The 487,587-nt window shown below is 39.4% G+C and overlaps 1 protein-coding gene, 1 long non-coding RNA gene and 1 pseudogene across 2 annotated transcripts in view; all 3 read right to left on the bottom strand.

The window, feature by feature from the left end:
- Positions 1-1,508: 1,508 nt before the first annotated feature.
- On the bottom strand, positions 1,509-251,920 carry KIF13B (kinesin family member 13B). The gene is given in 41 exon segments (XM_020988799.2): positions 1,509-9,037; positions 11,227-12,223; positions 15,159-15,221; positions 34,288-34,421; positions 36,071-36,080; positions 36,082-36,183; positions 54,382-54,435; positions 55,334-55,411; positions 56,162-56,314; positions 60,820-60,912; positions 63,063-63,239; positions 65,462-65,586; positions 67,423-67,478; positions 68,214-68,340; positions 68,848-68,947; positions 73,258-73,287; positions 74,640-74,786; positions 77,488-77,620; positions 79,776-79,933; positions 81,201-81,368; positions 87,586-87,714; positions 88,859-89,008; positions 90,330-90,476; positions 92,593-92,755; positions 95,682-95,895; positions 98,456-98,649; positions 101,633-101,719; positions 108,021-108,151; positions 121,568-121,702; positions 127,060-127,170; positions 132,744-132,956; positions 137,567-137,678; positions 139,760-139,872; positions 142,229-142,363; positions 150,012-150,099; positions 160,583-160,763; positions 168,064-168,156; positions 175,816-175,876; positions 180,055-180,067; positions 231,647-231,740; positions 251,787-251,920. Coding segments are annotated over 41 exon segments (5,814 nt in total). The 5' UTR covers positions 251,842-251,920; the 3' UTR covers positions 1,509-8,747.
- On the bottom strand, positions 217,601-218,413 carry LOC110210082 (TIP41-like protein pseudogene; annotated as a pseudogene).
- Positions 251,921-424,738: 172,818 nt separating the features above from the next.
- Positions 424,739-487,587, bottom strand: part of LOC110210100 (uncharacterized) — a 100,652-nt gene continuing 37,803 nt past the window's right edge. Inside the window, exons 3-5 of the long non-coding RNA XR_013484607.1 lie at positions 440,362-440,437; positions 436,586-436,635; positions 424,739-425,493 (exon numbers count right to left, since the gene is read on the bottom strand). This is a non-coding gene — a long non-coding RNA (uncharacterized LOC110210100). The remainder of the gene's footprint in view (positions 425,494-436,585; positions 436,636-440,361; positions 440,438-487,587) is intronic.

Below are 487,587 nucleotides of genomic sequence, written 5' to 3'. Positions count from 1 at the left end.
TGCCAGAGCTCATGCTCTATCCACTGTGCCACCTGGCTGCCCCTTGACCTACTCTTGATGAAGCTATGACCACCAGTTTTTTCTAGATGTTCACTGAACACAGTCCCCAATAAATAAATGATCAAAGGATACGAAAAAGCAGTTTCAAAGGAAGGAATCCAAGCTATTATCAATCGCATGGGAAAAAAAAATGCTTTAAATGGCTCATAACTAGAGAAATGCAAATTAGATCATCTTTTCGTTTCTACCTCATATCTACCAGACTGGCAGTTAACAGAAGAGGAAAATGACAAATGTTGGAAGAGCTATGGGAAAAGAGGTGAACTACTGCACTGCTGGGGGAGCGGTGAGTTGTTTCAGCCATTCTAGATGGCAATTTGGGAATGCACCCAGGAAGATATCAAATTGTGAATACCCCATTGGGTCCAGCCATAGCCCTGCCAGGCGCATACCCCCAACAGATCAAAGAAGAAAAGGATCTACAGCAACTCTTCAGAGCTGCCCCAAACTGATAACTGAATGAATATATCCTTTTCAGAGAATGGATAAACAAATTGTGGAATATGAATGGAATGGAGTATCATTGTGCCATAAAAAATGGGACAGTTTCAAAGGAACTGCAAAGACCTGTATAAACCACTGCAGAGTGAAGTGAGTAGATTAGAACCATTTATACAATAACATTGCAGACAAAAACAACTTTCAAAGACTTTAAAATGGCAACCAGTGTAATGCTAAACCAAGAATCCAAACAAATGAAGGTGAAATGGGCCACTCTCCCATGAAACATGATGCGGAAAAGAGACATGCATTTCTGAACAAGCATGGTTAATAAGGGAATTTGTTTTGCTGAACTATGTAGAAGGATCCTTGAAAGACTTATCAGGGGTTTTTTGTTTGGTTTTGATTTTTTGCTCAATGAGGTTGTGGGAGGCACAGATTAACTAAAAATACTTATTTGAAAAATAAAAACAGTAAACTCATCAAAAAGATATTCTTTAAATATGCACTTAAAAACACATATAGAATTGTGCCCAGAATCAAGGTCAAACTCACAGAACTTTATTTTGCAAACTCTATTCTTTGCTTCCTTGAAAATGGGAAGATCTGCCCTTTTCCAAGCCTGCAACCTTTCTCTCATTCTCCACAATATTCCAAAGACCCCAAGCAGTGCCTCAGCAATCAGTTCCATCATGTCTTCAGTGTTCAGGGTGGCAAACTCAGATACCGTATTTTCCCATTCACTTTGTGTGGATTTTGACTCCCTATGTTAGGTATGTTTGTTGTGTCCTCTTCAGAACAAAGATCATTTTTCTTGGCAGAGAAAACTGATGTTCTCTTGAATTAAACTTCATTTAAAAACTGCTTCTCTTGAGCCATAAAGGTCAAATAGCCCCACTATGGTACTCCGTATATGAACATACCACCTACCCTCAACTGACAGGGAGTACAGTATTTGAAAATAAAACTGGGAAAAGAGGTAGGGACACAATAATTGAAAGTCAGACTTCTTAGACACGGCCAAAGAATCATTTTGATTTTATTTAGATGCTGTTGGTCACATGATGTATATGATACAATATTACAATAGTTTAGTTTATTATACAGTATAAATCATTAAAATTTTTACAATTCATTACATTGTCTTTGGATTATTAACTCTCAGTTGATACATACAAAATCCACACAAGCCCGAATCTGAAGAGCCCTTCTCTATATACAACAAACCTACCACATTTACAAAAACCCACCACGAGAAAGATGATGCACAAGCTTCTCCCAACACAGTCAATTACAATTAGTGTCAGTAACAAAAGAAGAAGGCATCATGGACCACTGTGTAAAAACTGATAATCTCAATTCCAATCAAATCAGTGTCTTCAGGATAAAAAACAGGGAGCGCAGGGTACAGCTCCTCAGATCCAACCCCACCCGTGCCTAAAGTGAACTGGTAATATTGGGACTTTCAGAAACTAGCCCATGTCTGAGCACACATTTCCTGTTTGGGTACATTTTTATTTGTGCAGAGTAAACCCAACGAAGAACTTGATCTTAAACTTGCCCTGGCTTGACAGTACTCCAAGAGAGAAGGTGCTCCAAGTGGCTGCCAGGCCTGGCTACTGCATGGATGCAGGGGACGGTGCCAAATGTCAAGTGGGGGGCCAATACTGACAGCTCAAAGCCTGTCTACACACCTCAGGGGCCTATTTGGAGGCAGGATCTACACACCTCAGGGGCCCATCTGGAGGCAGGATATTAGGGACCAAGAGAGTAGAAGCAACTAGGATTGTTTAGTCATGGCAACGGACATGGTCTCGGACTGGGAAGCCAAAAGAATGTATGAGAATGTAAGTGGAGAAGAACATGTGGCCCATTCACACAGGAGGAAGAAAACATGGAGAGTTAGTATGGCATTACTTGTATGAAAAGGACATGCAGGTCACCATATCCAAGTTCTGCAAAGGCACCAGAGTCTCAGTAACCCCTACACCCCTCTGGTAGGGCTCTTCTATTCTCCCTGCTCACCTTCTGCCTAACTGCCGGTCTTCATGCCGGCTTTAAAACTCCCCTCATGAAACCTGAGTATGTAGTGAATGTATTAGAGTGAATGTAGACACTCACTTCCCATTTCCTTCTCTGAGAAGTACCAAGTTGTCTATATTGCCCCATCCTTGCCTGCTAAAAGTAAATTCAATCTAAGACAACTGCAAAAAACCTGAGGAAAGGCTTTGAACATTTCCAACCTTACACTTCCTTATAATGTGTACATTAAAAAAAAAATGGGCACACACCATGGACTAAAAACATGAGTGGACATGGATACACACACACACACACACACACACACACACACACGCACACAGTACATAGTACATTACTATCAAGTCCGCTCTACAAACCTTCTTCCCAAAGGACAGGAGCCCCAGGACATCCCCAGGCACTCTTTTTGCCCCATTCTCCCAATAAAACTTCCCAACACTTCCAGGCACAATTAGAGATCTGATAGTGAGTTTGTGGTATTTCTGAACCCAGAAAACAAAAAGTCAATCATACCATTTTTTCAGAACCCAGTGAAATGGGCTGACGTTGGGTCTTAGTGCTTGAGCTGTCCGCCTCACGGAGAAATCACTTGGAAGACACACATATTTGGGGCTCATTTTGAATTTCCCTCCCTTGATTCAGTGGAGACTGTCCCAGGGACAAGGCACTTTGAAAGGCATGGATGTTAGTGCAAGAGCTCTGGGGTCAAAGCAGTGAAGGAAGTCAAGGGTCTGCCCCAAGGATTCAATACACTAGCGACACTCCAAAACCATGTCACACTTTCTGGAGATGCATCTATGGAAACCACATCGTACAAAGGGCTAAAATAACACACCACTTTTGTAAGCAGGGCTCCACTGAGTCAGCTTGGCCTTGGCTGCACTAATTTTTGAGAAGCCAAAGGCTGTACAAGATACCTACCAGTGTGTATTTGGACCAATCTCTCATAGAAAGAGCTCAGACTCACACATTCCACCTCACTTATAGAATATGAAATGTCACTTTAACTTTCATTGTGTAACAGGCCAATCAGAAGTACACAGAATTACTTCCACGAACGCATTCTGAGACTGTCTGTATAAAGCAGCCCCATCACACAAATACGCTTGATCTCAAGCAATGTGCAATTGTCCTTGGAGATTCTGGCCAAGGACAGAAAACTCTAGCTTAGACTGACATTGAGGATATCAGTTGTAGAAATTTCTATGAAGGAGATGTCTTTTCCCGTGTAAAGTACGTGAAAATCCCACCCAAGAAGCTAGAGTTTAAGTGAATATTAGCTGGTCTAAGCCTATGGTTCAGCTGAGCAGCCTGCTTGCAGGTTCTAAGGTCAAGAATCCCACTTGATGGAATGTTGAGGCAGCCGAGTCCGAGCACTGTGGAACGTCCAGATGTGGGTGCTTTAAGGCCAAAGGGCAAGAAAGGATTTTCCAAGTAAGAGTGAGGACCATGGAAACAAGATTTTAAAGAGGGAAAAAAGCAAGGGGGGGGGGCAGGGCAGAAGCCTGGAGCTGTCACAAAGGTAAAGAAACTCCGGCTTTGCTCCCTGAGGGTAAGGGACAATGATGCCATCCCTGAAGCCAAAGGGCATGCGGGGGGGGGGGGGGGGCGCGGCACCGGGATTCTGGACCAATTTGCTACTGTCCAGCATGCCTCCGTACAAAGCCACTCGGGTCACTAATTTCATTAGAATCAGGCTAGTTTTAATTGGATGAGGTGACAGCAGACGACCTGACTCTTTGAAGCCCCTTTCCTCGAGCCAGTCCTATGGTTGTTGCTTCTGCTGCTTCGTTTGACTGACAGGCATGAAAGAAGGACAACATGGAAAAACAAAAAACAAGCAAGAGGCACAAATACTGCCACAACCTTTGGTTTCCATGGGGCTGTTTCTCTGAAGAGTTCGGTATGTGACTTGGTAGCCCAAAGAACCTTTACTTCCAGAGTCATAAGGCTGAGGTGGGGGATTGGGGTTGGTCCCTACAGGGCTTGGGCTTCCCCCACTCCCCTGGCCTGGACTTAAACTGTCATCGGTTTTATTGATGGAAATAAAGAAGAATCTCGACCCAAAAAGAGATTTCAAAAATGACTTCAGTGGTGAGAAGGTTAAGTGGAAAATCGGGACACAGAAGTGACAACAGCGTATTCACCGCCACAGGCCCAGCAGGCGTCCCCAAACTGAGAGCTGATGACAGGAAGGAATAAAAATGAGTGCCTTGCTATAAGCTGTAACACTGCAAACAAACAGGGCCCTCTCGGGCCACTCGATCCCAGAAGATGCTGAGAATCGGCCCCCCCAGCTCACACACCAAGCAGCGGCACAGGGGTCAGCAGGGCCAACACAGAAGGGGAAAAGACCTCGGCCCCTCCCTGTGGGGGCTGTACAGGATCTCCTTTTTCAGAGAAGCTGCAGGCTCAAAGACAGGGTCTAACATGCTTAGGAAAAGGAAAACTGAACTCCATGGGCTGGGCAAGCAGGAAACGAGCAGAGACCCGCCACCACGGCCAGGGTCCTGTTCCTGTGACATCTCCACAGAATGCTGCCCCTCTGAATAAGAGGTAGAAAAGAGACCTTGGGCCTTGTATAAACTTGTGATGGAAATTTGGGGTGGGTTTCCTACGGAGTCTACAAGTGGCCACAGCACTAGTGATAAGGCAGAGTGTGCTCGTCAGAAGCTGCTGCTGAAGGCCTGGCTTCCAGTCTTGGTTCTGACACCAGGCTCTGATATCTCACCTGCCCTTTCTGGGTCTCAGTTTCCTTATCTGTAAAATGAGAGGTCTGGATCAGAAGGTCTCTACGTTCCCCTTCAGGTTTAATACCCTAGGACACCTTTTGTTCCCCTCCCTGGATGCTGCCAAGATGAAGCTCAGAGCCATCTGGCAGCCAGTCGGTGTTCTTCCTGGATCAAAGCTGGAACAACCTGTGTTATCCAAGTTTGCTGTGGTGTGAACAAGAGCCCTGAGTGGATGAGGGATGCTCAGAGAAAAAGAAGGGACGTGCACCACCTTGTCTACCACAGGGAACACCAGGATCTCCAGTAGGAGAAAGCCAGGGAAGCCAGACATCTGATCTCGTGATCTGGACAATCTCAGCCTGAAGTTTTGTGTTTAAGACTCTTTTGTACAAATGTTTACACCCTCCTCAGCCCAACAGTACCTAACTTAGGGGGATTAGGAGTAGAAAAAGGCAAACCACTTGGAAAACAGTTGATTGTTAAAGAAGTCTAATTTAAGGCAGCGTTGCAAGCAATTACTAGGATTTTAATTAATGGAAGTTAATTAATCTTAAGCTTCTTCACAGGGCATCACCCAGCTATTTAACCAGTGTCTGGACTGTGAGTGCCAGTGATAATTTCTCCCCTCTCCCCTGAAAACTAAATCCCAGGAGGGGGCGGCTCCCCCAGGTTCCCTTGCTGAACATCCTTTCCCTTTGTTTCTATGAGGCATTCATCGCACAGATGATCAGAGGGTTTGTAACCAGAGAGAACCTTCAGGGGCCTGTCGTCCAACCTCATTATTTTACAGACAATGAAACTGAGACAAAAAAAAGCGAAAGGGACTCAGGGTCACAGCTTTAGAGCAGAAAGAAGCAGCAGAGATCATCTAGTACAACCCTCTCAGTTCACACGAAAAAGGAAACTAAGGAAGACAGAATGATTTGTCCAAGGTCACCCAGGCAATAAACACCACAACTGGGATTCAAACGCAGGTCCTGACTCGAAGGATGGTACTGTTTCCCTCTGTTCCACACTGATGACAGAACTCAGATTACAGCCAAGTTTTCTTTTAATTCCAATCCACTGACCCCACTATAGATGCCTCTGCAGAATCCACTAGGAAGAACCCAACAGCCGTGCAGGGACACTGATAACTTTTACCATCCCTACTCAGGGGCAACTTTAAATTCCCTGGGAGTCCCTGACGTTTCCCAGTGAGATGCTTACCAGGGCCTTACAAACACAAGAACCAATTGCATGATTATAAGGGGAATGTACAAATGAGATTGAATAGACAAATGTTTCTTGCACACTCATTATGTTAAAGGCTCTTGAGGGGGGAGGACAGATAATGTAAGTACTGCTATTTTAGAATCAACTATTCATTAATTCAACTTACCAAACACTGATTAATATGAACTTAACATCCAGCTCTGGGGAAGATACAAAGGTTAGAGAATTGCTTAGCTGCCGCACTCCTGGGGCATCTAAAACATGCTGCTTTTCCTCTTGCTGCTTAACGTGTGCCCTGTTGATCCCATTTATAGGCAGGCATTCAAACATCCGAGCCCCCGATTCCTTCGTCTGTGGAATGGCCTTCCCTCCTTCCTTTCATTGCTAGCTTCCTCTGGGAACAGCTCTGCCCCAGCCCTTAGCTAAGGGCGGGAACAGAAAAGATGATACTGGTCAGAGATGAAGTCTTTAAGGAAAAGAGATTCTGAGCAGTCCAGGACAGTTTAAGGGCAGGCTGTGCCCAGGTCAGGTAAGTGCTCAGAATCCCTTCCAGGCCTCCAGCCTCTGGGACGTAGACCAAGAAGTCTCACGGCAGATGACTACAGAACAGGCAGTCTTAACCTCTGTGGCATCATCCTGCCCAGCACTTGGGTGGCAACCCCAGGCCTATGCTCAGGATGTTCTGCTGCCTACATTCATGACTGAAAGGAATGCTAATTTTCAGTTAGCTTAGTGAAAATCAAGCCTTTTTCCCCATACAAGACTAGAGACTCCCTAAAATTTAGCACCAGTTTAAGGATCCCCCTAGAGATATCCATACAGGAACACACACGCGCACACGCACGCACACGCACAATAGCAAGGTCAGCCCTGGGAGTCATTAGGACTGGGTAATGGCAGGACCCAGGGTGCCTGGAGTCAATCACCTGGCTTCTGGACTGTCCCAGGAACAAAGAACCACCAACACAGTAGTAGAAAGCTTGTCCTCTTACCTCACCCCCACCCCTCCCCCGGTGACTAAAACAAAAAACATCAAAGTTATTCAGTGTATAGAATTTTGTGAAATTATTTTTGTTTCCATTTCATTTGAATAAGGCCACTTGTGTGTCTGAAAATGAAAGAACAGTCAGAAGAACCCTACCGTCCACCTCCCCACCCCCCCCCAGACTGTCATGAGTAGGCAGACCCTTCTGGACAAGGCTGTGTACCCCCTAGGAGGCCCCAACCAGGCTCTGTGCACAAACGAAGTGAAGGCACTCAGGTCTACGGAAGTCTGTGAAAGATTGTAGCTTGCACATTATTTAGGATTAAAAAAAAAAAACAATAAATACAAATAAATACTATCTGAACACTCTGTTAAGGGCATCAATGGGAAATAAAACAGTCTTCCAGGTTTAAGGCAAAGACGTTCTTTTCAAACTATATACCCTGTAAAAGAAAGTAAAGGAGAAAGGGGTGAGGGGTTAGGCCCTGTGGGGTGTGAAGCTACTCACAGAAAACAAAGAACTCCCACCCAGGGATGCACTGTTTTGGAAAGCCTTTTTTCGGGGTGGGGGAAAAGGAAGGAACGATCTCAGAAAGGACTCAACGACCCAGGCCTGCGGACAGGATAGGAGCCTCGAGATCTCAGGCCAGCATGAAAAAGGTCATACTTTGGGGCAGGCAAAGGAGCCCTCAGTTTTCATTATACTTAAAAAGAAGAGGTTAATGGAATCGTCAGAAAATTAGAAGGAAAGTATAACCAACAGCCCCAGTAAGAGCAGGGCTCGAGAAGAGCCTGGGGCTGTTGTCTGAGCAAACAGCCGGGCAGAAGAGGGGCTACTGCACATTTCAGGCACCTCCCAGAGCCTTTCCACCCTGTTCTTCGGAAAGAAAGGCTTCCCTCTTCTCCTGGCTTTTAGCTGGATTCAGGAAAAATAGCTCCTGAAGCCTACCACAAACCTGGGGATAAGTCAAGTACACTTCCATTCCAGGAAGGACAGATGAGTCAAACCATTCATGCTTCTTGCAATGCTCCTGTCTGAGCTCCCACCAGGAAGCTCCAATCCCTCAAGCCTGGGTGATGCTACAGATTTACAGGCAGATTAACCATATGGCAGCTCTGTCACCAGGAAGGGCCATGAGGTTACATGGCAGTAATCAAAGAGGGTCAGAAGATGTAGAGAGAAAAGCCTTCCCATAATCTTCATTAGTGTTTGCCTAGAAAGGAAGCAGCAGATGCTCTGATGGACCTCCCGGGTCACAGCTAGCCGGACCCGTTTAACTGGCCCAAGATTTCCGGTTCTCTGTGGTCCGCTGGCTCCTCTCCGATCGCAGCGTGGATCCCCCTTCAGCTTTGGCCAGGGCCGTCAACGAAGCCAAGTTAGAGGCTGAACCTGACAAGCTCCCAGTCTTCCGATGCTCCGCTGTCACCCCTTGAAGCCTGAGGCCAGCGCTGCGCCTCCGGGCCGGCCCAGTGGCTTTCTTGATGCGGCCTGGCTTCACGAGGAGACCGTAGCCAGGATTGCATTTGAAATACTGCTTTCCCCCAATGGAGCCATCATTCTTACCTGGAATAAGAGCAAAGGAAAAAAATGGATTTAGCAGTCGCAGTATCTGGTCTCTCTTTCTACCTCCAAGCAGAGACAAAGTCACTGGCATTCCCTCCGTCCATCCCCAACCCTGCCATGTACGAACAATCCTTGCACTGTGCTACACTACACTCTTCCCCTCCTTTGAGACACCTACTTCTAGGCCAACCCTACACAGTGCGAATCACTGCGATTCCTCCAGCAACCACCTTAGTACTTATAACTGGCAAAGGTATGCACACAGGAGGTGCTTACCAATGGACAGGTAAAACCCAGTCACCTGTTTTTAAGGGACACAGCCACCAGGCAAGCTAAGCCAGTGATCAGGTGGAAAGCAGAACAGGTGAAGCACAGGCAAGCAGGCACTGAAAATAATGTGTGGATGGATGCATGCCCCCTGACTGTATGGCCTCCCAGTGTGAGGAGTGCCACCCTCTCTCAGAGGTAGACAGATACCAAGACTATTATTTACAGAGCACCAGTGGTATGCTGAACTAACTGTTGGGACTAGATAATTCTGTCAAATTATTTCTATTACAATAAAGGATTGCTAAAGCTGGAAGGAAGGCTATAGGGTCATATAACCTACTTTCTCATTTTACAGAGGAGGAAAACAACTTGACTAAAAGAACACATCTTGCACTTTCATCTTGCACTTAGGTATTTCTCCTGATACTTAGCGAATTTTTAAAAAATTATTTCAAATTGATTAATTGATTTTAAGGTGATTATTATGATCTTCCATATTCAGAACACATTAGGCACAGTCACTGGGGGGGCAAAGAGACAGATTCAGGGCCCTCAAGCTTCCTTCCAGCCTAGGAGCCTGACTAATAACAAATCTTAAGCCAGGCCTTTTATGTGACATTATGAAGTAATAATAATTGTTATTATAAATGATATCCAAATCTCTTAAGGAAGAAGCAAATATCACTATCCACAATTCAGTTTCCCTACAAAGTAACAACCTGTTTTTCCAATACCTAACCTCTAGAACGAAAAAAAAAATCACAAGAAGTGAAACAAAATCACTGATCTGAAAGGCCCAAAGAGTAGAAGATTTGGAGGGAACCTTGGAGACCATCTAGATGTCCTTCCATCTCTTGGCTTCAACTCTGTCTACAACTCCGAAGTTTCCACAGCCAATCTCATCCGATGGCTCTAGGCCTGCATTTCCAAAAACATATAGGACATCTCCACTGGGATGTCCTACCACACAGTTTGATCAAATCCAACAGGTCCAAAATGGAAAGAATCCTCCCCTCCAAATCTGCCTCCTACATGAATTTTTACACTTACTACATCTGCCACTATCCTTCCAATTAACGCAGACGTGAAACTCCGAAGTCGACTTTGACTCCTCACTCTCTCTCTCTCTCTCAAGGCCCCAATGTTCTTATTTATCTTCTTTATCTGACCCTGGGAACCTCTTTGTCCCCTCCTGTCCTTCCCTGTTGTTGTGACCCACTGATCACCACCACCTTGGTTCAGCCTCCCGACAGTTCTTCTTGCCGCGAGCTTATCCTCTTTCCAACTCATCCTTCATCCTGTTGCCAAAATAATCTTCCTAATGCGCCAATGGATCTGATCATGTCATTTCTCAAACTGAATAAAGTATAAATTCCCGATCCTGGTATTCAAGGTCCTCCATGATCTGACTCAACACCACCACTCTGCCTTGCCCCACCTCTATAACCACAATATTCCCATCCCCCTACATTTGTCTTTTTAAAGTCCTTCCCTCCCCTCCCCTTCAAGAAGAGGTCCAGCTTCCTAAGAAATCTCCCATACTCCCCCGGCCTGAAGGTGATCTCTCCTTCATCAGAACGTTCAAAGCACTATGCCTGGGACTTTTATCTCCTTTGCACTCATCACACTGTCCCCCCTATATAGTATTTAGGAATATGTTTCTCCACCATAAAGTTGCAAACTTCTTGAGAAGAGGTTATGTTTCAAGAGCCTAACACAGTGCAATGCAATAGTAAATATTTGGCAAATAAGGTCCAACCCTTCATTTCTCAGATGCAGAAAGAAAGCTGGAGCAGTAAAGTGATCCGACCAAGGGAAAAGGCAGAGGCAGCTTCAGTCCTGGGACTCCTAAATCTAGGGGTGAGACTCCAGGCAGAGGCTGTTACACTGCGCTAAGCTGGTTTGTTGGACTCACTTACCTGAAGGGAGATCCAATTCTACTCCAATCCAGGTGCCCTCCTGGAAATCTGTTGGTCCAATGTATCTGACAATGCCTGTTTTGTTAGTGCCCACCGTGACATACTCTCCCTCTTTTAACCAGTCTGGGACTTCATCAGCGTCTTCGGAGTCAGATGCCGCCTCCAGCTTTTCCTTGGCTATTCCTCCTGGATTGTGGTGGCCTCCCAAGGTCAGCTGGTCTTCGTTTGTACTGGGGGGACAATTAGAGTCTCCCAGCATTTGTGTGAATGATTTTAGCTCTGAAGTTCTCACCTTCTGGATTTTAAATGGAGAGGCCATAGCAGGAGACTGAGATAGTAAGTCAGGGGGCAGCTGTGGTTTGGGGACTGGCTCTGTGTGTTCCTTGGCTCTGGAGGGTTGTTTGGTGACAGATGCAGTCTCTGCTGCTGTGAGCTGACTGGATGATCCCTTTTGTTGGGTGGGAAAAGTGGGAAGAAAACCCTTTGTGTCAATGGCAAGAGAGGGATCTTGCAGGCCCTTATTCTTACTGAGAGGGGAGGTTGATCCCTTGGGCTTTAAGACACGACTGCTACCTCCTTGGTTTTTCTCCACTTGCTGGACCTGTGCCTCTGTTGGATTGGTCAAATTCTCTTTCTGAGTCAAACGAGAACTCTCTGAGGATGAAGTAACTGGTGGTAAGGGAACATCGCCTTCGGGTGTCACCTGGCACAGGGGATTGGAGGGAGTGCTTGGGGTCTGACTGCCAGCATGGACACTGGAGTCCGTGCCTGTTACAAGGGCATCAGATAGAGTTGCTGTTGAGACACTATGGGAGAAGTAACCACTGGAGGCCTCACTCAGAGGGCTGGGGGGACCCTCTGGGGTTTCCTGTGTCTGGACATTTGAAGAAAAGAGTTGCTGGGAAGGCATTTTGTTGACTTTATCAGAATTCTTCCCAATGGCAGGAGATGGTGGTGTAGTTTCAGACAGATGTTTCCGCTCATCTTCCTGAGTAACCTGAAGCAGAAAGCACAATAATTTAATATTTATGCACGCTTGGGTCCAGCCAAAACAACCTTCATGTTGTTCCCTGCACACAATCTATGATTTCTGTGCCTTTGCAAGGTCCATTCTCTGTGCCTGAAATGTATTCCCCCACTCATCTCTGTTTTCCAGAATCCCTATGTTCAGCTCAAACATGTATGACCTTATGTAAATATAGACAAAAGAAATATGAAAGGAGGCAATAACAACTGGGGAGATCCGGCAAGGTCTCATGGAATGGGTGAGGTTGACTCTCCTAATAAAATGTAAGGTCCTTGAGAGCACAGAATGTTTCATTTTTGCCTCTGTATTCTCATCACTGTGACTGGCATGCTGGAGTAGATTAATGAATGTCTGGCTGAATATTTGGAATTTGCCAGTGATTTAAAAATTTCTCTTGCTAAGAAAATCAGAAATAAAAATGGCATTATTTCTTTCAGCTCTTATGGAGGGATTGTGGTGTCCACTGGCAGAGCTCAGGTGGAGGGTCAATGTCCCACACTAAATGGCCACTCAATAGTGAAAGTGCTCTCTGACTGGGTCTGATGACTTTCCTCCCTTGAAAACACAGGCTCACTTCACAGGGAGACTATGAGGATTATTAAAAAGGCTGAGAAGCACTTCTCTCCCGCATAATTAAAATGATGATCTCATCAGAGGACTGGAAGATGTTTCAGAACAGCTTTTACCAGCACAAAAATAATGACCCCTGTGCCCACTGGCTCTGACTTAACACTCCTAACTGGAAGGAGCTGGGGCACCACAGGGCTAGCTCCATTTCTTGACCACGAAGTGCATGGCCCTCTCTCTCCTGTAACGCATTCTGGAGCTCCTGAGACTACTGTGGAAACACTGGCTCCCTTGCCCTGCTCAGGAGCTCCTGGTCTGCAATGAAACAAAGGTACAAAAAGCTCCAAGGGGCTCCCAGGGAGCCCACACTGAATGAGGAACAGAACCAGACTCGATGTTTTGGCCTTTCACTCTTCGATCGCTGTCTGTGAGTCATCCTGGCAGTGGACAAACACAGAGCACATATTTCGTTTGGAACTTTGACAGCCACGGCTTGTCCAAATTCCAACGTATCAGTGGTGCTGGTAAGGTGTTCTTTGGTTAATAACGCTTCTTAGGAAGCTGGCAGATTATCAGTCTGTTCACTCATTAACAATGATGAGGGGAAGAGAGGAGACAGAGAGGCCTGGGGGAAGGAGGGCTGCTTCAGCAAAAGAAATATGTTTTCCAATATTTACTGAAAGATTATTTATATTACAGGAATGGTCATTTTCCATTTGAAATACAGGATTTATTTGAACTGGGAAAGAGTCTGTGATCTATAAGTCTCTTACAGTTACTTGGCTTAACTTGGCAGTCTGATAAATCATGCATTTCTACATGAGCTGTCATTTATATCCCTGTTTCCAAAGGCACTCCTTTTCCCTCATCATACACTTCCAGGATGCAAAATTAACTGCACCTCTTGAGATTAACAGCCCCTTTTAGTGATGGATTTCTGAGCTGCAAAGTTTACAAAATCCAACAGATCAATAACCTTCACCAACACATCTACTCTAAAAGATTAAGGTCTTGCAATCTTTTTTTTTTTTCAACATGTCCATATTTTATTATTTTCTATTCTGTTTCCTAAGATCACTGACCCTCTGCCAGGAGGACTGAAGGCACCAATTCAAGGCATAAGAAAGACTAAAGCATTAGTAAGAAATCTGGTCCTGAAGCAGTTAGCCACAATACCACTTTAACTGCTTCTCAGCAGAATTCTGGAATATGTGTGCTAGGAAGTCACTAAAACATCACTTAATTCTCATTTTCCAGATGAAGAAACTGATCCCCAGCTGGTCAAAGTGACGTGAACAAAGTCACCTAGCTGGTAAATGACAGACTGCCAGCAGGCCAGGTCTGAGTCCCAGGCCAATCCTCTTCCTCTGATACTCTGCGGCCCACAACTGCACAGGCCCAAAAGAAGCTACCCACTCCGAGGCCCAAACTTCCTAAGGCTTCAATTTACATGATGCTTTACAGTGTTTGAAGTACTCTGGCATAAATTAGCCCATTAAATCCTCACAATAAGCCCATCAGATATGTTAAGGCAGACATTACAGTCCTATTTTACACAAGGGGAACCAGAACCACAGAGATTTAGTCAGTGCTGCATTTAAATTTACGCATCAGCTCGGCTGAGAGACACCAGGTCTTCAGACCTATGGTCCACCCCTCTTTCCACATCAATAGCCATTCATCCCAGAGTGTCCTTCAGAGCTGAGAGTTGTTGGCAGAGGCTTGAATTGTCTTTCCAGTCGCTGGACTTTTTTTGTTTTGTTTTGTTTTAATAAATAAAATTTCCTATGTAGATAACTTTAGCTAAGAGAATGAAAGCACAGTGGGAGAAAATAGATTTGCTATTCATAAGACTAGAAGAGCTGTTGATCTGTGGGAGATCATAAGAGACTATTTTCTCCCAGCTTAGCATTAGTCTTTTCACACTGATATCATGAATCAGAATGAAATGTAAAACTGAGAATTAAGCTAAACACTTGGAATAAGGAGATTGTTCTGTTTATAGAAAGCTCCAATGCCTAGCAGTAGGCTATTAAAGCAGCAGACTGCATTAGCAGTCAAGCACCTAAAAGTTAAACAATCATATGATTAGCAAGTTGAAAATAGAAAGTATAACAGGGAACATGGGGGCATGGGGGAGGCAGATTCGGGAGGGGGGGAAAAGTGACCTATATTACAATTAATTATAGAAAAGTAAAGTTTAAAAAAATCCGTGCAAGTGCAGCACAAAAAAATCACTCCATCTGTGCATTCTGCTTGCGGGGGCCGCCATGATGAATAGCAGGGAGGGCGCCGCTGGCTCCTCTAATAGCGCTGCTGTCAATGGCGGCACAAATACCTGTTTTGTCTTGGTCCTGCTGACATCCATGCTCACAGGCTGTACCATAATTCTGGGAATGGGCTGAAATGACAAGGAAAGAGGAAAGAAAATGTAGGTCCACTGACAATAACAGATTAAACATAGCAGGATAGGGATAATCAGAGAAGAATGCTTTAATTAAACAAACCTGAGAGCAAGTCAAGACCCCCCCCCCAGGTGAATTTTAATGGTTTAATGACTTCTGCTAATAAGCCATCCTCAATAAATATTCCTGGAATGCCAATTGCTCACCAAATCTATTCAAAGTGTGGTAGGGAACACCAAATGGTATAAAAACCCTGCACTCGAGGCCTTTACATCTAATTGGGAAGACAGAACAAAAATGCAACTGAGAATATGAAGCAGCATATACCAAGATTCAAAAGAGTGGCGCAAACAGAGAGCTACAGGAGTTTGGAAGAAGGAGAGATCCCTTGGCCCCACAGTGCTCAGGAAAAGTATCATGGGAGATTTGATCTGGGCACAGAATGATAAAGAGGAAAGAATCAGGGAGGACAGAATAGGCAAAGGATGTCTTGCCATCAAAGATACAGAGGCAATGAATGTGTTGGGGTATTCCGGTAAAAAAGATTAATTTAACTGGAGTCAGGAACTAATGTTGGGGAATAATGTAAAACAGGATTGCCTTAAATGCCAGGGGAATGGGTGTTGTCTTGATCCTGAGGGGACTGCAAGGCAAGAGAAGTTTCTGAGCAGAGTAATGGTACGGAGAATGTTTTAGGAAAATTAGCCTGCTGATGAAATTTATAATAAGGGGCAGGAGACAGAATGAAGGCAGGAAGATTCATTCAACTGTGACTTTATTAGGTAGAAGACATAAATTAGGGGTGGGGCCAGGGTTTCCAGAAAGGGAGGGATGGAAGAAATTGGGGAGTGACTGGATAATGTGGCACAAGTGAAAGGGCCAAGTTAAAGATAACTCTGAGATTAGAATTTAGGTATGGAGAGATAGCACAGCATAGTCACTTTAGAGCTGAGTGGAAACAGTGCTGAATCTGGATACATATACTGGCTCTGCTACGTAAAACCTGCATGACCTTAATGAGGTCACTTAGACTCTCTTGGCCTCTGCTATAGGGTCTATAAAACGAGGGGGTTGGACTGAATGACCCCTTGGCTCCCTTAGGCTTTAGATCTATTACACTAAGAACTGGATGGGTACCAGAATCTCTCACTCGTCTTGACATCTCTTCTTCTCTTAGGAGGCTCCAGCATCTTCAGCTGCCTACAAAATATCTCAATCTAGAGTCTGCAAGAATCTAAAGGTCAACAAGTCGAAAATCCCTTAAGGACCCTCCACAATTCGATGCCACCACCTTCTCTTTGCAGCCTCATCTTCTCCTACCCACATATTAGCTAAAGTGGACTACTCCCTGTGAGGCTTCACAGCCCACACTCCTGCTGCCTCCATGCATCCCTCACATTGTTTGAGATACCTTGAATGCCTATTTCTTTGATAGCAGAAGCAAAAATTAAATGGCCCAATCACCTATCAAAATGCTTTCCCAGCCAAGAGAAACACTGCACCTATTTTGTGCAATTGGCAATCAGTATTTCTGTAGCAACAATCCTTAAGAAGAAAATAAATAAAACCTAAAACATTAAAATAAAATAAAATCTTAGGTCTGCTACCCATCTCTCATAAACAAGAACTCTTCTTGTTAAACACTTAATCCTGTTTTCATCATGACTCTGACAGTCATGCACTGTTTTTCTCTTGCACTGTATAAACCATTTCCCACTGTGGCCCTCTCCTCTGACCAGAGATATTTGCTCAGGGTCCCATGGACCAGAAATACTCTAACCTGTTTAGGGTTATGGAGTCAGAGCTGGAAGACTAACCCCAAATTTTACAGAAGAGGAAAGGAGGCCCAGGCAGTTAAGCAATGTACCCAAGGTCACAAAAGTAGTATGAAATGAAAGTGCTATTTGAATCCAAGACCCCTGATGCCAAATACAAATGCTATTTCTTTTTCATAGTGGGTTTTTTGTTTGTTTTTGTAACTAGTTCTCTCTTATTCCACGAACTCAATACATTTCAGGTTCTAAGTTCACCAATCTTTACAACACATCTGGCAACTTTTCATAAAAATGATTATTGCAAAGCACTCCACAACCATAAATCCATGTAAGGCAAGCCAATGCAGGTAATTAAGGTTTGCAGAGTGCTTTACAAATAGCATCTCATGTTATTCTCGAAATAATACTGGGAGGTAAGAGCTATTATTATCCCAACATTTACAAATGAGGAAATTGAGGAAAACAGGGGTTAAGTGACTTGCCTAGGGTTAAATAGTTAGGAAATGTCTGAGGCGAATTTGAACTCAGGTCTTCCTAACTTCAGGTCACCTGAGCTGGAGAACAGAGGCTCAGAGAGCACATATAAAATATCAGTGGCACAGATAGGAAGCAATTCTAAATTTCTAGTGTGTTGGCTGGACATGCTATCCACTAGGTCGGACCAGGCTACACTGAACACAACCCAGGAAAGGCAATGACAGGACCACAGGCTGACGAACTAGATGGGAAATACCAGCTGGGCAGGTAAGCCGGGGGGAAGTACCTAGTACCCCCCAAGGGCTTAGTAAAAGATCTAGTGAGATGTGTTGGTGGTGAATGGCAGCAAAAGGTCATGTGATCAGAAGGAGCTTTCAATTCAGATGAGAAAAGGTCACCAAGTCGGAATGTGCCCAAAGACAGCAGATACAGGTTTTCTACCTACATCACAACTCTTAAAAATGATGGAGCCCTCCACCCTCCATCCCCCCACTGAAGCTCAAGACCTTCTGACCTCAAGGGGAGATGGGGGAGCAAAGCAGGGTAGAGAATCCATCTATGATGACAATATGAGAAGATAATTACATAAAACCTTGAACAATGTAATGACTAATAATATGAATTGGATATGCTATTTAAACCAGCATAGGTTGATAAAGATGAGGACAGAAAAGAGCCCAATATAACTGCTAATGATGACTCTGGAGGAAGAATTTTCCAATTAAACTATAGTGAGTACCTGACAATGCCAACCTCCTTTTTTAACCCACGTCATTTTGGCTAGGACTGAGCCACAGAGAGGACAGAAGGGGATTCTTTAGAGATAAAAGATAATGACTGAAGGAAATGAGGAATCCCTTCCCCTCCTGGACTTGGGTAGGTCCACTGCTTTTAGAGGGCACATGTTTTCAGTTTATTCAAATAAAAAGACCATTTTGCAAACTTCTTTTAAATTATGGCACAAAAGAAAACAAGGCTTTAAATTTAGAATTCATTACAGATAAAACATACCAAAAAAATCTGTCAAATTTTAAGAGGGAGAAGCAATGATTTGAAATGACTTTATTTTTAAATAACCAAGAAACAATTTTTTGATTATATTATTATAGTCCCTCTACTCAATTAAAAACCAGTTAAGCACCTATTATGCACATGGCACCTAGGATCTCCAGAAAAAGAAACTGTTCTGAACTTCATAGCTAATTAGGGTCCTGGCTGGTGGCCTGGTGTTACCCTTGACAATCAAGGCAACTGACCTTAATAATCTTTAAGTGGAACTGAGATGTAGATGGTGTGAAGGCCTAGAAAGGTTTATGTGTGGAAGAGTTTGAATGGAAGGAAAAAACTCACTTTTCACAGCTTTTGTCTCTACTAATGATTTCAAGACTTCCTTGGCAGTTTAAAATAAATCTTTTCTAATCATCATCTCTCCCTCTTAAAAATGAATAGACATTTCTTTTCCCCCTTATATTTCCAATGCAATCTAGGTTAAATTTTTTCCCTGTTGTCTTCATAATTTAAAACCAGGCTTGCAAATCAGTCTTCTTAGCTGAATAAAAGAGGAGATCATTTATTGTTTGCTTCAAATAAAACAGTAGTTAATACTACTAACTCTGAAATTGTTGTTAGACTAGAAGATAAAAGACACAAACACAGAGCATCTAATGTTTATATGGGTCAAGTGTTTTTGGCCAATATGAAAAGGTCCTTTGAGATCTTTTTGAAACTGGACCAAATCTTACAAGATGAGTAAGTTATCTTCTTTTTTTTTTTTTAGTAAGTTATCTTCTTGAGTGCTAAATCTCACAGGTCAGCTATCTCTCATATCACATACAATGCAGCATTTATTAAAAGATGTACTGCAATTAACTGGTATGAAAAGCACAATTCTGGATGAGCTTATTAACTTATGCACAAGACCTAACCACCTGCCAGGCAGAGTCCTGCAAAGATCCCTAGCTTATAAGTGGACCTTAGCCTATATGGGACTGGAGTCAGGAAAACCTGAGCTCAAAATCAGCCTCCAACTCTTAGTAAGTGTGTGCATCTGGGCAAATCACTTAACCTCTGTTTCTCTCAGTCTCCTTGACTACAAAATGAGGATAAAAGGAGTACCTACCTTGCTGGGTGGTTGTGAGGATCAAATGTGACAATATTTGTAAAAGTACTTAGCCCAGGTGCCTGGCATACAGTAGGTACTACATAAATGCTTATTCTTGTTCCTGTTGTTTATACCACCACATCTCTTCCCAAAATTTGCCTTATTCCTTGATCTCCCTCCTTAATTTTGACAACGTGGTTCCCATGTGTCTTCTATTTTTATGCAGCTTATAGGGATAGGAAATGAACTACTTACTGGTAGTAGTACAGAATACTTACTCTACCTAGACTCCCTACAAAAGTACCTATCTTTATTCAAGGAATTCCTCACTTCTGGTGTTGGAGTCACCGAGGATTACTGGAGAGAATGGTGAACTCAAGAGTCCTAAAACTTGAATTTCAATCCCAGCTCCATAACATACTATTTGTGGGATCCTGAGCAAGGCCTGTAACTTCTCTGGTCCTCAGTTTAGTCATCTGTAAAACAAAGTGACTGGACCAGGTGGGAGTCTGCTGTCCCCTCCCAATCTATAGCTTTGATCTGATGAAATGAGTTTCTGGCATCTAGAGCTGGAATTTGAATATATTTGTCCTCTCTTTCCCTTGAACAAATTAATTAAAAAGTAATTTTAGCATTATATGTCAGGTACATTATGAGCTCTCAATGGTCAACGTAGCAGGAGGACTCTGCAAGCAAGGCCAGGAAATGAAGTGTGACTTGGGTGTGTGTGTGTGTGTGTGTGTGTGTGTACATGCACGCACGTGCGCACATGTATCTGTGAGGCATGTAGAGGGAGGTCTCTGGCCTTTAGACAGTAACACCCACCACCTCCCCACTACCACCACCACCTCCCATCTTAGGAAGAAAAAGAGTATACTCTGTCCTTAAGGAAGAGCATGGTGCCTCTCCACCCCTAACTCCCCATGACTCCGGGCCATGATAAATGCCATCATAGTAGAAAGTTCTGCTAGCCCTACCCTAGTTAAAGCTCTGCTTCTAGGTAAGAGCTTCTTTCTAAAACCACAGAGCTCTCATTAGAGTCAAGGCCCAGCTCAGGTACTACCTCCCACAGCAATCAGGTTTGTATTTCTATCCCCACAACTTAGCACAGTATCTTGCACGTAGTAGGCACTTAATAAAATAGTGAAATGAATTGAACTGAGAGCTGTAACCAAAAAAAAAAAAAAAAGCCTGGGTCTGCTAATTCACCAGTGACTCTTGCGGATGGATGAAAGCTGTAACCTCCTGCAAAAATTAACTTATTTTTTCTTTCATTCATTCCACAAATATTTGTTAAGTCTTGTACACAGTAAGCACTCAACACTTCAGAAATGGACTGGCAGAGAGGGAGAGACACAGAGCGCGAGAGCGCACACACAGCTCAATACAGTTCAACAATGTCTTTCTCTTCAAGCAATTAACCCTTAAAAGGTTAATACTGCCTACTTGAAGACATAATAAAGCCTTTTCAGTTTGCATCTAGTTTTGAAGAGCTAGTAACTATTAGTAGAATTTTTCTGGGTTGACTTGGCAAATTCTACTTTTGATCTAAATTCAACCAAACACCACCAGCTGTATTTAAAGTCTATTAATCCTGAACTCACCTAAAACCTAACTTCATTTATATTTTTCTCCAGACAAAAAAGCATAAGCATTAGTATCCCATAAAAAATCCATGCAACCAGGGATGAATATCTTCTTACAACTGAAACCTGTTATTTCTTCTGTCAACAAGTGAGCAATTTTAGCAGTTAGTGGCCAACTTTGATTACCAGGGGCAGCTAGGTGGCACAGTGGACAGAGCACAGTGGACCACGAATACTCACCTTCCTAAATTCAAATCTGGCCTCAGACACTTACTAGCTGTGTAACCCTGGACAAGTCACCTCACCCTGTTTGCTTCAGTTCCTCATCTGTAAAATGGGCTGGAGAAGAAAATGGCAAACCACTCCAGTATCTTTGCCAAGAAAACCCCAAATGGGGTCACCAAGATTCTGACAGGACTGAAAGGACTGAACAACAACCTGAATATCAGATGGGCTTTGGATTTCAAGCAATGTACGGGTAGCACATACTGTGTGGGCCAGTGTAACTTATTCTAGTATTTGACATGGAGAATTATCTTTTTCTTTAAAAAGGTGATTTCTGATAGTTGTGAAGGAAGGGAGGAGCTTCTGATTATTTTCTGAACCTTAAACCTCTTTTTACACAATTATTTTTGTTAAAAATGGATCTAAAGGATGATTTGAAAAAGCTGATCTGGCAAGATAATGGAAGACAATATTACATTCACTGTGCACAAAAGGATCAGATGTACACTCCTTGTAGTTTCCATGAAGGATGAGTTAAATTGGGTTTACTTAAAGCACATAACGCTTTGTAATATGAAATATGAAAAATAAGCCTTCAAAATACAAAAGCATATGATGTCAATTATGGAAATGTGACAAATCTCTTTGTTATATTCTACATGGCTTACACATTTTCCTAATTGTCTAGGAGGGTTTTGTTAATTACAGTACATTATTTTATAGATTAGTTATTAAACTTAAATCAAAAGGTCAAAGACAACTTGTCAGTTGCCTTCTCTGCCTCTGTAATCTCGCTACAATTCTGGACCAAAACCAGACAGCAATAAATTATGATATTGGAATGCTAAAACAAAGACAAGAGATTCCTCTACAGGTAGTAAGCAGGGCCAAAAATATATACATCTCAAAGCAACATGGTAACAGAAATCACTTATCCCAAAGAAGACTCCCCTTCTTCCCCACAGAAGAAGAAATGTAGGCCAGTGCACCATGATAAAACACACTTTTTAGAAGAAACTGGAGGCAGGAAGTAGACTCTTCACCCATTTGGGTTGAGAAAATAAAAGCTCCTTGAGTGACTGAGAGAGAGGCTGTTATACCTTAAGCTGTGCAGGAGGTGAAAGATGAAATGACTGAGGAAACAAAAGTTTGAGTTTCCAAGTACATTGATTTATTAGGCAATGCATGCCAATGGCATAACAAATTGGAACCAGGCCTCCTCAGCTAGGTGCTAGACCCCGAATACAGGGGGAGAGGTTTTTAAGCATTATAAACAACTAATCAAATAAGATCAATTAATTAAAAGAAAACAATTAACCAGGATACAAAATTAGGTAATCTGATTTCTAACTGGAAGGAAGATTAGGGACTTTCCAAATTTGGAGGACAGTGAACTGGTTACAATTCCCTGAAATCAGAAAAAGAGATATCCCATTCTACCCCTAACCCCCTAAATGTCTGTATTCAATTAAAGGAACATGGGAACAATAAATGACTGAATAGTACAGGGCCAGGTTTCAGATAAGACATATGGGTTGCTTGAGATGTTTATAATTGTGAGAAAACTCCTTGCATCAATCTTCAGATCTGACCGGGTTTCTGGTTTAGGTTCTTAGTTAAAGGGCTGTAAGCAGCAGGTGGAGGTGGTCCAGCCTTCCAATCATGTAGGGCTCAGTTCAAACAATGCAATAAGGTTTCTCAGAATTCCCACAACTGAATAAAGCTTTCTCACAAGAGAGAAACTGAACTAGACCCATAATTGAATAGAAAGAGCACTGAGCTAGATCTAGAATTGAGTCACAAAAGGGAGTCAGTGTAGTTCATTCAATTTCCACACCTGTTGTGTTTATGCAGAACCTGAAACCTCAGATCCAGGAGGGACTGCTTGCAACTCTCAACCCTTAATTCAAAGAGCAGGTTTGCAAGGGAGACAGAGGGAGCACCTCCATTTTACATAGAGAACCACTACTGTGATGAGATGGAAGAGGAAATAATTATACAAACTTATACTTAATTGATAGAGAAGGGACAGCCATCACACTCAGCTGCCATCACCTCAAGCTAAACTTAGAAAGGGTGGGTGGGTGGAGGAACAATCAATGTTTCTAGTATAGCAATTTTATTTTTCACAAAAAGGGAAGTTCAAGAGACGAGGCCAAAATCAGATTGGAAGAAAATGTGACAATACTCCTTTTTATGGCATAAATCAAAGATGGCCATTAACTATTTAAGGCACCAGATTCATCTGCTAGGCCACTTGAAGCCCCTAACTTTGGAGTACATAAATAGCTTCGTCTGAAAACTAACTTCTAGATACATGAAAAAAGCTATTATGCCAAATTAATTCAATCTAACTAATTAGAGAGCAGGAAGTTCCTTCAATTATTTTATGTGCTGTCTGAGAAACATACTTGAATACGAGTGCAGATTTCATTAATTGCAGTTCATTATTTTCCAGATTAGTTACTAAACTTGTATCAGAAGGTCAAAGACGGCAATTTTGTCAGCTGCCACCTCCTTCAGTAGAGTGTCTCTGCATTTCTGGAACTCAGACAGGAATTGATTACAAACAGAAACAACAACAATCAGACAGATACACCAGAGGAAGGGTGATTTTCTTAAGACAACAAAACTGCATGTGAGCCTTTATCTCTGCATTTCCAAAAAATTAGGTCTTTTTCTCCCTTTTTAAATCCTCAGAAAAAGCTCTCAAAATGCTGTTGTACAAAAACATTTCCATTAATCTTTACAAATCCATTCGATCTACAGAACTGTAGTATCACATCTAGAAAATAAGTTTGTGAATCTGAGAACCTGCTGATTCCAAAGTGGCAAGTTAACAAACATCAATCTTTTCATTGCAGCTCGAGTATGTCTAAGTGTATGGCAGAGGAAATTACATGTACTTTGTCTGCAAATGTCGGGCTTGCTCATCACACAATTTCAGGCTTCCTTCTGACTGAGCTATGAAACAGCAGACACCACTGATGGGGAGAGAAGAACCCGTTCTCTTACTTAAAAAGCTCCTGAGAATGTAAAGATAATCCTACACTGTTAAGGTCTCAGAGCCATGAGAGAAGTGAGAAGAATGCCACTATTTTTTTTTCTCCAGGAGGAAAATTGTGTTTTATAAATTATTTTCCTTATTTCCAGTTTAAATTGTTCTTTGTTGATTTTCATCCCATCTCCCTTAGCTGGGGCACTTTTAAACAATCCATCAGTCCCTTTGGTGTTTACACCTCTTGTAGAGTCAGTTTCCTTAGTCATTGTTTGGCCAAGCTATAAGTAGCTCCTTTAATCCTTCCTCATAAATCATGTTTTGATGTTTTCTCCTCTGAAATCATTCCAATTTGTCAACATATTTCTAGTACTGATATGCCAAATAGGAAATGCAGGATCTTAAGTGCAGATATGATTCTGTCTCAGTCTGTTGGATGCTCTGACTTAAACATCAGGAGGATATTTTTGTTTAGATTACCAAAAATGAATTGTTACAGAAATAGAATGAGGAAATGATTTTAAATTGTTTCATCACACGTGGGCAGAAAAGAATAAAAAAGATGGAAAATTAAAGAGGCCAAAGATGGCAAAGAGATAGTTGTTAACATTATCTTAGTTGCAATGCCTCAAAGCAGCCCACCTCACCAAAATTATTTTATCCTCCTCCCCTTAAACAGTGTTCCAAAACTTCTCTTTGCTACTCAAGTTCTCAATGCTCCCTCAACCTACTTTGCTTTTCTGCAGATGCCCTTGTCTACTATTTAAATGAGGAAAGGAAGGTCATTCATGAAATTTTTCTGTTTGTCCCCCACTCCTTACCTCAAAACGCCTCTATATCTTTACTCTGTCTTTATTTCTGTCTGTAAGAAGGAGGAGTGCACTTCCTGTCAAGGCATCCTATCATACTGCTGGACAGTACTCATGATTAGAAAGCTTTCTGACATTTAGCCAAAGTTTACCTCTTTGGAACTTTCACATATAGCTCCAAATCTTCCCTCTAGGGGACCAAAAGACCATGAACCTAATCCCTCCTCATGACAACTATTCAAATATTTGGAGACATTACTTTGACTCCCCTCAAGCCTTCTACTGTCTAGGTTTGAACTAGGACTGTGGCAATAGGAAAAGAAAGAAGTGTGACATAATCAATAGGGCCTGCTCCTCCTCCAAATCATCCTATTTTCTGTTGATGGCATCACCATCCGTCCTACCAGTCACCCAAATTTGTAACATCACTGTTGTACTTCTTTCACTTCCTCAATCCAACCACGTTCAACCAGTTGCTGAGCTCAATCCTTCCTGCCCCCCTTTTATGGCCAGCATCCTACTAAAGATTTCCTAATTAGTCTTCCTGTCTTCAGTCTCTCCCACCTCTAATTCCTTCTCCTGCCAAAACAACCTTCCTAAGTCACAGATCTGATTGTCATTCCCTGATCAAAAACACTGGCTCCCTATCACCTATACACGACACATATTAAGGACTCCCAAAATCTGGCTCCCACTTACCTTTACGTGGGAAGCTGGCTGAATAGAGTCATGAGAGGCCAAAACCATGTTGGGGGCGGGGGGGGGGGTCGCGGACATAAATCTGAGAGCTCTGGAGAAGGGATTAGAGAGGGAGAGACCAATGGAGCTGGAGAAAAGAAGGCTGATATAAGAGAAGGCGAGGAGGCATGAGTAACAAGACAACAACTGATTAGATAGCAGGGGTGAAAAGAAGAGGAGTGGAGAGGATAATGAACGATTTGTTGTAGTTTCTTTGACAGGCTCTTGTTTAATAACATTTCTGAGTCAATGTTCATTAATGATACTGGCCTACACTTTCCTTTCTGTGTTTTGTCTTTCCCTAGTTTAGGTATTAGGACTATATTTGTCTCATAAAAGGATTCTAGAGGCAGCTAGGTTGCCCAGTGGATAGAGCACCAGCCCTGGAGTCAGGAGGACCTGAGTTCAAATCCAACCTCAGATACATACCTCACTAGCTCTGTGACTCTGGGCAAGTCACTTAACCCTAATCGCCTCACCCCAAAAAAATAAACAAACAAACAAATAAATAAATGAGTGAATGAATGAATAAATAAATAAAGATAAAAAAGGATGCTGGTAATATGCTTTCTTTCTTAATTTTTAAGAATAATTTGTGAAATAGGGGTACAAATTGTTCTTTAAAGATTTGATAGAATTCTCTTGGATTCATTAGGACCACAAGTTGGATTTTTTTTTCTTTTAGTATCCAGATCTATTCCCTTTTCTGAGATTGGATTATTTAAGATCTCTATTTGGTCTTCTGATATTTTGGGTATTTTATGTTTTTGAAGATATTCCTCTATGCAAAAATAATTGCATAATATGTTCTAATTATTCTGATTTTGCTATAATTTCATGTTGTTCACTTCCTATTTTATTCATTTGATTTTGTGCTTTTTAAAATCAAATTAGCTAAGGGTTTATCAATTTTGTTAGTCTTTTCAAAGACTAGTTTTATTTATCATTTCTACAGGGCTTTTTCGTCGTTGTTGTTGTTGTTGTTTCTACTTTATCTGTTTCCCCTCTAATTTTTAAACATCTCTTCTTTTGTGCTAATTTCAGGTTTGCTTATTTGTTGGCATCCTAATTTTTAAAATGCACATTCAGTTCATTAATCTTCTTTATTTTTTCTACTTTCTTAATGTATGTTTGTAAGGATATGATTTTTCCCTCGAGGACTCCTTTAGCTGCATCCCAGAAATTTTGATATGTTATTTCATCATTATCATTTTCTTTTACATAGTTATTAATTGTTTCTATGTTTTGTTCTTTGACTCATTCATTATATAAGATTTCACTATTTGCTTGTGGTCCTTGAACCAACTGCTACTTTTATTGCATTATGGTCTGTAAAGGATGTATTAACTATTTCTGTTTTTCTACATTTGTTTGCAATACCTCTGTGCCCTAGTATGTGGTACCGAGAAATATAAATTCTTCTGCTGTCCCGTTTAGAAGATGCCTTAAGTCATTTAACTCTAGTTTATCTAGCAATTTGTGAAGTACCATATTTTCCCTTTTGTTTATCTTTATGTTATATTTTATCCAAAACTGAAGTCTCCCGTCACTGTGTTACTGTCTATGTCTTCCTGTAACCTTTGGAATGTTTCTTTTTTGAATTTAGACACCAAGGCATTTGTTTATTACTGACACTGGTTTACTGTTTAAGGTTCCTTTCATCTTGATACAGTTTTCTTGTTTATCCCTTTTATTTTTTAAACGTTTGCTTCTGTTTTGTCAGACAGCATGACTGCAACTACTGCTTTCTTGGATTCACTTGCTGCACAGAATGGTTCAACATTAGGGAAACAATCAACATAATTAATCACATTAAAAACTAAAACATCTAGAACCACAAGATCATCTCAAAAGAGGCAGGAAAAGCCTCAGATTAAATGCAATACTCTTTTATGCTAAAAACCCTATAACAGACAGGAATAGAGGGACATTTTAAAAATATCATAAAAAAGCATCTATCTAAAACCAAAAGCAGGCATTATATGCACTATGATGATGAATATACTTGAACCTTTTCCACTAAATATAGGAGTAAAGCAAAGATGCCTGCTTACTTTACTAACACTGCCATTATTACTTGATATAGTTCTAAAAATGCTAACTCTAAGGAAGAAACAGAGAAAAAGAAAGCCCGCATGCGCTCTAAATATTTAGAGCTGCACTTTCTGTGATAGTTAAGAATTGTAAACAAAGTAGAAGTCCATCAACTGGGCAATGGCTAAACAAATTGCGGTACATAAATGTAATGGAAGACTACTGTGCTCTAAGAAATGACGTATGTGGTGAATACAGAATAGCACGGAATGATCTACACGAATTGGTACAGAGTGAAGGACGCAGAGCCAAGAGAACAATATACATGGTTTCTACAACAGTAAAAAGAACACCACAAAAGTAAATCAAAAGTAAATGTAACAAAATTGTAAAGACCAAGCAGGACTTGAATGGATATGAGAGGACATCCCTGATGCACTCACCCCCTCGTGGAGGTGGAAGGTCCACAGGCGTTACACAAAGCACTAGTTTTGGGACTTTTTCTATGTATTGCTCAATTTTGCTAATTTTCTTCCTCTTTAAAAAAAAATACTATTTGTTATATGGGATGGCTCTCTGGGAGGGGGAGGGATACCTGGGATAATTAGGATGTGAGAAACCAAAGATATGGGATAAAAACTTAGTGGGTAAAGAGGTGATGATGACTCTTAGATTGTGGCAAGGTGTCAGGTCCCTGGCCTCCCCCACTTCTGGGTAAGAGCCAGGATAGAAGGTTCTGTGCTCCCTCTGAATCCTCATCTTAATTCAAGGCTCAATGTCTGTGCTGTTTGCCCCACAAAGCCAGGCTCTGGGTACTCTCTCCCTCTTCACTTTTCCTTTATTATACATAATCTTTAAAATATGACTTATATCCCTTCCTCCTGACCCAGGAAAATCTAAGTTCACTAAAGGCAAAGATTATTTCTTTTTTATCTTTTTATCCTCACCTCTTAGCAGATAATCCGGCATACAGTAGGTGCTTAATGTTTTTTTGTTATTTTTCAAGTCCACTTCTATTTTCTGGCCTGAGCTTAAATATTGTCTAATATTTCCTCCAATTAGTCATGCAAACTGATAAAGGCACTGTGATCATAGACTTAAAGAAACCACAGTAGAATTAAAAGGAAAATAGGGAAATCAAAACTGAGACAATAATTCATAGGACATATGCATGCTTTGAAAGTATGAGTAAAATTAGTAAGTAATATGAACTAATAGCTCTTTTGTAAAAATTATATTTATTTCATTAACTATTACCCAATTACATGTAAAATAAAATTTAACAATCATTCCTTAAAATTTTAAGCTCCAAATTCTCCCCACCTCCTCGAAAAGGCACGCAAGTTGATATCGATTATAGATGTGAAGTCATGCAAAGTATATTTCCATTTTAGCCATGTTGTAAAAGAAAACACAAACAAAATAATAAAAATAAAGAGATTAAAGAAAAGTATGCTTTAATCAGACCAGTAACTCTCAAAGACAATTTAATTTTTTGAATGGGATACTGACAGATGAATATGGAAGATGTAGCATATTTGAATTTCAGACAGGCATCTTGACATCTCCCATGGATGAGAAGGAAAAACATAGACTGGTATGTACTGTATTATGAAAGAGACTAATTCAATTCCACAAACATTTAGGCACTGCCCATAATGTACAAGGAAGCACAGGAATACTAAGGCAAAAAAATGAAATCACCTCTTTTCTCAAGGGACTTACATTTTAGAAGGATAGATAAAATATACACAAAAATAAGTAAATGCAAAGAGCATGTACAAAGTTATATAAACTAATTTCAAGAGGGAGAGAGTAGAAATGAACGGAGGCTGGAAGAGGGTGCCAAGAAAAGGAGGCAAACTCGACGTGGCGCCTGGACATGTGCCTTGGGGGCAGCTAGGGATTCTACGGGTGCGGGTGAGAGAAGAGTATTTTCTTGTGGTGATGCCACTGGATGATTTTGTGGAATCGCTCTAAGTCAGGCCTGGTGGGTCACAGGATCCTCTGTTTTGGCCCAATATTGCTTAACATTTTAACAACAACTTGTGGGAGGAAGGGAACAAGCATTTCGTAAACACCTACTCCGTTTCAGGCACTGTGTGCTAAGTGCTTTACAAATATTATCGCATTTGATCATAAAAGGCGTATTAATCAAGTGAAGTGGCACATAATTAATGTGCTAGATAAGGTCTTCGTTCAAAAATGTCAACATTCTAGAACAATGAGTTACCCTTAAGATTATAACTTAACAGGGATAAATGTAAATCCTTCACTTGAGTTAAAAGAATAAAATTCAGAGGCATAACATGGGGGAAATTTGGCTTGAGAGCAGTCCATGTGTTTTAAAACATGTGGATTTTCAGGCAGCTAGGTGGCACAGTAGATAAGACACCAGCCCTGGAGTCAGGAGGACATGAGTTCCAATGTGGTCTCAGACACATAATACTCCCCAGCTGTGTGACCCTGGGCAAGTCACTCAACCCCAATTGTCTTGCCAAAAACAAAACAAAACAAAACATGGATTTTGATCACTATAGTTTGATAGTTACCTAAAAATATTAATTCATCTTGGTTTATATTAATGTAAATATAGTTTCCAAATTACAGAATCATATTTAGAGCTAGAAACACCCTCAGAGATTATCATATCAAAGCCAATTATTTTCCAAATTAAGAGACAGGCCCACAGAAGCTAAGTGACTTGCTCAAGGTCACATGGTAGTAAATGACAGAGACAAAAGATTTTTTTTTTTACTTATTAAGCACCAGCACCTACTATGTGCCAGGCACTGCGCTAAGCACCGGGCATACAAAAGACGGGCCTCAAGAACCTCACAGTCTAATGGGGGAGACAAAATTCAAATAAACAGGAAATAATGAACAGAGGGAGGGTACTGGAATGAAGAGGGGTTGGGAAAGGCTTCCTGTAGAAGACGAGATCTTAATTGAGACTGAAAGGAAGCCAGGATAATGAGGAGGAGGAGCAGAGGACAGCCAGGATCTGGACTCAGGCACTCTGCCTCCCAAGTGCTCTCCCACCTCTGACAGTCCTGGATGACCAGCCCGCATCTGGATTGCTGCTTCCCTGGAGTGCCTACGTATTCTAAGAGGGCTGCTGATAAAGGAGAGAGCATTCAGGACAGTGAGAAATCTTGTTCTGTGTATCACAGAGAGCTGAAAGAAGAGAGGCTGAACCTGGAGATGAGAAGACTTAGAGGAAACAAGAAAGCTACTTTCCAGTATCAGAATAGCTATCAACATTTGACTAAGTCTCCCGTAAATCCTCATTGATATTTAGCACAGCGCCTGGGACATAGAAAGTACTTAATATGTGTCGCTTTGATTTGTGCAAGAGGAAAATGTGTGCTGGTATATACCATGGTATGAACAGACTTAATTCAATTCAGTGACCATGTGACAGATGTCCATACTATATGAGCTCAAGGATTATAGTTATGCTACATAGCTCTTGAGGACAGAACTAGGACCAATGGGTAAAAGTTACAAGAAGGCAGATCTTAAGAATTTCTAGCAATCAGTGCTAGCTATTAATGGAATGGGTTGCTTTGGAAAGTAATGCATCTTTCTTCATTGGAGGATACATGACCATATGCTAAAAATGTTGCAGAAAGCAATAATTCCTCAGCCAAGTCAGGCTGAACTGCTTGTACTTGTGTGGGACTACACCAAATCGGAGAAAAGCAGAGAAATGAGGATGAGGGCTGGGATCTAAAGACATGGATCTTAATGGGTGGGGGTGGGGCAGCAAAAAGTTATCTCAAGACAGGAACAGGATGGTGTAATCCTGCTAGCTAAACTTAAGTCTGGTAGTTTAAGGGTTGCCGTAATGACTTGCCTGAGATACACTCCTGCTTCATCACAAGGCTATGAAAAAAGAAAGAGAAAAAGAGATAGATACAGACAGAGAGAGACAGAGACACACACAGGGGGGAAAAAACACCAAGATTTTAGACAACAAATTTAATTTCCATGTGAATCTAATTCTACTCTAGTGAAGTTTGCTGTAGTCCAGTTCCACAGAACACCAGAAGCAGGCTGCATTTTGTTTTATTCCTATTACTGGAAATTGCATTAAAGTTAAATAAAGAACTAAATTTTCACTGGTGAAGTAGAAATGCAAAAGGAAAACCAAGGACAAATATAATGCAAGCTTGGTTTTTATAATTCTTTTGATATTAACAAAAGAGTAATAAATTAAAAAAAAAAAAGCAAACCCAAATCCCAAAAGGTATTTAAATAATATGGGTAAAGGAGAACCTTCTCCATGGAATCCACATTTATACTGATTGTACATTTAACCATCTCCCTCTTCTATATTATAACTAAAGATGCTTTAATAAAATGAGTTTTTTTTACATAATTCCCTGATCACCCTTGAAGTCAAATAAAAAGCTATTTTCTTTTTTCATTTTCTTAGTTGTGTTTAAACCTAAAAAGCAAGGCTTATAAGGGCAGCTAGGTGGCCCAGCATATAGAGTTCCAGGCCTGGAGTAATGAAGATTTATCTTCCTGAGTTCAAATCTGGCCTCAGACACTTACTAGCTGTGTGACCCTGGACAAGTCACTTGAGCTCATTTGCCCCAGTTTCTTCATCTGTAAAATGAGTTGGAGAAGGAAATGGCAAACCACCCCAGTATCCTTGCCAAGAAAACCCCAAATGGGGTTATGAAGAGTTGGTCACAAGTACAAAACAACTGAACAACTACAAAGGCTCATAAATGTTTACCTATGTGAATGAAGTTTCTTTAAAACACACTCTAGCACAGTCTCTCCTTAAACTGTGCCTTGGGCAGGCAGGATGGGCAAATCACAAAGTTCTGTCTTAATTCCTATATTTTTCATACAGTCTAGGGAATATCTGGTCATAGACTGCCAAAGCAGCGAAAACATAGATAATTCCTCCTAGGCAGCAAATGATTTGACTTGTTCCATCCTCAGAGTTCAAGTAGATTAAGTTTACTATTTAAACTCTATTATCCAGATTCCATGATTTTAAAAAAAAAAAAGAGTCTATGACTTTCAACTGAGATTATTCTACTTTGAAAAAAATAACAGCTAAGCTGTACAGAAAAGGTCAAGATAGGAAGTACAGAGCCAATAGAGAAAACAGAAAATTTGAATTTTCACTTTTCCCTAGTGTATAAATCCCCTCCCATATATTCACTGAATTACCAAAGACAAGTCAGTAAGCAATTTAAGTACTATGTGCTTAGTATTGTTTAGGGTGTGTTTTCAACTACTCTAAAACATGGGGAGTGTCTACTTTTTCTATCCAATATGCTAGAAGATCCCTTGGTAGGAAATGCTGAAGAGGGGAAAAGAAAATCACAAATGAAACATCCTGATGGCTTAAAACAACACATCTACACCTATAGGCTGGCCCCATGCCTTGGAGAATGAATTATAATTATCAACGAGTTTTCTTTAAACTGGCAATTCTGCAACTCTAATATTCAGAGAATGTGAAGAAGCTGGTGTCAAAGGAACGATTTCAACAACCGAACTTGCACTGTAAGTGTTTTCTGAATGACTATAAATAAATCCTCATTTATCATTTCCTGCTGAGTTCACACCTATATGAGGTTAGAAACTGCATTTCTAACAGGGCCCTGTTGTCCTCTTTCGGACACAAGAAGCTTCCTGACTGATTAGAAAAGACTTTTCACCTAGAAGCCCAAATCTTCCTTCTCTCTGACACATCCGAAGGATGTGTATGGTGACATCCCTTGGTTGGCTGGACTGAAGTCAGAATAACTAGGATAGACAGGTTTTTAGAAGAAATAAATGAAACAGGTGCCTAACAGGCAGCAGCTTAAATCAAAGGACAGGTAATTGGGGTGGGGTGGAGGGGGGCCAGGACGACGTAAGGATTGAGGGGAAGAGTGGTGCTGGAATCAGGTTGTTTGATATGAGGAATGAAATCAAGAATTAAAAATAGAATTACATTTTCCACTTGGCAATACGCAAACAACACTAAGTGCACTTCATAAATTCTACTATTGTTGCTCTAAGTGATATTACCATAAATCACATTAGTAGCACGCTTGGCATTTTTTAAAAGCAAAAAGGATTGAGAGTATCAATAAGTTTAAACAGCTCTCTTATCTCTGAAGAGAGTGGATGGAAAATTATCATAGGCTTTCACTGTGACTAAAAGCCCAGTTCTAACTCTCCCAACCTTACCCGTCCCCATCCCTCTAACTGCAGCACCAGAAACAGAATTCAGCCAACAAGACATTAGAGAAATGCTCATTGTTACATTCTGGGTTTGTTTTATTTACTTTTTTTTTTTTACCTGTTGTGCAAGAGGAGATGGCTGTCTGCCCTTTTTCTCATCTCGGACAGGAAAGAGGGACTTAAGCAGCTTTGGCATCTGTGGCACAAAGGATTTTACTGGATTCAAGTAGGAGGCTGCTAAGCCACCAGGTCCTATCAACAATATTAAAAAGGAAAAAAAAAGATAAAACCAATTACACAAGCATTTTGTCTCCACGAGATTTTGCCAAGTACCATTTGTGATTGTTCTAATAATATAACCTCAGAAAGGTTATCACTAAAAGATGACTTTGAAAAAAAACAAACAGTACAATACGTATGACACAACCTTATTTTCAAATGCCACAGTGTTCCCTTTTCCTTGGCAGATACTGTCTAGATAGTCTCAACAGGCCCTAATTCCTGTTGTTTCTAAGATACCCCAAGGGGTCCCCTTCTGATATGTCTCTCTCTAAAACCAAGAAAATGTTATTCCTGTCCAAAAAGAAGAGTTTTCTTCCCTCTCAAATAATAGGATTTCTATGGTGCTTGTAAGGTATATTCCTTCTGATATATGTTCTAGTGGCAGGTTCATTTACGCTTTAAACAAAGAAATGTGCTTTACTCATTTGTGAGTAATGACATGCACCTTCAATGGTTTTTCAATAGTGAAAAGCGTTGTTCTGAGTCATCCACCTACTAGCACATGATATTTCTGATGCCTAGGAAGTTGGGAACATTCTATGGCTACCAAAAAGTGGTGGGTATACACATGTATATACTCAAACATATAAGATATGACATCTTTTTTCCCCACTGCTAACTGAAACAGAAAAGTCAGTTTATCAATTCATGGAAAAACAGGGACTGAAAGTTCCAAAGTACCCTCAAGCCCGTGTAGACCACTTTGTCCCCTATTTCTCTTTAATTTATTAAGTGTCTCTTGGCCAACAAGCACACAAGTTAGGTCAGATAACTGGGGACTAGATGTTAAATGACACAATTATTTGGTCTCTGATCTCAATGCAGCCAACTTTTAAAAAGTTCCTCAATTACTCTATTGCATAAAACATATATGCTCTGGTGGTCTCTTTCTGTGCTTTTATGATTCTTATTTTTCCTGAAACTTTAGAGGAGGGCCATAAAACACATCCCTCACTGTAAATCAATATCATAAAAGTGTTTCTTTTACATAAAAATATACGTGTGCATATCCCTACATCACTAGGAGAATTAATTTAAACAGAAGACTACTAACATTTCTGAATTAATGTTAAAATATGACGATAACCTACAAAATAAATAATATACAACTAGGCCCGGTTTTCATAAAAGGATAAAATGTACCATTTGTTTTGCATCTCTATATATGATAGACAAAAGTAAATAAACATAAATTGAGTAAGAGCTAGTTCAAGCAATAGAAATAATTAGACTATAGAAATAACTGAACACTGAAGAAGACTATTCTGGTTTCTTGGGAAATCCTTGTCCTTGGGGATTTAAAAAAACAACAGGGGCAAACATTCGGCTTCGATACACTTTTTAGCCGTAGGAATGGAGCAAATGCACATCTTGTTGTGGGTCTTCACACAGCACTTTATTTTGCACTGAATAAAGTTATCATGTTATGCTAATACTTTCATTTAGTGCTCTGCACAGAGTAAGCATTTTAAAAAAATAAAGCTTTCTGGAAGGAAGGGAAGGAGGGAGAGAGTGAGAAAGGGACAAACTAACCAGTACCATCTAACTACCTGGAAGGACAGTCTACAATCCAAGCCATCCTTGAGCACAGTAATCGAGAAAGTACAAACAGCACTCACCTGGTTCAGGGGGAATGGTTATCCTGGGGACCACTAGACAGAGATGGACAAGCCGGAGTCAGCCCTCTGGAATGTTCTGATTGGGAAACATCTTGTTGACTTTCCCACCGACCCTAAGAAGGATAAAATCATCTTTTTTCCCCCCAAGGTTCTGCACGCATAGATAGAACTGAGTACATAAAACACTATTAAAGAACTAAATTAAAAATCCCTGGCCCCACACCACCCAAAAACTTGATAATTATTTTTTTTAAAATCCAACTCTCTTTTTATCATTATAGAGAATAATATCATGGCATACATAGTGATGTTTGTTTTAGAGCTATAGTTTGCAATAAACTTCATCTTTTCTGTGGTCTGATATACAACTTTCTATCAAACTGTGCAGAGAAATATCCTTCTTTTAAGAGTGAAAGGGGGCAATGTACCATGGCAGAGAGAGAAGAGCTGGCCCTGAAATCAGGAAAACATGAATTCAAGTCCTCTGCCTCATACTGGCTGGAGGACTGTGGGCAGATCACTTAACCTCTCAATGCCACCAACAACTCTCTAAGACTCAAGTTGTAGAGCAGGCTCTCATCTGCAGTGGCAGCATCACACACTGAGGAAATCAGAGGTATCATCTAACAAAGAAAAACTGAACACAATCTCCCCACACAACTGCTACTACCCAGGAAAACTCTTCCCTATTCCTTTGGCTGTATGGACCTTGCTGAGGCCACTTCTGTTTGTTTACTCAGACACCACTGGTCTTCCTCTTCTCTCTTCCTTATTCTACCTCCACAATTGGATCCCAGGACTAGTGGAGCATTCGTTGTTGCTAGATTTTTTAAAAAATTCTTTTTACTGATGTTGCCAATAAAATTATATTTTCAAAGACCTACTCTTCTTCCTGTTCATCTACACAGCCTTCTCTTGCACTACTTTTAAGAGTGTGGCAGCTACTGTCACAAATATAAATACCTGGAAATGTACTACAGAATGAAAAGGATTTGGAGGCAATAGATTAATCAACCTTTCTTTTTCTTCCACAATAATTGTGAATTAACAGATTTATGAATTAGTAACATGAAATGTACTTTTAACAGCATTTTAGAAAATTTTCTAAAAGGTTCTTATGAGCTGAAGGGATCTGCGACGTCATCTACTAGAATATCTTTATTTTAGATATGGTTTAGTAGAAACAGCATTAGACTCAGAGCAGTTAACTTGGACTCTACTTCAAGTGTCTCCTTCAGGGGTAAGAATTAATGAGAAATCATTGTAAGATAGAGTATGATTCCAGGCAAGCTGAATAGATTACGGTACTGCCTTAAACAATGCTGCTGATGAAAAAGCACTGCTAATTCTCACAATACCCTCAGGTAAGAACACATTCATTTAATAAGTAAACAGAGAATGATCTATCTGTACAAAAAACTCAAAACAAGCCAATACCAATGTCGTAGGGAAAAGACTCTCAGAGTCACTCCTAGAATACATAGCTCTTCCAAATTCATTTTTCACTACTGTTTCATGGCATTACGTTTTTGCTTCAACTGGCATTTCATGGGTGCATAACCACATCAATAAATGTGGTATTTTTGAACTACTAATGGACTCAGAAGCAACTGCACAGTGCCCCCAAAGGGTAAGAAGTGAAAACTTCTTGAAACTCTGACACCTGGACTGAAAACCTATCTGCTCTTAGTTATGACTCAAGTGCTGATCTTCAAATCATTAAGCTCTAAGTGATTTGGTTCTGTTTACTTCAGAGAATGCCGCATTTCCCTACGCACTTTCTAAGCAATGCATACAGGGCTTAATAAAGGCATGCAAGTAACAAAGAAGAACTGTAATACTCAAGTGGACCAAGGAAAAATACACATACAAAAATAACGTAGATATAGCTATGAAATACAGATTAAATATTTATGTTCTATATAAACAACAAACCTGACTCACAAAAGTCCCTAGAAAGGAACTAGATTTCCAAAGGATTTGCGGAGAACACATTACTGATCCTCTCTGACAACAATCTGCCCATCCAAGACAATGCTTGATGAACTCAAAAGTGAGTTACCACAGAATACTTCAGCTTACTTGATCACTACTCTCTCCCTCAACTCCTATTTCTCACCCTACGCTTCAGTTCCTTCGTCCTCAAGAATTTACCAACTATAACAAGTAACTCCTGTTTTTCACAAAACATCTGCACTCTTTTATGACATGGGAGTGGTCATTATGGTCTAGATCATACATTCTTTTTTTAAAAAATATTTAACTTTTTCCAACTATGTGTAAAGACAAATTTTTACATTTGCTTTTTATTTTTTTAAATTTTGAGTTCCAAATCCTCTCCCTTGCTCCCTCTTCTCCCCTGACCCTGAGGCGGTAAGCAATTTGATACACGTTATACGTGTGCACTCATGCAAAACATTATTTCCATATTAGTCATACTGTGAAAGAAAACAGACAAAAAAGCAAATAAACCAAAAGAAAAGAAAAAACCCCTAAACCTCACCCCAAAAATAAATAAATAAATAAATAAATAAAGTTTTAAAAGAGTGTGCTTTGATCTGCATCCAGACTCCATTAATTCTTTCTCTGGAGGTAGATGGCATTTATCATCATGAGTCTTCAGAATCATCTTGGATCTTTTGTATTGCTCACAAGAGCCAAATCATTCACAGTTGATCATCAAACAGTACTGCTGATACTTTGTATTATCTTCTAGATCAGGGTTTTTTTTTTCTTTTAACACAGAGCCCCCACCTCCCCACCCCTTGGTCCATGGATAGATTTATTTTCCCTAATCTTTGGTTTCCTTTGAAATCTTGTGTGTTTTATTTTATACATTTAACAACATGATTCTGAGGAATCTGCAGGCTTCAGCAGACTTACTGCCAAAAGGGTCCATGATACCAAAAAAAAGTCTAAAGGAAAGAGGAGACTGAGAATCTGGAAATGAAAGCTCTAGTCTTCTGAACCGAACTACCGGCATGGCCTTGAGGAAAATAAAGCTATATCTAGATCCAGAGGTACCTAGGTGGTGGTACAGTGGATAGAGCCTTGGGCCTGGAGTCAGGAAAGACCTGGATTCAAATCCAGCCTCAGACACCTACTAGCTTTGTGACCACTGCCAAGTCATTTAACCTGTCTCAGTTTCCCTGACCATAAAATGGGGAGAATAATCTACCTCACAGTACCGTTGTGAGGATCAAATGGAATAGTATTCATAAAGTGCTTAGCACAGTGCCTAGCACACAGCGGGTGCTATATAAATGCGTATTCCTTTTTCTTCCTTCCCCTTCAATTTCCTAAACTGAAACATGGTAACAACATGTTAGAATTGAAGAGTATTTTACAGTTTACAAAATCTTTTGCATTCATAATTTAACTTGATCCTCACAATGGCCTGATAATAGTGGCCAAGCATCACATCCCTATAATACAGATTAATAAACTAAGAGCCAGAAGGGATAAATGACTTACCCAAGGTCATACAATTGGTAAGTGGCTGAGCTTGGATAAGAACACAAGTGTCTTGAATCCCATATTATCGTTCTTTAGGATCTTTTTTATTTGTGGATTTATAATAATGTGTGGGTTAATCTGAATATTTAAAGTATGCATTTATTAGAATGCTAATTAGTCACAGGGAACAGAAAGCTGTGCAAAAAGGAGCCCAAAGATATTTGGTTTCTTCATGTTTCCATAGGCAACTGTGTGTGTGTGTGTGTGTGTGTGTGTGTGTGTACACACCAAGATTGTTTATATATCACGGATACCAAACCCTCATCAGAGAAATTTCATACAAAGTTGGTCTTCCCCCCCATTCAACTACTTCCCTTCTTATTCTACATACATTAATTTTGTCTGTGCAGAAGCTTTTCAGTTTTCAGATAAGCAGTTACCTATTTTACTTTTTTAATTGCTTCCATCTCCTGTTTGGTTAAGAATAGATCTCCTCCACCCCCTACCCCTTGGTAATTGATGTTTTCCACTTTATCAAACCCTGAGTAGTTGGGTTCATTGTTTCTCCTTATCCCCTGTCTAATCTGCTGCACTGACCTCTCTATTTTTAACTAATACCAGAAGGTTTTGGATAAACCAGGTCAACTTTAGATAAACTAGCTGCAGTTTGGACTATAGTGGCACTTTATAAGCAGCCACATAATCATCTCCAGAATGATTAGGATCTTAGATCTAGCACTAGAAGGGTTTTCTTCAAAAAGATTCTCCAAGAGAGTCTCCCACTGAATACCTCTGAAACTGAGTTCCTCAGCATCTTCCCCTCAATCTGTCTGTCTTTCCAGCAACTCTCTACATAACATCTCATGTGATTCCTCGCTTCTCCAGGGCCACCACACTAGTTCAAGTCCTTATCATCTCTAACTTAGAATACTGTAATAGCTTCTTGACTATCTCCAAACTTGCAGTTTCTCCAGACTTCAGTCTTTCACACCTCTGCATGGGGAAATGAACTTCCCAATGCATAGACCAAGCCACTAAGTCAGTTCTTGCTGGACTTGTTCGAAGGAATTCAGTGGACTCCTATTTCCCATAAGATTGAATAAGAACCCTTATATCCAATTTAAACGCCCTCTTCAGTCTGGCTTCTATGTACCTTTTGGGCCTTATTCTACATTATTCTCTTTCATGAACTGCCTAGCCACTCCCTGACCAGCCTGCTTTCTCCCATCTACGTGCAGCAGGCACACCGTTCTTCCTGTCTGGAAAGCACCCTTCCTCTCCACCCCTCCTTATTTCTGTCGAAAGCCTTCTCTTTCTGGAAGATTCAGTTCAGCGTCATTTCCTCAATGGGGGCTTCTCTAATCCTCTTGTTGATCATTCTCTCCTCATTTCTGCCTGAAGTACTTCTTCTCTCTCACCACCGCAATCTACCCAGCATGAAGGCACATGTCATATCCCCTTAGAAGACTACAATAAGCATCCTGAAGACAGGGATGGTGTCATTTTTCATCTCATCCCTCAGACTATAGGTGCTTCACAAATGCTGGCTGAATTTACTATGTAATTGTGATTTTTCTAGGCCTTCAGCAAATTATCAAAAATCCAGTTTCCCCAAGTAGAAAAGGAGCTGTCTCTGTAAGTTCTGCTCATGCAATCCAAACCAACACTTCTTAAACTATATTTATTATATGAAACCCTAGTCTTCCTAATCTTGGTGCTATCTTCCCATTAAATAGGAATATATTTACACATAAATATATCTTTACTTATACACACACATTAGACACATAGTTTTACAGATAGCAATATCATATATACATATATACATATATACATACACACACACACACACACACTCACACATATTTTTATAGGTTAACACATTTTTTCTTAGGAAAGTAATGCTAATTTCTTCTATTTTGCTCCAAATTTTCCCAATTGTCCTTTATTCCTGGGATATGTTTAACCCCTAAAAGTCTTGGATCAGTATTTGTAGTTGTCATCAGTATATCTGAAAACACAAATTGCCCAAATGAGTTGGGAAACCCTGTTCTAAAATCTCCTTGCTCCTTATTGCTTCTCCTTATGGGCACCTTGGTATATGTGTCTTATCTATGAATTAAATTCCAAATGGATTACCACTGGTCCCTCTAGCCTTGGACTACCCAGCTCTCAAGTTGAAGGAAATTTGGGGGGAGGGGAAAGATAGGTAAAGGGGGAGGGGGAAGGGGAGGGTGGCTTCTACCCCAACAAAGAAAGTCTCTGCACCAACTGCACCAATAGCAATACTATAATCTCCAGTCTTAAGGTGTTGTCTAGGGTAGGGAAAGGCTAAACAACAAAGCCAGCACACATGAACAATGACACTGACTCTGAGACCAGTTCTTTATGCCCTATAAATCATAGCATATGTTTATACAGTGTTCTGTGGATTGAAAGGCATTACAATCAAGTACTGGAATTGGAGTCACAGGATAAAAGATTTAGGGTATTAAGTCATCAAATTCAAACCACCATTTTATAGATGAGGGAACTAAGGCCCAGAGACACTTAGCTAGAAGGTATCTGAGGAAGGATTGAAATTTGGATCTTCTTGACTCCAAGGCCTGAGTTCGAGTCACTACAACACACAGCTTGGCTCCAACAATTACTAGAAATATGACCATGAGCAAGTTTCTTAGCCTTCATGAGCCTCAGTTTCTGCCTGTCTATAAAATGGATGTGATACTTATCCTATCTATTGCACAAGGTTGATGTGGGGAAAGTATTCAATAAATTTTAGAGTGACAAATGTGATTTATTATATCAGCTCTGTTTGACCCCCAAAGAGGTTTTGTTAAACTTCACTAGGCAATTAACATACACACAGTAAAATATAGACACAAAATGTAAGTAAAATGGGCATCTCCCTTCAGTGAAGAAGTCCTAAGCTTGTCCATAAGTACACAGGGCAGACGCTGCTGCTACCTCTCTCACTGCTTAAAGCACTTTTGTCTAACAAGAACAACACAGCTTTACCAGGATTCCTGCTGCCAGGCCTAAAAATTCCAGGAACTCACTAGAATTCTGCTTTTAACCTGAGCATCCTCAATACTCTATAGTTCTGAAAGTGCTTTGAGGGTAATAGAATCACCCACATCTGTTAATCTAGCATGGAGATCATCACTGAAAAACTCCATCCCCTCATCTTCTCCCTACCCCCCCCTACCCTGGGCCAGGAACCATGTCTAGTTTCTTTGTTAAACACACACACACACACACACACACACACACACACACACACACACACACACTCACTCTTTCCTTCCACTCCCCATCCTCCCCTGCACAGTATCTTGCACACTTGACCAATTGCTCAAGAAATATTTGTTGAATTACTGAATCACAAGTTCCTAGAAAATTATCACCAAGGCTAGGGAAATGGAATTTAGGTCAACAAGTTATACAAGACATACACAGTAGTAAGTGCCTAAATTTGAGTACTTAGGGAACCCATTAACTCTACAATGTTCCGTGGTAGGATATGTCATGCTGCTATGAATCACACTTTGATTTACACACTTTCATGTTATATTAATGTGGCTTTTTTACATTTATATCTAATTATTTGTCTGGGAAACTACAGTTTTGTGTATTCTGAGTTACTACAGACAAATGATTGAATGCTAAGGTCAATGGTCGTCTAAGCCTCCCAAGGGAAAAAAAGATTCATGCTCAGTATATATGCAGTGTCAAGCTGATACAAGGTTGTTTCTAAGACATCTCACTTAATTTTGGAATAGATTTATTTTTATATCCTAGATTTTTCCTTCTTGGCTGGCAGCTGACACTGTGTCCCTTAGGAAGGAAACTAAGTAGCTGATTTAGAGTCCACACCATGGCTGCTTGGTGTATAATCATCCAGTGACGAAGAGTGCAGGTATCACCTTTTCTCCACTGCACGTTCAAGGCTCCACTAACTGCACGGCTCATTCTTCCCAGCTGGCAGCACCCTACCCACCCCCACCCATGCTGCAATAGTGATACTAGCAGACTGGACTAAGAACCACAGCTCTTATGGGGTCTCATCTCTCCAAACCTTTCAAAAGGGAACACTGGCAAAGAAATATATAGAGTTTTGATAATCTTAACATATCTGCAACCCTGCCCATAATGACAAATGAGAGAATGTTTTCTTTTCTATCAGTCTACCTGAACAGTCCTCTTAACCTTGAGGAAGATGACATGCCAACTGTGTGCAGCAGTTATCATCCAAGAATGGGGATGTCTTAATCTCTCAAATGTCTTTGGAATACAATGGAACTCTGTCAGAAAGAAGGATAACCAAAAATGGAATGATGAACAATACTCACTAACTCAACATCAAAGAAATAGTTCTTTATCTCTAAACAACAGTTTCAGGTCTCTAGAAACATTATGCTAAAAAAGCTAATATTTTTCCCCTCATCACCCTTCCTCATTCATAGCCCCAAGGGTTTAAAGTGAAGCCTTTGTATTCAGAGCCTGATTATACACCTTCCTTCCTTCCTTCCTTCCTTCCTTTCTTTCTGGCAATTGGGGATAAGTGACTTGCCCAGGGTCACACAGCTAGTGTCAAGTGTTTGGTCTGAGGGCAGATTTGAACTCAGGTCCTCCTGACTTCAGGGCCGGTGCTCTATCCACTGCGCCACCTAGCTACCTCTTGATTATACACATTTCACACCAGCCCCAGAAAACACCCATTCTTTTTTTAACCAACTTCAATACAGTATGCTGGCAAGTGAAGGCCACAGACAGCAAGTGCCTAGTATGTGCAAGGCATTGTACTAAGTGCTAACAGAGACACAAAGCCTTACAATCCTAGATCCCTGCTCTCAAGGAGCTTACGATCCAATAGTTAAGACATATAATAAAATTAAAGAACTGCTTAAGCTCAGGATCTCAGACTTGGAAAGTATATTAGAGGCAGCTGTATGCTGGTAAAGATTTAGCAATCAGCTCTCTGAAGAAGAGAAAAAACGTGCACATGACATACTTGTTTTAATATGCATTAACATTTTCTCTTACTTTCTTAAGCCTAGACGATCAACAGTATCAGACAATAAAGCAAGCCTTGATGCATATAGCCTTTCCTGATTTCTCAGGTGTACGTGCTATCACCAGGTAGTCTGAATAGGTTTCAGCACATCTCTCCTCAAAGGTCATCTAGTCCAACCCACAGAATCTGATTTATACGATATCTAAAAAAGCTGAAACTCTCCAGTGACATAGAACTCACACCCTTTGTCACCCTAATCCTTGTTAAGAAGTGTGTCTTTACATCGAGCCTAAATTTGTTTTTTGTTTTTGTAAGCCCCTCCCCCCCTTCCCAGTTTTGCCACATATTAACTCTAAAGCTTAGAAAACCCCTGTCACGTGGGAATTGGTATTGGAAGTCTCATCTGAGCATTTGTTGTCCTCCAGGAATGTCTTGTGGACCCAGCACACTGGTTACTGTGGAGGTTTAGAAAAAGCAGTCTTTAAAATCCTTTTAACTCTGAAGTTGTACTCTTTTCACTAGGATTAATAAAGTAGATTTTGTAGCATTTTATGATTTGTGAGTGCTTTGTTGGATTTTAACCCTCAGCTTTAATGGCTGGATTAGCCTGGGTCAGGCCTAACCTAGAATAATGAGAAAAAAATGCTAACAGAAGCATTCCTGGGTGACACTTTCCAGCAGTTTCAGGATCATGGGAGTTATGGAAGCTAGACTGAGAGGAGCCAAAGAGAGAAAGGGTGGGGGAGGAAGAACTACTCATTCTAGTTGTGGAGCAAAGTAGAGGACCCCGTGTCTTGAAACACTCATGGGGCAGAGGAAAGGAAAGCTCCTAGTTTTAAAGGACAGGTGACACCTCAGAACAAGATAAGGAAGAGCGGAAAAAGAGGTAGCGGAGAGGGGATACTGAAGACTACAAGACAGAAGGAATGACTGAAGTAAAGATAGAAGAGGTAGGAGGCAAATCACCTCTAAGAAGAAAAAAAAAAGCAACAAAGGGAGTAAAATTATTTTTCTATTTGTGGGTGCCAGTGCAGCAAAGACACTGTTTACCTGTTACCCTCATAATTGATCCATTTCTTCTTCCAGTCACACTTATCTGGGGCTGTCTTTTATGCCATTTATCATATGCAATAATCATTGCTGCTAACAACATGCTACAAAAAAATACAACCTACTTACCCATGACGAGTCCTTCCATTGCCCTTTGGCTCAATTTCATTTTTAGTTTTTAGACAATAAGAATCCTAGTTCCAGGATCCATAATCAAAGAGGAGAATACTGATGCCAGCTGAAGCCAATGAGAAATTACAGATGTTAAAAAGACTGAGCAACATGTACCTTGGAGCCATTGAAACCACAGCGTGGTAATTTACTAAATGTGATTTAATCTGATCTCTTCTTCCTAGACAATTCTGATCTCAGATCAGTCCATATGCAGGACCTATATAAGATATGGACTAATTGGGCATCCTGTCTGAAAACATAGAGGAGCTGCTGTTTTGCTTTTTTGGGGGGAAGGGAACAGAACTGGAGGAGATCAAATCAAATGACCTTGACCTCAGTAGAGCAAGAGTTAAAGTAATCTGCTAGATTGTTTAGAAGGGTGGATAGTGGGCAAAGGTTTTGAATAGCCTCTTGTGAAGCTTGCCCTTAGTGGCCTTCCTTTTCTATTGCTAAGGTTAAAAAAAAAAGGGAGGAAAAATCTCGGTTAAAAATTCCTTTATTTGACAAACTTGGAAAATGAAGCTTCCCACGGGATCTGCTTTTTTTGCCTCTCTGTGCTTGCCTAATCTCATTCAATTTTCAAAGTGAAAGACTACCATTTTATGCCTACTACCCTAATCTGAAATCTGGGCTCTGATCTCATATTCCTCTACTATATTAAACTTGAGTAATAAACATCCTGGGGATGACAGGGGAAGAGAAACTAGGCTGCTTGTTTTGCCATGGCTGAACTGGTTTCAGCAAGCTATTTATGAGTGGCCTACTCCAATTTAATTTAATTCGGCAAATATCAGAATGTCTTTCATGTCACTATGAGATATAAAAATAATATAATGCCGGCAGTTGGGAAAGGAGGAAAAAGTGGATTCTAGACATTCTAACACCAAGAAAAAAACCCCAAATTCTACAGTATCCAACCATAAAAAAATGGAGAAGGCTAAGAGAGGATAAGAGCTGAGGGAATGAAACCAGGAGTCTCATAAGAAGAAAGGTGATATAGTGAAAACAATATTGGATTTGGCATGGAGACTTGGGCCTGAACTACAGTTTTGCAGCTGACTACCTATATGACCTTGGGCAGGTCACTCTCCTTTGTAAAGCTTGAAATTACATCATCAAGAAAATAAGGAGGGGTGGACTGGGTTATCTCTAAGGCCCCTGTGAGCTCTAAATCTTATGACCTGCCATCAGAAGACATACTGAACTCATTCTATTTTCATACTCCATTTAGTAGGAGACAAATGGAGATTGGAAACTAAATTAAGCTGGACTAAGGAGACTGGGGCTTGCAAACTAGTTTTAATATCCTAACTCAGGCACTGGAGACCTATGGTGCCACATCAAGCCAAAGACAGATTTTTTGCTGTCATATATACCTCGACCTTTCAATCAATCATAACTCCCATATCAAAGGGCTGTTTATCTCAACTGAATGTTGGTCTGATTAAAAGAGTAAAGGAACATCAAGGGAACTGACTGATTTGGGGGGAGAGGATGTTGCACTTTTAAAAGACAAATCTGTTAATACAAATCAATCTGGAATTGGTAAATAAAGGGAAGATATTCTTGAGTGTGTGTGGGGACAGGGGGGAGAATGGGGAGATGCTGTCTGTTCCAACCTACTTCAAAGCTTAGATAACAAACCCTTTTCCCCTGATCCATCAGAGACTAGGCAGCTAACTCAGATAACAAACTCTCTCTTTCTCTTCTCATTAGTACATCAGAGGCAAGGCATTTTGGTAGCAAAGAACTTGGGAGTCAAGAAGACCTGAGTTCACATCCAAGCTCAGATATTGTGGGTCACTAAGCTTCTCTTAATCTCAATTTACTCACCGATAATGTTGACAGTAACACCTACCTCAAAGCGTTGTGAATATCAAATAGGATAACATGTCAAGTGTTTTGTAAACCTTAAGCACTATATAAATGTTAGTCAACATTGTTATTATTAAAAACAAAAAAGCCAACTTGTTTAGGAGAATGAAGACTACCAACTTCCTTTCAGCCTTAAGACAAAGACAGGACCTCTAGAAAGTGGCCCCAGTGGCCTTCTCCCAATCCTACTCACTGCTGGGCCACTCTGCCCTGCTGGGCTTCCTTCCTTTTTTAGAAGTGGCTAAATTAAAAATTTTGCCACAAGCCCACCCAAAACCATGACTAGGAAGAAACTTCCCACAGCCAAAATTTTCAGCATTTCATCAGTTTATGCCAAGCAGCCATGTCTGCAAATCCCATCCACCTGACTAGTATAAAGATGGGTTCCCTTGAACTGGACTTGCTTTCTTACCTGAACAAATCCTAAGCCAAAGATACTCACTCCACTATTCCTCTGTACACTATGGGAGCTAAATGAAAACAAGGATTACTGGGAGATGAGGGGAGCAATGCAGTGGGTGGTCTGTTCATGTATAGAATCAGATTTTCAGAACCCCAAACTTGGAACTTTTGTCTTGACAAAGCCAACAATTTTACACGGCCTACGATCAACATATATACCTGTGATAAGCAGACCTTTCTCTCCTTTTGAATGCTGAAACAAGACTAACACATTGAATAATTATGAACCAAACATAATCTCTTTTATTTGACTATGTAAGCAGGCTCCCAAACAAGCCTGGGGTGTTTTGCGTATGAAGGAGATGTGGATCCTAATACAGAAAAGTCTAAAGCAACGCAATCTTTGCATAAGGGCTTAGGGAGGCAGATATGAGTGAGTCAAAGACACATGGAGAAAGAAGCTACAAGAAACACAGGGGGAAGCCAGCTCCTCAATATACCCCTCATTTCTGGCTTGCCTCCCTGGAGACTAGCAGAATGGACCTCCTGGGATGAGATTTAGTGGCTCCAAAGATTATGGCCTGTTTGGGTGACTGATCTGTAAAATGTATCATTTCATGTTTTTGTGCTAGCAAACAGGATTGCAGAGTAAGAGTGGAAAGGAAACTGAGAGGTTTCATAGCCCAACCCCTTCATTTTATAGATGGAAAAATGGTGTCTCATGGTTAAATGACATGCCTAACATCACACAGGCTGCAAGTGGCAAGATTCAAACCCAGACTTAGCACTCTTTTTCAGCAGCCCTATCCTACCAAGAACATCTACCCATAAACTGCAGTGGCCAGAAACATAAGGAACAGTGAAGAAGAAACTACCGAAAAACAATGCCCGGGAATCTGACATTGAACTGTCAGATGTTCAGCAACTTACGGGGTCAGGCTGTCCATCAGGCCAACTGCTCTTGGTGATTTTAGTTAGAGTGAAAAAGGAGGAAGTATCAAATACAGCTTTGATTATGAGTAGCTCCTTCTCCCAGGTCCTTTTTGGCTTACTCACTTATTTGTGGAAGAACAACACACAAGGTTGACATGTAAGTAAAGTAGTGAGGAAGTGGAAGTGAGGCTGAAGTCATAAGAAACAGAAAGAACTGTTTCTTTGGATCCAGTTAAATTAAGGTGCTGAGGTAAACTGGCTATTCAGGACATCAAATGTACCCTTATGTCACTCCAAAACCTTGGAGAGTTTCGACAGTTTAGTGAGAGGCGCCACTGAGGCAGAAATCTTAGGAATAAAGCAGTGACAATATCCCAACCAGCCAAGGAGATCTTTTACTCTTTGTCCACAGTAGAATGGTCCTCACTTCCTGACAGCCTTTCATGCTTGGCCAATAGCCAGCTAGGCCAATCTGGCACTATGGGATCTAGGATCAAGGAAGGTCATTAAGGATATCTTTGAAATAAATTACCATCTCTGATCCAACAGGTCTTACAACACTGAATTCAAGAACCGTTTAAAGACCAAGGTAGTAGTACCCATAGCATTATTCTAATAGGCGGTTCTAGATCTATTAAGATCACCTTCTGTTAACTGTCACATTTCATCTGAGTCAGCTTCCATGCCTCCTGAAAGTCAAATTTGGTGAATATCACCACTCCTGCTAAATGGCTCATCAAGTCCTATTTCAAGGCAGGTGGTAGCAGTCTGGGTTGGTAATGCATTACAGGCTCGATGATGATGGCATGATCATAATAATTACCCATTTTCCTGTCTAATGAAAAACATCAGAGTCAAAGCAAGGAAATTAGAAGACTAGATGAACCCTTTCTTCTATTTTTTTCTCAAATATTTCCTGAAGTAGTGGCTAGATACAACACAGAGCTATTTTAGAAAATGTGTCTCAAAGTAATGGGCACAGAAGGTGACCTTCCCAGGGTCCCACATAATGGCTGGATTACAGAGCACCAGTCAACCCATCTCTAGCCCTCCTAGAAAGAGAAGGGAATTGGTAACCTTTAGACTGTGAGCCTTACAATGCTTCTCCAACCAGCTCCAAAAGGGCTTGGTCTCTGGACTCCCTAGTCCAGACAGAAGTAAGCATCTATCATCTATTTCAATTGCTTTTTGGGCAGTATGAAATCCCTGAAATATTCATTTTCTCTAGGCCAGTGGTGTTAAACTCAAGTAGAAACAGGAGGCCACTAAATCATACATAAGCATACCTGCAGGCTGCCTACTGACTTAAAAAACCATGAATTAACATTATCTATGTTCTACTGTATTCGTCCTCATTGTGTTAAATATTTCCCAATTACACTTCAATCTGGATCAGGCAACATTTGGGAGTTGGTCCCTTGGGCGTATGTTTGATACTAGCTCTGGGCCAACAATGAATCCATAAAGGTCAAAAAGGTTGGGGGCTGGGGCAGCTAGGTGGAGCAGTGGATGGAGCACCAGCCCTGAAGTCAGGAGGATCTGAGCTCAAATCTGGCCTCAGACCAAACACTTGACACTTACTAGCTGTGTGACCCTGGGCAAGTCACTTAATCCCAACTGCCCCCCCCCCCCAAAAAAATTTGAAACTGAGAGAAAGAACCAGATAACTGAGACGTGAGAAGTGTTTGGTATGGAGATAAGTGTAGAGGAAAGGTATCTCTTCACATTCTGCCCTGCACTACCAAGTGGCCTGGGAATGTGCTGGATTTTCCAACAAAAGTTTGGTCATGGCTGAACTCCAAACCTGATTGGTTGTAATGGGGCAGAAGGCATGAATGTGAGTTCAGAAAAGCACTCTTTTACCCTGCCTAATAGGAGCACATTTTCAATAAAGGAGAGGGTGGCCCAACAGACGGCCTACCCCATAAGCTGGAATACCATGAAGATGACTTTGTAAGGACTCATCAGCTTCTGGAGTTCCATGACTGAGGAAAATGATGATCAGGAATAGAGGAGGAAAGTCTCCTCAAAGATCCAATTATTGAAAGGAAAAGAAAGAGTGAAATAAGGGAGTCTCTTATTTCTCACAGAGAGAAGGTAGGGAGACATGGCAGTTAGAAGCAGCCTCCTACATCCAGTAATAACTCCCTCTACAAAACATCCTTTTTAGAGAGAAACAAACAGAAAGCAGGAAGAGATGACTAGGATAGCATGTTATTTTAGATCAGGGGTTATGTTTTCCATGTTCTTATTTTTCATGGGCTAGTTGTGCCCAAAAGAAGTGGGGAGAATGAATAAATGAAATAAGCAAAGAGCCAACAGTTACAGAAGGCAGTGATATATGGAAATCACACTAGGTTGATATCAAGATTAGTTGTTATTTAAAGAGTGCTGGGCTCTTTGTGACCCCATTTGGGGTTTTCTTTGCAAAGACACTAGATTGGTTTGCCATTTCCTTCTCCAGCTCATGTTCCAGATGAGGAAACTGAGGCAAATGGGGTTAAGTGACCTGCCTAAGGTAACACAGCTAGTAAGTATCTGAGGCCAGAGCTGAACTCAGGTCCTCCTGACTCCAGGCCTGGTGCTCTATATGCTGTGCCACCTAGCTGTCCCTGATATTAAGATACTTAGACCCTAGTCTAGCTCTGCCACTAACTTCGTATGTGAACTTGAAAAGGTGACTTTGCCTCTCTAGGCCTCAGGTTCTTTATTTATTAATAAGGTATATGGGTTGGATCTGAGTGCTACCTTCCTAATGCTGGGGCTGAAATTTCTCATCTTTATGTCCCCAACAACGAGAATAATGGAATCGGGTGTGCTGTTTGTTAAACTGAATGTCTAGGGTCTTTTATAGCCTGAAGAATCTAATTTTATGACTCTCTTCCATCCTGGTTTCTCTTTATGGAAGGCTAATACTAATTAGAAAAAGAGAATGTTTTCCTCAGACCTATATTTGGGTGGTGGGGGCTGGAATGGGAATGAACATTCTTTACATATGTAACAATAACTTTATGCTGCCCAAATCTGACCACTCTATTAATGAGATCTTTGACTAAAGTTCTACTATACTGCCCTTTTGTGGAATGGAGATGATTCTTAGTTTCTGAAGACAATTCCAGCGCAATAAAATTTTTAGCAAGTCCCACACCAAGCTATAAGGACTCTGAATTAAGGGCTAGTAATGGACTATATCTGATCATTAAGCTTAGGCACATTTTTTCAAAGTTTTGGCCTTAATACCTGCGGCAGCTAGGTGGTATAGTGGATCAGGTGCTAGGACTGTAGTCAGGACAACCTGAATTCAAATCTGACTTCAGATACTTACTAGCTGTGTGACCCTGGGCAAGTCACTTACCTTCTGTTTGCTCAGTTTCCTCAGCTGTAAAATGGGGATAATAACTACTACCTCCCAGGGTGGTTGTGAGGAACTAATGAGATATTTGTAAAGGTCTCAGCATAGTGCCTGGAACATAGAAAGCACTTTAAAATGTTTATTACTTTCCCCCAGTATCTCAGAAAAGACCGCCTACTAAGATATAGAGGATGTTGTTCAGGATGTCAGTTAATAACTGACAAAATTACAGGCATTTGAAGCACTAAATTTTAGTTTAATGAACTAAAAAAACACTATTATTCCCTGAAGTTTTCACATTTGATAGCCCAAAGGAAAAAAGTGCAGAGTTTGGTGGGGAAAAGAGAGAATGGCTGCCTATTCAGGTTGGGTCTACTCTCCTGACAGCCCTCAGATGGGATCAATTCACATTAAAGGTCTGATCTGAGATGCGCATGCTCAGGAACTAGATTTCATCAATACCTTCCATGATCAGGCTAGGTAACTGATTCACATTAACTAAATTCATAACAGATTGATACACACACCCCCTGCACTGATTTATTTAGATGACAATAACTTCCCAATGGATCCAACGCTCGTATTGTTTGGTCAGCATGTTATCTTGTCCACAGAGAAAGCTTCTCAGAAAAGACAAGGGAACAGCTGAGGCTTGCCTAGTGAGTTGATCACTAGGACAAAGGCAGTGAGACGAACTTGGGAGGGATTCAGTCCATGAGCTGTGATGGTTTAATGTACCTTTCTTCGCTATGAGGGCACACACTGCCAAGCAACAGACGCTCACGTCAGCCAATCATCTGACCACTCAGCAGACTCAGTGGTTGTACACAGAATAGAACAACATTTGTTGAGTTTGGCAGAATAGTCATCATGGGTAATAGTGAGCTGACAGTGTGTATCTATATAATACACAGCATAGAGAAAACCAAGGACTTCGACTGGAAGAAACACAAAATGGCGGACATTAGATGGTAACATGTGTCAAACACACTGTACAGCTTCCAGGAATGTCTTCCTTTAAAGCAAGGGTTCTTAACATTTTTTTGCTGTCAGTCTCCCATGGATTCTCTTTCAGATAAATGTCTTTAAAAGTAATTACATAGGATTACAAAAGGAAAACAATTATATTGAGTTGGTTTTCAAAATACTAAATAAAATTTTTGAAGTTCACAGACCCCATCCTAACACATTAACTCTTTATAAGAAAAGCTGTCCTACTATGCTTATGCCAACAAACAGATCCCAAGCTAACAGCATCACATCACTTACCCTTACTTGTATGATTTCTGTCCAAAGAACCACAGTTACACACACACACACACACACACACACACACACACACACACACACACACACACACACACACTGACTAGTGTAGTTTTTTCAGGCATAATCTCACTCTTGCTCACAAGTTTTCCATCATGACACAATTGCTTTATTGTGAACACCAGGGTTGACCATTTTGCTTATACACAATTATGTGTCATATTTTGAACCGATCACTTAGAAAAAAAGGAATTATTACTCAATCTCAATCACAAAAGGATCTGAAAGGATCTACTTGTGATAGCATGGTGAAAAGTTAGAAAGAAGTATTTTCCTAGGAAAGACATAAGAGCTCACATAAAAAATGAAGGAATGAATAAATAAATGTGCATGTGAACACGCACACACACACACACACTCTACAACTTACAAAATACAACAACAATCCAAGGTACAAAAAGTACTCCACCATTTTACAGATGAGTAAAGTAAATTTCAGGGAAGTTAAGTGACCCAATGTCACAATACTCATACATTTCAGAGTTGAAATTCAATCAACCCAAGGTCTTATACTTGCAGATCTCACCCCCCTTCTACCACATACACGTTGCATCTCTGCATGTACAGAACAAGAGAATTATAAGGGGTTGGGGGGAAGGTAAGAAATTAACGTGTAAAAATTAAGTGTGTGATGTTTGAGATGAAGGTTTAAAAAGAAATGGGTTTATTTTTCTAAAATCTCCATAATAATCCTCTTACTAGAAAAAAGGATTATTAAATGCTTACCTTGTTACTACCTAGACTGTATGTTGGAATAAGATCTTGTCGGCTTCCAGAGAGCTGAAAAGATAAAAATAACACCGTAAGTGGTTGCTTTTCTATGAATGTGAATTTAATATTCATTAAAAATGCAGGACTAATCGAATATTAGAGTTGGAGCAGATAAGAGTGATAATCTAGTTTAAACCATCATTTTATATCTGAGGAAAGGCAAGAAAGTTAAAACATCAAACTTTAAATGAACAAATAAGCAGTAATTAAGCACTTACTGTACACTGAGCTAAATGCTGAGGAAACAAATAGAAAAGAAAAGCACTCCAGCACTCAAGAATGTCACATCTAATGTGGGCAGACAAGACATATTCGACATTTTAGCTGCAAACCAGATGAAAAGGCCTCACGGTCCTTAGGGTTGCAGTGGCAAGACACCTTTCAATAACAACAATCTCACTGGTTCCAGATACTGAACCATGTGAACCACGTGAAAGGCTGGATCCCCAGCAAGTAGACGAGCCAAGATTAGAAGCAGAGTTCAGAGGTCTCTACACGCCACATGAAACTGCTCCCTCTTATGTACTGGTTGACGGCTGATAGAGCATCCCCCTCCGACCCTCTGAGCTCAGAAATACAAGTCGTATTATGCCCATTTTACAGATGAGACAGGTTAAATGCCACAGGTCTTCTAAGTAGCAAAGTTGAGACCTAGACCCAGACCTTCTGACACCAAATTAAGCGCTCTTTTTGCTACAGCAAAAGATATTGTTCCCAAGGGCACATGCCTAACTAGCAATAGAGCTAAGATTAATTAGAACCAAGGGTGGCAATGCCTCATCCAGCAACATTTACATAACCAGAAGGAACAAAGAGCTCTCTTCCCTTGCTAAGGCATCTCACATTCCATCCCCTCCACATTGCACCTGTTCCCTAAATTAGAGGAAAAGGACATTTATGAGCTTACTCGGTTCACGTTTGGAGAGCTAATACTCCTCCTATTCAGCTTCCCTTTTCCCGTTAGCTGCTCCTTCACAGCAACTTCCTGTGAATTATAAATCCATAATGAGAAAAATTCATGTCAGAAGTACTGCTCAGATCAAGTTTTCCCTTTGGTCCACCACAGATACAAATGCATATAAAATCACCCAAGTAATGCCTCTTACTTTACGTGCCCGAAGTACCTAATTACAGTCAACTTTAGACTATTTAGTAATCATATTAAATAGTCTGAGGATTATATAAGCCATATGCTTCTCTCTTCCCCTGTCAGGGTTTTGGCCATTTCACTGACCAGAAAGTGGTCAGGAGAAAAAAAGAATCTGAAAGTTACATTTTGCATTTTATTAGTAGTTCCGTTAAAAGGCTTGAAACTACTAGCTAAAATGAGGTTTAAAGATTACCTAGAGATTTTATTTGATTCCTCTCTTATTAAACATTTCTAAAAATCTACTTATTTGAGGGACCCTAACTCTGCAAAGGACATTTCTGCTTAGTCAAGATAAGGGCCCTGTTAAAAATTTTGGACATGGTCAGCAAGAGTACTGCCTTTCAAACAGATTTGAAAACACTTTTCTAACAAGAATAAATGAAATCCTCCTTTCCCACCCAATCCTCTCAGAAGTAATTTTCCCAATGTAACCTATGTTCCAGGAGATTTAGTGGATGACCAGTTGAATCGCATGTATTTAATTCAGCTAAACAACTGCAATTACAATCACGACCCATAAGCAGTTTAAAAAAACAAAACAAAGCCCAACAACAAGCACCGAGTTAGGCTATTCTATCATCAGACCTGACGAAGACGATCCAAAGTGAGGAGGTTTTCAACTGCCAAGACACTTCGCAAGTATTTTTCAATATAGGCCTCTGAGTCTGCTGAGGCCGGATTTTCAACATTAGCTGCCATTCTTGCTAATGCTTCTCGTTCCTCTGCTCCCTGAGCATCCTGGAAAATGGAAAAATTTTCTCCATTAAAATCAATAACTCCAGTGGGAATCTCACTTATAAGTCAGTTACCTGTAACTTGAAATACATAGGGAAAAAATGTTACAAAATTGGTGTTTAGGTTCCCAGGATAGTCTAGAAAATTTATTTATAATCTGTCATTAGAATGCTATATATTTTGTACTGTCTATATATAGATTAAGTCTATATATAGATTTTATATATATATATGAAAACTTCATTGAAGTGCTATATATTTTCAACAGTATTATTCTGTTAATTCCTCCCTGTCATTATACAGTATCACATACTACAAAGCTATGTATAGATTCATAGGAGCTAGCTCTGTGACAACACTCTCCTCTAAGGCAGTTGTGAACCACAGTACATACACAACCAGGAACAACCTTGTGGAACCTGTCTCTCCATCACAGAGGATTAAGTCAGCAAAGGAGGATGCTGAAGAATTGAGGGGACTGAGGAAGCAGAGGAGACAAGAGAAGTGCAGTTAAAGAGGCTAGACAAAAAACAGTTAGAAAAGCAGAGACCGGAGGGAGGTAGGCTCATGTTCAATATCCACCCATGTCCCAGGCCCCAGGCAAGGTGTGCTCTGGGAATGCATCTTCTCCTATTACAGTTGTAGGGAGTGCTGGCTCCCATTTCATGGAAACATCGGGCCTCAACTGCTTAAGGAAAACATCTCTCACTAAGTTTTCACATGAAGACGGTCCTTTCCTTTCGGTGTCAGCTGGCCACACGTACATGAGAGACATTTCTCAGTCTGGTGTTCATAAGTTGGGGGAGTACCTATATTTAAGTACCAGCTTGTTTTGAGCAAACCTGGTAAATAACTGTAATGTGGCATTAGTTTTTGAGAAATGTTGAACAACTTTCCCAGAACAATGAGAACGTTTCCTGAGGACAGGGAATGTTTCATATGTGGCTTTGCATCCTTAGCATGATGACTTATATGTTACAAGATAGTTAATATTTATATCAAAAGAAGCTGCACTTCTCAAATTTTAAAACTCTCCTTCCATGCTGAATTTTCCCCCAAATATATTTATCTTTAGTTTTCAACATTCATTTCCACAAGATTTCGAGTTCCAAATTTTCTCCCCATCTCTCTCCTCCCCCACCTCAAGACAGCATTCATTCTGAATACCCCTTCCCCAAATCTGCCCTCCCTCCTATCACTCCACCCCCTTCTCTTATCCCCTTCCCCTTCTAATTTCCTGTAGGGAAAGATAGATTTCCCCCTTCTAATTTCCTGTAGGGAAAGATAGATTTCTATACCCCACTGCCTGTGTATCTTATTTCCTAGTTACATGTAAAAACAGTTTTTAACATTTGTTTTCAAAACTTCGAGTTCCAAAATCTCTCCTTTTCTCCTTTCCCACCCACTCTCATTGAGAAGGCAAGCAATTCAATACAGGTTATACATGTGTAGTCATGCAAAATACTTCCATAATAGTTGTGTTGTGAAAGTCTAACTATATTTCCCTCCATCCTATCCCACTTGCCTTGTTTATTCTATTCTCTCCTTTCAAAAGCGTTTGCTTCTGATTACCCCCTCCCCCAATCTGCCCTCCCTCTCTTATCTTCTTCCCCCACAAGACAGAATTCCATACCCAATTAAGTGTGTATGTTATTCCTCCCCTAAGCCATATCCAATGAGAGTAAAGTCCACTCATTCCCTCTTACTTCCCCAATTCCCCTCCACTGTAAAAGCTCTTTCTTGCCTCTTTTATGTGAGAGAATTTACCCCCATTCTACCTCTCTCTTTCTCCTTCTCCCACTATACCCCTCTCTCACACTTTAATTTTATTTTTTAGATATCATACCTTCATATTCAACTCACCCTGTGCCCTCTGTCTACATATATATGAATTTTTTTATGACAGTTTCTGCAATGTAGGCCTCAATCTTGATTTCCATAGCTCTTTCATGGTGTAATGATATTTATTTTCTCAGTTAGGTTTTCATCTTAATTTAACAAATAATCATATCTAAATTGTAATTAGAATGTAAGTTCTTCTTTGGACTTTTCTCTTTTTTCATCTGCAATATTTTATAATGGGGAAATATTAGTGTTTGCCAACTTAGGATTTGGCTACTCATATTTTGTAACAATCCAAATATTCATAGCTTGCCAGTTAAGACTATGCCATTTATCCTTAATCAATTTCCCACACAATTCCTTCCTTTGAAAACCAAGTCATGTGAAGAGGAATAAAGACAATATTAAATAAAAGTGAAAAGACAGGGAAGCTTCAAGTGCGGGGAAAAAAACAAAACACAGCCAAATATCAGTAAATATCAAGTTTTCTCAGCCATACCTGGACTCTATATTCTTTACAATGAGTCTTGGGAAGACTCAAAAAGATTGTGGCTCAAGAAATCAGTACATGGGCACAAAGATAATCTCAGTTGTTTAAAAATCTATAAATAATCAAGTGAACTGACTGACAACAGCCCAAGAATATCTTTTGAAAAATGAAGACTTCAATGGAAAGGGCCAATGTGCAAAGCAAATGGGAAGGCCTGGGTTTGAGAGGGCTCACTACATACATCAGCTAGCAGGGCTAAATAGTTATTTTTAACTAGACAGAAATAGGGGTTCTAAGAAAGCTAAATATCACAGTTCTAATATATTACTTAGAAAGCTATTATGAATTATGTAATATCATCTAATTACACAATCTACGTACCACAAAAGATTTAATGTTACATTTCCAAAAGGTGATCATTAAGAAAACAAATAAAAATTGCTCAAATGTTAAAATGCCTTTAATCAACAAACATTTAACACATTTCCTGCAAATTGCATTAAGACTCTTAAAATAAAAAAGACTTAAAAATCTGAAGTTATATAGCTCTTGACAACAAAAAATGATAATAATTCTTTGCTGACAGGTACTGTTAATTAAATTTGTACTTTTTTCCATGAAATGGTGAGAATTTATTTTTTCAAAAGAAATATTTAATTTGATCAAATACCAACAAAGCAGTACTCTTAGAAACAGAACTTCTCATTTTTTCTCCAGGTCTTTTTTTTGTCTGAGCTCTTTTCTCGGTACCTTGCTCTTTTTTTCTCTAAATCAATGGTTCTCAAAGTGTGGTCTGGGAACCCATGTCCCTGAGATGCATTTAGGGGGTCTGTGAGGTCAAACAATTTTCATAATATTTGAATGTATTAACTTCTAACATGGTAAATATCGATAGAGATAATCCACATAAACAAAAGCTCTTTGAGGAGGTCCTCAATAATTTGAGAATATACAAAGAAGCCCTGAGACCAAAAAGTTTGAGAACTGCAGCTCTATCTACACTATCTCACCAGGTCATCTCATCAGCTCTCATGAGATCAATTAAAATTCTCTATGCTGATGATTTCTCAAATCTATACATCTAGCCCAAGTCTTTGTCTTGACATCTAAGACCCCATCAACAACTGCTTATTGAACATCTCAAACTAGATATCCCAAAGACCTTACAAACTAAAAATGTCTAAAATAATTCATTATCTTTCCCTCTAAACCCCTCCTCTCCCAAACTTACCTATTACTGTTCAAGGGCACCACCATCTTGCTAGCCACTCTGGTTTAGAACCCTGGTGCCATATTCTACATTCTCACTAACACCACAGAGTTAATCAATCACCAAATCTTGTTCCTGTCTTCATTATACCTCTCAAAGCTGTCTTTTTTTTGTTTGTTTTTTGGGGTTTTTTTTGGCTAGGCAATGGGGTTAAGTGACTTGCCCAGGGTCACAAAGCTAGTAAGTGTCAAGTGTCTGAGGCAAGATTTGAACTTGGGAAGATGAGTCTTTCTGGCTCCAGTGCATCACCTAGCTGCCTCAATAAACTCCAAGGGATCCCAATTACTTCTAGAATCAAATAAAAGCACCTTTGTATGGCATTTAAAAATTTCCTCATATTAGGATCCTTTTCAGTCTTCTTACTCTCAGTTCTCCTCCACAGACTCCATGATCCAGCAGTCCTGCCCCACTGGTTCTTCCTCACACATCATGCTCCATTCCCAAACTAGCTGTCCTCTCTTTTTAAAATGTCCCCCCCACCCCACATTGGAATCTCTGGCTTCCTTCCAGACTCAGGTCAAATGTCATTTTCTCCAAGATCCTGTTCCTGGTCCCTCTCCCATCCGAACCCCCAACTATCAATGTTTTCCTCTCTAATGTTACCTTCCAACCATATTGTATGTGTCTTGTGGGTCCCTAATTATATTATACTGACTTCCCTATTGGTACAGAAGCTCCTTGAGGGTAGATTTTTTTTCACTTTTTTTTCCTTTAGTACTTAGGACAGTAAATATTTGCTTGACACACAGTAAGTAGTTAATAGATACTAACTGATTTCTCTTAGATTATCCTAAAATGTTCTTTTTCCCCACACTTTCTTGAAATTATGATATTGTGATTTTATTACTATTTACTATGATTTCTTTTAAGTATCAGATAAATTTAATACTTTATATGATTACTTACCTCTGGAATATTGGAGACAATTTCAAAGGTGACTCCACAACCAGGAATGGAACTTCGATGAGACATCTTTTTTAGGAGGCTTTGAGCAAAACCCTATTGGGAAATAAAACAGGAGGTACACGTTTTCCCTACCTGACCAAACTGTAGTTATATTCCTTAATCATACAATGTAAACAATGGAATGACTATGCATGAAATATAAATCATCATATTACTTTATTTCGCCAGCAGGATCTAGTGTACCATTTCTTTTATTTTATTTTGGGGCTATCACATTTAATAGTGACTGTATGAAATAAAAGTGGAGGCTCTATCCTATGCACTAACACATGAGGTAACTAATTGGCTTACAAGATGAAGAGTACTGCTATGGCAAAATAACCTCCTAAGCAAAATTCAAGCAAGGGCTTGTAATCTTACACTTTACTTTTCAGTTTTCCTCCCCAGCACGATGGACATCTTAAGCCATGAATATTGACAAGAGCAGTCATTAAATTCTTGACCAAAGTAGAATCAGTATGAAAAATGATTTATGAGTGCATGGTCATTGTTTATGCTGACTGTGCTCTTTGCACAGTTAAGAACTGAACTGTTGAATTAATGCATAGATGACTCATTTGAAAATACTGCTAGTAGCACATATCCTAAAGAGGTTAAAGAGATTAGGCACGAGGGTAGAATATAGTTGAAATAAATAACTCTAAACACGAGACAAAAATAGAGATAGAGATAAAAATGAAAGCATATTTAACTAACACTGATGACTTGGGGGGGATGAGGGGAGAGAAGAAAGGGAAAAAACAGACATGAAATGACCCCACTGGAGCAACATTTCTAAGAGAAGTATGAAACTGTCAGGCTTAATAACACACCAGGACATAAACCTACTGACCAAAACCTTTCTCCTTCCTCAATTAATTACATTTTTTTTAAACGTATCAGTTTTTCTAAGTACAAAGGCAGCATTTCAGGGCTTCATTTCCTTGAACAGGATTAGTGGTAGTTAGGCCACTACCACTAAACACACAAACAGCTCTAGAGTTTTCCATTCTATTAAAAAGCTACTGCCATCTTCATTTCTTCCAATCTCTACTTAAATGGAATCCAACAGGCCTATCTGTACCAGCACCACAAAGAAGGGCTCATCTTGCTCCAAATTACCATTCATTTTATTTCCAGAACTGAGAAACAGCATGCCCAAGGCACCTCTGGGTGAAAAGAACTAGAGGGAAAATGCAGGAATCCCTATCAGCCCTCCTACCCAAAAGGAGTGACAGCCTGGGATCCCCACAACAATCTATTCTGCAACCAGTTTCTGGTAATGGTACCAAAGTGGGGGGGCAGCTGGGCTAGACATATCAGTTGCTGGTACCTCGGGCTTCTAGGACTGAAACAGAAACTGGATCTTTTTAAAGCAGTCCCTCCCAGTCTCATAAGGAAGAAGAGACAGAGCGGGCAAATGAGTAGTACAACATCTATAGCTATAACTAACCCTATGACCTGGATTTTATTGATGCTGGATTGCCAAGCTAAAGAGCAGCGATTTTAATAGCATTACAGCCAGTCTTCATTTCAAAGACTGATATCAGTGTGACATTTAGAACTAAAGATTAATTTTTAGGGGTGGAGATTACATCTGGTGGTCTGTCAGCTATGACTGTGCTCTTTTAAAAGAATTATTATTATTTTTTTAATCTGTCTGGGATTTAGTTTCCTTTTGTTCCTTAAAAATCGTTTTATAAAAAAAAAGTGCAGCAGGAGTATAAAAGCCCTAAGACCAATCTTGGAGATGCAGCCCTCTGGCAGGCCAGGTACATGAAGAGTTTTAAATGCCTAAATAAATCTTCTCTTCTTTTCCCCAGCAGAGATAACAATGGGAAAGGAAGAAGCATAATAACCACGTAGAAACGAATTACCCTTTAGTGGGCCTTTTACCTCGTGGTACCCCGGGCAAAATAAGGGCCTCTAGCTTTCCTCTCACAGAAACTCTGTGGCACAAAAAGGCAGAGGTTCACCTCTCCTGTGAGTCAGCCAGAAGACCAGAGCCAGTAAAATAAATCTATGAGTACTTAGCAAAAAGGGAGGATAACATGGTGGTGGAACAGAGACAAGAATAGCCACTGGCAACTTGCTGCGTCACCAGTCCTCTCTAGAGAGGAATCCGGTGGATTTATTCCATGTGTCCTGTCCCGTAGCTATTCTTTTGATTCAAGTCACATCTCCACCTGTAGTTAAAGACTCACCTGGCGGCCATGAACACTGACACAGATGCGTTTACGGAGCACCAGCTGCATTTCAGCAGGATGGCTGAGCTGGACTGTCACTCTTACGATCAGAAACACTCTTTCATCAGCTGTGGCTCCTTTACTAAGCTGAGGACAGTTATGTACTGCAGAGTCCCAGGAGGCTTCTGCTCTTGCCTAGAGAGAACAAAGAGAAAAAAATATCTTTCCTCTTCTGAATGAAAAAAATACACATGAAATCTCTAAGGGAACTCCATTCATCTTGTGAAACAACAATACGTAAGTACATGTACCTGCCTAACTTTATCCTTTTTCTTAAATTTCACACACTCTCTCTCTCCTCCAATAAGCAGTATAGGCTGGTGGAAGTGGGGAGGTATATAGTTTAAGTTGGGAAAGGGGCTTAAGCCTATTCCGTTAAGTTCAGATTAAAAATCAACAGAATTCAAGATAGGTTATTTACATTGTGGGCACTACAAAAGATTCTAACGTAGGAGATGCTAATAGAGCCTATGGGTAGAAGCCTATGAATCTCTAGCTCCAATAATTACCCTAGATTAACTATTAAACCTGTGGGAAACTTAAACTGGCCATTGAAAATGTCTACTTTGTGGTAGATTGGAGTTTTAAACAGAATCAAACAAACCAGCACAAAATTTCACCATTTTCCCCAATTTACCCTCTACCAAAGTGAATATTCATGTAATGACAGGAAACATCAGTGATGTGAAGCAGTGAAGGACTAGGGCTTTTTTCATTTTTACTAAATTCTTAGGCACAGCCTTATTTCTTTCATTTATTTTAGGCCCAGGACATGCACTTTTCAGTCTGAGTAGCAAAGACTAATAAAAATCAGAAAAAGAGAAGGGGGAGAGAGAGAGGGAAGTCTATAACCAAAAAGAAAAAAAGAAGTTGGCCTGATCTATTGACAAAAATTACAACTGAAAACAGTGCCCAATTTCCAGGGGGAAATTAGCCTAAGTAGCCCACTATTCTAGTGAGAATTCTCGTGTGAAGGAGCAGTTTACTCTCAGGGACTGGATTACTCAGCCACAATAAAAGGATGAAAAAAATGTCAGGGAAGGGGAAGCCAGCAAAGCAAACTGCTCTGATATAAACACTGGCATGCTGGGCCTGAATTTGTGTCCCCTGGATCACACCCACTCTGTACACATTACTCAGTCCTTTAACTTCTAGAGACTGACTAAACAGCTTGGGAATGGGGAATCCATCTGATTGCTGGTACACACACTGAAACTTCCTGCCACCCCAAAAAACTTAGTGAAGGGAAATTTAAAGCTCTACTAACAGTCACTACTGATAATCATCAATATATACTAGCAATCTATGGAATACCATATAGAAAAATAGCAACCTGGTTTACTGGAACTACTATGATTTAAAAACCTAATTAATCCAGATACAGTCACTTCCACATTATTTGCCTCTAAATTATCTGCATACATAACTGTTCATGTGCCCTAAAAGCTCTTCCTCAGTGCACCATGGCAAAGCACAGAGTGCTGGACTTGGTGTCAGGAAGACTTTGATGTGAATCCCAACTGTGACACTGATTAGCTCCACCTGTGGACAAATCTCAACCTTCCTGAGCCTCAGCCTCATTATCTGTAAAATGGGGACAGTAATGTCTATACTACCTTGCTTAATGACTTATTACAAGCACCAGATTTTTAGACTGTATCTAAAGAACTTTGTATAAAGTATTTTAAGTTTTTCAATGACAAATATTATCAGGTCACCCACCTGGGCCACCTACCTAGGCCCAAGACAGCAGCTGGGTATCCTGCAAAGGTCCTCCTCGAAGGGTGTACTAATACCATCCCTTGCCATGGCACCACAGTGACTGGGCTGAAGCTCTAACTGAGCTATGCAGCACAGGAGCGAGGCAATGAGAAATTCTGCCCTAACAGAGTGCTTCCTGGAGCAGGATTTCCTTCCACTCAGTTTAATAAGTTATACGCTGAATCCCTACCCCTACTATCCGATGTGAGAACACAGCCTGGGAAGCAAACAGCTTTATGTTTCCTATGTCAGGGACCCTGTCTCCCACTTAGATGAGGTTTTGTATGGGTGAACAGTTTACTCTCCTAATTCCCATGGGAGCAGGGCTATGCCCCTGACCAAGCTCAATAGACCATTTGCTGATTTCAATTACTGACACTCACTCCCCCTTCACTGGTGCAGAAAATCAAGAGTTGACTAAATTTAATTTGATGGTCAAGCTCTATTCTTCCTACAATTTCTGAAGAGGAGCTTTCAACTACACATTCTGAGAGCACTGGCATATATTCATCTCGCTGGTTCCCTTAGGAGCCTTCTGGAAAGGTTAATGAAATGAAACTGCTCCTTATTTGACCTTCCTGTGTCTTTTTTTTTACCTCTCCTTCATGATGTTTTACAATCTGTAGTTCAAAAAACTCCTCCTCTTCTTCACCAGTGAGAGTGGCATCCCATCCTGCAGGTTCTGGGTCATCAAGATTATCCTGGGAGCTGAAATCATCAGCTAAAACAAAGAACCACCATTATGTACAGAAATCAGTCAAAAGGATAATGCTTGTTTCAGCTAAAAATCAATGCAATTAATCTATATTCATCTGCTTGAATTTTCCTTTGATCTCTGCTCTAAAATCCTGCATCTCAGATATAGTGAGGACCTCACGAAATCATCTGGTCCAGCCTCCTGCCTTCAGGCACCTGAAATATTATCCCCTTTCAAAGACTAAGCAGGCAACTGAGACCCACAGAGCCGGCCAGGCACCTCAGGTTAGTACCCTTAACTGTTGCACTTGAGTTGTGAATTTGAGGAAATGTATAGAAGGAATTGGGATGGGAGGCAATGGCACCTCATCTGATAGTTTAGTCCTGCACAACAGCCAACTGGCCAAATGGGCTTGGGATCACAGTTCCCCCAATGCTAATAACGTACATAGCCTAAATCTCTAGAACCAAGGGAAAGCCTCTGATTATTACAAACAGGGCAGGAGAGAATCCTTGGAAGGATTTTTGATAGCCTGTGCTCACCTTGAACTGTCTTTCTGTGCCTATGGAAATACAACAATCTAGGGTTCCCAGGGCAAGATGAAATAGCTTTGATCATATCAGAGGTTTTCTGTGCTAAAATGGGTTTTATTGGTCCATGGTCACCCCTCTTTATTTTCTTCCTTTGGAGAAGCTCACCACTTCCCACCCTTGTGGGGAATCACCTAATCTAAGAATCAAGATAAATTCATCCTTAGAAGCCCACGAGGCTACTAAATTCCCACAACGCAAGCTGCAAAGGCAAATCTTCCTCAAATTAAGCCAAACTGAAGGGAGACTTTGCTAAATGCTTTTCTCCCCTTGTATTTTAGGGGTGGTATGTGGTGCTAAAGTTGCTTTGTCATGGGGATTTTGAGCTCTGATCTACATAGCTAAGAGCACAGTAAAACTTCTTTCCAAAATGTACTTTTGTGAGGGGCTGCTACTTTAGTTTAACAGCTGATCTTAAAAATATTTTCAACTTCTCAAAAGTTCCATTCCTATTTTTTATTTTACTGAAATATAAAAAAAAATCTTTACTTTGGGCAAGAACAGCATATTTCAAACCAGAAATTATAGTTCTTGGTAAACAGTGTAACAACTCACAGGAATAATGTGAAGACTAATTAATTAGTTAATGCTCATAGAGCAGTGTGAAAAGGAAAAGTGCTATGTAAATGCAGATGGTCAGTAGCCCTTTTGAAGTGAGAACACAAATACAGAAACTCCTTCTCAAATCTCTGTTCTAAAGTGCTAAACAGGAAAAGATTCTAAGAGCATAACCCACATCACACCATCAGCTGACAAGGGAGCATGCTACACATCACTGAGAGTTGTAGCAGATGGAAATATGAGAAGAGGGCACAGGGGAACCAACAGAAGGATTCTTCTATGCCAACAACCACACTATTGTTTTAAAAAAAATCTTCCTTTCCTGAACATAAGGATGCTTGCTGTGCCTTTGACTGCTTCTATCCTAACGAATACTGTATTATATAATTTTGTGTTTTGTGAGTTAACTGTTAAATGCAACAATATGAAGTGGAAACAGTCAAGAGAGTTCTCGGTTTGAATACTGCCACGGGCAACTGCTAGGTCTGTGACCATTTATATAACCTCTCTGAGTCTCAGTTTCATCATCTGCAAAATGATAATAATAGTACTCCACAGCAATGATAATGTCCACTTAGAGTTGTGAGGATCAAATGAGACAAGAAACGTAAAGTGGTTCTGTAAATCTTAAAGCTACTGTTAGCAGGCATACTACGTGAACACCTCATTACCCCCATGAAAAACAGATCCTTGAAAATACCAAACTTACCACTCAAGTCAAGAAATATAACAGGAATATGAGTTTCCATACCAAGCACTGGAGTCCTAGGACATAAGAGAAGGTGGCATTTAAAATGAAGCCTATTTAATGAGCATCATGTCCGTCAGGGCACAGATCTAGAAAACATCCAACGCTATTGCGGGTCAGGTCAGAGGTCACCTTGAGTATCGGTTTTTACTATAATTTACGGTTACCGATGCTGCAAGGACCTCAGGGGAACTGCTTCTTCCTTTTAACCAGCTCACGCCTATGTAAGAGGACCTGCTCTTATAAGAAACATGTGTCTTCTTATAATAAGTCCCCTTTCCTTTGCTCATTCTTTTGCACAAATTCAGAGAGACTTCCATATGGCTTAATTTAACTGTTTTTACCATTTCTTAAAGGACACAGAATATCTGCTGACTCAACAGCTTAAGCGTTCCCCAAACCAAAAGCTCCTAAAGACATAATTTTATTATGACCAAGCAGGCTTTTAAGTGAATGAACCCAGTAATTAACATATTAACTAATTTTTTAAAGCTAAGTGAAGTGGTACTAAATATTGATTCACATTCTCAGAAGGTCTTAATTACCCTGGTCAATAATAGCATTATTTAATAAAAACATTTTTAGGTTATAGTTATTCAACCTATGACAATCAGTCACAGTCTCAGAATTTAAACAACATATACTTGTCCTGTGACTCTGCCACTAGAGAAGGCAGCAGCAGAAATCCCACATGATTAAGGACAGAATAGTTAACATTCCAGATTTTGAGGGGCATACTGCTCTGTTCTTACCATTCTGCTGGAGCGCCAGGGATACCACTGCCAGCAGATGGGACCATGACGGCATTCCTTTCCTCAGTTAAAGTCAACCTCATTTCTAGAAGCTGAGCTTCCCTGTCAGCATCGTCTTCTGTTTTGTCTGCGGTATCAGGAGAGAACACCAAAAAAGACAATCTCACAGGCCAATGTCATTTGAGGCACTACTGTTCTGCTGCAGTCTAGGCCCAGGAACAAACCATACCCTCCTTCACAAGCGAGCTAGCCCCATGCTGGCAGTCAGGATAAACATGAGAAGCTCAAATATGCCCTCTCAGAGAAGACTTCTCCAGTTCATGGAAGGTTTGCAAGGTGGAGAAGCTATACAAGACAGCTGTCTCTCTTACACAGGGGACTATAATTATGGCACTTTTCTATGGCTTCAGGGGAAAATCTGCTTTTGAACCTAACCAGAAAGGTGATTTTTTTTTTTAGGCCTTATATTGAAAAAGAAGCAACTGAGAATAGGTGGAGTGTCCCTCTGTGAGAAGATATGGTACAAATAAAACAAGGGTAGCCCTGGCTTGTTCCAAGTCATTTCATTGATCTGGGTCTTGATTTAAACAGCTACATTCCCTGAGAAAAGTATGGCTGCTGGTGCTTTTCTTACCAGGCTTACTGACAAGTTTTTGTAGCTGTTGGTCCAAGTATTCTTGACGCTTGGTTAACGTGTTCAGCCATTTTCGACGTAGTCTCTCCAAATCCCTATCCTGAAAACATAAGGTAAATCAGAGTGAACATGATTCCAGGTAAGATTTTCTGGCCAAAGCTAGTTTATTTCCCCCGTGGCAGAGTGTACTGAAAACGTGATCCCTTGTATAGTGTTCTGGTGTCTTAATGTTAGAGCCAGAAAGTGTCATCTCGTCCCAAGGCTTCATTTACAGATGAGGGAGCTGCTGAGGCACAGGAAACACATGGAGTTTGGGTCAGAGAGACCATAACCCTCATTTTCTGATGCTGAGCCCTGAGTTCTTTGGACTCTACCATACTCCCTGCCCTGCTGCCAGCAGAAATCTTTTTTTTAGCATTAGTCATACCAAGCATCTTAGAAGTTATAGTATTAAAAGAGATGCTAAGATTTGTTTCCGTGGCATATCCTTTGGGACCACGGTCACTTGTCTTTCTAACAACTCAAGAGATGGGGCTTGAAGCTTTTCAGAATGTTCAAAATCTACAAATATCTTTTGTCCTTAATGACATTCCAGAGTGTCTTTTACCAAATCAATTCATTATTTTGGATAATTTTCTTTAAAACTACCACAAACCACACATGTGGTGCCTTGCTAGGCTGTGAATCCTGAGAAGTACTGATGCAGAAATCAGATACTCACTTTTCAGGCACGTTGTAGAAACGAGGACTGAACTGGATAGGAGGCTGAATTTGGCCACACTGAATAACTCTTACATTTCTAGGTATTTCCATTCTAGGGATGTCTCACTGGTTTTAGCCATTTTATTCTACAATCCATAACATAGTAAATCACTATTTGAGTTGGATGAGACTAGCCTACCCAAAACAAACAACTTGCTACTTAAAATCAGCTACGTCTTGACCAATCTTGAGGGTAAAAGATGTCAATCCGAAAAGCAGTTAGGCAATTTTTTTGAAGTACTAAATAATTGTTCCATTTCAAATGAGATTACATTTTTCAGCATTATGATCTCTGTGGAGGGATAAAGAATTATATTCATCTAAGGATCTAATTATTTTTCCTGCCTTATAGGGATATATAACTGGGTAGAAAGAGTTTGCTAATCTTAGAAATAATCAAATTAATAAAACAGTGATTGGTAAGAACCAATGACAGACAATTTTCATGTTAGAGGAACTCATAATAACTATCACACTAAAATGTACTTTTTCTGAAAGATAATATAAATTTTCAGTAAGCTTACTCAAAGCAATAGTCTTAGAAATGTGAGGATGGAAGAAAGGATAAGATAATATAATACATGCTGGCTAATATGACATTCTCTTGACCATGGAGATCTCAAATAATAAAGTACATTTACACTTTGCCAACACAACTACAGTAAATTCAAAATGATCATATTAAAAGTTAACAAGAGAGAAATCATAAGAGACTTATTAAGGTTGAACTGTTTACATTCCTGCATGGAAAGATGATGTTTACAACTCATGAGACCTATGTCAGTATTAGGGTAGTGGGAGGGGAAAAAGATTATATGGATAGATACTAGAGCACAGGGTGAGATGAAGATGAATGGGGTCATACCTGGAGAATAAAATTAAGGGGTGAGAGAGGATTATACTGGGAGAAGGAGAAAGGAAGAGTAGAATGGGGTAAATTATCTCACATAAAACATAAGAAAAGGCTTTTACAGTGGAGGGGAAATGGGGGAAGATGAGAGGGAATGAGTGAATCTTATTCTCATCGGATTTGGCTTAAGGAAGGAATAACATACACATTCTAGTGGGTATGGAAATCTATCATACCCTACAGAAAAACATGGGGGAAGGAGATGAGAGCAGGGGGATGATGGGGGAGGGGAGGACAGATTGTGGCAGGGGGTAATCAGAAGCAAACACTTCTGAGGAGGGACATGGTCAAAAGAGAGGATAGAATAAACAGGAGGGGACATAGGATTAAGTGAAATATACTTAGTTTTTCACAACATGACTAATATGGAAGTGTTCTGCATGACTACACATGTATAACCTGTATTGAGTTGCCTGCCTTTTCAATGAGGGTGGGTGGTGAGGGAGGAAGGGAGAAAATTTGGAACCCAATGTTTTAAAAACTGATGTTTAAAAAAAATGTTTTCACATGTGACTGGGAAATAAGAAATACAGGAAATGGGGTACAGAAGTCTATCCTGCCCTACAGGAAAATAGAAGGGGAAGGGGATAAAAGAAGGGGGGAGAGATAGAAGGAAGGGCAGATTAGGGGAAGGAGTATTCAGAATGCATGCCATCTTGGAGTGGGGGGAGGGACAAGATAGGGAGATAATTTGGAACTTAAAATCTTGTGGAAGTGAACTTTGAAAACTAAAAATAAATTAATTTAAAAAATATAAATTGAAAGAAAAAGTTAGCAAGGTCCCGAAAATACCTTTTTAGTTATCAAATATTAAAATATATTTAATCTGAATATAAAGTATATTTTATCATATTATAATTCTAGTAATCCATGGAACTATTGTGAAACAAACACTTGATTAAGTAGAACACTTCGTTGCTCAGTCATACCATAAAAGTTTATAGTATACTAAATATAATACATGATTCTCCACGTACCCTCCCTATAAGATTGTTTAGTCTGCATATAGCTGTTTGGATGTTGTCTCCACCCAGTAGACTGTTAGCTGCTTGAGGGCCGGCAATGCTTTTGCTTTTTGTTTCATCCCCGTACTTAGCACAGTGCCTGGTACATATAAGGCACTTCATAAAATTTTAATAGTGTTTAGGGAAGCAAAACAATCCCTTCTTTCATCTATGTCATTTTATTAATGCTTTCATTTCAGCAAGTTAGAGATCTCCAAATGTCACTGATTTACAAATCTGATTATAAGATTAGCCAAAATTTAAATTAATTATTCATTTATTCCACAAATAGGGGATATCTATTATGTGCAAGACACTAATTCTCAGGCTGTACCTACCACTCCTAGAGCTAACATTTGTTGAGTAACCACAATAATTTATAGAACACTTTAAAATGTATATAGGCCTTTGCTCATACGCAAGCACTCTGTGAGGAAGGCAGCAGAAGTATATTCCAGTTTTAAAGATGAAGAAACAGAGACTCAGAGATATTATGTGGCATGGTTAGGATTCCCAAGGGAAGTGGGCCAGGATGCAGGCCTAGGTCTCCTGATGCCAGCACCCTCTCGGCTTAACCAGGCTGATTCCATCATTTAGATGTATCTCTGCTATCAAAGATGCTACAGGGCAACTACACCCTTCTTGATGAGAATTTTCATGACCAATGTTAGAAACAACATAAGAGGACAGGGATACGTTCTAGGGTGTCAGTGATTTTTAGGAGGAAATTACTCTAAGAAAATAGTGTTAAACATTAAAGAGATAACGCAGATTTTATATTTCCTGGTGTACTTGGTAACCTGGAGTCTAGGGACAGAGGGAGACGATGATTAGCTGACTGGGGTTCTAGTCCTAGTTGAAACTAATTAACTAACTAATTAATTAACAATAGAAGACAGCCCAATCAATGCTCAAGCAGGGAAGAGAGAGGGAAGTAAAACCTTTTCCTGACAAGAGGGGATTTGCCAGGAGACTTATGATTTTGGGTAAGTGGGAGGAACTAAGGCATGAAGCAATGGAAGAACAATATCAAAAAGACAAAAAAGTTCCCATCCAGCAGTTCAAGGGTTTGGGCCTTTAGCAGTGTAAGTCCTGGCTAGTCTTTTCCTTGCTAAAACAGCAAGGAGCTTTAAGAAATATAGTTGTTGATCTCCTTTCTCTTTATGTTAAAAGGATTAAACTGGGTTTACTTTTGGAGCCATTTTTTTTAGTATGAATAAGATGGTTTTAAGTGCCACCTGCTCTCAATGATCAGTTATGATTCCAGAGGACCAGTGAAGCATGCTACCCACATCCTGGTAAAGAGGTGGCAGAATAAATACGCTTAATAGGACACACATTTTTGGCTATGGCCAATATTTTGCTTGACTATGCATTATCTGTTACAAGGCTTTTCTTTTTTTTGGGGGGGAAGGGGGAAGGAGAAGGAAAGAGAGAAAATAAATGCTTTTTAATTGAAAAAAATTAATTTGAAACAATTAAAAAACCCAAATATATCCTCCCTCCCCACCCCCATCCCATCTGCTGGGGCCTAAGACATCTTTAATAGGATAAAAAGCTGCTGAGTCCAAAAAAGAGATAAAGTATCAAAAATACAAATGCATCTTGAATTAACTCATTATTTGATCCAATGAGTCCATGTGTGCATAGTTATCTTTATACAGCTTCTAATGCTGTACAATTGAGTACTTAATAATACATTTCGATAATAAAAACGGTGAGTAAATAGTTTACCTGGTAGCTGTCCATGTCATCTTCTTCCTCCTAAAAAAAATGAAATTTAAAAAAAACTCCATCAATACCTGAAATCTGCTTTATCTATAAAAGAATGGCCTCATTATTTATGGCCTAACGGGACCATGTGGATTAAAAAGCTGAGTTATTCAATAAAGGTACAGAAAAGATGAGTACACTAGTTTTTACTCCTCTTAAAGCATGTGCTGTCAAATTGGTCTTGCAAGCCTATCTTTTAGCTGAAATGCACTGGCCAAATTCAGTCAAATTGAGCACAGTTATAAGTGAAAAGAGACAAAAAAATCAAAATGTGTTTTAGGACCATGTGTTGTGAATTTATGCACAAACCATAAAGGTAAAAGTTTTCAAACTTTTAAAAAGCCTGCACATCCTAAAATTCATTCCATCTTTAAAAGCACTTCTTATTTCAGACACTTCCCACCCACTCACCTGAACAGTAACTTCCCTGGGCTCAAATGGAACAAGGAAGGCTGGAGAGCCGGGGAACAGTAAGAAGGTTCTAGTGCTGATTCTGCAGAGAGCACACTGTGGTTCTAAAGTGTCCGTGTCATTGCTTTCCCACCATATTCCTACAGTCATCAAGGAAACTGTAGCAGCCCCTTTTCAACCACTATAGGGCCTCAGTCTACTCTGACACAAGCTCCCTCATTTGTTCTGACATCTTAGGCAGGCAAGTGACTGATTAAGGATAAGCTATTATCCAATTTTCACTTTGTCATCAAAAATGAAACTCAGGCACACTTCATGTAGCGTTGCTCTAACATCAGGTCATAACTTTCTCTTTCCCTAATTTGAGTCTGATTCTTTTTCACATATTTTATCTCCTTTTAAAGTTAAGTTAATGAATTTTCTAATTTGATTAATCTACTTCCCTCTTTGGCCCTTAAGGATTTTTTGTTTCCTAAACCTCTGAATTAAATGTCTGAGCTTCTAACGAGAAGGTAAGGAACACTTATCAGGCCTTCTCCAGGAGCATGTATGGTATTTTCCCTGCTGGGTTTATATTCTCACTCACTAGCGGAAATTAAGTGCCTACTGGCAATTAGTTTGAATAATCCAGTAGGAGGGAGATGCACTGGGTTGGGGAAATCTGACAAGACTAATCACTATTAGAAACTAGGGTTTCTGGCTGCTGAAATGTTTTTAACTCTCATCTTGCCATCATTCCTGATGGGTCCCTATAGTCTAGCAAACTGATTTCATCAAAATGCTGCGAACTAAAAAGACATTTAAGAAAAATAAGACAATACACTAACAGAACCATCCTCAGAATGAAAGTTTTCTAGGATGTTCTCGTGATGACTTTGACTGTATTTTTTGACTATTTTTCCAAAGAGAACATTAAAACACATGGCACTTACATGGAAAATCTCATGAGTCTTTGGGGATCGAAGAGGTCTTATTTTTACACATCCTACACCAACAGACATTATAGATTCCTCCATTAGTGGCAAAGTTCCAGACTCCTGCACAGACTTCACTTCAACCTGAATTCGTCGTGACTGCCCCTATGTCAGAGACAATTTAAAAATCAAGGATCCTAAATCATCAAAAGACTTAGTATGGAGAGACCTCTACAGGTAGAAGTTCAGAAGACTCTACTGGCTTGGGATCACTGAACATTTCAAAAAGTAAAAACTATATGCTTAAAAAATGAGGATGTAGCAAGGACAATCAATGAGGAAATGCAACACACTTCAGGAGTAAGTTCTTAGTACACAAGGCTAATACTGTGAGATCTGTGCATATTTTCCAAGAAACAGAATCTTAAAAGAAAACATTCCAAATTATACTCTTCAAAATTAGTTTATAATTTTAGAAACCTCAAAATAGAAATGAGAAGAAAACATATGAATCTACAGTTACACGTAAGCTGGCCTCCTCCCTCTCCAACAGTCTTTAGTTGCCGAGGGCTTTGTTTTATCATGAAAATCAAGTTGGGCACTGATTGATCCTACCAAGCTTGATTTGGACAGATGGGATACAGATGACTCTTGATTTAATATTTATCCAAGCATATTATAACAAATGTTCTGCTAAAAAACTAAGAAAATAAAATTTGATAATGTCCTCACATAGTTTGGTTTAGTTCATATTCAAAGAGCTACAATAGTGGTTTACTGGGGGTGGGGGTGGGGGTGGGGGGGTCGTGGGGAAGTTTGGCCAAACAAAAAATTCTGACCTACCACAAGAGATTAAACTACATGTTAACTAAAAAAATGGGAGGCTGTGTTAGTCTTCTTCCCTACATTGCACATAAAATGATAGAGTTCAAATCCTAATATATAATCTATATAACAAACTTAAAAATTCAATTCCCAAACTGGGCAAAACTGCCATTTACCAAAACTAAAAATTCTCAATTTGAAAACCCTCTAAACAACACTTAAGCAAAGCCCAAACCAGCTGCTAAGTGCTATGAATGAGATGTGAATTCTACTAAACTGTCCAGTTCTAGTCCCTAAACTTCTAGATTTAAATCACTCTGTTTAGTATTTTAAAGCCCTTCCCGATTTCACTCTACCTTCTCTTTGGTCTCTTTGGTACTTCTCTCCCTGCACCCTGAAATGGCTTCCTTATACTCAAAAACAATATTCCACCTGATATCTCAGCATCTCTGACCTGGCTGTGCCCTGCCTTCCCCACCTGCAAAGCGTGCCCCCCTCACCTGGGTCTCACTTACAGCAGACCTCTCGGTTCCTTCTACTTTCCTGCTCTTCCTGTTTCTCCCGCAAATGTTAGTGCTCTCCCTGACAAAGAATCTTGTAGTTAAATGCTTTATCATATTTGTTTTTACCCTCTTTGTATTGATTCTGTATACATGTACCTATGTATTTATCTCTCTCATAAGGATGTAAGCTCCTTGCAAGTAGGGACCGTTTCATTCATTCAATTTGTCCAGGCACAAGAGGACACAGCTGTCAGTCAGGAAGTTAATTTAAAGGTTAGGTATTTCTCATAACTAATATTCTAATGACCAAACCAAAGCCACTGTCTCCAATCTTCTTCTGATGCAACCAATTCTATACGGTTACCAGAACAATTCTTTTAAACAAAGTTTTCATTATCCCACTCTCCGGTAAAAAAAGCTGAAATAGTATTCAATGCCCTCAACAGTGGCCCACACATACATCTCTGACTCAACCCCTTCAGTTAATGTCCAATTCTTTCTATTTGCTTCATTAAGTCAACAAGAAGTGACTCTTAGAGCTAGAGAGGATCCATTCTATTGCTCCCTTTTAGGGATCTACATTTAATGCTCCCAGGACAGACAACTGAGGCCTCTCTTCCTGAAGACCTTTAATTCTTTAGCATTTCCAGGCCTAAATTCCTTCATCAAAATAAGGGAGTTTAACTAGGTTTAACTAGATTTCTTACAGTTCTAAAGCTCTAGGATTCTAGGGTCTCTCATTGTATTCAAATTCTATCTTAAGTCCGATGCAAACACCTTTTGCTTCAATCAAAACCCATTATCTCCTGTTTAGGTTTCCAAGGGCACACAAAAAGTCACTCCCTCAACATCTTTCCTCACACAAGCCATTTGTATTCATCGAGATGCTCATTTCTTCCCTTTAATCTTTTTTTCTTAAGATGTATTTTCTATTTATTGAAACATTTTCATCTCTACTTCTGCAGATCCGCTCTAATTTCTCAATGTGGTTACCAGAAGACAATAAAATATTCTAATAAAAATCTCACTAATGCACATGTGACAGAAAGCTTATTTCCTAACCTTATATGCATATTGCTTTAACAGCATCCTGTGGCTCCCCTCCCCACATGGCAATAATATACTACAGACTAATTTTTCCCAGTTATTTTTCCACTGTAGCATTTTGCCCCTGTTGATACTCTATCTGTTAGTTATTTACTCTAGGTAATTGTGCGATAATCTCCTTAAAGGCAAGGAAGATATTTTATTTCTTATTATACCTTTTCAGTAAATAGCATATAACTTTTCAACAAATGGTGGTAAACAGAAGCTCCTATGACTACTACGAAAGCATAATGAAAGAGGACTGGGTAGACATTAACTAAAGAGAAAGGCCTTAGCCAAACTGAAACATTAAAATGTAAGTTCCTTAAGGGCAAGAAATGTCTTTTGCTTTTGGGGGGGGGGCATCCCTAGTGCTTAGCACAGTGTTTGGCATATAGTAGGTGCTTAATACATATGTAACATTTCTATTGTTCTGGTTCCAATCCCCTTACCTGCCGTAGCTGGAAAATACCTCCTGTCTGTATGTCCTTTGCAGGAATCACTTCCACTGGGCAGTATTCTCCATTTTCATTCTGTTCCAGAATTTGAACCCAGAATTCTACTTTTCTGGTGACTTCACTCCATCTAGTAAACATTTAAGAGCTTTAAAATCAGATTTTCCATTTTGCAAAATGTTTAAGCAGATGAATAAAATCATATTACTCTCTAAAAGAAAAATCTACACTCACCCATATAATATTCATATTAGCAAAAAATAATGATTCTTTAAAACAAAGTTATGTAGACCTTACACTTAAGCTCGCAAAATAGCAAAAATACTAATATTCCATAGGGCATATAGTTGTTACAATGTCTGGCTGTTTGAAGAATGCTGCATAGAAGCTAGTATCATGTAATGGAAAAAGTACTGAATTTGGCATCACAGAATTTGAGTTTTAATCTTACCTCTGCTATTTACTACCATAAGTGTTCTTGGGGCAGTCAATGTTACAAGGAATCAATATAACAGTCTCTGAAAAGAAGAAGTCAGAGCTCTAAGGTCTTATCTGAAACTAAATACTAGTGTTCCAAGACTAAGAGTTTACAACTGAAACTGGACACTTTTAAAGTTCCCATGAAATGTAGACGAGTAACTTTACGGTTTAAGAGTTTAACTATTCTTTCAGTGAAGAAGTTATTGATGATATTTACTAATTAGTAGTAGGGTCCACACACTCAAGTAAAGGAAGATATTTTCACAGTTGAACTCATTTTAAGTCTACTTGGAAATGGCTCCATCAGAATTAATACCTTATGGTTATAGATGATTTGACCAAAGCCATTAATTCAACAATCCTGGACTCATCCTTGGCTTCTCCCTCCACATCAATCCCTACATGCAATAGAGTGTCAACATATTTCCCCTTCACCCTCTTTTCTCAAGGTATACTGTCTATTCAATTCAGGTCATCACTGCTCTCTTGGACTATTTGCAATAGACTCCTAAAGAACCTTCCTGCCTCTAATCTTTACCCTTTCCAACTATCCTTTACACAGCTACCAAAATGATATCCTTAAAACAAATCAGACTAGGTCTCCCACAGAACAAAAAATTTTAGTGGCTCCCTTTTGCCTCTAGGATAAGATACAAATTTTTCAGTCTGGCATTTAAAGTTCTCTATAATCTTCCTCCCACCTACCTTTCCAGTTTTATTTCATCTTATTCACTGCACAAGATCTCTGTCCTGATCAACTGTTCTGTTAGCTTGTCCCTGTATACAAAACTCCATTTACCACGTCTATATCTCTTGTATACAAGTGGTGTTCCACATCTAAAATGCATTCCCACCTTACAGAATCCCAAGCTTCCTTAAAAGCACAGCTCAGGTGCCAGCCACTTTTCTGCATGAAGACTTTCTTGATAATGCTAGTTATTAGTACTCTGTCCCTCTTCAAATTATTTTTTGTTTGTTTTCTTGTGGCCATATCATATTCCCAGTAGAATATAAATCCTTTGAGATAAAGAAATTTTGGGGTTTTGTCTTTGTATCTTCAGTGCCTACCTAACACATTGTCTTACATATAATTGGTACTTCGTAATAATTGTTAGCTGAATTGAAAGTTGAATTAAGAGAGTGAGAAACAAATCTATAAGGTAACTTCTAGTTTATACTCACAAAAACCTATCTCCTAAAATTCCCAAATAAAATTTGTTGCTCAAAACTGAATTTACTTAACCGTAATGAAATATATAGAAGCATACATTTCTTTGGAAGCCTTCTTCTAATTATGACAGCATTCTGATCAACAATCAAATTCAACTCCCTTCACACCAGTTACTTGAATACATGAGAATAAGAGGTTTCCAAATAAAGCTCAATTAGTTAACATGAAACCAACTGCAGAAGTTTCAGTGCTCTCTTAAGAGGCTGTTAATTACAAAACAATTCCCAATAAGTTCCCTAGCCAACCGTAAACCATTAACCACTCCATCTGAAACACCTGCTCACTGAACTTTTTTGGTAATTGTTCTTTAAAGCATATTTCTTTAGGAAGATTAATCTTCCGGAGAGGATCTTAATCATGACTTAAAATGGATCCCGTTTTTCTGAATATCCCATCTTTCTACAACATCTTAATTACATGGCTTTAGCACTAGTTCTATTTCAAATGATGGGGTACACTGATGATTCCTTGACGAATGACAGTCATCAGAAATAGCAGCACTGGCCCTTCAAGGTGAACTTAAATAATGTCTTGTGGTTTTTTTAAATAATGGAATCAGACATCTGAAAATCACCTATCCCGGAGACTCCGTGTTTTGGCTTGGATAATTCCCAAATCCCAAAGAGCTGGGTTTTTTCGAGGATCACTCATCTTGTGGCCATACACTTCAATTGCCAAAGCCCCTTCAGAAAGATATTCAATAAAATCTTCAGAGATGTTGACAGAAAACTCCTACACAGAACAGAAAAGGTTGGTTAATGAAAAAGCAGCTTTGTTCTCTCCCCAAAAACTCTATTATTGCTCATGCCTGATCTATAATGCATTCTTTAGCATGGAGTACAGTAACAGAAAAATGTCAGGTGTTTTATCGTTACAATAGCAAGAGCAGACACTCAAGAGCTATTCCCAGATGGCCTCAAATTCTTGACATTAAAAAATATGTGTATATACATTACACACACACACACACACACACTATACATTTTCAAAACAAAACCTGGGTGCTTTTGAACCACATCTAATATTTATTCTGCATGTAGCTGCTCTTTTAAAATGGCATACAAAAACAAGTATAATTATAAAGACAAAATATGGCAAGAATAAGCCAAGAGACTCTGAATAAGAGTTGACAATGTGTTGGTTCCATTATAAGGAATAATCCACCCTAATGATGGAAGCAAACACACAGAATTGCCAAAATCACAGAAAAGTGCTGAACCCCTAACTTCCGGCTCTAACCACAAAACTGAGAAATGAGTTTTACTTAAGATATCCCATCAATATATGAATGAGCAAGTGATCTCATCAGTGAGGATCAATCACCAATGTTGACTGGAACTCACCTGTCATATGGTAAGTAAGTATTAAAGAGCTGCCCTGGGATCAGAGAAGTTAAGGAATGTGCTAGAACTAATAAACGTCAAAGGTAGGACTTGAACGCTAGGACCTACATTGTATCCACTGTGCTGTGGTGTCTAAAATAAGGCATAAAAGAGCAGTTCTCAAACTTGTTAGTCTCAGGACCCTTTACCATTCATAAAAATTAGTGAGGTAGGAATCTCCCCAAAAGTTCTGTATACGTGGGTTATATTTGTTGATACATACTGTACTATAAATTAAGATATCTTTTTAGTATTATTATGAAAATAGTTTTGACTTCATGGAACCACTCAAAAGGTCTTGGGGATTCTCAGAGGTCCCCAGACTACACTTTGAGAACCGCTAGCACGAAGTATTTAAAGAAGTGAAAATTTCTTAATAAAAAAGTGCTAAATGCAAAATGGGTAAATAAAGAAAGTGGTGCAATTTCTCTTTTGGGAGGCCTTTAACATATGCTGGTGCCAAATTATTTCTAAGAAGTCAAATTTGTAAACACACACACACACGCGCAGATACATACACTTACATACATACACATACACACATACATACATACATACATACACTACATTTCTGTCAGTAGTCTTAACATCAAGCAATTCTGAAAAATAAAAATTACATTGCAGTGATCGAAGACCACCATGCACTGAGGCTCTTTGCCGACAGCAGAAGATGAGGTATCTACTTCAGGTGCGACAATGACTGGTTCCTGATCCCAGAAGTTGTATTTGCAGAACACAAAATTTGAGAGATGCTGTGGCAAACCTGTAGCTTGAAGTATTTTAACCTGCAGGAAAAATAATTTTTCAAAATCAGTAAAGTCAAGGCAAAAAGCATGGCAAGAAAATATAGAACTTAAGAATTATAAGAGTTTTCCTCTAGTCAAGTTGTAGCACTGTGGTATAATGGTAAAAGGAGTGAAGAAACCTGGGTTTTAGTTGATGACATATTACTGATTAGCTGTTACCCTGCCTAGAGTGAGTCATTTAACCTGTGAACCTCAAGGTCAAAAAAAATGAAATCATCTCTTGATCTATACCTATGCCTTAGGATTTTTGTGAAGATGAAACTGAAAAAGTAAAAGTGCTACATAATTATATTAATATTTTAAAATATAAAGTTTTAAATTTGTTTTTCAGTGGAACAGAGGTGACAAATGTTAGCATACATGTATATGTATAAGTATGTGTGTGTGTATACACGTGCATGCGAGCGGGTATAAACAAACCTACAAAGGTATACACACAGAGACAAACTACACTATAGTTTAGTCAGAGGCCAGACTGCAAGTATTGGGTCTGATCACATTAACTATGTTTTAAGAAGGAAACTGAGAAAAATTGAATGTGTACAATATGATTGAAGGAACGATAGTAAGAGGCCTGAAAACCATGCAGTAAGATGATCAGTGGAAGGAACCAGAGATGTCTAACCTGGAGAAGACAAGAAATTAGCAAGAGCAGAACTGCCTTCTATTATTAGGAGGATTTGCACAGGAAAGAAAGATTGTTCTACCTTCACACAGAAGACAGACCTATTAGAAGTAGGGAAAAGTTGCAGAGAGGCCACTGCCAATGTAAGTCAATACTAAGAAATTTCTAACAATTGGAGCTATCAAAAAGTTAGAATGGGCTGTCTTAGGAAAAACTGTGCCTCCTCACTGCTCCCATCCCATCCCTGTAACCATGAGACATGTTCAAGAAAAATAAAGGTTTTAAATGAGGGGTCCATGGATTTGGATGGGAAAAACAGTTACATTTCTATTTGCACTAACTTCTAACTGATGCTTAACATTTCCTTCAACTATTTAAAAACATTTTTTCTAAGAAGGGTTCCACAGAGGCTTCATCAGACTGCCAAGAGGATCCATATCACAAAATTGGTTAAGAATTCCTGAGGGAGAAGATGGATGACCTCTTACAGGAAATGCTATAAGAAGCTTTTCTATTAAAATCTAGCTGAGTCTGGAGAACCCCTCCAAACTCTGAGAGTTATAAATATTAAAAGTTTTATGAGAAAGAAATAATGATGTAGGGCATCATATAAACAGCATTATTTAAAAGTTTTCACTTTGGATGAATTTTTTTCAGTGCTTCTCTGATGGTAACATAGCCTAAAGAAACAAGGTTTAAATATATAGGCTGAATCCAAGGATTTCCCACAGAAAGTTATATCAGCACCTAATGTGGGAGTCATCACAGTTTTTAGTAATTAGTCATTCTTTTTGAAAAATTAACATTTTATTTTTTCTGAATTATATGTAAAAACAATTTAACATTCATTTTTGATAATTTTGAACTCCAAATTCTTTCCTAACCTCCCTCCCCTACTCCATCATTGAGAAGGAAAGCAATTTCATAAAAGTTATACATATGCAGTCATGCAAACATTTCCATATTAGTCATGAAAGAAAAAACAGGAAAAAAAAAATAAAGAAAGTTTGAAAAAAGAAAAAAACCCAGCATGCTTCAAACTGCATTCAGGTTCCACCAATTCTTTCTCTGGATTGGGATAGCATTTTTCACCATAGGTCCTTCAGAGTTGTCTTGGATCTTTGTGTTGCTGGGAATAGCTAAATCATTCATAGTGGATCATTATTCAATATTGCTGTTAGTTACTGCGTACAATGTTCTGCTCACTTCACTTTGCATCAGTTCATATATGTCTTCCCAAGTTTTTCTGAAAGTATCCTGCTTGTCATTTCTCACAGCACAATAGCAGTCCATCACAATGATATACCATAATTTGTTAAGGCATTCCCCAATTGATGGGCATCCCTTCAATTTCCAATTCTTGGCTACCACAAAAAGAGCTGCTGTAAATATTTTTGTACATTATAGGTCCTTTTCATTTCTTTAAAAATCTCTATGGGATACAAACCTAGTAGTGGTATTGCTAGGTCAAAGGGTATGCCTGTTTTATAGCCTGTTGAGCACAGTTCCAAATTGCTCTCCAGAATGGTAGGATCAGTTCACAACTCCACCAACAGTTCATTAGTATCTCAATTTTCCCACATCCCCTCCAACACTTGTCATTTTCCTTTTCTATATTAGCCAATCTGATAGGTGTGAGGTAGTACCTCAGAGTTGTTTTAAACTGAATTTCTCTAATCAACAGTGATTTAGAGCATTTTTTCATATGACTCCAAATAGTTTGATTTCTTCATCTAAAAGCTGCCTGTTCATATCCTTTGACTATCAACTGGGAAATGACTTGTATTTTATAAATTTGATTCAGTTCTCTATATATTTGAGAGATTAGGCCATTATCAGAGAAACTTGCTGTAAAAAAAATTATCTCTGATCTCCTGCTTTCCTTCTAAAATTGGCTTAATTGGTTTTGTTTTTACAAAACCTTTTTAATTTAATGTAATAAAAATGATCCATTTTATATCCTGTTTTGCTCTCTATCTCTTGTTTTGTGATAAACTCTTCCATTAACCACAGATCTGACAGGTAAACTATTCCACACTCTCCTAATTTGCTTATGGTATCACCCTTTATGTCTAACTCATGTACCCATTTTAACCTTATCTTGGTATATGCTATGAGGTGTTAGTCTATACCTAGTTTCTGCCAATCTGCTTTGTAATTTTCCCAGCAGTTTTTGTCAAATGGTGAGTTCTTGTCCCAAAAGTCTGGAACTCTGCATTTACCAAACACAAGATTACTCCAGTCATTTCTTACTGTGTACTGTGTACCTAATCTATTCCAATTTATTCATTCTTTGTACAACTGCTAACTTTGGGAGGAAAATTATCGTTTTTCCCATTAACTGTTTACAAAGATTTGCTATGTTTAGTACAGTGAATTGTTCTGCAATATTGTGTGGACAAAACCTTCCTATGAAAACACATTTCCAATTTTAAAATTATGTCTGTGAGAAAAACTTCCTTTATATTTAACTTTATAAGACAACATCCAACTTCAAAATCAGGAATACTTTGAGAATATTTTATCCTTAAATCTTTAGGTGCAGTTACAAAAGTCACCAAAAGGTGTCATGATAGCACAGAATTTTCTGTAGGCCCTGCTTACAAGGGAGAAATCACTAAGATCTACTTTGCAAGTCTTTTTAAATTGCATGTTAAGAAATAAGATCAGTGTCCTATGACGGACCTGCAATCCCCATCCACTATATCCCTCTTTTCCCCTAAAAAGGCTGTGAAATCTACTTATACAGGAGATAATTCTACTGTTCAATGCTATAATACTGCCCCTGTGTTTATTTCCACTCTGGGAGTCAAAGCTGATTTTTCTACAATATTCTATCCACAAACTGCTAGTTCCAAGGATATTTCTAGATTGACTGAACAACCTTAAGACACACCCTCTAAAGATCAGTGACAGAAAGAGCTATTTCATTTGTGACTAGGTACTCCCTTAGCACAGTGCTCTGCATGTAGTAGGGTCCACCTGAAGCAGCCAAAAGAAGGAATGTCAAGGATTGAAGGACTGAAGGAGGTACCACTGCCATGATTCACACTGCTGAAACCCTTCAGCCAGGCCAAGCACTCAGACTCTTTCCCTCAGAATGTCTGAATCTGTTTGCACAGGCTTGGTTGTACCTGTTTCTCCATCTCCAGAAAAACACTATCTGTTACTTGTGCAACTCTTCCTGTCTTTCCCCAGGCCCAATCCTTACCCATACCATGGATATTTCAGCATTTATCACCAGGATGCAAGGATGAGCCTTTTAATGGAAGAGAAAAAACGTTCCCTTAAATTGACTAACTCCTCTCCATTCATCCAACAATTATTTAGTGACTGCCTATGACATAACACACACAGAATGAGAGCCATATTTGCACTTGGGGCAAGTCCCAAGAACCACACCAAGGGCAAGCAACACAGTGATCCACAGGATGCCACAAAGCTACTGCCACAGAGGCTGCCCTTCCACATACACATAATTTTATAACTAACAGAACCAGGATTTAAAACCAGATCCTCTGAATCTTTCCTCTTATTTAGCCACCTCATTACACTAACCAAACCCCTGGGGAAAGATCAGTTATGTATTGATGCGCCTAAAAAGCTTTTTTTTTTTTGGCCAGGGGAAGTGGGGGTGGGGAAGGGGTAAGGTATTCCTATATGAATTTAATAACCACCTTTGAGTGACAGTCCTTTATTTTACTGGATGCTTCTGTTCCACTGTTGATTTTCATTTTGGGTCCTCCTGCCTAACTGCTAGATTTCTAGCATCAGGCAGGTTTGAAGACAAAATTCCAGGGAGCAGAGAAGACTTCTGATGAAAGGGATGCAGGGGTCCATCACAAAGTGCACCCCATTTCCCCCTGCTTCTCTTCCCAGTCACCCCAAGAGGATGTGAGGGCTAATCATGAAACAGGAAAGGAGGAGCTTCCCAATCCACCTCTGGTCCCCAGGATGCCCTGCTCCCCAGGAAGGCTCCTTGCTCATCACTGCCTACAAAGAGGGTCCTGGCTTGCTGCACTTCCATGTTCACACCCAGGAGATAATTAAGCTGCTCCTAGAGCAGGCCCCTGCTTCACCTCTTTCACCTTTCTGTTCTGCATGACCAGAACTGAACCATGCCCAAACTCTAAGCTCTGGCCCTGCCATATTCCTTAAACTCAAACAGCCTTCTGAGGGCAGTCATTTAATTTTCCCAACGTAGGGGGAAAAAATGTATTGTTGCTGTTGTTTTTTTGCCCAATCTTAGGTTGCCCCAGAGCATAGCTAGGTGACATAATGGATAGAGTGCCAGGCCTGGAGTCAGAAATACTCATCTTTCTGAGTTCAAATCCAGCTTCAGACACTTACTATGTGACCCTGGGCAAGTCACTTAACCCTATTTGCTTCAGTTCTTCATCAGTAAAATCAGCTGGAAAAGGAAATGGTAAACCATTCCAGTATCTTTGACAAGAAAAACCTCAAATGGGATCACAGAGAGTCGGACACAACTAAAAAGACTAAATAATAAGTTGCCCCACAAGGGACTGGTCCTTACCTCCCAGCAGCTTTAGCTTCCTCAACCTTGATGGAGACCAGAAGTCCAAGTAATTAAGTTCAACAAACTATTACTGAATAATAAGGGTAAAGTGGTCTGGTATATGGAGCTTAGAATCAGAAGAACTAGGTTCAAATCCTAGACCTGTTCCTAAATGACCTTGAGCAAAAGTCACTTAAACTCTCTTGTCCTCAGTTTATAACAAAATGGGAAGGTTGGACTAAATGATGTCTAAATTCCCTTTCAGTTCTGAATTCTACAATGCCTGTGTAAATCTCCCACTTCTCACTGCCAGCATAACCATCATCTACAATCTATTATCCCCACTCCCAACTATCTGTCAAAGTTGGCTTTATCTGACAGTTCAAGGTATCACACCCTTTCAATGGCATATGTATTTTAATAGAGGGTACAAAAAAACCAAAAAGCTTTCTAGTCCCAAAGGAATGAAATCTTTGTGCTGGAATTTAGGGCACCAGTGATATATGTTAAGGATGTGGGGATCTTGCCTGGTGTGCCTTAAATCCAATAACATAGGGAGCCATTTATTCTGCTTTCATTCTCATCTAAGAGAGAATAGTATGAATGTCAAGATGCAAAAAGGGAAAAGCATTGCATATACAGAAAATAGTGAGCATATACGCTGAGCCAAGTACACAAGGGACAGGCCTGGGCTGATACTCATCTATTTTCCTTTATTCAGAGAAGCCGTAAGACAAATCCCAATCTATATGATACGTATGTCAAAACCTAAATTTTATTTTTTTATATTAAAAAACTAGTTCAATTTATACCCTAGATTGATATAATGTGATAAAAGAATGTCTCTAAAATTACTATATGGTTTTTTGAGACAGGTCTCTGTACCAAATAATTTACCATCGATCACCATACCATAAGGAAAAAAAAAACAACAACACAAAATTTTCATCTTCTCCCATCTCAAAAGCCCTACAATGAACCACAGTGGTTTTAAAAAAGTTCCCCTCATACCTACCCACTGCTTTGGGTAAATAAAATAAAACTCGACTTACCATGCACACTAATTTGTGGTCCTGTGTGTCCTTATCAAATGAAAAATCCACACTGTCGTCCCCACCTGCAATTCGCTCTCCAATAGCACCGCTGATCTGCACCACTTCTACATGAAGCCGACCTGCCACCTGAGAAGGTGAGAAGGAAAAGGAAAGCGATATTTCCTCTTTTTTCCTCTGAAAAATGAATGTCAGCTTTAGATTCCACTGCTTGGGGCAGTAAAAATAAGGTGGCTGTAGCTATGGCTTCGGACCTCTACTATGCCACTAAACAAGTCTCTAATTTTCTTTACAAAGCAGTTGTGATTATCCAAGGCTTGCAATGTTTGCCAAGTACCAGTATGGCTGCCCATGATCAATCCTTCAAGGTTCAATAATCTGTAAAGTGTGGGGACTTTCTCCACCAATACGGATCACAATGCCTTCCTTTACAACTCAGTAGATGCTCTTTAGGAGTTGCCTGTGTAATTCTTTTACATACGTTGTGGCCAGCACGGTGATGAGGCTCCCTGATTTAGCTAATTCAGTCCACTGATGCCTGGCATACACCAAGTATGTTGCCAGGCCTGCACTCCAAGTACTTCCAACTTGATAGGACCTTATAGAAAATATACTCTACTAGTAGAAAAATTAAGGACACAGGGTCACCTTCCCCCTTGATGAGGCACTAGAGTAGTACCTTAGCAAAGGCTATCACAATCATTTTTATTAATAAAACTACCCGTTATTTCTTCAATTTTACTTGCCAGACACAAGAACTTGAGAGTGATCACATTAACAATGTTGGTAGTACCGTCATTTTTTATTATACTGACGTGGTGGAGCTATGAGCACCGAATATTACTCCAGTTATGAGTGTGCTTTTTTTAAAAAAAAACTTTTTTTTGTTGCTTTTTATTTGATCACTTTATAACCGAGCAAAGAAAACACTATACACAATGATAACAACAACATAAATGAAAACAAGCACCACAAACCAATTGAAAGTGAATATTGCAAAATGACAAAAACAATTTTGGCCTCAAAGAAGACACCTGAAAAGAAATCCTTCCCAGTCCAACCCTTTACAATGGTGGGAGGAGAACAGGTATGGGCCCCTGCATATGAGTTTTGCTGATTGTTTATCTTCCTCCTCTTTTTCTTAAAACAATTATAAATATATGTATATATGTGTGTGTACATACACGCAGAGAAAGAAAGAAACAGGAGAGAAAATCACTTTCTTGGAGGTGAGATGAGAAATACAGGGGACACAATAAAAAATACAACCAACCTCTCCTTTCTGGTTGATGATTGGCACAGCATATTGTAACTTCACATCATAAAAAAGAGAGCTGAGGAAAACATTGGCCACACCAATAAGACTATGGTTCTCTTGCTCATCATAGAATGGATCAGCTCGCTTGAAGTAAGACCTTGTTACCTTTAATGAAATTCAGAACACACAGCTTCAGAAAGTTACTTAGAAGACATGAATCCAAATTAGCGCTTTTCTCTTGACCTATCCCAATATGAGCCAATAAATGAATATGTAAAAGGGACTGAACCCTTCATTTTTACTGTAACCTCACAGAATATTAGTGTTGGAAGGGACCTCAAAGGTCCCACAAGGGGGTGTGCTGCTACACCTGGTTTAGAAATCACTCTAAGCTCTTTCATTTACTTGAGGCAAATAGGGTCATTATAACTCTTTTAGAATAGCTTTTGCATAGCCTTTAGAAGAACACTTATTCTACTGCTAACCATAACAGAAAGTCATCCAAGAGGAAAAAGGAAAATTACAGAAAAGAGGAAAAATTATGTATTTCCTTTTTAAAACCAGTGAAAATAATACCCATGGTGGTTATAGTGGGAGAAATACATCAGAAATATCTTTTCTTCCAATGGTCCCAATGTGGCACCACGTAGATTTGGAGTCAGAATATGAGCTTGGATTCCTATCTCTGACATTTACTAGCGTGTGACTATCACGAAGAAGGCATTTAAACCCCTCTGAACATGCTTAAGATGGAGATAACAGTATTTACGTTACCAACCTCACAGTGTCACTAAGAAAGCATTCTGTAAAACATAATGTGCTATCTAAATGAGAGCTATTATAATTCTGTGAATAGAGCCCTCACTAAGTACAAACACATTTCTATTCACATTCATATTAAAAACTGAAATCTCTTAAAAAGCACAGAAGTTATGTCCATTTAATAACTTATCACTTAATATTTGTTCTGAAATGGCAGAAAGAATTGCAAATGAACCCTGGATTGTACCCCAATACTATCCCTTTATGAGTGTAGCAACATGGAGCAAAATGACTGGACTTCTTAGAAAATGACCACAGAACACATAAAGACGCAGATGTGAAATGCAAAGTAAATACATCTTCACTGCATTTGGAATCATTTTTTTTTAATTTTAATTAATTTTTTTCAATTTTTAGTTTCCAACAATCACTTAGAATTGTTTTCAGTGATCAGTCTAAGAGGTTTAAGTGATCAAATGCGAGACAAAATACTTTTGGAAATTAATTAAACATGCTCTGAATCAGGAGAATCAAGGAATGGTAGAACATTGATTTTTTTAAAAAGAATTTCTGGTTACCTAAACACTGCAGAAATCTACAAGTAATTCTGATGCTATGAACTGGAGTGGGCTTAAAGATTTTTACTGCAAAATCAGTTTCCTAATTCCTGTGTGGTCCTTACATGCAATACCAATTTAGCTATTATACACTGATTACTACTTACTGGGCTGTCTTCATCACATTCCTTCCACTCCTGATAAAGGTCCCTCATGTCCAACAATCTGTTGTCCAGTTTCTCCAAGGACCATATCTGTTTGCCTTTGCCTTTTCTCCTCACCTGGATTGCAGGTTCACTGAGAAGTGAGCCTCGCTGCAAAAACATGGGGAGTTACTGGAAGAGGTGTTAAAGAGATTCACAATGTAAAGTAAAGCAAAAGTAACTCTGAACGTACACTTGTCGAACAAAATATAACAAGCTGCTAATATAGCTGTACTCTACTAACAACTCATGTTTATATAGTACTTCAGGTTTGGGGAAAAAAAAACCTTTTAATATAAATTCACCAACTTAGATACGTCACAAAACATCTAGCATTTTCAATGAACTGAATTTTTACAGCAGCTCTACAACTAGATCAACAAAATCCATTAAGGAGAGCTAGGAAAAATTATTTGGTGGTAGCTTGAAAAATACTAGGGCAGACTGCAAAAATTTCCCATAGAGTGTAACCAGGTATACAGAAGTGAGTAGCGCTACAAGGCAAGGAAGAGACAGTATCTTCAGCTCTAACTTTGGACTGAGTGGAGTTTTTTGACTGGTCTGACACACCTCTTGGGAATTTCAGAGTACTGTGAAATGAACACATGCTTACACTGCTATCTTATGTGCAGTCATTACTGTACTTGAAAGCTAACTGCCAGGCTGGGGTATTTTTGAAGAAATTATCTCCTCGACATGAAAGCAACAATGATCTGGGGCTTCTCAGAAGTAGCAATCGAGAGTCCATCCTGTGCTCTAGGTAATTTCTACTGAACCTAGTTACATGCTCTTTTAGGGCTGCCCCATTTAGCCGAATGATGGTTAAACAGAACGTCCTGCCACTGGACAGGTTTTTGGCCAGGACCGAGTAACAGAGATTGTTCCCAAATGTGGCCGAGCAGGAACAAAAATGGCAGGAGCTGCTGGCAGCTTGCTCCTGCCTCTGATAAGGCATGGAGAGAATGGAAGGGAAGAAGCCAAACCCTCTTCCCAGGAAGGAAAGCATGAATATTAAGGAGCTGGGACCAAACCCAGTGGGCTAGGAAGGCAGACGGCTGGGATGTAGAAGCAGGATGGTGAGAGATAAGAGATGAAGACCACTGACAGACCGGAAACAGATGTGTAGGCTAGGCAGCCAGAGCAGAGTTCAGTGGGACAAGGGAGCTGGGTCAGAAATAATGACAGCCACACTGTCATTATAAGAGGTAAAGCCCAGGGTCAGGCACTAACACAAGGTCAGTTCTTAGGAGAAGGTTAGATTGCCAAAATGAACCCAGCTGGCAACAGGGTTAGCTTATGGAGGACTGAGTTCCAGCTTTTCTACCCCTACACAGCAGGCAAGGTGACTATGGCTGCAGTCTGTGACCTTGTTCTTCCTGGTCCTTGCATCAGACTTCTTCCCACATCTCTAGCCCCTAAATGTATTTCAGGCATGGTTTTTCATGACCATGGATCTCAATGACACTAAGTATACTTTTAGTAAATGGCAAACAAAAGAATCAAATTTCAGGCAGATGAATTCTCCCCCTCTACACACATAATTAATATAAAGAAACAATATATTTCCTATAAGAGATTTTCATATACGGAAAAGAAACAATTAAAACAACCATGTATACAGAGGGTTTGAATAAGACTTAATCAGAAAACACCTCACCCCATCCCGCCCAAAAACAAACTAAAAGAAAAAACACAAAATGAAACAGAAGACACAGCCTTATGATGGTAGAAACATATTCAACTTAGAGAAATAATAATAATTTATTTGACTACTTCATGGCTAGAACAAGTACTGTAGGACAAACGGAAACACACTGCCCCTCACCTCAAGTTGCCTACAATCTAGAATATACATATGAAGAAAATGGAGAACAGTTTTATAGAACACAGTATCAACAAATGAAAAATGATATAACATCAGCCCAATGTGCAAGTGCCAAAGAGATGCTAAGTAAACAGACTGAGGTGAAGTTAATCATGGAAGACCTGTGGGAGTCTAATGGTGGGTTGGTAGAAGGGAGAGAAGAGAGCATTGCAAGCAGAAGGAGGGGCACCTGCAAGAGGCAGGGAGACCAGGAGAGGAAAGCTGCACGTGAGGGGAGCATCAAGAAGTTAGCTTGGCTAGAACAGAGGTTTGGGCAAACCTCAGGAATCACACCTATGAAAGAACACGGGGGAAAGTGCTTTTATGCAATGGAATACTTGATCCCATTATCCAAGACCTCACCTTCCTGTTAGCATCGAGGCTGGAGGCTGGAATCTGTAAGGTGACTTTATATTCTGTTCTCTTCTCCAGCTCCTCTGCAATGAAACTAGCTTCTCTCACTAACAGATTGGCTTTAACAATCTGCTCTCTCAGTTTCATCAGGCTGTTGTTCAGCGTTGCTTCTCTTTTTCAACAGGGAGAACAGACAAGATGGAAAAACAGAATATTATGTAATGTATCGACGAGACTAAATTCAAAATTGTAACCACACTTGAGAACGGATTGGCCTGCGTAGATGAAGAACATGCTTGTGATACTATACTCTCACTCAAACCCTTTCATGAGAGACAGCATGGTATTTGTGTATTTGTGACGGCATTTGGGTCAGAGATACAGTCCATGGCTATAGAATATGGTAGCTCTCCGAGACTGAAGGGAGATCAAGCCTACACACACTGTCAGCCTCATTAACACTCTGGATATGTGTACCAATCAACCAAAATCACTTCTTCTTGTTGCTTGTGACGGTATTCATTTTTTGCTCATTTGCCTTAACGGCACTGACCTAAGCTTCAGCACCTAAAATTTTTGAACAGAAAAGAGTAATTACAGTTAAACTTCTACATATGCTATATAGCACTAAGTTACTGTCAAATCTGAATGGTCACTAAATGGGGAAAAAAGAGAAGATGCTATAACAACTTACATAGCTAACATGATCTACAATGCAATAAATTAGTATGAAAAGAACAACACTTATCATTTCCAAAAAGAGAAACTGATCTCTCAGAGTCCAAAGAGAAGCATATTTTTTTCTCCTTCTTCCTTTTTTGTGGGATTGGCCAGGAATTTGTTCTGCATGACTATACATAGTTGTTGTAATGGGCTTTGTTTTTCTTGCCTTCTCAATGGGAGTAGCTGGGCCAAGGGAGGAGAGAATTTGGAAGTGAAATAAAATAATACTGAATTTTTAAAAAATGATAAGCTGAGAATGCCAAATGGTGCTTAGTTATAACACTTCATTTTTATACAATTTCTGGGAGAGTAAAGAGATCATGTCTGAAGTTCAAATCTTGGAATATATCACAGATGTTAATGGTGGGGGGTGGGGGTTTTCTCTGAAGAAACCTCCGTAAGAGTAGCTAGTCTAGGTGAGTTCCAGAGCTAGGGTTAGATTACAATTACCCTGGGCCAAAACCTGACTCTCAGAGGGAAAAGTTGGGAGTTTGTACAGAGAAGGAGTATCGGGCTAAATAGTTGACAGGTAGTATGGTTCTGTTGGAGACAACCTCCAAGTTTGGCTACTACAGAGAGGAAGGATTGGATATATTCCACCATCCTAATTGATTACATATGGATCAAGCCTTGCCCCTCCCCACTTTACCCCACCAAGGACCCTAGTACTCACTATAGATGATATACATGACCTTTTTCCTGTTGCTATATCAGAATAATACTGTTATAAATATATTTGGGGCAGCTAGGTGGCACAGTGGATGGAGCACAGGTCTTGGAGTAAGGAAGACCTGAGTTCAAATCCAGCCTCAGACACTTACTAGCTGTGTGAGCCGGGGCAACTCACTACCCTATCTGCCTCAGTTTCCTCATTGGTAAAATGAGCTGGAGAAGGAAATGGCAAACCACGCCAGTATCTTTGCAAAGAAAACCCCAAATGGAGACACAAAGAGCCAGACATGCCTGAAACGATTCAACAACAACAAATATATTTGAAGAGATAGCTATTTTTTCTTTTTAATAATAATCTCAGGGTATATTCCCAACAACAAGGGGACAATGTGGTGTAGCATTGAGAAGCCCACACACTAGCTGTAAAACCATGGGCAAATTAATCGACTCCTCAGGGCCCCAGGCAACTGTAAAAACTTTTAAGTTACAAATGAGTTGCTATCCACATTGCTAGGCAAACTTTCCCATCACTCTATACCAAGAGGTCACCCACTCTAATGAAATCACAGGTCAGGAACAACACAAACAATACCCCAACAATGCAATTATTGTGCCAAAGGGCAACGAATATTTTTGTAACTTTTACCAACCAGATTTCTTTCTCAAAAGACTGTACTAGTCTGCAATTTCATCAACATCAAATAGTTTTGTGTGTTTCTCTACAATCCTACCAGGACTGAGTTTCTGGCTTTTAACTATTTTTGCCAATCTGATTAGTATAACTCAAAGTTATCTTAATATGCATCTATACTTATTAGGGAGGTCAAACATCTTTATAAGGGAATACAAAAAATTTATGCTTCCTCTTTGTAACTTGTTCATAAGTTGCAATTTTTATTGACTGGCTATTACTTTTATTTACACACACACACACACACACACACACACACACTCTTAACAGTTCTTTATTTCTTTGTATATTTTGGATTAATTTTTATTTGTCCAATTTTCAATATATTTCCCCATTCCATTATTTTTATTTTTTACCCTATTTCTTCTATCATGTCAATATTTTATGTAATTAAGCATATCTGTCTGATTCCTATATTTGTATAATTTTTAAAAAGTAAATCTCCCTTCCATGACAGAAAAAAGTACATTATTTTCCTATCTTACGTATTTTTTTTGGTTCTTTGTGATATATGATTAAGATATGGGTCTAAATCCATTTCTCAAGATATGGTTCAAGAAACTAGTTTCCCCAAATATCTTTGTTAAATAATTAATTTTTTACTCAGTTCTTGTTTTCTACAGGTTTAATAAATATTAATCTTTTGTACAAATTTGCTTGGTCACATGGTAACTCTGTTCTATTCAGTTCATATGCCTACTACCAGCACTTCTTTGACTGGTACAAAATAATTCTGTATCTTTCACCTAGGGCATCTAGGGAGCAGTGGACAGAGCTTGGGACCTAGAGCCAGGAAGACCTGAGTTTAAATCTGGCCTCAGACACTTACTAGCTGCATTACCCTAGGCAAGTCACTTAACCCTGTTTGCCTTAGTTTCCTCATCTGTAAAATAAGCTAGAGAAGAAAACAGCAAACCACTCCAGTATCTCTGCCAAGAAATCTTCCCAAATGGGGTCACCCCCAAATTGGACACGCCTGAAAACGACCAAACAACAACAATCTTTCACCTACCTCTCTTCTGCCCACTGTCTTAAGCGTTGCTGGGCACTGGGAGAATGGAAGGGGAATTTGTCCATACTACTACGGTAGGACTGTTTCTCAGGAGAAAGCCTTCTTCTTAGCTGCTCCAGCTCGTGTTCATACATCAGTCTCTGACGCTCCAATGCTGACCGCTTCTCCTCTTCATGCTGTTGCTCCAAGCTGTACAAGATGGACTGCATTGGATCTAATCAAGATCAAGAAACCACAGGTAAGTACTTGAAATAGAATAAATATTTGGCTTAAAAAATTCAATGACCTAAAACACATACTTCAAATATTGTTCTATAATCCTGTTACACTAGTTAGTAGAACCTCTGACTAAACTATTTCCCACTCTTACTATCATGTGCATCTTTAGACAGCATACAGTGTGTTACAAAACTACTGCAAATGATGTCATGGGCTCAATTTCACAAAAGAATTTGGTTTCACATTTCATGAAGAAAATGTAAAAATGGTCTATTTAGAATATGAATGTTGGCAGTATTAAAAAAAATTGAGGTTTAAAAAAAATGACAACCACCAATGTCTCAAATAGCCATAAATTGAGGCCAAAGTATCTGTGGATACATTGCTGAAATTCTATACCATCTGATTATATCTTATTTCAAAATACTTCTTCATTTTCAATATTTTAAAATAATTCCTAACAATAAAAAATATTACAAAGCTCAACAATCATAATTCCCTAAGAAAAAGTAATGATTAGGAGGGTGTATAGAGAAGAGTAAAAAAAAAAATCAACAAAATCTTCACTGGAATGGCACAAATATTTTACCTACAATTTTTTACCACTACATATGGATTTCACATAGCACTATAGGTACCTGAAGACAAGTGGAATAAAGTTAATACCCACACTCTCAGTCTCCATCACATCTTCACTTATAAAATTTTCCTCCCACTCCTTAGCAAAAAATAGTATTAGGTTTCTGTTAGAAGGAACAAGATCCAACTATTTTCTGAGACATATATAGAAATGTTATACGATGGAATTAAAGATGATAATAATCGTCAAGCAATTTAAACATACTTGGAATCAGAAGATCTGAATATGAACCCAAATTCTGCAACCATGTAAAAAGTAACTGATAATGCCTAACATTCCAGTGTGGGAAGGCATCTCTGTGTCCATGCAAATTTAAACCTTATGTGAAAAAGATTCCTCACTACAACATATTTAACTAGTGGCAATCCAATATCTGCTGGAAGACCTCTAAGGAGGCTGAGCCCACTACATTAGAGGCAATCCATTTCACTTTGCGACAGTTCTCATGTGAACAAGTGTTTCCTGATATCAAGCCTAAATTTGATTTCTTGAAAAACTCAAAGTTCTTGTTCTTCCCAGTAAAGTCAACCAGAACAAGTCTAACAGCTCTTCTACAAGGCAGACACCAGCTATTGTGTCTCCCTCCCAAATCTTCTTTCTCTTCTCCGAACTATTCTCGGTTCCATCAATTGACGTTCTTATGACACGGACATAAGGCACTGTCCGCTACCCTGGTTACCTTCCTCTGGACACTCGCCAGTCCTTCCTAAAATGTAGTACCCAGAAGTGAACACAATATGGCAGATGTGATTTGACTAGGGCAGAGTAAAATAGGATTCTCACCTCCTTGTTCCTAGAAGTTATTCCTCTCTTACTGCAACCCAAAATTATATGAGCTTTTTTTGGCTGCCATGTCACGTTGCTGATTTATATTGAGCTATTTAGTCCATTTAAAAATCACCACATGGTTTTCAAACTACAGTCTAATCATCCCTCCTCCAACATCTTGTACTTGTGGGGTTAATTTCTTGAACACAAGTATAAGACATTTATTCATATTAAATTTCATCTTACTGAACTGAAACCAAGGTCACAATTACTTTGATCATAACTCTGTCATCCAGTGTGTTATCCATCCCTCTAAGCTTCGTGTCATCTGTAAATCAGACAACGATGGCTTTACCCAAACTTCTGATATAAATGCAAGAGAGTAGAGGGTCAAAGACAAAATCCAGGAGCATTCCACAGGAGACCGCCTGATAAGATGAACACTTAAAGGATTACTCCTAATCCAGCCAATCTTGGGGAGTTCCAAATCCATCTAATGGTGCTGTTGGTCCTTTTCACAAGACCTCCAGACAGTTTATCAAACACCATCAAGTTGAGAAATCTGGTCAAAAAAGAATGTAGTGGTGGTCTGGGATGATCTGTTTTTACTGAAGCCACATCAGCTCTCAGAAAGATGGCTCTTTTTCCTAGATACTCGCTCACTACCTCTTTAACATCAAATTGTAGAATTTTCTGAAAATCAAGAAGATATTTGCCTTTCTCCAGTTCTGCAGTACTTCCCAAATTTGTATAGTACACTGAAGTTGCAGAGTGCTTTCTAAAGACCCTTTCATTGGCTCCTCACAATAATTTGAGGTGGGAGGGTCTTACACCCTCAGTGATCTTGGGAATGTCCTGCTGTGTGGGAGTCTGTTTCCTGGCCTGTAAAATCAGCACATCACATACGATTGCTAAGGTCCTCAATGGCTTTGTACTCTATTCTATTATCAGTAACCCAAACCTGGGGGCAGTGGAGAAATGCTGTGAACTAGAAGTTTTGGGGAAATCTGACTTTGGGTGCAAGTTAAATCAAAGCTATAGAGAAAAGCAACACCAGCACTTCCATTCTGATGACCGTTTGGAAGGCCTCTTCCCTAAGGGTGACTTTTAAGAATTCCAAAGAACACAACAATGGAGTACTGTTTACCATTGTTCCCCAGAGCCTTCATAGTCACTTCCATTTGTGCATACTCATAATTGAAGTTAATTTCACTGGACACCTCGCTCGAAGTGTCTCCATCTACATCCAGCTGCTCCGCACTGCTGCTATTCTTCACAGAATTTTCTTGGTCCTCATCTTCTTCTTTATCTAGTTTCTTTTTCTTTTTAGGCAAATTGAGTCTTGAAAAAGTGAAAAAGAGTAATTTTCTTAATAAAATCTTATTCGTTCATTTAACAAATACTGAATAAAGTGTCTACTGAGGGCCAGGTGACAACTACAATTTACATTTATTTGGCACTTAAAATTTACAAAGTACTTTTGCCTCAAAAACTACAGATGTGTATAAAACAGTCCTTGCTCTAAGGATCTGACAATCCAATAAGATAAATAAGAGACGTACAACACAAAGAATTATGTGTTACTTATGTGAAATATGTCCTTACAATTATTACAAATTTTAAATACCAGATGAATTCATTTCTAGCTAAGATATTCAGGGAAGGCTTCATGTAATGGGCATAATTTAAGCTAGGCACTGAAGAATGGCTAGGAGTTTCATAAGCAGATAGAGTAGGAAGAAAGTACAGGCAAAGAGAACATGGTTAGTCAAAGACATAGAAAAGTAAAGTGTATTTTTGAGGAATGGCAAGCAAACATAACAGACTAGCACATAAGGTTATTGCAGAGGAAATGATGAAAGCTAAAACTAGGGTCAAGATTTTGGAGGGCTTTTAATTCATTAAAAGTCAACCTAAGAGATTAGAGTTTGATTAGAATGGACAGAAACACGGGCTTGTAGTCAGAAAGAAATGGGTTAGAATCCCACCCTAGACACTTTCTAGCAGTGTGACCCTTACCAGTCACTGGAGCGTGGCTATGGAAAACAGTGTTGGATTTGGAGTCAGGGGAGGGAAATTTAAATCTATTCTCTGTACTTCCTACTTGTGTGACTTTAGGCAAGACTCTTAAGCTCTCTGCACCTCAGTTCTTCATCTGTAAGATGAGGGGGTTGGACTAGATGACCTTTAAGGTGCCTTTTAGCAACAAATCTATGTTCTTATGTCTGCAAACCTGTTTTCTCTTCTGTACATGGAAGTAATGACAACATTTATGCCATAAGGTTGCTATAAGGACAAAACGAAATGTTATATATAAAAAACATTACCTAACAAAGCACCATATAAACTTTAGCTCACACTATTATTAGACAACAGAAAGTCGCCTGATGAACAGGGAAATTATATCATCAAACTGTTACTTTATAAAGATTAGTTTGACAGGATGCACTGAAGGGGTAAAATCTCCACCCAAAGATCCTGAACTATTGCAACAGTTTAGGCATGAGGTGAGATAAGGCCCCTCAACTAGGGGACAAATGTAAGAGATGTTCCTATGGAAGAATCAACAGGTCTTGATCACTGAATGGAGTGGAGAAAGAGGAGACAAAGATGATTCTGAAGTTTTAACTTTTGACTAGAAGGGCATTATCACTGAAAGAAATGTTTTTCAAAAGGACAACTTGGATTTGAGAGGAAAATGACAGTTTTGGCTTTTAAACATGTTGAGTTTGAGAATGAAGAAAGACAGGTAGAGCAGAGAGTTAGAAATGTAGGACTGGAGCTTGAAAGAGAATTTAAGGCTGGAGATAGATATTAACATACTGAGTAAGAGTCAAGATCTCAAAAGATCTCTAAAGCTTGTACAATGCATTAAAACCTTAACAAGATAAAATTTTAGAGGGACAATGAAGGATCTTAACTCAATCAGCTAACAGGCATTTATTAAGTGCTTATTATGTGTTAAGCACTGTTCTAAGTATTGGAGATAGAAAGACAAAAACACGGTCCCTGCCCTCAAGAATCTCACATTCTGCTGTGGAGTTAACATGTGAATACATACATACAAAATACATACAGGATAGGTAAAAGTTAATTTCAGAGAGATGGCACTAAAAACCAGGGAGGGGACCAGAAAAGGCCTCCTGCAGCAATATAGATGAGTCTTGATGGAAGCCAGATAAAATAGGACAGCATTCCAGGGACAGGTCTCCCACAAGGAACATGGGAGTCATCAAGTTAGGGGTCATAGTTCAAACTCTAAGTGAATATAATATGGTCACAAGGGAGAGAAACAACAGGAGCTAAAGTCAGAGTCGTAACAGTTTGAAAAGAAAACACAAAAAAAATGTCTTCATATAATTTCCACTCCAGATCCAGGCTCTTCTTGCTCCTTTTAGGAGAAAGAGTCAGTCTACAAGCAGAGGCTCCCCAGGAGTTTCAATAACACAATTTGATGCCTGAAGAAAGGCAATATGGTTAAGAGTACCATCTAGGATGAAGGAAAGAAGGCTCCTAGGAGAAAGTTCAGTTCTAATTTTCTGAAACAACAGAATTTGACAAGTGAAAATAGCTTTAACTCCCTCACATCTTATCAATGATGAAACTATGGCCCAGAGAAGCTGTCTGTCCATGTCACAGAGCTTCCTTTTTCACTGAATGTCATACAACCTCAGACGATTCATGGTTCTTTAGTAAAATATAGTTACAATTTCATTTTGAACATGTCCTGCCTAGCAGATACCATGATAATCATATAGTCAGAAAATACATTTATCATTCTCCTCTACCTTCTTTTCAATCATCCAAACAAATCATTTGGGGAAAAAAGAAAGGTAGATGAGTAAATTTACTATCTTTCCTGACTGTCCTACCAGTGTTTTGAATGTACTGTCCATTTTATATATGCCTAGAAATACATTTCAAATGATTTCACATGTATAATTGATATCATATTGCTTGCCTTCTCAATGCGTGGTGGAGGGACTGGAAAGAGAGAGAATTTAACTCAAAATTTAAAAAAAAATTAATGCTAAAAAATTAAATAATGGACATGAAAAAGATAAATCAGTGATTATAAAATTCAAAGAAAAATATTTGCCTCGCCATAGAATCTGTGATTTTTAATTTCAATGAATTCAAATTCCATATCTCCACATAGATCAGACATAATGTTCTGTACACATTAGGCCCTTAATAAAAGCTTAGTATTACTCTATTACGCTGAGTCAAATTCTAAATCTATATTTTTTAGCTTCAGATTAAGACACTCAATAGTTAGGAGCCCTTCCCAGAGGACTAATGTACAACGTCAAAACTCCTGTACCTGAAAAAGTGGTTGTTTCCCCATAAGATTCGGTCTCCATGGTGTAACTGTATAGGACTTCCAACAGAAGAACCATTTACAAATGTCCTGTGTGGAGAAGAGATTAAATTTACAAATAAATGATGATAACTGCCATTTATATTTTAATGATTAAAACATTATTAAAGACATAGTCTATAGCAATTTTTAAAAATTCACACACACACATACACACCCAATTTATAGGAACCATAAAATCTACCAATCTCTATAACAATTTGAAAGTTTATAACATTAAGTTCACTACTAGTAGATTTAAAAGTCCCACATACACAAATATTTTGTATTAAATATTTAAAAAATTAAATAAGGCAATAAAAGTCATTACTAAAATAATTCATCAATCAATAAACATTTATTAAGCGCCTACAATGTGCTGGGCACTGTGCTAAGCACAGTAATAATATTTAATATAAGTACCAGATCAATCAACGATGCCCTAGAGTAATGGTTTCTAAAGTGGAGTATCCAAGATAAATCATGGAGGTATTAGGAGAAAATATTAGAACTAAAGAGCATACAGCACTGCTGATCAATCACTTCATCAAACATTTATTAAGTTCCTACTAAGTGCCGGGAACTGTGCACACTTGCAGCCACAACCTGCCACTGCTGATGTCCTTCCTTTGACCTGCACCTAGTGTGGACTGCATAGACCACCACCTTTCCATGCAACCTAGGCAGGCAACCAATCATTACCAGCATGGTCCCTAGAGGCTTCTGTCCTCTCTCCCCCTTCCTTCTAACCTCCACTTCAAGTCTAGCTGGAGCTTAAAGAGTACCTAAAAGGGAATAACGTGGAACAAGGCTGGAAAAGGCTAATACAGCCAGGTCGTGGAGGGTGTAAGCTAAGGTCAGGAGCTTATATTTTATCCTACAAGAAAAAGGGAGACCTGTAAGTCTACTGATCAGGGAAATAACATGGTGAGACCTAGGGTTTAAGAAGAGATTTTTGGCACCTGTGTATATAGATGATGGTTTGGAGAGGAAAAAGAAGAGACTGGAAGTAGGGCAACAAACTGGGAGGCCATTAGAATAGTACAGGTAAGAAGTAGTAGCCGTATGAATGGACAGAAGGAAACAGATGTGAACGACACAGAAGACTGAGCAATCCCAACAAAGGGAGGGTACCTGGAAAAGAAAAAGATGAATCAAGGAGCAGAGCCCTCAACAGAGAGAGGGGAGTCTAGAGGTGAAGGGGGGGGGGTTGAATTTAAGAACAAAGGTGGCAAGTTCCCTTTTTGGAAATGTCAAGGTTATCACCCATGCCAATGGGACATACAGGTGAAGATGTCTAGCAGGTGGCTGGTGTTATGAAACTGGAGTACAGACGAGAGATTAGGGCTTACTTAATGTGCAGATTGGGGAGTCATCTGAACAGAGATGGTAACTGAGTATACAGAGGACAATGTAAAATGAAAAGATGGCCCAGGAGATAATTTTGAGTGATATCAAAACTTAAAGACAGGTGATGGATGATGGACTAGGAAAAGACACTGAGAAGAAATTGTCACAAGGGTAGAAGGAGAACAAGGTGGGAGATGTGCCAAGGAAGGAGAGAATACAGAAGGGAATAGGGTAATCAACGGTATCAAAAGCTAAAGAGAGGTTAAGTAAAATGAGGACTGAGAAAAGGCCACTAATTTTAGGAGTCAAGTGATGGCTGGTATAGAGACAGAAGTTTCAGCAAAGCACTAAGGTTGGGAATTAACTAAAAACATCTTAGAGTGGTTAGACAGTGAGAAGAAGTAGCAGCAAGTACAGACAACTCTTTCCAGAGATTAGCAGTCAAAGGAAAGATAGAGGATAGCTTAACTGAAAAGTCTTTTAAGTACAGAGAAAAACCAAAACTGTAAGCCACAGGAAAAAGGCCAGTAGAAAGGGAGACAGAAGATGAGAGAGAGGAAAAGAATAGTAAATGGGACAAACTTCGGGAAAGGAGAAATCAAAGGCACAAGAAGAAGGAGGGTCTGGGCAAGGCAAATCTCTTCCTCAGAGACTACACAAAAGAGGACAGAGATGTAGAGAGGTTTTAGAGTATGGATTTATCTCAGATGGACTCATATTTCTCAATAAACTAGGAGGCTAGATCATCTGCTGGTGGGAACAGAGGTATTAGAGACTCAAGGAAATAAAATTATGAACAATCACTTCCAGGATAGTGACAGAGTCTATTATCAGGCAAAAATAAAATGACAATAAGGGTCTAGTTAACAGATAACATTAATTTGTAGTTAGGGTTCAAGTCAACTGAACAAATATTTTTTAAGTGCCTAATGTATTCAAGGTACAGTGCTAGGGAAGGGAGATAAAAATACAAAAATATAATAGTCTCTGTCCTCAAAGTGTTACATGATCCTGGGAGATTACAGATGTACAGAGCTAAATAAACACAAAATATATACAAGGCAAATGTAATTTTAGGGGGCAGGTACAGTGGGAACAAGTGGGGAGATCAGCAAAGGCCTCGTATCGGAGCTGACATTTGAGCTGAGCCTTTAATAAATCTAGAGATTCTAAGAGTCAGAGGGAGGAGAAAGAAGGAGAGAGACACAAAGCTGTATCATATGAACAAAGTAGGAAATAGGCCAGTTTGGACAGAAGGCAGAGAGAATGAAGGATACCAATATGGAATAAATCTAGAAAGACAGGTTGGAGTCAGATTGTCAAGGCTTTTTTGTTTTGTTTTCTTTTGGTTAGGCAACTGGGGTTAAGTGACTTGCCCAGGGTCACACAGCTGGTAAGTGTCGAGTGTTTGGTCTGAGGCCGGATTTGAACTCAGGTCCTCCTGACTTCAGGGCCAGTGCTCTATCCACTGCGCCAATCAGCTGCCCCTTTTAAGGCCTTAAGTACCAAACAGAAGAGTCTGTGTTTTCATCCTACAGGAAACAGAGAGTAAGTGAAGCTTCTTGAGTGGAGAAGGGATGTGGTCAGACACTGCTGCATGACTCCCTCCAGATACATTCAGCAGTATGGGCAAAGAAGTGGAGAAAGGAATGCTGGTGAGTGATCTAAGGCATGAAAGGCAAAAGGACAAAGGGGGAGGGGTTCAAGAGTAGAGAACACTGTCATGTCCAACTGGTAACCATAGGGTCAAGACCATGAAGATAATTTACCTAGTGAGGCTAAAGCATGATTAATGGTCAAGGAAAACGTATGGCCAGGATTAAGAGGAGTGAGGAAGTAGGAGAGACGGAAACCTAGAAACTTACAAAAAGAAGGGAAGTTTCAGAGTTAAAGATAATGGAGGTGGCAGTTATGGATGATTATAAGACCTAAGGTATGACCACTTCTATGACTGACTAGGTTTGAGTGAAGATGTGAACAACAGGAACTGAGGACACTGAGAGGCTAAGAGGCCATGGTATTCTAAGTGATATCTAAATTTATTGTAATGCCATGAAGTGTCTTCAAGAAGAGTGACCTTTGCCAGCCCACAGAAAACCAGTGCAATAACAATCTGGTTTGGTCAGATGGATGAAGTGAACTTTAAAAGAGGAAAGCAACTGAATGATCACAGAGAGAGGATAAGGAAGGTGCAGAGGGGAGCAAGGAGAAGACTTACTTTTCCTGCATTTGGGGGATATGAAAACAACAACTTATAGTGAAGAGGGTGGCCAAGTATCATTTGGAGACAGCCAGGTTCCCATGAGTGTCACTAGATGGAAAGAGGGTAATTTGAAATGATCTATTTGGGACAAGTTAGAATTTATTATTACAGCAAGGGTTCCAGAGAGCATAATAAAATAAGAGAACAAAGGAGGATTTGGACTGAGGAGGAGCAAAGTTGGGGTAGCCAGGGATAAATGTCAGAATAAATACTCAGAGGAAAGGATTTACCTCAGCAGACAATCACTCTGAATTACGGGGATGAACAGAACAAGGTAGGGGAAGTTTGTCTTCCACTGGATAGGCAAGAAACTACACTGCCTTATGATAAATAAGCATGTATGTCTCAAGCTGTGGCAGCTGCTTCCTGTGCTTATCACTCTGGAGAAGTGCCAGTGTGGGGGACTGCAAGTACAGCAGGGAGGGGTGTCTATGAATCTGAGTCAGTCAGTAAATATGTGGTGAGAGGTATTGGGTGAGGAGACTCCATCTGTCAATGTCAATCAGCAACTCTTCTGGATTGTAGTCTCCAGAGAGTGGCTGGGGGCTCACCAGGGTCGCAGGGTCTGTATGTGTCCTAGGCAGGCTTTGAATGAATTAAGATTGTCCTGTCTGAAGTCTCTTCTCTATGCACAGCTCCATGCTGTATTTCTCATGGGTTAAAAATCTCATCTTTAATTGTCATGGGTCATTTAAACTTGCTAAGTCTCAGGTAAATCACCCAGGAGAGACCCAAGACTATACTGGCAGAAGATAATTCACATCATATTCTTTTATTTCTTGCTTCAGACCTTTTCTCATATTTCAAATGAAGAAATATGTACCGAATGCCTACTTTGTACAAAGAACTTATGTTAAGTTGTAGTTATGTACATTTCACAAATTAATGGTGGTTTTTTTAAAAACTGGCTTAATTTAGTTTCTTAAATCATTGTGCCTTATAAAGGGACTTAAATAAAAAGGTCTTAGCCTTCAAATAAAGCAGTGCCATCTAATGGTGAAATTCTGGAATTTTTTTTTTAAGTCAGAGGTCTGAAAAAACTCTCTAGAGAGTATAACACCCAGCTCGTCCAACCCTGTATACTTCAGAAGTCATAAACACACACTAATTGGAATTTCTACTGCATTCAAGCAGAATATACACATAGTACATTTTTCAACATAAAAACTTCAAGGGGAAGGTACTAGTCAAAGCAAAATGAGAACTGAAAAACTACTCAAGACACTAGAGTTATGTCAGCACATACAGACTCTGGTGAACATAGTAATTTGCCAGTTTATAATATACCAAATAACCGTGTAACATATTAACTTAAGCAGTTTAATAATTATTTTGTTAGAGATAACACTGCTACATGACACTTTAGGATCAAATGAAGTGTAGTCTCCTCCCAAGAAGATGTGGCTAATCAGAGGACATTACAAATATTTTAATGAGATAAAGATGAATCACAGGTTTAGCCTCAACATTACTCAGAATTTATGGCAATTAAGAAGTCTTTTAGACTCAAGAGTGCTAGTAGCAGGGTTCCTCTTGTCTAGAAAGTCTGACATATTATAAAGAAGCATGTAGAAGATTCACATGGATGATGAAAAAGCAAAAAAAAGCAATACAAATTACTACATCAATATAAATAGGAAAAAAGGAAGGATGCAAGGGGAGAGAGAGAGAGAGAGAGAGAGAGAGAGAGAGAGAGAGAGAGAGAGAGAGAGAGAGAGAAAGAAACTGACCGAAGTATATGTATAATAAGCAAACCCAGGAAAAAGAGATATGAGGATGCATCTCCTTCCCTCCTTCTTTCGCAAAGGTGGTATTGTGTGTGTGTGTGTGTGTGTGTGTGTGTGTGTGTGTGTGTGTGTAAAACACTGCATATTAGTTTTGCCAAACTGGATTTTTTCTCTTTATTTTCTCGTCTTTGTTATAAGGGATAGCATTCTGTGTGGTAGGAAATGAAAGTGATTTAAAGCAAAACACAGATCACAGATTTAAAGTTAGAGGGGTTCTTGAGATCATCTAATCCAATCCTCTCATTTTAAAGATTAGGAAACTGAGGCCCAGAGAAGTTGCTAACTTCTTGCCCCAAGTCATACAGGGCAGTTGTTGGCACAGATGGGATTATAATTCCAGTCCTCTGATGCCACTGGTTCAATAAAAATTAAAATAAAAAAGCAAAAAGAGAATAAAGCAAATCCGTCTCAGATCGCTGATGGATTTCAGTTCAGATACTTGAAAAAATCTCTTTGATTAAATCTACAATTAACTTCAATAAAAGGATTATAGAACTATTGTAGCAGTTCACATAAGGAGGTACTTCCATAGTAACTGTGAATAACTAAAAAACAATCTAAAACACTAAAATTAGAACAGAAATAAATACTTATATAACATTTATGCCCCACTTGCTTCAGAAAGAACATAAAAATAACTTACATATTTTCCAATGGTACAAAGATTCAACTTAAAACAGGAAAAAAAAAAACAGGGCCCATCCAAAGCAGTGAGTGCCTTTAGCCACAAATGGGTTGTACAAGGTTAACTAATAATTTTATCATTCAGAAAAATAGACATAAAATAGCAGTACCATCTTGAACTTCCATCCTGCGAGTACCTGTCTTTCAAATAAGCCAGTGACTTAAAAAAATAAAAAGCAAAAACATATCAAATCTCCTTGCTACTGACTGTCTCCCAATAAATAAGAAATGTAATACTAATAATGGCCATTATTGTAGCACATGATACCTGGTATTCTTCTGAGGAGTTAGAATAACTTGGCCTTCTGGTGTGATGTCTATAATACAATGTTCAGGCAGAATTCCCATTCCACAGAGCTGGATATCTTGGGAATTAGCTGATCCTATTAAAGTATGTTCCTGAGGAAGAATGAGATTTATTGATTAGTACAGAACAGAAATTTTAATGTATATAAAATCAAATCTCCTTTCCCTCTGCATCCATTATTTTGGTTGCATTTTTTTTTCCCCTTTGGACCAGACCTAAGATCTCATTGATTGAAGGAATGTGTAAAGTCCTTTTTTTACCAGTAGAGATGGGCAACTGCTATGAGGCACTGAAAGCTTAAGTAAAGAGCTCATAGTCACACCACAAGCACGTGTGAGAGAGAAGACTTGAACAAGAACTCTGGCTCTGGAGTCAGAGACTTGGGTTCATATGTTGCCTCTGGTACTTATCACCTCTGTGACCTCCAACAGGTCACTTAACTGCTCTGACTCTGTTTCCACATCTGTAAAATAAGGGGTTTGAACTAGGCAGGTGGGTGGTCTCTGGGGGGCTCTTCCAGTTCTCTATGATTCCAAGGCTGACTCTCTACCTAATTCTATTATACCAAGGCTGCCATTTGTTGGCTGAAATCTTTAAAGCAAAAAGACATATTTGGGTGGGGGTGGGGGGTGGGGGTGGAGGTGGGAGATTCTTTCTATAAGATATATTCTATAGTTTAGATTTCCTTTAAAAAATTATCATCATCATGAAAATTTAGTTGAAGGATAGATATCTTTTAAACTAAAACCTGTATTTCAAAGTTATATATTATGTAATGGCCACCAAACCATGAAAAATCAACTACAAAAAACCAAAACAAAACTGTATCATTACATGAAATGACTAATATTGGCTCCAGAAGACCCATGATGAAATATCTAATAAAAACGGGGAGTAACAAATGCTACAAACGTTGGAAGGCATGATTGCTGTGTTAGGGTTTCTAAACGCCTTTTTTCCATTGTTGTTACAAAGCTCAAGGAGAAAGTAATGGGGGGAGGGGAAGGAGGGTATTAGAAAGAACTAGTATAAAAACCAAATGCTATCAATTAAACTTTTTCTTTAAAAACCATCCTTGTATCACCAAATCACCAACTTCAAAAAATCTGACTTCATCTCTCACTTTCAAATATACCCACAATTTCCTTTCCTCAAAGCCCCAATGCCTCCATATAAACATCCCTGTCATTCTCTCTCTCAGCAGATAACCTCACCTCAGGATCTGTGATCTCCCTTCTACCAGCCTAGATGGAAAGCCATCCAAGCCTTCTTATTCTGTATGATCCTATGATTCTTCCTCCCATAAATCCTTTATAGAGGAACTAGCCAACAAATCCAGATGAAATCTGTTCAGCTCTTTCAACATATAACAGATACCAATAAAATACTGCGATGGGATCACTATGGACCAGAGCCAGGGGGCAAATGCTCAAGTCTCCTGGTGGCCTCTGCCTGTACTAACATTATTTCTGAACCACCTAAGGATATAAAAGAGACACCCATTAGGAGAAGTCCTTTAGACCAAGGGTTACCTAGAGGCCCAGGAAGTCACTACAACTTCCCCTGCTAAGGAGGTCTTTTCTACTCATCTAAATACTACCTCCTGTTTGAAAATCCTATGTAAAAGTAAGATGTAAATAAGTAAATCTCTTTTTGAATATCCAAGAAGGATCAAACCACAATAACTCAAGGGCCAGACAGAATCAGGTTCAGCCTATTCTACGTACTCAATCTGCACAGTTCTAGCTCTTGCTACATGATTGGCCTCTTTCCTTTTGTAGTCATACATTTCCTTTACGATGACTTTCTGGATTCACAAAATCTATCTCCTACTTGGCCAAAAAGACAGACTCATGTGAGTTCCCTCAAACAAACTTATTTCAAATGAACAAAAAATGCATTTCTTAGGAGATTATGAACAGCAATAACAAAACAGTTGAAATTAGAACCTGAAAAATAATGACTGAATTTGGCCCCAAAAAAGAAATATCAAAAAATACCTCAATTCCTCCATTTTTTGCAGAGGTTGAGGTCTGTGGGTATAAAAAACTACACAAAACATCAAACTTTTTTGAAATGTTTTAAGTTATTTATGGAACGTTTTTCTTTCTTCTGGAGGGATCGTATGACCCCTTCAACTCTCTTCTTCCTTTTGTGGCCAAACGTTTTGATTATGAGATCCTGAACGCTGATTTTACTTCCCAGCCATCTATTACCCCTGCAGTACGGCCACTCTCTTTTTTTGAGTTCTGTGAGCCCACTTTTCTGGTAGTTTGGCCTCTGTTTCTTCGGTGTGCTTCTCTTTTTCCTCTCACCCTCTAACTGGGAGCATCATGCAGGGCTATGACTAGAGTCCTCTACCCTTCTCTCCATAAATTCATTACAAAAAGAACTACATATGCACTCCCATTACTTCATATAATAGCTCCGTGCAGAACTCTAAAATTCTCTATACCCAACTGTCTTACTTGAGGCATAGTGCTATATTTCTAACTTCTTACAGGGTATTTCTACTTTAACCTTCCACTGTCATGTCAAATGAAATATGCTCAAATATAAAATCATTTCCATTCCTACCCCCACCAAGAAAAGTTAATCTCCCCTGCTAACCCCTTTATATTTCTATCAATGTTGCTACCATTCTTCTAGTCCCCCAAGCTAAAAATCCTGGAATAATCTTCCTTCTCCCCTGACCTCAAAATTCCATTAGTCACTAAGTAGTTTGTTCTTTTTCCTAAAGGCACTAAATGAATAGATGAAAAAGCATAGAAGTACTCACCCAGGGCCAAGCACCAGGATAAGGACTGGGGATACAAATACAATTGACAGACAACTGCAGCCTAAAAGAGCTTAGAAAATCTTCTAATAGGAACAGACAACACAATAAGAAAGTGGTCACCAGAGAAGGGTTAATGAATCATTGGGGCAGTCCAGAGACACACGCCATCCTGAGGCAATGGCAGTGGTGGGAGACAGAGTGTCCAAAAATGGCCAGCCTAAAGATGAGAACATATGTTTGCTGGGAGTAAAGACTGAACTTCTTTAGCAGATGGCACATTTGGCTTGAAGTCTAGAAGACCCCAGATACAGTGCGTCCCTGGGCAAGTCATTTAATCTTCATCAGCTTATATTTACCCATCTGTAAAATGAGGCAATTAGACTGAATTGACCTGTTAAGTCCCACTCTAGCTCTAAGTCTATGATCCTACCATCCATTTTGAAGGTGAGGCAGCAGCAGTCCTGTATCTAAACGCCTTTAGAATTCCTCCATAATCTGACCTTGCCTTATGCAATTAATTTTATTTCCCATACTTCCCCATTTCAATTCTCTCTCCTCCCTGTTCCCAGAACATAGTACTATTTGTAAAGTGCTTAACACAGTGTCTGTCACAAAACAGGCATTTAATAAATGTTTGGTCCCTTTCTCCCTCCCTTAAACCTTAATTCTTTGCTCTTACTCGTGCTGCTTCCCCTGCCTGAAATAACCTCTCTTTCCCTCAATCTAAACTTTATTTATCCTTAAAGACTCACTTTAAATCCTACTTTCTTTGACACTTTCTCCAGTCATTAAAGAGTCATTCAATCAAGTAGCATTTGCTGCTCTCTCTCCCTGTTCTAAACACATCTAAATCAAGAAGCATTTATGTGCCAAGCACAATGCTAAGTGCTGGGGATACAAAGAAAGGTAGTTCTTGCCCTCAAGGAGTCACAAAGTAATGGGGAGAGACAACTCACAAACAACTACACATCTCCAAGAGAGGTAATTTCATAGGGAAGGCATAAGCATTGTGGTTTTGCCCTTCCTTCTCAAAGAGGACCAACACGTCAGGAAAATGATGCCATGACTTGCAAATGAACTGGATTTAGTGGAAAAGTCACCGGTTTCATTCTCTCCTCCATAGGGATGGGAAAAGTTTCTTACAGAAGGTAAGATTTTATTTGAGACTTGAAAGAAGCCAGGAAGAGGGACCAGGAGGGAGAAATTTCCAGGTATGGAGGACAGCCAGCAAAAAGGCAGAGAATAAGAAGATGGGAGTATCCTGTTCGGGGAACAGCAAGAAGACCAGTGTCATTGGAATGCTTGCAGAGTCTATGTTGGGGCTGTGGGTAAAGGGAGAAAATCAAATGTAAGAAGACTAGAAAGGTAGGAAAAGGCTAGGGTGTGAAGGCTTTTAACAGTCAAATGGGATTTTATATTTGTTCTTGGAGGTAACAGGGTATGTCTGGAGCTTACTGAGTAGGGGAGTGACCAGGTCAGACATGCCACTTCAGGAAGATCATTTTGATAGCTGAATGGAGGATGGACTGGAGTTGGGAGAGATCTGAGGCAGGGAGACCAATCAACAGACTACTGTAATTGCCCAGGCATAAGGTGATGGTGGCCTACACCAGGCTAGCAGCAGTGTCACAGAAGAGAAGGGGGCATACGAAAGTAAGTAAAAAAGACTTAGCAACAGATTGAATTATGGGAAACGAGGACTTGAGGTTCACATCTAGGTTACAAGCCTGGGTCACTGAGGGGATGGTAGCAATACTTTACAACAGTGGTGTCAAACTCCAATAAAAACAGGCTGCACCTTGACTTAGAAACCACAAATTTACATTATGTTTTCCTGCATTTTTATTTATTTTGTTAAACATTCCCCAATTACATTTTAATCTGGTTCACACCACACTGGGGAATCAAGACTGACAACTCTGCTCTACAATCCCTAGACTGTAATGGGAGAGTTAGGAAGAGGGGAGAGAGTTTTTTTGTTGGTTTTTTTTTGGGGGGGAGGGAGATAATGATTTCTGTTTTTGACTTGGTAAGTTTAAGATGCTTCAAGACACCTACTTTGATATATCAAATAGGCAGGTGGAAATATAACACTAACGGCCAGAGATTAGAGCTAGATAAGAAGATCTAAGAATCATCTGCATAGAGATGATAATTGAGATCTGATGAGGTCACCAAGCCAAAAAGTATAGGAGGAACAAAAGGGCCTGGAGACACACTTGAGAACACCCCTGGTCAGAGGGCATGACTTGGATGAAGAGCCAGCAAAACAGATGAGAAAAGGTCAGAGAAGTAGGAGGATAACCAGGAGAGAACAGTGTCAAAGAAACCTAGAGAAAAGAGTATATTAAGAATCAGAGAAGAGGGTGATTAACAGTGCAAAAGGCTAGCGAGGGGCAAAAGAATGAGGGTTGAGATATATCTGGCTAACTAAAAGATCAGTGGTAACTGAAGAGAGAGGTTTCAGTTGGAAGCCAGACTTCAGGAATGAAAAGAAAGGAAGTGGAGGCACCAAGTACAGACTAATTTCTCGGGGAGTTTAGTCACCAAAGGGAGGAGAAATACAAAAGGCCTGCTGTTGAGGATGGACGGATCAAATGAGGGATTTTGTGAGGATGGGGGAGATGTGTACATGTTTGTAGCCCACAAGGAAACAGCCAGTAGACAGAGAGATTGGAAATTAGTGAGAGAGCAGGGATGATTGTGGGGACAATCTTCTGAGAACATGGGATGGAATGAGATCACTTGTGTACCAATTATATTTAAAACAAGTTCTACCACTGTTTAGCATTTAATTCTGTCCTCCTCTCCTCTGATAAAGCCACCACTCCAGTAAAGGCTCACATCACATCGCATCTTGACTACTGAAATAACCTGCTGGTGGGTCTGCCTGCCTGCCTCAAGTCTCTCCCCGCTTCAATCCACCCACCACTCAGCCACTAAAGTGATTTCCCCAAAACACAGGTCGGATCATGTCATGACACCTCTCCTCTCCCCCGACAATCAACTCCAGGGGCCTCCTACTGCCTCCAGAAGCAATGCAAAGTTTTCTGTTTGGCATTCAAAGCCCTTCATAATCTAGCTCCCTCCTACTTTTCCAGTCTTCTTACACCTTACTCCCCATCACATTCTCTTCAATTCAGTGACACAAGACTCTCTATCTCTCAGTTCTGGGTATCCTTTCTGGATATTCCCCCTGCTTGCAACAATCACCGTTCTCCACTCTAACTACTGACTTCCCTGGCTTCCTGTAAGTCCCAACTAAAATTCCGCCTTCTACAGGAAGCCTTTCCCAACCCCTGTTACTTTCAGTGCCTTCCCTCTGTTAATTATTTCCTATTTATCCTGGTATAAAGCTTGTTTTGTATAAAGTTGCTTGCAAGATATCTCCCCTACTAAATTGTAAGTTCCTTGAGGGCAGGAGCTGTCCTTTGTTTCTTTTTGTATCCCTAGGCCCTAGCACAGTGCCTGACTTAATAAATTTTAATTTATTAACTGATACCCTAATCTGCATGTTACCTTTAACTCTCCACCTAGACAGTCTATTCATTGGGGGAAGGGATCCTGGCTCACGTGCTATATAACATCTTGAAAGGAATCACACAATGCTGGTAATCTTCCTACTTAAAGAAGACTGTTTAAACAAAAGAAGATACAGAGATAGATAGCTAGATATCAGCTATCGGTTACAGAGATACACAGCCTATATGGACATATGTGTACATATATATATATATATATATATATATATATATATATATATATATATATATATATATATATATATATATATATATATACACACACATATATATATACACACACACAAACATACATACATATATATATATAGAGAGAGAGAAAGAGAGAGAGAGCGCGCGCGCTATAAGCCAAGTGTTACTAGGTTCAAGTGAATTCAACAAATGCCATAAACATTTCTTAAATGCCTACCATGTGAATGAATGTACTCAGTCAGAGGCTAAATATGGGCAGAAGAAACAAAACATAGTCCCTGACCTCAAGGAATTACAATCTACTGGTCAAAAGAAAAATATATTAATTACAATGAATGGTATGAATAATGCAAGGAGAAAAATTTTACTTATAGATGAAGAGTATCACAAAAAAGCTTTACTGATGAATTAAAGCCTAAGGTAAGAACAGAAGAAGGAAGAATGTTTCAAAGACTGAGATGTGGGGAGAAACCCCTCTAGGAATGGGAAATTCTATGTATAAAAGCAAAAAAAGTTGGAAAGGTCAGAGTTAGATGGGGAAGAGCAAGTAATCTGGTTTGTCTGGAATCTGAAGAATCAAACCAAACAAGTTAGCACTCAGAGAATGCCGAAGGCAGAAGAGAATCTTGTTTATTCATTCAAAGCTATTTAACCAGCAATCCTAACCCCTGCCCCCAGTGCTCCCCACAGAGCATATGTCAATACATAGCCCATTACTGAAGTTCTGGGCTCATACTTGTGTTCACCTCAAGGGTCTCTCTTTAACACTCCCTGGCCTACATCCTTAACCCAAAAGTCTCCTCTCCACAAACGTCTGAGTTCTACTTCACCCCTCCCCAGGATCTCTCCTAGATGCAGCAGACTTTATCTCAGTGAGCTCATCTGCTAGGAAAAGAGGTGACCAATAAGCATTTCAAACATGCTTCTTTTTGGACTAGGATCTATGATTTTATCGGTATTGAAAATGTCAGGTGAGGGACCTTTTTTTTTTTTTTAAAATCCAATGTCTATCACAACTTGCTCTGCACTTTATAGTCTTAGAGAGTTGGCTTGACAACTCAGAGAGTAAATGATCCAACCAGTATGTCATAGACAAGATTTGACCCAAGGTTTTCCAGATTCTAAGACCAGTTCTCTGTTATGTGACCCTGCCTCTCATTTTGAACATAAACATATTACAAAAACAGACAAGGCTATCATATGTGGTCCTCAAACCTAAACTCAGTAGGAAGGAATGAACTCACAACGCCAACAGGAAAGTCCTCAAACCAAGAGCACACTGCAATTGTTAGTGCCAACACAAGTACATATTCTGTCTCCTCAGCTGCTGGCTGCCATCCATCTCCCTTAACTGCCACTATTTATCACCTCTGTTGCCGATGCCCAAGCTTGAACCCTTCATGCTCCTTGGAAACCTGGGCAGCTCTTGTCTTATCTGTTATTGTTATTCTTCTGTGTTCCTCACCCTCTTTTTTTTTTCAAACCTCTATTTTCTCCTAATCATTACCAGTGATCTATGAACTCTTCCGTGTACCTTCAGACAAACAGTTCTTACAATCAATCTTTACTTTCTTACAAAACCCAAGAGGCAAGGGGAAAGAAGAAGAGAAAAGGTTCCTATATATCTCTGCAACATTTCCCCCCCTAAAGTTGTTGATGACTTCTTGTTTTGCTTTTTTTTAAGACTAGGTTTCTCTATCTCTGCCCAGCTAAAAGTACAGTAGCCACTCACAGGCCTAATGCCAATACAGATCAAGACAACAGTTTTTACTAGCTCTGATTTGCCCCTTCTTAGGCAGCCTGGTGGCTCTTCTCTCTTCAGGGATCATCCTATTGGCACCTGACTCAGCATGGGCACCTATCAGTTTCATTCCCGCTGTAGGTTAAAGCTTAAGAAATCAACAAGCCTCAGCTTCCACCACAGCATAGATTAACAGGCTTGTGCCAACACACCTAGCTCCTCTTGAATTTTATTGATCCTTTTGTTTTTACATCAGAGTAATTTCCTGAAATGCCCCCCTATTTGCCAACAAACACCACCACCCTATTTACCTTTCCTTGTAAGAAAGAAAAAAAGTTAATTATTAAAAGCAGCAGGCACAGAGATGGTGCTAGATAACACATGCAACATTTCATACCTGTGATCAATCACCTCTATTGAAAGGAAGTCAATGTGTTTTATCACCTGTTCTCAAGGACTAACATTGGTTAATACTACTAATCATTTCAGATGCCTGCTACTATTGTTTTCATTTATTCATAAAAATATATTGTATACATTTTCCTGATTCCTATTTGGTATCAGTTCAATTTTTTTTTTCATTTTTCCAACATTTCTCTAAATTCCTTATATATCTTATTTCTCAAGGTATTCTATTAGTAATAGAATACTAGTAGTATTTTATTGTATTTACATACTACAATTGGTTCTAACACTCAACAATCGATAGTAACTTTGTTTCAAGTTTTTTCCTAGCACAAATAAAAAAATGTTATTAGGAGAATTTTGGTATATAATGGGTATTTCCTACTGTCTCTGACTTACATATCTCTGAATATATATCCAGTAAAGGGATCACAGGGTCAAAAGATGTGTGCTACATCCCCTCTCCCACAATTAAATAATTTGTATTGCCTGCAAATTATACTGGGTGCTTACAGAGCCTACAGTAAGGAACTGTAACTTTTTCTGAGTTACAGATGCCTTTGACAATCTTGTGAAGCCTATGGACCCCTTCTCAGAATAATGTTTTTCTATGCTTAAAATGAAGATTACAAAGGAGACCAATTATACTGAAATATAATTATCAAAATATATTTTTTTAAGGTTCACAGGGCCTTGGTTAAGAATTCTTAGTCTAAAGAAACATGTTTGTCATCTATAAATTACTCAAGGCATAATTACATACGAATTATCCAAAATGTATCAGTCATATCAGTTCTGACCCTGGCATATCCCTCTGCCATGGTGGCCCCTTCTCTCATTGGTGAGTTCTTTCTGGGAATTCTATTTTGAGGGGACAAGGCCAGCCACGCTGCATTCCCTCCTTCTAGGCTGTGCTTCTGACTCTCCAAACTTTGCCACTATGACTCAGTTGCCTTCTTGCCCTAGAACTTCCTTTAGCCCCTCGGGCCTTCTCATCCTGGAACTTACCACCAACCACACCAGCCCCTTTCTTACACTTTCACGTTCCTTTCAAGGCCTCCATTTTGTGGGATCATCCCAGCCCAGCCTTACTTCATTCTCCTCCCTGTGCTGACTCTTTGCACTTTACAACTACCCCGCCCCCGACTTCCCACCCATGCAAGTGGTTGTGAGCAAGTCAGGGATGTTAATTATCAAAGCATGCAAAAGACAGTTCCCTTTCCCCTACAAATCACGGTTTGCCTTCAGAGGGAGGTCTGCTGCAGAGGGAATGAGCTGTTCGAAGCAGATGCTGACTCGTGCAAACAGAGCCATCAAGCCACAAACACATCATTCCCTGTGTTCCTCCTCGAGCCACCCTTGTTCTCCCAGCTGTTGCTCATGATCAAGTTCCAAGGAAAGAAAGATAACCCAATAGTACAAAAGCAATGGTAGTTTTTAAACCAGTCACATCTCCAACCTTGAATTCTCAGTAACTAAATGTCTTACTTGGTTACGAAGAATGAACAGAGATTTCTTGACTCTTGCTGGACAAGTTCAAGAATATCCAGTAAGTGACTGAAAACAGCTGCTGGAGTCATTACTGCGCCTTCCTGTCTTGCTGATAGGTAGCACACAGCTTCAGAACTACCCTCAGAGCACAGGCTAAGATGGGATACAACATGACTTTGCCTTCAACGCTGCGGCATGTCTGTCCGAGGGAACCCCTTCTAGAAAGAACCATCAGTAAATGAAAGGGAGTTTGGTCTGGCTGCATAACAGTTATGGAACAGGGAGATGTTAGGGCAATCCTGTGATCCAACCCTTTTGTTTTACACGTGAGGAAAATCAGACCTAGAGATTATAGGTCACTTGCCCAAAGTGAGTCAACTATTTCGGTGGCTGAAAGATGGAATCTAAATGAAGGAGGGGTGAAATGAAAACATCTTGCAACACAACACTTCATAGTCTCTTCACTGAACTAAAAATTCCCTGGACTGAGGTCATCTTTGTCATCTTGCTATGTCATGAAAGTATCTTTTCATGAGTTTAACTTAAAATCCAAGAAAACAACACTACCTCAAATGCTGCCAACACTGGGCTGGACACACAGACTGAAACAAAATCCAAACACCTACACACAAGATGACAGGAAATATTTGGATTCTTCGCCAAAAGTCTATAAACAGTGTCTTTGTTTAGTTCTTTGAAATGTACTTAGAGCAGAAATGAGTCAGGGTTTTTTCTTATTCTGTGCTCTTATTTGCATTATGTGACATCAGGAAGAAAAATAAGATGCTTCTAAGAAACAAAAAAAGGTTAAGTGATTTATGCCCCAATACAAAAAGTCTCTAAAAGCAAATGAATACAATTGTAAACTGAAATTTCAGTAGTATTATCTTTGAAAGGGGTAGAACAATGTTATAACACAAAAGTAGAGACACAATAATAACACTTCTTAGTGACAGAGGTGCACTATACAACATTAATTAGATGGAAGACAAGACATAACCAACATGATAATAATAGATCATTGATTTAAAGATGGAAGGGACTTTTAGAAGTCAACTAGTTCACCCATCTCATTTTTAAAATGAGGAAAACAGCAGTTCAAAGAGGTTAAAGGACTTATCCAAAGAGATACAGGAAGTCAATCAGTGAACAAACATTTATTAAGCACGGATTATGTGCCAGGCACTATGCTATATGCTAAGGATAAACAAACAAAAAGAGCCAAAACAACAGTTCCTGCTCCCAAGCTTACGAGGTAGGCAAACTAAAAACAACTATGTACAAACTAGATGTATGTAAGATAAATTGGAGCTAATTTCAGAGAGAAGCCGAAGCCACATGCAGAAATGACAGGACTTGAACACTCACTGGATTTATAGGGATAAGAGAAACTAAGGAGTTAAAGATGACACCTAGGTTATGAGTCAAGTGACTGGGAGGATGGAAGTACCTTCAATAATAACAGGGAAGTAGGGAAGAGGGGAGGACTTGGAGGAAAAGATAATGACTTCAGTTTGGGAAATGTTGAGTTTAAGATGTCAATGGGGAATCCAGTTCAAGATGTCTAAAGAGCAATTGGAAACATATAAGAATAGAGGACAGGAGAGAGGTTAGAACTAGACAAGTAGATCTGAGAGTCATCTGCATAGAGATGATAACTGAATCCAAGGGACCTGATGAGATCCAGTAAGTGGAAGAGGCAGGATTCAAAGCCAGGTCTTCTGATACCAAATCAAGCACTGTTTCTACTGATTTTTAACTATTCTATAGTAGAGTTTTTGTGTATTAAATTACAATGTATTTAACTTCTAAAAATAAAACATCTTCTATCAAATTAACTGCAGTAAACTTTGACTAAGATGTTTTAAGTTTGTCATTCATTGTAGACACTTTTCTGAAAAATAATTTGCCATTGTTTTCTAACGTAAGGCTCCTACCATGTAAGTTTATCATTCCTCCTATAAATAATCTTAGTTAAGACTCATAACATGCCACTTCTACTGAACAAGATAATCATCATCTCTAGTACCCATAATCTTCTAAAACTCATAAGCCAGAAAATATTAGGGTCTTTCAACCCTAAAATGGTGACCACAAGTATAATGCTTGGTCCTCAGCTCTGCAGATTGAGGAACTTGATTTTGCCAATTCATGCAGAGGATTCTACTATGGACAGCATGCTATTTAATAGCTTATGGCTTCCTGCTTCCATCATTAACTAAACACTAGATTTTACGTTGCCTTCCTATCTGTAGGTTCACCACTCAAATCCCTTCCTTCCCTCCCTACCCTTTCCTACAGGTAAAAGAAAATTTGCATAATTTTCATATCAAATTTCCTTATAACTCTTTCCTTATAACTTCTCTTCACTTTGTACCTTCTCTGTATTCTTCCTAACAGACTCATCACCATGGCAAAAAAACATGTACTTCATACAAATAAAAAGTCTTAAAAGTAGTCTACTTTTAAAATTAGTCTACTGACTATTTTAATCCATAAACAGCAAACTGATGGCTTAAATTTTAATCAAGATTGAACACTTGATTTCTTTCTAAAGCATACTAAGTGAGAAAATCATTTAAATGATTTTCATAGCATTCTCTGAGCACTCAAGCTTGGAAAAAGTTAGTATCAACATTTTTTGAAATAACAATATGTGACTATCACCACTGATCTCAAAAACCATTGCTGCCAGGACATAAAAACAAAGAAGAAAACTAAATGCAAAATTATGGTATGTTCTATATACTACCTAATTTAGGATCTAGGATCATAAGATCTAGAGTGGGAAGGGACACTAAAGATCATACAGTTTAGGAGTTCTTAATCTTTGTGTCATGGACTCCACCTTTGGCAGTCTGGTAAGCCTATGGACCCATTCTCAGAATAATGTTTTTTAATGCATAAAATAAAATATGTGGGATTACAAAGGAAACTAATTATATTGAAACATGGTCACCAAAATATTTAAAATACAAGGATACAAATCCCAAAAACAGAACTCGGCATCTTGACCAATGCCTTCATTTTCAAGATGAAAATACTGAAACACAACCAGTTTAAGTGATCTAGATAATAATTTCTCAAGGAAGCTATTTGTTCTTCAGTAATTTCAGTCAGGTCCGACTCTTCGTGACCTCATTTGGGGTTTTCTTGACAAAGATACTCGAGTGGTTTGCCATTTCCTTCTCCAGCTCATTTTACAAATGAGGAAACTGAGGCAAACAGGGTTAGGTGATTTGCCCAGGGTCACACAGCTAATAAGTTGGAGGCCAGATTTGAACTCAGGGAAATGAGACAGCCTGTGTTATGACTGGATCCTACTACAATAAATAAACTGAAAAGTAAATGATTTTACCTTTAAATAGTAAACCAGGAGCTCATTGAGGGCAGGATCAGCATTCAAATTCACAAGAAAACATTTATTATCCCCAACTTTGATTCCTGAAGACTGAAGAGATATTCCAAGACTCTCTAGCTGTTTCTGTCGTTCCTGTAAGGATATTCAAAAAATATTAATGCTATAAGTTTCAAGGTATTGAGAATATACAAAATTTAGAAGACATCACTGAATAGAACATATGAAAAATTTACATATAAATTTATATTTTTTAAGCACATTATAAACACGAACCCAAATACTACATTGGGCTCTCCTGCTGTTGCCATACAATAACCAGTACTTGTTTCCATTACTCTGACTTAACTGTGTTAATGAATGAGCATCCTCATATGTGCATTTTGTAATATATAAAATTATATGTGAGTATGTGAGGGAATTTGTATACCACAGTATATATGTGTTATGTGCATACATTTTTCCAGATGAGATTATTTCTAAGTATATATAAGAGTGAGAGAAGGAATATAAATGCATAGTCTGTGTCACAAGTCCATTTCTGGGAATACCAGTGCCTTCAGTACTTGTCTCATGGGGTTACTGAGAAGCACAAATAAGGTAATATACATAAAGTCAGTTGTCATTATCATTAACAAAAGTAGTTACGTGGAACAAGGATAGGGCTAGATCTTAGGGAGTGGCAAAGAGCAAACAGTGGGCTTCTACCATCAGGGATGCTCCCCACGACACATCAATAGGCCTCCAATTGCCAACCTGCACCTTTGGTTTTCTTTGAGCATAAGCTGCCATTAAAATAATTAATACCAAAAGCTCCAACGGTGCAGTGTTGTTGTTCAATTATTTTTTCAGTCATGTCTGACTATCTGTGACCCCATTTGGGGGGCTCTTGGCAAAGATACTGGAGTGGTTTGCCATTTCTTTCTCCAGCTCATTTTACAGATGAGGGAACACAGGCAAACAGGGGTAAGTGACTTGCTCAAGGTCACACAGCTAGTAAACATCTGAGGCTAGATTTGAACTCAGGAAGAAGAGGCTTCCTGATTCCAGGCCTGATAACCTAACCACTGCGTCACCGAGCTGCCCCAATGGGGCAGTAGCCAGCTGCCAAAAGTCCAAATAAGTGAATAAGAAAAGAAATTATCTCAAAAATTATTTGTGGTAAACTCATATTAGAGAATAAAGCTCAGGATGCTTACTTATAAGGTCCTCTTGAAAGTCATTCTAAATTCAATCGCGGAAAAAGCTGTTAGTATGCTTGGTTTATAATTTCCATGAGCTGATACATGAATTTGGCCAATCCTAAAGGATCTGGAGTTATTGTTTTGGTTTTTGCATACCTAGTATAGTGCCTTGGCTAAGAGAAGACCCTTAATAAACCCTAACCCTTCCCCCACCCTCTGAGAATCTTGCTTTATCACTGAAAAAACTAAGACCTGTCACTGAGAGTGGCCTCTTTCCACTTCTTCATCTCACCTCACTCATTTCATCACCACCTCATCCTTCACTCCTGTCTCACATAAGGGGGTGGCCCTTCTCCTTGCCAAGGAAAACTCCTCTTACATACAGTCTTCACTAGCCCATTGTCTCTCTAGTATCTTCACTCTTTCTCATGGTTAAACTCCTTGAGAAAAACTTTTTCAGTGAATTTCTCCACTTCTCTCATTCTCTTCTGCAGTCTGGCTTCCAACTTCATCGTTCAACTACAACTGCTCACTCCAAAGTTAACAATGATGTCTTAATTGTGAAATCGAATCGGCTTTTCTCTATCCTCATCCTTCTTGACCTCTCTGCTGGCTTTATCACTCCTGAGGGCACCACCTCACTGTCTCTGCTTTGTCTTTCTTCAAGACTCAGCTCAAATCTTACTTTCTGCAAGGGGCCTTTTCAGAACCTCCTCACTGCCAGGGCTTGCCCTCGGAGACTGCCTCTAATTTATTCCGTCTATACCTTGTATGTACATAGTTATTTGCATACTTTTCGTTTCTCTCATTAGAATGTGAGCTCTGTGAAGGTGGTGACTCTTTTGCCTTTCTTTGCACCTCCAGTACTTAGTACCGGGCATGCAGTCAGGACGGACAAATGCTTGGTGACTATTTACTAATTGATCTATATGCCAGTGTAAGTCACTTAAAACTTAAGTGTGCCTTCAGCAACTCTCTACGGCTTTCCTACTATGTCACAGGTTATAGAAAGTTGCTAAACTCTGGCATCTAAACAGATATAGACAATTAGATGGCCACTGAAATGTAGGAAGAGTTAACAGTACAGTGGAATCAACGAATTAAAGTATCCTAATCGGTAAGTTTTCATTAATGTGAAAGAGAAAGCCTAATCAGTTATTCACTCTCTGGTATGAAACAGTGTACTCTTCATCCTTCTCTAGACAAGGACAAGAGTGAAGGACCCTAATTGATTCACCTTAGCCAGATTAGGTTAATGATCCAAATAAGAGAAGAAAGAAGGCTCTTTTTCTTTATCTTTAAGCTGCAGATGGGGCAGCTAGGCAGAGCAGTGGATAGGGCACTGGCCTGGAGTCAGGAGGCCACGAGTCCAAATGTGAACTCAACTGCTTACTAGCTGTGTGATCCTGGCAAAGACACTTCCCCACAATTGCCTCCCCAAAAAATGCTTGCAGGATTGACTGGCATACTAGTCATATCAATAATATTCTTTGATTCTAAAAATGAATTACTGTAGCAAGTGTGTTGTATGAATTTTCTCTTGATATTTCTCATTTGAAAAGAAAAAAAAAAGATACATAAGACACTTACATGCTCTGTCTCTCTCCCTAACACACATACACTTACCAAATACATCCAGATTGCCTTTCCAAGAAATTCTAACACTAGTCAGAACAACCCAAAAGAAATATCTAGTTATTGCTGAGAAAAACACAACAATACACAAAAAAAGGAAAAAATATAACTGCTTAGGGAAATTTTCCTTAGTTTTCACAGAATGCTAAATAGGCCTTAATAGCAACTGCTGACATCAATTTAGTGCCTTACAATTTTAAAATTATAAACATTAAGCATCAGAAAGTCCTATTTTAAAATTCAAAAGTAAATCTCACATGATAAAATAAAAGTACCTCTTAAAGTATTTCCAAGAAGTTAAAAAAAAAACATGAGAAGTATCCTTTCCTTATAGTCCTTTATCATGATTCCCCTTATCATGACCATTAACGTAAAACAAAGATTTAAAAGGAACCTGGTTAATATTCTCAATAGCATGTACAAAATCAAGGACATCCTACAAAAATTATGTCATTTACTAAAAGTGTAAGAAAAAGTATATGAACAAAACTGCTATGCACTTCCTTCGGGATCCAGTCCAAACTGGTATGTAAGGTTTGCCATCATTTAATTCTAATCTAACATTCCACTATTATGTTTCTCTGAATCCTCTGCTCCTGCAAGGCTAGTTTAATCACTGTTTTCTGCACATGATTTTATTCATTCCCTCCCCACTTCCCTCTACCAAGCCAAATCCTATTTATCCTTCAAGATTCAGGTCTATAAACCTTCTCTATAAACTCTGCCTTCACAGCCATTCATCACTCACTCTATCCTTTAAAATCCTACAACACTTACTATCTATCCCACACACAACTGACAATAACTTTTCATATTTTCTTAGTTCAGTGAGACTGTAAAGTCATCAAAGACAGACATGGCTTATTACATTTTGTATGTCAGAGGTATTACATTTTGTATGTCAGAGGTATCACACTTGTGGCCCAAACCATATTAAAATGTAATTGGAAATGTTTAACAAAAATAAATAAAAATACAAGGCAAGTTAGATAATGTTAATTTGTGGTTTTCTAAGTCAACATGCCACCACATCATTTGAGTTAGACACTTGGCTTAAGATAGCACCCAGCATATAATGAGGATTCAATTAGTATATTCCAAAAAATAACCAAAGTTGATTAAATTTCAAGATCAGTGTACTATTCACCAAACAACCTCCTGTTTCAATCATCCCTGGTTCCCTTTAAGAAATATGCACCTATGCAAAACTCAAAGCCATAGGACAGATTAATGTGCTTTACACAAAGAAAATATTTTATATTGTCAGTAAATATGTGATGAAATCTTATTAACAGTGCAATACTTTTTACTGAAAGGCAATTTATCCCTCTAGGAAATGCAATCAGTTGCTGGTTTCTATTTAATATTAATTTAAAATCATTTGGTAGGAGACGGAACAACAACATAACTCATCCACCATTACTTCCTACTTGTTTTAATGGAAACCAGATTTACATTGTTCTTAGACACTTTACTATGCTCATATAACAGCATACTGCATGAAGAGACAGTGTGGCAGAGGGTGGAAAAAAAAGAAGGAACTCAGAGGACTATCCTCTGGAATACTGCAGTGCTTTGACACAGATTTGCTCAATAAATTTAGTCAGATCAATATTCAACAACATTCACCCATTCATTCCACAGATATTTATGGGGGGATCATTATGTGTAATATATCCCACTGTGGGTGATACGAAAATAAGAGTAAGAGAAAAACTAAAATTCAGTTCTTACTCATGAAGCTTATAGTCCAATGAGATATGTATAGGAATGATTATAAAGTAGAATGTGATAAGTTCTATAAAATGAGACAAACTAATTGTTTCCTTGGGCACAGTGGAAAACAGATGTATAGCCTGAGTAGTTAAGACAGATATTTCAATAAAGGGAGGGAAGCAGAGAGAATGTTAAGAAGCAGCCCTGTGTGGCTCAGGAGCAGATAGGATGCAGCAAAGGTTCCCGATCAGGTGTGACATGTCCCTATGATCAGGCACACTGGAACCTACCTAGAGCAGAAGGAGAAACTGAAGACAAATGTCACCCACTTAACAATTTTTCTTGAGCCTATGCTGTTCATTTTGGCACATTCATAATGATGCCACCAAAATTAGCTAATGTTATGAATGCATTTTTGAAAGGCTTACGCAGATCTGCAGAAATGATAACCTTATTATAGGAGCTGGCAGGCAATAAAGATGACAGCCTAAACTGTACCATTAAACATTTTGTAGCTTGGGCAACTCTTATTTCAGCTCCTTACAAACCCGCCTAGGAAAATGATGAAAATGCTCACCAGTAGGCAGCATATTTCACTGAAATTTAAGGGATGAAAACCAGAAGCCATAAATTAATCAGTCTGAAAACTTGTAAGTTCCCCTTCAGTGCAATTACTCTGATGAGACACTGGAAAAATACTTCTCTTGCACGGTGAACAGTACTGCCAGTTTGCCTCAGGCTTCTTCTGGGAGAAAAAAACCAAACACTACCAACAACAAGAGCCCTTGACTTAGCATCTGAATGCTCATCATTGGCACAGAGCTGGCCACACATAAAATCAAAAGAAAAAGGAAAGACCACAGTAAAATAAGAAACTACATTTCAACATAATCAAAAATAATCATGAAGAGTTGTGGAGTATTTTGAATGAGTTTTGAAGAATATTTTAACACTAACCTGTGCGATCTCCTCTGTTTTTCTTAATTTCTCTTCCCAGGTTACAGTCATTTCTTGAATCAATTTCTCCGATTCTTCTAGCCGATCCTTTAGTTCTGGTGATTTCATGGCCTATAAAGAGAAAATATTTTAACCTTAAAGTGTAAGATGCCTTGAAAAAAGGAGATGCTAAACCTAATGGGACAAAAGTAACAATCTGCCTCATCTCAGCTCAACAGCACAGTGAGGTCTTTGACCTAGGCAAAAACACACAATGGACTGTCACTGATACACAGAATCTCTATTGTACTATCTGTGATTAGCTAAGGCATAAAAAGTCGTGCCATAGGGAAAAGTGTAGTGGATTTTGAAACAGTTAACCAAGGTTCAGTTCCAGGCTCCGCTTCTTTTTAACTGTGTGGCCTTGGGAAAAAAAATCACATAAACTCTCTGAACCTCAATTTGCTCATTTTTAAGAGTGAGTTTGTAAAACAATGGGGCTAAAGCACTGTAAAGACAAAACAACCTTGAAAGACTCATCAATGCAATGACCAACCACAATTCCAGAGAACTAGCAGTAAACCATTTTACCCACCTCCTGACAGAGAGGTGATGGATTCAAGACGTAGATAAAGACATATTTTGGGGGAGATGAAAAATGTGGGACTTTGTTTCACTTAACTATGTATACTTGTTATATATGTCTAACTATCTATATGTAAAATGTTATGTATGTATAATATGTATAAATATCTATATGTAAAGTTATATATATATATATAAATACGTGTAACTACATATACAAGGATTTTGGATTTCTTTTTTTAATCAGAAAGGGGAAGAAAACTAATGCATGTTACTTTAAAAATTAAATAAAATTTTTTTTAAAAGATGGTGGGGTTAAACTACAGCTCTAAGGTCTTTTCCAAATCCATATTCTATGATCTGTATGAGCAATAATTAATTAGATCTGGCAGGTTATTTTTTCTGACCACTTTGCAAACAGATAACCACTTTTAAAGAGCCACTTGGTAAAATATGGAATAATGGGCTACATTAATCCAAATGAGCAAAAATTTTAGTGTATTAATGGTTTTATTCCAGAAGGCTGTTCATTTAGAATCACAGAGATAACTTACTATAGTATCATTAATAACAACAATATTGCTTTATGGTTTACAACAAACTTTACATCATTTTCTCATCTGATCCTCAAAACAACCCTGGGAGATAAGTATTATTCTCTCTCTATCTTATGGGTTAGAAATTCAGGGATGGCTCAAAGCTTACTTACACAATTAGTTGTGTGTGTGTGTGTGTGTGTGTGTGTGTGTGTGTGTGTGTGTGTGTGTGTGTGTGTGTCCGTGTGTGTGTCCGTGTGTCCACTACCAGCTCTACCCTCATCTACCACAACCACCAATAACCCCATGCCTTCTAAGCTACAGGCCTCCTGAAGAGGCAGGGGATTCTCTCCAGGGGAGATAAGGGACCCCCACCTGCGGACACTCCCCAGGACTAAATTTTTCTTTTTTGCTGGGCCTTGCCCAGGAGACAGAGAGAGGTCCCAGCCCCCACCCCTACCACTCCACACACCAAAGCTGCCTCTGGGGGTCCAGGCTCACTGGATGGCCTCTAAAGCCATCGGTGCTCTTACCCTGGGCTTGTACAGGTCCCCATCATTCTGGGTTGGTGGTGGCCAGGTCAAATCCCATGTCATGGGACCAAGGTCTGCGTGTATGGTGGGGATAAAAGAGGACAGCAGATTGGGTCCTCAGCCCGTTCAGGATGGGCTTCTACAATGCGGCCTGGACCTTCAACCCCAAACCCACTTCCTGCTATTATCTCAGGTTTTCCAACCACACCAAGAAGCCACCAAGAGGCCAGTGTAAACTGGAAACTGGTGTCAATGCCAAAATAAAAAAGTTTTTAATTAACAAAAAAAGAGAGAGAGAGCAAGATGGGATACGACTTCAAGACCAGACTACTCTCTATACCCTCTCTATTCCAAATGGTACCCTAAATGAAAGAATCAATAATTTGCTTACTAAATTTAGAGACAAATTATATGATGTTGCTAAGACTGGCAGGCATTAGTCCAGTATAAAGAAATATTTAAGGGTAAGGAGGTAACAGAGGTAGCAGATAAGAGGTAGCAGAGTGAACAGACCTCCAAATTTGGAGTTATTAAGACTGTTTCCAATAGTAACTAGCTCTCTGATCCTGGACAAGTCATTTCTCTGAGCTTTACTTCCCTCATCTGTAAAATGTGGGAAACAATAATACTCACTTTGTTATTTCAAGGCTCAAATGAGATCATATGTATAAAGCGCTTTATAAAATTTAGATGGCTCCATGTTAGCTATGATTGTTATTGTTACTACTATTACAGATTATAAATGGATTGTATTTCCTATATAGCGCCATAGTGAAAAAAGTCAAATGATAACAGAACATATTAAGATCACATCATTTAAGGAATAGATTGCCATCTTTGTTTTATTCTCTACACTGGTCAGACAAGAAATGTCAAACATGCATCACCAGCGGCCCAAACCAGGTTAAAAGGTAACTGGGAAATACTTAACAAAAAAAAAATACAATAAAAAACAGATGATGTCACTATGATCTTCTAAGTCAATGTGTGACCCACAGAGAGACTTCTGTACGGCTCAGGCGTATTCAGGTTTGACAGTACTGGGTTAAACTCTTGGTAGAACACAACAGAAAACTGGAAATCTGCAATACCCCAAACACAAACATTGTCTATGCTTTCCCAGGACAATCTCATGGTCTACTGCAGTACTTCTTATGCTAAATGAGAAGTGAGAATAGCTGGCTGAGACACACTTTACTGACATTAAGTCCAGCAACCAGTCCCTCAGGACACACGAAGTACTGGTCAGGATTTATGTGCCTGTTCCGTATTATACAAAGCACTATGGAGGATACAGAAGAATTATGAGACATACTGTCTTTCCATAAGGACCTATAGTCCATTTAGAGGGTGAAGGGGGAGGGGGGAAAATTAATACACAATAAAAGGGGATATACATAATTAAATGCTAATTGATTAGATAGTAAACTGGAAAGGGGAAATCTGTGAGGAGTGCCGTTTTTCCACCCATTAGACAATTAGCTCTTAGAGGGCAGGGTTCATCTTACTTTTATCTTTGTATCCCTACTGCCATTATGGAGCTTAGCAAATAGTAAGTGCTTAATAAATGTTTTCCATTAATTAGTTCATTAATCTATTAAAGCTTTTCAATTAACCCTGCCATCACCTCAAGGTGAGTTCTAAGGTATTGCAGTAGACAAAACACTGGACTTGGAGTCAGGAAAATCTGGTTTTAAGTCCTGCCTCAGACACTTCACTTCATGTTTGTCTGTCTCTGTTCCCTCATCTATAAAATGGGGATGTAGATGCTCTTATAGCACCTACATTTCAGAGCTGTTTTGGGGATTAAATGAGAGAATGTTTGTGAAGTGCTAGGCAAACCTTAAAATGCCATATGCTGTTATTATTATTATTATTATTATTATTATTATTATTATTATTATAACCATTCGCAGCCGGGTCCTAAAAATGGTTATCTACATTCATTGCTTCCATTTCCTTATATCTCGTTCATTTCAAACCACTTACAATTTCACTTCCAACCCTAAAGACTGGCCTGAAATTGCTCTCCCCAAGATTACCAACCATACCCGCTAAATCCAACAGCATTTTCCTCAGTCCTCACCACTCCTGACTTCTCTAAAGTTTTCACTCTGTAGACCGGATGCTCTCTCTTCCTTTGTTTTTAGGGGCATTCCTCTCTTAGTTCTCTTCCTCCTAGTGACTTATTCTCAGCATTCTGTATTGAATCCTCCTCGTCAATTCTTCTCCCACACACTAGATGTGCCTATCAGCACATTTTGGGTTTGTCTTAGGTCCTCTCCTCTCTCTCTAGTCTATCCCTTGTAGATTCATTTATCATCTGTATACTGGTAATACTCAAATCTATGCCACTAGCTCTAATCTCTCTTCTGAAGTATGGTCCTATGTTGTTAACCGCATGACAGACAGCTCCACTGAGGTGTCCCAAAGGCATTTCAAACTCAATATGTCTAAGATAGAACTCTTATTTCCTCCAAAATGCACTGTAACCTAAAATTCCTTGTTTAAATTGAGGGCACTCATCTTCCTCCCAGTCACCTAGGTGCAAAACCTTAGGGTCATCCTCATTCTCGATAGCCAAGCAAATGCCAAGGCTTGCCAATTCTCCCTCCAAAACTTTTCACATGGTTGTCAGTCAGCAAGCATTTGTTAAAGGTTTATCAAGTACCAGGCATAGTGTAAATTTCTGGTGATAAAAAGAAAAGTAAAAATATCATTCCTGCTCCCAAGGAGCCTACAGAGAGAAAATACGCAAAAAAATTGCATATGTAGGCTATGTATAGTATATAAATGGAAGGTTAATTCTGAGGAAAGAGACTACTAATGGGGTGAGCTCTAAAAAGCCTCTTGCAGAAGACATTTGAGGTATTTGAAGGTGTTTGAGCTGAGTTTTGAAAGAAGTCAAGAGCTAAGGTGAGGAGGGAAAGCATTTTAGGCATGCGGACATCCTACCCATTCTCTCCGTTCACAGAGCTGCTAGACTAGTTCAGATCCTCACCAACTCTCACCTCATTCGTTGTTGTCCTTCATACTCAAAGGAGACCAAAATGACATCACTACGCTGGAGTCAAGGTTCAGTGCGTCCGATCATGGCTGATCAGACCAGTATAAGCTCAGAAGGCTTTACCACAGGTCGGGCACAAATAGTCTGTTTGAACATCTGGAGTGGAGATGTCTCTAAATTTAGGCACCTCAGGCCTCTAATCTTTTTCTTCTCTAATCCATCCTCCACACAGCTACCAAGGTGATATTAGTAAAACATATCCACCCATACCAAATCCCTTCCTCCACTTTAAAAATAAATCCATTTTTACCTACCTTTGTACAAGCTTTTTCTGGAACATATCACCTCCTCAATTCTTCCTCATGGAATCCTAGCCTCCATCAAAGCACAGTCCAAACACCACTACTAAACAAAGGCTTTCCTGACCCAGCCCTACCACACATTAGCGATTGGAACTTTCTTCGTCCTCAAATGATTTTGTATCCACTCTGTATTTGCTGCTTATTTATGTCTATGGTGTATCCTTCAAGACTAGACTAATCTCTGGGTGAGCAAGGGGACAGTTTTGTTTTGGTCTTGTACCCACAATGCCTAGCCCATAGTAGATATTTAATAAATGTTGGTTAAACTGAATTGCCTGTTGCTTTCATTCTAGTCCCCCAAAATAATTTATTTCCCTTTGTTCTATTTTCCCGTGCCATCCCCTACACCTGTGAATGTAAGCCTCTAAAAAGCAAGGTCTGCTTCATTTCTGTCTTTTTCTCTCCAGAGCACAGGGATTGACACATGGTAGGGAATCAATAAATGCCAGTGGACTAATTAACAACCTGCTACGTTACCGGTATTACAATTAATTTTCCTTCTTTTAGTCAAAATTCACCTCAATTCCCACTTTGTACACAAAGTCTAACTTAAATATAGAATTCCTGAATGGAAAAGACCATTATTTGAGGGACAAAGAGAACGCAACCCAAACCTTGGCTTTAGTGGATTCTCATAGAAACAACAGGAATCCCTAAACCAGTTATTAAAATGTGCCTGTACCTCTGCTTTGCTGAGCTGTTCTCGGAGCTTTTCTACTTCTTCTCGGAGATCCCGAATGATTCGAGCATTGGGGTCTTCATTCACTATGGCATGGTTCACAATGTGTTTGGCTCTGTCAGCGTACCTCAAAGTTGAAAGGGTCTCATCGTAGTTATCAGCTGCAGGGCTGACAGTGGCCACCATGGCCGTCTTGCTGTTACCCCCAAGACTATCCTGAAGGAGAAAAAAAATAATAAAATCATAGAATGTTCCAATTGGGAGGGACCTCAAAGAAAAACTATTCAAACTCCATCCTACAGAGAAGAAAAATGAAAGCTAGAGAAGTGAAATGATTTATCCAAGGCTACAAAGTCACTTAACAGCAGAGCCAGGCTAAAATTCAGGCTTCTTGACCCACAATCCCATAAGCATTCTGCCACATCAGATGAAATTCTTCATTTAATTATACATAAAGAAAAAATATATATAACTGGTTTGCCTGGCATAATTGGTCATTAGAAATGTCAATTTATCCATCACTAATAAACAAAACTATTATACATCAGCATATATTCACTGGTAGATGAATGTTATCTAGTTCTCCTGTAAAATAAAGATTTGTGTTAGAGGTCTCCCAAAAAGGTACTAAATAACCAAAGCACCATTTCATTTATGATTGGGCTGCATAAAATGATAGAGGTAAAGACCATTCTCCTGCCACAATCGTTAAAGGGATACTTTCTAATTTTGTGGGTTCTATGGTACTAGATTAATATGACCAGAACGTACCGCTAGCTTTTGGTCACCAGCAATCTTTACTTGAACCTCTGAAATTATGTGACAAAACATACCAGAATATTAGTAAGACTCCAAAAGATGAAATCAAGACATTTCAGTTCACTTTAAGATCTTAAAATTTCAAGTACTTCATGCTCTACAGCACCTTTTCCCCACAAAAGCCAAATCCAGGAAAAGGCTTGCTGTACGTGCAATAAAGAAAACCAGACTTGCAGTCAGGAAAGTTGGGCCCTCAAGGCTTGCAAGCTGTGTGACCACAGGCAAGTCACCTTGCCTATTTCCTCCTTGGTGAAATGAGAAAAATAATACCTATAGCACCTACTCCACAGGTACAGCTCAAAAAAGGAAACATGTATAAAGTGTTCTGTATGCTTTAAAGGACTATTTCTTAACAGAAATTGTGGCTATTATATTCTAGTTCTCCCTGGTTTAAGATTCTATGCCTCTGAAGTCTATCACCCCACGCATATAGAAAAATAATGACTCTGAGGTACAAGCCTGACCACATGAATCTCTTTTCAGAAATTTAACTTAGCCCCCTATTGTCACTAGGATAAAAAATAAACTCTTCAGTCTGACATGTAAGGCCCTCCACAATCTGGATTCAACCCACCTTTACAGTTATTTCATTCTCATGCCTCTTCACATACTTTCTGTTCCAAAGTAACTGGCCTAACTGTTCCCTAAATTCAACATCTCATCTTTACATCTTGCCAAAGACTCTGTCCTTCACAACCCTCATGCCTGGAATGCATTCTCTCCTCAGCTTCCTTTAAATCTCTACCCCAGGAGCCATATCCTACATAAACCTTTCCTAACCACCACTCTCAACCCCCATGAGAGGGTCAATAACTAGGGGCTATTTTTTTGTCCTTATATCCCTTCTTCACACATAGTAAACACTTAATAAATGTTAGGTTAAATAAACTGACTCCACCTGGATGTCAATACAGGACAGAATACATGGAATCAGATGACACATGGGTTTGACACTTGCAGGACTTTGTAACAGACCCTAGTGACCTCTCAAGCCACTGCTCCCCCATGAACCAAATGAAGAGTTGGTCCAGACTAGCTCGAAGGCTCCCACCAGCTCTAAATCCCACCACCTTCTATTTTTCCACACCCAAACTGGTCACTACAGTGAGAGAGACTCATTTAAGTGAGATGGTAAATAATCTGGCACCAAGGTCTGCTTGTGTCACTCACCTGTATGTCAGAGAAGAAAGAACGGTGGACCTAGAGAGGCTATACACAGGCTCGAGTCCTGCCTGTCTCCCGAGCTGTACAAGAACAGGTGAGTCACTGAACCTGGTCAAGCCTCAGACTGGACGTCTATAAAATGGGGTAAAACCTATGGGGCTGGCCTCATCAGTGACCTGACCTATTTAAAGTGCTTTGCAAAATTAAAGATCAGTTGTTATGATTATGATTATTATTACTACTGCTTCTACTGCTATTGCTGCTACAGCCACCACCACCACCGCCACCACCACCACCACCACCACCACCACCACCACCACCACCACCACCACCTATAAAAAAACACCACCAACAACCTCCTTAGCCTGATAATTAAGGATCTGCATAATCTAGCACTGAGTTTTCTTTCCAAGTTTATCTCACATTACACTCCATGCTGCATGCTAAACTCTGGCCAAACAGGACTACTGGCTGTGCCCAGAACTCAAACTGTTATTTCTCACACTTCTCTGTATTCATACATGCTTTTGTCTCATTCTTAGAATATACTCCTTTTAGTAGCAGCTGATCTGTAGGTCCAAGGACCTGCGTTCTACTCCTGGTGCTGCCAAAAAACTAAATCTTTGGCTTTAGGTGAATCATGTAATTTCTTCAGGCATCAGTATCTTCATCTGTAAAACAAGGGGTTTAGACCAGATGATTCCTACCCCTTCCTGCTCCCACAGAGATTTAACAGCTAACACTCCAAAATCTATTTACACATCTGCTACTAACAATTCAGTTTGCTATAGAAACACAAATAAAGGCATTCCTTCCTGAAAGAAAATTCACGAGAAGGAATGAAACAGTGTTAAAGTCGGTTATTTTGGGCTAGGAGGAATCATGGCTTTCTGAAAGCTCTCTGTCCCCAAGCTTGATGACTGCTTCATTTATAGATGCCAATCTAACATTTCTGACACACTTGCATTTGGCAACCTCCTAATAATGCTAAGGAGAGTCCCACACACATTAATGAGATTCAAGAGTTGCTTCTAAAGATCCCAACTCAGTTTGCCAATCTGTGCACCAACAACACTGAGGTAGGTGGGCCTTTCAACAACCACATACTGTTAGCCCCTAACAGCTACCAAAGGGACTGGCTAAAAGAAGATTTGCAACAATAGCTGCCACAGTGAAAAGCCGCACATAGTGTGCTTCAGTTTATGCTGAGGGAAGGAAACCTGGCCAACAACAAATACTTGATATTTTAAAAGCACTTTGTGACTTTTAAAGCAACAATATATTCTGCCTACACTGAAAATAGCTGAAGCCGCCCAGAAAAAGGAAGTAACAACAAAAGAACTGGCACTTTTTCAAAGAAAAAGGAAAGTCCTTCATTTACTGTTTGTGGAATTAGACAAATTCTGCTTCAGATGTAGCGGATTCAAAGGAAGTTAAACATGAAAAGAATGGAACTTTCAGAATCTTAAGATTTTTAGAGCTTAAGGTGCAACAGATGAGAAGGAATAGCAACAGTCAAAGGGGCTCAGTGACTCCCCAAAGGTCACAGAGCTACTGAGAAGTGATAGGAGCCCGGGGGGTGGAGGGTGGGGGAGCTCAGGTCTCCTGTTTAACTAAATCTGGCAAGTTTTCAACTATTCTATGCTGTCTCCTAGCATGGGGGGGGGGAGTGTGAAGAGGATGAAAAATGGCCTAAAAAAGCCATAATACATTACATGCACATAAGAATGCCTGTACTCCTTAAAAGACAATAAACAAACCTGTCAGTGATTAAATATTCATAACTAATGCACATTAGAATAAAATTCTTATTTATTTATTTATTTGTTTGCTTGTTTTTAGGGCGGGCAATTGGGTTAAGTGACTTGCCCAAGGTCACACAGCTAGTATGTGTTACCTATCTGAGGCTGGATTTGAACTCAGGTACTCCTGAATCTAGGGCTGGTGCTCTATCCACTGTGCCACCTAGCTGCCCCTAGAATAAAATTCTTACACAGAAAAACATTCTAGCATGAAGAAAATTAATTTAGTTTCTCTCTCCCTTCAGAAAATAACTGTTAGCTACTACTTGCTGCACACCTAGAGGTAGCATGTTGTGGGAGAAAACATGGTGAATTTGAAAACAAAAAACAAAGTAAAATCCAACTCAACAAATTCAATAAACATTAAGTACCTCCTGTATACCTAAAGACTGTAAATGAGGAAACTACAAAGTTATGTTTTATTTGGTTTTTTTTAATCTAAAACACATGGCTGATGCTGTCACTGGACTCAGGAGACCTAGAAACAGATAACTATAAAACACAGTATTATACAATAGGCATGTCAGAACGGTATAGAATAAAGCACTATCTGAGCTTTGAGAGAAAGAAAAGATGGCTGCAACTGATACCAGCTTCCACTGAAAAAGGGGAAGAGAAAGGAATAAGCATTTATTAAATGCCACTGTGCACCAAGCACTGTACTAAGTACTTTTCAAATATCATCTCATTTGATCCTTTTAACAATCCTTCGAGGTACGTGTTATTATGATCCTCATTTTACAGTTAAGAAAACTGCAGCAGACAGAAGATAAAGGAATTGCTCAGGATCATATAGCTAGTAAGTGTCTGAGGATGGATTTGAACTCAGATCTTCTCTACTTCAGGCCCAGCATTCTATCCATGTGCCACCTCGCTGCCTTCCAAACAGGAGAAAATCAAGGAGGGTTGCACACATTTCTTCCAGAGGTTTTATCTCACACAGAGGAAGTATTCTGACTGTAAATTCAGACACCAAAACATTCTATCTTTATTCTTTGCTCCTTCTCTTCTATTAAAAATTTGAAGAAAAAAAGTACTTACTTTTAAGAGCCAGGTAAGGACAGAGTCACGGTATGGAACAAATTTGTTCTTGTTTCTTCCAGCACCCTGATCTGCGAGGGCTGAGATAACCAGACCAAGGGTGGTGAGGGACCTGCAGGGTGTCATGAACAGTAGTAAGCAAAAAAAAAAATCTAGAGATAAAATGTCTTAACACATCCATCAAGATTGATTGGGCCCACATCTGAGTGACACTATGACCCTGTGGTCAGCATAATGGCATTCAATTGCAAGCCTATGGAAACTACAAATTAATACTTCTACCTACTACTGCTGAGCAAATCAAACTCCTTCTTCAAGAGTCTCCATTCAAGCCTGCGGTGAAAATCATTAGCCTGCTGCACACTTATGATGCATGTAGATACCACATGAAAGAAATCACCAAAAACAAGGCCAATACAAAGAGAGTCTTGTGTCAGAGAACTCCCCTATGAAAAATAATCCTTCACAAGTTTTCTGTTAAAGTAAACCCAACACTAAAAGATTTCAGCCATCTGATCACTGCAATGCCTGATGGTGATTTTAGAAGACATCTACGGCATGCTTTCTATCTGTCAATAGGGAGATGGTGGACTATAGTTTTAGAATGGGGCATAAGGCTAACATCTGTTTTGCCTGAATGCATTTTTTTGTTTGTTTCAAGAAAGGGTTGGATTAGATTGGGGAAATCACTGGGAAGGGAAATAATTTTTTTTAAAGCATCAATAAAACAATTTTAATAGAAAAGTAACTATAATATAAAAGGAAAGAACAACACAGACAGAGCCACTGAAACTCAATGTGGCAAAAGTTTAAGGAACAAGCTTGGCCCCAAAGAAGACGATATGAGAAGATACCATCCCATGCTCTTTTTCAGAGGTGGAACAATGCCTAAAACATCAAATCTTCCATACGTTGAGCGCTTTGGCTGAAATAGGAGGACCTAAAGAAATGGGTGGAAGATACCTGTCATCTAGGTCCAAGGGCTCCAATAATAAAAAGAAAGGTTTCCTCCAGATTTACTGAGAGATACACAGATACCAGGGAAGAATTCTCTGCTGAGTAGGAAGCAAGTAGGTTATGGTGGATTAACACAATGACATAATCAGTCCTATCCATCTCTGTTTTGGACACTGAGATTTCCTAGTTGAGGGATGAAGGGGCTGGCTCAAGGGACTGGAGATGGAGTGTGGCCATTATAAAAAAAGTTGTTTGTATTCTTCACTAGTTGGAATTAGGCATATGAATAGCGTGGAAAAAGCCCCAATTGGGGCTGTCCTATCCCTACCTCATGATCAGTCTACTATTAATGCATGTTGTAGGATTCAGGACAAACAAGCACAGAAAGAAGCCAGAGAAGAAAGTGCTAACATGTGATTACCAGTCACACTAAGGACATGGGGAGGGGAGCTTGGAAAGACGTGACGGATGTGGAAGTTACCTTCACATCTGTAGTGACCCAGGAGATGGAGAACTACTACAGAACAAGGAATGGAAGCAAAGTGTTTATGGGAAAATGACAGGTATGCTTGGAGGTGAAAACCTGCCCTATCAGTTACGCCAACCAGGGTCAGTCCTCACTGGGGACATACTTGATCATGAGCTCCAAACCTGGCCCGTTAGATTCCCCAGACAGGAGAGTATGGCAGAATTAGGACAACCCCTATTCACAGCAAGGAATCAGTGAATAGAGCATATTACGTGAATATTATGAAATACTCATTGCTCATTGTGTAGACCAAAAGTACAAAGGCAAAATGAGTTGGGTTATGGTTAGAATATGTTCAATTAGCTAATGCAGAAAGCTGTGAAGTGCATTAAGTCTAATGAAGAGATCTTTATACAGACCAATTAGTTTACTGCACTCCAAGACTACTAGACTGTAATTCTAACCCACCTGCCACCAAAAAAAAAAGAAACATGTCACCAGTTATGAAGGAGATTAGGAGATAGTAAGGACGGATCAGTATAAATATACTACCACCACTAGAAAATACTCAAAGCTCAGCTACCACTGGAAATGGGATCCATAGAACGATTTTTATATGAAAAAAATAACAGACTCCTAGCTCCTAGCTCCATCTGTTAGACCCTATAGCCTCAATAGAAACATGTTAAATTTTAAAATAAACAATATATCCAATGTTCAAAGCTGCTCACCAACAAGACAGGAAAATGAGCTCCTAAAGCCCTTACTTGTTAATGTTGCTTCCTTCCTTCAGCCGGTCCCCGGCAGCTCCTGTTTTTGTGGCTCTTTCACTGCCTGCTAAATCAACCAGGCTTAGTTTGCCCACCTTCTCTCCTGATGTCTGCAGAATAAGACAAACAGTAATAAGAAGCAGTCGGTCCTGTTTTGATGAACAGAATTCAAAGTCATTTATACAGAGAGAAGCAGATTATTTCCCACCTGAAAGATTTACTAACCAAACCCCTCTGTGGATATCTTGTCTCTTAATCAAAAAGAGGTAAAAACTAATACTTATCTATCACAGACTTAGTTTCATGAATGTACTATGCTACCATTAGGTAGGGATTTATTATACAAAATGCTAAATTATGATGAGTACACAGAAACACTTTAGAAAAGATGTGCAAGATATGAGATCTTTGCTAAAGAAGCCCATTAATTTACCGAATGAATTTGTCTACAAAAGGAGACAGAGTACCTTTAATATTTAAGCATTAAAACTGTTTTTTGTATTTTAAAATCGCACATACATATTCACAAATATCTTCAACAGCTTTGTGAATTTCTTTCAACAATCTTCAGCTCTTCCACCAAGCCCTACTCTGATGCCTCACTGAGGGATGGAAGTAAAGTTTGTTTAGACAGAGGCAGCAGAACATCAACTGTAGCAGGTTCCATCATGCTGAAAAGGCTTCCGATGTAATCCTGGCAAAAGACTGTGACTGCTTTTGAAGGACCAGGAGACTGGCCTCTTGGTGACAAATTCTTTGGCCGTGGCAACCCATGAAACAAAGAAAAATACAAAATGGCCCACAATATTGAGCAGAACACCCTTCCACTTCTGCAGCACCAAAGGGTGTAGAGGTAGAAACAAATGAACAAGAAATGTGGGGGAAGGGGAAGAGTACCAGTTTAGTTGAAATGCTGACTTTCTGACTACTATTTTCTTAACTCAACTCTTCAAAAGAGCTATGATTTCACTGGAATGGATACTCTGCCTACTATCCAGAGAAACAGGTCACAGTCCCTCCAAGTATTATTAGCGGATAGGTTTGTGAATTCCTACAGTCAAAAATAATTCATTACATGGTGGTCAATCTTCCAGCAATGACGCTCTCCCAATTCAGCCAGACTGGTGTTCACACAATAGCTTGTCACTAGACCTGCACTTTAAGCCTTTCTTGTTTGGTTAGTACCAATCAGAGCTTTCTGGCAATAGTTTTCAAGACATAAGGGTTGCTACCACAACACAATGAGCCATCAGAGAAAGACTGGCAAAGCTACAGCTTCTAAAACAAAATTGAATCATGAAAACAAATCTAAAATTTTAGGACAGAATCATTCACAAAAAAAAAGGTTAAGATGAACTACACACACATATACATTTAAAAGCAACAGAGAAAATAAGACAACCTGTTGCCAAATATTAAATCCTTCTCAGAAATAATAAATAAAGCATCTGACCTAATAGAAAGGCATGCATCAACTGAATTCACCTACATCAAACTGATTAAGTATAATTTTGCTTTATGTTTAAATTAAATAGAAACCAAGGCACTTATCCTAAAATACAGTACTTTTTGCCAAAGTGCCTTAAGCATATTAGGTACTTAATGAGTTTCTGCTGAGTTTGCTCAACTGAATGGCCAAGTCATTTATTGTAGCTTTACAACATTTGAAATTCACTCAGTGGAGAAAAGGAAAATTAACTCTGCAAAGGAGGGAAAAACAAGAATTGGAACCAAATATATTTCTCAATAAGGTTTTAAAAAAAAGACATTAAGGCAATATTCACAAATATTACCTCCTCTCCCCCTATAACTTGCTAGGTACCTTTCAAACAGATCTAAAATGATGTTATAACATATTGTCATCTTTTTAAATAACACCACTAAAAGTGGACCACTAAAACTTGGAAAGCAGCTGGGAAACTTTGCACTCTGCCTTGGCTAAATATACTTAGAGGCAACCTAGAATTGATTTTCCTTAGTTCACTTCCTGTCTTCTCAAACCTTATGCAAGCTCAATTTTACTATTTTTGGAAGGGTAATTGTTCTTAATTATCACCATTAAATCTGATACCATAATTCTGTTCACACTTTCATATCAATGTTTTTCAAATTAGCCACCACAGCACCTTAAATTCAGATACATGACTGGCTCAGATTTTCTCTTTTAAAACATCTTCTGCTGATTATGGGCTATGCGAAAAGCAATGGTTTTAGAGTTTGAGGACCTGAGTTCAAATGTCTGCTCTGTCACTTACTGTCTGTGCAAGCAAGAGACTGAAGGTTTTTACATTTCAGCCTCTTCATCCAAAAAATGAGGGTGTTTTATTAGATGGCCTCTAAAGTCCTTTACAACTCTAAATCTATAATCCTTTAGTACATGAGTGAGGCAAGCAGTAGGTGATTTCACACCAGTAACCTTGCCGAGAATAAAGCCTTGTACGTGAATAATAACTCCGTTGCACTTACCCCAGATTGCACGTCATACAAAGTATGGGTCAGGATGATTTTGAAGACTGCATGGGATCGACTACTTTCCTCATTCATGTTGGTTGCAGCAACTGTTCGGGACTTATTGCCTTCTGACATCAAGGACTCAATATCCTACATAAAAATTTTAAAACACTAGATGATTCATTTTACTGTTTGTCCAAAGAACATTAAGCATTTTACAGAACTGTATTTCTTAAAAAAAAAAAAACCCAGCAAAATCAATGGCTGTGTCAATTCCATTTACTCATAAAAATTTTTGTCTTTTCAAAATGCACCAGACAAGAGAGTATCCATTGATGATTTCACTGAAAATTATGAATGAACTAGTTTGAGTGCTCTAAATTTAACCTAAAACTGGCAAGAATTTGAGCATTGGCTCCTTAAATTATGTTGCTGTACTGACCCATGGAATAGTTAAAGATTGTGCTATTGTTCATTTGTTCATGCCCACTCTAAGCCATGGATAAATAACTAAGTATCTATCTTCTCTGAAGTTAGCTCAATTTTTGACATTTCTTACTTTTGCTTTTCAAATTTTTCTAAAGTACAAATTAAGATGGTTGACCATATGAGACTGACAGAACGAGATAACCATCTAAAATCATACTGCTAAGATAATGTTAGATATGTTGTTCGAGGCCAGGAGCTTTCTTCAAAGAGTCTTAATATTGGGTATGACTTCTAGAGAAATGGAATGCTACTTTGTGGAAAACAGAGAGATTATAGTTAATTGAATTAGGAGCCTGAAATTTCAGCAATAATAACTTTTTGAGTTTCTGAAGGTGGCTGAAGAGAGTAATAACTATGAAAATCAAACTTCCTCTTCTTTAATGATAATTTTTCAGTGACAAAAAAACCCAACATGCTAAGATGCATGAAAATTTTCATAAGCAAGAAACAAAATAGGACCTTCAGCTTTATAAATATGAACTGAAATTGAAATGTAAGCAGTTCTCTTTTACATTAAAGTTTCTGACACCTACTCTGCCTATTACAGGTGAGTGGTGATGCTTTGATTATGGCTTCATGTCACTAACAAGCTACGCCTGAAAAACAGAAAAAGATTAAAATGCTCTTATACTAAATTATTTTTTGAAGGAAAAAATACCTCATCATTAACATAGCTTAGCATAAACATTAAAACACATTATTAATGAAACATCCAATTACTATACAATTATCAATCACCGTTCAATCTAACACTGCCCTTTACTCTCAGGTTTAAGAACTAACTCATCTTGAATCTCTTAGAGGAGTCAAAGCTTATCTTGGATCCTTTTCATAGTAACACTTTACTCACTCAGTCTGTGATACTCTCTGTCAAGAAGTTTCTTTTCTTTCTTTCTTTTTAAAGAAGGTTCTTGAATAGACTATTAAACATGATTTGTAAACACTCAGAAAAGCAATGTGACGGGCAGCTAGGTGACACAGTGGATAGAGCTCTGGCCTTGGAGTCAGGAGGACCTGAGTTCAAATGTGACCTCAGACACTTGATACTTACTAGCTGTATGACCCTGAGCAAGTCACTTAACCCCAGCTGCCTCACCCAAAAGCAAAAAAAAAAAAAAAAAAACAAAAAAAAACAGATCACCAGGAGCCAGTATAGGTTTCATGACAAGGAATCATACCAAACTACCCTAATAGCTCTTTTTATCAGTTACTAAACTGGTAACGCTGGCAAACAATGAAGACATGATATATCTAGAATCACAGATATAGAGGCCAGTTAATTTGACTCCTTCATTTCAGAGATTAGAAAACTGTAGGCCAGAGGAGTTTAGCAACTTATACAAGGTCACAAAGATAGTAAGGGGTGGAACTAGGCTTGGAATTCAAGTCACATGACACCAAATCCAGGAAACTCTTTTGGCAAAACATGTGACAAAGTCTACCAAAACACACTAGGGGACAAAATGACAACTGTCATTGTGGGCTGGAAGATGTTAGTTAGGTGGATGAATGGCTGGCTAAACAAATGCACCTGAAGCCTGAGGACTAACAGACCAATGCAAATCTGGAAACAGTTCATTAGTAGGACGCCACAGGGCTCAAGCTGATGTGGTGGCATCATCTTCCTATTTCTATCTCTCCCTGGGTTTTTTATGACTGTTCCCCTAAAAGGATGAAGGATGGAGTAGCAGTGAAGTTTCCTCTTCTCTTTCTGCTGCTAGGTCAGTGGGCTGCTATGAAAGTTTGACATTGTTCCTATCTACCCTCTAAAGGGGGCAGCTGGGTACTACAGTGGAGAGAGCACCAGGTCTGGAGTCTGAAAGATCTGAGTTCAAATTCAGCCCCAGATACTTACTATGTGACCCTGGCCAAGTCACAATAGTCTCAGTTTCCTCATCTATAAAATGAGCTAGTGAAAGAAATGACAAACCAGTCCAGCATCTTTGCCAACAAAACTCCAAATGGCATTGTGAAGAGTCAGACATCACTGAAAAACAAGCCTCTAAAGATTGACTAAAACACCAAAGCCCTCCACTAAGCCTTTCTCTACTGCCTCTGAACACTGAGAGAACTTTGCCAATACTTTTTATACTCCAGCTGTTCCAGGCCAGGCCTGCCTTAGGCCAGTCCAATGATTCCAGTTTGGAACTGGAATACAATGAAATGCTCACAGATCATGAAATTCAATAAAATAATTATATTTGCAATAAGATTAAAGACACTACTCCCCTCTACCTCCATTTGGTCCAGAACAGCAATGTTCCAGAGCAGTGGGAATTCCCCCAAACCTTAAGATTTGTATAAACTGACATAGAGCAAAGTGAACAGAACCAGGAGGTCAATCTATCTGATAACAACAATATTATAAAAATGAATAATTTTAAAGATTTAAGAACTCTAACCAACAAAATGATCAGCCATGACTCCAGACAGCTGATGATGAAGAAATGTTATCTGGTTACCTCCTGACAGAAGAGTTTTTGAAAAATACATTTTTGGACATGGCCAATATGGAAATTTGTTTTGTTTGACTATGTATATTTATTTTAAAGGGTTTTGATTTTTCTTTTCAATCCAGTTGGGCAAAGTGTGTGAGGGAGAAAAAAAAATTGTCTGATTACTAAAAAAATTTAATTCAAATTAAATATGCACTTCTAATATAAGTTCACAGTTTCACATATGATTTTGTTTCTGTTTTCTTTCACATAGTGAAATGTTTGTCTGTTGATGCTTGTTAAGCCCAGAAGAGAAAAAAATTGAAGTACTGTAGGTCTTAACTTCATATCAGAGTTCTGAAATAAATTAAATTACCGAGGTATGGGAAGAGGATTTTTCAAAGCACTTTCAATAATCTTGTCTCATTTGAGCCTAAAATCAGTTCCATAGACAAACAGGACAGGTACTATTATTCCAATTCCAACGAAAAATATTAATTCTGGTCATTAAATTAATTACACTAAGTCTTAAAGCTAGCAAGTGACAGTTCAAGGCTTCACACCCTAGTCACAAGGTTTCAAAGTTAGACTATACACCTCAGGGATCATTAAGTCCAACCCATAACTGAAGAGAAATTTCCTCTAATAATAAAAATAAAAAGCACTTGACATTTATATTTTGCTTTACTGTTTTTAACATACTTTGTATACAATCCTATCTTACGAAAGTCTCACAACAACCTTATTATACCTATTTTACAGATGAAGAAAATTGAAGTCAGAAAGGCTAAGTGAAATGCCAATGGCCACATAACTAAAAAAAATCTGAGTGAGGAACTGAAACTTTATTGGTTTCCTGGTTCAAAATCCAGCACTCTACTGAACACAGAACATGGTCCCTCTACAGTACCCCTGATAAGTGTACAAGTGTTCGCTTGAAGACACGCAGGGATAAGGAACCCATCCAAAAGACAAAGGAGAGGTGCACAGGGTGGATAAGCAGGCTGCAACATATAATCAATAAGGAACTTTGAAGAGCTAGAGTAAAAGATGTCATCAAGGGAACGAACAAAAGGAAGAAAAGATGGGCTGGTCACTTGGCAAGGACCCAGGGTTATAGATGAAGAGCCTGACTGTTCCACTGCCATCCTTGGCATATCAGGAGAAAGCAAGGAAGGCTTTCACCAAGTTGGGTGGAGACCCCCTCATGAACTTCTGTCAGGACATGGATGGATGAGAGTCACAAAGGATGGGTAACCTTGGATGGACTGCAGTGTGCAGGTTAGAGGAAACATTTAGAACAGAACCATTTGAGTAGGTGAATATTCCCTGGGCCCGGCAAGCAGCAGATGCTTACTAACTGCCTACTGATTGAGGAGCCAGCAAAGGCAAGTACAGAGGAATAGTTACAAGGACTGAAGAAGAGCCAACAGAGTATGCAGAAGAAGGAAATGGGCAACACTATCAACAGCTGTAGCAAGGATAACGAGGACTAAAAAACGGCTGACAAAACCAGAAGCCTGATGATTATTGGTAACGTCGGAGTGAGTGGTTTCAAAATAATGAGGTTTACAGCATGATTAACAAGCGATGAGAAATGAGTAGGAAATGGAAGCTATAGATGACTTTAGGAATTTGAGGGTAAAGAGATACATGTGGTCAACATCAAATGAACGTGTCTTAAATGGACGTGTTTATGGGTGTCCATGGATTCACTGGACAAGAAAAGGTTAAAGACAAGACAGAGAAGGAAATGTCAAAAGTACAGATGCCTGGAGAAAAGAAGAGGAAAGGAGATCAAAGGTCCAAAAATAATGAAGAAGACCTGGCAAGAAGAGCAACCTCAAGAGAGAAAAGGGGATAATTTAGAGGGCTTTTGAATTCTGGAGAAGAGGAAGCTAAGACCCACTGAATGAAATAAATATTTTGCAATTTGGAGAAATAATGGACATTAATAAAGAAAATTCACGTTAATAACAAAAAGTAGTCCAGTGAGGGAAACACAAGTTGTAGAGTACACTATTTTTTTCAAATTTTTATTGAATAAAATTTATAGCCACTACATTAATTATTTCATTCACCAGTGATACAGAAATGAACAAAATCAAAGACTGCTCAACATGCTGAATAGGGTAAACATTCTGTAAACAGTCTTACCTACAACAAAAGTTTTTAAACAGGCCACCACACATGCGCGTGCGCGCGCACACACACATGTCGCTAAATAATAAACTAAAAGATAAGCCTAACAAGGCAAGAGGCCTTAAGAAGAAAAGTTAAATTACATGAAATCACTGAAAGTTAAAATAATAAAATCCCACTCCAAAGTACTCCTAGAAATCGTCCAAATTCTATCTGAATGATTTTTTTTTTTAAACTGAATATCTTTTGATTCCTAATCCACAGTTTGGATTCAGTAGTTTCTTATTGTACAGAGATATTCAGTGTAATCACATTTCTTGTAACAGAACAGGGTTTGCAAATAAAGACAATGATGAATGAGGAAAAAGATCTTTGAGGAAAACTACTCAACATGACACAGAAAGATACTCTTGGAACCATAAACATTAACTATAAAAGGTCATATAAATAAGATCTGAGAATGAGAAAATGAGGGGGAAAAGATCAGCAAAATAAAAACCAAAAAGGTCAGCAGCTGGAAATTGTCAAACTTGATTTAAGGTGGATTAAATCTGATGATGCTAAATCTAATGTACCATCTTATTCAGCCCACATTTACCTACCACTATCTGATCTAGTATCTGGTTTCTAAAAAATCAAAATATTTTTAAACTTTATAATTTCTTTAAGGTCTCTATCAAAAGTTTCCCTCTTATTTTTGTCTTCATAATAATAACTAACAGTTACATAACACTAAAAGGTTTGCAAAGCATTGTATATGCATGATTCCATTTGATCTTCACAATAATTCTGTGAAGTAGGAGCTACTATGTTTTATAGATGAGAAAACTGAGGCTGAGAAAGCTTAAGTCACTTACCCAGGGTATAGGTAAGTATCAGAGGCAAGACTCAAACTCTTTAGCCATTCTCAAATGACTTGTGCTATAAAAATAATACCAGTTTAAAAAAAATAACTGCCTGGCAACCTCTGCGATTAGTTATTCCTATACCCTCAATTTTAAAATAAGGACATGAATCTCAGAGAGATGAAATAACTTGCCCAAGGTCACTGGAAAATAATGAATGAATGAATAAATAAATGCCTGTTGACCTGGCTTGTTGACTTGACAACGTGCTGCCTTGACTTCCGCTTCCAGGGGCCAAGATGGCGGAGTAAAAAGTAAATCACTCTCACCCTCCCTTATTAGCCTCTGGAAGCCCAGAAAATATTGCCCCAGGAAAAACTCTGGAGCAGCTGAGCCAGCAGAAAGATGGAGTGCAGCAGTCTTGTAGCCCAGGAAGGTTGGGGGATTAACAGGAAAGGCCCCTCTTGCTCTAGGGGAGAGGGAGTAGTACAAGATGGGAGGCATCGCAGCAAGCGAGAGACAAGCCTCACCTCAGCAAACCAGGAAGAGATCCTGAGCCCCAGGGTGGTGAAGCAGGCAAGCACAAACACCAGGACCCCCCCCCCAACTACCTCAGTGCAGGCAGAGGAACCAGTATACAACATCTTGGAATACCACCATGTGTGGTAGTGTTCTCCAGCAGCCAAATCTCCCAATGCCTCACCACAGCTCTGGGAAGCACAACTCCAGGAGGCAAAGCTCTAGGATGACAAACATCCTCCAGCAGCCAAACATCCAACTGCAAGGCCCAGGTGAGCAGAAGCCAAACATTCAAGTGCCAGGCCTGGGTGAGCAGGCGTCCCCCCAGGGGCCAGACTCCCCACCCCCACCCCAAAGGCTCCTGTGTTGCTCACCCCAGCCTAACATCAGGTGAGCTGCCAGAACCCTACAGCCTCCCACTGGTAGCACCTGAGGCTCCAGCACACAAGGCCAGTCACTAGGTCCTGGGATCCCAGCACAAGAAGCTTGTGTCAGTACCCCCAGCACTCCAGCAAGAGAGCTCAACTTTTTTTAAAAGTCAGGAAATAGGAAAACACCAAGAGCAAAAAGAAGAAATAGACAATGACCATAGATTCTTACTATGGGGACAGGGAAGTTCAAGGCATAAATTCAGAAAAGGATAGCATTGTCAATATACCCACATCCAAAACCTCAAAGGGGAATACAAACTTGTCTCAAGGCCAAAAAACCTTCTTGGAAGAGGTCAAGAAGATTTTAAAAGTCAAATGAAAGAAGTGAAAGAAAAAATTGGTAAAAGAAAGGAGAAGTATACAAGAGACAGTCAATAGCTTGGAAAAGGAAAGACAAAAATTAACTGTAGAAAACAAGTCCTTAAAAATACAATTGTCCAAATGGAAAAAAGAACACTGAAGAAAAAAATATGCTGCCTCAATCATTTTCTAAAATACTTTCATAATACATTGTATTTCATGTGATCCTCAAAAAACAAAAACAAAAATTTAAAAAAAACCATTAGATAGCAAGAACACTCCTAGATCTGAAAATAGCCTTTGAATTCTAAATAATAAGCTAACAGTTAATATAAATTAGCTCAGCTAAAGACACCTTTATCAAAATCATTTCCCTCCATCATATATCCTACCAGCAAAGTCTACCTTTAGAAAATAAAGGAAGGGGTGGGAGTGAGGGGTACAGCGGAAGGGCACAGAGAGAGACAATTCTGTTGGAGGGGGAAAGCTTTTTGTGAGTTACATGATAACAGTACACAGGTTTTGCTTCTTAATGAGCCCTCATCCCTTACAAAAGTTACAATCAGTTACAGGAAAAGCTGAAACAACAAAACACGACAAATGATAAATTAGAATATTTCACATAAATGGTCTTTACCTTGTAACTTGTGACAGCCAGTTTAGAAAGCCCATCAACATAAGGACCCAGTACGTTGTGTTCTCTGACTTTCAATGTTTGACGGCTTCTGTTCACAAAGAAACAATAATTCACTTAAAAACAAACGACTAATTCTAGTAGTGTAATCTCAAAAAGAAAAGTGCAAAAAGGTTCATAAGAAAGGATTCTCAATTCAATAAAGATTCAAATCAATAAAAACCAGCTGGCCTGACCCCAGAAGCATTTATGCTTGCTAGAAACCTAAAGTGGAAAACTGACTGACAAAGATAGTTTGTGATGAAGTAGTATATCACTCTAAAGGAAAGCTGCAGGATGACTTTACCACCACAAAGGAATGCTAAGAATGCAAAATCAGTAAGCCCAAATAGTCTATGAAGCACATCATACACTGCCAGACAAAGGTCAGAGGTTCAATAAATGTTCATTGTAAATCTAAAATCTAAAAGGTTTCATTATTGTCCGGGGGGGGGCGGAGGTCAGGTATTTTGAGAATTATCTAATCTTACTGGCTTAACTTTTTTCTTGGACTGTTCTTTTAATTCAAACTATTTCTAAATTTAGAAAGCTCTTTGCAAAAAAGGATTTCTGCATGAGAAAAATCTATAACACATATAATACATATAATATATATATTTGATGTATAACCCATATACATCAAGCAAGAGGAGAAAAAAATGAGCACGGGGTAAACAGTATTTATATTTCACTTTATTTCTGTTTAGGTCACCTTTAATCTGTTAGGTCAAGCAGCAAAATGGAAACAGCACCAATTTATAGACAGAGGGTAGATTCATGCAGACATGAGTTTGAATTCTGGTTCTAACTCTTACAAACTCTGTGACCATAAATAAGTGACTTAATTTCTATTCTTGGAAGCTTTCTGTTTTCAAAAAAAAAAAGGAAGGAAGGAAGGAAGGAAGGAAGGAAGGAAGGAAGGAAGGAAGGAAGGAAGGAAGGAAGGAAGGAAGGAAGGAAGGAAGGAAGGAAGGAAGGAAAAGGAAGAAAGAAAGAAAGAAAGAAAGAAAGAAAGAAAGAAAGAAAGAAAGAAAGAAAGAAAAGAAAGAAAGAAAGAAAGAAAGAAAGAAAGAGAAAAAAGTTTTCTCACAGAGGATAAGTTTCCTTATCTAAAAAATGGAGATGATAATGTTTTAGCTTACCAAACTCACAATGCTATTTAGGAAAGTATTCAATGAACCTTAAAGTACTATATAAATATGAATTACTGTACCATTAACATTTAATATGGATCGATAATAAAATCAGAAAATATTTACTGAGCACTTTGAAGATTAAAAAAATATCACAACATAGCATATGTTCCCTGACTTCAAGGAACTTTAAAATATGCATGTGTATCCATGTGACACACACATGAGAAATAAATTTGCATACGTGGCAGTACACAGATGTCAGGAGTTGTACAGATGAGACCTCTAGAACTCCTTGTGTTCTCCTCCCCTTAGCGTTTACATTCCACTCTCTCCAAAAGAGATCACCAGGCACAGTGATAATGGGATGCTTTTAAATAGTTCATAAGAGCACAGGAGGAGACTATAGGCAAGGTGAATGAGTGATACAAGCAGACAGAGACATGAACATCAAGAGGACAGTGTTTAGACCAACCCACTAGCATTGAAGGGTTCGTGTTGGAAGTAAGAGAGATAAGGCTGGACATATGTCCAGAATGGAATAAGATTCTATCAGGCAGTAGAGAAATAAAAGTTTAGATAAGAGATGGACTCTGTCCTAATACAGTTTATAGACTATTATAAAGATAAGATACATAGGTAATACAGAGGATTAGCAATTATACAAATAGAGAATAGCTGAACAAATGATGGTGGTACATGAATATCATGCAATATTACTGGGCTCTAAGAAATACCAAAAGCCACAATAACTTATACAAGAACAACAATGCTATAAAGAAAAACAACTCTGAAAGACCTAGGAATTCTACAACTGTGAATGACTTAAGAGTTTTATAAATACACAAATCAACTACAAAGGACCTATGAAGGAAGATGCTATCTACCTCCACAGAAAAAAATGATAAACAGAAGTATGCATAGTATGCTTTTGTGTGTGTGTATGTGTGTTTGTGTGTGTGTATGTGTGTGTGCGTGCATATATATCTATGTCAAATGGTGGCCTTCTCTAGTGCGGGGTGGAAAGGGAGGGAGGAGAGAGGGAGACAACTGGAACTTAAAATGTAACAAAAATAAACAAATAAAATAAATTTTTAAAAGAGAGACTTGGGGGGCAGCTAGGTGGCACAGTGAATAATAGAGCACCGGACCTGGATTCAGGAGGACCTGAGTTCAAATCCGGCCTCAGACACATAACACTTACTAGCTGTGTGACCCTGGGCAAGTCACTTAACCCCATTGCCTAGACAAAAACCAAAAAAAAAGAGAGAGAGAGAGAGAGAGAGAGACTTGGGAATGCTGATCAATGCAATTACCAGTTATGTCTAATGACAACCTACAATGAAACATTGGAGAGGGAGGTGGCTAGCAATAGTAATGATGAAAAAAGAGAGCTAAAAACACATAGTTTAAAAATTCACAGAACAAGGAAGTACTGAAGACAGCACAGACAAACAGTAGTTTTGAAAGTAATTGAACACAGTATGTGCTTAAAACATACAAGTGGTATTAAATGGAGATTTAAAGTTTCATAAAGAATATTCTTTTGTGTCCTGGTATGTTGTGGAAATATACTTTACACTTTCGGGGCAGGGCTAAGTTCAGAATTTTAAAAAAGAAAACAAGAATGAGGATACAAGCATCACAGCTGCTGTAAAGTCTATTAAGCTGGCTGGCCTGTTTGTCTTGTTTGAGGAATTAACCCAAGCTGGGTTGCTCTGAGCCCTATTCAGACTGGACAACAGAGCACCTAGGTAAGCATCTACCTGGCTGAGCGGGGCCATAGAGGCCAGTGACACAGAATTTGATGAGCTTGGGAATTCTCTGGCTTAAAGAGGACTGGTTTTCAGAGCAAAAAGTAACACTTTTTAAATACCCTTTCAAGGATGATGGCAAGTTCAAAGAGCTCGTTATTGCTACGATTTCAGCAGAGGAGAGAAAAGGAGTAGGATCTGCCCAGGTGACAAGTGGTAAAGACCAAAACACAAACAAGCGGAGAAGCAGTTTCATGTGGTACAGATGTTCCATGAATGACATCAAAATATTCAGTCCAGAATTCTGAAGTATCCCAAGAATGTGCATTTTTTCCCTCATGTGCTTTTCTGTCAGATTCCCATATGTGCCCTTCTACCAGAGATATTGACAGTGCCCTGGTAAGAAAGTATGACCGAATTTTATATGTGGATAGTGATGTATTTTATTATTTAGGAACTTTTCTTATATATTTAGTATCTGTAATATTGTTACTTTGTCCTACTGTTAATTAAATGGTGTTTTATTTTGTTTAAGAAAAAAGTAGAAATTTCTCATTCAACTGTGATATCTAGGAAAAAAGTGCTAAAAGGTTAAAATTCAGGCATTAATTCCAGCATAAAGGTTCAGAAAATGCTGAGATAGAAAATAGGCAAGGAAAGAGTAGAGAGTATATGAAGTCAACAGCAGAGAGGGAATAAAAAACGTAAGAAGTGGCTGGAAGCTATATTTCTACATAAGATCTTCAGCCAAGTACAGTCTGTGGTTTCTATTTTGACCTATCTTCAACTCCTTGCCTATTGGCAGTTTCCCTACTCCATACAAACATGTCTCTCCTGCCCTCACTAAATCCATCCATCCCCACTAGTTATCATCCCCTATCTCTTCTCCCCTTTGTGGCTAACCTGTCCTTCAGAAGGCCATCTGTAATTGATGCCTCTACTTCCTTTCCTCTTCCTCTCATAATGGAGATTACTGAAGTGACCTGCTGGATGGCCTCCCTGGCAAAAGTCTCTCCCTACTCCAGTCTATCCTCCACTCATCTGTCAAAGTGATATAACCTCCAGAGTTCAGACATCTATGAATAAATACTGCAAAACAAAGGGAAATGATTTAACTCTTGATGAGACAGAGGACCCTGTGGGATTTGAGAACAAAGAACCACAACACACTGTTCCTGAGTGGTTTAAAAGAGAAATGAGAATTACGAGAGCACAATATATGTCCTACACAGAAAAAATAATGAGCAGTTCAAAAAAAACTTGAATCTGCAATGACAATCCACACCAAAAAAAATAAAAGTGAGAACAACAGACTGGGAATGTAATACATAGAAGTGAAGGAGAATTTAGAAGACAAGCAAAAAATAAGAACATTAAAAGAAAATTTGTTCCCTATGCAAGCAAAACATACAGATCTTAAAGACAGAATGTGTGAAGACAACCTAAGAATCTTAAGTCTCCCAGAAGAATGACAGGACAAAAAATCTTAACACCATAGTGAAGGAAATAACAGAAGAGAACTGCCCAGGAATTTCTGAACACAAAAAATAAAATTCCAGGGGCAGCTAGGTGGTACAGTGGAGACAGCACCGACCCTGGAGTCAGGAGGACCTGAGTTCAAATCTGGCCTCAGACACATAACACTCATTAGCTGTGTGTCTCTGGGCAAGTCACTTAACCCCAATTGCCTCACCAAAAAAAATAAAATAAAATTCCCATGCACAGAATTAATAGATCCCCCCACAAAAAAACCCCAGGATACAAACCCATGGTGGTTAAATTTAACAATTAAATTCAGAAACAAGTTCTTAAAGCCAACAGGAGAAAGACCTTCAAAATACAAAGGAAAGGACATTTGAATAATGCAAAACTATACATCTACTAAAAAAAGGAGGAAGGAATGGAATAATGTGTTCAGAAGAACAATGGAGCTCAGGATGCAGCCCAGGGTGAACAAACCTACAATCTGAGCTTAATCATATGCCACAAAAGATGGACATTCAGTAAAGAAGAGTTCAAAATATTTTTTAAAAGAAAACCAGAACTGAAGAGATTGTTTGCTTCTCAAACACTCCAAACAACAGAAGTGCAAGAGGAAAGAATAAATGCAGCATAAGGACAGTAACTAAAACAGTGACAACAGAGACACCAGGAAGAGATTTCTTTTCTCTCTAAGAGATAACAATGAAGAGTCGGACTGGGGGCATTAAGGACAGACAACAGAATGGTGATAATCCTGCCAACAGGTGAATCAATGTTTTGTTTTGTTTTTTGTAGGACTAGATTACAACATAGGAGGGTACCTAGAAGGGGGTAGGAAAGAAGCAGGAGAACAGAGAGGAGTGAGCCATGGAGATAGTTAGAAGGGGACTGGGGTAGGGGTAGGGTTCAAATTAAGGGCTAGCAAGGAGTGGAAGGTGACCACTGTGGTCTCAGAAACAGAAAAGCCTACTCAGGGGAGAGGGTGCAGAGGAAGGGGAAAAGGAAAGAGGCCTTACTTTGGAGGTGGAAATGATGCGGATGGGATCTGAACCCCTAAAAGGAAAGGACCATGTCTTTGGGATCTAGACCCCAAAAAGGAAAAACCACGGACTTTCCCAGATGGTCAAGTCTCTGGCGTTAGCCTGAGGCCTTTCATTGTGGCCATGCCCCATCTCTCAATTCTGTTCTGTTAACCTCCCCAGGCCACTTCCCACCCTTTATCCTATTTAGACTCCATTCTTCCTTGGCCAAGTGGTCCAAATTCATTCAGGCAGGACCTGCATGTTGCTGTTTTGGGGTTCCAGAACCCCTAAATCTCAATAGGAGGGGGTTCCACTGATAAATGGCCTTTTGTGTGAGGAGAGATAGTCCATGAAAGCAAATGAGAACTTTACACTAGATCAGGCTGAGGGAATTCAGAGCCTGAAAAGTCTACTTGTCCTAGGAGGGGGGAATTAGAACCCCCAGGGAAACTGGCCCCTGGAGGAATAGAAGAATATTGACACAAGGAGGAGAGTTCTAGGCAAATATGGAAAAAAAGGTCAACAAGAGAGAATATGCATCAATGGTGGGCTATATAAGCAAAGACATGGTAGGAGAGGGGCCCAATGGGGCAGTGTCTTCTGACACTGTAATGACTGGCATTGTTCTGGAAGTCAGACATAGGAAAAGGAGAATCTATGGGGTAAGCCTTATTATTCAGTGGCAGAAAGCACCTAGAGGGGTGAGCCTAGAATGGATACCTTAGAAGCTTTGACTGCATGAGGAATACAGAGAAAAAAGAGGTACCAGATAACTAAAGCAGTCATAAATCAGAGAATGAGAGCCTAGAGTAAAAAGAAAGAGAAGTTGGATAATGAAAAAGAGGTACAAAAAAATTAAATGAAAAAAGCAAACAAACAGCTGAAGGATAGGAAGGGGAAATCTACTTGACTGAGAGGAAAAAAGAGGGGAAAGAAACATATGATCAGATAAAAACAGGCAAAAAAGAGGAATTAATAAATAAAACCCTAAAGGGAAAGGGGTAACAAATGAGAAAAGAGGATCACGGGTGAGAAGCGAGGTAGAACAAAGCGACCTTAAAGATTAAAGCACTTAGCACAGTGCCTGGCACATAGGCATTTAATGTTTACTGAACTGAAGTAAAGTAACAGAAGAAAAATAATACTGTGTTTAAAGCAGAAGAGGGAAAAAATCATTACCTGAAAAAAATTTTAAAGACAGATTGAGGAAAATATAAACCTAACTCATAACTTTAAATGTGAATGGATTAAACAATCCAATAAAATGAAAAGGAGTGATAGATTGGATAAGAAAACAAAACCATGCAATCTATTCCTTAATCTGAAAATCTTCTACACAAACATTAATGCATCTAGGATAAGAAGAGAAGTGGTTGAATGGGAAAAAAAATTTTTTGTATCAAATTTCTCTGACAAGGGTTTGGTATCCAAGATAAATAAACAATTATACAAACATACACACACCCCTATATAAATACAAACATATGCATATGTGTAAGAGTATGACGGCTTATAACCATTCCCTAGTAGCTAAATGGTCAAAGGATAACAATAATTGACAAAAGAAAAATTGTAAAGTATTCACAAACACATTAAAAAAATGCCCCAAATCACTAATAATGAAATTCAAATCAAAACAATTCTGAGGTTTCAACTCACACTCTGTAAACTGACAAAAATGCAAATAAAGTAACTAAAATGGCCACAGCCTTTAAACCAGAGTCTCTGTTATGGACTTCTATTCTGAGGAAGTTATCAATAAGAAAAAAATCCCCCATCTACTTCAAAATATTTAAAGCAGCACTGTGATACCTAAGAATTGGAAACAAAGTAGATGTTCATCAAGTGAACAATGGCTAAACAAAATGTGGTACAGCAATGTAATGGAATATTACTGTGCCGTACAAAATGGTGTGATGACTACATAGAAGCATAGAAAGATCTATATGAACTGATACAGAGTAAAAAGAGCCAAGAAAAAAAATACACACAGTAACTACAACAATGTAGAGGTAAGGAACAACAGACCAAAAAAAGCAAAAATAAATTCATCAAAATTATAAAGATCAAGCAGGGCTCAAATAAAGAGATATATGAGAAAATACCCCCAACATACTCCTTTGCGGAGGTGGGAGGTTCACAGGTATTGCCATTGTCCATGTTTTTGGACTTTTTCAATGCATCAATCAGCTACACTTTTTTTTTCTCATTAAAAAATGTCTTCTAGCTTCAATAATCAAGCATTTAAATAATTTTTACATAAGTAACATTTCAATCTCCTGACAACAACCAATTTTTCAATCTCATTTTCTTTTGCTGTTCCTTTGTTAGCTGGACGTGAAAGAGTATTTTTCATACTTTCATGAGGCATGTAGGAGACACAGTAGATAAAAACACTAGACCTGAAATCAGAAAGACCTGAGTTCAAATCCAGCGTCAGATACTTACTATCTATGGGACCCTAGACAAGTCACTTAACCCATTTGCCTTAGTTTCCTCATCTGTAAAATGGAGATAATAATAGCACCTACCCCCCAGAGTTCTTACGAGATCAAATTAGATAAGCATTACAAAATGCTTAGCGTAGTGCCTGGCACATAGTTGGCACTACATAAATGTTAGCCATTATTACTATTACACTAATATTTTATTTTTAGGCTTTGCTCAATTTGCTACAATTTTACGTTCAAATTATAATTAATTAGGGATTGATATTTCTGCAAACATCATACCATTCCACAATTTTCTCCAAATTCTTTTTGATGTTTTTGCTTTTAACAACATCTAAGGACAAGAAACAATAAAGATTGCATTGTCTATATCTGTAATGGTGAAGGTTTATTCCACTGGTAGTGAGTGAATTAAAAAGAAAAATATCAATTGTGAGTCACATAAGTAAATACTATCTAGTTAATCTGGGCAAAATAAATCAACATTTCATTCATCTGCTTTTTTTTCCCCTCAAAACAGGAAACATGAGGCTGCAGTCAAGAAAAATAACAAAACACATATGATACTTCAATAATGCATTATGGCAAGAAATAAATAAATTAAGAAAACAAGAAGAGAAAGAAACAGAAACAGAAAAACAGAGGGACAGAAAAGACTTTAAGAAAGATACAGACATACACACGTATAAACATCAACACTAAGATTCAAACACTTAGGGAGCATCATTTATTTTTTTAGAGCACTGACACTAAAGACTTTCACGGGCTTGTTGCAATTTAGTAAGTAAAGGTACAAATGGGTACAGCATCTCTTTGGACTCGCCCTCAGAGAACGGATGAAACTAGATTCAAGAGGCAGTGGCTCATAGGTTCTCCACCATTATTTTGTTTTAACAACTAACATTCTGTATGATATCTGCATGACAGAATAATGTGGCAAATAATCCATTCTATAACATTTCCATGATTGTCATGAATGAGACATTGATCTTATTTCAGTTTGTTTGTTTTTTCAAGTTTACATCTCCTTAGTACCTACTGAATAAACAGCACTGTTTTCCTATTCTGAAGTAGGTCTCATCTTTCGGGGTTGGTTAGCTTCTGATGGAGGCACAGAACAGTAGGGCTTGCACTCCATTTCAGCCCAATAGAGAGAAGTGTGCTATCAGTTTTTCTCTTCTCTCAGGTTTCACTCTGATCCCTTCAGTTGTTCAATCAAGAGACCGAAATATCAATCCCTGCCATCACTGCTCCCCTAAACTATCACAAACATTTCTCTTTCCCCTCTACAACCTTCCTTCTTCATTTATTTGCAACTAAATAATTCAATTCTCTATTCTCTAGTCACATTACATCTTATTCTTATAATCGCTTCAATCCCTTGGCCAACTAATCAGAACCCTGCCTGCACCAATGGAACTTCTAAAACTGTGAATCAACTAAAACACAAGAAAACATCAAGGAGGGAGTCAGGAAGACCAGGGGTTCAAATCCTGCCTCTGATAGACAGAAGACAACCAACCACATACTAGCCACCTAACTTAGCTCAAACTTAGCATCCTCATTCATAAAATGGGATTGTCATGAGGTCCAAATGTGATAAAATATGCAAACAGAGCACTTTAAGAACTTTAAAGTAATACATAAACATTGGTCACTATCATTATCTTTCAGACTTCTGCTAATTTTGTCTTTGACTCTCATTGGCAATCCTGGGCCTTCTCTAACTTCTACTTGTAGCTACTAGATTCATAAAGATGTAGTTATTTTAAAGCTCAAGTACTAATTTAACTAAATCATTATCATATTTTATATTAGACTAAAATGAAAGCTGGGAGTAACAGTGAGAGATAAAAATATGAACAGACACTCAAACACATACTTTTATTATCCCCCAATAGTCAGGGCTCCCAAACCGCCCTTCCAGTTCATGCAGCTTCACTTTATCTAGGGGCTCTACCTGACAAGACAGAAGTGTGGATAGAGATGCCAATTCACTACAAACTGCAGTTTTGATCATGGCAACCCCTACTCGAGCATTTATGAGCTTCCCACTGCTTACAAGATAAAATTTATTTTTTATGAGGCATTCAGAGACCTCCACAACCTGGCCGCAAATCGGCCATTCCAATACGCACCGTTACGCCATCCAAACGATACAATTAACCACATAGAACACTCACTAGCCCCTCTTTGTACCTCTGTTTGTACTGCTGATTTTCACAACATGCTTCTAGTTTTGCCCAATTCCTGCTCCTCCTTTAAGGTCTAATTTAAATGGCTTCTCCTCCATGAAGTTTTCTGAAACCTTCAGAGTCATCGCTCCCTCTTCCAAGCCTACAAAGCATTTAATGCCTTTTTCCCCTTAAATTGTCATGCATAATCTTATTTTTAGTTATTTCTGTACATGCTCATATCTCTTACTACATTGTAGTATTTAAGAGTAGGGATTGTGTCTTATTCTTCTTTATCTGTTCCAAGGTACTTAGCTCCAGGTCTAACATACACTGAATAAAAATTTACTATAGTGCAAACATATTTTAAAAATGTAAAATCCATTCAAAATTAATAAATTCCTAATGGATATCCATATGAAAATGTCATTTTTGCCAAGCCAATTAAACAAATAGGATAGTCTGAAAAAAAAAAGAAGACTGGAAAAAAAATAACATTATTTGATCAAAATTTTTGTACCCTTTGGGATCCAAGAGGTCTCTAACTTTCTCATTATAGATTTCCATGTAGGATACTTCAACTTTAAAACTCTGTTCTTCATTCTCCTCTTTCTGAGTTCTTTCAAAGAGGCCACTGCAAAGCCTTGGGATTAATCCAGGTTGATCGGCTGTGCCCATCATTGTATAAGATTTTCCAGACCCTAAAAAAAGAGAAGACATGGTTATAATAATTTCTTTAGAGGGGAACAGTTTCATAGACTCACTGTTATAAAATATTTCCAGTCTATCCAAAAATGCAATGCAGGCACTCAATAAGGCTTGCTGACAAGTGATAATGATTACAAATCACAAGCTTCACTACCAAGCATATGGAAGACAAGAATTCTTAATAAAGAATAAAGATTTTCTCTAATAAAATTCACATATAAAAATAACCAAATATCACTTCAAATAAATGAAGAGTAAGGAGCCAAATTGGAGTTCCCTTTAAAAAGCCAAGAATATTTCTCAAATTGAAAACACTAAGTAGATTTTCTAAGTGTTGTTGCTTCTACCCAAAGTACAACAGCAAAAGGGAGGAGCCAAGATGGTAGAGAGAAGCCAGGAAGTTGCCTGAGCTCTCCTCAATTTCGCTCAGAAACAACATTAAATCAAGCCTCTAAAAGAATTCTAGAGCGAAAGAACCCACAAAAAGATGCAGGTAAACTTTCCAGCCCAAAATAACTTACAAGGAAAGGTGTGTCTCACTTGGATAAAAGAGAAATGCAATCCAGCACAGGCAATGTCCTGGCAAGCCAGTGGCAGGCTTTTAGCTACAGCACAGATCAACAACTGAGATGCCAAGGTCCAGGCTCAGCAGGCCAGCAGTAAGGCCTCCAGTCCCAGAGCAACAGGCAAACTGCAAGCCCCCAGAACCCAAGGCACTATGCTGGGCCAACCTAGCTCAGTGGGCAAGCCATCAGCCCCAGAGACCAGATGCAGAAAGACAGCAATCAGACCCCTGGCCCCCAGTACCCCAGGAGCAGAGCTCAACTTTTTTAAAAGGAGCAAAAAAGAAAAAAGAGCCCTGACCACAGAAAACTACTTTGGTGACAGAGAAAATCAAAATACAAATACAATGTCAAAATGCATACATGCAAAGCCTCAAAAGGAAATTTAATTGGTCTCAAGCCCAAAAAGTTCTCTTGGAAGTGCTCAAAAAGGATTTTAAAAATCAAGTAAGAACAGGTAGAAGAAAAATTTGGAAAAGAAATGAAAGTTATTCAAGAAAATTATGAAAAAAAAGAGTCAACGGCTTAGAAAAGGAAGCACAAAAATTGACTGAAGAAAATAATCCTTAAAAGACAGAACTGGCCAAATTGGGGTGGGGTGGGAGGGTGGGGGGAGAAACATTGAAGAAAATAAAAGCAGAATTGGCCAAATGGAAAAGGAGATAAAAAACTTAACTGGAGAAAATAATTCTGGGGCAGCTAGGTGACACAGTGGATAGAACTCCAGCCCTGGTGTCAGGAGGACCACCTGAGTTCAAATCCGGCCTCAGATACTTGGACACTTACTAGCTGTGTAACCCTGGGCAAGTCACTTAACCCCAACTGCCTCACCAAAAAGCAACAACAAAAAAATTCCTTGAGAATTAGAATTGGGCAAGGAGAAGCTAAAGACTCTATGAGACAGCAAGAATCAGTCAAACAAAATCAAAAGAATGAAAAAAGAGAAGAAAATGTAAAATACCTTATTGGAAAAATAACTGATCTGAAAAATAGATCCAGAAGAGACAATTTAAAAATTATTAGACTACCTGAAAGCCATGATCAAAAAAATTATATATATATACTAGACAGCATCTTTCAAGAAATTATCAAGGAAAACTGCCCTGATGTCCTAGAACCACAGGGTAAAATTGTCATTGAAAGAATCTACCAATCACTTCCTGAAAGAGATCCCAAAATGAAAACTCCAAGGAGAAAGTACTAGAAGCAGCCAGAAAGAAAACAATTCAACTATCAAGGAGCCACAGTCAGGATTACACAGGACTTAGTAGTTTCTACATTAAACGACTGGAGGGCTTAGAATATGATATTCCAGAAAGCAAAGGAGCTTGGATTACAACCAAGAGTCAACTATCCAGCAAAATTGAGCATAATCTTTCTGGGGAAAAGATGAACATTCAGTGAAATAGGAGACTTTCAAACTTTCCTGATGAAAAGACCAGAGCAAAACAGAAAATTCAATCTTCAAATACAAGACTCAAGACAAGCATAAAAAGGTAAACGGCAAAGAAAAACAAAACAAAACATGTTATTCAATAAGGTTTAACTGTTTACATCCCTACATGGGAAGATGATATTTGTAACTCTTAAGAACTGTATCTCTATTAGGGCAGTTAGAAGGAGTATACTTAGAGGGTGTGGATATAAGTTGATTTTGACGTGGTGATAAAAAAAATTAAGGGGAAAAAAAAAGGACTGTACTGGAAGAACAGGAAGGGAAGGTAGAATGGGGTAAATTATATCACATGAAGAGGCATGAAAGACCTACTAAAGTAGAGGGAAAGAATGGAGAAGGTGAGCATTGTGTGAACCTTACTCTCACTGGACTGGGCTCAAATAGGGAATAATATACACACTCAGTTGGGTAAAGAAATCTATCTTACCCTATAGGGAAGGAGGAGGGGAAGGGAATAAGAGATAGAAAAGTATAAATGGGGAAAACAGGATGGAGGGAAATACAGAATTAGAATCCATAACTATGAATGTGAATGGGATAAATTCTCCCATAAAATGGATAGCAGAGTGGATTAAAAAACAGAACCCTACAATATGTTGTTTACAAGAAACACATCTGAAGCAGAGAGACACACACAGATTAAAGGTAAAAGGCTAGAGCAGAATATATTATGCTTCAACTAGAGTAAAAAAAGCAGGGATAGCAATCCTGATCTCAGACAAAGCAAATGCAAAAGTAGATCTAATTAAAAGAGACAAGGAAGGAAACTACACCTTGCTAAAAGGTACCATAAAAAAAAAAGGTACCATAGCCAATTAAGTAATATCAACATTAAACATACACGTACCAAGTGGGATAGCATCCAAATTTTTAGAGAAGTTAAGTGAGTTACAGGAAGAAATAGACAGCAAAACTATATTAGTAGAGTACCTTAACCTACCCCTCTCAGAACTAGATAACTGTAAACACAAAATAAACAAGAAAAAAGTTAAAGAGGTGAATAGAATTTTAGAAAAGTTAGATATGACAGACCTCTGGAGAAAACTGAATGGGGATAGAAAAGAATATATCATTTTCTCAGCAGTGCATGGCATCTACAAAAAACTGACCGTGTATTAAGGCAAAAAACCTCATAATCAAATGCAGAAAGGCAGAAATTTTAAATGCATCCTTTTCAAATCATGATGCAATGAAAATTAAATGTAATAAACAGCCATGGAAATATAGATCAAAAATTAATCTAATCCTAAAGAATGAGTGGGTCAGTGAATAAAGCTCTGGCCTTGGAGTCAGGAGGACTTGAGTTCAAATTCAGCCTCAGACATTTCATACTTACTAGCTGTGTGACCCTGGACAAATGACTTAACCCCCCGACTGCCTCACCAAACAGAAAAAAAAATGAGTGGGTCAAACAACAAATAATAGAAATAATCAATAATTTCATGAGAATAATGATACAATATACTAAAATTTATGGGATGCAGATAAAGAAGTACTTAGAGGAAATTTTATATTTCCAAATACTTACATGAATAAAACAAAGAAAGAGTAGATTAATGAATTGGGCATGCAATTTAAAAAGCTGGAAAAAGAACAAATTAAAAATCACCAATTAAACACCAAATTAAAAATTCTGAAAATAAAAGGACAGATTAATAACATTGAAAGTAAGAAAACTAACTAATATATAAAACTAAGCTCGCTTTGTGAAAAAAACAATGAAATAGATAAATCTTTGGTTAATTTGATTTAAAAAAAGAAAGAAGAAAAACAAATTACCAGTATCAAAAATGAAAAGAGTGAATTCACCACCAATGAAGAGGAAATTAAAGCAATTAGGAGCTATTTTGCCCAACTGCATGCCAATAAATCTGACAATCTAAGTGAAATGGATGAATATTTATAAAAATATAAATTTCCCAGATTAACAGAAAGGAAATAAAATACTTAACCCTATTTTAGAAAAAAAAATTGAACAAGCCATCAATGAACTTTATAAGAAAAAATCTCCAAGGACAGATGGATTTACAAAAGAATTCCACCACATATTTAAAGAACAATTATTTCGAATACTAAATAAACTATTTGGAAAAACAGGTGAAGAAGGAATCCTACCAAATTCTTTTTTATGACACAAATATGGTGCTGATACCTAAACAAGGAAGAGGCAAAACAGACAAAGAAAATTATAGACCAATTTCCCTAATGAATACTGATGCAAAAACTTTAAATAAAATATTAGCAAAGAGATTACAGCAATTTATGACCAGGTAGGATTTATACCAGGAATGCAGGGCTGGTTAAATATTAGGAAAACCATTAGCATAACTGACTATATCAATAACAAAGCCAACAGAAATTAGATGATTATCTCAATAGATGCAGAAAAAGCTTTTGACAAAATACAGTACCAGAAATAAATGAAGCTTTTTTTAAAATGGTAAGTAGTATCTATCTAAAATCATCAGCAAGCATTATCTGTAATGGGGATAAGCTAGAAGGCTTCCCAATAAGGTCATAGGTGAAAAAGAATGCCTATTATCACCACTATTATTCAATATTGTACTAGAAATGTTATGTTAGCTTTAGGGAAAAGAGAAGAAAAAGAAACTGAAGGAATTAGAATAGGCAATGAGGAAACAAAACTATCACTCTTTGCAGATGATATGATGGTATACTTAAAGAATCAACTACTTGAAATAATGAACAACTTCAGCAAAGTTGCAGGATATTAAAATAAACCCACACAAATCATCAGCATTTCTATATATTACCAACAAAGCTCAGCAGCAAGAGATAAGAGAAATTCCATTTAAAATAACTGAAGACAGTATAAAATATTTGGGAGTCTACTTGCCAAGACAAACTCAGGAACTATACAAACACAATTATAAAACACTTTTCATACAAATAAAGTCATATCTAAATAACTGGGAAAATATCAATTGCTCATGGTTAGACCATGAGCTAACACAATCAAAATGACAATTCTACCTAAATTAATTTATTTATTCAGTGCCATACCAACCAAATTACCAAAAAAATTATTTTATAGGCTAGAAAGAATAATAACAAAACTCATCTGGAAAAACAAAAGGTCAAGAGTATCAAGAGAATTAATGGAAAAAAAAATACAAAGGAAGGTAGCCTAGCCATACCAGATCCAAAATTGTATTATAAAGCATCAATCATCAAAACTATTTGGTATTGGCTAAGAAACAGAGTGGTGGATCAGTGGTAGATTAGGTACCCAAGACAGTGGTCAATGACTATAGTAATCTACCATCTGATAAACCCAAAGACTCCAGCTTCTAGGATAAGAACTTATTATTTGACAACAACTGCTGGGAATACTGGAAAATCGTATGGTAGCAACTAGGCATAGACCAGCATCTTACACTGTATACCAAGATAAGGTCAAAATGAGTGTGTGATTTAAACATAAAGGGTAATACCATAAGCAAATCAGGAGAGCAAGGAATAGTTTACCTCTCAGATCTACAGTGAAGGGAAGAATTTATGACTAAACAAGAGTTAGAGGACGTTATGAAATGCCAAATGGAAAATTTTGATTATATTAAATTAAAAAGGTTTTACACAAACAAAAACAATGCAGCCAAGATTAGAAGGAAAACAGAAAGCTGGGAAAACAATCTTTACAGCAAGGGTTTCTGATAAAGGCCTCATTTCTCAAATACATAGAGAACTGAGTCAAATTTATAAGAATATAACTCATTTCCCAATTGAGAAATGGTCAAAAGGATATAACAGGCAGCTTTCAGATGAAGAAATTAAAGCTATCTACAATCACATGAAAAAATGCTCTAAATCACTAATAATTAGAGAAATACAAATTAAAACTACTGTGAGGTACCACATCACACCTATCAAATTGGGTAACATGACAGAAAAGAAAAATTATAAATGTTGGAGAACATACAGAAAGATTGGAATACTAATGCATTGTTGGTAGGAGTTGTGAACTGATCCAACCCTTCTGGACAGCCATTTGGAACTCTGTCCAAAGGGCAATCAAACTGTACATATCCTTTGATCCAGCAATATCACTACTAGGTCTGTATCCCAAAGATATCATAAAAAAGAGAAAAGGACCCACATGTACAAAAATATTTATAGCAGCTCTTTTTGTGGTGGCAAAGAATTGGAAATTGAAGGGATGCCCATCAATTGGGGAATGGCTGAACAAGTTGTAGTATATGAATGTAATGGATAACTATTGTGCTATAAAAAATGAGGGGCAGGCAGATTTCAGAAAAATCTGGAAAGACTTGTATGGACTGATGCTAAGTGAAGGGCAGCAAAACCAGGAGACCATTGTACACAATAAAAGCAACACTGTGTGATGATCAACTATGACTGACTTAGCCCTTCTCTGCAACACAATGATCCTAGACAATTCCAAAGGACTCATGATGGAAAATACTATCCACATCCACAGTCTAAATACAGATAGAAGCATACTATTTTCACTTTTTTTGTTTTTTGTTTTTCATGGCTTTGTTCTTTTTATTCTGTTTCTTCTTTCACAACATGATTAACGTGGAAATAATTTTATATGATTGCACATGTATACCCTATATCAGATTTCTTGCCATCTTGGGGAACGGGGATGAGAGGGAGGGAGGGAGAAAAAATTTTGAACTCAAAATCTTATAAAAGTGAATGCTGAAAACTATTTTTACATGTAATCAGAAAAAATAAAATACTATTTACAAAGTACAATAGCAGAAGTTGTCTTCCCATAGGTCACCGGACAAACCACACCCTTCCCCCCCACACACAACTACCCCTAACAACAGTAAATGATTACAGAATCATGAAGAATAAAGAATGAATTATAAGATACAATGTTACAGCAATCATTAATTTGCTTGAAACCAAAGATAATTTCCTGTTTACCACAAAAATTTATTAAGCTACCTAGTATTTTTGATTAAATCAGTAATGATCACAGTTACTGGCTATGCAACATTAGATGTATCCTGTTATAGATAGATAAAGGTGTGCTGAACCATAGGTTAGGCTGGGGTGGCAAGAGAAATTATAGTTTCTATGCTTTCATGTGGAAAATAAATTTTGCCATCTTATCTTTATAATGAAATGCTATATGGGCTAAAAAAGGAAAATAACTTTTCCTTTCTTATATATCTCTCTAAAGAATAACACTGCCTAATTTTGTCTATATAATTAAACAAACATGTTTTTACTTCCTCTTATCCTGTTTGCTCATGAAATGTCACGTAATAGCCTTACCAGTTTGTCCATAGGCAAAGATACATGCATTGTAGCCATCAAAGGCATTCTGAAGGATATTTTCTCCAAGGCACTGAAAAACAGCATCTTGACCTAATAAAAGCAAAAAACCAAACAATTCTAAGTGAAATCTACATCTGAACAAGCTAAAAAAGTCACAGAAGGCAAACACAGTTAATTTCTATGCCCAAACAGGATTCAAAACATACTTTTAATGGGTTCACAGCCTCCAGTTTTTTCTAATATTAATCCATGAAAGAAAATGAATGAGAAATAACCCTAGGACCAGAAGCCTGGAAATCTTTCTAACAATTACAACTGTCCAAAAATGGCACGTGTTGAGAGGTGGTAGACTTCCCCTCTCGAAAATCTCAAGTAGACATTGGACAACCTCCTGTTGGGTATGTCATAGAAGTGATTCAATTATCTGAGTTGGACTTGATGATTACTGATGGCTCTTTCAACTCTAAGATTCTGTGGTTAAGTTTCTATGACCTAAAAATATAAATAGCTTTTATTCAGAGCATTCTGGGTAGGGCCAAACTGCTTAAGAATTTTGCAGTCTTGGTCTCTCATAAGAGAATAAAATGAAATCTTAAAGCCAATTAGAAAAGGATTACATAAAAGCAGATTATGCTAAAGAGATGCTATACTAAAGAAAATTCTTTAAAGCCTTTGCCACCTTGGCAAAACTGAATGGTAATGCCACATTTCCAGAGTTAAGAAGTCAGAAGCAGTTGAAGTTAATAGCTAGAAGTGACGCTGGTTGTGCTTTCTTACCAATATACGTTCTTGAAGTGTTTTGTTATGCCTTTGTATTTTTAATGTATATTATGTGCTCACATTAAAAAAAGACAGAGGTTATGCTAACAAATTAGGGTTAAAAATTAAAGTTGTAGCCCTAAATTTATGGTTAGAAGGACCTGAGATAATCCATGTTTGTTGGAAGACTAGATTTTAGCACAAGAGATTTCTGTAAGACCACCTCCCTAAGAAGCTATCTTGTGGCTGTGTGCTACTATTCACAAGGAGAACCAGTAAAACTGAATTGACAAGTGCCAAACCATTACCACTGCCAAGAAAACAATGTGCAGGTCTTGCTTTATATCACAGCAACAAAAAAGTTTCACAGAATCACAGAAGCTCGGCTGGAAGACCTCAGAAGCCGTACCCGGACAAGAAGTAATAATTTAGCCTTTGCATAATTAGTGAGCGCAACAGATGAAGATCAAAGGAGCAATGAGAAGGTACAGTCAGACAGGGGGTAGATAATGCATGTATACCCCTGAAGTCTGCTCTCTCCAGAAAAGAACCTAATAACTCCTGAGGGAGCCCATTCCATTTCGGAAAGCCCTAATATTTGGCTACTTTATAACTTCTTCCATTGCCTTCAAGGAAAATAAGCCTAATAATCTTTGCACATAACAGGCATTCAAATGCCTGAACACAACTATCCTAGATCAATCAATGAATCCACAAGCATTTATTAAATGCCAAGCACTGTATCAGTCCCTGGAGAAACAAAGGTTCAAAAAAAAAAACCAACAGATCACGTTCTCAAGGAGCTTACATTTAATCAAAGAAACAGTGGAAAAGGTGCATGATTTGAATTCTGCTACTACCACTTGCTCCTCTGTGATCCTCATGAGGTTACAATCTCTCTAGGTCTCAATTTCCTCATCTGTAAATTGAGGGGGGGTTGACTGGATGATCTTCTAGAACTATGATCCTAAGTATATGTGATCCTAAGTATATGTGTGCATATGTATAAAGAATAAGTACAGAACAAATAAAAGTTGGTAAAAGAAAGGAAGACAGGTACTATCAGGAATGAAGCCCCACAAAGTTTTTGTGTGGATGGTGGTGCCTGAAGAAAAGTGAAGGAATTCTATGAAAAGGAAGGAGTCTATTCCAGACGGAGAGACTAGAAATGGAGTGCTATGTGTGATGCACGGAGAAAAGGCTCATCTGGCTGCATCCTAAAGTACAGGAAGGGGACTAATATATAATCAGGCTGCACAATCGGTTGAGGTCAGGATGGGAAGGGCTTTAAATGACAAACAGGAGTTTATGTTTTATTCTCCATGCAATATGTAGCAGAGGTCATTTAATATAGGAGTGATGTGAGCAGATATAAGCTTAGGGAAAAATCAATTAAGCAGCCGTGTGAAGGTTTGAATAGGGAAAAACTTGAGACAGGGAGACTAATTAGGAGGCTTATGCAATAGTCCAGGAAAGAAGTGATGACAATGGTGGCTGTGCGAGTGGAGAGATGAATACAAGAAATGTTGTCAAGGTAAAAATCACAAGATCTGGCAATGTAATGAGCATGTGAAAAGAGTGAAATGTGAAGGATGACACCTAGGTTATAAATCTGGATGAGTGAGAAGGATAATGCTGCCCTTGACCGTTGTAGCAAAGTTCAAAAAAGGAGTGAGTTGTGTGTGGGGAACATAATGAGTTCTGTTTTGGACATGCTGATTCTGAAATACCTACAGGGCATTCAGTTCAAAATATCCAGTAGGCAGTTGGTGATACAAGACTAACTACAGGAAAGAAATAAGGGCTGAATGTATAGTTCTGGGAAACATCTGCTTAAGAGATAATAATTGAACTCCTGAAAGCTAAGAAGAAAACTTCAGCTCATCAAAACTTTCTCCATCACCAAGCGAGAAAATACAACAGAGAGGGGAAGAGGTCCAGTATAGGGCCTGGGGGACACCCACAGTTAGAAGGTGTGACACGAATGACAATCTGTCAAAGCAGAGTGTGAAAGTGTAGTCAGACAGTTCGGACAAGAAACTGAGGTGTAGCCCCTAAGCCTCCTGTCTCCAGGCTACATGTTCTCACTTTCACATGGCATGAACTAGAGGTCTTTCATCCTCCTAGATGTCTTTTCTGAATGCCCTCTAGTTTATTAATGCCCTTTCTAAAAAGTAGTCCTCAGAACTGAATTAAAATACTCAGATGTGATCTGACCAGAGTCAAGAACAAGAAAACTACAACTTTCTTCTTTTGGAAATTATGGTTCTCAATGCAGATTAAAATCAATTTAGCTTCTCTGCCCCCCACACTGCACTCATGAAGTTGATTGCTCTAAAATACAATTGTGAGCCTTTACCTCTCCAAAATCTTTCAAAGATCACTGTGGAGGCAATAGTCACGTCAAATAATTCTTTCAGTACCTTGGGATATAGCTCAGCTGAGCCTGGTGATTTGAACTCATCAAGGGCAATAAGGTACTGCTACCTCCCTAGATCAACACAGCAACTCTTTTTTTTTTCTGAAATTTTTTATTTTTTTATTTTTAGGCAATTGGGGTTAAGTGACTTGCCCAGAGTCACACAGCTAGTAAGTGTCAAGTGTTTGGTCTGAGGCCACATTTGAACTCGGGTCCTCCTGACTTCAGGGCTGCTGCTCTATCCACTGTGCCACCTAGATGCCCCACACGGCAACTTCTTAATAGCCATCTCTGTCTTTTCCTTTACAATCCAAAGATTCTGTTTCCTTTAGAAACAAAGCAAGATTTGAATAGCTATGTTTCCTCTCTGCTTCTGTCCCTCTATCTGTCTCTCTTCCATTACAATTAACCCATTTACCCTGAGCAGGGATTCTACCCTCTCTTTGCTCTTTCTTTTTCTTCAAAAAGGATTAAAAATAAACCTGCCCCTTCTTATTGCTCTTGACTTCAGCATGCCCAACACTACAATTACACATCTTTGCTATTCCTGATTTCCCATTTCTTGCTTCCATCTTCTGAAGATATCTTTTAAAAGTTTAAGTTGTTTGATGACTTCCTTAAACATCCACTGGTTTCATTACACAATTCCCATACCTTCCCTTACTCCCCCCCTTCCTTTTCATGAAAATTATTTCTCACATTTTTGGAATTTCATTCTCCATAGTATTCCAGACCCCCAAAGCTAACTTCCCTTCATAGAATTTCAGGCCATGGAATCTGAATTATACCTAGTTATAAAACTGATTTTTTAAAATTCAAGTGTGAGATTTAACTCTCCATCATATGTGTGTGTATTTTAGATAGGTAGATACATAGATACATGGATGGACAGACAGACAGACAGACAGACAGACAGAAACAGATATAGATATGGAAAGGTATTTAGTGAAATAGCGTGGAAATGAAATTACCAATAAAACACTGTTCCCAACCTGCCTCTCCATAAACCAAGAGTACTTTCTTTTAAACATACACTATGAATAGAAAGAGTGGACACGTAGGAAACATACATGAGTTAGTCAATAAGTATTTATTAAATGTTTACTATGCCAAGCACTATGCTAAGTGCTAAGGATACAAAGAAAGGAAAAAAGTATAATCTCTCCCCTCAAGGATCTCATGTTCTAACAGTGGAAGAAAACATGCAAATAACTATGTCTCTACAAGATATATACGTGCAAATAAAAGGTAATCTCAGAGGGAAAACACTAGCAGTGGAAGGGACTGTGAAAGGCCTGCAGGAGTGATAGGTGGAGTTTGATCTGAGGTTACCAGAGAAGCCAGGAAGAGGTGAAGAGGAAAAGCATTCCAGGCCTGGAATGCCCATGCGAGCACATGGCCAAAGTACAGATGGAGAGGGGCATGTAAATAGGAAGCACATGTAATCAGGATGAGTATACAGAGGGGAAATCTATGTCTCTTGTGCTGTCAGACTATGAATGTCTCCTGGTGATGTCATCACGCTGCCCTGCCTAAGCCTGACTCGAACCACTGGTGATGCTCGTGACCACTCAGCTGGGTGCAGCTCTGCTGGTCTTGTGGTGGATTCTCAGCATTTCATTTCAGCTGGGTGTGTAGCTTCCTGCCACTACACTCTGATATTCATCCCTTCTAGGATTCTACTTCTGGTTTCCGTGGAAGAAAGTTGTGCAAAGAGAAGGAAAGGAGGCCTTGAGCTTTTTATACTTTTCTTCACTCGTGTATTTGAACTTCAAAGTTTTTCCGCAGCTGGGGTCTTTTCACCAGGAATGCTTACAAGTCCTTGATTTCATGAAAGGTCTATTCTTCCCCCCTGTCAGATCAGTTTTGATGGGTAAGTTATTCTTGGTTGTAGGCCCGTATCTTTTGCCTTCTGGAATTCCAAGTTCTCCACTCATTTATAGGGATGGTTTCTAAATCATCTGTGATCCTGACTGTGACTCCTCAGTCCTTGAATTGTTTCTGGCTGGCTGCTTGCAGTAATTTTTCTTTGATCTGGAAATCTGAGATCTTGGCCATGATGTCTTCATTTTGGGGTTTCTTTAGGGAGGTGACTGGTAGACTCTTTCTAATTCCTCTTTGCCCTCTGATTCTAAGAGATCTGGGCAGTTTTCTTTTAAGGTTTCTTAAAATGGGATGTCTAAGCTCTTTTTTTGGTCATGACGTTCACATAATCCAATGATACTTACATATTTTCTCCCTTATCTGTTTTCTGAGTGAATTGTACTCTTGCTTCATCTATCTCAGGAATTCTAGATCAATCTGTGCACATGTTATGTTTCTCTGAGGCACTGCTTGTAGGTATTTTACAGTCATACTCTTCTTCTGCACACGTCTTGAATGTCCTTACCATCATAACATTTCATTATGGTGTGGGGTCTTTTTTTTGTTTGCTCATTCTCCCAGCACATTTCCTGACTCTGAACTTGATGTCAGGGCTGGGCTCTGCCACACTTTTGGAGGGAAGGTCTGGGCTGGTCATGTTTCTTGATATATTGAGTGTTATGTTATTCCAAGGACAGGCTGGGGCCTTAGAAGCTTTCAGTACTGCTAAAGTAGTGTGATGCAGGGCAAAGTCTGATTGCTGCCCCTGAGGTCTGAGCTCTGCTACTTCCTCCCCTGGGTTTGGGTCTGTGCCAGAGTAGACAGCTGCTGGATTCATCCTGCTGGAAAGCTCTGTTGGTTCAGGCTGGAAGAACTGGAGGCTCCCCTTTCATCTGGATTTCTTGCCTTGGTTATTCCTCTGCAGGCTGGGTTAGAAGACAGATGTGAGATCTTGCTTTGAGCTTGGGTTCTGATTCCCATGATCTTTCAAAAATTACAGTCAGGATAGCAGCACTTATGTCAGACAATCAGTACATCTATTAAAATCCATTTCCTATGTTCAAGTGAGCATGTCAGACTTATGTCCAAATTTCTTCTCTATCACAAATTTTAAGATGGAGTGATGACTCTTCCCTACTGCCCCAAGGTTCCCATCATTTCCTCTTCAACAACCAGTGCTAACTGATGAGAATGAGATCCAAGGTAGCATTTTCCCTCATCGGTTCTTCTCCTTTTTGAAGGCTGAAGTTATCTTTAAGGCAAGTCAGGAAACCGACAGTTGCTCTGATTTCAACAGAAAGAGAGTGAGTTCCAAAAGCTGTCTAGGTAACTGAAACTTCCCGTTTGGTAGGACATCAGACCACTGTGCCAAGCTGTGATTTATTTCCTAAATTCCTCACCTGTTTTCTATTTCTGTAAAGGCAGTCTGTAGTATACTGATGACATTCAATTCTGCTTTTGCTCTGTTGATGTTCATCCAAATGTTCTTCACCAGGGAGACCCTTGCGCTCCTGCGTTTCCTCACAAGTATGTGTGTAGGTGTGTATACATACATATCTATATCTATGTCTGTCTGTCTATCTGTCTATCTATCTATATGAAAAACACCATACTAGTCCTCTTTCTCCCCCCCCCCTTTACCCATCCTATTCTTTACTCTTCCAGAGCCATATTCCAACTAAGGGTCATAAGTCACCAAGACACAGTGATTTATATAAAAACAAACACATATAGGAGAACAAAATCAGAAGCAGGTAGGTAGTACAGTAGAATAGAGTACTGGGCCTGGAGTCAGGAAGACTCAAGTTCAAATCCAGCCTCGGACACTAGCTGTGTTCCTGAGCAGATCACTTAACCTATGCATGCCTCAATTTCCTAAACCGTAAAATTGGTACAACACCTACCTCCTAAGGTTGTTGTGTGGATAAAATAAGATAATATTTGTAAAGGGCTTTGCAAGCCTCAAAGTGCAATATAAATTCTAGTTATCAGCATTATTATTCAATGTACCACCTTGAATTAGAATAGCTTATTCACCTTACTTGCTACTCACCTTTGTGCATCTGTGTACAGAGAGCCAAACTACGTAAAAACTACAAACACACTGAGGTTAGTAGCTCCATCTTCCTATGTCAAAACTTTTAAAATTACAGGGCAGCTAGGTGGCACAGTGGATAGAGCTCTGGCCTTGGAGTCAGGAGGACCAGAGCTCAAATCCAGCCTCAGATACTTGACACTTGTTAGCTGTGTGACCATGGGCAAGTCACTTAACCCCAATTGCCAAAAAAAAAAAAACCTTTTAAAACTACAAAGGATAGATTAGAAGAATGAATTTTGATAGTTTTCAAGGAAGTACCTGGAAAGTATGACTTTTTCATTCGATCTTTCATAATGGGCATGGCAAAGTCTGACTCTCATTGGCTCCTCCCAGCATGGGTTCTCAAAGGCTATGCCCGCAAGGGGGAATCTCTGACAGATTCTGTCAAACTAGAAGGGCTCTGAGTATATCCCCAGTAACACTCAGGACTTGTCTTTCTAATATCAGAAAGGCCAAAGAGTAATGAATCAGGAAGAGAAGGAGAAAATAGCAACACTGCAAGACAATCTACTAAGGCTGAGAGAAGAGCTGTGTTCTAGTTTAAGTCGGTCCAAATCCAATAAATCACAGATCATTAAGTATAGGAGACACAGTTTAAGGACTCTATTACCTGCATATTTTTCTTTGACAGATTCATCCATAGACCAGAAGCAATGATCATAAGCAAATACCTGTTAAATAATTAAAAGTATGCATTAATAATGAAATCTTAAGGAAATGATCCCATATCATCAAAACGGGATTTGACTGCATAAAGTTAAAAGGGTCTCCATGTTTGAACACTTAATATACATAAGAATTCTACCTTTAGCAAAAAGAAAAATGTGAACTCTGTTGAGAGGAAGCTAGGTGACTGAGTGGATAAAGTGTAGGACTTGGGATCAGGAAAAGCTGAGTTCAAATTAATTCTCAAACACTTAATAGCTGTGTTACCATAGGATAATACAAGCTTCCTAGGGTTGTTGTATCAAATGTGATAGCATGTAAAGCAATTTGTAAACACTAAAGCACTATAGACATGCTAGCTATTATTATTTTTATTGGCATTGGTGGTGTTATGCCAATCAATTCAGATCTGACAAACCTTCAATATAGTTGCTACAGACCCAAACCCTGGAAATGCATGTGTGGAATGTTCTTTTGCATTAACAGCTATTAAACATCTCAAACCGGATAAACTAGACGAATATTAAACTCTCCTACTACCCAAGAGTACCACCCTCCTTCCCATTTCCCCAGGCTCCCAACCTAGGCGTTATCCTTCACTTCTCACTCTCCATCCTTTCCCCATCCAAGCAGTTGCCAAATCCCGTCATTTCTATCTTCTCAACTTCTTTTCTATATGATCCCTTATCTCCTCTTACATGGCAACCACACTATCACCTCCAACATCCGACATAAAAAGCCCTTTATCTTGATCCCTTCCTGGTTTTCCAGTCTTCTTATGCCTTACCCTCCTCTTTATACCATGGAATCCAGTAGCACCGACTTCCTCAGACCAGACACTCCTTTTCTCAAGTCTGAGTATTTTCTCTGGCTCTCCCTCGTACCTTTCCCTCCTCTTCTCTACCTCCTGCCTTCCACAAGTAGCCCTTCCAATCCTTCTGAATGCTAGTGCCATCGGATCTCATTTGTACGCAGTTGTTTATCCACTGTCTTCCCCATTAGACTGTGAGCTCCTTGAGGAGTAGGGACCATCTTTTACCTTTTTTTGTATCCCCAGTTCTTAATGCCATGCCTGGCACATAGCAGGTGCTTAATAAATACTAATTGACTGTTTCAGTCAAATTGGGGGCAGGGGTCCTCACAACACCTAATATAATGAGAAGTTTTCACCATCTGTCCATTCTACCTTTACGACATCTCTTACATCAATCCCATTCTGCCCACTAACAACAAAGTACCATGCTTCTTTAGGTCTTCATCGTCCATCATCTGGCCTATTATAATGGCCTGTCTCCCTGCCTCCAGCTTTTCCTTCTCCAGTCCTTCCTTCACATTTCTACCAAACTAAATCTTCCTGAGCACATCAATTCCCAGCTCAAACTCTTCAGCCTCTACTCTCCCTAAATCTGGAATTCTTAATCTGGGAGCCATAAAATTGTTTGTGGTTTTTTTTAATACAGACTTTAATAACTGTAGCATAATATGATTGGTTTCCTTTGAATCCTGTGTGTTTTATTTTATGCATTTTAAGACATTGTTCTGAGAAGGGGTTCAGTCTTACTAAACTGCCAGAGTGATTAAGGACATAAAAATGGTTAAGAAATCCTGCACTACAGTAAGATACAAATTCCACAGTCTGATACTGAAAACCTAGCACAATTTGATTCCAATCTAAATTTAGAGGCTTATTACTTATTAGTCCACTTTAAACAGTTCACATTCTAGCCCAACTGGTCTACTCCCTGTTTCCTGAACTTGATATGAAGGCTTCTGCTTCCTTTCAGCCATAGGCTATCCCCCATGCCCAGCATGTACTCCCTCTTCTTCTCTAACTTTCAGAATCCTTATCTTTCTTTAAGGATCAGTTCAGAGGCTATTTTTTCCATGTAGTCTTTCCTGATGATCATCATACCCTCCCACTCAATCACAACAAAAAATAAATGTTCTCTTCTTCAAATATTCCTAGAGAATCTCTTTTGACCTCATCACTACCTACTTGTTATTATACTCATCTGTGTACATTTTATCTCTTCCTCTCCCCCTTCATATATATAAGCTCTCTGAGAGCAAGAAAGGAATGTGTTATTTTCTAACTTTCTATCACCATTGTTGAACATCACTGAATGACGTTCTATGGTGCCTCAGTTTCCTCATATGTAAAATGAGAGCTGGACCATGTGATTATTGAGGTCCCTGCTAGCTAGCTCCACAATCCTGTGGATCCATGATTCCTGAAACTACTGCCCTCAGGCATCTTAAATAACAATGGTATCTTGAGTTAAACTGTCTAAGTGCCCCAAGTGGGAAACAGAAACTGTAATTGGGAAATAAATGAAAATACAACACAACATAGCTAATGTTATATGCGTTTGGTTTTTTTTTTAAGTCAATATGGCCTGCAGGAATGTTTCTATTTGAGTTTGTCACCAATGGAATAGAATATAGCACACATCCCATGTTTTTCCTAAGTATTTATTACCATACACAATTAACTTCTCCCTGACTACTAGTTGTAAACAAAAAGCCAAACTATGAAACAAGATTTTAAAAAAAAAAGATAACTTTTCCCTCTGAACTACAACTATTATGCATCACTGTTTAATTTAATTCCTGTTCTCCAGAACAAGTCTAATCTGAATACACACTGAGCTATGCTTAGGACCCAAATCCTATTAAATTCAGAACCCAGCATTAAAGGCCCTTCGCTACCTACTTCGAGTAATCAGAGAGATGATAGTCAATTACATTCCACACCTCCATCCCCCTTGATAGTGTTCTTTCCCCCATCATGAGCTTCTGATGCTAACTTCTAATTCACTTCTCCCAGGTACTCACATGGTACAAACATGAACAAAGAATGGACTTTCCCTGACTACAGCTCCTATTGCAAACTGCTACAGGTGTTTTTTTTTTTGTCAGAGACTTCTCAAAAGAATACATTTTTTCCCTTCAAGAACATTTAACAAAACAGAATATACAAAGTTTATAAACAGTTACAGTGATTTTTTCATATATTCACTCCCTAAATATTACTCCAAAAGACTATCTGGCATCTCAGGTGAAAAATAACGGGAAAAGCAGATTTATGAAGGGAATCAAATCAATATCGTAGTCAATTTTTATATCTGTATATGTTACACAGTCACCTAGCTACACTTTAAAGAAAAAGTGACACAAAATAGAGGCTCATAATTATCTACTTTAAAGAAAACAGAGGAATATTGGGGGGGGGGGAACGACTTCCTGAATACTCAGGGAATTTGAAAGCCAGTCCAAGAGGAATATCTGGTTCAGATCATACTTCAGTGCAGGAAATCTCTAGGTTTCCTTCTATCTTTTGGGTATAAGACCAAGATCAAAACGTATCTCCTGGCAACTGTTGTGGGATGGAAAAGGAAGAAAGGAAACAAACATTTATTAAGCACCTACTATGTACAAGGAACTGTGCTAAGCACTTTGAAAATATTATCTCGTTTATCCTCTCAACAACCCCAGGAGATTGGTGCTCTTATTACCCACATTTTGCAGTTCAGGAAATTGAGGTTGATAGGAAGTGACTTGACCAAGGCCTTGACCAAGGTCACACAGCTGGGAGTGTCTGAGAGCAGATCTGAAGTTAAGTCTTCTTGTCTTCAGACCCTATTTTCAAAGTGCTTAGCACAGTTCCTTGTACATAGTAGGTGCTTAATAAATGTTTGTTTCCTTTCTTCCTTTTCCATCCCACAACAGTTGCCAGGAGATATATTTTGATCTTGGTCTTTATCCACTGTTCCACCTAGCTGCCTGTACAGCCACTGTTGGTCTCTATCTGTATCCTCAAAGGTTCCTAAAACCTTTCTGAAGCTTAGGGTGCCAATTACAGAGTATCTAGGAGCCACTTTTAAAGGGCTGTGTAAGAAACTACAATTCCTGAGCCCATCAGCACGAACAGAATTCATGCCAGCAGGTACTGGCAACAAACCAGCAGTGATCAAAATACAAACACCAGACTTTCCCAAATTGTCTAGTCCCTCATATGACAATTGAGTCAGTATCACACATGCAGGCTGACAACACACATCACTCTTATGTCACTGGGCTTCAGCAGGCAAACTATTAAAGAAAGTAAGAGCTATTGGGTATTTTAAAAATACAAAGAAAACAGCTTGGCAACTATCAAATGTAATCATTCCAAACATCTTACCTTTGGCTGGCCCCTGAAATTCCCAACAAAAGGGTGATCATTGGCACAAAAGAGAAAAAAGAGAAAAAAAAAATTAGTCCAGACAGTTTCTAAAGGTTAGAGAGGTTATAAACATTTACAAAAATTAATTCATTAATGAGCATTACAATGCGGAAAATATGACAGAAGTGTCAACATTAAGAAAAAATGTCAACTTCTTCAAAGAAAGTGACTGACTTAAAATAAAGAATTTATTAGTCTCTAATAACCAGTGTGAATAATCACTGATGACTGGCAAAGCCAAAAATCTGAGGTACAAATCAAAAAAGGTTTAATTGTGTAACTTTTTTCATTCTTGAATACCCATCTCTATACATTTTAAGAAAACCAAGAAGAATGCTTACTTTCCATCTTTAACTACCTCCCCACCTTTTCCCCCCAACTTTGCAATATCATAAGAATAATCAAAGCAAAATAAGGGACATTAAGTAGTTCATGGGAGTAGATCCAGAATCATCACTAACTGGTCTATCTCCAATCAGATTCTCTTTCTCTTTCCTACCTCCCCCTTAGCAGACAAAGTAAAGGATCTGCTGCCATCTGACCCAGGACAGGATGGATCCTCCCTCCCATCTATTAAAAGAGTTTAAGGAAAGGAAAAATTAAATAAATATTAATCCCTTTTCTATTACTTATAAATCATCTGCCCAATAAAATAATAAAAGCTGGAGGTTAGATTCAATTAAATCTGCCACTTATTATTCTAATTTTGGATTTGTCTACTTTAGCAAACGGTGATGAAAATATTAAATGCAAAGTTGTCAAGGTAACAGTAAAGCAGGACTCACCCAAAAGAATAATCTCAGTCTCACTCTTTTCTCCTGGCCTCGCTTCTGAGTTTTAGAATAGATATGAGCAGGGGAAAAGAGTGGATTGTGAAATATATTATACTGGGTCACTAAAAGAAAACAGAGATGGAAGAATAGGAGGCTCACAAGGTAAAGAGAGAAAGAACAAGCTGGTTATATTGGTCTCCTTGTTTTTATTTGGTTTTGGTAGTATAAGGTGGTCTACGACTGGCCAGTGAAGAGTCCAGTCCTTATTGACATGCATGGTGTGCTCTGCCTGATGTAAACCCCACACAGACTTTGAAGCATACACAAGTATTGTTTCCTGACTGCTTACCATGTGAAGAGGAACCTTTTTGGTCAGCTGCTGAGCCAGAACCAAAATGCAGACAAAAGTCTCCTAACTAGGGCAACTTTCACCTTAGTTCCCACCTGACTGATTCCTGTGAGGAAAACATACTGTGCTGTAAACCTCTGGGAAGGGAGATTATCTCCCCACCCAGGCCAAGTGTGGCCCATTATTTTTTACCTCTTTGGTGAAGGACTATGAGACTAGGTGGTGAGCCTGTGACCTTCAAATAGTCACAGAGAGGGGCAGCTAGGTAGCATAGTGGATAGAAGACCAGCCTGGGAGTCAGGCGAACCTGAGTTCAAATTTGGCCTCAGACACTTGACACTTAATAGCTGTGTCACTTAACCCCGATTGCCTTGCTCACCCCCACCCCTCCTAAAACAAGTTAACAGAGATCAGTCCACCAGAGGTCTGGTAGCCGAACTCCATGCTAGATTTTGGAGAAAACCAGGCCCTTTGATGAGGGAAGTCCAAAATGAGCTGCTTGACACAGCAAAGCAGTTGGTCAAAGGCAGCCAAAAGGGAGTGACAGTGACTATTTATTTGCTACAAAGCATTCAGAAGTTGTCTAAGTGGGGCAAATGCTTTACAGCAACTGATTTAAGTTTGAATCCATTCTCCCTAAGGATGGACCAAGGTGATATAGGAAAGAGTGTGCCCCTAGGTGTTGGGGGAAAGTGCTTTGTGACTTGCTGACAGACTTCTCAGTAAGTATTCCTTTGTAAAAGTTAACTGACATTGGTTAAGTGATGCTGGCACATTAAATCACTGGAGAGTAGAAGATATAAGGGACATACTAATGAATGATACTGGGAAGAAGACACCAGAATAGGAATTCAAACTGACAGCATCAGAGGGAAAAAAAAGCCCCTCAAGGTTTTCGGTAGAACAATGAAGGGAGAGATGCAGCTGGCAACCTTGCTTTGGGGACCCTGACTCATCAGTGCAAATGAGAATTGGAACAAGGACCTTCAAAAGATATGAAGGGGCTATAGATGTAATTCGAAGACAAGAAGTAGAAAAATTCTATTTTCCCCTATTTCTTTGGGAAAGGAAGCCAAAAAGGAAAGCACAGAAGGGCAGAAATAGGTTAAAAAACAAAACAAAACAAGACAAAAACCTGTATATCAAATGACCTTAGCTTACATGTAAAAATAAATCTCCAGAGAAATGGTCTAACACAGAAAACTTAGTTGATCCCTTTTTTTGGGGGGGGGGGTTGGCGAGGGGAGGAAAAGGTCCCACATAGGTGCCAAATAATTAAGACTTTTCTAATGATGATTTATAATAAGACTGGATTTGCCCTCAGATATGATAATTTTGATACATCTCCCTCATTACGCCCATATCCAACTAGCTGTCAGTTTACCTGACTACTACCTTAATTCAGTCACTTATCAGATAGGTAAGCTACAACAGATATAGCAGCAAACTGAGTAAGACATAGGAGGTGGCATGTGTCACTTGGGTCAAACTACTGCCCCCAACTAGATTACCACCTTGACTTAGACCAGGGGTGAGGTCACAGGTTCCCTCCCCGGCCTTAGACTGTGATGGAGACAGCACCAGGACTCTGACTCCAGTAACCCTAGGAATAACTTCCAATTAATAAAAGGATGTAATCCTGTGGAGAAGGGACTTGTCATTCTCACTACTACAACTACCAATTGACATAGCACCCTAAAAAATTCTCATATATGTCTTCCCTGGACTATTAAAATGTAAGCCTCAAGAGCAGGAAATGTCTTATTTTTCTAATCCCCCATCCTTCCCCCCCCCAGTACAATATTTCACACATAGTAAGCACTTGATAAATGATTTTTTTTTCATTCATTCACTAATTCTTTCATTCTATACTACACAATTGTAATTGACTACTAATTGGTATCCTAGTCTCTGGTCTCTACTTTTCTAATCATTCTTCACCTAGCCTCTCAGTAACGAGGAGTTTCTGTGGCCAAGGCAAGTATATAAACCAGGCTGAAGCCACCCTGTCTCCCACACACACACACTCCTCACTTCCACCTTGGCAACTTGTACTAGTTCATCTCCGTTTAGAATCCTTAAACTTTTTTTTTTAAGGCAATGTGGTTAAGTGACTTGCCCAGGGTCACACAGCTAGTAAGTGTTATATGTCTGAGGCCACATTTGAACTCAGGTCCTCCTGAATCCCAGGGCTGGTGCTCTATCCACTGCACCACCTAGCTGCCCCTAGAATCCTTAAATTTTAAAATAAAAACCATAAATTTCTTGAAAGGTCAGCTTAGGAGTTTACCTCCTTCCTGAAATTTTCAGGTCACCTCTTCTCCAATACCCCCCAACCACCAGTGTTCTCTCCTTCCTCAAATTATCTTGTACTATAATTATCTGCATATATTTTGTGTACACACATACACACACTGTAAAATGTAATCTCTTTGAATGCATGAATAGTTTCATTTTTAGCTTTGTATTCCAGTGCCTTACAAAAAGAAGGCACTTAATAAGTGACTGCTGAGTTGAATGTTTTTGAATTTCCTTACAGGCAAAGTTGTGAAATGGAATGAATTACTAACAGAGTTATATAATCCCCCTTTCCACTGGTCTTTAAAATTTAAATTATATTGTCAGTTTCAAATGATGATGTCTGTGGACCTACCTAATGGTGAGGATAGGACAAAGTGACCTATTATGGTTTCTTCCACACTCATGATTCAATGATTCACACTGTTAGCAAGTGCGTCTGCTACCATTAACATTTTCCAAAACATTTCAAATTCACTAATTTCCTCCATTCTGATTTCCAGTGAAGGAAAAGAATCATGTGTTTCTCAGCCTCCAGATATAAATTTACTATTCACAGTATTTATAAAATTGCAAATTCTGCCTCATTCATTTTCCTGGGAGGAAAAAGTTTTGCTACTTAGAATATTTTGAGGACAGCTGAAATAAAACCGTCCTCCACAGAGTGAAGATTATTCATTCTTCTCACAGGGATGTTATATAGTAAGCTCAGAAACCATAATCAAATGTCAAACTTAGATGAACACACTGCCCTGAATTCATAGCATAGTAATGAGAACTAAAACAGACCAGTAAATTAATTACAGAGCTAACTTTCCAGCTTGGGATTCTTTGACTATACAAGTGAAGCTCAAGTAACTTCTATAGCCACAAGAAACCGAAAGGTGTAATTACAGCTCTTTCAAACCCTGCCCTCAATCCAAGAGTACAGCTATAGTCCAATATAATAACACTTCCCTTATTTGGGGGTCATGCATCTAATAATCACACTTACCTGGAAATGACTCAAGCAGCAGAGTAGTATAGTGTATGGAAAAGAGCACTAGATTTGGTTTGCATCTTGAATCTGCTATTTACTACATACCTGGCCTTGAGCAAATTATTTACCTTCTTTAGCCCTCAGTTTCCTCACCTGTTAAATGAAGGTGATCCCTAAGATCTCTTCCAGCTCTAAATCTTTAGCTCCTAAGCAAAAAAGGCCTCTAAACAGCCCAAACATGGAGAAAATCTTTGCATTTTCACCTACCTACCCAGAACCTGCCCAGAATTCATGGCCCTTAACGATCTAGTTCCAACCTACTTCTGTCTAGCTTTATCTCCTACTACTCCCTTCCCATACTTTAAATTCCTAACAATCTATATTACTTGCTATCCATCATTCATGCCCAGCTCTCTCCTCTTCTATGACTTTGCTCATTCTGTCCTCCATGCCTGGGATAGACTTTTCCATCACCCATTTCCATCTGGTGAAATTGGCCCTTCCTTCAAGTCCCAACACATCACCAAGGTTGGTCCAGGCCACAGTAATCTTAGTTGTGCTTTCACAGGCCGGTTCACCTTTGCGCCGGTCATGTTTGATTTAAATACGTACAAAACTATCTCACTGGACTTAAGAGATGGCAAGGACCCTAAAGATCATCTAGCACAAACTCTGAACTTTACAAAGGGAGAAACTGAGACTCAGAGAAATGAAAGAAAAAAAAAGAGAAAAAGAAATGAAAGGATTTTCCCAAAGGTCTCATATCTAGTAAGTATCAGAAATAAGACTTGAATCTATCTCCTCTGATTCCAAATTGTACTTACACTGCAACAGATCTATAAACTCCTTAAGCACATGGGGCACACGTTACATTCTTAATGTGTGCCTCCCAATACTCAGCCAGTGCACTGAACGTAATAGTTACTTACTTAATATTTTCTGAATTGAAATGTCTCATTTTACATGTAATTCTAACAGGCATGGAAATTTGTCTTACCAGCCCAGCATAGACTAAAAGCAAAAAAAAAGAAGGGGAAGATGGTACTCACTAAAATCAGAAAAGTTTTAAAGAGTGGAACGTCCCAGGAGCAGTTGTGTCAAAACAAAGAAAAAAGCCTAGTAACTCAAGTTCATGAGGATCTTTAGTTATCAAAAAGAAAAGATGAGAAAAGAAGAGAAGTTAGTATATCATATACTCTAAGAAGGCAGAAAAGAACTTAATACATACATTTATGTTAGTTTTTAATACATATAATTCCCATCAAATATGGTTAATAAAAAATGTTCTACTTAAAGATATAAGATTACTTCAAAAATGTATTTATATATGAAAGCTACATACCAAAAGGTTATAGTCCAGTCAAATTATTTATAAAGCTATATTAATCAGAATTTCTAATTAACTTTTAATGATTAAAAATAGTTAAGCATAATACAACTAATTAAACTTATTTTGCAACTATTATAACTTAAATAAACTAATATAAATGCATAACATGACCTAGCACTTTTCAGCCACTTCCTTTTGTGCCTCTATCAGGATTTATTGTTTATCCATTCTCTTTCATTTTTCTTCTTATATGGCTATCACTGGTGTGTGCTGGTTCTACTCCTTTTACTTTACAATATTTCAGAAAGGTCTTTCCCGGCTTTTGCTCTTTCACTTGTCTGTTTTAATTGCATTACAGTATTCCATTACATGAAGGTAACACAATTTATTTTACCATTCTACTGCTGGGCATTTCCACTGATTTCAGTTTTGTTTTGTTTTGTAATTATAAATAAGATTGCTACAAAAATCTCTGAATAGACAGCTCTTTGTTTTTGATAACACAAGTTATATTCATGACAAGAGAATTACTCATTCAAAGGGTATGACAATTTTTAAAAACTTTTACAACACATTACCGAGAGGCAGCTAGGTGGCGCAGTGGATAGAGCTCCAGCCTTGCAGTTAGGAGGACCTGAGTTCAAATATGGCCTCAGACACATAACACTTACTAGCCGTGTGACTCTGGGCAAGTCATTTAACCCCAACTGCCTCTCTCTCTCTCTCTCTCCCTCTCTCTCTCTCTCTCTCTCTCTCTCTCTCTCTCTCTCTCTCTCTCTCTCTCTCTCTCTCTCTCTCTCTCTCTCTCTCTCACACACACACACACACACACACACAAAATCACATTACCAGAATCCATCCATCAACAAGCAACATTACATTAAACCAGACACTGTGCTGGGTGCCAGGTGCTGGAAAAACAAAACCAAAAGTCAAACAGTTCCTGACCTTAAGGAGCTTACAAATGAAAACTATCCAAGGGACAAGAAACATATACTGGCTTGCTAGATACAAAATAGATGCAATATATTTTTTTGGTGAAGAAACAAGCAGCTAGGAGGATCTGGCAGGACTTCATGTAGAAAGCTGTGTTTAACCTTCAACCTTGGAGGAAACCAAGGGATTGATTCTAAGAGGTTCTACAAACTGGCAATTAATTCCACAAGCAATGAATGAGTGCACCTGTTTCTCCAAAACACCAGTAGTGAATTTCCAAGCTTTTGATTATTTTTAACTATCTTAACCATTAAATGGGTATGAGGTGGAGATTTATTTTACTATGCTTTCCTTTATTATTGAGTCTGAGAACTGTTTCAAGTAATTATCAACCAATTGTATTGCTTCATACAAAAATGATCTGTTTGACATCCTTTAGCCATTTACCCATTATTCATATATGCTTGAAACATCAAGTTCTTTTCCAATTCATTCTCATTTCGAAATTATTAACAGATTCTAGAAGAATGCCAGAAATGGCTCAATGAATAAAAAAAAAATCTCTATTACTTACCAAGTCACATACTGAGTGCTAAGCACCGAGGACACAACAGAAAAGGGAAACAATCCTTGCCCTCCAGGAGCCTTCATTTTTTTGGGGGGGGGTGAGGCAATTGGGGTTAAGTGATTTGCGCAGGGTCACACAGCTAAAGGAGCCTTCATTTTAAAAAGAGAGACAACATACATGAGGAAGGAGTGACTAAGGAAGGGAGTTCTGGTCTGGAGCGTCACAATGACGGTGAGTGGAATAATAATAATGGGGCAATCCACTGACATACTTTTTTCCAAAGGCAATGGTAGGGTAGATTTAATTACAGTTCTCTGAGCAAGAGGTAAAGAAAGGTGACAGAGGAAAAAGGGGGAAGAGATTCTGGCAGAAAATGGCCAGTATGGAAATGAGCACACATGGTCCCAAGGAGAACAGTGCTCAGTGACTTAGCTCCCCATAGGCATAGTCTCTGGTGATCTGGTTTGGAGGCTTGACGGAGCGACAGTGACTAGAAATAACCAATGGCATCACTCCCATTTTAAAAAAAAAAACATATTTAACTGATGCCTTTTGTCTTAACAAACCTCTCCCACTCCAAACTGAGTCCTCCTTTGCGACAAAGGGGAATATTTAAGCCTACCTTACCACCTGGCAACTGGTAAAAATGACAAAAAAAATAAGAATCATCAGTACTGGAGGTGCCGCACAAAGACAGACAGGTATGCTATGCCGTGGTGTCATACAAAGACAGACAGGTATGCTATGAATCAGTCTACACATCCGGGAAATGGGCTTGTAATTATGAGAAGGAAGTCACTAAAATGCCTAAACCCTTTGACACAGATTCTCCTGCTAGTCATATACCCCAAAGCTATCGATGACCAAAAGATCTACAAAAAGTTAGAGCAGCATGTTTTGTAACAATAAAGAACCAGAAATACCAGCTGGCAAGCCAAATCTAAAATTCTACGTTCTATAGGAATTCTTTCCTGATCCCCCTTAATTCGAGTGTCTTCCCTCTGTTGATTATCTCTCATTTATCCTGCACATACTTTGTACATAGCTGTTTGCATGCTGTCTCTCTCACATTAGACAGTGAGCTCCTCGAGATCAGGGACTGTTTTTTCCCTCTCTCTCTGGGCTTGGCATGTTTAGCACAATTGCTTGGCACATAGTAGGCTCTTAATAAATATTTATTGACTGGCCAACCGGAAGATGTTAGAGTAGCAAGAGGCTTACAAAGTGGCCAGGAATTTCAAGGAACGTTTGAGAGTATGCCTTAGGGAGTCATAACAGGGTTACCAGAGTAAAGATCATAAGGGGCAGTTAGGTGGCGCAGTGGATAGAGCACCGGCCCTGATGTCAGGAGGACCTGAGTTCAAATCTGGCCTCAGACCAACACTTGACACTTACTAGCTATGTGACCGTGGGCAAGTCACTTAACCCCAATTGCCTAAAAGAAAAAAAAAAGACAAAGGGTATGCACATTTTGGGGGCAGCTAGGTTGCTCAGTGGATAGAGCACTGGCCCTGAATTCAGAAGGACATGAGTTCAAATTTGGCCTCAGACACATAAGACTTACTAGCTCTGTGACCCTGGGCAAGTCACTTAATCCCATTGCCTAACCAAAAAAAAAGAAAAGAAAATCATCAAAAAAATTTATGATCACAAAAGATGTGCTGGTCATGTGGTGAGAGCAATGGATAACCATGGCTGGCCTATGAATGTGTAAGAGAGTATGGACTACAGCTAGACAGTACTGGCATATATTGGGGCGGAGGGACCTTTATCGCTGCAGGGAGCATCCAGGGGGACCAGGAAGTTTCTTGTCAAAGGCAAGATTTTAGCTGGAACTTGAAGGATGCCAAGGAAGTCAGGAGATAGAAATGAGAAGGCAGAGGATTCCAGACATGGGGGAAAGCCAGTGAAAATTCCGAGATGGGAGATCTTGTGTAAGAAATAGCAAGGAGGCCAGTGTCAGCTGGATCGCAGAGTATATTAGAAGTAAGGTGGAAGAAGACTGGAAAGGGACGAAAAAGTACTCTAGAATATGATCAGGGTATTAGTTACCAGTGGAATGGCCTGGTACTAGTGAACCTTTAAGTAAAGGGGCTATAACACTATTCACAAATCAAATCAAAATGACAAAATTCACTTTGAATCAAAATCCTGAAACAACTTTCAAGAGTTATGCAGAATTTTTGGCAAAGGAAATCTCACAGTAGAAACATGCTTTCCATTATGTTCTTATGTATGCCATCTCTCAAATCAGTGTAAAATATTATCACTTATTTTTATTTTTGTAAATATTTAAAATGTTTACATTTTAATGCTACTGGAATTTTAACAATCAGAGTTGTCTGTTTCCAAAAGATGGCCTACTCTCACCCACACTCCAATGAATGTTTACATCACAAAGAACTTATTCTGATACACCCATAATACGTAATTGTATTGCTATTGCTTTTCCTGACTCAGCAGGCAGTACCAGTAACTGAGCCATGATCTGCATAATTACTAATATTTTAGCTCCCTACCTGACCCCACACAAACTCTTTACCCATGAAATATAGCTAGCCAAACTGAAAGCCAGGCTTACACTGGAGATCAAATTTATTAATCGATTATCTCCTAGCCAACTATTTTCACAAAGTCATCACTAAAATTTCCTAATGTCATTATTCACTACACATCTAGGATTCTGTGGTTTGACTACAAGTGTTACAGTTTAACAGAAACCTTGGTACTAAAACGCCTGGCCACAGAAAATGGTGCCCATGACAAAGGTTTGGAAACCATACAACTGATAGAACTGGGAATATTTTTGCTTGAGAAGAGAAGACTTTGAGAAGACATGACAGGTGTCTTCAAATATTTAAAAGGCTGTTACACAGAATATAAAATATTATAGATGAAAAAAGAAATAGCCATCAGCCATCATGAGCTCCCTTTTCTAACCTCTTATTATCCTCAATTTTCTCATTTTTTACTCTAGTTTCTAAAGAAGTGGGCCTTCTCCACTCCAAAGCCAACTCCTCTACCTGTCCCCTTGATACAATCCCCTCCTGTCTCCTCAGAATACCCCAGCATACATTCCCCAATCCCTCCCTATCTACTAGATACTTCCCTACTGAACACAAACGTGCTCAGGGGTTTTCTCTATCCTTGAAAAACACCCAACTATGCTATCCCCCTCAAGCTACTATCAAGCTACTATCCTGCATTTCTCCTCCCTTACACAGCCAAGCTCCTAGAAAAAGCTGTCCATAGGATTATTGCCTTCACCTCTCAAACCATGGCAATCTGGTTTCCAACCTTATCATCAACTGAAACTGATGTCTACAAAGTTACCAATCATGACCCACTAGCCAAATTCTATAGACCTTTTTCAGTTTTCATCCTTTTAGAAGCAGCATTACTTCTGGCTACTCTCTCTTCTCTGAGTTTATGACACCATTCTCTCTTCTTCAGTTTCTACCTGTCAGCTCACTGCTTCTCAGTCTCTTCTGCTGCATCAACACCCATGTTATAGAATCACAGACACAGAGCTGGAAGAGACTTTCAGGAGCCACCATTTTAATAAGTGAGGACAGCGAAACCAAAGATGTGACCCTAGTCACATTCGTAGTAAACATCAGAGGTAGCAAGCATGTGAACCCAGATCCTCTGACTAAAGTAGGTGCTCCTTCAGCCCCCTAAAGGGGAATTTATTCCAAGAGCCTGTCCCAGGCTCTCTTCTAATCTCTCTATACCCTTTCTTGTTTGGTCATCTCACCTGTGTCTAATTATATCTCTGAGCAGGCAACTCAAATTTATATTCTATTTTCCTACTGTCCATATTTTATAACACCCAAGTAAACAGAAGCATCACATACATCTTTTGGGCTTGTAGCAGGAGTCAATTGTCTCTAAGAATCCTTTTCTATAAAACCATTTAAAATTACTTGTGGGATAAGTAAAAATGAGCATATTTATAAACAGTGGAAACCCTGAAAAACAGTATAATACAACTCTACAGGATAATAAAACCAAGAGCAATCATTTATAAAATAAAGCAGAAAATGTCATCACTTCTAGGAAATATTCCAAACAGCTGGTAGTTACTAAACTTTCTACAAATAGAAAACTATTATTCCTAACAATTCACTTTAAAAATAAGCAAATAAACTTTTTTTGGCTTTTGTAACATGTGCTGAGGTCAATTCTATTGATTTATCATTCAAAATTAGGTTTAAACTAATGCAATTATCTCTTTTTAAAAAAAAGTAATCCCCAAATTACAAATAAACTGTGTTGCAAGCTGTGTCTTTTGTAAACCTGTTCAGAAGTTAGAACACATTTTCCTACACAAAAATGTTCTAAGTAGTAGTGAGGCTTCCATAACAGGCCTCAAAAGTCCATTTAACTGTCTTCTCCACTAAAATATAAGCAGCTCCTTGTTGTGAAATGATCCAACCATTTTGGAGAACAATTTGGAACTATGCCCAAAGGGCTATAAAAATGTGCATACCCTTTGATCCAGCAATAGCACTTTAGGGCTATATCCCAAAGAGATCATACAAATGGGAAAAGGACCCACATGTACAAAAATATTCACAGCAGCTCTTTTTGTGGTGGCAAAGAACTGGAAATTGAGAGGATGCTCATCAATTGGGGAATGGCTGAGCAAGTTGTGGTATATGAATGTAATGGAATACTATTGTGCTATAAGAACTGATGAACAGGCTGACTTCAGAAAAACCTGGAAAGACTTGTATGGTCTGATGCTGAGTGAAGTGAGCAGAACCAAGAGAATGTTGTACACAATAACAGCCACGTTGTGCGATGACTAACATTGATAAACTTAACCCTTCTCAAAGATACAAGGATCTAAGACATCCCCAGAGGCCTTGTGATGGAAAATGCTATCCACATCCAAAGAAAGAACTATGGAAGAGGAATCACTATAATTTTTTTTCTCTTCTGTTGAGTTTTGTTTCCTCTTTCTAATGGTTCCTCCTATTGGTTTTAATTTTTACTTACAACTTCACTAATGTGAAAATATGTTTAATAGGAATGTAAATGTATAGCCCATATGAGATTATGCGCCATCTTGGGGAGGGAGGAAGGGGGAGAAAAATTTTAAATTCAAAAGCATATGGAAGTGATTGTTGATAAATCAAAATAAATTAATAAAATTTTTTTAAAAAATTTTAAATAAAATAAAATATAAGCTCCTTGAAGGCATGGCTATTTTTGCCTTTTTTTGTATGCTTATCCTAATACCTTGCACATAGTAAGCTTACTTAGCAAGCTTATAAAATTTAATAAAATTAATTAATTAAAGGAGTCAATTAGATCAAAATAAGCGAATACATTAGTTTCATTAAGTAGCTCATAGCTCTTAAAATGTGACTTTATGCATAAACCATATGTATCACATATAATGCATATATATATACATTAAAAGAAGAGGAATAAGGAAAACTGGAATCAAAGGTATCCAAAAGCATCTTCATTCATTGTTGGTTGTTTGCTCACTGGGTCTGCCTTGTAGGGTTAATGCTTGCCCAAGTTTCATATTTATTTGTTTAGGTTTTTATAATAAGTTTATAACTTTTATAAAATATTGTCATTCTCTCGTTAACCTATGGCATTTTTTTAATTCTCTGAAAAGGTGGAGAAAGGGGAAAGGAGAAAAGAAGGAACATCTTTGGGGTAGAAGGAAAAGAGGGTGTTGTATGTCTATGCTTCCTAAAATAATTCCACCTTTTTTTTTTAAACTAATTCAGATAGTTTGACTAAATTCTCAAGTTCCTTGAGTGGAATTGGGCTCCTATTTTCCCTCATCCTATATTAATAAGATCCCAGATAAAACACAGAGATGCCAGCAAAGGCAATGACTCCCCACTGCTCAGAGACGATTACAAGAGAAGAAGGATGAGGTTAATCGGCAGTATATAATTAGGGTGACTAATTTCTCCAGCAATTTTGGAACATGAACTTGTACACTGCCAAACAAAGACTGCAGTAAATTTTCAAGCTCTCTGCCCACTTTGGTTTTCTTCTTTCCCAACAGAATTCTGACCCTCTTTCTAGACGGCTATACTTTGGCCTTGTGCCTCAAATGACCGAAGCCACAAACCCCCAGGAGAACTAAGTGGCAAAGACTCTAAGTACTGTCCCATCTCTCAGCTAGAGAAAGACAGAGATAGAGAAAGAGATAGAAGACTATGCTAATCACTCTTAAGATGACAGAATCATGCCCAACAGCTTTCTAAACAATAAGCACTTAACAAATGTTTACTGAATTGAAATGACTAACAGTAAGGGACAGCAGGGATCACCTAGTCCAATCCTCTCTCTCCTTTTACAGATGAGGAAACTGAGACCCACAGAGGTTAGACAGCTAAGTCACAGAACTAAGGGTAAACGTGAGTCCTCTAACATCAAAGTCACTTTGGCATGTTCCTCCCAGTAATTATCTTTCAAAGAATTCTCTTCCCTATGAAGGGACAGAAGGAGAATACTGGATATGAAACAAAGCCACAAGGATACAGCAAGTCATTTCTCTCTTGCCCCCATAGGATAACTAGCTCTATGTTGGTCTCTCCCAAACAAAACAAGACTCTGTTTTGTGCCAGGCACTGTGGACACAAAGAAAATCGTCCCTGCTCTCAAGAAGTTCATAGTCTAAAAAGGGAAGACAACATGCAAACCACGTACAGACAACATACACAGAGGGCAAACTGGAGATAATCTCAGAGAGAAGGCACAAAGATCAAGTAGGTCTGGGAAAAGTCTTGAAGAAGAAGCTTTAGCTGATACTTGAAGGGAAGCCAGAGAAGCCAGGAAGTGGACATTAAGAGGCAGCCAATAAAAAAATGCCCACAGCTGAGGAAGAGTGTCATGTTTGAGCAAACCAGTGTCCCTAGTTCTCAGAATATGTGGAGGAGATTAAGGTATAAGAAGACTGGAAAGACAGGAAGGGGCCAGGTTATGAAGGGCTTTAAGAGACAGGACTTCAGGGGCAGCTAGGTGGCACAGTGGATAAAGCACCCACCCTGAACTCAGGAGGACCTGAGTTCACATCCAGCCTCAGACCAAACACCTGACACTTACTAGCCATGTGACCCTGTGCAAGTCACTTAACCCCAATTGCCTTAAAAAAAGAGAGACAGACAGACAGGACTTTATATCTGATCTACAGGTAATGACTAGAAGATGACATGGTCAGACCTGTGCTTTAAGAAGATCAATCTGACAACTGGAGAACAGACTGGAGTTGGAAGAGACTTGAGACAGGGAAATCAACCAGCAGGAAATGGAAGAAAATATATTTTAAAAAAAGAATTATCAATTTAATTTTTACGATCTAGAAAAGCAAAACAGACCTTATAAGTTAAGAGTTGTAAGATAATACTTCAAGCACAAATTTGCAGGCAAGTACCCTTATGGAAACTCCACATACCACTGCAGATTAGTCTTAGATAAATCCTCAGCGGTTCCTTAGGCACACGAAGATTAAATAACTTGCCCAAGGTCACACAGTGTCAGAAGATAAAGTATGAACCCAGGGCTTCCTAACTCCAAGCCTAGCAGCACTCCATCTATTACATCTTGCTGCCTCATGAGTTCAAAAACTTTCCTAAATTTTCATGTCATGAACGGAATGACAACATGATTACACCTTCTAGAATGCCAAATCTTCATTATTTTATTCTTGTTCTCTGACTTATCCTACTAAATTTCTTGCTTCCTCATTGGCCTCATTGGCAGTCTGGTGGCTCAGTGGATACACTGTTGGGCCTGGGCTCAGGAAGATCTGAGTTCAAATCCAGCCTCAGACACTTACTAGCTATGTGATCCTGGCTAAGTCATTTAAGCTCTGTCTGCCTCAATCTTCTCAACTGTAAAATGGGAATAACAGCACCAACCCCCACAGGGCTGTGGAGAAGATGAAATGAGAGATTTGGAAGGCACTTAGAACAATGCCTGACATACAACAGGTACTCAATAAATGCCTGTTCCCCCCTTCCACCCTCTCTAAATCGTCTGCAGAATACTGTATGATACCCAGACCACTTAAAATTAAGCCATCATTAGCTAAGACTTCCACTTGTTTCTGTGTTGCTCAAGGGCACAGAATTCCTCAGTTGCTTCTAGAATAGGTGGACTAGAGCTACAAAATGAGGTACATTTTCTGACATAGCAAATATACTGCCTTGTTTTTCCAGATTGTATTTAACCATTTAGAAGAGAGAGATTTGATTTCAGTGTGGCAGGATGGCATGGGACGAAAAGCTAGGGCTAGTAACAGTGAAGCAAGTAAATAGTTGAAGGAACATTTGAAAATACTCAGAACAGGAGGAAGTTCAGAAGGGGACACAATCCAGAAGGGTACTTTTGTTACTATCTCATTAAATTTAATATACACCTTAAAAAAAAAAACTATGTTAACAGAGGTTCACAGCTTCACACACAGATGCTGAAACATCATTGTTTATTAAATATATAACAAAAATGAAAATTTAAATTAAAAAATATAAAAGCAAGGTAGGCTCCATGTCATGTATAAGAATCACTAAGTTTGGACTGTGCTTTTAGACCTGAAGATTGTTAGCAATGGATTAGAGTGAGTATGGGGTTCTAATACCAACTCTGCCTGTCACTAATTAGTTGTGGGACTGAACAAGCAGCAGCCATCCTGGGCCCCATCCAGTTTTAAGTTTCCATATATCATTAATAATAATAATAATAATAATAATAATAATAATAATAATAATAACTCATCACCCAATCTTTTTCAGTTTTGGGGGGAAAGGTATAACACAACAGCTGGCTATTATATCCAATGTATTGATCAACAAATTTGTTTTTCTCTTCCTTTATCTCCCCCCACCAAAAATCCTTTGTTATAGGGAATGGTTCTCAGAGAGAAGAGGAGAAATACAGAGAGAAATCTATGTGATATAAAAAAGATATCAATAAAAAATATTTTTAAATAAATAATAGTTTGCATTTATGTAGTACATTTATAGTTAACAAAGCACTTTCCTCACAAAGACTTTAAGAACTAGCTAGGGCAAATATTGTTGCCATTTCAGATGAAGAAACTGAGACAAAGAAAGAAAAAGTGACTTGTCCAGGGTCACATGATGAATTATGATCAGAGCAAAGCCTGGAGGCCAGGTCTTCCAGGTTCAGTTCCATTACATTAACTTGCCTCTCCATCGTTCCTGTGCTCACTGATGCTTTAAATAACAGACAATGCTTTTCATTATTCAGGTCCCTTCTAGATCTAAGATACTGATTCTAAGGCATTCAAAGTAATCAAATCTAATGCCTCATTACACTGAAAATACCCACGGAAAATCCTTAGGCAAAACAGGAAATTACCCCATAGGTAGGGACAAGAAAATAGCACTGGGAATAGAAGAAAGCTGCTGAACAGCTGCAATGATTGCACACTCCTCAGGTTCTGCCCCCAGTAATGAGAAATTGACATATACAAAATCCAGGTATCCCAGTACCCCCACAAGAGGCCACTGGACTGCAAAGGGGGAGGGAGATTTATTCTTCAATTAGCACAAACATGTCCAAGTTTAAGTTAGCATCATATATTCACAGGCTGAACAGGGCATGATAGTACACACTACTTTAATTCTGTTTTTGGAGGGGGCAGGGGAATATTCAAAAGACCTTCATGGAGCTGACCTCTACAAGGAACCCTATCAGCACAGGGCTATAATGTGGCCTAGTTCGTATTACTTATCTTGAAGCAGAAAGGTTCTAACTATATCTAGCCCTAATTCCTGACAAGTGATCAGCCTAATGGCTCCTTTTTACTGAGAAACTTAGAGATAATAGAGTACAATTTTTAAATAAGCATTTATTAAGCACTTCCTATGTGAAGGCACTGTGCTAAAAAATAGTCCTTGCCCTCAAGGAGCTTACATTCCACTGGCATAAGTTAATAACTATGGGTGATTTCAAGTTCAACAAAAGTTCCTCAGTAATACTTAACATCATCCCCATTTTGCATGAGGAAACTGAAATCCAGGGAAGTTAAATTAATTGCTCAGTATCACACAACTAACTAATGAGTATCTGCGGCAGGCTCAAACCTAGTTTGTCCTGACTGACTTCCAGCCTTTATGTAAACACTAATGTTCATAACAATGAGACTGAGTCATCAAGAAAAACTTAAATTATACAAACAAATATGTAATAGATTTTCGAAAGATTTTTGTCAAAACCACTAATTTCAAAAGCTTTTCTTTTGAGTGCTTAAAGATAAGTCTCAGCTACGTGGAAAATTCATGTGCTCAGAATTCCTCAAACACAACAGACTAAAATGAGATAATACTGTATGCACATTACTCATCACATCTCTCCAAGGTTTGAGTAGGGGACAAGGGGGTCCCGAACAATACTAAGTGTTGCAACTCCAAAAAGACTAAAACTGCAGAGTGCTGCCTTGGGATGCTAACCTTGGATGAAAGGATCAATTTGTGGTTACTGCGGGATGATTCTGAATGGGGCTTGGGCGTCTCCTGGTTTTGGCTAGTTTTTGGAACTGGATGAATTTAACAAACCTTTTATTGCTATAGACCCTAAAATAATCAAGAGGAAAAGGCTATAATCAGAGGCATAAAGGAAAGTCAAGTGACCAGACCTCCTAATTGGGGGGAGGGGGGAACCCCTCAGGAGAGGAGACAAAACATGCTATTCTTTAGACAACATATGCTGGGTGAATAAGTATCCCAAGAAACATCCCAGTAAGGGGCAGGTCCCCTAGAGACAAACTATGAGGAACTCTAGATTATTCTGTAAATTACAACAAATAAACTGGTAAACACTTAGTGAGCTTTGCACTGGGGAAACGTGGTCTTAGAGCTAAAAGGAAACCCAGAACTAGTACTTTGAACTTCCTCTTCTCCACTCCCAGCTGAAGTGTTATGAAAGATAGAAATGAACCAATTCCTCTCCCCTTTGCTTTGCCTGCCCAACATCTTGAATTGGGCACTTAGGCATAGGAGCCTGGATTATTAAGGGTAGCAAGGAGAGCAAAGGCAGAGAAACAACAGTGTATCCCAACCCCCAACAGCTGAAATGAGCATATACACTATCCCCCCTCCTCTCGCCATGGTGTCTCAATTTTACTAGGCTTGGGGGGAAATCTGTCATTTTCCCAAGTTCATTAAAAAAAAATACTAATATTTTTTTCTTTTCAATCGAACAAAAATGAGATGGTTATTGTCTATTCATTAAAATGGGATACTAGTTGTAGTTTGTGGTAACATCAATAAGAGGATGAATTACCATTCTTAGTCTTTTCCCTCCCTACTGGTCAAGTTCCTGATTTCAATGAGTCTCTTTCTAGTGCAAAAAACTCTTTAGGAAGACTGAAGTTTTCATTTATTTCTGAGCAAAAGGAAAGATAAAATTTATATCTAAGCCTTACTACTTGCCTCTAATTTTCCTTGCAGGAGTTTAAAAGTCAAATGTTCCCAGAGGAAGAGACTCACTGTGAATATCTAAAAAACACAGGCTTCCATTTATTGTTTGTCACAGGATTAGGAAAAAATATTTTTCCTGCAAATTCAACATGGCATTTAAATGTGTATGCTTATTCCCTCCAATCAAGTGTCCACAGAAATAAAGAGGGACTAACTAAGGGGCAAGGAAACTAAATGCAAATGCAAACATAAAACAGCTAGACATCAAATCTGGACGTGGAGTCAGGAATACCTGAGGTTCAAATCCAGCTTCAGATACTTACTAGCTGTGTGACCCCTAGGCAAGGCACTTAACCTCTATCTCCCTCAGTTACCACATCTGTAACAGAGTAGTAATAATACTATCAACCTAGCAAGGTTGTTGTGAGCACAAAATGAGACAATATCTGTGAAGTACTTTACAAACTTTAATGTGTACCTTATTATTAATTATCCCACTATAACAACATAAAGGGGAGCAGGCTAAATTACTCAGGGCAACAATCCTTAAATGGGGGTCAATGAACTTTTTAAACAAATACTGTGATAATTGTATTTCAAAATAATTAGTTTCTTTGTAATCCTATGCATTTTACTTTGTATATTTAAAAACATGATTCTAAGAAGGGGTCCATAGGCTTCACCATACTGCTAAAGAGACCCAGAACACAAAAAAGGTTAAGGATCACTGACTCAGAAGAATTTCACTAGAATGCTTAAAACCACTAGTTGGGTCCAGGCTGTTTAATTAACCCTTCCTCTGTATACCATATGGCAAAATCTTAACTGGCTTTCCTTTTAAAGAGCATGTCAAGACTTCACAAAGTATAAGTTGGATAGTTTCAGAAAAACCCGGAAAGACTTACATGAACTTATACAAATGGAAGTGAGCAGAATCAGGACAATATTGTACACAATAACAGCAATATTGTAATGATGATCAACTGAAAGATGGAGGAAGATGGAACGCAAAATTCGAAAAAATGAATGCTAAAAGTAAATAAATAAATGAACAAATAAATAAATGAGAGCTCAACATTAAAAAAAAAAAAAGAACTACAGCCTGGTTGCAGCAAACCTTTCAAGGATTATGATACGTGCTCCTCTTTCTGTACTGCAGTTTACTGGCCTTCTTGCAGTTGCTCTATCTTCTATCTCAGTCCCTTTGAACAGGCCTGGACTGTACTCTCTCTTCATCTCCTAACCAAAAAGCTAATGCATTCTTAGGCTGCATTAAGAAGGTGTCTCTTTAAAGATAGGAGAGACTACAGTCAGTCCCACTGCACTCTGTCCTCATCCAGAATACTGTGTTCAGATCTGGGTACTACAGTTCAAGAAAGTCATTGATAAGATGGACAATGCACAAAGGACAGGAACCGGGAAGTCAGGTGGCACAGTGGTTAGAGCTCCAGTCCTGGAGTCAGGAGGACCTGAATTCAAATCTGACCTCAGACACTTGACACTTACAAGCTGTGTGACCCTGAGAAAGTCACTTAACCCCGACTGCCTCATCAAAAAAAAAAAAAGATAGGATCCAGGATAGTGAAAGGCCGCTTGAGTCAATATCAAATGAGGATTGTCTGAAGAAACTAAATGTGTTTATCTTATAAAAGAAGATGACTCAGGAGGGACAAGGAAGCTTCAGTTATTTGAAGGGTTTTCATGTGGAAAAGGAATTATAATTGTCCTATTTAGTCCAAGACGGCAGAACTAGGAGCCATGGGTAGAAGCTGCAAAAGGAGCAAATTCAGCAACCATCAGGAAAAATTTTCAATTAGAGCTGTCCAAAAGTGGAATGGGCTGCCTCAAGGCTCTCCTCTCTTAAGAGGTCTCTGAGCACAGACTAGAGAGCTAGTGCTTGGGTATGGGACAGTGGGAATTCCTTTCAAGTACAGGCTGGACTAATGAATGCTAAAGTCCCTTCCAACGCTCAAAATCTGTAGTTCTAGGGAAGACAATGGGCATGGGGATGGGGAGGAGGGTAGTGATCATGACACCAAAAAAGCAAAGGGAAAGGGTATATATCAAACATTTTTAAAACACACAGAAAAGAAAAGGAAGTTCAAAAGGAGATCTGGGCAAGCAAGGCAGTAAGCTATATGTAAGAGAATAACAACTAACACCACCACATACAACATTCTTTCTGTTCTTTGTACATGAAAATGTTCATATTTGGCAATATTTATCAAGTTCAGCATGAAAAAAGGAAAAATTTTAAATAAATAAAAACTCTCAAAATTGTATTTTTCAGCTCCATAACTGATTAATTACCACCTTGGGGTCTTGGAGGATTAGTTAATAATTTATAAAGATGTTTTTACTTTATAAACTTAGCTGGATATCAAAATGGCACACAGCAAGGGCCAACAGTGGCCAAATATAATTAACTCTATACTTTCACTCAAAGGGTAAGAAGACTGGCATGGGCAAGAAAAGTCCAACAATAGAGTATAACAAACAACAAAAAAAGCCAGTACATAGCACTAAAGTCCACTCCTAAATGAAAGTCAACATGTTTAATATTTACATTATGGTGAATGATCCATTTGCAAATACAAGATGTCCCAAAAGTGTTAGAGCATTTAAAGCCAACTTTAGTGCATTTTAAGCATTTTATACTTAATAGTATGTTAATGTATTAATATGCTTAATAAGTATTTTGAACATATTAAGCTTCCACCCTGTTTAGGACAACCTTATCGGCAATCTCTGATATGTAGAAATTCATGTTAGCAGGTTGTCTGTGGCTCATCCTTCACAGGAGATACTTTAGTATGGTACTTAAATTGAGAACTGTCATTTTGTTAACGTCATTTACCTTCTAGTTAATCAATTAATCAAGTATTTACTAAGTGCCTACACCATATGTGCAAGGTAACTTGGGACATAAGACTTACCTAAGCATTAAAGAATACAAGGTAACACTTTATTTTGGCTCTGCTACTAAATAGCTGTGTAATCTTAGATAAATCGCTTGATTCTGAGCTTCTGGTTGGGTGGATTGAGCCCTGGGCCTTGAGTCAGAAAGACCTGAATTCAAAGATGATCTCAAGACACCTACTAACTGTGTGACCCCAGGCAAGCCACTAAACTTCTGTCTGTCTCACTTTCCTCGACTGTAAAAAAGGGATAATAATAGCACTTACCTAACTAGAGGTGTTGCAAGGATCAAAAGGAGAGATATTTGTAAAACACTCTATAAACCTTAAAGTTATATAAATGCTAGCCCTTAGGGCTATTATTATTATTATTAAAATGAAGAAGTTTGACTATAATTTCTAAGATCCTTCTAGTTCAAACATGTGACTGTGCTATATTGTGGGAGACAGGCTATGGGACCTACAGATATTCACAAAAGGAAGTAATTCGTGTATACTTCAGTAGTCAGAGAAGGCTTCCTGGAGGAGATGAGGTTTTCTAGGGCACTTGATGAAGAGGAAGGTATGGGGAGGGCAGACATTACAGTTGAAAGTATGAAGAAAAGAACTCCATCATTCTATTGCTAGAGATAATTTCTTTCCAATAGTAATGACGCTAGAATAAACTTTTTTCAGTTTATTGTAACTCCATGAAATTGCTTTTTCAGTGTCTTTGCTTTCCTAAAGAAGTAGAATATTAATAATAATGATAATAATAATAGAGAACGGCTTGCGGTCAGATGATCTCAGTTTGAGTCTTGGCTCTGTCACTGAATGGGCTATATGATCTTGGGCAAGTAATTTAACCACTTTTAGCCTCAGTTTTATGATCTGTAAAATGGAGTTTATTTTATCTGCCCTGACTACCTCACGGAGTTGTTATGACATCAAATGAGCTATATAAATAATGTCAGATAAGCCTCATCCAACCCCTTTCATTCCAGTGCCTTCCCTCGGTTAACTATTTCCTATTTATTTTGTACACAGCTTGCTTTATATATATTTGTTTGCTTGTTGTCTCTCCTGCTAGATTCTAAACTCCTTGAGGGCAGGAACTGTCTAGTGCCTCTTTTAGTATCTCAGATGCCTAGCACAGTGCCTGGCACTTGGCAGGAAAAATGTTTACTGAATGGTATTGGATGATATTACTGTAATTGCTGTTTTTCCTTTCTTCTATCTCGCCTTTTTTCTATCTTCTCCTTTTTCTTCAAATATCATGCTGAGGAAGTAAGCAATTGCCTCTAAAAACTGAGAAAAAAAGAGTCATTTGTCTACAAAAAGGCACACAAGGCTGTCAATTTTTGTACAAACAACTACTATTAGAAAAAAGTCTTTTCTGTTGTACAAGGACTCCACCTTATGAATTTTCTCCCTCTTATGGTGGGGGGAGGGAACGGGGAATATATAATAAGCCCTTTGGAGAGAGCTTTCCTCTGTCAAGCACAAACTTTTTTTAAAAAATTATAATATACATCATTTGTTTTTACATCATCTTTATTTTTGAATGCATCCTTCCCTTGTCAGGAGAGCCATCCCTTGAAACAAAGATTAAAAAGAGAAAAAAGCAATTTGGTAAAACCAATCAACACATAAATTCTGGCTAACAGTATATGAATTATTCAACCGCCATAGTCTACTACTTCTATGAAGGGAAGCAAGCCAAGTCCTAACACTTAAAAAGAACACAGATTTAGAGAAAGCTGTTAAGAGACTCAAAAAATTGTGAAGTCAACCCTCTTATTTTACAAATGAGAAAACTATTACACACCTATAACAATTTCAAAGAACCAGTAAATGAGAGATATTCAAAGCAACTATCTTTAAATACTTCAGTAAGCAGAGGTTTTGGTTTTGGTTTTAAATGCCCAAGAGCCTGTCCAGGGAACTGAAGCTTCTTCTCCTTTCCCACATTTCACTGGCAACAACACAGCTTCTGTTACTGTACTGTACTGAATTTCACTGCAGTATTTGATGACTATTGATGTTTTATCAGGAAGCTACTGACTTTTTAAAAAAAAAAACAACCTGATTTTAAAATATATACAGCATTTTAAGAATGATTTTATTAAAATGGTATTTTTGGGCTTGACCAGAAGGCTAGGCCAGCAGATGGTGAAATGTTTGATTTTTCTTTGTTTGTTTTTTTAAAAGACATCCTACCACCATCCCCATCTCCAATGATCTGCCAAAAATCTGCTCAGCATGGATGGAGGAAGCACTCACAGTTGTGAAATCATATGGTGGAAATAGCCAGAACACATGGGTTCAAGTTTCAGCTCTGACATTTACCAGTTTTGTTACTCTAAGCAAACTGCTTCACTTGTACGAACCTCTGCTTCCTTTTCTACAAACTGAGGATAGCAATAGTGACATTACATCCCTCAGGATTGTTGTGAGGAAAGTTCCTTGTAAATGTTAAAATGCCATATAAAGGTTAAAAAAAAAGATAATTACTTTTAAAATGATGTACACACAATGTAGAAATCCCTCAAATGAATGAAGCAAGATGCTTACCGGCTGGTCAACTTTGCTTTTAACTCTCCGTGCTAAAAAAAAAAAAACAAACAATTGCTTCCCCCAAAGTAATGAGATACAGTGTACTGTCTATTCATGGCTTTACTGTGTCAGTATAAAAGAGAAAGATTCAAAAGAAAATAACTGCTTGTATTTGTAAACTGTTTTAAATATATTTTCCAATCTCTACAAAAAGTTCAAGATTTTATGTTTATTATTTACAACAAAGTTGATGAGAAAGGTAGTAAGGGTCAGAAGGGTCAGAAGCAATTGTTTTAGTAAACTGCTGACGTAAACTGATGATGATTATTCTTCTCTTAATAGAAAGAATATATAGGATGAATTTAGGAAATATATTTGTACAAGAGCTTAAACTTCTTCAGAATCTATTGCTTTTGAGACCTATGATTTTGAATCTAAATCTTGGTTTGGGGGTGTTTTTGTTCCAACTGGCAATAACCGTCAGTGACAAAAATCCAGCAGATAAATTAACCTCATGCCCCTCAAACAAAGACCTACAAACAATATAAAAAACAGTATTTACTGAGTTCCCATTGACTACACCAGATTATCCTTGGTGCTAAGAAGAAAATTAACTGAGATAAAAGTAAGATAGAAAGAGGGAACAAGGCATAGTGAAAAGAGGACAGACTTCAGTCCAGAAGACCTGGTTTCAGGCCTCACCTGTGAAACATCCTGGCTTTATGACTTTGGAGAGTCACCTCTCCTCTCACCTAAACACACTGCAATGTTCATCAATCAATAAGCATTTCTTAAACCTTACTATGTATGTCCCAGACACTGTACTAAACTCTGGCTATACAAAGACAAAAGTTAAATAATCCCTGCCCAAACGAATAATTCCAGTAACTTGCAAGGCTATCGATGACGAGAAAGCAAAGGATTGGTGCCCCCCACTCCCTTCTGTTGAAAAGCCTAAGGCACTCTGTCTCCAGGGTATAAAGCAAAACTCAAGAATGACAGATGGATAACTTAGTGCAGCGCTGGGATCCATGAAATATTCAAAAAGCCAAAGAAAAGGGCCCAGAAATTTGAGTGGAGTCTTTATAGAAGATTTATGAAAAGACAAGCAGACAAACCACACAGGATGAGTCAGCTTCTACACTGTGCAATCTACACTAAAGAATCACTGATCAATAAAAGAGATAGTAACTGATTAGATGAATCTCGACCATGGTTTAGGAGCTGCACCTACTCATAATCTTCTTAAAAGCTGACTTTTAATTCACCTCAAAATTGAAGTGCCTACCAAGTTTCCTCAAACTGACATTCTTTTTCTCCCCTTCCTTTCAAACCCAAACCCCTAAAAAAAGCTGTCTATACTACTTTCCCCCACTTCCTCTCCTCTCACTTGCTCCTCAATCTCCTGACATCTGGCTTCTGACTCAACTGAAACTGCTTATTCCAAACCCACCAATGATTTCTCAATTGCAAACTCTGATAGTATCTTCTCAAACCTTTATCCTTCCTGTCTGTTCTGTAGCATTGGATATTCCTCTTTGGATTTGGATCTCCTGCTTTCCCTTGGATCTCCTAACTGTCTGACCAATATTTCTCAGTCTCCTTTTGCTAGATCTATACTTGACCCCCAACTGTGGATGTCCTCCAAGGCCCAGTCCTGGGCTTTCTTCTCTCTCTACACTCTCATCATTTCTCACGCAGTCAGTCTCCTTCCTATACAGAAGACTCCCAGATTTATGCAACCAGGCCTAGTCTCTCTCTTGAGCTCCAATTCTGTATTACCAACTGTCTATCAGACATTTAGAAGTTACATTTCAAACTCAACATGTCCTAGAAGAACTCATTGTCATCTCCCCCAAATCAACCTCTTACAAACTTCCCTATGATGCCATGGTCAAGTGCACCTCATGCTTCCAGTCAGTCATCCAAATTCCCGACCTGCGTGTCATCATCACCTCCTTACTCTTACTGACACCATACAGCTAATTAGCTGCTAAATCTTGTCAATTCTATCTCTATAATACATTTCATCACTTCCATCACTTCTTGTCTGACCTATAGCAACAGCTTCCTAATTGATCTGCCTGCCTCAGGTCTCCCCTTCCTTCCCCAACTCATCCTCCACACAGCTGCCAAAGCATACCTTTGTCACTCCTAGTTCAACAAAATCCAGTGGCTGCCTATTGCCTATAGGAACAAACATGAAGCATAAAATCCTTTCATAGCTGGGTCCCACCCTACCTTTCCAGTCTTATTATATATATCTATTACTTCTCTTCATGAACTTTGTGGTCTTAGCCACACCCTCCATACCTCTGCCTCCCCCATATGCCTTTTCTGATTCCATAAAGGCTACCTTGTATTTACTATATGTATGCATATGTGTGTATGAAGTTTATATTATATATTTTTGTATGTACTACTATGTGCATGTGCTGTTTCCTCCAACAGAACGTAAGATCCATAAGGGCAAAGACTATGAATTCCCAGTGCCAAACACATAGCAGGAATTTAATCAATGCCTGCTGATTGAAGGTCACTGTGGTGAGTGCTGGAAATTCAAGTTTGGTTAAAATGCAGTCCATGCCCTCTTGAAGTTTATAACTTGATAACAGAAGATTAATGGGAGGTATCATTAATGGCTGGGAGAAAACAAGGAAGTCTTCACAGAAGTGTCCTTTGAGTTGGGCTTTAAAGAATGGCTAGGAATTCACAGAGCAGGAAAGACATTTTAGAAGAAGGGACCAGCATGAGCAAAGTACCAACGTGGGATGATAAAGAGTGTGTTGCGATAACAGAGCGCAACCGAGTTTACCTAGGTCAGAGAAATATACTCGGTGTGTTGTCATTAGCAAAGTTTTAGAGGGTAAATAGAAAGTAAGACTCTACATAGCTATGGGCTACTAAACAATTTTGATTTGCGGTAAACCCCTGGTTGGACTAGTTTAACATTGGGAGGGTGACAACTTCCTAGAGGACTAACCAACAGCTAAAAAATATCTCTCAGTCCACCAGCTCAGTCTAACAAAATCCCCTTTAAGGATAAGAATACTTAAGAAAATTTAAATATTGGGCAGAACCTTAGATACCATCTGATGAATCTAACTTTACAAATAAACTAAATTTTAGAGAACGTAAGTGACTTCCTCAGATCATAAAGTTAATAAATGACAAAGTCAGGATTAATACAGGTTTTCTGACTACTAATACAGGGCTCTTTCCAAACCACCAAGCAACATCTTAAAATCTAGGGAGACTTAAACTTATTTATTGATCATCTTGTTCAGACATTACTGCTAATTGCTTTAAGCAGAAAAATGGGCAGCTGAGATTAAATCTGTAAAGGGGAGTTTTGAATGTGAAAGACAGAAGGAGGAAGACAAAGGCATAGCATAAGATAGATGCACAAGACATCTGTCTTGGAGATCACACTACTCTAAAGGGAATTCACCTAGGAATGTCAAGCACCTTTTGCATGTTTAGCCTGAGAAAGTAATGCTACGTTTACAGGTAATTCATAAGTATAAAGAAACAAAAATTCTAGGTGGCTGAAGAATTAAATAAGGAAAGATAGGAAAAGGCACCAGAAGTAAGCAGGATAGATGCTCTATGGAGGACTTAAGAGAAAAGCATGAACAGGAATGAGAACAGGTGAAAAGAGTGATATGTACCAGTGGAGAAACTGCAGACTGATGAAATAACAGATTTCACAGCTTCCTTCAAAATCTCCTCAATTCTTCCAGGGAATACTGCAATAGTCTCCTGCTAGTCTACCTGCTCCAAACTGTCCTCCACACAGTTGACAAAACAATCTTCCTAAATCACACATTATGTACTCCACTGCCCAGGGATCGTCAGTGGTTCCATAATTGCTTCTAGGAGAAAATGCAACCTCCTCACTCCATTATTTAAAGCCTTTACAACAGCTTAAAATTACCTCATATTTGATTCCGCATATACTGAAATGGATATATTAGCTCTCACAATAAACTATAAGCTCTCAAATTTTGCTTCCTAGTGATTTCTGCCTAACAAAAATGTTTTTCATTATAGGTAGAATTACATAAATGGAGATATCAATAAAAACTTATTTTTTAAAAAAGGAACTATGTAATTGTTAGTTACTACTTACTCTAGCCACCACCTTCAAGTCATGACTACATCTGAACCAATGGAGTGTTTTCCAAATGTTACATCATGTTGTGACTCAGCTTTAAATTATATTTACTCTGATCAACAGAGAAAGAATTCTGTCTCAGTTTTTATCTCCAGTGTAAGGCAGGAGAAAAGGTGGGAATATTTTTCAAACTCACACAGTTATTTGTTTTATTTTGGATCTGCACAGTAATTTTTTACTTTTCAAAGTGTTATTTCATATATATTATCTCATGTCATTCATACATTAAAGAGGCAGCCTTTGAGCTACAAAACCTAGGCCTACTGATACATACCGACTACTGGACCTTGAACAAACTACTATAAATCAGTCAGTCAATAAGCTTATATTAAGTGCCTACTACGCACCAGGCACTGTGCTAAGCTCTAGGGATACAAAAAAGAGGCAGAAGATAGTCCCGGCCCTCAAGGAGCTCACAATCTAATGAGGGAAACAACATGCAAACAAATCTATACAAAGTAAACTACAAACAGGAAAAATAGGAACTATTTAAGAGAGGTAAGGCACCACAATTAAGAGGGGACAGGGAAAGCTTAGGTTGGCAGTAGATAAAGTACCTGGCCTGAAGTTAGGAAGACTCATATTCCTGAGTTCAAATCTAGCCTCAGACACTTACTAGCTGTGTGACCCTGGGCAAGTCACTTAATCCTGTTTGCCTCAGTTTCTTCATCTGAAAATGAGCTGGAGAAGGAAATGGCAAACCACTCCAAAACCCCAAATGGGGTCATGAAGAGTCAGACATAACTGAACAACTGAATGACTGAATAATAAAAGAAAACCTTCCTGTACAAGACGAGATTTTAGTTGGGACTTGAAGGAAGCCAGAGAAGTAAGAAGGTAAAAATGAGGAAGGAAAGTATTCCAATAATAAGAATCAGCAAGAGAAATGTCCAAAGCCAAGAAAAGGAATGCCTTGCTCATGGAACAGCAAGGATGCCATATCATTTGATCAAAGAGTATACAGCAGTGAGCACGGTTTAAGAAGAATGGAGAGGTAGGAAGGAGCTAGGTTATGAAGGGCTTTGAATGCCAAGTTGAGGATTTTACATTTGATGCTGAAGGCGATGGTGAGAGAAATGATTATTTCTCTCCCATATTAATAGCCTATTATTGAATTAGGACCAAGGTTTTTCCCCTTTTCTACCCCCTCATTCAGAAATGAGTAGGTTATTCAGGCAGCCTTTGAAGTACAGGGCTGATAATGAGAGGGAAAACTCAGATGCATTCAAAAGGTAAAGAAATTTTAGTTTAGCTGAATTGACGGATTCCAGGCCACTGTATTTTACTCAGACAGGTCTGAGAAAATGTGGATCCTCCCTTTTGTCTAGATTACCCTAGACGGCTGATGTGAATATAGGTTAGTCTCTTTAACCAAAATGTGAGACCAGAATCACATCCCTGGTCACATTCTCATTAGAATAAACCCATCTCTCATTATAATATTTATTCTCTCGTTACCGGTTAACCAATCAGAGTTGACTGCCACCCTCAGGAACATCCACTCTTCTAAGGGCACAGAAGCATTGAGTGGGTTCCATGAGGGGTCTCTGGCATTCAAGAATGTCACTGACCCCTTTTATTAATTATATGCTGGCATGAGTAATAAATGATTAATTACCCAGAAACCATGTCTCTCAGATTTTTTATATGTCACAACAGGGAGCCAATGGAGTTTACTGATGAAGGTGGGGAGGGGCTGACATGCGCACATTTGTACTTTAGGAAAATCACTTCAACAGCCAAAGGGTGGATGGAATGGAATGAGGAAAGACAGGGAAACCCATCAGCAGGTTATTGCAATAGTCTTAAGATAACAAGGGCCTATTCTGGTGAATAGTATCAGTGTCTGAGGAGATATGGGGGTATATTTGAGAGATGTTTAAAAGGCGAAAATGACAAGCCTTGGCAACATACCGGAAATGGGGGATGAGAGATAATAAGGAGCTGAGGATGACTCTTAGGTTGAGAGCCTGGGACACTGGTGTAAGATACGATGGCGGTGCCCTCAGCCAGCAATCGGAAGTTTGGGGGGAAAGGGGGAACATTCTGTTTTGCATGTGTTGAGTTTAAGACATCTACTAGACGGCAGGAAATGTAAGAAGAGAGATCAGCAGAGAGCTTAGGGCAAAACAGGTAGATTTCAGAATCATGAGCAATTCAATTTATGGGGGGTGATGAGATACCTACCGAGTGAAGAAGTATAGAAGGAGAAGAGAAGATGGCCCAGGACAGAGCCCTGTGAGACACCTACAAGTTAGAGGATGGGATCTGGATGAGGATACAGCAAAGCAGAGCAAGATGCGGTTAGACAGATAGGAGAACTAGGAGAGAATATCAAGGAGGAGAGGTTGATCAACAGTGCCAAAGGCTGCAGAGAGGTCCAGGTCTACTGCGCTACTTACTGCACCACCTGGCTGCAAGTAGGAGAGAAACGTACTCAGGGGTGGGCAACCTGTGGCCTTGAGGCCCTCTAGGTCCTCAAGTGTGGCCCTTTGACTGCATGCAAACTTCACAGAACAAATCCCCTCAATAAAAGGATTTGTTCTGTAAAATTTGGACTCAGTCAAAAGGTTGTACCAAAGGACCTAGAAGGCCACAGGTTCCCCACCCCTGGACTAGATGATCTCTTTGGCTTCATCCAACAAACCTATGGTCCCATGATATTGGTGGATTTTATTCTAATATTTGTTATAATTCAAAGAGGTATCAATACCAATATTTGATCTCTGGCCATAACAGAACAAACATACTTTAGAATAGACCCAAATATGACAGAGTTAAGTAAGCAAGAGAAGCAACAAGATAAGGATGCTGAGCAAATGAGACAATTTTCATTTGTGGTATTTGCAAAATCTAATCTATGTTATATAAATAGCCCTCCTGGGAAATCACATATAGTTCAAAAACAGAAGGCAGTGGTGGGGGAGGTGGGGAGGGTGAAGGTTAGCATGAGCAAAGACAAACTGGAGAGAGCAAACAAGGACAAGAGCTGAAAAGTATGACTTTGGCAGGATAATGTGAATAAATACATGCTTAAGATCATAGGATCTTAGAGCTGGAAAGGACCTTAGAGATTATCTAGTCCAGTGGTGTCAAACTCAAATAGAAACAGACCTCTGTGGACCACAATTAATGTAGAAAAACAAATGAAGATTATCTACGTTGTACTGCATTTTTATTTATTTTGTTAAACAATTCCCAGCTATACTTTATTTCGGCTCAGGCCCACTCAGGAGTTTTGCAGGCCTATGCACAACCTGCAAGTTTGATACCTCTGTGTGACCCACTTCATTTTGCATACAGGGAAGAATCTGAGGCTGCCAAAGAGGAGATGATTTGCCCAAGGTCACACACAGGCAGGACTAGAATCTGAGTCTTAATATTTTGTTCAGAACTCTCTTCAGTAACTTCCCACTGAAAGAAAGCATAATAAGCTGCTTTGCTTTTTGAAAGATAAAACAAGTACCTAGAGGGACTGAAGAAAGCATTACTAGTCAGTCTTTTTTTTTTAAAGCTCCTATAAAACCCAATAGAGAATACTTTCCATTTTCTCTCCTTTATTTCAAATATCATTTTGATGCTAGCCTAGTTACCTTGCATTCTTTCTAATACTTACAAAACAAAACACAAGTTTCTGTAAACAGAGAGATCCAAAGTCAAAATCACCTTTAGGGGAGATGACTTTCATTTATAGCATTTCAAAGTATCCCATACTCTACTTGCATCATTTATTCCTTTTAAAGTAAGAAGACAACCTTGAACACTGAGTGCCAATAAAAACAACAGCTCGTAACTCACCCCCACTTCCCTCAATACTAAAAAGAACTGTAGGAACATTATGCAAGTTGCCACACTGCAGAGGAAAGTCACAACCCTGAGGCAGACACATAGGTGGTTTCTATCTAGGGGGTGGCAGCCATCACACCAGGTTGAGTCACTGTGGTTATTACCAATTAAAAGTTATACAAATACCCAAGTGTTCTCAATAAATGAAAAGTGAATGCAGGTCCAACTTCACTGTAACAGACTCCAGGGGTCTTTTGTTGAACAGATTATGAGAAATTATTAGCAATCGACTGGGTTATAGAAGTACTTTAGTTATCCACACAATGCCACACACAAGTTGTCATAGGATTTGGACTGAATTTATACAGGAATGCAAAGAATCTACTTGAAAGTCAAAACCTTGGAGTCTTCCCAGAACTGTCTTGTACCACCTGAAATGACAGCTTGGTCATCCTGCTCCTTTTAGCACCAGGCAGAGAATCCCCAATTCCATGGCCTTTCTACAAATTATAGGAAATTTTGACCCCAGTAAGTGAAGCACAGATTTAAATTCTCATTAATTCTTAAGCGCAAATCTTCATTGCACATACTCAGTCACAAGGAACAAGACAGGAGAGCAAGGTTTTAGGAAAGCAACCACATCCCAACAAGGCACAATGCATGGAGAGTCTTGTACACAAAGAACTCACCATCAGGCACAGTGAGTAAAGAGAGTGCAAAGTCAGCCTGTTGTCTGCAGCCAAACACAAAACAGGAAAGGTTCAGAGGCGAAACAGGTCAACTCTAGTCAATGTCCAGGAATCCAGATCAAACAGGGAGGTACAGGCAGAAGCTTTGTCCAAGTATGGATAATGTCTAAGACGGATATTAGCATCCAGTGATCCACAACAGGCAGGAAAACACAGGCACAAATGGAATGTGTTCATACAAAGGATCACAGGATCTGGAACTGGCATCTGAGACAGCATTTATGACAAGTGGCACGTTGCAGTGGTCAAAGGGTCAACCTGCAAGTCAGGAAAACTTACTTGCATGCAAGTCCTGATTCAGAATGTTAAATCAATTATCAGATATCCAGCAAAAGGACTTACTCTCACTTATACCCCTAACATGTGCCACCCAACTGACATTTAAAAATGATAGGAGTTGGGGTTTTTTTTGCAGAATAAAAAAATAAAATTTAAATTCAATTATTTTAAATTGTACAACACTGTTCATCAGTATTTTTTAAAGATTCTAGTTTTGTTGAAAGATAAACTTACATCTATCATGTTGTGTCCTCCATTTCTAATTTCACTGTCCTTCTAAGCATATCTGGTAGGGACATGGGGCCTTCCTACTAAGAGAACTCATCTGCCTGAAGCCCTCCTCTCTCTCTCCCCATGGGAACCCCTTCTTGTCAACCACGGCAGGAATCAAAGGAGAAACCAATCTCTTCCTCAGGGTTTAGTCATTACTTGTCCGTTCCCCGCCCCTCCCCCCATAGGCATCTGTTCTGATCAGCATGTTGGCAGAGCTGAATTATAACTTAGCTTTCTTCTACCCTTTTTGTCTTCTCTATAGATACACTCAACCTTTACAAACATTTTCTATGTATCTCATTAGCCATTCCATGAGAGGTAAGAAAACTGGTAGCACAAGCCAACCCACTTTATTTCACAAATTCTGCTATGGTGGTCCCTCTCACAATTCTATCCTCCTCAGTAACAAATAACAATCATTCAGAAAGTCTTTTTCAAGCACTTCTGTCATGCTTAGGATAGTGCTGGGTACTATAATGGCACAGAGATTAGAAATATCTATGCATAAATGAACCATCTGAAGAAAGCAGTATAGTGAAGTACTCATTGTGATGCATATAACGAGTACAATAGAAGGAATTAGAGAAACTACACAATCAGTATGGACTGGAATTTCTAGGGAAGGCTTTGTGGAGAAAGTGGGACTTGATCTGGGCTTTCCAAAATAGCTGGCATATACAGATGAGTAGAGAGGCAGGAAGGTCTTTGCAATGGATGAGGGGATCATTGTGAGAAAAGCCATCTGCTTTGGGAGGACTGGAAATCAGCAGGGCAGAAAACCCAAGTTCTCTGTACTCCACTTAGAAGAAAAAATACTTTGCCTGAGAATTTCATTATAGCTACTTTTTAAACACTCTCACCTAAGAATAAGAAGGAAGGCTATAGTTATGAAGTTTATTTTACTTGGCTTTTTAAGAACATTCACATGCACTATCATTCTCTTTGATTCACCAAAAATATTACTATTGGCCTTACTTTGTCAAACCCCCACTTACTTTGTTTTGCAAATATGGATTTGAAAATAAAATCTCCCATAGTCATCAAACTTCAGTGTCTGAAAAGGTCTTTAGTTAGCATCTAATTTAACTCCTGCATTTTATAAGGGAGGAAACAGTCCCAGAGAGATCATAATCACAGCAACTCTCATTTATTGAACACTTTAAGGTTTGTAGTATACTCATAAAATCTCTGGGAAATAAAACAATTTGCCCAAGGTCACAAGACCAGTTAGTAACTGAGGCAAGCCCAGAATCCAGGCCTCCTAAAATGCTGCCCAAGGTTCCTTCTGCTGTACCACACTGTCTCAGGCCCTTGTACCAAGCACACGCTAACCTACACAGTGATCTGCCAGGGGTCAGACTGCATGATCTATTGTATCATCAGACAAAAACCAGAGTGGCTAAGTGTTTTGTTCATCAAAAGTAAAGTACCATTAAGTGTCTATTGGGTTAAAATGCTTTTAAAAAGATTCATGATTTTCTTTGCTGCACTGTGTGATGTCACAATACAATAATGCAAAGGTATTACCAGTATGCCCGATCCAACCACACTGGACAGGCTGAATAATCAGTTTGCATTCTTCATTCCCTATCTTTTAACAGCTTCCAATTCCTGTTATCATTGTTTAAAATCTTTTAACCCACATGGCTAAAATCTAATGAAAAAATTATATTAATAAATAAAATGCTGTGTAATGTGACAAAAACTATAGATCAAAAGAAACCAGAAGCACAATGAATCAGACAATTAAAAAAAGCTTGCCGAAAGCAAATGTGTAACTAACAGACTCAGCGAGAAGAAAAGTTACAGAAAATACAATAAATTTCCATTTCACACATGTAGAGACTATACTCAACTATACATAAAGGCAATAATAGTCCCATGTGAACAAATAGCAAGATCCTCACAATGTGACTTCAACCTAACCTTCCATCCAGATATTTTACATTCCTTCCCTTCATCCACGCACTATCTTCAGGCCAAATTGGCCCTTTCTGCTATTCCTAACTCCTCATTCTGTCTCTGTACCTTCTTGACTTGGTCTCTTAGAATCCTTAAAACCTCCTAAGAAAGCCTTTCCACATTCTCCCAGTTAACACTTTCTTCTCTCAGGTTATAGATTTATTTACCTATTCACTAATTGGAAGCCCCTAGTAAAATGAAGGCAGGGGCTACTTTTCATTTTTTTTTGTCCTTGCTTCCCTAGCACTATGCCCTGCACATACTTAGGGCTTTATAAATATTTGATAAATTTGTCAGGATGCATAATGCATTCTTTCTTCCTAGTTGAAGTGCCACATACTAGCCCTCCCTTCAGCCTGAGATCCATTCCCATATGCCAGGTATCAACCCCTGGTACCTCCTCCTTTTCTCTCCCTCACTGCTCAACCAGGACCTACTCATTCAGCTGAGCAGTTAGTCAGGCAATGTCACCACTAAAACTAACTTCCCCGGTCAGTTCTCTAAGCTGAGATCCAAGCAATTTCTTTCACTTCTTTTTGTGATTCATAGTTCTTAACACAATGAAGATGGTAATAAAGGTGGCAAGATATTACAAACAGTTTAGCACTATGGTACTCACCACATGAAATTGTGCAAGGCCCTGTCGGTCCCTGCATATACATTCCACAAATCCAATAGTTTTTTTTTCCTTTTTTAGAGGCCAGGAACTGCTCACTTATTCTTCAATTACAAAAATGAAGATCGTGTTTGGAACAAATAATATATAATTATGCGTCTTATCACAACAGATAACTACAAGCCCAGCATCTCCCAAATCCCCCCTCATACTTTTAAGTTTCCTTTAGTGTATGGTCTTCCCCCCATTAGATTGTAAGCTCTCTGAAGGCAGGGGCTATCTTTTCTTATTTGCATCCCCAGTGCTAAGCAAAGTGCCCAGTGCTTAGTAGACACTTAATAAATGTTTACTGAATTAAAATTTTCACTTACTTTTTGCACTTCACTCTAAAGCTATCCAATATTTAGTTTGTCTCAAGTTTATTCTTTTCTTAACTGGGTCTCCTGTCATAAAAGAAACCTGAAAATTTAATTCAAAAACTAAGTTTTATTTTGAAAATATTTTCCCTCATTTTCTTCTCCCTCTTTAACAATCCAATTTTAAGAAAAAAAACTAGCATCTGTACCTAATACAGAATATGGTTCCCCTCAATGCCAGATCTGATAGAAAGCTAAATACGTGAAATTTCTCTGCGCTAGCACCAACTTCAGCATAATTATTCATATTAAGGTATCAAATACAGTAAAAGCACAAAAACATCAATACAACAGAACCAAAAATAAGGCATCTACTTTACAAAATGAGTTGAAGCCATAAAGTGGTTCAGATACTATGACTTCCAGGAACAGACCACAGTACAGAGATTCGCACCATTAATCACTATGTATCAATGTTTGCATACCTTGAAATTCTGAAAATAATTTTTTTACTCTAATTCTGAACATTTTGTCTTAAAAGCCCATTTAGCACAATGACTTTTCGGAGAAAAATATAAACTTATTCTGTAAACACAAAATGTAAGATTAACTTTTGCACAAGTGACTTTTTTTGCACAGCTAAAATTGGAATGGTTTCAAAATGCATAATCTTTTATTTTCCAGGAAACCTGTGAAAGTTATAAGGAACCACTAGATTCAGTTAATTAATCTCTTCATGCTAGACAATAATTACTTGTGGTAATTACAAGCCCACTGCCTTTGACTGTTTCTTAAGACACAGAAAACCTATGAGGTCTTACTGTATGACAACTCAAAACTTCAGCTCAACTCCCAATTAATTTTAGATATGGATAGCTATGGACAGATGATAGCAACAGCAGGTGAGCAGAATCTGTCTACATCAAGCTTTCATTTTCTTTCCTGTAGGCCAGTGCTTCTTAAACTGTGGGTCTCGGAAGTCACGACCCACAGTTTAAGAAGAGCTGAAGGGGTCCCAAGCAGAAAAAGTTTAAGAAGCCCTGCTGTAGGCTACAGAAAATGGGCCGCTCATTTACTATTTTGGGCTTGTAGTTATCTACTGTGATATGACACATAATTATGTACTATTTGTTCCAAACAACTCTTTCCTAGCCCACAAAAGTCATCTGCGGTGAGAGTTCCCTGTCATAAGGTACTTCATTTAGATTCCACGCATAGACTCTCATGTGCAGCCACAAGGTTAGGTACCACTGGTTCAGGAAACTGCTGCCTCTCATATACTTCCCCCCACTGCAGGTAAGCGTCGGGATACTGTGTTAGGCTCTGCAAATATGCATTAAATCTGCTATGTCGATTTCTCACAAAGTGTATTCTCTTAACATGTAAGTCTTATCAGCCTCATAATAAAGTCTTGTGCCACCTGTCCTGATGAGCACAAATCAATTTCTAAGAAAAATCTTAATAGCAGGAAAAAGCTAGAAGGTATTACTTTAAATTTCACAAATAAACCTGAAATTCCACGATTGTGAAATTCATTCTTGGGCAACAAAACTAGTTCCAAAATTTAATTAACTGCCTCACTTTCAATTCCTCTGTGTCCATGTGATCTATCATAGGCACAACTTTAACTAAGTGAATCGGTCAAGTCCCGTTCCTTTGTAATCTGTCTTATGGCTTCAATTATATGGGTTAACAATGTATTTGGAGTGTTCACCCTTCATCCTGCTCTCTTGCTATTCTTCAGTACACACCACCCTCAACATTCTTTAGTAGTTGTTTATATGTTTTAAAGCATTAGTTGCATTGAATTTCATTCCAAAGCCAAAACCAAGCTGGATTCTTAAATACTGCCTACAAATATCATTCCATGAAGAGATAGCATGTGTAGCTAGTTCATCAACTAACTTCTCCACATCTGCTAACTTCATGATATGCATCTTGGCCACCAACAGCTGGCTTCCAGGGCCCAAAAAAAGCCCTGGAGTTGTTGTAAAAGCCACAGATCATCATGAAGATGGTGGCAGCCTGGAACTAGCACGAGAAGCCAATATAAAAGCACTTACTATCTGCAAAGCACTGGGCTGGTACTGGGCTGACACTGGGGATACAAATGAAAATAAAAACCAGCCCCTGCTTTTAAGGAGGTAACATTCTACTTGGGGATACAGCATGTAAACAAGAGTCAAGTAAATTCAAGATAATTTGAGAAGCAAGAAATGCAAACAACTAGGAGGTAAATTAGAGACCTCTAGAGCAAGACAAGTTCCAAAGTATTTGGACAGAATTTTTAGTTGATCAAAGGAGATTAACTCATTAGGTTGCATTATCTCAAGAACAAGGGTTATGAAGGACATCCTTAGAATAAGCAATGCTTGCTGAATTGAAGTCTGAAAAAATCAGTAAGAGGAACTTTAAGACAGATCTATGCAATGATTTATTATAATACAAAGGTAGGTCACACCAATTAGCAAATCAGAAAAGACATTCAGAACCTAGGATGCAAATGAGTTTCTTTATTACATTTTCAAATTAAAATATATACGAAAGTTTACTTGTTCCTTGTTCAGACCTGCAAAATACACACCTTAGCATCCATAGAGATATCAGCACATTTAGGTGTGCCAATCTTAGAGGACTGCAATATAAGAAGACATAGTCTATACCTTTAGATTAGGCCACTGCAAAAATTGTGAAGCAGATAAATATTTTCTTGGGCATTTTTTTCTCTTTTTGAGGCAACCTTTATGCAAACTAAGAATCATCTCTCCCTTTCTGTCTCCTCCCACCACTACTCTATCTGGATATACCCTAAGCAGCAGTGTTCATGATCTGTATCTTTCCCAAATTTCAAGATAAGTCATCAAAAAAGCATTTATTTAGTGTTTACTATGTTCCAAGCACTGTGCTAGGCACTTTTTACAAATATTATTTCACTGAAAGAGGTAGAGCCAAGATGACTAAAAAAAGGCAAGGATTCACTTGAGCTCTCTCCAATCACCTTTAAATAATGCCCTAAAACAAAATCAGGAGCAGCAGAACCCACAAAAGGATGGGATGAAATAATTTTCCAGCAAAAGTAACAACTTAGAAGGTTGGCAGGAAAGGTCTGTCGCACCCGGGTGAGAATGGCCAACAGTCCAGTGCAGGTCGTGCCCTCACAGACCGGGTCACAGCAAACCAGAAACAGGCCTTGGAAGTCACTGAATCAGCAGCAGTAGCCACAGCTTCCAGAGCTCTCAGCCCACAGACAGTAAAGCAGGCAAACAACTGGTCAGAAGGCGATAACAGGGGTCTCTTCGCTGGCACCAGGGATGGGACTCTGTTGCTCTGCCTATACTCGGATCTGAATCACAGTTCTGGGTGGCAGTCCCAGGGCAAGGAGGAGCACTAGCACACCCCAGCTTGCAGCTGCAGTGGAGCAGGGACCCTTGTCACAGTTCCAGGGCAAAAAAGAGTGCTTACGGTCACTCACAGGCCAGAGCACAGGCCACAGATCATACCATCTTAGAGGAAATGAAAATTTACAGGTCCCTAGAATTATCTCTGAAAACAGCTGCACAAAACCTCTGAAGCTTGGGACAGTGTGCCCTCCACCCTGGAAGCAGAGCCCCACTTACAGCAAAAAGTTAAAAGTCAAGAAATAGACTGGAAAAATGAACAAACAACAGAAAAAAAAATTTGACCTAGAAAGTTACTATGGTGACAAACGCACACTCAAAAGACAACAAAGTCAAAACTGTTACAACATCCAAAACCTCCAAGAAAAATACGAATTGGTCTCAGGCCACGGAAGAGCTCAAAAAGGATTTTGAAAATCAAGTAAGAGAGGCAGAGGAAAAATTGGCAAGAGAAATGAGAGTGATGCGAGAAAATCATGGAAAAAGAGCCAACAGCTTGGTGAAGGAGGCACGAAAAAGACTAGGGTTGATGGTAAAAAGGGTACAAATATCACTTCATTTAATCCTCACAAAAACCCTGTGAGGTGGGTGTAAGTATTATGATCCCCATTTTACAGTTGAGGAAACTGAGGTAAACAGACTTGCCTTAAGTGACTTTCCCAGGGTGATACAGCTAGTAAGTGCTATGGGCTGGATTTTAACTCAGGTTTTCCAGATTCAGGGTCCAGTGCTCTATCCGTCCTACTTGTGCTGTACTCCTGTACGCTGTTCTCCAATTAATCTGAGGAACTAATAATTCCTATTGATGAGTCAGTAAATGCTATAATTTTCCCCTCTCCTCATTTAGCAGATTTATATATTAATAAAACTTTCTAGAGACAGTATCCTACCTCAGATTAGTTATGAGAATGTAAGAATATATTTCAGAGTCAGATGAGGCAGTCAGGATCAATAAAATAACACCCGATAGGCTGACGCCAACCATTCTCAAAAAAAACCATTCAGGAACACATAGAGCTGGCCTTGACTCTAATACACTTTTAAAATGTCAGAGAATCTAGGTCAAAGAGGATTACTGTTAATTTGATCATATGAGAAAGCTTTTAATTTTTACCAGCTATGCCTAGTCAGTATGAGGGAATATAAGTTCGTTACAAATGAGCTTTTAAAAAAGATTTTTTTAAAGCTAGATTAAGATACAAATATTCCTATTAAATTCTATTTCTTGCTTAAACTCATATGTAATTTTAATTTAACACATGTTAAGGGGAAATCCTGTGATATAGTGGAAAGAGCGCTGGACTTACAGTCAGAAGACCTGGATTTAAATTCTAGCTCTGCCATTGACTTTCTATATAATCTTAGAGAAGTCACAACCTGAGAGCTCTGGTTTCCTCACTTGTAAAATGGGTATAATAGTATTGGAACTACCTACCTTACCACAGGGTTGTTGAGGGAAAGCCTTTGGTAAACTTCCTAGTTCTCTATTCAACTCTGTGAAAGCTTAATAAAACACCCAACATAATAACTCCAAGATACCAATCTCAGCCTCCTCCGTTTCAGACTCTCAATACTCCAGTTAACAGATAACCAAGGATCCCTACACACGCCCCTGGCAGGGGCCTGCTGCCTCTCAGCCATTGTATTGAACTAGATGAACTTGATTTCTAGTTGTGGACCCTATAACTTTGTTCAGGTTGTCCTCCATGGCTGGAATGTCTTCTCCCCATCCTCATCTAATGAAATGCTTCCCTTCCTTCAAGATCCAATTCAAGTCATACATCAACCATGATTTCCCTCTTAGGCCAACTTCCCAAAGAGCTTCTTTCCTACTAAAGTAGAAACTCCATGAAGGGACGGACTATGATTATTTATCTTTGTATCTATCTGTGCACAGAAATGTTTAACAAAATAAATAAAAATACAACATAGATAATGTTGATTTGTAGTTTTCTAAGCCAATATGTAGCTGCAGGGATCTGTCTGATACCACTGATAAAATCCAACTGCTTCATCTTCTAGATGAGAAAACAGGCACAGAAAAAAGTGAAATGCTTTGCCCAAAGGCAAACTGAGCAGTAAGAATGAGAGCTGAGCCTACATCCTCAGCTTCTAAATCCTTCCTCTTTCCTCCACATCACACAGAGAACAAGAATGATGACAAACTACAAGCAGTATAACAAAGGAACAGTCTGGTGGCCCAAATTAAGCAACTTCATTAACAGGTGCTCCCTTTTTGGGGGCAGCTGCATGGAAGATGATGCATGGAATATTTCTGAACAGGCAGGATTTTCAGGTTAGTAGACTTCCTGATTTCATCCTTTCTTTTTTTTTTTTAAACTGCTCATTTTCCCCAGGCATAGGGACCTGCTGAACGACTGGATTGACTTGAATACTTCCTTATGTATCCTCCCACATTATGATTAGAAAAATCAAAACAAATATTTTACCCATATAATTCACCTTATCCTTTGCCTTCTGCTTTAAAAAAGTAACCAGGGCATATCTCAGGGCATCATGTACTTTGTCAATGCCATGGCAGTCAGGGTACTGAAAAACAAACAGATATTTGCCTCCTTTATAAGGTACAAGGAAGCTGGTTTTTTTATTTGCTCATCTACCTCAACCTCTGTTTTATCTGCTTCTTCACCTCCCTCCTACAATTTCTACAAGCTACAGGACTGTCACTTCCCAAATGGGCCTTCAACCTATGTGGAGACACAAGCAATGAAATGGGGCTATGCCCTCTTCTCCCAGCTCAGAAGTTCAGCAACTTGGAATCTAAAACTTGCATTCCTCCCTTATACTTTTTCCCCATTTTGGGATAAAAATATTTAACAAAAGAGCTAGGAAAAGGGAGTAGGAAAGAGATATAGGTTATAAAAATAAATACCCCACTTGTTCTCATTAACAAGTCTGACCAAAAAACAGTTATTCAACTATACAATCATTTTTCTCCACTTAACTTACATTATTTGTATTACAAATACAAAAACATATTTGAAACAAGATGTTCCTTCTATAGTTGCTGAAGCAAAACTGGCCAATAACATACAGTAAAATATAAAAAAGAAATACTTTCATGATAGCATTGACTTGTTTTATTGAAAAGGATCCTCAAACAATATTATTTTTTAAGCATCCTCAATTGTATCAAAATACTGTCTCAGTTTCAGAGTTACTATTAATTAGGGTTAGTCCCAGGAAACACTAGGAAATAAATGCGTTTATCTTCTATGAATGCCATCCTTCTCTTTTAGTATACTGAAAAAGCAACAGTGAGTGTGATGAATAAGAGTCATATTGAGCTTTGTTCATGTCTTGGGGTCTCGGTTTCTTCATTTGTAAAATGAAGGTGGATGGACTCCCAACACTAACATTCTGTGATTTTTAACACCTCCTGGTGTTAAGATTTCTAGTGGCTGACTCCTTGGTATTCTACTCTCAGGTCTGCCATTAACTCAGCAGATGCTAATCATCCCTCTGAGATTGGAAAGTCTTAGAGGGAAGAAGCCTCATTCCTCCCTTATTCTAATTCACAGTCTAGCTCAGAACTCTAAAGATCTGAAAGGTCCAAGGGATGCAAATATGATTAGAATAAATAATTTACAGAAGCTATGGTCTTCCAGCGAGGCTAGGCCAGGGACTTTTGGTCCACATGGGGGCCCATGGGAGTCCATGGAAGCTGATCTTAAGACTCCAAGTACTTTCCTTGTAACAGATCCTTCCTTATAAGGATAGTGGGGTGGAATGGCCAAAGTGGGCTGACTGTATATACCTGAATGAGCTCCAGTGAAAAGACTGGATAGTTTCCCAGAATATAAAGGATTGCTGAGGGCCAGCAATTGCAACAACTTGCTGTACGCTATTAATTACAGAATTTTAGAATGGAAGCATTTAGAGTCCAACTCATATCCAAAAAGGAATCCCTATTATACCAGGTGGTTATCTAGCCTTTGTCACTCTACCTGCTGAAGGAGCCCACTCCTCTTTGAGATGACTCTTAGCATTCCTAAAGTTTTTTCTGCTATCCAGCTTCAATTTTCTTCTTTGCAACTCTACTCCCTACCTCCACTGCTTCTGGTTCTGACCTCTGGGGCCACACAGACCAAATCTAACATGACCCACCTGACTGCCTTCCACATACCTGAATACAGCTACCATTTTTTCTAACATAGCATTCTCTTTTCCAAACTCAGCGTTCCCAGTTCTTTCAACTTATCCTCATATAACATGGACTCAAGAGTACAAAGGAAATTTTTTTCCCACTCAAAGCCTGCATCTCTTTCATAGTATTAGAAACTCCAAACAATGCACACTGGCACCTGTTTGGCAAGTTACAGTTTTACAAAGTTGCCTAGGGCAAACAAGGGGTTAAGAAATTTACCCACAGTCACATAGACAATGTCAGATGAGGTACTTGAACCCAGTTCTTCCTGACTCCAAGGTTAGCACTCAACCCACTGTCTCATGTTGCTTCTAGCATCACCTTCTTAGTCCTGTAAACTATGTTTTTTTGGATGCAGCCAAGACTAAAGTAGTTTTTCTGGCTGACATATCACAATGCAAGACTCGTACTGAGCTTGTGATCTATTAACACCCCCCCCACCATGTCTTTTTCTGACAAACTGCTGGGGGTTAGACATTTTCACTGATCCCCATGACCTCTCAAACTTCTCCAAAAGAGAAATTATGCACCAAAGATAAAGCAATTTCAGCTGTCTCCATGTTCTAAGAGGGCATCCAGAATACAAAAGAAGGTAAAAAACCACAATAACAACAACAAAGCAAAAACCCATGAACCTGATGCTTACTGACCCTGAGCTCACTAAGTACCACTCCACCAAAAACCGCACCTTTCCAGGCAACAATGAGGTGTAGTTATTGCTTATATTTTTCATATACACAAGTATTTTTCCAAACAAAACCAATCATAGGCTAAGTAAAATAAACAGCAAAAAAGCAAGCCCACTAAACAATTAAGCAAAATAAAGTTCTTGCAAATGATCTTCCATACAACTCCATCCTTGTATTACCTATCAATTGACTAAAAAAAACCAGACAGTGAGAATTAACTTGAACAAACAACATCAAAGTCGCCTCCTAAATTTATCATTAGTTTTGCTACTATTTGAATACATGTTTCTTAACGGCAGGTGCCATCTCACTTTTGTTCTTATATTTCCAGACCCAGCACAGTCACTGACATACTGTCAATATTTATTAAATGCTTCTTAATTATTTGATGTTATCTTGCCTTTTGCATGGTTAAAGTCAGTGAGTCTCCAGCTGGTTTTTCAGTTGGTTTGGTTTGCCTTTCTTTATACCTCTGTGTCTGTCCTCAGCGCTATTATCTAACGTCCACAAGGATACAAGTGCTAGATGACTGACACCCTTAATCATCCTTTTCCCTGTGGTCGTACATAATGCTTAGTGCTGTACTTCCGAGACTACCCTCAATGTATCCTGTATATCTCGTTTGCACATAGTGTGTGTGTGTGTGTGTGTGTGTATTAAAAAAAAAAACTGAATTCACACACACACTCTCTTCTCCTAGTCCATGAGTATTTCTCACTGGATTTAGCTTACACCAACCCTATCACTACAAATGTTTGCTTACTGTCTCTTCCATTCAATTGTGAGGCCTAGAGAGCAGGAACCGTTGTTGTTTTTGCAGGGGTCCTGACTTTTCTTTGTATCCCTAGAGTTTAGCATAGTGCCCCGCCCGAAGTAGGCACTTAATGTTTCCTGACTTGTTTTACTTCTCTTTCTAAGGTTAGATAATTTAGCTATTTTCTATTTTGTCTAATCTACTTTATGTTTCAGTACTTATTAATCCAATTCACTAAACTTTTCTGCTTTGCTGTCATGTAATTATAAATCTTTATAAATTTATTTCTATTCCATTTGTTGTGATTTCCCTTTCTCATTTGTTATTGTTGCTGTTGTCATTTTTGTAATTTGGCTTATTTCTCTTTTAAAAAATAAAAACTGGCTAATAGTGTCTCAGTTTGATGGTCTTTTTAAAAATAAGCTGTTTTATTATAAGGGAATTATTTTTTTATTCCTCATTTTATTTATATATTATTTATATATATTTATTCATATATTATGTTTGTATATTATATATTTATTTGTATTTGTTTATATATATTTATTGTTATTCTGTTTATTAATTTTCAAGTTTCTTTGGTTTATTAACTTATTTTTTTCTCCTTATGTTCAGCTCTCTTTATGTTCTCTTTTTTTTCTTTGTTAATCTACTTATTTAGCGATGTGTTTGCTGTCTATATTGGCTATAGCTAAATATACCATAGATTTTGTTATATTGCATTGATACTATTTATACTTTAATATAATTTAGCACCTTTATGATGTTCTTTATTTAATGCGCTCATTATTTAACAAATCTTTTTGATCTCTATGTAAGTTTGTATTAACCACTATTTTTGTTGCATTCTTATCTATATGTTTTTGAAGTATTTAAGATTTCTGGCTTCATACCCTTGAGCATGATCAATTTTTGTATAGGTTTCACAATTGTTTGACACATAAACTTTTTGATATTTTCATTCAGATTTCTCAATATCAAGTCTAGTTTTTTCAGCATTCTATTCCAAGTTAACTTCCTTTTTGTTTATTTATTACACTTGCCCAGTTCTGAGAGAGGGAAATTAAAGTCTCCTACTATTAATACCTAATGATTTTCCATTTATTTGTGTTTCAATGAACTATTACCAATTAATTTTCTTTCCAGTACTTAGTACAGTATCCTGGCAAATAGTAAGCATTTAATAAACGAGATTGACTTAATAAGTGCTAGCTGACTGACTTTCATATAGTTGGTTGCCATGCTATTTGCAGCAAATATACTTAAGACTGATATTGTTTTCCTCACTACACTACACTGAAAAGTATAAAAAAGAGCGAGAGAGAGGAAGAACTAGCTTTGAAATCCCAAAACATGGAACTGAATCCTGATTATATCACTTACTACTTCTAATCTTAGCTTTTCTGGGCCTCAACTTTCTGATCTGCAAAATGAGGGTTTATAACATATGACTGTTAATAATGGCTCTTCTAATTCTTAATCTATGTTCTTTTCACCATGTTTCTTTCTTTAATGTTCTGTAATTCTGCTTCCACTTTGTCTTCAAACCATTGCTACTGCTCCTGATTTTTTTGGGGGGGGGCGGAGCACGGGAAGGTCAGCAAAGGCATATCAAGCCTCTCATTTACAATCTGTAAGTGCTCCAATAATTTAGGTTTATTTCCCAGAGGCAATATATTTTTCAATCTTTTTTTAAAACAGCAATTCTGGGGAACTTTTTGTTTGTTTTAATAATAAATTCATTTGTATCAATAATATCTTCGAGTTGTATCATTTTGCAATTCTGTTTTGTTAATTATCTGACCATCTCTGCCATTTTTCTTTAATCAGGACCATTCTATTCTCCATACTGCTTTGTTAAAACTCTCCAAAGAATTTTCCGGACAGTTGTCTCTTATTTTCTCTTCCTTTACTGGTCTGAACTTCATCTTCCTCGGATACCAAATCCTTTCTCTTGCTGAACTTATTAGTCCCTCTGGAGAGACTTGTAATAGATCTGTTTTACCTTTGGAAATTTTTTTCCCCTTCTAATGTCTTCCCTTTAAGTTTTCTTGTTTGTTTTTGCTTTTTGGTGAGGCAGTTGGGTTTAAGTGACTTGCCCAGGGTCACACAGCCAGTAAGTGTCAAGTGTCTGAGGGTGCATTTGAACTCAGGTCCTCCTGACTCCAAGACTGAAGGTCTATCCACTGTTCCACCTAGTAGCCTCTTAAGTTTTCTTTAACACCAAAATATTTATTCAAGGGTTGGAGACTCTTTCTTTTTTGCTTACTCATTTCTTTACTCTTTTTCTTTTTTTAGTGAGGCAATTTTCCTTATTAGGGCTTTAGTTTATTTGTCCATTCCTTTTACTTGGGTGCATCTGTTATTTGAAGTGATGGAGTACAGCTTGGTTAAAGCACATTCACTCATCCATCATGCCCATCCTTTTACTGGGTATTACTTATATATGTGCCACAATCTCATACTAGACCAGTGATAACAAACTCAATTAGAAACAGATTCCTGGGCAGAGCCAAGACGACAGAGTAAAGGCTGGGCCTCACCTGAGCTCTCCCCCAAAACTCCAACAAGTACCTTTAAAAATGCCTCTAAACAAATTCTGAAGCAGCAGAACCCACAAAAAGATGGAGTGAAACAAATTTCCAGCCCAAGACAACTTTGAAGGTCAGCAAGAAAGGTCTATTGCACCAGGGTGAGATACAAGCACAGTCTAGTGCATGCCACAGTAAACCAGGCCTCAGCAAACCCAGAGCAGGCCTTGGGGCAACTGAATCACTGGCAGCAGCAGCAGTTTCCAGAGCTCTCAACCCACAGACACCAAAGAGAACTTGGAAGGTCAGCAGGAAAAGTCTGAAACACTTAGGTAAGAGTGGAGCTCAGTCCAGCACAGGTCACAGCACAGCCCCAGCCCCAGCCAACCTGGAGCAGGTCTTTGTATTGCCTCAATCAGCAACTGCTGCTTCCGGATAAAAGGGAGAATAAATATGTTCATCTTCTGAGAAGAGTATCAACATTCACTGCAAATAAAGGCTAAATAAAAGCTTTCAATTTACTTATTTACAATGTGCACTTTGCTATCCTCATGTCATATTAAACAATGATAAGGCAGGGGTAAGTTGAAAATGTTCCTATGGTACTAGACAAAAAGCTTCAATGTAACCGTTTTCAAGATTCATGAGAAAATCATAAAAGGTTCATTTGGCACTTAGTCAAAGAATTTGGAAGTTAGCAGAAATCTTAGAGGTCACCAAGTCAAACTTATTGCTGGCTGACAAACTCCTAAGTGCAGCCTGGACCAGATTAAAATATAATTGGGAAATTATTAACAACACAGATAAAAATGCAATCCAATGTAAGGTAATATGAATTTGAGGTTTTCTTAGTCAACATGTGGTCTCCAAGGACCCATTTCTCTTTGAGTCTGACAGCACTGATCTAGGGCAACCTCCTGCATTTTACAAGCATTGTCATTTATACACCTCACAAGTATTCAATCACCGAACAGAAGAGACTTAAGAGTGATGGAAAGATCAGTTTCTGACAAGGGAACCCATTACATTTTTTGGATACCTTAGTCCCAACAAAGTACTTTCATATTTTTAACTGAAGTCTGTCACCTTGCAACTCCCAAGCACACTGGCTCTGGAACAGCTTATTGTTGTGGTTCAGTCATTTCAGTTGTATCCAACTCTTCATGATCCTTTTTGGGGGTTTTCTTGCAAAGATACTAGAGAAGACCTTCCCTGGGTCATTTCTGCAGATGAGGAAACTGAGGCAAACAGAGTTAAGTGACTCGCCATGGGTCACAAAATTAGTAAGGGTTTGAGGCCACTTTTGAACTCAAGTGTTCCCAAGTCCAGGCCAGGCCATGTAGCTTGCCCAGAATAACATAATGGTTATCTAGAATACCAGAAAACCAGTCTGTTCCCTTTTCTAGATAACATTCTTCTAGCTATGAAGACAATAATCATATCTCTTTTAATCTTCTCATCTCCAGACCAAACACTCTCTAACTCTGAAGGAGGCCACCTATCAAATCAAATATAACAGTAATCGAATTTTTCAGCTGAAAAACTCTAAAAATTATTCTAAGAATGATTAATGTTACCAAAAGTAACTATTTCCAAGCATAACTAAGGACTACATGGCTAATCTAGGCCCCAAACCTAAGATTCATCTTTGATAAGCCAGTTAACAGCAAAGTTCTATTAATTTTTCCTATTAATTCCTTAAAGTTTTCAAATCAAATCAACCAATATTCACTGAATACTCATTACGTACCAGCCACTGAGGCAGTCCCTTCTTTTCCATTCCCTCAGCTTTAGTCCAAACCCTCAAAAGCCACCTTGACAAAACTATGGTAATAGCTTGTCAACTGGACTCCCAAGTCAATCTGTCTTATACATTGCAACTAGAACAGAAAAATCTTCAGTTCAATTTGGCCAACATTTAAGTGCCCACTACTCTGTGCACAGAAGGGGAGATACAAAGTTAGATAAGTTGCTGTATGTGTTCTCCTATAGCTTAAATTATCACTATCAAACTCTGAATGCATATTGCAGCATATCTTTTTCACTTTACTTTTCTTGCCCTTTTTTTGGCAACATGGCTCATATGTAAATCTTTTTCATGACTTCACATATGGTAGTACATTGCTAGCCTTCTCAATGGGTGGCGAGGGGCCAGAGGGAAGGAGAGAATTTGGAACTCAAAATAAAAACACAAATGTTAAGAAATAAAAACAAAAAAATTTATAATTACTACCATCATTGAGCAATTCACAATTCACATTTACATAATTCTGTAATGAGGTCTGCTTAATATTTTTATCTATATATCTATATCTAGCTATCTAGATGGATAGATAGATATAAATAAAATCTTGTTTGATCAAGGATTTGCCTTGTTTATAAAATCTTCAATGGCTCCCTTGCAAAAGGCAGCTTAGATTCCTTTAAAGGACATTCCAAGGTGCTATACAATTTGGCCCCAACCTACCAATACAACCTTATCTCTTGCTATTACTAACACAAAGTTGCTTATCTCTAACACAAACCAATCTAGTCATGTCTATCTCAAGATTTTCCAAGTACAGCTCACTTTCTGGGCATTTCCCCCACCACTCACTCACTACCTTTGGTTGTGGCTGTTCTTTCCACAAATAAATCAACACAAATTTAACTATGTTCTCAGCCCTGGGGGGGGGGGGGTCCTGTTTGTGGGATGTAATATAAGAAATGTAATGAATGGTTCCTACTCTAGACAAGCTTGCAATCCACTGGAGACACAAGACACAAATAACGGCTAACAATGTAAGCGCACACAAGGGCTAAGCTGTATTCTACAGACTGAGGTGCTGCAGGAGTTTAAAGGAAGGAAAGAACAGGCCCAGAAGGCCTCAAGGAGGAAGGGGACTTGTGCTGGGCTTTGAAGGATGAGTAGACACCAGACAAGCAAAGAGGTGGGTATATTCCAAGTGAGAGGAACAAGATGAATGTTTTCAACATTGCTGCCCCTTCAAACATTGGGCTGACCTTTAGGACTTCTCCTAAATCTAGCCTTTTTCACAAAGCCTCCCTCCCAGCTACTCCAGCTTCATGGTTCACTCCCTTTTTTCTGAACTCCTACTGCCCTTTACTCTCTGTACCGCTCCTTTTGGCACTCAAACACACACTCCTTATTTTACCTTTTAACTGTTTCATGAGTTGGCCTTATCTCTCCCAGAAGATTATTAGCTTCCTCTAGGACAGCAGTGGTAAACATGGTTTGCCTGAGTGCAGCCTGAAACATTAAAATGCAATTGGGAGGCCTCATTTCTATTTGAGTTTCACGCCACTGCTCTAGAACAAGGAAGTTTTAGTCAGTCATATTTCAGCCCTGTCTGATTCTTCGTGACCTCATTTGGGATTTTCTTGACAAAAGTATGGCAGTGTTTTGCCATTTCCTTCTCCAGCTTATTTGACAGATGAGGGGCAAACAGGGTCACACAACTAGTAAGTGTCTGAGGCCAGGTTTGAACTCAGGACTGGCACACTACCAACTGCACCACCTCCATTTACTAATTTTGCTACCAATACATGATTTAGCATATCATCATATTGTCTATTAGCATAATATCACTGCTCCAGAGAGCATTCAACAATACCTTCTCGTTAAATTAAGTTATCACAGGTGACGTCAAATCTCAAACCAAACCTAAAAATGGAATTATTCTGATTTTATTTCTTATCTTACCTGACATCTCCTTTAGAAAGATTAGTATTTGCAGGGTAAAGAATAACTTTATTTGCATCAACATCCACCACACATTTGGTATGCAGGTCAAATTCTGTAGAGGAAAAAAATATGAAAAACATGTTTATTTTAAGCAATTATTGTTGCTGAGTCATTTTTTAGTTGTATCAGACTCTTCATGACCCCATTTGGGTTTTCTTGGCAAAGATATTGGACTGGTTTGCCTTTACCTTCTCCAGTTCATTTTACAGATGAGAAAACTGAGGTAAACAGGGTTAAGTGACTTGCCCAGGGTTACACAAACAGTAAGTAGCTGAAGTCAGATTTGAAATCCTGACTTCAGGCCCAGTGTCCTCATACTAAATAGCTTTAACAACTTCAAGTTCCTACAAAGGTTTCTTGAAATATCTGTTATCTACATCAAATCTATCATACTGAAAAACAAATCCAGAACGGAAAAGGAATCTTTCAAATAGAAGAAAATAAAACTAACTTTAAAACCATCCTACAGAGGATGACTAGCAGGCCATGTCTTAATCTGTATGGGCATTAGTACTATTGTATTAAGATTCAAAGAGTTAATTTTTATCTTTCTTTCTTAGTAATACCCTATTAATAGGGTCCTTTTAAAAAAAAGGTGCCTTTTGTTTTTACTTCACATTAATTTCCCATACATCCCAAGTCGCACCATCCAGAAAGCATAGATTTTTTTTCTAATTCACTTGATGTATGTATAGCCCCTTCCTTTACTCCTGCCAAAGGCAATCCCTAGACGTGCACCTTTGATCCCATACCCTGTCTTCCTCAGCATTTCAACCATTCTCTCCCTCTAATCTTTAGTCTTTCAATATCTACTAGTTCCTTCTTGCCACCTACAAATGCACCGAAGTCTTCTCATTCTTAAAAAAAAAAACTTCATCATATATTACCATGCCTGCATTCAATTAATAGCTTCCCTTCTCTTCTCACCTAAAATTTTTTACCCTCAAAAAAGATGTCTACATTTGGGCATCCCCACTTCATCTCCATTCTTTTGTAAACTCTCTGCAATCTGGTATTCAGCCCCATCATCCAAATGAAAATGTACTCTCAAAAGACACCAATGTTCTCTCAATTCCCAAACCTAAGGGACCTCCCCCCAATTCTCATTCTTCTCAATCTCTCAACAGTATCTGAAACTACTGAACACCCTCTCTCACTTCCTGAATGAATACTCTCTATTCCATGGGTTTTTATGACACTATTCTACTCTCTCAGTTCATCTCCTGTACGCCTGACCTCTCTTAAATATCCTTTGCTGGACTTTTAACCACATCACATCCACTAATTGTGGTTTATCTCTAAGGCTGTGTTCTGGGTTCTTCTTTTCTCAGTCTATCTCATGTAGTGATCTCTTAAACTCATTGTGTTTTAAGATGTCTACTGGACAACCAGTTTAAGATGTCTGAAAGGCATCCAGAGATACAGGACTAGACATCAGCAGAGTTTAGATCAGAATAAGCAAAACTGAGAATCAACAGCATAGAGATGATTTAAAGCCACAGGAGCTGAAAAGATCATCAAGCAATGTAGTAGTATATGGAGAGAAGAGTAACTAGGACAGAGACCTGTGGAACACATGGTTAGAGGGCAAAGATATTGGACTGGTTTGCCTTTACCTTCTCCAGTTCATTTTACAGATGAGAAAACTGAGGTAAACAGGGTTAAGTGACTTGCCCAGGGTTACACAAACAGTAAGTAGCTGAAGCCAGATTTGAAATCAGGAAGACAAGTCTTCCTGACTTCAGGCCCAGTGTTCTCATACTAAACCTGGATGAGGATCCAGCAAAGAAGATTGAGCAGTGGTCAATTGGGTAATAGGAGAACCAGGAGAAAGTGGTATCCTAAAAATTTAGAAACAAGGGGCAGCTAGGTGGCACAGTGGATAGAGCATCAGCCCTGAAGTCAGGAGGACCTGAGTTCAAATCCAGCCTCAGACCAAACATTTGACATTTACTAGCTGTGACCCTGGGCAAGTCACCTAACCCCAATTGCCCCAAAAAAACAAAACAAAACCAAAAAACTCAGAAACAAGAGAGTATCAAGAAGAGGGTGATAAACAGTGTCATAGATTGCAGAGACGCGAAAAAAAAATGAGGATTGAGGAGAAAGCCATTGGATTTTGGGATTTGGCAATTAAAAGATCACTGGAAAAAAAAAAGATCACTGGTAACCTTGTAGAAGGGCAGCTACATGACACAGAGGACAGAGTGCCAGGTCTGAAGTCAGGAAGCCTCATCTTCCTGAGTTCAAATCTGGCCTCTGATACTTACAAGCTATGTGACCCTGGGCAAGTCACTTAACCCTGTTTGCCTCAGTTTCCTCATCTCTCAAATAAGCTGGAGAAGGAAATACAAAACACCCCCATATCTTTGCCAAGAAAACCCCAAGTGGAGTCACAAAGAGGCTGACATGACTGAAATGACTAAACAAAAAAACTTCAGAAAGGGCAGTTTTGGTGGAATGAGGTAAGAAGCTGGACTGCAAGGAGTTAAGAAGAGCTGTCTCTTATAGACAACCTTCCCAAGGAGTTTAGCCACAAGGGGCAGAAGAGATATAGGATCATAGAATAGGATATAGGAATAGGATCATAGGATCATAGGATCATGGAGGAATCAAATGAGGATTTTTTTGAGGACGGGAGAGCCATGGACTTGTCTGTAAACAGTAAGGGAGAAGCCAGCAGACAGAGAGAGAGACTGAGGATAAGCGACTGAGTCACAGCAAATAATCCAGAAAGCCAATAATACCTGTACATAACCCAGAGCTGACTGTAATTATATTAGTGACTGCGGATTACTCATTGCGATTCAAAACCACATGCTAAATATCTAGGAACTCAGTTACTTGAAAAGGATAAATCTGAACAAAGGAGCTTGTGTATATACTTAAGTACTGTGTATCCTGATTTATATAAAGAGATCCACTCCTGAGAGATTATGAATAAATTAAATTTTGGTAAACTAAACCCTATATTCCTGTATTACACACCAGAACTTTTTGAAAGAAACTCTGGTTCAGCCCCTCACTCACAGTCCCTAATGGATCTCCCAGCATCTAGCCTCCATCCTTACCAATCCATTTTCCACACAGCTAGCTGCCAAACTGACTACTTAAGCATGTATCTGACCCTGTCACTTCTCTGCTCAGAAAGCCTTGTTATTCCCTCTAGAAGAATACATGACTTCTCAGTTTGGGCATTTAAAACCTTTCACAATCTAGTTCCAAACTGTCTTTCCAGGCTGATTACACAGTCCTCCCCTAATGCATTATAAGTTCTAGTTACCTGCTACTTATTCCTTGTATACAACATTCTATATGTCCATTCACCATTCTGCTCCTAATGCCCTCCTTACCTTCACTGCTTGGAGCTACTCACTCACTTTGAGACTCAGCTCAAAAGCCATCTTCTACAAATCTTTCTTGATTTCTCCCAATTATTAGTACCCATTACCCAGAAACTACTTTGCATTTATTTTGTATATATTTGGAATTTATTTATCAGTGTATATACTGTATCCCTCTCCTCTCTTTCCCATTTAATCTCCATGAGGGCAGAGCCTTATCACCCCTATCACAGTACCTAAATCATAGTAAGCACATAATAAATACTTGTTTAATTGAATTGAACCCTCATAAAAAATCCTTTTATAATTTAAATAATTATCTAATAATTTGCTTCCTAAATTTCAGAACTATATAATAAAGTCAGTCTTTGAAACACTGATACCCAACTTAAAAACATCTCTTATACACAAAATGTCACTACAGGAGGTCCCTCTTGTCACCACTACTCTATCATGAGAAAGATTCCCATCCTAAGTCCAAATGACGGACTGTGGGTGAGGGGCCAAACTAGGGTTCCTTTCAAAAAGGATTACTGTGTAATATGTCAATGGGAAATAGCCTAATAGAAGAGGTATTAATTTTTCACTTACTTGAATTAAATCAGAAGACAGTAGAGAAGTATGTCAACAGGAAATAGCCTAATAGAAGAGGTATTAATTTTTCACTTACTTGAATTAAATCAGAAGAGAGTGGAAAAGGGCAGAAAATAATCTCTCCAGGTTTGGGTAGCTGGGAATGGAGATGCCATTAAAGACTGCCCTCCATTGCTAGGGTGCTATGGACAGGAACAGGGCTCCCCTGGCAGTGAGGAAAAGTCAGAAAGAATGCTTTTACAGAGGCTGGGGGAGATGTGTTCTTAGCTTCTGCAAAGTCACAGTTGGAACTTGGAATGTCTTCCAATAGAAGAGAGAAAAGTACTAAACAGTTAGCTAACATCATTGATTAAATCTGGGAATGGATCTGGGAACCTAACTGCCATTTATAACACTGTTTCTTTGGATACAATTCAAGTTCCAGAGAACCATCTCACAAATGTACTTTTGGAACACAACCTATTATAAATTGGGAACCAACTAAATGAATGAAGAGAGCACAGCTGAGCGCTCCTCAGGGTCAAATCATTTTTTGGATTAGCTGTTAGATTGTGTTTGTATCTTCTATGTTATCTCAGGTCAGAAAGTCAAACAAAACAGCTAATCCTTTTTTGTTTAGGGATGTTAAAAAAAAAGCTGAAAGTTTCCTATCTAGGACTTCTAAGTGTGTGGATAGAACAGATGACATCAGTAAAGCATGCCCAAGCAAAAAACAACAGAATGAGATCACAGATTTTTAACCTGCCAGGACCTTAGAGAACATCTAAAGTTCGATCAACCTTCTTTTACAAATGAGGAAACTAAGGCTAAAAGAGGTTAAGTTACTTGGCTCAAATCAAACCAGTGGTAAGTGGCAAACCTGGGATTTGAACATGTGTCCTCTCACTCCAACGACATGTTTCATGGTACTATGGTGCCTCCAAAAGGTTGCTGGATTTGGCATCAGAGAACCTGGGTTCAAACGCTGGTGGATGTTGCTTCCTGCTGCCCTATCAGCTAACCTAGCTAGCTTACACTTGCCTCATCTGTAAAATGAGGGAAATTAGTCTAAATGTCATCTATGGTCCTTCCTGCTTTAGATCTATGATTCCATGAACAAGTTTGGAATATTCTGTTCAGTTCTAAGCAATGCGTTTTCAGAATGTGTTTATGTACATGTCTCCCCCAAGGGAATATAAGCTCCTTGGGCAAAAAGACTGTTTCATTTTGTTTTTGTGTTTCTAACACAGTACCTGGCACATAGTAGGGACTTAATAAATACTCGATGACCCACTGGGGAAGGATATTGATGAGCTGAAGCAGATCAGTGATAACTAATAGGAATGGTGAAGGGATTAGAGAGCACACTGAAAAGTTAAGCATAGAAAAAGAAAAGCTGGGGGTGGAGAGAACATGATGTCTTTAAGTATCTGAAGGACTGTCACATTGAAAAAGGATTAGATTTGTTCTGCTAGGTCCCAGAAAGCAGAAGTAGGAACAATAGGTGGAAATTGCAGGAAGGCAGATTAGCTCCGTGAAGAAAAGCTTCCTACAAATTAAAGCCTGCCACAGGAGGTAGTAGGTTCGCTAAACATCTTCTAGTAATAGTTACCTGTCCAACTGCAAATGCTATTATGCCCAATTGTCAGAGATGTTCCAGATATTATTAAACGAGATGCACCCCTAAGATCCTTTCTAACTATAAGATTCTAAGGTTCTCAGAGCTAGGACCATAAAATATTTTTATTAGCTGTCCGAATGAAATTAAGTCACTGACAAAATGCCAAATAGGACAAGGATGCCACTGACAAAAAAAAAAAACACCCAAAACCTTTTTTAGTACCCAGAATACACAAGTAGTGTATAAATGTAGATTGTTAACTTTAAAGATGGGAAGTGAAACATTGTGTCCAATCCTTCTAATGAATCTCTGTTATGATTCTTTTATGAGCCTTAATTTTAAAATGAAAATACACCCCCCAAAAAAAAACCCAAACCAAACATCATTAAACTTTAAAAGATTCAGACTCCAATTAATATGTATTTCCCTTAGTAAAATAGTATATATATATATATATATATATATATATACACCTATCAAAATACAGTGGGCATATGAATAGCAATTTCTTAACATTTGGGTATACAAAATATAAGTTGAGATTGACTTAAGTGTTACACATGGGATACAGTAAACACTAAAAAATGGGTGCTATCTTAAAATCAGTAAGAGAAGGCAATGTTTCTGGCTTTTCTTCTTTTTTTAGTTACAAGTATGAGAGTGAATTGGCCAGAACCACTGATTCTAAGAGTGCTGGACTTTGAATCCAGATAAACCTTTGACCCAGTTTGATTACACTTCTAACACTTACTAGCCGTCTGACCATGGATAGAGACGTAATTTAATCTCTTTAAGCCCTAGTTTCTTCACTCGTAAAATGGGGATAATAATACCTTTAGTGCCTACCTGGGCACCAGAGGAAGTTGTGAGGATCAAAGGAAATAATGTACATAAAGCCCATTTACAAACCTTAAAATACTGCATCACGGTCAGGTGCTATCATTATTATTAATAATTAGTCATTATTGTTAAAAATAATAATATAATAATAGATCCCATAGCATTTGCCAAACAAATAAGGTCCTTTCTAGGGCTAATTCCTTGAGTTAAAGACGAAAACACCAACAGCTGATAATCTTGCATACCCAACCAGCAAGTGAGTCATCATTTAACAGCGAATAATCATTTTAAACAAGACTTTCAGCTATGTAGACATCAGCTATTGCTTTCTCCCGAATGACATCATGACAAAATTTGGGCTGGGCCTGGGATACTCCCTACATACAGGGTTTTCCAAAAGTCTTAGTGCAGTTTTAAGCTTCAGTAGCTTAGACTTTTGAAACACCCTACATAACTTATGTTTTCATTCAACTTTCTTTTAGCTTCTTCAGAAAATCAGGAAATTATTTGCTTTCAAATTATATCTAAAGTCCAGGAAGACAAGTTTTCCTTGATTTACATAACAGACATCCTCTTGAAAATGAGCTCCCCCCCATTGCTCAGGAATCCACACACGACATGCAAATAATCCCAAACATAACGAATGCTTCCAACCTCTTTATAACAATTACAATTTCCCAGCCTTGTGTTCCATTTCCTTAAGGATAGTTTATATAAGATTAAAAATTGGCAACTTTAGGCAAGGTGGTAGGTTTTGTTGTATTTTTTAAAATTCGTGGGGTAGGTGAGGGGATTTTCAGAACTCTGTAAATAGCCTCTTGCTCAGTCATAAGACTACAACTAAACAGTTTACTGAGTTTTCTTATAAGAAGCACACAACCTATTTAACAAGTCCTAGCAATTTCTTTACTAATATTTTTATCGCCAATATATTTTATGAAAATTCAGCAGCCCAATCTAATAACTGATTGCCAGATCTGGTGTTGGAACATCATGATCTCAATCACTCAGCAAATATATACTAATGTGTGAAGGACACAGACCTTTATGAAGCTTACTCTAGAAGGGGGATAAAATGCAGATAATGATAATACACAATATTATATTAGTAAGCTACCAAAAAAAATTCTATTCAAGATTATTCTGCCAGAATAAAAGACGAGGGGGGAGAAATGGCAAGAGATGTTGCAAGGGTAGGTTCAGAAATAGAGATCTGAGAATTATCCCCACAGAAGTGGTGGTGGAAACTATAGGAATGAATGAGAATGCCAAGAGCTGAGGATCAAGGGCAGAACACCAAGGAACATTCAGCTTAAGGGGTTGATAAAAAGATGGAAAAAGAACCAGAAAAGTAGATCGAAAAGAAGTGATTAAAGGAGAATGGTGGTGCCTCTAGAGCAGATGACCTAGAGTCTATGAATTTAGTTTTTTTAAAAATATTTTGATGATAGTATAGTAATTGTGTTCTTTCATAACCCTATGTATTCTCATTTTATACAATTAAAAACATTCTAAAAGGGGGTCTTACAGGGTTCATGGGACTGCCATTGGGGTCCACTATACACACAAAAAAAGTTAAGAAACCTTACTTTAGAGCAATGGCTCTCAAACTTTTTGGTCTCAGGATGCTTTACACTCTTAAAAATTACTGAGGACCTCAAAGAACTTTTATTCATGTGGGCTATATTCTCGATTACTGCCTAGGGCAACATCCTCCTCCTAGTCCCCTGGCCTCACAACCTAGGTCTCATGCTTAACTCCTCATTATCTCTCTCTCCATATGCAATCTGTTGCCAAAGTCTGTCAGTTTCACCTTTGCAACATTTCTTGAACACACCCTATTCTCTCCTGACACTGCCACCATTCTGGTACAGACCTTTATCACCTCACACCCAGACTATTGCAGTAGCCTACTTGTTGGTCCCCCTGACCATATTCAATCCATCCTCCATTCAACCACCAAAGTGATTTTCCTAAAGTGGAGGTATGACCATGTGATCCTACCCCCACACCACAATAAACTTCAGTAACTCCCCATCGCCTCCAAGATTAAATATAAAATCCTCTTTTTGGAGTTCAAAGCCCTTACTAAACATAGCCCCCTTTGCCTACCTTCCCATTCTGCTTATACTTTATACTCTCCCACATAATCTTTGATCTCATGACACCGGCCTCCTTGTTGCTCTATGAACAAGACACTCCATCTCTACCTAGGCTCCAGGCATTTTCCATGGCTGTTCCCCATGCCTGGAATGTTTTCCCTCCTCATCTCTGCTTTCTGGCTTCCTTCAATTCCCAGCTAAAATCCTACCTTCTACAAGAAGCTTTTCCCAGTCTCTCTTAATATTGTCCTATTACTATTTCCTATTTATTCTGCATGCTGCCCCCCCCCAATTAGATTACAATCCCACCATACAATAAACATATGCTAAGCATCTACCAGGAGAAGGTACCCAGAGTGGGGGCATAATGATGGCTGAGTGGAATCCAAAGAGTGCAGTGAATGGGAAATTTCTCATTGGGTGTTCAAGGGCAAAGATTGTCTCTTTCCTTGATTTGTTTCCCCAGTGCTGTGCCCGCACTTAATAAATGCTTACTAACAAAAGCAAGCTCCTATAGAAGTGCTGACAAATTTTGTTTTCTCTCCCCTCCCCTACTATTTGTTTCATCTATTAAATGATCGTGGCATGATTCGGTTTAGTTGGATATCACATTGAGCTTTCTTCTGACTTGTTTCACTCTCCCCCACTCTTCACTGTTTTGTCATTGATACTGCTCATAATCTTCCACCATCCATCTCTGATGCTCCACGTGTAAGTTTACATTCTAAACCATTATTTCCCTGTTGCAATTTCTATCTAGCAGGAAGATCAAGTATGTATATGTATAGACATGCAGTATATAAACTAGAAAACATATACTCTTATACCATATGCTCCCCATATATACACAGACACACCCACATATGCCTACATATATGCCATAATATACTTGTGGGGCAACAATCACAAGTTTTACTGGGACTCTGAAGGTCTCAGAGATCATTGATTTGGGGAACAGAATCTAAATCTTCAGTCTAAAAAGTCCAAGTTCTAATAATAGTTTCTTTCCACTAAAAGACCTGGGAACCACTAAGTTTCATAAATGACTCAGTGGGTGACTTATGGTAAGTCAACTATCCTTTCAATCTCAGTTTACCCAACTGTAAAATGGGAACAGGCATGCATCCCTGAAGATTCTTCAAAGAAATATCATAAAGACAAATGAGAAGCAGTTGGCCCTCTTAAGGAGAAGCTTCTATATAAATCAAAGTATATTATTTTCTAATCAAAGTAATTACATATTAGTTTAACAGTAGCTAATGAGAAGACTTAAGACTGTCAAGCTTTTGTGGATTAACTACAATAAAAAGAACAGTATAATCCAATTAAAACCTACTATATTTTTCTGTATGATAATAGGAAAAAAATAATGCCAAAGAGATGATTTAATAATCAGGTTGCCATTTCTATAAAATGCAGTGGTAAACTTTCTTCTTTACTACAAAGATAGCTATTTTCTAAAAACAAATGAAAATTGTGTGAAACTCCTAATGAAAAGCAATGTAATTAATGCTAAAAAATTTTCACTACAATGAATAACAGACATAACCCAAAAAGTCCAATTTTTCTCATTTAGGACTATCTTTAAATAAAAACATATACAAGATGTAACTATAAAGCAATCATTTTTCATGAACACACCCTGACAACCAAAAAAGCGAATCATTTTATTGATGTTGGAGGCCACACGTGAATTCCAATACTTCCATTTCTCAAATATTTTTTGAACTCCACTTTCAGAACATACACACACACACAAAACACACACATACACAAAATCAGTTCCAATGTTTTGTAATCACATTCTTCACCACAAATTGGTGTTAACTTCAAAAGTTCAAATTTTGCAATAAACTTGGTTCTGAATCTCTTCTTTTCAAAAATCAAGTTTACTCTCAAAGAATAAAATTTGTCACCATAAAGGATTACAAAAGAATCTACTATGGGGGAGAAGGTAATCCAAGAAGAGGAATTCCAACAATGTTCTGGACAATAGCACTACTCCTGAAATTGTATAACCTCACAAGATGCCTACTTTACCCGAGACAACATTAGTTCTGAACTACCTTTTTATTCTTCTATTATGTGATTTTTTTCAAAATAGTCTATGATACCACTGAGCTGTATGCCCCAAACATCTCACATTCTCCCTCCCAAGAACTCTGAATATGGAGCTTGCCTCTGTCACTTACTACCTGTGTGACCTTAGGCAATCATTTAAGCTACTTTTGTTTCCATCTATAAAATGAGGAGGTTGGACTAAATGACCTCAAAAATCCCTTCCAGCCACAAATGTATCATCCTATCATCTAAATTTCCCAATTTTGCCTTCAAGGCCCTTTATGATATGGTCCCAATTACTTATTTACCCTTATCTCCCTCAACTCCCTACCATTTCTTCTTTCCAGGCAGACCCCCACAACCTCCACCCACACATGACTGGCCATATCCTACACATCTTTTAAGGTCCACCTCAAGTCCCAACTCTTCTGGGAAACTCCCATAAGTGACCTTGAACCATATCACGTCCGTTTCAGCTCTTAAAGCTTCTGTCAGCACTACACAATGAGTTCTTTAACAAATGCATATATTAGTCTTTCAATGTTTAATTTGTGTTTATCACGTCCTTGAGGACAGGTAGCATGACTTATGCTTCTTTTGAATCTCATACAGTACCTACTACAGGAATGGAGAAACCAACACAGTAACTTCAAAATTATTTATCAAACTAAATGTATTTTTAGTCAAATAATTTTCCTGCGAATCTTCAGTTGCCTAAGTCAGATGGGTAGCACTCTGAATTGATAAAGTTAAGGGCACAGTTTTGATCTCCACATCGATCAATTAACTTTGTAGCATTTTTTTTCTCTTTAGGTAATTGGGGTTAAGTGACTTGCCCAGGATCACACAGCTAGTAAGTGTCAAGTGTTTGCTCTGAGGCCACATTTGAACTCAGGTCCTGACTTCAAGGCCGCTGCTCTATCCACTGCGCCACCTAGCTGCCCGTCGATCAATTAACTTTGATGGGTTCCATATCATACTACACCAAATGCCACCGAACTTTCTCAAGAATGTATGATTCTGGTAATTGGGTAACCTGATAAAAGTATATGGATAGATAAATGCTAAATTCATTACCACTACTGGAAAAACAACTAAAAATACATATCCTAATGATGGCAACAAGTATATCAGTAGTATTCATATATAAGGGACCCCTAAAGTTAGAAGATATAAATGACAGCTTCAAATAGATACTATCTCAATCTAAAAGAATTTTATTTATAAAAGAAAAAAGAGGGAGGGACCTTTCAACCCTATTTATGTAAATCCAAATTCAAGTTGTTGAGCTGACAGTGAGAACAAAAGATTGTTGTGGTAGATGTGTGTCTCATTCACCATCAGGATATCAAGTAGACGAAAGCAAACAGTTCTCTTCTGTTCCAGAAAACACAGGCAGAAATTTCTGTCAATTGTCATCCACAGCCCTGACATCTGGCATAAAATAATTATTTTTAAAATGACCATTATTCCTGATTTAAGAATAGACTCTGAATATGTACTATAGAAAGAAAAATGCCTGTACTAGACATGTTTTCATTACCTTCCTGCCCTCAAGAAGCCACACTCTCCATGGGAAGAAGAGAGCACATCCCAAGTCTTCCTTCAAAGGAATTCCTGCTTATCTCATTCCCTTCTTCTGGATTCTCACTGCTTTGAGTCTATGCTGAATGTTCCACATAGTTCTTTTTCATGTCTGTTACTTAAACTCATAATTCCACTCTTTCAATTTCCCTACTCCCTATGTTCAGTCTCTAATTATCTGCTCCATCTAATTTTAAATCATCAATTTGGGCTTCAAAGTTCCAAAACAACCTACTCCACTGACCCTTCCCCCTTTTCGTTCCTGCTTTCACCTGAGTTGCAAGGGGTCTTAGAGGTCAGTGAGTCCAACCTGCACCTCAGCAAGAACCTCCTCTACAACATACAGAAAGTTGCCAGCCAACTTGAGGAAACCACTACCTTGCTCTACTTTTGGACAGCTCTAGTGGCTACACATTTTTTTCCTTATACTCTATCAAAACCTGCCTCTCCATAAATCCCACCCATGGCCGTTTTCTACTTTCAGGGGCCCAACAGAACACTAATCCCTCCAGAAGTCTTAGGGGAGCACCTAGACGATAGAAATCATGTACTCCTCTTAAGTCTTCTGCTCTCCAAGTTAAGCATTCCAACTTCCTTCTAGGAATCCTCAGATGGCATGGTCTCTAGTCACCTTCACTAACTTGCTTATGCTCTTCTAAGCTGTGCCACCAAGGTGAACATACACTCCAGATACATCATGGCCAAGCCCTGTGCTATGCACTTTACAAATATTATCTCACTGGACCCTCACAACAACCCTGGGAGGTTGGTGCCATTATCATATCCATTTTACAGTTGCAGAAACTAACCTTTGTCTAAAGGTTAAGTGACTTTGCCAGGGTTACACAAACAATATCTGGGGCCAGATTTAAACCCTGGCCTTCCTGACTCCTGGCCCGGCATTTTATCCACTGTGGCACAGCTTAGCTGCCTCAGAAGAACTGTCACCTCCTTTTGCTGGATCCCATGTGCTTTTATTAACATGGCCTAAGATTAAATTTGCTTTTATAGCTGCCATGTCACATTTTTTACTCATATTAAGCCTATAATCCTCTAAAACCCCTAAATAAACTGCTGTCTAGCCAGGGCAACCTACCCTATCTTGTACTTGTGCAGTAGGTTTTTTGAAACCAAGGCTTTAGATTCATATCTACCAAATTTTATATTATTATCTCATTTTCAAGAATCCCCAAGAGCTTTCTAGTGCCTATAAAGATGGCTAATTTGACTGTGGTTAGGGGACAGAATTCATGAAGACCATTGAAAAAAGTTTACAAGTACCTTTAACAACTGATCCATTTATTATACTGAAATTAACTGATGGTGTTTTACATTTGGATACTTACACATAAAATATGAAATTTCTTTATTATAATTTTTTATTTAATCATCAACAATTTTTTTCCTTCCTGCTTCTTTCTGGAGTTATACATGAAGCTATGAAAACTGTTATTTATTGGGAGCACCTAGAAAATAATTCTCTAAATTTCTTTATCTAGAATTCAAGGCTGACTCCAATCTACCTTTCCAGCCTTATCTCCTGCTGCACAAAGTAAAACCTTTACGTATCAGCCAGCTAGTAATACGCTCACAGCACCCCTCAAACAACTTCTTCATTCCTGTCTCTTCACTTTGCTCTTCCTCTCCAAAGGTGTGTGCTGGTCAATGTTTAACAATCATACTCCCCCCCAAAATGTGCACATGACATAATTTTAAATTTAATCTGCATTAACATTTTCTCTATCACTTAAGCCAATTAACAAAATAATAAATCAAGCGCAGTAATAGCATCACCGATTTCCAAGGTATAAATGCCCACGCTGAACATTTAACAGTAGGCTTCTTGCTATGAGCAGGCTCCAGCACGTAGGCCGTACCTATCCAAATGGTCCTTCCCTCTAATTCTCTGCCTATCCAAATCCTATCCATCCTTGAAATTCAGTTTTCCCCATGAAGCTTTTTCAAACAACTCAACTTCTTTGTTGTTGTTACTGTTGCTCAAAGCCATCTGACTCTTTGTGACCGCATGGACCACAGCATGCCAATGTTGTTCATGGAGTAGTTTGCCATTTCCTTCTCCAGTGGATCAAGACAAATAGAGGTTAAATGAATTACCCAGGGTCACACAACTAGTTAGTGTCTGAGGCCACCTTTGAACTCAGGTCTTCCTGACTCCAGGCCCAAAACTCCTATAGTATCATAGTATTTACTGTCTATACCATTCATCTGACACTTAATGACAAAATACCTCATATTACTGTTTAATCTATTTAGTACGTTATTTACTCAAGTAGATCATAAACTAATTCCTCAATGGTAAAAAACTGTACCTTAATGGGTTTTCTTCCCTATCTCCAAAAGGCAGTGTATACATAATATTAATGTTGTTAGTATTTTAATATGCAATTAGTATTAATTAGAATTTCTCTTGCATGTTCCCTAACCTCTGAAACAATCTTTCTCACCTGATCTAGTCAGCTAAATTCCTCCTGCTATTCAAAGTTCAGTCTTCTCCCACCAGACAACAGAGATTTTTCTCAAACAGCTTATCTTCTATTTAATGTACAACCTTGGACAGACACTCAGTAAGTCTGTCAATTAAAATTTTATAAGTACTTAAAATTTCCCCAATACACTAGTTACCTAACTTGAAACTTCTGAATAAGCACACAGTCTGCCTTCGTGACCCAACAGGTGTTATAAGTTATGCTTGTAATACTTTTAATTCATCCAGTAATTATGCACGAATGACTATACTTCACAGTATGTAGAACACAGGAGGCGTTATGCTGTCAACTGAACAAGTCTGAAAGATAATTTAATTTATTCTGATGGGCAGTATCTATATGGAGATAATTTCCCAAAGCCATGACAAATTTTCCTTTGCTTCCTCACTATTTAACTTTAATACTTTAGAAAAACAAACCTCTAAATCCTGACAAAAGTACATCAAAGTTATCTATGACCTGGTTACAAATCTTCCACCTGCTAAATTAGAGCTTAATGTTTAACACATAAAATAACTAAATTCATTTATCTAATGTGTAATTTTGAATTAAACTGAAGGTCTTGCTCTTTGCTCACCTAATAAATGTAAAAAAAATCCTTAAAAAGAATAGATACATGGAGTTGACACATAAACAGGTCGTAACTGGAAACTTCTCACAGTTACTGAGGCAGCCAACGTTTAATTAACCCTGCCCTGAAAAAAGGCCATGAGGAATTCCAAACCTCAGAGTAGATTACATACAATATAACCAGTAATTCATTATATAGTTTCCTCATCTATAAAATAAGGGGTCTGAATTAGATGATTTCCAAGGTCTCTTCCGGGTTTTGCATGTTCTGATAGAAAAATACCAGGTTTAAACTTTTACTAAGGTGTGGTATTTACTTACCCATCACATAAGTTTTTTTCAAAGTTAGTCAACTTCAAAATTCTTTCCTAAAGGGAAATTTAGTTCTGTTTTTAAGCAATATTTTATAAACTCTAGTAGTTTATAAATCATTAGCTTTAGGTTCTCTCTGCAGTTTCCCAGAGTGACCCTCAAATTTATGTGAATATCTACTCTGTAGCATAATGATGATGATGATGATGATGATAAGCATTTTTACAGTGCTTCACAATCATCTCATTTGATCCTCACAACAATACTAAAGTAGATGCTATTATTATCCCCATTTTACAGATGAGGAAACTGAGGCAGACAGAGGGTATGTGACTTGCCTAGAGTCACACAGCTAATAAGTGTCTGGGTCTGGGTTTGAACTTCTGTGTTCCTGACTAATAAAATTCAAAAAACGCATTTATTTTAACACATACATTTTTATAATCTTCAGGCACTATAAGGCACTATAAGGCACTATAAGGTGAAGGGAACAGAGAAACTCTTTTCCACCTCACAAAATATACTATAATTATTCTCTTTATTCAAGAAAACAGTAAGAAAGATTGTTTCAATGTTAAATTAAAAAACCACACAACCCTGAGCACCTTTATGGTCTCTTCCAGTTTCACAACTCCATGACTCTACGTACCCCTCAAAACTCCTCTACTATGCTGACAAAACATATTATAATCATATTAATAATCATTTGGGGGTGAACAAGAATCAACTATAAAACATCCACTTAGATGAATGTTATCTCATTCATGACAGCAGTTGCTCCCCCCCCCCACCCTCATCAATGCAGCCTACAATCCATTCACACCTTAGCAACCTCTATTAAATATCTATCACATGGTGGAGGCTTTCCTCTGATTCTTTTCCTATATCCTGGATACTAGCAGTCACACTGTCCCTCTCTCACTACATGCCTGACCCATCTATTTTTCTAGTCAAGCGTGTCCTTGATAATGTCCTTTACCCCACTTGCCAAACTGAAGTCATTATTAATGGAGGCTCCTACCATCCACCACAGACCTTTTCATTACCCTGCAGTTTTGATTCTCCTAACATTCCGATATTCCATGATACCAGGCCATAAATCATCACTGGAAGATGAGTATCCAAATCAGGTAAGGCATTAAGCAGCAAAAAAAAAAAAATGTTCGCCAATGTCACTGTAAGATGTCCTACACAAAATTCAAATCAATGCCTTGTGGATGATGAAGTATTCACATGATCAATTTCCAGATGACACCATATTGACAGCACTGGGCCCTGGACCACTATGGCACTTCCTCATAGGAATTCAATTGCTCAAAAAAGATCCATATAGAAAGAACCAAGCCAATCAATGCATACACCCAGATTATAAAACACAGTTGGATCAGCAACCCAGAGTTAGTTTATCAACACAAATATCTCAAACTTGAACAAGTACTGGTGGTAAACAATGAGTTAAAGCTTGCCTTTCTTTCTAAAAATGTCAAAATAATGTTGGGTTACCGTGAAGGGAAAGAAAAGTTGTTATCTGACATATGTCCATGTGAGATGGCAGCTTAGTTACCTCCCTTTACACTTTTCCAAATATCTGTGAAAAGGTAATCAAAGGTTGTTCTGAAGTCCCTCTCCTCTGATAATTTCCCCGATATGCTTTTCAAAAAATCAGTTAGGGCTCATAAAAGCACAATATACTAGAATAAAGTGTCCTTGAACAAAAGGACAAAAGCTTTATAAAAAATTTTATTGTTCATCTAATTTAGCTCTGCTGTTTGGAACATGGTGTTGAAGAGGCCAAGGTTGTGAGTTCAATCTGTGGTCAGAGAACTCAAGGTAATTTTCACTGAAAAAAACTTCTGGCCACAGAATGTACCCCTGACCTTTTCACAAATACAAGCTGAAACATTACTTGAGAACATGCCTCAAAGCACATGTCCTATTTATGAAGGATTAGTAATATCAACTTCCTATCCACAGGGCAGCAGATAAACCTATGCCTCTCTCCTCATCAGAATCATATAATTTTTATAACTGGACAGGAACTTTATAGGATCATGAAGCCCAAACCCTTGGCTCTGCAAAGTGATGACGTGACTTACCATATCTATTCAACAAGCTTAAAACTTCACTTAATTGTGAAACATGAGCCTGCAAAAGCAGTTGTAGATAGCACCTTAGAAGTCACATATTAATTTAGAATCTTAAGAACGTTTCAATTACCAAACCACGCCTTGGGACTACACTGGTAAGCTACAACTGGTAAACTGAATAAGATTTAGCCTTTACCTGGTTTCTCACCCAAAGTTCCCCTTTTTCTTTTTCTCTGTACAATATTATGGGAAATGTTTCCAAAATATACTTTCAACAGAGTCTCTGGGCACTAGAACTTTTTGCTGATGAGATGACAAATATGACCTCAAGTAAAAACAGAAGTTTCTCAACAGTAAACAAACAAAAAAAAATCATCCCTTCCCCCAGTCCCAACTCAGTGTGGTTAAAACACTGTTTAACACTGTCTGGTATTTAGGAATCAGGTATGCTGAATACAAGATAAGGTTTTTATACTTGGCTATTTTCTTACAGTGATTAAGCCAAACTCTCTTATTTACTTAGCCATGGGCTAAACACTTCTGGGTTAAACTTGGGGTAAAGATTCATTGGGTATAAATTACATAGAAAAAAAATGCCCTTGGATTCAAGACTTAAATGCTTTCCCTGGTTCTATTCCAGATAGAAGATTGGGGTTGGAAGATGAGGTTTCAAGGTGAAGGGGGAGAAGGGAAGAAAAAAGTAAAGAGGTAGGGTTAGAAGCTCTCAATTCTACCTTATCCTGGCTATACTACCTACTAGCTGTCAGATCCTAAGGCAAGTCATTTCTTTGTGCTTCAGTTTCCTCACCTGGAAAATGGGTATATATGCTACCCTACCCTACACACCTACATATATGTGTATGTGTGTGTGTGTGTGTGTGTGTGTGTGTGTGTGTGTGTGTATTGCTACAGAGGCATGTTATTGTTATTTAAAGGGAGGGGAATTCCCAGAGAGATGGAATCATACAAAAAAGTGTGAAGGAAGGCTCCCTGTTTTACTCCTAGCAAAGGCAGCTAGATGAGGCCCAGGAAAAAGAGCTGGGTTTAGAATAAGGAAACAAGGAAGACTTGAGATCAAATCCTTCTGTGTGACCTTCAACAAATCACTTAATTTGTTTTGCTCAGTTTCCCCAAATGTAAAATAACAGCAGCTGCCTCCTAGTAGCTTCCCTCTGAGAATACTCCCACTTTATCCAGTGCACACTTTGTACACAGCTGTTTGCATGTTGTCTCTCCCATTAGATTCTGAAGTCTTTGAAAGCAGGGATTTGTTTCTGCCTTTCCTTGTATCCCCAGCCCTTAACACAGTACCTGGCACATCATAGCTTAATAAATACTGCTGACCGACTGATGAACATGAGAAATTCTTTCTCTGAGGCTGTTATGGGGCCACCCCTTTCAGAAAGTTTTCCTGGAGTGCCTTCTCCACTCCCACTTTTAATTGTTCTCTCCCATCTTGCTCCTTGAGAGCAGGGGCAGGAGTTTTTGTTATAGTTTGGTTTGGGGTGTTTTGCTTGTGTACTGCAATGCTGAGCCCGGTGCCCAGCACATAACAAGTTTAATAAATGTTTCTCTGACTTAGTAACTTGTTCACCCCACCCCACCCCTTTTCGGCTCCATCCAGCCTTTACCTGAGATTAGGCTTATCTAAGGACATTCATCTACAGTAAGCTCCCAGAGGGCAGGGGCCCGTCCCTTTTTATCTTGGTATCATTAGTTAGGGCACAAGTGCCTGGCACGCATGGGGCACTTAAGTTGGCTTGTGGAGGAGGGAGGTGAAGGATAGAGAAGGAGGTGGAGAAAAAAGAGGAAGGAGGTAGAGAAGAAAGAAGAGGTGGAGGAGAAGGGAGAAGAAAGATAGAAGACGAGAGAAGACAGAGGGAGGTGGAGGAAGAGGAAGGTGGAGGAAAAGTGAGGACAGAAGAAAAGGAGAAAGAAGGAGAAGGAGATAGGTGAAGGACGAGGGAAGAAGGATAGAGGAAGAGGAGGTGGAGAAGGAAGGACAGAAGAGAAGAACGGAGGACGGAGGGGAGAGGTGGAGGAAGAGGGAAGTAAGATAGAGAAGGAGGAGGGAGATGAAGGAGGAGTACGAAAAAGAAGGGAGGACTTGCAGAGAGAGTTGAAGGAGAGAGTTGGAGGAGGAGGAGGGCGGTGAAAGATGGGGGTGGAGGAGGGACAAGGAAGGAGGAGAAAGAGGGGGAGAGAACGGAGGAGACGGAGAGAGCACAGAGGAGAGGGAGGGAAGGGGACCCCTGCGGGGCAGGGCAGGGGGCAGCTGGGCGCCGTGCAGTCCCGCACAGCTCAGAGAAGGGGCAACCCGGCCGGGGCAGGACGTGGCGCTCGGGGGAGGGGGGCGGGATCCGGGCCGGACGCGGGGCCAGGGCGCCCAGAGCACCTGCCGCCCGCCCGAGAGCCCCGCGAGAGAATGCAGCGAGGACAGCCCCGGCCCCCTCCCGCCTCGTCCCCTCCTCCTCCTCCCCCCTGACCCTCCACTCACCGCGCCGGTTCATGGGCCGGATCCGCACGGCCACTTTCACTTTGGAGTCCCCCATTCTCCGCGCCGCCGCCGCCAGCGCTCCCGCTCGGCTTCCGTCTTCAGCAACTAGGGCAAATTGCCGGGGATGACCAGAGAGGAGGGGGCCCAAGGGAGGGAGGGAGGGAGGGTGAAGGGGCGGGGCCAGGCCGGCCGGAGGGCGGGGCTTTGCCTGTCACCTGATCTGGGCACCCTGGAATACCGGGCTTGTTCCCTTAGCATGCCGGGAATTGTAGTCTCCGCGAGTTAGCCTGGGATAAGTGGGGCGGGAAACCTGTTTTTGCCTTCTGAAATTTAAGAGTCTTGACACAGTGGTGTGTTAATAAATATTTAGTGGTCGATTCTCCAAGGGAGAAAAAATGGACGCACGAAACACTTTTAAAATTTAATCTGCATCATTAATATTTTCTCCATCACTTCTTAAAGTGTTGCAGACCAATCAGCAAAGCAATAAATCAAGCCCTGATTTGTACCGTTTACACAGGTATAAATGCTCTCACACTGAAAATTCAACCATCAACTCTCAAGAGCCACTATGAAGTATACCCATGCTTTAGCACTAGGAGGAATCTTAGAGGTCATCTAATCCAAGCTCCATGAGGACCTTAAATATTCCATTTCAATAACATTATATGCCATAATTTGTTCAATCATTTCCCTCTCACTGGACATTTAGCTTGTTTCTTCCAAGTTGTTGTTTTTTCCCCATTACAAATAATGCTGCTAGAACAGTAACGGCAACATCGTCCCATGACCAACTTTGATAGACAGATCTTCTCGGCAATACAATGACCCAAGACGATTCCATAAGACTCACGATAGAAAATGCTATGCGAATCCAGACAAAGAACTATGACGTCTGAATGCAGATCCAAGCGTATTGTTTTCACTTTTTTTGTTGTTTTTTGTTTTTTCTTTCTCGTGTTTTTTCCATTTTGTTTTGATTCTTCTTTCACATGACTAATGTGGAAATATGTTTAACATGATTGTACATGTATAGCCAATATCAGATTGCTTGCTGTCTTGGGGAGGGGGGAAGGAAGGGAATGAGGGAGAAAAATTGGGAACTCAAAATCTTACAAATATGAATGCTTAAAACTATCTTTACATGTAATTAGAAAAAAATAAAATACCATTACGTGCAAAAAAAAAACGCTACTAGCTAAAATTACACAAGAAGCAGGAAATTGGAAAAGAATCTTTCCAGTAAGTTTCACTGATAAAGGTCTTATTTCTAATATATAAACCTAAGGGATTCAAATTTATAAGAATAACATTTATTCCCAAAATGATAAATGGTCAAATTATATGAATAGGCAGTTTTCAGAGGAATACAAATTAGAAATAGCCATATAAGAAAAAGTTCTAAATCACTAATAATTAGAGAAATGCAAATTAAAACAACTCTGAGATACCAAAAATGACAAATTCTGAAGGAGTCATGGGAAAACATGTGCATTAATGCACTACTGGTAGAAGTGTGAACTCCTCTAACCATTCTGGAAAGCAATTTGGAACTATGCCCAAAAAGCTATTAAGCTGTACATATCCTTTGATACAACTACTAGGTCTATACCTCATAGAGATCAAAGAAAGAGGCAAAGGACTCATTTGTACAAAAATATTTATAGTAGCTCTTTTCATTATGGCAAAGAATTAGAAACTAGGAGGGTGCCCATTAATTGGGAAATGACTGAACAAGTTACATGTATTATGTGATGGAATGCTACGGTGCTGCAAGAAATTGTCAAGGAAATAGTTTTAGAAAAACCTGGGGAAGACTTGTATGAACAGATGCAAAGTAAAGAGAGCAAAACCAGGAGAACATTTTATACTATGCCACAATACTGTAAAGACAAATAACTGAAAGACTAAGGAGCTCTGTTCAATACAATGGAACCAACTACAGTTCCAGAGATCTCATTATGAAACATGCCATCCTCCAGAAAGAGAGGTTATAGATTGAAACTTTTTTTTCTTCTTTCTTTCTTCAGACAAGGCTAATTCTGGAATTTATTTTGTGTGACCATACATATTTGTAAAGGTTGTTCTTTACTGCTTTCTCAATAGGTGGGGGAGGGAGAAAATTCAGAACTGAAAAGGAAATAAAATTGAATTAAAAAATAATGTTTCTATAAATAAATATTTTTTAAATCTTAGCTCATTTTTCCTTTCTGTTATACCTCACTACCATGTTCCCAAAAATGGAATTATCAATTAGAAGTGTATGATTGGTCCAATGATTTTTCCAATATGTACCACGTCCCAAAAGTCTTAGTGTGGTTTTAAGCACTGAGATTGTTGGGACACCCAATGTTGCCAGATTACTTTCCCAAAAGGTTCCATTTGCAATCCCACTAGCTATATAGGAATGTAGCTACACGTTCATCCATAGCCTATCAGCAATGAGTTTTGTCTTTCATTTGTATTTCCTTTGACATTGTTTGGCATGTTTTCAAATGATTGTTTACAATTTACTTTCTTTCACAAATTGTTCATGTTCTTTGACTATTTATGCATTGAACATTAATCTTGAATCATTTTCATGGTTACTGACAAATTTTAAGTATCTAGTAGAATATAAACTCACTAAAAGCCAAAGCTGCTTTAGTTTTGTCCACATTGCCTTGCCTGGTTCTTAATGTTTGTTTAATTGGTTGAGTGTCAAATTGTTATCTTTTTGCTATATTTCTAAATGTATTTTCTTTTTCTTTTTATATTTTGGGGGGGTGTACAGAATTTTATAGTAAGTCAATCAACAAGCATTTATTATTTACCAACATCTATGCTGGGGGTACAAAGAAAGGCCAAGAAAAAAACCCCAGTCTCTATTCTCAAGGAGCTCAGAGTCTGATGGGGGAGATAACATGAAAACAATTATGTATAAATAAAATATATGCAGGATAAATTGGGGGTAGTAGGAGAGGACAACACCAGCATAAATGGAAATAGGAAAAAGCTTCCTGTAGAAGAATTTTTGGCTGGAACTTGAAGAAAGCCAAGAGACAGACATAAGAAGGAAGAGGATTCCAGGCATGGAGAACAGCCAGTGAAAATGCCCAGAGACTGGAGATGGAGTGTCTTATGTAAAAAATATACTTCCGGGGGCAGCTAGGTGGTGTAGTGGTTTAGAGCACTGGCCCTGCAGTCAAGAGGACCTGAGTTCAAATGTGACCTCAGACATTTGACACTTATTAGCTGTGTGACCCTAGGCAAGTCACCTAACCCAGTTGCCTAGCCAAAAAGCATATATCTATATCTATATATACACACACATACACATACATATGTACACACATGCACACACGCACACTAACCCTAACAATGTCTTCTGCTTAATAGATTTAAAATATTTCTCCTCCATAAATGACATATACTATTCTCTTTGCTCCTACCTTTTTAAAAGCATTTTTGGTAATGTTTAAGTCTATTATCCAGCTGGAATTTATTATGACATGGTATAGGATGTGGAATATTAACTCAATTGTTATTCTATTTTCTAATAAATTTATTTCTGCTCTTAATTTTGTCCCTATTTTTAAAAACTTTCATTTGGCCCATTACATTGTTCCTTTTCTAGTGTCTTTAAGTACACACTAAATTAATGTACTTTCTTCCTTTCATTAATAATGTAGGTGTTCAACATTACACATTTGCCTCTCAAATTGTTTTGGCTGCATCCCATAGATTTTGGCATGTGGCATTTGTGTCCTTATCATCTTTTAAATATAGTTATTTTTCTAATTTGTCTTTTAACCTAATTATTTGGTAGCTTGAAAGGTTTTTTCCATGTAATTCATCTTTTACTCATATTGTTGTCATTTAGTTCTAAACTAAATGACATTATAAACTAAAAATATATGTACAATTTCTACCTTTTTTAGTTTACCAAATGTTTTTCTCTGACCAAGTATATAATCAGTTTTTCTGAGTCCCATATGAATTTGAAAAAAAATGTATATTCCCTGCTTCTTCTACTTAGTTCTTTCCAAATAGCTGTTATTTCTGGCTTATTTAAAAAAGTAATCAGAACCTAATTTTTCTTTATTGTTCATATATTTACTAGACTTGTGGTTCCTGATAATGAAACATTGACATCCCTTACTATTCTTACATTTTTGTCTTTCTTCTTGCATTGTTATTAACCTTTCTTTTCTAAATTTAACTGTCAAATTGATTGGTGTGTGTAAATTAAGAATAAATTATTCATTAGTTAATCCTTTTACCATATAATGCTTTTATCTGTCTCTCTTGACATTTTCTCATTTGAATTCAATTTTTTTCTGACACCATTACTACCACTCTTGATTTGTTTAAACTTTCATTTTATGTTACTTTTAAAAAGAAATTCTTAATTTTAATCTACCTTTATGTCTAATATCTCTGTCTATGAATTGTGTTTCCTGTAAGCCTATATAATATGTTATTGATGGGTGTTGTTTCTTGTTCTGTAATTCTTTTTCTTCTAGTGGCAGAATTCAAACCATTTGCATATGTTTGATTTTAATTTGATCGATTTTTTAAATTTGATTTGTTTTTCTAGCGTTTCTTTTCCATCCTATCCATACTTCTTATCTGCATGTTTGGAGTTATCTACAAAGGGTAAAATCTATATTAAATTTCTACAAATACTTCTTCTATTAAAACCAATAAATGAACCAAATTACAATTCTGTCTGTCAAACTGCCAACTCTTTATAATTGCCTTTGAGATTTGATCCTCTTTTTGTTAGTGAAGGGGGCACTGACTTATGTTTAAAGGGACGGGCAGGGACTTAGATGTAGCTGAAGGAAAAAGGGATAAAGGTCATTAGCTTCACTCTTTCCCTCCATGGTGACTAAGTGAACCTCCAGAGTAATCTAAATGGCTCCATCACTGGTGACCAGGTCTTTGATGAGGTTTAAATGGCATTTACTCATCCAAACCAAAATTCCAAGTAAGCCTGGGCAAATTATTAGGGAGACTCAATTTTGGGGGAAAAAAGCTCTTTTGGTAGTGTTGGTTGCTTCTCCTTAGGAGCTTCATTGATGGGATCATAGATTTAATTATTTTAAAATTTAAAATTAAGCAATCAGAGACAATGGGTCAAGATGAGCAGGTCAGTTTCAGGACCTTCTGACTCATTTTTAACCATTTCTTTGAACTGATTCCCAAAAAGAAAAAGTTCCCAATTTAAACTGCAACATCACTAAAATTCCTTATGGCAAAAATTTTTGGCTCTTCCATGTCAGAGTCTGCACAGAAAGAAAGTACCTAGAGCAACATGTGTTCCCTTGGATTTGGTCACTTGGGATTAAATCTTCCTATCTTCTTTTTTTCCTTCTTATTTAACATATGTTATATAATAATAAAATAATAGATTTTCCTTCTACCATTCTTTCTCTATCCTGGCCCCTTTAGCTAACAGGACATGTGAATTCTAATATCCTAGACTTCAGAAAAACAGAGAAGGGAAGAAAAAAATCAAGCATTTATTAAGTGCCTCCTATGTGCCAGCCACTGTACTAAGCACATTACAAATGTTATCTCATTTGACCTTTGTAACAACCCTAAGAGGTAGGTAATATTATTTTGCCCTTTTTACAGTTGAGGAAATTGAGGCAGACAGAGGTGAAGTAACTTACCCAGGATCGAATAGCTAGTAAGTACCTGAGGTCACATTTGAACTTAGGTCTTCCTGATTCTAGTTCCAGAACACTATCCACTAAGCCACCTAGCTGCCTTTACTCTGCCTCTAATGGAATGATTTATTACAAGATAATAAATAATTTCCCTGGTATTTCCCCAATCTCTAAACTACCTTCTGGGCATTCTCGGTTGTCGATCCATATTCAAAAGTTGCAGTAACTCACTGTGCAATAAATCAGATATCACCCTTTGGTGATAAGGGCCAACTTCATGTTCCAAAATTATATTTCCCAAACCTAAAAAGTCTCAAACGCTGCAAAGACAGACTGTACAGAAAATAAACTTTTATTTTAACTAAGCTTTCACTTTTAATAATAAACCACTTATTGTTATTGGAAAGGCAACATAATATAATAGAAAGAGTGTGGCATCTGTCATCAGAGTACCTGGGTTTAAATCCTGGGTGATTCTTGTGTGAACCTCAGTTTCCTGATCTCTAAAATGAATCTTAGACTCAATGATCTTTAAGGTCCGCTCCTGTTCTAAATCTCTGATCTAGAAGGGACTTCAGAGATCATTTATTCCCACACCCCGATTTTATGGATGAGGAAGCAAAGACCCAAAGAGGTTCAACATAGGTAGCAGCAGAACCAGGATTCCATTCCATTTCCTCTGACTCCAGATCCATTCCTCTTTCCACTAACTATACTGCCTCCCTTGGTAGTACTATTTCCCAGCAAAAGCATTTTCATACTTGGGGGAAGAGTGAAGCATAAAAAAAGGTCTTAAAGTTTGTTGAAGTTCCTGTATTTATTTTCTCCCTGTCATGAAACCCACATCTGGGCAAACTAATGCAAAACAACCCACAGAAGGAAGAAACCAGACAGGCTGTCTTCAAAGTAGCACTCTCGGAGGATCGAGGGCATGGAAGTTGGTTGCTACCAACTCTACCAAGGTGGGTGGGGGGGTGGGGGCACACAGGCAGTTTGACACAACAGTGTTCAGTGGGAGCCACGCGCAACAAACTGTTGTTTCACTGAGGAACTCTGAACCTTTTAGATCACAAGATACCAAAATTGAGAGAATTGTCCCAGTCACCCACAAGACTGTGATATGTTTGTCTTCCTGCCAAAGGAGTATCTATCTATACCTGTGTGTATCAGCACAGTATGGTAGAAAGAACATAGCATCTGGCATGAGAAGATGTGGGCTTAAACCTGACTCTGCAAATTCTCTTGTGACTTTTATCAAATGACTTCATGCAGCTCTGAATCTATGATCCCATGATCACCAACTATATAATTCAAATCCCAGCCTCCTCCATAATAACTAGTTCACATTTATATAGTGATTTCCAAAGTATTTTGCATATCTTATCTTATTCTACCCTCACAACAACTAAGGAAGGTACTATTATTATACCTTTTTGACAGATGAGGAAATTGAGGTCAGAAAGGTTAAATGATTTGTCCAGGGTTGCGTATCTAGTAAGAATCTGAGGCAGGACTGATATTCAGATTATCTTGAAGCTCAAGTCCAGCATTCTACATTCTGTGCCACCTAACCACTTCCATGCATCCCCAATATCTTGCCCGTGATAGGCATTTTAAAAATTTGAATTGTTTTGCGACCTTAGGCAAGTCATTCTCTGGACCTCAGTTAATAAAGTCAAACTTTTAGAGATAGAAGGGAGTTAGAGATCATTTAGTCCAAACCCCTCCTTCTACAGATGCAGACTCAGGCTCAGAGACGACACAGAGCCCTCACCCAAGGTCACGCAGACAGTAAGTGGGTAAAACTTGGATTTGAACCAGGGTCTTCAAACTCAAAATCCAGAACTCCTTCTTTTGTTTCCCATCAGTCCTGGTTTTCTATTTGCCCTCTACCTTGCCATTGTACTCACCAGATCCCCAGTCCTGATTGTTGAGGCAACCAGCACAAAATCACCTGGCCCACTAAACCTAGCTGACTCCAACCACATTTCTTATCTCATCCCACTGTCTACCCCCACTGTCTGTCCTGCTGCTACCATCTTTCCCCACTTCATTATTCCACCTTTTGCTCCAGGTATAATACCCAAATCACTACTAGCAATGCTTCTGGAAAAGGCTTGCCAATTGACTCCCCAATGCCTCCACCCACAGACCTTATGACTTCTCAAACCAAAGCACCCTTCCTTGGCCACCATTTTCTTGGTTCCCCCAATAGAATGGAAGCTGTTATAGGTAAGGAATATTTTCCTTTTGTCTTTGTATCACCAGCATTTAACATAGTGATTGGCCCACAGGAAGCACTTACTAAATTGTCATTCACATATTCATTATTCCTTTACATCAGAACTATCCCAATTTCTAAAATTAGAGGATTAGACTACATGATTTTTAAAGCAGGTTTCCCTCTCTAGACCCTCAGAATGGTTTTTTTTTAAATTTTTTTTTCCATATGCTTTTGAGTTGAAAATTTTTTCTCCCTTTTTCTCCCCCCCCACCCTCCCCAAAACGGTGCACAATCTGACACAGGCTTTACATTTACGTACCCATTAAACATATTTTCACATTAGTGAAGTTGTAAGTAAAAATTAAAACCAATAGGAGGAACCATCAGAAAGATGAAACAAAACTCAACTGAAGGTAAAAATAAGTGATAGCGAGTCGACTTCCATAGTTCTTTCTTTAGATGTGGACAGCATTTTCCATCCCAAGGCCTCTGGAGATGTCTTAGATCCTCGTAATGCTGAGAAGGGTTCAGTTTAACATTCTTAGTCATTGCATAACGTGGCTGCTATTGTATACAAAGTCCTCTTGGTTCTGCTCACTTCACTCAGCATCAGACCATATAAGTCTTCCCAGGTTTTTCTGAAGTCAGCCTGTTCATCATTTCTTATTGAACAATAGTATTCCATTACATTCATATACCACAACTTGCTCAGCCATTCCCCAATTGATGGGCATCCTCTCAATTTCCAATTCTTTGCCACCACAAAAAGAGCTGCTATGAATATTTTTGTACCTGTGGGTCCTTTTCCCATTTGTTTGATCTCTTTGGGATATAGCCCTAGAAGTGCTATTGCTGGATCAAAGGGTATGCACATTTTTGTAGCCCTTTGGGCATAGTTCCAAATTGTTCTCCAAAATGGTTGGATCATTTCACAACTCCACCAACAATGTATTAGCGTTCCAATTTTCCCACATCCTCTCCAACATTTATCATTTTCCTGTTTTGTCATGTTGGCCAATCTGATAGGTGTGATGTGGTACCTCAGAGTTGTTTTGATTTGCATTTCTCTAATCAATAACAATTTAGAGCATTTTTTCATATGACTATAGATGGCTTTAATTTCTTCATCTGAGAACTGCCTGTTCATATCCTTTGACCATTTATCATTGGGGAATGGCTTGTTCTTATAAATTTGTCTTAATTCTCTATATTTTAGAAATGAGGCCTTTATCAGAAAGACTGGTTGTAAAAATTCTTTCCCAATTTTCTACCTTCCTTCTAATCTTAGTTGCATTGGCTTTGTTTGTGCAAAAACTTTTCAATTTAATAATCAAAATTATCCATTTTGCTTTTCATAATGTTCTCTATCTCCTGTTTGGTCATGAATTCTTCTGTTCTCCATAGATCTGATAGGTAAACTATTCCTTGTTCTCCCAGTTTACTTATGGTATCAGCCTTTATATCTAAGTCCTGAACCCATTTTGACTTTATTTTGGTATATGGTGTGAGATTTGGGTCTATGCCTAGTTTCTGCCATACTCTTTTCCAGTTTTCCCAGCAGTTTTTTTCAAAGAGTGGGTTCTTATCCCAGAAGCTGGGGTCTTTGGGTTTATCAAATAATAGATTACTATAGTCATTGACTACTGTGTCTTGCATATTTAACCTATTCCACTGATCCACCTCCCTATTTCTTAGCCAGTACCAAGCAGTTTTGATGATTGCTGCTTTATAATACAATTAAGATCTGGAATTGCTAGGCCACCTTCCCCTGCATTTCTTTTCATTAGTTCCTTTGATATTCTGGACCTTTTCTTTTTCCAAATGAATCTTGTTATTATTTTTTCTAACTGTATAAAATAATTTTTTGGTAGTTTGATTGGTATGGCACTGAATAAGTAAATTAGCTTAGGTAGGATTGTCATTTTTATTATATTAGCTCGGCCTACCCATGAGCAACTGATGTTTTTCCAATTATTTAGATCTGATTTTATTTGTGTGAAAAGTGTTTTGTAATTGTGTTCATAGAGTTCCTGGGTTTGTTTCAGGAGGTAGACTCCTAAATATTTTATAATGTCTACAGTAAGTTTAAATGGGATTTCTCTTTCTATCTCTTGCTGTTGGGCTTTGTTGGTAATATATAGAAATGCTGATGATTTATGTGGGTTTATTTTATAGCCTGCAACTCTGCTAAAGTTGTTTATTATTTCAAGTAGTTTTTTAAGAATGGTTTTAAATAGTCTAAGAATGGTAGTAAAGGTACTCTTTTAAAGGAAATAAATACCTAGGGACAATGAGGTACTTTTCTCAATCCTTAGCATTAAGTATTATCTACCTAATCTCTGTCCAGCCCAAAAGCTATATATGCCCTGGACTCTCTTCTTCCATCCATCTGAGTCACTTCAAGCTCCCATAGCTTGAAGTCCACAGATCAACTCTGAGGTTTTGCTGGCATTACAATACCTGTAGCTCCTCTCACAGCTGCAAGCTATAACTTGTATCTCAGTTCCTCCCTTTTCCAGCTAGCTGAGGGAGATGGTGCAGGTGGGGATGGAAAGATATGATTACCACTTTGGCACCCCTTTCTAAGAACTGGTCTTTCTTCTCTTCCATGACAGAAGCCAAAAGAGAGAAAGATTTTAGTGACATAGATTTATGTATTCCATTGGGAAACTTTTCTTTTTCCCCCCACCAATTAAAAAGTGCCTGGAGCAGAGAGATGGAATGTCTTGTCAGTACAACAGCCAGAAGGCCCGCATCACGGGATCCAAGAGTATAAGGCAAGAATGAGGTATAAGAGGACTGGAAAGATAGGAGGGAGCTAGTTTATGAAAGGCTTTGAATGCCAAACAGAACATTTTGTATTTGATCCTGGAGGCAATAGGGAGCCACTGGAGTTTGTTGGGGAGGGAGGGGTGGGCATGGTCAGACCTGCACTTTAGGAAAATCACTTTGGTGGCTGAATGAAAGATGGATGACTCCACCATTTGTTGTCTTTCCTCCTACACACACACACTCCTGAACAAAGGTGGAGAAAATCACGCAACTGTTCTGACTGGGTCCTCTACAAATGTATGTTAAATAACCTCAAATAATTGTCGTCATTCATCATGGCCCCTAGACTCTCACTACGGCTAGGCAATACTACTTGACTTCCTTTTTAATCCCTGCTCAAGTCTCCCCTCTCCCACTCTCTCGGCTGAAAACCTGCCTCATATTTTACAGAAAAAATTGAAGTCATTTGCTGTGGCTCCCTCTTCCCTCCTCTTCCTCATCTCCTGGTGTCTTCTGCCACCTTCTTCTCCTTCACCCTTGTTTCACATGGTGAAGTAGACTTACTTCAGGCCAAGGCTAACCCTTCTACCTGTTTAGAGAATCCCATTCCACCTGGTCTCTTCCAGCAGATTACCCCCTCTGTCGTCCCTGCACTTTCACATATTTTTAATCTTTCCTTCTCTACTAACTCATTTGCTGCTTCCTACAAACATACCCATTTCTCCTCATCCTGAAAAAACTTTCATTTGAGTCTTCCACTCCCCACCAAGTATTGACCTATATCTCTTCTGCCCTTTGTAGCTAAAGTCCTTGAAAAGGCCATCTATAATAGGTGCCTCTACTTTCTCTCCTCTCTCTCTCTTCTTAACCCCTTACAGTCTGCCTTGTGACATTATCATTCCAATGAAACTACTCTCTCCAAAGTTACTATTGATCTCCTAGTTGACAAATCCAATGTCTTTTTCTCAGCCCTCATCCTTTTTAACCTTTCTACAGCCTTTGACACATTGATTACTCCTCTCTCCTCCTTGATATGCTCTTCTCTCTAGGTTTTCATGACACCACTTTCTCCAGCTTTTCCTCCTGCCTATCTGACCATTCCTTCTCTGTCTCCCTTGTTGGACCCTCCTCCAGATCATGCCCTTTAACTGTAGGTAACCCTCAGGGTTCTCTCCTAGGCCCTTTTCTTCCTCTGTACTACTTCATTTGGTGATCTCAACAGGTCCCATAGATTTAATTACCATCTCTGTGCTGATGACTCTCAAATCGACCTTTCCTGCCCCAATCTTTCTGCAGATCTCCAATCTCACATCCCCAACTGCCTTTCAGACATCTCAAACTGGATGTCCAGTAGACATCTTAAACTCAAACTTAAAGATCAATAAACTCAAAAATTAAACTTAAACAGAACTCATTATCTTTCCACCTCTAAATCCTCCCCTCCTTCTACTTTCCCTATTACTGTAGAGGGCAACACCATCTTCCCAGTCCTCCCCAGGCTCCCAGGCTCCCAACCTAGAAGTCATTCTGGATTCCTCACTATCTCTCACGACCCATATCCAATCTGTTGTCAAGGGCAGTCGATTTCACATTTGCAACAACTCTTGAATATACCCACTTCTCTCCTCTGACACTGCTACCACCCTAGTGGGGACTCTCATCACCTCAAACCTGGTTTATTGCACTAGCCTGCTAGTGGGTCTGCCTGCCTGAAGTCTCTCTCCAATCTAATCCATCATCCATTCAACTATTAAGGTGGTTTTCCCAAAGCACAAGTCTCACCATATCTCCCTCCTACTCAATAAACTCTAATGGCTCCCTGCCTCCTGATCTGTTTGGCATTCATAAGCTTTCGTAACCTACCCCCTCCTACCTTTCCAGTTTTCTTACAGCTTACTTCCCAAAACATACTCCTCAGTTCAGTGACACTGGCTTCCAGGCTGTTCCACGAATAAGATACTCCATCTCTCCACTCCTGGCATTCACTCCCGCTGTCCTTCATGACTGGAATGCTCTTCCTCTGCCACTCTGCTGACCTCCCTGGCTTCCTTTAAATCCCAAATAAAATCCCACTTTTTATACTAAGCCTTACCTAACCCCTCTTACTTCTAGTGCTTTCCCTCTTTTAATTATTTCCTATTAATCTTGTATATAACTTATTTTGTATAGGCATATCTTATTTTATTGTGCTTTGCATTACTGCACTTCAAAGATATTGCTCTTTTTTACAAATTGAAGATTTATGGGAAGCTTACATGGAGCAAGCCTGTTGGTACCATTTTTCCAACAGCATGTGCTCACATCATGTTTCTGTGTCACATTTTGGTAATTCTTACAATATTTCAAACTCTTTATTATTACCTTTGTTATCACTGATCTGTGATCAGTGATCTTTGATGTTGCTGTTATAATTGTTTTGGGGCACCATGAACTGTGCCCATATAAGATGGTGAACTCATTTGATAAATGTGTGTGTTCTGATTGCTTCACCAAACAGCCATTCCCCTCTCTCTCTCCCTCTGCTCTAGCCTCCCTATTCCCTGAGACACAACAATATTGAAATTAGGCCAGAACCCTATAATAGCCTCTAAATGTTCAAGCAACCTTGGCTCTGAAGGGTTGAGACTGAGGGGGGACGTCAGGGCTCTGGTGCTGTCCTACACAGAGAAATCCTTCAGGGACGAGTTTTCCTGGGGTACTCAAAGCTTCCCTCTAAGAGGTGCCTAGAGACCAGCATCCACCCCTCAATCCCAGCTGGGGTTGCCAATTGTTATGTTTGAAAACTAAGATAAACTGAGAGATATAGTTCTGAACATGATCAATTTATCAGTTAGGCTGACAGTAACCAATAAATTGGGCCAATGGCCTCTCTCAATGACCAAGTGGGACTGGGAGGATGATGTAATAGGAAATGAGATTCTTACAGTACTAGAGAAGGTAGGAGCAGGAGAGGGTTTAGAGGAAAGCTAATGAGTTCTATTTTGGAATATTGAGTTTGAAATGTCTACTAGACATCCAGTTTGAGATATCTGAAAGGCATTTGAAGATGTAAGATTGTAGGTCAGCAGAGAGGCTGGGGCAGGATAGGTAGATTTGAGAATCATCAGCATAGAGATGGTAATTAAATCCATGAAAGCTGATGAGATCACCAAGTGAAATAGCATAGAGGGACAATAGAAAAGGACCCAGAACAGAACCTAAGTAACACCTACAGTTAAAGGGTGTGAGCTGGAGGATGATACAGCAAAGTGGATAAAGAATGAGAGGTCAGAGAGGAAAACCAGGAGAATGCAATGTCCCAAAAACCTTAGAAAAAAGAAAGTATCAAGGAGAAGAGGGTGATCAACAGTGTCAAAGGCTGCAGAGAGATCAAATAGATTGAGGACTGAGGAAAGGCCATTGAATTTGGCAACGAGGGGACCATTAGTAACTTTGAAAAAACCGGTTTTGGTGGAATGATGTCAGAAGCCAGAGTGTAAAGGGTTAAGAAGAGAGTGAGAGAAGAGATAGTAGAGATGCCTGCTGCATGGCTTTGGAGCCTAGCAGCCAGTACCTCCCCCTCTCTGGAAGCCCCATAGAGGAGAAGAGGGAATTCTAAATCCTTTCTCCTTTAGAAGCTCTGAGGGTCAGCTGCTGCCCTCTTCTGTGAGGAGTTAGGTGGAGTCAACAGGCATTTGTTAAGGCCTCACTGTGTGCCAGACACTAAGTTGCCCCGTGCCAGGGCCTTCTGCCAAAGGCACTTGTCGCTGCTGGTGCCTGCCTTCCCTCCTATTTTAGAGCCTAGTGTTGCCTTCCTCATGCCAGGGCCTGAGCATTTCTGTGGCCACTACTGCCCCCCTGTACTGGATTTCTACAGGCATTACTGTGATTGGAGACTGATTCCGCACCCCTGTGCTGGGTCCTAAGGGCTAACCCTTTTTTGCAGGAGCCTGAGTGAGGCGGTGAGCGTTTCCATAGCACACCCCTTCCCCCATGCTGGGGCCTGAGGGATGGCCCCCTTTACTAGGGCCTTCACATTGCTTCCTGTGAGAGAATGTGGTTCTGCCATGAATGCTGTCATCATTTGCCTGTGACAAAGCAGGAGCACTGCTCTGAGGGCTGCCAATGCTGGGACTTTAGTATTGTACCCCGTGAAAGGGCCTGAATACTGCCATGGGTATTGTCACTCCCCCCACCCTCCCTGCCTATGGCTGCCCTCTTATCTCAGAGTCTAACAATGACCCTGTGGATTAGATGCTATCTCCTCAGCACCAGGATTCTCCTTCCAGATGCTAATGCCAAAAGTCAGAGCATCACTTTCTATGATTGACTCACCATATTGATGAGGTCAAGAATGGCCCCATAGTATGGCCAAGGCAACTCCAAGGAGTTCTGACCAATCAGGCCAGAGCTTGGTTTCCTCCTCTTATCAGTGGTCATCCTCTTGGATACCAGAAATTTCTTCTGCGGCCAGCCTTGACCAAGGGATTTAGGCATCCCTGACACTTTAAACTCACCAAAATTTATAGCTCAGGCAAAGAGACACAAAACAAGAGACAGCCAGTATATGCGCTCTATCTGCCATGTATAAGCACTCACCATCTCTACCAGCATATGGGAAAGTACCTGGAGCCTTAGTTCTGCAGAGTACCCTCGTCCACCCTTTACTGGAAATCCCAGAATGAGAAAGTAACAATTCGCAATTCTAGAATGAGATCAGAAGCTGTCTTTCTTTTTAAACCTTTTAAGCTAACGCAGTCTACCCCATCCCATATAATTGGTGTGCATTTATTCATACCCCAATTCTGAAAAGGTCTCTGGGTTTCTGGAAAGGATCCAACACTGTCCTTTCACATGCCACCCCAGTGCCTTGCACCAAAGAGGAAAGGGAGAGGAGGAGAGGGAGTAAGTATTAAGTACTATGTTCCAGGCACTGTGCTAAGCCCTATTATCATAGTTTATCAATGGCCTCCCAAATGCCAACTAAAAATTCCCAAGCCTTCCCTTTAGCACAGTTTTACAACAATCATGACATTGCAGTCTTTGGTTGGGAGGGGGAAGGGGAGTAGTGTCAGTGGCTCTGGAGATGACTATCACCCACAAAACCAAAACTTATACAGATTCACCAATGCTTTACAGTAGTTATCATCTTCAGGGTATAGTTCATAAAGCCTCACAGCACATTTACTTCTGTCTTGATTTGCTGGTTGCTCTCAGACAGTTTACTCTCTAATTCTTCTGGGGTGATGGGGACTAGTCACAGTCAGAAGCTATGATAATCAGCCACTAGCATGAGAAGTAGGGCAAGAAGCAGGGAGATGCCCAGGGACTTTACCTTCCCCTGCATCCGCCATCTCTCTCTTCGATGAAGTCGTTCCAATCTCATCCCTATATGGGCTATCGTCATAGCCCATCTCAGACTTAACAAAAGGAGGTTTACTTAGACATAGTGGGGGAAGACTATTAACTGGGTGGCCCTGGGTAAGTTCCTTAATTCTCTGTGACTCACTTTCCTCTTCTGTAAGACAAGGGGATGATAATTGGTGTTCTCTGAGATCTAAATTTATGATACTGCCCTAGATGGAACAACAACAACAACAACAACAACAGCTAGTTTGGCAGGTATTCCTCCTACCATAGTATGCGACCTTGGACAAATCACTTCCTCACACCAAGCCTCGGTTTTCTTATCTGTAAAATGGAGGGATTGGACTAGGAGAGCTCTAAGCCCTCTTCCAGCTTTAAGGCTATGATGTTCTGCTTTTATTATGAACATTATCATTCCATTTAACCAAGTCTAAGTAATATGTAAGGAATATCAGTAAATATTCTACTTGAAGCTTCTTCTTTACGTATCTCTACTTATACTATGATAACATCTGAATTCACTCAGAGGGGAGAGATTGAAAGGGAATAAGTATTTATTAAGTACCTGCTATGCAGTGCTTTGGGCAGCTGGGTGACTCAGTGCATATAGCATGGGGCCTGAAGTCAGAAAGACTCAGATACTTCCTAGTTGTGTGACCCTGGGCAAGTCATTTAACCCTGTTTGCCTCAGTTTCCTAATCTGTAAAATGAGCTGGAGAAGGAAATGCCAAAATACTCTAGTTTCTTTGCCAACAAAACCCCAAATAGAGTCACCAAGAGTTGTATGCAACTGCAGAACTGAACAACCACAAATGTTATTTTTTTTAATGAATCATTTATTTACAATATTTTTACAAATATTATCTTATTCAAGTCTCACAGTGACTCTGGGAGGTTAGTGCTATTATTACCTTCATTTTGCAGTTGAGGAATCTGAGGCAGGTACCTTGCCCCAGAGTCACACAGCTGAGAATAATAATAATAACAGTAACAATATAATAATAGCTAACATTTATATAGCACTTACCATGAGCTGGGTAGTATTCTAAGCAGTTTACAATTATTGTCTCATTTGAACCTCACAACAATTCTGGATGGTAGTGCTATCATAATTCCCATTTTACAGATTAGGAAAATGAGGCAAACGGATGTGAAGTGACTTGCTCAGGGTCACACAGCCAGGAAGTCTCTGAGGCCAAATTTAAACTCAGATCTTTCTGACTCCAGGCCTGGCACTCTACGCACTGTGCTAACTTGCTGCCATTGAAAGGTTAAACCTAAATAATTCATACTTCCTTCTCTTCTAATAGACACATGTGGTAAATAAATAAATAAATAAAGATAAAAGTGTTCTTGAGCTCAGGCTTTGTTATCAACAAAGACAATAATCAGGGTCATGTTACAATCATTGAAAAGAAGACCAAGAAATTGTCAGCTGATTTCCTGGCCTGAAATTACCTTCAGACAGGAAACAGAAACTTCACATTTTGTTCTTAGGTCAAAAGTGAGAGAGAAAGGATGATGATGTGGGTGGGGGTTGGGGGGAAGAAACAGTTCTCGTGAAAACTATGTTTAAAAGTAATCTTCTCTGCCCGTGACTTTTAACTTTCAGTCTCTTGTGCTACATTTTCTGATTGATTTCACCGTCACCAAATGGAGCACTCAGCTAACAAAATATGGTCCATGATTCAGTTTGAACAGCGTCATTAGATTTTTAAAATGAGCATTAGCCAGCCCCACCTCCTGCCTCCAGTTGTGAATTGGGCAAAGATTTACATGTGCTTGGTTAGTCATCTTGATCAATCTAACATTCATCTGTGGTCTTTATGTCTCAGCAAATTTCTTCCCTTTCCAGTAACAATCAAGTGTTTACCCATGTGCGGAATATAACTTTTAAAAATAAGCTTTTGAGCTCAAGAGGTAGAGCCAAGATGATAGAGTAGTGGGAAACAGTGTAGAGAGCTCTACCAATAAAACTCCTGCAAACTTACCTAGAAGATGCCCAGGCTTGGAGCAGCTAGGTGGTGCAATGGATAGAGCACTGGCCTTGGAGTCAGGAGGACCTGAGTTCAAATCCAGTCTCAGACCAAACACTTGATACTTAACTAGCTGTGTAACCCTGGGCAAGTCATTTAATCCCAATTGCCTAAAAATTTTTTTTAAAAAAAAGGTTTTTTTAATTTAAAAAAATACACAGACTGAATCCTGATGGGAAAATCCAATAAAAGGTTATAGTCAGTCATTTTTCCAGCCCAGGTTGGCTCAGAACATCCTGAGAGGTCTGCAGATACTGCAGACTGGTCTGGCCAGAAATCCTCCCATGGAGCACTCCACCCTGCAAGGAGGGGCTGGTATCTAAGGCAAGAGCCCAGATTCATACTGCAGCACCCACAGACACGTATCAGTGTAATCTCACTTCCCAGTTCAGGGTCACAGATCCAGGGTAGATGGAGGCAGAGTCCGGGTAGGGAGTGACAGAAGGCCCTGGGCAGTGTGCTGAGGAATGAGTTCAGAAGCACCAGGCTCAGAGCAGGGTCTCAGTTCAAACTTCTGAAGAGCTTTGGGAGCACTGAAAGCTTGCAGGTCCCCAGCCTGAGCTGTCCCTGAGATCCTGGAAAACCAGAACACTCAATAGACCAAGAAAGCAGCAACAGGACCAGCCCAGACCTTTATTCTTAAAGTGCCCTAACCTTGGCCCTAACATGAAGTCCAAAGTCAGGAAATAGGATGGAAGAATAAGCAAATGAAAAAAGAATCCCACCATAGGAAGCTTTTATGGTGACAAGGACGCTCAGGATACAAACCCACAAAAAGGATGACTCAGAAACACCTAAAAGCAAAGCTTCTAAGAAAAACACAGGCTAGGCACAAATTCAGGCTAAAATTCTCGGAAGAGATGAAGCAAGAATTTTTTTCCTCAGTATTTTTTTGGGTCTCCTTTAGCAAGCTGTTGACTTGTTTTTAGTGATTTTCTTGCATCACTCTCAGTTTTTCCTCTACTTCCCTTACTTGCTTCTCAAAATCCCTTTTGAGCTCTTCCAAGGCCTGGGACTGATTCATATTTTTCTTGGAGGCTTTGGATGTAGGAGTTTTGACTTTGTTGTCTTCTTCTGGTTGTATATTTTGATCTTCTTTCTCACCAAAGTAAGATTCTATGGTCTGACTCTTTTTGCGCTGCTTGCTCATGATCCCAGCCAATTACTTGAGTTTTAAACTCTTTTTTAAGGTAAGAGTCTGCTTCCAATGTGGAGAATGTACTGTCCCAAGCTTCAGGGGTTTGTACAGCTGTTTTCAGAGATACTTGTAGGGACCTGTAAATTTTCAGTTCTTCCAAGGTGGTATGATAAGGGGCAAGGTGTTTACTCCTTTCCTGGCCTGTGACCACAAGTATTCCTTTCTGTCCTGTAACTGTGAGGAAGGGTTCCTCTCCACAGCCACTCCAAGCTCTACCACGCCAGTGTTCCTCCTCACACCAGCACCACCGCCCAGAACTGTGACCCAGATCCAAACAGGGGCAAAACAAGAGATTCCTGCCTCAGCCTGGCAAAGAGATCCCTGCAGTCCCTCTCAGATCAGCCACTGGATTCCCCCTCAGTCTGTGGGCCGGAGGCTTGGGAAGCAGCTGCCCCCCTTAGGGCCAGGCTCTTGGAACTGAGACCCCGCCTTCCTCTCTGACCACCGACAGAAACAGACTTTTCCCACTGACTTTCCAAGTTGTCTTTGGCATTTGTGGATTGAGGAGTCTGGAAACCTCCACAGCTGCCCACGATTCAGTCCTCTGAGGCCTGCTCCAAGTTTGCTGCACTGTGCCGTGCTGCGCTCCCAGCCCCACGCGATACATCTGTCTGATCAATCATCCAGGTTGTCTTGGGCTGGAAATTTGTTTTACTCTGTCTTTTTGTGGGTTCTGCTGCTTCAGAATTTGTTTAGAGCCATTTTTTATGATTATTTGGAGAGGTTTGGGGGAGAGTTCAAGCAAGTCACTGCTTTCACTCTGCCATCTTGGCTCTGCCCTCGAAGCAAGATTTTTTTTAACAGAGTTTAAAATGAGTTTTTATTAGTGAACTGACAGTGTGAGAGGAAAAAATAAATGAGAACTATGGAAGAAAGGATTGGAAAGGGAAATAACAGTTTGGCACAAGAGATACAAAACCTTAGCCAAGCAATAAAAATTCCCTGAAATTTAGAATGGATTGAACAGAAGCCAATGACAACCTGAGACAACAAGAAATAGTAAAACAAAGTCAAAGACTGAAAAAAATAGAAGAAAATGTAAGGCATCTCATAGCAAAAATAATTAACCTGGAGCCACCAGAAGGAAAACCAGGAGAGAATGGTGTCCTGAAAACCAAGAGAGAAGAAAGTATCAGGGAGGGAAAAGTGATCAACAGTGTCGAAGGCTGCAGAGAGGTCAAGGAGAATGAGGACTGAGAAAAGGCCATTGGATTTGGCAACTAAGAGATCATTAGTAACTTTAAGAGAGCAGTTTCTGTGGAATGATAAGGTTGGAAGCCAGATCGTGAGGAGTTAAGAGAGTGAAAGGATAAAAAGTGGAGGCACTTTTCATGGTCTTTTGGGGGAGTCTAGCTACAAAGGGCAGAGGAATATAGGATGATAGTAGGGATAGAAGGATCAAGCAACAGCTGTTTCAGGATAAGAGAGACGTAAGTAGGTTTGGGAGCAGTAGGGAAAGAATCAGTAGAGAGGGAGAGATTAAAAAGAAGTGAAAGGGCGGGGATGATAGAGAAGGTAATTTTTTGGAGGAGATAGGATGGAATGGGATCACTCGAACAGGAGTTAGCCTTGGTAAGAGGTAAGACTACTTTATCATGAGGGACAGAGGTGAAAGAGGAGATAGTAGCAGAAGGCATCTAAGTGATAGGGGATGAGAAAGAATAGAGAAGAGGGAGTTCATGGCAAATGATCTCATTTTTTTTCTGTAAAATATGAGGCGAGGTTCTAAGACTGGGGAGGGGGAACCGTGGGAGGTTTGAGGAGAGATGAAAACACTTGAAAGAGCTGCTTTGGAAAATGAGATACTGAGTTGATAAGGGAGATACAGCAGGATTGTCTAGCAGCAGTGAGGATTCAATAGACGTTACATAACATAAATTTGTGATGGACTCAGAATGGTTGCATGATTTTCTCCACCCTCATTCAGCAGCACTTGGTGGTGAATGGTGGGAATAATCCAAGGCTGAACACTTGGCAAGGCATAATCAGTGGTGTGATAACGGGGCTAGGGATTCAAAAGAACAGAACATTGTAGAGTTGAATGGGTTCACCAAGGGGTCAAGATGGGGGAAACATGAGACAATGGCAACTGCAGAGGCGATGACCTGGGAAAGAATTGAGGGGTCAAGGGATTAGAAGTATCACTGTGGATGAAGAGTAGGGTTTTGTAAAGGAAGGCAAAAGGAGAGGTGAAAAGCCAGACAAGAGCTAGCAGGATTTTTATTGGGTGGTAGATATGAATAGCATGAACCACAAAGGAAAAGAAGTTACTGAGTGATGGAGGTAGAGGGAGAACTGGAAGTAGCAATGCAGATGAATCAGTACTCCAACTCCACTTCACTTCCTCAACCAATGAGCCAAACAATCTGAGTGAAGATGTAGTCAGTACTGGTAAGGGTGGCCAGAGAGGCTGTTTCATCTCTGGGGAGACAGGTTTCAGTAAGAGCTAGCAGATGGAAGCACTGGGGGTTCTGCACATCCCAGTTGGGAAAGTGGGCTGGCAGCAGGAGGTGGAAATTGCTCAGAACTAGCACAGATGGAAGTCATTGCTTTCTGGCAGGAGGAAGTCCTTCGGGGCAGATGGACAATACCCAGCCCAGTCCCTTGCCTCCTTCAAGTTTGGCCTCAGACACTTGACACTTACTAGCTGTGTGACCCTGGGCAAGTCACTTAACCCCAATTGCCTCACCAAAAAAAAAAAAAGAAAAAATTCATCCTTTGGTTGGTCTAATTAAGATGATTACTTAGGAGCAGCTAGGTGGTACAGTGCACAGAGCTCTGGGCCCAGAGCCAGGAAGACCTGAGCATAAATCCAGCATCAGATATTTACTAGCTTGTGACCCTGGGCAAGTCACCTAACACCTGTTTGCCTCAATTTCCTTATCTGTAAAATGGGGATAATGATAGTACCTGCCTCCCAAGGTTGTTGTGAGGATCAAATGAAATACTAATTGTAAAGTGCATAGCACATGCCTGGCACATAGTAAGCACTCTATAAACGTTAGCTATTATTAAGAAAAAAAACCCACATTTATGGGGGTTCGTTAGCTATGGTTATTAAGTATATGATGAACTCCAAAATGTTTCAAACCTGGGCCTACATGTGAGGGGGTCTTCAGGTGCTACATATATCTCTATGACATACTTTACAATACACTCACTTAGCAATTATATCTGAATATTTTTTCTCTCCCCTTCTTAAATTCCAGTTTAAAACTCTTGATCAGATCATCAAATCCCTAGGCAAACACACTCTTCCTTGTCCTCATCAAATGTGTTGTATACATCTATAGTTAAAAGCCCATCATCCCATTATTTTGAGCCATGTTACAGAGCCATAACTTCTTTAATTCTTCAATAACATCTGCCTAGCTAGTTGTCTACTTCCAATACATGCCTTTCTTTCAGTATTTGCAACTTCAGTTTGAGGAAGAAATGAGGATCAACTGTGCTCCCAAATCCTTCAATCTTTTGCCTAAGATTTTGTCATCCCTTGAGATGCTTTTCATGGTTCCTTTATCTTCATTCATCCTCATGGAATCACCACGTGTGGGTAGCAGTTGGTGGGTTTGATAAGTCATTGCAGGCTCTCTGTCACATCCTTATAGAACTTCCAGGAAGCCAGTGTCCCTTTTGGCCATTTTAGGAAAGTACCCATCCATCTGGCTCCATGGCTCTAATCTAGGAATCATTGACTACCAAAGGCAGCTCTCTTTTTTGGGACCAGGAAAAGATTTGATGAAGAATTTCAGAATTAGAGGAAACCTCACAGGCCATGTAGTCCAGCCCATGCTTGAAAAAGAATCTCCATTACCATCTCCCCAGTAAATGACCACTTATTAGTCCTTTGCTTGAAGACCTCCAGTGAAAGGAAAGCCACTGCTTTCCCAGGCACTTCTCCCCATTTTTTAGATAGCTCTAATTTCAGAAAGTTTTTCCTGAGATCAAGTCTAAATTTGCCTTTTTGCGTTTCCATCCATTTGCTCCTAGTACTGTTCGATGAATCCTAATAGAGCAAATCTCATTCCTCTTTCATATAACAACCTTTTAAGTAGATGAAAGTAGCTGTCCCATACCCTCCAAGCCTTCTCTGCATTTGGCTAAATATACTGTGTTACTTCATGTACCACGTACTTGAGGCCCTTCACTAGTCTGATCGTCTTCCTCTAGACATTTTTAATCTCATTAATGTCCATCTCTAAATGTGGTACCCAGAACTAAACACAAAATCCACATTTGGTCTCACCAGGGTGGAGCCCAAAAGGACTATTATGTACTTTTTCCTGGAAGCCATATTACAGTAAAGGCTGTTGGAGATTATATTCACATTTTTGGCTAGCACACTACCATGATGACTCATATTGAGCTTACAAGCTGCTCAGATGATGTTTTTGTAGACAAAATGCTGTCTAGCTAGTGCCTACCCCCATCTTGAATTTTAGAAGTTCATTTCCTGAGCCAGCATGCTCTACACTTTACACTGATTCCTATTAGATTTTGACTTAAACCAGTGGTTTTTGGATCCCAAGTCTATCACCCACCACATTAGGGATCCTTCCTAGCTTTGTGTCCTCTGCTAATTTGATATGTGCCTCCTGGGCCTTTATTGCAGTCTTTAATAAAATGTTAACTAGCACAGGGACAACCACAGATCCCTGGGGAATGCTACTGCCTTTGGAAATCTATCAGGCAGCTAGATGGCACAGTGGATAAAGCTCTGGGTCTTGTTATATGTAGAACCCTTATCTTCATCTTTGGAAAATAAAACAAAACTGAAGTGCTTAGCCCAATAGGGAGAGGGAAGGTAATAAACATTTATATAGCGCTACTATGTGCCAGACGCTCTATTTAGTGCTTTATAGAAATACTATCTTATTTGGTCCTCAAAATAACCCTGTGAGATGGGTGCCAGTATTAGGTACATAGCAAGTTTTCATAAATGCTTTTTATTGTTGTTGTTGAATGTTCTATAATAAAAATGACCAACCTTGGCCCTGAAGAAATGATGGGGAAACGTATCTCCCTCCTTTTGTCAAAGAGGTAAAGGACTCTGGATGTGGTTTTGGTTTTTTTTTTTTTGGTTTGAATTCAAGAAGACCTGAATTCAAATTTGACCTCAGATGCTAGTTGTGTGACTCTAAACAAGTCACTTAACCTTTGCCTGCCTCAGTTTCCTCAAATGCAAAATAGAGATAATGATAGCACCTACCTCACAAGATTCTTGTGAGGATCAAATGAGATAATACCTGTAAAGTATTAAGCGTGGCGCCTGGCACATAGTAAGTCCTTTGTAAATGCTTATTAGTTCCCTCTTTTTTCCTGTTCCTTGATTTAATTAGTATGGGGACCTCATTTACTATTTGCCATCCAAATTTACCTTCCTTTGAGCAGAGCACCCTCAGGTAAAGGCCTGATATCCTATGTGGAGAGAGAATAGAGGAGAGGAGAGAAAAGAAGAGGAGGAGCTGTGCGGGCCAACTGGAACTGGCTGGTTGGGTCCCCAGTGGTCAGCTCCAACTACTCACAGGTTGTGGTTTGTCTTTGGTTCTGGAAGAGGACCATGACATCAGGAACATCAAGACTGAAAGACAGACCGCAGCCACATGGGGGCTCATTAGTTTATGGAGCAACCCAATGAGGAAACTCCCTCTGCCAAAGTATACCAATAGTTCTGTGCAACGTAGGGTCTTAAAGACTTGTCTGGGGGTTCTGTACTGTTAAGTAACTCGATCAGGATCATATGGCCAGATATACTTATTTGCCCTTCCACGTTGATCTTTTCCCAAATGTTCACCATCATGCCTCCTCTCTCTGGTTTTTGTATTTCTGCATGTGGGTATAACCTCTTAATATAAAATATCATCCTATTCCCCCTTTGCCTATCCTTTTTCTTTTGAAAAAGAAATCCATTCAGAGCTGTATTTTGGTCATGAAATTTTATTCCACCAAGTCTGAGTTAAAATTTGCTTCCTTTCATTAGGACCTCTAGCTCCCCTTGCTGATTGCCTTAACTTTGTGTATTTGTATATAGATGTTTCTGAACTTCTGAGTGTTCCAATGTGGATTTTATCTACTATTTACTATTTAATCGTATTGATATATTTTGCTCTTATATCACATTCATTTTCAAATATACCCCTCCCCTATCCCTTATGTGCAGAGCCTTCCCTTATAACAGAATTTTTTGTTGTTGTTTTTTTGCTTGGCAGTTGGGGTTAAGTGACTTGCCCAGAGTCACATAGCTAGTAAGTGTTATGTGTCTGAGGCTGAATTTGAACTCAGGTCCTCCTGACTCCAGGACCAGTGCTCTATCCACTGTGCCACCTAGCTGCCCCCAACAGAAATTTTTTTAAAAACCATTTAATCAAAACCATATTCATCCTTCTCTATCTCTTTGATAAAAGGAAGGATATACATTTTCCCATCATTTCTTCAAGGCCAAGGTTGGTCATTATAATTATGGAACATTCAATAACAACAATAATACTAACAAGCATTTATGAAAACTTACCATGTATCAGGTACTGGCACCTACTCCACAGGGTTATTTTGAGGACGAAATGAGGTAATATTTGTAAAAACCACTAAGTACAGTGCCTGGCACATAGTAGGTGCCATAGAAATGCTTTTTAGCTCCCCTCCCTCTTTTGTGCTAAGCATTTCAGTTTTGTTTTAAACATTCAGTTTTTGTTTCATTTTTCAAAAATGAAAATAAAAGTTCCATATATAACAAAATATTATAGCAAAATTTTTTTGTGGTTGCAAAGAATTAAAAAACAAAGTTGGTATCTATTAGTTGGGAAACAGCTAAACAAATTGGAATAAAATAAGATAATGTGATATAATTGCGCTATAAGAAATTATAAATATGAAGAATTCTGAGGAACATTTGAAGACAAACATGAATTGATGCAGAGTAAATAGGATCAGCAAAACAATATACACAATGATTACAAGAATGTAAATAGAAAGAGGCCATAGATTTTACTATTGACTTCTTTCTTGGATTTTGTCTCTTGTGAACTCCTGGGTTTCTCAATGGTGATGCTACTTTCTATAATACATCTTTTCTCTGGTTTCTGGTTTGGTGGCTATACAAAGGCAGTTTTCTCTCACCCTTAACTTTTTCAATTGAAAGTTCTTTTGATTAAATTTGCAAAATGCCAAAAAAAAAAAACCCAACCTGAAAACTTTTTTTTTTTTGAGATTGGATCTTTCTACCATGCCCAAGCTGGATGCGCTCCAGCTCACCTCTGGGTATGCTCCATCCCTGTCTTGGAGCCAATCAGTCCTATGTTTTAAACTGTGGTCAAGAAATCCAAATTCCATTCTCAGATGCTGTCTTCTTAACCAGTTGTTCACCTCTCAAATCAGGTTTTCTATGTTGCATCCCTCACCTTAATTGGGCAGCAGTAATGAGGTCTGTGTTCTTCAGTTTGTAACTCAAGATTTCACAGCCTTTGCCAATGTTTTCTAGGTTTCTTATAGTAGTGTCATTTGTACTCAAGTGAATCACCTTACAGTGGGAAGCAGTCATCTCTTAAATCTTTGGGGAAAAAAAGAAATCTTGGAAGGTTCTGCTATGTCTCAGATATATGCTCTAGGAAGACTAGTGACTTTTCTTTCACTTTGGCAGGCTTACAAATAGCTGCCTTAGTTCCCCCGAGCAGGGATCATTGGACCATAGATTTAGAGCTACAAGTAACCTTAGGGATCATTTAGTCCAATTCTCTTATTTTACTTTGAGGAAATTAATGCCCAGAAAACCTAAGTTACTTAACTCAAAGTTACCCAGGCAGTCAGTGACAGAGGCAAGATTTAAACTCTGTTGTCTCTGACTCCAAATTCAAATTCAGTGCTCTTTCTACCTTATAATGTGCTTCTTCTTTTTTTTCCTCTTCTGGCTCTTACTGAAATTACTAGATAATTTCCCACCAGAAAGAACCCATGAATCATCATTCCCTGATGGACAAGCAGCTTTCTCTTCAAAGAATTAAGCTCCTTCCTCGTCAGAAAGAGCTTAGAATTTCTTTCTTAGCTCCATTGCTCAGTGGTCTTGCATCCTTTACACCTCCATGATACATTTTTTGACTCTTTAGATGCTCTTTGTTTTGGTTTTCACTCTGAAGACTTTCTTTTGGTTGGTTAAGGGACAACTTCCTTGTCTGTGAAAACCTGAATTGTGGAAAGAATTCCTTAAGCCCCATAACTTTCTCTTCTAACAGGAAAAGCAGCCTGAAACATGGTGTTATTGTTTGTCCTTTGTTGTAGAAGGGGGACCAATGACGTCACGGATGTGATATCTTGACTTGTGCACAAATTACATTTAATTTCAAGTGAGACAAAGCTGTACAAAGTCATCAGCCTCACTCTTTTTCAGAATCATGGAAGTTCAGTGTCAAGACAAAGGTCAAGTCAACTTGTAGTGATCCAGGATGCAGTGGGTGACTTTGTCCTGTCTAAATTAAGGTCTTTCCCAGGTCTTAGTTTGTCTGAGGCCAAGCCCATTCAATGACAAAGGGCTAGGTAAGAGTAGAGACAAAAGGTGGCTCAATTTACCATCGCAAAGATATTAATCTTGGGGCAGCTAGGTGGTTCAGTGGATGGAGCTCTGGCCTTAGAGTCAGGAGGACCTGAGTTCAAATCCAGCTTCAGACACTTGACACATACTAGCTGCTGTGATCCTGGGCAAGTCACTTTGCCTCACAAAAAAGGAAAAATGGAAAAACAAACAAACAAAACCCAAATCTGGGAGGAGAAGATCCTCTGAGTTTCAGGCCAAAAAGTAAACAATTACTGTTTATACTCATTCTAATACATCAAAATCTAAACAATGAGCCACAGAGCCTTGGGTTGGGGCTATTATTGGCCATTCAATGAAAGCCAGAGTGATTTGGGTTTAAAAGTGTAGTCAAATAGCTACATTTAAAACATATTGGACTTTTAAAAGCCTGTCTCTTCAGAGCTATATATCAAGAAATAAAAAATGAAAACTGCTCAGGACAAAAAGTAAATTGTCCCAGCTTCTGAAGAAGAAGGAGAAGGAGGAAGAAGAAGAAAAATCTACAAATTTTCTCTTTTGTGATTATTTTGGTTTTATTTGCTTTTTTAAATCACATGTTATGTTCATTAACCCTTGTTTTTCTATTTTATTAATCATATAAGTTCTTTGGGATATAATTTTTCTTTGTGAGGATTGATTTGGTTGCATTCCAGAAATGTTGGCGTGTTGTTTCATCATTATAGTTTCATGTCACGTTGTTGTTGTTCATCCTTCTTTTTGGAAGAGGACCAATGACATCATGAGGTGATGTCTTGACTTGTGTATGAATTGGATTTAAGTGAGGCAGAGTTGCACAAAATCCTCAGTTTCTCTCTCTCTTCCATAGTCATAGAAGTCCAGTGGCAAGACAAAAGTAAAGAAGACTGACTATGGCCTGGCATGTAATGGATGACCTTGGCATCCTCAATGTCTGACCAAATTCTAAGTGCTCCACAAGTGCCTGCTTCAGCCACCTTCATGACTATTGGAACAAATTGTTCTCATCTGTTCATTCCGAGGGGGAAGTCTTCACGTGCTTGGGGTAGAAATCCCCTTAACCGATTGACAGGTTTGAAGCCTCATTTACCCTCAACTTGGTTTAGCTCATCTGCCAAGATAGTTTTACTGGAGTGTGGCTGATGGGGTATGGGCCCAAAGTGAGACCTTTGTCCCAGTTGGGGCTCCATTTATCTATGGGTCCTAGAAAACCTTTGGACTGTCCTTGAGTACTCCCACTTGATCAAGGAGATCTCTGGTGTTCCCCTGCGGCCATGATTCCATGTTTTGGCTACACCCAATCCCCCAATTCTGTTATCCTTGACCTAGACTGGCCCTCCATTGGCTTGCCTCCCTATGGCCCCAGGCCACTTCCCTTGGTCCTATCTAGGCTCCATTTCCCTGGAATTCTATTACCTCATAGACTACTTGGTCTCTCCTAGATCCCTCCCACAGCCTTTCTGTATATGAGGTCCATCTTGTCTCCATTAAGATGCTCAGATTTTCGTAATCTAGCCAATAACCCATAGATGCTCAGATTCCTTAAGAGTCTGGCTAATATGGGGAATCTTCAATAAACCATGTTTTTGGCTGAAAGAAGGCTTGGGTCGAATTCTTTCGGACAGGACCCAAGTGTCGTGATCTTGGGGCTCCAGGATCCCTAACCTCTAGACCTCATCATGGCCGCTACAGCTTCTTGGAGCTCAGAGTTGGGTGAGAAATGGACACCAAAGGCAGATAAGCAGCCCTTATTGCATACAATTCTTAATTGTTTCTATGATTTGTTCACTGAACCACTTCAGGATACCATTATTAAATCTCCGTTTTGGTCAATATCCTTTAATTATGTCTGTTTTCCATTGTCACTGGTAGTGTTGAGGTTTGGGGTACTGGAAACCCTGAAATGCAAGGGTATGGGGAGCCTGCCTCGAAAGAATTTGACCATTGAAGTCTTCTTTCAGGCCCAGTGTGCCTCTTAACTGCCTCCTTTATCTAAATGCTAGCTATTATTTCTATCCTCTTCACATTTTAAAACCTTTATTCATCTATAATCTGAATTCTAAAGCCTTGAAGCCCAAAGAGACTGAAGAGACTTGAACTCAGAGAATGAATTTCTCTCTCTCACTCTCCCCAACTCCACCCTGTCCCTGTGATGAGGTCTTATAAGTTTAGAGGTGCTGGGACCCCAAGATCATGACACCCGGGTCCTGTCTGAAAGAATTCAATGCAAGCCTTCTTTCAGCCAAAGACAAGATTTATTAAAGATCCGCCATATAAAAATCTAAGCAGTGGCTAGATTATAAGAATCAGAAGACTTTAATGGAGACAAGATGGACTTTATATACAGAAAGATTGTGGGAGGGATCTAGGAGTGGCCAAGTAGTTTGGGGTGACTTTGGGAGGGGTCTAAGGAGATCTGGATGGGAGTGGCCAGTAAACTGGGGTGAACAGAACACCTGGGATGTGGCCAAGGGAGAATGGAGCCTACCTAGGATTAAGGGTGAGAAATGGCCTAGGGCCATAGGGAGGTACAGAGAATTGGGAGATTGGGTGTAGCCACAATGAAAGGCCAGTTGATGGGATTATAGCCTCCGGTGAATGCCAGAGATTTGGCCATGTGGGAAAGTCCAGGGTTTTTCCTTTTTGGGGTCTAAATTCCAACCTCCTGCAGTTAGCTTTGGGTCATTGATCTCTGCCAATGAGGAGAGAGTTCTATACCAATAGAACTTGGGTTACACATCTTTACTCCCTTTTTATCATTTCCTTATTTTTTAATATTTAATTTATTTTTGGTTTTCAACATTCACTTCCATAATATTTTTAGTTTTAAATTTTTTCTCCCTCCCTCTCCTCCCCCCTCCCAAAGATGGTATGCAATCTGATATAGGCTCTACTTATACATTCATATTAAACATATTTTTGCATTAGAATTTCCTTATTTTTTAACACCATTTTATCATCCCTTAACTTCATGGTCATACCAAACCCTTTCCCTTATTTAAATTCTTACTTTTTACCATTTTGTTTTAATTCCCTCATCTTAACAGCTACTATCTCCTCCTTCTAGTGTCCTTTTTTAATCTTTTTCCATTTTTAGATTGAGTACTTGTTCATGTTCAGCCCTCTTCCTTCATCTCAAGTCTATCTTCTTGAATTTTTTCCTCAAGTTCTTTCTCCTCCCCAAATTGTAAAAGTGGTCATTCTTTCTTCCAATGAGGGGAATCTTATGCAAATGTTCAAAGGGAAACTTGGGTCCCATGTGCATGTTGTTTCTCTCCTTAGAATAGTAGTAAGCTCCTTGGGGCTAGGGGCTGTTTTGCTTTTGTCTTTGTATTCCAAAATGCCTCACATAATGCCTAGGACATAATAGGCACATAGCAAATGCTTGTTGACTGATTCAATTTAATTCAGTACATTTTAAGAGTAACTACACTGTTGTGTAAAGAAAAAGAATGAAACAGTCTCTGCCTTCAAGAAGTTTATATTCAGGGGTGGGTGGAATCCCACCATATACATAAGCAAGTAAATACAAAGTATACTAAAGTAACACAAAATGAGAGAGAGAGAGAAAGCTAATGCTAAACATTGTATAGTAAATGATGGGGATTGGATCTCAACCCTAAAAGGAAAAGACCATGTCTTTGACATGTGGACCCCAAAAAAGAAAATCCCTGAACTTTTCCCAAATCCTCTCAACTGACCTTTCATTGAGGCTGAGCCCAAACTCCCAATTCCTAGTTACCTACTTCTGATTGCCCCTGGCCACTTCCCACCCTTAATCTTATCTAGACTCCAATCTCCCTTGGCCACAAATGGTCCAAGTCCCTGGAGTTCTATTCACCCCAGCCTACTGGCCACTCCTATCAAGATCCTCCCTTGACCCCTCCTCCAGTCACCCCAGACTACTTGGCCACTCCTGGATCCCTCCCATAGTCTTTCTGTATATAAGGTTCATCTTGTCTTCATTAAGGTGCTCAGATTCTTATAATCTAGCCAACAGCTCACTAATCTTCAGATTCCTTAAGAGTCTGGCCAAAATGGTGGATGTTTTAATAAACCTTGCCTTCGGCTGAAAGAAGGCTTGGGTCAAATTCATTCAGACAGGACCCTCGTGCTGTGATTTTTGGGGTCCCAGCACTCCTAAACCTCAACAGTAATCGTATGCAGGTGATGTCCTTGGCAGGACATATGTCCTCCCTGAAGTCTCTCTTAGTAGTTTGCTTACTTTTTCAAGGAAGTACTTTTTCAATGTAGTACCACTCTCTGTACTACTTCCTGCAAATAGAAGTTACTATTGCCATAGCTTCTAGGGTGCCACATGGGACCAAACTCCTTTGTCTCATGAACTCTTATAAGTTTGCTTCCCATCAACAGTCAGCCAGTGGACACATTTAGCTCACAGCAAAGCCATCTAATAAAAGGGCATAGCAAGAGAAGTAGTGTAAACCATTGCTTCCATAAAGCTGGTGTTCTTTCTCCTATAAATACATACAGCACGTATGGGAAGAGTGGCCACAAACTAAGAGTAGAGTGGTACAATGGTAGTGAGGCAAAAATGTAGTGAATACAGGTGGCCAAGGCATCTGACAACTCCAATACAACCAAGCCTTAAAGTCTCTCCGTGTTTCAACTCTCATGTCCAGGGCTAGCTCTTTCATGACTCCAAGGCTAGCTCTCTTCTTCCTGCTTGAAGCTGCATTCAGCCTTAGTCAACTACTCCATTTCTGTGTCTATCTGTAATAGGTGTCTCTGCGACCTCAAACGTCCTTCAGACTCTCAACTTGAATATCCAACAGAGATTGGAATATCTCCTGGATGCGCAGTTTCATTGCTAGATATCATAGTTTTTGGAGGAAGAGGTTCTTTGTCCAACTTGACTTGAAAAATTAGGTGCTTCTCCAGCTCTCCCTTTGAATGCCTGGAGCTCTCAGACTTCTCTGCTATCTCTGCTGGGGCTTTGTTATTTAAAGCCCCCAGGAGCATAGCTCATTTTTAGACCTGCCAATTCTCTTATTTCTTCAAATTCAATCAGATAGATAGGTATTTAGGTTTATAAAGGACCATTGACTGTACACATCTTGTGTGCATTAACTCATCATCTGTGATTATGTCTTGGGACTACAACACTGAGCTAGGGTAATCAAAAATCCAGCCTTTACATTTGTTTGCTCTACAATTTGTAGAGTTGTAGAAAGAATAGGGGACAGCGTCAAGGGAGTTGGGTTCTTGTTCTGACTCTGTCACTTACTCAGGCAGGTCATTAGCTTTCTCTGAGTCTCATAGAATCATAGAAACTCAGGGCTGGAAGGGATTGTAGAGTTTATCCAGTTCAACCCAACCTTGAAACATCTCTAAACCAAATAATCATCCTACCTTTGCTTGAACACTTTCAATGATGGGGAATCCATTACCTTTGAAAGAACTCATTCAACCCTCGGACAGTGCCAATCACTAGGAAGTTTTTTTTTTCCTTGATGTAATAAAAACTGCCTGATGCCACTTCCCCCATCATTCTAAGGTCTGTCTTTTGGAACCAAGCAAAACAAGTCTAAAGCCTTTTTCAATCAAGAGATGTCCAAATACTTGAAGTTACCTAAGAAACTCTGAGCTGATGTGGTCTGACCAGGTCAGAGTACAAGGTTACTATCGTATGCCTCATTCATAACATTATTAATGTGACTAAGGTGCCATTAACTTTCTTGGTTATCATGAAAGGGGAGTCCAGGCAAATGTTTAACAATTAGCTCTCTGGGGGAAAAAAATGTATTCCACAGCATACTATTAAGCTTAACCTGCATTGATTAACATTTTCTCCATCACTTTCTTAAGTCTTAAATCGGGCCTTGATTTGTAGCATATGCCAGTTTTGGAGATGTAAATTTAACGATCAGCTCTCATTAGGTGGCTTGAGAGGACTCTAGCACACTCCTGCTAAGATGTCACACTGTGGTTTTTAGTACATATGCTACCAAAGTAAGCAGCACTCCGTTGATTTATGTTAAACTTTCAATCCACTAAAACTCCTGATAGGGTAGGGCCCTGGGAACCCCCTCTCCACCCCCCCTGAACTTTCCTTAAATTTTCCCACATAGCCAAGTCTCTGGCATTGCCTGGCCACTTCCCACCCTTAATTCCATCTAGACCCCTTTTTGTTCCCACAGTCTTCTGTATAAAAGATCCATCTTGCCTCCATTAAAGTGCTCAGATTCTTAAAATCTGGTCAATAGTGAGATTCTTAGAATCTTGCTCACCCTAACTGGTGTTCTAATAAACCTTGTCTTTGGCTGAAAGAAGGCTTAGCTCGAATTCATTCGAGGCAGGAACTGCATTGCTTGCCCTTGAATTTTGGGGTTCTCAGCACCCCTACACCTCAACACTCCCAGATCTTTTTTCATAAGAACTGAATAAACAATCAACATGCCTTTATTAAGCACTTACTTTGTATTGGGCACAATTCCCCAATCCTGTACTTGCACAATTGACTTTTTTTAAAATCCAAGTGTAGACTTTACATTTATCATCATTACATTTGTCAAATTTTTAACCTATCAAACTCCCAGTTCTGTTCCCAGTATGTTGATCACTGCTCCCAGGTTCATGTCAGCTTACAAAGTTGATAGATATGTCATCTCTTCCTTCAATCAGGTCACTGACAAAACATTGCAACATTAAAGTCCCAAAACATAGGTCTGTGGCATTCAAATGAATATAAAACAAGGGGTTAAGTTGATCTAGGGTTACTAAAGTCTCTTGCAGCTCTAAAATTTTGTGATTCCATGATTGTATTCCTTCTTGAATAGCTACAATCCCACATAGAACCCAAATTTATTCTCTTTATTTGTCAGAGTATGTCTCCAAAGGAAAAAAATCAATAATAAATCTTTGATAACTAGTTCCTTTCCATGAATCATTTAAGCCCAGAGGTCACATAGTGTTTTCTTTTGGTATTATTCAAGACAGCTTGTACAGTTCTGGCTATTAACTGGCACAAAAGGCTTCCCATAAAATATTCATAGGCTTAGAGCTCAGACTTTCCCAGTCCCGGTACACATTATCTGTTCTGGAGTCTATTGCCTGAGGGATAACAACAACAACAATAGCAATAATAGACATTTATTTGGTGCTTTCAGGTTTGTAAAGTACTTTACATATATTATCTACTTAGAGGGATCACTAGTGAGAGTCAGAATAACTATTGCTATAGTCCACTCTTCACAGCACAAGGGTGTGCTCCTGGCTCAATAATAATAATAATGAGAGAGAGAGAGAGAGAGAGAGAGAGAGAGAGAGAGAGAGAGAGAGAGAGAGAGAGACTACATAGGTAATAGACAGGTAGATAGATAGATATATGGACAGACAGATAATAGGAACCAAATGGTTATTATCACAGTGTGCCAAACACTGTGCCGATAGCAAGCAAGGCAATCCCTGCCCTCAAGGAGCTTACATTCTTATGGGGATGGGGTGGGAAATAACCCACAAAGGAGAGCTAGAAAAGGGGATGGTTGCCAGAGGGGATTGGGGGGAGTCCAAGGTTCTGAAGGTTAGGAGTCGATGGTCCTAATGGAGCCATCAAGGTATGGAGTGGAAATGGTGAGAAGTGAGGGACTAGATAAGGCAGAAGTTCACCAATCAAAGCCCAGGGTGGTTCCAGAGATGGCGTTCAAGATTCTTATAGGGAGGATATTTTTCACAATCCATCATCTCTACTCTGGCTTTACTTTCCTCAATTTTCGGTCTTAACCATCAGGTTAAGGTTAAGCTATACACTATCCTCTACCCTTGAAACCCTTCAACACTTTGCCACGTATTGTTTAACCCAGTCCCTGTGTTATTTCCACTCATGTGCTGCTGAATGCTGCTGGAGAAAAATCATGCAACTGTGCTGACTGCTTACACTACAAATTAGTGTTGTCTAATCTCAACTGAACCCTCCCTGTTGAGCAGCAGTCTTTTTTTTCTTCCTGATTGACTTTATATTACATTCTTCAAAGTGACTATTCCAAACCTTCTCTTCTCTTCTCAATTCTCCTATACCACCTCCTTCCTCTAAGCAGAGGACCTTGCCTATTATTTTACTGAGAAAATACAAATCATTCATCAGGAGCTCCCTTCTCTCCTCTCTTCCATATCTCAAAAGTCCTCTTCATCTCCTGTTCTCTATTTCTTTGTTCCAGTCTCTTTATACATGGCATTCCATTTCTTATCTCTGGACATTGTCCTCCAATTTGGGCCATCAGTACAAGGGAAAATTCAATATGTGTATTTGGGGGGGCTTGGGAGTAGGATGCAGGTATCCTGAAAGAGGATGGCCTCTTCTTCAGAGACTCTAATAACTCCCTCTTTTCTAGGGTACGACTGATTGTCTTCATCCCCTGAAAGGAGGCAAAGAATTGTAGCAGTAGAGGAAGATAGACTTTGGGAGAAAGGCATTATGGAGATGGGATTATGGAAATGGGATCATGCTGGGTAGCCCCCTGAGATTGGGAAAGAGAGAGAACTCATCTGCCTTAAACAGACCAGAGGAGTACCACAAGGTTGTGGAAAGCAGTCCTGGGCTCTGAAAAGTCTCTGAGAAGAAGCCAGCCTCTAGATAACAGTTCCCTGGGCCAAAGTGCTGGTCACCCTGCTAGAGTTATAGCTCTGCTTCCATGTCCTGAGTGGTCTGGAGTAGTCTTTTTTTAAAATTTATTTTATTTTTAATTTATGGAATAAAACAAACATTTCCATAACATGATATAAAAAAACCCCATGATTACACATGAAACTGCAAGTGCATTATGTACTTTTAAAAAAATATATAATAAAGTTATCACGTAAATTTCTTTTATTTTCTCTCCCCACCCCCCAGATGGCTACCATTAGGCACAAATAGGTACATATGTAAAATTACTTTATACATACTTCTATTTATCAGTGCTTTCTCTGGATGCAGATAGCATTTTTCTTCACATCTCCTTTATTCTTTTTCCTCACCTGTGCCTCCTAAGATCCTTATATTCCTTCACAACACAACTCAGGGGCCATCACTTATTCAAGACCTTTCTCTAATCTCTCTCTCCTCTCTCCCGGATGTTAGGCTCTCTGCCTCTTGAAATTACTTTGCATTTTCTTCTCTGTGTATATGTTGCTTCCAACCAGAAGAATATAATATAGTTCAGGAAGGGGCTGTTGTGTTTCTGACCTAGTGTCCTTAGTTCCTTGTATGCAATAGGTGTTTCCTCAAGTAAAACGCCCTCTCTTTCCTAAGTTAGAATTGTTCTACTTAAGTTTGAATATATATTTAAAAATATTTATTGTAAAAATGTAACGTTCAATTCAATTGACTTCAGGTTGCTTGTAGAAGTCCCAGTGAGGTAGTACTAGAAACAATTAAGATCTTATTATTTCTTAGTGACATGTAGAAGCAGGTAGAAGTGAGTACCAGACTAAACGTGGGGAGGGACAATGAAACTATAAATCACCTCTGATTCAGCTGTACAAGGTGTGTGTGCCACTCAGCTCAAGATCCAGGGAAGGAAACACCAGGGCCCAGACAAACAATGCTGAGATGCTGAGTGAAAGATAACACCTTATGAATCTGAGTCTCAGCTGGATTTTCCTTGTTCCTCCCCACTTTGACTCAGGCACCAGTCAGAGAAGGACAGGGCACACGCTGGGACAGCTGCCACACCTCAGGGGAGACAGTGGGATATGGGAAACGAAGATGACAGCTCTCCAGTCTGCAGAGAGGTCCTTTGTTAAGGAGTAAAGGCTGGTCTGGGACAAATGACCTTAGGATAATTAATGATGGAGTGTGCTGCATTGAGAAGTTGTGCACATATTTATACTTTGTGTTGTCTAATTTTCATAATTAGTGTATCATTTTCTAACTGGAACACCTACCAGGGGCACCTTGCATAGGCATTACTATTTGTTTATTTGATTTTGAAATCTTATGTGTATACAAATACATAAAAGACCCCTGATTTCATCAGTGTGGGGATTCCTGGTATGGGAATTCTTTCTCCCAGTCAAAATCACAGCCCAACTATGAATTCGTAGATAAATCCTAGAGGCTTATCTGGGGCAAATAGAGGATAAATGATTTGCTCAGAGTCACATAAACTAGTGTCAGAGATGGGGATTTGAACCCAGGTCTTCCAGATTCTAAGCCCAGCTGTCTTTAAGACTCTCCTTATGAAATAGAAACATATAGATGATATCATCTGCCCATTTCTTGGATGAGTTTGCTAGTATAACTCACCAGGTAGCATTGATGACCAGAAAAAGACAGATCTGTCTATCTTTTAAGCCAGAGGAGTGATCTGAACATGCCTAGGCAGCTAATCTATTCCCCACTCCCTTATTGTAGGTGGCATTTCCCTGACAGCTCACTGTCCTTCAGGGGTGTGGCTTTCTCTTTCTGAGCAAGAGTTTCCCAGCATGAGGATATCTTGGGGTCTGCTGGCCAGATTCTTTCTTTCTTTCTTTCTTTTTTCTTTTGGCTAGGCAATGGGGTTAAGTAACTTGCCCAGGGTCACACAGCTAGTAAGTGTTATGTGTCTGAGTTCAGATTTGAACTCAGGTCCTCCTGAATCCAGGGCCGGTGCTCTACCTACCGTGCCACCTAGCTGCCCCGATCTTTTATCTTTTTACAACAATAAGATTGCTGCAAAGGAGGATAAAAGGAAATGTGCAGAAATAAAGATGATATAAAAGCAAAAGGAATGAATTGAATATTTTTTTAAAAAATAGAGGCTGAATAGTTTAATAAGCGAAGCTGGGTGCAGCATCCCAGGAGCTGAAAGCAACAGTTAAAACTGAACATGAAACAACTGATTGGTTTAAGATTGGAAAAGCAGTACAACAAGGATGTATATTGTCACCTTATTTAACTTACATGTAGAGTACATCATGCAAAATGCCAGGCTGGATGAAGCAAAAGCTGAAATTAAGGTTGCTGGGAGAAAATCAACAATCTCAGATATGCAGATAATACTACTCTGATGGGAGAAAGTAAAGAGGAATTAAGAAGCCTCTTGATGAGGGTGAAAGAGGAGAGTGTAAAAGCTGGCTTGAAGCTTAACATAAAAAACCAAAACAAAACCAAACCTAAGATCTTGGCAACTGGTCCCATCACTTTCTGGCAAATAGAGGAAGAAGACATGTTAGCACTGTCAGATTTTATAAGTCTTGGGCTCAAAGATCACTGCAGATGGTGACTGCAGCCATGAAATTAAAAGACGCTTGTTCCTTGGAGGGAAAGTTATGGCAAATCTGAACAACATATGAAAAAGCAGAGACATCACCTTGCCAACAAAGGTCCATGGTCAAAGCTATGATTTTTCCAGGAGTGTGTATGGCTGTGAGAGCTGCACAGCTGAGTGCTGCAGAATCAATGCTTTCGAATTGTGCTAGAGAAATCTTTTGAGAGTCCCTTGGACAGCAAGGAGATCAAATCAGTCAATACTTGAAGAAATTAATTTAAACTATTCTTTGGAAGGTCAATGGATAGAGTGCTGGGCCTTCATGACGTCAAATCCAGCCTCAGACACTTAACTAGCTGTGTGACCCTAGGCAAGTCACTTGACCCTGTTTGCTTCAATTTCCTCACCTATAAAATGAGCTGGAGAATGACATGGCAAACCATTCTTTGCCAAAGAAAATCCCCAAAAGGGGAAGAGTCAAATATGATTAAAAATGACTAAACAACAAATACTGAAGCTGAAGCTTAAATACTTTCACCACATGATGAGAATAGTAGGCACTTAATATATATGTGCCAGGCACTGTGCTAAGCACTGGGGATACAAAGAAAGGCAAAAACACAAAAACAGTTTCTACTATCAAGGAATTCACATACTAATACATAGTTAGGAGGAGACAACACTTAAATAAAGAGGTTCATACAATATACATAGCTTGAATAGAAAGTAACCTGAGAGATGAAAGATCAAGTGGTTGTGTGGACCAGGAAAGGACTCTTGCACAATGTATAAAATGGAAGAGTTTTTTTTTTAACTCTTCTTGGCTTACCGTCCTAAGATTGGTTTGGGAAAACAGAATCTAGACCTATGTTGAGAGATGGAACTTTATGAAATAAGCTGGCATAATGTCACTGACCTGCTGACCTCATGAAAAAATCTTTGTATTAACCATGGTTAAAAATGTATTTTCTGATGGAACTGACATCTAAGAGAAGTTTTATGGCCATTTCCTATATTGGTGGTCCAGAATGATGATCCTGCAGTCCAGAGGTGGACCAAAGGATACTAACTGGGGATCTTTGGCCCAGGAAACAACCAATTCAATTTTAAAAGCAAAAAATAATACAAAAATCCATCTAGTAGAGCTTCTTTGGTATGAGTTCCATTCCTTTCTTTTAAAAACTTAGCAGGGGAGAGGTAGCTTGGTGTATTTGATAAAGAATCAACCTCAGAGGTATCATCTCATACCCATCAGATTGGTTAAGATGGCAACAAAGGAAAATGATAAGTGCTGGAGGGGCTGTGGGAAAGCAGGCATACTAATGCACTGTTGGTGGAGCTCTGAGCTAGTCCACCCATTCTGGAAAACAATTTAGAATTATGCCCCCCCCAAACTGTTAAACTGTGCCTACTCTTTGACCCACTGGGTACTGCTACTTGGCCTAGGTATGTGATTTCCAAAGAGATCGAAGAAAGAGGAAAAGGATCTGTATGCACAGGAATATTTATAGCAGCTCTTTTTGTGGTGGCAAGGAATTGGAAATTGAGGAGATGCCCATCAATTGGAGAATGGCTGAACAAGTTATGGTGAATATGATGGAAAACTATTATGCTACAAGAAAAAATGAAGGGAATGGTTTCAGAACAACCTAGGAAGACTTGTATGAACTGATACAAAGTGAAGTGAGAAGTACCAGGAGAACAATGTATGTAATGTATAATGACTGCAATATTGTGAAGACACTCAACTTTGAAATGCTTAGTAACTGATTAACACAAAGGTCAATCACAATTCTAAAGGACTCATTATGAAACATTCCTGTAGAGAGTTGATGGAGTTAGTCAGAATGTAAATTGAAGCATAATTTCTTTTCTTTCTTTTTTGGATATGGATAAGGCGGGAATTTGTTTTGCAGAACTATGCTTTTTGAAATAGGTTTTATTTTTCTTGCCTTCTCAATTAGTGGGAGAGAAACAAAGGGAGGAGAGATTTAAATTGGAAAATAAAATTTAAAAAAAGAAAATTTCCTCAATTAAAGATTGAAGCATCCATTATGAAAAGATAATTTCACAATGAGAAAAGTAGTAAAACAAAAAATTATAACTATGAATGAACCTCAGAGTCAGGAGGACCTGGGTTCAATTCTTACTTCTGGTCTCTGACTCCTCCCAGATGTGTGACCCTGTGCAAGTCACTGAATTTTGCAGTGTCCCAGGCAACTAAAACTGCGAATCGCAGAGCAGTTGCAGTTATGTTCACACAAGAATGGTGGGGGTAAGGGGCAGCTAGGTGATGTAGTGGATAGAATACTAGCCCTGGAGTAAGGAGTACCTGAGTTCAAATCTGGCCTCAGACACTTACTAGCTGTGTGACTCTGGGCAAGTCACTTAACCCAGATTGCCTCAAAAAAAAATGGTAGGAGGAGTTTCTGTCCTGAGAATTCTCACACCAAAGAAACCCTGGGTCTAGTAAAACAAAGAAAGAAAGAAACCATGACTAAGCAGAGCAGATTCTGAGCAATGACCCCAGTCAAGAAAATATTTTTCCAAATCTAATGTTTTCACCATCCATTTGGCATGTAACTTCCTAGTAAGTAATGCCAGTGGCATTTATCTCAACTGTTCAATTAAGGAGATTTTATGGTTTCTAGCCTAAAAATTGCCTTCCCATGCATCTGATTGATTTATCACCTTATATAGCTGAACTCTTTTGGGGAATTTTATTTTTCCCTAAAAAAAAAAGATTAAAAAAAAATTCCTTGCACGTGACTGGATTATGGAAAGAACTATAGGTCTGTTTATCTCTTGAATTCCTACATGTGGGAACTCAGGGCACTTCACAAAATGTGGGAGTCCTTGCAACTGGATGGGACTTTAAAAAACTTTTTTTTATTATTGTGATCTTAACAATCATCAGCAAACATAAACGTTTCAATAAATTGTAGTGAAGGCTCTGGCTGCTTCCCAAACCCCATTTTCATTGGCAGGTCAAGTCTTCAAAGGGTGCTTGGCTCCTTGTCCCATCAGGTTCCTAGGGATAACCCTGAGGGGTTGGGAGTAGTTTTCTAGAACTAGAACTTACAAACACCCCTGGAAATGTTTCCCAGTGGTTATTAGTTGATAACTTATCTGATTTAATTAGCTTTTAGAAATGGTTCTTTAATGGCATGATAAGAACACTTGGTATAAAATATCCCCTCACTGTTTGGAAGGGACTTCCCCGAAAGTACATACAGAGGCCAGGGGAAAGTTCTTATCTGTCCTTTGTTCTTGAAGAGTTCCATGACATCAGGGAGGTGATGCTACCACATGCAAGTGAATTGGATTTAAGTGAGGGAGGGCTGTGCAAAGTCAGCAGCCTCACTCTCTCCTCCAGAGCCATCTGAGTCCAGTGGCAAGATACAGACCTGTAGAACTGGAATTGGCCTTGGATACAGAGGGGAAAGTTAGCTCAAGTACAGAGGACATTTGTGGCACAGGGTTAAAGCTCAGCCGCTGGTTGTTGGAAATCCATGTAGTCCTCATGAAATTCTGCTTTGGCATAGTATAGCTTTCTACTGGGTTTCTGCTATAGTCTGAAACTACCTTTCTTCAATGTGCCTAGCTTGTCCTAAGCTCCCAATGCAGACAATACCATTCTGGGAATCTGCTAGAATTACCATAGGAAGTCCAAAATCTGACTTTTAAAAGTTCACAAGGTTGTCCTTTGGTCTGGGATGAGGGAAGAGCTAGAGATTCCTCCTTTCCTCAAGTGACTCCTTCCAGGGGCTTGACTAGAACTGCTCCCAGGATGAGGCTGGCCTATATCACTGGACACCCAATTTCCAATTAGCTTGTTATTTTTATTTAAACCCGCTGGGCATGGCTGACTACTGTCTGATTTCAGCTAATGATTTTCACTTGATTAAGGACTTTCTGGGTTTGGGGTTTTTTTTTTTTGGTACCTAGTTGAATTGATAGAATCCATCAATAGAGGTGTTTTTACCTGATGAACTTGTGATAGAAAGAGTTTGTAGCCTATTTGCTGGTATCCCACCCACAGGGCACTAGAGCATCAGACCAGAATGAGCAATGAGGGGAATTGTAAGATCAGATCCTATTTAGTATGGCCAAGTTAAATCATCTACACAACTGGGCTTGTCTGTTGGTTTCTGTTACCAAAGGAGAAGGGCTGGGAGACCTGGGCAGCCTAACAGACAGGCTTTCTTTTTATGAACCCCTATTTAGCTCTTCCTCTTCATTCATGACTCCTTCTTACCATTTTCCATGCATAATGGTGGTGATGATAGCTAATGTACATACAGTGCTTCAAGGTTTACAAAACACTTTCCACATGTTATTTCTTTTGAGCCTTGCAATAACCCTGTGAGGTAGTGCTATTTATTATCCCTAGTTCACAGATGAGAGAACTGAGGAGGAAAGACATTAATTGATTTTAATAGATCATATAGCTAATAAGTGTCTGAAGCAGAATTGAAACTCAGATCTTCTGGACTCCAATTCTATTAATTTATGCATTGTAAACTCAGTCTCTCCCAGGATCCATGGCAGCAGCAGGAATGAATGAATGAATGAATGAGTGAAAAAGAATTAATAGGTGGGTACTTTGTGCAAAACATTTTCCTAAGCACCAGGGTTACAAATGGAAAAGTATGATAGTCCCTAGGAGACAATAATATAGAAAGTTTCAGTTGCAAGACAGATAGAAAGCTCCCATGGTCCTTACAGTGATGCAATAAAGCAAATGGTGCTGCTGCTTTAGTTTCCTTTTCATTGATAAAACCATATTCATTTCAGCCACTGAGACATTTGAAAATGTCAAGACTTGGGTGGTGAGAACATTCTTTGAGTTCTTGGGGAATTTAACATTTACAGAGAAGTGTTTGGGTCTCAGAATCTTTCTATAAGCTCCAGCAAGTTTTTCTCATTTAATTTCATTTGGATATATCAGATATTGGTGATTTGGTGACTGAGCAGTTTTCTTACCTCTCCTCAAATGAAAACGAAGTGAATCTCAGATGAGGCCAATGAAGGGACAGGAACGTCAACCTCAAGGACAACAGAGACACCTGCTGACGAAAGTCCCTTAACTGCAGGCAATTTTCAATGCCAATGTAGCTTGCAAGGACACAGTAGATGTGTTTCTGAGAAGCTGAGTGCCAGTTGCATTCTGGAAAATTGATTCATATTTTAAATCCTCTGGGCCGGCTTGTTAGCCAAAAGAATCCTATGGTGAATCCTTACATAAAGTGAAGAACCACTTATTAATACAATAACAACGTCCATTTGTAGAGCGCTTTATCATTTTCAAAGAGCTTTTACACACGAAATCTCATTTGATACTTATCACAATCCTGTAAGGTTGATAACTTTTTTTTAGGGGGGGTGAAATTATAAGAGAACTATAAATTTTATACTAGGTTGCTTTCAAGTTATATACAGCTCAATTTTCTGTGTCTAGATTTGTATAACTTCCAAAGTCTGAAGTTTAAATAAATATAGATTGCAATTCTAAAGCTAAGTGATCTGAAACATTTGCTATTGCTCACATGTGCAGGACAAATTATAGACCCGTGATAAATTGAGGTTCCCCACTACGTCTGGAGGGGATTGTAAATTTCTTGGCTCTATGTTCCTATGTACATGATACAGTGGTTAGGGCGCAGGCCTTGGAGTCAGGAAGGTCTCTGTTCTGTCTCTGACATACTAGATACATATCCTTGGACAATTTACCTATTCACACTCCCTCCCCTCCCCCCGCCCCCCAGCCTCAGTTTCTGAATCTGTAAAACAAGAATAATAACTGCTAGCATTTCTACATCACTTTAAAGTTTGCAAAACATTTTTCAAATGCTATTTCTTTTGATCCTCACAACCCCGAGAAGAGTGAGATAAGGAAAAAGAGGTTAAGTGACTTGTCCAGGGTCACCTAGCTAGTAAGTATCTGAAGCCAGATTTGAAGTCAGGTCTTCCTAACTCTAGTCCCAGCTCTCTATCCACTGTGCCACCTAGATACCTCCAGCTTAATGTAAAAATACATCTGTATGTTTTATATATGTCCATATACACAAATATACAAACATACACACATACAATATTCCATAGTGTTCTATTCAATGATCTGATTTTCATGGGAGCCTTGAAAATCCTACCTTTGACACTTCGTACTTGTGTGACCTTGGGCAAATCACTTAACCTTCCTAAGCCTCAGTTTCTTTATCTGTAAGAGGAGAGGGTTGGATTCACATCCCTTGTTACTTTACATCTATGAACTTACAATGTCACTGGAATGTGTGAGTTCACTCTCCACTACCTGATGTTTCTCTGGCATTCTGAGGAGGTGTCATTAATTGTTCTACTTCCAGAACATATTCTCATGTTTCCAGGCCGGATTGGGCACTGGGTGTGAAATCAGAGGACCTGAGTTTGAATGCTGTCTCTACTAATATCTGTGACCTTTTGTGAATCGTTGCCCCTGTCTGGGACCTGGCTTCCTCATCTGTAAGACGGGGGGTTTGGATCAGAGGGTTCTTAATTTCTCTTCTAGTTTTAACTCCCATGACTATGCCATTTTACAGATCTCCATAATAAAGGTCTGACATAAAGAAAACGTAATAGCCTGCTCCAAGCTTAGCTTAATTTTTAACTGAAACGGTGATCTCCCAAGTGAAAGGCAGGTAAGTGGTGCCCTCTAGTGTACTTATTTATAATTGCAACCCAGAACCAGAGTTGGAGACCAAAAAAAAAGCTGTTTTGCAAGTGAGAGAGGGGTTCTTTGCTTTATCGCTATTGAATTCATCATGCAAGGAGTGCCCTCTTTCTCCATGCAAAGACTTCTCAAAGCCCCAAGTCTTCCTATTTTTAGATTTTGAACCTCCCTTCCAAAGCACTGGAGTAAGACAAAAGTCTTTGGAAAATCATGTCCCCTCAAATCTTTCTTCAAGGCTAAATAAACATGAGCAGGTCCTTTAGCCAACCCTCACATGGCCTGCCTTGGATGCCTTTCTCCATTCTGGTCCTCTTCCTTTGGATGCTGTCCAGCTAACCAATGACCTTCCTAAAACTGGCCTCCCAACACTAAATAGAGCCCTCCAGGTGGTTTTTTTTTTTTAGGCAATTGGGGTTAAGTAACTTGCCCAGGGTCACACACCTAGTAAGTGTCAGGTGTTTGGTCCGAGGCTGGATTTGAACTCAAGTCCTCCTGACTTCAGGGCTCTATCCACTGTGCCACCTAGCTGCCCCTCCCAGGTGCGTTTCTGACCAGGGCAGAAGACAACAGGACTTTAGCCAGGATTTCTGCCAGTCTCATAGACATGTAACCCTAGGTCCCCAGATCTAATTCTCAGTGTTTGGTGATGGGCAAAACTATCAGTCCTAAGGGTCCTAGGACACCTGGGCCGTGGGCACCACCTGTCCAATCCTCTGAAAGGTCATCTGGAAGAGGGAGAAGGTTAATTCCAATTAACACTTAACAATCAACAGTTATTAAATAACTGACATTTCTTTAGCCTTTACTGTTCAGGCTTTTAGCTGGAGTGCTAAAGCACAGAGACATTGCATCCTGGGGGCAGAAGAAACAATGACATTTATTAGGTGCCAACTAGAGCTGGGTAGAAAAGGGAGACATGGAAAAGAAAGTTTGCCCACCTCCATATTTCCCTAAAGTTCAGTCTTGCCCACTCTCCTCCTTTTGGCTGAGTCAGTTATCTTAATCCTCTATATCTGCCTTTTGCTCTGCTTAATTACACCAGCTCACATGTATTTCAGTCTTAAGTATATAGAGCACTTTACTCAAAACCGTAGGAGATAGGTATTGTAGGTATTATGATCCCCATTCTACAGTTGAGAAGACTGAGGGAACTTATGTTCTAATTCATTCCACCCTCAGAGGAGAAGCACAGTACCCCTTTGCTTTGGCCCCTGTATCAGGAGGTGTTGCATTTCTGCTCCTTGGTGGTCTCAAATCAAAGGCTACATAACCACTTCTCTACCATGTTGGACAGGGGATTCTTTTGTGGGTATGGAGTGGACTGGATGGTGACTGAGGTGCTTCCTAATGATGAAATTCTTTGGTTTTTCTTCATAAAAATGTTTCCTGTTATACATTTCTAGAAAGCGCATTCTCAGTTGCAAAGTTTTTGCTCATTACAGTAACCACAGCACTTTCCCATAACCCCTATGGGATGGAGCAGTGACTCGATCCCTGTCACCAAGGAGAAGATGAGTAACCCAAACATGAGTGGTCACAGCAAAGGGGAACTGGGCTGTTCCTCTGAGGGTGGAAGGGGTTAGAACAGCTCAAACTCCCTAAGCACTCGCTTAAAGCTTTTTCGTTATGCCAGACCACCTTACAAGCTAGTCACAGAAAAGAACAGAGCTGGGAAAGAGGCAGGGAGGGGTTCATTCAAATAGCCAGGGTTCATTAATGCTGGACTCATCAAATGCCTAATTGGAATTCTGGTCTCCCAAGTCTTTCCCAGATTCCCTTGTGAATATAACCCTCACAGAAGTTGTGTCATTTAGTGAAAGTAATTCTAGAACTTCAGTCAGGAAAGACCTGGGAGTGAATCCTGCCTCTGATACTTACATCATAAAAATGTTAATATCATTTTTTTAAATTAAGAAAAATCTATTTTCTCTCCCTCTCAGGTTCCTCCACATTAAAAAAGAGACAGAGAGAAAAACAAAATCCTAATTTAATAAATATATATTGTCAAGCAAAAGAAATTGCTGCATTGGTCAGGGCAACCTCCCAAGTATATGTATATGCGTGTATATATGCATTTATGTATGCATGTGCATATACACATATGTGTATATGTATATGTGTGTGTATATATATGTGTGTGTATGTATGTGTATATATATATATATATATATATATACATATATATATATATATGTATGTGTACGTATGACAGATAGGTGACTCAGTGAATAGAGTGCTCGACCTGGAGTCGGGAAGACCTGAGTTCAAATCTGACCCTGGACACTTATTAGCTGTGTGACCCTTGGCAAGTCACTTAACCCTGTTTGCCTCAGTTTCCTCAAAACGGGATGGAGAAGGAAATGACAAACTACTCTCATATATTTGCCAAGAAAACCCCAAATGGGGTCACGAAGAGTTGGACACAGCTGGAGAGACTGAACAACAACAAAATCAATGAACACTCTGAGTCCATCACCTCTTGTTCAGGAGGCAGGCAGCTTCTCCTCTGGAATTGTGCTTGCTCAAATCAAGTCAACAAGCATTTATTAAGTACCTACTACATGCCAAGGGCTATGCTAAGCACTGGGGATACTATGGAAGGCACAATACAACCCTTGCTTTCAAGAAACTCACAGTCTAACGGGAAGACAACATGCAAGCAACTATGTAAATACAACTAGACAATATAAATGAGGATTATATAAATATATATTTTATATTATATCCTACATAAGTATATAAAATAAATATAAATATATAAATTAGAGTCTCAAAGAGAAAGCACTAAGGTTAAGGAGAACCAGGAAGGGCTTCTTGCAGAAGGTGGGACTTTAGTGGAGGCTTGAGGGAAGCAGGGAAGTCAGAAGGGAGAGATGAGGAGGGAGTGAATTCCAGGCCTGGGGAATGCTCAGTGACAATGTCCAGAGGCAAGGAACGGATTATTGTATGTGAGGAGCAGCAAGAAGGCCAGCGTCACCAGATCTCGGAAGCCATGGAAGAGAGTAAGGTGTAGGACCGGAAAGGCAGGAATGAGCCAGGCGATGAAGAACTTTATTTAACAAGAGGATTTATAGTTGATCCAAGAGCTAAGAGGGAGCCACCACAATTTATTGAATAAGGGAGCACGTGGTCAGATCTGTGCTTTAGGAAGATCAGTTCGGGAGCTGAGTGGAGGGTGGATTAGAGTGGGGAGAGATCTGAGGGGGTAGACCAACCAGAAGGCTAATGCAACCATCCCAGTGTGAGGTGATGAGGACCTGCACCAAGGTGGTCGCAGTGCCAGAGAGAAAGAGGTGTATGGGGAAAACGCAGCAAAGGCAGAATCAACAGGACTTGGCGACTGATTGGATGGTGGTGGTGGTGAGTGGAAGGAGTCCAGGTCAATGTGTTGATAATAGTTCTTAAGTCTTTTAAAGCTGTTTTTCTTTATAATGTTTGTATAATTATTGTATAAATCTGTTCTTCTGGCTTTGCTCACTTCACTTTGTATCAGTTCATACATGTCTTTGCAGATTTCTCTGGGTAGATTTCTCATAGTAGATAGAGCACTGGACTTGGCGTCAAGAAGAACTGGGTACAAATCTGGGCCCAGATGTTTACTAGCTGTGTGACCTTGGGCAAGTCATTTAACCTCCCTCTGCCTCAGTTTTTCCAATTGTAAAATGGGGATAATAAAAGCATCTACTTTCTTGGACTGTTGTGAAGATTAGATTTGATAATATTTGTAAAGCACTCAGCACAGTTCCTGGTACATAGTAGGATTAATATTAATACATAGTATTTAATTAATTTATAATTAACTAATATTTATTTAATTAATTAATACATAGTATTAATAAATGCTTGTTTCCTTCCTTCTCTGAAACCATTTCTTTTGTCATGCAATACTTAACAATCACTTAACCTTTCTGAGCCTCCAAGCCCTCAGATGTAAAATGATGACAAGAATACTTGTAATGCATACTTTCTAGGGCTGTAAGGAAGGCACTTTTGTATACCTTAAAACTGATGTGAATATGAGCTTCAATCATTAAGCTAGGCAGAAAGGTAGGGAAATTGTCGTGATGATTTGGGATCTTGAGGGCCAGGGATCTAATTGTCCTCCTAGGATCATAGTTTTTGAATGGGAGGGCTTTTCAGGTCATCAAGCCCAACCCCCTCATTTTACAGATAAAGAAATGTGGGCCCTCAAAGGTAAATTGACGGTGGCAGGAAAACAATTACAGATTCAGTGTAAGTCGCTGTGAAATCACCTTGCTCTCAGTACTTCATAAGTCTCTGTTTTTCAAACTGCATGTCTGAGAGTTACCATACATCTCATTAGCAGCTCCTTAACACCTTGATGATTTCATTATCCCTTCTTTAATAACTTTGATAGTCACATTCTTCTTTCCCTTTTCTGTTAACCTCTTACCTTGTCTTATCAACTACCTTTTGCTTTTCTTCCTACTCAAATCCCCTTTTTTTTTTTTTAAAAGCGTATTTCCTTATTCATTTATTTGATAATCACTGTATTTACTGAGAGCTATCTCCAGTAGTCCTGATTGTATTTGGCTACTGGACCCAGATGGCTCCAAGTGAGAAAGTGAGATTGGTGACTTGGCATAGCCCTCCCTCACTTAAATCCAATTCACTTGCATGTCATGGCATCACTTCCCTGATATCTTGGTCCTATTCTAGAATGAAGGATAAATAGCAATTGTGCTTACTAAATACTATGTGCATGGCCTTGAATAAGTTCTTGCCCTTGAGAAGATTGTATTCAACCATATGGAAACAAGATACACACAGATAAATCAGTACTAAATATATACAAAATATCCCTTTAGACTGAGCCCTTCTCATCCTTCATGAGAATGTATTTTTATTTCTGTCCTCTGAAGGAAGTTGTGTGTGAGGAAAGAATGAGAAAGAAAGGCACTTGGGCTGAATGAGAAGGAAATTGTTCAGGTAATTTGGAGGACTCTGGGATTGTGAAGAAGGCTGAAGATTGAATTTGGGAAGGAGAAATTTGTAAGAACTTGAGAAAAAGTTGGAGAACCACTCAGGCTAATGGAGGGCTGGCCACTAAAAAATGTCTAAGTAACTCCAAGTGATTTAGCTCTGTCACAGAAGCAAGGACTTGTTGGATTATGCTTATAAGCCAATTCCCAAAGGCCAGGTAGGCCTCTTGTACTCTTCTTTTCTATGATGAAGGTATGCATCATTCCCTCCTCTCTTTCCCTATACTATCCTTCATCCTGCTCCTCAAATCCCTCTACCCTACCACCGTGTGTGGGAAGTAGCTCTCTATGCCATGATGCACACATTAAATCTTGAGGTTATCATGTTTTGCACTAATCTCCTCTGCCTTTGGATTCAAATAGTTTTAGGGATTGTGAAAAAAATGCAAAGATGGAGCTGGTGGAGCCATGAGTGAAAGAATCTCTCCCTATGTAGATGGGAACAGACCAGTTACAGCCAGAAATCCTACCTATGGTCTCTAACCCAGAGACTCTGGTTTTAGTTCAATCAATCAATACACATTTATTAAGCACTTACTTTGCCAGGCATTGTGCTAAATACTGGGGATACAAAAAGAGGCAAAAGACAGTCTCTGCCCTCAAGGAGCTTACAGTCTACTGGGATAAACAATATGCAAGCAAATATATACAGATAAGGGATATATGGGGAAAATGGGAAGGCATTAGAATTAGGAGGGGTTGGGAAAAGCTTCCTGTAGAAGGCAGGATTCTAGCTGGACTTACAGGAAACCAGCAAAGTCAATAGGTAGAGTTGAGGAGGGAAAGCATTCCAGGCGTGGGGGACAGCCAGAGAGAATACATCTTGTTGAGATTTCAGCCACGGAACAGGCCAATAAAGGCAGAAGTGAAGAAGATGATTGGAAACTCTCACCAAAGGTAAATAACAACAACAACTCCAGAATTATCTTATTATTGTGTGGGGGAAATGATTTATTTGTTTGAGAAAAATTATTATACTTTTTAAACCTCACTGTTTATGTGATTAAAGACTGTCTAAATCCAGAAGGTTGCCTGACCCCAGTAACTCTCTAGGAATGCCACAGATGGCGACAAGGTATTTTGGGTTCCCTCCAGGCATTCTCATTTTGTGTTACTGCAGCCAGGATTTATGATGGGTCCACCTGGACGTGTGTTTTAAGTTCCCTTGTGTTTTGGCTTTGCCCAAATTTTATTACATATTTACTTATAGCTATCTCAATCTACGTTGCTTTCAAGCTGCCCCCTCAGCAAGATTGCTTACCTGCATATGTGGTGGGATTGTGTGTGTGCGTGTGTGTGTGTGTGTGTGTGTGTGTGTGTGTACCCTTGTCTAAATCCTATATGATGAAGGACAAACAATAACAACAAAGATAATGTAAACTTTCTAGAGCCTGGATGGCAGGTTGCCACACCTTCTTTCTGGTTCTCTCTCCTCTACCAATTATTGTTCAGTCATTTTTCAACCATGTCCAACTCTTGGTGACCCCATTTGAGCTCTCTTGGCAAAGATACTGGAGTGGTTTGCCACTTCCTTCTCCAGCTCATTTTACAGATGAAGAAACTGAGGCAAACAGGGTTAAGCTACTTATCCAGGGTTCCACAGCTATTAAGTGTCTGAGGCCAGATTTGAACTCTGGAAGAGGAGTCTTCCTGACTCCAGGCCCAGGGCTCTATCCATTGTACCACATACGGTAGTAGTTCCTCTGCTAAATGACCTAATAAATTTCTTTATAAAACTATTTCAGATGTTGGGGTCTGTTCTGGGAGGAGGTTGATTCTCTCCCCTGAGAGAGCAGGGCATGAGTGGACCTTCTCTACCGGGGTACTGAGCTGATTGCATAAGAAGTTCAAACAGAAACCTGATAAATCCTTGGAGCAATGGCTCCTGAAGATGTGGTCTAATGTAGCCAATGTTGATATGCTGAACACCTGAGTCCTGAGATTTATTGTTACAGAGTCAGCTAAATTTATTAGAGGCTCCAAACATGGACCTCTTTGGGTGGCTGAGATAGGAAGTTATTTGTACCTAGCCCTAAAAAGATCAATTCCTGTTGTAGCCTGTTCTCTGATGAGGATCTGCAAGGGAGGGGATGAAATTCCTAAAAGAAATGAGTTTGATAGATTGGATTCATGTCCTCCCTCACCATTACCCCTCTCCTTCCCCATCCCTGCAACTGCCACAGTCTGTGCCCACTTTGCCTCTTGGCAAAGGTCCTGACTTCTGGGTGGAGCCCTACATTTTTTTTTAATGAGGGAAACTAATTATTTTTTTATTTTTTTTTAAAATTTTATTTATTTTGATTTATCAACAATTACTTCCATATGCTTTTGAGTTTAAAATTTTTCTCCCCCTTCCTCCCCACCATCCTCCCCAAGATGGCGCACAATCTCATATAGGCTATACATTTACATTCCTATTAAACATATTTTCACATTAGTGAAGTTGTAAGTAAAAATTAAAACCAATAGGAGGAACCATTGGAAAGAGGAAACAAAACTCAACAGAAGAGAAAAAAAAATGATAGCGATTCAACTTCCATAGTTTTTTTTTGGATGTGGATAGCATTTTCCATCAGGAGGCCTCTGGGGATGTCTCAGATCCTTGTATTGCTGAGAAGGGTTAAGTTTATCAATATTAGTCATCCCACAACGTGGCTGTTATTGTGTACAAAGTCCTCTTGGTTCTGCTCACTTCAGTCAGCATCCGACCATACAAGTCTTTCCAGGTTTTTCTGAAGTCAGCCTGTTCATCATTTCTTATAGCACAACAGTATTCCATTACATTCATATACCACAACTTGCTCAGCCATTCCCCAATTGATGGGGCATCCTCTCAATTTCCAATTCTTTGTGGGTGGAGCCCTACATTAACTAGGGAATCTTCCTAGGGCAAATACTGCTGTCAGTGTGAATAGGCGTGCTCTGGGAATGAGGGGAGGAGTCACAGAGTCTGTAGTCTTGTTGGGTAGGTGGAATACAATGAAAACCTCTGTTGTGTCTCTTGAAACATAGATTTGATAAGAAAAAAAATGGACGGCCAGCTTGGGGGGGTGCTATTAAAACTGTAAAGGGAAATTCAGCATCAAAATAGTACGGTCCCTTCAGCCTGATCTAAGCACATGGCACTTTCTGAAGACTTTGCCCCATTTGAAAAATTCCCCGGAGGCTATGGAGAGCAGACCATAGATGGAAGGGGTATCTTGGGCTTCTGGAAGTCCTTATCTATGGCATCCTTTTCAGCAGCCTCCATGCATGTTACTCTGGGTAGGGAAAAATGGAAACTCTTAAGAGTTACCCAGACTGTCCCATGTGATTGACACCAAACAATATTGGGTCCCCAAGGGGGTGAAAACTATTTCTTCTTTAGTGGTGGAGATGAAGCTTGAAGTATTTAGGCATACCAGCTCCCTTTACACTCTGTGTTGCGCTTAAGAAAGGCAGATGGCCCCTCATCGCTTATACTGGACTACAGGGAGCTAAACAAAGTTATCACGCACATGACTACAACTAGCCTTGACCCTGGCCATGTTGTCGGCCAGGTATACTGGACCGACTTCAGTGGTATGGGGTTACTGCCATCATTAATGCTTTTCTCAGGAGCAGTTTACTTTCACCTGGGGAGGAGTCCAGCATATGCACGTCCATTGTCTACCCCCAGGGCTATCTGAACTTTCTGTCATATAAAGCTTGGTGGATCAAAGGGCTGGTATTGTTAGGAGGTACCTTGGTTTCTAATAGCATGGGGGAGGTGATACTGCCACTCTATAACTGTGGTGAATATGGACTTACTTGGAAGAAAGGAGGCAGAAATCTAAAAGAGGGCTTCCCAACACATTGATGACAAAGTATTGACCAGGCCAGATGAGGACATGGAAACAAAGGCCTTAGATCAGATTGTAGTCCATATGAGGGTCAAGGGGTATGAAATCAATCCTAAGAAAATCCAGAGTCTCACCTGTTCAGTAAAATTTCTGGGAATACAACGGATGGGGAGAACCCAGAGGTTCCAGGCACAGTTCAGACTAAACTACTGACATTCATTTCATGGTGATCTCAGAGACTTATTGGAGACTGTTAGGTTCCAGAGAACCTAAATTCTCCATGTAGGTTAACCCAATGTTACTCACTTCTTGGGTAACCCATAAGTCTGCCTCCTTTAACAGGGACCCTGAATAGGTTACAGCTCTGGATGATCTCTTCACTCTGGCCCTTATGGCCCTGAAGGGCCTATGTTTCTAGAGGTTTCTGTCCATAAAGACTAGGATGAATGGAGTCTTCAGCAGGCATTGAAAGGAGGCTAGATTATGTAATTTTTAGGTTTCTGGAGCTACGAGTTCCCCAAAGTAGTCATTTACTACACAACAGTTGCTCAACAATTAACAACTTTAATAAAGTTGCAGGATATGAAATAAGCCCACTGAAATCATCAGCATTTCTATATATTACCAGTAAAACCCATCAGGAAGAAATAGAAAGAGCAACTCCTTTTAAAAACTTCTAGGGGAAACTGTATCTTGCTAAAAGGCACCATAGATAATGAAGTAATATCAGTTCTAAACACATGCAACAAATGGTATAATATCCAAATTCTTAAAGGAAAAGTCAAATGATTATAGGAGGAAATAGTAAACTATACTGCTGGGGGACCTCAACTTTCTAAATCTAACCATAAAATAACTAAGAAAGAAGGTAAGGAGATAAATAGAATCTTAGAAAAGTTAAATATGATAGACCTCTGGAGAAAACCAAATGGGAATAGAAAGAAGTATACTTTTTCTCAGCTATGCATGACACCTCCACAAAAATTGACCATGTATTGGAGTGTAAAAACCTCACAAACAAATGCAAATGCAAAAAAAAGCAGAAAAATTAACTGCACCCTTTCCAGATTATAATGCAATAAAATTAGATTCAATAAAGGGCTGTGAAAACATAAATTACAAATTAATTGGAAACTAAATAATCTAATCCTAAAGAATGAGTGAGTAAAAGAAAAAAATCATAGAAATAATCATAGAGAATAGCAAGACAACATACCAAAATTTGTGGGATGCAACCAAAGAAGTGCTTAAGGGAAAATTAATACCTTTAATACCTTTAAACATGTATATCAGTAAAGGGAAGAAAGAACAGATCAATGAATTGGCACGCAATTAAAAAAATTAGAAAGAGAACAAATTCAAAATCTCCAATTAAACACCAAAATGGAAATCCTGAAAATCAAATGAGAGATTAAAAAAATTGAAAATTAAAAAAAAAACAGCTGAACTAATTAAACTGGATGCTAGTTTTATGAAAAAAAGAAACCCAATAAAATAGACAAACCATTGGTTAATTTGATGAAAAGAAAAAAAGAAAACCAAATTATCACTATCAAAAAAGAAAAAAGTGTATTCGCCATCAATGAAAAGGAAATTAAATCAATTGTTAGTAGTTATTTTGCCTAGTTATATGCCAGTAAGACTGACATGTAAGTGAAATGGACAAATATTTACAAAAATATAAATTACCAAGAATAACAGAAGAGGAAATAGAATACGTAAATAATCCTATCTTAGAAAAAAAAGAAATTGAATAAGCCATAAGTGAGCTCTCTAAGGAAAAAAACCTCAGGATCATCTAGATTTACAAGTGGCTTCTACCAAACATTTAAGGAACAATTAATCTCAATACTATATAAACTATTTGAAAAAATAGGTAAAATAGTAGTTCTACCAAATTCCTTTTATGACACAAATACAGTTTTGATACCTAAATCAGGGAGAGCAAAAGCAGAGAAAGAAAAGTATAGACCAATTTCCTAAATGAATAGCAATGCAAAAACTTTAAATAAAATACTGCAATTTACAGCAATTTGTCAAAAATATCATATACTATGATTAGGTGGAATTTATACCAAGAAGGCAGAGCTGGTTCAATATTAGGAAAACTATAAGAATAATTGAAGTCATCAATAATAAAACCAACAGACATCATATAATTATCTCAATGAATGCAGAAAAAGCTTTTAACAAAATATAACATCCATTCCCATTAAAAACACTAGATAACATAGGAATAAATGGAGCCTTTCTTAAAATGATAAGTAGTATCTATCTAAAACTGAGAGCAAATGTTACCTATAATGGAGATTAACTTGAAGCCTTCCTAATAAGATCAAGAGTGAAGCAAGAATGTCCATTATCATCACTATCATTCACTATTGTATGTTAGTTATAGCAAAAAGCAAGAAAAAAAATGGAAGGAATAAAGAGACAATGAGGAAACAAAACTATCACTCTTTTCAGATGATAAGATAGTATACTTAGAGAACCCTAGAGAATCAACTAAAAAGCTAATTGAAACAATTAACAACTTAAGCAAAAGTACAGAATATGAAATAAACCCACACGAATCATCAACATTTCTATACGCTACCAACAAAACACCGAAAGAAGAGATAGAAAGACAAATTCCATTTAAAATCACTGTTAATAACAATGTAAAATACTTCAGAGTTTACCTGCCAAGACAAACCCAAGAACTATACTATATGAACTATATTACAAAACACTTTTCACACAAATAAAGACAGATTGAAACAATAGGAGAAATATCAATTACTCATGGATAGGCCAAGCCAATATAATAAAAATGGCAATTCTGCCTAGGTTAATTTACCCTTTCAGTACCATACCAATCTCACTACCAAACAATTCTTTTACAGAGCTGGAAAAAAAAATTCATCTGGAAGAATAAAAGGTCAAGAATATCGAGGGATTCAATGAAAAAAAAAGCATGAAGGAAGGCGACCTAGCAGTATCAGATTTCAAATTATATTGCATATTGGTAACCATGAAAACAATCTTGTACTGGCTAAGAAATAGAGTGGTGGATCAGTTCAGGTAGAATAGGTTAGGTACACAATATTCAGCAGTGTATGACCATGGCAATCTCGTATTTGACAAACCCAAACATCTAAGTTTTGGGGGTAAGAACTCATCATTTGACAAAAATTGCTGGGAAAATTGGAGAGTAGTTTGGAAGAGACTAGGCAGACCAATATCTCACACCATATACTGATATAAAGTCAAAATGGGTAAATAATTTAGACATAAAGGGTGATAATATAAGTAAATTAGGAAAGAATGGAAAAGTATACCTGTCAGATCTATGAATAAGGGAAGATTTTGTGACCAAACAAGATAGAGAGGATTATGGGAAGCAAATTGGATAATTTTGATTACATGGAATTTAAAAAGTTTTTACACAAAGAAAACCAATGCAGCCAAAATTAGAAGGCAATGAGGGAACTGGGAATTTTTTTTTTACAGTAGGTTTCCCTAATAAAGGCCTCATTTCTCAAATATATAGGAAACTGAGCCAAATTTAGAGAAAATAAGAGATATTCCTCAAATGATAAATGGTCAAAGGGTATAATCAGTCAGTTTTCAGAAGAAGAAATCAAAGCTATCAATAGTCATATGAAAAAATACTCTAAATCACTAATAATTAGAGAAATGCAAATCAAAACAACTCTGAGATACCACATCACACCTGTCAGATTGGCTAACATGAATGACAGAAAAGGAAAAAGACAAATGGTGGAGGGGATGTGGAAAAATTGGGACACTAATGCACCGTTGGTGAAGTTGTGAGCTAGTTCGACCATTCCAGAGAACAATCATAGAGAACTATGTCCAAAGGGCTATAAAACTGTGCCTACACTTTGGCCAAGCAATGCCACTGTTAGGTCTGTATCCTAAAGAGATCAAAGAAAAAGGAAAAGAACACTTATATACAACAATATTTATAGCAGCTCTTTTTGTGGTGGCAAAGAATTGGAAAGTTAGAAGATGCCCATCAACTGGGGAATGACTGAACAAGTTGGTGGTATATGAATGTAATGGAATATTGTAATGCTATAAGAAATGATGAGCAGGCAGATTTCAGAAAAACCTGGAAAGACTTGTATGGACTGATGAGGAGTGAAGTGAGCAGAACCAGGAGAACATTGTACACAGTGACAGCAGCATTGTGTGATGATTGGCTTTGATAGACTTAGCTCTTCTCAGCAATACAATGATCTAAGATAATTCCAAAAGACTCCTGATGGAAAATTTTATCCATATCGAGAGAAAGAGCTATGGAATCTGAATGCAGATAAAAGCATACTATTCTCTCTCTCTTTTCTTGTGTTTTTTTTTGTTCTGATTCTTCTTTCACAGCATGACTAATGTGGAAATGTGTTTAATATGATTGTACATGTATAATCTATATCATATTGTTTGCCTTCTTGGGGAGGGAGAAAGGAAGAGAGGGAAGGAGAAGAAAATTTGTAACTCAAAGTCTTATAAAAATCAATGTTGAAAAATTAAAGATTAAAAAAAAAAGAAATGATGAGCAGGATAGTTTCACAAAAACCTGAGAAGACTTATATGCACTGATGCAAAATAAAGTGAGTAGAATCAGGAGAACATTGTACATAGTAATAGCAATATTGTAAAGATGATCAACTGTCAGGGCAGCTAGGTGGTGCAGTGAATAGAGCTCCAGCCCTGGAGTCAGGAGGACCTGAGTTCAAATCTGATCTCAGACACATAACACTTACTAGCTGTGTCACCCTGGGCAAGTCACTTAACCCCATTGCCTAGCTCCCCCCCAAAAACCAAAAAAAAAACCCAAAACCAACCTGAATGTCATTTAGTCCATTAAACATCTATTTGGGGCATCTAGGTGGTGCGGTGGATAGAGCACTGACCCTGAAGTCAGGAGGACTTGAGTTCAAATACAGCTTCAGACCAAACACTTGACACTTACTAGCTATGTGACCCTGGGCAAGTCACTTAACCCCAATCGCCTCACCAAAAAAACAAAAACAAAAACAAGATGATCAACTGTGAAAGACTTAGCAACTCTCGTCAAAGCAATGATCCAAGACAATTCCAAAGGATCCATGATGAAAAATGCTGTCCGTCTCCAGATGGAGAGCTAATAGATTTTGAGCATGGTTTGAAGCATTTTTCTTCCCTTTTTCTTCTTTTTTTTTTCACAGCATGGCTAATATGGAAACATGTTTTGCATGACTTCATATGTGTAATAAGTACTGTATTTCTTGCCTTCTCAATGCATGGGAAAGGGGATGGAGGGAGGAAGAAAATTTGGAATTGAAAATAATTTTTAAAAAATTTTAAAAAGAAAAGAAAGAAAAGAAGTTGCTCATTTGTTACTGGGCCCTAGTAGCTACTGAGCAGATGACATATGGTCATCCAATCACCTTTTTTTCAGAATTGACTGATGTGGTCTGGATCATGCATCATGGTCCCTTTAACAAGATGACTAGGGTACAGGAGGCTTCTATTACTAATTGGAAATGATACATTCAAAATCATGTATGCCTGGGTCCCTCCAGTGTTAGTATGCCCTTCACAAATAGGTGACAACCATACCAGACACTGAGGCCACTGGTCCAGACCCTGTAAATCTGCTTCCTCCTCTGGCCCAACAGTCTCCCACCTATAAAGACCTGGTTCCTGAGGAGTGATGCTTTGCCCGGTTTACCAGTGGCTCTATACACTATAACAGAGGCACATGCAACTGGACTCCAGCAACCACTAACCTGGTAACTTGGATCTAATCCTTAGAGAATGGGGGTCTGGGAAAGTCCTTTCAAAGGGCTGAGCTCCAAGCTTCATGGCAGACATGTGAGAGAGCCTTAAGGGATAGGGAAGAGAAGATATTCATCTACACTGATTTCTGGACAGTGGTCTGAGGCCTGGAGAGCACAAACTAGACAATCAAAGACTCTCCCCTTTGGGATTAGGATCAATAGAAGCTTCCTGCTGTATACAGTCGTTTGTGGGGCATGCTGGTACCCGCCAGAAACATAATATGTAAACACCCTGGTTAGATCCATTACAAGAATATCAGAATTTGGGGAATGGATTCACTGCTAACGTGGATGTCGGCATTGTGATGCTATGTTGTGCTAGACACGAGAACTCCAACTAAGGACAAAGCACTGTTCCTAACCAATCAGACTTCTTGTACCAGTTGGAGCATCTATTTAACCTAAATGACCCTCAACCTGTTCCCAACCGGCAAAATGATACTCTGTGATGTCATGGAAAAATGTTTGTTCCTGTTAATCAACAGCTACATTGTTATGCACATGACTGCTCAGGTCAGGTGTCCAGCCTCACAGAGCCATGACTTTTCCAAATCAGTGGCACCCTAGGAAGGGGAAAGGCTCTCCTCTCCAACAGTTTCTGAGATCTAGCCTTCAGGAAGGCATACCTGATGAGAATGGACTATTTTTAGATATGGTTTTGGTTACCCTTCTCGTGTGTTTTTTTTTTTATTCCTTCCCCAGGGCAGAGTTGTCAGGTCCTCAAGGTCCTTGTCCTCTCAGAGGGCTCCATGCACTCTGGAGAAAGAGCTCAGTTCCTCCTTATTTAGGTTTCTTTTCCTTTGGGATGGTTCACATAACTCATTCCCAGAATGGACTTGGGGGACCAAGGGTTGCTACTGTTGAGTAATAGCTTGCTTTCTAGCAGCATGGGTGAGGTAAAACTGTTGCTTTATAACTACGGCGAATGTGTATTTATTAGGAAGAAAGGGAATTCTCTAGCTGACTTGGCAATAATATTAAGGGGTTTTGGATGAGGATAAGAGAAAGATCTTATTTAGCTCCCGTAGGAAGAAGGGGGCAACCCTTCTGCAGAAGCTGTTAAGTGGAGGCAAAATTTTGTATCGTTCCCCTGATGTGGCTGTCAGGGAAGGAGAGGTTTTGTTGGGTAATCCAGGGAATGCTGAGTGGGTATTAGTATTGGGAGAACCTTTGTATCAATTTAGATCCTGGAACAAGTTGCTCGTGAGAAGCTTATGCCCGCTTAACCACTTCACAATAGATGACTGCTATATGATGAAGAATTGTTGACTCTACCAAAAGGGTCATCATCTGTGCTGTGACCTTGATGATTTTGGTGCTGTCCTGGCTCTTCACCATCTTACATATTAGTATTGCCTATGCCAGGAGGACTGTCCAGTAAAGCACTAAAAGAGTTTAAATGGTGGAAATTTTCCTAGGAGATCCTTCGGACCTTGCCATCATGGGGATGGTTATGTGATAGGAGCAATATCTACCAGAGTTGACCTCTCCTCCCCAATAGGGTTTTGTTTTCCTTAAATGTTGACAAAGCTACCTTGGGACCTAATTGACTCCTGCCTCTCTTGATGCAGGTTTCTGGTCACTTAAAGGTGTAAATAAGTCCAACTCCATGTGGAATCAGGGTTCTCCCAAATTGGTGGATATCTGAAGACCATGAGAATCGCCATACCCTGTCCTGCTGACCAGAGAGGTTTCCATATGGAAGTGAGAGGGTCTGCATGGGAGCTATGTATCCTTATTTTTATTTTATTTTATTTTATTTTTTAGGCAATTGGGCTTAAGTGACTTGCTCAGGTTCACACAGCTAGTAAATGTCAAGTGTTTGATCTGAGGCTGGATTTGAACTCAGGTCCTCTTGACTTCAGGGCCAGTGCTCTATCCACTGTGCCACCTAGCTGCCCCCTATGTATCCTTATTGCATAGCTTTATTATGTTAGGGCTAAGTAACTTTCATTAACTGCTAACTGTTCAATGACCTACGAGTGCCTCATTTTGTATGCACGTCAAGCTGAAACAAATACTGGTGTAGACCCGCCCCTAACACAGGGGATCCGTGAGGAGGAAGCTTAGGTTGTGGTCTCTCATTTTACTCTCCAGAAATTATCTGTGGAGTTAGCGAATAATGCATGTTGCCATACCATGCCTTCCTTTTTCTAACAGTAGGCTAATCAGATGGAAATAGATCCGTTTAAAGTTACCACTTTAATCCTTCTTTTGATGCATACTTTGTTAGATAATGCTTTCTTTTTACTGTTATACCCTCAGAATGAAGGATGAAAAGGTCTCAATAGGGACATCTTATGAGTGCCAAGCTAACAATCTTGAAAGTCATTCTCTCAGGTGGTTCTCTGTGTGGTGGCAACTAACACCAGTCTCTTCTTAATGCATTCCCAGAATCCCATAGACATATGAGACTATGAGGGGCTCCCCAGAGATCCCTATTCTTCCCAAGGCACACACAATTAAGATTCACTTCCTGTGCTCTTCTTCTATGGACATACTCTACAAGGATCCACACGACAGAGACAATGGTAAAACCATATTAAACTGGATTTGGAATCAAAAGACCTCCATTCAAATGGTTGCTCTTTCTTACAGGATAAATGTACTGGCAAGTCACTTTACTTGTGTGCACCTCAGTTTCCTCATTTTAAAAATAATCTGGTTAGTCCAAACGATTTCTAAGAACCCTTTAATTCTGGCAGTGGAATATGGATAGAGTGCTGGAGTCAGGAAGCTAGCTAGAGATAGCTAGAGTCAGGAAGACTTCAGTTCAAATAAGTCTTCAGATACTTAGCTGTGCAAGTCACTTAACTTTTATTTTCCTTATCTATAAAAATGGGAATAATCATAGCACCTACCTCTGAGGGTTGCTGTGAGGATCAAATGAAATAACATGTGTAAAGCACTTTGCAAATATTATATAAATGTTTATTATATAAATTATATAGTTATGTAAATGTGCTATGTAAATACTAGCTATTAAATCCTATGACACTACGATTTTAATGTATCTAGATTGAATTGGCCCAAACTCGAGTGGATGTGTGATCTCATCACTGTGGATGTTCATTCTAATGATAGAGACTGCAAGCCATTCACTAGAATGTAAGCTCCTTGTTAAGAGGGATTGTTTTATTCTTTGTACTTGTATCCCTAATGTTTAGCACAGGGCCTGGCACATAGGAGGTGCTGAGTTTCTGGTTGATCCATGCTTGTCAACCCTCCCAAATTTGTTAGAGAAAGTCTTCATTTTCTCTTAACTTTACAAGCACACCAGTGGAACACACAAGCTACCCATTGTTATCCTTCACTCAACCATGTGACCATCTAGCTTTCCTTTTTTTAAAAAATTCTTTTTGTTTTCATATGTTTTGTTGATGACATCCTTTATTCTTGTTCTTCTTTGTAGTTTCTTTTGTGTGTGTATTACAGCCTTTATACACCTACAATATATTTCTCCATTTTTAATTCTTCTGGTACTGTAGCATTCCACGTCTTGAAGCCACGCAACACTGGTAGAATATTGATATTAACAAATGAGCTTCTTGGAGAAGCTTGGGGTCATTAAAAGAGATTTTCAGTTTCCCATAGGAAATTTCTGTCCTATTACAACTTCTTTTTAATTTTGGCTCCAACTCAATATGTGTGTTATTTTAATAAACATTATACATACATGCATATATCTTTATATATAAATGTGGGAAAGAAGGCACAAATAGGTTGGTAATTGTTGTTTTCTTTGCTACTGCTTTTGGTATTATTTAAGTTCTGAGGTTATTTCCAGGCTTTTGTTATCTTTCCTTCCTTCAAATACTTTGTGAATCAATCCTCTCAACGTCCTCATTGTTATGTCACCCTCTTTATGTAACATTTTATAAAGAGATTGTATATTATGAAAAAATTGAGTTAAGTAACTTAATTTTAGTTGCAAGAGAAGATACAAGTCATTGCTAAAGCAGGTAATATTGTACACAACCCACAGAGACATGGTCCTATTTGAAAATGACTAATGAGGTATCTAAGGTTTTATCTGTAAGTTTCCTTCTAGCTGTCGGTCCTAGGAACCTTGGGATCTTCTCTTCAATATGCTTTTAGATACAAGGGCACTTACAGTTTTTTTTTCTCTTTAGTGCCGTTTTAATTTCCTCTATAAGCTCACCCAGGACTATGATATCAGTATTCAAGTTTGGTGTCTCTTCTTTCCTTGATGGTGAAAAGTATTCACTGTAGAACTATTTGCAGATCTGTTCCCTCTTTCTTTTGTTTGTTGTCTTTCAATTTTTATCCTTAAAAACTCTCAGGGTGACTTTGCTTATTTGTTTCTCTTGTCAAGCCTTCTTTAAACTGATTTTGCCTTTCATTGTTTTTCTCTTTTTTTTTAGGCGATGCTGCTCATAATCTTCTACAATCCTTCTCTCTATCTGACAAATGATTTTACAATCTAAATTAATGATTCTACTGGCTTTTATATCCCCTTAAGTCTAATGAAAACTTTTAAACTTAAGTGAAGGCTTGGTAAAGAAGCTAAAATATACTCCAATGAGGTCAAAGACATATTAATATAGTAATAGCAGAATTTTTTATGAGAGGAAAAAAAGCAAATATTCAGCATTTATTTGGGGAATGCCCGAACAAATTATGTTATAGATAGGTAGATAAAAAAAATTAAATGTTTACTATGTAGTAGGTACTATGCTAATCTCTAGAGATACAAATAAATGTGTTATTCCCTGCTATTAAGGAATTTACATTTTAATGGAAGACAACACATAAAGGAGAGGACTTTGGCTAGAGATGTCTAAGAAGTGATCCGGAGGCCTGGTATTGAGTAAGGTCAGGTCAAAGTTCTTGTGACAAAGGCTAAGGAAGCTCAAGGAGGTGGAGCCTAATTTTCCAGTGGGGAAAGAGTGGACGTGATAGCCCAAATGTCACCTGAGACACAGCCGGAGATGTCTAGGAAGTATAGTAATATAATGATATATTAAAGTGAGCTAAGAAACAAAAAATATGAGGAATTGAGAACAATTTGGGAAGGCTTTTTAGAATGGCTGCAGAGTAAAATAAGCAGAGCCACGAGAACAAGACACATAATGATTACATCACTGAAAATGGCTCTAAGAGACTTTAGAATCTATCAATAAATCAGAATGAGATCAATGTAATGACTAATTTTATTTCTAGAGGACTAACACTGAGATACACCTCCCTGATCTTGGTAGAGAGGTTGTACATTCCAGGTGCAGAATGAGAAATGTATCGTCTGACCAGGTACAGAGTGAGAAATGTGTTGTCTGATGTCGGTAATGCGTTGGTTTGTTTGGATTCTGGGGAGGGGAGGTTACTGGGGAGTAGTGATTTTTCAAAACAAACAATGGATCAGTGCATCAGTAAGACTCTTTTTTTGTTTTAGAAGAAGAAGCCAGCGAAGCTTCATGTCTGTCAGTCAGTAATTAGCCAATAAACATTTATTAAGTACCTACTATGTGCCATGCACAGTGCTAAGTATGGGGGGATAAGACAGGCAAAAGACAGTTCCAGTCTTTAAGGAACTTACAGTCTAATAGGGGAAGAAAACATTAAAAAAAGATGAAAAGGAGGAAAGGGGAAGGGAGAGAGAGTACTCAACACAGAGCCGTAATAAAGTCCTGCAGCTAGGTGGGAAATAAGGTGTCTGCCCTGAGTCCCCTCCTTAAATAGAGGACTTGGGATTAGGTCTCCTATTTCCACCTTCCACCCTCTCCTATCAGAGGGAAGAAGGACCCAAAGGGCAGGGTACCTCACGTTGAGGAGGTGTGAGTTTCATAGCTGATTTAATCTTGCAGAAAGATGAGTGTCAGGAGACAATGATGAAATCCAGGTGAACAGCTAGGTGGGAAATGATGTTGCGGGAAAGAGCAGAAGATAAGACAGGAAGTAAGGAGGAAGTGCACTAAAAAATGCATTGCTCAGAAAGGGTAAGGAGTTTTGAAGGCCTTATAGAATAATCTAAAAGAAAGGATGGAGGGGAATTAGAAAAGATGAGTGGGGGTGGAGGTGAAAGCAAAAAGTAGACAGTGACTTTCTTCACTTCCTAAAACATCTCAAAGAAAGAGAAAAGAAAAGAAGAGCATTTGTTGAGAAGCTCCAATCCATTCTTCCACTTGACATCTGTAGGTAAGTTTGATAAATCCTGCCATAAAACAGAGGCTAGCAGAGTAAGAGGGGCAGTCTGTGGGGCCGCATGATAAAGGCATTCTTCCCAAAGGCTGGGAGATGTGGGGTTTCATTTCATTGGGCCTTTGGGCTGAGGATGCATTTTGAATGACGATCTCATCTCATATAGGCCCTAGAATAGGAAGCTGGTTCTGCTGGACTCATAAAAGCAGAGCAGGGCCAGACCCAACAACAAAGCAAATAGGAAAGTCCGAAAGGTCCTCACTGGGGACTTTTCCCTCATTAAATCCTCTTTGAGAAATCACATTAGGAAATCTCATCTCCCGACAGTTGGCATTGGCTCTCACTAGATGGGTTTTGCCCCAGAACACATTAGCAGCCTCACTCATGATTCCCCAGGTTAGACACCCTTAACGTTTCACATTATTTAAATGTGGATTTTGATTGAAATTTCTCCTCATTTGAAATGCAAAAGCTGGCTTTCCATTTATACTGCGTGATTAATTCTCATTGCTATGAACTCTGGTTGGAAAACCTTTATCAAATAGGATCTCAAAAGTACACAGACAGGGTACTTTGTTAGGACATTTCTTTTTAAAGGAAAAGATAAGGGAAGAAGGTAGTGTGTGTGGTACAGGGGAAAGAGTACTGGCCCTAGAGTCAGAGAACATGGATTCAAATTCTATCACTATTGCTTATTGCCTGTGTGACCTGTAAGGTTTGCAAGGAAGGAAACAAGTTACATTTTCTCAATTGAGCTTTAGAACCCCCATGGGAGGTAGATGCTATTATTATTCTCATTCAGTTGAGGAAACCAAGGTGTCCAGAGGTTAAATGATTTGCCCAGAGTCACAAAGCTAATAAGTATCTGAGACCAAATTTTACATATGTTATCTCATGTGATATTCATAATAAACCTGACATATAGCTATACAGCAACTTATATTGCCTTATATAGTCACCTTAACCTCTCTGTGCCTCAGTTTCCTTATCTGTAAATGACACTAATAATAACAAAATGCAGCATTTATATAGCACTTTAGGTTTGCAAAGCGCCTTACAAATATTATTATGCTTTGGGTCAGTTAGGTGACATAGTAGATGGAGCACTGGTCCTGGAGTCAGGAGGATCCTAAGTTCAAATCTGGCCTCAGACACTTAATAACTGTGTAACCCTGGACAAGTCACTTAACTACAAGTGTCTCCAAAACAAAAAAAAAACAACAACACAATTATTATCACGTTTTATTCTCACAAACACCTGGGAGGTAGGTGCTATTATTATCTCCATTTTACAGATGAAGAAATTGAGGCACAGGGGGTTGGGCAAGGGGAGCAAGCATTTATAAGTGTTCGTTGTCTGACTATATTCCAGGCACCGTGATAAGTGCTTTTTTTTTCTTCCAGAAAGCGAACAAAGATAAGTTTATTGCTTAAGAACAGTGCATAGTAACTTTGTTTGTGGTTTCTTGTAGCAAATCTAAAATGATTAGCATTTTACCTCTTAATTCAGTTACATAAACTGAAAAGATTATTTTTTTTAAACAATCAACATTAATTTTAAACATCTTCAAAAAATCTGTAGTCAGGTCCTATGTAAGATTTGCCTTTCATCACTGAGTATTTCTTTAAAGTAAAATGGTTGCATTCATGATCCTAGCCAAATGTATTTCATTTTATTCCAGGTTCAGGCAGCCATTATAAAACATGGTTTTAACCCAACTATCCAATTTAAGAGGAAATAAAAGAATTTTAAGATCAGTACTTCACTGAGAATTTTCTTTGTCTTTACTCATTCAAACTAGAAACTCTGTCAGGGTCCTTGTAGGCCTTCCTGACATTCCTTTCCTCAGATATGGAACCTCATCTGAGAAGTGCTTTAAAAATATCTCATTTGATTTTTATAAGCCTGTATAGGTAGTATTTATGAGGAAACAGAGACTTAAGTGAATTGCCCAGGGGCACACAGCTAATAAGTGTGAGGCTAGTTTTGAACTCAGGTGTTCCTGGCTCTAAGTCTAGCACACCATCCACCGTACCACCCGGCTGGCCCTTCCTGGGCCTTCAGTTTCATCACCTATAAAATGAAGGAGTTGGATTAGATGGCCTCTGAGACACATTTCTGCCCTAGAGATCTCCAATCCCGAGTATTTTTAGATAATGAGGCAGAAGAAATTGAGACTCCCCTCCTCCCCCAGGCCCAGATGTTTGGTTTAGTCCCATAATCATGCCACTTAGCTGCCTATAAGGTCTTTAATAGGGCTCATCAGAGAGGAGACCGCAGGGACAGTCTTAGCTCAGTAATGAACACACACACCTAGTAAAAGTTGACCTACAAAGCCTATGGACCATCAGGGGACTCATTAGTCTGACAACATACAGATCTTTCAATAATAACTTCTATAGAATAAAAATACAAGTCTTCACCATAATACTAAACCTTTAAAGCTCACAATTATCCTCATAAGGAGGATTACCAACAGATTAGTGCTAATATCGGCCTCCGTCCCAGTGTGACCTGCCTGGGCATAAGTGTGTGAATCTCTCTCTCTCTGTCTCTCCTCCTCCTCCTCCTCCTCCTCCTCCTCCTCTTCCTCTTCCTCTTCTCTCCCCCTACTCTCTGTTTTACTGATTTTTGTTTTTATACTAAAAACATTTATGGATTATCCCCTCTGTGTGAGAGGTCTCTTATAAAAAGTAAAACAATTAAGTAAAATTAATAATAGAATGACCTCTGTCACACTTAAAGTGCATACAATGCTCCACATCTGTAGCACCATTCTCATCAGGGGTGTGCTGGTAAATGTTTAATAACTAGCGCTGGGGAGGGGAGGAGACACATCTATGCTAAACTTTTTTTGTGGTCTGAATAATTTTTTAAAAATTATTTATTTATTTATTTTTAGTTTTCAATATTCACTTCTATAAGATTTTGAGTTTTAAATTTTCTTCCCCTCCCTCTGCTCCCACCTTCCCAAAATGGCATGCAATCTGATATAGGCTATACTTGTACAATCATATTAAACATATTTCCACATTAGTCACATTGTAAAGAAGAATTAGAACCAAAGGGGAAAACCATGAGAAAGAAGTAACAAACAAAAAAAGAGAGAGGGAAAAAAACCAGTATGCTTTGATCTGCATTCAGACTTCATAGTTCTCTGAATGTGGATAGCATTTTCCATCATGAGTCTTTTGGAATTGTCTTAGATCCTCATGTTGCTGAGAAGAGTTAAGTCTATCAAAGTTGGTCATTGCACAGTGTTGCTGTTACTGTGTACAATGTTCTCCTGGTTTTGCTCACTTCACTCAGCATCAGTTCATGTAAGTCTTTCCAGGTTTTTCTGAAGTTCATCTGCTTATCATTTCTTATGGAACAACAGTATTCCATTACAGTCACATACCACAACTTGTTTAGCCAACCCCCAACTAATGGGCATCCTCTCAATTTCCAATTCTTTGCCACCACAGAAAGAGCTGCTATAAATGTTTTTGTACATGTGGGTCCTTTTCCCATTTTTATGGTCTCTCTGGGATACAGACCTAGAAGTAGTATTGCTGGGTCAAAGGGTCACGGTTTTATAGCCCTTTGGGCACAGTTAAGATACACTTTTAAATTTAATCTGCTCCACTAACATTTTTTCCACAATGTTCTGAAGTCTAGACAGTCAACCAAACAACATTTGAAGCCATGATTGAGGATGATTTTCAGAGTGTAAATGCTTACACTGAAAATTTAACAATTGGCTTTCAAAAGTGAATTTGATTTGACTCCAGTACACTACTGCCCCTACCTTTCTATTTTTAAAAAGTTAACAGAAATCTATTTCTCTCCTCCCATCCCCTATTCCATTGAAAACAAAAAAGAAAAGAAAAACAAATTCTTTATAACAAATATGCATAGTCAAGTAAAACAAATTTCCTGAATGGCTGTATACAGAAATATATAAATACATTATATACAAATGTATTATACATTAACATATAAAATGTATTATATATTAATATATAAATGGATTTAGGTTGCAGATTCTAACATACGCATGTGTCATATTCTACAATCTAAATCCATCTCTTCTGGAATGGATAGTTGCATCATTGGAGCGTGGAGGCGACCATGAGTTCTTGGAAGTTCTGCCAGGAATGTCTGTCAAGACCTATCAAGTTGTAGAGGCCCTAAATATAGACCTAGGGATGAACTATGCATCTGTCTCCTTAGGGCCAGACTAAGTAGGGTTAGAGGAGCAATACCAGGAAGATGAATTTTGTACATTCCTTGCAAATCGGGATCATTTTATCTATTATATCTGTATCTCTAACACCTAGTGTGTGCCTCACATATAGCAGGCACTTAATAGATGCTTGTTGATTGATTGATAGATTTTTTGACCAAGCAAATCATTAAATATTTTGCTAAGGCATGGAGGAATTGTTAACTGTATCACTAGAGACAGTTTTTCTTGTTCAGTTCTTATCCAGTCATATCTGACTCTTTGTGACCCCACTTGGGGTGTTCTTGGCAGAGATACTGGAGTGGTTTGACATTTCCTTCTCCAACTCATTTTATAGATGAGGAAACTAAGGTAATTAGGGTTAAGTGACTTGCTCAGGGTCACACAGCTAGTAAGTGTCTGAAGTTGGATTTTTTTTTTAGGCAATTGGGGTTAAGTGACTTGCCCAGGGTCACACAGCTAGTACTGAAGTTGGATTTGAAAATGGGGTCATGGAGAGTTGGACATGACTGAAAATAACTCAATGACAACTTCCTGACTCTAGGCCTAGTGTGCCATCTAGCTGCCCAGTGAGAGCAGCTATACTAATGAAATCCTGCATACTTCAATCAAGGCTAACAAACATTTATTATTCACCTATTATGTGCCAGGTACTACGCTAAGCACTTTGCAAATATTATTTCATTTGATCTTTATAATAACCCTGTGAGGTAGGTGCTATTATTATTCTCATTTGACAATCGAAGAAAATGAGGCCGATTGAGGTTAAGTGATTTGTACAGGATCACACAACTAGTAAGTGTCCAAGGTCAGATTTGAGCTTAGGTCTTCCTGACTCCACATCTTGTGAGTGCTCTGTGTACTACCACCTAGCTGCTAACCAACTAGTCAGTCAATCAACACACATTTACGAAGTACCTACAACCTGCCAGGCACTGGGCATACAAATTTTAAAATGAGCCCATCTCTGTGCTTAAGGAGCTTAGATTCTACAAGGGGAATGCCACACTTGTTGGGAGTAATGACCAGAAAGAGGAGTTTTAATTCAGGCAGTTGAGATTGTTTGTGGAACCATAGGATGGTAGATTGTCACCTACTTTTCAGGAGCTGATTTGATTATTTCATTATTTCTTTAGCAAGAGGTGAAAACTGGCAGAGTGGGTGAGTGGAAGGGGGAGGAGAGTTAGTGCACAGCAACAGGGCAGATGGCAGTATACACAATCAAGGCATCCAGGTGGTGGGATGGGATGATGCATAGTCTGAGGTCCCCCCAGCCAACTAGAAATAGAGGATTGAAATGAGGATTGACTCATTCTCCAATCTAAGCAGCAAACTGGAGCACAATGCCATATATCTGTAGAGAGCTTTACGATTTACAAAATGTAGCTTGGTCATGAATCTTTGCCAGTGTGTCAAGATTACCCCTTCCGGTGAGAGTGAGTCACAAATACAAGGGCTAAGAGCACATGCCAGCTTCTCCCTTTCCTCATTTCTCCTTCCTGGGTATCTGGAGAGCTTCCGAATAGCTCAGAGAAGTCATCCTGGATAATTTGCATGGCTTGGTGCAGCCACCTGGAGGAAGATGGGAGGTGGAAGGCAAATGGGAAGAGAGCTCCAAAGTGCCATGCTCATCTCCATCCCTTTCAGGGGGAAGCACATTACCTGGGCTCTGGGGGAGGGAGGAGATCAAACTCATAGAGAAATCAGAAATGAAGATTCTGTGGCTCAGAGGGAATAGAAGGCTGTTTTCCACCCCCATTCCCTTTGTTTGTCCCCATCCATGTTGTTTATGCTATGGGGCTGTGGGATTTAGCCACGGAAGAACAGAAATATGTGGCTTGCAGCCATTCTCATCTTTCTTTGAAGGAACCACAGAAGTGTAATACTGTCCTCTGGGTTTCTGGGTAATTTCCCCCATGATTCAGCTGGTTGAGAGCTGGGACTATCTCCTGGGGAGGAACCAGGGAGCATCTGCCAGAGGGCAGAACAGCAGGAAAAAGGACTCATGACGTTTCTTGGAATGGAGAAGAGTGGAAATGGAGCAGTGGAACATCTGTGGAAGGAGAACTGAGAAGCTGGAAGCAACAGAACAGAATTAAGAGAACAATAGTAAGAAGGATCATGATACTAAGCAGAGGGCAGTGACTTCAGCCAGGTGGAATGGTGGATGCCTCGTGGCATCGAGAAAGCATTTGGCACATCTGAAAGTGCTATGTAAATGTGAGCTGTCATCATCATCTTCATCATCATCATCATCATTCTCATTTGGTTCCTCGTTCCTTGTTCATCTCTCATCTTTGCTCATTTTGAAACTCCTCTGTCACTTTTCTGCTCATTCACAAAGTCCTTAAATGATCTTTCTGAAGATTTTCCCTTTTGTCATGACTTTTTTGATGGCGTAGTATCACTTGCAAACTTTGAGATGTCAGTCTGTACTCTCTGTCTATTTATGGGAAATAGGACCAGTCCCAGGAGCCAGCCCTAGGGATCCAGCTCTAGGTTGTTACCACTCCTGTATTCAGAGAAGTGGCTGTTTGTCCTTATTATGTTTTGCCTTTAAGCCATTTCCTTACCCGTGATAAACTTCTACCAATCTCAACCTGACTCAGTTTTTTTTAAAAAAGCTTAGATGCAAAAACTAACCAAAGGCTTTCTAAAAGTCTGCGTAATAGCCACTGATTCCCACATTGCCCACACACTTCAAAAACTCTGGTAGTTTAATTAGGCATGCATTCCTTTTATGAAAAGGAATTATGTGTCTGGTTTTTAACAGTCACATCACAGAATGTCAGAGTTGGAAGGGACCTTGTAGGACATCAAGTCCAGCCTGTATCCTCCGTAACACTACCACCAAGTGATTATCCAGACTACTTGAAGACTTCTAGTGAAGGGGACAGTGCTACCTCCTGAGACAATTCATTACCCCTTTGGACAACTCTAATTGTTAGGAAATTTTTCCTCACACTGAGCCTAATTTGCTTCCCTCAAATTTCTACCCACTGCCTCTACTTCTTCCTTCTGAGACTTTTCCCCTGAGGAATTTTCCCCTGAAGGGTAGGTGTGTTGCCCACAGCGTATTGAACATACTAGCCATTCATTAAATAATTGTTGATTGTTTGATTAATTAAATACTCATTAATCTATAATTCCCAGGGTCTCTCCTGGAGCCTTTCTTATTGAGTGGAATCATGTTGGCAACATGCCAGTCATTAGGCATCATTAATTTTGTCTTATAGTTTTGTGATTTTTACCCTTAAATTCCTTTGAAACTCTCAGGTACCTGCCATCTATGGCCTTGATGATTTATTTATCTCTAGTCTTTTAAAAAATTAGACCATTGGGCCTCGGTTTCTGGTTGTGACCCAAATTAGGGCTACAGAAAAGTAGGAAAATATCCTCTGTCTTACTTCTCTTCATGATAAGTTGAGGTTGGGGTGTTAGAATTCTTTGGTGAGGGAGACTGCTAGCTCTAGGATCAATCCCTTCACTTGAAGCTGTGAGGACAAAAGAGGCATGAATGTCTTCTACTAGCAGTAATACCAGCTAATCACCAACTGCCATGTCAGAGGTAGCCATGTCAGGGCTGTGCCAGAGCCTGCTCCACCCAGCTCAGGAGCCAGTGATTAAATCTTCAGTGTGAGCATTCACACCTTGGAAATCAGCAAATGCTAAAAGTGAGGACTTGATGTTCTGGTTTGTCAACTGATTAGCCTTCCTATAGTGATGGAAAATGGGTTAGTAACGCAGATTAAACTTCAGAGGGCGTCATGGGTATTTTTTACCCCTGGATAGTTAGTTGTTAAGCATTTACTAGAACAACCCTGACTATGCCGCATATTTATTTTCTGCCTGGACTCTATAGCTAGTATTCCTGTACTTTATTAACCAATATTGTCCTTTCAAAACCAATTTCATTCTTTTTAATTACTTGCTTAGAATTTATCTTAGTTATGGCTGTTCCCTCCCACAAAGACCACCTTTTAACATCAATAATGTCTCAGTAACGTGATATAACTGTAAATCATGGAATACCCTGATCTCAGAAGAATCAAAATTGTAGGTGGCTTAAAGAATGATGGAAAGAATCATAGTGCCATAGATTACCAATGGTTGTTTCCATGAGAGAGAAATCTATCTTGAAATATTTAAAAGGCTGTTAAATGAAAGAGAGTTCAGCCTTATTCTAATTTTTTAACTTTTTTTTATTTTTAGGCAACTGGGGCTAAGTGACTTGCCCAAGGTCACACAGCTAATGTGACAGTCAAATGTTTGGTCTGAGGCTAGATTTGAACTCAGGTCCTCCTGACTTCAGGGCCAGTGCTCTATCCACTGCGCCACCTAGCTGCCCCCTATCATCCTTCTTCTGATTAGCCTCAGAAGGAAGAAGTAGAGGCAGTGGGTAGAAATTTGAGGGAAGCAAATTAGGCTCAGTGTGAGGAAAAATTTCCTAACGATTAGAGTTGTCCAAAGGGGTAATGAATTGTCTCAGGAGGTAGCACTGTCCCCTTCACTAGAAGTCTTTAAGTAGTCTGGATAATCACTTGGTGGTGGTGTTACGGAGGATACAGGCTGGACTTGATGTCCTACGAGGTCCCTTCCAACTCTGACATTCTGTGATGTGACTGTTAAAAACCAGACACATAATTCCAGTCACATAGATGTAGAGGTTTCACTAGTTTAGGTACAAGAAAATAGAGTTAGATTGCTCTGAGCACTGTTCAAATCTTACATGGCTCAGCTTTACATTTTTATAGGTTTAAATAGGGAAATGGAGTAAGTAATAGTGAAAAAACATCAAGGATGTTAGAACATTGAAGTATTGAATTTTACACAAAATTTGTGTATTCTTTTGTGTTCCATGACCAAAGAATTTACCGTTCAGTCATTCTTCCAGACTGCTGCTAAGGAGTCTCATCATATTTACCTAGCCTGGACCTTGGGCGACAGACTGTGCTTCACTAGGGACCATAGTGGAAAACTTGACAACATGTACAGCTGGCTAGAGCTTAAGCTCCATTGAAAACACTGGGAGGACTCCAGGGTTGCCTTCAACCACCATTAGGCATTGCAGCAGTGCCTGAATGCCAATGACACTGACCTCTTTGCATGTGACACACCATCTCTTCATTTGGGGGTATTTTTACTTGCTGGCCTCTTTGCCTGAAACACTCTTCCCCCTCATCTCCATCTCTTGGCTTCTCTGACTTCTTTCAGGTCTCATTTTCTACAAGAAGGCTTTCCTAGTCCTCCTTAATCTTAGCACCTTCCCTGGGAGACCACCTCCTAATTTAGCCTGTATTTTTTTTTTATTTGCATGCTGTCTCCCCCAATTGACTGAGAGCTCTTTGAGGGCAAAGACTGTGTTTTGCCTTTTTCTGTATCCGCAGTGCTTAGCGTAGTGCCTGGTGCATAGCAGGTGCTTAATAAATGCTAACTGACCAACTTCTAAGGATCTAGACAGTTTTTAAGTATTAAATATTAGCACTATAAAGAGTTAGCTGTTGTGGCAGCTACATGGTGCAATGGATAGAGTTCCAAGTCTAGAGTCAGGAAGACCCAGATATTAACTAGTTATATGACCCTGGTCAAGTTTCTTAGCCCTGTTTGCCTCAGTTTCCTCATCTGTAAAATAGTGAAGGAAATGGCCAACCACTCCAATATCTCTGCCAGGAAAACGCCAAACAGGGTCATGAACAGTTGGACATGACTGAAATGTCTCAACAACAACTATAAATGTTAGAACGTTGGTGACCATTGTGGGATGGTTCTTGACCAAGGAATGGTTGGTCTAGACAGCCTCTGAGGCAAATTCCAATTCTGAAGTTCTGTGACTGATTCTGTGATTCTGGGTTGAGGGCATGAAGAGGCTCACATTCTATCCTAGTACTGGAGAAGTTCCAGTGACATTGAGGATTTGGAGGTTCGGGTGGTGTAAGAGGGTGCCAGTGTTTCCTGATGCCCTGAGACTGCCAATGCTTTTCACTTGTGAGGCTGCAGAAGAGCTAAGTAGTTACTGGAAACATAGTTGCTAGGGTCCAAATCTTAGTGCTGATAACATTAGTTTTATCTGGCTTTCATTTTTCAGAGTCAACAACTTATTTCAACAAGTTCAATTGGAGATTCTGTAATTATCCTCATTATCATCTTCCCATCTTGATCTTTTGTTCTAATCCATTTATGATCTGACTGTACATAGACAGCTGGCTTCAGAGTGATTCCCACTTCAGTAACCTACTGTTTCCTGTCTGTTAAGATGTAGTCAGCTTCACTTTTTGTGATGTTAGATGCTTGTTAGGTCTAGTGTCTTCCAACTCTTCTATATATAGGCAAATAGATATGAAAATTTTAAAAAATAGCCTTTATAATTTATACAGCTTGTCCCAGAAGTATAAATGCAGTTCTAAGATTTAATAACTACACTAAGTCTTTTGGGACATTCTGTATTTAACATGCCATTGAAGTTAGAAAAGTAAATATTTTGTGTGGTGAAATGAGCACCACGCTTGGTTTAATTTGGGGAATCTTTATAATGTAATATGTATTATGATAATAATATGATAAAGCATTACAATAACTCACTTTTATATTTAAAGTTCACAAATTACTTGCATAGCAACAGCCCTGTAAGACAGCATTAATGAGACCCATTTTGCAGAGGGAAAACTGATGCTAAGAGAGATCGTCCCAAGGTCCCACAGCTATTAAATGGTGAATTGGGGTCATGAATCCAGGTCTTCTGATGCTGTCTATGGCTTTTTCTACTACATGATTGCTTCCTTCTTTGGGCTTAATATCTTCAAAACAATCACTGTTACATGGTAAATTTCATCACTAAAAAAATCACCTATTTTAGGTTAGTGTTTCTCAGGCAACTAGATTTTGCAGTACATAGAATGCAGTACTTGGAGTAAGCCCCAAGTTTAAATCTGGCCTTACATGCTTACTGGCTACATGGACCTTGGCAAGTCACTTGGCTTTCTTGTGCCTCAGTTTCCTCATCTGTAAAATGGGGATAATAATAGCACCTACCTCCTAGGGTTGTGAGTACCAAGTGAGATATTTGTAAAGTGCTATATAAATGCTAGCTATTAGTTAAATTTTAAGAAAATAATATTTTATTTTTCCCCAATTACATGTAAAGATAATTATTAACATTCATTTTTTAGAAATTTTGAGTTCCAAATTTCTCCCTCTCCTCTCCTTGAGATGATAAGCAATTTGATACAGGTTATATATGTGTAATCATGCAAAATGTATTTCCATATTAGTCATGTTGTGAAAGAAGACGCATACCCAAAGGGGAAAAAAACCATGAAAAAAATAAAGTAAGTGAAAAATGGTATGCTTTGATCTGCATTCAGACTCTATCAGTTCTTTCTCTGAAGGTGGATAACATTTTTTTTATCATGAGTCCTTTGAAATTGTCTTGGATCATTGTATTACTGAGAATAAAATGCTAGCTATTATGACATTATTATTCTCTTACTCACCAGCCTTGCTGGTGTCCTATTTAGGGTTTGTAAGGTCGCATTCCTTGGTGAGAATCCTGAGACATACCTCATGCTCTTGAGACCAATGGATCAGTATACCAGTTCTGGTTTGACCAGATTACTATAGTATATATGACCCCAAATAGTGACTATGTCGGCCTGCTGCCTCAAAACGAAAGTATGCCTTTGACCCAGCAGTAGCACTTCTAGGGCTATATGCCAGAGAGATCATACAAATGGGAAAAGGACCCATACGTACAAGAAAATTTGTAGCAGCTCTTTTTGTGGTGGCAAAGAATTGGAAATTGAGAGGATGCCCATCAATTGGGGAATGGCTGAAGAAGTTGTGGTATATGAATGTAATGGAATGCTATTGTGCTATAAGAAACGATGAACAGGCTGACTTCAGAAAAACCTGGAAAGACTTGTATAGTCTGATGCTGCGTGAAGTGAGCAGAACCAGGAGAACATTGTACACAATAACAGCCACGTTGTGGGATGACTAATATTGATAAACTTAACCCTTCTCAGCAATACAAGGATCTAAGAAGTCTCAGAAGGCCTCATGATGGAAAATGCTATCCACAAAGAAGAAGGAACTGTGGAGTTTGAATGCAGATTGAAGCATACTATTTGCTATTTTTTTTTCTTCTGTTGTGTTTTGTTTCCTCTTTCTGGTGGTTCCTCCTATTGGTTCTAATTCGTACTTACAACATGACTAATGTGAAAATATGTTTAATAGGAATGTATAGTATAGCCTGTATCAGATTGCACACCGTCTTGGGGAGGCAAGTGGGAATGGAGGGGGAGTAAAATTAAAAACTCAAAAGATTATGGAAGTGATTGTTGATAATTCAAAATAAATTAATTTTTAAAAACCCACAAAAGTATGAACCCATCCCTTAGAACAGAGATTCTTAACCTTTTGTGTGTGTGTGTTATAGACCCCTCTGGCAGTCTAGTGAAGCCTCTGGATCCCTTCCTCACAATAATGATTTTAAACAATTGAAGGAAATGTTAAATTCCAGTTAAAGGTTAGTAAAAATAAATATGTAATATGTTGTTCCATCCAAGTTCATGTACCCCCTGAAATTTATCTATGGACAAGAACCTCTGCCTTAGGACTTCAGGAATCATTCTCACTTTCCTGGCCCTACACTCTTTCAATCTCAAACCTTTGAGGATTGTAATCTAGCACCATCTGCTTTCCTGACCTTTCCCTGTTCCTTTCTTGATGAGACAGAGTGAGCTCATGGAAGTTTACTGACATGGGAAGATTAAGGCTTTAATGCATATATAAGATGAAGGCATGAGAAATCATAGAGCTAAAAAGTGACTTGATCAGTGGCTTGAAGTGGCACTACTCTTGCCTAAAGTTTACAAGAGTTCACCCTACCAAGCCTAATGTCTTATGGAGGCATCATTCTAAAGAGATACTCATTCCTGGTTTTCTCAGAAGAAATTCATGTGCCACAAGCTTTGGCCTTCTCCAGGTCAGATGATGTATTGATGGAGGCTCCTCAATAGCAGAGCTCTCATTGGATAGGATGTCAAGTCTAATAACTTTCCTTCTCTTGCTTCTATATTTGTTTTTTTTTTTGTATCTTTAGGTAATCATAGGAGTGGAGCTAAGAGGTTTACCTTTGACTATGCAAAGTGAGAAAAAGATCCAAGACCTTATTGGGGATAAACTTTAAAAAAAAAAAAGCAAGTAACCCGGGTTCTGGTCCCAGCTCCAGGGAGTGGGTCATTGTGAGATAGGATAATTCATAACCTATCTAGACTTCAGATTTCTGATGCATAAAATGAGATAAGAATGCAGGAATGGGGAACCTGCAGCCTCAAAGACCCATGTGGCCCTCTAAGTCCTCAAGTGTAGCCCTTTGACTGAATCCAAATTTCACAGAACAGATCCCCTTCATAAAAGGATATGTTCTGTGAAGTTTGGACTCAGTCAAAAGGCCACATCCAAGGACCTAGAAAGCCACATGTGGCCTCTAGGCTGCAGGTTTCCCACCCCTGGATCATTAGACTAAAGGAGACCACTTCTTGCCACCCCATTCCCTCAGAGGTCCCCAGCCACCAAAATGATCTTTCTCTTTCTAGGAAGTTGGACTTGTGTCTCCCCAGGTCCAAGATCCTCAGGTTTATAACTCTGCCATCCCTCCAGCCAACAGTAAATACTTTTTTTTTGCTTTCCTAAAATTTATTTTTAGTTTTCAACATTCACTTCCATAAATATTTTTTTTTTGGCTAGGCAATAGTGTTAAGTGACTTGCCCAGGGTCACATAGCTAGTAAGGGTCAAGTGCCTGAGGTCAGATTTGGACTCATGTCCTCCTGACTCCAGGGCCGGTGCTCTCTTCACTGCACCACCCAGGTGCCACTCCATAAGATTTCAAGTTCCAAATTTTCTCCTCATCTCTCCCCTCCCCCTACTCCAAGACGGTGTGCAATCTGATATAGTCTCTCTATATACATTCATACTGAATCTATTTTCACATTAGTTATGTTGTAAAGAAGAATTGGAACCAACAGGAGAAAACACAAGAAAGAAGAAATAAAAAAAAGAGAGAGAGATCAAATAATATGCTTTTCTGCATTCAGACTTCATAATTCTTTTTTATGGATGTGGACAGCATTTTCCATCACAAGGCCTTTGGAGCTGTCTTGGATCCTTGCATTGCTGAGAGGAGATGAGTCTGTCCAAGTTAGTCATTGCACGTTGTGGCTGTTACTGTGTACAGTGTTCTCTTAGTTCTGCTCACTTCACTTAACATCAGTTCATGTAAGTCTTTCTAGGTTTTTCTAAAGTCTGTCTGCTCATCATTTCTTATAGCACAATAGTATTCCATTACATTCATATACCACAACTTGTTCAGCCATTCCCCAATTGATAGGCATCCCCTCAAATTCCAATTCTTTTGCCACCACAGAAAGAGCTGCTACAAATATTTTTGTACATGTGGGTCCTTTTCCCATTTGTATGGTCTCTTTGGGATACAGCCCTAGAAGCGGTATTGCCAGGTCAAAAGGTATGCACATTTTTGTAGCCCTTTGAGCATAGTTCCAAATTGCTCTCCAGAATGATTAGATCAGTTCACAACTCCACCAACAATGCATTAGTGTTCCGATTTTCCAACATTTATCATTTTCCTGTTTTGTCATGTTGGCCAATCTGATGGGTGTGATGTAGTACCTCAGAGTTGTTTTGATTTGCATTTCTCTAATCAATAGTGATTTAGAGCATTTTTTCATATGACTGTAGATAGCTTTAATTTCTTCCTCTGAAAACCGCCTGTTCATATCCTTTGACCATTTATCAACTGGGGAATGACTTGTATTCTTATAAATTTGACTCAGTTCTCTCTGTATTTTAGAAATGAAGCCTTATCAGAGACACTGGTTGTAAAAATCCTCTCCCAGATTTCTGCTTCCCTCCTAATCTTAGTTGCATTGGCTTTGTCTGTGTAAAAACTTTTCAATTTAACGTAATCAAAATTATTCATTTTGCATTTCATAATGTTCTCTATGTCCTGTTTGGTCATAAATTCTTCCAACAGTAAATACTTTAAAAATCCTTGACACAGTTATGAAGTATTTAATAAATGTTTATTCCCTTCCCTGTCCTTCCCTTCCCTTCTAAAAACCAGTGTGTCATATCAATTATATTAAACAATAATAACTAACCACTCAGAACTATCCAGAAGCTTACAAGGTCATTCTTTTTCATCCCAAGCTTTCAATGAGAAAAACTTGGGAGTAACTGATCCTGAGTAGTGGTTCCCAATGTTCTACAAGTTTTGTCTTTCCTTTGTCCCTTTTTTGTTGTTGTGGTTTTGTGAACCCCTTTTAACAACAGCAACAAAAAGATGTGAACCCTTGGGGTAATTTAATATACTACCTGCATTATTTTTTTTAACAGTTATTTACTACTTAAGGCACCATTACAGAATTTTTAATGTGAGCCCCTTGAACCATTGTCATGAACACCCAAGGAGTCTGCAGACCACTAAATGGGTTCCATTGGTCTACAGCATACTATACGTTTACTACTACATATGATGCTTCTCAGTTTTTTCATGTATAAAACGAGGGGACTAAACTACATGATTTCTTCAAGATCTAAAATTCTGTGATGCTCAGTATATGACTGCTACAAGAGCTATACGAGAGTGTATATCTCTCTAACATCTTTCTTAGTAAGGACTGGAACAAGGAACTCATCGAGTCTTCTCTCAGTATGAGAACTACCAAAACACAAATAATTAAGGCTATGGTTACTTGTAAAATGTATTAGGATGATGCAATATTTGGCTTATAAAGAATGTTTCAGAGGCAGGTAGGTGGATAGAGCACTGGCCCTGAATTCAGAAGGACCTGAATTCAAATCCGGCCTCCGACACATAACACCAGCTATGTGATCCTGGGCAAGTCATTTAACTCCATTGCCTAACCAAAAGAAGAAGAAGAAGAAGAAGAAGAAGAAGAAGAAGAAGAAGAAGAAGAAGAAGAAGAAGAAGAAGAAGAAGAAGAAGAAGAAGAAGAAAAAGAAGAAGAGGGAGGAGGAGGAGGAGGAGAAGAAGAAGAAGGAAAAGAAGAAGAGGGAGGAGGAGGAGGAGAAGAAGAAGAAGAAGAAGAATTTTTCAGAGCTGAGAGGACCTTAGAAATCCTTTAGTCTAACCTCATTTTATAGGTAAGAAATCTGAAGTCTCGATAAGTTATGAATTATCCAATATCTTATGATGGCCCCCGGAATCCTGGTTTCCTGATTTCTTTTGATGTTTAGCCTAAATAAAATCTTAAATCTTTTTCTTACTTTGCATAATCAAAGGTAAACCTCCTAGCTTCACCCTTATGATTACCTAGAAACATAAAAGACATAAGACTAAGAAAAGGAACATTATTGTATTTGCCATTCTATTCCACGAGAGCTTTGCTATCACGGTACTTTCATGAGCACATTCTTTGATCTGGAGAAGGACAAAGCTTGTGGCATGTGAATTTCTTCTGAGAAAACTAGAAATAAACATATCCTTTAAGCAGGGGTGAGTCAACTCCTCTGAAAGCACCTAGGAGTAGCCAACCCCTTTTCCAACGTCTGTGAATAAGTTGGCAAGTTGCTAAATAGCGTCTATGGGTGGACAAAAGTGTGGAATTGTAGTTTCTTCTAGAATTGCAAGTGTCATATCATGTATTGCATAGGATGATTTATCAGCTGAATCTGTGTGTCCTAAAAGGGCTTCTTCATCCCTGATGAGGGATTGGAGGTGAGAGAGAAATTGGCTTAGTCTGGCTTGTCTTTGGACTAAGTTCACAATGATTCCATTGGTACAAAATCCCAAGTAACAGACTTGATTGTGATAGGAACTTTTTGTTCTCTGTGTTGTTTTTGTATCTGGGGCCTTGGCTGAATTTTCCTCTAGAAATCTGTGTTCTGGGTATAGATTTGGCTTAGGGAAAACCACCCATCTGCATCTGTTTGATTTTAAAGTATGATCTTATATTTAAAATTAGAGTTTCCCATGATGAATGCGGGTCCTATTGATGTGTTTCCTTTCCTCCCTCTCCCCTTCCCCGCATGTCTGGAGGCATTCAGGAAGCTTCTGGGGGCTTAAAAAAAATAACATAGAGGAGGTATACTATATGTGAAGCCATTTGTTGTGCTGAAATATGTTGATTCCAAATCTCTGGCAAGCTAAATACTGAGTTGCCTTGCAACTAAAGATTGTGGAAATCTCATTATTCTGATTGATCCTAACTATTCACCCATTTTTTAAAAGTTTTTCTTTTTAGGCAATTGGGGTTAAGTGACTTACCCAAGGCCACACAGCTAGTAAGTGTCAAGTGTTTGGTCTGAGGCCGGATTTGAACTCAGGTCTTCCTGACTTCAGGGCCAATGTTCTATCCACTGTGCCACCTAGCTGCCCTTTAAAAAGTTTTTTTTTAAGGGGCTTGCATCATGCTAAAGGGCCTCAGGCTAGTGCAGACTTTAAGTTATTTCACCTGTTTTTCAGTAGTTTTTCCCATTTCTTTCTTTGCTGTCAGGTTTTTGCCTGTCACTTCTTATTGCTAACAGTACCTATGCCCTGTAACTCCCTTCCTTATATCTGCTGCTTGTCATAAGCTGTGGTAAACAGATAATCTAGTTGGTTAGAATGGTGTGTAAAGTAAGAATAAATGGGTACTGAGTTTCAGGGAATGGGCTTGCATCTTTTTTAGTGTGTTATGTCCGACTCTTTGTGATCCGTTTTGGGATTTTCTTGGCCAAGATGCTGGAGTAGTTTGTATTTCCTTTTCCAGCTCGTTTTAGAGACGAGAAACTGAGGCATTCAGGGTCACATAGCCATTAAGTGTCTGAGGCTAGATTTGAACTCAGGTTCTCCCACCTCTAGGCCTGGTGCTCTATCCACTGTACCACCTAGCTGCCCTGGTTTTTTTTTTCCAGTTTAGTTTAGTGCTTAGCTCCAGCCACTTGACTTTGTTGTGTATAATTGGTATTGGTTCAATGACTTCTGGATAACTGAGATGTTACTGTATTTATACTGAAAATACAGCATTTATAATTTTGATTCTAACATAAATTAACAATGAAATTATGAATTTCTCATTTATCTTGTTGCACAGGGGAATCAATTGTTTTAAGTGAAGTTTCAATATAACTGAATCTTTACTCTTTAAAAACCCCAACATTTTTGATTTTGCCATTTTTCCCTTTTGGATGGAGATAACTTTAAAATGTCATATGCTTCCCTGCCCTCTTAAATATGGATATTAAAAGACTTAAACTTTTTCTAGATGTCTAAGGGTCATTAATATGAGCATTCATTAACCTATTATGCTGTTATCTGTAATAGATTTTTATTTACTTTTCAGCTTTTCTGGTTCCTTTTGTTAGTATCAGGACCAGGAAAATCCCATGGTGGTTCAAAGAGAAAGTCAACTGTATTCTGAAATTTATCTTTTCCGTTGGTTAGCAGAGAGAACATTTAACTGAAGCATTTAAGAAGGAAGTTGTTGTTTCACTCATGTCTGCCTCTTCACGACCCCATTTGGGGTTTTCTTGTCAAAGATATTGGAGTGGTTTCCCATTTCCTTCCTTCTCCAGCTCGGACAAACAGGGTTAAGTGACTTGCCCAGGGTCACACAGCTAGTAAATGTTTGAGGTCACATTTGAACTCAGGTTTTCCTGACTCCAGGCCTGGCACTCTCTCTACTGAGCCAACAAGCTACCCCAATAACAAAGTACAAAGACTATTTGCAAGTGGGTGTAGGACTCAACACAGCCCTGTTGTCTTTGGGTAGAACTGCCTTATCAGTGGAGAGAGGAATCAGAAGACTAGGAATAGAGGCAGCTAGGTGGCGCAAGTAGATAGAGCTCTGACCTGAGTTCAAATTTGGCCTCAGACACTTGATACTTACTAGATGTGTGACCTTGGATAAGTCACTTAACTTCAATTACCTAGCCAAAAAAAAAAGACTAAGAATAGTTAACATTTATATAGCACTTATTATGACTAGGCACTGTGTAAGACACTTTATAATTGTTATCCCATTTGATTCTCACCCTAGAGATAGTGCCATTATTATCTATATTTTACACATGGGGAAACTGAGGCAAACAGAGATTAATTGATTTAGCCAGGGCCAAACAGCTAGTTAGTGGCTGAGGCTGGAACTCACCTAAGTAGGCCTACAGAGCTTGGGGAAGGGTACAACCGAACCGTGTATGTATTTTGTGAAGTCTTGCCTGGGAAGGTCACTGGGGAACAAGGGAGGCAACAGCTATGTGTCTTTGTCTTCCCTTTCCAGACATTCTATCTTTTGTGGCTGTTTGATACCTGCCCCGGAGTTGGCAGTGTATTCACGGGAAGGGTGAATCTCTGTTGATCAGCAATTTTCTTGCCCAAGCTACCTATCTATAAAGATCAGTTTTCTGAGGCTTCACTCTGTATCTCTGCGATGCGTTCCAGAGCACCAGATGTTACACTGTGACTGTCAAGCTGTCTCTTTAGGTTGTTGTCACTGTACCTGCCTCTAATAACCTCCTCCCCCTGCCAATTCCTGTTCTGGGTTGCTGCTTCCAACCTGCAGTAGGCTGGGAAGCCAGATAACCAAGGCTGTTAATCACCTGCGAGTGAACAGGAATAAGTAAATAGCCTCTGAGGAAGCAGCTAAGGGCTTCTCTTGAAGAGTAAAGGTCATGATTTTAGTACAAGGACTTTTGATCTACAATTTGGGGTGCCATTTTGGTTACTTCAGGCTGTGTCCAGGGGGCTGTGTTTATTGGAAGTCTGACCTCTGAGTGCCATGCCAGAAACTTGAACCTCTTCTACTTGAATTGTTTTAGGAAGACTCCGATGATTACCTGGTAAGATAAGGTACTGAATTGAACTGCCAAGCATTCAAACTCTACCTAGCCTGAATGCCAAATGCATGCTTACCTAAAATTTTGACTATTTTATGGAGAACTTGCGTAAGGCAAGCGCTCACATGGAGGTCAGAAGAAGTGGTACAAGGAAACTCTTGAGATCTCTCTGAAGACGTTTAGTACATATTGTGAAACATGGGAGATGCTGGCACAGGACCACCCAGCATGGCATGCCTGTATCAAAGAAGGCATTGTATTCCACAAGCAAAGCAGAATCGAAGTAGCATAAAGGAAATGTGAGCAGTGCAAATCCAGAGACGTCATCCCAAGTGATCTAGAGGAATACTGGATCCCGGTCTAGGTAGAGCCTTCTGATCTCAGATTGGACCTATTGGCCACAGCTGAACATATCGTACCCTGACCCCATAGCATGACGTCATTGGCTCTCTTCAAAAGAGACAGACAATAACAACAACAATCCCCATGCCCCAATTTTGTGATCAGGAATTTTGTTTTGCTTGTGACTGTTCTGTTAACAGTATTTTTCTTCTGTAGGTCATAAATAAAAACTGCCCTCTACAAGGCCCAACCCCCTTCTCCCACTGGAGTCTCCATTTGGTGAAGGGGCCAAGGCTGGTCTGACTTTCTTCTTTTCTTAGCCCTGTTCCTGTCTTTCTGGACTTCAAAATTACCCTCTCCCACTTTTAGCTGTCTTTTGTGTGTCATTTTCGCCTGTTAGAATGTAAGCTCTTTGAGGGCAGGGATTATCTTTCTTTTTGCTTACATTTGTATTCCTAGTTCTTAAAGCTTAGTAAATTCTGTTTCCTTATCCGTCCTTCCCTTCTGACTAGACCTAGGATCCTATGAGGGCAGCTAGGTGGAGCAGTTTACTAGCTGTGTGACCCTGGGCAAGTCTAATGCTGTTTGCCTCAGTTTCCTCACCTATAAAATGAGCTGGAGAAGGAAATGGCAAACTATTCCAGCATTTTTGCCAAGAAAACCCCAAATGGGGTCACAGAGAGTCAGACATGACTAAAAATGACTGACCGGCAACAAGAATGACCTTACGGTCTTATGATGGTAGACCATCAGAAGCTACAAAGCATTAAAAGGCCAATTAGTGCCTCCTGGAAGCCTGCTCCCTCAAATAGCTAGAGATCTTCCACTGTAAACTTTGATATAAATGAAAACTGAAAAGGGAGTTTGGAGAGGAAGCTGGGTGGTGTGTTTCTTGCCCTGTTTAGGGAGAAGGAGCCCAAATGAGCCAGCAAAAGCACCTGGTTGGCTAGAGGAGTTTTAGCATAAGCATTTTCCTTGGTCTGGTTTTGTACACTCACCAAACAGCTTTTTGTTACTATTTTGATTTTCCAAGTAAGCTTCTCTTTTGGGAAGAAAATAAGCTGACTGGGCAGCACGAATATTAAGCCTCTTAGAAATCATGTAATTTTGGAACTGATAAGAACTCTGTAGACTATCTAGCTCAACCTTTTCATTTCGACAGATGAGGAAACTGAGGTACAGAGACGTAGAGCAGGTAGGATAATGTGGAGGAAAGAACAATGGATTTGGAGCCTAATGAACTGGGTTTGAATCCTGTATCTGTCACTTGCTACCTCTGTGACCTTGAGCAGCTCTTCATTTTTCTGGGCTTTAGATTAGATGTCCATTAGGTCCTTCAACCTAATGTACTGTAGGTCCTTCCAGTTCTAAATCATATGATTTCTGTAAGTGACATGTTCAAGGTCACACATAAAGAGGCTTTTACCCATTTATTTAAGACTGTCTATATCTCCCAAGATATATTCTTAAGATTTGCTTGTTTGGTATAAATCCATTTTGTGTGAACTTGGGTAGTATAAACCTAGTTTTCCCCAGGGTCTAATTACTCCTGAATAAGCTGACTATGGTGATTCTAGATTTCCAGATCTGGGAGACCAAGCTGAATATAGATCAGTAACCTTATTATTACTTCCTTTTAAAAAACAACTGGTAATTTTTTTTTTTTGCTTTAGTGGCAAAAGTGGAAAGGAGTAGGGTCTTTTGATCCACTGAAGTGGCCCTGGAGCCAGAAGAGTTTGAGAACATCTTACTCTAAAGCATTTAAATAATCATAACTCACATTTATATAGCACTTTTAAGGATACGGAACACTTTCCTCACAAAATCCCTGTGAGATAGTTCATGTTCAGAGATAGAAATCAAACCCAGGACAGCTGGCTGTAAGTTCAGGCCCCTTCCACTATGTCATACTGACTCTTTTTCCAGAAGGGAAATTAATGGATAGAATTAAAAAGTGAATTACTTAAGACCATTCACTATGTAACAAGAGAACAGCTGAGCTGGGATTAGAACTCAAAACACTTGCATGATTGAGGATTAATTTTTCATTGGGGAAGATAAATTAGATCACCTTCCTTACCACTCCCATTAATTACCACAGAAAAATTTCTGATATTCAGTAAGTCTAGAAATCTCTGAAAAGAAGGAATAACTCCACAAAAACTGAAAGGAAAAAATGAATTTTCCACAAGGACTACACTAAGACATAAATGAAACAAGAGCTCTGGAAGAAGGTATTGGAAGAAAAAATAGCTTTGAAGAGAAAGTGGTAAAGCTTTCCCAGGTAACAGACTCCCTGAAAATTAAAATGGACTGAATAGAAATCAGTGACTCCATGAGACAGTAAGACTTGTTAAAACAAAATCAAAATATTGAAAAAAAAAAAAAGAAAATGAAAGATACTTGATGTCAAAAACAACTGACCTAAACAAGTCAAGCAGAGATTATTTAAGAGTCACTGAACTTTCTGAAAACCTTGCTAAAACAAAATTCTGGACCCTATATTTCAAGAAATCGTAAATGAAAACTGCCTTCTGCAAGGCCCAACCCTCTTCCCCCATTGATGAGTTCCACCTGGAATCTCCATTTTGTGAAGGGGCCCAAGCTGGCCTGACTTCATTCTTTTCTTAGCCCTGTTTCTGACTTGCTAGGCTTCAAAATCGCCCCTCTCCCACTTTTCAGCTCCATTTCTGTGTCATTTCCCCCTATTAAAATGTAAGCTCCTTGAGGGCATGGATCTTTTTGCCTGTATTTGTAACCCTACTACTTACACAATATCTGGCATATAGTAAAAACATAATAAATGCTGCTTCCTTACCCTTCCTTCTCTCCCTCTCTCCTTCCTTCTTTCCTGTCCTGTCCTTCCTCAGTTATTTTCCCCCTACCCTGTCTAATCCCTTCCCCAGTTGCACCCTTTCCCAGACTTTTTCCAGAGCTTTTGATTGCAACCATTACCTTGGCATCCTTGATTAGTCATGACCTCCCTCCCCCTGCAAAAAATTCCCAAACTCATGTCACTTCATGCAAATATGGGTAATGGGGAAAGACCCCTGTTTTTCAGTTTTCCATTTCCCACCAGTTTGTGTGATAATTAATAGGGAAGTAAATAATTTGAGACAAAGGAGGATTAAATACACACAAATAGTTTCATCTGAAAACACAGCAAATTCAACAAAGAAATGAGTGGTGATGGGCCAGGGGAATGGTTTAAGAGGGAGGAAAAATAGTATTAACAGAATAGTCACAAGCAAAACAAATTTTCCAATCACAATGTGGGGGGGATTAAAAGGGAGGAAAAGGAAAGCAAAAAACTAGATTCTATGGTTGCGTGCCTATCAATTGAAGAGTGAATAAATTATGGTATGTGAACATAATGGAAAGACTACTATTGTGCCATACAAAATTATGAAAGGAATTGTTTTAGAGAAACTTGAGAAGACTTATATTAATAGATACAGAATGAAATGAGCAGAACCAGGAGAATACTTTATACAAGAACAACAACAATGTAAAGAAAAACCACTTTGAAAGCCTGAAGAACTCTGGTCAATGCAATGAACAACCATATCTCCAGAGGACCTAGGATAAAACACACTGCTCACCTCCTAACAGCAAAGTGGTGGATTCAAGGTGCAGAAAGAGACGTACATTTTCAGATACGACCACTGTGTGGATTTGTTTTGCTTGATTATGCTTATTTATTACAAGGGGATTGTTGGGGTTTTTTTAATGCATGGAAGGGAACAGAAGGAAGTTCAGAAGTAAGCACAGATAAACAGGACAGCTTTGAAAGTAACTTGTAGAATTGTTATATACTTTTAAAAAAGCAAATAGTTTAAAATGGAGATTCACTGTTTTATATACAAAAATAAGATGCATAGATAGTGTAATAGTGTTGGTTGTGATATTTAAAGTTTCCTGAGCCCCCTCGCCATATGGATGCATAGAAGAATCAGCAGATGTCCAATGAATCACAGAATTACACTCAGAATCTCAGAGTTGAGGAGGACCTCAGAATCCCTCTAGTTCTCTGCATACCTGAGTAGGTATCATCTCTACAATAGCTCTAGGTCATCTAGCTTTTGCATTAAACTCTCTATTAAGGGGAATTAATGAAGTAATGATCTCCTCAGAAGGAGGCAGATTAAGAGTTATTGCTGACAGACAACATAGTATAAATCCTGTTGGACCGTCTCTGATTAGAGAAGCATTGGATCCGAGTTAAGAGCAGCTAGGTGACACAATGGATAGAGCCTTGGATCCAGAGTTAGGAAGACTTGAATTCAAATCCAGCCTCAGAAAATTACTCTCTGTATGACTCTGGGAAAAACATTTAACCTCTGGCTGCCTTAGTTTCCTCAATGAGGAATGAAGATCCTCATTATCCTCAAATGAGGATAATGATAGCACCTAGTTGTGAGGATAAAATGAGATAATATTCATAAAAATGCTTTGCAAACCTTCAAGCACTATGTACATGCTATCTATTATCATTATTTAGGTGAGGATATGGTTTTACTTTGTTGGAATTGCAGGTCCAGGAGAAAATTCTAACCCTCACTAGTTTTTACATCTCTCATATCACTTACTCGCTTGGGTCTTGAACAATCAATGCAGGGCAGTGTATTGGAGAGAATGCTGGATTTGGAGTGTGGAAAAGCCTGAGTTCAACTTCCACATCTGACACTTGTTGTGAGACCATGGGCAAACCACCTCCCCTCTCAAAGACTCGGTTTTCTTGTCTGTAAAATGGGTCCCTACCTCATAGCATTGTTGTGAGACTCAAATGAGATAATAGTTGTAAAACACTTTGCAAACTCTATAAAAGCACTCTGGCAATGTCAGCTATTGTAGCCATTTGTATACATGTAGACTGCAAGTCCTTGGAAGACAGACTGCTTGTGTCTTATTCATCTTTGCATCTCCCCTTGTCTCCCCCCTGTCCCTTGCCTCCCAATACGTAGGGTTTTTAAAAACATCTTCATCATCACCATTATCATCATCATCATCATCATCATCATGAACATTTTGATAAAGTTTTCAATACTAAAATTTCTATTGAATGAGTGCTTACAGACAGGGCTTCCCCTGCAGGATAGAGCCTTCAACAAATGCCAGGAGCAGAGGACAGGGCCATAGATTTAGAGCCAGAAGGGATTTTAGCCCAAATAGCTTCTTTTATAGATGAAGAAATTAAGGTTTAGGCAAATAGGCTGGCTTGACCAAAGTCACACAGATGATAAGTAGTAGAGCCATGATTTGAACCCAGCTCCTCTGACTCTGAATCTACCTCTTTCCACTCTATCATTCTCCCTCATTGCTCTCATTATCCTATTATTACTCTTCCATGTTCTCAATTACTGGCTTCCAGAGATAGTGATGTGTATGTGTCTGAATTGGGCAGCTGGTGGTGCAGTGGATAGAGCGCCAGGACTGAAGTCAGAAACACTCCTCTTCCTGAGTTCAAATCTTGCCTCAGATACTTACTAGATGTGTGACCCTGGGCAAGTCACCTAACCCTGCTTGCTTCAGTTTTCTCATCTGTCGAATGAGCTGGAAACGGAAATGGCAAACCACTCCAGTATCTTTGCCAACAAAACCCCAAACGGGATCAGGAAGAGTAGGACATGACTGGAACGATGGAACAACAACAAAACACTTTATGTTCATTCTCTCATTTGATTCTCCAGATAACTAGTTTTTGGAAGCTGACCCTGTCACTCAGCATGTCAGTGATTTTTCCAAGCTTGTATTGTCTGTAGCCCTACACGCCTTCATCCAAGTTCCTGATAAACGTGTTGGCCTAAGATCAAGGACAGATCCCTAGGACTCCCCACTAGAGACGATCCCTCAAGTTGACATCTACCTATTGATGATTACTCTTTGGGTCCAGATCATTCAGCCATTTCTGAATCCACCTAACTGGATACCATATCATCCCTCCTCATCTAGTCCACATGGACCGTGAGGATAGGATGAGAGACTGTCAAATCCTTGGCTTAAATGTAGGCACACCATGTCTACAGCATTTCCCTAATCTACTCGTCTGGAAATCGTATCATAAAATGAAATAAATGTAATTGGGCATTACCTATTCTTGATGAGCTCTCACAACCTTGCCTGTTCCTTATCTTTGTCTTGGATCCAACACAATTTTAAAAGGAAGTTATTTTTATGGTCCTTACTATTCAATGCCAGTCTCAGCTCATTCCAAGCCTTAGGGCCCTTGAGACTGTTCTTATAGGACCATGCCACTCTTTGGAATTCATTATCAATTACCTGCCCTTGTTTCCATCTTTTGTCCATGTCTTTTTAAAAATCTGGGTTCATAAATTCCTGCTGTATCTATATAGGTCTCTTTAGACAACTGTTCCTTATCTGAAATGTTTGTGTTTTTGCCGCTATAATTTTATTTTGGAGAAATTCCCATTCCCCTTGTGTTGACTTTCCCCGTAGAATGTTAGATCATAGGTTCCTACCTGTCCTTTCTCTGAATTCTTCAAAATATGCCCTCTCAACTACCTCCTTTAGGCTTAATATCTTCAAAACAATCACTATTACACAGTAAATGTCATCACTAAAAATAGTTTCCTTTTAGAGACATAATGGCAATAGTGTTTCTCAGCCAGCTAGGTGGTACAGTACATTGAGTGCTGGACTTGGAGTCAAGAAGACCTGAGCGCGAATCTTGCCTCAGATATTTTACTGTGACTCTGAGCAAGTCAATTAACATTTTTTCTGTGCCTCAGTTTCCTCATGGATGATAAATGGGGATGATAATAATTCCTGCCTTCCAGAGTTATTGTGAGGATCAGATGAGGTAATATATGTAAAGCTCTTTGCAAACCTTAATGCACTATATAAATGCTGGCTATTGTTATTATTATTACTAATTTATTTATTTCTCCCCTCTATGTTTAACTGTTAGTGGGCACTTCAACCCAAGATTCCCCCCATTTCCATTTCACAGTCTCCTCCATATTGGTCATAATCAGGCCTAGGACAGTAGTTTGCTCTGCTGCTTCCTCCACTCTTTGGAGAACGAAGTTATTATTAAGATAAACTAGGAGTTGTCAGCTACTTTGCTTTTGGTAGGGAGGGTGCAGCAGATGTCTAGATAGTTGAAGTTTTGCATCACAACTATATTGTGCTTCTGTGCCAGGTTTGTGATCCATTTCCTGAACTCCTCATTTATTTCCTCCTTCTGTTCTCACTTCTGTTTCTCTCTCCAATGATCCTCACCCAAATGCGCTTCCCCCTTTGGTTCCTGTATCTTCTTACATGTATATATCTCCTTGAGAGGCAGAATGGGATTGTGGATGGAGATCCAGCCTTGGAGCCAGGAATTAGGCTCCAGTCTTGCCTTTGAGGGGTATATTAGCTGTGTGGCTTTACCTCTAAGTGGTACAGGCAACTGTATTAGATGACAAGTTACAGATGAGATACCAACCTGCATCAGACTAAGGAATTTCTACACCAGGATTTCCTGACAGCAATGCAATCACAATCTGGTCCATGTGTGTGCGCATGCATGCACATGTGCGTGTTTGTGTGTGTATGTGTATTACATACATAGGGCTACTCTGTCCTACCTTTTTATACCTACTGTTCCTTTTGAATATATTCATTCAATAAACACATTCTTCTATGTGTGTATATATACATATATACACACGTATATATATATATATATATATATATATATATATATATATAACATACATATATGTGTATAGGTAATTATCTCTATTTGTATGTGTCTATGTGTCTATCTATTATCTATTTATCTATGAATCTCTGTGTCTATCTAGTGTCTGTGTATCTATGTGTCTATCTATCTATATGTCCATGTGTCTATCTATGTGTCTGTCTGTCTCTGTCTCTCTCTCTCCTCTCTGTGTCTATCTGTCTACATCACTTGTACAAAATACAAGTTAAGCTGTTCTCTATACAGGAAGAGATAAAAGGGTTGGAAAAATGTCTCTCTTCTCTCCACGTTATCAAAGAGAAGAATGAAGTACTCCTAGAAAGAATAGAAGAAATACTTCAAAAGGAAAATTGAGAGGAAAGAAGAATTTTAAGAGACAGAAACACTAGAATTTAATATATATGTACATATATATGGATATATGTGTATTTATGTACATATATACACACACACATACACACACACACATACACACACACACACACACACACACACACTATCTCCTCCAATAGATAAGATATAAGCTCCTTGAAATCAGGGATTATTTTATGTTGGTCTTTGTATCCCTAGCCCCTTGCATAATGCCTCGCATATAGTAGGCTCTTAATAGATGCTTTTTGATTCGTATTTTTCTATCTCTATACAGTTCTACTCTGTCCCATTTTTACATGTTCTATAAGATTTATTTAACAAACCTACCCTTTTTCTATAGCTGTATTGTAGTGTCATCTCACTAGGTCTCAGTAATAAGAATGAGTTTGAATTTGCTTTCTTTCATGCATACAAAAAAAATAACGGGTCTCCCCATTTTGTCCAGGCTGGAAGTTCAAGGATCACTCATGGGGCTGACCCCACTAGCAATTTTAGCACAGGTATTTGGAGCTTCTCTGTTTCTGACCTGGGCAGGTTTGCCCAGCAGCCTAGTTTGCTTCAGCAACCTAATGGATCCCTGCTCCTAGGGACTTATCATATTAAAGCCAAAATTAGTCTGCATAGCCAACTGCAGCTTAGAAGTTCTGAGCTCAAGAGATTTGCTAGCCTCAGTCTCTCAGTAGCTAGAATCATAGCTGTGGCCACTGAACCTGGCTTGCTTTGAGCATTTGTGTTTAAACAGCTGAAGTTATGAATTATACTGTTGTCTTTCTAGTTGGATTGTGTCATCTATGAGTTAATGATCCTCTCTACTGCTATTATTATTGTTGTTGTTATTTTATTTCACACCTTCTATTCTCCATGGTATCTGATTTGGCAGGTATATGCAATTTTCTCTGTCTTTGCCCATTTTCAATTTAAATCCCTCTGCAACTAACTGATCAGATTCTTAAAACTCCAGGCAATTGTATGTTTACCATGTTTCATCAGAGGCATTCTGCCTCTGGCTTTGATCCCATTATTCCTATATTTTTAATCTCAGAAATCTGAATTCCATTCTTAGACACCATTGTATTAGTTTTCTGTTCACTTCTTGAATCTGCCTTTCTTGAAGGAAGTCTCTACCTTCAATTGGCAATGAGTGATGAAAACACTTCCTGTGGCCTGAATGTTGGTTGACCAGGTTGTCATAATCCCCAGCAATGGTATCTAGGTGCCTTGTGGCAATGTCATTCATTCCCATGTGAATCATGAAGAATTCGTAGAAGTTATTAGATATAACAAATGTCAGGAGTTTGTCATGTTCCAGAAACATACCTTAGGAAGATGTCAGATCTTCTCATGGCTGCATGGGTACCAGAGTGACCATCCACTATTACTCATCTATTCCTCTGAGAAGTGCTGATTTGGTGACCTATCTCAGTGGTACATGTGAATCCTACACCATCTTTCCCTGGAGTAACAAAAGTTGCTATTTCCTCTGAAAGTCCAATTCCTTACCCTACAGGAATAACCTCATGCCTGCCTGATACATTATACCAAATGTTCAGTTGTCCCCTTTTCTTTCCTTTTCTACGTTCCTGGCACATAGTAAGCACTTAATGATGCTTGTTGACTATGTCACATCCTTCTGTCCTCTAACCTCCAAATATAGGCCTCTTAAAGTTCTTTTTCCCTCAATTTTCCCTTTTATATATCTCTTTCTAGGATCACTTCATTGTCTTTGATAACCTAGAGAGATGAGACATTTCTCCAACCCTTTTACCTTCTCCAGTAAGAAAACCGGCTTGTGCTTTGTACATATGTTATCTGTTTCTTGGCACTGGGTCATTGAAGAAGTCCCTTTGGCCTCCGTATTTGCTAGAAGTGAGATCCTCAGTGCTCTATCATTCTCATTGGTAGCTATTGTGGCTAATGGCCATGACTAATCACCATATTGGGACTTCAGATACTTTAATCTTTTGAGTGAGACTTTATTCTATGGGGCTTCCCACCTTTTCTTTAGAAATGATGTTCCTTTCCTCAGTTTCCATTGACTGATAACAAGCAACTTCCCAAGAGAACCCAAATGCAAGCAAAAATTGCCTTCAGCTGTTTCTTTAAGGCTTCAGTTCCTTCATTGGTTTCTTTCTCTCTTTTTTTTTTTAGCCTGCTTTTAGTCTCCTTTACCATCTCGGTCACCCTCTTCTGAATACACTCTATTTTTTTTTCCAGTTTTTAAGTAAAATCAAACTTTCAGCCTCTTCTCACCTCTTCCCACCTCTTCTTAGCCATTCTGAGCAAACCTCAGATAACTTCTTCCATTCCATAACAATTCAGTTCAAAACACATTTCACAGAATCATAGAATCTCAGAAGTGAAAGAGAATTCAGAGGACATCTAGACCAATCCATACCTGAACAAGAAGCCGCTTTAAAATATACCTGACATGGCTAAGAATTGGAAATTGAGGGGATGCCCATCAATTGGGGAGTGGCTGAACAAGCTGTGGTTTATGATTGTGATGGAAAATTATTGTGCTATAAGAAATGATGATCAAGCAGGTTTCAGAAAAACCTGGAAAGATTACATATACTGCTGCAAAGTGAAGTAAGCAGAACCAAGAGACCATTGTACAGCAATATTGTACAATGAAGAACTGTGAATGACTTAGTTGTTCCCAGCAATACAATGATCCAAGACAATCCCAAAGGACTCATGATCAAATATGATATCTTCTTCTAGAGAAGGAATTGATATTGTCTGAATATAGACTGAAGTATTCTATTTTTTCACTTTTTTCATTTTTTATTTGAGTATTCTTGTATGGAATGATTAATATGGAAATGTTTTACATGATTGCTTATGTACAACCTATATCAGATTGCTTACTGGGTGGGTGAGGGAAAGGAAGGAGGAAGGGATAGAATTTGGAACTCAAAACTTCTAAAAGACCAAATGTTAAAAATTGTTTTAACATGTAATTGGGGGGAAAGGAAAATATTATTAAAAAAATAAACCTGACAATTGGTCATCCAGACTTTTCTTTTCTTTCTTTCTTTCTTTTTTGGTGAGGCGATCAGGGTTAAGTGACTTGCCCAGGGTCGCACAGCTAGTGTCAAGTGTCTGAGGCTGGATTTGAACTCAGGGTTCTCCTGACTCCAAGGCCAGAGCTTTATCCACTGTGCCATCTAGCTGCCCCAATCCAGACTTTTCTTGAAGGCTTTTAGTGAGGGAAACCCTTTGTGAAGAAGCTTATTCTATTTTTAGATACCTCTAATGTTAAGAATTTTTTCTTTATATTTAGAATAAATCAGGCTCAAGGTCCTAAAGCACACAAAAGACTTGTATAGATTCAAATACAAACCACTCCTTAAAGAATGAAAGAATAACCTACATAGCTAAAGGGATATTTAGTGCTCATGGCTAGGCCATGCCAGTAGAATAAAAATGGCAATACTACCAAAATTAATTTATACCTTTAATGCTATACCAATCAAATTAATTTGAGGATATTTCACAAAGCTTGATAAAATAATAACAAATTTCAGGCCAGATTTGAACTCAGGTTAAAAGACTAAATCTACTTTCACCAGCTTCCACATATTGCTCCTGGGTCTGCTGTCTAGGGTCAAGTTGAGCAAATCTAATCCTTTTCGCACATTTCAACCTTTCAAATGCTTAAAAACTTATCTCTGCTTCTCCCCTACCTCTTCCCCCTCCCCTTCCCCCCACACCAGGTCTTCTCTTCTTTAGGCTAACCTTCCCCAGATTCTGTTATGGCAGAATTTTAACATCTGTCACCATCATGATGACCCTCTTCTGGATGCTCTCTATTTTTCCAATGCTCTTACTAAAATATAGCACAAAAACTGAATATAATACTCTGTATATCGTCTGACTAAGCAAAGTACCTTAAGACTCTCATCTTCCTGATCAGGGATACTATGCTTTCCATGATGCAGCCTGAATTTTCATTTGCTTTTTTTTCAGATGCTGCATCATACTGTTAACTACTATTGTACTTGTAATCCACTTAAAATCCCCAGACAGATACCTTCATGTTTCCACTGTTTAATACTTAATAAGTGCTTATAATGTGCAAAGCACTACATTAAGTACAATGAAAAATGGAACATTCCCTGGACATAAGAAGCTTACGTTCTACTGGGGAGATATAACATGTGACTAGGCAAGTACATAACCCTGTATTTATGCGTTGCTGTGGGGGATGACAGACTTAAGCAGACACTGTCCCAGAGTCTATTAATTGGTGATGTTTTTGAATTTGAACTTCTGAGAGCATTTTGAGGTATCTCTAAGAGAAAGGAGCTGGGAGGTGTTGGTTTATTAGTTCCTGAGTGAGTTCATTTTCCATTTTGGAGTCATGAGGTAAGTCCAGGTTAAGCAGTACCATTGTGAGTCTTTGGGTGATTGCTCCCCTCTTCTTTCTCTCTCTCTCTCTCTCTCTCTCTCTCTCTCCTCTCTCTCTCTCTCTTCTCTCTCTCTCTCTCTCTCTCTCTCTCTCTCTCTCTCTCCCCTCTCCCTTTGCAGGTTGCAGCCCCTGGTGCTGCTATTGATAATGCTGTTGCTATGGAAGGCAGATGGAAGTGGGGCCTGAGAGACTTCCAAGAGCCATGCTTGGTGAGCTAAACCGAGTGCACCTTGGAGACATCATCCTTCCTCCCCCTTACCATACTCTGTTCCAGGGAAGAAAGCAACTCCCATCACTGCCCAACTCCTCTGTGTTTTGCCTCTTTACTCCTTCCCATGAGGATGAAGGAATTAAAGGCAAGAGAAGCAGATTCACTTGAGAAAGGAGATAAAAACAGAAGATGAGCCCTCAGGGAGCTTACATTCTAATGGGGGGAATACAACACACAAAGAGGAAATAGACAGTGGGAGTGGGAAGCTTAACTGCTTGCAGCAGTGTGGTTTGGCGCTGGTGGCTGACAAGTGAAGTAGAAGCTTTTTCTAGGCACTATTAGGTGAGTTTACCTATCTGAGCCCAGGGTGGTTCACTGCCAGGATAGCCCCTGATGCCTGGTGCTGGACATTCTTGATCCTGAAAATTGAGAGACCCAGCCAGACCTCCACTGCTTTCTGTTAAACACTCTTGATTCTTCACCCACCTGAATAGACTTCCTCCCACTGCTCATTTGTTGGCAACTTTCTCTACTCCTTTTTTTTCTGTTTTTGGGGGGAGGTAATTCGTGGTTAAGTGACTTGCCCAGGGTCATACAACTAATAAGTGCCTGAGGCCATATTTGAACTCAGGTCCTCTTGGCTCCAGAGAAGGAGGTTCTATCTATGGCATTACCTAGCTGCCCCAATTTTCCCTTCTCTTTGACCCACTCAAACAGTCTAGTGGTCTCTAGTTCCTAGCCATCTCCATTCTATTCTGTCTTGTTGTCCACTGAGCCCTGGTACCAACAAAGTTTGCGCTCAGGTCTTCAGTATGAAATATAGCCATAGAAAGAAGGAATTCTAAGTTCAACAAGCATGGATCCTCTCTCCAAAGCATGGAGTTATAGATTGGTCCAGTGTGTGAATACGTGGAAGCAGAGAGAATCTAAGGAAACCTTCACATTCCTAGACATGTGTCTATCACCAAGGATTCCAGTTCTATCATTTACTACCTTGGCAGCTTTGGACATGACACTTCCCCTTTCTAGGTCAGTCTTCTCATCTGTAAAATGAAAGGAGTGCGGGGGTAGCTAGGTGGCACAGTAGATAGAGCACCGGCCCTGGAGTCAGGAGGACCTGAGTTCAAATCTGGCCTCAGACACATAACACTCACTAGCTGTGTGACCCTGGGCAAGTCACTTAACCTCAATTGCCTAACAAAAAAAAAATGAAGGGGTTGGACTAGATGACATCTGAGGTCTCTTCTATCTCTAAATCTGTGTGTAATTCAATGTAATTGAGAAATTCTCCCTAGTCCTAGGAAACATGTTGGTCTGGAGAATGAGAAAGTGGCCACAGCTAAAAATAAGATGGAGAAAACTATTTTAAAAAAGCAATCTAATGGTAGCTATAGCAATAAGAGGAGGAAAAGAAATTGAAGGAATTAGAATAGGCAATGAAGAAATAAAACTATCACTCTCTGCATACGATATGATGGTATTCTTGAAGAATCTTAGAGAATCAATTAAAAAACTAGTTAAAATTAACAACTTTAGCAAAGTTGCAGGATATAAAATAAACCACATAATTTTATCAGCATTTATATATATTACCAACAAAGGCCAGCCCCAAAAGATAGAGAAATTCTGTTTAATATAACTATAGACAATATATGGGAGTCTACAATGGGAGTCTACCTGCCAAGACAGCCTAGGAACTATGTGAACACAATTACAAAACACTTTTCACACAAATAAAGTCAGATCTAAACAATTGGGAAAATATTAGTTGCCTCATGGACAGGCCAAGCCAATATAATCAAAATGACAATTCTACCTAAATTAATTTACTTATTCAGTGCAGGCCAATCAAACTACCAAAGAATTATTTTAGGAAGCTAGAATAAATAATAACAAAATTCACCTGTGAAAACAAAAGGTCAAGAATATCAAAGGAATCAATGGAAAAAATGCAAAGGGAGGTGGCCTAGCAGTACCAGATCTCAAATTATATTACAAAGCAATAATCACCAAAACAATTTGGTACTGGCTAAGAGATAAGAGTTGTGGATCAATGGAATAGAACAGGTACATAATATAAGCATTCAAACTCTGCCATAGAGAGTACAACTCTGATGGGCTGACCATGTTGTTTGAATACTCTTTTATGGAGAACTCACACAGGGCAAGTGCTTACAGAAGAAGTGATACAAATGAAACTCTCAAGGTCTCTCTGAAGAACTTTGGAATCTATTGTAGGACATGGTAGACACTGGCACAGGACTGCCCAGCATGGCATGTCCACATCAAAGAAGGTACTGTGCTCTATGAGCAAAGCAGAATTGCAGTAGCTCAAAAGAAACATGAGGTGTGCAGATTTAGAGACATCTTCACTCCAAATGTTTATATGGACTATTTGTGCCCAACCTGTGGAAAAGCCTTCCAGGCTTGATATTGATCTGATCAGCCACAGTCAGACACACTGTACCTTGACTCCAACATACTGATGTCATTTTGGTCTTCTTTGAGCATGAAAGACAACAACCACCCAATCAACCGGTCACTGTGCTAGTGCCTGTGGCTACAAGACAAAAATGCTCTCAAGAAGCTTACATTCTATTTGGGAAAGAACATACACACATATAAACAAGTAAAAATATGCACAAGGTAAATTCAAGATGACTTCATGGAAGAGGCACTAACAACTAAGGGGGTCAGAAACAACCTCCTGCCGCAGGTGGCATTTGTGTTTTGAAATACCAGAGTTTCTGAAACATTAGAATTTTGAATCAGTCGCAGCACAATGGAGAAGTAACTGGAGAGAGGCTGAAACAGAAGCACAACAAAGAATTTTGCAGGAGGAGCAACGTGAAGGAAGCCATTACGGAGATTTATGACCAAAAAAGAAGACAGGAGAGAACAAGGGACAACCATTGGTTGTCTATGAATACTTGTGCTCCCCAGTGTTCATTCTTTGTCAAGGGAAGTAGAGGAAGGGTCCCAGCACATTCACTAGAACAACTGTGGAAGACTTAGAGGAGGACTTGGAAGTGTCTCATAGGATGAGAGGGTGTGGATGGGCTTCATCTGTATTCTTATTAGGAATGCCCGCAAATCCTGTGAGATATAGAAGGATAACCAGTGGGAATATGGGGCCTAAATCCACTCATCTGCCTAACATCCCTATTTCTGTTGAGGGCAGTCATCCATGTTTGCAACATTGACCTCTGCTCTTTTTTCAGTCACACCTTCCGTATCCAGTCGGTGACTGTTAACTGTGTCTTTCAACATCTCTTCTATCTGTTCCATTCTTTCTAGTCATGGTCACTACCTTACTCAGGCTCTGATCACCTCTCATCTGGATTATTGCTACAGTCTCCTCATTGGACTCCCTGCTTCTACTCTCTCCCCTCCAACCACTTTCGAACAGGAGCCAAAATATTCTTCTGACTATGTCACTCCTCTCCCTTAGGAACTTTTAGTGGCTCTCAATTGGCTTTAGAATAAAATACCAACTTCTTGGTTTGACCTGTAAAGCTTTCATAATTTGGCTGCATTCTACTTTCTTGTCTTACTGAACATTACTCCCTTCCATGCACTTTGCATTCCAGCCAAACAGTTTACTTGTTACCCTCTGCACTTGGTACTTCATCTTCCCCCTCTGCCTTTGCATCAGTAGTCCTTAATGCTGGAAATACTCTCTCCTCACCTTGGCCTCAGAATCCATAGCTGCCTTCAAAACTTAATCCTCATGTCATTTCCTACAGGGAGTTTCTCTGATTCCTTTGGTAATTAGTGATCTCTCTTTCCTTCCCTCCAATTACATTGCATCTACATATCTGTTTATCTGTTGCATTCCACTCCTAGAGGGAAGGGACTGTTCTTCATTTCGCGTTTGTATCTTTAATGTCTAGTAGATAGCAGGTGTTTAAGAAGTACTTGTGGGATTGTATTATATTAGAATGGAAAACAAAGGTATACTCTCTATGTGAAGGAAGGAAGGAAGGAAACATACATTTATTAAATGCTTGTTATGTGTCAGGTAATGCACTAAGTGATTTATAAGTATTATCTCCTTTGATCCTCACAACAGCCCTAGGAGATAGGAGCTATTATCATCCCCATTTTGCAGTTGACAAAACTAAGGCAGATAGAGGTTAAGTTACTTGTCCAGCGTCACACAGCTAGTACGTGTCTAAGGGATTTGAACTCAGGACTTCCTGACCCCAGTACCAGCACTCTTTTCATTTTGCTAGGGATGGGTAGACCAGAAAAGAGTACGGCATCATTTAGTTTAGTTAAATTTAGTCATTTTCAGTCGTATCTGACTCTTTGTGACCCCATTTGGAGTTTTCTTGGCAAAGATACTGGAGTGGTTTGCCATTTCCTTCTTCAGCTCATTTTATAGATGAGGAAACTGAGGCAAACAGGATTAAGTGACTTGCCCAGTGTTACACAGCTAGTAAGTGTCTGAGGCTGGATTTGAACTCAGGAAGATGAGTCTTCCTGATTCCAAGGCCAATACTCTATCCACTCACTGTACCACCAAGTTGACCTATAGCATCCTATGACATGAAATAGAAAGTGATGGAATATCTGTGAGTACAAGTTTAATACTCAGATAATAAGAATATGACAAGGCAGATCCTATATACTATATGACCAGAATAATGAGACTGAACTGTATTATTAAATGAATTTGCAGAAATTACAGTCAGGTCAAGTAGCAATAATGTTTATATATGAATTGTGATTATTAAAACTCAAATTTTCAGAGTACACTATCAAGTGCTAGAATAAGAATGGCAATTTTTAATAGGACAAATGACTTGGTTGCTCTCTTTTGCTCTCAGAGGACCAAAATGACATCACTATGTTGGAGTTACGGTACAGTGTATCTGATTGTGGCTGATTAGACTAATAATAAGCTTGGAAAGTTCTACCACAGGTCAGACACAAATAGTCCATATGAACATTTAGAATGGAGATGTCTCTAAATTTGCACATCTTACATTTCTTTTGAGCTACTGTAATTCTGCGTTGTTCATAGAGCACAGTGCTTTCTTTGATGTAGGCATGCCATATGTTGGACAGTCCTGTGCCAGTGACTACCATGTCTTACAATAGATTCTGAAGTTTTTCAGAGAGACCTTTGAGAATGGCTTTGTGTCGCTTTTTCTGACCTCCACGTGAGTGCTTTACTACCCTCTAAAATGTGTATTTCTAAAATTCATGAGTATTCAGACATATAATTATGAGAGACTGGATTTGGAATTACAGAATCATAGAATTACAGAATTTGTGAACTGGAAGGAACCTGAGTGACCATCTCTAGGGGTGCGGAACCTGCATCCTCAAGGACACAAGTGGCCTTCCAGGTCCTTGGGTGCAGCCTTTTGACTGAGTCCAAGTTTTATAGAACAAATTCTTTTATTAAGGGGACTTGTTCAGTGAAGAGGGCCCAGGAGAGAATCCTGTGTCTTAGTGGGCATTTGAACAGATCCCTTCACTTCCAAATTCTTTTCTTTGGCTCCCCTAATTAGGTCAGCACACACCTTCTCTGAGGTGGGTGATTCGAGCCCTTCATGCGTCATACTGCTGTCTTTGGATGGCACGGCAGCAGAGCGGCTTCCTGACCAACTTATTCCTGGATGAGAGCAAAAAATGGTGAGTCAGGAAGCAGAGAGGCCAGGACTGCTGGCTGCCTGAGGCTGCTGCAATGGTACCTTCACTAAAGAGCAGGAGTTTCTTTAAGGAAGCCACGTGGGCCCTTTCTAATCACCACTTTCCTTTCTAGAAGTTCACCAACCACCTCTTTACTTATCTGTTCTGTAATTTTTTTTTCTTCTTCAAAAACTCAAGTTGTCACAGGATGATAGGTCGCAGACTGTTTTCTCCCACCACCCCCTTTAAAAAAAAACCTAAGGGAACATTTATTTATCTTCAGTCTCATGATTATTGTAAATAGCCTGCTGGAGGGTCTGCCTGCCTCAAGTTTCTCCCACTCCAATCCGGCCTCTGTTCAGCCATTAGAACGATTTTCCAAAAGTCCAGGTCCCATTATGTCACCCCCTTACTCAGTAAACTCCAGTGGCTTTTTATCGCCTCTAAGAACAAATGCAAAATGCCGTGTCTAGCATTCAAAGCCCTTCATAACTTAGCTTTCTCCTATCTTTCCAGTCTTCTTACATTTTACTCCCTGATTCTCTTTGATTCTCTCTGGCATTCTCCCATGCCTAAAACACTCTCCCTCCTCCATTGTGACTACTGACCTCCCCGGCTTCTTTTAAGTCCCAACTAAAACCCCACCTTTTACAAGAACCCCTCCTGAACCCCTTTTAATTCTAGTGCCTTCCCTCTGTTAATTATTTCCTATTTATCCTGTATATAGCTTGTTTTGCATATATTTGCATGTCATCTCCCCTATTAGATTGTGAGCTCCTTGAGGGCAGGTACTGTCTCTTACCTCTTTTTTTTTTTTTAAACATCCCCAGCACTTAGCACAGTGCCTGGTAAATAGTAGATGCTTAATAAATGTTTATTGATTGATTGATTGATTGATTGATTGATTGTGATACCTCTTCCAGACTCCAAAATCTTTGAAATACCACTGGTTTTAAAGCACCTTTCTTTGCTCTCTTCTCTCCATTCTTCATTCCTGGATGGCTGGTTAGTAACTAAGAGCAGTTGTCTTTTAGAGGCCAGAGGAAAACCCTAAACTCAGATATATCTTTTCTTTTTTTTTCTCTGTCTCTCTTTTCCCCAACCCCTCTGGTTCTTTCTCTTTTTTCTAAGAATTCAAAAATCGATATGGGTCAAGATGACCCACTTAGATCCAAGAGAGTGCCCTAATCTCATCCTATTTTCAGGATTGTTTGTATCTTCAGGATTACAATTAAGAATGATATTCTCAATTTATAGAATCCATTTTGTTTTATGTATTTGCTACTGAGCCAGAAATTTCCCCTGACAGAATATATACTTCATTAAAGACACCCCTGCTCCACTTCTCAAGGGAAATTTTTCAGCAGAGTTCAGCCCACTAAAATATATCATTAATTTTTTAAAATTAAATTTATTTTTTTTATCGATGAACAAAAATCTGTTTTCTTTCCTTCCCACCTTTTCCCCTTACCTCTCCCACACAGAGAAAAAGAAAATCCTGATAACTGCTATGCATGGTCAAACAAAACAAATTCCCACCTTGGCCATATCCAGAAAATATATTTTTAATTCTGCACCTTGAGTTCAGCGCCTCTCTGTTAGAAGGTAGGTAGCGTGCTTCATCATTGGTCCTCTGGAATCATGGCTGTTTGCATTGAGCAGAGTTCTTAAGTTTTTCAAAGTTGTTTGTCTTTATGATGTTATTATTTTTCCATCCTAATTTTATTATTCATTAAAAATAATTTTTTTTGATTATTGAACATCTGTTTTACTCCCTCCCATCTCCTCTCCTCACACTGAAAAAGAGAAAACCCAAAACTCTTTTGAACAAATATGCAGTTAAACAAAACAGATTTCCATTATCTATCTTATTCTGCATCTTGAGTCCATCACCTCTCTGTCAGGAGATTGGTAGCATTCTTCATCATCAGTCCTCTAGGATTATGGCTGATCATTGCTTTTTATCAGAGTTCTTAAATCTTTCAAAATTGTTCATTTTTACAGTGTTGTTATCATAGTACAAATTATTCTCTTAGTCCAATTCACTTCACTCTGAATACAAATCTTTCTAGCTCTATAAAACCATATCTTTCATAATTTCTAATAGCACAAAAGTATTCCATTACATTCATATGCCGTAATTTGTTCAACCATTACCCAGTTGATGGGTACCCCCTTTGTTTCCAGTTCTTTGCCACTAAAAAAGAGAAGCTAGAAATATTTTTATACATATAGGTCATTTTCTTCTTTCTTTGATCTCTCGGAGGTATTGCTCTAGTAATGGTATTGCTGGGTCAAAGGACATGAAAAGTTGAGTGACTTTCTAGATATAATTCCAAATTGCTCTCAAGACTATCTGGAGCCCTACCAACAATTTATTCTTGTGCCTGATTTTCTGTAGCCTCTCCAAAATTAGTCTTTCCCCCCCTTTTTTTGATTTCTTTGTTCATCTGATGAGGATGACATGGAATCTCAGAGTTGCTTTAATTTTCATTTCTTGAATTGTGAAATATTTGGAGCATTTTTAATTTTTCATTTGGTTGTGATGCAAGTGAGCATCCTGTTAGTTCACATTTGAGGTCAAGATGAAAGGCATTTGTGGGTTGAAAAATAATTAACAAGGTGGTTTATTTTGCCAGAGCTTAGAAAAGATATTTTAAAAAGAACATGGTAGCTCTTAGCTTAGGTTCACACAGGGGTGCCCTGGAGTCAGTTGTATTGGGGTAAGAGCTGATTGTAAAAATTTCAGTGTGAGAATTTATACCTTTGAATCAGAAAATCTACAAAACAGGGCTTGATTTATTGTTTTGCTTATTCTCTTGACTTAAGAAAGTGATGGAGAAAAATGTTACCAATGAAGATTAAGCTTAAAGATGTGTCATGAAAATATATCTAGATCAATATCTCTATATATTACCATCATTGATTGTTATACATTTACCAGCACACCTCTTTATCTGGTCTGAAGGATAGGGCGTGGTGGTTTTTGTGGTTTGGGGAAATCCACCAAGTCTGAAGGGCCTGGACTACATGTGGGTAGGCCTTTTTATGCCCTTATGTGACCAGGAAGCCATGTCAATATGGCTAGAGGCTACCAGGAAACTACATTAAGGGAGGGGCTGAGACTAACCAGGTTCTGGGAAAAGCTTTGTCATTATTTGAGGAAAACTAGCCTAACTCATTGTGGGGAGATGGGAGAACCCTGGTAGATATTGATTTTATCACAGCTGTTGTTGACTTGGATGTCTTCCTTCAAGAACTTTTTATCAGTTTATATCCTTTATCCAATTTATATATATATATATCCATTCATATCCATGTTTATATCCTTTGATCATTTATCAATTGAGGAATGACTCTTACCTTACACATTTGAATCAGTTCCTTAAATGGCATGGAAATTATATCTTTATTAGAGAAACTTACTCCAAAGATTTTTCCTCTCAATTATTTTCCTCTTAATTTTAGCTACATTAGTTTTGTTTGTGCAAAAACTTTTTAATTTTATGTAATCAAAATTGTCCATTGTTATCTCCTATGACCTTCTCTATTTCTTGTCTCCAGAGATCTGAAAGGTGATTTCCTCCTTGTTCCTCTAATTTGTTTAGGATCTCACCTTTTATGTCTAAGTTATGTACCCATTTGTTAACTTATTTTGGCATATGGTGTGAGAGTTTTGGCCTGTACCTGGTTTCTGCCAGATTACAGTCCAGTTTTCTAGCAGTTTTTGTCAAATAGTGAGTTCTTACTCTAGTGGCTGGAGTACTTGGGTTTATCAAGCACTAGGATGCTTAGTGTTTGCTTATGTATGTTGCATTCCTAATTTGCCCCATTCATCAACTTATTTCTTAATCAATACAAAATAGTTTTGATGATTACAGTTTTGTAGTACTTTTGGTAGTAGTAGCTCCCCTTTATTCCCACATTTTTTTCATTATTTCCACTGAGATTATTGACTTTTTGTTCTTTTAGGTGAATTTTGTTGTTGTTTTTTCTAGTTCTATAAAACGATCCTTGGGTAGTTTGATTAGTAGGGCACTGAATATGTAGTGTTGTTATTATTATTATATTATCCCAGACTACCCATGAGCAATGAACATTTCTCTAATTATTTAGATCTGTATTTCCATAAAAAGCATTTTGTAGCTATATTTATATAGCTCTTATGTGTGTCTTGGTAGGCAGACTCCCAAGTATTTTATATATTCTGCAGTTATTTTAAAAGGAATTTCTCTTTCTATCCCTTCCTCCTGGGCTTGTCCTATTATTCATTTCCTTAAAACTTGCCTTTTAAACTGAGGCCTTTGAAATAGTTAAAATTTTTTTTTTTTAGAATTGCTTAAGCATAGCTGGTTTCCTTTGTAATCCTACGAATTTTATTTTGTGCATTTAAAAACATTCTGAGGAGAAGTTCTTAGGTTTTGCCAGAGCGGTTTATAACACATGAAAAAAGCTAAGAATGTTTGCTAAAAGATCATGAGGTAGCAAAAACACTGGCCTTAGCAGTCTTGGTGGAGGATATTAGCCATAAAGAAAAGAGAGTTTAGGAGAGTTGAAGAAACAGGGAAGAGTTTTTACAAACCCTTCCTGCAGGCAACCTAACAGGTCTGAGGTACCTTCTTATTTAGCTGAATAATTAATTATAATGCCAGAAGAGAAGGTGAGCATGGTACCCAAAGGACTTCAGGTGGTGGGGTTTAATGATGGTATTCACAGTCCTGAGTCCAGGCAGCTGAGAGCTTCCTCACATAGGCAGGCTTTCAATAGTCATCAGTACTGGGTACACCTAGACATAGATATAGATATAGATATAGATATAGATATAGATATAGATATAGATATAGATATAGATATAGATATAGATATAGATATAGATATAGATATAGATATAGATATAGATATAGATATAGATATGATATAGATATATAGATACGGATACAGATATAGATATACAGATACAGATATAGATATAGATATAGATGTAGATATAGATATAGATATAGATATACCTATGCTTTCAGTGTGACACTCAGGCCAGTGTACCTGATCCTGGGCTCAGGATGAGAAAGGGGAGCCTGTGAAGAGGCTGAGAGTGAGGAAACAGCCACTAGGGGTCAGCCAGAGACCTTCATTCCACTGCAAACAGCTTTCCTAGGCCCTCTGGTGCCCATGTTTCAAATGTGGAGGCCTGAGGTACTAAGCCTAGTGGTATAGGTTACTGGTGCCAAACTCAAATAGAAATGGGAGTCACTAATCTGTAATCCCTGCAGGCCACCTATTGCCTTAGTTTTAAAATGTAATGTTAGCAATGTTTTATTGCATTATTATTTATTTTGTTAAAAATTCCCCAGTTATATTTAATTTGGTTCAGTACTAGGTTCAGCATTAGGGAGTGTTGCTGGCCACATGTGGCCTGTGGGCACCACTGTAGGCAATACTAGTCCTTCCTCAGTGGGTGATCTGGGCAATATCCCTCCCACCTTGGAGGAAAGAGGTGTCAGCCTCTTTCCTTGAATCTACCGGCATAATGTGAGCTTGAGTCCAAATTCTCCATTTGGCCTTTAGCTCTAGATCAGAACAAAAGCAAATTCTTTTGTTTGGCATTTAAAGTCCTTCACAAGACACCTCTCCCCACTCCTCTGCAGAGATAGGAGGCTCCATAGGTGTGGAACATTGCACATATGTTGTCAGATTTTTTTCATGTATTGCTTGGTTTTGCTGACTTTTTCCCTCTTTATTTCTCTTCTTTTTTTCTTCCCCCCCCCATTTTCTTAATTTTATTTGTAAATTCCCAAAGGATGGCACTTTTTTTCTGAAAAAAATCTTTGTTATATGGGATGACTTTCTAGGAATAGGATGAGAGAAGGTTGGGAGAGAAATTTAGGCGATGTAAAAACAAAAGATAAAATTTTTATTAATTTATTTTAAAACACACCTAAAATCTGACTCCAGCCTACCTTTCCTGGCTTACATATTATTTCTCTTCATATACTCCTTGTTCCAGTCCAACTGACCTACTTACAGTTTGTTCCCTGCTGTTCTAGGACATTTTATTTATTTTCCTGGTTCTGTGCCTATGAATAGGGTGTCCCCCATATCTGGAAGGCATTCTTTTTACCTCATAGAATCCCCAGCTTCCTTCAAAGCCCAGCCCCACTGCCACCTCTCACAGGAAGTCTATCTTCATCTTTCCATCTGCTAGTTCCTGCCTTAAAGGAAATTATTTGATATCTACTTTTGTATATGTATTTGTAATTGCCTTTCTGTGCATATGCTGTTTCCCTCCAATAGAATCTAAGTACCTTGAGGGCAAGTCCTGTTTTGTTTTTTACCTTTGTACCCCCTTTAATTAGCTCAGTGCCTGGTATGCCATTAAAGCTTCATACCTACTTTTTAAATGTTGATGAAGGTGAGGTCTGGGGTGGGAAAGAGCTGAGCTACATCCTTGTGGCCCTAAGGAGCCAGGGTGAGAAAGAAACTCTGGTGGACAAGACTGTTAAATTCAACACTTCACTTTGGGTCAAAAGATCTTGACCAGATAGAAGAATGAAGAAGATAATTAGGGTGGCCCTTGGTACTGTTTAACCCTATGAGAGAAGAACAGAAGGGTAGAAAGGATCAGAGAACAATAGATTTAGATCTGGAAGGGATCTCGGAGGACATATAGTCCAGCTCACTCATTTTATAGATGGAAAAACTGAGGCTCAGGGAAGTTGTGACCTGTTTAAGGTGGCATAGGTAGTAAGTAACAGAGCCAGAATTTGAACTCGGGCCTTTCACTCCCAAGCCAGTGCTTTTCCTTCTGTACCGTCCTTTTTTCTTAGAGAGGTGGTAAACAAAGAAGGTGGTAAAAATGCTGGATAAGACCTAGGTTCAAATCCCAGCTCTGATTGCTTACCACCAAACTTGAGTAAATTATCTAACTTCCCTGGACCTCAGTTTTCTTGTCCATAAAACAAGGGGGTGGGGGCAGATGACCTCTGGTGTCCCCTCTAGCTCTATTGTTCTGATCTATGATTTTGAGCTTCTAATAAGGCATTTTAAAATAATTTCCTGACTTTCTGTGGTTTATTGACTTTTTAAAGCTCTGCCTTTTAATTTATTCTGACAAAAGCACATCTCCTCTTATCTTCCTTTTCTAAAATATAAGTGGGATTTTTTTTTTTTGGCTAAGCAATTGGGGTTAAGTGACTTGCCCAGGGTCACATAGCTAAGTAAGTGTCAAGTGTCTGAGGTCACATTTGAACTCAGGTCCTCCTGACTCCAGGGCTGGTGCTCCATCCACTGTGCCACCTAGCTGCCTTTTCCTTTTCTAAAATGGAATAACCATCTGATGGATGTCTTTGGTTTCCCTCTCACTCTGGGGTGTTCAGTTTGTCCTCTGATTACTCTTATGTAGTGGCCCCCCAGAGCTATCCCTAAGGGGTGAGTGGGCTCTGGGTTATGTACATGCATCATGTGGTCTTCACTCAGCCCATCAACTCCACCTCTACCCCATCAGAACCTTGGACCCTATCCCTTGCAGGCAGGGTTTGCACTTGGGCTCAGATAGGTCAGCTTTGATCTAATCTTACCTGGATCCAGCCAGTCCTTGACTCTGTTTACCATTTTCTGCTGCTGCCTGAGCCTCCTCAAGCAGAGGAAAAATGAACAAAACTAGAGAAATGGTTTACATGACAATCATAAAAATAGAGGAGAAAACAACTTTGAAAGACTCAAGAACTCTACCTAACTGATGCAGGGAGAAATCATGACTTCAGAGAACTAATGATGGAGAATGGCACTCATCTTCCTCGAAGAGAGGTTATGGCCTAGAATGAGACATGCATTTTCAGACATGGTCAGTGTGCCAGTTTGTTTTGCTTGGCTGTCTTCGTTTGTTAGGGCTGCTAAGTAGTACAGTAGATAGAATGCCAGGCCTGGAGTTAGGAAGACTCATCTTCCTGAGCTCAAATCTGGCCTCAGACACTTACTAGCTGTGTGATCCTGGGCAAGTAATTTAACCTTGTTTGCCTTAGTTTCCTCATCTGTCAAATGAGCTAGAGAAAAAAATGGCAAACCACTTCAGTATCTTTGCTATGAAAACCTCAAATGGAGTTGCGAAGCATTGGATAAGACTGAAACAACTGAACAGCTTAATTTGTCACATTGCAAAATTTCTATTTTGGCGGGGAGGGCGAGTTAGTAGGTAGTGATAGAGATGCAAAGCAAGATCAGCAATAAATCATTAAAATATAGAGAATAAAGCAAAGCGCAGTTCAGAAAAAAGGACTTAGACAAATGCTGCTATATTAAATGTAATATGCTTTAAAAGTCACAGAAACTTATGGTTTCATATACGATCCTTTTTTTTGTTTTTCTAGAACACTAAAATGTTCAATTTCACTGATAATTAAGTTCTTAATTTAAAAAAAAGCTTTTAAATAATCTATGTACACGTTGAGGGACTCCTTGATGAGGATACTAGAAGGGAAGACATGGGCTTTCACAAATGATATTAAAGAGTAGATCATATCTCTACTATCTCACAAATGACTGAAAGATGGAGAAAATACAAGATCCTATTGGGCTTATTGTCTGTTGAATAGAAAAGCCTATGTAAAAATTATACAAGATTCCTTGAAAGAGATACCATAAAAATAACTTTTTTTTTGAAACACCCTTTGGATTGTTAATATTCAGCAAGGCCTAAAATAGAGAGATGCATTCTTGCAGTGCTCACCACAGACATGGATGGTATCTAGCTCAGAGTCACAAGTCAGTAAGGGACTCCCTTGTAGGTGGCAAGGGTCTCTAGATATTCCTGCTTGCAGATGACATTGTGCTGATTGTATCAATGCCACGAATGCCACTGAGCCTCCTATGTGAAATCCATATTCACCTAAAAGAGTTTGGCATAACTATGGAAACAAGAAAAAACAAACAAATGAAGAATTATAATATGTATTTGAATGAAAAACCTATTTAGCTCATCTAAGTGTTACACATACATGTATCTTGTAAACACAAGCTGTCCTAAAAATCTTGCTGTAGTTATGTTTTAATAGTAAATGACTGTGTCCGAACAAGATATGTACAGAATCAGCTGGAGACAAAATCTGAGGGAAGATACTAGCATGAAAGGCCAAAAAAGGCTACTTGTAGAAGGCAGGGTTTTAACCAAGACTTGAAGGAATCCAGGGAAGCCAGAAAACAGATGAGGAGAGAGAGAATTGCAGGTGTGGGGGACAGCCAGTGAAAATTCGGGGGGGGGGCGAGGCCCAGAGGGAGAGATGGAGTCAATATAGTGCAGCAGAAGGAAGCAATACAGCTGAACTCCTGTCCATAGCACTGATCCAGAAAGTTCACCAGATTGAATCTTGATAAAGAAATCCAGAAAAACTTAGTGAGTTCTTTGTGTAGCCCAGGTTAGCACAGGGAGACAAAGAGGTCTGTAGACACTGGAGATAGGGTTAGGCTGGGAGAATACTGCATGTAGGGGCAGCTAGGTGGCACAGTGGATAGGCCACCAGCCCTGGAGTCAGGAGGACCTGAGTTCAAATCCAGCCTCAAACACTTGACACTAGCTGTGTGACCCTGGGCAAGTCACTTAACCCCATTGCCTAGCCAAAAAAGGGGAAAAAAGAGAGACTACTGCATGTAGAGCACTCCAATGCCCAAGAATAAGCTGTTTACCAGTGTAAAAGGAAGTCCTAGATCCATACAGGGCTCCGCAAGGCCCACACTGGGTACTGCAACAGAGCTAGGTGTAAACTGTCAACTTGCTTGCTCACTATTGAATCCTGGATCCCAGGACAGAGAGAGAAAGGGGCGATGGTCTTCCCTTTCCCAGGTAAAGAGTCTATGATCAGTATATCTAGAAAGGAAGGCGTTCAAAAGGCAGCAGCAGCAGCAGCAGGGCAATGTGGATCAGACCCTAAGCTCAGAGTAGGACCTCACTTCCAGCATCTAGCCCAAGGAATAACCAAGGCAGAAATTCCAGACCAGAAGGGAGCGTACAATTCTTCCTCTCTGAAATAACAGAACTTTCCAGCTAGCTGATAAGGGCAGAATCCAGCAGCAGTCTCAGAGTGGCTCTGTTACGTCTTGATAATCTTGAGAATGGAAAGAAAGGGGAAGAGGAATATACTAGGGGGGAAGGCAAAGGAAAGTAAGGGAAAATTATCCTACATGATTATTAGGATATATCAGTAGAAGGTGGACAAAGTGGCTGAAATTTGAACCTCACTCTCATCTGAACTAGTCAAAAGAAGGAAAGAATATACATATATACATATATACATACATACATATATACATACATACATACATACATACATATACATACATACATACATATAGTTAGGTATAGAAATACATTTCACTCAATAGGGAAATAAGAGGAAAAGAGGAGAAAGGAGGGAGAGGAATTATTGGGAAGGTAGAATAAGGGAAGGATTAGTCCTAAGCAAAATAAATTCTAAGGATGTACAAAAATATTTTTAACTCTTTTTGAGGCAGCAAAGAATAGGAATCTGAGGGTTACCCATAAACTGGAAAATGGATGAACAAGTTATGGCATATACATGTGATAGAATACTACTGTGATGAATTCTTATCAACATAATGAACAGTCAGGATTCCAGAGAACTAGTGATGATACGTGCTACCTACCTTCTGATAAAGAGGTAGAAAAACTCAGAGTGCAGAATGAGACAAATTTTTTTGGGATATAGTCCGTGTGGAAATTTATTTTGATTAACTATATATATCTATAATGGGTTTTCTTTTTCTTGTGTTCTCAGTTGGGGGGCAAGGTGGGATGGGAGGTTGAGAAGGCAGATCTTTGATGTTTAAAACAAATAAGATATCTATCTGTGTATCCCTATATATGCATATATATCTTTTAAAGAAAATGTATGAAGTGGGAGTTGAAAGAAGTATCCTATGTGAGGAACAGCAAGAAGGCCAATGTCACTGGTTTGTTGGGCACACTGAGAAGAGTAGGGAGAGAGAAAACTGGAAAGGTAGGAAGAGATCAGTTTACGAATGGCTTTAAAAGACAAAAAGATAATTTTATATTTGATCCTGGATGTAATAGAGAGCCACTGGAGTTATTGAATGGTTAGATCTGCTGCCTCAGGAAAATTACTTTGGCAGCTGAGTGGAGGATGGACTGGGATGGGGAGAGACCTGAGGCAGAGATCCATCCCTAGGCTATCACAGTGGTCCAGGTATAAATTGGTGAGAGCCAACACTAGGGTGGTAGCAATATCAGAGAGAAGGAGGCATATATGAACAATGTTATGAAGGTAGAAGCCATAGTACTTGCAATAATTTACATATGGAGGGTGATGGAGAGTGAAAAGCTGAGGATGACATCTAGGTTATAAACCTGCATGATCAAGAGGATGGTGATACCCTCAGCAATAATAGAAAAGCTAGGAAGATGGAAGGGTTTTGGGGAAAGATAATGAGTTCCGTTTTGGGCATGTTGAGTTTAAGATGTTTGTGGAATGTCAAGTTGGAGATGTCCAATAGGTAATTAGAGGTCATATCTGAATGTCAGGAGAGAGGTTGGAACAAATAGACCTGAGAATCATTTGCATAGAGATGATATTTGACCTTATGAGATTATCAAACAAAATAGAATAGAGGGAGAAAAGAAGAGAACCCAGGTCAGTCCTTTGAAGGACCCAGTCAGTAAGATTTCATGATTTTCTCCAGCAGTATCTGAATAGGAACAAAAGCAGTTGATGGTAGGAGTAATCCAAGGTTGGGTCTGGGCAGGAGAAGATCAGTGACAGAATAAGGGGACAAAGGACTGAAGAGAAAAAGCTAGCATGGAATTGAACTGGTTCACCAAGGGGTCAAGAGGGGAAGGAAAAAGAGTGTAGCCACTATAGGGGTGATGGCCGAGAAAGAACTGAGGGATGGAGAGGCTGGAAGTCATGAGTAACTTGAGGAACTTGGAAGTTAAGGGGCTTAGGGCAGTATTAATATGCATGTTGAGGTTCCCTTTTATGAAAGCAGGAATTGGGGAGGAAAGAAATACTGAGTTACACATTGACCTCAATAAGGAAGGTGGAATAACCTGAAGGTTGACAGATAGTAGCTACCAGAATCTTGATTGATTTGTAAATATAAATGTAATGAACCTCATATGAGAGGTTACCAAATGATGATTGGAGATGGAAAGTCTGGAAATGGCAATGGGGAATGAGGATTCTTCTCCACTGATTCCAGGACAGGGTGTGTGTGTTTGTGTGTGTGTGTGTGTGTGTGTGTGTGTGTGTGTGAGATCAATGCTGGGGAGGCTCTATCATCAGCAGGCAGCCACATCTCAATGAATGCAAAAAAATGGAAGGACTGAGAAAGAAAAAGGTTTAAGATGAAAGCAAGTGTGTTACCTATGGAGCAGGCATTCCAGAGAGAACAGTGGAAGAGGTGAGTAGATCTTGACTGGGACATTGGAGGAATCTGATTAAGGGAGATGAGAACAAGGGATTAGGCAGTGGGGGCCAGGGAATGGATTTGTACAAAGACAACCAGAGTTCAGAATTACTGGAACAGGGAGGGTGTAATGGGGTGTGTTAATCATTGAAGAATGGATTCAGGCCAATTGTCATCATTCCTAGGCAAATGGTGTGAATGTGCAGCAGGTCAGAAAAGGGGAGGGGAGGGCTATTGGAATGGCTGGCCCATGCAAAGACCCTCTCTGTGGGGAGAAGTGGTATAAATGGTGTCACGAGAGAAATGGATGATAGAAAAAAATGGCCAGACCATGTGGGGAGAGTGAGAAGAAAACTGGACAGCCAATGTGTTTCAATGGTGTCCTTTCGATGCCAAAAGAATTCGTGGTTGATCCCTGGCATTTTGTATGGACCAAAGTGAACTTACAAGAGTGCATGGACAAAAGTCCCACAAAACAAGCTGGGGTGGATCAGTTGCCATCTGTATTCTTAAAAAGTAAAACCCATATTGATGAGATCATAGGTCCAATGAAATAATTGGATTCCTTTATGCTACTTATTGCATAGAAGCCATTATTGGTAATATGCTTTAGACTACTTACAACCAACATGAATCTCTCTCTATTGTCATTTTGGGTCACTTTGATTTTGATTCTTTGGAAAGTGAATGTTCCATTAATTGAAGGCATCTAGTATGACTAGAAAGCACTATTGGTGTTAATAATGCTGCATGTGTATCAATTAGTTAATCAATATGTATTTATTAAGAATTTACTATTTGCCAGGTATATTGCTGAGAACTGGTGATACAAAGAAAGGCCAAAACATAGTGCTTGCCCTCCTACAAACTTACATTCTAATGGAGAAGACAACATGCAAACAACTAGATATACACAAGATACGTTTGGTGCAAATGGGAGGAAATCTCAGAGGGAATGTAACTAGTAGTGGGGGTGAAGTGGGAAGTACTAGGAAAGGACTCATTCAGAAAGCTGGATTTGAGGTAATTTAAGGAGTCCAAGAAAACTAGTAGATGGAGATGAGGAGGGAGAGCACAGCAGGCATGGGGGGACAAGTGAAAAGGCAGAATCTGGAGAATGGCAAGGAGGCCAGTGTCACTGGTTTGTATAGTACTTAGAGGGGAGCAAAGAATGAGAAAGCTGGAGAGGTAGGAAGGGGCCAGGTTGTGTCAGATTTTAAAGCCAGACAGAGGATTTTATATTTGATCCTGGAGATAACAGGGAGCCACTGGAATTTACTGAGTAGAGGAGGAGGTGGTAGTGACATGGTCAGACCTGTACTTTAGATAGATCACTGTGATAGCTAAATGGAACATGGACTGGAGTGGACAGAGACTTGTGTCAGGGAAGTCTACCACAAGTCTATTACAATAATCCAGGGGAGGGTTTTTTTGGGGAAGATAATTACTTCTGGCTCTGAATATGTTGAGTTTGAGATGCCTAAGAGACATACATTTTGAGAAGTTTAAGATACAGTTTGTGATTTGAGAGTGGAACTCGGGAGAGAGATTGGAGGTGGGCATTATCTGCACAGGGATGATAATTGAACTCATGGGAGCTATGATTTCTATTCACTGAAGGAGACCTCTTCGGTGGTTTGGTAGATGGCCTTTGAAGGGATTACGGATAGAAAATTCATCACCATGGAGCCTCAGATGTTTATACTTGAAGCCTTTCCATCTTGGTAGAACTGGTCAGAGCCCCCATGACTTAGCTTTTGAATATGCAGGGTCATCTTTGTGCCATGAAGTGTCAGAGTAGGATATTGTTGGCAGTACAGGAAATTATCATATAATAATTCTATGGTGGTTTAAAATGTTTCTTTCAATTCAAATAAAGCTGTTAGATTCATTTTTTATCATCACTGGTCTCTTTGGTTTCATCATTTTCATTGTCATTCTATTAGCTTTATTACTGACCATCACATTTGTAGGGGAATTGATCTGTGTCCAACCCCTCAGCCTAGGAAGCCTAACATGTAATTGCAAAGTATTAAGCCGTCGGTAAAGACTGATCGCTTTATGAAGTATAAACTACTTCCTCTTACAGAATTAAAGGAATCAACTTCATTGGTTGAGTAGACAAGCTAGCCACACCTCTGGGTGCTTTTAAATAGCTAAGCCCTGGGGAATTGGAGAGTTTGTAAACCTTTGTAAGCCTCCAGCTACCTTTGGAGATCCTTGAGGAGGGGAGGAGGGAATTTCTCACTGCCTTTTACAGGGCGTCTAGGTTGGGAGAGAAAGCTTCTTGACCAGTAAGAGAAACTGAATTCAGTGGGGAGCAGACATATACACACACTCACTCTGGATAGACATAGATAAAGAGATAGTCATCTTAGGGAGGAAGCAGCTTCAGGGATCATGACCCCTGGCAGCAGAGAAAAATTAAGCAATCCTTGTTTTCAAGTACCTTATTTGTCTACCGAATATATTAGGTATTAAAGGGTTAGAGCTCATCCCCAAACTTCAAGGTTCATATAAAAAAAAAGTCACAAGATATTTTATGCATCATTCCAAAGTGGTGCTTCTGTCAGAGAAATAATACGGGGTTGTGTGGTCATTTTATGTGTTGTTCCAGAATTCACTAGTGGTGTTGCTGTGGGTCAGAGGTCATCAAGGGTGTCAGCAATGGTGATAGCTGGATCAAGAGATTTTCTTGTCTCTCCTCCAGCCTCCCATCATAGCTCACTTTCACCAGCCAACCTCTCAGCTTGACACCTACTTCACCAAAAACATTGAAGCCATTCTGAGAACTCCCTCCTCTCTTTTTCCTAATCTCACATCCCTCAGACATTGACCCCCACCATCTTCTCCTTTATACCAGTCTCTGATGAACTGGTGGCCTTTCTTCATTACGAGATCAATCCCATTACATGAACAGGAGTCCATTCCTTACTATCTTCTCTAGTTGGAGTGTATGAGGTGTTCAAGGACAACCCGCACCTCTGGTCATCTTGACTTTTGTCCTAACACTGGACTTCAACGACTCTGGATGAGAGGGTGAGGCTGATGGTTTTGTGCAACTCTGCTTCACTGCAATCCAATTTGAAAGCAAGTCAAGCCATCATTGGAACTCTATGAAAACAAAGGAGAAACAACAACAACCTTTTCCAATAGATTACCCTCATGATCATCCTCCTTTTCTCTTATCTTTAGTCTCTTCCAATTCCTTCCCTATTGCCCACAAATGTATTCATGACTTCTCCATACTTTAAAAAGTGCTCTTTCTTGATCCTTCCATGCCCACTAGTTATTGTCCCATATGTCTACTTTAAAAAAAGTAATCTAATATGCAATACTTCTCACTCTTTTCTAAACGCTGTAATCTGAATTCAACCTCATCATCCAACTGAAACTACTTCCTTCCTAGTTACAAATTATCTCTTTATTGCCTAATCCAAAGGGTTTTTCTCAATCCTCATCCTAGAACTCTTTGCAAAATTTGACACTGTTCATCACATTCTCCTCCTAGGTACTTTCTCTTCTCTAGGTTTTTTCTTTTTGTGTGTGGCACCACTCTCCTTTGGGTCTCCTCCTACTTTTTGGACAGCTGCTTCTCTCTCTCCATTGTTGAATTTTTATCCATGTCACTTTTGCTAACCACGGCTCCAACCTAGGCTCTTTTCTTTTTTCTTTCTGTACTATCTGACTTGGTGATCTTATCAGTTCTCTGTGCAGATGATATTCAGATCTATATCCATCCCTAGTCTCTCTCTTGAGTTCCAGCCCTTGATTACTAACTGCCTAATGGACATCTTCAACTGACTATTCCTTAGGCATTTCAACCTCAACAAGTCCAAAGCAAAGCTCATTACCAAACTCTCCTCCTTCTGAATGTTCCTATCCCTGTCGAGGGCACCACCAGGAATCCACCTAATCCACCAGGTTCATAACTTGACTGTCATTCTCAACCCATCACTCTCATTCCACTTCTATTGCCAAATTTTGTCATCTATAGTAGACCTTCACAACATCTCTGCTATTCATCCTCTTCTCTCCACCAACCTAGTTCAGGTCTTCATCATCTCTAGCCTGGACCATTTCAGTCATCTTCTAGTTGGTCTCCCTGCCTCAAGTCTCCTCCTACTCTAGTTCATTCTCCATTCAGCTGCCAAAGTGATTTTCCTAAAGCATAGGGCTGCCCATGTCATCCCCCACTCAGTAAACTCCAGGGTTTCCCTATTATCTCAAAGATAAAATAGAAATAGAACTTTCTATTAGGCATCTAAAGCTCTTCATAACCTGGCCCCTTCCTACCTTTATGGTCTTCTTACAGTATACATACTCCCTTCCATGCTCTTGCACTTCTCCTGTCTATGCCTTTGTCCTGGCTACAAGAGCACTTTTCCAGGCCTCCAAGCTGCTACAACCTAAGACTCTCCTATTAATTACTTACATATACCTCATTATTTACATACTGTCTTATCCATTAGAATATGAGGTCCTTAAGGCCAGGGATTGCTTTTGCCTTCCCTTGTATAACCAGCACTTAGAACAGTGCCTGGAACATAGTAAATAATTAATAAGTGATTATTGACTGGCTGATAGACTGACTGAGAAGGTGCCCCAAGTCTGGGAGAATTATGTTTTCTGGCAGACTGCGGAGCTACCTTCTGCAGAGGCAGTAGATAAGGGGCTAAGACAAAGAAAGATTTTCTCTAGCAGAGGTCTGGTCTGTCCCCAAGAGAGATGCTAGAAAATCAGCTTCCAGCTCGAATCCTGTGACTCTGATTCAGTTGCTAGGAACTGCAAGAGGATCCATGAGAGGGAAGTTAGTTTGCCTGTCATCACCAGGACTGCTAAGGAAATGCAAGAGGTGACATCCACTGGGAGCCTATGCCTACTTGTGACTACCAAAGAAACAATGAGGACAGCTCCTTTTCTATTACACCTTCCCATTCTATTAAACCATCTAGCCATCCACCCAAGTCTTTATTCTACCTGCTCTGGCACTGTGATAATCATGATTTTTGAAATACATCATTTGATGTCGTAGTTAAAATGACAGGACCCCAATGTGGAGTCACTTAGGCTAAGTGATCCTAATGCTTGTAAAATATATAGGAAATGACAGACAATTTCTACTTTCCCACTATTCTGACCCATTCTAACCCTGTCAAGTAGTTAATGATCGTAGCTTCTGACTGAGATAAGACTCCTTTCTGAAAGTAGCTGTTTATGAGCCACTCCTTTCTTCCTGCTTCAGATAGCCAACTCAAATCTTTGCTCAATTTCTGTTCCCGGTAAAGAAATTCCCTCTAACTGAGCTTGGTATTGATAAGTATAACACTCCCCTCCACCCCCGCTCCCTTCCGCCAATTTCCCTCTATCAAGGTCTGATTAGGAACAGCCCCTCCCACATTTGGCATCAATGACCTGTTCTCAGCCAAGCTGTGTTTAAGGTTTAAAACTTTCTTGTTCATATCCCTACTCTGAACATGTACTTCCCCAGAGATGTTTGTCGCTTTACATGACACTCACCCCATTGAGATGGGTGAGTTTTTTTGTATCTATGATGTTGAAATTCTGTCGGTATTGCCTCTGCGTGTGGTATGGGGTTTTTTAGTTTAGTTTTGTTTTGTGTTGTTTCCCTGCTTGTTGTACTGCATAATAATCTCATGTTTGCATTAGTTTCTCGGGAATCAATTTCTTAACCTAAATCCCCAAACCCAAGTCTTTGTTTTAACTTGAGACATGAGGCCAAATAAAGCAAGTGCCCTCTACACTGGACCTGAGCCTCTAGAATCCACATGCCCAGCCCTGAGGAAGCCTATCCATTCACATTTGGAATTTCCATATTGGGACCCAGCCCAGTCCATGGGTGACTGATTGAGTTTCAATTAGCTCACTTTGCCCAGCATATCTATTAGCTTCTGCCTGGCACCAGACCATGCTTTGTCTTCACATTCTATCCACTCATTCACTTCCTAGACAATGCTGCCATGTATCTACACCAGCAGCTACTCTCTTTCCTCCAAGCCTGCTTTCCATCTTTGTTCCGGGCATTGTAATAAAATCTTGAGTGCCATTACTTCTGGAAAGGGCATATCAATTGACTATATGCCAATTCACCATCTCCATTACTCCGCAGACCCGAGTTTCTTCTCTTAACTATCACTCCCCTATATACGTTGTTTTAACCTATTAGAATGTAAGCTCCTTGAAGGCAGGCACCAGCTTTCATTTATATTTGTATCCTCAGAGCTTAGCATAGTTCTCAACACACACCAAGCATTTAATAAATACTTTTCATTTATTTGTGCAAAATAAATGATTGATTACAATTTATGACATTTTTATGGACATCTGTCAAACCTTGACAATACTGTTCTTATTTTATGATACTCTGATTCATAAAGAATAGAGTCACAATTCATCTGACATGCTGTGGTGGGTTTGGAAACCATTTGCTAGAGAATGTCTGGACACAGATGGAGCTTAATTTACTGAAGCCTGTCAATAAGTTGATAATCTAGAGTTCTTAATCATGGTTAGATGTTTACATCAAGAGGAACATTCTTCCTATCACTGAGCTTTGCAATTTCAGATTCATCCTCATATGCCTCATTTTATGTTATCCTACATATTCATTCAATTGACAACTTTTGTCAGCTTGAACTTCACAATGTCTCATGCATCCAATCCTTTCTTCTTACTTTTATGGCCTGAACTGGGCCTCTCTCTTGTGCAATAGCTTTTTAATTGGTCCACCTCAAATTTCTTCTTTCTCTGATCTCTCTTCTTCATAGCTTCCAAAGTGATCTCTAATGCACAGATCTGACCATGTCACTACTACAATAAGCTCCAGTGGGTCCCTATTGCTTTTGGGATCAAATGTAAGCTCCTCTGTCTGTCATTTAAAATCCTTCACATCCTGGCATCAAAAGACCTTTCCAGGCTTATTATTTATCTGGCATTGATGTGCCTATAGTCAACAATAATAGCTAACATTTTCACAACAATCCCGGGAAGTAGAATTCTATCATTTTTATGGACAAGGAAACTGAGGCAAATAAAGGTTGAGTGATTTGCCTGGGGTCACACAGCTAGGAAATATCTGAGGTTGAATTTGAACTCAGGTTCTCCTGACTCTAGCCCAGCATTCTATCTACTGTGTTACCCAGTTGCTCCTATAGTCCTATATGAAAGACAAGCTAAGAAGCTGTTAGAATTAATAAAAAGAGAGCATTCACCTTTATTTACTTTACAATTTAGATAAAGTAGCCATCTTTCTGTTCCTTACACACAGCATTAAATCTCTGATCTATGGGCAGGTTATCACTCATAACTGGAAATGCAGCACCCACTCATCTCAGAATCCCTTCCTTCCTTTAAAGCTCACCTTAAATTCCAATGCCTGCACAATACTTTTGTGTGATCCTTTCTACCCCCACATGATCTTTGATCTGCCAACTGCTAGTGCTTTCCCATAAAATTACCTTCTCTTTACTTTGTATATATTTATTTGATATATCTATCCATCCATCCATCTCTATCCATCTATTCATCCATCATTATCTGTCCATCCATTTATCTATCCGTCCATCCAGCTCTATCTATTCATCTATCTCCACCCATAGATATATCTATGAATCTGTGTATCTATTTATGTCTATTTCTCCATCTATCTATTGATCTATCTCTATGTAGCTATCTATCCATCCATCCATCCATCCATCCATCTCTCTCTCTTTGTCTTTGTCTCTGTCTCTGTTGATCTTTCTCAATAATCTATAAATATATTGGTGCTTCTGACAGGATGTAAGCTCTTGGAAGGCAGGGACTATTTCATTTTTGTCTTTGTATAAGTAGTAAATTAAATAAATTCAGTAGTAAATATTTGTTGATTGATGGATTAATAGGCACAAATGGATTTTTGTCAGGTGTCAGGAATGTAAAATAAATGTGAGCTTGGGGTCTAGCTGGAAGCTTCTTGGCACTTGTACTGGAATAGTAACCGTAACTCTAAATCATAATCTTTTGCTATCAAGAGCAAAGTTGGATATAACACAGCTCGTACCTGGCCTGAGGCCAATCTCCAAGGGTGGCTTTTGTGACCCATTTTGTGTCTCCCCTCTGTGCTTCAGTCCTTCCTTGCTTAAATGAAGATACTCACACCTGCTCTCCCTTCTCCTCCCAGGGATTGTGAGGGAATGACTTTGTAATTTCATAGAAGGAGGTTACTTGTAAATATGAAAAAGTCCAGCAAAGCACCGTGTACAATTGGGTATAACCAGAATGAAAACAACATTATAACAACAATATATCACCAAAATTCTTCTTGAAGATGATACCTTCCTCGGGGACTGGGAATATCAATTCTGGAGGTCTAAGGTGCAGTGGATAAAGTACTGGACTTAGAGGCAGAGTTCAAATCCAGTTTCAGACATTTGCTTAGCTGTATGATTTAATACCACCTGTGTGTAAGGCACTGGAGATACAAGTTTGGGGTATAGTAACCTGCCCTCACAGAACTTACATTTGAATGGGATGGGGAGGGTGGAATACAACATCACAATAATAACAGATGAAATTTATATAGTGCCTTAAAGTTTGTGAGTCATTTAACCTCTCTCAGTCCCAGTTTCCCCATCTGTAATATGGGGATGACTATAGCATCTACCTCACAGAGGTGTTGTGAGAATCAAATGTGATAATATAAGTAAAGTGCTACAGAAATTCTATTGTTGTTATTCTCAGCTCTTGGGAAAAATGGGCAACATAGATATTGTATGTGATGTGAACTTGCACATTAGCACCATAGACTACCATTTAGTGCCATTAATGCCATAACAGCTATGCCTTTGGCAAATGGTAATGCAGCCAAAGTGTTAAAACAAAGACAGGAAAGGGCTATTTTGTAGGTTTTACACAAAATCTGCCTGTGTTTTTCTTTCAGTTGTTGGCTATGAACCTGATGCAAATGATTAGCTTGGCTGAGTATAAGCATCTTTATCCTCTTGCTGTTGACAATATTTCTTCTTATGGTTGGAAGCACTGTGGAAAGGTGGAAAACCTGGGGCAAAGAGGGCATGGAGTCCTAGGAGGCATGGGATAGCAATCTAATAGGTACTGTGCAGGTGAGCATAAGTACTGTGGGAGCCATCTCCAGTTGTTCTGACCTATATCTTGCCATTGGACCCAGATGGCTCTGGAGGAGAAAGTGAGACTAGTGACTCTGAACAGTCCTTCCTCCCTCAAATCCAATTCATTTGCAAGCCATGGCCTCATCTTCCTGATGTTATGATCTGCTTTGAGAACATACTGCAGAGTGAGAATAGCCAAGTGGGCTGGAAAGGCAAGAAGAATATAGACCTTTACTGATTTTCAGTACCTGACCCAAGCAAGTTGACACTTCCCTCCTCACCCTTGCCTCATAGAATCTTGAGCTTCTTTCAAAGCCCAGTTCAAGTGTCACACACTGCTGGAGACCTTTCCTGATCCCCCAGTCCTTAGTACACTACAACTTTTGACAGACTTGTGTTTTGTCTAATTGTGTCCCACTCTTCCTGAACCCATGGACTATAGCACTCCAGACTCTTCTATCCTCCACTATCTCCTGAAATCTGTCCAAGCTCATGTTCATTGCTTCCATGACAACATCTATTCACCTCATCCTATGGCATCCCTTTCTTCTTTTGCCTTCAGTCTTTCCCAACATCAGAGTCTTCTCCAACACATCCTGTTTTCTCATTATGTGGCCAAAGTGTTTAAGCTTCAGCTTCAGTATTTGTCCTTCCAATGAGTAGTCTGAATTAATTTCTTTACATGTGGATTGATTTGATGTCTTTGCTGTCCAAGGCATTTGTATTTGGATTGTACTTACTTATTCACCCTAAATGCTCAGGAGCAAGTCATTTCAACTCTTTCTACTTCAATTGCCTTATCTCTCAGATGGGGATAATAAATAGTGCCTACCTCTGGGTTGTTGCGAGGCTCAAATTAGATAATAGGAGAAAGAAACCTTCACAAACTTTAAGGTACTACATAAATTTCACCTGTTATTATTGTGATGTTGTATTCCACCCTCCCCATCCCATTCAAATGTAAGTTCTGTGAGGGCAGGTTACTATACCCCAAACTTGTATCTCCAGTGCCTTACACACAGTTGGTGTTTAATAAATGTTTGTTTAATTGAATTTAAATGCTTGGATGATCTGGTCAATCTTTCCTACACTTTTCCAAGCTATAATCTGCTCCAAGCTTTTAGGGGTGCACCCAACCAACAACACGCCCTAAACAAGTAACCACAGATCCAGCCATGCGTCCCATGCGTCCAATTATATTGGACACATACACACCTTCATGTCAGCTCTCTTCTTTACCATGATTTTTTCCCTACCAAATAGAAATAAGGTAACTCAGGATATTGGGATACATTAAAGCTGTCACAATGATGTCCCAAAATGTCCCAGTAGAGTGTTTGGTAAACACTGGCTTGGATTCTATGGTGGTAATTACCATTGTATTATCATTGTTACTTATATGTAGTAACCTTTAAGGTCCTGTCTAGCACTAAATCTATAATCCTATGGTTTTTTTTTTAAAAATAGATGAAAGACTCCTTCAGAGTGCAGAGTCACCCAGGAGAGCACAATGGATCACCATCAAAGCTTAATGATAAAACAGATCTCTATAAGGACTTTCCACTAACTTCTGAAGGACATGTTTGTCAACTACAGGCTTTCACCCTCATTCCTAGACTGTAGACTATCCCACAACTTGTTTCTCCTAAATGGCAATGGAGAAACTTCACTTCCATATTTAAGCCTCCTCCAACAGGTAAACCATGGAATTTTAGAACTGGAAGGAATCAGAGAGATCATTGATTCCAATGTCCTTGTTCTACAGATTGAGAGACTGAGGTCCACTTGTGCTTAGGAAATGTGCTGACCTCCTAGGTTGCACAGGAATTAAGCAGAAGAGCCAGTATTTGAATTTATATCTTCTAGCTCCAAATCTAGGACACTTTCTATCATACAGTCAAAGAGAAGTTTTAGGGAGTGGGGAGTTAATGGAAGATGCAGGTTCTTGTGAGGTCTACCTCTGGAAGCAGTCATCTCCTCATTATTATCCTTTTCCTTCCACCCTGCTTCCCTACTCCTCACACAGGTAAGGATTACTTTATTGTTACTAATGTCCACAGCTTTCTTGCTTAACTGTGAGTTACTTCACCTACATTCCCAGCCAACACATAACTATGTGTTTCATTAAGGGTAGAGTTGAGCTTCTTTCATAAAGTAGGCTGAGAAAACTCTTATAGTGCCAAGAAAGTTGGTAGAATTTCCAGTGACAGGGTGTCTCTAAGACAATCTCCCATCCTCTTAACTCTGTCTTACAGTATGAATTGGAACCATACACCCTCAGCGTTGGAAGGGATCACCCAATCCAACTCTGCCCAAATTATGAATCCTATTTACAACATACCCATTAAATGGCCATCCAACCTCTCTTTGCAGATCTCTAGTAACAGGAAACTCACCTTCCCTTCTTCCCCAACTCTCCCAGTGCAGTCAATTGTAGTTGTAAGTGGCTCTAATTTTAAGAAAATGATCTCCCCATCCCCCACCCCACATTTTTTTTTTTAGCTGAAATTTGCCTTCCTGTGTCTTCCAACCATTGGCACTAGTTTTGCTCTCTGGGGTCACACAGACGATCTAATTCCCCTTTCTGTGGCAACCTGTTAAATATTTGAAAACAGTTACTATATCTTTCCTTCTTCAGGCTTCTGCCTCCCTCCACCCTGGCCAGGACATGGCCCCCTTACCATCGGAGCCCATCAGTGAAGCTGGAGCTGGCCTTCTGGTGTTTCTCTTGCCCATAGTAGGTCTCCGCTAGCTTCATCCTGTTCACAGACCCACTGATTGATGGCCTCCATAGGCCCCCATGCAAATGCTTGATTATTCTCTGGGAAAGGAAAACAAGTGTGTCCTACTGACTTATAATAGATTTGCCAAATAAAATTTCTCTATTCTCTTCCTTGGAGAATGAAATCTGAACATTAAACTTCATTGGAAAGGATGAAATAATTTTTTCAGGTTGATTAAACTCCCCCCCCGATAGTTATATAAGGCTTTGTGATTTATGAAGAACTTTTAAATAATTTACCTCATTTGATCTTCAAAATAACCTTGTCGAGTAGATTGGACAAGTGTTATTCCCCCTATTTTACAGATTAGGAAACTGGGATCACTAGACTAGAATCCAAGTCTTCTAAGTCCTGGTTTAGTGGTCTTTTTCTATGTTTTTTGCAAAGTTGATAAAGAATATTCCGCAGTTATTAGAAGGACTGGCCTAACATGTAGGTTTACAGAGATGGTCTGGGAAGTCGATCGTTTGTCTTTATTGCCTTCCCCTACCTTCTCTTTTTGTGTTCTCTGCCCCATTTGGGAGCCTTCCTTGGCCTCATTCTCCCTATCCCAAGATACTCAGGTACCTCAAATTGCTCTCTGGCCCCTCAGGTCAAGTTAAGTCAGCAATCATTGATTAAGCTATAGGCAAATGGGTGTTGACAGATGTATATAGATTACCGGGCCTGTGGTCAGGAAGACCTGAGAGCAAATCAGTTCTCAGACAGTTCCTGGCTGTGTGACCCTAGACAAGTCACTTAACACTTGTTTGCCTTAGTGTCCTCAATAGAAAATGGGGATGGTAACATCACCTCCCTCCCAGGGTTATTGTGAGTATCAAATAAGATAACATTTGTAAAGTGCTTAGCATGGTTCCTGGCACATTTTGTTGTTTGTTTAAGTCCTGTGACCCCATTTGGGATTTTCTTGGCAAAGATATTGAAATGTTTTGCCATTTCCTTCTCCAGCTCATTTTACAGATGAGGAGACTGAGGCAAATAGTTTAAGTGACTTGCCTAGGGTTAAACAGCTAGGAAGTGTTTGAAGCCAGATTTAAACTCAGGTCTCCAGGGCCAGCCCTTTATCCACTGGCCCACCTGGCTGCCTGTAGCTTAATCAATGATTGTTGACTTAACATGACCTGAAGTACCGGAGAGCAATTTGAGATACCTGAGTATCAAGGAGAATGAGGCCAAGAAGGGCTCCCAAATGGGGTGGAGAACATAAGAAGAGAAGATTGGGGCAGGCAATAAAGACCTAGCTGCTTGGCACACAGTAGGCGCTTAATAAATGCTTATTTCCTTTGGCCTACTGTATACCAGGTGCTGTACTAAAAGTGCTGGGGATAAACAAACAACCCTGCAAAAGCAGTCTCTGCTCTCCAGGAGCTCAATATTTGCTGTGCCCATCTAGACTTGATTTTCCTAACAGAGCCCTGTGTTCTGAACCTTGATGCTGTCCCTTGCTCTAATAAAAAACGATCATCTTTTGTTTCCTCTCAGAACCTTGCTCCATTCCATCAGTCAGACTCTCCAAGGAGGCTATATGATATAAATAGAATGAGTACTAGACTAGGAGTCAGGAAGCCTGGATTTTTGTCCCAGGCCATTGTCTAATTACCCATTTGATTCTGGCGTGTCATTTAACCTTCCAAGGGCTGTTTTGTTATCTATAAAGTGAGAGGTAAAAATAGATGGTCTTTTAGAAGCATTTTAGCAATTAAAATGCTATGATTTAAATGACTTTTGACCACATGGTGGAATGCTACCCTTTTCGGGTAAGATATGTACATTTTTTTTTTTTTTGCTTAGGCAGTTGGGGTTAAGTGACTTGCCCAGGGTCACACAGCTAGTAAGTATTATGTGTCTGAAGTCAGATTTGAACTCAGGTTCTCCTGACTCCAAGGCCAGAGCTCTATCTGCTACACTACTAGCGGCCCCTAGATATGTACATTTTCGCAATAGCTTCTGGTGACTCTCTTGATCAAAGCTTCATGGGTGGACCACAAAGAAGCGTTCCTGATTCCGTGCACTCATGGCTCCTGGACTTAGGAAATTTCATTGTACGTTGGTTTAGTTTACTTACCTGTCTATTCTGTAGTCCCAGCCCTGAAAAAGGGAACAGTTCAAATGCCCCAAGGGTTAACATTTGTGGCATTGTCTGACAGTCGCAAATCTAATGCCTAATAAATAACAGAGGAGAAGGCAGTAAAGGGAAATGAAAGGAAGAGGTTGGGGGTAGGGAGAATGAATAATAATAACAACAGTAAGAACTATCATTTAGATAGGGCTTACTATATGCCAGGTACTAATCTAAGTACTTTACAATTATCTCATCTGATCCTCACAACAACCCTATAAGGTAAGTACTATTATTATCCCCATTTTATAGATGAGGAAATTGAGGTAGAAGTTAAGTGATTAATAATAATAATAACTAACATTTATATATGCCAGGCACTATGCTAAGCACTTTGCAATTATTGTTACATTTGATCTTCACAACAACCCGAGGTAGGTGCCGCTATTGTATCCATTTTACAAATGAGGAAAGTGAGGCAAACAGTGACTTACCCAGGATCATACAGCTAGTAAATATCTGAGGTCAGATTTGAACTCAGGTGTTCATGACTTCAGGTCCAGTACTCTATCCACACAGAGGAAGTAACTCTTGATCTGGGCTTCGAAGACCCAGTAGAGTTCTGGTTATTGAAGACAGAGGGAATGGTATGGCTGTGCTGTGGCCATGGCCCCCATTTCTTTCTCCTTTGAATTATACACTATTCCTGCATCTCATATTGCATCTGTAAGTTGAGCACCAACAAACTGGCAGGGGACCCAGGACTTGGGAGTCCAACAGACACATTCCCTACAGACTATGTAAGTCAAGTTCTTTATAAACCATAAAGTGCTATGTAAATGTGAATTATTATTAACCTAAAGGAGTTGATCAAAATTTCAGGCCTAGCAGAAAGATGACAGGAAAGATATTTGGTGGCTGGCTTGTTCTCATTTATAGTACATTGGAAAGCCTCTGGAATCAGAGGCTTTAAACCCTCTGGTGCTTACTACATGGAAGACCTTGGGCAAGTCACTTGACTTCTGTACACCTCTGTTGCCTCATTTGTAAGATAAGGAGCCTGGATTAGATGGCTTCCGAGATCCCTTCTAGCCCTAGATCTGTGATCTAGCCCCCAACCCCACCTGCCTTATTTTCTACTAATCTTCCACACATGGCAGAGATGCCAGTCAAACTTTACTATGTTCTCTTTCTTGAATATGTCCTGCGCTTTTTTATCTCAGCACTTCGGCTCATGCTATTCCCTCCACTTGGAAAAAAAACACTCTCCCCCAGCCCTTTCCCAGTCTTCAACTGTCAAAATCCTATCAGGTCTTCGAGGCCAGATCAATCAATCGATCAAAAGACCTTTATTAAACATTTGGAGAAGGAAATGACAAGGCATTCCAGCATCTTTGTCAAGAAAACCCCAAACGGGGTCACAAAGAGTCAGACACTACTGAAATGACAGAGCAACAACAATATGCCAGGCATCGACTGGGGGTGCAAAATGAGGCAAAAGGTAGGGCCTGCCCTCAAGGAATTTATAATCTAACAGGGGGAGGCAACAGTGTCGCTCTTTCTGTGAAGACTTCCTTGATTCTCCCCACCCCCAACCTCAGCTGAAAGTGATGTCTTCTTTTGCCAAATCCTTCCTCAATTCTCCGTTCTGCTTTGGATTACAGTTATTTGTATACATCTCTTGCCTCCTCTATAGACTATAAACTCTTTGAGAACAAGGAGGATGTTTTATTTGTCTTCATATTTCCTATAGCACCTAGAACTGTCATAGGCCTTGAATAACTGTTCCCTGAATGGATAAATGTAGGGCAGGCCCTAGAAGTTTGTACTTTATAGTAACATAAATTGACACGGCCTACACCCAGTTTTGTCTTCCCTGTAGAAAATCTAATTGGTGCTGAGGAATGAACACTGTTCCCTTGTGTGAACCTATTTGTTCCGTCATTTTGATTGCACAGGATTATCCAGTGATGTTCTGGGAAAAACTCCTACCAAACCACAGGTATCTTAAGTACTTTGTTTAAAAAAATAAAAATGTAATGGGATTCTGGTGCCTGTGCAAACCCAGTCCCATGCTAAGGGAGTAGCATCCATGTAAAGATGCTAGGAGACTGCTTATAGAAGAATTTTGAGAATTAGAGCACATGTGGATATCTGTAATCAGTTCTGCTTGGCCTCCCACTGGTTGGGAGGAGACTTTTTCCACTGGATCCATAGGTGGAACTGTTCATGTCTTCAAAAGGGTCTGGACTAGCTCTAGCTGTCTCTTTGCTACATTCTCATCTTGGGCAGTGAGGTGACTCTTTCAATCCTGACAGGAGACTATACAGTAATGGGAAAGGGCCTTAGGGCCTCTTTATTCACCCCCTTAGGTCACATGATTCTAAGAAATGGGCCAGGGGATTTGACCTTTTTGTTTTAGATATAGGGAGATGAGTCTAATCTAGGCTGGAAGTAAAAGCCACTGGGAGTCCAGGAATACAGGATGGGTGTTGCAGCCAGCTCAGCACCATCACTTTGAGAAACAGAGATGCTTTGGGCCTAAGTTTGGTGGCACTGTCGCTATGCTGGGAATGAGCAAAGTTTAATAACCTCCATCCTGTTTCCCAGTCTCCCCTACTCCCACCATGGTTTAGGTGGATGGAGCTGATCTCAGAGAAAAGAAATAACCCACAAACCCCTCATCACACCCTTTAGAAGGGCTGGTGTTGAGGGAATGGGGCCAGAATGTACCATGCTACAAAAATAAAATAAAATAAGTTACACAGCAATCCTAGCATCATAGGAGGGCAGGGCAGGCAGAAGAAACCACAAAATAGTTTTAGCAATGACTGTGAAATTGTGTACTGGAGAAACCACACAAGTTTCAGAAGTATTTGAACCTTCTGTCTTCATGTGTGGTGGTATTTTCAACAAAAGATTAGACAAACCACAAATTCAGGGTCCAGAGAAAAGGGAGCATCCATTATCTGTGGAGTGAGGGATGCTGGGAATACTCCTTTTGAAGGGTGGGACAGAGGGGAAGGCTTAATAGCGCTCTTAGCACCCCCCTTTGTTCATCTATTTCACTCATAGCTGAGGGACCTGCAAAGTGGAGAAAACAGGTCTAACAGAATGCTGGCGCCTAGGAGTGAGCTTGGAGGTCGGATAAGACTGGTGTCGTACCACCCCTGGAAATGCCTTAGCTGACAGCTAGCTGGAGCCGTCACCACGGTAACAGAACTGCACACAGCAGAAGAGGCGGTTCATGTGCTGGGGACCAGCAGGGGAATGTCAGAATGGTCCATCCAAAGGTTCCCTGCCCTGCTCCCTTTAGCTGGGCTTCCTGACAGTGGCTCCTCCCATTTGGGAGGGCAGTTGCAGCCACAGTGACTGTAAGAATAGGGGCTAGAATTTTTCTCACTATTTTTTAGGAGAGCTCACATTTGGAGTTATTTTTCATGGACCCAGAATTCTACCCTATAGCATCTAGTGTCTAGCCCCCTTTCCTTCTGTGTTGTAAATCTGATTCTTCCCAGGCTAGCCTCTTGGGTTCATGTCCAAGGAGGATGGGGCAAATCAAGTCAAGAAATATTTATTGAGTGACTTCTATGTGTTGGGCATTGTCTGTGGGGGTGGGGATATAAAATTTATAAGACATAGTCTCCATCTATAAGGAGCTTATTGATGGAGGAAGGTAAGACACAAATGAAAGTGACTTTTCATGTCTCCAGGACCATAGAGCTCCTTTGCTTGTCTTTGCTTATCTGTATGGGGGTTCAGTGAGGACCAAAACGGAGTGAACTGGGTCTTGATCCTATCAATTGACCAGGAGCTGCTGGTCACTGATAATTGATCTTAGACTAGTCCATAGAGAGGTCTTGAGAGTTTGTTCTGAGCACCACTTTGCTTATTAACAGCAAGAGGAGTGATCTGGGAAGACAACCTTCTTGACCCACCCATAGGGACGTGCTCCTAAATCGCAGTTTTGCTATTGTTTGAAATATAAGTGCATTAAGAGAAAGATCCACAGAACAAAGAATTTTTGTTGGAGGAGGATGATTGGGAGGATGAGCTCAGTCAGAAGTTCTGAACAGCTTGAGGAGCACAGAGAGGGCACGGAGATAAAGGTTAAAAGGAAGTGGGGAATCAATGAAAGAGATGAAGGAAAATTCTGGAGTCAAACTCTGCCTACAGTTTTGGTGAGGGCTAGATCTGCTGTCAGATCCCATCCTGGGGTGTGAATTGGGATCTTCAGGGCCTGTGTGTGAATTTCTTTAACATGCTCTCAGGAAGGCCTTTTTGTATACAACACAAAAACAGACAAATCACTTTCAGGATTTATGCAAAATTGCATGGAAAAGCATTTCCTCTGATTTACTACAAAAAGCATGGTCGGCTTCTTCTAGATTTATGCTGAAACTGATAGAGTTACAAAGTAATTCTGTTAATGGCCTGGGATGTTCCCCCTTTCCCTAAATGTGACATTATTGTGTTGTTGGGGTTTTATGGAGGCAGGCAGTAGATAGGTTAAGAGAGATTAATTTTTAATTTTGGGAGTGATTCTTTTTCATTACCTCTGTATGCATTTAGGATAACAGCCATTGATATGCCTGGAATCGAATGCTAAAAGATGCTGTGGATAGGGTTGGGCTTACACCTAGTGGAGTAGACTGATAGGATTTAAACAGAGCTCTAGAAAGGTCTCTTCATCTCAAAATATCTCCGCTATGCTATCTACAATTTTTCAGTTCCTCTCATCAACTGAAATTCTGACAATTAGAGATTCTATTGGGTTGATAAGCATCCCTTCTAAAAATGTGAATACGTCTGAGAGGATTAAGTGGGGGAAGGGGGGGGCTGAGACTCGTCTTTCCTGCCTTAGTATGAATTAATTCAATCAATTCAATTGGGCAAGGTTTTTGTTGAGTTGTTTCAGTCACGACTCTCCCAAGACTCCATTTGGGGTTTTCTTGGCAAAGGTACTGGAGTAGTTTGTCATTTCCCTTTCCAGCTCATTTTACAGATGAAAACATTAAGGCAAGCAGGGTTAATTGACTTGCCCAGGATCACACAAATAGTAAGTGTCTGAGGCCAGATTTGAACTCAGGAAGATGAGTCTTTCTGACTCCAAGCCCTTCATTTTTATCCACTTTGCCACCTAGTTGCCCCAAAGTACAGTGCTAGCCACTGAGTATGCAAAGGTGAAATAAGATGGCTTCTGTTCTTCCCAACCTTGAGGGAATGGGAATTTTGATGTGAGAAGGAGGGAGAAACAATTTTGAACTTTAATTCAGTGGGTAGTACTTTGGGTAGCCAGGAGGACACATGATGGCATTGAACTTCTGGGCACAGCCAGAAGGGTGGAGGGGGCACACATATAGACTTTGGAGGCCACAAAGACTGATTTCCCCAATTTGAAATTTTGTCTAGGGCTAGCTATAATTGCATAAGCTTTTCCTTTTGAGATCTTTAAAAACATAATATTCACCTGCTTGGGATGATTTAGGAAGGGTCATGTCTGGAGGGAGGGGAAAGGACTTCTCAAGATCGCTTTCTCCCTTATGAATCTGTTCAATTAACCTAACCTTTGGCCAAGAAATCGTTGGAAAGAGTATCTAGTGGCATTTTCTCATTCCTTGTATTCTGATCTCTCTACTGCATTTGATACTGTTGACCACCTTCTCCTTCTGGATACTCTCCCCTTCCTGGGTTTTTGAGACATGATCCCTCCTGATTTTCTTATTGCCTGTCTAACTTTTTCTTAATTTGTTTCGATGGCTCATCATCCATATTATACCCTCTAACTCTGTATATTCCCCAAGGTTGTATCCTGGGCCTTCTTCTCTTTTCTCTCTTACTTTCTCACTTTTGGTAACCTCATTGGCTTCCATGGATTATTAAGCTGTTATCTCTCTGTTTATGTCTACCAGATTTCAATATCCAGACCTAGTCTCTACTGAATTCCAGTCCCACATCATCAACAACATATTTGACATTTCAAACCGGATATCTAGGAGGCATCTTGAATCCAGCACGTCGAAATCAGAACTTCTTGTGTTTCTAATCTTCTTAAGCTCTACTGCCCTCTTTACACTCTGCATTCTAGCTATTCTGGACTACTCAATGTTCCACATACAAAATACTCCATCTCCCCTATCTATAACTTTGCATGTGCCAATATGCATTTCCCATACCTGTGCCCCTTGCCTGGAAGACATTCTTTATTTATCTCTGCCTCTTGGCATCCCTGGTTTCCATTAAGATTCAACTAAAGCCCCACTGTCCTTGTGAAACCTTTCCTGATGCACTTTTCCCCCTGAACCCCTACTGTCTCCCCAGGCTTTCTTGTTTTCATTTTGAATATATCCTTTATATACTGATATAGGTAGGAATTATCTTCCCCATTAGACTAGAAGCTCCCTAAGGGCAGGAGCTGTTTAACTTTTGTCTTTGTATCTCTAGTGCATAGAATAGTACTTGGCACTTAATAAATCCTCGTTAAATACTTATTGATTGATTGGCAATTTGTCAGATTCATATAGGACCTACCTTTTATTTTCCTCCTATCAGTACCATTTTTAGAAGGTCCTTAGGTTTTAATGAAAACCTATGTTGTTCAGCATCAGTAGGTCAAAATAAACTGGTTAGGCAACAGTAGGAGACCGTTTCTTTGGATTCTCCTTTTCTCCCTGAGACCTCTGGACCTAGGCCCTTTTATTAAGGGGATTTGTTTTGTGAAGTTTGGATTCAGTCAAAGGGCCTCACTTGAGGACGTAGAGAGCCACATGTGGCTTTGAGGCTGCAGGTTCCCGCCGGGCCCTCGGCCTCCCCCCCCCCTTGATAAGTTGGAGGCTGATGATGAATGTTAGGCAAACAGGATGCTATGGTTTATAGTATTAGATGCGGTCTGAAAATTTAAAACAGATACACACAAAAGGGTCCTATTGTTATTTTCCATTTAAAGTTTATTGAATTCCAATAATTTATTCCATGTTGGCTTCTGTTTATCAATGCTCATGATACAAACACATTCGATGATGGTAAAAGATTTCTGCTTTTTCTAAATGAATTTTATCCCCAGTTGGAACAATCCTCTATAGGCAACCAGTGAATGTAGGATCAAGTTGTGAAAACCACACATAGCTTCTAAAGGCTTCGGGAGAGGAATTGTGGGTTTTCTTTAGGAGCTCTGCACATTGTGCCTTTTCTCACTTGCCTTCCAGAGTTTCATTTAAAAAATACACGCACTCAACAAAACAAACTGTTTGTAGTCCTTGGCTTTCTATATTTAGTGCTTTAAGACAAATTGTGGTCCTCTTATTGGGAAGGTAGAGGAAGAGGAGAGAGAAGAAGCACTGATTTCACTGATTCGTGAAATAGGATTCTCATCAAAGTGATTTGTTTTGATCATAAAGTTTTTTCTTGTAAGGTGAATTACACACTGGTTCCAGAAAAGACTGTGGAGGAGTTGGGGGGTGGGGTGGGTGAATGGTTATGTGTATATACGTATGTATGTGGGGAGACATTGAAAAGAAATAGAGGATGGAATAATTTTATTTTAAAAAATGCAAATTGCTTCAAATAAAAATAAAACTTCTCAAAAATGATTTTAAAAAGCAGTTGTAGAAACATCGCTGGTCTGACTGGACTGAGTGGAGGAAGATAAGACAGTATAAAGTAAGTCATTTTAGGAGGGAAAAAAAAGTCAGAATAGAGGAACAAGAAAAATTTAAAAAGATTTTGTTCTCTTAGATTGATTCTAGCGCAGAGGCAGTGAGCAGCAGGGGCCCGGGCTATGGGATACATAATTGGCCCAGGAATAATAAAGCCAAAATTGGATATTAACAGCAATTAGTTTCTGCAGTGACACTGGGGGAAAAGACTGCAGAAAACCCCATTGGGGCTTAAGCTGAAGCAATCTGAAATGAAACCAGTGTCTCAATTAAATGGGAATAAATATTGCCTCATAAATCTATGCAAGTGTAGGTGGGGGAGAAGGGCAGCTCGAATGGGAACCAGGTGTGGGGGCAAAAAAAAAAAAGATTTGCCACAGAGGCTTTTAGTCTTCCTTTACAAGACCCTATAGACGTCTCCCCTTGGAGTGAGTACTCCAGAGGTACTGCAGGTTCTTGTTCCCTTAGGTTCCTTACCTGGAGTCCAGAGACCTGAAAGTTATTTCAGAGATGTAACCTGTTTATCCAAAGGGTCCCATCCTGATCTCTTGCAAAGCAGAGAATAGGGAAGATACAGACTCCAGGTGGTATAAAGGAGAGAACACTGGACCAGGTGAGGAGAACTGAGGTGTAGACTAGAGTAGACCAAGAGTAAAAATAGTACTGAAGTTAACTGCCCCCTCAACTTTTGAAGGGGTTGAACTAGATAACCCGTCAGGTTCCTTCCAGCTGTAACATCGTGGTACAGCCTTTCGAACCAGCAATGAAGTCAATTTAGGAGGAAAGAAGGCTTGATCTGGACAAATTTTAACCTTAAATTTAACTGCCAAGAAGGAAGAAGAGTAATATTTTAAGGCTCCACTGGAAAACATCCTTGGGAAGAAAAGGAAAGGGGCCGATTCTTCCCCCTATAGTCTCAGTCAAGCTGATTTACAAGCTTCCCTTTCCTCTCTGAGACCATCTGGATGAAGCCCTGATCAAGAAGCATCTGATGAAGAAACATGTTGTTAGGGGTTTTTCAGTTTTTAATTTTTTTTCTTTTTGGTGAGGAGGCTGAGAGGAAGGCAGGTGGTTGAGGATTGCAGGGTGGTGGCGCCGTGTGTGGGTTGAAGATTGCCTGGGATTGGGAAAGAGTTGACCCCAGGCTTTGTAACAGCCACTGATCTCCAGGGCTTGGGAGTTGGGGGTGGGCGGGTGTCACGCATAAGCATGGATGATGATGGATTGAGGTAAAAAAGAAAGCTGGGGGTAGGGAGTGGGGAAGAGAAGGTCACTTTGATGCCCTGGCCTCTAAGATTGGAAAGTGAAGGGACGCCAGAGGTAGGATCGGTTCTGGTCGACTTTCTCTGACACTTTCATATTTCCCTATCCTCTTCTTCATCATTTCATTCAAGAAACTCGGTGAGGGATGGGGCGTAGGGAAGGAGGGGCTCGGAGTCTCAAAAGGACAGGGAGCCTAATGAGACGTAGGGACCACGGAGAGGTTAAGGCCGAGGCATTCCAGGAAAGGTCCCGGACGAAGGCCGAGCCTTTAAGGAACAAGCTGGAGGAGCTGCAAGGTGGTTAGCGGGCAGCCATTCGGGAAGGTCCTGGGGTCCAGGCAGGAGGGGACGGCAGGAAGGCTGTGCGGATCACATTGTGGCAGTGGAGGTGAAAGGGCCATTTTTAAACTGCAAGCCTCCTTCCTTCTCCATGTCCCAATCTGGGGAGTCAAGCCGATGCCTCCTTCCTGCTCTCCCCCTCCTCCCACGCCCGCCCGCCCCCTGGACTCATTTTCCTTGCTGTCAAGTGTCCATCTGGCGCCTCGGCGAAAATGGGGCGAAGCAGGTGCATCAGAAAAGCAAAACTATTACCCCCGTTCTGCAGTCACTGGCTACCGCTGGCCTCGCCTTTCAGCCATGTACCTTTCTTTCTTTTTTCTTTTTTTTAGGCACGTAGTTAACTTCCTTTTGTGGCTGAGCTTTAGTTTCCGAACATGATCGGGAAAAATATTTTTTTTTTTAAAAAAAGACCAAGAATTCTTGGGCTTTCGTTCTGCCCATGCAGGACGAGCCCGAGATGGGCAGGCTGCAGCCGCTTCATTCTGAGGGGTCCGAGGCTCAGGGAAGGCATCAAAGTCCCCCTCTAACCGCCCTCCGTTCTTCCTATCCAGCCACGGCTCTTTCGGATTAAGAAGAAAGATCCTATAAGGGCATCTTTTCACGCGGCAAGCACCGTGCCCGGCACACAGAAAGCAGTTAATTAATGTTTATAGAATGAACGAATGGACGGACGTAGTTGAAAAATGTACTGCAAGGAGGTCACTTTCCGCACCACCTCTCCACGAAATGACCTCTATTCAAAAAGAATCAGGAACGCTTTTGAAAAACAAAACAAAATTAAACAAACAAACACGACACCCCTAATTTCATTTTGGAAATCACACACCTCGACGGGTAATTGAAAGTAGGCTCACTTCAGCCCGCAAAGCCCAAGAGGCCTCCCAGGCCGTGAACTCTGAGCCTGTGCGGACTCCAGCGTCAGGACTAGGCCGAGGGAGCAAGTCAGCGAGCCCGAGGCCTGGACTATTTGTGGGCTAGACTAGGGGAAAGTCATCGGTGGAGAACCGCTGGTTTTGTAGCGAAAATGTTCAGCCCCGGGCCAATCGCCTTACCTAAATGTATCGTAGCATTACAAACAAGAGCTTTCCTCGAATATATTCTCTCTCTCTCTCTCTTTTCTTTTATACTAATAAAAATACGTTTATGAATTATATATATTCACATATACATATTATATGTAATCTGAATACCCAACAAGACAAGTCTATTATGTTTGTCTCCAAATATATACGAATACACATAATTGAGCCAAATGTCGTCAGGTAAACAGTTATCACATTTTAATCTAAAATAAAACTTTTCCACCTCTTTGTTTTAGGAGAGGAAAAAAAAACCCCAACCCTTGTAATCTCTCTGGTATAAAATGTAAGAGATGTATGTGTCTCAGGGGTGCCTGACCCATTCCTGATTTCTTGGTGACATCATGGCTTTTAAAAAAATGTAAAGCAAGAGCTAGAAAAAGAAAAGATTGGTTTATTGTGAATCTTTTATCACTGCACTCCTAGACAGAATTATCAGGAAAAAAAAAACGCTCAACAAATTAGTCCCTGAGTTTTCTCTGCCAATCAAGTTTTCGTGTTCTATCCAAATTCATATCCCACTTCTGCCAAAAGCAGTGAGGTGTTAAAAAACAGCATCTATTTAAACTTATTTCTTTCTTCTATATTTACCTTTGATATGCAATTTTAAATAATAGTAATAATAATAATAATAATAATAATGAACAAATAAATTAATTTCATGGTTAAAAAACTTCAGTGTACTTGAGAAGAGAAAAAAACTTTATTAAGTATAATCATTTTTCTTATCATCATTAACATTTTTTCAGCAGTCTACCAAGCCACACTCAACTTGCTATTACATCATCTCCAGAAAAGTTCCTGCATTCCAAAGCTTTATAAAATATGGGCAAGTAAAGGGAACCTTTGAATTGGGCTAAAGGCTAGGTATCTTCAGAAAGACAATTCTGCTGGTGGCCCAAGAGAAAGAAGGAGAGTATGTAAATGTCATAGAGGGAATAGGATAATTTTCCTTTGGAGAGAGGAACAAATAGATTTTTCTTTGGGTGTGTGGCTATAGTGATGGATAGATGTCCTTACATGTGTGAAAAGTATGCTGCCTTTTTGATACCTTATGTATAGGCCTATGAGTGTAAACCATACAGTAGTTGCTATGAGGAAGATTCCTCTGTTAGGGACCTTCTTGCTTCAGCAATAGCCCCTCCCTTCCAGACCTTCATTATTAGTTCAGGTAATAGTTACCTCAGGGCCGTTTCCTCTGCTTCTGTTAAAGATCAATTTCCTTTTCCTTTATACAGGAAACTGGCCTACCTTTAATGAGAAGAAAAGGAAAAAAATAGAGAATAAATATACTACTACGATTAATTTCATAATGTCAGAGTTATCATAGATTTAGAGCTAGAAGGTTCCTTAGAGGTCGAGTCTAACCCTAACTCTGAATGTTTTCTTTCCAAGTACTAAACACCGAGTAGGAGCTTAATAAATGCTTGCTGAAATTGAATATGGCATGCCCAATAGGATCTCTTGAAAATGATATGACCACAGTAATAGTGGGACACGTGAATGGATGGATGCTTGTGGGGGTATATAACATCCTAAAAATAATGTACTTCCAACATGGCCTTCATTTTTGTTATAAGATGCAATCTGAGTGATTTAAGTTGGGGGGGTGGGAGAAAAGAGAAGATAGTATTTGTAGGTAAAAGAGAAGCAGAAAATCTTCAGGTTTTCTGTGTACAGATATTGGGGGCACAGACAAGCTTTGAACATGCAGGAGGAGAGAGAGGCAGGGGAGGTATTTACCTTTGTAATGGTCCTTTATTTGGTAAGAACTGAAAAAGGACCTGGTGATAGTGAAAGAGGAATAGTGGTCCATTAACCTTCCCCCTCCCCCCGTTTTTTTTTCCCATTAAAGCAACACATGAGTGCACAGCCTTTTAAGCCACAACTGAAAGCACAAACTCAGGCACACAAATACACACAAGCACATACTTGTGCTCATACACATTAATAAGCACAAGACATACTCTGACCACACTCAGGCCCTGTACGCCCATGATGCCAGACCTCAGGGGAAAGTGTGCGCGTGCATTCAAGCGTGTGTGTGTGTGTGTGTGTGTGTGTGTGTGTGTGTGTGTGTGTGTATGTGTGTGTTAGGGGGTCGGGGGCTCATTAATTCTGCTATTCCACTTGGAGGCTCTGTGGGAGGATGAATCATAATCAGAAGTGTATAATTATGGAGAAGAGGCTCACTAATATAGAAAATTCTGGGATGGTGTGACCCTGATTACCACTGGCTCAAGTCATGTCTTTTATCTGACCTATTGGTAACTTCTCCAGTGACAAAGATGATATTTTCTACTCTTTTTCATAAGCCTTGTGGGAGTATGTGCTTCAAAGAGCGATCATTTCAAAGGAGCTGTGCAGTTGACATCCTCCCTTATTCCAAATAATGCAGAGAGCACACAGTTCTTCTTTAGCTTCCTCTTAAATCCTTTCTGCAAAATAAGGTATATGGACTTCTTATGATGTTTTTTTTTTCTTGCCTCATGTGCACTGCAGTCTATCCTAGCAAAGGCAGGTGGCTTGTGTCACATCTATACAGGCCCAAAGAGGGCTTCAGGGAGAATGACATTGGGCTATGGTCAATATCTATGTCCTGGGAGTCCTCAAACACAGGACTAGGAACTTAGCTGGTGCCCAATACATGTTTGTTAAATTGAATTGAAACTGGGGAGGAGAGTGGTGTTTTTACAGGATAACTTTTATTATGAATTCATTTGATAGAAACAGGACAGTATTTGAAAGCAGAAGAGGATGAGTAACCTGAGGTTCTTGACTACATTCGTTGAAATATATGGTATTAGTAATAACAGCTAGCATTTTTATAGATTCGTGAAGCATTCTATATTATCTAGTTTGATCCTCATAACACCACTATTGGGTAGATGTTATTCTTACATTCCCAAGAATACAGAAGAAAACAAGCAGATCAAAAGACAAATTCTGAGCTCCTTTCAGCAGACTACAGAACCTTGCACTGTATATTGATGGAGACATTCTTTCTGCTTTTGGCTGTTGAAAAGATAGGCATCATTGATGGGTAAGAGGTAAAAACCCCAAAATGTCCCTGCTTCAGCTCCTGAGTCATGGGTTCCAATGCTCAATGATGCTCCAAGATTCCCAAACTCTTTCTTTATTTTTTTCCTCCTCATCTTCTCTTCCCCTCCTCTCCTCCCCTCCCTATACTCTTCCCATCCCCCACTCCTCAATCTCCTGTTCTGAGAAAAAAAATGAGTTCAGGTCTTGACACCCACCTTCTGGTCCTTACTATGCCCTGCAGCTCAGGACTGTGCTAACGTAATGCGGAGCTGGAGGGGGAGGGGGTAATGCTCTCTAGGTCCCTTCTGAAGAATGGAGTGGGATGCTGTGAAGCAGGAGTGGAAAATGCAGGGCGCAGCTGCTGCTCTAGGTCTAGGGGTCTGGGGGGTGGGGAGGCAAGGCACGATTAGAGAGGCAGATCTTGCAGTTAGAGGGCAAGTTTAATCCTTTCAGGTCTCTCTCTGCTTCTTTTATAACATTCTCTAATCAAACCCCAGACATCTGCCCTATACGTCACATTTTCTTTCTGTTCGGGTTTAAAGAGGCACCATCCGTCCTTCCTGAGACCCCCTAGTTTACTGCATTTTGCACTCATGTCGCCTCCTCCATCTCAACAGATTTCTGAGTAGTCCTCTGAAACAATAGTAATCATAAGCAATAATTAAGTTTGGAAGCCCTTTTCGGCTTTGGGCTGGGGGTATGGGAGGTGTCAGGCTTCCTCCTCTCTCTGACCGTTGCTAAAGCACCTTGGAAAACCTCTCTCCTTCACTTCTCCCCCATCCCCCAATTTCCTTCTGTCGCTGCTATCCATCTACATCCATCCCTGCAGCATGTTGACCTTGGCTTCTAATCAGATGCCCCCAGAAAACTCACAACACCCCACCTGTCCTCTAGGCATTGGGAATTTGTCTTTTCAAGGGCACAACCAGACCCAACGTCTAAAACAAAAACCAGACCGGTCAAGCTGATGGTCTTTATAAAATGCACTGGACACACACACACTCACACACATACACGCGTGCACACGCAGCGAAAAAAAGTGTATATATTGGCATCTGCAGTACACGCAAATGCACACACACAGGTCAACGTGAACATATACGAAGAGGTCTCTACACAAACACACTTATGTTGCAGAGACCACACACACACACACACACACACACACACACACACACACCCGCGCGCGCGCACACACACACCCCTCCTCACCCGGCAGGCCCCGGCGTGGGGCTAGCCCTGCCCGCAGTCGGTGCACGTCCCCTCCCAGTCTCAGAGATGCTGCCGCTTCCCCAGTTGCTGCTGCAGTGCTGCGCTATGCGGACCCTCCGCTCGGCTCCGAGAGATCGACGACGCTGCTCAGCCCCATTCTTGGCATTCACCGCGTGCCTTAATTGTATGGACATTTAAATCAAGGTCCGCTGTGAACACGGAGAGAGAGGCCTTTCTCCTGAGGGATTGAGGAGGGGTGGGAGAAAGACAGGAGAGAGCGAGAGCGAGAGCGAGAGCGAGAGAGAGAGAGAGAGAGAGAGGAAAATAAAGAAAAAGAGGGGTGTGTATGTGTGTGCTGATGGTGGGGTGAGGGACTTGAAGGGGGGTGTCAAGAGAAAAGGACAGTAGCATCCTCCCTACCCCAGCTCCCCCCCCCATACACAGACAATGAGATAACAGCGATGTCTTCCAATGGCTCTTTGTTCTACCCCGATCCTTTTTTCATCCAGGCTCTTCCTGCAAAGCGAAGGGGGTGGGGTGGGGAGTGGAGGTGGAAGTGGGGAGAGAGAGGCATTCCTTCCCTGTTTTAATTACTCCTTCTTTTACTTCTTTCTCTCCTCGCACCTCTCCCTCCCTCAGCTCCAGACAATGGGGGGGGGGGACATCAACGAAACCCACCTCGTCCTAGAGAAGCAAAGCCAACACCTACCCTCTCCAGCTCTCTTCCCCATCTCTGCCCAAGAAGAAAAGGGAGGGGTGGGGTGGGGGTGGGGTGGAGGAAGAAGGATGGGGAAAGAAAGACAAGGAGGGAGGGAAGGGGCTTGCCGCTGCTGACAGGGAGGCTGCCTCCTCTACCTCTGGTCTCAGAGTCACTGCATACACACAGCTTCCTCCAGTTTTCCGCAAAAACGGTCTGCTGCAATAAAGGGGCCTGGATCGCAGCAATAAACCGTCCCGGGCTCGCCTGCTGCAGTCAAGTCCTTTCGCTCAGGTCCCAAGTGGTGATGGGGGGATGGGGGTTGGAGGGGGGGAAGAAAAGAAAAAGAGAAAAAAAAACCCATAAGAGCGGGGCCCATCTGGCTTCTCATCAGCTTTGTCAAGTCTTGCATACGCTAAAATGCTAATGACCTAGATAGCTCATGCAAAATGCAGCAGAGGGGGAGGGAGGGAGGGAGGAAGGGAGGAAGGGAGGGGGGAGGAAGGGGAAAGGGGGGAGGAAGAGAAGGAGAAAGAGAAAAAGAGAAGGGGGAGGGAGAAAGAGAAAGAATATGTCTTAGAGACACCCCTACATCCAGCCAACGTACCTTACCAGGTAAAGGGTGGGCTTTGATTTAAAAGGTCACCCAAGTATAATGAAGATGCATTTGGGGTACAGGGTGTTGAAACAGGGGAGAGATCCCTAAATCATGCAGACCATAAGTGACAAGAAATCAAAGAGATAATTTAAAGTTCCCCTTCCCCATCTTCCTGTTTACAAACCAGAGGCCATTCACCTTTATACGTACACACACACACACACACAGATTTTCCCTTCCAAAGCTTCTACAGGATATTGATGGAGATAGCCTTATCCCCATCCATACTCATTCTCAAAAGGGGAATCAAAATATACCTTTCTCCTCATCTATCCTTCCCCCACCAAATACAACTTATCCATCCCCAGCACATTCTTGAAATACCATATTTACACGTCCCTCACCCCACCCTATCTCATTATTCCCAAACACGGCGCAAGGAATATCTCTCTTCAATCTTGCCTTTTTCTAAGCAGATCACTGAGCTTCCACCATACTCCCAATATGCCCCATAACATTCCAATCCTATGCTAGATGACCATGATGAGAAGAAGGTGGGATGGAGAGGAATAGGAGTAAGCTAGAAAGCGAAGTTGCTCCGTCCGTAATTTTTTTTTTTGAAAGATACTAAATGCACCTTTATCGTCCCCACAGTCAACCTTCCAAAACGGGAGGGATAAGAGGGCAGAGAAAGCACAAATAATCGAATAATAGTAATAGTAATAATAATAAAGTACCTTGTAAGGACAAAAAATGTCAAACCCTAAATTCCCTCTCGGAAGCTCGAACTCTCTGGCTGGCGCCCTTCTGTCGCAGAGAAAAGCTGTGCGAAATTTAGAGAATGCTCCTCCGACACCCTTCCCTCTTTCTCAGGTCCTATCGCTCCAACCGGATGATGCAGCAGCGGCTGCAGAGAAGGCGAGTCGAAGGTGCTGGGGCTGGGTGTCAATCCAATGTTGTTTTTTTTTTTTTTCTGAGGGGGCTGGTCACTGACAGCAGCATCCCAACCCATGCCCACGAAAGCCAGGCAGCATCTACCGGGAATAAAAACCGAAAATGTAAAGAGACAGAGACAAAACCAGAGATAGGCAGAGATAGAGGGAGAAGAGAAGAAGGTGGAAAGGAGGAAAGGAAAGAAAGAGAGGGAGAGAGGGGGAGAGATACAGAGAGAGAACGAGAAAGAGAGAAAAGGAGGAGGAAGAGGGGGAGGAAGAGGAAGAGGAGGAGGAGGAGGAGGAGGAGGAGGAGGAGGAGGAGGAGGAGGCGGAGGAGAAAAGGTAACCAAAGGCTGCTATCTGAATAATACAGATAAACACCAATCAAAGAACAGACTGGTGGCCAAGGTCGAATCCTTTCCCAGAGAGTCCAGGGAAAAGCAAGCGGCCAGGAGGCAGGCGATGGTGGTCTTTCCACCTTGCAGGAGAAAATAATAACCACGATAAGGAACATCATCATCATCATCATCATAATGATAAAAAATTCAGGATCTCCCTTTGGTGAACCAGAGCATGCGTGCAGAAGAGGAGCTGCCGCTGCTGCTGGTGGGCAAGGCTAGCGGATCAAAAGGCATCCTTATAATATTAAAATCATGACAATGTGCAGAGAGCAAGATGTCTTACGCATCGGAAAGCCTGTAGCGCCAGTTAACTTATATGAAACGAGTTTTGTAAAGGATAGAAAAAGATTTGAAAACAGGAAAGGGAGGAGAGAGAGAGAGAGAGAGAGAGAGAGAGAGAGAGAGAGAGAGAGAGAGAGAGAGAGAGAGAGAGAGAGAGAGAGAGAGAGCGCAAACCGCTGGCGGCTTTCCAATTTATCATTAACAAGCCCGAATCTCGTTCCCGGTCCTCTTTTGGTGAGGATGAACTTTATTATTATATCTTTAAGGGATTATTAATCTCAAAAAGGTCACATCTGCTGTTTCCCAAAAACAAGAGGATTAGAATGCTGGAGATCAAGCCTGAGCCCTCTCTGCTTCCCCACTCCCCCCATTTTAAAACGCTAGCACGTCATATTCCTTGCCCCCAGTTACCTCCCTTCCTCTTTTTGCTCATCTCAGGATAGCTGCTGTCATAGGAAATGAGGATTTTTGGGGAAGTGGGAAGCGGAGGATCATGGAAAAGCGGGAAAGGAAGAGCAGGAGGAGGTTCGACCTGCATCCTTTCCCCCTCCCCTGTCCTCCTCTCTCTGCCTAACTTCTATCAGTTTCCATCCTCAGGGCGTATCCTCCTTACAAATCAATTTGGGATCTGCTGCTGTTTGTGTCTTCAACCCCTTAGACGCGCCCGTGAGCGCTCCCTCCTCCCTACCCCTCCCTCGGATTCTGGGCGCTGCACAGACTCCATCCACTCCTTGCAAAATTTCTCCCAGCGGCATGTGGTGCAGCTGAAGCAGAAACCCAGGCAATCGCGCTAGCCCCCGCCCCCGCATTCCCATCTCCCACTCCCCACCCCCACCTCCGGCTGGAGCGGCTCCTCGCCAGGCATCCATTCATTTATTTACTTCCTTATTTATTATATAGTCATCCGACTTTGCAAAGCGAGGTGGTGGTATTTGGGAGGGGGGAGTAGAGAATGGGGGATCCGGAGTCCGGAGTCCTTCCCTTCGGTGCAAAGCCTGCGGAGGTTGGGGTAGGTTTGTGGGGATTTTGCCAGCTAGAGATGCTCAGCTTTGGGGGCGGGGACCGGCTGGCTTTTGCAGCTGACATCACTGCAGAGAGAGGATGAGCTAGCTACTTGGGCTACTGCAGGGTTAGGGGGAATTTTGCAGCTTTTCCTCTGACAATCTTCAGGGGAAGGGTAGCTAGCCAAACAGGCGGGCAGGAAGGTAGATAGATCAATAGATACATATACTGAGAGACTTATCTGCCCACCCTACGAGATTCAAGGTGAATGTGAAGGAGAGATGGACACGCGCAAGCAAGCACGCGTGCGCGAGCTCCACACCGCAAGTCCAGAGGCACACAAGAGATAGGCAGAGTGCGGGTGCACGTAAATCCGTCCCGTTTAAATTTAGAAGCACTTAGGTTATGCCCCTTCATTCTTCCGGTGTGCATGGTGCTAACTCTGTTTACAGCAAGGACGAAGAGAAAGCTGCATTGTAAAGGAAAAACACAAACAAAAAGACAACCAGGATCTGAATACATAAGAAAATCTTTCCATCTTTCCAATGAGGGAAGTTTTTATGAGTCCATACTTCCTGCCTGGGTTCTATGTAGTCCTTTCACATAAACCCTGGGCCCTTCTGCCTCCTTGCTCTTCACAGCATTTGCTTTCATGATTACAAAAATCTACCTGGAAATACTGCTGTTGTTGAACATTAGCTACGATATTATCCTTTCTCCCCTCTAACCAAAAACAGCTAGCCCCAAATAAAACCTAACTCAACTGGTTAAATACAAGGAATCCAGTGGGATTTCTGCAGATGCATAAAGATGAATGCACAGAGATAGACGTATAGGAATGGGTGTTGTTTCCAGTGACATAGCTGACCTCAGGCACTTTTCTACCTTCTAAATGTCCGTTTCATTTTTTGGTAGGTTATTGGAAATTTACCTGCTAGAAGTAAGCATTTCAAGAAAAGGAACCAGCCCCTATTCCTGCCTACCCCCATCTCCCCTTTATTTTGAGGAGGAATGGAGGATGCTTTAATGGAAGAAAATAATCAGGTTCCCAAGGGAGGTCAATGTGTTTGTAAGGAGAAAATTTTGGTCTAAATGTAAAAAAGAAAGACAACCTAGCAGTATGAAAACCAGCAGCAGCATAAAAACCAAAAACTGTTAGTATAGGAGGGCTTAATATAAGATTCAGACTGCAGTTGTATCTGCAAAGAAACACTCATCTCAGGTGCTTCACTGGAGAAAGTTATTATTCTGATCCTCCCCATTGTTTTTCCCCCTCAGGCTCAAAAAAAGTGATCCAGGGGGAAGAGACTACGGTAGTTTGTTTCAGAACTTAAACTGCAGAGGATTTCAGATCCTGGACCTTTGCTAATGTTGGCTGTAGACTATAGATTCTTGAATGACACAGCAAAGGTTATAAGGATATTACTCCTCTCTATTTTTTAAAAAAGCAAACAATTCATAACAGCCTGCCTTTATTCAGATGACAACTGTTTCCTTTCATCTCTCATAGTGTTATAGGGTCTTTGCTCTCCCCTCTTGGTGGTGGGGGAAGAGACAGAGAAGAAAGATCTGTTGTTTAAGTGCAATGCAGCTCTGCAGGTCTGGCTAGAATGCTTCAAATGATGATTCCTGGGTTAAAAAAGCAGCTGATACCGAATTAATAGTTAAAATGTACCCCTGGGGCCTTCTCTAGCTAGAGGGAGCAGGAATCCTATCCTCCTCCTCACCTAACTCACACATTTCCTAGATACTTATGACCATTCTGATAATATGCTGGGATATTCTTGATGGTCTCTTTAAAGTCCTAAGTGATGATCTCTGCCCTTGATCAGGTGCCACCAAAAAAATTAACACATTAAGAAATGACATTGTGAAACTACCCCAAATCCGATTGCCTGGGATGCTCCAGGCCCATATGGCTCAGCAGCTGTGCTGACTCCACTTGAAAAGACACCATTGCCCCTCGGATGGCATCAACCAGGGGGGTTCCCATGAGAGACCTCAAACATGACCTAAGTATTAACTTAGCCTGGGCTGTGAATGAGTTAAATCTCTCTCATCTCAAAATGCTATTTTTTAAAAAAGCACACAAAACAAAACAAAACAAAAAACAACCCAGCAACAAAATAGGTGGGGTTTAAAAGTCCTTGGCACTGCTTCTATTAGTCTGCTTTCTTGCTTAAGGAGAACTACAGATATAACCATTCATTAGCTTACCTCAGGCATTAGCTGAACAGACTGAAGGCAAAGGAGATCAGGGAGGTGGAATAGGGGTGTGTGTGTGGGGGGGGGAAGAACGTATATTATTTGCCAAGAGCACCATGTGTCAGTGAAATTTGTGGTTCTGTGTTCAGGAAAGCTGGGGTTCTGACCTCAGCCAATGCTCCAGCCTCAACTATAAAAGTATGGCTTCACAGTTTGATGGCCTTAGCCGAAAGATGAAACACTGCTTGAAAAAAGAAAGCCCATTATAAACTGCAGCCAGATTTAATTTTTAATATGATGGCGTATCCCCTAACGCATTCCTCACTGGTGTTTGCGTTCAGAATGAGTGATTCACTTGCTCTGTGGCAGGCATCAGAATAACGCTAAGCCTGCCTGAGTGAGGTTGCTATTGTAACATAACCTAGTTTAAAAAGATGTCCGCAAATAGAATATTCTATAACCTTCCAGTTGCAGTGGCCGAGGAAATTAAGTTCAAGTTTGCTCATCTTACTTTGTGTAAAGCTCAGTGAGGTGACACACACACACACAAAAGACTTGTTTCCAGTGAAATTTCTGAGCATCTGAGATTATGTTTAGAGCTAAAGAAATGGAAAGGTTCAATGTATGGATATAAGATATGGTCCTCAGCTTGTGTAGACTCCCTACAGAGTGCTTATCTCATATATACGGATATATATATCCATATATATACACATATATGTCCATTTTTTGGAAAATATCAGCTCTTCAATTTTTAACAGACACAACCAACACCACACAAAAATACTAACAAAAAACTTTCAGAGATAAAACTAGAAAACAAAATTTAAAAAGCTACTTGGAAATATAAACTCTAGGCTCCTGGTCTAATGACTGGAATTAAACTTCAGCATCTTTAAAAGTTGCCTGGATGAAATGCTTTACTTGCTTTTCAACTTAATTTTAAAACTTCAAATGAACTTAATCCAAAAGTGTTTCTTCACCCATCTTTGGAAATGAGTAGAGATGCTTTGAGCTTTGCTATATCCATCCATTCATCCATCCATCTATCTATCTATCTATCTATCTATCTATCTATCTATCTATCTATCCATCCATCCATCTATCTATCTATCTTTTACCTATGTTTATTACAATACTGGTGGTCAGTTCTTTGCTGTATCTTTCAGAACTTATTTGAATGACATAGGTCATAGAACCATAGAGCTGGAAAAGACCTTAGAAGTCATTTATCTCAACTCTTTCATTTTATAGTTGAGGAAATTGATGCCCATTGAGGGTTTGAGACCTGCCTAAACTTGCTGTCTAGGATCCTTTTCAAAATATTATACCTCATTGTCTGCCTAACTGACTTTCAAGTTACCTGCAATTTGGAATGAGAGCATATAATAAACAGAAAGTCCCTAACTTATTCATTTTACATATCTGTAAATTTGTTCTAAAAATTCTTCCATTTTCCTTGAACTTTAGCTAGTTTTCACATTCCCTGAGAACATTTTTTTTATAGAGGAAATGCTTTTGATGAGGCTTTGGGAATGGGGGGGAATGAGACAAAAATCAAAGTGTTGTGAGTACATCATATGCTGTTCTGTGTTCAGTAAGCGAACAAGTTAAAAGTGGAGAGTTTTGGGGGGAGGGAAGCAGGCAGCTTCCAGGCTGCACATAAGAAGCAGCTCATAGATTGTTTTAAAGGGAAAAAGAAGCGTTTCCTGTACCTTGCTTCTCACCCAGGTCACAATTCTCTAGTTTTTTTTTTAATAGATATAATAGTTATTGGGTCAAGATGCTTGGTGTATAGGGCTTGCTAAACAAAATCATTTTTATTTTATTAAGAGTAGGAGGCAGAATCGTGTAAAGGAAAGACCACTAGACTACCAATCAGGACACCTGGCTTGTCTTCTCATTTTTGTCCCTGCTTTATCTCTACTATGAATTTGCTGTTTGATGTGGGGCAAATCATGTTACCTTTGTGGGTCTCAGTTTTCTCATCTGCAAAATAAATGGGTAGGACTAAATGGTGTCCAAGGTTCCTGTCTGGTGTTAAGGTTTCATAATCTTACTGCAAAGGAAGTAAAACAATGACAACAACAGCAAAACATGAAGGTAACATGCTTCTGAATCTTGGAAATATTCTCTTCATTTAAAAATTTACCTGGCTAAGCCCATAGAGGGCTTGAAGGGGGATTGAAAACTTGAAGGAAGGCATTTTGTTTTGTATGTGCTTACACATGCTCTAGCTCCTGTGTTTAAATGGCATTCATCTGAAAGTATAACCTTTTTTATTCTGATAGTGCTCTGGGGTCAGAAAAAGGTCCCAGTATCAGGTAAAAGCATTTTCCTATTCCCCTTTGTGCCATCCAGTACAAGATAAATGTCTGCCTAGTGTTTGTTCACATAAGCAGATTTAAAAGCTCCCCTACTTAGCCCTAAATCCTGACCTAGATTGCAGGACCAAGTCTAATGATTCATTTGCAATGCTTATGATGGACAGCTCCTTCAGTCTTTTTTTTTTTTTAAACTTCTTTTCTCCTCTCCTTATTCAGGAGGAAACCTTTATACCATTACCAACTGCTACTGCTATAAGTAAATATTTTGGTTCTATTGCTATGCACTCAGTAGGAGGTGATTTTCTCATGAATTATCTATCCCGGAGAGAAGAACTATATCTCACCAGAGCTGAAGATAATTTTTAGCATATGTTTGTATCCAAGATTTGCGGCTTTTTTGGGGTGTTGGTGGTGGAGCCTGGATGAGAGAGTGGAGATGGGGAAGGGTAGACAAATTCTTTTTTTTTATTTATGTGTTTAATGTAGACTTACCCATTTGAACATGCCTTTAAATATAAAGATGCTTGTTAGTTTTTATTGAACTGACACTGATATGAGCATGATGTCTTTCCTTGACCAGAGAATGAATGAGATGCTAAAATGTTAGTAAGCCAACAAGAGCTACTAGAGCTGGGGTGCTCTTGTCTGTACTCTCTGCAAAGGCAGCAGAACATGTATTAGTCATTATGGACTTATTATTCTTAAAAGAAAAAAAGTCCTGACAGATAATAAGGTGCCAATTGATCTGTTCTTTAAATATACAAATCAAAGATAGAATTAGAGTGAATCAAAATCCTACCACTCACCAAAGAGAGGACAAGCAGAAATACTTGGGAATAACCACATTTGTCTCATATCCTGGTACATTATTGATTAGGTTCTGAAGATGATTTAAGTGGATTTGGATTACTCTTAGGTGCCAAACTGGAAATGAGATATGTGGCCATTTGGGGCAAAAATAAATCTGTAAAGAGAGGAAGATAAAAAGGGGAAAGAGAGAGAGAGAGAGAGAGAGAGAGAGAGAGAGAGAGGGGGGGGGAGAGAGAGAAAGGGAGCAGTTTGGTAGGGAGGAGAGTTAGAAAGGGAAAGGTGGGAGTAGTTTGATGAAGGAGGTAGAAGGACAGAAGGGTATAGTATAGAAAGAGTCAATATGAACAGGCTTTGGATTCAGAGGTCCTGGGTCGAATGGATGCCATTTACTACTGCCTGTGTAGCTTTGGACAAGTCACCTAGAGTGAAATGAGGACTTTGCACTGAATGACCTCTGAAGTCTCTTCCAGTTCTAAATCTATGAACCAAAGATGATAGGGCAGTTTGGTGTGGAAGGAGGAAGGAGGAGTTTAGTGGGTAATCCAAAGGGAAGGAGGGGGTAGTTTGGTGGGTGTCTACTTTAAAAATGAATGAATGATATCTGAATTATTGATTTCCCATTGCCAACATTGAGGAGTTTATTTACTTACTGTTTTCCACAAAATGTAATCATTGTTCCCAGCATGTTGAACAGTATCAAGCAAATTTTCTCTATGTATATCTCCTGTGATATTTAAGTATTGCAGAGAAAAAAAGCTTCTATACCTTGGTGAACTTGCTAGCAATAGAAATGGGTGTTTTTCTCCTTTCTATCTTTAATTTAAAGAGTAGAGTTTATGCAAACTTATATAACCTTTACATGTAAAACAAATGAGACTTCTTAGCAGATTTTCCATAAAGAATAAAACGATTATGTTATAATGTAAAACCTGGATGAAAAAGTTTCCTTAGCATTTGTCACCCAAGGCTTCATGTACCATGTGGAAGCAAATAGTGAGACTGACAGAGCTGATGAAAAACACCACTTAAGATAATTTTTTCTGCTAAACTCTGTTGTACACTATGCAAATATGATTGCCAAAGTGGGACATTATCAACACTTTAATGCTAGTTATCTTTCAAAGATGATACTTAGAGTAATCAACATAAACTTAGTATACAGTATCTTAAATAATAAAAATGTTGGCTTGCATCACTCTGACATCTCCATATGACCCAGAAAGACTGGATGCATTCATGTAGGTGATCTATAGCTATAATAACACTATGCATTTAAATAGGAGCTTAATAGGACCTGTAACTTTACTGGGAGGGAGCAGAGGCAGGGTGGGGGGTGGCTGACAACTGAAAATAATTTAAAGCACTCAGCCTGGAGTGAGGAATCCTGAGTTCAGACATTTGCTATCTGTGTGACCCTGGGCAAATCATATAATCTCTGTCTGCCTCAGTTTACTCAATTGTAAAATGGTGATAATAATAGCACCTTCCTCCTAGGGTTGTTATGATGATCAAAATGGGATAATATTTGTGTAATGCCTGGCACAGAGTAGATACTTAATAAATGCTTATTCCTTTCCTCCCTTTTCTTCTTTTAGGGCAGGCAAACCTAGAGATGGGGAGGGAAAGGTTGAGCTCTGCTACTGTCCTATTAAGGAGTATTGCTTCCAACACCATGAAGGGCTAATTATGTGACAGAAGTTCTGGATCATGTATACTGTACTGGCATCCTTGTAATGTCAAGAAGACTAGCAGAAGGAATGTTGGGTAGACTCCCCATAGAGTATTTACAGGAGGACATGGAAAGAGTTACATAAGGTGAACAGATTTGTGATCTGCATCATTGGATGGAAGACTCACAAGAAGATCTAATTGAGTATCAAACTACCTAACAGCACAGTGAATGGATTTAGTAAGAACCACCTCCACGGGGGTTATGTTGGAATTTTTTTTTATATTAAGAAGCCCCAGAAATAGTTATGGAGTACATTAAAATGTAGGCAACTGAGATGGGACCTCTCTAGCAAGGACCACACCCCTTTATATCTGTCTTTGCAGAAAACGTACGTTGGGGAGAGAACATTGACCTCAGAGTTAGAAGACCTTGGTTCCAGCTGTATGACCTTGAAGCTAGTTACTTTATTTTTCTAAGCCTTAGTTGACTCATCTATAAAATAAGAGAGCTGAACCATTTAATCTTTAAGGTACCTTCTAGTTGGTCTGCGAGCTCTCTGAGACTGAGAGAGATTAAAATTAAATGGGTGATGGAAGGAGCAGGTGAAGCAAAATTTTGCCTTCCCTCTGTTTTTTCAGAGACAGCATTTTGTGATCTTTCTGTGTTCTACCCCTCCCATCTGCCTCACCATATTACCCACACAGTAACAAGTGACATCACCAAATAAAGACCTATGTGCAAGGGAATTCTTTGGCAATGCAAATGCATGTTTTTATAAGAAGTAGCATTAAAAGTCTTTGTTGTTATGCTCCTCTGCTTATGCCCTAGGCAATTGTGTACTCTGCCCACCCTTAGTTTTGATTCTGTGTATTTGAATTTGCCAATCTTGCACATTTAAATTGTTGAGTGAACAAAGCAGGGAAAGATAGTATCCCTTGCAATAGGCCTGCAGAGTATCTAGCACACTTAGTGGGCATAGCAGTAAGCATTCCTTAATCAGCAGTGACCGAAATTCCCCTATTGATAACAACGACAATGAATCAAATCCCACCGAGCCTGATACATGGTAGAGACACATTTAGACATGCTGGACCCTTGCTTCCTTGCTTTAGGTGATCAAAGACCCAGACTACTGGAGCTGGAAGGGGCAGAAAGCAAGGGTAACCCTATCTAGTCCTAGGGTTCTTAATGTGGGGTCCATGGACTTCAAAATATCATGATAAATATTTACAGTGTAATGGTCTTCCTTTATAATTCCATATATTTTATTTTATGCACTTAAAACCTTATTCTGAAAAGTGTCCTTTAGTCTTCATCAGAGTGCTAATGGGGTCCACAACACAAAAAGATTAAAAATCCCTGATTAGTAGAAACCTCTCATTACAAAAGAGGAAACTGAGATGGAGAGAAATGAAGTGATTTGCCAGAGGTGTCTTGGGATTAGTAACTCAAAGTTACATAGAGCAAGCAGGTCTTGTCTATTGTTTTTCATGAATCATAGCCCAAGTTTTCTTTCTAGCAAACCACAGTTTCCCTTTATTTCTTCTCTCCTATCAGTTGAATCATCACCTATTTCTATTTCCCTGGGATTTGACCAATTCTGGGACAACAGTCTGAGCAGAAGGGAAACATTTCCCAGGACATAAGGACAGTAGGCTGAATGTTTCAACTTTTTATTTATATTAGCTATATGAGCTCCCATGTAATAGTGTTTAATCCTTTATTAAGGCAAAATTTTGAGGTAGGAAGACTTCAAAGTTACCAGCCTCCTATCGATGCATGTTATTTGCCACCTCCCCTTTAGTGACTGAATGTCTCCATGTTCTTTTCTCCTTTCCTCTCAAAAACCTGCTGTCAGAAAACTATCTGATATCAATTATTTACACCTAAGTGTGAATTTGGGGCCATGTGTCAACTCTCGGGGTGTATATATACCTTTTGCTTTCCCTCTAATTGTAGAACAAAGGATTCTGTCCCTTAGGAAAGGATTTTCAGGGATCAATTGAGAAGGGAGTTCTTAGGGCAAAAGGGCTTTCCCTGACCCTTTTGAAGTGTTAGTCCCAAGTTTTTATTTTTATTATAAAAGCCAACCAGTGTGACTCAAAGCCCCTCAGAATGATGAGGAAAGACCCCAAGTAGAACTTTGAAATTCCATCCATTATCCCTCCTACTACCATCCCTTTCTCTAACTGGGGCAAGAACTTAGAACCCCCATCCACTGCTATCTAAAAGGCTTCTCTAGGCTCTGCCTTGCCCCAAGCTGATCTCTATCAGGAGTGGCTTCTGTATGAAGTTTGATAATTCTGAGGTTTTCAGGACCTTCCACTCAGTGTGGAGAAAGAGCTAGAGCCAGATAGGAGGATGGGTTTACACTGTTGACTCAATCCCTAATAGATCCTCTCTCAGAGGTACCATTTTGTGGAAAGATTTCTGAGTGGAAGAAAACAAGGGCAACCCTAATTTTTATAAAGCCATGGAGGAAACTAGAACTAGAGAAACTAGCAATACACATGGGTAACTTCTGTAGAATTTAAAATCAGGAAGTTTTTCAGTTGAATGGAGACTGTAATGAGGATGATGATGATGATGATGATGATGATGATGATGATGATGATGATAACAGATACTGACATAGTGCACCAAAGTTTGCAAAACATTTACACACATTATCACATTTGAGTCTCATAACCATTCCGTGGCAATAGGTACTACAAGTATCACTGTCCCCATTTGAAAGATGAGGAAATGGGGGTCAGAGAATTTAAGTAATTTTACCATCATCACACAGCTAGAATCAGCTAACATCTACAGCAATGTTTGTCAATGACAAAGCACTTAAGGACCTTGTCTAGTGAACTTCAGAAACACCCGATGCCTTAGGTCACAGGATCATACATAGATCCAGAGTTGGAAGACACTTTTGAAACCATCTACTTCAGTGCCCTCGGTTTATAGGTGAGGACATTGAGTCCCAGAGAAGGTAACTTGACCAAGGTAGAAGTGGGTAAGCTCCTGAAGGGCAGGGACTGTTTCATTCTTGTCTTTGCATCCCCAGCACAATGCCTGGCACAAAGTAGGTGCTTAATAAATCTTTGCTGAATTGCACTCATCATCTCCATTTAACTTATCTGAAAATAGGGACACAGAAGTTAAGTGATTTGCCTAATGTTACACAGTAAGTGGTAGAATTGGGACTTAAACTCCATACAATGTTCTTCTGATTCTACCACAGTGTCTTTAGCTGAAGTTCTCTCACTTTAAAAAATGAGGATGATAATAAATGCTTATTGATTGATTGATGATTCCTGCCTTGTCCATTCTCACAAGTATTTTGCAAGAATCAGATGAGAAAATGTATGTAAAAGTGCTTCATAAAAAGGGTCATACCATACTGTTGTTCAATCGTGTCTGACTCTTTGTAACTCCATTTGGAGTTTTCTTGGCAAATATACTAGAGTGGTTTGCCATTTCCTTCTCCAGTTCATTTTACAGATGAGGAAACTGAGGCAAACAGAGTCAATTGACTTGCCCAGGATCACTAGTAAGTATCTGAGTCAAAGCTAGTAAGTATCAGAGGCTGAATTTGAGCTCAGGTCTTCCTGATTCCAGACCCAACTCCCTATCCACTGTACTACTTAGCTGCTCCATATGCAATATTACTATTATTATTAATATAAAAATTAGATAATAGATGTGAAAAGGTTTTCTAGATTATAAAGACTATGAAATGGAAAGTGGTATGATGATAATGATGACGATGAAAATTATAATACCAAATCATTCTGTCTCTTGTAGTTCAGCCCCTTTTAAAATGTAAATACCCCTCAGAAAAATGCCATTGTCAGACTTCAACTTTAATAGGACATTGAATGAATATCAGATCTTTCTGCTAACAAGGCCCTGAAAGAATGATGAATTTTGACTAGCCAGGTTCAAAGGGAAAGGCTCTCTGGAGCATTGAACATATAGGTTTGGCTCCTCTGGGAAAATGCTGGGTGTGGGAGAGGGAGAAGAGTCCAAAGAAAGGAAGGGGATCTTGAAAGTGAAGGCTTGTGAGCTCTGATTATATTGTTTTATCCAGTCCAGCTCTGCCTGAGTTGTTAGAAACCTGGTGGTAAATGTTTAACAACTGGCTTCTTGGGGGGAGGTAATGCTTGATATACTTTTAAGTTTAATCTGCATTGTTAACATTTCTTCATAGCTTTCTCAAGTCTAAAGAAGCAACAAAACAATAAACCAAGCCTTGATTTGTAGTATTTGCTGATGTCTGAGCTTTAAATCCTCATACTGAAAATTTAACAATTTGCTCTTCCAAACAGGTATGAGTGAGCTCTAGCACACCATCGTCTGAAGCGGTTTCATGAAGAAAAATTCAGCTGAGGAGCTCACCTTCTCTTCTTCCAAACTTGTCTTTGTTTTCACCATTTTGAAGACAAATGAGGTGAAATAAGAATGAAAGAATACTCTTGTCCACAGTGTGGAGCTACTGTAGCTGAGTAAATGGTCAGGTATTTAACAATTGAGATACTGGAAATGCATGGGAAAAGAGAAACTCTAAAGAGTTCCTGGTTTCAGTGAGGGTGGGAGAGCATGTGTAAAAATAGAGGAGAGAGCTGGAGGCTGAAACTCTTTAGTTGAGAGTTAACGTGAAAAAATAAAAATCGGTCAAAAGACTGTGTCATGTAATCAAGACAATGAACCATGGCCCATGTTAGAGACACCTAGAAGAAATCTGGGTAGGCCCACTGGGCTTCCTAATTGCCTTCCCTTTTGTTTGGTCTTCATAGGGCTTCAGCATTTATCTAGAATGGAATCTTCCCATATTATTAAATGAGATATAATATGTATAGTGCTTTGCAAACCTTAAAGCACTATATAAATGCTATTATTATTATCAATAGTAGTAGTAATATTATTATAGAGAATGTTCTAAAAGTCTTAAGCTTTAATATCTTAGAAATGCACTAAGACTTATGGACACCTTGTATTTTAGATAAAGAAACCGAAGTCCAGAGAGATGAAGTAAGTTGGCTCATCCCAGGCCCTAGTACTGTTGATTCCTAGTCTAGTATTCTTTCTACTCTACTTTACTCTCTCCCATGTCAAATGCCCCTCATAGGAATCTGTATAGGTGACAGAATGCTGCTGGTATCTATTTATAAGCAGATAAGGACTCAAGTATATGAATATTAGAAGCATTGCTGAGGTATTCCAAGTGTTATTTTAGAGGCCTTAGTAACCATAGTCCAATATTTTTGGTTGTGTCATCAGCAAAGCACTTATTACTGGTCGCTGTGGCATCATGTAAGTGGGCAGAGGCTGAATGATTTGCTAAAAGTAGTGGCATGGTAATTTGGCTGGGGAATGTGTAGACACAGCCTTAAAGTGTGTTGATATGGGCTGCAATGGAGGCTGTCGTGAAAACTCTAAAGGTGATGAGATGATAATGGTAAATGTTCATGGGGCCAATGCAAATTTTGCAGATCAGAGACAGTTGACTTTCAATTCATATGAATTGAGGAGAGTAATGGAAAAGTCTAAATAAAGGCCAATATAAATTAATTTCTATTTAGTTTTGAAATGAAATATTGAGGTCATAGGACCCAGAACTGGAAGGGACCATAGAGATTACCTAGTACAAACCCCTCACTTTATAGATAAAATAACTGATGCTCATAGAGATAAATGACTTACCAAAAGCCAGAGGGTCAAGTAAATGACCGAGTTGAGATTAAAAACCAGGACACCCCAATTTCCAGTCTAATGCCCTTTCCACTATAGCTCATCCTAGAAAGGATGAATTCAAAGACCACAGAAAATGAATAGCTCCTTTTAGAGATAACAATAGAAAAAAAAACCCCTAGAAATTTTTATCCTGACAGGACTCCAAGCACTCATTACATTTTCTTGCCAAAAACTGGTCTTGACCCTCTCCTTCCCCATCTAGTAACCATCCTTTGACCTTGCTAAGATAATTTTTTGGTACACAATGGCTTCCAGTAACCCAAAGAACAGTCTAGGTGAAAAGGCAGCTATCAGGGCTAGAGCTGTTGAGAGAAAACAAGTAAAGCTATTCCCTTGCTGTTCTCTAAGCTGCAGCTGGTCAGAAATGAGTTCTTATGTTTACAGGAAGCATCAAGATGTGCCTTATAGATAGTTCTGCTGCAGCTGTAGGGAAGTAAATAACTTTGTGAAGAGGCACCTTGCATCTATTTATTCTACCTATAACTGTGGTGGTGCAACTGCTTCTCTTTCATGCGCGCACACACACACACACACACACACACACACACCCCTAGAATCAGGATTTTGCTATTATCCAAACCTGGCACCCTAGTACCCTGCTGCAGTACTCACCACCCTTGGAGTGAGACACACCCCAGCTTGTTCTGGAGTAGGGATCCATCCTTCTTCTTTGTGACCTGGTGCAATTATGGCTCACAAATGAGTTAGAAATAGCACAATCTGATTGTTCCCCTTCCCCCCGCCCCCCACCAGCTGCTCCAACTGCAGCCACTGTGCGGCCACTGCAGCTCTTGCTGCTCCTACCACACTGCTGCTGCTGCATTAGCACAAAAGTGCTGAGGCCAGCAGATTATCCCTCTCAGGAATGGGGGGGGATTTGTGTGCTGGGGACCGGAGTGGGAAGGGTTACCAGCTTTCTGAGATCCATAGCTATACATAGGACAATTTATATCATGGGAGGGCGTTCTGCTTGAAAAAAAGGGGGAAATCCCCAAAGGATGAATTTAAAGACATGTTTGTGGCTTTGGTCAAAAGACTGGGGCCCTGATTGTGCAGCAGTCAGGCATATCAGCTGGGGGAAGAGAAGCAGGTTTTACAGGGTGACCTATACATAGAGAGTAGCCTCTGCATTGTTAATGACGACAATGACTCAGACTTTAAGACACTTAGGGATCAATGCCCTGATTTTTTCTTAAAGGAGAATTTTTTCTCTCTGATAGTTTAAGGGATCCAGAAAGATGTAATTCTATTCAATGGAAAGGTGAAGTGTCAGAACCACAGGGCCAGTTGTACTTAATTAGCTGGAATGAGCAATTGGGGCAAAATAGAACAGAGTCAGAAAACATGATAAACAATAGTTCCTCCAGTGTTTGGCATGATTCCAGGTCCAATCTTGGTACTGATGCACTGAGGGCATTCACCTGCCTTTCTCTACTTTTCCCCATACTCTTCAAGGATTGGTGCTTGCTATGGTATCTGTATTTCAGTTTGATTCAACTCAATTCAATTTCGTTCACTTCAAGAAATATAGTTGTTTGCATGTTGTTTTCTCCCCATTATATTGTGAGTGTTCCTTGAGAGCAGGGACTTGGTTTTTTTGTCTTGTTTTTTGCATCCTCGTCACTTAGCACAATGTCTGGTACATAGCAGGTGTTTAATAAATGCTAGTTGACTTGACTTAACATTTATTAAGCAGATACTGTAATGCATGGTGATGGAAATAGAGATAGGGACAAGACCTATGATTTCACTCATATAGGGAACTTCTCAGTGAAGAAACTCCTTCAAACAATGTAGGTCAGAACCTTGTCTTCGACTTATAGTCTTAGAGAGTTGCTGAGGACACTGAGAGATTAAGCAATTTGCATGAGGTCATATAGCCACTACATTCAGAGACAGTCCTGGATCCTAGGCCTTCCTGGCTTTGAGGCCAGCCTTCTATCCATTATGCCACACTGCTGGGAGTAGAAAGACAAAAATATAGCTCTGCCATCTATGACCTGTGTGGCCTTAGGAAAGTCACATAGCTTCTTTGTGCCTCAGCTTCCCCACTTGCAAAATGAGGACGTTGGATAACGTCTGAGGTCTCAGTTTCAATGCTGGGATCATGATTCTAAACCAGCCTCTGCCTTCATGGAATTCACATTCTACTGGACATTCTTTTTTTTTTCTTTTTCGGTGAGGCAATTGGGGTTAAGTGATTTGCCCAGGGTCACAAAGCTAGTGAGTATCATGTGTCTGAGGCCAGATTTGAACTCAGGTCCTCCTGACTCCAGGGCCAGTGCTCTATCCATCGGACCACCTCCCTGCCCCTCTAAAGGACATTCGTAAGGACATCATGGCCATAATAAAAACAGTACTTTGCTTTTATAGGTAGGATACATGTTCAAAAAATCTTCAGGTATTATCACATGAATGGTATCATTTGTTCTTACAGAGGAATAATAATAATGATAGCTTGCATTTACAAAGCACTTTGAGGTATGATATTCCTGTTATTGAGAGAGGAATAGCGGCACAGAGAATTTAAGTCTTCTTCAGGTTCATTTAGGGAATTTGTGGTCATTGGACCATAGGCTCCAGAGCAAGAATGGACCTAAGAAATCATCTAATCCAACCACATAATTTTACAAATGAGCAAAAAGGCCCAGAGAGGTTAGGTGACTTGCCCAATGACATGCAGATAGGAAGCAGCGGAGGCAGAACTGATTCCAAAACCAGTGCTCTTTTCACTATATTACACTGCCTCTCCCCTATGTTTTGCTGTCTTCATAGAATTTGAGGGGTGGCTCTATCTTATTCTCACCCCGGTCCTTTCTATTCAGCCCAGTGTTTTGTTTGTTTTTGCTGTGCTTCATATATTACTCTCATGATCATCATCATCAATCCTGATTCTTTGCTCTCTGCATAGCTATAGAATACCAGAACTGGAAGGGACCTTAGTGATCACCCAGCCCAACCACCTAATTTTACAGAGGAGGAAACTGAAGTCCATAAATGAGAAGTCACTTGCTCAATGTAATGCAGCCTTTAACAATGAAGCCAGGACCAGAATCCAAAGCTCCTGACTAGAGAGCTTTCTGCTACCCCATAGCTGCCTACAAGCCTAGGCTGGAGTAAATTTATCTCCAGGAGAGACCAGATCAGATGAGAGTAGAAGATATACATATCTTATCTAGGCCAGAGGGAAGGGATGGGTGAGATACCAATTTAAGGCAAGAGATAATATTTTACCCAGTAAGAAGTATCCCACTTCAGAATTTCCTCCCCTAAGATTACTGGGCCCTTTATAAAGAGCCTCTCTTCAGGTATGGCCAGGCAAAGATATAGAAAACAGTGCTTTGATTATCACCCTTTAAAAAAAAAATTCCTGTGAGTCCCTGTTCTTTTTTATTTCCCTTCCTTCTTTGTGATCTCTTCTCTATTCCTCTTCAACTGTATGTGCCAAACACTGGATTCCTAACACACCTGAAAATTTTTTCTAGCCCTGATTTTATTGTAGTTCTCTAGCTAATCTTCCTTTTTCCATGTATCTCTCCTTTCCCCCAAACAGTATGGGGGCTGCTTGGAAAGAACCTGTCACTAGGGACAGATTTGTTCATTTTCCTCTATAAGGTCTTTTTAGAATCAGAGTGCTTTTTGATTATTCCTATATGAAGAAGTTACTATGCTAGGCATTATCTAATTCTATATATGTATATGTATGTGTGTATTCACATATACATACATATGTATTAGGAATCCCCTGCCCCCTGCCATGAAAAAAAAACATCTTTCAAAGTTATTTCATTTTTTGAAATAGGATTCACTTTTTTGAAACAAAGAAATGTATATTTAAATGTCTACCTTGAGATAGTGGAAAGAACAATTGAACTGGAATGAGGAACTCTGGGTAGTAATCCTGGCTTTGGTACTTATGAGCTATTTGACACTGAAAAGTCACTTCACCCTTTCATTGCCTCAGTTTCCATGTCTGTCAGACAAAGGAGTTGGAATCTGTGATTGATAATATTCTTTCTGGCTCTCTGAAGCCTGAAATCTCTTGGATTAAATGGCTTTTCATTCCACAATTAAATGAACATTTTATTATACAAACACATTCCCTGGGGCTTAAATTCAGAAAATAATGAAAAATATTGGAATAAAAATTTGAACTTAGAGCTGTTTTTTACATGGGTCATGGTGGTTGGCATAATGGATAGAGCACCAGCCTTGCAGTGAGAAAGATCTGAGTTCAATTCCTGTCAGACATTTATTCAATGTATGAAATCTGGGTAAGTAATTCAACCTTTCAGAGCTTCAGTTCCTCATCTGCAAAATAGGAATAATACTAGCACCTATCTCACAGGGTTATTTTAAATATACAATAAGATAACACATGTGAAGAGCTTTGTAAATCTTAAAGTGCTATAGAAATGCTAGTTATTATTTTTTAATGGAAGAAAAGAATGCCAGAGAGGGAAGAAAAATAAGAAAAATTAGGGACTTGGTGACAAATTAAAACTTCAGCAGCTTCATAGTTTTTTTTTTCTAGGCTGAGACTATCACTCTCACAATTTGAAATTTTAAGGTCCCTTTGTTATTCCTGAAATCATTATTACCAGACTTAAAAGAACAAGGCTCTAGGAAGTGTGGTGGTGGTTGTGGTGGTGTTGTAGAGAGAAATATCTAGGGCACATTGTCTCTATTTCACAGTAAAGGATACTAAAGTCCAAAGATGAGGATTTGCCTTTAAAGCAAATTAGTGACAGAGTTGTGAATATCATTCTAGTTTTTTTGCTGCTAGTCATGGGCTTGGGCCACTAGGCTGTGCTACTTCAGCACCTAAGACAGCGCCTTGGGTGAGCTGCATAGGCACAACTGGGTATGGTAGCTGTCACAGTACGCTGCTGTTTACAGCAGGTGAATTCTCTGCATGTGATTTAGTCACAGACATAATGAACGAAAAGGCATTTATGAATCGCTGGGTGCTGAGTACTGAGGCTACAAACACAAAAAGTAGAGACAGGATTGGAGTGTGTTTCAAAATAAATATAGCAAGAGGGACTCTTACATTGAATTTCTGGTTTTGCCATTGTTTAAGGATTTTCTTTTTTAAAGGTGTTCTTCAGGTTTAAATAGTACCGTATGTAAAAGGTCCTGGATACCTTTCTCACAGTATCTTCCAAGGGTACATTATCTGACCCTTTCTCTTTTTCTCCATTTCCTATGAAATTCCTTTTACTCCCAACTGATTTAATCTGGGCTCATCTTCTATGGTTTCTTTCTCCTCTCCTGCCTTCCCCCTTCCTGTTCCCTACCTTTCCTCCTTCCTCCTTCCCACTTTGCCCAGTTATGTCTTACAAATGACTGCTAGGTAATGTGTTCATGGGTGAAGTCTATTTCCACCCCAACCCACAATTCCCTCCCAGGTAACAGCTGTACATTTTTGTATGGGTCTTCTAGAGATACAAAAGGAATAACTCCCATGGTGGGAATTTCACAGACCTAGTAGGTCAGATAAGAAAATTGTTTTGGAGAAGGCAGAACCTTGTAAAGTACCACAAATTATACCATTTAGGCAATCTCCTGCCCTGGTTACATGCAGGGCCACCCCAAACACAATTCCACACAATCTACAATGGACAGGATCTAAAAACTAACATATACAACCCTTTCAGGAAGAAATTTTCAGCTCTGGTTGAGGTAGCAGAGTACTAGTCAGGGAAGAGCTCTGGATATAGTCAACCGACCTGGGTTTGCTTCCTTGATGAGTCATTCTTAAGGTATATGATTTTAAATAAGTGACAACTCTTTTGAGATTCAGTTTTATTACCTACAAAATAGGGACAATAATGAGGGCAGCCAGGTTATACAGTGTATAGAACAACAGGCCTGCAGTCAGGAGGACGGGAATTCAAATCCAGCCTCAGACATTTAGTAGCTGTGTGACCCTGGTCAAGTCACTTAACCTTGTTTGCCTCCATTTCCTCATGAGCTGGAGAAGGAAATGGCAAACCGCTTCAGTATTTTTTTTTTGCCAAGAAAACCCCAGATGGGATCATGAAGAGTCAGATATGACAAAAACAAAAAAACAAAAACAAAAGAACATCATGTCATACCTATCTCACAGGACAGCCAGGAGAATCAAATTAGATGGCATATGTAAAATGCTTTGTGAAAGGGCAGCATGATGTCATTTGTTTAAGGTCATTCAGCTCATTAGTGGTGGATTCAAGAAACTAGTGACCAATTCCAGCCCATGGTGGGCGGTGCAGAATTATATGCAGATGGCCCTACACATAGGAAGGAAGGAGACAAGCATTTATTAAGCACCTACTAGGAGCCAGGTACTATGCTAAGTGCTTTACAATTATTATCTCATTTGATCCTCATTATAACCTTGGAAGGTAGGTGCTATTATTATCCCCAATTTACAGTTGAGGAAATTGAGGCAGACAAAGGTTAGGTGATTTGCCCAGGGTCACACAGCTAGTAAGCGTCTAAACCTGGATATGAACTCAGATCTTCCTGACTTCAAGGCTAGTGCTCTATTCAAGGAAACCTTCTGAAACTCAGTTAAATGATCTCAAAAGTGGGGATGATTATATCTGTAGCACTTAATTCGCAAGGCTGTTGTAAGGCTCAAATGAGATAATATAAGAAAAGCAACTTACAAATAACACTTAAAGTATTACATAAACATCAAATTTTGACAAATATATAGTGCAAATATAAATGACTTACCTTTCTAATTATTAATTATTTCTAATTATTGGTGGTTGTGTATTAGAGTGGTTCTTGTATTAGAAACACATCACGGCTGCTTATGCAATCATTCATGCTTTATTAGGCAGTCATAGAACTATTGGCAACAGCCAGTGACAGGTCCCCCAGGCAACCAGAAGCCTTCCAATCCTATGAAGTCTCTAACCCCATAAATTCATAGAGTTATTGCATATTAGAGTTGGAGGGGATTTTAGAGGTCATCTACCCAACTCCATCACTTGCTAGATGAAGAAAATGAAGCCCAGAGAGTGATTTGCCCAAGGTCATGGAGTTGATGAAGCTGGGATTAGAATTCAGCTCTCCAGAGTCTCAGCTCAGTTATTTTTCTGGCAGCCCACCTATACATGGGGTTTCCTTAGGAAAGATCAGCTTCCTCCTATTCATCCTACAGCTGTTTGTGATGGTTATTCTCCCACTTCTCCTAGATTATTTCCCTCCTTTTAAAAAAATTGATGCCTTTGATTTTTATGTCACATTCATTTCAGAATGTCTGTCCCACCATAATGCAATGAGCCCTCCCTTATAGCAAAGCTTTTAAAAGAAAGAAAAAAAGCAATTCAGCAAAATTGACTAATATAGCAACTTCAACTGAAAGTGTATATAATATATGTGTATATTATACCTAGTTTGCCATCTTTTTTAGTCTTGTTTTGGTGAATGTGACTTTAAGAGTAACTGCTTTCCCACCCCCTACCCCTCCACCCCTCCACCCCTGCCCAAGAATGGCTTGGCATCTACAAGGCCATTTTGTTTGCTGTTGTAGTGAAAAGAGTTTGGGCATTCAAATCTTTCACTTGGAGCTGGAAGATCTATTTATATTTGAATCCTAGCTCTGATATTTGCTACATGTATGACCTTGACCAAATCTTCCAATTTTGTCTGGGGGTGGGCCTCTTCATTTATAAAATGAAAAAGTTGAGATGACCTCTAAAGTCACTTTCAGTTCTAAAGGCTGTGATAGTAAATGCAGGTAGTATACATGTTTTATCACTCTCTGGACATCTTAGTTTTAAATAGCAGTTTAGAATGAATGAGAAGATCACAGGACCACAAAATTCCAGAAGTGATGTCACACAAGGTTATGCATAATTAATTACTCAATAAATTGTGCTATACATTCAACCATTTACCAAGTCTTGTTGATTCTGTCTCTGTAGCATCTGTCTTCCTTCCCTCTATTCATATGGCCACCATTTTAATTCAAGACCTGAACACCTCTTGCCAGTAATGTCACAATAGCTTCCTAACTATTCTCATTTCTCCTTTTTTCAACAATCCAGCCTTCCACAGAGATGATCAATTGATATTTTTAAAACACAGGTCTGGTCATGCCACTCCCATGTTCAAGAACCATCAGTGACTCCCTACTACCTCTAGGACAAAATACAAGTTCCTCTATCTGAAGCCAAGTCCTGGAGGACTTAACTCCTTCATACCTGGGACCTCAACACCCTAACTGTGTTACCTTAGCCACCAACTACATCTAGGCCTGGGCTCCAGCCATAATTCACATAACTTCTCACCTAGTCCAGAAAACAAGCCCCAGAGGACTTCATCCTTTTATGCTCAGAACTATTCTCTCATTCCAGTTCTGGAACCATAATCAAATCAACTCTGTTGTTGCTCCTAGAAAGGGTGTGTTAATCTACTCCCCTTATGGCTCTACTGATCTTCTCTATAACTTCCTAAGTCAAAATGTTCCACCCTGTTGAAGATTCTCCTATATGTATTAGTCTTTTTTATTAGAACATAAGCTTCTTGAGGGTGGGAACTCTCTTTGATGTTTTATTTGTTTCTACAAGACTTAGCACAGTGCTTGGTACATATTAAGGGCTTAATAAATGATTTTTCATAAGTGATTTTTTATTCATTATAATCTTCCCCAGAGAAACAAGTAGTATAGTGAATAGATAGTCAACCTTGGAGCCAGAAAGGGTTCAAACCCTGTTTCTGATATATGTTAAGTATGTGATTCTGGGTAAGTCACTTAACCTGTCCTGGGCAACTCTTTAAGACTATATATAAGCTGCAGCGAAAATGCTAGCCTTCATTTATGGGGGGAGTCCCATATATCAATGAAATCACAAGTTCTGTCCCTTTCCTTATCTTTGTACATGTATTTCCCTTAGGTAGAATGTAAACTCCTTTAAGAAAGAGATGGTTACATTTTTCCCTTTGTATTTCCAGTATACCTACTTCATAGTTTGGTGCTTAGTAAATATTTACTGAATTAGATTATAAACTATAAATATTATAAAACTAAGAATACTATAAACTATGAATATTTTAAATATAAATTATTATAATATTATGAATATTATAAACATTTAGAGGTAGGAAAAATCACTTGAGTCTATGATTGGCCCAGACTCACCATGCCCCTGTTTTCCAGGTCATCTTTTTTTTTTTTAAGCAATTGGAGTTAAGTGACTTGCCCAGGGTCACACAGCTAGTAAGTGTCAAGTATTTGTTCTGAGGCCACATTTGAACTCAGGTCCTCCTGACTTCAGGGCCAGTGCTCTATCCACTGTGCCACCTAGCTGCCCCTGGGTCATCTTCATGGCATATCTCCTGTCTCATATTCAGTTCTTCAGATCCAGTTTGGGGGCCCTGAGTTCTAATTGAGGAGAATTCTTCATAACTGGTATGATCTAGACCCACCATGCTGTTGCTCTCCAAGCATCTTCATGATTTGCACTCCTGTACCCTTCCTCTGTCCCTACTCCCAGGCCCTTTCTACTTCTTGCTCTGGGAGCAGTAATCAAAGCAAGCCTACCATTCCTGGAAAGGACCTGTCAATCAATTGCTCTAGGTCTCCATTCACTATCCCTTTGACATCCCAGACTAAATATTGTTCAATAATTTATATTCTGGCTGGGTCCAGAGGTACTAGGGCTGCTTTCTTAGCAGGATCAGCTCCCCCCCACTCATGCCCCTGCCATTTCTGTGCTACTCAGAACTGGCAGCTCTGATAAATTTCAGAATGGAACTTACCTGGCAGTTTGAGATTGGGAGCTAAGAGTTAAGATTTACAAGATTATGTACAAATGTCTCTCCTAACATTTCCTAACTAGAATGTGGTTACACTTTTGTTTTTTAAAATTTATTTTAAAAACTTTTTAACTTAACAATCATCAAATGAAATGATCATTTCCATATGCATAGTAGAATTTTTAAAAGAGGCTTATACATGAAACTGTGGATTTCTGTGGTGTATAACTTGTTTTTTCTATTAAAATGGATATTAAATTCAAGAAGTAATTTTCAAAGCTGTCCTGCTTATTTGTGATTCTTTCTGGATTTCATTCTGTTTTTGTATGTGCATTAAAATGCTTCAATGACCCCCTTTCCTTTATTTTCTTTTTTTCCTTCTTTTTTGGACTTCCTTATCTCTAGCTCCCTCTCCCTTTGATTCATCTTTCATTGGAAAGAAAAAGAAAAAGAAAACCCTTCATCATCAGGCCACTGGAATCATGGCTGAGCATTGTATTGATCAGAGTTCTTAAGTTTTTCATTTTTTAAAAATTAACAAGATTAATTTCTTACTTACTGCCACCCCTCTCTCACATTAGAAAAAAAAAGACCAAGCCCACGTAACAAATATGCATAGTCAAGCAAAACAAATTTATACTTTGGGCATGTCCAAAAACATATGTATCATTTTGTACCCTGAGTTTATTGATTGTAAATGAGTAGCTTCAACATCACTCCACCAGTCTTGCCTGGACATTGCAGCAATCAGAGTTCTTAAATCTTTCTTTTAAAAATTAAGTTAAAAAATTTTAAAGAACATTTATTTTCTCTCCCTCTCATCTCCCCCACATCCTTCTTACCAAAAAAAATTTGTAACAAGTATTCATTGTCAAGCATATTAAATTCCCACATTGGCCATGTCCAAAAGTATATGTCTCATTCTGCATATTTAGTCCATCATTTCTTTGACTGGAGGTGGGTAGCATTCTTCATCATTAGCCTCTGGAATGATGGCTGGTCATTAAATGTTTCAAAGTTGCTTTTGCACTGGATAGAATAATGGAAACACCAGTTGTAAGTGACCTTACAGATCATCTCATGCAACTTCCTACCCCAGTAATCTTTTCCATAAAATCCCTAATGTGTGATCATCTCACCTCTGTATGAACATGTCCATTAACAATGAGGTTATAAGTTTATTCCAAGTGATTTTGGGTCTTTGGGAGTCACATTCCCGTGTTGCCCTCCTTCCTGGATGTGAACTCCTCCTGAACACCAGGTTTATTTGTATACCAGCATAAACAATAGAGGAGACTCCAAAGAGGAGGGGGAAACTCATCTAAAAATTGTAGAGTATAATGATATAAAGCTAGCTCCAGTCCCATTCTCCCCACATCCCCTACAGCTACCAGAAGTGTGTTTGAAGAATGAAGTCAGCAATTCCATATTAAGAATCAAGGTACTGTTAGCTACAGCCAGCATTGTGGGGATGCAGTGGAGGGATTGTTGTCCCCTTGCCTCCACCAAGGTATCTCTCACAAAGCACGCTGAGGTCATTGTCTCCATATGTTCTTCTCAATTCCACTTTTTGTTTGAGGTTTTTCCACAGCTCATGTTGCCATGGTATCTGGGCCCCTTGTCACCATTCAAAAACCCACAGATGAAAAAGAAGAGGATATGGTTCTTTGAGAATAGAACCATTTTTGTTTTTCAAACTAGATCTGATCCTTGAGGCAGGGTTAGAAATTGAAGTTGCAAAGATAATGGTCACTGCCTATCCTGGATTTATTTAGCATCTTGCTCCAAGGAGTACAAATCACTTTTCAGGCATCATCTCATTGATCTTCACAGTGTTCTTAAGAGGTAGAGAAAGGACAGGGATTTTTTTCTTCGTTATTCGGACAATGTAGGAAGTTCATGAGTCCCTATAGCCATGCTCCTTATTCCTTGACTTGTTCTCTCTACTTCAGTCTCCCAATTGGCATAAAAGAGGGGGATGGGTCATAGCTATTTACGCAATGTGAGAAATTCATGAATCTCTATAGTTATACCTTTATTCTTTGACCTTCTCTCTCCCATCTGGTACAAAAGATGGGGATTGGCTACTGACAGGGGGTACTGATGACCCTGTATAACATGGAGAGATCAAGAAAAAGGATCATAAACCAGATAAAAAAATCCAATACTGCATCTAGTATAGAACTGGAAGGGACTTTAGGGACCATTTGGTCATAGGATGATAACATTATGGAACCCTAGATGTACAGTTATGAAGAAAAATAGCTAATGTTTGTATAATGTTTTAAGGTTTGAAAAGCATTTTCCAGATGTTATTTCACTTGATTCTCACAATCCTGTTAAGTAGGTGCTTTTATAGATGAGGAAACTGAAGCAAAACTGAGGGGAGATAAGTGACTTAACCCGCCCAGGGTCACACAGCTAATGAATGTCTGTTGCAGTATTTGAGCTCAGGCCTTCTTGACTTCAAGTCCAACAGTTTTATCCACTTCACTACCTTTTTGCTTCTATAAAGCAGAGATTTTATAGATGGTACAACTTAACACCGTGCTTCCATAGCTTAGCAGATGAGGAAACTGAAGCCAGAAAAGAGGAGGGATTCATAGATAAACAATAAATAGGCCACAAAAATCTCATCATAAAGTTTTTGTAGACATAGTCTAGTTGATTAAAAGATCTACTCTCTTTAAGTCCCACTCATTTTATGTTAGCACTCTTTTCACTCCATTTGCCCCTTCCCACCTTGCTTATCAGAGCATGGGGATTTGGCTGGAGAATGCTTACAGCAAGTGACAATAGTTGTAGGTTCAATAAAGAGGTACCATGTTCAAGGTGAAGGAGGCAGGATAGTCACTGGGCATTTCTACCCTGCTCCATGAATGATAATCTTGGTGCAATTAGAGGAGGTTGGAGGTCATGTCCAAAGAAATGATAGCCTAAAATGAGGAAATCTGTCTTCTCTCAAGTCCACCTAGATCCAAAGTCCACTCTCCATTCCATGAATCCCAGGTCAAAAGTTTGTGCCTTAATGATTTGCCCTGGTGGATGCTCAAGTCCAGCACTGAATTTGAACTGGGCTGGGTTCTTTACACTCCTTAGTCCACTCAAAGGAGGGGTGGACCTGCATTTTCTAGAACACTTGGTTTTGAAGTCATTTTTAAGTCTGTAACTTCTTGTATCTGTAGAGCCACAAGTTTACAGCTGCTAGGTAGAAGTCTTTTTATTATGCATTGTTTTATTATTTTTTTGAATTAGTTATTTGCTTATCAGCTTTATACTGGGCAGAAGAATTACATGCAACATATTGCTTGCTTCTTTGGAAAGCCAGTTAGGTTATGTGACTAAGAATTACCAAAATAAAAGTAGTTCAAAAAGAAGGCAGGGTTTGGCCGGTAGGTGGGGGTGCAGAGGGTAAATTCATAAATCCATACATGCCTTGACAAGATGTCGGCCCTCCATATGATACCCAAGGACACAGATCCTCTATTTCCCATCTTCTCTTTTTCTTGCCCACTTCCTCCTTACCCCTAACAGGGGCCCCTATGTATTACTCTCTCATTTCAGCCATACTTATCATTTGGATAGTCAAGGTTCTTCCTCTTCCCTGAACTCCCCTCCTTCCAACCTCAACCATCTCTTAAAGGAAAAAACCCCAAACTAAAATATTCTCTTGTTGGGCACAATCTTTACTATTAAGAGGGAAAGCCTCATGAGTTCTTCCTTTGAATCTTGTTGCTTTCGCAGAAATTCTTCACCTTTTTTTGTACAATGGACGCTTTGGCAGTCTGGCGAAGCCTTTGCACCCCTGCTTAGAATGTGCATTTTTAGACAATTGAATGAAATACTAAATAGCAGTTAGAGTTTATTTAGATGCAATTTTTTTTTCCTATCAAAGTTCACAGACCCCCGGTTATGATCTGTCCAATGGCTTCTGGCCCTGTCAGCTTGCCCAGAAGCAATCTCCCTCATTTTCTAGAATCTGAAGAGACCTTGTCACCGACACCAAATTCTCACGTGGCTATTATAAATCCTGACATCCTTTCCCTTTTAACTACCTGGGAGAGGGTTGCATCATATGCTAAGGGGAACACTTTCCACTTCCTTTTTCTAAAATGCAACTTTTATTTTATTTTCAATTTACAAGCATTTCCCCCTTCACTATTTTACTTCCCTTCTCAACAGAAAAGAGAAAAACAAAATCCCTGTAACAAATACGCATAATCAAGCAAAATGAATACCTGCATTGGTCATTAGTGGAAGCTAGTTGGTATAGTGGATATAGTGCTGGGCCTAGGGTCAGGAAGACCTGAGTTCAAATCTGGACTCAGACACTTACTAGCTGTGTGACCCTGGGCAAATCACTTAACCCTGTTTGCCTCAGTTTCCTCATCTGTAAAATGAGCTAGAGAAGGAAATGGCAAACCACTCTAGTATCTTTGCCAAGAAAACCTCAAATGGGATCATGACTGAAATAACTGAATGACGAGTATTGGCCATGTCCAAAAATGTAGGCTTCGTTCTTTATCTTGAGTCCGTTACCACTCTTTCAGGAAATGGGAAGGATCATTGGCCTTAGTTGTTGTTTATTGCATTGATCAGAGTTCTTAAGTTTAAACACTTCCTCTTTGTTTAGGAGTCCAAAATGACTCCAATTGCCTTCCCTCCCATTTGTTCTCTTAAGCAACTAGGAGTGATTAGTCAAATTATTCAAGGCTGTCAAGTATCTTTGCTTGGGATTTCCTCTAAGGGGATAAGAGTGGAGAAAAGGCTGTGTTCTCCTGGTTCTTGAAGAGCCATTTATCATGGGAAAGGGAAGAGAGGATCTTCAATTCCAGTGCCCACTGTTGGCTATGGATCATGTCTTTTCCTCTTGTTCTGCTCTCAGCATTGGCTGATGAGCCCTAGCATCACTGAAAGCCCTGGTTTTTTTCCCTTAAAGATCTCTAAAGAGGAAGTTGACCTTTCACTGTGGGGAACATTGAGGGCTGAGTGAAATTCCTTTGAATTGTCACATTTCTGTCCTTCCCCCATTCCCAGCCAATTTTGGGTCCTGAAATGGGTAACAACTGCAGTATGTGAAGATTATGATTGAGAAATGTGAAAATTTTCAGAATTCCAGTAAGTCCAAAGGTGAAAGGAAGGGAAAAAAATTTTTTTAATTACTTTATCTTCAGTAGACCTCTTTATATGACATGATCAATAGGGCCACCCTTCCCTTCTCACTGTCTGAGAGAATTGGAGGGGGAGGAGACTCCATTATCTCAGGAACATCTAGGTCCAGCTCACTTTCAATTTTCCTTTGTTCTTTCAGACTCCTCAGGATATCAGTGGCTTTCTAGAAGAAGCTGAAGCTCTCTGGAACTTAAGGATTGCCTTTCTTTCTTCCCCAATCCCTATTTTGTATCTAAGCAAAAGTTGTATAGAAGATCTGGTATAATTAAGATAAGACCTCAGTAAGATTCCAGTCTTTAGGATGTTTTAATGTCCCAATACCTGTGTTTTTTTATATGTTGATTTATTATTTGGTCTTGGTTGTTCAGTTTATTATTATTAATGTTCTATATCTCAAATTCAGTTTTATTTCTATGGCTTAAAAATAGTAGTTTTTATCATTAAAGAGGGATTAATTTGGTTATTCCACAATATGGCACATTTTGCTTTTTTAAACTTTCCATTTCATTCAGGAATGGGGAAACAGAAGAACAAAAAAAGCACAAAATTTCTCTGATACTAAGCTCAAATCCAGTATATAAAAGAAACAGATTCAAATTTATGAGAACAAGAGCCATTCCCTAGCAGATAAATGGTGAAAAGGTAGCAACAGGCAGTTTTCAAAGGAAGAAATCCAAGGTATTAACAACTATGTGAAAAATTTCTCCATACCACCAGTAGAAATGCAAATTAAATTTCCATATCACACCCGTCATATTGGCAAACATGAAAACCAAGGAAAATGACAATTGTTAGAGGGGCTGTGAGAGCACAGGAACACTAATGCATTGTTGGTGGAGCTGTGAATTGGTCCAGCTATTTATAGCAATTTGGAAATATACTCCCAAAGTCATCAAACTTTGCACATCCTTTGACCCAATGGTACCGCTATCAATCACTACCATAGTAGTATCACTATTACTGCAAATAGGCCTATGCCCCAAAGAGATAAGTTAAAGAAAGCAGGAACCCAAATTTACAAAAACATTTATAACAGTTTTGTGTGTGTGTGTGTGTGTATGTGTGTGTGTGTGTGTGTGTGTGTGTGTGATAGCAAAGAACTGAAAACTAAGGGGCTATCTATCCATTGGGGAGTGACTAAACAAAATATGGTACTGTGTATGAATGTAATAGGATATTTGATGGAAGGGAGTGTTTTGGAGAAACCTGGGAATACTTGCATGAACTAACAAAGAATGAAGTGAGCAGAATTAGAACAATTTATACAATGACAACAACATAGTAAAGAAATATAACTTTGAAAGACTTAAGAACTCTCATTAGTGCTACAGTCAACCATACCCCCTGAAAACTGATTAATCATTTCTCCTACCTCTTAACAGATGAGCTAGAGCTTGACTACACTTATTTGTTATAAGACAGTGTGTTTATTTTGTTTGTTGGAGTGTGTGTGTGTGTGTGTGTGTGTGTGTGTATGTGTGTGTGTGTAGGGGGAAAGGGTAGAGTTATAGGTGGAAATAATGAAATGCAAAAGAAAAATACAAAGAAAGAAAAAATAATGAAACATCAATAAAATAAACAGAAGAGAACAGAGGAAATTTAGAAAGAGCTACAAACCAGTAGGATAGTATTGGAATTACTATGTTAAATTCAGTATATATTTATATCCCACCCCACCAAGCAGTACATAATTAGAGATTCATGGTTTCATATGTGATTCTCTTTTTCTGTTTTTCTTTATATATGAAAATGATTATATTTGTTAATGTTAATGAAGTTCATAATTAAAAGAAAGGCAAGAAATGAAATCCATAGCCTAGGATTAGCAGGAACCTTCCTGGTTTAGGTCAGTCTTAGTTCTGAGGCTTCCTGTCTCCTGAGCAGTAGTCTGAACCCCAGATTCTGCACTCTCGCTCCTCCCCCTGACTACTTGACCCTATAGGTGGATTCAGCTATATGCTTCTGCTACAAGATAATATTCGGCTACAATGATAACATTGGATGGCAGTTTGAGGGGTGAGAGAGGGAATGGCCTCTATTTCCTCTCATCCCTAAGCTACACTCTGCTAGAAATGATCCTATGATCTGAATGTCTTGAATCTCTCAACTAGGGTTAGATCCTTAACTTTTAAACTCTTATTTTTTCCTGTTTGCTCAGGTCAGAGAGTAGAGAAAGAGAAGGCAATAAGGCAAGACCATTATTTTTGCCAAACCTCAACTGTACTTCCTGATTCTTTCCTATGCAAATGGATATGAAAGGTCTGAAGAGAACATTAAATCTTGTTACCTGGTACCTGCATATTACATTAATAATTTCATCCATGCAACTCTGGACTCAGTGGATCTGAAGTTCCCTTATTAACTTTTGTCACACAAAAATAAAACAAAATATTCTCTGTCCTCAAGGTACCTAATTTCTATTGGGGGATTCAAGAGAATCCTAGAATTTTTTTGAGTATCTGAAATTCAAGTATCTGAAGACAACTATAATCTCCCTTGGATCTTCTCTTCTTCAGGCAAAACGTCTTTAATTTCTTTAATGAATTCTTTTTTTTCCTTCTAGCCAGAGGAAAAGTTTATTAGTGATAAAACACATAGGCGAGCATGAGAAAATCTCAGCCTTGTGGGCCTGAGATTCTCAGCCAGGTGATGCCTGTAAAGACAGGCGGGCAATGAGAAGGTCTCAGCCTTTTGGGCATGAGATTCTCAGCCAATCAATTCTTATATGCCATAAACTCAACACTCTTTGCAATTCTGGCCAACCTCCTCTGGACATTTTCCAGCTTATCAAAATGTCCTCAATATGAGATCCTTATCAAATGCATTGTTAAAATCTGGGTAAACCACGTGTAAGAGTAGGGGTTGATTGCATTAATCAACCAGATCACCCCATGTCACTTGAAATAACAAGATGGCTGTATGCCTTGATACCTTAAGGTATCAAAGGTATTAAACTAAATTTGAAAAGTTCTTAATTAATTTGGAAGAAGAAAAATGCTGCCAGCCATTGCATGAAATAAAATGATGCTATAAAGGAAGTGTATTGAATTGGTGGAAGAGTTGATCACATCTTGTGGACCTTCAATAAAAACAGCAGGTTAGTTCAGAACTAGAGATTCTAGGAGTAGGCCAGCCTAAAAAGAACAGTTTCAGCCAAGCTCCTTAGAAGGAGTCACTTGGGGTGGAGGGAGGAGAAAAGCTGTCTCTTCCCCTTCTCTGACAAGAGGATGATATTGGGAACTTCAAAATGTCAGAAGATTTTCAATTTCCCATAGGTATCCTAGAAGTGTCCCCAGTACAGTGGTGTTGGATAGGAGTATCTGTATTGGGAGCCAACTAGATGTGCTAAGAAAAGCAGCTCAAGATCCTAGCAGAATGCAGCACCGTGCTTAAGGGGAAGTACACAAGGATCCTGCAAAGGAGTCTTCCAGTAACAATGAGCTGTTAGTTTGTCACATGCAATCTCTAAGCTTTAGCTGACTTTCTCCTGGTCCCCATACATATTTAGGGGACAGTGCGTCCCTACTTTGGAGGAATGTTTGGTATCAACTGTTTTTATTATACCACCTTAGTAAATGTCCATTTCTAAAAGCTAATTAATTCCTTTTGGGTGATGGATATCAACTGATAATGAATGGGGAAAGCCCACTACTAGGGGCTCATAAGCAATAGCTTTAGAAAGACATTCTCAATCTTTCAGAGTTATCCCTAAATCCCTGAGGGGAGAAGTAGCTAGTCATTTTCTGTGGGGGTAATAGCCCCCCAGAGACTGTGCTACATATATCTACAGCATTTCCCTATTCTTCTAGTTTAGTAACTCTGTCAAAAAAGGAAATAAGGTTACTTTGGTATGATTTGCTCATGATGGAGCCATATTAGCTCTTTGTAATGATTATTTTCTTTTCTAGATGCTTATTAGCCATCTCTTTAATGATTTGTCTTAGAATTTTCCTAGGAATTGAAGTCAAGCTAATTGACCTATGATTTTAGACTATTTTTTTCCTTTTGTGGGAATTAGGATATTCACCCTTCTCTAGTTTTGTGGAACTTTCCTTTATTTTTCAAATATCACTGACATTATCTCAGCATCACATCTTCCTTTTTATACATATCCCTAAAAAAATTAAGGTTGGTTCATGAATTCCCAGTGTAAAGACCTTAGTAAGTTAGTTAAGAAGCATCTAACAAGCATTAAAGTTCTTACTCTTTGCCAGACACCACGTGAAACTGAGGGGATAACAAAAGGAAAACAAAACCAGCCCTTCCCTCAAGGAATGTACATTCTAATGAGGGCAGGTAACATGCAAATGACTAGGTACACACTAGCTGTACACAGAGCAGCTGAAGGCCATCTGAAAGGGGAAGGCACTAGTAGCTGGGAGGCTTGGGGAAAGTTCAGAAGGCAGAATCTGAACTGGGTCTTAAAGGAAGTCAGGGAAACCAAGAAGTGGAGGTGAGAGGGCATCTGTATCTTCAGATGATGCTTATTTTTCCTCCTCATCAAAATTATTTCCTCTTGAGCCTTCAGAATTCCCTTCTTTCAAGTTTCTCATCTATACTGGGCCAACTTCCCCCCCAGAACTTTAGTCCATGGGATTTTACCTAGTCTAGAAGCTTATTGGCAGATTGATTGATTCTATTGAACTCTTTGAAGTCTGCTTTTCCCAAATCTGGGTGTATGTCATACTATGCCAAGATTTCCCCTGTTTTTCTATCACAACCTCGAGGAGTGGGCAGTCTCTTTCCATTAAGGTTCCCATTGTTTCTACTCTAGCAATCATTTCTTCCCAGTTTATGAGACTCAAATTCAATACCAGAATCGGCTCTTTTTGATTCCTTCACCTTTTGATTAGTTTCTCTGGTTTTCAGAGAAAGAGTGAGAGAGTAACAGAATGAGAGAGAGAGAGAGAGAGAGAGAGAGAGAGAGAGAGAGAGAGAGAGAGAGAGAAACTCCAATTACATACTTCAATTACATAGATCATTACAACATTATGTCTCTGTACTAACGTAGTAATCTGTTTCTTAAACTCATCTATTTCCTCTGTCTCACTAGGTGGTTTGTAGTATAATTTAATGATCAAAATCACTGCTGTTTTTCATTCCATCAATCTTCACTCAAATGACTTTTACCATGTGACACTCTTTTGGTTCCTGGATTTCCTTACAAAAGTATACTTTTAAAAAAAAATTGCTGGGCTTCCCCATATCACTCAAACTGGGAATGTAGGGACTGCTCATAGGTCCAATCCAACTACTGTTTGGCATGGGGGCTTTAATCTGCTCTATTTCCAACCCAGGCTAGTTTGCCCCAGTCCAGGGGGCTCACTATATTGATCTTAACCTCAGTGTGGATACATGATTAACATAGCCCACTGAAGCTCAATATTGCTGAGCTCAAGAGACCCAGCAGCCTTATCTTCCCTGCTAACTGGGATTACAGGAATGTACCACCATGCTATATAGGCTAAGAAGGGTATATCTTCTTAATACACAATTTTATTCCACCCCTCTTTTTACTCATCCTGTTTCTTTTGAATATGGTATCAGCATTCAGATTTCCAGCCATGGAAATGATATCTACGAGGTAAAATTTGTCTTTGTGCATTAGGACTCCCAATTTTTCTTACTTGTTACTGAAACTTCGGGCATCTGAATACAGACATTTGAGGCTATGAGTTTTACTACTGACTCCTTTCTTGGATTTTATTGCTTGTGAACTTCTGGGTTTAAATGCTGTTCTTCCCTCTTGGTATACAGCATGGTGGATATATATATAGGTCATTTCCCCCCCCTCCAATCCTTTTTATCTTAAAGGCTTTTTGATTAGATTTACAAAACATTGGGTGTTTTCTTAACTAGATTTTGTTAGGGACCATTCAGCAATGGTGTGGGGTCCATCATCTCTATGTTTTAAGATGCAGTCCAGAAATGCAGATCTTGCTCTCAGACACCATCCTCTTAGATAGCTACTTACTTTCCAAATCAATTTTCTTTTCTGCATCCTTTGTCTTCAGTGGGCAGCAGCGAGGAAACACAACCTGTGTCCCTCTGGTTTTTATTATCTGGTGTAAGACCTTGTAATCTTTGGCAATATTTTCTTGGCTTCTTCTGGCAATATCATTTGTACCCGTGTGAATCACCAGAAGTGGGTAGTAGTCATCTGTCTTGACAGGTCTTGGGAGATTGTCTGTAACATCTTGGACACATTCACCAGAAAAACAAAAGATCCTTCTAATGTTATCAGGTGAATAAATAGCTGCTTCAGTTCCCTTTGGAAGGGAGTCACCTACCACCATTATTCTTCTCTTCTTTTTTTGACCCTTACTGGCTGATCTTTCACCTGACAGGACCTGTGGATCTACTTTTCATTCTCTGGAAGACAAGCAGCTCATCAGAGCATACAGCTTCCTGCTATTAAATTTTTTTTTCAATGATCAAGCATTCATTTTTCCCCCTTCCTCCTATTCATGGAAGAGAAAGAAAGGAAGGAAGGAAAAAAGAAATTACATAAGCAGAGTTAAGAAAAACATTGGTTACATCCAAAAGTGTGTTTCTTATTCTACATATTAATCTTTCATCTGTCTGTCATGAGGTGGGCATCGTTCTTCTTTATCAGTCCATGGAAATCATGGTTGATTATTTAGTTGATGAGAGCTCTTAAGTTTTTCAAAATAATTCATTTTATAATATTGGTGTTATATTATCAATTTTTCTTCTGGTTCTACTCAATTCACTCTGCATCAGTTCTTCTTCTTTTGAAAGAGGCCAAATTTGTTTTTTAGCTCTAAGTACACAGTTGACCCTTATCTTCCATCAGCCTCTGGAGGTATTCATTTTTTTCCACCTACTGACTAAGATAAAGATTTCCCTTGACTACTTTAAATCTTGTTTTTCCCCATTGAAATCCTATTTCCATTTCTGAAATGAACATTTAATTGTCCCTGGTTACCTGATGTGTAGAGAGTTGTTCATCAAGTCCCTTCTAGGAGAAATGCAAACCTACATTTAGAAGATAGATCATGGTTACTCGGGCTACATTAGAAATACAAATATCAAACTCAGTCTAAGTTATGCAATATTTCCCCTTGCTTTTCATCCTGACTGAGATTCTTAATCTTGTTTTTTGAGTTACTTGTGGCTATTTCTACTTCACCTCCTAAACATTCATTAATACCCACAGAGCCTTTTATCATTATTTAACTTGATAGCAAAGTTGACTTCCTTTTCCTTTTCTCACAAACTTCATATTTCACCAGTACTATACTTAACAATTTACTGTGTTGTTTTATTTATCAGCTTGTTTTGCTTACCTTGACTTGACAAATATCTTCTTTCCCTTTTCTTTTTCCTTTCCTTCCATCCATTGTTTCTTCCTTCCCTTCTTCCTTCCCTTTCTTCCTTCTTTCCTTTTTTCTTCCTTCCTTCCTTCCTTCCTTCCTTCCTTCCTTCCTTCCTTCCTTCCTTCCTTCCTTCCTTCCTTCCTTTCTTTCTCTCTTTCTTTCTTTCTTTCTTTCTTTCTTTCTTTCTTTCTTTCTTTCTTTCTTTCTTTCTTTCTTTCTTTCTTTCTTCCTCTCTCTCTTTCCCTTTCTTTCTTTCTTTCTTTCTTTCTTTCTTTCTTTCTTCCTCTCTCTCTTTCCCTTTCTTTCTTTCTTTCTTTCTTTCTTTCTTTCTCTCTCTCTCTCTTTCTCTCTCTCTCTCTCTCTCTCTCTTTCTTTCTTTCTTTCTTTCTTTCTTTCTTTCTTTCTTTCTTTCTTTCTTTCTTTCTTTCTTTCCTCTCTTCTGGCCTGTATACCTTCATCCTTTTCCTTCCTTTAGACTGCGCTTTTCTCCTTTAGTTCAACTTCTTTAGTTTATATTCAAGTTTTCTTTGATTTTCCATATTTTTCTTTTCCCAAATTTAATCTCTCACCTTCCTCAGAAGTCCCAAACCAACAAACTCACCTCTGTCTCTTCTCTTGCTCCTTCTATAAACTTGTCTTACAGAAGTTAGAAGTAGAATCTGGACGTGGAGATTGTTCTCCTTTAGTGTTAACCTCAATTTCTCTCAAACTTCTCCTGATATATTTGGTTTAGGGCCAGTCCCCTTCTGTCTTTTTGGATGGTTTAGGAAGGCTTCATTAGTTCTTAACCACTTTACAGACTAGATGTGGCTGCCATTGACAATCCAACTGGGGTGGCTACCAGTAGGCCCTACCCTCTGCCTTGATCCTTGTCTCCTGTCTCTTGGTGGTTCACTGCAGGCTCAGCCCTTCTCCAGTCTGTCATCTTCTCTTTGTATGGTCTCCACCTGAAAGTTGACTCCATCTCCTGCTGTTGCCTTGTGGCCCCAGTGAATTGCTAGAGATTATGCTCTCTCAGATCTTCCACACGGAGGAGGTCTGATGCTGAGGAGTTGTCTTTCTCTTGTTGTGTCTTCCCAGTCCTCTGTGAAGTGTACAGTTGGGCCCCATCTCCCTGTACAATGATATTTGGATGATGGCTCTGTTCTGACAGGCTAGAGTCAAGATCTGGCTTCAGGTTCCCAATTAATATAGCTCGTGCTGGCTTGGGATGTTTTCTTAGTATTTTTCTGTTCCCTGATGTTACCAGTTTCTGCTGGACAATACTTAAAAAGGAGGGGAACAGGGCAAAGGGGAAGGAGAAGGTATCTCGAGGGAGGGCCATGGTCAGAGAGTCAGTCTGGAGAGTGAGGAATGGAGCTTGGAGAACAATGAAGGAAGACATGGCTCTCTTGGGCACTTTTTTTTTTTTTAGGCAATTGGTGTTAAGTGACTTGCCCAGGACCACACAGCTAGTGTCAAGTGTTTGGTCTGAGGTCAGATTTGAACTCAGGTCTTCCTGACTTCAGGGCTGGTGCTGTATCCACTGCGCCACCTAGCTGCTCCCCTCTTGGGCACTTTTTTTTTTAAATGGAGGCTCTGGAAGGAACTAACCAGTCAGAGGAAGGAGCTACAAGCCAGAGTATCATTGCAGTGTGAGGAGATTAGGCAGAGTATATACTTTCAGGATATGGAGGCTGTTTATATTCTATAGTTGAAGAGCAACATTTCTAGATTTCCCTGTGACTCTTTCAGTACTTGAGGTAGCAATAGTTGACATCAAGCTAGTTACAGTAATATTCTATTCTTTGTTTTAATGAACCCTAGGAGGTTTCAGAGCTTATATTATTATAGGTTAATATTAACCTATTTATTGTGCCAGCTGTGTGCCTTATAGTTTGGAAAAAAGCTTGGGGAGAGGAAAAGGGCCCATATGTACAACAATATATAGAAGCTCTTTTTGTAGTGGAAAGAATTGAAAACTAAGGAGGTACCCCTCAATCAGGAAATGGCTGAACAACATAATGGAATACTACTGTGCCCTAAGAAATGACAAAAAGGATGGTTTCAGGGAAACTTCGGAAGCCTTGTGTGAACTGATGCAAGTGAAGTAAGCAGAGCTAGAACACTTTATACAATAATAACATTATAAATACAAAAGAATGTTGAAAGACTGAAGAGCTCTGGTCAATGCAATGACAACCACAATTCCTGAGGACCACATAGAACCATGTTAACCACCTCTTAACAGAGAGGTGATGGACTTAAGATGCAGACATACATTTCAGGTCACCACCAATATGGGAATTTGTTTGCTAGAATGAGTAGAGAGAAACTCTACTGTTAGCCATGTCTAATAGCCTTTGCGCTCTCTCTCTCTCTCTCTCTCTCTCTCTCTCTCTCTCTCTCTCTCTCTCTATATATATATATATATATATATATATATATATATATATATACATATATGTATATATATAAATATGTATATACATATATATATATATATATATATATATATGTATATATGTATTTATGTAGCCATCTTTGGAGCTGCCTTCCCAACTGCAGTGAGTTGATTTGACACAGATTTAGGGATTTGTGACATCCCCCTATCTTCAGTCCTCCTGAAACCTAGGCTGATTATAAAGAACATCCTTCAATTAATCTTATTTACTTTCTTTCTTTCTCCTTTCCTACTCCTGTCGCATCTCTTACTTATAAGAATTTTCTTTTTCTTTTCTTTTTTTCAGTAGGGGAAAGGGAGGTGGCTGGGGAGAGTGAAAATAACTGCTTGTTAATTGGAAATAAAATAAAATAAAAATTTAAAAACTTAAGAATTGTTAGAAACATAGGCAATAAACAAACTTTGTTTTCTTTGCTCTTTATTTTGCCACGTAGCCCTTATAAGCTCAGGACTATTTGTGTAGAGCTTGATATCTGAGAACTTGATATCATGGGACTTTTTCAGTGAGATCTTTGGGTTTAGAAGACTGAAGTTCTTTCTGTGATGTCAGAGAGTTTACTAAGTGCAGAACTATTAAAACTATTAAATTAAATCCTGAAAAAAATGATATTTGAGTTCTGGGAAAGTTTCTTAGAGTTCAGCCAATGTCATGAGAGTGGCCCAGATGAGAAGAGGCCCAACTAAGTTAGGTATGGCGATGTTAGGTTCTCCTCCTCTTTCTTTCTCTCTTTTCTTGACCCTTTAAACTAATTTAATGCTAAAAAACCTAAAGTATAAATCTGGGATTAGGGTGTACCAGAAATTGCCTTGTTTCTTTATCAATCACTACCTTAGAACTCATGGGAAGTGAAGAAAACTGGTGAACATCCCTCATACACATCAGAGATAGGATCTTTTCCATAAAAAGAGAAATCTTGGAAGCCATCTTTGGAGCTTACTTACCAATCCCAGTGAATTGATCTGACCAGACTTGAGAATTTGTGACATCCCCTCACCTGTAGTCCTCCTGAGACCTAGGCTGATTATAAAGAATATCCTTCAATTAATCTTATTTGCTCTCTTTCTTTTTCCTTTTCTAGTCCTGATACTAATTAACTACAAAATCACTACTTTGAAGAGGCATTTGCTGTCAAATGTAGGAATTAAAATGGGTAGAATAATGATCAATTGCTCATTTTGAGGAAAAAGTCTTATGGACCCAGAAAAAATAGCACTGAATCATAGGAAGAGAACACAAGGGGCTGGAGTGCCCAAGAGGGAGTAGGGAGGATGGCATCTGGGGATGGGGAAAAGAATAGAAGAACAGTGAGTCTTTTTGCCCTCTTCACCCCACCCTCACCCTCATCCTTATGTTTACCACAGTTTTGTAGAGTTCGGTTGCCCACATTCAAGCAAAGGATTGTGCATAAAGGTGAAGAAAGACTTATTTATACAGAGACGGGGTGCCCCGTCCTCCTCTTCCCTCTAAGCAAGGGTGCTTCCCAGGGATTGAGGGTGCCTAGGATGCTGCTCTCTTTCCTAGCCCTTCCATTCCTAGGAGCTCTCAGCTTAGAAGGCAAAATGTGTTTACTATTGTCCCCCTTTTGGCAACAGAACAGTGGGAAGAAGACATAGTTCTGGATGGAAGAAAGAATTCTATATGGAGGGAGGTGGTGAGTAGAGGGAAATTCCATACCCAGCCATGTCTAATAGCCCTTAACATAAAAGAAGAACAGAGGGCATTATTTACAATGTGAAATCTATTTTGATATCCATAAAATGCCTTTTAATGATATTTATTAGACACAATTATTTATTATAAATTATTAATAAATCAAAAATGCTCTTTAATTTTATTATTAACAAGGACTTGTCTCTTTAGCATTCTCTAGATTTTATTTCCCTTCTACTTCATAAATTTGTCTCTCTTTTTCTACTTGACTCTTCATCAAGTCTTCTATTTTTCTGCCCAGTGGGTTTTTTGACCCTAGCCTTTTCTAATTTTTCTTCCCTTTTCCTTTCTTTGGGTCATTGTCCCTTCCCCCTCCATCTCCTTCCCATTTGCCTTTCCTCTGCTGCTTGCTCACTCCATCACATCTGTTCCCTAGTGGGTTTTCTCCCTCCTCTGCCCCCCCCCCATTGCTGTGCTCCAATTCACAAGACAACTTGTCAGTTTCAGTCTGCTGCTGGCAACCGAGTAGAACTGCCAAGACCAAGAAGGGGGAAAAATGTGCTGGTGCCCCCACAGTAGTTCCATCCCTTTGGGCTTCTGCTCTGGTTCCCTCTCTTTCAAAGGGTAGCACGATTCTACCGGGCACTACATACATCAGACTGAGAAGGATGAATCTACCGATCACGTCATTGGGTATTTTTGACATCAGGAGTAAATTGGGTAAAATACTAGTCAGAACCTTTATTCAGAGTTTGAATAGAACTAGCAACTAGCTAAGGTGAATGCAAGAGATCTGAGACTGAAGAAGCTCTTCCTTTTGACTTTCTGGATGACTTTGGAGGGAGGTTTCCCCCTTGGTATCTGTTTTTACATCTATACTGTTTGGATTTTTATCTTTGTACTCCCAATACCTAGGAGAGTGCCAGGCATGTAGCAGCGCTAAATAAATTCTTGGTGATTAAATAATAATAATGATGATGATGATGATGATGAACTTTGTTTTGTGGAGGAATCATAGGTCACTTTATGTAGTTCTTTAAAGGTTAAAAGTGTTTTCCCCACAAAAACCCCATAAAGTACATAGTAAATATATCATCATTTCCATTTCACAGAAAACTGATTTTCAAAGAGATGATAACCTCAGAGCTAAAAATGACTTCTCCCTCCACCCCCTGATCCCAGCTAGGATCATTTAGTCCAATTCTTTCATTTGATAGATTCAATTTCACTGAATTCAGCAAACATTTGTGGGGTCCCTACCATGTGTCAAATGCTAGTTCCTGGCACATAGTAAGCACTTAATAAATGCTTGTTGACTTGACTTGTTGTCTAGAGGGGAAAAGAGTTCTTGCCCTCAAGGAGATTGCACTTTCCCACAATGTATGCACAGATAAGTATAGTACATACAAAATGTGTAAAGAATAAATTTCACCAACATAGCCACTAGTCTTGTATAGGTCCTCATAAACTCTCATCTGGACTATTGTAATGGACTCCTTCTCCCTGCCTCTAGTCTAGGGTTCTCGACCTTTTTTGTGTGTGTGTCTCATAGAACCCCTTGTCAATCTAGTGAAGCATATGGGCTCCGTAGAAATTTTTTTAAATTCATAATTGAAGGAAATGCTAAATTTCAGCTAGAGTTTAGTAAAGATGTATTTTTTTTCCCATCTAAGTTCATGGAAAACTATCCATGGATCTCCAGGTTAACCCCATACTCTAGTCTCTCTTTTCTATAATTCATCCTCCACACAACTATCACATTGATGTTCCTAAAACACAGGTCTGACCATGTCACTCCACTGTTTAAGAAACTTCAGTGGCTCCCTATTGCCTCTAGTATAAAATGTAAACTCCTCTTTCCGGCATTTAGAATTTCATAATTTGGATCTGAATTATCTTTCCAGATGGATAACATTCTCCTCACATTTTCTATGTTGAGCCAGACAGGCCTATTTGCTTTCTATCTCTCACCTCAATGCCCTTACCTAATCTGTTTTCCATGCCTAGAATGTTCTTCCTCCTCATCTCTGCTTCTTAGGATCCACAGCTAGTCCTGTGAGATAAATCAAAGGTATCTCAATTTCCCTATGAGAGATTACTACAAATGAAGCCAGAAGTACATAAATAAGATTCTGTTACATGGAAGGAATGTTCACAGAGTCTCCTCAGAGAGGCAAATAAAGGAGTTGGCAGAGTTAGCTCTGTCATGTACATAAAAGCAATCATCTTGCCTATTAATCATCATTGGCAATGTACTGCAGTTTGCTTATACCCACCGTATGCTTCTCCATTGCACTTTGGGTCATCCACAATTTTAATTGTACTGAGATTGTGGTATTCTATAATTCACAGCCATGTGGTGTTGCCAGAAGAATATTGGTGTTGGTATTAAAAAGATCTTGGGGGTTTCAATGAATGTGTATCAAGGACCAATTTAGGATTCTTAGAAGTGCTGTTTTGTTGTTCAGCTGTGTCTGAATCTTTATGACCCAATTTGGGGGGGTTTTTTGGCAAGGATACTGGGGTGGTTTGTCATTTTCTTCTCTAGTTCATTTTACATATGAGAAAAATGAGGCAAACAGGGTTTGGTGACTTATCCAGGGTCACACAGCTAGTAAATGTCTGAGACCGGATTTGAACTCAGGAAGATGAGTCTTCACTGGCACTCTATCCACTGTACTACTTAGCTGCCCCAGAAGTACTATACAATTTTCCAAGTGCAATCCAGAGCACTCTTACCTTTCTAATCAATTCTGGGCCTAGCCCATTGTCCATTTGCAGTTTTTGCCCCAGATTATACATAGCAAAGATGTCTATCTAACTGTATATCATAGGTTAGACAACAGGCAGTCTTCATTCATTTAGCTTTTCTTATGTGGATTATTAGTCTGAATTATTTGAAACAGTCATAGACCTTATGGAAAAGGTTCTGGGGCTATGGTGATACTCCAGGGCTTGGGACAGTTAGCAAAATGTTACCCACAAAGAGATGCATCTGGGGGATGTCATCACTAATGGAAAATTCCAGGGCCATTTGGGCTGTGCATTGGCTAGTCTACATGATGGGGCAAACACTCTGGGCAAACAATCCCTATGTTCTACCTCTCTTGGTATTGAAGATCAGAGGTGATTGCATGAAGTTGTCTCTGTGGATGCATCTATCAAGGAATCTTAAAATCTTAAATTATGAATGAGAATGCCATTGGAGCTGTAATTTGTTCTATTGAATCAAAAAAACCCACAGTGAGATCTTGTATTCTCTATGCTTTTCAGTCAATTGTATGACTGAAGATGTATTCTACTATAGAAAATCAGTTGTAAAATCTTGCTTTTTTCTTTCTGATACTTGCACTAAATACCTTCAGTATGTATGTAGATCATTCTCATAAAGACTTATAGAGATGACAGGGGGAAGGATATGGATCCATAGTTATTGACGTTTTCTAGATGAACTTTTTCATGAATAATAGGCGATGTAGTATAAGGGGTAGAGAGCTCACCTCAGAGTCAGGAAGACCTGCGCTCAAGTCCTTCGTCCAACATGTATTGACTAACACAGGCTAAGTCATTTAACCCCTCGATGTTTCTAGGCAGCTGCCTAAGACAGAATTCTGATAAAGATGACGAAAGAGGAGTTGTCTAAAAAAAGACTGATGTGTAGACAATTAACAGACACATGTATGTCACATACATCTGTTAATTGTCTACACATCAATCTTTTTTATGTATATATGTCATAGATATATATGTCACATAGATACATAACTAAAAGTCACTCTCAGATAAGTAATAAAAAGATTTGAACACATAGCTCTCAAACAAAGAATTCCAGACTATTTACAACCATGGGAAAGAATGCTCCAAATCACTAAGAGAAAAGCAAATCAAAACAACCTTGATTTCACCTCACTTTCAGTTAACTTCTGTTAAGTGAAGGAAACTTTCACTAAGAGGTAGTTGCTACTGATTCATTGTCCTCATGGCTTTCCAATAATTCCAATAATTCTGATTGATCCACATCCTCCTTCACAGTCTTCCTTCTGAGCAGTTGTGGCATTTGCAAACAGTTGTCCAGGGTTAAAGAAATAATCTTTTGCCTTGGCACAGTGTGTGCTAAGCAAATATGTGACTTCGGTCTCAACCATATCATGTTCTAACCCAAGTGGAGAGAGGAGATCTTCCGTATCTCTATTATAACTTCTAATTCTTGTTCTGAATATAATGACTTTGAATCCATTTAAAATCTCCTATACTTACTATATCTGAGGATCCTTTGAGATAATAATAATAGTTATTATTTATATTGCATTTTATCATTTGTAAAGCACTTTACAAACATTATCCCATTTGATCCCCATAACAACCCTGGGAAGGGGAGGCTATTGTTATTGTCATTTTACAGGTAAGGAAACTGAGGCACACAGAGGTTAAGTGATTTGCCTAGTGTCACACAGTTAGTGTGACCTATCTTTACTAAAATATGGCACCCAAGATTGGACACAATACTTCAAATAGTGTCTGATTGGGGTAGATCTGAGGCTGAAATTTGAACTCAGGTCTTCTTGTCTATAGGCCCAGTGTTTTATCCAGTGCATCATCTACTTAGCTCCACTAAATGCAAGCCAAAAAATATTTTGGCAATGGCAGCGTAACTGGAATAAGTATGTTTGTCTTACACAGAAACTATAATGAAGGCAATACTTTCATGCATAATCACACCATTTTTAAAAATAAATATTCAAATGGGTATGATTCCTCAAAGTAAACCTAATAATTCTGATGTTACTGCCCCTGCTCAAAAACTTAGTGGAATTAACTCCTCTTTGGGACTCTGCGGAGGTGGCTTGGTACTCCCAGACCCTCCCCATATTGGTGCCAGACTTAGTGTGGATACCCAATCGACTTAGCCCTGCTGCAGCTCAGAACTCCTATGCTCAACCCATCAGCCTCAGCTTTTCCAGTAGTAGGGCTTACTGGCATGCACCACTATGAATATGTAGATAGTAAATTTTAACAGTGTCAAGCTAGGTGGTATAGTGAATAGATTTTAGAAATAGAGTACCAGGCCTGGAGTCAGGAAGACTCATCTTCCTGAGTTCAAATCTAGTCTCAGACACTTACTACCTGTGTGACCCTGGGCAAGTCACTTAACCTTGTTTGCCTCAGTTTCCTCATATGTAAAATTGGCTAGAGAAGGAAATGGAAGACCACTTCAGTATCTTTGCCAAGAAAACCCCAAAATGGGGTCATGAAGAGCTGGACATGAATGAAAAATGACTGAGCAACAAAAACAATTTTTAACAGAAGTTTAGTAAAGGGAGTACATAATTTTACCCAGATGTTTGTTATCTTTTCTATTTTTTTCAAGGAGATGGCTGGACTGACTTATCTAAGGGCATACAGGTAGCAAATAGTAGAACTAAGTTTTGTATTTAGGTCTTCTAAATTCTAAAATCCCTAAATGGGAAAATGGTGACATTCTTGACCATAAGTATTCCCCTTTCCCTTCTAAGGCTCAAGGACCTTGAGAATACCTGGCATTCCTTCCTCACCAGTCTTGCTGCTGGTACTGGCCAGGTAGGAGAGAATAAAGATGCTTTTAATGAAAGCAAAAATGTATAATCAATTTAGGCAATTCACTGACAAATCCAGGCAAACTAAGTCATCGGGTCATCAGTGCATAGGATTTAGAACTGAGAGGAATCTTTGAGGTCATCTAGTCTTACTCCCTCATCTTAAAGATGCACAAACTGAGGCCCTGAGAAGGGAAGTCATTTGCCAAACTCATTCAGCTACTAAGTGGCAAAGGTGGGATTTCTCTCTGCAAATTTAGTGGCTCTCAACCTATGGGATGTATTGTTATTGTAGATACATGGCCTGAAAAATTAAGGGCCACAAAGCAAATTCAGTGGCAAAATTGGACTTAAAATGTGGAGTTCTTAAATGTTTCTAAAAGACAACATGGAGGGAAGAGCCGCTGGACTTTACAGAATCAGATAATATAGGCTCCAGTGTCAGCTCTTCCATGTATTAGCAGCCTAACTTTGTCACTTCTGAGCCTCAGGTTCCTTAGTTAAGGTGAATTAATAAGTCCTGTCAAATGCAAGGTCAATGTGAGAAAATAAATGTGAAATATTTAGTAAACCATAATGTAATTTATATATCTAAGATGATGAAGATGAAGATGATGCATCCATTGATCCCTGCTCTTTTGGGGGTGGGCAGGTTGTTTTTATATATATAGTTTAGAAGCCTGGACATCAGAGAAAAGGAGAAAATTAACCCTTCAATGTAACTCTGTCACTGACAATCTGTATAGTCTTCAGAAAATGACTTTACCTCTCTAGGCCTCTGTTTCCTCATCTATAAAATGAGAGGGTTAGACTAGATGACCTATAAGGGCCATTCTGGTCACCCTTCTCCAGAAAATTTCCAGTTTGTTGATATTTGTACTACAATGTGGCACCCGAGACTGGATACAGTACTGCAAATAGTGTCTAATTGGGTAGGATGAAGTGGGCATACATTATCAATGACTGTCTAGTCTATCCTTCTGGGTCAGGAAGCTTTTTAGTGCCCCATTCTTTGCTCTTCCCCTCCCCCCTCATCCCCTAAACCTGCATTGCCCAGGTCCATTTTCAGTGTCACCAGTGATGGATCACTTCCCATGGGGCAACGGCTTTCCTTAATGTGTGCATTTTCACTGGGGGTGGGGTGAAGTAGGCAGAGATCTTGCCTTGATGTTGAGCCTAAATGAGCCTGGGCTAACCTCCTGGATGACTCTGAATTGCTTATAGCACCCACAGACTTCCCACTAGGAATTCCCAGACTATTTGGCCACTGATTTCCTTCATTTCCGAAAATCACTTTTCCTCCCTTGTCAGAAGAGGAAGCGGCCTAAATTGTATTCAGAAAACACCAAGGACTAGGGAGGAAGCTGAGGCATTTCATTGAAGAAAGCATGAGGAAAGGGAATGAGAAGGATTTTAGAAAGGCCATTGTTATGGGACTTCTGGCAGACGAATAATTCTCTAGGCAGGACTCTCAGGAAGGTGGAGAGGCCTGCACTAATGTGCCCAACATCTTTGCTGTAAGTGAGTGCTCTGCCTCCTTGGATTTCTGTTACTAAAGGTCAGGTAGGGATAGCGTCCTATAATGAAAAAGTCTTCGGTTTTCTCCTCACTTTAAAGGTCCAAAGACCAATATGGTCCACAGGTGCAGGTTGACCCCTGACTGCATTAGTACAGAGTTTTCCTGGGCTACAATGTGAGCCACTAAAAGGCCGATTCTCTTACAAACTTGCTGTTCACTTGTTTTAGCCGTGTCTGACTCTTCATGACCCCATGAGGTTTTCTTAGCAAAGATATTGGAGCGATTTGCCATTTCCTCCTGCAGCTTGGTTTACAGTTGAGGAGACTGAGGCAAACAGGGTTAAATGACTTGCCCGGGGTTGCACAGCTAGTAAGTGCCTGAGACTAGACTTGAACTCAGGTAGATGAATCTTCCTGACTCAAGCTGGCACTCTCTCCACTGCACGAACTAGCCACTCAATAGTAAGTAGACACTTAATAAATGCTCCTTAACTGTTTATTTAATACTTGTGTGACTTTAGATGAGTCACTTGACATTTTTTTGAGGCTCAGTGTCTCACATGTAAAATGAGAGGATCAGAGTAGATGACCTCCAAGGTCCCTTCTGGCTCTAAATCTATGACAATATGTACGTGTAGGTTCCCAGACTAGGTGGAGTTAACCAGACAAAGGTGAATTGTGTTGCTTGATTAATTGCTATTTCAATTCTTTATGTGTTTTCTCCATATTCTGTGGTTTGAAGTAAAGGCTATCTTGCACCTGATCTATGCATTGTTACCAGGAGAGCTTATATCAGAGCTAGGGACTCTTCCAGCAGCATGTTGTTAATATCTAAGAATTGGCTCTCTGAACAAAAATGTATGCCCCAAACTCTTTTAAGTTTAATATGAATTATTAATAGTTTCTCCATCACTCTTTTAAGTCTATACAATCAACAAAATAATAAATCAAGGCCTGATTTGTATCATTTTCCAGTTTCTGAGGTTTGAATGCTCACACTCAAAACCTAACCATTGGTCCTCAATCTAGTTTGAGCTAGCTCCAATAACCTTAATGGGAACCTAGACATGAACCATACTCAAGGAATATTCAGAGATTTCCCAGAGTCAGCTGTGAATTGAGGAAAACCAAGCCAAAGAATTTTACTTTTTAGAAGGACTATGCCTAAGATTAAATCAGCTGGTCCTCGGCATCTAGGGCCCTGGGCCATGGGTTAAGTTTTTATCCCTCCTTTTCAACGGAGGGAAGCAAGGCTCAGAGAGATGGAGAATGGCTTGACCTTCATGGGTTTTATCAAAGGCAGGATTCCAAGCCCATCCTCTGACTCCAAATCCAACCCATTTTCAGTGACACCACACCAACTTTTCAGGAAACCTTCTTTGATCCCCCATGTTGACGCTGACAGTCTCTCCTTAGCTCATAGGGGCAGCTAGGTGGCACTGTGGATAGAACACTGGGAATGGAATCAGGAAGACTTATCTTTGGGAGTTCAAATCTCCTCTTGGACACTTACTAGCTGTGTGACCCAGGGCAAGGCACTTAACCTTGTGTGTTTCCTCATCTGTAAAATGAGCCAGAGAAGGAAATGGCAAACCACTCCAGTATCTTTGCCAAGAAAACCTCAAATGAGGTCATGAAGAATCAGACACAACTGAACAACAGCCTTAGCTCATAGCACTGGGTCTGGACTTCTCTTATCACAATTACTATGTATTATTTCATATTACATGTAGAGGATATGTTTGTGGATTCTTACAATGCTTAGTGCTGACAGACACTCACTCTTTTCATTTTTAACTTTGCAAACTGCTACTATCCAAATGTAAAATTATTATGAACTTTTCAAGCAAATTGGGAAAAGAGTACAAACTCCAATAAATAATAATAATAATGATATCTTCCAGTGTCTCAGGATAAATACCTAAAGATGTGATAATCTATTTTACCTTATTTATCTCCATGGTAGCCATGAAAGGGAAAGGGCAACTTTTCTAACTGGCCAACTGAAAAACTTTAGCCTAGAGAGCTTCTATGGATTTGCACATTAATCATATAGCATCTGAATTAGGTTGAGATTACTTCAGGGTAAGAGGCCTACTTTGTTTAAAGCAAATTGAAATATTGGGGTGGATCATTCTACATGATCTCTTATAATATGCAGATTGTTTCTGCTTCAGGAACACTTTCAAGGATGAATCATTCCAACTCCTTGAGGACCAGGACCGTGTTTTTACCTTTATTTATGTTCCAACCTCCACCCCCCCCCCCAATATAGTGCCTGGCACAGAACTCTTCAATAGATGCTTCTTGGTTGATTGATTGAATATTCTTCTTTTAAGCTAGGAATTCTTAGTTTTGTATATGTGTGTTATAGACCCCTTTGACAAGCTGGTAAAACCTATAGACCTTTCTTATAGATAATGTTTTAAAAAGAATAAAATAAAATACATTAAATACAATAATTGAAATATTACAGAAACAAGTTAACAGACTCCTGCTTTAGGGGGTTATATCAGATTACCTTCTAACTCTAGGATTCCCAAACTCTATGATTGTATAGGACAAGGATGGGGAAGCTGTGGCCTCCTTGGTCCTCAGGTTTGGCCTTTTGACTGAGTCTAAGGCCTTTTATTAAGGAGATTTGTTCTGTGAAGTTTGGATTCCATCAAAGGGCTGCACTTGAGGACCTAGAGGGCCACATGTGGCTTCCAGGCCTCTGATTCCCCACCCCCTGGTATAGGATATAATCTCATTTTATTCTTCCAAATGGTAGGTAGAAAAGGTCTGATGTTTGTCCTTATTTTATAGATTTGAGTTTGCAAGGTAATTAATGCAAACATTTCCCTTCTTGGCCTAAAATTCATGCAGCTGCATGCTGCCTACTTCCTTGTGGTACAATACTCGAAAAGATAACTACAGCAATCACCTGGATTTAACATTGATACTTAAGAAAAACTTTTTGAAGAGATGTTGCCATATCACATACTCAAAATCTATAAACTACATGGAATGAATTTCCTCAGCTGGATTTGTTGTTGTTGTTGTGTGTTTATCTATTGTTGTTTGTCCTTCATCCTCAAAGAGGACCAATGACATAATGAGGGTGGAGTCCTGACTTGTGAGTGAATTGGATTGGAATGAGACAGAGTTGTGCAGTCATCAGCCTTGCTCTCTCCTCCAGAGTCAAGACATAAGACAAGATGACTGGGAGGGCCCAGCATATGGTTCAGTAGCAAACATGGAAAAAAATGATAAAGGTTCACACATTGAGATAACTTGCCATAGGGTTGGATTTGGCAGTCTGTGAACAGGAGCAGAGAAGTTAGATGATGGGAGTAAACTAGGAATAAAGCATGGCAAGAGATAATAGGTGACAGGTAAGAAAGGGATTGAGAGATTTGATAGAAGATGTCAATATAGAGTTGAAATGATAATAATTGGGAGATCAGAAAAGGGTGAAAGTGAAATCAGAGGTAAAGGCCTGAAAAACTACTGAGGGATTGGGGATTGCAGGCCTCCATGAGGGCAAGGTATTGGTTTAGGAGGGGTGAGGCATAGGAAGACATGCAATGATAGGAGAGTGTAGTCAGCTAGGGGGATGTCAGTTTCTAAGTAAGGAAGTGGATAATGATGAGTAATGGTGGGTAATAATGAGACCACTGTGTGAACATTGAGATGTGTGGCTGAGGTGGAGTAAAGTAGTAGCTCATGGTGTGAGAAATGATCTCCCACAAGTGAAGACTCCTCCAACGGTTAAGAGTTCTCACAAAGGGCAGCAATTAGGAGATCACTGGTCATCTGGAGAGAGCTGTTTCGGATAAATGGTAACGTCAGAAGCCAGATAGTATGAGGTTAAGAAGAGAGTGAGAGGAGAGAAATTGGAGGCACCTGTTGTAGGAATTTAGTTGTATTGTTGAAAGACACTCCCTTCGGACCTTGTCAAAACCTCTCCCCCACCCCTGCTCAGACCCTATTTTTTTTTAAGCACATAGCAGAAAGAATAGCCCTACCCCCAACCTAAACTGTTTACTCTTGCAAAACTTTCCGACTTTTTGTTGCTGGGGAAGATTTCCGTGAATAGATTGTGCCCCCTGAAGCCCAGCCAATGGGATAAGGGGAAGGGGGTTAGGGAGGAGGAGCTCAAGTTAGGGTATAAATAAGCCTTGCTTTCTGTAACCAACTTGTACTCCCTAGCCTGCACCATTAGTGCATTGTCTCATGACAAAGCAATAAACTCCTTTCTGCTTTCAAGGTATCCAAGTGTTTGTCTTGATTTTGAGTAGTGGTCTCTGTCCCACACAATGGAATTTTAAAAGGCTGCAGAGTTAGGAGATTACATAGTTAGAAGGAATCTCAGTATGAATGCTGGCCAACCAGTATGAGGCCAGGCATTGGGGAGCAGAGGAAGATGCTGAGCCTAACGTTCTCTTAGAAGAAAGCATTATTACCTAGCTCAGGCAATCTAGTTCTAGAGCTAGGAATGTTTGGTTTCTCTACTAATTTGGTATTTGACCCTACCTGCTGTAGTTGGGTATATAATAAGACACTCAGGGTGGATGGTTACATGGGGTGTGAAGTATGGTTTGGGACTAACTCGATATAGTGGGTTAGGTGAGTTTAAAGTCATCCACTTGCCAATCAGGACAACTCAGCCATTTCCAAAACTGACTCCAGGGGCAAGGACTAGAGATGAATGGTCTCTGGAAGTCCAGGGTGTGGAGGGCATTGCTCCAAATGGGTGAAAGGAGACAGTGCCGGGATAGATGACATGATGCTGGTGGTGGGTGGCCTATAAATGTCTCTCAAAATATGGTACTCAGAGCTACCCCCAATCCTTCTGATATGTTCTGACTGAGGTAGAATATGACTGGGTGATCGCTTCCCTTGTTCTGAATGCTATGTTTCGAATAACGCAAGCAAAGGTCATGTTAGTTTTTGTTGTTGTTGTTGTTGTTGTTACAGCTGACTCATATTAAACTTGCAATCAACTAAAACTCTCAGATCTATTCCATGAGAACTGTCTTTTCATCCTATCCCCTTTCTCCATCCTATACTTGAGCAGTTGATTTTTTTTAAACCACAAATGTAGTACTTTACATTTATTGCTATTAAATCTCATCAAGCTAAAACAATGGACTAAATCAATAAGAAGAAAATTTTACTTTGATACTTACCATTAATGCTTACTTGGGGCACTCCATTAGAGACCTCCTTCCCAGCTGACATTGATCCATTAATGACTACTCTCGGTTTAGTCATTCAACCAGATCTGAATCCACTCAACTATACTATCACACAAGCTCACATCTCTCCAGCTTGTCCACTGAGTTAGCAAGGATGACTTTGTCAAAGGCTTTGTTGAAATCTATATATTCTATTTCTATATTTTCTGATTTACCAATTTAGGAATCCCATCAAAAAGGGAAGTGAGATTAGACTAGCGTGGACTGTTCTTGATAAAGCCAGGCTGGCTCTTAGGGGTCATCACAACCCTTTCCAAATATTCACAAAACAGCCCTTCAATAATACAATTTAGATCAGAGGTGTCAAACATGATACTTGCCCTCCAACTGCTATTGAATCAAATTAAAATATAATTGGGAAATATTTAACAAAATAAAAATATAATAGAACACAGAAAATATCAATAATATGTGATTTTCTAAATCAATATGTGACCTGCAAGGGGTGCAGTTTAGTGGCCCCTGTTTTTATTTGAGTTTGATACCACTGCTTTAGATTCTCCTAGGCATTGAAGTCAATTTTGTTGGCCTATAGTTTGGAGACTATACCCTTGTTCTTTTTTTGATAATTGGGAAAACATTAGCCCATCTCCAGGCTTGTAGCACTTCTGCTCTTCACGAATTTTCAAAGATGACCAAAACAGCTGTGCCTTAACAATCATGCCTACTCAAATGCTAACGTGGTCTTCCTAAACTTCAGTCTGACCATGTCAGCCCCTGAATCAATAAACTCCAGTGGCTCCTTATTATCTTCAAATACAAAATCTTGTATAAAATGTACCTCCTTTATATTTCACTGCTTCATGACCCGGCTCGTTCCTATCTTTCCAGTCTCCTACTTAACTCACCTATGAGAACTCTATAATCCAGAAACATTCATCTTCTTGTTCTCACATGACATACAGTCTTTTGGTTGGCTGTCCTCCATGCCTGGTTCCTTTGAGTCTCAGCTCAAATCTGACCTTTGACAAGGAGCCTTTCCCAGTTCCCCTCAATGCTGATGCCTTCTCTAGGAAATTGCCTTCATTTAACCCTGAATATATCTTATGTCTACATAATTGTTTGGGTGCTGCCTCCCTCATTAGAATGTGAGCTCCTTGAGGGCAGGGACTATTTTTGCCTTTCTTTGTATCCCTAACACTTAAAAGAGTATATGGTACATAGTAAGCACTTAACAAATACTTGCTGACTAGGCTGCTAGTTCTTTTCATATCCTGGGATATAGTTCATCTGGGTCTAATAATTTGAAGTTAGTACTTGAAGCTGTTGCCTTATAGAGTGCATAGAACTCTGCGCCTGGACTCATCTTCCTGGGTTCAAATACAGCCTCAGACATTTACTGGCTGTATAACCATGGGTAAATCATTTAACCTTGTTTGTCTCAGTTTCCTCATCTGTCAAATGAGCTGGAGAAGAAAATGGCAACGACTTGAGTACCTTTGCCAAGAAAACTCCAAATGGGGTCATGAAGAGTCAGACACAGATGAAATTATCATACACAAGGAACAGAAAGAAGACCAGTTGTTACTGACTTGTGTGTGGAGGAGAGTATGGCATAAGAATACCAAAAGGGAAGTAAGGAGCCAGATTAAGAAGCACTTTCACTGCCAAACAGAGGATTTAGTATTTTATTCTAGAGGTAACAGGGAGATAGTAGAATTTATTCAGTGAGGGAAGGGTGTATGGCATTCTTAAATTTGTGCTACAAGAACATAATTTTGGTAGCTGAATGGAAAATGAACTGGAGTGGAGAGAGAACTGAGGCAAAGAAACCCCTTAACTGCTTATGGAAATAACCCAGGGGCGAGATGGTAAGAGATTGCATAAGGAGATAGAAGTGGAGAGAAAGGGAAGTACAGCAGAGATGTGAAGGTAGAAACAACAAGACTTGGCAACAGACTGGATATGGTGCAGTAAAAAAAAAGTTTGGAAGGGTAGATTTGGGGGATCTGAAGCACTATTTAGAAAGGCACAATAATTCTAGTGACTTTTTACAAATAATCAATTTTCATTATCTGATAGGAACTCAATGACTGTTTATCTTGGGCAAATCTTGACCCTTATTGGCATACTTAAATAGAGTGTTTAAGTTCTTAGTTGTTCTTTACCACTTTTCCTTTTCCTTCCTATTTTGTGTACCTTGGATTTTGCCCTCAGGGAAATGGGGGTAAGCCAGGTCAGGCTGGCTAGCGAGATAATCAGGAATGAAACTTCTATCACCTACTAAGTACTTTCACTATCCTCCAAAAATTGAAGACTTCTCTTTGAAGTTCAAAGTCAAATGGTTTAAACTCAAAACAAATTCCATTTTGGGGGTGGTGGTGAAAGAATCCCTGTGGTGCCATATATAGGAATTTTGCTTATTGAACTCCCAAGAAATAGTTTTGGGACACCTAGAAACGTCACTAACTGAAGCTGAGAGAGATGGGAAGGATAATAGGAGTTCACAGGACTTCCAGTGTGGGCCGTGGCATCTACATAAAGGGCAATATGCCAAAATGTGCAATGTGATTAACTGTGCCCCCTATTCCTAACCCTGGGTAGGGACTGTGAAGGACTATGACCCCACTGTGAGTGGGGTCCATAATGATGATAGAACCTCTTTGGTCTGGGGAGAAGGAGTGAGGGAGCATTGCATCTGTGACAATTTAAAAGGTCCAAGAGACGTAGCTTCTGGGTAATTTAGTCATTTTATTAATAAGGCCAGCACGTTATTAATAAAAGGATGGCCATTTGGCCTTCTCTCTTAGACCAAAGACCCTCAATGGTGAAGGGCTGTGTTCCTGAGGGGTGGCAATCAACTTTGATTGGTTAACACAATGGGAGGTGGGCTACAGTAAAATGAGAGGCTGAGAATGACATCGTGTCACGCTTGGACAGAGAGACTAATCTCTATACGCAGACCACCCCTTACACTCCACCCAAGCTTGAGTAAAACACAAAGACTGCCCCACCAGAGTGGGGTCCTAGTCCAATCTCATTATCAGCAATGTCCTCCCAGAGACTTAAAAAAGGGAGGGACTCTCAATCTCCTCAAGTCATTGGTTTTAATAATCATTTCTCTCACAGCCAAGAAATCTCTGAGCAGAACTGAAATGCAAAGATAAGAAGGATACAGTGGAACGGTTCAGAGGCTAGACACTGTGTCTAAATGGGGAATGGCATTAAAAGAAGGAATCACATCTAGATGTGGAAGGGGTCCAAGGTCTGGGGTTCAGATGATAAGAGTATGGTATAATAAGTAACAGGACATTGAGCACGGCAGAGTTAATGCAAATTGCTGCATTCATTCAGTCTATGGCACCGCATGATTTTACTTGGAGACATGCACAGCCAGCCAGAACCTGAGCTACTAATTCTGGTTTCGGGAGGCCAGGATGCGTGTGTGAAGGGTTGGGGGGAGGACACCTAGAGGAGAGACCTCTTTAGGACATAAGATCTAATGGAAGGGAGAGACTCTGGGATATCTCCTTATGAGAAAAGACAGAAATCTGGGGATGCTCTAAGATTATTCTTGGGAAGGTGTCTGCCAGGAGAGGGAAGAGGGTGGATCCAGGCCAAAGAGGAGGTCCAGGAAGCCTTTAAGATCCCATTTCTACTGGTCTAAGGAACTGGCATTTACCTTCATTATAGTCAAAAACACATAGGTCAGTCATTAATAGTTGGCTATAGCCATACCAGAAAAGGGTCAGTCCGAACCCCTTACTAATTTGGCTCATGCTCCTTTACTTACCTCCCTGTGGAGAAGCAAAAAAGAGGAGACAGTGTAGAGGGGCACAGTCATGGGGGAAGGCCCAATGTACCACTTCTCTTGATCCTGGAATGTACGACCATTCCTGGGATGGAGAAGGCACTGGCCCCAGAGGGATGTAATGGTAATGGAAATTATTAGGGATGACATATCAGAGTTGGGTAAGGGAGTAAAGGCAATTGAGGTATGAATCCAGGAAACCATGGCATGGGTCTGGGAGAGGACTACCAAGCATGGAAAGATAATTGTGGAAGGAAGCACCCTCCCATGTTGGGTGCCAGGGACATAGCAATGGTCATCCCATCCTAGTTATGGCTCTGTGTCTAATTTGGATTTCTAGTTTCTTCTAAAGACCATTAGTTAGAGAGATCCTTCTAGCCACCTGTCTCTTTGTGCTCCACAGAAGTACATCTAGGAAGCTAGGTAGCAGAGTGGAAAGACTTGAAGTTAGAAAGACCTGAGTTCAAATCCAGCCTCAGACATTTATTAGCTGTGGAATCCTGGGCAAGTCATAACTTCTGACTGCCTCAATTTCCTTATCTGTAAAAAAGGCATAATAATAGCACCAACCTCTCAGGGTTGTTGTGAGATCAAATGAAATAACATTTGTAAAGTATTTTACAAACCTTAAAATACTATATAAATTGTTATTATTAGTAGCAGCAGCAGCAGTAGTAGCAGTAGTAGTAGTAGTAGTAGTAGTAGTAGTAGTAGTAGAAGAAGATTATGTACCTGAATCCAATGTAGGATGCTATGATCCTGTAAAATGCTAAGGAAGCCTCTGTCATGTTAATAAGTGATGCTTTGAATCCATACTCAGTCTTTTCAGTGATTAGTGAGCCATGAATTATTGGCTTTTGTCCTGACCCACATGGCTAGTTTAAATTCCTCTTCATCTCCAATTTCAGACTCATCCCAACCCTCTAAGACCTATAAGCCTTAGGAATAGCTTCTTCTTATGGGTAAATGCACATTTCACCACCATCCCTTACAAGGAGCCAAGTGGTCTCACCTGTTTATTGAAGTGCCCCCATATTATCCACATCAGCATTAGTGTCTAAATCACACACAAGCAAAAAGCTCTTAGAATATATCAAGGAGTTCCTCAGGACCCTCTATCACAGTAAATTGAACTCTCATACATTTTCTCAAGTGTAATATCTCTTTCAGCCTAAATGTTAGTACCACATCAATTTGTAAAGCTGTGGGTATCAATTCACTGATACTCATGTTACCTCCTTCCTGTAAGGATGAGAATTCTAGGGTTGTTAGGAGTCTAGAATGAGACTTAGGGAAGACTCATAGAATCTCTGAGTAGTTGGAGGCATTAGAGGTCACTTAGTTTAGCCTCCATCAAAGCAGGACTGCCTTCTACCTTTTCATCCTGGACAGGTCCAGCCTTTGACTGAACATTTCCTGTGATAGGAAGTGTCATGCTCCATGAGGCAGCTCAGAATTATTGGGCAGAAATTATTTTTAAAAATATTTTATTTTTCTAGTTACATATAAAAAGAATTTTTACATTCATGTTTTAAAATTTGGAGTTCCAAATTCTCTCCCTCCCCCACTCATTGAGAAGGCAAACAATTTGATATAGCTTATACATATGCAGTCATGCAAAATGTATTTCTATATTAGTCATGTTGTGAAAGAAAACACAGACCAAAAAAAGAAACCTATGAAAAAATACCATGAAAAAATAGAGTGAGAACTAGTATGCTTTGATCTCTACTCAGACTCCATCAGTTCTTTCTCTAGAGGTGGATAGCATTTTTCATCATGAGTCCTTCAGAACTGTCCTGGGAGCATTGTATTGCTGACAATAGTTAAGTCATTCACAGCTGATCATTGTATAATATTGCTGTTACCGTGTACAACGTTCTCCTGGTTCTGCTTTCTTCACTTTGTGTCAGTTCATGTAAGTCTTTCCAGGTTTTTTTTTTTTTGAAAGCCTCCTGCAGCAGAATAGATTGTTTAAAAGTTCTTCCTAATACTGCACCCTATAATTCTAGTTTTGACATATTTCTTACCATAAGAAACATATTAAGGGGGTAGCTCCAACCTCAGCTCTTATCTTGATTTTCTGTGTGACTTTCAATAGGTCTTTACTCTTTTTATAGCCTCTCATGTCTTAGAATTAGAAATGATGAATTTAACACATTTTTTAAAAAGTGGGATGGTATTTGGATCTGTGATTTCATCTGTGTGGGAAGCTGCTAGTATAGAAACCTCCCTCCACCAATTCAGATTGACAACTCCTCAGTTATTTAGTACTTACAGAGGGTAAGTGCCTCAGATACTGTGAGGTTGAGTTACTAACCCACATTGATCTTACTAGTATGGGTCAGAGGCAGGGTTTGAACCCAGGTCTTTCTAACTCCAAGAGTGGCTTTCTATCCATTACATAACAGTGTCTCCTGATACAACAAATAAAATATACTAAATGGATGCTTGCTAAAAATGAGTTCTTGCATTTAAGATCTTCAAAATGAAACAAACAAAACATCCCCCAAAAGGAAGCCTTATTATGCAGGTAGATAGAGAAAAACTCAGCCCCTGATGTCTTAATTTAAGACTATGATAAGAGCAAGTTTTATAACTTTCAGGCCTAATTAGAGGACACAGCAAATCAGCTGCATTCTTCAGCAACTTAGGATAGGTAAGTAAAGTGCCTCAGGAGATGGAGAAGTAGAGAAAGAGGGGATGCAGTCAAGAAAAAAGAGGGGAGTTATTTGGAGTGCAACTGGCAAGATTGAAAATGAGAAGACATTCCCTATTCAAGGGCAGGAGACAAAGGGAAGTGAAAAAATACTTTTACAATTGTGAAAGTTCTTTTATGCAAAACTTCTCATTCAAGGACAACAGGTAGCTGTTACAGGTGAGACTAGCTGCTTACCATATCCTTGCATGGTTTGTTATATTTAATTTCCCCTTCAATAGGGACTGAGGACTTTCTAATATTAAGCCACCAGGTGGTTGGTGGATTAGTCCATCAAGATGTTGCAGAATAATTGTGGATCCTATTTTTTCCCACAATAGCTGGATGGAATAGAGAATAAAATACTGAATCTAAAGTCAGGAAGACCTGACTTCAAGTCCTGTATCAGCCATTTATTATTGTTCAGTTGTGTCCAACTCATCATGACTCCATTTGGGGTTTTCTTGGCAGAGATACTGGACTGGTTTGCCATTTCCTTCTCCAGCTCATTTTACAGATGAGGAAAGTGAGGCCAACAGGGTTAAGTGACTTGCCCAAGGTCACCCAGCTAGTAAGTGGTCTGAGGCCAGATTTGAACTCAGAAGATGAATCTTCCTGACTCCAGTCCTGGCATTCTATCCACTATGCCACCTAGCTGTCCTCTCAGTCATTTAATAGCTGAGAAATTCTCAATTCAAGACATGGTGGTACATTCCTATAATTCCTGCTACTCAGTGAATCATGTGGGCTCAGTAGTTCTGAGCTGGAGTAGGGCTAAAGCTGATCAGATGTCTGCAAAGTCATCTTTGCCAAAATGGTGAGCTCCTAGGAGTTGGGATCCATCAGGCTGCCAAAGGAGGGGTGAACCAGCCCAGGTTAGAAATAGAGTAGATTAATTAGTAGAACTGGGCCTGTGAGTAACCACTGTACTTCCAGCCCAGGTGAGAAAAATACATAATCTTTCTCAGACTCAGTTTCCTCATCTGTAATATGGGGATAATAATAGCATCTTTCTCAAAGGATCATTGTGAGCATGAAATGAGAAAACATAAGTAAAATGCTTTGCAAACCTGAAAGTGCTATGTAAATACTATATATTATTATTCATAATGCCTAGTTAAGGCAATTCTCTGCACATGGTTGGCAGCTGATTAAAGACTGGTGGTAGTATTTCAGTTTTCAGATTTAATCCATTTCCCCTGGGAGTAAATTGAGTTTTCTTCATCAATGTCCTGAGAAATCCCAATTGCAGATGAGGTTCTCCTAACTCAATGATCCCATAATAGCCTTAGATCCTTCAGCTTGGGTCAATAAAAAATGCCCATTGATCTCATTTTGTCCTTGCCTGCACTCTACAGCATGTGGGCTAACTAGTTACTAGAAATCACTAGCAAGGGGTGGCTGTATGGAAAGAGATATTTAGTAAGAAAGAAATGTTTGTAATTGCATTCAGATATAGTTTGAAATCTGAAGCTGAGTTGTGGGAACTTTCCCATCTATATTGAATTGAATTCAATTCAATGAACTTTTATTGTATGCTTACTTTGTGCTAGCCACTGGGGATACAAAATGAAAATGCTAAAATGGAAAGAGTCTAAGTTACTATGGGAATCAAGGGTGGGTTCAGTGCCTGGATTCTTGTACTCTTTTCCTGACTTTGTTGTGAATTTTCAGTATGATTCAGAAAGTCTAATTGCCTTTCAAGGCCAAATGTTTTTCATAGACCCAAAAGAATATGCAACATTTACTAGAATCAAGCTTTAATTTAGATAGGTTTTCATAAGTTCATTGGGATAGAGAGCTGGTCTTATTAAAAAAAACACAAAAAAACCCTTTTTTTTTTTTGCTATTCAAACCATTAGAGCCCAAAAGAGAATACGCATCTGTTTCTGTCTACATGATGCTAAAATGTGTCAATTCAATCAAACAACTGAATGATTCAGTGAAAAAAAAATCCAGTGGGTTCTTTGCGTGAATTGTCATGCTGATTCAGACAAAAATGGTTTGTTCAGTGATCTTTTGTTGATATAGCCAGATGTCTTTACAGAGACCCCAAGAAATGAGTTTTCAGAGTCATTAGGGATAGGTAGATGGCATGGTAGATGGAGTGCTGGACCTGGGGATGGGAAGGCCTGAGTTCAAATGCAGCCTCAGATAATTACTAGCTGTGTGACCCTGGGCAAGTCTCTTAACTGCTGTCTGCCTCAGTTTTCTCATCTATAAAATGGAGATAATAATAGCACCTACCTCCCAGGCTTGTTGTGAGGATCAAATGAGATAATATCTATAAAGTACTTTACAAACCTTGAAGTATTCTATGAATAATCTGGTGCTGTCTAGGAGAAAGAACTGGCATAGAAGGCATTCTCTGATTCACACTATCCATAAAAGCTTTTGATCAAATATTCTCATTGGGATAAACTCTCCTAGGGCTCGCTACAATATGTCCTTTGCTTTACCAGATGTGGCTCAGAACTGTTGGAGCTGGAGACTTTCACATTCCCAGTCCTCCTCCTCAGCAGCAGTTTGCTAACTGCTCATCTTGGCTTGGTGTTAGAAATGTCATGATACCAGTTTTATCGGTGGAGGTGTAGAACCACTGCTGCTCCTGGGGGAGTAGAGAAAGGATTGCAAGGGAAGGGGGGGGTGGAAGGGAAGGATTCCCAAGGTCTAAGCAATGGGTCTGGAAGCCTGACTTTCTGGGAATTTTTCTTTGTTGCCAACTTCAATGTTGAGAGCACCAAAATTCCTTATGGCAAAGAATATTGTACTGAAAGCAAATAAAGTTTGAGTCTCACTGGATGAGATTATATCCCATAATCCTATGACCCCATAATTCTGTTTTTCCATGCTTATTGACACCATAAAGTAAGGTCCCTTCCCAGATTTGTGCCTACAATTGGTCTTCAAAATATGAATGAGCTTCCAGTGGTTATCTCAAGGTACTAGCCCATATATTGTTGGTAGGTGTCCAAAAGAATGTCTCTGCAACAAAACTTTAATCTTTTTTTTTCTTTTAATCTTCTCTCTCTATAATAGCAAACACTGTGAGCCAGGTAGATGGAATTTGTCCAGGGAAATTGTGAACCAGGACCTAAAAATGACTGAGTAGTAGTTTCTTGGGAAGAATAAGTAGGCAATTGGAACAAAGAATTAGAAAATGGGTAATGTGAATAGCATGACGAGGGTAAGTAGAGAGCAAAAGGAAAAGAAAAACAACAACAACAACAAGGGGTATGTACCAGTCACTAATGGACAGTTCCTTGAGAAGAATAAACAGGCAATTGAAATAAAAAGTTAGAAAATGGCTAATGTGAATAGTAGGGAAAGGGTAAGTGACGAACAGAAATAAATAAAAGTAAATTTAAAATAAAAAGGTAAAATAAAATTAAAAATTATAAAATGTGATAAAAATAATAAAAAATAATATTAAACAAAAAAGTTAAAAAATATTGGTCACACACTAAGAGTGAGAGATAATTGAGAATTCCTTTACTCTAATGGTATCCAAAAAATACTAAAAGATCTTCGGGAACCCCCAGAGTGGTCCCTCTGAGATGATTTATAGGAAGATATGAACAACAGTTTCAAGCATAGGCAGGCACAGATGGTGTCATAAGAACAATATTTGCTTCATTAATTCTAGGTTAGTTTTGCCTTAAGAAATACTGAAACTTCCCTCCATACTTATTTGTTTCTGGAGACTAAGGTTCAGACCATGACTTTAATTTCCTTGTGGCCTAAATACAAAAACCAGCATAAGAGGAATGAGGGGATTTTCCCTCAGACAAGCCCAGTACAACCCTTTGCTTACTGTAATCTGAAATTAATAAGACCCTTTCATACTGCTGGCAGTACAGTATCCAGTGGTCATTAGACAATTCTTTCTTATGAAAGGTTTATAGAACCAAAAGATAGAGTTGTTGGGAGATGTCTTGCTTTCTGGCAACATAAACAGGTGAAACTATCTATTTAACCTCTGTTGAAGAAGTGGGGTGTGTGTGATACCTTATGTAGAGGCCTCTAAAGGGACAAAGATTTAGTATTTTCCTTATCTTGGGGCTCCCAGGAAAGTGGTGTCCTGGTCTGTGGGCTGCTGAATATTGAGTGGTGATAGAGGGTGATTCTTGATATTGGCTGCATGCAAGAGGGCAATGACTTGATAACTAGTTTACTAGAGTTGGCCCTGATTCATGAAGAGACTACTGATGACTGTAACTGAAGCATCATTATCTGTTTTATGATCACAATGCTCTTACTGTTGTTCTTATTCATCATTACCTCTTTATTTTTTGCATTTATTGATTTTTTAATTTATTTATTTTTAGTTTTCAACATTCACCTCTATAAGCTTCTGAGTTCCCAATTTTCTCCCCCTCCCTCCTCCCCCCCTCCCCAAGACAGTGTGCAATCTGATACAGGCTCTACATATACACTCCTATTAAACATTTTCACATTAGTCATGCTGTAAAGAAGAATTAGAACCAATGAGAGGAACCACAAGAAAGAAGAAATAAAACAAAACAGAAGGGGAAAAAAAAGAGCAAATAGAATGCTTGGATCTGCATTCAGACTCCACAGTTCTGTCTCTGGATGTGGATAGCACTTTTCTACCATGAATCCCTTGGAGATGTCTTAGATCCTTGCATTGCTGAGAAGAGTTAAGTCTATCAAAGTTAGATATCACATAATGTGGCTGTTACTGTGTACAATGTTCTCCTGGTTCTATTCACTTCACTCAGCATCAATCCATACAAGTCTTTCCAGGTTTTTCTGAAGTCTGCCTGTTCATCATTTCTTATAGCACAATAGTATTCCATCATAATCATATACCACAACTTGTTCAGTCATCCCCCAATTGATGGATGTCCCTTCAATTTCCAATTCTTTTCTTTTTGGTTTTAGGCAATGTGGTTAAGTGACTTGCCCAGGGCACAGCTAGTAAGTGTTATGTGTCTGAGGCCGGATTTGAACTCAGGTCCTCCTGAATGCAGGGCTGGTGCTCTATCCACTGCGCCACCTAGCTGCCCCCAATTTCCAATTCTTTGCCACCACAAAAAGAGCTGCAATAAATATTTTTGTACATGCGGGTCCTTTTCCCATTTGTATGATCTCTTTGGGATACAGCTCTAGAAGTGCTATTGCTGGGTCAAAGGGTATGCACAATTTTATAGCCCTTTGGACATAGTTCCAAAGTGCTCTCCAGAATGGTTGGATCAGTTCACAACTCCACCAACAGCGCATTAGTGTTCCAGTTTTCCCACATCTTCTCCAACATTTATCATTTTCCTGTTCTCTCATGTTGGCCAGTCTGATAGGTGTGATGTGGTACATCATTACCTCTTTAAATTGAGAGACAAACTGGACTGCAAAGATTGGCGTCATTTGCCACGTGGACAAAATTCTTAAGATTTAGAGCTCAGTCCTTCCAAGCAAAGCCTGGACTTTCTTGCCTTTGTTCTCCATATTTGATCACTCCTTCAGGGGGTTATATTGCTTATCATATCTTTTTTTACTTCATTTCTGTTACTTTTTTATGTTCTTTCTCCAGGGCTGCCTATGCCAGGTTTCTTATAACTCTTAGGTTAGAGTCGTTCAGTAACAATCTGAAGGCCATTTAATGGTAGAATGCCTTCTATAAGACATTTAGGACCTTGCCACCAAAGGGTGGTATATTGTAGAAAACATTTACCTCATATAGGCTAGAGTCTCCTTAATAAAAGGATTTGTTCTGTGAAGCTTAGATTCAGTCAAAGGGCTGCACTTGAGGACTTAGAGGGCCACATGTGGCCTCAAGGCTGCAGGTTCCCCACCTCTGGGCTCACCTCATTTTTCCTTAAAAGATAATTAAACCAGGGCAGGTAGGTGGCACAGTGGATACAGCACTGTCCCTGAAGTCAGGAGGACCTGAGTTCAAATCTGGCTTCAGACCAAACACTTGACACTTACTAGCTGTGTGACCCTGGGCAAGTCACTTAACCCCAATTGCCTAAAAAAGAAAAGATAAGATAAATTAAACCATCATCAAACTTAATTGGTCTAGGAGACTAAGGCTTTAACTGCTAATATTGCTTCCCAGTGACCTAAGTACAAAAGCCAGCTCAGAAGGAATGAGGGGCTCATTCTTCAGACTTGATACATGCTTCCGACTGGTATGGGCATGGCCAACACAGAGGCAAGGAATTGACACCCAAATATATCAATGTTCTATTTTTGATGAATATTGTTTCCATGCTATGGCTAAGTAAACTTCCTTTTGCTAACTTTTAAATGGTCTATGAGCATCTCATTTCATTCCAATCCTGAACCTGAAGTCCCAGATTGGATTTATCATTACTTGGACTACAATAGATGGGTTATGATATGCATTATTGAAAAGTGTGCATATGTTGATAAAATGACAATTCTATTGAAGAAATATTAGAGAATCAGCTTAGGAAAAAGTCAATAAAGAAGATGTATATGAAACAAGAAATATTTGGGAGCTGAATGTAACTGTGAGTTATACTTGACTGTATAAGAAGGGTAGTTTAGTTTAATGGGAAAGTGGTAGGGAAGTGGTATTTTCCCTGAGAAAGTAAAGAGTAACCAAAGGGAATTAACCCTTTTAATTTTTTAACCCAAGGCTTTGGAGCAATTCTCTCTTTTCCAAGAAGACCCTGATCCTTGCTTCAGAGAACCAGGAAATGTGATCACCATTATTAGTAGGCCATGCAGGTCTCTGTTCCTAGGGAGCTCTTACAAGAGAACATAAAAACTAGCTCATTACAAGAAAGATAAGTTACATTTCTACATGGTGGGATTAAGTTCTGTATTTGAAGAGAATTGGCCTGACTGCCTTGTGCTCTCTCTGTTTTCAAGTCCTTGTACAGAAAAGGAGTTGGTATTTTCCCATGCAGTCTTTGTGAATTCTGATAAGAAGAATAACAATTAAAGTCCTGACATTTACAGAATATTGTAAGCCAGAAAATGTAAATGTGTGTATTAGGTATACATTCAAACCACTCCCTCTCTTTGCACCCCATGCTGCCAATTCCAAACTTAAATACTAATGTGCTTGATGGTGTGAAACCAACAGCCTCAGTGATGGAGACAGGAAAGGTGGCAAAAAACTGCTTTTCACACTCTCAGCTATTGCCAAAAAAAAGCATAGTGGAGTGGACAGGCATGTAACTGGCATGTTTACAAATCAGTAAAAATCAAGGACTGGAAGCCGTAATTTATCATGTGTTCAATGCAAGGCTAGACAAAGACAATTTAATATAATGGACTGTTTACAAGTAGAGGAGAGTTGAAGTTATTAATGGATTACAAATGGATGAAAATTCATCTCATCAGCAAAGGGGAAGGCAATTATTGCATGAGAATAAATAAAAAAGAACAGAAATGGCTTCTAAGTCACCTCCAAATAGCTTAAATACAGAAAACACTGCCCTGAAGGGGCAAGATTTTTGGAAATGTTGAACCAGGAAAGATGGACCCAGAAAAACACTACTAACCATCATAATAGCACATACTCATTTCATGATTCCAAGTTACAAAATACCTCAACCCTATGAGGTGGGATCAATTTCTGTCATCTCCCTTTATAGATGAGGAGTCAAAGACCTGGAGGGATAAACAGACTTCCTAAGCCAAAAAACTTTTTAGTAGGAGCAGAGCTAAGACCATAACTCAAGTCTTTTGCAACTTTGCATAGTAACTTTCCCTCTAAATCAGGGGTGGGGAACCTGCAACCTTAAGGCTACATGTGGCCCTCTAGGTCCTCAAGTACGGGCCTTTGACTGAATCCAAACTTCACAGAACAAATCTCCTTAAAAAAAGGATTTGTTCTATAAAACTTGGATTCAGTCAAAAAGCTGCATCCAAGGACCTAGAAGCCATATGTGGCCTTGAGGCTGCAGGTTCCCCACCCCTGGAAAACCACGCTGTTGATGAGAGACACTTCTTTTTATGAAGGAAAGAAGAAGCTTAGAAATGAGAGCAGTTGTACAGTAGACTGGGAAGACAGGAATTATAGACGAGGAGGAAGAGGTGGGGGTGGGAGGCTTGCATCTGAGTGGGTAATCTAGGATATTGGGGGGGGTGTTTATTTTTGTTTCATACTTAGGACAACATTGTTCTCTTGAGAAGATGGTTGAGGGAAGATGGCTGTAAAACTTCCTCTGTATTGATCAGGGTGTGGCTTCTGATCTCCAATGAGTGTCTTTTTAGGGAAACCAAGGGAGAATATATCTATAAAGGCAGGATGGTCAAGTGTAAAGAGCACTGTACCTCAACTCAGAATAGCTGGATTCTGTCAGGACCTTGGTCAAGTCACTTAACTAACCAGTCTCAGTTTGTTTCTAAAATGGTGGTAATAATACCTCTCATGCCTTCCTCATAGGGTTGTTATGAAGATCAAATAAGATAATTCATGCAAAAGCACATTGCAGTGACAATGTTCTATGTGTTTATTTTTCATGTATAAAAATAGAGGCAGTGTAGCTTAATGTATAGAGCACCCAATTTGGAGCCAGAAAGACCAGTCTTCAAATCCCATCTCTGACATGTACTAAAATATCTGACTTTTATATTTGGTCTTAGAATGTAGGTTCTTATTGTTTACAGTAACAGCAATATTATTTTAAGAATGACTTTGAACAAATAAATTGTTCTGACTATCATAAATACCCAAATAACTATAAAGGACATATGAAGAAAGACACTATCTGCATCCAGAGAAAGAACTGATAAATAGAAGTATGTATAGAATAATTTTACATATGTATGTATACACACACACACACACACACACACACACACACACTTACTTATGTCTAATGGTGGCCCTCTTTAGGGAGGGGGAGGAGGAAGGAAGAAGAAGAAAAAGAAATTTACATGATAACTTCATTGTATATTTAAAAGGAATAGCAAGTTATATATAGCAGATGTGCAGTTTCATGTGCAATCATTTTTATTATAATATGTTATAGAAATATTTGTTTTATTCCATAAATTAAAAATAAATTTAAAAAAGAATTTAGAGCTCTTGCCCTGTTGTTTATTTTTTAAATAGTTTTCTGGGCTAGGCAACAGTCTACATTGCAGAGGAGGTGCGAGGCTATATTAGTAGACAGATTCTCTCACCTGGGAATTCTTCATATCCAGTCTCTATCTCTATGTATAAAATACATACTTTAAATCCCAAATAGAGTCTATTTTAGTTATATTTTCATATCCATAGATTTTATGTCATATTTGTGTTTTATAAGCTTTTATATTACTAATGAAGAAATATGGACTCATAGAGTGCTATACTTGAATTCAGGAAGACCTGGGCTCAAAACCTATCTCTAACACCTACATAGCTATGACCATGAACAAGGCACCTCATCTTAGTGACTCTCAATTTTTTCATTTGTAAAATACGGCTAATAATGCCTGGAGTACCTACTGCATAGGGTTGTTGTGAGGTTCAAATAAGATCACATAAGAGAAGTATTTTCCAAACTTTCAATCACCACAGAAATGTGATTTTAATAATGATGATTATTATTACTGTTTGGTTGGGCCCAGGTTTCAAGATGCAACACTTCTAAGGATCCTGTTGCTTCCAGATTCCATATTTAAGTTGTTTAGGACAGTTTAAAAAGCAACTGTTTGCAATCCTATTTTGACTGACTAACTCAAACTTCAACCTGTCACCTTACCTGCTAAGTTCTAGCACTTAGCCTCAGGAGGCCTGTTTGAGGCACCCAGCATGACAGGCTGAGGACTTAAGAAAAAAAAAATCAACTTAGGGCAGATATAAATTTTAATAGGAATGTAAAATATGACCAATTCTGAACTGCTTTATGTTACTATGCCCCCTCTATACTATTGGAGGAAATATCACGAGGACCTAGGTAAGTCTGGAAAATAATTTGGGAAAATACTTAGAGAATCATAATAATCATAATGATAGATATTTACAAGAAAAGACATTTGGTTCAGGAGAGCAAAACATCGCTTTATAGGCTCCTTTTCAACAAAGAATCTCCCATCTCTACATTAACATCTTTTAAGAGTCTTTGAAATATGCAGGGTGTCCCAAAAGTCTTAGTGTCATTTTAAGCTTTGGTAGCTTAAAATGGCACTAAGATTTTTGAGATACCTTGTATCACAACAGAAAACAGCCCTGCTTGCTGACTGTGTGGTTGTAAATACCAGTGTATTTACATTATTTACAGTGTGGCATAAAACAGGGAGATCCACTCTGCTTCTGCTGTTCTGCTTGATTTCAACTCCATAGAACAAGATGCGCCTCTGAGGTTAAGCTCCTCACCTCTAAACTCACCGCCATGCTGCTACCTTAAGCCTTGATTGACCCTACTTCCCTCAGTCTCTTCTCCTTTTACTGGAGGGAGTATCAAGGGTTTTTTTTTTCCCAATGGTTTTCTTTATAGAGGGCAGAAACTGGACTTTTGGGCTCACTCAGTTGTGTATCTGCTGCTCTGCCCATTTTTTCCACAGGAAAAAATGACCCTGTGCTGGCTTCCTCCTGGTGTTCCCCCTGCCCATTTCCTGCCTCTTTTTGTGTGTGGTCTCCCCCAACCTCCATTAGAATATAAGTTCTTTAAGGGCACGGCCTGGTTTTCTTTTTGTTAATTTTATCCCTGGCACTTAGCATCAATAGTTAATAAATGTTTACTGGATTAGATAGATGCATATTCACTTACTGTGATGGAGTAGATCCAGCACAATGTCTAACCTGAAGAGTAATTCCCTGTGGCTGGTAAGGTCTTCTACATACCTCTGTTTGTGGGTGATAGCGGACCAATTGCATTAAGCTCTAGATCCTGGAAGAGAGATCTGTAATTGTTCAAAGGAGTTTGACCTGACTATAGACACAGGAAAGACCAAGTGGATGAAGAATGTGTATTGCCTATATCATAACATGCATCTGGATTAACAACTTGTAACAGCTTGGCTATTAGGATCTGTATCTGGGACAGCCAATAGAGGCAGACAATTAATTGGGTACAAAGTTGAACAGGAAGAAGAAAGTAGACTGGATTTCTTTGGGAAATTGCAAAGTTTCTTTCATGACCTTCAGCTTCCCATGAAAGCAAAAACCCCTATTTTAAATACCAACATTCTGGTATTGTCTGGCAACAAACCATGGAATACAATAGCTTTTAAAAAGTTAAAAATGAATACTGTACAGTGGTTAGTGGAAAGGAACGTGGTGGATGTAAGCACACTGCGATACATAACCAACAAGGAACTTCGAAGAACGATTAAAAATGATGTCATTAAGAAATTGCATGATAGTAAGAGATGATGGGTTGGCCATGTGGCCAAAGTGAGGGATGGCAGGTGGGCATCCAGAGTACTGCATGCATGCCCTCAAAATGTCAGGAGAAATTGAATACAACCTTTAGCACATTGGCTGGATCCCTCATCTTGAACTCAAGGGAGGGCATGGAAAAGAGTTGAGCTGGACAGGCAGGCATGAATGGGTTGGAATCTGTCTCATTGAAGAGAAATTCCAAGTTGATGAGATCATAGGTCCATTTGACTATCTAAGGCTTTAAGGTTTGTAACTCGTTATGTACCTGATCTTGTTTGATCCTCACAACTGATCCCCATTTCACAAATAAGGAAGGAGATTAAGAGAGATCAAGCTTCTTGCTCTGGGTCACCCAACTAGTAAATGTATAAGATTGAATTTGAACTTAGCTTTGTATGACTTTAAATACAGAACTCAATTGTTAGAAGTGGAAGGGGCCTTAGATATTATATAACTCTTCCAGTTAACACACGAAGAAGCTCAGGCCTATAGAAATGATCACACAGTGAGTGTGAGTCAGGACTAGAACCCAGGTCTCTTGACTACTCATCTTGGACTCTTTTCATTATTTCAGACTGTACCTGTAGTATATCCACTGCATGTGACATAATTTATAGGGGCTTTTTTGCAGTACAATAAAAAGGAGCAAGTGGGAAATACTTACAGAAGTGGAAGGAATATTAAAAGGTCATCTGGACCAGCTCCCTGCCCCTAGGTAATCGCTATGTAAATTCTTCATGACAGATGGTTGTCTATCATATTTTTTGAGATCTCTAGGGATGGAGCCTGTTGCAATGTTTAATCAACCTTGCAGTTAAGAAATTTTTACTTATCATATTTACTTGCATAAAACAGGAGGCATCGTGGGACGATGGAGAATTATGCAAACATCTGGGTCCTGGTCCCTGGCTACTGTTGACTAAGAGCAAAAAGACTTTAACTGAGGAATTATAATGGAGAGACTCCATGTGAGAAGTTGTCAATGTATTTTTATGTCGCTATGCTTGAGAAATAGCAGTAGGAAAAGGAAACAAATGCAGGTAAATTGACTGAAAAGTAGTGCCTACATTTTGGAACACCAATGTTTCCTCTTCTATCAAGTTTCAGGTTTGGCACGGGGGAAGGACTAGAATCCTCTCTTCCATAAATCTTCATTCTACTGTTTGTTTTCCCTGTATGCACTGACAAGCATTAAAATCTCAAATAAATATCCTAATTGGTCAAGGTAAGAACTGACAGTCTAGGGGAGATTGGAGAAAGCCAGAGCTAGGAAAGGGATAAAGGGGCATCTGTGTGGACATAAATCAGTAAGTACTGAATTCCTTTCTTCTGCCCTTTTATGCGGGTTAGTGGCAAGCCTCTGTGTTCACCGTCCTAACACACACACACACACACACACACACACACACACACACATCCCTGGAACTTGGCTTCCTCTTTTCCTCAGAGTTTGAGGGGTATTCTTGAGGGACAATAGAGTGATTGTTCTAAGCTATTAGCTCAAATCCCCTTTCTCCCAGTATTAACTGCATCAATGTAGTCTAACGAATTAACATCAATTAGCTACTACAAAGGAATGTTTACTAAAAAGATATGGTGAGAATTATAGGGTACTTGTGCCCTCATTGCAGAAATGACTTCATATAGATTTTTAATTTAATTTTCTTTGTATATGTTGTTCACCACCCCCACAATAGAATGCAAGGTTTTCGAAGTCAGGGACTATTTCATCCTTTTCTTTGAATCTCTGTTGCCTAGAGCACTGCCAAGCACATAACAGTACATTAGACTTAGCTTTTGAGAGCAAGGGGTGTTTTTTGCCTTTCTGTGTTTTCTTAGTACTTAGCACAGTGCCAAGCACATAGTAGTTGCTTAATAAATGCTGGTTGACTGTTAAATAAAAGCTTGTTGAATTGAATAGATATTAGCATACCTGCCAGCCTCAAAGACCCTTTAGTGCAACCTCTTCAAGCAAAATATTTCACTAAATCAGCACCAATTTGGAGGAATTGAACTGCTCCTGATCAGAAATTTCTAAGAGCTTTGCCCTCTAAACCATATGATACAATTCAGTGGAGCAGCTATCCTGGTGATGTCAACTCTGTGAGCATTGATGAGAACAGTATAAATTAGAATACCAGCCCCCTCCCTTCAGATGAGGCTGCTCAGACTAAGATAATTCAGAGGTGGAGTCACCATCTGAACCTTTACAAGTGGATTTATCTCAAACTCCTCTAAATTATTACCTCCAAATGCTAACTGTGTCTAATCTGGGAGGCCAATCACAATAAAGAATTGGTAATGGTCTAGAGGATCTGAGCTCGACCTGATGAGAAATCAGCAAGAATCTTAACAACGTAAGCATCTCCAACACTTTGTTCACTAATCTTCAGATTTTCTGAGTTATATCAGTTCCTATAGAGAGTGCTGTTTATGGTCTGAATCCATCAGACCTAGTTGCTGCTGTCCAGGTAAGAGGCACAAAGCAATGTAATAGCCCTGGCAGCTGCATATAATTAGCCATGAACACTACCTTCCTGTTCTGGTAAGCTCCCACAGCTGGTCAAGAAGACCCAGCAGGCACCAAATCTATCGCTGATTATTTACGCTACTTGCTCTCCCAAGCTGCTGGGAAAGTTTCTCAGTGTAGGGATTCTAAGTGTTGATGTTGCAAATAAATGTTCACCATGATTCTGGCGACGCAGATAGGTGGTGCGGTGGATAGAATGCTGGCTCTGGAGTCAGGAAGACCTGAGTTCAAATCCGTACTTATTAGCTGTGTGACTCTGGGTAAGTCACTTAACCCTCTTTGCTTCAGTTCCCTCATCTGTGAAATAAGCTGGAGAAGGAAATGGCAAACTAATCCAGTATCTCTGCCAAGAAAACCCCAAATGGGGTCACGAAGAGCTGGACATGACTGAAATGACTGAAGAATAACATGATTCCGGTAAAGTCTATCCACCCCCTCCCTTCAGCCACCTGGAGTTTTTGATTGTCATCTGTGTCTCTTTGTTATATTCCTTACCTTGAGAGATTAGACTCCTCATATACTTCAGTTTGCCTGCCTTCACTATGTAGGATTTGAAGCATCCAGAAGTGGCTCCTTAATGAGTCAGTTCCCCAGCTCACATGGCCTGTGATGTTGACTGGCTTCATGTTAGGTGACCCCTAGGCTCTTGTATGAAACACAAAGCAATGTCTGGAGCAGACGGAAGGGGCAGGAAGTATAAAAGGAGGTGGGGGGAAGGAAGAAGCAAAATACCTCACAGGTAAGCCAGACCTGTAAAAGCATCTATTATAACCAGGAGTATTCATTCATTCTTTCTCTCAACTAATATTTATTGAGCACTCAATATATGCCGGGAATTGTACTTGGCATTGTGGGAGACACAAAGATAAATAGCAACAGCCCAATGACTGGTAAATAGCTGAGCAAAGTGTAGCATATGAATGTAATGGAATATTAATGTGCTGTAAGAAATAATAACCATGATGATGACAGAAAATCATGGAAAGACTTGTAAGAATTGATGCTAAGTGAAGTAAGCAGATCCAGGCAAACAATATACATGACTATTGCTTGAGGAATTTGGAGACTTTTATTGGGCTGATCAAGAAACAATAAGCCAAAGGCCAATGATTAGAACCACTCACTTTAGACTGCTCTGGGCTCATGCCTGAATCTCATGGTTCTATGAACCCCACCTGTATCCCCTACTAGAGGGAGCAAGCAGTGTAGGAGAAAACAGAATGTGATACATCTTGGGACTGCAACAGAGTCATATATTTCTTCTTCAATATTTTGATAAGTATAACTTTCAAGCTCAACTAAATCATACAGGGACAGACAAAGCCCTAATAATAAGGTTCTAAAATGTTACCATTTTACTCCTCAAGACAAAACCTTGTTGGGCTGACTCTATACAATGATTAGAATCATTTTTTTAAAAAAATTTTGTGTAATGAGATGAAGTAGGTGAACACTTACTACTAAGTAATATCAATGTTGTATTATTACCGTAATAATATAATGCTTCCCCATTAGATGGTGAGCTCCTTGAGGTCAGGGACTTGATTTCTGGTTTTCTTTGTTTCCCTAGTACTTAGCAGAGTGTCTAGCACAAGTGGGCACTCAATAAATGTTTAATCAAAATGTTTAATGACTACTATGAGTCATGCACTGTGCTAGTAAATTGGCAGATTCTGAAAATAAGGAGGGCAAAAGAGATTTTTTTTTTAAAAGAATACTCTCAGGCTAGTGAGGGGAACCTATAGCTGGCTACATGATTTTATTGGTCCTAGAGCAAGCGTTTTCTCTGAGGCAATACTGCTTTTGCAAAGAACTGCAGCCCAGAACAGCCCAACTCCTGCTGGGCTCCTCTGACTACCCCATTCAGAGTAAAATCTCTAAATGTTTGATAAGATTGACTGAGGAGCTAGGAAGAATGGCTGACCACATTTTATTCTCATTATTCCCTGAATTAAAGGCATTTTCACGTTGTTTTTCCCTGGGCAATTACTGGGTATAGCTAAAAAAGCTGTTTCAAAAAAGGAAAAAAGAGAAGAAAACTCCAGCATCTAGGCATTAAGCTAAACAAGCAATGGCAGAGCTCCTCCTTTGAGGAAGAGATAGCACTATGGGTGAAGCTAGAAACTGGGTTCAGAGAGAAGGTCTGCAAACTCTTGACCAGTAGAACACACTCAGCAGTTAGCAATAGGATGAGCAGAGCAGCCATATAAGAACAGGAGGGAGCAAAGACTGGCAGAGTCAATGCCCCCCGAGGAGAGACTGCATGACATGTGACCATGGAGCAGACACACAAGAGCAGCATCTTGATGAAATCCCCAGAAAACAATGGTGGCTTTGCAGCACAGAGATATGAATTGATCCTTCACTTGTGTGCCCTGGCCACATATGTATTCTGAGTATGTGCCATTCCATTTATTGATGTTGGACATTTCTTTATATGTGTGTCCTTCAAAACACATGCCCTGGCTACTTATGTTCCCCGTTTGTTTCAACTTTTTTTTGTTGTTGGTATGAATATTTGTGAAACATTTGTGGGGTAGGTGTTTTATTTCTATTTTACTTATATAATTTTATTAAATGCTTTTACTAGAACTAATTGTGTCTTTTGACTGACTAGTAAAGGTAAAAACAGCAATGGGAACCCATGAGCTATAGTCTTCAGTGGGTATGAGTCCAAGTTTAAGATACCTTAAATTTGGTGTATTGTTTTCTAGGGTATCCACTGTTCAAGTTGGGTATGCCTCCAAGTGCTAATTATTGTATCAAGCTCCTGTAACATATTATATCTATTTGCATTCTATTAGATAAAAATAGATTTAATTTGGGAAAATAATCTTTGAATAATGAAATAAGTGCCATTTTTGGCACTTTATGAGATGATACGGGTAGGAATTAGACCTGTGATTTCATTGATACAGGGAACTCTAAGACGAAAAAAAAATCCTACCTATACCTGTAATACCTACTTTGCCAGGTTATTATGAGGCTTGAATGAGATAAGGTACTATAGGTAAAGTGTTTTGCAAAACTTAGCACTATGCAAAGTCTAATATTCTTTTTCAGGTTAAACATACCTTATTCCTTCAACTGATTCTTACATGGCACAATCTTGATGCCTATCACCATCCCAATTGCCCTTTTAGGATACTCTTCAGTTGGCCAATGTCCTCCCCCAAGAATCATGACTAGACTTAATCTAATTATACAGTTCTATGGTCTCACCACAGCAGAGTGCAACAGGAGTATCATTCCAAATCTTGGACACTAAATCTCTCTGACTTCCTCCTGAGATCATGTCTTTTTTGATTGTCACATCACACTGTTGATTTATATTGTTTGTATTTCACTAAACCCCTTTCCCCAGTTTTCTAGATAATCTACTATTTATCCCCTTTTTCCCCATTTTATACTTGTGAAGTTGATTGTTCTGAGCCTAAATATAAGACTTTATACTTATCTTTTTAAAATGCCATCTTATTCACTTTGACTCAATGTACTATAGCCTACAGGGTCTTTTTGAATTCCAACTCTTAACTCTTGCTTCAAGCTTTGTGTCACCTGCAAATTTAATAAGCATATTATCATCCATGCCTTTAAATCATTTAAAACCATATTAAACAGCACAAAGCTTAAGAAAGATCCTGGAGCATTTTACTAGAGACTGCCCTCCAAGTTGACATCCAACGATTAATAACTATTCTTCGAATTCAGCCATTTATTTAATTCCAAACCTGTCTAATAGTACTGTCTTGTGGCCCACATCTCTCCATCATCTACACAAAAATAGTTTGAAGAGCTCTGTCAAAGGCTTTACTAAAATCTAGGTAAACACGAAGGCTAGCAGGCAATATATTGTTTGTTCCCAAGTACATATATCTTGGACAGACATTGTAGACGGACAATAAGTTTGACCCAGGATTGAAGAGGAAGAATAGAGTGGGCTGGCTCTCATTCAGAAAACTGTGAAGTATTTTCAAGAATCCCAAGCTGCTCTTTGACATAAATACTTCTCTTCCTCTTTTAAAACTAATATTTTTTCCAGTGGTGTTTAAAGGCTGCAAATCATGAACACTACAATTTCCAAGGATTCAAAGTTGTGGGTGAACCCAAAGGGCGATAGATTCATAGTGAGTTTAAATAGGCTCTAGTATATTATCAATGATGATTTGTGTCCAAGATGTGGAATAAAATCCAGAAAAAGGTCTACTAATGACATTGAAGGAGAACAAATGAACTGTTTGAATGTTGCCCTGGTATCTATAAAATATTAACTTAGAGCACTGGTTTTTCAAAGTGTAGTCTGTGGTCCTCTGGGGTTCCCCCAGACTCTTTCGTGAGGTCTATGAGGTCAAATATTTTCATAATAATACTAAGAAGTTATTTGTATTTTAAAATGCACCTCTTCTTTCTAACAGCATATCTGTGTGAGGCAGATTTTCTTCATATACTTCAACCAAAACATTGTATCTCAGTGGATTGAATGGAGATGCAAATGTGAGAATCTAGTTGTTTTCTATTAAGCCAGATATTAAAGAGATCTGCAAAAATATGTAAAATAATGACACTCCTCTCACTACATGTTTATTATTTTGAAAAATATAGTTGTTTTCATTAAACTGTTTTATATGTAATCTATTACATGTTAACACGCAATGGGTTTATTACTGTTAATTTTTAATGAATTCATATATATTTTAACAATTTTTCCATTTCAATTTTTAATATGGTAAATATCAGTAGATACAGCCTGTGTCAAGGGTGGGGAATCTGTGGCCTCAAGGCCACACATGCCCTCTAGGTCCTCAAGTGAGGCCTTTTGATTGAACCCAAACTTCACAAAACAAATCCCCCAATAAAAGGATTTGCTTTGTAAAACTTGGACTCAGTCTAAAGGCTACACCTAAGGACCTAGAAGGCCACATGTGGCCTCGAGGCTGCAGGTTCCCCACCTCTGGCCTGTATAAACAAAAACTCTTTGGGTTTCTTAATCAAATGAGATAATATCTGAAAAGCACTTAGCATAATGCCTAGCACACAGTAGGCACTTAATAAATGTTTATTCCCTTCCCTTTCTTCCTCCTCAATAATGTTAATGAGAATGAAGGAGACTTAAATGATTTTTAGGGTATAAAGGAGTCCTGAGACCTAAAGGAAGCTTCTAGATCCTCTGGGGAGGGTTTTTTGGGGAAGACATGGACAAGATACCCATAGGATTAGGAAAGCATATATGTATGGGTGATGATCCACATGGAAGAAGGGAATTGATTGCTCTATAATGATGAATCCAATTAAAATATAAGAAGAGCTGCATAAACATAATAATGACACCCAGATGTGTATCATGATATGATTATCTGTGTGAAGAATAACTTTTTCTACCAGCCTGAGGAATATCTGGTTAGCTTACAGATGGAATGCTGGCGTGGATGCCATTGTGCTTTCTAAACTTTCCCAACATTTTCCATGTTGGTTTGTTTAATTAGAGTTTTTTATAAGCTGATTAAATATAGGTTGGATAAATTCCAAATGATAATGGCATAAAATTGCTTAGGGTAAGAAGCCTCATTTGAGAAGAAAAATGTCAGTGTTACCTGAAACAATTGATGTGATTGAAATGGTACTTGGCGAATTCTATGCAAATCCTATGCAGCTAAATTGATTTCTACTTATAGATAATACCATGGGAAGGAGAATTATCCATCCATCTGAAGACCTTTATAATCAATTGAGAGATTAAAATTTTCTATTTTTTTCATTACAAATGGATGAAGCAACAGATGCTCATTAATTATATATGACTCTATGATATGTGGTTGAAACTAGTATTAGAAATTTGTTACTTTGCAAACCTATTGATGGCAATGCCATGTCAAGAGAAAATTTCAGTGAAGGATACAATGTGGGAAAATTGCACTGGACCCTGTATTGCTAAAACTCAACTGATGTTAGGACAAAGTGCAGGTCAATAGGCACTAGTGAAAATGTGTGCCCTCATGGAATTTGGACATAATGCATGTTACACAATTAGTTGTATCAAGAAATATGATTTCTTTCTGCATAGAATTTTCAAGTTATTATAAGACTAACTTCAAAAAACAGCTCATTAAAAGGAAGGCTCTTTGTAAAATTGGGTGGCTACATGGGGGCAGAGTACAGAGAATTTCTATATTATTATTATTTTGTTTGTTTGTTTTTTGGTTTTAGGCAATTGGGATTAAGTGACTTGCCCAGGGTCACACAGCTAGTAAGTGTCAAGTGTTTGGTCTGCAGCTGGATTTGAACCCAGGTCCTCCTGACTTCAGGGCCGGTACTCTATCCACTGCCACCTAGCTGCCCCCGAGAATTTCTATACTATTGAGAGACATTCTGGTTTCCTTGTGTTTAAGTATTTCTAATGACATCGAAATTAAAAGATTAGGCTGCTTTTCTTCTTAGTGATAATAATAGATGAACCAAAATCATTTTTAACAAAAATTTCCTGTTGAAATGTGTATTTGCTGGATGTTTTGCTGGGAAAAAAAAGTCTCAACACTTTAAATTAATTATGACCAGGTTCACAAATTCATATTCTGATCAGGAAAATGAAGCAATTACAGTTATACAAAATAGCTAAGATGATACAGTTATGAAGTATTATTTTGATATGTTTCCTAAAATCAAAATATCTGTCTTACAGGAAATATAAGAAAACAAAGACTTATTTACTAATCACTTGGTTGGTATACAAAGCAATTCTTATTTCATTTTAAAGACCTAGATACTGCTAAATATGAATAAGGAACTCATTTTCCACAAAGAAGTAAAAACATTTTTTTTTGTGCTCCATATGAACAATAATGGTTAACAGACTTGTCTTATGATAGTACTTTGAAGTAAATGTTTGAACCTGAAAATACTATGCTTTGACTACAAGTGATACAAAAAAGTGTTCTATAGTTTATCAAACAAATTGGCACAAACTTTACTATTGTTCAAAATAACTTATTTGTGCAAAATACTGTAGCTGTTAGAAAAAATATCAATTACCAATTCTTGAAAAAGAATAGTAATATTAATGACACTATGTTTTGAAAAACTTTGTGCTGAAAACCAACGTCATCCATCACACTGATAATGTTATGGTTATTTTATGTTATAAATGTCAAAATAGTAAGTGATTTTTATTAAAAAATCTATTACATATTTTGTTGCAAATTTAATATTTATGCAGTAAAATTACAATCAATTCTTAATTTCATTTGAATAAAGTGAGCTACATTATTTAATGAAAAAAATTGCCAACATTGTTTAATAAAAGGAATGGGGAAGTAGGACAATTTTTTAATCCAAAAAGGAGGCATTGCTACATAAAGTTGGGACATCAATGCAGTTTAAATATTAGATGAAGAGAAAAATTCCTTCCTAAGGAAATTGATCACTTAAGAGTTCTTGAACTTTGGATCTCTCAAAATCAGAAAAACCTATGGAGTAGTTGCCCCAAAGGCATGGAAACATTCATTCTTGGAAACTCCCGTCTCTGACCTATGGTTAGGACAGGAAATAGAAAGGCAGAAGTTAACAGGCAGCAAGGAAATTGAAGTCCTTGAACTTTCCATTCAGGTCACCTAGAAAAAGCACAGGCATATTCCCAAGTGTTTCTCCTGCCAGTCACTATTTTCCATGAGGGGAAATCTCTCCTCCACACCTTTAACCCTTGCAGCACTGTCTTAAAAGTCCAAAGAAGAGAAAGCAAGGTCAAGAAAGAAGAAAGCTGAGCTGTTTCACAACTTGCATTTATTGACCATCGGGAAAGGGGGCTCTTCTGACAAGAGTATGTCCCCATCTTTCCCCTGCCACCTCTTTATTTCCATTTCCTGTCAGCTTGAGGCAGCTTCAGTTACTAAGAACCCATTAGAGGAGTCCTCAGTGTCTTCTCAGCAAGGTGTTAGAGAGTATGCTTATAGTATCTCCATGGGAAGTACCCTTCTGACAAAGGTTTGGGTCCTCAATCTCCTCAAGTGGATTGAAAGACTAACCAAATTAATCAGGGACTTCCCCATTACCCCTGTAACATCCTTTAAAATGATCAGGACAAACTGATCAGTTAGATAAAAACAAGCAACGGTTTGGGAAATGAAAACAACTTCAATTTACTGTTTCTCTTCATGCCCTTTCCCTATCCAACCCAATTCACTGCCCAAGTCTCTCTTTAATTAGGGAGTTGGGCTAGGTCATTTGCAAAGCCCTTACTAGCTGTAATTTTCGATGAACCTCATTTCAGGAGATGTTCAGAGGACCAATGTAATATTTCCAGAACCTAATTCCATTTAACCCACTTTGCTAAAAACAAAAACCCCATGAATATCTGACATGTTTTTCCAAAGCAATATAGAAATGGAAGTGTTTTAGTAGTTTCTCTCTGCTCACGTTGATAGGATAATGTTATGAACTTCAAGCAGCTTATGCTGTGAGCCAGCTATGGATGTCTGCTGCTGGCTGCAGGTTTGCAGCTGGCTCTTGAGATACACAACCTTTAAAACTTATTAAAGCAATTAGTCTTTAGACTTGTTTAAATTGTCCCTGTGTTATTTGGTTATAGTCTCTGCTTCAGATCACTCTATTGAAATGAACTGAGACTCCACTGGAGCTGCTTGGGTGATGGCTTGGGTCCCACTCCTTGACGCCTTGAAGCAATACTGCCTCCAGAATCTGGAGCGAGCTCTATCTTCTCCTTTTCTCCTCTCTCTTCTTTCTCCTTGTTCTTGCTCCTCTCCTCCTTTTTTCCCCCCTCTTCCCTCATATTCTCTGCAAATAGGATGGGGAGAAGGCTTATCTGTTTACACATGCCTTGTTCATTTTAGCTATGTATCCAGAGAGAAATATAACAGCTGCTTGGTCCTAGTGTGTTGCTGGTACTGATGGAAAATTAAAAGACCTAGAAGCCACCTTGCATATCCTTTACAGGAAGACACAGAGAAGACTTTCCCAGAAAGAAAAATGGGGATGACTTCAGACTTTTTGAGGGAGCACTCATATTCATGAGAACACAGATGCTCATCTACTCTGCTCCCTTGATTTCTAGCCCCAGGTGAGAAGAGGAATGTGAGAAGAGGAATGTGAACTCCCTCTGACCAACAGCCTTACTGACTCCTGCGGTAGATGTCTCCTAAGAGAAGGTTGCTAGAGCCTGACTTGCATTTGTGCTAACATAAGCCACCTTCCACCTCCTGCTACCAGCTTGATTTCTCTGGTGTGGAGAATTTCTGGTGCAAAGAGGAGCAACCTTCTCTTTGACTCCGGACCTTCCATCTCTCACTGTGCCTGTCCCTTGAGAGAAGAGGAAGAGGAAAGTCAGTGGGGAGTGGAACTTCTATCTTTAGTGGCACCATTTCTGCCTAATCTGTGAACTTCTGAGAAAAGAGGAGTAGTGAAATGTGGCCCCCCCCCTTTTAACTGATTGACCCTTCCATCTCATGCTGCACTGGTCTCTACACTGATTTTCAGTCTATTCTGGGAAGAGGAGTGGTGCCTTATGCTCAATAATGAACTCAATGATGAACATTCTCACACCTGCTCATACTCTGCACATCCCAGTAATTTGGAACCCCCATAGATTACTATCAAAACCACAGCCCCCATCCCCCACCACCTGATTCTTATTTCTATTCCCTTTAACCTTTCCACCCAAAGTTCCAACTAAATGCTACCCAGCCCTTCCATTGTGCCTTTGGAAAGCCTGTTCCATAGGCAACAAATTCTCCTTCATCCTAAATCTTTTTCTCTCCCATTACTTCCGTCTTCTATCACTGAAACCTGGTTCTCCTTTGATTAAAGTCTCTTTCTCCACCCCTTCCAGTACTTGGCTACACCTTCACATACTCCCCTCTTCTGTCTGAGGTGACAGAGATGCTATACTTCCTGTTCTTCATCACCACTTCCAGGTTCTCTCCCTGTCTACATCACTCAGTAATCTCTTCTTTGAGGTTCTTGCATTTCATATCTACTACCCAATCAAAATCCTGACAGTTCTGGTCTACAGACCTCCCAGGTCATTCTCTTTCCTTCCTAAATGAGTTCAGTACCCAGTTCTCATTTTTTTCTTTTCTCCCCAACTCCTGCCCTTATACTAGGGGACTTTGGCATACATATTGACTCTCTATGCCCTAACTACTGAGTTCTTCAACCTACTCACTTTCCATGACCTACTCCCTACCTCAGGCACAGGCATACCCTTGATCTTGCCATCACCCACAAACGTACCATTTCCATGTTCAAGAATTTGGAAATCCCCTCATCTGACCATAATGTATTGGCTCTCCCTCTGCCTTCTTTTACCAAACCTTTCTCTTCATCCACACTGTGGCCTCCAATCCCTTGAACCTCAGCTGTCTCCCAGGTCATTTTCCCTGATGGCTCTCATCCCAAGCCCCACTTATTGGTCACTGTTTGGGGTCTGATGGCTCAGAGTGAATGCAAATAGCAATTGTTTCTGTTTTGGCTAGAAACCCTGAGAGTCTTCCCCTCCCAGATGGATTTTTTTTGACTAAGTAAAAGAGGCCACTCTTTGCCTCATTTCTTACCCAGCTTTAATCATTGAATGGGCATTGCCTCAGTAAAACTGAGACCTGGGAAAGACCTTGACTCAAAAAGGCCAAGGTCTCCCACTGCATCTAGGGCTATCTCCAGCTTTCCTAATCTGTGTCTCACCACTGGACCCAGATGGCTCTGGAGGAGAAAGTGAGTCTGGTGACTTTGTACAGCCCTCCCACACTTAATTCCAATTCACTTGCAAGTCACGGTACCACCTTCCTGCTGTCATGGTCCTCTTTGAGAATGAGGGACAAACAACAACAATAAAGGTTTGTTGATTTCATCTTTGCAGTATCTCTTGAATATGCCCCCTTCTCTCCTCTGACACTGCCAGCACTCCAGTTCGGGCCCTCATCTCCCCACACCCAAACAATTACAATAGTCTGCTAGTGGGTTTGCCTTCCTCAAGTCTTTCCCCACTCCAGTCCATCCTCCTTTTAGCTGTCAAAGTGATTTTCCTAAAACACAGATCTGATTACATCATTCTCTCCTTTCCTCTTCCCCACCCATACATACTTGGTTAACTCCCTACATGATACAAATACAAAATCCTCAAAGCTTCCTCTTTCCTTGCCTATCTTAAATCTTATTCCTCACCACATATTCTTTGATTCAGTGACACTATGGCCTCCTTGCTGTTACATGAAGAAGACACTCTACCTCTTGGCTCTGAGCATTTTCTCTGGCTGCTTCCCCTGCCTGGAATGCTCTCTCTCCTCATCTTCACTTACTGACTTCCCTGGCTTCCTTTAATTCTGACAAAAATCTCATCTTCCACAGGAAGACTTTTTCAATGAGTGCCTTCTTTCTTAATTATTCCCTATTTAAGCTGTAAGTTGCTTGTTTGTCCGTATTTCTTTGCTTTTTGTCACTCTCATTAGATCGTGAGCTCCTTGAGGGCAGGGGCTGTCTTCTGCCTCTTTTTGTATCCCTAGTGCTTAGCACAGCTCCTGGTGCATACTAGGCACTTAAGAAATGCTTACTGACTGACTGAAGCATAGAAGTATTGTTTATGGGCACTGGCTTTAGAGAGGCAGCATGGGTTCAGTGGATTACTGATTCCTGGACTAGAAGTATAAAATTATCCATAACTCTGTGTGTAGCCTCAGATATAGGCACTCCAAGTGCCTTGATTTCTCCTGCCTCCCCAGATCTTTCTACCACTTCCCCAGCAGTTTTCTCACCATGGAGGTGCCTTCACCCTCTGGCCCTCTCCTTTTATTGGTGAATTCGTGATCTGCACCACCATTTCAGAAGGTGCCAAGGCCACTCATGCTCACATCAATCCTACCTCCACTCTTGACTCTCCAGACTTTTTCAACTTTTCAGGTATCCTCTTCTGCTTTCTAGCTTCCTTTTATGCATTCTTCTCCCTCTCATGGGCAGCTAGGTGGCACAGTAGATAAGAGTGCTGATCCTGGAACCAGGAGGATCTGAGTTCAGATCTGGCCTCAGATCCTACCAGCAGTGTAAAATGGCAAACCATGCCAGTATCTTTGCCAAGAAAACCCCAAATTGTGTCATGAAGAGTGGGACGTGACTAATCAACTATACAACAACCTTTCCTTCTCTCCCTTAGATTGTAAGCCTCTTGAGAGGAGGGAACTTTTTTTTTCCTTGTATTTGCTTTGTATTCTCTGGACTTAGCACAGTGCCAGGCATATAGTAAATGCTCCCTCCCTGCTTCCTTCCTTCTTTCCTTCCTTCCTTCCTTCCTTCCTTCCTTCCTTCCTTCCTTCCTTCCTTCCTTCCTTCCTTCCTTCCTTCCTTCTTCCTTCCTCTTTCTCTCCCTCTCTTGCTTTCTTTCTTCCTTTCTCTCTTTCTTTCCCTATGAAGTAGAGATTGCTAGATCACCTCCCTGTGCATCTCCTAGAAATACTGTGGCTGTCAACAAGATCTGTCCTATAAAATCCAGTGAATAGTTTGGAGGAAAATCTCATGGATTTTTCTTTTGAAAATCTAGCTTTATTTTGTATTTTTCTGGAATCATAAAGTTTTATTCCAACATCTGAGAGTGTAGAGGTGACCTTTTTTTTCTCAGCCAGTAGAGCACCATATTATGTCAGGTCTACCAAGCTGGAAAGATTTTGAGGCCAGGTGATAGACTGTATGTCTGTTGTCTTAGAACCATCCTAATTTAATTGGTAGAGATCTCTATTGTGGTTGCTGTGGAACGATAAATTTTTTGGCCAAACTCTTAAAAATTGTCTACTAAGTTACACAGGGACTGGAATCCATGTCAATGGAAGATGTATCCATCCATCTCTCTCTCTCTACATATATATATATATATATATATATATATATGTGTGTGTGTGTGTGTGTGTGTGTGTGTGTATAATGTATATGTATGTATGTATATCTATCTATCTATCTATCTATATCTATATCTATGAATCTCTGAAGAATTGAAGACAGAGTATAGCTAGAAGAAACCTTAAGAGATCTATTCCAGCTTCCTTCTATCGTGGATGAGAAACTGAAGCCAAGAGAGGTGAAATGATTTGTCTAGGATCAAACAGCTAGCTCTTGCCTCTCTAACTCCTAGGCTAGGACTAGAACCTATATTCTTCAACCTCCTTATTCAGCATACATTTCACTAATAACGTGACTCTGTCCCATAAGACTTGGTCTTTTTCTGTATTTTCACATTCTGAAATCCTAGAACTTCAGGCTACTGTGCCCATCACTCTAAGTGACTCTGTGTACCAGAGCTGTAACTAACAATCTTTGTGTCTGAGGCAAGTAGTGCAAGGGCCATGAATTCAAATCCTGATTGCTGTGTAGTTGTGGGATAGGGAAGTGGTGGGCTGCTAGGAAAATGAAGAGCTCACTGTGTGAAATCAGCTTGATCTGGTTCACAATAGCCAATGGTTAAATTTTCATTGTGAGAATTTACATCTCAGAAATCAGCAAATACTACAAATCAGGGCTTGATTTATTATTTTGTTGACTGTCTAGACTTAAGAAAGTAATGGAGAAAATATCAATAATGCAGATTCAACTTAAAAATATATCCTCTGCATACTGTTGAGGATTGTTGTTTTTTGAGAGCCATTCCTTAAACATTTGCTGGCACATCCCTGGATAGCCTCCTCTTTAAACTAATTATTCTTGCTAACTAGACGCTAAGCTTGGTTGTTTCTTTGCTGCTAAGGGGCTGTCAGTATTATCAGCACTCTCTGAATTTCTACATATTGAACCAATGCCCCAGTCACCCTGCCCTTGTTACAGCTCTATTGTGTATGTTTTCATGTGATGGTATGCTTTTCCAGATTCAGACAGTAACAAGTGGAGGTAAATATTTTAATGTAGCAAATC

The sequence above is a fragment of the Phascolarctos cinereus genome, unplaced genomic scaffold, assembly GCF_003287225.1.
Source record: "Phascolarctos cinereus isolate Bilbo 61053 unplaced genomic scaffold, phaCin_HiC Scaffold_2;HRSCAF=192, whole genome shotgun sequence".
Classification (NCBI taxonomy): Eukaryota; Metazoa; Chordata; class Mammalia; order Diprotodontia; family Phascolarctidae; genus Phascolarctos; species Phascolarctos cinereus.
This window is presented reverse-complemented; position numbering and strand designations above follow the sequence as displayed.